The sequence below is a fragment of the Camelus bactrianus genome, chromosome 3 (genome assembly GCF_048773025.1).
Source record: "Camelus bactrianus isolate YW-2024 breed Bactrian camel chromosome 3, ASM4877302v1, whole genome shotgun sequence".
In the NCBI taxonomy this organism is placed as follows: Eukaryota; Metazoa; Chordata; class Mammalia; order Artiodactyla; family Camelidae; genus Camelus; species Camelus bactrianus.
In genome coordinates, this window is record NC_133541.1 from 38,539,122 (window position 1) to 39,115,837 (window position 576,716).

The following is a 576,716-nucleotide window of genomic DNA, read 5'->3' on the forward strand; positions in this document are numbered from 1 at the left end:
GGTCCTCCAGTCTGTGCCTAACTGTACTCTCCGCATTCCTCCCAGGGCTGCTCCGGCCCAGTATCTCACAGTGAGAGCCTCCTGTCTTTGAATTCCTAGGGCACTAGCCATGCATCACTCATTTGGACTCAGTTCCACAGAATGCTGAGTAGGGGCTTAACCACTCCCCAAACACGTGTAGTTTGTTTCCCTACCCAGATTCAAAGGTCATGGAAGACAGGCCTCTTGTGCATTCCTATCCACCCCCTACCACAGTGCTGAGCTCATAGTAGGTGCTCAAACCTTCCCCAGTGGCACCTTCACTCCATGCAGCCTTCCCCTCCATACCTCAAGATCCTCACCAGAAACAAATCCTCTGATAGCACTACTCATCGTAGCAGCCGTGGCTCCCCCTACCTGTGTTACTTTAGTGCCTTCTCATTCGGTTTTGCTTTAAAAGCAGACAGTGGACAGAAACTAAAATCACATCCAAATCAGTGAGTGCACATTTTATGGAAAACAATGGTTCTCAATGCTAGAATACAGATCAAGTCACCACTAAACCTTAACATACCATGATGGTAACAGAGTTCATCCCTGGGTGATAAACACAGGCAGGATCACCATGAACAACAAATGAAACAGAGAGGGATTGAAGCTTTCATATTAATTTGGAGTTAGACTCTCCAAGCTTTCAAGAGTACTGTTTGTTCTACTATAATGCGATATGTAGATTCCTAAAAAATAACCTGGTTTGTCAAAAATTGTGCTATTAAAATACTTGTTTTTGTGGAAGGGGAAGGTTTTGAGGTAGGGTTAACGATTCAGTCACGATAACCAACAGTGGAGGAATTTCACAGTTATAAATAAATGTTATTATCATATCAAAAAGTATATATCCACTGATCAAAATTGCACAACACACCCAAATGTTTCATTCCACATGCTCAGAATTTCACGGTCTTCTCCACGTATTTTGGCTTTTATTTTGTGATTCTGTTTGTCGAGCCCCTCATCTTAAACCAAAGCACAAAGTAGAATAAATACCGAACTGCAGAACAGCTCAGCAAGGAGACACATAGCAGCATCGCCCCAGGCTTTGCAGGGCCATAGCTCTTCTCCCCTCCTTGGGGTCCTAGTCCCTCAGTCACCCCTCGTAACCAAAGGTAGTTTCATAATGCAAAAATGGTCATTAATTAATAAAACACCTCATAACTAATTCCCATTATGAAAACTCCTAATGTAGGAAAAATGGTTAAACTCCAGGCTCAAAATTTAATTTGGGCTTTTCACATCAATCACTGGCTTCCTGGGGCCACGTCTGTGTTGTGTCTACAAGGGGTTTATGGCCATAGAGACACAGCCTCGTCCAGATTCACTTTCCCCCACCAGGGCAGGAAAATGGTTATTGCACAATGAACAAAACCAAAAAAATCTAATAGAAAAGGCTAGGGGCATCCCTACATCTCCCTAAGGTGTAGACACCTCTTCACAGAACGATTTTGGAGGTGAGACTGAAGGGGCCGGAGGCTGTAGCTCCAAGACAGCTCTTTATGTCCTGTGGCTCATTGGGATATAGTTTCTCAAAGAAATGTCATCAACAGTGAAAACAGGCAGACTCCTGAGGAAGGTTAGAATGAAATCTATTTTTTTTAAAAAAGTCATCTGTTTCATTCTTTTATAGAATCCACCAAATCCATCCTAGATGAGTGGGTGAAAAGCATTACTTCCATGTCATCTGATAAAATCATTAATTCCTTCCAGGAGTAACATATCACTCTGAGCTTATTTGGGATTTTGACAAAAAAGCTTACCCAAGTTTGTTTTTTTTTTTAATTAACTCATTCTAAGTTACTGTGGGGCTCTGGGAAAGTCAGACCTGGCTGCTAAGTACTCTACTTGGATAATATCACCCATCCCCACAATGTTTCGAGAAAGAGTTCAGTAGCCTCGTTTCACAGATGAGGAAGCAAAGGCTTAGGGAGATTAAGTACCTTGCTCAAGAACACATACCTGGTAAACTCAGTGGGATCAGGATTCAACGCAGACCCTCTGATACAGACACACGGGCTTAACCACTGTACCACACTGTCTTTCCTGCCTGAGCCACAAGAACAAAGAGTAGAAAAGATGACTGGTGACTTGTTGGTGCCCATATCACATCCCCTCAGCCCACTTCTGATGTCAACCGTGTTTTGGCAGAAAGTTCCATGAATCTCAGGCCAACTTTCTGCTTTCCTGCTTCAGGGTCTCTGAAAGTGCAGGAGCCCACCCAGCCATGTTCCAGCTTAGAAGTCCTCAACCAGTGGGGCACGGGAACCTGGAGAAATGCTTTCCAAAGGACAATCCTGGAGACACCCCATATGCTTCTCAGAATCCCAGTGTCATCAGGTTCCCGTTGCCACCAGTAGCAGCCACAATAATATACCCTTGTGTTAGCTTTTTCTCCTTCCTGCCACTCTCTCCCCACTCTCTCGTTCATTTCCCAAATCAACAACTTGCACCTGAGATCTTCTCTCGAGTTTGCTTTTGAGGAAACTAAGTTTGAACATCCCGCCTTTGTGGGTTGATTAACTAGGCAGGTTCTTATAGCTCCCTCCCAATCTATTATTCAGTGACTTTTAAATCACACAGAAAATTTCAACAGTCTTACACTCAATTAAGCCTGAATTCATTAGCCCTGAATGAAGCCCATTAATGCATACATTCCAGAAGGAGCTACTGCCCTTGCAGGAATGAGGAGACACAACCATGGGACAGTTCCCCCATGCCATGATTTACCAGGGTGGGAAGTGGCTATTTATCTGGGAAGGCTCATTCTACTCACTAGTCTATACAGAAGGTGTTGCATAATTCTGTATTAAATTATTCCAGAAAGATTGTTTTGGTCCTCATATTATCATTTGCTTTTTTTAATCCAGTTCAGACAAGACTTTATGCATAATTGATAAGCTCTCTTCACCCAAGTAAAAATTTCTAAAAACAACCGCTTTCTAGTTATGTGAGCTTATGGGCGTACTTAAGACACTACGATGACAGTCCCCCAAAACCCTTGAGAGTATGTATATAGAAGGAGCAGGGACAGGTGAGAAGAGACACAGTGTTCACCTAGTCCAACCCTGTCTGTTCACAGATGAGAAAAGTGAATTGCTCAGACTTGTTGGGCTGTGCACTGTGCCCCAGCCAGTAAGAACCAGAACAGCCCAGGTGCTGAATGCACTGCCTTCTCCACAGAAAGCTAATCGCTGACAAAACCCAGCCTGAAAAACCTTCATGTCTCCAGTTGCTCTAGAATCAATATGGGATACTGCCTTGTGCAGACATTGTAAAGACTCCCCTTCTGCCTGTGTGAGAGGTAATGAAAAAGCCAGAGTCCCTCAGAAACATGCCATGCAGTCAGTGGTATAGTAATTGCATAATAATCTCAGGTTTGCAGGGGTTTAGAGCTGAAAGAGGTCTGGTGGGTGGTTGTTCACCATTAGATGTCATTATTTTGGAAAAACTATGTATTTCTCATAATAACTAGAAAATTGTTCCTTTTTTGCATTTCTCTAAGTATTTTATTTTTCAAGAGAGCAATAGCAATAATAATAATTAAGATTTATTGTGCGATTACTATGTTAACTGTCTGAAGTGCATTCTATATTCCCTATGTTGTAGGTACAATTATCACCCCCTTTAGGCCCTATAGATGCACCATAAACTCAGTCATAAGTTAACATTCAAGAAAAAACAAAATCTATGCCTGCAATTCTTCACATAACGAGACATAGTAATCATTTTTTTTTAAGAGTTCTGCGACAGTAATGTTATTTTGGTTTAAGACCTATTTTCAGTACACTGATTGTTATTGGGGAATGTTACATATTTGTTTATTTGTTGTGGTAAAATATACATAAAATTTACCATCTTAACAACTTTTAAGTCCACAGTTCAGCATTGTTAAATATATTCACATCGTTGTGTAACCAATTCCAGAAATTTTTCATCTTGTAAAACTGAAACTTTGTACCCATTAAACCACAACTTCCCATTTCCCCCTCCCCCGGTCCTGGGCAACCACCATTCTACTTTCTGTTTCTATAACTGACCACTTTAGATGCCTCAGACAAGTGGAATTATGCAATATTTGTCTTTTTGTGACTGGCGTGTTTCACGTACCATAACACCTTCAAAGTTTATCCATGTTGTAGCATGTTAGAATTTCCTTCCTTTTTATGACTGAATAACATTCCATTGACTGAATATATACCATACTTTGTTTTTCCATTCATCTGTCGATGGACACTTGGGTTGCTTCTACCTCTTGGCTACTGTGAATAATGCTGCTATGAACATGGGTGTACTAGCAAATTGCTCTTAATTAAAATAAATTGGTTACATTTTGTAGTGTTCATTCCAGCTCACAGTCTTACACTCCTGTTCTCAAGAAAAGCTCACCTTAGTCTCTCTTATGCAGTTATTTACACTTGGAATAAGCTTCACCTGTTGACCCATCACGACCAGTTGTAGACATTCATCTCACAGCTCCAATGAAGAGGCATTCTGCCTAGGAGGAAACAGGCTCACAGAGGGCTGGCTTTGCAAAACTCATTTTACAAAGTGGTGATAAGTTGTTTAGGGAGATAATAATAAGCATAGTGATTATAAATGTGGGTCTGGCCTCAGAATCTCAGCTCTAGTACTTACCAGCTGTGTGACCTTCAGAAAGTTACTTAACCTCTCTAAGCCTCAGTTCCTAATCTCTAAAACAGAGGCAGTGATAATAATAGTACTTACATCCTAGAGTCATTGTGAGAAATAAATGAAATAATCCATGTAAAGAATTTAGCATGGTGTCTGGCATACAGTAAGTGCTCAAGAGTTGTCAGCCTTTATTTTGTGATTATAGGCCACCCATTCCAACCCCCTCAATTAAAGATGAAGTCCAAAAGATAAAGCAGCACACACTCCTGCCTTGATAGCCACAGAGCTCTGGATAGCCAGAGGCCCCTTGTCTGACACGAAAACCCTAGTGATCAGAAATTTACTATCTTTTTAATCATAGAAGTTAGCTTTATTTCAAAACTTTGATAAAAAATATACCACTTAACCTAAAGTTGACCCTTCTAAGCTCACAGACTTAAAAATAAAAGCTAAGAAACAGGAAGTGAAAATGTTAAAGATCTGAGCAAAACCAAGTAAACATCACAGACATCTTTTCTGCTAAGAAAACCCTTGACCTCATCAGTGTGTCTTAAATCTTGTTTAAAATATATTTGTTTTGGGGTGTTTTGTTTGTTTGTTTTTTGTTTGTTTTGCTTTTGCATCAAATGTGGATCATCACAGCCATCATGCGAAGACAACATTTTAAATAATGATCCATGCCTTTACTTGGCCTTTTCTCAGGCTGTCCTTTGGCATTTCTGCCTTTGCAATTTTGATTTACTTTGAGTTTAACACTTTGGGGCAGTTCTTTGAATAGTAGTCCAAGATTTCAGGGCAACTAGGGACCACATTAGTATAGAATTGACAACTTTTCCCTCCATCACCCTGCTCCTGAGCTGGACAATTTAAGAAGCCTGTTTGGCCCTCCTTCTTTGATCAGATTTACATTACATAATATCTAGGTTTCACAATGAAAAGCAAGATTAAAGACGTCTTTCTTTCCCAAGCCATGCTGCTTTGCTCTATTCACTGGTGATACCCTCAGCCCAAGAACCACCCAGCACATGAGTAATTAGCAACCCTGGCTGTGCATTAGAATCCCCTGCATCACTTTATTGGAAAACTGTGGATGCCTGGAGGTCACCCTAGACCATCTGAAGCTGAATTTCTGGGGATAGAATACAGATTTCAGCGGTTTTCAGGAGTTCTGCAAGTGACTGTGATGGATAGAGAGGTTGGCTAGGTCTGCCCTAACCAAAGCTGGACATCAGAGTATAGCACCATGCTCCAAGGTAGGCCACACTCAAATAAAGGGCAGAATCCTTCAAGCCTCGCCACTGAATCTGTAACTAACTCCAATTCACCAGAAAAGAGAAGAGGTCCTTCCCCAGCTCATCTAGAAGTCAAACTTGCACCACCCATTTCTAGCTGGGGCTGCTGAAGGCTTGATCCCGCCCTCCAGCCAACTTCACACCCCGAGTACTCACCTCCTCTGGCCGAACTCTGCTTCCAGTCTGTCTGCTCTGACTACACTAGCACAGTTAGAATTTACTGAAGAGTAAGCCCAGTCAGAAAGAATCCTATTCAGTCGTGGCTCTTAGGGGATCTCAGGGGCCACAAGCAGGGTTTTCTATGAGCAGCAGGACCAATAAACATGAAACAGTCAAGACCGAGAGGGCAGGCAGACCACTGCGCCGGGTATCGAGGCAAACGAGGCCGAGGTGTTCAACAGGGAGAACACACAGGAGGCCATCCCGGTACGAGCAGAGTGGCAGACAAAGCCAAGCAGAGACTGCACATAGAAGGAGGGCAGAGCGGTGGGTATACAGCTGGGCTCTGGTGGTAAACTGCCTGGATTGAACCCTAGCTCTGATCCATGATTTGGGACAAGCAAAACAAAACAAAACAAAACAAAAAACAAACAAAGCTCCCTAAGCCTCAGTTCTTTCATCTGCATAGCGGGAGCAGTATTACCTCTCTCACTGGGTTACATGAGAGAGTAAGTGTGAGGACTAGCACAGCAGCTGGTACTCAGTCAAATGTTAGCAATATTATTACAAGAAAAAGAGGCAGCTCCTAGAACCCAAGACAGAGGCTTAGTCAGAAGGAAATAAGGCAAAAGGCCAGTTACAAGTCAGATCAGGCCCAGTAGAAAGAGAAACCAGGTCACCATGATGGCAATAGACTGGAACTCTCAGCTCTAGTTTCTTTGTAGAAGCAAGGTTGGCTGCACAGCCTTGGGCAGACCAGGCAGCTATGGCCTCAGCTGCAGAGGTTAGAGGCCTGGAGGTAAGAGAGCCAAGCTGACCAGTACAGTGATGGGCTTGGCACAGGTTCAAAGCTGAGAGCACTCTCTGGGACTCCTAGAGGCCACTTTCCTTTCAATCCCAGGCCCTTCCCAGTGTGGCCCTTACCTTTAGGAATTACTTTAAAAAAATAGTAACTCCTAGTATTTTCTACCTCTAGTTGCAGGTTCCCACTCTTGCCCTGGCCAGTGACCTCCCTGCTGTTCTCCAGCTCTCCAGTCATTTTAGTTTCTCTAGCACCTCCCTGTTTTGCTCAGTCTCCCCTCCAGCCTTCATTCCAGGCCCTTTAAACAGGCCCACGGAGTCCCCAGACTCCAAAAGAAGGCTTTCTTCCCTACCCTTTGTCCCTATGCCCACCCGGTCCCACACCCTGCCCACCCCCACCCAGCCAGGGTCTTATTAGCCTCCAACTCCACCCTATAAAGCCTTCACTTAGGAATCCTCATACATATTTCCATGTTAATAACACCCACCATCTTCCCTGGAAAGTTCCCATTTGCTCTTCCTTAAGCACTCAAAATACAGTGAGACTTCACATTCATGTCTTAACACAGAAACCTCTGTCCTGCTGGCTCTTCACTGTCATTGGGGGCGAGGGAAGCATTTGACAATACTCTGAAAACAAACCGAATCAGGAAGTGGATAAAAGGGGACATTTTTATAAACATGTTTGTTTCTGACCTTCTCTCCTCCTCCTCTCCAAAGCTGATAAACTCATTGGATTGGACCAGCACTCTGCTTCTCTTTGCTGCAGAGATATTTGGAGTCTGTCTCTGACACAGACCAACAGACCTGTCCTCTTCTAGGGGAAACTTGAAACTTCAACCCTGTTTGGCCATTTCTCAAATTCATTATAGAGCAGTTATAGATCTGTAATAAGGGGAACCAAGCAAGAGAGCCCAGGTGGAGCCATCCAAGGGCATCGGTGTGGCTAAACATGAACAGGCCCCGTGGTAGAAGGCCAAGAGGTAATTATCCCCCTGGAAGAAAGTACTCCTAATCTGTGCCTGCAGGGATCGATCTGCTGCTTATTTTCTGCACTTATGCATAGGAACCAAGGAGGAAAATTGAATAATGATATTGTGGTCAGCTGCCCTCAGGTTAGGCTGTATTGGAAGAACATTCCCATTTTATTAAGATACCAACTCTTGGACTATTTTCAGAGCTGAAGAGACCTCAGGAATACTCTCTCCCATGGCTTCATTTTACAGTTGAAGAAACTGAGACCTTGAGAAGTAAATGGACCCACCAAGGGTCACCAGAGCAGAACAGGAACCAACTTCTCTCTTCCTACAGTCTGTTCATTGCACCACTATGCCACAAACAGCTTCATCTTGGCTATTTACAAAATACATTTTTTTAAAATGTAAATATACAGCAGGGACTGAATGAGAACATGAATGGATTTTTTTTCCTTGAAAAGAATTTGTAATGTACAATGTTTTTACAAGTAGATATATGCACCTGATTGTCCTTAGAAAATGAAAGTACTAAGGATCAAAAAAGTTATTCAGTTTTAGAGAAGAAAAGAGAAAGAGAGTCATGGGGAGGGGTGGTATGGAGAAAAGCAAAGTGAGAGGTTTAAATAGTACTGAGATTGAATGTAGGATAAAGGAGGGAAGAATGGGGCTGAAAAAGACCCTCCAAGGAAGAAAGGTATGAGAGATCAGTAGAGAAGGAAGACTCCAGAGAATCCTGAGGAAGTACTTTAAATGGTAAAGTGTGAGAATTCTTAATGTTAGAGATTTAAAATATTGTGAGGAATGGAAAAGAACAACCAGGTGGGGGTGGGGAGATGACCTCTGTTAAGCAGATGTCATTTACATATTTTCTCATTTAATTCTCACAAAAATACCATGAGAGATTACTATTATATTCATTTTGCTGATGAGAAACTCAGAGAAGTTAATTTATCTTTATCTATGGCCACAAGACTAAAATGTAGTAAAGCCAAGATTCTATTCAGGATTGACACCAAAATCCATCTAACAATCTAGGTCATGGCTTCCTTTTTATTGTAAACTGTAACACAAGTTACAGTGCAGAGGTAAAATCTTATAGCTACATTTGAAAAATAGCATCCACATGTCATATTAATGCATCTAACATCACAACCTGGAAATGTTCTTTTCTATTAACTTTAACTTTGGGCCAGAAGAGTCATCTCCAAGCACTACAGGAACTTGAACTTGGGTTTGGGGCAAAAGAATGACCAATTTGGGAGGTCCCTTAAGTTGCCCAAGTGATTTAAAAAAAAAAAAAAAAGGCTTTATCAAGGGTTCATATTCCCATTTCAAAGTAAGACAATGTGAGTCCTCACCTAGCAACCAGAATTTTTTTCCTAACTCATTTCAATTCAGATTAGGTATCAGAAATCCTAGTACATATTCAGTTTCAATTCCTTCATTCTTATGTACTTGTTAAAGTTTGATCATATTTTCAGCATATTTTAGCTCCAAAAATTTTAATAGTCCCTCTAGTAAGAATATACTACTGAATAGCCACATACTGGAAAAATGCCAAAGAATTGATTAAAAGTTCAGATTCCCTTGCAAGTTTATTCTATTCCAAGGAAAATGGGCATATGATAGTAACTTCTTTAGGAGGTATGTTTTGCTTTCTCTTATGATTACTACCAGCTGGAAATTAATTTTCATGATCTCATGTGCAGTTTCTTTTGTTCTGTAGATCACTTACTAATCTCCTCCCCCAACAAAAGTATTTTAATATCAAAATAACTGAACTAATGTTATTTTTTTAAGGTCTTAACATAAAAGAGTTTTAACTGTTACAGGGGGTTGATTTTTAACAGATTTTGTTGACTTCAATAGATGAATTATAACTAAATGACAGTGAAGAAGTGGGGAAGGGATTGAAGAGAAAAAGAGAGTATAAGAAAGGAGTTTCCTCAGTAAGACAATTTTTGTTAATTTTTTAACCCAAGATTGAATTCACTTTTTATTCATTTCTACATTAGATTATAAACAACACGTTCTGAGGTGTTATTTTTAGATGTTTTTAATTTGTATAGTCTAATACACAACCTAACATTTTTCCATTTAAAGCATGACAATGCTTAAAAACAAAATCAAAACAAAACCTTTTTCCTGTTCTGTTTAAGGTGGGTGGATCAAAGAATGTCTGGGCAGATAAGAGAGCTTCAGATACCAGGCAGCCCCAGTTACTGAGAAGAATAAAAAGGAGGGCTCTTACAGTCATGGCTGTAAACAGTTTCTTGCCCAAGAAGGTAAGAGAATTCTCCAAACAACTGTTGGTAAATATTCGATTCAGTTTGCTACATTTCACATCTTCACAGTCTTCAAAGGCAACAAATTTGAAACTTTATCTGGTAGGAAGGTTTTGAAACTCAAGTTCCATTTATCCTCAGCCAAGTCCAGCAGTCTGGTTCCTGGGGTGGGGACGAGGAGGGTCAAACTGTTGAAATAGTTTCTGATGATTTCCTCATCACTTGAAGCACCCCAGAGAAGGAATTTAAAATGTTTGTTGTTGTTTTGTTTTAAGTATGGGTCTGAAATACAACTTTAAAAAGCGTTTTGTTTTATATTGTGTTTCAGGATCCAAAGGCCAAGGTGATTCTGTAGATTGAGTCTCACCTTTCTTTTTGGGTAACTTCTGTTTAGTTGGTTTGGTTGGTTAGTTCGTTGGTTTTGTCTTTATTCCGGGCACATTGATGCTTTAAAAAAAAAAAATGAGACCTGTTAGGAGAAAAGGAAGGAGAAAAGGAAGAAGAGCTTTTGAGTAGGTGTATTAGTTATTAGTTAACAAATTACTCCCCAGACTTCCAGCTTAAAGTAATCAGCACATATTATTTCACATAGTTTCTGAGGAAGAAGAATGCAGAAGCGCCTACCTGGTGTTCTGGCCCAGAGTTGCTCTTGAAATTCCAATCAAGCTGTCAGCCAGGGCTGCAGTCACCTGAAAGGTCAAGATCCATTTCAAGCACATGCACATGGTGTTTGATAGGTCGTGGTTCCTTGCTGATGTTAGCTGGACGCTTTATTTCCTTACCATGTGGGCCTCTGCATGAGATTGCTCACAAGAGGGCTTGCTTCCCCCAGTGTAAGTGATCTAAGAGAGAGAAAGAGAGACAGAGGCAGAGAGACAGAGAAAGAGCAAGAGAGAGACAGATCAAAAGACAGACACAACATGCCCAAGATGGAAGTCACAGTCTTTCACAGCCTAGTCTTAGAAATGACATTCCTTCACTTCTGCTTTTCCTTATTGGTCACACAGACCACCCTGGCACATGGTAACAGGGGCTTACATGAAGGTATGGATACCAGGAGAGGAAGACTGTTGGGGGCCATCTTGGAGGCTGGCTACCACAGAAGACAACTAGCAATATCTGCCAGACATTGACCCCTTAATTCATATTTCATACACCATTGTTGAGATTGCACATAGCCACACTACTTGGGACACTTAACAAAAACTTATTGAATGAGTAAGTTGAGAGACACACATCTCAAGCTACAACACCATGCTGCTCTTTCAGCCAGCAATTGGCAACATAACCATTTTATCAGGACTTCAGCATTTCTTTCTGCAAATATTTCATTGGAGTGATTTTCAAATGATGGTCCCAGGTGGAGTCCCTGGAAAGTATCTTCTCAACCCCTTCTTGGATACATTAGAACAACGATTCTTCAGCTAAAAAAAAGAAAAAAAGAAAAAAAAGCAGGGAGGAAGGTGAAACTAAACCTTTCTTATGCTTTTTGCCTATGTTATTTTAAACAAAAATATTAGAAAATGAAAAAAATGAAAATGTGGGTAATGCTAAAAAATTTCATACAATCAAAGGAGGAATATAAATCCTCAGAAAGCCAAGAGGAGTAAATCATTAATGTCAATTCAAACATTAGTTTTAAGCTGGTTCACTTTGGATTCAATTATATAAAACATATGCTTGCAGGTGCACACAAAAGACAAGGAAAAATATCTGCAAAAATCTAAAAGTATGCAATTGGAGATTGTGCCTTAAAAGTAAGGTAAAATTAGAATTAAAAAAAAAATTTCTAGCTTTTGAGGAGTGAGGAACTTCTCAGAACATATGAGCTTGTCTTTTGATCTTTGTGTCAGACTTGCCTATTAGATTTGGGGTACAAATCACATAGAGAAGTAGAACCTTTCTTGCCTGTATGCCCCTAAATTTTTCTGGATTTATCATCCCATGTCTAAAACTCACCACATTTCAGTGTCTAGCCAGACCCTAATCAAATACTGAAAGTGTTGATTGGGGCCCTTTAAAATCATTGGGCTATGGCCTCACCTTAAGCCAAAAAGAATATTTGGGTTTCTATCAAAGCAGCCTTTCTTCATCAAAGTTCTCAAAAATCACAAGTATCTCAAGTATCTTCTAAATGAGCTCTGTTTTGTGTGTTCTGCTTCGCATAAGGCAAAGGTCATTTGCTTTACCACTGGCTCCATGTCTTAGTTTGTTGATATTTCAATTGATTTTAAAGAATTTGAATATCTACACATTGACTACAACATTTCATTAAGATGTGTCATATCCTCTTAACTATTCCCATAGAAAGGGATAATGAAAAAATTAAGGAATTAGCCTCCACTTATGAAGAAAACAAAGACCTTGACTATTGAACTATGCTACCTAAAAGTGAATGTTACGGACTTAATTGTGTCACCCACCCCCACCCCAAAGATATATGTTGAAATCCTAACCCCACTATCTCAATATGTGACCTTATTTAGAAATAGGGTCATTGATGTGATTAGTTAAGATGAGGCTGTACTGGGAGTAGGCTGGGCTCCTAATCCAATATGACTGGTGTCCTTAGAAGAAGGCAGCCATTTGAAGATGGAGAGTTAGTTTGCAACTACAAACCAAGGAATGCCTGGGGCTACTAGAATCTAAGACAGCAAAGAACAGATTCTCCCTCAGAGCCCTCAGGAGAAACCAAGCCTGCCCACACCTTGATTTTATGTTTCTCTCCTCCAAAACTGTGAAAAGATCAATTTCTGTTAAGTCCCTCTGGTTGTGGTACTTTGTTTGCAGTTCTCGCAGACTAATACAGTGAGCTAGTCTCTTACTGCTCTAGTCCAGTTCCCCCAGTGCCTTTCAATTAACTCCCGGGCTGCTCTGGGGGGACTACTGAAAGCCTCCAAGCAGCTCCACTGCCCTCAGTAGGGCTCATAGGCTGCTGCCTGCTTTGCAGACAGGCTTTATTTTGCCTGTTTATTTTTTTAAAACATTATTTTGGTTCCAATTTGTAAAGTTGAGAGAGCTTGCCATTAAAATCTGGATTCCAGCTTCTCTTGAAAAATTAGAAAATCTGGTAGCAAACTCAAATTCAGTAGGACTCTAGTCCTCCTTTCTGCATGTTATCTTATCTGCCTTGAGTTATAGTTATTTTTATACCTGCTTGACCCTCTTCCAAACTTAAATAAGTCTCACTTATCTATTCATCCCCTACCATGGTGGTTCTCAGACTTCAGCAGGCATCAGAATCACCTGGAAGTCTTCTAAAAACCCAGATTGCTGGGCCCCTTCCCAGAGTTTCTGATGCAGCAGGTCTGTGGGAAAGCCATTGATTTGAATTTCTAGGATTTCCCAGGTGACACTGTAGCTGCTGGACCCAGGACCACAATTGAGACTGGCTGCCCTACAACATGATGTAGAGCCTTGCACATAAAATGGGCTCATTGCATAGAGATTGCATAGAGATTAAGAGCACACAAATACTGTTTGCAACTTCCAGTTTCATCACTCATGATGACTTTGTACAAGTTACCAAATGTCCTTGTACCTTTAGATCCTTGCCTATATAATGAGAAAAATAATAGAACCTGCATAGATCAAAAGATTGCTGTCAATATTAAATGACATAATATATGTGAAATACCACAGCTGATAGTCAGTGCTCAGTAAACATTGGCTGTTATTACTATTTATTAATTCTCTCATTTCCTAGTAAGTTTGAAATCAGAGTCTTCCTCTCATTTTTCTTTATGTAACCACCCCTGGACCGTCACCAATATCTAAAGCTGTGCCTTGCACATAACATGTACTGAATAAATATTTCCCAAATGAATAAAGAAACTTAACACATATTCACGTTGCATAGACTGAATGTCAAGCAGGACAACCAAGCTCAGTCAGTACTTTTCTAGAGACCTTATCATTCCAACACAAAGAGGAATTAAAATGGGTATTCTTACATTAAAGTATAAACTCGGAGATGATTGGTAACTGAAATGATTCCCCAAGGGACATTAACGGATAGCCTTTTGCACACAGACTCTGCTTACTCACCCATTGAATCAGGCCTCGTAAATGTTAAACCTCAGGTTGATACGATATCCGTTAGAAATTGCATGTGGCTACTCGTGACAGAGACACCAAAAATAATGACCCAAACACAAAGGTGGTTTCTCTCAATAAGGGAAAACCAGAGGAGGCAGGTCAGGGCTGGTGTGACAACACAGCAAAATCTTCAGGGACTGAGGCACCTTCTCTCTTCCTGCTCCACATCTCAGTTCTCAGCTCTGTCTTCAAGGTCACCTCGGTGCCCAGGATGGCTAATTGGGGCACTAGACTCTTATCAGCTTCCCAGATGATGGCAAGAGCAAGTGTCCTCCCTCCCTTTTCAGAAGGCTTCCTGGAAGTCCCACAGAACACTCTGCCCCAGTCCAGTCAGTCAGAACCTGCTCACACGGCCACACCTACCTTAAGGGAAACTTGATCTTTGAGCTGAACACATTGCTGCCCCAGAAAGGCCAGCTTCTGCCATTAGTAAGGAGGGAGAGCCTGTTTAGAGTCGTCAGTGTGTCTGCAACAGCTATGACACATCCACACACGTCCACACACACGCATTCTCAGTCCTGGGCTCCCACCGAACAACAAATCACACATTTGGAACACATTTCAAATTTGTTTAGTAAGCTACCGGGAGTGTAGGTTTCACTCATATGTTTTTGCTATCACCTTTTTGATGAGGCAAAACATGAAACTTAACCATACTTCAGCCTTGGGGAAAGCAGCTGGTTCGGCAGCAGGGCCACATGCTGTGTATATGAGGAGTGTAAATTTGGATCACACACGCTGTGATGACGCTGGCAGTGGGGATAAAAATAAACACCTCCCAACACCCTGGGCATTGTGATTATAGTACTCAAACCTTGAGCCTGAGGGTGGTGAAGGCAAACAGGGGAAGAGTGAACACACTGTAACACCTCCTTCCAAGAAAGCTGATAGGATCTGGAAAAACAGGAGACATCATTTAGTAGGAAACTCTGTCTCCCTTTCTCTCCCTCTCTCTTTTCTTCCTCCCTCTTCCCACTATCTAAAATGTATCAGGGCTGCAGTTTTAATTAACTTTTGTGACTTAAACTGTAGAGCACCTGTCTGCAAACCACCAAAGAGTGCCTCTTCCATGGAAACACTCCAAGCCATCAGCTAACCTGGACTTGCAGTTCCTCCGTGGTTGGAGCCTCACAAAGCAGACAAAAACTCCTTTATAAAAAAGCTCGGAAAGAACTGAACTCTGAAACGATAGGGTCTCTGTGTTCTTTGTGTAGGTAGGCAAGGTTTCGGGTTTTGCAGTTAGCTTTTGTAATCACAATAAAAGAGAGATAGTAGCCTTTCCAGTGAGTGGCAGCAGCACCTTAACACCAGGCTGTGTGAAAAGAGATCACGTTACCTGGCGCCTTGCCTTGTAGTGGGGGGGTTACTCAATAAAACTGTGTTCTGTGTAGGCATCCAGGTAGCCTTCCTTCACCAAGGCACGTCACCCCACCTGTGCGAAGCTGATTTATTTTTTTCATTAAGGAAAAAAATTCCCCTCCCTGAAATTCAATTGATGTTGACAGTCCCTTGCTAAGTGAATTTGTGTGGGAGCTGTGGGCGATGGGCAGAGAAGGAGGAAATGTTGCCAGGGAAGCATCTACAGGCTAAGTAAACTACTAGGTGAACCACCTTAGGGGCAAGACTGTTCTGATTCCTTTGGTTGCTGTATGTGACTTGCCAGGGGAGGTGGTAACTTAGGAGTCTGGCTACTTGATGAAGTCACTGGACTAACAAGAGTTTGGAAACTGCTGATCATTGTCACTTCTGCTTTCCTTTGATGAGAATAGATGCTATTAAATTAAGAACTGTTTTCAGCTCTGAAGACTTTATCACTTAGTTCATGACACATAAGCATTGCATACAATGATACCCTACCTAATAAGTACCAGTATTAAAAATCACATTCCAATGGGGAACTGTCCTTCATGCTGAGCTTCTGCTAGTAGAAGAATTTCAAGGGAATGGTTCTTATCTGCTGGTGTGAATTGGCCTTCTCCACATCACCGTGGAGGGATTGGAACTGTATGGATGAAGCTGTGGATGAGGGACATTCAGGGCCAGGAAAGGCTGCTGGATTGACAGAAGACAGAATATGTGTAATGAGGAGAGCAGTCATTCAGTCAATAAATGTGTCTTGACTGCCAGCTGTCTACCACTGTAAGACACTGTTCTAGGAACTAACCAGACAGCTCATATTCAGCCAACATTTCTTACTCAGGACGTATGGGCAAGGTTCCCCACTAGGCATAGCTGGGACACAAAGACCAATAATTTGCAGCCATTAACAATCCTGTCTCTTAAACTCTAGTGAGGGAAGATACCAATACCAAGTTTGGAACATTAATGGGATATCGTCAGAGCTCAAAATAGGGTGTGTATGCATTTGAAGTGGTCTGAGACTAATAAATTTGCAAGAGCAAAACCAAATTGGCACAAACTGGCAAGTGCTGAGGAGTTGCAGAAGGGAGAATGTTAAGGTGAGGCCAACCCAGGAAGGTGATTTAGGACTAGGCTAATTTTGAATTGGAAGTTTAGGGCTCTTAGGCTTAGGTCCCTGCCTTAACCTATACATTCCTGCTGGACCCAACCAGACTGTTCACTGGGGGCCAGAACCCATCAAGGACATCTTAGGCATGTATCCCATTCTAACTTTCAGGCTTCCTAGAGAATGAAAAGTATGTACCCCAGAGGTCAAAAGCAACCCAAAGAAGTATTGTGTTTGGCCTGCAAATTTGTTTTTATTCTGGGTTGTTTTTTTTTTTTTTTTTTTGAGCCAAAATTAAAAAAAATCAATGGAGATTTCTATCATCTTTAAAAGAAATGAGAAGATACGGAAACACTGGGCCTACAGCATGGAAATATGAATCCAGAGCTGGGAAATTTCTGACCCCCACCTCACCCTCCAGGGTAGATGGGCCTTGCCTCCCCATGCACGGTCCCCACCACTTCCTTGGCCTCCTCTACTCGAAATCCCCCACTAACTGCCATTTCTCATGAGAGTTGCAACACTGGTATTTTATAGTAAAGAAATATCTTCTTCCAATGTCACTATCAAATATGGGGACATGAAAGACTTTATATATATATAAAGGAAAAAAACATTATTCCTTGCTTCATTCTACAGATATTTATTGAGGATCTACTATGAGCCAGATACTGTTTTAAACACTAAGGATACAGCACTGGGGCAAGGGGTGGGGGTGGGGAGGATGGACATGTTCATCCCTTTGTCAAGCTGTTTCTTACTTGTGTAAGAGAGAGACAATAAATAAATATACAATAGACCTTCAGAGAGTTGTATGCAACAGAAGAAGAAAAAACAGCAGGTGTAGGGTAAGGGTGAAGGGTAGGGATGGGGTGAAGAGGCAGATACATTGGTCAGGGAAGGCCATTCCGAAGAAGTGGCATTTGAACAGAAATCAGAATGCACTGGAGAAGTGAGCATTGAGAAGGTGTATTTCTTTGCGGAAGAAAAAAAAATCCCGATGTATTTAATATGCAAAGGGCATTAGTGTCAAAAGAACTCAAGACATTATTATGAAATCAACAAAGGTGAAAATTATGGAACGGCACCCAGAAAAAAATTGAGGCCCAGTCTTTAAGAAGTTTGCTTTTTGAATGATTTTTTTAAAACAAAGAGCTATATTTTGAATTTCATATTCATTCCACTGAAGATCAAAATCCAGTTTGTATTAGCAATCTAATTACATTTCAATCTTAGTGACCTTGTGGGCTACAAAGAGCATCTCGCTAAAGAGAGAAGCTAGGCTCAGAACAGTTAGTGTCCTTGCTTACGGCAACATGGTTACTAAGTAGTAAAGACAAGAGAAGGCTACCCTGACTCCAGCGTCTTTCCAAGGCTAGAGCTTTAATAAGTTCCTCCAAAGCACCTATAACCAGAGTAGGGTGAAAGCAAACCTGGGTGAGGAAGTGAGGGGGTTCAGAGGTGTAGAGGGCCAGGAAGTGTTTTTGAGCAACCAGTTCCAGATACAAAATTTCTTCTTGATTTCATGTTATTTTTGAAATACAAACACATTTTATGTCTGTTTCATAATGTATCTCTATTCTTTCCATTTTGATCAGATTAAGAAGATGTGCTTTTTTTTACCACTTAACTTTGCTTACCATCCTCCGCCCCAAACATATTGAGTACCCTAGTTTTGAAAACAGGACCAGAAAGCCTGCAGAATTAACTAGAAGACTAGCAGAACCAGAGCCAGCAGGGACTTGAAGATGTACCAGGGCTACACACCATTATATTCTACATCAAAAGCAGGATTATTAAGATACATAAAGATGATTAAAATACTCTGCATTGCAAACATAAGGAAGCATGTATTACGAAATGGTATTCAAGTAATAAACATTCATTTTACTTACTTTACTGTAATTTTCAAGATGTCATGCACATCTGGAGATAAAAATAACACAATCCAATAAAACTGGGAATGGCAAGATCCAAGAATAAAGTTATTGAACACAAATCAGTGGATTGCTGAGACAAGTTTTCCTTTACTGCATAATGTCATTATTTCATTAAGGGTAAAATACAACGTTACCATTCCGGAATGTATCACATAGATGTTTCCAAGGGTTGGTGTCTCTGCACTCTTCTCATCATAAACTGTTACAGATGGGTTTGGGGGTTTTGTGGATCACGTGATGAAAATAACTCTCCTTTGCCTTGTCTTTCAATCTTTGTATAATTGCAGGGGGGTGGTTACTTATCAGTTTTTGGCTCATCTATGATGGAGAGATTCTCTTCCCTGATTTTTCCCTGCACCTGATATTTTACCCAATTTTCAAGTTAGAAGGATGAACTTGGCAGATGGCCTTCCTCAAACCATTCATCACTCTTGTAAATGGCTGGCATGGGTCCTCATTATTTCCCTCACATTCCAACACACGTTGTTCCAAGACATCTTTCCACGGACCATGAAGGAAAGAGCTCCACACACTGAGAAACAAAACACAGCCATGGAATCATATTTTGTCCAAAGATCTCTGATGATGTTGATATTGGTTTACTTGAACGAAGTACTTCTAGAAATAAATCTGGGTGTGAGTTAGGAATGGATTTAAAGAGGATGCAGAACTGTCCTTCTAGGGCCTCTTTGAAGGAGGAGAGAAAAGAAGATTTGTTTCTTCTGCAAGCCATTTGAGGAAGCAACTGACAGGGCAGTTCTCTGCAAATGCTTCTTTGTGGCCTCTAACCCTCTGCGGCTTCCTTTCTTTCTTATTTCCACCTCCTATTCCCAGCCTTTAAAAGTACTGATTATACAAATCACTGTAGTCCACACTTGCTCTTTTTTTTTTTTTTTTTTTTTTGATGGCTTGGGTGCATTTTGTTGGTTTTCTTTCAGAATTTGTCTACAAAAGAGCAAAGTTAAAAAACATGTCCCTGGCAAGAAGGTGAGAACCCTTCCTCTTTCCCAAGATCCTTACCCCCTCCCCATGTTCCCCAACTGTGTACTGCTGCAGTTCATGGGGTTGGGGGGCTTGATGCTTTTATACCCCATCAAGCCCCAAAAGGGAAAAGACCTACCACCTAGCAACCCCTGCCCTCAGCCCCATCCCCCATACATTGGTCCTGGTTACAGGAGATGGTGGTGAGAATTGTTGGGGTCCAGTCAGGCAGTCCTTGTCTTCCCCATTGCTGGAAGTGCCTGTCTCCAGCATCTACCGCTCCTACTGTCACCAGAGCAAACTTAGCAAAGCACAGCTGTAGTCAAGTTCCTCTCCTGATTAAAAGTCTCAGAGGCTCCCCATGCCTACAGGGTAAGATCCTACTCATAGGACCTGGATTAACTTTCTCTCCATCTCTGACAGTTCCCTGCCCCATGTATTCCAGGGCCTGCTCCCCCTCTGCCAGGCCTGTCCACCTGCTGGCCTCTCTAAATGGAACACCTTTCCTTATCTCTGCTTCTTTGGTTTCTGTTTGAATTCACAACTCTGCTCTCCTTTCTCAAACACCCCCCACCCCCACTACTCAGAGCACCTCAAACATAGCTCTAACTTAGCAAGCATATTTTAAATTTTTCTCGGTTTTACCACCTCTCACCCAGGCCCCACCAACCCTCAGAGGATAAAGACTGGGTCTTCACTTAATATCCTCTCCCCTCCAGGGGCATTAGCTCCCCTGCACATCCAATCTACCCTGCCTTGGAAAAAAAAACAAAAAAACAAAAAACCCACAGTTGGAAGCTGAGAGATGCTGGAGCAGGTGCTTGAGATGGCCCCCAGGAGCAATCCTGGGACCCATCCACAAAGCTGCAGCAGAAATCAGGTGGACTTAGGGCATACAATGTGCCTGCTGCAGGCACACAGATTTCAGTAACCATGGAAACTCAGAGTAGGAGAGTGTCTCAGAGCCCCCTGGCCCAGGCTCCCATACAGCCCAGGGATGCTTTTGCAGATCGCTGACAGATGGGCAGCTTCTTCTCCTCCCCTCCCTAGACATGGCCAAGTGATATCACCAGACAGCTCATTGCTTGGCATTTTTGCCAAACATAAATTGATCTGATTTTAATAATTACAATATTTACAAATTAAATAATAATAACTTTGAATGCTTATTGTATACAAAGTACTGTACTAAGAGAATGGCATGTACCATTTAATCTTCAAAAGTACGTTCTGTGGTAAACCAATCATCATCATCTCCATTTTCCAGGTAAAGACAGTAGCAGATGCTGCCTGTGCCCTGACCATTCCCCCTCAGGCCCCCTATTGGAGTACATGCTGGCAGGACTCCCCAGTGCCTGCACCTGCATCTCTGGGCCAGAGCCCACTTTTCTGCAGTATGTTTGGCCAAAAGTGCCAGAGAATTAACCACTTCTTAGAAGCATCCCCCAACCAATGACTGAGAGAACTGCCCCTCAAGTGGGTTGGCTCTGTGGTATGTGGTCTACACTAGCTCTCAGAGGTCCCCAGTGAGGTGAAGCTCTGGTTGCCCACAATTGTAACACACTAGACAACTCATCTTTTATTGGCTGCAGTCCTTTTATCAGCTCACTTCCCCACTCCCTTACCAGTGGTTTCTGAGATCACCTCCCAACATGTGTGCTTGAAACCTGGTCACTGGGTCTACTTCCAGAGAAGACTAACAAAGACAGGGAGGCAAATGCACAGAGATCCAGGGACACACCCGGGATGATGTCTCACTCCAGGGCACACACTTGTCTCTACTACCATGGACTGCTTCTCCATCCAGGCTTTCCACTGGAGAGATGAATGCCGTCTTCTCTCCTCTACACCCAAATATGTGAAGACAGCCCAAGGCTCCTATTCCTTCTGCCGTGACTGTTACAAATGTGGTTTCCATATTCATCACCCTATCGTGAGGCACACAATCTGGCTTCAAATTTTCCACTCAAAATTAAACATACGAATTTTTTTCTGATTTAAACCTTCCATAATTCCATCCATATGTTTCTTAATCTTGTGTCATTATAGAAGCAGAGAATTCAGAATATGGTCTAGCAAACTATTCAATTTTAATCCTATTCTAATAACAAAAATATTCCTGGGACTATTTCCATGTTCAAAATAGCATCCATAAACACAAAATGTTGAATTGGTTACAGTGAATCTTATTACAAATGAAAATATAAGTAATAATTATGTTAATAAGTTCTTATCAATTTGGCAAAATTTATATATTGATTATATACTATTTACTCATTAGCAAAAAAAAAAAAAACAATAAACACTTTAATAGACTTCTACTGTATATCTTGGTCAATTGCACCCTCATCTAGAAGTCCTGGGTTTATCCCTGATATACCTTCTTCTCTAGCATCTTCTTTGTCAGTTATAAATAAAAATTTAGGCTCATAGATTAACCCAAAGAAAATATTCCCCGGAGAGAGTAATAGCTCAGTGGTAGAGTGTGTGCTTAGCATGAACAAGGTCCTGGGTTCTGTCCCCAGTACCTCCATTAAAAAAAGAAAGGAAGAAAAGAAAATATTCCCAGAAGTTAAGCCACTCCACAGTGGGATGTGCAAAATATCATCAATGAGTCTAAGGTTCTTGAATTTCTACATGGACTCAATCTAGGTACACATTGTAAAATAATTGATAACTACAGGAATTGTAACATGTCACAGGTTATGAAATGAAGATTTATAGAATATTAAGGTGAGAGGAACCTTAGAGAACATCTATTTTTTCAATTTCACCTTTTGCAGAAGTAAGACCTTCCAACTAAGTAGTAACATAATTAGAACTTAGGTTTCTAAGCTCCCAATTCAGTGCTTAGTCCATTTACCAATATCTGTCACAAATTCTGAAAAAATTCACTTTCCATCCCTGTTACAAGAGTATCCTTATATTTGGAGTCACTAATCCATCTCCATGATAACCAACACCTGGTTTAAAATAGATACATGAAGCTAATCAAATTTATGTCTCAGGAATTTAGGATTAGGACAATGAGGGACCATGTCAGTGGAGAGCACTTGAACTGACAGATCATGCTAAATAGCAGAGAATTAACACTGGGTGCCATACAGGGTCTACACAATAAGATCAGTGCAAGTCACCACAGAGCCCCAAAAAGAGAGTAGCTTGAGTTTCACTTTCTCAGAGTACTTCTGAGGTCTGGTGACTTTTGGACTTCATGAAGCCTATTTGTATTTTAAAGTAATATCTCTCAACCGAATTACTTGAACCAGCTTGAGTAGGGTTCTCTTCCCTGTGACCAAAAGTCCCTGGGTAGAAGACTCTTCCTTCTTCTTGCTACTGAAGTAGGCAACTGTCAAAATGGGTGGCGAATAATGGGAGAATGGCCTTTGGAATCAGCATGAAGAACTGGAATATAGCAGGAGAGTCAGTTTAGCCAAATGCCAGCTGTGGCTAGAGAATGTCATTGTATGAGAAAAAGAGGCTGAGATCACTAACTTCTTAAGCCAGGATAGGAGCAGGCCCTCGATTTTACAAATGTACGGGTCTTGACTGGTAAGTTTTTGGTCCCCTTCCTCCTTAGACTTACCCTGGTGGTTCCAAACCAAAGAAACAAAGGAGTGAAATCTGTGAATCTGAAAGGATGTATTCCCTTTTCCACAGGCTATTCTTTGGACAATGAACTTACAGTCCTTTTGAGACCTCTACTACTCCCACATTTTGGGGGTGGGTCAGCACCTTAGGTCAATAGGGCTTCTTCCAATTTCATACTGGTCTTATTGGTTTCCTATACAATATGACAGTCAATATACCTAAATCAATAAAGCATTTTAAAGGATCTTCTCCCCAACATCACTAAACACAGTGGTATTGGCCTTATTTGTTTTCAACCAGCAGCCATTCTCCTACTTCTTTGTTGACAGAACCCTGATTATTCATTCCTCAGGAGAGGTGACCCCATTCCTAACTCACTAGCTCAGAAAAAATTCCAGATAAATTTAAGACAATCATGAAAACATCATTCCCTTTGTCAGCGACTGGTACAGGCATAGGCTTGTGAAGTAAATCTAGCCAATGAGATAATGGTAGATAATATTTATTGATCGCTATGCGCCCTGTTCCAAGAGTTTTATAGGAACTCATTCTTTTATCTTTCATTACAACTTTATAATTTAGGGTCATTATTTGTTCCTACATCATGTCTTCTTGAAAAGTAGGATAATTCATCTTCTTCATGGTTTAAGTTATTTTGATTTGGATTTCCTATTACTTGTCACTACAAACATTTGAACTAATTCTCAGATTAATTTGTTCTCTTCTCTTTAGAATCCCATTTAAGCAATGTACAAAGATAGTAAAAGAGTATATAAATGCCATACATACTATTGCAATTCTTTCCTTTCTGGTTCCTGTAAGAGTTTTTTTCCTTATCCTTTACTATGAGTTAAAAAGAGAAGGTAGAGGAGAAAAGCTCATTTTCATCTATTAGGTTTATTACTAGGATACCTTATTGTTGGCTTTATTTATGAAAAATCACCTTGTAAATAAAGTAATGAATGAAAATAAGTCTTCAGTACAAACCCTCTCAAAAAGATAGACAAGTAGTTCTTTCCAACATTATATTATTTCACTTAGGACTATCACTTGCTGAAACAGTAAAAGGTCCTTTAGTTTTTCATCCCAGGACTCTGACTGCATGGGTATTGAGTAAAATCCAGTCTTCTATTCTAATTTACATTTTTATGATAATAATTTTTGGACCATTTCAAATCATTGTCAACTAGCAAACCATTCCTCTATAAAATAACATTTTTGCTACATGTTTCCTGGTACTTTGGTTACATTTCTACATGTTTTTGAAAATGTAGGGAAAAAATTACACTTCATTTCTTTAGTATTTACAGGAAATAGCCATTATATAGGCTCTTGGCCATTGTATTTCTAATACTATATTAATAAATTAAGATTCAGGTGTTTTCTTGTTGCTGCCTAACCAACATAAGGCAACTCAATGTAGTGACTTTTATATGTTATTATAAATAATTCAGCTATATTGAAGTAGCTTAATATAGTAGTAGAACCAGATAATTAGATGTAAACGCTAACCCTGTAATTTATTATCTTTGCAACACTGGGCAATTTAATATTCTTGTGCCTCAGTTTCCTCAGATGTAAAATAGGGATAATAACAACATCTACCTTTTAGGATTGTTGTGAGGATTAAAGGAATGAATTCCTACAAATCACTTGAAAGTTCTTGGCACAGAGGAAAAACTCTAAGTGTTATCATCATCATTATTACCAGGGTTAACCGTAATTAACAGAAGACTTGATAAACAGTGGCACAAACCATAAGAACACATGTTATTTACTTAATAAGAAGTCTGTTGGCCCTGGGGTTGGTTTATAGCTCAAAGATACCGTGAAGGACTCAGGCTCCTGCTACCCTCCTGTTTTGCCACGCTCATTGTTTTAGCAAAGTTTCTCCTCATAGTCACAAGATGGTTGCCTCAATTATGAGTTCTTCAGGCAATAGGGCCCCAAACAGGAGGTAATGGGATGAGGGCAAAACTAAAACAAATGAATTAAAAGGCAGGGTGCAGGAGAGGGGAGGTGTTGGTTTCTCCTGATGAATATTTATCTTTTCAGAAGAATGGAATTTCCTAGAAATAGTCAACAAATGTCTTCTTTGTGTCTTATTGGCCAGAACTGGGTCACATGACCACTTCTAGACCAATCACTGGGAAAGAAGAGAACTGCCATGATTGATTTAGACCAACCATGAGTCATTTTCTGGGGCTGGGCCTTCTGTTGACTGACCAAAACCAGGTTTCCATCACAAAGAAGAAAATAGCCACTGGATATACAACCAATAGTGTGTGTCATCAACAAGCATTCATTTGTTGCCTACTATGTGCTCAGCTTGTGCTCCTAATAAAACTGTAGAAATTCCCAAAAGAACAAATGATATTTTCTTTGTCCTCCAGGTTCTATTTACTTGGCACCTTTAGTCTGAGGGCTACTTCTTCTAGGCCCTGCTAAGTAACTAAATCAGAGCCTTTAAGCCCTCATCCCTAATCTACTCACTATGAGTAGCTTCACTTACTCTCCCCAAATAAGTTTGATCTTCCTTTTCATGGCCACAACCATGCATTGCATCTCGAAGTGCTTCTCCACTTTCAAGTAGTGATAACTGAAGGATGGCACAAAGTTAGTGATTCAAAATCCCTTGTTTAGAAGCTTGAGCACCCCAGCGAATTCCATTTGCCATTTTTTTTTTCTCTACTGAGGGCCTACTGTGAGCCAGGAGCTTTCATAAAACTCTTTCCATTAATTCTCATTTTTAAAAATCCATGAAATATGATTCAGATAAAGAAAAGAGAAATTAAGACAGATTAAGTGACTTGTGCAAAACCATCAGCTAGAAACAGGAAAAATAATTCCCTTTTATTGAGCATATGCTACGTAGAAGCCAAGCACTGTCTTAAATGCCACAGGTGGATTCATTCCTGTAATTCTCTTAACCAACCAATGAAGTAAGCATTCACTCACAACAGATAATTTCCAAGCACCCTCTCCCTGCCATTATATAGATAAGAAATCTGCAGCTTCAAAAGCTAAGTAACTTCCAATTCACCCAGCTACAAAATAACAGGTATTATTTAAAGCTGGGTCTGTCTAATTCTAAAAGCTTTGTGTTAAAGCCCACCCACCTCTACACTGCAGGAATTTGAACTCAGGCCTCAACTCCTGGGCTCATTCCATAATCCCTAAATCTGGGATGAACACTGATGTTTTATTTTATCAGCTTGTCCTGTGAAGTGTTCTCCAAGTAGTTCATGATTGGTCTAGTTATCTAAAACAAAGTTGGGAATTTATCAGAAAAAAAGCAAATTAGTGATTCCCTTCTTCCTTTGTGAGAGTAGAGAAGCAAAGTGAGCTGATTCCTACTGAGTTTAAAGAAAGACTTCTGGGAAGGTAGATTATCAACACTGATCACATTTTTTGCTCTGCCCTCAAGCCACAGATGAGATGTTAACACTTGGATTAAGCAAAACTCTCCAGTTGTACATTTTACCTAGTCTAAATTTTGTTAGTTGCTCTGTGTTTCAGAGACAATATGAACAAGTGCTCTGCTATAAACCGCTGAGACCTTTTATTTCTTGTCAGCCCCAGATTAGAGTTTGCCAGGAAAGAGATTTAACAATTGGTAACTGCTTCAACTTCACCCCTGAAGGAAGCCTTCTCTCCCTGCTTATCTCTGTTGTGTGGCCTTGCTCCTGCAGCCTCCTACACAAAAATCAACTGGGGCAGTATTCACAGGAATACAGAGTTCAAAGGATCATTCCTTGTCTGTTTCCAGCACTACTAGAGACTTACAAGAAGTGGGAGGTGTAGAGACATTTCTTTGGTTCATTCATTCTTTTTGTTTTTGTTTGTGGTTGTTTCGCTTTGGGTATCTAAGTTTTAAACATGCCACAGGTCAAAATATTACCAAACCCTGTCCCAATATGCATTTATTTTCATGAAAGAGTGAGGTTTCAGAAAGTAAAACCTGAAATCTGAACTCTGACACTAACTCCATAGCTCTACACAGCAGGTCCTGAGTAGCTGAGAAATCATGGTTTAGGGAAGCACATGGGTGCTAATTACCACAACTATATAAACAGTCCAAACAACAAATTATCCTTAAAAAGATGAATATGATGATCCCAGTGACCACGATATTTCAGAAGATCCAAAGAACTATATAAAATAAATGACTGAAGAAAACAATGCAATGAAGTTATGTTTACAGTTTTCTTTCATTTGTATACCAAAAGAAACACATACATACACCCCCAGAGCATCATTTACAAAGTTCATGTGGGTGGGACAGAAAGTATGATGTAGATTTTTAAGGTCTTTCACACAAATGAAGATATTGATGTCTTCCTAATCCTGAGCCTCACTTTTTCTTCTTTGTGAAACAAGTCTTTGATAGACCAGAGAATTATCTCTAAAGTTTCTTTTAGGTCAAAAAACTTGCTTCTTCATCTCACTTCCCTGTTCTTTACAGGTCCATCTATTATGGCATTAATTACATTCCACTGTTCTATAATTAGCAGGGACATTTTCTTTCTGTCTCCTACCATGGGACATGAAGGCAAAGCCAGGTATTAACCCAGGACATAGTTTCTGGTGGAAATGGAGTAAATGTTCATGAGATGCAGTCTATGAATCTCTTTATTTCAAATCCTTAGTCTGAATTTTGAATGCTATAGCCATAAGGAAGTTTTCTAAATCATCTTTATTCTAGAAATTCCCAAGAAGGAATCAGCAAACTATTACTAAAAACTGTGTTTCAATAATAAGACTCTTGGACATTTCTCTGACAGTTGTTGACTATAAATAAATATAAGATGTGTACAATCTTGCTTTAGTCAGATGAGTGGATTAATTTAAGTGATTTTTCTGTGGGACTATGGCTGCCCATCCCAACCATTTCCCTATTATTCTTCATATTTCTTCCCCATCAAAACTACCTAAATTCCAAGCACCACTAAATCATCCTTTCTCATAGTTCATTCCATGGACCCCTGTATCTGAACTAGATAGAGTACTTATCATAAAAACAGCTCCCAGGACCCTCCAGCAGCCCCACTGAATTAGACTCCCTAGAGGTGCAGCCCCAGAAGCTGCATGTTTAATGAACTCCGCAGGTGGTTTTGATGCACACTCAAGTGTGAAAACTACTGCTCAGGACCCAGGAATTGAAACTGAAGGGCGACTGTGGGGATCTGTTGAAGCAATTAATTAAGTGGGCTGAAGCTCCAGTAGGTTACAAGATTACTTTGAATCCAGCCACTAAGAGAAGCACCTTGATTTCTGAAACCACTAACCTGAGCTCTGACTCAGAGGTCAGTCACCATTTATCATCACATAATCCTCTGGTTTCACTTTGCCTGCTTTCCCTGTAAACTGAATCACCTCCTTCTATGTCCATGATGGTTAATATACATTTTATATTTAGAAAACGACATCCCCTACCCCTCAGCTCCCTGCCACATTCCCCTTTACTTAAAAAAATTTTTTATTAATTTATTATGTTTGGGGAGGGAGGTAATTGGTTTTTTTTTTTTTTAATTTATTTACTTTTTTTTAAATGGAGGTACTAGGGACTGAATCTAGGGCCTCGTGCTTGCTAGGCTCGTGCTTTACCACTGAGCTATCCCCTCCCACCATTCCCCTCTGCTTTTATGAAACCTCCCAACACTGCCTTTCCTGTAAAGAAGACAGACACCGAAAAGAGTACCTCTCTTACAGCCAGGGTTATGCTCAATGGTGGGGTACTCTCCTCCGAACCAGAAATAACAAAACCACCACATTTAACAGAAAACAGAAACTTCATGCCAAAGAGAACATGTTGTTATTGAAAAGATGGGTGTTTTTAAGATTTTTAAGGGACCACACAAATACTCAGAATTATTGGCTTTTTAGTGAAATCAAAAATATTTTGACAATCATAATAATGATACCATTTAGGTAAATTCTCCCCCCTAGAGAGTACCCTGTTCTAAGGGGAGAGAACATAGGCATTCACAGAGAATCAGATGAGAAGACCTTCCAAAAGAAACCATCCCCTGTGGAATGTTCAGTGGTCTCCTGCATGTGCCTTTTTCAGCAATGAGTGAACATATTCTGAGATCCAGAATTAAAGAGGTTTAAAGGAGATGAAATGTTTTTGCTCCATATGATTAGAAATAAAGTGCTTTCACATAGTGGATACCGAAAAAAAAAAGCAGGGGGTGGGGGGAGGGCAATGAATAAAAAGTATGTCCCTTCAAAGGAAAAGATAAAACAAAAAAGTATAGAAGGAAGAGAGGAAGGAAGGAGGAAGGAAATCCCTAATTCCATTAGTTCGAGGACACCATTGTAAGAGGAAGTGAGAAAAAGGGACAGATTTCAAGAGCAAACACAATGTAACAGGAGAGCCCTACGAGAAGGAGAGTCTATTCACTTCACTTCTGGTGGGATGAAAGAGCCTCCTCGAGCAGATTCCTCACGCCCTGGAGGAGAGGCCAGAAGAAGCAACTTTGCCAAGGATGGATGTTTCTTTGAATTTTGCTCTTTGACTGCTAAATAACAGTTATATTAATGAAGGAATTTACCAAACTTAATCATGTTAATCCCCATCCCCAACCCCCCAATATAGGATGGAATGAGTGTCTTCTTTCCAAGACAGACAGGCATCCTCCAATCTTCCCAGTGCTCAGATCCTGTCTGCAGTGGATCACCTCCAAGTCTCCAGGGCAAAACAAGCTGAGCAAATAACCTACTGAGTAGGAAAAAGGATTGTTGTTGACAAAAAACCCATTTCACCAGGTCATTGGCCACATCCCTCTGGCCATCCAAAAGAAAAATCTGAATTAAGCCCATTTCTTATTTAGGAGAAATTTTCTGCAGGTATTTGAATGGCTGAGACATTCTATGGAGTCAAAAATAAAAGGAGGGGCAGAAAAAGTAGAATGTGACATATTATGTGTCCTCCTTTCCCCATGCCTCATTCTTCCAAGAGAAAATGTTCTTTACAGAAACAACCCCCAAACAATTAACAAAATGACAATAAGAACATACATATCAATAATTACTTTAAATGTAAATGAAGTAAATGCTTCAATCAAAAGACACAGAATGGCTGAATGAATACAGAAACAAGACTCCAGATTTAGAGACACACAAAGACTGAAAGTGATGGTATGGGAAAAGGTATTCAGTGCAAATGGAAATCAAAAGAAAACCAGGGTAGCAATATTTATATCAAACAAAGTAGATTTTAAAATGAAAACTGTTATAAGAGACAAAGAAGGACATTACATAATGATCAAGAAATCAATACAAGAAGAATATGTAGCATTTGTAAATATATATGCACCCAACATAGGAGCACCTAAATACATAAAGCAAATGTTAATGGACATAAAGGGGGAAACTGACAGTGAGCCAAGAGACCATGTTCTTTGTAAGGAGCTCAAAATGTGAATAACATAAAAACCTCAGAGTTGAGACAGATTTCTAGTCTAAGAAGCACTACTGCCATTATTAAAACTGTTCTCTAACATACAGAAAACACGGCCCAGAGCTGCCAACTTACAGTCCTAGTGCTGCAGCTAATGACAAGGAGTTAACATTTATTGAGTGCTTACTACATGGGCTAAGCACCTACATGCATTATCTCTTTTGAAAATCATATTTGGAACAAAGATTTTCTTTCATGCGCAGAGCACAGAATCTATGCTAGAGAGTATTATGTTCAGAGAAATTATTTCACCAAAATAATTATAGCCACTTTATCAGCTGCTTTGTAAACCCTGATTTTTTTTTAAAATCTTGTCTCAGATGTAAGCCAAAAGAGCATAACACAGTCCTCTAAACCAAACCTCGAAATTGTCCTTGTCTTAATCTCATGCTCTTGTTTGAAAACTCAGCCTTTACATGAAAGTCCGACTGCACTAGATGTGGCTGGCATGCCCAAACAGGAGCCATGCACATTTCTTTTTGAGGATCAGCATTTGGGGGCAACCTCAGAGCAATGTCACTAAGTGGCGAGCATCCAGATCTCAGGATGAAAGCTGAGGATCTGAATAAGGTGAATAAGAGAATATCTAGGGGCGGGGGGGGGGGGGGGGACTCTTTTTTTTAACCTGTGGTCAACAAGTTAACATGGAACAATTGTCAAGTCTGGAGACCAGTTCAGGCTGGAGAGAGGTAGGAGTCTCACAGAGTGACAGCTGTGGATCCTGATAGAATGAGACCCAGGTTTCCCAGTGTGCCCGTTGGTGCACTGGGGAAACCGGGAAAGCCTTATGGCAGTGCCACACAAAACCAGCTCAGGACAGCTGCCCAAAAAGTGGCCCATAAAGCAGCTTGTACTGTCAGCAACCCTGAAACAAACACTGCTCACAAATGCACTGCCAATTGGGCGGCTTCACCAGGAGCAACGTGATCTTTCTTTCGATTAGTTCAGAAACTTGCCTTCCAGAGATCAAAGAAAATCAGCTCTGGAGAGACTGGATGCAGTTGTAGAAAGAAAAATGTCCAAGCTTTGGAGAGAAAGTTTTGTATGTTTCTGACCCAGCGACTGTCTTCTTTACTCTTTTTTTCCCTGCCTGCTCAGGAAACTCTTTCTGTAATTACTTGAGAGTTTTTTTGTGCGTTTTTCTTTTTCCTTTGCAAGAGGATTTGCAACTTAGGGTTAGATTACATTCATTTTAATTTTCTTTTCTCCTGTAATTTTTTCTTTAAAAAATTTCTGTGGAAATAAATTAAAAGTTGCCCATCATATACAGAAAAAAAATACACAAGAAAATTAAAATAATACCTAATCCCACCACCTAGATTACCACTGTTAGTCTTTTTCTTTAATAAGTTCAAGTCTTAATTTTTCTGTGTTTGTATGCATGTATATACACATATTATACAAATGTTTGTACATCTATTCGGTTATTTTACAAAATTGGGATCATTCCATAATATGGTTTTGTGATCTGCTTTTTTCCACTCATAAGAATGGCAGCATACTCTCAAGCCATTAAATACTCTCTGAAAACACATTTTTTTTAAATGACTACATAATTACTATTCTTTTTCAGGCTTTGACATTCTGAATGCAGTACATTAAAAGGAATAATATATGGATTTTCCCCCTTTTAATGTAACTTTGAGCTTGTTTCTAAATGATTGTAGGTGTAACAATAGGCTGGCTTAGCTGTGTCCTCAACTATTGGCTGTTCACTCCCAAACGTCTGAAACCTTTTATCTCATTAGATGGTATTTGTTAGCATCACACCATCTGGTCATTAGAAAAAGCTGGATAATTGACGGCATTATTGGTAGGACTTAACTTTTGAACAGCTATTATTCCTAATATTTGGTTCCCAGTGTTTGATGTCAACCTGGTTGTTTGGAGCTCTCAGAAAACGTTCTCTCAAAGAGATAAGCTCTAAGTGGTAGCCAGCTAACAAGGAACCAGAGGCATAACATGCCACACTAGGAGTACCATATAACATGGTAGCAATCATACTGGGAAAACATGAATTGAAAGTACTCTTGTGGGATCGGTGACTTTTTTTCCCTCACCTTTCACCTCAACTACCCAGCAGCGGGGGTAAGGATTCCAGAGAGCCATCTCAGGACACTCAAAGAAGCAAAGTCATGAACAGAAGGCTCAAGGACTCCAGGGAAATGTGTCTCCTTCTCAGAGCCTTCTCAGTGTGGGTCACCTTCCAGACTTTGCTCTGAGCACCTCAGGATGGGCTTACCTGCTTTAACTTTCGGCCATCACCATCTTTTGACGCCCCTCAAGCTTTGCTCCCTACCCTGGCCCACTCCCCACATTCTTTAAAGCCTTCCTCTTCCTATAGCAAGTTCAAAATCATTTTTAAGGTTGTCTAGGAGTGTGTGGCTAAGAATACTAAGAGACAGTTAAAAGCTCCCTCCTAAGTCCAACCATAATTATAACATTGAGTGAAAGACAAGGATGGTGGTAAGGGCATAAGGTGGTCTTAGAAAACACAGAGGTCTGAAGAAAAACAGGCATCTATATTTCAGAGGAAAATTCCATTCCAGTGACTCCCCTGAACATCAGGACCCCTGGAGAGCAAGAAGGGAGAGTGAAAGGATAAGGTAGAGACTAGGATTCTTCCGTGAGGAACCTCCAGAATACTAAAGGATAAAACCTAGTGGAGAATCAGCTTCCTGTCTCCACTAGGTTTGCTATTATCATATCACCACTTATGTGGATAGGAAATAGGGTACTTTAAGAAAGGGATGAATGTTTCCTAAGTTCTCACCATGGTCCAGATACTGGGCTTTTACAGATGAGGAAACTGAGACTCAAGGAGGTTAAGCGAGAAGCAAGGACAAAGGGAAGCCAGAAGAGGGTGCAGTTCTTAGCAGGAGCAAAGCTGAAAAAAGCAATTTGGAGGACAGAAGGAAGCACCAGAGAGTGTCAACTAGGAAGAGGAAATAATGCACCGTCCCCTGACTGCCACTCCCTGATCCCTGCTTAACACGGGGCTGCCATTCCAAAGACTGTTCCTACCTATAGAATGAAAGTGAGACATGCACCTGTAGATTGGGGAGGTCTTCTCATTTTCACTCAGATGTTTGGGCATCATGTTTTGGCACCATGGCATGTTTTGACTGAAAACAAGAGACTCAGAAGAAACTATTTACAGTTAAGTGTTTTCAACCAAACAGCCATTCCTCTCTCTCCATCCTGCACTGTGAAACTCTGAATTTGGTCCCAAAATCCCACTTGAGTCTACAGTTTTTAATGCTGGAAACAACTTGCAATTTAGACATGAATTCAATTATTTTCAAAATGGATGGTGCATGTCTTACTTTCAGTTGTTCTTATATGAACTTAGAAGGATTTTCTTTTGGGCATCATTCAATTCTAAATTTCATTTCTTTCCCCTTTAGCTGGTTATAGCAGTTTTTTTTAAAAGATGTTTTAAGCTTATTTGTTCTAAATCTAAGCTGTAGAGTCTCTCCCAATGAGGTCTAGAAAAGCTACCTCTCCTAGAATAATTTAGAACTTTCTCATCCTATTTTTAATAAATCACTTAGCATTATTCTCAGTGATGGCTAATATTAACAACAACAACAAAAACACTCCTAAGCAAAGAAGATGGACTAGAAAGTTCCAGCAAGAATTGATATCCTAATAAATATTCTCCCATACTTAGTAAATTTCATGTTTCTGCTCAGTTCAGAAGTTGGCATTACAACTGTACACACCAAAATATGAGCATTCCTGGGACAGTCTTATTAGAAAAGAGTAGGGAAACACTTGATAATCATGCAGAAAAGGTATAGACCTTTCAGCAGTGAATCAAGAGGAGGGTGTAGTTCTCACCACCAGCAACATCAACACAAAAGGGACATTTCAGAAGAGTCTTCGGACTGTCTCTCATAAAATAAAAATTATTTGGGCTTCTTCCTGTGCCCAACTGTCCCCTCAGTTTGGAAAGTAAACAGCAGCCTCATTAGCACCACCATCAATGAAAATGTCTTCACCATCTAAGCATATTAGACAACTTTATGGCTGAAGAAAAGCAGGATCTAGCTGCTCAAGCTACAGCTGTGCCAAATCCGAGACGCAAAACAAGATTTTCTTCATTGTTATGATGGGACACAGGATACTTCTAAGGTTTATAGTTCAACTTTTACAGGCACTTCCCTTTGCCTTCAGAATTATATTATACTTACAAGGTATGGTACCTGAATTTCCACAGGCAAATTTATTCCCCAAAAAAGAAGTCAAGAAGTCAAAGAAGACTAAGAGGCTCAAAGACTTCAAGTCCAGAGACTTTGGATTTGATTTATATTTTGTGGCTTGGGTTTACTATTTATGTGGGTTAGGCTATTATGAATGAAGAGAACTTGCTTTCTTTAAAAAAAAGACCTGTTCTTTAAATGAATGTAAAATCATGACAAGTCAATGCATTTATAGCATATTGGTCTGGCCTAAAATGCCTCATTGCTCTACTTTCACTATTTAATCACTAATAGTTATATTTTTAAAACTGAAATCTACAGTGTTGTGTTAGTTTCTGGTGTATACCATAATGATTCAGTTATACACATTTATATATTCTTTTTCATATCTTTTTTGTTATAGGTCATTATATGCTATTGAATATCATTCCTTATGCTATACATTGTTTATCTATTTTGTATATATAGTAGTTTGTATCTGCAAATCCCAAACTCCTGATTTATCCCTTCTCCTTCCCCTTAAAAATTATATCTGAAAATAATAAACTCCATCTTTCACCATGAGTATTTATTTACAAAGCACAGTTAATTTCAATCACTGTAGTTTTCCTTTCTGAAGTTTTATGATATACTTCAAATAAGCCTGCTCTCTTTTCAGCGTGCTATTTTCATTATTATGATTTCCCCTTATTTTATTTTAAACATACTTATTTTATAGTATCCTAATTTTTGTACTGCCTTATTAAGTTCCTGGGGTATAAATTTTCCTAATTTTTCTCTTATTTAACTTTGTGGCATGTGGAGTGTGTGTATGTGTGTATTCTGTAGGCTGTGAACTGTAGAAATGTACTTAAAGAATGATTTTCACTTTTTTCTATAAAGGAAACCCCAGGAGTTTTTCATTCATCTACAGTAAGTTCCTGTAATTAATTTTTCAGCTTGGGATTCCCCAAGATTCAGATAGGGGAAATTTAGATTTCACACTTATGCTCAGCACACACATAGAGTTTCAGTTTGTCAGGGGAAGTATCTTTTCCACCAGGACCCAGAGCACTCATGAGCTTCCTTGCAACTTCCCTGGGCCTGTGGAGAGTTTTTAAGTTTACCTTTCATTGAAAAAGCAGGCATCCATGGCCCTGGCTTCATGCTAGGATCTCAGCAGCCTGCAGTAGTCCAACGATAGATCTTTGGGCATTGAAAATTTACCATCTTCCCGGGCACTCAGGGCATATATCAAAGCCCGATTCTCTCCTGGGCCATGATGACAGCTTCTCATGAGCTTGTCATTCTGATTTTGATTCCCTCTTTGTTTCTGGGACCTGGATATTTCCCGTTCTTCCTTTTGGGTGCAACTTTCTATTTTTAACATTTTATGTGTTTTTAACAAATTCATTATTGCTCTGTGGTTTTTTTGTACAGGGCTTCCACCATAATCTGTCATGATGGTGGGACCAATAATCCAAAGAACTTTTATGTAATTTTCTCATTTACTCATCAGGACAGGGGAGTAAACACATTTTCCCACTTTTAGAGATGAGGGAACAGAAATTCAGACAGATTAAGTTACAGAGCTAATGCATGATAAAGCAAGGCCAATGACATCTAGACCTGTATTTTGCCCATTTTGGAATTGGGGCTCAGTCCACTCTGCTACAGATTCCTAAGCAGGGGATGCTTCAAACCTTTTGACACTTGGCATTGTCTTCAGGCTGAATAAACAATTCATTAACACACTCTATTATGTTTCAAATACATCTAGATTTTGTGAGTAATAAAATGTAATTTCATTTAAAAGTAAAACTCTAGAGATTGTCATTCTAAGTAAAGTAAGCCAGAAAGAGAAAGGAAAATACCATATGATATCACTTATATGTGGAATCTAAAAAAAGACAAACAAATGTATTTACAAAACAAAAACAGACTCACAGATGTAGAAAACACACTTCTGGTTACCAGAGGGGAAAGGGGGTTGGGAAGGGATAAATTGGGAGTTTGAGATTTGCAGATACCAATTAATACATATAAAATAGATAAACAACAAGTTCATACTGTATAGCACAGGGAACTATGTTCAATGTCTTGTAGTAAGTTATGGTGAAAAAGAATACGAAAACAAATATATGTATGTTCATGTATTCCTGAAGCATTATGCTGTACACCAGAAACTGACACAACATTGTAAACTGACTTAATTAAAATTTAGAAATTAAAAAAATATATGGTACTGAATTCACAATAGCTTTTTCTTTTTATGTTGTGTAATTTCTCAGTCAACAGATACTAAAAAGGCATATGTTAATCCATGAAAATTGTTGAGGCACAATGGGCCTCCTAATCACATTACTAGTGACCTCTGTCCTTAGCCGCATGCCTCTTTGTGTAATTAATGGCTATGCTGGTGAGGCTAGAAAAGCAATCTGGCATTATTGTGAATCTGTAAATCCTGGGTATGCAAAGTCCCTAACTAAGGCTGGCAGATGACACCGAGGTGTACATTAAAGAAAAAAGTGTCACAGGGACCTGCTGCCACAGAAGTTAATGTAAGAAAGATGATATATCATCAGCTTTCACTGTGAAAGCTGCCTTTACTTGCACATCAAACTGTAAAATGGACCAAACACAAAGACCAAACAACGAAAAAACTTCCTATCTTTTTTGTGTTTGTCACATATTATTTCCTATCTCTGGAGAGTCTTGCTACGTGGCGTGGGACAGGTGTGGGACACTAGGTGTTTCAATTACTATGGGAGAAACAGCATTTTTTTTCCCCTTATGTTCGTTCTCTTAGTTTTTGTTTAAAAAAAAAAAAAAAAGGTAGCCCATACCTATTGAGACCCTCTTTTGCTAGGAATTTCCACAAATACAGACTGAAGAACCTTTAGATTCAAATCACTTTTAGCTGCTAAAGACCCTGCGATATCCCAGGAAGACTCATGGCAAAGAGGCCAAGGGAAGATGACAGAGGAAATGAGCAGCCATCATGACACTGACTGTGAGGCAGCCATACATGAGCCTAGACACACACACGGCTGATAACTGGGTTCCACCTCCGACAGTCCAGCCAGTTCTTTCCGGCCAGCATGAATGCACCTTTGCCAGAAGTGAAAGAGGAACACCAGCCAACATGTACCTTAAAATAGGAAATATCTTTAAAATGGGGAGGTCAAATTCTTCCGTAAATACAAATCAATGTACAGATCTGGAATTTTCCAGTAGGAAGGAGTTCTGCAATGCCGAGCCACAGCAGTCAGGAACAACTTGACTCTTAGATATGCAAGCTCTTCTGCAGAGTCCTGAGCCTCAGGGCATGCAAGAGCCTGGCCCATCTGACAAGCCTCAGGGAGAACCACTTCTCATTCTAGATCAAACCATCAGAAAAACAAAACAAAATAGATGAACAACAAAGATTTACCATATAGCACAGGGAACTACATTCAATATCTTGTAATAACCTATAATGGAAAAGAATCTGAAAAAAAATGTAAACATATAGCTGAATCACTTTGCTGTACACCTGAAGCTAACACAATTTTAAAATCAACTATAATTCAATTTAAAAAAGATCTAGCATAACATCAATGAAGAAGTCAAAACACTCATGAATATCTGTATCTGTGCATGTCAGTGAGGTTTAGATCCATGTCGCTGACCAAAATCCTAACACAGGGTTTAGAGAAGGCAGTTCTTATTCAAAAGAAAGAAACACATTCAGAAGTCATGGGAGGAATTCTCCAAATGCTTACTTCAGAAGACAATTTCCCATCACTTTTTTTAAAAACACATTTCCTGATAAAAGAATGTTTTCAACAGATTTAAGCACTTTATACAACTTTCAAATGCAGCAAAATTCATGTCTCAGATACTGGTTGCAAAACATGAAGACTCCAGAATCTTGTGGACCCACGGCAATGTGGACGCTCTGGTTTTTAAGATGTGTTAACTTTAGAAATACCAAGCAGGCAAAGCACTTAGCTTTTTTTTTTTTTCCCCAATTTCTTCATAATAAGCACCATTGTATACATTGTCTACTCAAAATTTAATGCGTTTTAGTATTATGCCTTCAAGCAAGGGTGTGTCTTGTATCCACAGAAAGTCCTTATGAAGCTGAACAGAAGTACCTCATTTACTTTCCCCACTAGATAGAATCTTGGTTGCAGTGAAAGTTTGTATTGCATAGGAAATTAAACCTTGAGTTCTCACCCTTCCTATATGGCTTAGTTGTTCTCGGGGGTGCATTCAGATCTCCGCCTGGTGTCAAATAGGTTGGTAGTTTGGGCAGATATGCTAAGCATAAACAGGGAGTGAGAATTAGGTCCAAAATTCCATCAAGAGCATGTCTCATCACACAAATCAAAAACCAAGCATCACAGCAGAGTTATTGCTGCAAAGTCCTTACAAACCTACTCAGTTTTTCCATTTGACAGAGGAGGAAATGAATGATAATAACTATGGCTGCCATCAGTAGAGCACTTTGCTTTAATGAGTTCTCTAATTCTCAGGGCTACCTTGTGAGGGAGGTAGTATCATTATCCCATTTAGAGGTGAGAAAACTGAGACTTTTTTAGATCTCCTCTCAAATGTCACTTTTTCTGTGATGTATTCCCTTCATAAAATAGCACCCCCTCCTTGGCACTCCCTTCTCTCCTCACCTTGCTTTATTTTTCTCCCTGCCACTCATTTCCAATCTGATACATCATATACTTACATTTTTTGTTGTCTATCTCACCCTTCTGACTTATAAGCTTCATGGGAAAGGGACTTTGCTTCGTTCACTGCTATATCCCCAGCACAGAGAATACTGGGCACATAGTTGGTGCTTAATAAATATTTGTTGAATAATGAATTTTTTTTTAAACTGCCTAAGGCCACTGAGCTAGTATTTGGTGGACCCAGGTTTTGGATCCAGGACTATTGTTCTCTGGAATACACTTTTAGCCATTTTGCTTTTACTTGAAGTCTCTCTCTTCCATTTTCCTTAAAGAACTGAGTTCTTTCGCATCAGCTTCTTCTGCAGGAATTCCTGGCCATTCTTAATGCTCTCTGGCTACCTCCCTTGCTGTGACCATACTATAAGGATCCTTATTTGAAGGACTCCCAGGTGGGCTCTACATGTAGCTAATTGGTTATCAAATCTCTGCATCTCCCTTCATCAACAACGAATATTCTTTCTGTTCCAGCTCTAACTCTATTATTCTAAATTTTTTAAGAGTAGTTTTTTTTCTTTTGAAGGGTGAGGTAATTACATTTATTTATTTATTCTTAGAGGAGGTACTGGAGATTGAACCCAGGACCTCATGCATGCTAAGCATGTGCTCTAGCACTTGAGCTATATTCTCCCCCCTATTATTCTAAATTCTTAGAACCAATATTTACAATGTGTCAGACTCCCCAGTGAATCCAAATGATGGTGCAAGCCTCCAAACCAAATTAATTTTAACTGAGTTAAATTTAAAAATAACTGTCTATCCCACATTCCCCCTGCCCAACTCCCATCACCAAAAACACAAACCAAAAAAAAAAAAAAAAACAACTTCTTGATAGAAAAGTCTGCAAGAAAATACACAAAAATATTGGCAAAGGTGGTCTGTGAGACTAGGGATAACTTTTTTCATTCTATATTTACTATATTACTTTTATAATGAAAAAATACACTTACTTTAAAAATAAATCTAAAAATAAAGATACCTCCAATATAACTCTTAGGGCAAATAGAGTTTTATCAAGAAAACAACAATTATTTTGTTCACTTCTTTTTAAGCACTATTACATGAATAGGCACTATATTAGTCCTCAAAAAAAAAGATGATCAGTCTTTATTTTATAAAGTTTAAAAACAGCAAGGATAAAAAGTTTTGCTAGATTTTATTTCACTTTAAGAATGGGTTAAATGTAATGATAAGATCAGAAGGAGAGAGACCTACTCTGACCCTTTAACATTTCTCTTTTCATAGACACCATATAACTGCTGGGTTTCATTCTCATTCAGGTGTGTGTATTTATATGAGTCAACTTAACATTGGCTCAGTCCTAGGTAAGCCATGGGTCTTGATCAGAGGGTGGACACTTTTCTAATGAACATAGGGTAGAATTCTCAGTTTGGAATTCCCCCCTTTCCCTTCTCCCATTATGGTGGTCTTCTTGACTCTTGCACTGTCCTGGTCTCTGGAGTTTCTGCCCACTCTGATATTTTCTCTATCAACCACTGCTCCCAGCCATATCAACAGCCAACTTCATGGTGCCCATCTGCACAGATTTGCCACAGCAGAACAACGTGCCTAACAAGAGACAGGGCAAGAGGAAAGCAGCCAGGCTCTTCCGGAGCATGTTTTTTGACTCGTTAATAGCCTTGGTGTCACCTAGTCTTCCAAAAACAATAGGGCAGTAATTAGCTTGGCTTGGCCAGCTGGCCAGCCCACAAGAGAAGGCAATAAAGTGGAAATAAATGGAAAGACAAAAAATAAAATAGATTTATAAGCTACATACCTTTAAACATTTTATTATCTTTCTAAATGAGAAGGTTTAGGCTTTTTAATTCCGTAATTAATAGTCCATGAAGCTACTTGTCTGGGCAGAAGGCATCCCAACTTCAAGCACCAGAACGAGAGTGCCTAGGAGCACAGCAAGGTACAAATTATAAAGTCTTTTATAGACAGCAGCGATGTCTCAAATCCTCTGATCTTTCTCATGAACTTCCTTCCAGAGAGCAGTAAGTGTTCTGCTGTCCCTGAAGGAGCCACCAGGACTGGCAGCCTAGGAACCTCACTGGGTGATTAGCAGGCAGTCCTTTACCTTTCAGTGGAAGCAATAATGTTTATTTCTGGACTTGGAGCTTATTTCACAAACACCTGTGACACATTTTCAGTGTGTGTGTGTGTGTGTGTGTATTTATTATTTCAGTATATATGTTTTTATAAATATATTTATATTTATATGTACATATGTATAATGAACCACTCACAAACCCAAACATAAATGACAGGAAGAAGGAACAGAGTTATTAATACCTTCCAAGCCTTGACCAAGATTGGCTCCAGATTGGAAGCTGATGGAAGATCCTTGATATCATGGCAGAGCTGGAGAGGGAGGTGGGGAGCAGCGAATTAAGGGAAATTGGGCTGACTTGAAATTCACTGAAATTCACCAGTGAAGCGCTCTGGCGTCAAGAAACTAAAAGGCCCCAATGGGAAATAAAAGGTATTGAGATAACCATGATAGTTATTAAAATTTGACATCTACCCTAGCCTGAGGATTGGTGGAAAACTGCTGCTTTTGAATGTCTGTGTGTTTCCTGAAAGTGAGCATTTGTGTGGAAAAACTCAATACTCTGAATTCCTCAGTGTCAATAGGTAGGAACACGGCTCCTCAGGGCACAGGCCTGGGTGCCATCTCCTTAGATTTCAAGATTAGGGGCAAGGGCAACCGCCATCCAGGTTCTCCATGGAGTCACCCTCCAAAGCCAGAAGAGAACACCCAAGACTAGGAATTTCAACAAGCTCCTGTTATGACACTTTCAAGTGAGCCCAGTGGTTGCATCTATTCTTGGCCAGGACTTTCCTAACAGGCTTCTGGATAGAGCCTAATTAGCATTATTTTCACTCTGTCTGGATCTATGACTAAAAGGTTAGTGGTGCTTTGTTTTACAACACGAGGGGAATTTGGTGCCTTGGAAACAGAGTGATTAACTCAGGCCAGTGGTTTTCAACTCAGGCTGCTCATGGAATCATCTGGAAACTTAAAAAAAACAAAAAAAAACAGGGCCAAGACTCTATCTCTAGAGATTCGGACTTAATCTGTCTGGGCTAGGCAACATGCCAGTGGATGTTTTAAAAGCTCCACAGGTGACCCTTAGCTCCTCTCAAACCCTGTTAGGTGCATCTGAATCCTTCTTGCAAAATTCTCAGATCCTGATCTAATAGGTCTAGGGTGGAGCTTTAGATTCTGTATTTTTAACTAACTCCTAGGTGATGCTCAAGCTGTTTGTCTGCAGGCCACACATTGGAGTGTCAGAAAATGGGGGAAAATGTATCAGGAAAGAGGGTTCCACACTCATTTCTTCCCAGGGGTGTTAGTAGTGAGCCCTCCCTGACCAGGGCAAACTCCATCCCCACCCCAGATATGTGGCTTTCTTAACCATGTGTCAAGCTGAGCAGATGCTCCCAGAGCCCAAAGATGACTATCTGAGTTAGCTACGAAAATAAGCAATTGTCCAAATGTCCAGGAAGCCCTCAAATCAATCAGAGCCACATTAATGGGAATCTAAGAATGAATGAGAAAGAGTCAAGTAGTGAACTTTAAAAAAAAAAATGAATCTGCCTTTGTTTCGCTTTGGCTCTGGGCTTGTGGGGAAACTCTGTAAGCAGAAGCTTATATGGCCCTTGCCCAGTCAGATGGTGAGCAGGGACCACAAGGGAGGAAGAGGGACGCCCAGGAAGGAGGCCTCCATTTATGCAAGCAGCTTAGGAGGAGTCACCACACAGTCCACAAATGTCTGCAGACTGAGCCTTGGCCATGCTGAGACTGGGCCCGCCGAGGTCCTCCCGCAGTGACTGCCACTCTCTCCTCTGCCTTCACCTTCCTGACATACTGCTGTCCTCAGCTACCTACCTGGTCAAAAAAGGCCAGCAAGATGAGCTGCAAACTCCCTGAGACCCTTCAGCCTTACCTCCCTGGACCTTCTTTTCTCTCCTCCCAAGCTTAGGGGCCATCTCCTCCAGCAGGGCTCTCAGCACAGAATCCCCCCACCTGGAAAGTCTCCCTTCCACATTTCTAATTACTGAAATGCTCCTACTCTCCACTTCAGTCCCACCTTTCTCATCAATCCTTCCCTCACCCACCAGCCCCCACGCCTTCCTGGGCACTTCTAGAACCTTCCCTCTTTATCCATGGCTTTTACATGCCTTGCTGTTCCCAATTTATTATCCTTTCACAAAAATCTGGTGCACATGATAAACTTCTGCCTGGAAGTACTGGCCCAGTACAGTTCTTTGTAAATAGATGCTCAGAAAGGTTTGCCAAAGAGCTCATAATTAATGAAGCAGAGATTCCTGGAGGCAAGAGCTCAGGAATGTCCACTCACAGACAAGACTTCCCACCTCTAACAAAAGTATCAGCTGCCTCAATGCCTCAGATCTCTCTCTAATCCCTGTGGGTTTGTCACTATGTGGCACCACAGTCCCCATTCTGGATTCCCTCAAAGTCCTGTGCTATATATTCCAACAGCCCTCAGGTCCAGGCCAAGCCTTGTGCTGGGTGTGCAGCCAGTTCAATAACCTAATCTCAGGCCTGTGTAACTTTCACTCCTTATAAGGGAAGTCAAAGGTCTTTGCAGGATCAGGCCCTAAGTCTGTTCCTCTGAAGAGAAAAACAATAGGGTGTGGTTGGGAGAAAAGTAGAGAGCCGGCCAAATAAATGTCTCCTGGAAAAACCACTTCTATAGCTGGAACAAACAGGTATGGCCACTCCACGAGCTCTGAGCAGAACTTGGCACCAAGACAAGGGTGCAGATATATACAGAGCAATGCCATTCAATGCCATCTCTTCACCACCAAACTTTTCAATGGGGGGAAATTTTCTGAAAAAAACAAGAACAATGGCAATTATGGATATGATCATTGGAATTTAACATGAGAATACTTGGAAAGCAGAATCTTGCCGAGGGTCTCAGGAATGACCTAGTGAACTGGCAGCCCTTGACAGATCACAAAAGAGAAATGAGAGGGCTCAGTGCACAGAGGCCCTGCTCCTTTCTCCCCCAGGGCACGTGGCCCAAAATGCTGCCCTTGGTTGCACATACGACTTGCCTTAGCCAGGTTCTTTGTTGGCCATGGGCACTGAAGTCTGTTCTGAATCCTCCTCCACTACCCTCGGGCTATCTGACTTCACCCAGGTCCCAGTCCTCACAATTGCAGAAGTGGAAGAGGGTTAGATGCAGTCAAAGTGGAGGGGGAGAAGACTTTGCGATTAAATTGCTAATTAAGAAAGTACCAACCTGAAGAAGCTAATTTGCACTGACCTATTTAAAATATCTAGCTACAGATCAGGCATGAATTGAGGTACAGCTTTTTTATGTGTCAGCCAACTGGCTTTCTTTCAGGGCAGCGGCTATCAATAATTCCATGCTAAGGACCATCTGATAGGAAATCAACCGCTGGCCCCTGGAATGCCAGCATTCCCCACTGCTCTGTTTTCCCAGTTGTCAGCTCTGTTTATAAATTGTCCATTTATAGCAAATCCAGCACCTGCTATGAACACCTCATCCTGCCAAGTGTCGGAATGTATCTCAGAAAGAGCCACTATAGACATTTTCAGTTCCTTTTAACCTTTTCCCAGCCCAGGAGTTTGAATATTTGCATAGGAATTCTGAGGGAGGACATATTATGTACAGAAAAGGCTAGATCATCTATTAAAAGTTAGCATTTTGCTCCACTAAGAAAAAAAAAAGAAAGAGCAAATCATCATTCTCTTGGGAGACACAATGCTCTCTTTCTGAACAAGGCTGACATGGGGACACATTTAAAATAACCCCTAAAATATTCCCCAGGGTAAAAATGCTCTGGAGGAAAGTTAAGGGAGGCACCCAATATGTGACCTAGATTTGGAGGGTTTTCCCTTGTCAATTATCCATTTGCAAAGTGCCTGGGATAAATTCTTAAAATTCACCCCCCCATCCTAATACACCTCTGTTCATTTCGCTTTTCGCAAAACAAAATAAAATCAATGGCACAAGTAGAATATTCATGGAGGGTGGGCTTGTGGTTCCCAAATGGTTGTGAGGGTCAACCAGATGTGTGTGGATATCTTTGGGAAGGTGGGGCCACTGGCTGGATGCTTCAGTTTACAACTTGCCACAATAATCCTCCCCAAGTGTAAGATTGTCACCCTTTTAAAGCCCTGAGGGAGACCCTGATTGAGACCATGTGGACAGAGGCAGCTGGGCTTAAAGGGCAGCATTCCTGAGCCCCAGCTCTGCCTTCAGCCAAGTGGGCGGCCCCATATTTTTATAGGAGGACTCAAGGGCTTAGCACTTAAAAAAAAAAAAGTTATCTGGATATAAAAGACAACCTAATCCACCCAAGGTTATTATTATTCGTGGGCCAGCAAAGGTAGGTGATTGGAAAACCAGAAAAAACTGAAGTCACTCAAGAAATAAGATTGGAGGGAATGAAATTAAACATCCATGAAATTAGAGATGTTGCTCTGGCTCAATGTGTTTTCTTTTGCACAAGTCAGGGTCCTCAGCATTCCAGAGCATTCCAAAAACTTGTAGCTCTTTTCTGCAGTCCATGCAGATTAAACTAATCTTAGATTATAGACATCAGATATTTATTTTCAAAATGGGATTGTGCTTAGTCAGTTACATGTTCCTCCAATGCAAATCATCTTTGCTTACATTTTGGTCATTCAATGGCCATCTGTTTCACCAACCTGGATTCACTCACTCATCACAGAAGTCAAGCCCCGGTTACTGGAGATGATCTCTGAGATGCCCCTGCTGGCGAAAGGAATGTGCAAATTAGGAGACTACAAATCAGTTTGAAAACTCAATGACTCCTTCCCATAAATCTGTGTCCTTAATATTAAAAATCATTTGGAGGTGCTGAAAAGGAAGAGAACTGATCCCTAACAGAAAACAGCAGCCTGACTCTCTTCGGGGCACGGATTAGGCGTGGAGAGGGGTAATGCAGATCTAAATCCATATTCTGCTCCCAAAAATAGAAAAGAGGAAACCTTTGAAGCCAAGAAGGCCTAAGAATAACCGTCAGCAAAGAGCTAGAGAGACATGGGCAGGAAGCAGCGCTCAAGTGGCAGTTCTGTGCTGCCTTTTGTTTTTTTTTCCTCCCAGTGGCTTTCACATTCATCCTGTTAAAAAGATAGCTTTCAAAGACTTCTCTTCAACACAGACACGCAGGGCATCACGGCCTGCCTTTCCGCAGCAGCTCAGGGACCTGGTGCCCAAGCGCACGTCCATGCAGCCCTCGGCTCTGATGCTGTTTCTCCCCACGGATCACTTCAATCTGTTGAAGGCTGAACAGTGAACCCTTCATAGACCACGTTCCATAGACAGCCCTCAGTAGGAAATGGTTGGCTGAGCAAACACTTGTTTCCTGTTTTGCTTTTGGTAATTTTACATTTCAACTCAACCCAGCTTTCATCGTCTAAATATTTTTTATAGTCATGAAAATCAACACACCGAACCAGTGGTTTGTTTTATCTCATGCACTCTGAATGATGCTATAAAAATGCATTTGAATATGTCTTATAAAAGGTATTCAAGTTAGAAGAGGTTCTTTGGAAACAAGAGGGCGAGGGAGCTTTGGGATGGCCTGTGGGACAGCAGGAGAGGCAGAGAGGGGAAGAGGCTCTCTAGAGGGAGATCGGGTTGATGGGTGGCAGTGAGGCAGCTTAAAGGCTGAGAAGGGAAAATAGAGTATGAGGGAGAATGTGGATAAGAAAGACATTGAGGAAGACGGCAGAGCTTCTGCTAGCCATAGTACTTGATGCAAATTAGGAAAAGGCCCCTTTTTTCAGAGTGCATGCAACCCTGTGTGGGTGCATGGCTAGATTTCAGCCTTCACTCTTCCCTTTGGTCAGATGCCCCTCGGCAAGGCACAGCTTGCACATATCACATGTAGGGCTTGGGGAAAATGCATGCAAGAGATTGAAAGGCCCAAATGGGGACATTTAAGAGAACTGGTTGAAAAAAAAAAAAAAAGAAGAAGAAGCCACAAATGCTTCTGGTAGCATACAGGAAATCCTGTTTTGAATCATAGATCTTTGCTGGCTGGTGTGGGTAGGGGAGGATGGTTGGCAAAATTGATTTCTCCAAACTGACTATATCAAAACACCCCATGTTTTGTCATGATTTCTCCTTTGTTGTGTTTCATGTGATATCTGTACTGTTCATTTTCAGAGAGCTCTGTGTTTGTCACATCTAATGAATAACTTCCAGGGTTAGTAAAATTTGTATCTATTTGTCAGGACCACAATCGCCGCCTAGGCACAGATTGCTGTGACTGTAACCAAGCAGGACCCTCTGGGGCCTTTCACAGTCAGACCCCTCTCCTATATCCTCTGCTGTAGCTCCTCTCTGAAGTAGCCAGATAATAGTATCTCATGTATATCTCCTGAGTTTTTCGAATGCTTAAAACCACCACCAAAGGGAAGAAGTGAACTTGATGATCAAGATCATGTGGTCCCCTGATCTCCTGGTGCCCAGAGGTTGACAGTGCTGACCGCCCTGTTACCTCAACATCAACCAATCAGAGAACTGTACATGAGAAGATCATGTACCTGGGACCTTCCTCCCTTACCTGGCCTTATAATATGCTTTGCTGAAACCCTTTGGGGAGTTCGGGGTTTTCTTGGGCATGAGCCCCCCCATTCTCCTTGCTCAGCCCTGTAATGAACATTTCTCTGCTCCAAACTCATGTTGCAGTTTATGTGGCCTCATGGTGTAGCAGGCACATGAACTTGCCTTTGGTAACATGATGAGTTATAATCTGAGCTCAGCCCTCGGCCAAAATCTGAGAACATTTAAATTTCATAGGATGAACAGTTGGTGATCCTTAACTGCCTTTATCTCAAAAGTCTTGAATGTTTTACTGAAACTACTGGTTAAACTTCAGCCAAGCAAAAAAGTATAATAACCTCCACTCCTCAGACAGATTGTTTTTCCAAGGTTTTGGCCCCAATTTGAATATAATCCCTTATCGATCTGTTTGGGTTAGGTCCATGAATTGCATCATGGTTAGCAAAATTGAAGCAGGCAAAAATCCAAAACTTATAGAAAAGAGAAAAACAAGAGAACAGTAGAACATGATATTTCATACCTCTAACAGAATCAATATGTAACACATGTACTACTCTTGCTCAGGACCTGGGCATGCAGTGACTACAAGCGGACCATTAATGTTTAAGTGACGATTTGCAGATTTTACAGTCCTTCAACAATTGTTCTATGCACCATCTCATCGAATCCTCAGAACAGTCCTTTGAAGTAAGTATGGTTTTATTATCACCTTTTGGTAGATAAGAACACTGAGAACTGGACAAGCTGAGACTCACCCAAGACCATCCAAATCGTAAACAACAGAACGAGGATTCGACCCTAGCTGTGGCCTTTTGACTCACCAGTGATCTCTAGTTCTAATGGAGACATCTCCTGATGGCCTTCTGCATCATGGATAGGTCTACTTCCTTCTCAGATAAAAAATATTCAACTTGATGGGGGATAGGATCAGCAATGATGTATTCTAGCAACTTCAATGACTTAGATTTTGAATATCTATTTCACTTTCTTTTTTTTTAAACATTTTTTATTGATTTATAATCATTTTACAATGTTGTGTCAAATTCTAGTGTTCAGCACAATTTTTCAGTCATACATGGACATATACACACCCATTGTCACATTTGTTTCTCTGTGAGCTACCATAACATTTTGTGTATATTTCCCTGTGCTATACAGTATAATCTTGTTTATCTATTCTACAATTTTGAAATCCCAGTCTATCGCTTCCCACCCTTCGCCCCCCTGGCAACCAAAACCAAAACCAAAACAAACAAACAAAAATAAAGCATAAATACAGGACAGAAATAGACTCATAGACAGAGAATCTATTTTACTTTCTAAAGATTTTGGTCTGATTTTTATATATAAAAACTGTATTCTCTGTTGCAATTGACCTAGGGGTGGAACAATAAAAAGATTCAGTCAAATCTGTAGAATTATAAAAGCCAATAGCAATATTATTAAAAATCATAATTTAAACAGGATAGATCTTTTTGTTTTTTTAATTTTTAAATTTAGCTATTTAAAACAAATAACAATTGTATATATTTAAGATATACAGAGTAATGTTTTATGTATGTTTATGTTATGAAATGATTACTACAGTCAAACTAATTAACATATCCATCACCTCCCATAGTTACCTCTTCTGGTGTGTATGTGTGTGCACACACACACAGTAACATTTGAGATTTACTTTTAGCAAATTTCAAGTATATGACAGTAATATTAACTACAGTCACCATGCTATACATTAGGTTTCCACAACTTATTCATCTTAAACTGAAAGTCTGTACTCTTTGATCCATATCTTCCATTCCCCCCACTTCCCAGCCTCTGGTGACTACCATCCTACTCTCTACACAGGACAGGTTTTATTTGGTTTTATTTTAGTTGTCTTTGGCTGTTTTGGAATGTTAGGGAATGTGATGTTTATTGTAACATAAAAGCACTTAATGAAGTCTAAAGAACGCCTTGCAAAGAACTCATGGTGGAGGCCAATCCTAAAAGTGGATTGATAGTTGATCAGTTCCCACCATTTGACAACCAACCATCCAGGTGAGAGGACAGTTTTGTGTGCTGGCTCAGCATCTGGATCAGTAACTTCTGGCTAAAGGTGAAGAATAAGGTCCTTCATGTAGTCCCTCTGCCAAAGACACTTTTGGAGAAGTAAAATGTTAACTGATTTTAGCCTCTGAGTTCTCTGCTTCTATAATCACCTCTCTCTCTCTCAATCCTAATTCATATGTCTGACTTAAAAACTACTTTTAAAAATTGAGGAGACCTTTGTATTTACCATTTCAGAGGTCTGAAACCAGTTTGACTGGATTTAGAATATCATTGTCTCAAATTGTCTAACAAGGGACAAGACCCTTTGGGAAGTTGTAAGGCCTGGTTTGGCAGTGGTCCACTGGAAGGCCTGCTTCCTAGAAGATTCATCCATGTGATCAAACGATGACAACAGACTGTCAGACCCATCCATCATCACATCTTTACAAAAAAACAGCAACAGCCCTTAGAATAAATCTAGCAGAAATTACTCACATAATCTCATCAAGTCACCAGTAATCATTCCAATAAATAGTCCCTTACTGCCTACATCCACCGCAGTCTTGCATGTCCAGGGTACGGTGTTAAAAGTTACCATTTCCCAACCTATTCTATGATACCAGTAGTTCCACTACTAGCTTTCAAACTTAGAAAAAATTCTGTTTGTATGAGACATGTGCAAAAACATTTGTGGCAGTGCTGTTTGCTATTTTTTTTAATGTTAGGAACAACTTGACTGGCCCTCATTGGAGAAATGGATTTAAATATTTTGACTCAATGTGACTACAACAGAATGACATACAGTGAATAAAATGAATGAATTAGATGTACACATTTCAGGATGGATAAGTCTCAATATACTGTTGAATGAGGAAAAGCAAACTGGAAAATGTTATGTTTAGTGTGCGAGTTGTTTTAATCCTTTCAGACTGCTACAACAGAATACCACAGACTGAGTGGCTTATAAACAGAAAAGTATTTCTCACAGTTCTGGAGGCTGGAAAGTCCAAGGTCGCAGTGCCCGCATGGTCGGGTTCTGGTAAAGGCCTTCTTCCAGACTGCGCGTTGCCAACTGCTCGCTGTGTTCCCACACAGAAGGGGTGAGGGACCTCTCTGGAGCCTCTGTGATCCCATTCACAAGGGCTCTGCCCACAGGACCTAATCACTTCCTAAAGGCTCAATTTCAGTATACCATCATCCGGGGGGTTAGGATTTTCACATGTGAATTTGAGGGAGGTGGGTCACCAATACTCAGACCAGAGCACTAGTATCTAAGTAAACACGTAAAACATACAAAATAAGTTATAAATGCATAAATATAAATGGAAACATTCATGGAAATTATGCACATCAGCTTCACAAATGGTTATTTCTCGGGGGAGAGAGAGAGAGAGAAAGAGATAAAGACAGCTCTGCTCTACCTGTAATTCTTTTCATCTTTAGATAGATAAAAAAATGTTTTGTACAGTAATCAAAACAGTATGTTGTTGGAATAAAGACAGGCATATAGAACAGTAGAATAGATTAGGGAGCCCAGAAATAAACACTCCTGCATATATGATCAAATAATTTTTGACAAGGGTGTCAAAACCACTCAAGGGAAGAAAGGATAATCTTTTCAACAAACAGTGCTGGGAAAATTGGATCTGCACTTGCAAGGAATGATGTCAGACTCATACTTAATACTATATATAAAAATTAACTCAAAATTGATCAAAGATCTAAACATGAAAATGAAAACTACAAAATTCTCTAAAGAAAATACAGGGAAAACACTTCATGACATTGAATTTGGCAACAATTTCTTGGCTATGATGCCAAAAGCATAGCAACAAAAGAAAAAATAAATTAGACTTCATCGAATTTTAAAATTTTGTCAAACTATACTACCAACAGAGTGAAAGGTTGTCCAAAGAATGGAAGAAAATATTTAAAATCAGTACCTGATAAAAGATTAATATCTAGCAAATATAAAGAACTCTTACAATAAACAACAAATCCAGTTTAAAAGTGGGCAAAGGACCTGAATATTTCTCCAAAAAAGGTATATTAATGGGCAACAAGCACATAAAAAGATGTTCAGCGTCACTAATCATTAGGGAAATGCAAATCAAAACCCCAATGAGGTGCCACTTCATGTCCATCAGGATGATGATTATTAAAAAACAACAAGAAGTGTTGGTGAGGATTGGAGAAACTGAAACACTTGTGCATTGCTGATAGGAATATAAAATGGTACAGCCACTGTGAAAGACCATGTGCTGGTTCCTCGAAAAATTAAACAAAATTATCATGTGATCCAGCAATTTCACTTCTAAGTATATGCTTAAACAGAAGTGAAAGCAAGGATTGAGAAAGTATTTGTACACAAACACTCATAGCAGCATTATTCACAATACCAAGAGGTGGAAACAACCTAAATGTCAATTGACAGATGAATGGATAAACAAAATGTGGTATATACATGGAATGGAATATTATTCAGCCTTAAAAATGAATGAAATTCTGATGCCTGCTACAACATGGGTGATTCTTGAAAATATTATGTTAAATGAAATAAACCAGTCACAAAAGGACAAACACTGTATGATCCCAATTATGAGTTACTTAGAATAGCCAAATTATAAAGTACAGTAGTGATTACCAAAGGCTGGGAGAGTTACTGTTTAATGGGTAAAGAATTTCAGTTTGGGATGATGAAAAAATTCTTCAGATGAAAAGTGTGATACACAACAATGTGAATATACTTCATGTCACTAATTATACACTCAAAAGGGTTAAAATGGTAATTTTTGTGTCATGTATATTTTATCACAATAATTTTGGGGGGGAAGGGAGATGAATCAAATATGGCAAAAATTCTCAAATTAAAATCTTTTAAAACTAGATAGTAGGTTTACAGATGGTCTACTACTTTAGTTTCTGTACTTTTCTGTGTATGTGAAATGTCTCAGCTTAACTTTGGTAAATTTGTTATAAATTTTGAAGGAATGGTTCTCTTAAACTTATTCTGACCCTCACTGTCGGTAGCATGGGGAGAGTATAGAATCAGGCATTAAGGGCTGAAGGCCGGCTCTCCAATTATTTGATTAGTTTCGTGTGATCTAAAACAGTGCTTCTCAAATATAGGCAAAACATTATCTTACATATATCTCAAAAATGTTCTCCTAGGGCAGTCTACCCAAGCAATAGAAATAAAAGCAAGAATAAACAAATGGGACCTAATTAAACTTACAAGCTTCTGCACAGCAAAGGAAACCATAAGTAAAACAAAATGACAACCTACAGAATGGGAGAAAATTTTCGCAAATGAAACCGACAAAGGCTTGATCTCAAGAATATATAAGCAGCCCATACGACTTAATAAGATAAAAACAAACAACCCAATTTAAAAATGAGCAAAAGGCCTAAACAAGCAATTCTCCAAGGAAGAAATACAAATGATCAATAGGCACATGAAAAAAGGCTCAATATCACTAATTATCAGAGAAATGCAAATCAAAACTACAATGAGGTATCACCTCACACTAGTCAGAATGGTCATCATTCAAAAGTCCACAAATGACAAATGCTGGAGAGGCTGTGGAGAAAAGGGAACCCTCCTACACTGCTGGTGGGAATGCAGTTTGGTGCAGCCACTGTAGAAAACAGTATGGAGATACCTCAAAAGACTAAGAATAGACTTACCATATGACTCAGGAATCCCGCTCCTGGGCATATATCCAGAAAGAACCCTACTTCAAAAAGACACCTGCACCCCAATGTTCATAGCAGCACTATTTACAATAGCCAAGACATGGAAACAGCCTAAATGTCCATCAACAGAAGACTGGATAAAGAAGATGTAGTATATTTATACAATGGAATATTATTCAGCCATAAAAAATGACAACATAATGCCATTTGCAGCAACATGGATGTTCCTGGAGAATGTCATTCTAAGTGAAGTAAGCCAGAAAGAGAGGGGAAAATACCATATGAGATTGCTCATATGTGGAATCTAAAAAAAAAAAAAAAAGAACATAAATACGAAACAGAAACAGACTCATAGTCATAGAATACAAACTTGTGGTTGCCAAGGGGGTGGGGGGTGGGAAGGGACAGACTGGGATTTCAAAATGTAGAATAGATAAACAAGATCAGACTGTATAGCACAGGGAAATATATACAAGATCTTGTGGTAGTTCACATTGAAAAAAAAATGTGACAATGAATATATGTATGTTCATGTATAACTGAAAAATTGTGCTGTACACTGGAATTTGACACAACGTTGTAAAATGACTATAACTCAATTGAAAAAAAGAAAGAAAGAAAAAGACAATGCTTCTCTCTGAGATTTGCAAATTATAACCACTATGTATAAAAATAGATTAAAAAAACAAATTTATTCTGTATAGCACAGGGAATTATGTTCAGTATCTTGTAATAACCTTTAATGAAAAAGAATATGAAAATGAATATATGTGTATATATGTACGACTGGGACATATGCTGTACACCAGAAATTGACACATTATAACTGACTATACTTCAATTTAAAAAAACAAATTAATTCATAAAACAGTGCTTCTCAAGTTTAGTGTGCATACAAATTACTGAGATTTTTATTAAAATGCAAATTTTGATTCAGTTGGTCTGGGGTGATTCTCCATTTCTAACAAGTTCCCAGGGGATGCCAGTGCTGATGGTCCAGACACACTTTGAGTAGCAAGATCGAAAGAATGATCACATTCTACATATATTTTCATTTGAAAGTTTTCTTCATTGTGTGCTTCTAGATAAAAAACAACTGAAGCCAGCCTTGATTATTCTTAAATGAAAAATTCATCATCTTATTATTTGTTTGATAGATTACTATAAAGCAGAGTTACCAACAATTAAACCCTAACCATTATTGAAGATATTTCACAAAGACTACATCTTCTTTAAAACTCCTGAGCTGGAAATTCTGACTCAGCTGTCAAAGTCCATAATAAATACATAGTTTAGGACATACGAATCCCTCTTCCCCAAATGAGCTGTGAAATAGGAATTGCTATAGCACAAATTTCCACTGACGGCAAGTTAATTCACCTAATTATACAGTCCTTAAACAGTCTCTTTTTATTTTGTAAATTCCAGGATAATCCTAGGTTGGGAGCTAATAATTTCACCTATCATAAAATGACTGATTAATTGCCTAAAATTGAAAAAGCCCCAGGAGAAGAGAAATCTTCTCTGCCAGAATTGTTTAGAAATTGTTCTGTCTGATGGGTCCCAAGATGCCAATCTAGTTAACTGAATTAAAGCTTCAAGATATATAATGCTCCCAGAGTTGGCACAAATGTGATCCACCCCATTGCCAAAAAGAGAGAAATCCTCTAAATCCCCCAGTTAACCACCAGCCCACTAGACTCCTCTTCAGAATCAAACAAATGGTAAGGCCTCTAAATGAGTGTAGTTGATTAAGAGTAAGCAGATTTCAGGCATAATTATCCCACTGCTAAGCTTGTTTTTTTAAATCCAGCGAAGTTTTAAATAACACAAGTCTACGTGTAGCACTCGTTAACCTTTCATCAGCCTGTGATTTCAGAGGCATGAATTGTCTTTAGTCCAAACTGAAAATTTTGATACACATCCTAGGTCAATGATTCTTTGGACTCTGTACCCTGCCCTTCCAAACAGAATATTATAATAACACATACATACAGCTAACCTTTATGGTGCCCTAACTCTGTGCCAAGCCCTGTTCTACATGCTTCACATGGGTTCTCTCATTAAATCCTTACAACAACCCTGTGGGAAGGTATTACCATTATCAACCCACAGTTAAGAAAACACAGACTCAAACCACTGTTATACACCTGAAACTTATATAATATTGTACACCAGCTGTACCTCAATTAAAAAAAACAGATTCTGAAAATTAAATAAACATGTCCAAAGCCACAAAGAAAGTAGCAATTTGATGCCAGAATCCTGTTCACCATGATGCTCAATTGTTGATTTTCATTGTAATTGCTAATCTCAACCACAAATGGCATCAAACAGGGCTGCTCCAATGCAGCGCTTGATGGAACTACAGTAGGTTGGAAGCACGCCCCTTTCTTACAGTAAGCATTCTCCTTCTGTCTGTATTCATGCTCATTTGCAGCAGGCATTAGAAACAAATGGGCCTGCTACCTATTTGCTGTCAAGAAAAAAAATTGTGATATTTGGCAGAGAATCTGCAATATTTAAGTGGAAGTTCACTAATGCCTCTATGGAATCACTCAGTTCTGTTTAGCCACTCAGGGTAGTTACATCAGGAGGGCTAAAATCTAGGGGTGTGCTGAGGTTTCTTTTGGAAGAATGGCTGGTTGTAACACAGGCCTGAAAATAAAAAGCTGGGGTTTGGACAGTATCAGCATATTTTTGTTTCTAAGGCAACTGAATTCCCTTCCAAATGACTTACCTCCCTCCACAAAGCTAGGTTCTTCCTTTCTGAGCTTGATACTTCACCAGCGAGTAGAAGGGCTCTATCTACATGCAAAATATCAATAGCTCAAAAGGAGGTCACATTGATTCAAGAATTATCTATCCATTTGCTGTGCCAATGTCAGAGAGCTCATATGCTGGATGATTCTAAGGAGGGAGGGCTGAGAAATATTGAGTGTCAAGTCAGAAAACAGAAAGTCCCATATATTTCAATCCCATTTGCAGTCTTAAATTACAACTTTGACTGATAAAGTCACTATTTCAAAAGGACATCCCTCAATAAAGTGCAATTCAGAGACAGTTTGCTTGCCAAAGGCCAAATGGCTTACTCTTCTAGACTCACATAGTGCATATTTCTCAGAATCTAAAGGCACTAAAGATTTAAGATAGGGGACTTTTTTGTTCAGCATCCTTCTAGATCCCTTTCAATAAACATCACCATGTTCCAGTCCCATATTTATAATGAAGTTTCAAGAGAGAAGCTAAGTAACTCCTCACTTCCACATGTCCCCAAATTGGGCCACAGAATGTGGACAAACATCTTATGGGTTGTATCCAAGAATCTATGTTTATAGTATAACTTTGCACTTTTTATTTTCAGTCTGAATCACTTCTTTTGCAATGCTGTACTTTAAAAACTCTTATTCATATTATTCAGAAATGGCATCTCTCTTTCCATTGATTCTTGAGATCTTTGTTGCTGTTTGGGTAGCAAGAAGGAGCAACTGAGGGAAAGGGTACACAAGGTCTTTTGTGTTGTGCACAGAAAACACTTAAGAGGCACTGTGAGGGGAGGGAAGGTATAGCTCAGTGGTAGAATGTATGCTTAGCATGCACGAGGTCCTAGGTTCAATCCCCAGGACTGCCATCAAAATAAATAACTAAATCTAATTATCTCCCCCCACCAAAAAAAAATGTTCTAAACATGCACTTTAAAAATATAATAAAAGGATTTCTTACTCTGTGGTTTTAGCCAATGTGGTTAAAAAATTTTCAACTTATTATTTTTAAGTTTACTTGATGTACAATGTTATATAAGTTACAGATGTACAATACAGTGATTCCTAATTTTTAAAGGTTATACTCTATGTATAGCTACTCTAAAGTCCTAAATATGTACTTAAAAAAATAAATATTGAGTATTGATTCACTAGCTTATTTTACCTTACCTACCAGTCTGCAGATACCACCTTTACTTAATGCCTGGGAAGCAGAACTCTTAACTTCTTTCAATCTGATTGTTGGATCTATATTTGTACTATAGAAAGTGCTCTATAATTTAGCACTTATTTTTAAAACGGTCTACTCTGAATTGATCTGTGAACCCAGTTGCCTTGTTTCTCCTATCTTTGTTCTGTAAGAAAAGCTTCTGTTAGATTTTGATTTGTGGTACTAAATATACTCTGACAGAACCAAGCCCAAGCCCCAGTGTTCTCAAGGCTTCATTCAATTAAAGGTAGAAATGAAATTAAGAAGCTTTCGGCAGTGCAGAGAACATTCACACTAGGTGAAATGTTTTGTTGGAACTGTGATGGTTTATCCAGTCACTTATTTCTACCTTCGTCCTTGGACCTCCATCTCTCACCCAGGAGCTTAGCTCATTATGGATACTTGAATTATCAATAATAACTAATTAGCCCTTAATTAGGGCATTGTGATAATGAGGCCACAATTGCAGCTGCATGTCTGGTAACAGTGTTTTCTCTCCATTTGCTCCATCCCCAGGCTGCCATCTTGCATCCTGCTTTTCACAGGTTCACAAGGGGTAGATGGCAAGCAGTCAGAGTTCACTCAATTTAAAAAAAAAAAAAACAATACTCCTGTCAAACAGCTTCCAAAATGCTTAGTCTACTGATAGGGAATCAAAAGCATGCCCCAAGAAGAGTATATAATTCTCATTATGTCTTGAATTTGTACAGGGCATTTCTAACAGAAAAATCAAAGCACTACTGAGGTTATCTTAAATTATCTTAACAAATATTTATTCAGTGCCTACAGTGTTCATGACATTATGCTAGCCACCGTGGGGGATATAAAAATCAGTAAGGCCTGGCCCCTGCATTATTGAAGCCTAAAATATAGTGTGTATGTCATTGTCAAGCCTTTTGTTGAAGATGCTGTTCTAAGTACTTTAGGTACATTACCATATTTTCTCCCCAAATATTTGGGTAGGTATTATCCCCATTTTACCAAAGAAACAGAGGCTCAGAAAGAGTGAATGATTTACCAGAAAATATTAAGTGTTTGAGCTATGACTCAAACTCATGTTTCTTTGATTCCAAAATTAACCACAATGCTACAAAGTATCAAGATTTATTACAAATAACCCCCCAAAAGATTTAAATTAACATAGCTCAAATGCTCCTACAATTTCCCAGTCCATGTGACAAAAAGAAGTCACAGTAATATCAGTAACACACAAATCCTGTTTTTGCTTCACTTGTACCCACAGACTATCAGGTATCCGGATAGACAGTCCTTTCTGAAACATACACTTCCCCCCAGTTATCTCTGGGAATCTGCAAAAGAAGACTCGGTCTCGTTGTGCTCACAAACCACCTTATCATCTACAGTCATCAAGAGGCATGTAACTGAAGATATATGGAACTTGAAGAGTTAGAAGTAGACTCTGAATGACAGAGAGTCATCAAAATAGATGACAGACAAGGGTACTACTCAATTTGTACTGGTAGAAAAAGTTAAGGGCAAGTAACTGGGAGACTGAGGGCACTCATCCCAGTAAAAGTTCACAATCCTTGCCTAGTTCCTGGACCTAAGCCAGTTTTCAGATCCTATAGATGGAAAATGTGGACAAGTCCCCTGGAGGAAGGACCCTGCTGTATCATTAGGAAGGGAGCACATCCCCTGGTGAGCCTTTTGAGGTCTGGAGATAGCATCTCCCCCATCTAGGGATTCTATGCCAGCCCATATACAGGGTGACACAAAAGGCTGCCAGATTTCTGCGTGACCTAGAACAGAAAAGGGCTCTACAGTAGATCCAAGCTATGGAAAAATCAGCCCTACCACTAGGGCCATATGATCTACAGAAACTATGGTGTTGGAAGTGTGCATAATAGGAAAAGATGCCACGTGGAATTGACAGCAAGTCTCAGAGGAAGAATTATACTACAGAGAGCTGCAGATGTTAATCCCTGGCTCAGTGTCTGCTTCCAGGTAACTCAACCTATGACTGCGATAGACACGCAAGACCCAACACTCAAGCAACAGCACCAAAGCCTGATCCTTGTATTCACTGAAGACAATTGTCAAAGAACCAAAGAATCAGAGTATTGGGAATGGAAAGTATTTTGCAGGGCTTTTCCGCATCTTCCTTTGAAACTATGGCATGGGACCTAAGCAGAAGCCTGCTGGCGTCTCCTAGAAAAGATTTCCTCCCTAATGAAAAGTCTCCCAAGGAAGTCATCTTGACTTCTCTTTTTTGATCTGATGGACTTTTGACACCTGGAACCATGGCAGTCACCTAGAGCAATCAGAAGAGACCTCATGCTGAAGATGAGAGTGCAAAAGACAAAGTGCCAATGTCTTTGGATAACTCACTGAGAGTTGAGCCAATCCATGAAATAACCCTAAGTCCAGAATTTTGAACTTGACATAATATGTCCCTTACTTTTAAAGTCATTTTTATACTTGGATATTCTGATCCATAGCCAGAACACCCTGATTATGGATTATCTAATCCAATGGTTTGGTTTCAGAGATAAAGAAACTGAGACCCTGAGTAAATAACTCACTTAACACCCACAGCAATTAAATGATGGAACTACAACTCAAACACTAGAATCCTGATTCTTGGACTAAAGCACTTTGCCCCAAATCTTAGAGAACATTCTAGCTGGAATCAAAAGGAAATAAGAAGACCAGAGAGCAGCGTGGAAGCTCTGAAGGGAAGCAGTCTCTTAGGAGAGGGCTTCTGCTCATGAGTGAGGATTCCATCAGGACAGGATCCCAGCCAATTGCGACTCTCTTGCCTTGTTCCCGACCTCTCAGCCCACCCTTGTGTCCCCAGAAAGCCAATTAAAAATAAGCAATGACCATGTCACTGTCCTAGATACATAAAAATAACATTACTGTACATGACCAAAAGTGAACCAGATTCTCTGAATTTTTTTCCAACTTCCAAAAATAGTTAGGACTTTCTGCCAAAGAGAATGGAGCTTGAATTCCCATGAAAAAACATCAGTCCATGGCATCTGCTCCAGTGTAGAAATAATTAAATACACTCTGAAGAACGGAATTCTCAGTGTTCTCTCACCCCACCAGCTTTTTTTTTTTTTTTATTTCTTAAAGTAAAGGGGGATAAAATGTGGTAACCATGATGTAGTGAAGAAAGTACTAGACTTAGGATCAGGAAAACTGGGTTCCAGCCTGAAGGAAACTTTTGTCACTCTCCTTATTAACCCAGGATCTGACCTTCCTTGACGCTTATTTTCCCAGCCTCCTTTGCAGCTAAGCTCCACTGTGATAGTTAATTTGACGTGTCAACTTCCAGGACCATGGGGTGCCCAGATATTTGGTTAAACAATGCTCTGGGTATGTCTGGGAGTGTGTTTCTGAATAAGATTAACATTTGAGTCAGAAGACTGAGCAAAGCAGATTGTTTTTCCCAATTTGGGTGTGTCTTGTCTAATCTATGAAAGGCCTGAATAGAGCAAGAAGGCAGGTAAGAGAGAATTCACTCTTTCTGCCTGACCTTCCTCAAGCTGAGCACTGCTCTTTTCCTGCCTTCAAACTCAGACTGGAACTTACACCACTCACTTCCCTGGTTCTTAGGATTTTGGACTCAGACTGAAACTATACCATCAGCCTTCTGGGTCTCCAGGCTTGCCAACTGCAGCTCCTGGGACTTCTCAGCCTTCATAACCATGTGAGCCAATTCCTTATATAAACAATATATGTATCAGAGAATATACATATATATATATAAAATTTTTTTTTTCTGTTTCTCTGGAACATCCATATTAATACATCCACCAATCAAAAACACCATCCCCACATTTTGAATGGGAAGCCAGCATGGCAAAGGAGGATCTGGAAAGAGGAGTAGTCAAGAGTAGGGGAGGGATAAGAAAGTTGATTAGACATTCCTAGTTGAGATTTGACCTGGAATCACAGGAAAAAATCCTGGATCTTTACAAAAAGACAAAAGGCAGGGGGTGGGGGGAGGATATAGTTCAGTGGTAGAGTGTGTGCTTAGCATGCACAAGGTCCTGGGTTCAATCCCCAGTACCTCCATTAAAATTAATTAATTAGCTAAAAGCCCTAATTACCTACCCTCTAAAAGTTAATAATAAAATTTAAAAAAATTATTTTAAGTGCGGGGCTTTTGTTTCCTCTCTTGTGTTGAGGCATAGGACATTGCTGATTTACAAGTCAGCTTTTGACTCTTGACCAGACTGGAACTTCCATGAGGAGAGAAATTTCACTGACCTGTTGACCACTATACCCTCAGCACTTACCTCAGTGCCTGGAGCCCAGTATCTGCTCAAAACTGTTTGAGAATGAAGTCTCCTTTGTATAAGACACATCATCCAGTTCTTGCAAATAGGATAATTCTGTTGAGACTTTTACACTGACCAAATCAAACCTTGCTCAGTGTAGGAACTTTCAGGGAACCTCAGGCTAACAGAAGTATAATAATAACCCAAGAGGTTTGGATTTGGACTTAACTTCAGGTTAAAGTAAAAGGGGATAAAATGTGGTAACCATGATGTAGTGAAGAAAGAACTGTAAGGTACTGGGTTCAATCCCCAGTACCTCCATGAACAAAAAGAAAAAAGAAAAAGATTGGAAGAAGTCACAACATTGAACATTTCTCTAATGATAAAGGGTCTAGAGATGAGTGCCTTGGCTGGGAGGGTGATATCCTCCCATACATTCTCATTCCTTGTGCCAAGATGCTAGGGGATGTGGGGTGACAAGACCTGCCTGGACCACCTCCAACAAGACACTCTCAGCAGTGGCTCAATTCTCATTCCAATCTTACTTGTTACATTTTGCTGTTGCAATTACAGGGTGAAAAAGCAGGATCCAGGGAGCAAGCAAGTTCCCCCCTAACAATTTAGCATGCAACCAATCTAAGTTTTTAATTATTTTCTTGACATGTTTATTATACTACAAGAGAGCTTTAGTTCAAAAGGTGGCAGAAGCCTACAGTTAGGCTTGTACTAAGATTGAAAATGTAGCTCCTTTTGTCAGAGTTGTACTTCAGGCCAGTGTGTGGGTGTGGCAGTACAAAAGGTAGGGCGTACGCAGACCCTCAACAGTGCTGAATTGGAACAGAAACTTCTAGGCTGGTCCTGGGGGTCCTACAAAGCTCTCATGCGTGACAGAAACATGAGCTAACACTTAAGAGTATGTAATACGTGCCAGTCACTGTCTAAGCACTTTATGTGCATTAACTCAGGGAATCCTCACAAATTTGAGTATGTTACTGTTATCATACCCACTTCACAAATGAAGCAAGGCAAACACAGAGGAGTAAGTAACTTGCTCAAGTTCACACAGCAAGGAAGGTCCAAACCAGGATTTGGACCCACGCATCTGGCTCCAGAGTCTGTGCCCTTTATGACCCAAGTGAACACTAACGGGAAAACTCAGTGCCTCCCACCACAGATAACATGGTGCTTACTTCCAAAAGATGAGCCAGGGCTAAAAATCAGTGAGTAGAGAAGGGGGAGGAACAGAGAACAAGTTGTATGTTTGTTTTTAAGCCACACACACATACAGATGCACAAAACCCACCTTTGGTGCTGTTTATTTCTGACTAAAATACAGGATGTTCATAGAAAACATGAAACATACTAAAGTATGTAAAAGAAAGCACGTATCTCACGTCAATTTGAGTCCTTTCAACCTACCCACAGGTGTCATTCGTCCATCTGCCCATTACCCAATTATTCTGTATACTTGGGCAAGTAAAATTGTACAAGTCAAGTAAACCAACTCAGTTTTGGTTAGTTTGGAAGAGGAAACAAAGCATATCTAAGCAATGTCCTAAAACCTACTATTTGAGGCAAGCTGCGATTAAAAGTGATACAAATGGAGCACAAAGGATTTTAAGGCAGTGAAACTAAGCTGTCAGATACTATATTATACATCTGGTAAAACCCACAGAATGTACAACTCCAAGCTTGAACCCTAACATAAACTATGGACTCTGGGCTATTATCACTTGTAGGTTCTTCGACAGTAACAAATGTACAACACTCTGATGGGAGGTGGTAACAATGAAGGAGGGAGGCTGTGTGTATTTGGGGGCAGGGGATGTAAAAGAAATTTTTGTACCTCCTGCCCAATCTTGCTGTGAACCTAAAACTGCTCTAAAGAATAAAAGTTAAAACTCAATTAAAAATTAGAAGAATTTGAAAAAAAAAAGTGATACAAAGTTACAATAACTAATGCTTTGTGTGTACTGTGTGCCATACAAAGTTCTAAGAACCTACAGGAGTTAACTCATTCCTCCCTCACTACAACCAAATGAGAAGAAATTAACTTTAAATCCCCTTTTCACAGATGAGGGAGCCCCAGTGCGGAGAAGCTGCACAAGTATCAAAGTCCCAGCTCGTAAGTCGTGGAGCCAGACTCTGAATCTGAGCAGTGAACCCCAGAAGCCACGCTCCTAACCTTTATGGTCCCCCACCTGCTTCCGTGGAGGTTTACGACAGCGGAGGATAAAGGGATTGCTTCTGGTGAAGGGCAGGGTTGGGTGGGGGAGGAGGGAAGCTCAAGAGTGACATGAGGCGGGCAGAGGAGCAACTGAGGCAGGTGAAGGATGAGTCCTTGTTCTTCCTGTTCCTGAAGTATTTGAGAACCTCACAATATCATGTGGCAGAGTTTCCACTAGGGCAGAACGTTAGATTTCTGTTGCTGGGTGGAGGGTTCACACCAAGCAAAATGACAACCCTTCCCAGAAAGACAACACAGGCAGACAAATGCCTGGCACAGACAAGCACTGTGGATATATTGTTATCTTCTGGCCAGAGCTGAAGCTCTGTCTCAGCTAGTCATCTTGTCCTGTGGCCCCCGCTTCCTTCTCCTCACAGCTCTATCTCCAATCCTTCCCCAGGAAGGGCTGCCCCAGGACCCCGGCCAGCCAGCATTCCCCACCCCTTCTCCCCCTGGCACCTCTGCCCAGGCTGCCGTTTGGCCCTGGAGGCCTGGACTGGCCAGGGACAGCCTGAGCTGAACCTCAGAGGACAGGAAGGTTCAGTGTTTGCCTGAGGCACGGCAAGCCACCCAACAGTGACTGTCACTCCGTCCACACAGTGCCCTCTGAGCCATCTTAGCCCCGCTTCCCTCACTCACCCTCTCCTTCAAGGGGCGTTAGCATGATTTCTTTCTGATACAGATTCCTTTCTGTAGAATTTTGTAAGCATTCAGCCACTTCACAAGTTTGTTTAAAACTGTACCAAACTAAAATACATTTTCAAAAGTGATTGGTGGTAACTTGGCTCCAAAGATGGCGGCCATGGACTCCTCCCCTCCCTGTAGGCGTGTTGGAGGTGAAGTCCAGTCCTTCATCCCTGGAAGCCAGGCTGGTCTGTGGCTGCTCTGAACAATTGAGTGTGGTAGAAGTGACATTGTGCCAGTGCCTGGCCCTGGCTTTGGAGGGATTGACAGCTTCCCTTCCTGCCTTTTGGACCCTGAGAGCCATGGAGCAAATCCAGGCCACTTCACTGGACAGCACTGAGGCATCACACGTGCCTGAGGAAGCCCAGCTGAATGTCCAGCCCGATGAAGCCATCTAATGACTCCAGCCCCAGCCTCCCCTTGACCATATGAGACCCCAGAAAAAACTGCCAAGTTCAGACCACTTAACTCCTAGAACCATAGAAAATAAATTGTCACTCAGTTTTAGATCAGCTTATTATATAATTAACAGATAACTGAATTAGGATCATTCACTTTAACCCAGTAATTCTAGGAATCTAGAAAACATTCTGAAATATGGACCAAGATTCATTTAATATATCACTGGTAATCGCTACAAAAGCATAGAAAAAGCATGACAGTAAAGTAAATTGTATATATGACCTATGATGTAGCCATTTAAATAATGCCTGAGAAGTGTATTTAATATCATAAAATGCATATATTAACCCAAAAAAAGGGAAAGAGAGGAAATGGAGTCCCCCAAGTTGTAAAAAATAATTTATGATCACATAATATGCATATGTATAGAGATAACTGGAAGTAAATTTGCCAAAATGTTAGCATTTTTACCTGAGTGTCAGGAATGGGATGATTGTTATTTTCTTACTTATACTTCTTCGGATTTTTCCAAGTTTTCTACAGTGGGCATGTATTTTCATTTTTTGGATTATAAGAGTCATACATGCCCTTCATAAGAAAAAATATTCAGATAAGACTAAAGGTCATAAAGGTAAAGCAATAGTCAACCCAAGTCCACATTATAGAGATAACCACCGTCAACATTTTGGTGTTAACAGTTAGGCTTTCTTTTCCTCTGTAAATTTCCATATGTAAAAGCACATTTTGAAATAGGCTGGGATACTGTACATGCTATTTTGTATTCTGATTTATTTTTATCTGTTTTATAATCAGAAGAAAAATAAATCTTAAAAAAAATTAAGTTGATATAATTTTTGAGAACATTTCATTGCCCTTTAAACCTTCTCTTACATGCAAGTTTGCAGAGATACGTGGATATACACAAATCATGTAAACAAAGGAGCATACAAACCATGCTCCAAAATAACAGTGTAAAAATTGTGTCACTGAACAGCAATCTATGTATGAGGAAAGTTGCTATTGCAACTTGGAGGAAAAGGCTTTTGAGTGCTCCCATTTCCCTTATAGTAGCAGATCTGCCTTGGAGGACCTTGAACCTGACACCAACAGCAAGTGAGGCCTGTTAAGCATAGAGGTTACCGACAGAACTATGCCCAGCCAGCCCGCCTGACTTAGAATTCTTTCTCTTCCGCTTCACACTGGCTCTCTGACCTTGGACAAATGACTTAATTTCTGTAGACTTCTATTTTCTTATCAAAAAAAAGAGGCAATTCTATTAATGACCTCAAAGCGATACTGTATTGAGTTGGGCAGTCCATGTGATGTGCTTAATACATTCAGTTCATATCTAGGTGGTGGTGATGTCATTATTTCTTTCTACAAAGGGCTGTCACATTTAATTTGACTTGAATCCTACCCAGACAGCCAGCATTTAGTCCTTGTACACATTCTACCCACAGTATGATGAAAGATTTGAATTTAGGAGAAAGGAAAAAAAAATCAACAAGCAGCAGGAATTATACATTACACAGTAAATATGTTATAATAAAATAACATTTTACATTCTATTAGTATCCCATGATGGGCATTAACAAAGAGTTTGGAAGTGGGAAGAAAGGTTAACTTTAGGTTTTTACACATTTTGTTAGGTGTTAAAAGTAACAAGAAGAGGAGGAGGGGAGAATAAAGGGGCAGCAAAATTTTTGCATCCTTTCCATATGCCAAGCAGCATGCTCGGGGCAGCTACAGAACGAAATCCTCCATACACATATTATTACAAACAGATGGGGAACCTGAAATTAAGCAACTTCCCTACAGTAAATGGGTGACCCAGAATTTGAACCCAGCATGTTTGATTCCAAACCTCTGAGCTCAACCACAAGGATAACCTTCCCAATAAATTCCATGAAGTAGGCATTACCAGCCGAGGTTACCAGCTAAGAGGGTTTCCATGCTGGAAGTCACATATCTTGTCTGAAACAGTCACTCGCTCACAGCCCACATATATTATTTCCCTGTTCAGAAGCTGATTTCATGGCTGCACATTAAACTTACCTAGAGAGGATTTTAAATAGTCTCCCATTTCCTGTGGTTTCCCCCATTCAACTGTGGTCCTAAAATATTACATGGAAAATTCTGGAAATAAACAATTGATAAGTTTTAAATTGTGTGCCATTCTGAGTAGCATGATGAAAGCTCATGCTATCCCCCTGGGGACATGAATCATGCCTGGTCCAGTTTATCCCGCCCATTAGTCACTTACTAGCCATCTTGGTTATCAGATCAGCTGTTGTAGGATTGCAGTGCTTGCGTTCAAGTAACCCTTTTACTAATAATGGTCCCAAAGCCTGAGAGTAGTGATGCTGATAACTCAGATATTCTCTTACTGTGCCTAACTTATAAATTAAACTATACCATAGGAAAGTACATACAGGGAAAATGTAGGACGTATGGACTTAAGTACTATCCACAGTTTCAGGCATCCACTGGGGGTCTTGGAAGTCATCCCTCATATAGATTGCTATAGAGCAATCCTTTCTATGGAGATTCTAATGTACCACGTCTGAGTGGCCCCATGTCCAACTTGGCCCAATCAAGCCAGCACAGAGCACTGCCCTCAGTTGTGCCAGGGGCACCCACTGCTTCCAAAGGGACTCTCAAATGGTTTTGCCATCCCTTTGGCTCCCCAGTGATTTTCACTCCATCCAGCAGACCTACAGCTCTTTCCTACAGCTCTTGTCCTACGTTTGCTCTGTTCTCTCTGTCATTGAATCTCTGCTCTGTCACCAGTGAACTTAAGTCATTTTCTTGAATGATCCACCTCCCCCCTCCACCTCCACCCTCTCAAAGTTTCCTAGAAAGCTTTGGTGAAAGCATGTTCTATTTCTTTGTTTCAGTGTGCCTGGGAAACTACTCTTTCTGTGGTTTCAGCAATAAAAAGGAAAAAAGAAAATAAACAAAGAAAAAGGATGCTTGAAATCACCATTCATCATTCCTAGGAACCCACCGTATCAGTGATTTTTAAGAAGAAAGAAAAGAAGACTTCTTAGACTCCTTCTGCCCCCAAACTGCCTGGCAGGAATTTTGCTGTCTTCTTCTAAGTGTGTCCTTCTGAGTAGAGGCTCATTCTGTACCTCGGGACTGGCTGGTTCAGAAGAGCTATAGTTTCTGTTTTCTAAAAGTTACATAGTCTGTGGGAAGATTCTAATTACATGGATCTTACTGCTTAAAGAGTGTTCAGTTCTTAAGAACTGCAGACCTTTTAACTGTTAGAAGGGAAAATCCACACTGATTTGTTCATCAGTAAAACCATATTAGAATATGTTCCCAAACTAATACATCTAGGTTTCTCTGCTTTAAATGATATACCACTATGGTTTCTACTGACTACTCCCTTCGGCATGTTCTATATTCACATATGGAATACAATTCCAAAAATACTTCTTTTGGCCTATTAATTCTTTATCTTCCTGCTTTAGTTGTCTGTCTTCACCTCCAATAGCTCACAGAGACATCAGTCAATGTAAAACTTTTACTACTTTTCACTGATAAACCCACAGAAAGGAGCTTTTATTTGAGATGAATTAACTTCTCTCGCCCATCTCTGACACTTTAACATCTATGTGGCCACAAGAAAAGCTTTAAATAGCTCAACCTTCAGCTCTGCCTCTGGTGGGAACCAGGAGAAAAGAATGATGAGCTTGTCTGAACAACCTGAAACTGATTCCAGCCTCTGCAGAAGGTTTTGCAGTTTTGCATCCCAGAAGAAGCCAAGACTTTAGGCAAAATGTAAGCACTGAAACCATGATACTGGTGTACAGGCTCCCCTTGAAAGAGCTTTGGCTTGATTCATCTGTACCTCATTATTAATTTACCTTTTGCTGCAGCAGGGACAGAAAGAAAAATGCCCCAGGACCAAATCTCAAAGAGGCCTTACTGAGCATAATGAACAGGTTTTATGTTGCTGTTTCTTGAAAGCAGTCCCAGATTAGTACTGAATTAAGAACAAGTTGTTCCAGCAACACAAGGCTGCTTCTTTTCCAAGTATACATAGAACAATAAGGGTTAAACAATCCTTCCCCAAAAGTTACTAAATCCAGCAAAAGCATTTAAATTTGGTAAGTAGTCACTTAGGGATAACTTACTGTTTGGAAAGTTACATAAGTTCTCATTTGCTATTAAGAGTCACTCATAAAATCCCATTTATTGTAACCATTATTATCTTCTGGAGAAAGCACAATAAAACAAGATGTGCTTAGTTTTACAGATGATGTGGAATAAATTAAAATCAGAATCAGTCAACCAAGAGATGAACCAAGTTGTTGCAGAATTTAAATATATTTGTTTAAAACTCTTCAATGGACATAGCTATAGATACGTGTAGGCACATTCTTTTTTTCTGGACTGATAATCGTGAACGATGGTTATGTTTAGTTTTTTGTTTTATCTTCAGGGTAAAGCTACTCAATTGAGCTTTCTAATATACTTGTAACAGTTTCTTTTCAATACAAGAAAATATTTATATTTATATTAAAAACCAAATACATGCTATTTTCAAGTTAAATATCATCACCCATCCCATTATTCAAAAAAATGGAGGAAGAGGAGAAGCCATCACATTAAAGTTATAGCTAGTAGGAAAATATTATGCAAGACATTCTCTAGGAACTCAAACAGATTTTTTTCCTGATAGCATAATTCACTGACTATTCATGACCAATAGATTTTAGTTTTGTGTTATGCTTTAGTTTTTTTAATTTCTGAAATAAAAAAGCACCCCAAGAGCCAGCAGAGTAGGAAGTTTTTTGAATGCTAACAAGTTATCATATGGTCATACTTTAAGTAGAACCATGGGAGGGGGAAAGAAGTCCATAGTTTGATGAACTCTTATGCAGATTTGGAGTGTCGTATGCTGTCCCTCAAAGCTACGGGGGCTTTTGTACTTCTTTACTTGTTTGTTCCTCACAAAGTATTATTGTTTCATGTTTTCCATTGTCCAGCCCCCAAGAACCTTGACTGAAGAACCAGCAGTCTGTGCGGGTTTGAATTCACCATTAGCACCCAGGGTAACCTCAGTCCACAGAATGTAAGAAGACAAGCGAGGCAATGTTTGTGGAGTCCAGCGGCTGAACCCGCTCCGCTACAGAAGAAATACCCCAATTGTCCTTCTTAAGCAAAAATTGCCACGATTCCCCATAAACAAGCAGTTGTTCGTTGACTGTTATAAATAGACTTTAATACACAACCAGCTGTCTGAGAGAGTTTATAACTGTTGACCAAAGACACAGTGGGGAAGGGAAATGGGAGATTTCCACATAGCAGGAGAATGGCTTGTCTGCAGTGAGTAAGCCTGTACACAGATCCTCCATTTAAAATATGTCAGCATGCCTGGATTCACGATAAAATTAGGGGATGGCACAATGGGCTTCATGTGAGATTCTTTTCAATAGATACTGTATTCTTCTCTCATGGGTGCCCTTGAATCCAGGATTGTGAAATAAGTGGCAGTTACCAGCAGATATCCTGTAACATGCTGGTCAAAGGAGATATTTTAGATGATACAGAGCAAGATGCATTAGTCTGGCTGTGATACGAACTTAAACCTCTGCCCCCATCTCTTCCCCCATTTCCTGTACTGTTTTCCTTTCTCTTTGCCGAGATGACTCTTTTTCTTCTTTCCAAACCTCCCCAGATAACCATTCTCTAGGAGTGTTCTGAACAGTTTATTTTAACCAGACCTAATCCCTAGGGCAAGATGGTGTCTCAAAAATCTGATAAAAAAAAAAAAGGATAAAATAATGCCATTTGCAGCAAAATGGATGGACCTGGAGATCGTCATTCTAAGTGAACTAAGCCAGAAAGAGAAAGGAAAATAACATGTGATATTGCTTATATGTGGAATCTTAAACACACACACATACAAATGAACTTATTTACAGAACAGAAACAGACTCACAGATACAGAAAACAACCTATGGTTACCAGGGGGAAAGGAGGTGGGAAGGGATATACTGGGAGTTCGAGATTTACAGATGCTAATTACTACATGTAAAATAAACAACAAGTTTCTACTGTATAGCACAGGGAACTATATTCAATATCTTATAGTAACCTATAATGAAAAAGAATATGAAAAGGAATATATGTATGTATATAGATGACTGAAACATGATGCTGTACACCAGAAATTGACGCAACATTGTAAACTGACTATACTTCAATAAAAGAGAATGCAAAAAACTAATCTTCTGGGGTGTGGCAGAACAGGGCACAGAGCAGCCAGCCAGGGGCACATGCCTCTCTGTCCTGCCATAGGATCCCACCCACGGCTGCTCCGAGTTCTGACCAGCCAGCCAGAGATAACTGGACTTGCTGTAACTGGACACGGTGTGGTGGAAGGTGGATGGGCTATTGTTGCAAAGCTCAATAAAACAAAGCAGGGAAGGACAAACGCCTTGGGGAACCAATATGAAAATAAAGGGGTGGACACAGAAGACACACACAGGAGAGTAGAACACAGAAGGAAAGACTATTCCTTCTCCCTGTAAAATAAGTAGGTATGACAAATGAAGACCATATTTTAATAGAAAATTGTACATCATATGCATTTTGATGTACTTTTTCCCAAAGGTCTGTGCAAAATCTTCTTTGAGACACTGAAATTTCTCTTCAGAGTCCTAGTCTGATCCCCATCTCCCTAAAATTTTTAAGAGGTATTATGAATTTTTTTAATTGAAGTATAATGGACTTACATTAGATTTGGTATTTTTGTATGATACAAAAATGATCACCATGATAAATTAATTCCCATCTGTCACCAAAGATAGTATATAGTTTTTGACTATTTTCCCCACACTTTACATTTCATACCCATGACTCGTTTATTTTGCAACTGGAAGTTTGTACCTCTTAATCTCCCTCACATATTTCACTCATTCCTGCCCATCCCTCTTTCTGGCAACCACCAGTTTGTTCCCTGTATCTGTGTCTCCATTTCTGTTGTTTGTTCATTTGTTTTGTTTTTTAGATTCTTCATATAAGTGAAATCCTATGTTATTTCTCTTTCTCTTATGATTTATTTCACTTAGCATGATGCCCTGTAGGTCTATCCATAACGTCACAAATGGCAAGATTTCATTTCTTATGGCTGAGTAATATTTCATTGTGTGTATATGTATATATGTCCCACATCTTTTGACCATCCATCTGTTGGATAATTAGGTTGCTTCTACATTAAAAGGTGTTACAAATTCTCTTTACAAAATTCATTTAAAGAGATAAAAATAACCCTGTCATGACTGAACTATACAGAGCTAGCACTCATCCTAAAATCCCAGCTTATGCTGAAATTAGCATGAATGAGAAAATTTGGGATGAGTTTAAACTAGAAAATTTTTTTTCCTTCTAGTTGAGAAACATGCAATATAACTCCAGGTCTTATTTATGAATTAGAAGTTCTAATTTAAAGACTAAAAAACTTTAAATTGAGTAGGCCAGGGATATACCTCCAGAGATGTGTGCCCGGAAGCTCTGAGATATTTGCTATCCCTACTACACACCTACATACATACTACCTACCCTCTCCTCAGTAGACCGCCATTCCGCAGTTTCCTCCCTTATAAAACAGCACCTACCTTAGAGTGTTGTAAGAGGCTTAAAGGAGTAAAAGAAGGGCCTTGCACTTGGTGCTCGATAATGTAACTATTACAAATACATTCATTTAAAAATTTCCCAGGGGGAGGGTGTAGCTCAGTGGTAGAGTGCACTAGTATTTAATACCTCCACCTAATTCAAACATAGAAGCTATTCAGTAGAACTTTCCAAAGGACCAGAAATTGTTGAAATCTGAGTTGGTCTTTAGTGTTAGATAAAAAACAATGCTCCAGGTCTACATGGTTTCAGTTACTGAACAGGAAGAGTAATAGGACTGATCCTATGCCAATCAGCATAGAAGTGAGCCCAATTAATAGTCCTGTTCATATTTACAACAGTAACAACCTGGACTCTGGTAGCAAACCTAAGTAGAAATAGGCATAGCCTAAATGAGGACGGGGGAGGAGGAAAAAGGAAACTTACTCAGGTCTTTTTGTTCTTCATTAAATGTAAAGTTACATCATGTTTGTGGGTGGGACTTACCACAATGTCTTTTCTCCACATGGTACTCTATAAACTCAGTGTAAGCCCAAATCAAAGTGTATGACACTCACCCTTATTCTAACATACGCTGGGGAAAATAAAGACATAAGAACTGATGAGAAAGACAATTTAGTATATAGAGCAAACCCTCCCAGAATCTTAAGTATAATTAAAACTATAGAATTAAGTTGATAATGGTGATGTGAAAATGGACAATAATCAGTGGATTGGAATGGAATGTAGGAAAAGGACTCATTCAAAAAGTGATTAAAACAGTATTTCAAATCCAGGGGGCAAAATTTGAATAGCCAATAAAAAGGTCAGAACAGTTGGCTATTTGGAAAATAGATCCTTATCAGGGTAAGCATCATTTGACTGCTAGTAACCAAAAAAAACTAACAGTGGCCTAAACAAATCAGGATACATTTTCTCACGTAAGTCAGGAGAGAGATTTGCTAGCAATGGTATGATATCGTAGGGCAGAGGCCTGCAAGCTACGGCCCATGGGCCAGTTACTACTGGCTTTTGTACAGCTCACAGTCTAAGAATTTTTTTTTTAATGATAAAAAAGAAAACAAAAGAATGTTTTGTGACAAGTGAAAATTTTAAGAAATTCAAACTTTAGTGTCTGTGAATAAGGTCGTGCGTGGAACACAGCTATGCTCATTTGCTGACATTTCCTCTACAGCTGCGTTCACATTGCAATGTCAGGCTTGAGTAGTTGCACACGGTACGGCCCACAGAGTGTAAGATAGTAACTATCTGGCCATTCACAGAAATGTCTTGCTGACCTCTGCCCTACGGGACCCAAGGTCATTCCAGCTTTCTTCTTTCCATTCTTTGCTACATCGCCCCAGCAGTTTGCTAGGCCCCCAGCTGTAAAGCCCAAGCTTTCCTGGAAACCCTGCGGGCTTCCACTCATTCCTCATTGCCCATAATATCCCACAGCCCTAGATGAACCCACCTCCCCTCACTCAGAAACAAATTTCAGAAGGAAGAAACATGTAAATAAAACTACTAACACAAAAACTAGCAAGTACAGAATGTGTACGACCTTTTTATAGGAAAAATTAAGTAAACGTGAAACCTAGAATCCGTAAAGGCAGGGATGAACTTGTCTACATAAAAATCCCATGCAGAAAAAAAATAAACTTTAAAAAGATAAACTGCAGAAGATTTGCCACATATTAAGAGCTTCTATGAGAAAACAGAAAAATGATTGATAAAGAAATGAGAAAAGAGAAAAAATGATAAAGAAATTCAAAGAATGAGTGCCCCACAAGAGATATTCAAATCCTTATTTTTAAAGATGCAACTTTAAAGAATGAAATAATCAGATTAACAAAAATCAGCTTGCCCAGTGTGTGGGAGCAGGGAGAGAATGGAAACTCACAGTTGATGAGTATCAATTGATAAAGTCCTTTTTAGAAGGAAGTTCAATTGTGCAGCAAGACCGAGTCACATCTCTGACTAGCAGTTTTATGTCTAGCACTTTCTCCTAGAGAAATTCTCCTAGGACATGAAGAAATGTACTCAAAGATCATCATAGCACTGGAACAGCATGTAACTTTAAAGATCCTTCGATACCAATAATGAATCAGTTAACTGGATTATTGAACTATTTAGCTATTACTTAAGAACCAGTGTTTATCAATCGAGTACTGTATTTTTGAAATGTCTCTTAACACTTTGTTAAGGAGTTACAGGATTTTTTTTTTTAAAACTATGTTCACATGCAAATAAGCAGTCTAGAAGGGCACACATCCAGCCTAATGGTAGTGACTTCAGGATAAGATCGGTGGTGGAAGGTGGGTCATTCAATTATATACTTTGCTAATCTTTACATTTAAAGCACAAACTACTTCCATAAACATGTTAGAACTTCAGTTGCAAAAGTACTAAAAATCCAGTAAACTACAAGTTTGTACATCCGCTTTACAAAACACCACAAAACTGAGAGCTTGGAAAACACCAGAACCAGGGACTGTTTTGTCTTCTAATTCAGCCCCTTATCCCAACCACCATCCTTCTGGACCGTCAACTACAAAAATTATGCTGCAAGACTCAGGCAAACCCGAAGAACTATGAACATCTGCTGAGAACAAAAAACACAGCGATCTTAAGATTATTTCCTAAAGTGACTGATATATTCCTCCCCTTTGCTAGGATTCTTGAGTGTCATCTTGAACTTTCAGTTTCTCTTCTGCACCAACATCTAACAAGTTATTTTTGCATTAATAGCTACAGTGGAGTACTTCCTTATATTTTTGTTAGCTAGGTCTTAGAACCTAAAACCAGAAGTCATTTGAGCCAACACTATATTGGACAAACATTTTGAAGAGCATTTGAATTGCTTCTCTTTTCTCTGATCCTTGAGACTAAAACTTAAGACCCAGTATATTCACTCATTCTGATTCAGATATTCCACAACATTAAGAGGTATCTAATGTAAGACTCACAACATCAGTAGTCAGAAGATTTTTATTAAAGATTGTGAAAAAGCTAATATAACTGAACAGTCTTTAGGGAGAAAGTTTCTTAAATGATAATGAGACTTAATCCTTCTGTGAGGCCAAAGCTCCCACCCTGGTCAGTCTCCAACAGTGCCCAGCAGTTCCTAGACTCTCAGCTGACTCTCACCAGTAGCCAGGACCTTGGTGTCCTGCACCCTTGGACAGGTCACCCACAATGCTCCCTTGGACAGAGTCCTCACTTACTCCAGAGAGTCCAGGAATGTTAGGTGGGGAGGAATTGACCATCTAAGGCCTAAGTCAGCTTTGGCCCAGTCACAGGCCTATGGTACAGAGACCAACAGGAAGAGAGGAATAGCCTTAAAGGGTCCCAAGCAGAGCCTTGTTTAACTCCAGTAACAGTTCTACCCCGAACCCAAGAGCAGACACATACCCCTTCAAGCTCCTCATTCCCCTCCTAACTGACCAAGGTGACACTGAGCCTGGCCAACTCACCCAATCCAGGACAGACTAATATTCAGACACCCTGACACAAGGATATGTGTGATAGGGATAAAGGTAAAGGATAAAGGATAAAGGATAGGGATAGGGATGATGAGAATGGCACTGGAGGGGCCTCTGCCCACATCAAAGACAAGTGTCCAAGGAGGGGCTACCCCATAACGCCATCCTTCTTACTGTGTTTTGAGAACAAGAAATCAAATTTTACCTCCCTTAAAGAACTCTTGTCACTACGAGAACTAACCCCAGCCCCTCACTAAAGTCCTAGGCCTTCCTTTCTTTCCTTCCCTTCTTCTCCTTCACATTCCCTACAGTCCTTCATGTGTTCATTGAAACATAGTTCCTGATAACTATCTGCTGAGTGATATGCCTGGCTGTGGGGCCAGAGGGAGGCTCCAGGGGACACTAAAGGCAGCCCCATTTTTCTATCAGGGATATGTTCACACTGATATTGTGTCCATCCTCCTGGACCGTCAAGGAGAAAAGCCTGACCTTGATGGGACCACAGATCTGGAAGAGCCAGGAGCAGGTAGGAGCCTCCCTCTGCAGGAAGGACAGGAGGGTGGATGCTGTGACAGTCACAGCCCCATACTTATGGGCACCAGTAGACTAGCAGAGAAGATGTGCTTGAGGAGAAGAAGGGCATAGGGGAAAAGCTCCTGGATCAGGGCTGCTTCAGGAACGAGACGTTTCTTTTGGACAAAAGTAATAAGGTCACAATGGGGGGAGATGTGACATACTACATTAGCACTAGATTATATTAGTGCCACCTTCAATGGCATCTTTGGCTAAAAAGGAGATGTGCTTGGAGAGTTGAGCACTTAGTGTCATCCCAATACTACCCCAGAAAACAACAAGCTTCCATGTCTCACCTTAACTCAAAGTTGGCCTGACAGAGATGACTATTCAGGGTCAGGCATGTCCCGACAGTAAGGGAAGTTGAAAGTCTTGGGGGCAACAATACCCTCTCCCCAGGTATCTCTGTGAAGGTTCGCCCTGTGATCCTGCAGATGACAGAACTTCTCTGCTGGACACTTCGCCTGGCTAGGCCCTGTCTACCAGTGACACTGGCCTGGGGACCCCAGGACCAGCTGCTCCACATCAGGGAGCAAGAGCTCGGGCAGGTGAGGCAGATAGAACAGAGAGGGCTGTGCAAGGGGCAAGGACACAGCCAGCAGCTCTATATCCCACTTGCCATTGGTGTGGACACACTCTTTTAGGCCGACATCAGCCACATCAGTGATGGGACCTTTTCCTCTGCCATCAGGGTGGGCACCAGCTCTACCTAATACCCTAGTGAACAACAGATCTCCAATAGTGATCTCTCTCTGACTGACAGGTAGAAAGAAAATGGGGAAAGAACCCAGGAGGGATGTTTCTGTGCCCCTTCAACGATCCTCAAACTCTAGAACTAGCTCAGCAGTGGGGCGGGCAGGAGGCACCCAGGCTCACAGCTGTACCAAGGAAACCCCCAAGAAGGGGGCTGCTTCAAAATGGAGAAGCCAGTTACCATATAGGATCTGGGGGCCTGGAAGGAAGAACCGAGGGCGCTCTAGGAGGCTGCTATCACAGAACGTCCCGTGGAGGAAGCTTACTAGACCACCTCCCTTTCAGCCTCTTTCTCCCACCCATAGCCTCACAAGGCAGGGCCAGGACTTTGCAGACCCAGCGCATACACACCCAGCCACAAAGCCCGCTCCTGACTCCACAGCAGCCAGGGACAGACAGAGCTTCCTCTACTCCCAACACCTACCACTCCTATTAAAGCCAAGAAGAACAGCCCTGGAGCTGACAATTATCCCGGTTACCATGACCTGGGACCAGCCACATGCCCTATCTTGTCTCTTAACACACTGTAGTTGTCCAGGCTACCAGACATACACTGAACACTTTAGAGCATCCTCACACTCAGGGTATTAAGTACATCAGCCACAAAGCCTAAGAACACCTCACCCATCGGGCCTGCAGAGCTGAGACCAGGAAACATACTCCTTTCCTGCTAGACCAGCTGAGGAGTATTTCCCTCCTCACTCAACCTCCAAGAGGCCCAAACATCCATGGTCACTTACCTCCCAGTCCCACACTGGCCCTGCGAAATGCTACCAGGCAGCTTCTGGAAGGAACCACAGCACAAGCTACTTACTTTTGAACGTGAGGGGAAAACCACGTTGCCTGGAGGAAAGGATCTCATTCCCCGGGAAAGGCAGAATCTGCTGGGACAGTCCAGTGGCTCTACCCAGCTAAACCACATGAACCATAATCCCAGAGCCCAAAGCACAGCGACAAACCAGAGCTGTGCCTCCTACCACTGCCACCCACCTTGTGCCTACTCTCAGATGCTGGGCTCGCCCCTCCACCGCCTTTAAATATCCTTCTGCACAGGTGTGGGCCCTTGCCTAACCCCTGTAACGTGGGGTTCATGAATCCAAGAAGAACTGAATTCAGGTGAGAGAACTTCCCTCTCCTAGAACAACTTCAACACCTACCCCTGCTTAGAGAGTGGATGTGCAAGAAGTGATAATACAGGGTATTTCTTAAACTAAGCCCAAGAGCGCAGGCACATAATTAGTAGATAGATGCGCTTATGTGGACAGTGTGCCCTGCAGCCTATGGCAGCCCAAATGCTGGCAACAAGGACAGATGAGGACAATCTACAAGTCACAAAACTCTGCCTCAACTTGTATCCGCCAGAGAGTGGACTTTAGCAAACAGCAGAATCACCTAGAGGGTTTGTTAAAACACAGATTGCTGGGCGCCACTCCCAGGGGCCCTGATTCAGAGGTCTCGAATGAGATCCGAGAATTTCTCTAACAAGTTTATGGGTGATGCTAGTCCTGAGGCAGCACTCGGAGAATAACTGACCCACATCTTCTATAGCAGGACTAGTAGACAGGCGATGCTCACTAAGTGTATGCTGATTCACTGATAATAAGCCACGCCTGGTGGGTTTTGCAGCTCTAGAGTTCTTTGGAGAGGGGGGAACCCTTCAGGTTAAAAAGAGAAAATTCACTAAATCTGGAAATTATTGAAGGAACTATCTATGTAAGGAAAGTAACTAGCATTTGGGATTCATGTTCTCAACATTCTTTTATTCTAGAGAGAAAATTAGTGGATCCTCAAAATTTTTTAAGTAACAAACACTTAAGAAGCCAATACAGCCCTCCTCACATTTCCCATCTCTTACAGATTATTATGAATATCCCAGTCTGTCAAACATGCAAAGTAAGGCATACTTCATTAATAAATTAACCAGCAGTTCACAATATTTGCTTTTCTTAAAAGACCAAATCCCACACACACACACACACACACACACACACACACACACACACACTATCAAAAGACGAGAAACTTAAGGTTTCATTCTCACTGGAAAATTTAGAGTGTATGTCCTAAATTACACAAGTATATCAGAAGGAGCAATAATCAGGACACTCCATCTTTAGAGATGCTTTACCAACATTAGCTAATGGATGGCAAGCTTGTGAGGTAGGCATTATTACCCTTGTTCTGTGGATGGAGAAACTGAGGAAAGAGGAGGTGAAGACTTGCCCAAGGCAGGCATGGGCCAGCACCAAATGCAGAGTAGACCCTGTGTTAAAACAATTGCTTTGGATTTTCATCTCTTAAAAATCAAGAAATACAAAATGGAACCAAAGGAGAAAATAATTCAATTTAGGAAAGCGAGCTTTGGTGAAAGCAATAGGTATTTTTTTTTAAAGCTAGGAACAAAATTTCACAAGCTAATAATTTGTATGCCCCCCAAGTTTCCTGCTAATTACCACCACATCCTCTGTTATCTTTCTAATCAGTGAGAAGTTGATGATAACTCTCTCTTTCCACCTGATATGCTTTGTTTTTTAATGAGTAGGTTTTTAATGCAACCCCAATTAAATATGTAGTGAGCTTATGGAATTTCTAGCCAACATGGGTGGAATTTCTAGCAAACATGGCTTTCCTTTTTTGTTTATGTAAATTAATCTTCAAGCTCTCAGCAAGGGAAAAAAGGGTTGCTCCTGTATAATCCCCAGACCTTTCCTAAATGGCTTCAAAAGCTATATCAAGTATGAATGTGTTAAATAAAATCCTTCATGAACTTGTAAATTGCACTAAATAAAGCCTTTCAATAATAATCTTGAATGAGAGACTTGTTTTAGTAATTTATAGCTAAGCAGCTGTTGTTTTGGTAGCCTTTTCAGTTTCTTTTACACAAGAAAATCTGAAAATGAGTCATGTAGACAGGAAGACCAGATTGCATTCCATAGTAAATGTTTTTGTGTGCCTGTCTCATAGAACTTCTAAAATTTCAGAAAACCAAATGCCAAAAAAGATCATTCATTAACCATCACACTAGAGAAAACGCTGGCCAAAGATATGTTTGATTTATATTCCAATGGATTTTATATTTCATGTGTCATTGCCATGTGATTGTTGAGTGTGTGTAATTAGCACATAGGCTAGCAAAATACAAGCCAACTTCTTTAAGGCCCTGCAACGCCTAGCAAATGCCTCTTCAAGGGCATAAGGTAGGACTGACTTCTCAATTCATTAACTATGGTATGCCTATCTGCACCATTCAGCTCTGTCCATGTGGATTTGGCAAGAATCAGGAGCTGCTGAAAAGTACATAATATGCTCAGGATCTTCTTGGCACTTGATGTAATGTATGTAAAGCATATATTATAAATTATAAATTGCAATCCTCTCCTGTAGACAGGAATGTCATATGCTTCAATGATGCAGTTATTTCTAAGCTTTGGACTGAATACCAGCAAAAAGAAATTAACATTTACCCCAATATCTGCATGTGTGTTTATTCATTCATTAATAAACTATATATGTATATTCTCTAATACTTTATGCATTATAAGACAAAAAGTAGAAATTGAAATGGGATAAGAAAACAAATAGGAATAGATGTTCTAGTATTTTCTTCCTACTTTCAACAGATAATCTTTGGAGACTACTGCTCTAATGGAGTGTTAAATCTATCTTGAAAATAAGGGGCAATAACTATAATCAGCATTTACATTGTATAAGTAAATACTGCTAAACATCATTAATTCTAGCACATTACTTATATTAACTTGTTTTATCTTGGTATCAGCCTTATGCAAGAGGTATAATTATTATCTCCACTTCACAAATGATGAAACTGAACACAGACTGGTCACCTAACTTGTCTGTGGCCAAATAATTACAAAGTAAGAGGAACACAATTTAAACCCAGGTAGTCTAGAGCTAGACTCTAGTTAATCTGAAACTCTGAAGGCCTGGCAAGTTATTATTGTTCTAACCAGAAAGTGATAGGGGCACCAATGCATTAGTTTCCCTAATACCTGCATAATGGCATGTATCCTACCATGTTAAAATTATTTCTTTGAGTGTTTCTCTCTCCCACTAGAACGGAAACTCCTTGAGTTTGGGGACTGAAGTATTTTTACGTTTGTATCACAGCACTGAGCACAGTGCCTGGCATCTAAAAGGCACTTGGTATATACACTTGTTGAATGGATGGCTGAATGAAAGAAAAAAAGATTTTTTAAATGGGTGGATGGATGGGTGGATTTACCCAACTTTACTAGATATCCACTGAAATTAGAATGTCCTTGAGATAGAGACAGAAAGCTATCCTGTCAACAAAGATACTCTCAGACTTTCTTCTTAATGGGTTATTGCTCCATTGTTAAACCAACACATGGAAAAAAAAATAACCTGCTGATGTTATCCAAGCCTTTTCAGGTAGGGACTGTCCTACCCATGAGCCTTCTAATTCTTCACCCTAGAGAAACTGAAAAGATGAAAGAACAAAAGATGGGAATGTTTGTTATGGAAATAATATGTTTCTCAGGAGCCATATTCACATTTTCTTTCATTAAAAAAAAAAACAGAAAAGAAAATCTGCCCTCATGCTCTGGCATCAACAGAAAAATATTTCATTACAAATTTAGCTTAGATATCAATTGGAGGGGGGGAGGGTCATGGTGAATAAATGAATGAAGGACTTGCCTTCTAAGAAGTGGAATCCAGATCCACAGGCCTCAGTCCAGTCTTAGTCCAACACATGTGGTTCCACTTCCATCAGCAATATGCTTTGTCACAACACACACAACTCAGGCTGCAGATTGACATTTATCCTCAAACCATAAGAGTTAGTATATTTCCTTTCCTTCATTTTGAGTAGCACAAATCAGCACCAGAATGTTAGCCAAGCCTTGAAATGATCCTTCTTATATTTGAAGCTGGAAACACTCCAAAGCACTTTGACCCAAATGCACGTTCTAATCAAATGTGTTTCTTTCACACCAGTTACTCTGTACATAGCTTAAAGTACAAAAGCCTCTGAATCAAAACAATGGCTGTGGAACTGTTTTAACAAATCAAATAATGTACTTAATGTAATGTGATGGGTTCCATCTAAGTTCTGTATAGTTTTCTCTGTTCACCATTGCTTTATATTCTTTCAAACTAAAGTTTTATGGAAGTTGGATTCTGGGCTTTCTTTGTTACAATTATATATATATTAATTATAGAACATAGTTTATACATGATATATATTTTAGTTAGGTTCATTGGCGTTGCTGTTTGGAGCAATCAGATATGACTATCACTGTTCTAAAACACTGCCCACCGAACTTACCTCACTTTGAGAGCTGCGCCTGCCTATCTTTATTTTTCCCTCCTCAAGACAGTGTCCATAGGGTTGATAAATTTTTACTGAATTGAGTAATTGTTGAACTGATTAGCAAAGGTAGACTTTTTCAAAGGTGTTCATTTTAATGACAGGGAGGGAGTAGAGTCCTGCTAAAGTGTGGTTAAGTGGACCAGCAAAGAGCATCTTAGGAATGTGGAATCTCAAAAGCTCTCACTTCCACACACATTGAACCAACCGGGGCTTGTGCTAAAAAGCAGATTCTGACCAGAAGGTTGGAGTGGGGCCCACGGTCCTGCAGTTCAGTGCGTTACCAGGTGATGCCTACTCAGCTGGACCTCAGACCACACTCTGAATAGGGGGCCTAGGTAAGAAGCTCAGGAAGATACTGCACCTGACAGGTCTTTGATCGAAACAAAAAAATTTAATGGGATTTAGTTGATAAGCAAGGATTTATTTAGTATCTAGTCTGTGACTAGAACTTTTATGATTGAGTTGCTCTTTGACTCCATGTAGACAAGACTTCTCCACCAATTATCCCTGTCTAGTTAATGAAAGTAGTACTTCAGTCTGTTTCCTGATATTTACACTTGACCCTAGGATTCTTTTTATGAATTTTGTTGATATTATCAAGACCAGCCAACTTTCACTTATAGAATAAATAATATAAAAATATAATTTGGGTAGAGGGTATAGCTCAGTGGAAGAGTATGTGCTTAGCATGAATGAGGTCTGGGGTTCAATCCCCAATACCTCCAATAAAATAAAATAAGTAAATAACTAAACTTAATTGCCTCCCCCCAGAAAATAATTAAAAAGAGATATAATTTTCAAGTAAAAAAGAGGACTAGTCCATTAAAATGATTTTATGATTTAATCTTAGTTTTAAATTGTTGCAACAAAAGCCAGGTAAAGAAGTTTTCTGAAAGCATTAATGCCGAAAGATGCTAAGAAAATATACTGGTTCCTCTACATAGGTGATTCTCAAAGAGTGGCCCCAGTGATGCCTATACAGCTAGTATGAATTCAGTGTCAGCAGCTTCAGCATCACCTGAGGACCTATTTGAGAAACAAATTCTGAGACCTCACCCAAGACCTACTGAATCAAAAACTCTGGGGATGCGGCCTCGGAAGCTATGATTTTAACAAGCCCTCGGGTGAATCTGATTTGTGCTTCAACTGTTAGGACCACTGCTTTCTCTATAAAATGCGATAATAATAATTCTTAATCAGATCTTCCCAATTTTTAAAGGGCTTTTATATTAAGTTATATAAGTTCCATAGGGTTGTGTGGTACAAAGTTATTTTTTTGTTTGTTTGTTTTTTTAACCAATATGAAAGCAATGTAAACTGGTTCCAAGAACATGGAGGACTGTGGTCCTGGGGAATCGCTCCTATTACAGCACATAGAAATGCATAATACAAAACTAAGCTCCAAAGAAATAACAGAAAATATCAAAATACCAGCACATATTCAGACTGGTTAGTGAGTATCTAACTCTTTGTTATTGCCACCAATTTTTGTAATTTTATATGGTTTAATAATTTAAGGAGCAAAATATTATAAGCTTCATTTACTTCTTTGCTCCTCAAGTGAAGTCATCAGCTACATTTACATCTCCTTAACCATATATGAAAAAGTATTCTTTGATAACTAATAATAAAATTCTTCTCATTGTCACTGTGATATCAAATATGTATAAAATTATGAAGAAAATATATATACAAATAAAACCATTTTAATTGGTTTTAGAAAAGGGTAAATGTCAAAGAAGAGAATTTTCTGGAGCAGGGAAAGAAGCCCATAATTGATCCCTATGAATCCGTCTAGAATGCACTGTTTGAATGAAGCCAGAGTGGCTGTCCAGTGCTTGGGGGCTTTTTCAGAGGACCCGAGTGACTGACTTTGGTACTTAGATATTCGAAACAGGATAACCAGCTTTCAGGCATGCCTGGGTCTTAATTCCAATTGATTTCTTTCCGGTAGTACAGAGTTTCCATATGCCCAGCTCCTAAAATGTTATCTCAATTTCACCTGCAAAAAATTAGATTATCCAACTGTGTATGCTGAGTTAGAGAATTCTCACTTGACTTTATACACATACTATGTAACTTCTTGCAATAGGGCCCTTTGGAGACCACAAACACTGAAAAGATTGTGGGGTCCTCTCACCCCACTGGTAATTCAAATTTTTATTTCGATACAAAACTTCCATGTATGCTGAAATTAAAAGAGTTCCTTTCTACATTTTTGAGTGTGAACATTATGAAAAAGTATGTCAAAGTTTACTTGTTTATGTTTAGTGGGAGGATGTCCTCGGCTTTGCTGGTGCCCTAAACACATCATAATCTATGGGGTAGTCCTGCACTGTCTCAGTAAAGCTAAAGGGCTCTTTAAAGCAACTCATTATTTAAACCCTCTAAGTGACTAGAAAAAGCTACTAGAGGTTCTAAGCTTTCTTACTGGTTTAAGGACTCATATTCTAGTCTGAAAAAGCAAACACTCAAGTAATTGAATGAGTAAGTACAACAGGGCTGAAGCCTAACATTGAGATGTTCATTTACACTTTCCCATCTTCTGCCACAAAACGAGAATGAAAGACAGTGGAATTTGGACCTACGACCTTCTGAATATGATACATGAACCGTTTTTGAAAAGGCTATACTCTTCAGCTTCAGGATTGCTTTTGTGTCTGATAGGGCACAATTACTGAAATGATTGCCGAGATGCCTTTCCCAGCCAATGCTACAGACTTCTGCAAATAAAGGTCATGTAGAAATATACACGTTTAGTTTTCAAAAATAAGGTTAATTGTAACAATAATTACAGCTTTAAACCAATTAATTTTAAGCCCATACGGTCTTACCAAAGGGCTTTATATTTTTATAAACTTGTTTTAGCAAACTTGTTGAGAGCAGGGACTATCTGGGACATTCTGTGTAGTACCCAATGAAGTGATGGGTGAAATGTCCAGTTGTCACATTACAAATTGTTAAGTCACTTGTTTTCAAGTTATGTGAAGACAATAGTATGTGCAAAGACAAAACGTATATGAGATAAAATTCACAGTAATCTAAAAATCTGATCTTTTAAAACACATATGTGGAGCTACAGTAGGAAATACCACCTGAGACTGTTTTGTGAGTCCCCAAATCAGTTTAGTAAAGCCAAGAATACTGTCAAACAGTCTGTCAATCAATGTTAATGATTCCCTGTTTTATGAAAAGAATCATAACAGTTACTGTGTGGAATGAAAAAAAAATAAAGGTTTTGCCCTTAAGAGATTTATAATTTGATCAGGAAGAAAAGGCCTAAATACATTAAAGCATAAATTGCAACAGAAGGAAACAACACAAAAGCAGACAGAAGCAATGTGTGATCAGTGGTCCAATCTAAATAAATGTAATGCTTTCATAAAAGGAAGAAATCATTCCAGAACAAAATTTGGCATGTGAAAATTTTATTATTTAACCAAGAAGGACTGAAGAACCTGCAAGTCACAGACCAGCTGAGCAAGAGGGTTCCCTTGTTTCAATGTTAAGACTAAACTAGGTCAAAACCATTTGGATATTTACGTGTGTTTAAAGTAGTGAACTGAGATTGTAAACAGGGAAAAGATGAGGGTAAAGCTGAGGCTGAAGAACCAAAATGCTGAGAGTGCCTTGCACACCTCCTAGGAACTCTCATACTCAGCCATTGTGACACATCTGATGTGTTTAATGTGCATGGTTACTTTACATACATTCTTACAAAATGGGTAGTATTGTTTTAACTGCAGGTATTTTTTGTGAAGTCTTAGTGAGATATAGCTCACATACCATACACTTCACCCATTTAAAGTGGACAGTCTGTTGGTTTTTAGTACATTCACAAGAGTTGTGCAACCATCACAATAGAGTCTTCTATATTTTTATCTTCCCCAGAAGAAAATCGGTACCGTCGAGGAGTCACTTGCTATCCTCCCTCTGTCCAACCCGTGGCAACCACGAATCTGCTTTCTGTCTCTATAGATTTGCCTGTTCTGGACATTTTACATAAGTGGAATCACAACATTTGTGGCCTTTTGTGTCTCACTTCTTTCACTCAACATAGCCAAGTTTATCCATGTTGCATCACAAATCAGTACATACTTCATTCCTTCTTACGTCTATATATTTCATTGTATGGATTTATATTTTTTATTCCACTCTCCAGTGGATGAATATTTGGGCTATTATGAATAATGTTGCTATGAACAATCTCATATAAGTTTTTGTGTGAACACAAGCTTTCAGTTCTCTTAGGTACAGACCCAGGAATGGAACTGCTGCATCATATGGTAACTCTATGGTTAGCATTTTCAGGAATGACCAGACGTTTTCAAAGTAGCTGCACAATTCTACATTCCCAACAGTGATTTCTCCACAGTCTCACCAATGCTTGTTATTATCTGTCTTTTTTGTTATAACCATAATACTGGGCGTAAAGTAGTATTTTAGTGTGCTTTTGATTTGCATTTTCCCCCGTAGCTAACAATGTTCAGCATCTTTTCATGTGCTCACTGACCACTTGTATATCTTCCTTGGAGAAATACCTATGTCAACCCTTTGCCCTCTTTTTATTTATTTTGTTTGTTTTTTCTACCAAGTAGTATTTTTTATTTCAAATTTTTTATTTTTGTTTTTAATTTTTAAAGGTTACTTTCCATTTACAGTTATTACGAAATATTGGCTATATTCCCCATGCTGAACAATACAATCTTGAACCTCTCTTACACCCAGGAGTTTGTGCCTCCCACTTCCTTACTCCCTTTATTACCCCTCCCCTCTCCCCACCAGTAACCACTAGTTTGTTTTCCGTATCTGTGAGTCTGCTTCTTTTTTGTTACAGTCACCAGTTTGTTGTCTTTTTTGGATTTCACATAAAAGTAATATCATACAATATATATCTTTCTCTGTCTGACTTACTTCATTTAGCATAATGCCCTCCAAGTCTATCCATGTTGCTGCAAATGCTTTGCCCCTTTTAAAATCAGATTATTTATCTTTTTATTATTGAGTTGGAAGAATTCTTCGTATATATTCTAGATACAAGTTCCTTATCAGGGCTATCTTTTCAGTTTCTTGATAGTATCCTATGAAACACAAAGTTTTCCATTTTGATGATGAAATCCAATTTGTCTTTTTTTTTTCTTTTATTGCTTGTGCTTTTGGTGTCATATCTAAGAAATGATTATGAAGCATAAGGTCACAAAGATTTATTCCTACATTTTCTTCCAAAAGTTTTATAATTTTAGCTCTCATATTTAGGTTTTTGATCCATATTTAGTTAATTTTTGTATACGCTTTGAGGTAGGGATTCCATTTCATTCTTTTGCATGTGGCTATCTGGTTGTCCCAGAATCATTTGTTGAAAAAACTACTATTTCTCCATTTAATTTACTTAGCACTCTTGTCAAAAATCATCTAACTCTAAATGTGAGGGTTTATTTCTAGATTCTCCCTTCAGTCTATTGATCTAAATGCTGGTACCATAGTATCTCGATTACTTTTGCTTTTTAATCTGTTTTGAAATGTGTGACTCTTCCAACTTTTCTCCTCCTCAAGATTGCATATATTTTTTGACTTACAACATATTTCTTTTTTTAATCCACATATCCTTTTTACAGTTGGTTTTGAAACAAAGTCCTAGTGATCATTTTACATAAAAGCTGTCTTTTCCTCTTTGTGGAAGTGTCTTGTCATTCTCTTCATTGGGTTGATGTAAACGTCAAGGCTCTGCTTGCTGGGACTGAGGCAATGCTCCCAAACAAAGCCCTTCTGTGAATGTGGCAGCTTTCCTTCTTCCTCAAAGTTCCTTCTTCAACCAGATCTCAGCTCTTGGCATTATTTTTTTAAACTCTTGAGACCTTTAGGACAATTGCTCTATCTCTGATAATTCCAGCTGAATTGCTCAAACTGAAGCTGAGCAAATGCCTTAATAATAGGCTTTTGGAGTGTATTTTAAAATTATGTGTATGTAAAATATGCACAGAGAGACAAGCTCAAATCATAGTGATACAGCTGTGTACATATATGTTTAATTTATACAAATGATATTGTGATATCTACCTACCTATCATCTATGTAGCCATATTGAACTTGGTTTCACTCCCCCACTAGGGTGTCAATTCTAATTTAAAAATGAATGAACAAACCAAAAAAAATCTCTCCTTCGCAAGGCATTAGTCTATGTTCATTGACTATTTTTATATCTTCAGGAGCAGTTTTCGTGGTGCTACCACAATGGTTGTGTCACCAATCCTGGGACAAGTGGCCACTTACTGCCTGACACCATCTATGACTGTCAGCTAATATTCTGAAAGCAAGTAACGCATGGTGAGTGGGTTTACCTGGAATGAGAAAATGGTTTATTTTCTTATATCAAGAAACTATCCTTTTTGAAAAATAGTACTGCCCCTCAAAAAAGGCTTTCCAAAAAGCTGATGAAAGTCTGAAAAAAGTAGGTTTAGCATTCTGCTAATATAAAAACCACAGTGTGTGGATGAGACGTCTATGACTTTGTAATGACATCCATGTATCCTTAGCAAATGTAAGGGACCAAGGCTACTCAACTATTCATTTTTAGACAGAAAACTGACAAGACAGGAATGTCCAAATAAGATAATATGTTATTTATGCATGTAATAAAGACTTTGTTTTGCACCGTTTTTGAATACCTTCTTGGTATTTTGAAAATAAATGGAGGTATTTGGTTTTTGTTAGTAGAACATTGATTTTTCCACATTCTCACCAGATGCATATTCAAATAATAGCGGTTAGAAAGGTGCTGAATTATTAGCTTTCTTAGGGTTCCCACAAATCTCAGTCCAGGACAACCTTCAACAAAACAAATTTTTTAACTCCCACCAGAGGAATTGACAAAGGATCTGGAGAAAAGTTTGACGGGGAGCCAGTGCGAACATGAGCAGACATTTTCAGAAGGTGGCCACCGTGCCATGTCTGGGGTAGCAGTTGTCACCAGCACAAGTATCAGGTTTATGGAAAAAATTGACAAGAGAACATTCGATGGGGTTCTCTGATGGCAAGGTCATTGTGAGGCCTGAATTAAAAAGCACCCCATGGATTTCACCTATGGACAAAAGAGGACATTTGCAGACACAAGGCCACCTGGGAATTCTGAGCATGCAAATACACGAGTGAACTTGCTTCCTTACTTGACCCTTCCAAAGAGTGCAAGGTGCCAGACATCAACATTTGAAAGGAAATGTTATACTACAGGGATCATCTTGATGAATGCACATTTCTGGGAAAAAAAACTCTGTGTATGTAGGGGTTGGGAGGCGATCCTGAGCTTCTGAAAGATGAATTAATAACCACCCTAGAGGAGCAGAACTGGATGAAGACATTTACAAATCTAAAACATAACAACAATAATAACAGCAGCTTACATTAACTTCAGGGAAAACAACAATTGTTTTTCATGGATTAACTGAATGATAAATAGTGGTCATAATAATGAAAACACTGAATTCAATAGATAACTCAAATTACAATTTAACACTGCTGGGAGGATGGGCCAATGCATGATGAGGAGGAGAAAAGAGACTAAATTCTCTTCTATTCTATGGGAAGACAACAGAGAATGCCTGACATGAAATAATCAAGAAGCAGCAATACCACATGCTCAAAAACACATGAAGAGAAGCGTGAAAATAAGCAGCTGAAATAAAGAAATAAAACAATGAGAAATAAAGCAGGTGCCAATGGCTGCCTTTGCGGAGGGGGAATAGTGGGAAGAGAGGCAGGGAAATACTGTTTCTCATAACAAACCTTGTGAACTATTTGAGTCCTTAAACTATTTATACTGGTAAAACAACAACAAAAAAAGAAGTAGATAGGGGGAGGCAGAAGAGAAGGGAGGAGGAGGAATGGGGAAAATAAATTAATAAACAATTGCAATAATCCAGGAACAACTGGACTCTGGCAGAGAGGATGGGAATGGGAGGAAAATGGGAGAGAACTGAAAGGAGTTTCCTAGGAAAGTTGGAAAAGGCTTAGTGCCTGAATGTGGAGGAGAGATACTAAGATGGCTGAAATCTTGAGCCAGTTTATTATGAGAATAGTCTGTGCTTAGAGAAAAATGAACTAACATTATATTGTCCACCTTATACGATTAGCACAATCTCATATGCTGTGCTGTTTCGTAAGAACAATTAAGGGTAGGATTCAGCACTTTATTTGTACAGGGCTGTCACTTTCACATGCTATTTCTTGTCCGTATCATCATTTTTACTACACTATCAACTCCTTTGCTTTATACCTCTTTCAAATGCCCACTTGGTTCCACATAGCTAAGGATATAATAGATTCTCCATAAACAAGCCATGGTTAATGGATGACGTTAGGTTACAAAAAGCCATCTTTCAATGTTGATAGCAGTTAGGTGAAAAGAAACTCAAATCTATCATTTCTAAAGTTACTTTACCTATGAGTACCTTATATATGTTATTTTATATAGAAGTGTAATAACTAATACTTATCTAGTACTTACTGTGTTTCAGACACTATTTTAAGTGCTTTTCCTGTTTTAACTCATTCACTCCTCTCACTGACACCTAAGGTAGGTACTACTATTATTCCCATTTTACAGATGAGGAAACCAATGCACATGGAGGTTAAGTAATTTGTTCAAGGATACACAACCACTAAGTTGCAGAATCAAGTTCAAACCCAAGAAGTCTTGCTCCTAAGTTAGTATGTGTGTGTGAGAGAGACCTGTTCATACCAACATGGTATGATACAATTAAGTGGTAAAGGTAATTAGAGAATAGCATAGCAGATCATAACGTACAGTGTGGTTCAAAGAGAGAGTGTGAAAGGGATCAGAGAAAAGAGAGGTCCTTATGAATAGAAATGATTGGAAAAGAATTTCCTGAGTAGAGAAGATATAAGTAGGTCATAGGTTAATTTACCAACTGATTTATTTGCCAAATGACAAATTTGCTAAAGTTTGTCAGAAAATTCATTGCAGCTGTGTTACCACAAGAGCTAGCTGCATGGCCAAGGGCAGAAAGGGACAGAGGTATCTAAATTGTGAGACTGATAGCCAAACTGACATTTAACAAGTCTAACAGATCTCTAGTTAAAGGATTATAGCAAAGCTTTAAGGAAACTATAATGCAGGAAAGTCCCCAGTAAGGCAATGAATTAATAATTCTGCGAAACAATCATTTGTGGAATTGATTTTTGGTGAACTGCTTGTGGCAAAATTCACTGTCAATGAATTGATTTTTGCTGCATGTGCCTGATTCAGCAACTAGAACTGGAATGTATAAAGGCTGGTTTGGTCCTACAATCCCCAATCCAATGACCTTGAATCCTTTTTTACTTAACCTACAATAAGGGATACACTTTTACCCTTTACAGTGTGATTACACACACACAAGATTCACATTGCCCTAACTTCAGGCAGTGCACTCTGGTATTTTCTATTCTACTTTATTTCTTTTTTTTTTCTTTTTTCTTTTCTTTTCTTTCTTTTTCTCTTTTTTTTTTCAATACTGATTGCAAACCAATAACACAATTTCCTAATCATCCAATTGGTTATGACCTGCAGTTTAGAAAATCTTGTAACAGAAAACCTGTTATAACTTTGAATATTCAGTAAAAGGCTATAGCACCGAGGTCCTATAGCACCAAACTAATGTGTAATATCATTTTGGAGAAAATAATGCATACAATTCCAAATCAGTGTTCCAGAATACCTTTCCCCACTGCAGTGGAACGGGGAACATTCTCTCTACTCTAAATCCTGCTGCGGGGCTGTAGGGAGATTTTGCAACTCCAAATTGCTGATTTGGCTGCCATGGCTTGATGGGTCGCTGAGGAGCTAGTTAAGGGGCTGGGGGGAGATGCCTTGATCACCAGATGCTGCACTCATGGGGCCCTTTGTTTTCCTCTACTAGACCTACCTACTTCACTTTCCATTGCTAGAACTTGCCATCTGATGCCCACAGGAATTGCTCTTTCCCTTGTTCCACTAATAAACCGAACATCATCTTTCACTTCCTCTCCTGACCTGGAATCAAGTCATCAACCCTTTGAGATTTTCTAAAGGGGTATATTTCTGGTGATAAGAAGGTGCAGATGGAATGGAAGCTTTCTGCTGTATTTGCCTTGTCCTTGTCTTTCCCCCTTGGGCCACGGAGGAGAGACAGACTTGCACATAGGTTCTTGCAGTGGGTTGTCAAGTACAGTAACGTTCATTCATCATCATTTCGAGAAAAACTAGACTTGGGCTGTTCTGATTGGGCTTTCAGGTCATCTGGCTAAAACCACTATTTTATAATATTATTTCTAATCAGCGACATATAAATATTAAAGGGGAAAATGATTAAAACAAGTATACACCATGTGTTGTTGGATAATGTCCCTTCATTTAGCCATGCATTTAGACAAATTAGATACTGATTATACTTTAAGTGTAACATGCTGAGGGCCTATTCTGCCCTTTTGAATTCAATTAAATTTTTAATTACTTGGTAAAGGGAAGCACTTCAGGAAGGCGAGGTGACATTTCACCCAAAGACTCTTCTGAAGTTATGAGTTGAAAAACAATGATATTTTTTATGGGCTATTGTTCACTGATGACCAACCAACGCTTTTTTTATGAGCTCATTCTGTTCGGTTTTAACCATCTCCATTTGTTCATCTCCAACGGATTTCTATCAGCCCTACTGAATGCCAATAGAAAAGATTAGCGTCAAAGACAAAGAATAAGTAAAATTTCTGGGATTTGCAAATTTCTGGGATTATATCCTTTGCAGCTGGCCTTTTCCATATTGGAGTCAACCCAAAACTTAATTTAGAGAGAAAGTTTGATTAGCATTCCTTCAGTTATGAGGACTTTATAAAGCAAAGTGTTTTCTTGGCACCTTTATTAGATTTTTTTTTCTTCCTTATCCATGTGAGTTATCTTTAGAAGAAGAAGAAAGAGCTGAACTTTGAAACAGACTTACCGAGAAGGTGAATGTGAAGAACTCAAATACAAAACTGAGAAAATACAAAACTGTGATTGTTATGAAGCATTTGACTAGCCTGAATGTCTGCTGTACATGCTGGGTATTTCTAGTGAAATGCATAAGAATCTGTTGTGAAACTCCAGTCCCACGTTCTCTGGTGTGAGCCGGCTACCTCAGTGAGTTACAGCTAATGAGGGCGTGGTCCCAGTCGGAGTTACTCAGCATCATTCAAAGAAATTATATTGCTTTTATCACCAATTAAACGTCTAACTCCAGTGAATTACTGGGAAATTTGTACTGCTGCCCACAGTAGCACTGGTTGAGTGATTACACTATTACCTGTGAGTGATTACACTATCGCTACTCAAAAAACCTTTAAGTGCCTGGTAACTAATAGGCACTTGATAAATATTTGTTGACTGATTAAGCAATGCCTATCTGTTATACAAAGAATACTCTTATTCTTCCTGGAAGGCGTGATATGTAGTGTGAAGAATACCAAATGTAGGGTTAGCAGCCTCTCCTGCCAATTTGACAGCTAAGTAATTTGGGGCAGGATTTTGAAATCTCCCCGAGGTTCCATTTCCAAGTCTGTAAAATGGGAAGAAGAACTAGGTCCATTGGGAGAAAGCGCTGTGGAAGAATTAAATCGGGTGACAGAATGCAAAAACCCCTGACACACAGGGGGCTCTTAGCAAACACCGAATGAATCAAATTCAAAATCACTGTTTTTTTTTTTAAGTTAAGAGACAAGATGAAATCTTCCCTGGAATGGGTGGATTTAAAAGAAAAGAGACCTAAGGACTGAGGAGAAAATCAGCAAGAGACTGAGAAAGGGCAGTCAGAGAGACACATGGCAAACCATGTGAACGCATTTTCATCAAAGTCAAGTGAAGAAAGTAAAAATTACTGATTCTTGTAAATGAGTTTTTCCCAATTTTAGTCTTCCTACCAATAATTTTAATTTATTTTGTTCTCTGGATTATGTGGTATTCCTCCTCCCTTAAAAATAATCAACTCATTTTTGGCAAAGTACAGATGCAAGCAAAAACAATAGGAATATTAAATAATCCAATGTCAATAAACAAGGATTAAGACCTTCTCTGAGCTATTGGTAAGCTCACAGGACAGCCCCAGTCTCCTGTCTATACATTTTTGAGGGAGGCAACGAATCCAACAGCAAATTCCTCGGGTAAAAACAACAGCAGCTTTTCACAGGAGAACCCAACTTGTAATTTTATGACATCCTCTCATCAGTTACCTAAGCTGACATTATTATTATTGATTAGATTATTATGAAAAGTTATGACAGATGCTGAGATACTTCCCTTTGAAGAAAAAGAAAATAGCCTCTAAGGAAAAAGAAAGATACAAGTGAAGAGGCCAAAACTCAGCTGACTTAGGAGGGGCCACTCTGAACATATGCTCAGCCTCTCTGGAGACTGACAGCTCCAGTATGTGATAGGCCAGACTGTTTGGGAGCTGCCTCTTCTCTTCTGCCAGACCAGATGATAATCAGTAACTGTCACATGAATAGGCAGAGCTGGGCCTGGGCCTGAAACTGCAGTGAGGAACACCGGGCCTAGCCAACAGGCCTGCAGAGCAGTTGGAAAATAGAAAAATGCAAATGTCCTGGGTCTCCTCAGCCCTCAGTGCAGAATTGAAGTATCAACATATGGTCAGCTGTTTCAGGAAGATAAAGAATTGCTTTTCAGAAAAGACGGCAATTTAAAAATCAGCTTAGAAACGTTCTTGTATTTCAGAAGCTTTTGATTTCCAATGGTATGCCCATATAATTGTCATCCCTGAACATTGTAGTATTTGAAAAATAAAAAACCTAAGTCTTCTTGGAATGAGTTCCCCTACTTTGTCAGTATCTATTTCTAAAGGAGATGAATCTTTAAAACAAAATTTTGAGACCCTCTGAGATATTAAAAGTGATTAAAATAAGATGAGGTATTTATTTCCATGGTCTTCTGCCTCGTCCACTGTTACCTCAAAAAGAATTGGCATTCCAGTGTTTTCATATGTACTAATGAGCTATAACAACAATGCCCACCCATTTACACAAATCTATTTAGTAGTAAAGAAGATAGTCTCGTGACTTCCCCACCATTTGGGGCACTTCTTAAAGAAAAGCCATACTGAGTTTTCCTCTGCCTGTCTCAGACTGTAACCTACAAAACTGAGGAGGGTAAATGCCTCTGTTCAAGCTTCTGCATCTTACCGCACTCTCTTCCAGCTTGGCCCTGCAGATTCTCTGCCCATTAAATCATCTGAAGCAACAGATGCATCCTGCAACTGCCAGTAAATACGTGTGAAGGGGAGGGCCCTCTGCAGAGATTTCCTGCATTTTAGAGCCACTACTACATTGACACTTTTACTTTTTCATTTTAGAAATCATTTTTCTCTGTAATTTAATTAGAGATGGAAGTCAATGATAGATGTCCTCTTAGGAAGTACAGGGTGGTACTAAACTAAGCCCCCAAATCAAGACTGTTTCCCCCTCCTCATGAGCTGTATTTCTTTTTTAGTTTTTGTTTTTGTTTTTTGACTTGGCAAAAACACTTTATTTAATTACTTAATGTACTAAAAAGCACACTGGGTCCACAGTGTACATTGAATATATTGCAAGGATCAGTCTCTTCTGTGTTGTAATTTTAAAGTGAAGTGCAGAAGTCTTCATAACCAACTCAAATGTTCACCACCAAAGTTGGGGAAAAATAAGCAAATAAAATCGGTTATAAAGTGTTATATTTCCAAAAGAGAACCTGGCATTGTAGCATTTAATGTCATCCTGACTTCCCAAAATGTAAACTTAGTAATATATGGAAATTAGTGGATTTGTTATAGAAATACTTATTTTCAAAAATTAGATAAGTTATCTCAGTCTAACTAAAACTTTGCCAAAACAAAATCACTAATAATAAGGCACACTTTTTGCAAATATTTATCATTTTACATTTGTATGTATTATTTAAATTGATTATTATTATTTATTTGTTATTGAAAAACAGATACAAGTCTGTTTTAGAATGTACAAAGATTATAGAAATAAAAAGTGAAGTTTCCTCCATCCAACTCCCAAGAGTGCTATTAACCATTGTATATGTATTTGAAATATTTTTTTAAAAATTGTATCATATCATATTAGCATTATATAATACAAATATATATAAAATAATATATGCATAGATTTTTCAAAATTGGAATCATATAATTTTCTGCTACTTCTTTTCCACTTAACTACATTTCAGACAAATTTCTCTGTGTCAATACAATATATAGGCAGAACGAGCTATTTTACTCTTTTTTTCACTCTTCTTCATTACTGAATATTAATTTGGTTAGCATAATTTTTTTAATCTAACTGCTACAAATTGACATTTGGTTTATTGTTACTCTTGAATAGAATGAATAGAAACACTGCTCTAAAGGACATTCTTGGTTCTCTGTAGAATAAAAATAGTTCTCTGCAGAGTAGAGACGCTGTTTCAGAGCACAGGTTTATTTAAACTTTTGAACAACATTTTACATTGTCCTCTAACTATGGTATTGTATTGAATGCCCTGTGCCCACCTCACATCTTGGCCCACTGTTTACCCCCATTATTGCTGCAGCTTCACGCAGCTGTCCGCGGCCTGACGGCACCTCACTCCAGCCTCACCTCGCTATCTCTCACTTCTGCCCCAGGGTTTCTCAGACTGTGTGCCTGTGGGGCCCTGATCAGCTTTGGCACATGCGCAAACCTCGGAATGTGAAAGACTAACACCTCCTTTTGCAGCCTTCTCCATTCTTTGGGTGGGCAATTGGGAGGCAGATCTACATAGCTCCTCAGAAAGTCCTGGAGGGATCCAGTCCTGATTGCCCACAGGGGTGGTCACTAATGGAAAGGGGTCCCCTGGACTGGCTTTTCTCTCTCTTTTCACTCCCCAACTCCTGTCCCCCTGTCTCTGGCTCTGCTTTCTGGGGGGGACCTCAGCTAACAGGTACAGATTAAATCCTGCCAATGGTGAATGTTTCTTCTTGTCCTTAACCACACCAGGCACTAGCCACCTTTTTAAATATTGTCAGTCTGATAGAAAATAAATAACTCTCACTGTTTTAATTTGCATGTATGATTAACAATAAGTTAAACCTAAAACACACTTAAAAATCAGCGGGTGAACCACAATCAAGAATCATTCATTTTTTCTAACATTAAAACTTTAAGGAAAAACACTTTATTGCCTCCTTCTCCACACCCCCTTCCTCCATAAAGGTACTATTTTCTGATTTTCACATAGTAATTGACATAACAAATTCAATAGCAAAAACCCAACATGACCAGAAGCCTTTTCCTATTGCCTTACAGCCTATGAAATGTTAAGACAGGACCAGTAAATGATAACCACAGAATTTGAACTGGGGCCTTTGTTCGTATGTGTTAGACTTTTATAAAATATTAAAGCTGAAATAGATGTTAAATGTCCTTCAGGATCCTTACTTTGAAAATGGAAGCACTAAGACCGAGGGAAGGGAAGTGACTGAATGACTCACCCAGTGTAACACAGACAGAAGTGGTAACAATCTGAGACTCCTGGCTCTTGGTCTGGTGCTTTTTCTACTAAATCATCATGCCCTTTCTTCAGAAACTGATCAGTTTGGCTTTTCTAAAACATTCTCAGTTCTTAGTCTTTTAAGACCCCATTTACCTTGAAATAAAATAAGGTAAGAAATGTTCATCATAATTTCACCATAAAGACATCAAAAAGGACCTTTTTAAAAGAAAAATATCCAGAAAGGTTATATCTTTGTAAGCAACTTTAAAAGAGCTTTCCAGTGTGATTTATTTCTAGAATACTGGGATCCTGGCATCTATCACTATTCCAAGGTGACATAAAATAAGAGGTCAGCATGAGTATCTAAAATAAAAAACAAAATTTTAAAAACCTGACAACTGCTAAAGAAACATCAAGACAAATAAGAGGTCAGAGACCTTAAATTTATTAGAAGTCTATAGCTACCAGCAATGTAAAGGAAACCTGGAGATCTGTATCTAACTTAAATCTACAAGAGTAGATTTAAGTTAATTTTGTCTCTATGTATATGTTAGGGATTTATCTTGAGTTTTAATATATGCAGTTTTTACTTATCATGATAAAACTCTATTTAAAATAATGAAAGTTTTAAAGTCATTGGAAGTGATTCATGTATTTAGACAATCGAGCTTTATTTTATTTTTTATGGCTGAGTAGTATTCCATTGTGTAAATATACCACAGCTTCTTTACCCAGTCCTCTGTCGATGGATACTTAGGTTGTTTCCATGTTTTGGCTATTGTATACAGTGCTGCTGTGAACACTGGGGTGCATGTAGAGTTCCCTCTGGATGTATGCCCAGGAGTGGGATTGTTGGATCATATGGTAAGTCAATTTTTAGTTTTTTGAGGAATCTCTAAACTATTTTCCCAAACTACATTCCCACCAGCAGTGTAGGAAGGTTCCTTTTTCTAACACCCTCTCCAGCATTTATTGTTTGTGGACTTTTAATGACTTTTTAATGGCCATTCTGACTGGTGTGAGGTGATAACTCATTGTAGTTTTTGATTTGCATTTCTCTGATAATTAGCAATATTGAGAATTTTTTCATGTGCCTATTGGCCATTTAGACAATTGAGTTTTAAATGCATACATTCAATTCCTATCATGATTAATTAGCCTGTAATAACTGCTGAGTTTGCTTTAGACATGTACTATTTCAGCGCAGGGAAGAGCGAATATTTGTGATGCACCTATTAAGTGCTATGTACTTGACATAATTTCAACTTTATTTATTGCTAGCCCCTATCCTAGTTTGAGTTCCCATAAAAGCAGAACTTGGACAGGATTCTAATGCAAATAGTTGTTTGGGAGGTGATGGCAGAGTAGTGAAGAAGTTACACTGGGAAGGCAGCTAAAAAAGATTGTATTTCCAAGCTGGCTACCACTATGAGTAGCTGGAGCTTAATCCTGCTGGAAAAAAAATCCAGAGATCACTGTAGAACACATTCCTGAGTTATCCTACATCAAGGGTAAAAAAGTTGGTCAATGTTTAACCAACAGCTCTGGGAGAGGGTAGGAGAGTTCGGATTTGCAGTATTTGCTAATTCCAGTGGTATAAACACTCCCATTGGTCAATTTTAAGCTGCCAGTGTGACATCACTGAACTTGGAGTTGGGAAGAGATGCTTTCTGGGTTCTTATAAGTTGGTGCAAACCACCTGCAATACACCACTGCAACTTCCATCACTGGTTAAGGACTGCTCAGGACTGGGAAGGGGAGCCCACTTCCAGCTGGCCACGTGGAAGGCCAGAGAGATGCAGTTGCTAGCATGGAAATCTGGCTGGTGCATCACAAAGTAGTGGTAAGGGTGAGAGGAAAAGGGTGAGCTTCTAACAGTATATCCCCTCATTAATAATGACTAAAGTGTGTACAGCTTGCCAAGGTCATGTAGCTAATAATGGAAGAACTGAGATTCAAACATAGACTCGACAGACACCATACTGTCTTGTCTCTAAGTCATGCTGCTTCTCCTATAGAAAGCTATAAGGATTACAATGCATTAGAGAACAAAGAAAATTATACTGTATTATTTAGGGTATATTAAACAGCAATAACAAAAAGATTAAACAAGTAATGGTACAAGACACTAGAATTTTATTCCTTAGTCAAAAAAATAGAATTTTTTTCCTGGGAAGGAATTCAGGAAGTTGTCTAGAGGGGTTGTCCTCCACCTAGTCATTCAAGGACCCTTTTGTTCTGTTGCTCTGCCATCCCACAGGGCATTGTAGTCATCTGTCTCCAATCAGTGCCATTTATTTGAAACCACGGTGCATGTTCTGTTGATGAGAACCAGTCACATGGCCATACCTAGCTGCAAGGCAGGCTGGGAAATGGAGTCCCCACAATGGCTAAGCAGCTGCTTCCCAACTACAGCTGTATGGCAATGGATGGAGAGAGGGAATTTGGCAGGCAGCCACCTCTACCACACCTTTTCAGAGACTATTTAGATTAGCTATCAATTTCCATTTCTTTGTGTAATGAATTTAAAGATCCACAGTAATTCAAAGGTCATTTTTTATGTTTGGTATATGAAGATCTTTTTTAAATATAAGATTTAAAACAGCTTGGAACCTTGGGTTAAAAAAATAACACAGAGTGTAATATCCTTTTCCCCATTCAAAGAGTATGTTAGTGAAGATACCCATGGTAAAGTTTTCACTTGAGATGCTTAAAGCATTAGGGAATAAAAACTTCACTGAAGCAAAAACTCTGAAAGATCTTATGAATATTTTTATGTTCACTAAGAAAATAATATCTAACGATTGAAAATCAACAAAGAAATTTTATATGTTATATTAGTAATAATGGATATCTACTGCAGCTTTAAGGTTAGAAGAATGGGCTGTGCAGCCAGAGTATCTAACTTCAAATATCACCTTCACTACTTCCTGGCTGAGCAACCTTGGTTAAGTTACTTAACCTTTCTGTGCTTCAGTTTCTTCATCTGTAAAGTAGAGATGATGTTGGTGCCTACTTCATAGGGTTGTGTAGATTAAATAAGTTAATATACATGAAGCACTTATCACCATACTGGCATATAGTAAGTGCTAAATAAATTGTTTATAATTATCAATAATTTCTAACATCCTACGCTCCCTAGAAACTTTCCAGGATCCTCTTCCTACAAATTCTCGGATTTGTTTCCTGTGTTACAAATACAGCTCCTTTTCTGCCATTCTCTTCTTCTTTAAAATTATTTTTAATTAAATTTTTTTTTAATTTTGTATTGAAGTGCAGTTGATTTACAACATTAGTTTCAGGTGTACAACAAAGAGATTCAGTTATACATATACATACATATGTATGTACATATATTTTCAAATTCTGCCATTCTCTTCTGCATTTTAGATTCCCTCTCCCCAGTTCTCTCCCGTTCTCTCTTTCCTTCTTCTCTCCCTTCCCTTCTCCTCTCCCTTCCCTCCCTTTTTCTCGCTTTCCCTCCCTCTTTCCCAATTATCCCCAATAAAAGACAATTAGAATACATGTAGAAATAAATTCTCACTTTCTTCTAAAGAAAGTGCACAATTATATTTGCAAATAAAATAGTACTATTTGAAAGAAGGAGAACCCTTCCCCTGTTAGGAAGGGAATGGTTGGAATTAAGGATCAAATCCTGAGGAGTCTTAGACAGTTGGTGCTTTTCTTCTTGGAAGGGCTGGGAATTGAACCCAGGACCTTGTGCATGCTAAGCATGCACTCTACTGCTGAGCTATACCTTCCTTCCCCCAACAGTGAGTGTTTTGTAGCAACTTTCATCAACTTCTCTTAATTGAGCATCTACTACTTGCAAGGCACTGAGCTAGGGACTCTAGGGAGGCAGGAATGATGAATAGGTGATGGTCTCTTTCTCCAGGGTCTCATAAGGTGGTGGATAACATGGACATGGACAAAAGTAGCTCTTGCACAAGGCAAACTCTGGAAGTCCTCTGAGGGAAAGGGCATTGTCTCACTCCCTCTACTTCTAGCACGTGGAACGGGGCATACCCATAGCAGGCGCCTAGCAGTACCTCCCTCAGACCTGGGTAGGAGGATACAACGCACCATCCATGACACACTTGGAAAAACAAATTTACTAAAGAACGCACAGCTACCGTGGTCGCTCGGGTCTGGTGTGCTGTGCTGACTCATCATGACCCATAACCCTAAACATTTGCTCTCAAGACCAACACCTTCACATGACTTGTCCCATGGCCCTGACATGTCAAGAAGGTCTGTGGCTATGCTGCAGCCGACATTGGAGATCAATGTTAACTTGCAGTCAGGGAGAATCTCACTAGTAGAAGTGTTTAGTAAGAGAAGAGACAAGCTAACTTGCCAAATCTGCCCCTCTGCTAACAGGAATGTGATGGATTCCTGAATACCAACATGTCATATCCTATTTATCTGAGTGTCCACATTCTTGCTTCTCTTTTCGTCCTGTTTCATGGGTATCAAGCTACCTACCCATTAGGGCAGTACTCACAACAGCTGCACATAAACACTGAGAAAAATATTGCAATATTCAGCAGTAGTATGACTTAGATATGTATTTATGGAGGTATAGACAAAGCGTGTGAAGGGTGTCGCTATTCCTTACGTTGGCAACCATATGGCTATTGAATGCTGGAATTTCAAATAGTTTTATTCTAATAAAATATTTAAAGACATTTAATAAAATGTTTAAAAAGTTTAAAGTTCAGCTTTATTTATATAATTTTATTTAAAATTTTGATATTCATCAAATTCATGTCTTAAAATAGAATTTTGTCTTTTAATAATAATGGGTAATTAGATTGTTTCAAGTGAGCAAATGCAAATTGTGTGAAAATCCCAATTATAACAATATAATTAGAAATTTTGTGTAAATAAAAATAGGAATTTAATATATGTCTTTATTTTATTCCTTATATACTGTCAGCCCATCAATGGAGCACACAGATATAAATACAATTGTCTTTAATATTTTGTTGTCAGTCATATAAAAATCATAATTTTACATATAGCATTCAATTTTGTCTTTACAAAGGTATATTTATCAGGGTAGAAGCCTAAAACATATTTTACTTGCTGTTGGTTTACATGTGGACATTTAAATAATTTTAAGTGTTGTATGGGGCCTTCATCTGTACTCGCCCTGAGACTCCAAATGTTAGGAATGGGACTGGCCCAGGGGTGGTGGTGGCCAGAGTCCGGGGGTGGGGTGGATTTAAGGAAGTGTATTCCGGAGAAGAGGGCTCATGGGTGAAAGCATGGAAGAAAGAGAGTGTGACCTGTTCCTGAACTGGGGAATGGATATTTGTGGCTGGAGCCCAGGCGCAGGACAGGGTGAACTCTGCTGAGCACTGAACACCCAGTGGTGGAAAGTAGAGGGCTGTGATAGACTGGGAGCTCCATCAGGGTAGATGGCATGTCTACTTTGATCCCTGTGGTATTCCTGGGTTTTGCATGGTATGCAGTACATGGGAATGAATATACTTAATATTTGCTGAATGAATGAAAGAAGGAATTTGGATTCTACTGTCTATGTAAGGTGGAACAACTAAAGAGTTTGAGGAGAGGGGACAAAATCAGAATTGTAGTTTAAAAGATAACTGACAAGGGTACCTAAAATTTATTTGAAGTAGAAAGACTAATTTGCTTAGTTATATGTTACTAATTTATATCTATTGTGATTCTTTATCTCCTGAACATATAAATGTGGATTTTTTTTTTTTAAATGTGGGTATTTAGTTATACACTAATCTGGCCTAACTAACCATTTAACAGACCATGAAACTCCTAAATCTTAGCTACAATGGCTCTGGGGCTGTGATGTCTGATACACTCACCACTATCTATACGTGCCTTTTGAGCACTTGAATTTCAAAGATCTAGTACAAAAATAAATAGTAAAAGATCTCATTAGTAATATTTTAATATTGATTACATATTGAAATAGTAACATTTTGCATATAGTATGGAACATAAAATTTATTATTGAAATTAACTTCATTTGTTGCTTTTTAGTTTTTTTTTTTTTTAATGTGGCTACTAGAAAATCTTAAATTGCGTATGTGACTTGCATTTCTGGTTTGCATTATATTTTATCAGATGGCATGGCACTGCTCTAGTGGATACCAATTTTGTATACCTCTTTAGCAGCTTTGACCCCAAAACAACACGAATCCATTGCAAAGTGAAGGTGCAAATATTGTAAAAGATGCAGAAATTGACTAAGCAACTGGAAGTGGTACAAAACTTCTTACATCACATATAAAGTCTTGTCAGTGTAGGATTTAGCAGAGCTGGACCAGTGGACCACAAAGGAAGAGAAAACCAACAAGGATACAGATTCAAAGAAAGCAACTGAATATTGTAGGAGTACCTTGGGGAAATGTATGAAATCTTTGAATATTTTTTGCAAAAATGATAGTTATTATCAAGCCACAAAAATCAATTGAAAAAAGAATATCACAACATACATCAAAAAACAGCAACCAACATGGCTCATTCAAATAATTCAAAGAATCAGTGCAGAGTTGCAAAGGCAAGCAGAATTTTGCTGAGATTGATCAAATGTCATAAGTTGCAGTTTTATTTTTTAAATATAAAACCCCAATTCAACTGGTTTTCATTACTTACTACAAAATTGAGTTTCTGATTTGAAGTACATACAACTACATGTAAAATGTTTAGGTGGCTGGTTAATAAAAAGGAATCATAAATAAAAATAAAAATAAAAATAAATAAATAAATAAAATATATATGGCATAAAATATTTTCTTTTAGCTTAAAACATAAATAGCAGGGTTTTGTTTTGTATAGTTTGGGGTTTTTTGACCAGTATTTGGCTGTTAGGGTCTTGGTCCTTTGAGTATGGGTCCACTATTCAAAGCCCCATGTATCGTTCTCATATATGTAATTGTTTACAACTTTCACTTTGAGTTTCTTTCAATTTAAGTGAGAAGTGATAGTACATGCAAAGTTCTTACAGAATTTTTTTTGAATGCTTTTTGCCCCATCTTTCACAATCATCATACAACTAATCTGGTAGAGACTTTTTTTCAGTGTCTCACCTTCATTCATTCTTTCAAAGCATTTAACTTAGTTATCATTGGAACAGCTTTCATTTTGTACATACATACTTATATTTTATTAATTTAATAATCAGTTTAATAGTACTTAATTAAATTCCATAAGGAAAGTTACAATAGGTGTAATTAGGTTTGGACCAAATATAATGGATTCTCTTGGGGTCCATAACTCACCCAATGGCAGCAGAAGTGTGCAGGTGTCATGGGCAATCATCATGCTGTGGCATCCCTCTGTATGCTGCACACCACGCTGGGAATGACAGGTATCTGTTATTGGAGGAGTCAGCTAAACGGAGGTAGGTTAAGAAACTTTGTACTATAATGTCACCTACAGTGTTCTTGTAGAGGGCCAATTATCCCATGAATGACAAAATTTCCTGACTTAGAACATCTGGAAACACCTGGGAAGTATGATGTCTGAAAAGAAGATGGGAAACCTACTTCTAGCCCCAACTCTCCTGCAAGTATTCCATAATAAATATTTACAAGCCTGATAGAACACCAGCTTTTACTCTATTCTCAAGGTTACCTTCTGACTCTCTATGTCTACCTAAGACATAGATCTCACAAACAGAGGCATGAAAACACACACACATTGATGGATCTGAAATTCTACCAGAGTTAGCCTGATAAATACCCACTAATAAAAATATTTGCAAATGGGAACATTTTATTTAATTTTGTAAATATGGAAGAAAAAACCCAGTATGTCGAGAGAAGAAAACTCCTTGTATGTGCTTAGTAGGCATTTAATAAATATATGATGAAAGATGCACAGGCTGAAATATTGCTGCCAGTGCATTTTAAATCCGTTCATTCTAATAGCAGTGATATTCATGCACGATGAGGAATATTAAATTGGATCCTCCAAATGAGTGTGATGTAGGAACTGAAGTGTGGCTTAGGCAGTTCCCAGAAGCACTACGTAGAAGCAGTGATCTGTAAAGCACTGGTGTAAAGGTTACCAAAGTTGTCCTGGTATAAATGAAATCACGGGAACATTTGTATCTGAGAGGATAGAAATAAAGAGCTTAGAAATAGTAACTAGAATTTTCAGTGTACAAGCAACCTTTGAAGATAAGCAAGTCTCCTTTCTGTCATTAAAGAAATCAAATTTAGGCAATTTGACATATGTCTTTATGCAATATTATAAAGCAGAATGCAACAGCACCGAAACCAGAGCTAGAGTCTTAAAATGCAAAAACTATGGTAGCAATCCCATGGGTTAAATTATCTTCAATGAAGACTTTGTACTGACATATGGCAGAGGAAGAACACTCTTCAGTCAAGCATGTCCTTTGATTATTTTTCTCTTTTCAAAAAAAAAATCGGTTTGTCAGTGTATAGATGCACAGTGACAACCCGGATATTTACAAAAAAGGTTAAGGAACAGATGACTCAAAGCACCAAAAACTAGGTGAAAGACCAGCACTTAGATTTCTCCATGGTGGTGTGATGGATGGAGGAGGTCAGAGAACTAGTTAATAGTGTTTGAATTTGGTACACCCCTCACTTGGTCCCATTTTCATCGCTGTGTACAAATGAAGAGGCAAAAGTAAATGTTTTGCTGGAATCCCATTCTACTTTGCTACTCTGGCCAAACATCAAAATTGGAATAATTTTGAAAGGCTGAAGGTGGCATCTACTTACTCTTCTCATTTACAGGTACCTAAGTATGTGTGTGCCAATTCAAAGGTTTTCTGATCTGACTAGGAAAGAGGAAGATTTATCCTTTCCAATGTAGGGTTTGGTGGGTGTGGCCATACGGGAAGACCTGGGAAATAACTAGTTTGCTTTGGATGATACACTTGGCTACCCTTAAAAGACTGTATAATTGTAGCCTAAATGTAGACTTAACATTTTAACAGATTTATCTAAAGTTTCAAAATTTGTACCATTGATTGTAACTAAAAGTATCTTATGGTAGATGTTGCAGCAGTATTCAAAACACTAAGCTAATACGAAACCTGAACCCGTTTTAAAAGTCCCTCGGATATCACCACCCTCCTCAGTTAACATCTGTACCGGGAAGGCGGCTTTCATTTTACTTCCAAGAAGTCAAAGGAATTATTTCGTAGACAGTTTAGACTTGTCTAAATATATGAATACTGACAAGACAGAGCTCTCCTTCCTCTTCCTGAGGAACCTTCCCTCTCTGCCCCCTACTCTCTGGCCTTAATTCATGTTTCACAAAATAAATCTAGGGACTCGGTTCCCGGGTTATGGGAGATTTCCCATCACAGACAAACCGGGTGGAGGAAAAGAAGGCAACGGGAGAAATAAACGCCACACTGAATCCTAAAGAAAGGTCTAAATAAATTATTAACATGTAAATAGTGCTTTTTCCATTCCAAAGCACCTTATCGCCACACGCCCCCAGGGACTGGAAGGGTTCGCATCGACACAGAGGCCACTCGGGCACAGCAGGGGTGGGGGCGGAGGGAACCCAGACGGTGGCCCAGCCCTGCCGGGAAGACGGACGTGCAGCTAGAGGCATAGGATTCGGGCAGGGCCAGAACCTGGCAGAGGATGACAATATCGAGCACTTCCTGGTTCCTTCCCCAAACGTGCGCTATGTAGTCCTGAATATCGCTGCTTTCCCCAAAGACAGCGAAATCAAAAATAAAGATCTACAGAGATTCCCCGAGCCCTCGCTTCTCTCTAAAGCCGGGGGCGGGGTAGGGTGTGAGAGAGAGAGGTCCCAAATCTGTGACTTCAGGTTATGAACAAGATACTGCAGGAAACTTTTGTTTTATTTGTAGTACGAGTTGAGGGTACGGGGGCAAAAGAGGAGGAAGGCTTTTCTAAAAAAAACTATTTTTTGGTCCGCGGCAGCACGCCTGCTGAACCTTGGGTTCCTTTCGCTTTGCAGCAGGCGACAGCCCAGGGCGCCACCTGCGCGTCCCGCGAGGAGGGGGAACTGGAGGGGTTGGTCCGCGCCCGGGTTCCCCGACGCCCACTGCAAAGGGCTGTGCAAATGACAGACAGACTGCAAACCCTCTCGCCTGCTGTCCCTTCAACCCACCACACACCTAAGTTCGAACTGCAACTCCCGTTGGGTGAGCGCCGGCAGAGCCGGGCCACAATTGCAGCGGAGAGGAAGCGGCGCGGCCGCCGCCAAGGCTCCTCCTCCCGCCGGTGCAGCCCGGGACTACCTGGCGGCGCGGCGGGTGCGGTGCGCTAAGCCCGAGGCGCCCCGCGTCGGCCACATCCGAGCCCACCTCGCCGGCGGACGCGCGGCTCCGCCCCCTCCACCTGCCGCTCGCGATACCCCGCGGCGGAACCCCTAGCGCCCGCCCGTCAGTCCAGGCCAGGCGCCCGAAGGGCCGCGCTCACGCAGTTGGCGCAGGCGGCCCTACGCTGGAGGCGCAGCGCCCGCCCGTCCGCCCGCCCCCTGCACTCTCCCCGCCCCCTCCCTCCCTCGCAGGGGCCGAATGCAGCCCGCGAGAGAAAATGGCGGCGGCGGCGGGGAATCGCGCCTCGTCGTCGGGATTCCCGGGCGCCGGGGCGGCGAGCCCCGAAAAGGGCGGTGGCGGAGGGGCCCTCAAGGCGAGCAGCGGGCCCGCGGCAGCAGCCGGACTGCTGCGGGAGGCGGGCAGCGGGGGCCGCGAGCGGGCGGACTGGCGGCGGCGGCAGCTGCGCAAAGTGCGGAGTGTGGAGCTGGACCAGCTGCCGGAGCCGCCGCTTTTCCTCGCTGCCTCGCCGCCGTCCTCTTCCACTTCCCCGTCGCCGGAGCCCGCGGACGCGGTGGCGGGCGGGAGCGGTTTCCAGCCAGCGGCGGTGCCGCCGTCCCACGGAGCCGCGAACCGCGGCGGCGCCCACCCTGCCGAACCGGCGGCCGCAGCGGACAGCGGCGCCCCGAGCCCCGCGGGGGCCGAGCCCGGGGAGAAGCGGACGCCCGCCGCCGAGCCGCCTCCTGCGGCGGCCCTCGCCGGGTGAGCAGCGCGGCTGGGGGCGCGGTGGAGACTTCAGAGGCGGGCGGGTGAGGGCAATGAATGAACCCTGGGCACCGCGCACGTAGTCCCGGGGATCTGCGCAGCGAGGCTGCGCGCTGCTCGCCTGAACCCGAGCCCTTGGGCACCCCCTTCAACCCTATGGGCGTCGGGCGGCGCCCCGGACCTGGCCTGGGGGACGGGACGGGGGCCTGGGGCGGGGACGTGCCGGAGAGTTTGTTATTGTTTGCAGACATGTGACAGGCGTGCAAGCCGCGCTGCGGGGACCAGTTGAGATAAGGTGTGGGGGCCCGGGCTGGCTTTGTGGGGCTCCCAGAATCGGGGCTCTCTGAGGAGCCCCGGCGCAGAACCCTGGTGCTGCCTCCGGGCCGGGATAGGGGGCGGGGAGCAGTGCGGCAGCGGCGACCGCAGACGAGAGTCCCGGGGGGCACCGGAGGTGAGGCCAGAGCCTGCAGGCGGGCGGTGGTCAAAAAAGGGGCGGGGTAGGTGGAGAGCCGAGCCCGAGGCCGAGCGGGGGCCCGGAGGGCAGCGGAGAAAGCGGCGCGGTCCCCGCGGCCGTGACAGGCAGAGCCGCTCGGCAGGTACTGGGAGTCCGGCCGGGACGAAGGCGGCTCTCCCGGAGCTTGGCCGCAGGGAGCTCCTGGTGGATGTCTCCGTAACGTCTGTCAAAAGCTTTGCGGGCTGACGGGCTGCAAACCCGCTGGGCTTGAGGTCTTTTAGGACATGGGGTTTTCTGATTGCGTCCCCCAATGGGGCTTCAAGTGTTCTTGGGAGTGCGGACTGCACCACTGAGACTTGAGTGACTTCTGTTTGGAGTTTGAATTTGGCCTTTGAAGTTTGCATTTGGCGGAGTGGTGTAAGAGCCAGGACCGGATGTGTCAGCCATTCAGTTTCAAAGCGGTGGGGACTGCTCCCCGCAGCCTCTCCGGCGTGGTTGGGGACGGCGGCGCGGGTGCGGTGCTTCCTGCTCCGTGCAGCTGCGCGGGCGGGCGGCCGACTGCCGGATTCCAGGGGACTCAGTGCCGTGGGCTCCGGCTCAGACAGTCCTGTGCTGCATCATGCATTACGGTATTTGTAAGGTAGCTCAGACCAACAGTTCCTGGCCTGACCCTTTTGTGGCAATTGGAAATTTTTATGTTTAAGGAAATTCTTTAAAGTGTGACATCCGTAATCCTTGTTTTGAAAAAAATCTGACTAGTGTATGCAAAGCACAGGCTTAAGGGGTATTTTGAGTTGGAAATGTTTTTGTGATAGTCACCCGTTGCTCTCTAGAGTTTCCTGACTTATTCTGAGAACTTTAAGGACTGCTTTATGTATGTTTCCCTTGTGAGACGAATTTGACAGTAGGAATCATTGGTTTTGGCTAATTATCTAAAGAGATTTGGCACCTTTGGGGGAACTTGATTACTTATTTGTTTAAAACTATAGTTCGTTGATTACTTGGAAGTTGCCCCTTTCCCTCCTCCCACAAAAATCCTAAAAATATGGTCAGCACTGTGCCATGGCGATATTGAGAGGCAAGGAGATTTGTGACTGTGATAGTTTTCTGTGTGCACTTGTATATGTAACTTAGTCTTACAAGAGTTAGTTCCGCTACACTTTACTGCTTCTGTGCACATTGTATTCAAATTTGACTAGAGTAAATTTTGCATGCAGTTGTTGCTACAAGTGAGCTCTAGATAAAAATATTAAACCCTAAATTTGAAAAATCAATTTCATCTATTCTCATGAAACCAGTTTTTTTGGATACGTCTCAAATAATTTAGCAAGTGTCAGCATTCTAGTCATCTTAATGAGCAGACTACAGTAAAAGAAGGATCCCTGTAAATTTAATGTATAGACATTTAGTGTTGTCTCCACTCAAAATAAGAGGACGAAGATGGGAGCAGATAGAATTCAGGGACTGAGTAATACATGCTTAAGTTTTGCATTTGATAATTTAGATTCCCCTCCTCTTTGTTTAAGAGGTGGATTATGATTGCACAGTGTATGAAATAATGGGTTAATCAGCATAATTTTTTAATGAATTTCACTAGCCAGAATGCTGTTTTTTCACCCCAAATGTCATAACCTTTTATAGAATGTAAAATACTGTAAATAATATTTTGTTTTACTATAATAAAATATAGTAAAATGTATAGTAAAATGTTGACTCCCTATCCTTTTGAAATAGTGATTTTTTTTTCAATTTTCTTGTCAGTGGGGTTGAAATTCATTTGAATTTATTGGTATAAACACTTTGATTATATGCAGTTTAATAAAATCTCAATTGAACTTTACGTTTTACTTTTTTGACAGTAGTTACATTCCTACTTTTCAGGAGGAAAATCTAACATTGAGGTTTTGAAATATTTTTTTATTTTCACTGGTAGGAGTCTGGAGTTCCATATTTAAAGACCTGTTGTATTTTTGAAAGAGAAATGGATGATTTTTTAAATTTCATAATTTCCTTAAGTTTTTGATCTTAGGATGTAGAAATTGGAATTGTTGAAAATACATTTTTTGTAGCATAAGTTATATATATAATACTCATATTAAAAACAGAAGATTTTAAGTCCTTCCATCTTTTTCAGGGTAATAACTGAAATCAGTGAAAGTCTTTTGCCTGTAAGTGGCGCCCAAGGGCTTGGAATTTTTCCTTATATTACAGAATTAGGGGCTTTTTCTTCCTATTTACTGTCTTTGAAGAGAAATTACAGTGTTACTCTCCATTGAACAGGCTATTGTGAGTTTGGTAGATATAATTACTCCATCCTATTTTTGTAACTTAAAAAAACCTAACTATCAATTTGCTGGCCCCATGAAAGAACAAGATATGCTGTACTTGTTAATGTTAGTTTTTGTTTAAAACTAAAGCTATTTCATAGGCTGCTTTTATAACCTCATATAGCCCTCAGCTTTCACTTCCTTTTAGAAGCTACTAGATTGAAAATATAATTTAATGACTTTTTACTAGAGGAGGTATAGGAACATTATTATCCCAAAATAAGATTAAAAAAAATTAAGTTGGGGATTTTATAAAACAATAGAGGTAGTTACATAAGTTAGTTTTACATGAATGTGTAAGTTTTGTTGTTATGAATTGTCTCCAAGTTCTATTTTAAAACAGGTAAGAAAATTAATGCATTCTTCAAAGATTAACCTTATTAAATATAATTCTGAAAGAGAAATATCAGAGCTAGAATTGTTGCCAACATTTGTTTTCTTTTCATATCTGATTTTGGCAAGAGTGACTGGTTAACCAACATTCCTTAATATATTATTTCCAATACACTATAATAACTCCATTTTGTTAGATACAAAAAACAGGAAGTAGCCCTGTTCATTGGTATTCTTTTACATATTCTGTAGCACCTCAAGCATATGTTGCATGTTTTAGAAATGGTCACCGGACTTACCAACTTAAAGATTTCAAAATGTGGAATGAAAGGAGTGTTCTTTGCTTTCAACAAGAGCAGAAGAACCAGCTACAGCTTGCCTAGGTTGTCTGCTGATCAGCCTTGACAGTTGCTGTGAGCATTCCAGAAGAAATGATGGGGCGGCAAGGCTGTTAGTGGGGAGTGGATTCCCCTAAGGAAAAATATAGGGCGTTTAGGTGTGCTCTGAGTTAGAAGGCACAACTTTTGCATTTCGTATTCCATTTTCTTGGCTTGAGGATTATTTCTCTATGAAGGCAACAGGAGAACTTGGCATCGAAAAGTAATAGTCTCCAGAGGCTGCCTAAGAGCTGTGCTGTATTGCCCTCATAACCTTAGATGCTTTGCTGTATCAAACATACCAAGTATATTCCTTAGACTTGGTTGTTTTCCTCAGTCCTGGCCTCTTTTCATATCCTAAGTCCAAAATTACACCTACTTAAAACTGTAAATGGGTAGAAGACTAGTGTGAGGAAATGTGCAGTATTAGGAATCAACCCAAGATGTCTTTAAGAAATAATCTAAGAACATTTTTAAATGTGAAAGAAATCATCAGGAACAGAATTAAAGTAAATGGTTCATTGCAAAGCAGTGAGACGAGTTGAGTGTTCTTATTGCAAGAATCTAAGAGGGCTAAAACATGTTCATTGAGCATATAGATATGTTTAGATACCTTTTATATCGTCACTTTTCTTGCTTTCTGTGTGTCAGACAAGTTGTATATGTATTATTTCATTTCATCATCACTGCAGCCTTCCAGTGCATTGTAATTTGTTTTCAAGAGGTGGAAACTCTTGTGTGATGCTAAAGCCCCATGATCACACAACCAGAAGACTTGCTAGGATTCAAACCCAAGTCGGTCTCCCTTTCTTTCCACCATTCTCTGCTGCCTCCATTTTCTTTTTCAAATTAATAATCAGATTAATTGATGATTTTGAAGGAGGAAGTTGTTCTACAGGAGTCAATAAGAGATTGAGAGATCTCAAAACCCAATGCTGTTGCCAGTGTTTGTCCCCTGATGGGTATATAGCTTTCTGTGTGTGTGTGTGTGTGTATCTCTCTGTATGTGTATCTGATGTGTACGTAGCTTTCTGTAACCTGGCCTTGTACATGTAATACAGGTAAACTGCTTGGATCACCTCATCATGTTAAGCAAAGAGAATAAATGACTTGTACTTAGATCACCTCATTATGTTAGGCAAGAAGAACAATTGATTAGTGCTGGGTGTTTCTTAGATTTCCTGATTTGTGCTGTTTACATCATAAGTGGAAGGAGATAGAGAAGCTGAAATCAGCATCACTTATTCATCTTAATTATCACACATGGAGAGAAACTATCCCAGTATAGCTGGACCCTGCCCCTTTGTTACTGTCTCAGATTTCAGTCATTCAACATTTATGAACCTCTGCAAGGTGATGGTCTGGGTGATAGAGAAAAATATTACCAGGGCACAGCCTCTGTTTCTGTTGGCAGATTGTAGTACGAACATGTTTCACAATACCATGTTAAGTGCTGTAAGAGAGATGGGAATATGGAAGGGCACCCAGATTAAAAATCAGTGCTCTGAATCTCACCCACAACATTCCACACTGTATTCCTGCAGTGAGTACAGTCATGCCTCCTTAACTTCCTGAGGGATTAATGGACTTTCCAGGTTAGCAGTTAAGGGTGGTGGCTTTGTTGTGCTTTCTGCTTATACATTTGGTCTCCTAGTTTTTGCTCCTTTCCTTTGGTCTCTTTCCCTTTTCTTAGGACAGATATATGCTGTAGCTTTTCCATTTCCACAGCAATGGAAAAAGGAATTTAGATACAGATTAGTTTCAAACTATTTCTGCCTGTACTCTTTAAGAGAAATAATGTAGAATTGCAGGTTCAGGTGTGATTTTTTTCTTTTTTGAAAGAAAACATTAAAATGGGGGTATGGGAGCAAGAAACTCAGTGTCTGCCAAGGCTGATTTTAAAATTTAGTCTTTATTATTAGTAACAGCAACTCAGCTAGTTAAGAAAACAACATTGGGAGATGTAAAATATGCTCTAGGGTGTAAGATAATCAAGAAGATATCCTGGTCTTCATTTACTCTATGGCATATCCTGGTTGGTTTAGGTATGTTTGGTATGGAAAGAAGTTCTGTACTGTTAGTGATTGAGGCCTTTGAAATACTGGTCTGGTTAGTTTGGTTTAATACATTGAGTGGTTGTAGACTGCCAAGAACTGTTAAGTTCTTAAGACCCACCAAGCGTGTATTTCTGAAAGTACAGTCTGTCACTTGGGAATTATTAATGAAACCCTCGGACCTCTTGAAGACTGGAGGAAGTGCCTGGAGCTTACACGGGGCTGTAGTTAGTGTGTTAACTAAGTTTATCACATGTAAGCATGATGATAAGTGTATGTGGAGTGAGGAGAGGGCAGATACTGGGTGGTGGGTGGAGGTTATACTCTTGACAGACAGACATCATTATGTTTCTTTATTGCCTGAACAATCATTTAACTGATATAGTATCAACCAATCCTCAAACTGGTCTTACAGCATTCTGAGTACTAAATATCAATTGCTAACAAAGAACTGTTTATTCTTTATGTCATTGTCTAGCACCTAGACTAGTGTCAGGCACCCATGAATATTGGGTGCCCATGAGTGTTAGGATGAATTAATTTTCCCAAAATGGTTATTGTTAAATAAATGTATTGGAAGATACACTAACTCATAATTTACCACTTACTGTGATGGGATTTTAATCATAGTCTAACTTAAGGCAAGTTTTGAAGGCAGGAACTGCTAAGAGTTTTTGTGCATTGCTTGATGTTTAGTAGCAGTAGTGGTATTTAGCAAGTAGTGGTTAATTTTGATCAATTTTATATAATGTAAACTTTACAATAATTAGTTTAATAACTGTATAGTTACAAAGTAATTGGAGCCATGTGTACACTGTCAAATACTGAGAAAATTGAGTTTCTGGCATTTGAGTGTCTAGTTATCTGGGCTGATAGGTGAGCCGTCCTGATTTTCTTCTTCACCCTGGTGACCCTTCCTTGATGGCTCCTCATCATCCTCTTGAATGTTAATTATTAGAATATCCTCAGGCCTAGGCCTTCTGTCATTCTGTCTCCTCCACCACCACCCCCTCCCCCGTCATTAATGCCTTTAGATCAATCGTTGGCCATTCACAAATTATTGCAGAGTTTATTTTCCTAGCCATGACCTTTCCTAAACACCACACCTAACTGTCTACATGACACATCCATACTTTGATATCTAAAACCAAACAGGATTTTCCCTAGACCTTGTCTTACTAACAAGTTCCCTGCTCATGAAATGGCAGAAGCAGAACCTAGGACTTACTCAGTTCATCATCAGAGGCTGGTGATTTGACCTGTTATCACATCCCTAGTCCAGGGTTCCATGATCTCTCATTTGGACTAATGTAGTAGCCTTCTAACTTGCTCCCTGTCTCCTAGTTTCTTTGTTCCATCTGTTCTCCATATTATGTGGCCAGAGTGATCATTTTTAAATGTAAATCTGATTATAACAATTTTCCCTCAAAAAAGTAAATTGATTTTTTAAATTTTCAAATGCTTTCCATTTGGATCAAGACCACAGAATCCTTAACATGTCCTGTGGAGCCCCTCCCTGGCCTGGCCCCTGCCTGCCTCTCCAGGCCCATCTCAGATCACACTCGCCCATGTTCTGCAGGATTGCCTTCTTTCATTTCCTCAGACTCAGCACACCACCTCCTGCCCTAGGGCCTTGGCGGCACGGCATGCTCCCTCTGCCGGGAGCACTTTCCCCAGTCCTGAGTCACTCAGTGTTGAGATCTTTGCTCACTGATGCTTCTTCCTCAGGGAAGCCTTCTTTCCCTGATTTCCCAGACTGGCTTTGTAGCACCGTGCTCCTACTGTCAGTGTTGAGATTTTACATTTATCTTATTTGGTGACTAGCTGCCTTCCCCAGGAAACTATAAGACCTGAGTGCGCAGAGCCTGTGATTGGGTAGGGACCCAGCACCTAGCAAGTACCTGGCACAGAGAGTAGACACTCTGGAAATGTTTGTTGTATAAATAGGTGAGGGTAATAATGACATGGCAAGTTCAACCTAGTGGGTCATCTGTTTTTTGCCTGGTCAGATGTAGTTAGTCTAGGACCTAGCTGCGATGGGGTTAGATGGCAAAAGCCTAGATGGTTGACGTTTCCACATCGTCGGTTTGCGATAGATTCATTGGGAGGTATCTGGACTATTAGACACACCAGGTACCTCAGGTGAAGGAGGACAGCTTAATGTGGTACAGAAGAAATAGCTCTATTGCGTGATGATCTGCCACAGGGAGAAGTGTCTGCTGTGTGTGTGTATTTCTTCAGCTGTTACTAGGAAGTTGAGTGTGCGTGTGCGCTTCTGTATGAGTAAATATACACATGAAGGTATTATGCATTAATTTAATGATTCCTTTTTTCAAGTTCTCAGAATGTGATCCAAACTTAGGATACCATTTTTAGGGTATCCAAAATATATTAATTTGTGTTATTGATAATAATTCAACTTGGGATAAATAGTTCACATTTAAAGAAAAGATTTGCTAGGCAAGTACTATATGAGATTTCAGGAGCCAGGAACCCTGGTAACAGAAAACATTTTAAAGTTTACTGGTGGTAACTATACCTGGCAGCCTCCCTTATCTAGAACATGGTTTAGCACTAAGAAGTAAGAGAAAAAGGCTCTTAGCTGTCAAAGGGCCTGTAACAAAATCTGCGCTTTGAAGTTCTTTGGTTTTACACTTAGAGGAGTTCCAAGGGTACTCATTCAGGATTCGCTGACATTTATTTAAATTATTATTTTTGCAGTCTTTTCCATTCGGTGCCCCTAATACTCAGCAGTTGAAAGCAGCCAATTAGAAGGGCTAGCAGTGTGAGCAAGAGAATAGTTCCCTGAAGGCAGAATATAGGTAGAGACCTGACAGAGAAGGGAGGAGAGAGGAAGATAGAAGAGGACATGAAACATTGCAATTGGGGGCCACCTGGTGTTGGAACGTTCAGTTCCACATGCCTGGATAGCCTCTAAGATAATAAATTTATAAAATCACAGCACTTTCCAACATTGCTTTTTGAGCATCAGTTTCCTTACCTGTAAAATGAGAGTGATCAAGTTTATATGATTGGTTTTGTTCTTTATGTGGTGACGACTGTGGCTTGTTATTGTAAGGTTATCATGTTTCCATCTACTCAGTGAACTAAGTTAGAAAGCTTCTAATGTGTTAAGGAAGATTCTATCCATAATAGTTGTAGAAAGTATTTCAATCCTCAGAGGGGTAAACATCTAAATTATCTGGAAGAGGTGGTCCTGTAGCTTTGATGATGCTGAATAAATGAAGCATTCTTTAGAATTATATAAAATCACATGCTGCTCATTAGAAACGTCTTGTGGATTGGCTGTGTGGGAAAATCTTTCTTCTTTATTTGTTGGCCTGTGTTGTTTTATACCTTGCACTTAAAAAAAAATGCTTAATAGTTAATCACCACCACTACCACCACCACCATGTACCACCCTTTTCCTGGCTAGACTGAGGAGTCAGACAGTAATCTCCAGCTTTGTACCATTGACCAAATTATTTAATTACTGCAAGGTTTTCAGTTTAATAAAATGGCTACTTGTGAAAGTATTTTTAATGTTTACATGCTCTAAGATGTTGAGTGTTTTGACACAGATGTTTCACATTTCTTCTTTTTTCTCTTTCAAAATAATTAATTGGATTTTCTGGATTTCAGTTGGTATTCTTAAATTCTTCATGGGTAATTGTTTTTCGCTGAACCTTGGATTGTAAAAAAGATGTGACATATTAACGTAGATATTAGTATTCTTGAAAAAAGTTTTAGTGTTTTAATCTAAATTTATTTTGAATTTTGAAAATGTTTCAGTTATTGTGGTACACTGGCACCTATACAAGTCCTTATGATTTTTCTGGGATTCAGAATTTGTAGAATTAAACTTCATTAATAAAATAATTAGACAATCCTTTTGAAAGAAACAACAATTTTTTAAATATTTATGTATTTATCATTTAACAAAGGACCGTATTACATAGACTGCTGTACAGTTTGCTTTTTTCTTAATAGTATTTTCTTAGTTACCTTAATGATGAACGTAGAGCTGCCATTTTTAATAACTGCATCCTATCGCATTATTCGGCCGTCTCATTAACCAGTTTCCTGTTTCTAGACATTTATATTGTTTGCTTTTTGGTTGTTACATTAAGCTGCAGTTACTACCATTGTATATACATTTTCATACGTCTGTGCATTTGGCTTTGTTAAGTAAATATTCAGAAGTGAAACTGCTGAGTCAAAGGATATGCATATTTTTAAATTTTATCATATAGCCAAATTGCTTTGTAAAACATTGTGCCAGTGTACATTTACCTCACAGTACATGCTAGTGTGCATTGCCCCACATTCTTGCCAACGCTGGATGTTATTAGACTTACATTTTTGCTAATGTGGTGGATGAAAGATGATTTATTATTTTAATTTGCATTTCTTAGCTTTTTAGCATCATATTACAAGTTGTGTTTATTAAAAATTCCAAGCTTCTTTTGTGCATTTCCTTTCACACATGAGAGAGAATTGTTTTTCTTACTGATTTTTAAGCATGCTTTATATATTAGAATATTAGCTCTCACATTATTGGAATTGTTTTCCTCCACTTTTGTGTTATGACTTATGAATTTCAGTTATAGTATTTTTCATAAAGAAGCTTTAAATATGTCTTCAAATTTCAGTTCTTTGTTTTATTATTCCTGTGTTCAGGTCTTACAGACTGGCCCTCTAGGGAGGGAGTGCTGTGTAGTGCAGATGCCCGAGTACTAGTCAGAGTTTCACTACTATCAAGCAGTGTACCTGGGATGTTACTTAACTTCTTTGCACTTGAGTTTCTTCAACTGTAAAATAAAGGTACTACTTCAGAGTTGTTGTGAGGACAGTGTTTGAACACTTCTTAAAACAGTGCATGGTGAACACTGTATAGGTAATAGCTATTATTCTTCCCTACTGCAAGATTATAAAAATTAACCAGCCTTTTCTAATGATATTTTTATAGGTTTTAAAAAAATACTTTAGTCTCTCATCCATCAGAAGTTTAAGGGTGACATAGGGCCCTAACTTTATTTTCTCCAAATGATTGACTAGGTGTCCCAGCACTGTTTATTGATGAAAAGTATCTGCTTTATCACATACTAAATTTTCAAATATTTGAAAGTTCCCGAATTCATTTATTTCAGATCTTATTCTTGCAACAAGTGTCTAAATTCCTAAATAACTACATTTCAAGTTTTGTACAAAGATTCTAAAAGAAAGTCATTTACTAAAGAAAATAAGATATATTGGAAGATTATTAGCTGTATCTTTGCTGAATTATTCTTATTAATATTTTGGTGCCTAAATGTCTCGGCTTCAATGACAGAACCCTGCATCCAACTGTCTCTGGGATAGTCTGGGATAGTTTCTCCAGGAGGTACAGCTCTGCCAGGTACTGCAGACATCACGTGTCCAAACTGAATCCCTGACCTTCTCAGCTTCTCCATCCTCCCCTTCACATCTCCTGGTCCTTTGAGGTGCCATTGGTAATCCCTGCCACCATCTCCCTAATTGGTATGCTCTTCCTCCTCTGGCTTTCTCATCCTCAGCATCCACTCAGTCTCCAGTTCTCTTGTTGCCAGTTGTCCGCTAGCCTTGGAATCCACCCCCACAACTGCTAACCCAGGGTCACACCTGTCACCTCATCCCAGTTCTTGCAGGTCTTCTTCCTAACCAGCCTCCCGCCTTCGGACGTGTCCTCCTTGGTCTTTTCTCTACACCGCAGTTAGAGCGAGTCTTCTACAATGCAGAGCCGATCTTGACACTTCTGTCCATGAAACCTTTTCTTCATCCTCACAATAAAGTCCAGACTCCTTACTGTAGCTCAGAAGCTCCTGATAATGGGCTCTGCTCCCCTCTCAGCTCGCCTTCCAGAACACCCTGCTCCAGCCATTCAGTACCAAGGTCTCGTTTTTGTTTCCCCAGTTTGCCCTTCTTTTTTCTCAATGTGCTAAATGTTGTTTCTTATGTCTGGAATAATCATTTTGTCGCTTCTGTGAGATTTTTTAAAAATATGTTTTAGTCCCTTTGCAATGAAGAATTATTGATATTCTACTAAACATAAATGTGGCTATTTCCAGAAGTCAGTACTATATTGTAAATTCTGCTGAACTCTTTGATTTAAAGTTCCTAAGTTAGATTTGCCACTTTTAAACCTCTTTAGTTTTTCCTTTGTAACCGCATATGCAGTCATGCCTTACTGAACAAGTGTATATGAAAAGTTATACATTATTGCAAAGTGAGTCAGATTTCTCTGTTGGTATGTGTTAAAATTTCAGAGGTGCAGTTGCAGGACGACATTTTGGTGCCAGGCAGCTTGCAGTCTGCCCTCAGTGTCTGTGGTTGCAGAGCTCTTGGGAACCCAGAGGAACCGTACCGCACAGTTTTACAGTATAAGGGCTTGAGCAGCTGCAGATTTTGTTATCTTCAAGGGGTCCTGGAATCAGTGTCCTGTGGCTATGGCAGGGTTGGCGGGTGGTGACTGTATTGCTGTCATCCAGAATAATCCAAGACCATCTCAAGTCGGAGAACAAACATGCTCAAGTGCTTTAAGCACAGAGCTGGTCACGGCCTGGACACGTCCATCACAAGGTTTGTATCAGCTGCCTGGTCTCCACAGGAGCTGATGGGTTGTAGGAAAACAAGCACATCTGATGTGGGGTCATTCCGAATCTTTTTGTCTGGTCTGTGGGTGTTCTTTCTAGAAAAATGAAAGGGCAGGGTAGTAAACATGCCAGGGTGAGTGCCCATTGTCAGTGCTGTCGTTACTCCTGACAAGGGCAGAGTCATGCCTTCAAGAACACTCTTGGAGTGACTGCTGTGAGCCAGGCACCAAGGTGCTGGGGGACCAGCAGGGATGAAGCCCATGAAAGAGCCGAAGGAGGTAACAGTCTACCTGATGACAAGGGTGGTACTGGCCTCAGTCAGCTGGGAATAGAGGTGAGTAGGGAGGGTTTTCTGGGAAATGGGAGGTCCACCAGGTCCTGAAGACCACAGAAGGGTTAAACAGGTGAAAGAGACTTGCAGGGAGGTTTTGTGGCCTGGGGATGGGGACAGGGGTGTGTGGAGAACACACACAGGCCCAAAAGTCTGCGGGAGGCTTGTGTGCTGATGTGGAGGACTGTGAGTAGTTCAGGTAGATCTGTCTGGACCAAGAGCAGGGTGTAGACAGGGCTCAGCAGCCAAGCCAGGGGACAGAATTCCTGGCTCTGGCCAGAGAACCATGCAGAGCCCTCTCCTCCTTGTTGCTCCCCTTGGCAATCCTTAGATCACCCTGCTCAGGGCAAAATAAAAAGCCTTTGTAGTTTGACAGGTAACTGCACTGCGCTAGGAAGTGGGTCAGGAGGCCCAAGGAGGAGTCACATGGGAGCTGGTGCAGGACAGTCAGGCCACAGTCTGGGAGCTGTGGCTCTTGCACTCTCAACAGTTCCCCAGGGTTTCAGAGGCTCACAGATTGGGAAATGTTCTCAGGCAAATGAATCCCAGCCATTCTGTTCCTGAATGTGGTTTTGGAACTACGCGATTACATTTCAGAGGCAGTGCAAGGTAGTGATAAGGAGCTGGGTTCAAGAAATCAGACCTTTTAGTCACTTACCACCATTGGACTCTGAGGGAGTCACTTAACTTCTCTGAACTTCAACTTTCTCATCTTGAAAATGGGGTGAGTGGTGGGGATTAGACAAGTTAATGAAGCACTCAGTAAACATTAACTGTCAATAACATCACTGCAAGTAACTGTGAAGATTTGCTCCTTAACCCTTGGACTGTACAGATGAGGATGAAGTAAAGAGACTCACAGTTACCTTACTAGTTACCATTGGTTCAGCAGACGCAGTTTGTATAGATTATACATCATCTTGAGAGCCATATATTTTTCCTTATTATTTTGAAATTATTTTTGAGAATAATGGAAAATGCAGCATTCAGAATTACCTGATGTGGGAGAAAGCATGTCATCAATAGAAGATCAGGGTTCTCATGACTTTGTGAGGACCTAAGACTGGTCTCCTAGGTCTCATCTATGAAAAGAAGAGGTTGGCTTACATAATCTTTTGGTTCCTTGCAAGCTCTGGCAGATTAAATTCCAAAAATTTCATATGAAAACTATTTCTTATGGCTAAATTTAGTTCTAATTATTGAAACAATTATTTTTTTGAACTTATAAACTCCTGGAATTTTAAACATGGGTACCAGGTATAGAGAAAAATACAAATGAAAAGGAATGAAGGCTCAGAAAAGAGAAATCATATTTGTTAACTGACATTAAATGATGAGAAAATATTTAATCTTTTAAAAGCATGTCACTATGCTGGGAGAACAGTATTTTGCAAAGTGGAGAAAATAAATTAGGGCAAGGTCATTTGCATGTTTGTGTTTAGCAAATATGCTTAGAGCACAGTTTTGAAAATAACTTTAAGTCTAATTTTTGGTAACTTTACTGCTGTTAAGAACTGTCTTTTTCTCCCCCAACTTTAATTGTATAAGGAAGAGACATTCCCTAGGGATAACCTCTAATGAGCAAAACAATCCTTTGACTTTTTCCTATGTTTATAAAGACCTTTTTATAAATATACATATGTATACATACTTTTTTTTTTAACTGAAACTTTTTAAAATGCATTTTTCAGTGACACTTAGTTGTATTGCTTCCTAGTTGTGAAAATTTAGACTTGATTCTATTTAGGGGGTTCTTTTTACATAATTTGTACAGAGTTGGCAATTACTGAAAAGTATGAATCTCACTATGAATCTTTTGTTTCTTTTTAATCCAATCACTTGGGGCTCAAATTCTAGAAAATCTGACTTTCAAGTCATTTTGGAATAGAACTTTTAAACTGATTTAATCATTGTGGTTACACCAGTTGGAAGCATACTCACAGAGAACTCTCTTGCCCTCACTATTTGCATACATAGAACTGAGCTGCTCATAATTCATTGCTGAGCACATGGACATCTAGCAGTAATTACTGTTTGTCTTAGATTCCTAGTAGTGAAGGATATTTGACCCTTCCTGCTTCCGTCAAAACCCATGCAGTTCTCCATTCCTGATTGTTGGGATCAGTTATTCAGGTATTGGGAGCACTTACTGCATGCTAACAACACATGATTTCCAGACAAGGCTGTGATAAGAAAGCAAAGTCCTTCTGAGTCTTGGTTGTCTTAGCACCATTCTTCTAGCCTATTGTGACTGATTATGATAACTGGCTACAGGTTTGGTCATGAATAAATAAGGTAGCTAGACCATCATTTGCACAATGAAAACTGAAATCATCCTGCAGTTTCATAGGTGGATAGTCATTCCCTCCACTGCAAGAGGATTTGCTACGAGAGTTTTAAATAGTGCCCAAAACATATGAGAACAAAGCCTTCCCTTATTGGGCTTACATTCAAAAGGCAGTTTTTGCATCAAAGAGAAAGGTTTATACTCAAGAACTTCTTGATTTCTCTTCTCCCTCATTTCCTGGGCCAAGTTTTGGTGATAACATAGAAAACCAGTAGAGTCTGAAGTCAGCTTATCTCTAAATACAACACCTTGCAAAAGAAATGTGTTCAGAATTACATTATGTAATATAATGCTTTATTCTTGTTAAAGGTTCCCCAAAATACTGAATGTATTTTAATTACTAAAGACAAATTAGTAGAAATTTCTTATCTAAGTAGAGAATATGGTTGGCCATACACTGAGCCAAGATGAAATTGTTTTTTCTGAGTTCTGTCTCTGTTTCTTATGCCCCCAGCCCCCTACACATACACATGCTACCTCCCCAAATGCCTACACACACACATACACACACAGAAGTCTTGCTTAGTACTGACTTTTCATTCCATACTGGCAGGTTGTGCTGGAACCTGTCTTTACAGGATCTTTGGTGAGCAACTTACACAGAATTCTGTGCTATAGTAAGGTTCCTATAGAGCCAGTGCATTCACACTTTTTCCTGTATTTCTGTGTTCTTTATTAAAAATAAATTTCATTTTATAAATTATTTCTTGAACACTGATAGCGTTTGTATTTGTGATCAAATCTTCTTTACACGTCAGATTACCTGCATACTTTTTACTCCAGGCTAACTTCCTGTCTTCATACTATTGGGTGACTCCTGACCCCATACTATTGGGTGACCCTTGTACTATCCTTGTGACATAAGTGCAGTTTTTATTCCCATTTTACAGATGAGAAAACAGAGATCCTGAGAGGTCAGGTAACTTGGCAACTACTGGGAGGTGAAGCCTGGGTGTGAACCTTGGCAGTTTGATGCCAAGACTGTACTCTTTAACATTATGATACTCTTTTATGCATATTTTTGTATTTTTTTAAATCAGGAGATAGGTTGGAGTTACATCAGAGCACAGATTTCATCATCTTATTCGTTTCCTTCTTTTGGCTTTTATTGAAGTAAAAATCATACCTGGTGATGATTTTTAAGACTATGTTTAGATCTTCCAAAATATGCAGGAAACATAAGTGAAACATTTTCACATTTTTCATTGTTATGTGAAGTTCCTATAAAATAAGACCAGTTGTAAACACAAAATTAGGCTTCAGTGTGTTTACTCTGTCAGAAAAGAACAGAGGTTCAGGGTGCAGATACGGTTGAATTTCTTTAATGCGCAGACCTTTGCCCACAATGGGAGATGTGCTTTGAGTGCATGTGCAATAGAGGTGGTCATTGCTAACACTTGGGGAGCTATCGCCCTGTGGCATAGGCATCATTCTCATTTTACAGTTGGTGGGAATACCTCAGAAAAGTTAGGGGGCCTCTCCAGCCAAGTGAAGTAGTAAGAGGCGGTCGGGGGGAGAGGAGGGATAAATTGGGAGTTTGGAATTTGCAGATACTAACTACTGTGTATAAAGTAGATAACAAGATCCTACTGTACAGCACAGGGAACTATAGTCAACATCTTGTAGTAACTTACAGTGAAAAAGAATACAAAAAAGAACATACACGTATGTGTATAACTGAATCACTATGCTGTATACCAGAGACTAACACAACACTTGTAAATCGACTGTGCTTCAATTAAAACAAAACAGAACTCCTGATGCTGTCTGCTCTATGTCTACACATACTCCCTCCTCTTCCCCTTTTCCTGGGCTCACACCTGAGCGTCCTAGTGCATGCTCTGAGGTAGCTGCCTCAGGTACCTCAGGCATTTTGAAACTTCTTACATCTAAACATAGCTATTAGAGCTGTTTATAAATGGGTCATGAAAAAAATAGCTAGTGGTTTTCATTACCAGTGGTTTTAAATTAAAGCTAAATTCAGACTTCAGCATTCTTTCAGTTGGTGTGTTTTGATTGTTGGTTGTGCCTATTTACTAACTTGAGTAAAGATACTAATTTCTAGGGCCAGCATCCAATATGAAGTTATGCCTAAATGAACTTCAGTTCGTTTGTTCTCTTACTGATGTTTGTTCTCTGCTAGTAATATAAGTTAATGAATGCCTGCTTATCAAGTATGGGATCTCTATTTGTGTTCAGCAGGCATCTTCTTTAATAATTACAAGAGCTTACTGGCTCTGAGGGAATTCAGTAATCTCCCTGACCCTATGCCTTTCCAACAAAGGAGATTATCTTTGAGTTTAACTATAGAAAGGTCACTCAGGTAAAACTGAAATCTCCTTTAAGACAAGATAAATATCTGTGCCCTTAACTATGTCTCTAATATTCCATTATTTTGTTTTCTTAAATAATAATAGTAATGTGTTTGCTGTCCCAGAAATCTTATATATGTGCTGCTTATGGAAACTTATACTGTCTCTTCAAACTCAGTAATGTTTACTGACATACTGTGTGTACACTACTGTGCTAGGAGCTGATCCCCAGATAAGAGCTGGGGGAGTAACAAGATAATTCAGTTGTGTTCTCTAGTGAGTTATTGATTACTGGTAACTAGTTTCAAGAGACGCTCTTGGAGAAAACTGAGGGATAACCTGTAGGTTCTACCTGGATTTGACAGCATTCTTGTATATACTGGATATGAGGACATCTTCATAAATGCTGCCTGCTGATTGTCCTTTTAGGGTAGGCAATGAAGGAAAAAGATGAAGAAAGAAACACTGTTGTACTTGTAAGAAAGACCTCTTAATAAAAATGTTGAGTTGACTCCCCTCAAAAAAAATCCAGAATGATTCAGTGTCAGACTCCTGAAAATGATTTTATTATGTGTATTATAATTATATACAGCTTTTAAGAAAACAACTTGCAGAAAGTAAACTATGTTTAGTTTTATATCAATAGATAGTGATTCCACCTCTGGGATTCAGGTTTCATGGTTCCTTAGTGTTTCTCTCTAATGACAGCTTTGCTCAGTTGAATCTTGGGTTGCTCAGTCAATTGCCAAGGATGAGGAATGAATAGGCAATTTTAATTCCTTGATAGGTAGGCCCAGGCTCATATTCATACCTCTGAAAACAGGGTGGGGAATTCTAGCTCAGATTCCTCCCTCTGAGGAGTGCCAGGATTTCCTGGAAGAGAGCAGAGAGGAACCTGCAGGGCAGATGACACCCAAGAGGTAGAGGAGAGAATTTTACCCAAGAAGAAAATGGTCAGCAGTAGCTATCCCACTGGGCAGGACCAAGAGCAGCAGGGACTGTCTCAAGACCAGCAGTTTCAGTGGAATGATGGACGTTGGAGCCACTGTGCTTCCTTAAGGGATGACAGGGTGGTGAGGAAGCATGACTCCTCTTGAGAAGTTGGAGGAGGATGGAGGTGAAGAGAGGCAGGAAGCCCAAGGATTTGCAAAGGTAAAGAAGTGTTTGGGGGTTAGGTTGGTTGGGTTTTGTTTTAAGGCAAGAAGATAGAAGAATACTCATTAGGCTGAAGAGATGGAGCAAAGAGAGGAGGCAAGGTCAGTTGTTAAAACCTGAGTTTTACTGGGTGTGGTTTTCAGAAATACTGACATTTCTCAAGGAGGGAGCTTGGAAGGTACTTGACCACATAGTGACTAGGAAGCCAGCCTGTGATTGAAAGTTTGCCATGGTTATAGAAGATGTTGGTAGGAGTTTTCTGTGTTTAAATTATTATTGCTCATGGTATAACAAAATAGTCACACACTCAAGAAATTTATAAAGAACTGGCTACATGCCAGGCACTAGGAATACAGCAGTGATGAAACAGACAGAAATCCCTGTTCTCATAGGCATTACGGTTTCACAAAAATGTGGTTGTAAGTGTTCTTGGAACCCATTTCATGGTTTCTACTTGCACATTTTTTCATGTTTTGTGGCCTTCCCTTAGGATGGCCTGAACACTAAAGTGACTTTCCTGGTCCATGTGTTCAGAAGATTGCTTTCTGTCCAAGCCTTCTGGTGGCTCTTGCATCTCTCTACCCTCTTCCTAATTGTCAGTTGTCGTTACTGCATAGAAATACTGTCCAGGTTCCGTGTTAACTTGGGTGTGAGCATACCTGACTGGTAGCCAGTCAGATTTTGATGTTGAAGGCGTGGTGCGGTGATAAACCAGGGGAGGTGATCCAAGAATACTTTCTTGGTAATAATAAAACATCAATATTTTTAAATGATTTCTTTTTAGAAAAATAATTTAGGGCATATTTAGAAATAGCCCTATAAATATTGTTCATTATCTTGCATAACTGATAGACTTCCTTGGTGGAGATATTGCTGATACTTGGCAGTTAATGCAGTTTATCTCTGCTTCAAGTAGAGGGTGACTTATTACTTATGTGTGGCTAGTGGTTGTGCCATAGATAAATTATGTTCTGGTCATCCATTCAGCAAACTTCTGTTGAAGAGAAAGGACGAGGAGCCTGCTCTGCAGCCTGCCCTCCTGGGAACACTGAACAAAATTGATTCAAGTCCCTAGTCTCAGAGTTTACCTTAATTATTTGAATTTTACCTTTTAGTCATATTTGTATTTTTAACACAGAACTATCACTGCACCCCTCTCCCAAATCTTGAAATAAAATTTACATTCTAAAAGTAGATGCTCTATTTTTCATACTTATGGTGTGGTTTCAGATGCATCCTGCCAGCTGTTTCCCCCAAACTAGGAGAATCCAGGTGTGAGGAGTTTGGATTTGGGGTTTTAGTGCTGTCCCTTCCCTGGAGGCACCCTAATCACTGACCCCCCTCAGCTAGTTCCCTTTCTCCCACTCAGGTTGCTTCCTAGTGGGATGTAGTCTTGTGGCTTCTGCCTTTCCCCTCCCAGACACAAAATCTTTTGGGGTTTTCTCCAGGATGTTTTCTTTCTATTAGCTACAGAAAAATCAATAGGCATTAACAAAATTAAAGACACGGACAAATTCCAAAGTTATGGGATAGTGTTTTTTTTCACTGAAATACATGTGTCTAGGCTCATAGTTTGGGGCTTCTCTTACTGACCATCTCTTAATGTTTTACTGGGGATGAAATCTGTCACTTTTACTGGTAATCTTACTGGTATTCCCAGCTCCTCTCTCTTTCTGCAGTGCCCTTAGAACTAATGGTGGGGACTTGGTTTATATAAGGGCCTTAGCGAAGCTTATTTACATCTTAGAGATCTTTCTGGTCTGGAGACTCATATTGGAAAGGTGTTGCTTCCTCACAACCTGCCATGTACAGGTACCAAGCATTAAGAGTCACCGCTGTAAAGTGGTGGATGAGTAAGACACAGGCCTTGTTCTCAAGTAAAACACAGCCCGAGGGGAAAGATCAGTCTGTTCCTTTTTTTCATTGCATGTTTATTTAGTATCTGCCATATGCCAGATTTTCTGCTAGGGCAGGGAACATAAAGTTAAGACCCACTTTTGCCCTCAAGGATCTCAGTCAAATGTGGGAGACAGATAAGTAAGAAGCCATTATAACAGAGTGCTATTTGCTGAGTTAAGGCAGAGGAAGACCTTTCCTCACGCCTGACTGAGTTAGAGGGGCCATGAGCAATGCGGAAGGCCACGGCTGCATCTGGGATAGTTTCTCCAAGGAAAGGGTGACCCTGGAACTTGAGTGAAAAGGTAGGAACTACAGGGTATTGAGACCAAGAGATATAGCTAAGGAAAACCAGGCAAGTTTTATTTTTATGTTTTGCTCCCTTTGTATACTAATAAACTCACATTTTATTAATTGTCTGCTTTGTTTCTGTTTTTCAACTTAAAAGTTTGAGGTTAAGTGTCAGCCAGAATGACAATGAAGTCAAAGTTGAGTCAAAGTTTTTCTTGTTACAAAGAATATTCACATGCATGCTTTTGAAAAAAAGAGTTGCTGTTATGTCTTAAAATAAGAATAAAACAATAATAATATAATTTATATATTATAGGTACAGTCCTTTGTCCCATTTCCATTCAGATTATTTTATAACTCATTAAAATTGGAAAATAGTTAGGATGAATATCTTTTGAAGCATATATACCAGGCTAAATTATAAGTCAAAACCTGCCAGTTTAAAATAAATGCAATTGGTTCTACTAAATTGTACCTTTTGCTACAGTGAAAAGAAATTGGCATATTTATGAACACCTCCAGAATTCCATTGAAATGAGAAGACATTTAGGTAGACAGAAAATAATGATTCAGATGATATTTGGGACAGGATATCGGAATTCCTGTGGCTTCTCTTTCAAGTGATTAGAGGGCAGATGACATCTTTGATATTAGTAGTTGCCTAAGTTGCATTTTTAAGGAAAGAGTGCCACCTACTGAATGAAGATATTTTTTCTTCCCTCCCATTCCATTCCTAGAATGTTGTCTCACTTTGAATTCTTAGTTTCTCCAACTGTGTGCTATAGTTAACTCCAATAGGTAGTTTATGCCAGACAGTAAACAAAGAAGTTAGATTCACTCCTGGTCCCATCTTTCAGTGGATTAACTAGGGTGGCTAATATTCTTATAGGGAGCTTGTGCCTCCAAAACCAGTTAAAATAAAACCGAAATAAAACTGAAACGTAAACATGATTCAGCACTTTGGAAGCTTCAAAACCTTTCCATTATTTTAATGTATTCACTGGCCCAAAGGTTTATTGTTTGTTTTAAGATGGATATATGGAATATATAGGAATAGGAATGGGTGAGCAAATGGTTAGGAAGAAATTATTCCAAGGAATAACTGAAGGGGATTGAGGATCTACTGGGGATATTAGTACAGAGATTGTTTGGTCACAGCTTGGCCATAGGTCACTTGGGGAGATTCCTGAGGTCATCCTGCAGATCCAGATACCTACTTCACAGTAAACCATGTGATACTTTTTGGTAGTTCCTCTCTGTGAAAGGTTGAAAACGAGAACACTAGCAAATACACCAGTATCAGAAGTAAAATATTTCATTTGAGAATTTCACATAGCCATTATTTGCAGTTAATTGGCACATTTGTGGTGTTTTGGCTTAATATGTTGCTAGGCGTCAATTGTCTCCAGCTTTTCCACTTGTTTAGCAGACTGTAAGTAGAGTAATTTCTGTAAGAGGAGGTGAACTATATGCTAGGTTGGTTTATACTTGCTGATTAGACAGATTAATTGTACAGCCCACTGAAGGATAATGCTGTGTATTAAAATCCTGAAGTAAGAAACAAACAAACAAAATACATAGTGTACGGTGTTACAGTTCATTCCATATAAAATGTTTATGTTGTCTAACCCAAATATGTCAGGCTTATATCCTGAACACCAGATGTAATTCACCAAAGTTGAGTCACTGGGTTTTTTGTTTTTGTCTTTGTTTTTCAGTTTAAAGAGTAAATTGTGTCTAAGAGAGTAGATCTTAAAAGTAAAATGAAAAAAGTAAGTAAATAAGTTGCAGTGACATCGACTCATGTTACTTAAATAAGGAGTATTAATTGGCTGAATTGCAAGCATTCTCTGAGAACATTATTTTTAACAATACAAAAGCAAAAATATTTTAACAGTAATTGTGTTTTCAAATTAGCACTCAGAATGACTCATTAAATGTTTACACTATCCCAGTTTTTCTCCTTTTAAAAAAAAAGTAAACCATCACCTTTGTGATTTGACACAGATTAAGCGTCTCTGAAATTATGAAAGCAGATTATGGGAAAAGCATGCTGTGTGGCTGCAGAGAGCCCTGGGCTGGGGAAGTTAGAATTCAGATTGGAACCTTGTCACGACTGGAGCTGAGACTTGGCCAGAGCACCACCAGCCTTCATTTCTCATTTCTGGCATACTTCACATCTTTTTGACTCATCACACTTAAATATGCAGAATGGTTATGTGTCTTTTAAGGAAGAGAAATTTGTAGTTCTTTCATGAAAAACAAAAAGAAGGCTAGAAAAGTTAATGTTTACAGTGTAAAAAAAAATAAAAAAACAAAAACCTTAAACTCTGTTTTGTGGTCTCTCCTTCCTTGAATGTTCCTCCTGGGGGTTGTTTTATCTTTCTGAGAGAGCTTTGATAGAGTTCCTTGTACATAATACTCACCCCTTTTTAGTAATTACATTTAAATTACTTTTATGATAGTGACTGTTGAGGGTACTGAGTCTACAAGTTTAGTCATTTCCAGCCTGAGTTTTCACAGGGCCTGTGGATCCACATGTGTACTATGGTGACGGTAATGGTGTTTTAAAATGGTGAGAGAGAGAAAGGACTCTCACCACTTTAAAACACCAGGAGCCACTGGATTATAGGAGTACAAAGAATATTTTATGCAAGTAAACTATTGGGAGGTACTCTCCAGATTGAACAATTAAAGGGAGATTGTGTGTCCTGTTGAGCTTTATATTTTTTGGTATTATATCTCCCTCAGAGGGCTGTAGCATTTATACAGTGGCATTAGTAAATGAATCATAATGTTCACTCTAGATGGCCCTGAAATACCATCTTGTAGTCTGATCTGATTTGGTAAGTTCTTGTACTCCAGAAACGTGAATTATTTAAAACTATGTAGCTGGTTAATGGCCTAGTTAGGATTTGACTCTGAATCTCCGGACTCCCCAGTCCTCTATTATTTTACTTTGGTTCCATGAAGCCTCCCACAAAGTAGAGAGTAATAATTCAGTACCACATGTTTATTTTTAAGGAAATATTTCAACCATACAGAAAAATACAGAGGGAAAGTATTATAGAATAATATAACAGCCATAAAACCTTCACCTGTGTTTAATAAATGGTAATATTTTATTATATTTGCTGCAGTTAGGTCTGTGAAGAATCGATTATTGAAGCAGCAGTTGGAACCTCCTTGGTCTCCCTCCCTCCCTCCCTGCACCCGTAGCAGCCTTGTACAGCCAGGTGTCTCACTCCAGATGAGTCAACACTGTTACCTCCCGAAACTAGAAACGTAGTTGTATTTTGCTGTTTTCATCTGTTTTTTGACTTTCATGTTAAAGGAAATTACCAGGCAACAGAGACTAGTAGGAAGAGCATAAGGCTTTGAAGCCAGAGAGACCTGGTTTTGAAACTCAGAATCCCCACTCACCGTGGGTTCTTAGTCAAGTCCCTTAATCTCGCTGTGAGAGTTCCTTTATCTGCACAGTGGAGACTATGTGTCTTGCCGTGTGGGAGACTTGGGGCCGTGTGTGGGCGGCACCTGGCGCGGTACCTAGCACAGGGGAGGTGCTCTGTGAAGAGGAGCGGCAGCAGCAGAAACAGTGATGACTCTGGTGGTCATGGAGGTTCCATTATTGTGTGCTTGTCGCACACTTGGCACTGTTTGAAGTGCTTCATCTATGTTTATTCATTTTAAAACTCTATGAGGTGAGAACTGTATGTAAAGGGCGTAAAATGAAAGGCACGTAGGAAGTGGATCATAAATATTAGCTATTGCCTCCATTTTACAGAAGAAATTAATGGGAGGAAATTAGGGAGGTGAACTTCCTTTTAAGCACTTTACATACTAACTTATTTAATCCTAATAGCCACTCCATGTGGTGGGTGTTATTATCCTTTTCTTAGTGAGGGAATTGGGGTAGAGAGGGGTTAAATAACTTGGGCCAGAGCCATACGGCTAGTAGGTGTCAAACCTTGGATTTGAACCCAGGCATTCTAGCTCCAGAACTCATGCCACTGACCTCCATGCCATACATCTTGATTATGTTTGTGGTATGACTTCTTTATCTACCCTATCCTAGGAACGTGTCCTTCAAGTTATGTCATCTTTGTTGAACAAGAAGCCCTTTTGATTTTGTTGTGGATACAACCAGGTTTTACTGGTTTGGCCGTTACCCTCAATACCCCTAAGAGACAACCCTCTTCCTAAACTCTCCAGTGTGGGCTGCCCATGCGCTGGTATATGAATTTGGTCAGTTCCCTGTTGCCGCCCCTGAACAGCACTGCCTCCTCGGCCCTTGCCCTCGCCTCCTTCAGCCACACTGGTCTCACTGCCTCTGCTGGGCATTGATGCTGCTTCCGGCCTGACCTGCTTCCCAGCAGACACTGCCAGGAGTGCTGCTGTCAGTGCGGGAGACCACGGGTGCTCCTGCTGCACCAGAGCTCCAGGGCTTTGCAGTGGAGTGAGGACCGTGCCCCAGGTCCATTTTTTATTTCATATTCTGGGGCTTTCCTCTAGACATTTAAAGATTTTTAAAGAAAATAGCTTGTCAGGCGGTTTTTGGTTTTTTTGGCTGTCTTCTTTGTCTTCACCCCAGACCTAAGTCTTTGGCAGAGAGTAAGTGGACTGGGCCAGGAGCAAATCTTAGTGACAGACTCTGGCCTCTGCTAGTGGTTAGACTGGGCCAAGTTTGAATGTCTGACACCCACTTCTCTTAGGATGGGGTTTGTACCAGGTGAATATACCCATCTCTAGCTGGCTGTCAAATAATCTTTTTCCCCATATTTCAAATTCTTGGAGTGTCAGTTGCTCTAAAGACAATCGCTGAATTTTATGATAGCTTGGGAAGTCATATATTAAGACATTAAAACAGCTGGTGTTAGTTTCTTCTCTGGACTTTTCTTCTTAAACCTACTGACTAATTTGAATCAGAAAGGACTCTAGAGATGATCCAGTAGAGCTTTCTCACAGTTTACTTCAAGGACTACTACTCTGTCAGAGGTGTTCTGCTAAAAAGGACTTCCGTGCCATATAAGTAAATAAGTGTGAAGAATGCTGTGTACCTTCTTTTTTTTTTCCTTTTCTTTTTCTCACTTGGAGAAGTATGATGCACAGAGGTCTTTAAATAAATGCATTTAACTATTTTACCTAGTGTTTCCTAAACAGCAGAATTATAAGCTGTTTAGTATTTTATAGAACATTATTTTCACTAAAGCTGTTTCTTTTGTTAAGAAAATATTTCAGCCTTCATCAGATCCATGCCTGCCAGTCCTGTTCTTTTCTTTAAAATTATTCAGGCATTACAGTAGGTTGTTACGGAAGTGATTACTTTGATGAGTAGAGAAAAGTATTTTTGAAAAATACTGAAAGTAGTAAACATTCCAGTAACAGCTGGTAACTTGTTCAGTCCGTTTGTTTTGTCTGTCACTGGTAACAGAACTGCACCTGTACCTATAGATCTTTCCAGGATTCCCCTAGATAAAATTAAGGATGGAGATCTACTCCATCCTTGCAACTATTTATGATGTATTAAAATACTTCTATTATATCAGAGCTGGCATGTGTTTTCTCTGTTCTGCTAGACTAAGCACCTAGAGGGATAGAGAGCTGTCCTATTTATCTTTTGTTTCTTTATCCCACTTTGTATTTGTATCTCTGTTGCCTAGCCCAGGACTTATGTGTAGTAGGCATGCCAGCATTCGTTGAGCAGAGAGGTTTTCTAGCAAAAAGCATAGAGAAGGAAAGTTACATTTGTCAGGAAGTCGTTTTTCCTTATTCTGAGCATCCCAGTTAACGTCCCTTTCCACCAGCTAGAGGGAAGTACTGTTGAAATGGTGCTAGCTGTTCCACAGGATTTGGAAGAAATCATTCTCCTAGCAAAGGCTGTAGAGGACTTTGTGCTCTAATTTAGCACTATATGCCTCTTCCTCCATTAATCTGGGAACATTAAAAATAATCCAAAGAGGGCGGAGGGTGGGAAGAGATAGATGGGATTTCAAAATTGTAGAACAGATAAACAAGATTATACTGTATAGCACAGGGAAATATACACAAGATCTTATGGTAGCTCACAGAGAAAAAAATGTGACAATGAATATATATATGTTCATGTATAACTAAAAAATTGTGCTCTATACTGGAATTTGACACAACATTGTAAAATGATTATAAATCAATAAAAATGTTTAAAAAATTAAATAAACATAATTAAATGATATATAACTAAAAAAATAATAATAATCCAAAGGTGTTTATTAACATAAAAGGTACTCAAAATGTGACATTTTAAATTCTAAACCTCTTTTCCTAAACTATGGAGGGAGGGAACATGTACAGTAACAGATCAATTTCCCAATTATTAGCTTTGTTCATTTGATCACTTAGAATACTCAACCTGAGCTGCTACATTTCTTTCAAAATAATTGACTTGTAAAAATGTAGCTGCACTCCCATTGGAGGAGGTTCCAAAGAAAAACATATATCAGACACCCCTACCCCTACCCTGCCCAACACTGACTTGGGATCTTTCTGATGAAACCCCAAATGGTGAAGGAGCAGCCAGCTTCTTCCCCTTGGAATACCTGCTTTGTGCCATGAATTATGTACCAGTGCCCTTAGATGGAGGACAGGACAGGACACTGCTTTGCTGAAAACTGCCCCAGTATTGGTGTAGGGAGTTGTGATCTACTTCTCTATGTAGTGAAAAAGCTCACTTACATTTATGTATCAGTTGTCTTTTACACATTCCCAACCCTAGGTTTGTCGAGTAGCATGAAAGGGGAATTCTTGAAAGGAAATACACATTTAGCCAAATACTATGAAAAAAAGTAGCATCCTTTTCCTTGCTTACTGATCTATATTCAACAGTTAAGGAAGAGGATGCTCATACGTCCCTTTTTTTTTTTCCAATGGTTGCTAAAGGTTCTTCGTCAGTTATCAAGGACACAACAAAGGAAGGAATAAACAGTGGAATTTTTAGCATTGAATATCAAAAGAATACAGGCCTACAGGATTAAAAGTATTTGAAGCTTTCATGGGTTTATATTGGAAAGAAATAATGAGAAATGGGACCATTTTGGTCTTAAACTGCCCCCTGTAAACACTGGCTCTCAGAAAGTAGTTTACATTAGACCTATAGGTCTTCTGAATTTGTGAGTGAGAATAGTGTGAATTTTTCCCATGGAAAGATGGGTGGAAGAATAGTAATATTTAGAAATTTTGTTACAGAAGTGATTACTTTGAGGAGTAAGAGAAGTATTTTTGAAAAATACTTAAAGTAGTAAATGTTCCAGTAACAGCTGGTAACTTGTTAGTCCATTTGTTTTGTCTGTCACCGATAACAGAAGTGCACTCACTGTTTTTCTGTCACTAAGATTTTCATGTATTTTGTGAGGTGATGAATCTTACAAAATCACAAAACTCATTTCTGTCCAATTCTGGCCATTTTTACAATTTTTACTTGTCTACATAAATACTGCCATCAAATTTTTAGTTCATAATTTGTGACAAGTCAGTGAATTTCATTGACCTTGAGTCTTAAGACATTACAGAACTGACAACATGTTGGTTTCACTTAAGTCTGATTTGTTTTCTTTTATGCCCACACATAAGGGGTGTTAACTTGAAGAGATGCCTGCCTTCACCTCTGGTTCTCCTTGACTGCTTTTTTTAAAAACAGTATTTTCTGATTTCAAATTACCAATCTTCTAGAATTTTCATGTCCTTCCTAACCTAACTTGATTACTAATTTGATTCATCTTATTTCCTTTAGTTTTCTTTAAAATTCTTACCAATTTTAATAGTCGAGCTAATCTCTGCATAGCTATTTCCCCTTGAATTTTGCTGGTATTTGAGCTGTCTGAATTATCTTTTCCTCCTGGTGAGTTTTAACTTCTATTGCAGTTTGACATTTTCTTGACTGGTCAGTTACACACTTGTCAATACATATATTTGATTGTTATGTATCCCCCAGCTTGATAAAGTACGCATAATTAGTTTCATACTTATATTAATTTGATGATTTTTATGTTCATGTCTTAGCATATTTAGAAGGAAGAATTATTCTTTTTTCCAGATTTGGATAGACTATTTGGTTCCATTAGTGAGTGATGTCATCAGTAATTAAATTACATGATATTCAGTGTTACTCCACAGAGCCAAAGTAACACTGAATATCATGTAATTACAGAATTAAACAAAAATGTGATTCTTGAAACCTAGAGTCTTTTTTTCTTCATTTACTATATCCTGTTAATCAAAATATGTCCTAATTGGTAGTTATCAGTATCTTATGTACATTTAAATAATGTATTTTAATGGTATCCGAATTTGTAGCACACTATTATAATTACAAGAAATAATTTACTAATCAATTCCTTAGAGTTTATTCAATATTCTGTAGCATATCAATTGCTTTAAGTATATTCATACATTTCTAGCATATACATATAAAAATATAGAAACATTATACAGCTAAAATACAGTTTTCTTTTTGATTCACTTGTGTTCTTTAAAGGGAGGCTTTGGATAGGTAGTTAATTGCATAGACTTGGTCAGAGGTAACTGACTCCCAAAAAAACCCTTCTATATTGTTGTTACCTTTAAGAATGGTTTGATACTGTCTAGTAGCTCTCTGTGTTTTGTAAATTCTTTGTTACTATATTTGTACGGTGATATTAAAACAATATTTTTTGATTACTAATTTAGAAGTAGAAAGCCTTTTGAATATTCTTCCTATTCTTTTTGAAATTGTTTATGTGTCCAAAAGGCACTCATTTGTGGTAGAAGTTATGGGTTAAACAGGCTGTGTGTGTCCGTTACATGTGCTGGGCACAACATCTGCAGTGTTACTTCCCAGATCTCTGTTGACTGGAAGTGATAACCAGCTACTCCAAGTCCAAATCATCAATTGCTTATCAAGCTCATGGCATCTGTTGCTCTGGGTGCTTTGTTCGTGGCTGCCAGACATGCCAGGGGAAAGGTCCTGCCCTCAAAGAACTTCCACTTTCCTTGTCTAGGTTGGCCTAGGTCAGCTAGTATTTACAGTATGATTAGCCACTAATCCTTATGGTTTAATTTTGGTTAATTTCATACATACTTAAGCTTTTATACCATGTTCTACTTTTCAGAATCCTGTAATCTTTGCTGGAGAATAATTATTATCTTAAAATTCAAATGCACTGATATTTTAATAGAAACTAATCCATGATATCAGACAAATTGATTTTTAGTATGTACAAATCAATTTAGAACAATTTATAAATGTGAATCAATCAAAATCAGTAAGGCAGAATTAAACTGCTTATAATCATTGTTGATAATAAGCTATATTGTTGTCTTTGTTATTTGATCTCCATATTAGCTAACTTTTGATGTAGCTAACCAGAACATAACAATGAGCTTTTTGGGGGATGAAATTCTTTGCCTGTATCCTTCAAATGACTGAATAGGAAGGTTTGCACACAATACTAGAAATAGTTTTCTCCCTCTGATAAAGATTCTGGTAGAGATTCAATATAAAACTGACTATACCATGGCTATATTCATATTAAGAAAACAAGAGTCCTTTGTTGTGCTAAAGAGAGGATGTCTACTCTGTACTGGGGTGGGGGAGCCTGTTTCTCAGTATAAATAAATAGGTATTGTGCCATCCTTAGTTCTCAGGGCTAAACATTACTGAGCATAACCTGGAATGAAATCCTTTAGAGATAATTTTCATAATATGAGCCACTTTTACATATTATTCTTATGTAAAATTGGATATGTTATAAATGTTACATTACATAAAGATGGAAGGGTTGCCCTTACCAATGATTTTATTTAATCAGTGCTTAGAAGAGGGAAAAGGCCAACAGTTGCCAATGACAATATATCTCTGGAGAAATTATCTTAAGGGAAAATAGTGTTCCAGGACTGAGATACAGATTTTTTGGCCTCAGATCTAGGTCAGCAAATTTTAAGCGCTTGTAAATATTAATTTTCCTTCTGCCCTGGAAATCATTCATCTGAGTTTAAATCCTGTATTTTTCACATATACTTTATCACCTTGGACATAAACCTCCCGGCTTTTCTTCTTATCTGTGGATGGGATAGCAAGAGTCCCACTCTCATGAGAAGAGTCCTATTTTCATGGGAACTGACTGAGATGACCCCTGTGGCACTGTTAGCACAGTGCCCTGGCCATGGTAAGGGACTGTTAGCCTCTGTTGTCAGCCTTTATGATTCATCACACTCTCCTCATCCTTACCAAAGTCATTCCTTCTCTTGCCTTTCACCTGGAAACTTAAATTTTAAGGGTCCCACCGTAGTCTAGTTTTGTTTTGGGAGAGAGTTCCTCCCTTGCTGTCTCTCCTCTGAGTAACAAAGCTTATGGGTTTTAGTATATGAATTCCTGCTGCTAAGAGCTTCACAAGTAGACCTCAGTTGAGTGGCTCTGAATTTTGCCTGTCCCAAATAATTCAGTGTGTTTTCCAAGGTTGTTTGACATTACCCAGACACCGAGAGAATTGAGATTCTCTTATATAAAGTTATCCATAATCTAAACTGTTCCAGATATCTTTATGTACTCTAGGGTTAAACCCCCTTAATTTCCAGAAAGTTTTCATATGATCATTATAGTCTTTGTTACTCCTATTATAGCAAAGTGCTCTACTAATGAATAGAATTAATGGGCTTCTTTAATTCTTATAGTAAAACTCACCATTTAAAAGACATGTTTAATGATGAATCAACAGAAAAAGAAAGTAAAGAGACAATCCCCTTTAAAATAGCACCCAAAGTAATAAAATACCTAGGAATAAAGGAGGTGAAAGAATTATACAAGGAGTACTATAAACCATTGATGAAGGAAATTAAAAAAGACTTTAAAAAAGGGAAAGATATCCCATGCTCCTGGATTGGAAGAATCAATATTGTTAAAATGGTCATACTGCCCAAGGCAATCTACGGATTTAATGCAATCCCTATCAAATTACCCAGGACATATTTCACAGAACTAGAACAGATCATAATAAAATTTATATGGAATCACAAAAGACCTAGAATTGCCAAAGCATTACTGCAGAAAAAGAAGGGCTGGAGGAATAACTCTCCCAGACTTCAGACAATACTATAGAGCTACAGTCATCAAGACAGCATGGTACTGGCACAAAAACAGACATATGGACCAATGGAACATCATAAGAGAGCCCAGAAATGAACCCACAAACTTTTGGTCAACTAATCTTCGACAAAGGAGGCAAGAATACACAATGAAATATAAAGACAGTCTCTTCAGCAAATGGTTTTGGGAAAACTGGACAGCAGCATGTAAATCAATGAACCTAGAACACTCCTTTAAACCATATACAAAAATAAACTCAAAATGGATCAAAGACTTAAGCATAAGACAAGATACAATAAACCTCCTAGAAGAAAACAGGCAAAACATTATCTGACATACATCTCAAAAGTGTTCTAGGACAGTCTACCCAAGCAATAGAAATAAAAGCAAGAATAAACAAATGGGACCTAATTAAACTTATAAGCTTCTGTACAGCAAAGGAAACAATAAGTAAAACAAAATGACAACCTAAGGAATGGGAGAAAATTTTTGCAAATGATGAAACTGACAAAGGTTTGATCTCCAGAATATATAAGCAGCTCATATGACTTAATAAGAAAAAAACAAACAGCCCAATCCAAAAATGGGCAGAAGACCTAAACAAGCAATTCTCCAAGGAATAAATACAAATGATCAATAGGCGCATGAAAAAAGGCTCAATATCACTAATTATCAGAGAAAGGCAAATCAAAACTATGATGAGATATCACCTCACACCAGTCAGAATGGCCATCATTCAAAAGTCCACAAATGACAAATGCTGGAGAGGCTGTGGAGAAAAGGGAACCCTCCTACACTGCTGGTGGGAATGCAGTTTAGTGCAGCCACTGGAAAACAGTATGGAGATTTCTCAAAAGACTAGAAATAGACTTACCATATGACCCAGGAATCCTGCTCCTAGGCATATATCCAGACGGAACCCAACTTCAGAATGACACCTGCACCCCAATGTTCATAGCAGCATTATTTACAATAGCCAAGACATGGAAGCAGCCTAAATGTCCATCAACAGCTGACTGGATAAAGAAGCTGTGGTATATTTGTGCAGTGGAATACTATTCAGCCATAAAAAAGACAACATAATGCCATTTGCAGCAACATGGATGTTCCTAGAGAATGTCTTCTAAGTGAAGTAAGCCAGAAAGAGAAAGAAAAATACCATATGAGATCGCTTATATGTGGAATCAAAAATAAATAAATAAATAAATAAATAAATAAATAAATAAATAAATAAATAAATACAAAACAGAAGCAGACTCATGGACACAGAATACAAACTTGTGGTTGCCAAGGGGGCGGGGGATGGGAAGGGACAGAGTAGGATTTCAAAATTTGTAAATACTGATAGGCATATGTAGAATAGATAAACAAGATTATACTGTATAGCACAGGGAAATATATACAAGATCTTGTGGTAGCTCACAGTGACAAAAAAATGTGACAATGAATGTGTGCTCATGTATAAGTGAAAAATTGTGCTCTATCCTGGAATTTGACACAACATTGTAAAATGACTATAACTCAATAAAATGTTAAAAAAAAATTAAAGCAACTAAAACAAACAAATAAATAAATAACATGTTTAAACTTCTTTGTATTCTCATCAATAGATATCAACATAGATATCTGATGCCAAGTTGTTGTACAAAATCAGATTTGACAGTGGCCAGTGAAGGGCACAGGCTTCAGAGGCTGATCCACTGGAGTTTGAATCCTGTCCCTGCTGCTTACCAACTGTGTGACCCTGGGCATGTAACCCAGCCTCTCCAAGCCTTAGGTGGTAATGACCTGATAGGGTTGTTGGGAGGGTACAGTTTATACTCATAAAACACCTAACACCTTGCCTGACACGTAACATTTACTTTTTCGGTTATGGTATGTCTGGCAGTTACTTCTCCAATCACTAGTTGTTGGCTAACGTATTTTCATGCTAACGATGAACCATTTAAGAAATACTTTAAAGAAATTATGGTAAACTTGGTAGGAGTATGTTTTTCAGCGTTTATTGAATGTCCTCTGGGTCAGGGAGTGTGCTGAGTTAATGTTTTAGTCAGGCTCTTTGGGGTTGCAGGGACAAAAGACGCATGAGGGTTTATTTCCCTCCACTGCCCTGCCGCGCATACATGCGGCCTCCAGGGAACGGGAAATGTGGGGCTTCACCACCCAGGGAGGTAGGAAAGTAGCACCAGTTGTCTAACAGCATAGCAGGGGCCCAGGTACAACTCTTAGGTTTACTTTTATTGCTTCTTCCCTTCTTCCCGTCTCTAACCACATCTTCCTTCTGACTAACTTCCCTCTCTTCTCCCTTATTTCTCTCTTATTGCTGCTAGTTACTACTTCTCTCTTTTCCTCTATTTTGGTGGCCATTTTTCCTGCAGTGACCCACTATCCATGGATCTTGTATTTAAACCCCCATAGAGAAAGAGTCTGGTTAAGAGGTACAGCACCATCCAGTGTAGAAGGTCTTTGGATCAGGGCACATTCTTGCACCAACCAACTGTGGACTGCAGGCTGGGTTCAAATGTGTAAAGCATGGTGCCCCAAGCATCAGACACTGCCCTCATCCAGGAGGCGGCTGTGGCTGGATAGGCCCTCTGACCTCGTGTAGGGTGCCTTTTGTGGCTTGCCCAGGACATTTGGCACTGATGATAGAAGAATGAATAAGATGGGGTAACCTGTCCCAGAAGAGCTCCTGATGTGGTGAGGGAAGCAGATACTTCAGCAAATACTTGAGTTTCTGCTGTGTGATAATTAATATAAGCATACTGGGAGGGAGTGGCTAACTGCTGTAGAATGGTGGTAGGAAATTCTTTACTGAAGGCATATGAGATGACAAAAAGTGTATTCCTGTTCAGGAAACAAACCATCTTCAAAGGCAGAGAGGTATGAAATATCTTAGTACGCATATAAATGGAATATTTTAGTGCTGTAAGAAGAGGACAGTGGCTGACATTTAAGGGGCTCCAGGAAGAGGGTCTAGTATATGATACTAATGAGGTTAGTCAGAGTGTTAGAAGCAAAAGTAGGGAAAAACCATCTCCTAGAAAACAAGGGAAGGGAGATCTGCAAGAGTGACAGTCCAATCAACAATGGCTGGTGCCACAGTGGGTCATATAAAGGGAGGGTCAAGTGGCATCATTGAGGAGGGGCCATTGAACCATCTCATTTTTTAGCAGGCAAACTGTATAGGTCTAGAAAGAGACAGCCTAATCTCAGGGGGAAAAGCTTTGAAGTTTAGGTCAATCACAGATTCATTCTGAGGAATGTTTAGAAACCAAAAAAAGCAAGAAACCTCATGTTTTCTAAATAAACAGGAAAGGAGGATAAAGCTTAATATGTAGCAATGTTTAAGTTTCTTATAATTATCTGGCTAAAATTTTATTTGTTTATTTTTAAGTCTTCAAAGTATTTCCCAAAATACATATGTTTGCTTTGCTAAAAAGACAGAAATATACAGGCTATTATTTTAGTTGAAATAACAAATGTGGTTCTAGGTAATAGATGGGGCAAAAATAACTCTCCTAAACACTCATGCAGCTATCTGTTTAGATTAGTTTGTGTTTTAAAAAAAAGTTTCCTACTATAGCTATGATATTAATTAGATAAGATGACAAATCACTGCTGTATACATGCACACACACATACATATATCTGGTAAAAAGAAAAAAACCTGTATATGTCTGATCCATAAAGACTGTATGTTAGGACTGTAACAAAACAATAAAAATATCTAAGAAAAACTTGTTTTTCTTCCCCATTTGGTTTCAGTTTCAGAGATAAATGAAACTCAGTACTCAGGTATGGTTTTTTTCCTGACAAGCAGAAAGGATTCACTGTATATTTCATTTAATCAAAGACCCCATTGGCTGTAAATTGTATTACTATTTTGTATACCATGAAGAAAGGAAATAAAATCCTGCCAATTAAATTACAACAACATTTGATTATAAGAGGCATTCAGATTTCAAAGATACTAAGTGTGAAAAATGCACATTTTAGAATTAATAATATACAATTATTATGAAGACATTAGAAAAAACACTTAGGTTTATATTTGCAGATCAATTTAGGAACAACAAAAATTGTTCTACAGAATAACATCTAAACTGCAAACCTAGTCTTAATTAAATACAGAACTAGAAAAAGATTAAATAACATGAATACTCATTAAGTTTTAAAGCTGGGAAGGTCCTTAAGGCTGGCAAAGATGTTAATAAATGATCATTCATTTGATAATTGTTTTAATACCTGTTGTAAGCCAGACATTGTTAGATACTGGTTATACAGCCTCAGATGAAGCAGTTGTCCCTGCCCTCGTGGAGAGTGTGTGTGTATGGGGGGCGGTTGTTACAGGTTTGCAAATTGCAATGAGCACTTTAAAGAACAGAGCTAAGAAAAAAAAAAATGGAACTAGTGGTTCCTAATTGAGACTGGGAATGTCTCTAAGGAGTTGAAGAAAAGCTAAATTAATGAGGTGAAAAGTAGAGAAGAAACAGCCTGTGCAAAAGACCTGAGCCAGGAAAGATGTTGGAGTTTTCTAGGCAATGAAAAAAACAGAAGGGTGAGCAGAGGTGGGTTCTGGGTGACTTCAGCTGAGGTAAGACCAGTTGGTGCAGGGTTTCATAGGCCATACATTTTGGATTTTAGTCTAACCCCAGGGGGAAAACCCCAGGGGGAGAATTTTAATGGGGAAGTGACCTTGGCTGCTCTGAAGTCTGGATTGGAGTAAAATTCAAAGTGAAGGAGCCCCTTAGGAGTCTATTGCTAATTCAGACCAGCTAAATTGGCAACTTGACCTGGGTGTTGTGAATGGAAGATGTATTTTCTTGAAGATAATTTGTCAGTATTACCAGAAGTCTTAATTTGTGTACATTTGACCCAGTAATTCCATTTCAGGGCATTTATTCTAAAGAAATAATCTTAGATGTGTGCAATAGTTAAAAGTTAAGCTACTACTATGTTCATCCTCTGTTCTTTATAATAAGAAATTGGCTTGAAAGATTATAGTATTTTTCAAACAAGTGGAAAGAAGAGGCAAATCATGCTAACTTTAAGGAGGCCATATCATTCAGGAAGATTTGTTTGGATAGGCGAGTCCTCTGTGTGTTAGAGTGGGTACCAGGGAAGGAGACTGAAAATACAGAACTTAGACGAGATACTCATAAAGCAAATTTAGGGGAGGAGAGACTTTTAGGATCAAGGGGAAGCACAAGCACCTTTGTCAGGGAGTACAGGAGTTTCTCCTGTACAAATGCACTGCAGTTCTACAGGGTGACTTATTTTGAGAACTAGCCTGGGAACCTAGCCCCGCCTTATAACATTGTTACTGGGGGGAGGGGGGCAGGGGGAGTGCTTTTCAAACCAGAGTTGGGAGTAAATTTTTAGTATGCAGTCAGCCCATAAATTTGGTTGCCTATATAAATCTGAGCGTCCCTGGATAAGTATTGACTAAGCAGGATAAACTGAGAAAACATTTCTCTCTCTCTCTCTCTGCCCTCTCTACTCCCTCCACCTCTCCCTCCTCCCTCCACCCTTCCCAACCTCTTCTCCCTTCTTTTCTGCTTCCTCTCTTTCCCTCACCCTCTTGGCCACCTCTCCCTTCTCTCTCTCCTGTCTCTTCTTTCCCTCTTCCTTTCTTCTCCCCTTCCCTCCCTCCTGATCCACCCCTAACATTTACACTTTATGATATATTCAGAACAGGAAAAATAGCCAAACACTTCTAAGTAAATAAGAAAATCAAATTCCCTTCCTTCCTTCTCATATTGCCTCTTTCTTTGTGACAATTTTTATATGTGTGGTAGAAATCATTTTAATGCCCATTTGCAAGTTTCAAATGTTATGTGTTCTTTGCATTCTTTAAAAATATCTAGGCTAGTCTCTGGCACAGAGGTATTTAACATACTGGTTTCCTCTCCCCTTACAGTACTGATGCTTCAGTAAAACTAGTTAACTGTTTCCTTTCTAGTGCATATTTCGTTTTAAGTAGATTTTTTTTTTTTTTTTTTTTTTTTGCTGGTTCTCTGAAAATACTCATGCTTTATAGTTAGGATTAGTGGAAAATTCCTACAGGATTTTGAATTTGACTTTTTGGTGAGCTTGTGGTTATCATCTCTGGTATTTCCTTGACTGTTTCCTTTTCCTATCAGTGTTATTAAAAAAAAAAAAAACTTCTGTAGCTTTATAGAAGTTAGCTTAGTATTTTAAAAATTGTTACTTCCCCAGAATGCAGTGCTTTAACTGTTTTCTTATAAACCAAGTTTTAAAATCCATACCTATATATATTGTGTTGCATATAGATCTGCATATGGATATGAGTGTATTCTGAAATTTGTGGATGTTTTACCCATTAGGCTTTGTAGAATTAGTTCTCGGAAGTTACCAGCTTGTAGGTTATTTCATTCTGAATGAAATAACCTACAAGCCACATTATATATGGAATAAAGATCAAAATTTTTGTATCAGATAATTTTTACTCTTTACATATAGAGTACCCCAAGTGCTTTATCATGTTCTGAGAAAACAAATTAAATCATTTAGGCTTTGAAAAAACATCGTGAGGTCATAGAAGGTGTAGTTAGATTTCACCTAGCTTATTAAATAGTTATTTAGCTTATTTCAGAAAATGAGCATATTCACCAGATTTTATCTGTATTAACTTAAATTATTGGAAATCTAGGGTAAAGAGTAGTAAAATACTCTTCTAAACATTTGTCTCTAATATACTTGAGCATGCTAGAGCGGTATAATTAGAAACAATGCAGTTTTCATAAATGTATTAATGCACTGCTTTAATGTCTTAGGATGCATTTTATTAACTACCTAGAAACAAAGGTCTGCATTAATACTATTAGTAAGCATGCACTTTCTAAATAGAACCTTTCTTTTTAAAGGCATTAAACTCATGTTACCAGGCAATACTCAACACTATCCACATTATAAATTGCAACAGTAGATTAGTATATGATTCACAATGATATTTTCATATCTTGCTTAAATCATTGGAGTTTTTAGCAGTTATCTTTTTAGCTTTACATGTCCATTGAAAGTATGAATAGAACCGTGCTGTTCTATTTTTTCATATATACATCTCATGCTCCTTGTTTCTCCCTCCATTTTAGTCGCGAGATGGAGAATAAAGAAACTCTCAAGGGGTTGCACAAGATGGATGATCGCCCAGAAGAACGAATGATCAGGGAGAAACTGAAGGCAACCTGTATGCCAGCCTGGAAGCATGAATGGCTGGAAAGGAGAAACAGGAGAGGCCCTGTGGTGAGTGGCTATGGGTTACCTGCTATAAGAAAGAAAGCGTAGGAGGAAATGGAAAATTAAGCATAAATAGATCCTTTTATAAGCCTCTTTTCCCTTCTTTATTTTAAATGCAGTAGTTTTATTTGCTTTGAGATTCTGGCCACTTGAACAGAACATTGCTAAACTATGCTCATTAAGCAAACTATTCTAGGAACTAAACCCTTTGGTTGGATGGGAGAGGTAATGCTTAAAGCAACACTGCCCTCTAATGTCAGCATCTAAAATCCTTTTATTAGAGATTTATCTTGTACTTAGAACGCAAAAGAGAAAAGCAATTTTTCTAGTTTTATTTTGATGTTTTATCTTTAAGGTAAGGTCTAAGGATCTTAATTCCAAATCTTCTAAAGTAATGTATGACAACATTTTAACTAGTTCATAAAGCGTAAATGACTGAATTAAATCTGTGTGGGTAAAAACAGTCTTACATTTATGGTTTATAAAGTAATAGTAAATAAAAGTTGATATATTATCTGTTGTATTTGTATAATATTGCATAATAAAAAACTCACTGAGTTCATTTCTTGTCTTATGTTCAAATTTACTTATTTTTTAAATATTTTAAGTGATAAAAATATTGGAATTTTAATTTAGGTGGTAAAACCAATCCCTGTTAAAGGAGATGGATCTGAAATTAATAACTTGGCAGCTGAGTCTCAAGGAGAGTGCCAGGCGAGCACTGCTTCCCCAGCTCCCAAAGGCCGACGCAGTCCTTCCCCCGGCAGCTCCCCATCAGGGCGCACAGTGAAATCAGAATCTCCAGGAGTAAGGAGAAAAAGAGTTTCCCCGGTGCCTGTAAGTTAATGTTTCAGCAAATATGTTAAGTTCCTACAATTTTTAAACTTGTTTATAACACAGAAAAGATTGGCTAGACATCTGTTAGAGCATCAGTTCTCAAAGTGTGATGTACAGGCTCTTGGTTGGGGGGACCTGCCCTGAGATGCTTTCTATAGATCCATTAGGTCAAAATTAATTTTGTAATAAAATTGACATGTTATTTGCCCCTTTCACTGCATTGACAATTAAATGGTGGGTAAAGATGCTGGTGCATTTGCCTGAATTAAAGCTATAACAATAGACATTGTACTCTTCACTTGAGTATTTGGCAGACACTTTACTTAAGAATTAATATTCACTTCAAGGAAAACAACCATTAGGTTTTTTCACTAGTGGTAAAATTTGAGATTTTAAGCAAAAATTAGAATTTTGGAAAACTCACATCTACCACTGTGAGCTTGATAGCCTCCCAATACTTAGACTTTTCTAATAGGTCAATGATATTAACAAATTTGTATATTGCTGAATGAAATGTGTGAATGTTTGGAAGATCTGCATAACTCAGTAAACCAGAGTTTTCTGTATAACCAGTGCATGAAATAGGATCATTCTTGAGTAAAGTATGTAAGATCATTCAAAGTATGTAAGATATACCATCTAGATTTTAATGTAATAGTAGAAGAAATTTGTTTCTGTGGTTTCAGATTCCACATTACAGCCCCCTTTAAGAAAACACTCCTTTAATGTTAGTATCAAAGAAGAATTTTCATTGTTATTTGGAAAGGCTTATTTTTTCCAACTATTTATCTGTGTTAGGCCAGATGTTCTTCATGTTCTTTAACCAAAACATCAAATCATAGCAGATTGAATGCAGAAGCATCAATGAGAATCCAGCTGTCTTCTGTATTAAGCCAGGCATCAAAGAGATTTGCAAAAAGATAGGTGCTAACTTCCTGAGATAGACAGACAGACAGACTTCTATTGGGAGAAATGCAAGTTAAAACTTACTTTCTAACCTTGAAGAGCAAATGAGCAAATGGAGAAAATGACTGAGATATAGTGACCACAGGGGGGAGATTTGGGTTTCCTTGGATTTGAGGTTGTTAAAGCATATTAATGCTTCAATAAGTAAATTTTAAGTAAAAATTTTACAGTAAAGCCCAAGATACTCAACAGTATTTATTGGCTTTATGTGGACACATAAATTACCTACTTTTTAAAACTCAAAACAGGAACAATCATATATTAGCTTATGAATCTACAAATTGGTCAGGAGTGTCTTATGTCTGCTCCTATGGCATCTGCAGAAGCTAGAGTGTCCACGACTGCTTTTTCACTTGCATGTCTGGTCCTTCAGCTGGAACAGTTGGGGCTGTTGGCATCTCTTATAGCATGGAAATTGGGTAGCAATAAGTATTTCAAGGTAGGAAAGCACATGGAACAGATTATCTCTTACAGCCCTTAGAAGGAACCAACCCTGCCAGCACCTTGATATTGGACTTAAGTCTCTGGAACTGTGAGACAATAAATTTCTGTTGCAGAAAAAAAAAGTCACTCAAGAGGGCAAATTCCAGTGTGGAAGCTCTTTTGCCACCCCCTTGCATCTTGTTTGCTAGTCACTTATTGCCCAAAGCTAGTTAACGTGCCCAAATCCAGAATTAAAATGATAGGAGACTACAGAAGGGTATAAATACTGGGAGCTGTAGTTCACAGGGGCCATCAAAGTAAAAGACTACCACAAGTATATACAGAATTGTGTCTCCCCCTTTGGGATATATGCTAGATAAAGTTACTCCCTTACTCTTTTTAACAGCCACCTAGCACTTCATTATTTGGATAAATCATGGTTTATTGGATGAACTACATACTAATGAGCATTTATGCTCCTCCTTAACTTTCATTACTAAAAAAAAATGCTGCAAAAATATTTTTATGCATGTGTCATTTTGTACATCTGTAAGCATATCCGTAATCTGAATACTTAGCAAGTCCAATAGCACACACATGTATGCCTGGTTTTGTTTTACTTTTTAGTAACTGCCTATTAAAGAATAATGGTTTTATTAAGATACAATTCATACACTATACAATTCATTTGTTTCAGTTGTACCATTCATTGGGTTTTGGTATATTCACAGAGTTGTAGCCACCCCTACAGTCAATTTTAAAACATTTTCATCACCCCAACAAGAAACCCCAGACCAGTCTCTCCCCAGGCCTAGACAACCACTAATCCACTTTCTGAGTCTATATTAAATTTGCCTATCTTGGACATTTTATATAAATGGAATCATATAATATGTATAATCTTCTGTGATTAGCTTCTTGCACTTAGCATCATGTTTTCAAAGTTCATCCATGGTATAATTTGTAATCAGTACTCTACCAATTTTAAATTGTAGAATAATATCCTATTGTATGGGTATACATACTTTGTTTTTCCACTCATCAGTTGATGGACATTTGGTTTACACTTTTAGCTATTGTGAATAATGCTACTGTGAACATTCCTGTACACATTTTTATGTGGACATATCTTTTCATTTCTCTTGGGTTTGTACCTAGGAGTGGAATTGCTGGATCGTGTTTTCCAAAGCAGCTGCACCATTTTACATTCTCACCAGCACTGTATGCGGCTTCTAGTTGCTTCCTGCTCTCACCGATATTTTTTATCTTTTAACTAGTTAGGCACCAAACTAGAATTTCCACTGGGCATTGATGAAAAGACCAAGTTCTAGAGGAATCAGTGGAGTAGAGTGAGAGTGATATATCACCCTCACTATAGGAGAGTTTTCATCAGCCTCCAGTAAGATGTCTTAATTTGGGAAGAGTCACTTGCCATTAGTTCTCCACAGGGTGTACCATGGGAGGAATTTCTTGGTGCTGTTTGTAAATTACCAGTCACAAAACAACATTTGGTAAATGCATTAAGTGGAAGGCAGGGAATTGGATGCTTAATTTTTATCACTAAAAACAAGGCATTTTGCCTGCTTATGAGACAAATTTCTTACGTTTTTATTTTGGTTTACAAAATACGTTAAAAAGAAGTCAGATATTTATAATTTGTAAAATTACCACATAGTTGTCTCTCTTGGCCAAAGATTTATTATTAGGTGTCTTGAGATTTTAGAAGAAGTTTACTCATGATAACTATGTCAGACAAAAGCATTTGCAAATGAATTTTGTTGCATCTTGGGCCATTTTTTCAGAATATAAAATGCTACATGGCTTTTTTGGGGTCATTGTTTCTTATCGAGAAATGAGCAAGTAACCTAACTTTAAAAATGTTGTGAAGTTTCAGAGCGGGAGAATCACACCACCTCGAAGAGCGCCTTCACCAGATGGCTTCTCACCATATAGCCCTGAGGAAACAAACCGCCGCGTAAACAAAGTGATGCGGGCCAGGCTGTACTTACTGCAGCAAATAGGACCCAACTCTTTCTTAATTGGAGGAGACAGCCCAGACAATAAATACCGCGTGTTTATCGGGCCTCAGGTAGGATTCGTCACCATTTTATATTTTATTGGTATCTGGTCCTAATTCAGAGTTATACACTATAACATTCTTAAATTTAGATCAATTATGTAATTCTTGTAAAGGGAGTTTAAAATATATTTTGGAAACTAATAAACATATTTATTTAATGTATTTATGAAGGGTTTTACTAGGATTTAATATATGTCAGAATAAAATTAGGTCTATTTAATAAACCAAAAATAAGAGATTAATTTATGGAGATAGCTGTGGGCTTTTCTTGCATATCCTTATATATTTTATTCTATTAAGGATAAGAAGCAAATTAATAGAAAGTTTAGTATAATAAACTTGGAAATATTTTAAAAAGGATCAAGTTAGGAGTTTTCATAGAACCAAATTAGGAATTCTAATAGAATCGCAGAGTTATTAAACCCTAAGTTGGTTTGTTTGTTTTAAACTCTTTAGAACTGCAGCTGTGGGCGTGGAACATTTTGCATTCATCTGCTGTTTGTTATGCTCCGGGTATTTCAGCTAGAACCTTCAGATCCAATGTTATGGAGAAAAACGTTAAAGAATTTTGAGGTAATTTTTAATAAATGCTTTAGAATAAAACTGTCAACAAATTTTTATGGTATATTCCTGAAGTTTTTCCATGAGCTCTGAATTTAAACAGTGGTCATTTCAAAGGTGTGAAAGTATGTAAGATTTACTTGATATTTGTAAATACTTCTCTTATCATCTATTGACTAATTAGGTTTTTCTTATAGACTGAAAAAAAGTAAACACTGACCTGCTGTAAAAATACTGTCCTTAGTAAGCTGTATGTATTCTTACTTTTGAAGCTCTTGAATTGGCTTTATGAAAAACTTATTAAATAAAAGGCAAATAATTCAACTCTTCATATGTGTATTATGGCACAAATATCATTGTTACTGTCTTTTTTCAATGTTAGGTTGAGAGTTTGTTCCAGAAATATCACAGTAGGCGTAGCTCAAGGATCAAAGCTCCATCTCGTAACACCATCCAGAAGTTTGTTTCACGCATGTCAAATTCTCATACATTGTCATCATCTAGTACTTCTACATCTAGTTCAGAAAACAGGTTAGTACTTTTTAAGGAATTAAAAACATTAATCCAGTGTTACTTTTTAATTTTAGGGATAATTTCTATAAGTATATACTTGTTAAGTTGCTCTAAAATGGTTTAACTATTGAATCTTGTCTTTCAAGTTAAACTCAAGGGTAAAAAATATTAAAGGTCATCTGATATATATATAGAGAGAGACTTTTTGTCTTGAAAACTACAGTGTTGAAAATAGTACCTTAAATATCAGAATCTAATAAATGTCCATGTCATAAGAAAAATAACGTGGTAGGTAAAAAAATAAGTGGCTACTGTTTATCAGTCATTACTTTGTGCCAAGCACTTAGTATGTTGTCTCATTAGGTAGTTTTTATCACTTTTGCAGATAATGAAGCTGAGGCATTATGTAAATGTTTTTCAAGGCAAAGTGATTATCCAAAATCATTTCCAAATACAAGATTTTTAAGTTTCATGACATCCTAATTTCTTTCATAGATACTCTCAGGGAATCCTCATTACAGTCTATTTCATCTGTGAGAACATAAGCAGACTCTTCTAAACAAAGAGAATAATCAGTTGTCATTAAGAGATATGGTAGCTGTTAATCATAGTTATTACTTAAAATCTGCAGTGCTTCTCAAACTTTTCCATTGCCTAGTTACTGATAAGAATAAACTCATAACCCTGAAGGATCTGAAATGCAACCCAGTATGACAGGTATGAAAAAATTAGAGTACTATCATAAAAATTCACATGAATTTTCTTTCTTTTCCAAGATTTCTTTATTGGTTTTAATGTAAAAATGAGTTTCTTAAAAATTACTCCAGAAAGGACTGCTACTTCTCTTAGGAGGGCACCTCCCATGTGTTCCCAGGCACCCCAGTCTGAGAAGCACTGGTCTAAGTGATTAAGTCCCATTTTCATCCCATCAATCTTTTAAGTATTGTAAGTACTTCAAAATTCATGAAGAATAGAAAGTGGTGATATCAGGACAAGGGTGTGATAAAGAATTGAGAGATTTTTTTCATCTGTGGAAAAAGTAAATATTTGAATTTTCTTAGTTTTTATAAAGTGAATTGATTTTAGAATGGGGGTTTTGTGAGTTTTGGGAGACATTAGAGATTTTCTACTTTACATGGTTCAATGATAAATGAAGCCAAAAGAGTCATTTGAACGAACCTGAGTATCTTGACTTCTAGTTCAGGACTCTTCTCTTACTCCTCATCTCTTTCAAATAGAATGAAAAGGTTAGCTTTATTTCTCAAGCTTCCTGACCCAAAACTACTCTAGAGCATTTCTCCTTTTGATATTTCTGTAGCTTTTTATTTTGGAAAAAAATAATAAATGCTTAAAACCAGGTAGCAAAAGTTAAAATAGAAAGTTTCTCTCCAGGATGAAAAAAAGTACCCTCTAAATAGGGCTGGCCATAATTTGGGAGTTTGATTCATGTGCATTTGCAGTATCCCAGGGGGAAACCACAGAAATTGTAATCTTATTACTGTTTCATGTAATCACAAATTTTTATATCTGAAATAAATATTTTAAGACTAAAATCAGTAAAAAAGAGAACAAATTAATCCGGAGGTCTTACTGCTGCATTAATTTTAAATGGTATATAAGAAACAATAAAAAAGAGAATTGGGACAAATTGAATATGCTTATAAAAAATAACTAATAAAACCTTACCAACAAAATAAAAGCTGGAAACAGAAACCTGGCATCCAGTACATAAGTGGGCAAAGGGCATGAAGAGAATTTTCACAAAAGAAGAATTTCAAGGGGCTAAGAAACATGTGAAAATTGTCCAGACAACTTAATAACTAAGGAAATACTCATTTAAAAAATATATATGGATGTCAGATTTATTTACAGAATTAAATCCTTTGTAATGAGACAGTTAGTTCAGTTCTTTTAAGGATATGCTTTACTGTATAAAAAAGTGGTATAGCCTCTCTGGAAAAAAGTAATGTGACTTTTTAAAACATTTATATTCATTGATCCAGTAAATGTACTCTTACTGGTGGTGGGAATCGGATTAAAAATTGCTGTATATTAATAGGAGAAATACTTCTTAAATGGTTTAATTAGATGCTCCTAAGTAAGAATTTCTAATTAATTTTTTCATATTCTAAAGAAGCCAAAATTGTTTTTAGCATACGGCATTATAAATTCGGTGTTATGTTCTTACATGTTTAATGCTTTCATTTCCCCTTCCTTACAGTATAAAAGATGAAGAGGAACAGATGTGTCCTATTTGCTTATTGGGCATGCTTGATGAAGAAAGTCTGACAGTATGTGAAGACGGCTGCAGGAACAAGCTGCACCACCACTGCATGTCAATTTGTATGTGGCTCTTTTTCTCCCTGTGTTTACCCAACACAGTTACCGTATAAGCTATATTATTTAGGATTTTAACATGGCCTTTGGGGAGACTGGTGAGAGAAGAAGAGAAGCATATCTAGGTCCTATGTGAAGTTTTCAACAAACTGGTGTTTAAGATCTCTTAGGAGGTGAGCAGTGTGAGTGAAGAAATGTTATAAACTATGATTCGTGTGGTAATGGAAGGCGTGCACAGAGTTAGAAACAACTCTGATCTGGAAGGTGCACGTGGAGGAAAGGGAGTAAAAGAAGACCTAGGCAGGCATTACAGAGAGGGCGACATCAAAGCAACTTTTGGAATAGCACTACCAGGTTATCAAGTGGGCAGAATGTTTTGAAAAACAGTAAACAGAGTACATGTTATATAACTAACAAAACAGCATTTGCAAAAATTACAAGCATCAGAATAATTTAACATGCTGTGCCTGCCTGCTTTTAGGTAAACATATATCAGATGATTTTTCTGAGGTTCCTTCCATTTAAATCCTGTACTAGCTATTATGAACAATTATTACAAAAATATTTAATGTTAAACATTTATATTTTTGTAAGTTTTTTTCCTTTAATTTTTCAGGGGCAGAAGAATGTAGAAGAAATAGAGAGCCTTTAATATGTCCCCTTTGTAGGTCTAAGTGGCGATCCCATGATTTCTACAGGTAACCGTTTTGAATTAATGATTTGAGTTATGTTTGATAAGAAATAAAATTGTTCTCAAAGTGTTATTTAAACCTGGTAATTATTTTTAGCAAGCTTTGTTAATTTTTTATTTAGCCACGAGTTGTCAAGCCCTGTGGATTCCCCTTCTTCTCTGCGAGCTGCACAGCAGCAGACCACACAGCAGCACCCCTTGGCTGGATCACAACGAAGGAATCAGGAGAGCAATTTTAACCTTACTCATTATGGAACTCAGCAGATCCCTCCTGCTTATAAAGATTTAGCTGAGCCATGGATTCAGGTAACTCGTTCTTGTTCTTCATTTCTCAAAGAAGCATTTATAGACTAATTAATGTAGTTGTCTCCTAGTTGTTTATAATATGAGAATGTACTTTTGCTTGCCTCCATCATGACTCTTATTCCATTGAAAAACTTTAATTTTACCTTTGGTGTTACTACTATGCCACTTATTATAGAGCTTAAACTGCAAAAATTCTTTGTAGTCTCACCTCCCACCTTTAGAAACATCTCTTTCTGAACAGACATAAAAAGTTATCCAAGGATAGACACTAGAACCACTTGTTCCAGTGTTTAATCCCATTCCTGCGAATAATTGCTGTCATTTTTCTTGTTTGTTGCCATTTAAACTCAGTTTCTCCTTTCTGTATTCTCATGGCATATGTTAGGTACTTAATAATTGCTAAGTGGATGAATAAGAAAAAATATGTGGTATTTACCTTCTATTAGTCATTTTTATTTGTAAGGACAGTTTCCATTCCTTGACTGCCTCTTCTGCTTAAATGCTTTTTCATTCCCAGGAAATCAGATTATCAGTTGATTGGATTCTGATGATTTTGTTGTTGTCTGCTTAGTCCATTTTTTTTTTTTAATGCAGAGTTCAAAACCAGATAATCTCTCCAGTAGACAGTAGTAAAGTAAAATATTTTTGATAATCTGGTAAATTCTGTTTAAAAATATTAAATTTGTAAACAGACACAATAACTCATTAAGTTTGTGTATCAGTAAAATTTATTTCCGTTTCTTTTTTATGATCATTATAGTCCTGCAGCTTTTGAATTCTCTTTTCTCAGCATGTTAAAAACCTAATATGAATCTAATAAAATTTGTCAACTTAATAAATATATCCTATTTATCTCATTCATTAATGGTATTTAACATAGGCTCTCACCTGCCCCTTGAGTCCTCAGGAAAACTCTCAAGTTGGTAACTGAGCTGTTGGATGCCATTTTTTTGAGGCAGTGGTCTAGTTTGTTCTGCTTAAGCTTAGGTTGGACTAGGCTATATATTCCTAGTTTTTAAAATTAGAACATCATATAAGACATAATTAAGACTTAGATAGGGTATGCTATTTAACACTGCCAGGCATATAATAAATTCAAACATTCTAATTGATTTATTCTCCTTTACTATCACTTTAACACAGAACACATGAAAAATATGTTGTGATTTGTTTTCCCCAAAATTGTGTTTATTCAACTCTCATGTTCAGAAATTTTTCCTATAATATCTTATCTTAGGTATTAAGTTTACTTTTAGCTAACTGGTCCATAATGTCAAGACATGAACCCTTTCTTTCCTTTAGGGACTCTCTGGCTTTGCAGACATGGTGATAATAACTGTAATAATATGCACTTTAATTATATCCTTATCTTTTGCTGATTTCATCATAGAATGCTTTTCTTTAGTCATTTGATTTTTTTCCACTCCATTCATTGTAGTTTTTTATAGTTTTTTATTAACCTTTTTGTACAAGACAAAAAATTAGGTAAGCACCATTATCATTGGTAGGAGAAATCCTGTTATCTCTTGAATACCCACCCAGGTGCCTTTCTTGATTTGGCTTTTTTTTTTTAAATCTTGCTTCAGTTTTTTCTCTGTAAACTACCTTAATATGAATACAAATTTGGGGTTCTTCACAGATTTGTTTGTTTTGTTTTGTGGTAAGCAAAGGAGTACAGAAATGCATTCATATATATCCATCTACTTAATGTTCATTCTCTTAATTTTACTTGCGCTAATAAATGTTAAGGACTTTTGATAATTACCAGTTAAACTTGAATATAAAATTCCTCCTTATTTATGTATTTGAAAATTGTATAGTATGGTGAAAATTTAAGAAATGTCCAGTTTCCCTCTAGTAATTAAAAATCATGCTTAATTCAAAATACTTTAGGTTCATTAGTTTTTCTTCACATTGAATTCATTTTGTTTGTTTTTGATAGGTATTTGGAATGGAACTCGTTGGCTGCTTATTTTCTAGAAACTGGAATGTAAGAGAGATGGCTCTCAGGCGTCTTTCCCACGATGTTAGTGGGGCTCTGCTATTGGCAAATGGGGAGAGCACTGGAAATTCTGGGAGCAACGGCGGAAGCAGCCCGAGTGCTGGAGCTGCTAGTGGGTCTTCCCAGACCAGTATCTCAGGAGACGTGGTAGAGGCATGCTGCAACGTTTTGTCAATGGTCTGTGCTGACCCTGTCTACAAAGTTTACGTTGCTGCTTTAGTAAGTAGCTTTATTCTATAACCATAGTATTGTGGGTTTGTTTGGGTTTTGTTTTTTTTTTTTTTTTTGACAGTTTGTAGATACCATTTTTACAATTCAGTAAAATGACTATCTGATTTCAGAAAATCCAAATTTTGTTTTTATTTCATAATGCCAGGAAATTGCAATTTTCCATTTAATCTCTTCCTTTGGATTTTACTGTTTTAATCTGTTGAGGTTTTCTTATATGCTGTTTACTTTTCTCCCCTTAAGTAGCAATATTTTGCTGTTCATATCTTTACATTTGCCTTACCTTACACATGAGCAAGTTAAAAATTCTTTATGGGTAGGATAGCAAAGCAATCAAAGTTACTTTGATTTTTTTAAATTTGATATTAGCAGACATTAAGAAGAACTGATTTTTAATAAACATTGTTGTATGGAAATTCAGAAGCCTTTTCGCAAGAGAGGATTCCATGACATAGATTACTGAGTTGTTTTTCTAGTTCAACCTGTTAGAAGTTGTCTTTTATGAGTGGGACGGAATGACGAGGAGGCTGTTTTGTTTGTAATTTCAGAAGCTAATTTGACTTTCCCCATTTTGTGTATATATATATCTTTAGAACAGGGTTTCTCAACTTCAGCACTTATTAGCACTGACACAGATAATTATTTGCTGGGGGTTAGGGGTGCTGTATTACACATTGTAGGATGTTCAGCAGCGTCTCTGGCCTCTACCCACTAGATACCAGTGGCAACCCTCTCCTCTCCCCAGTCATGACAACCAATGTCTCCAGGCATTGCTGAATGTCCTCTGAGGGTCAAAATTGCTCCCAGTTCAGAAACACCACTTTAGAATAATTCTTATCTCATGTTTTTTTTTTTTTAACTCAGTCATCTCTCTGCTTCTCAATCTTTTTCTAATCCATGCTATAATAGCTGTACCTGATGAATCTTTTTGAGAGGTAGAGGTAGTATAGCATGGTGGTTATGAACAATACTTCGGAATCAGAATTAAGTCACCTTATAATTAATCATCCCAACTGGGATACTTGAATAATCTACTTGTTAATCTGGATGTGTGGTCAAGATCATAGAGACCTTGAGTCAAATTCTGGTCCTCTGGTTTGCTAGCAGTGTGATTTTAGCACTCTTAAACTTTAGCTCTCTCACCTATAAAATAATGAAAATATTTATCACTTAGGTTTGAAATGAGATTGTGTAGAAATCTCTAGCCATAATATCTAGTACACTGTAAGAATGTTGAATATACAGTAGCCATCATTATTCCTTAACTGCTACTTTGATTATTCCCCAGCTCAGAAACCTAAGGTTTCTGCTTCTTCAGCAGCATTTCCTAAAGCATATTCTCTGGAAGTTTGGCAGGATTATGAAAAGTTCCCTGAAGAAGGAGTTCTGTGTTCAGTTAAAATGGATGAACACTGAATTACATGAGGTGAAATGGGTCTGTTCACTGAAAGGCTTCTAGGAACCTTCAATAAGTTAGCATACATTGAGAATCTATAAAATCATGGGGTAAGATTCATTAATTCCCAATTTTATCTTACCATGGTCTGTTTTTTTATGTAGCATCTGGAGGGACCAGCATACTACAGAATACTATAGAAGAAGACCAGTTGTTTTGGTTCAACTTTTTACCCCTTCTTACTATTTTCCAGCACAAACCTTCAGACATACTTAACTGCTCAATATCCTGCCTTTCTGTCTGGTTATTTCTTATTAAGTTCAGATAGTTTCCCACTGAGTTTGTGAGCTCCTGGAGTTCAGGGACTCTGTGAATAATACTGTATTCTGATTCCCCTACAATTATTTAGTGTGCCAGGCACAATGGAGGCAGAAATATTCTTGCCCTTAGAGCTCTCTCTTCCCTTTCTCCCCTCCTTGCCCTTCTTTTTTTCCCCCTTCCCCTCCCTTCCCACATGTAATTTTTTGCTGAACCATTCGAAAGCTATGTGCAGGCATCATGACATTTCAAATACTTTAGCATGTATGTCTTAAGAACAAATACATTCTTCTGTATAGCCACAATGCAGTCAAGAGACTCGGGAAATTTAACATTAATAACAATACTATTATGTACTATAAAGTCTATATTCAAATATACCCAGTTGTCCCAACAATATCCTTTACAGCTTAACTGTAGACTATTCAGATTTCACATTTTTCCATTCATGTCTTTTTTCTCTTTTTAGGATCCAATCCTGGATCTCACTTTGCATTTAGTTGTCATGCCCCCTTAATCTTTTCCCATCTGTGACAATCTCTCAGTCTTTCCTTGTCTTTCATAGACCTTGTCACTTTTGAAGTGAATTGGCCAGTTAGTTTGAGAATGTTCCTCAATTTGGGTATATCTTATTTTCTCATGATTAGATTGTTTATGCATTTTTTGCAAGAATTCCAGAGGTGATGTGCCCTTCTCAGTACATTGTATCAGGGGGTACATGGTGTCATTGTGTCTTATTATTGGTGATGCTAGCCTTCATCACTTGGTTAAGGTGCTGTCTACTGGGCACTGTAAAATTACTACTAAAAAATGTCTTGGGGGAGATACTTGGAGAGTATACATATATCTTGTTTGTCTTCAACATTTGACCACAGATTTTAGCATGTCAGTGGATCTATTGGTGATTTTCTATTTTTCTTATTCCTTCTGTATCTTCTGTAAAAAGCTGTCTCTTCTCCCCCGTTTATGTATTTATTCACTTTTTTATTTATATCACCAAAACTCATGGGTTTTTATTTTATACTGTGAGTTATAATTTAGTACTATCATCTTTTATTTTGTTGCTCAAATTACTCCTGCTTTGGCCATTGGGAGCTCTTTCAAGTTGGCTTCTGTTCTCATTTTCTTTTTAAAATAACTGTCATCTTGAAGTTAATTCAGACTTTTAAAAATTACAGAAATAGTTCCTTTCTACCTTATCTATTTCTTTATTCAGTTTTTTTATTTGTATCAGTATCAACTTGTGGATTCTTATTTTATTTATGGGTTATAATCTGTTTCTATCATTATTTATTTTGTTTCTCAGATTGTCTCAGATTATGCCATTGTCTCTGATGCTTTTTAAATGTAGTTAAACTGACCTTCAGTTTTTTCCTCCCAGAAAACATTGAGAGCCATGCTAGTATATACTCCTTGCCATAGTTTGGCAGAAAGAATCAAACTGCAAAGACTTCTCCGGCCAGTTGTGGACACCATCCTAGTCAAGTGTGCAGACGTCAATAGGTAAGGCCCTGTTAATGAACTGCTTCAAATACTCTTTTATTAAAAGCTAGCAGGGACTATCATCAAGAAGTCTACAAATAATAAATGCTGGAGAGGGTGTGGAGAAAAGGGAACCCTCCTACACTCTTGGTGGGAATGTAAATTGGTGCGGCCACTATGGAAAAGTGTGGAGATTCTTTAAAAAAATAAAAATAGACTTACCATATGATCCAGCAGTCCCACTCCTGGGCAAATATCTGGAGAAAACTCTACTTTCAAAAGATATGTTCATCCCAATGTTCATAGCAGCACGACATACAATAGGCAAGACATGGAAGCAACATGAATATCCATTGACAGATAAATGGATAGAGAAGTTGGGGGTGTGTACACAATGGAATATTACTCAGCCATAAAAAGAATGAAATCATGCCATTTGCAGTAACATGGAAGGACCTAGAAATTATCATACTAAGTGAAGTAAGTCAGACAGATAAAGATAAATATCATATGCTATAACTTACATGTGGAATCTAAAAAAAAAAAAAGATGTAAATGAACTTATTTACATACCAGAAATAGACTTACAAACATAAAAAACAAACTATGGTTACCAAAGGAGAAAGGCGGGGGTAGGAATAAATTACAAGTTTGGGGTTAACATATACACATTACTATATATAAAGTAGATAAACAACAAGGACCTACTATATAGCACAAGGAACTATATTCAATATCTTGTAATAACTTATAATGGAAAAGAATCTGAAATAGAAAATATATATACATATGTATAACTAAATCACTTTGCTGAACACTTGAAACTAACACAACATTGTAAATCAACTATACTTCAATAAAAAAAATAGCATGGAGCCTCACATCTAGTATTTAATATCTACTTATTAGATGAGGCTTCAAATATTGTTTTCTAATGTGAGATTTGAAATTAATATGTAATACTTAAAGCTCTTTAAGGAGAAGAATTAGTGGCAAGTAAAACCAGGCTAACAAACTGCATGGACCTTCTCATTATTGTATTATGACTGATTCTCTTTTATTTTAAAGTAGTATCTTAAACTAAAATCCAATTGATAAGAAAAACAGCTGACATATGTATAACGTATAATCTCATTGTAGAGAATGAGTTACACAAGATGGGAACCAATAAAATCATTATACCTACTTTGCATTATCAGAAACAAAAAAACAAACCCTTCCATTACTTTCTTTGCGATGGACTTTTACTCTGTGACAATTTATGTCAAATAACAATACAACAAAAATTTCATAGATCCCTGCAATATCCTTAAAAATCAGCAAGGAACAGGAGTAACCCTAATTGGAGGTATGAAGAGATGAGGTATGGTGATAGTAAAAATGAGCACAAGCTATGCTTTTATTAGACCATTGATTATCTTCCCTCCACCCCCTTTCCAAAAAGTGGGAGGGAAAGACCACTTTTCCTATAATAAACATAGCTACAGTACACACTTTTTTGGCAATTCTCATCTCTTCATATCCCTGCAGATCAAATCTCTATTGTTTTACCTCTGCCATTACACCCTTTTGGAGCTCTCTCAGTCCAACCTTGTCTTCCTCCCTAAGTCACATGTTGTAGTCTGTACAGGGTCTCAAAAATTAAGCACTTAACTTTGACTTGTTTCTCATCTCATGAAGTCCATCTTTTGCCTCCATTATTTATTCTCTACACAAGCCTATAGATTGTATTAGAAGTTTTCTTGTTGCTTAGAATACCGTAATATCTGAAAAACATTAAGCAAATTAGTAAGTAATTTGCAGAATGCATAGACAAATCATTTCATTTTTTAATATTACAATAGATTTTTCTTTCTGAGAACTTCAGTGGTTTTGTAGCATTTGTTGTGCTGCCCACTTTCTGAAATTTTAAAGTTAGGCTGCATGGTCACTTGAATGACTGAACATCATAAGAAATATGGTAAAGAGATTTTATGGTATTTGGAACTCACTCTGGCTATATAAGAGAATATAAAGGTTTTGGATGGGAAGATTTTGTTTTTAATTCAAGTGATCTTAGTGAAAATTCAGAAATCATAATGTCTTGAGTCTTCTTTATTTTAACAAGATATGATAATGAAAATAAACCCTTTATCTGGTTTGACATTTAAATAACACTTGCTGTCAAGAGCCAGTAGTGAATATTCTGTGTTTAACATAGAAGATAAGATAAAATTTATGAAATTAGATCTAATAATAAATATTATTCATGCTGACATCATTAATGTGATTTTAGTGGTGGAAAAGCAAACACTTCTGAAAACATTTTGTTCCCACCTTTTCACAAGGCATTACATCACTACATTACTACTCTCCTTTTAACGCATATTTATCCAAGATCCAAATCTGATATTGCTTCCTTTCATTTTTAGTCGCACAAGTCAGCTGTCTATATCGACACTATTGGAATTGTGCAAAGGCCAAGCAGGAGAGTTGGCAGTTGGCAGAGAAATACTTAAAGCTGGTAATAACTTTTTACTTAAAATTACTATAGCATGTTTTATCATTTTCCTGAGCAGACTGTCTAATCCCATGATTTCTGATAGGGCAGCTTCAGAATTTTGAAGTAATTTTGTAAATTGACTCAGCTAACATTAGAAATAGGAATCTAAGAGAAGTTCTTTAAGTTAATATAATTCAGAGTAGTTTTGTTGACCCTATACCATTTGATCATGTTTTGTTTTAGATTTTAATGTCACTATTTTTCAGTTATTTATTTTTACTTTACTTTTTGTAGGATCCATTGGTATTGGCGGTGTTGATTACGTCTTAAATTGTATTCTTGGAAACCAAACTGAATCAAACAACTGGCAAGAACTCCTGGGCCGCCTTTGTCTCATAGATAGGCTGCTGTTGGAATTTCCTGCTGAATTTTATCCTCATATTGTCAGTACTGATGTTTCACAAGCTGAACCTGTTGAAGTCAGGTAATTTTTCTTCCGAAAATGTATTACTTTTCCTCTTCTTACCTACTTCATCCCACCCCCAAAGGAGGACACATTTGATTCATGAAAGACTCAGAAATTACAGCGCATATATAGGTTACTAATACCTTAATATCTGATTGACATAAACACCTGAAGTCTAGACTATCTAATTTAAAAGGTATGGATTCTTTGTACTGAAATGATTTTTTAATGTACAAGATATAAATTAGTACCATCTTTTTATTTGTATATATTTTACATTAATTTTAACTTGTTTCATAATTGAATGTGTTTTTTCTTTCAGGTATAAGAAGCTGCTGTCCCTCTTAACCTTTGCTCTACAGTCTATTGATAATTCCCACTCAATGGTTGGTAAACTCTCCCGAAGGATATATTTGAGTTCTGCAAGAATGGTTACTGCAGTACCCCATGTTTTTTCAAAACTGTTAGAAATGCTGAATGTTTCCAGTTCCACTCATTTTACCAGAATGCGTCGTCGTTTGATGAATATTGCAGATGAGGTGGAAATTGCTGAGGCCATCCACCTGGGCATAGAAGACACTTTGGATGGTCGATGTGACAGCCTTTTGCAGGCATCTGTCCCTAACAGCTATCCAGAAGCCACAGAGAACAGTTCCCTTGAGCGCACAGACTATTTAGAGAAAACTGGAAAAGGATTATGTGCTACAAAGTTGAGTGCCAGTTCAGAGGACATTTCTGACCGACTGGCCAGTGTTTCAGTAGGACTTCCTAGTTCAACAACAATGGAGCAACCAAAGCCAATGGTTCAAACAAAAGGCAGACCCCACAGTCAGTGTTTGAACTCCTCTCCTTTATCACATCATTCCCAATTAATGTTCCCAGCCCTGTCAACCCCTTCTTCATCTTCCCCATCTGTACCAGCTGGCACCATAACAGATGTCTCTAAGCATAGACCTCAGGGATTTGCTCCCTGCAAAATACCTTCTGCATCTCCTCAAACACAGCGCAAGTTTTCTCTACAGTTCCAGAGAAACTCTTCCGAAAACAAAGACTCAGATAAACTTTCCCCAATCTTTACTCAGTCAAGACCCCTGCCCTCCAGTAATATACACAGGCCAAAGCCATCTCGACCTACCCCAAGTAACACAAGTAAACAGGGAGATGCCTCCAAAAATAGCATGACACTTGATTTAAACAGTAGTTCCAAATGTGATGACAGCATTGGCAGCAGCAGCAGTAGTAGTAATGCCGTTATACCCAGTGACGAGACAGTGTTCACCCCAGTAGAGGAGAAATGCAGATTAGATGTCAATACAGAGCTCAACTCCAGTATTGAGGACCTTCTTGAAGCATCTATGCCTTCAAGTGACACAACAGTAACTTTTAAATCAGAAGTTGCTGTGCTGTCTCCTGAAAAGGATGAAAATGATGATACCTACAAAGATGATGTGAATCATAATCAAAAGTGCAAAGAAAAGATGGAGGCTGAAGAAGAAGAAGCTTTAGCAATTGCCATGGCAATGTCAGCGTCTCAGGATGCCCTCCCCATAGTTCCTCAACTACAGGTTGAAAATGGAGAAGATATCATCATTATTCAACAGGATGTAAGTATAGCTCTTTAAGAGGTTGGAGCATTTCCTTGGATTGTGCAAAAATAAGTCTAATTCAGAAATACGGCTTTTAACGAGTTAACCATCAGAAGCAGGTTTTTCACATAAAATTAATTATACAACAGTGTTTGTATCATTATTTGAATAGGAATACTTGTTGCCCATTTCAAAGGCATTTCTGGTTGATTCTACAATGGTGATCACTTATGCATTTGACATTGGTCACCAACACTGTCCATTCAGAGGTCAAGTTTATAGGTGGTTTGGGAAGCAAGACTGAATAACAGTAATATCTTGCCAGGCTAATCTCATGAACTCTTACTCTTTTAACTTAACAGTAAAAAGATTGCTTTCATTTAATATGTAGACACCAGAGACTCTACCAGGACATACCAAAGCAAAACAGCCTTACAGAGAAGACACTGAATGGCTGAAAGGTCAGCAGATAGGCCTTGGAGCATTTTCTTCTTGTTATCAGGCTCAAGATGTGGGAACTGGAACTTTAATGGCTGTTAAACAGGTAAATATCTAGTGAGCATATAAATGATTAAAATTATAAAAATGAAACATGAGCAAATAAAAAAATTAAGGACATATCCCAACATGCAAATATTTCAGTTCTTTTAAGTTTTCAGAAGACTAAATTTCAAAGTAGATGTTGCCAAAACACCAGAAGCATCATGAGTTCTATTTGAAAGTAGAAGCATTACTGTTGTAGTAAGATGCACCATCAAGGTGGTCCTTATAGAGGTTGTGTTTTTTTGTTTGTGCTTTTTTATGGTTAATAGAGGTGTGGTTTCATACTCCTTTCAGCAATGTTACTGGTACAGCATCATCTTGGGATTTCTGTGATTTACTTTTTATAGTAAGCATGCTTAACAAGATATGAAAATGATAAAGCTTTCATTTTTAAGTCATGTTAGTTCTTCTCCTGTGATTGGGCATTTCTCATTTTTTACTGTCTTCGGATAGTTTTGAAGGATTGGCCATGTCCCACTATTTTTTTTTTAAATATTTCCTCATATTTCACTGCTTTTTAAGTTAGATTCTTATTATCTGAAAGAACTTGATTTGGTTTTTTATAAATTATCTATATTGTATCCATAAGCATAAATGCCAACTGCTATTAATATATAAACTAGTTTGGATTTGTCCACTTTAGATCAGATTGCTAGTGAAAATTATAAATTAAAAACTCATCAGAATTCAAAACTTTGCAAACATATTTATTGAAACAGGTAACATATGTCAGAAATACATCTTCTGAGCAAGAAGAGGTAGTAGAAGCATTAAGAGAAGAGATAAGAATGATGAGCCATCTGAATCATCCAAACATCATTAGGATGTTGGGAGCCACATGTGAGAAGAGCAATTATAATCTCTTCATTGAATGGATGGCAGGTATGTTTGTATTTTAAATTACAAATAGTAGTACATAGATTGAGCTTTTCCATTGATAGTAAACTTAGGAAAACCATTTAATGAACACTTATTTTTATTAAACAGTTTAGATTTCTAAAAGCAAATTGCCCCAACATAGTAGTATAAACTGTAAATATTTAGTCCTTCTTTAAATATAAATAAAATATTCATTACCTTTACCTTTGAAGCTTATTCAAGTGTTTCTTTTAAATGATTGTGTACCATTGTTTTATAGGAATAATTGTTTTAAGCCTGATATGATAAGATCCATATCTTTCCATCATTAATTGGACAGATTTAGGAGACATTTTAATATGACTGTAAAAATAAAATTGATTAAGATATAATTTGGAAAGGTAAACTAGCACTGAAGCATAATGTTGAACCTTGTCATCTACTTAAATAAAGACTGAGTTTTATTTTGTATTATACAGTATATACAGTAAAATAAATGACTCGGGATGTAATGAATACTTAAGTGCGCGATTTAACTTCTTAGATTTTTCAGATTGGAAGAATGTATTTCTATTTACAAATCAGTTCTTTAGTATATTCTCTGATGTTGGTTGTAGGTGGGTTGATGGTTATATATAGGTTGACTCTTATAAACACTTTTAAATGAGGCTTATTGAGTTTGTGACTTATCCCAGGTCAGAACTGGTAAACAGTAGGATATGAAGCCTGACTCTGAGTTTTCTAGTTCCTCCCATTCTTTTTAGCTTCTGTTAAATGACATGTTACCACTGTTTACTTAAGTCATTAAGAAAGGCATTTTGGATACCTTGGTCAAAAAGACAGAGCGGTGAATTGTACATATGAGAAACAGTTCCATCCAAAATTGTTAACTTTTAAAGCTTTTTGAAATCTTGACCTTCCAGAAAACTAGTTTATGAAGGTTCTGTGAAAATGTCTCCTAACTGATTGGGTTCTGAGATTACTGGACTGTGTTAGGTTTTAAATCATTTTCCCTTCTGATGCAGATTATAAACTTAACATTTCAAATGTGAATGTGAGCTCATGCTGTGCAAGCTTATGTAACCAAAGTGTTATAAACAATTTTAATTTTGGCTTACATTTATGATAAATTATTGTTATTACATGTTTGTCTTTAGGGGGGTCTGTGGCTCATTTGCTCAGTAAATATGGAGCTTTCAAGGAATCAGTAGTTATTAACTATACTGAACAATTACTTCGTGGCCTTTCATATCTCCATGAAAACCAGATCATTCACAGAGATGTCAAAGGTAGGAATTCTTTTAATTATTATCTGCTTGTTATCAATAAGCAGAAAACAAATGTCATTTTAAAACTTGGACTTTTGTTGATAGTTTCTGACTTGAGATCAACTATGGGATTGTTTCTCCTGAGTAATTCAAATCACTAGAATTATTAGAAGTGAAAAGAACCTTTAGAGTCATATAATCTGCCTTCCTAGAGAAGCTGTGAATTTTCCACAGCCGAGGTGCTAATTGATGGCAAACCTGATATAGAATCCAGGTCTCTGATTCCTTGTCTTACTGCCTCCCCAGAAGTTCCTGTTCCTGGGTTTATTTAGAATAACTGGGATATTATAATCTTTTAAGAAAAATCCTTTCACATCTTTTGCAGTTTGGTTTATTAAGAGCAACTTTGGTTTCCTGACATGAATGGCTTTAGCTAGTATTAAACAAAACGCATTCAACTAATCTTATAACACTAATTTTTTATTAAGCTGTAATTATGAAATTACAGTATAAAGTTTGAATTGGTCTAGGTCAGTATGTTTCAACAGAACTGTGTCTTAAATTGTAAACTACACTAAAATTTTAACTTTGAGGAAAGATTTTTGTTAGGAATCTTTATATTAAAGGTTTAACACTTACTATAAAGTTTTACTAAATCTCTGCCTTTGTTCCTTATGCCTTGATGCATTGTCAGATTTTCCCTCTGAGGCTTTGGATTTTATTTAGTTTATACTGTGGAGACCCGTGTGCCATTTAGTAATAAAGTGAGGAGAGTAGATTTCTCTGAACCTCTGACATGCAGTTCACTTCTTTCGTTGTTGTCCTATTTCATTAGTAGTAGTTTACTGAGTTTTTAATCTGTTCTTTTGTTTTTAACACATAAGGGCATTTGCTGTTTCTGTTGACAGGTGCCAATTTGCTAATTGATAGCACAGGTCAGAGACTAAGAATTGCTGATTTCGGAGCTGCAGCCAGACTGGCATCAAAAGGAACTGGTGCAGGAGAGTTTCAGGGACAATTATTGGGGACAATTGCATTTATGGCACCTGAGGTGAGAAGCAGCTTTGAGTGTGATGAAAGAAAATATTTTAGAGTTCTGTGTCCACATTATGCCAAATAATTTTGCTGTGTTATCCACTGTATGCTTACCAATTAGAAGTTCATGGCCCTAAAGATAAGGTTTCAATGATATCCTTGATTTCAGACCCTTAATCCCTGCCTTTCCATAGCCTTTAAGCAAATATTTTAAAACCTATTTCTAACAAAGAATATTGGGTAATTTATAGTGGTTGTTTTGTAGTAAACCCAAAGTACACATAATAGAAATTTTAAAAATTGTTCACTCTATGCCAAAGGGAGATGAGCACACAAAAGCAAATCTTAGTAGTAGCTGAAGTTGTTTAAGCATTGCTCTTCTGAATTCAGCCTCCTCTGTTGTGTTCATAAATAGTGATTATTGATTGTCATCTTGTCCTGTAGTTTGTTTACTAGGCACACTGAGGCTGCTTTGAAATTCTGATACGACTTCAGAATCTCACAATCCTTCAAAATATTTTTGTGCCACATAGGAGATTAAGCCTATTAATGAAATAAATGAGGTATCAGGTAGTCTGTGAAATTGCTGTTTGTACCATTGTTTGGCTCTGAAGTAAAAGAACTACACTCCATGACGGCAGAATGGCTTTCTCTTTTTTTAATGAGTCATTTCCAGATTAACTCTCTGCTTTATTTTAGGTACTAAGAGGTCAGCAGTATGGTAGGAGCTGTGATGTATGGAGTGTTGGCTGTGCTATAATAGAAATGGCTTGTGCTAAACCACCTTGGAATGCAGAGAAACACTCCAATCATCTTGCTTTGATATTTAAGGTAACTGTGAGATTAAAATTACTTCTTTCTACTAAAATTGGCAGGAGGCAAATTTTCATGGGTTCTCCTTAACTATCAATCTAAATAACATGAAGGCATATCCTCCTTGAAATAGATATATATGTATTTATGTCCAGGAATTTCTGTGGTGTGGTGGATGTTGGCAGCATGTACAGTTAGTTCTCATTATCCACAGTAGCCACATGCTATCAAGTCACTGAATTGGCAGACACTAAATCATTGCTCCCGGGTGAAATATGTACCTATATATATACACAAATCAAACTTTCAAATTAAAACTTGAAGCTCTTCAAGTATGGTACAATCACAGATTTTTTTCATCTGATTTATTATTTCCAATATTTAAAAACTTCACACGTAAGTCAGACACCAGCTCTTGTGTGTTCTACCTTTCTGACAGCTCTCAAATCCATTCTCCCCATTTCCACCAGTGAATAGGGTAGTGATTGAGATTTTTAACTTTTGAGTTAGACATGTGCTGATTAAAACCTTGGGCTTCAGAGTCATACAGACCTGGTTCCAAACCCTGGCTGCATCCTTTAATAGCCATGTGACTAGGAAAATTACTTATTCTGTCTACCCTGTTTTCCTGTTTATAAAGTGGGTGTGATAAAGCACCTACTTCATGAGTTATTCATATTATTATTCATATTATTATTCATATTATTATTCATATTATTATTATTATTATGAGGCTGGGCCTGAGTAAAGCACTTAGCATACAGTCTCCTCTGTGCAAAGTGGCTAGTACTAGTCCTCCAAGCCAGCCCCCAGCACCTTTCACCTGCCCTGTCCTCCTCCAGTCCTCCCCATGCTTATATAACTTCCTCAATCCTCTGAAAAAATTCAGTGCAATTGTGTTTCTGATGTACTTAATTGACTGGCAGGTTTAGTCTTTCTTACTCTGAATAGCTGTCTGTGCTGAAAAAAAAACAAAATGCAATGAACCAAAAAGGACAAACCTTGGGAGAGTGAATATGAGGAAAGCAGAATTGATTTGAGTGAATATTTAACCTGTCTAATGATTTCAGCATACTTAGCCTTGTTCATTTGAGACAATAAAGAGAACTGTAGCTCCCTCTGATCAGGATGTATTTGACCAAAATTTAAAATCCTAAAATTTGAAAGATTCTTAGAGAAAACCTCCCATCCAGTGGGTGTGTTTTTCCATAGACTTCTTGTTAGCAGAAAGTCCACCCACTTGTGTTTTAGTCCTCTGTATATAGGATGCACATATAGAAGCTAGGAGATGTATGCACATGTACTTCTATATCAAAAGTTCCAGTTGTGGAGAGCTTTAACACCAGTGTTTTCCCTTATAGATTGCTAGTGCAACTACTGCTCCATCAATCCCTCCACATTTGTCTCCTGGTTTACGAGATGTGGCTCTTCGTTGTTTAGAACTTCAACCTCAGGACAGACCTCCGTCAAGAGAGCTACTGAAGCATCCAGTCTTCCGTACTACATGGTAGCCAATTATACAAATAAACTATAATGGAGACAGGATGCTCAACAAGAGAAAAAAACTTGTGGGGAACCACGTTGATAATCTGCTGTCCTTCATGCTATGAACAAGACCAGTGGGGAACCTTTACCTAAGTATGTGATTGACAAATCATGATCTGTACCTAAGCTTAGTATGCAAAAGTCCACAATTTGTGCAGAAACTGTAAACCGTGCCTTTCAGAGAACTGGCCCTAGGTGAACAGGAAAGCAATGAAGTTTGCATGATGAATTAACAGAGAAGCATAAATTCTTTTTTGGAGCACTTTTTCAGCAATATTAGCAGCTGAGGGGCTCAGGATCTATTTTAATGTTTCTATTATTCTTCCATTTCACATTGTGATCACAAGCAGGGGGTTCTGCAATTCCGTTCAGTTTTTTTTTGTTGTTGTTGTTGTTGTTTTTTGTCACTGGCTATAAAAATCAGTATCTGCCTCTTTTAGGTCAGAATATGCTATGAGTAGCAGTAAATAAATATATTTTTTAAAGTTGGTAACTTCTTTCTGACCCACAATTGACCTTTATATTTTTTAATGCCTGGGCAATTGTGGTTCATTGTGCATTTTACTGTTGGCCCATTCATTTCGTTTTTGGAAATTATGGTTCTGTATTTTCATTTCACCTTCATTTTTGTTTAATATTCAGGGAAAGGTGATCTTTTCAAACCAGAAAAAAAAATGGAACTAGGTGTGAACTAGAGTTTATTAAATATCTTGCTATTGCAAGAGTTTTTTAAAACAGATTTTATTTGTTTTTAAAATTGGAATATAATAAAATACTACCTTCATTGAGTCAGTCACTGCTCTTCTTGTGCAGATTAAATTAAGTGAAAACCAACTATTCTCTGTGATGCAGCTCACAACCAAGATCAAGATTACCTTGAAACTTATTTGACTTTTTTTTAATGTATCGATTCCTTTTGTAGGAAACGTCACATCATTTAAGTCTTACTCTGTATGTAACAATCCATCATTCATCATCACCACTGATAACATGTTAACTGCTATTTTCCTTCTACCATGCATCAGCTCTTTACAGTAGGCCTGGTTGATAAAAGAAAAACTGACTTAATTACTCAACTAATGAGTAACAGTGTTTTTAAACAGTAAATTTCCTTTGAACTTGGAGAATGTGTTCAGAAAGAAAAGTGAAATTGAATTTCATTTACACACAAATTGGATTTTGCACAATCAGATAATGGTTTTTGTCTGAGCTGAATTCAGATGCATGGAATCCTGATGGAAAATGGCAGCTTTTTTATCCTTTTTTCTTTTTCTTTGTAAGTCTTTTAAATCAAGTACTGATTAAGTATTTAATACAACTTTTTTGAGATAAGTTTTAACTCTTCAGAAGCCAGTTGAATTGTTGCAGAGTTAAGTAGAATTGGTTATTCTCAAAGACTCAGGATAAACTAAATAAGCTATATAGAGTACATTTTAAATGTACAACACAAATTGGAAGTAAAATAAGTTACAAGATAAGTTTACAGGGATATATTGCATATAATTTTTAAAAGGCAGTTTTTTTTTTATATGAATGTGTTTCTTAGTGAAATTTTACATTCCTTTGGTTGGAAGATTGGCAATATTTGAAGAGTTAAAAATAGAACTGAAATGTGAAGTTTGGTAGCTCTTAATGTGTTTTTTTTTGGTTTTTTGTTTTTTGTTTTTCTTTTTTTTTCTTTTTTTTTTTTTTTTTTTTGACTACTTAGAATTTTTCACAATTCTAATAAGATTGTTTCCAAGTCTCTTATGTGCAAGCTTTAAAGGATGCACTCTTGCCATTTTATGTACTGGAAGATCATTAGTCAGATTAATACTGTGTCTGACAGAAATGTAAACTGTATAAACTGAGGAACCTCAGCTAATCAGTATTACTTTGTAGATCACCATGCCCACCACATTTCAAACTCAAACTGCCTCTAGATGTCAAAATCCATTGTTTGAGTTTGTTTGCAGTTCCCTCAGCTTGCTGGTAATTGTGGTGTTTGTTTTTTTGTTTTGTTTTGTTTTGTTTTGTTTTGTTTTGTTTTGTTTTCAATGCAAATGTGATGTAATATTCTTATTTTCTTTGGATCAAAGCTGGACTGAAAATTGTGTAATTATTTTGTGTTCTTAATGTTATTTGGTACTCAAGTTGTAAATAACATCTACTGCTGTTTATTCCAGTTTCTACTACCTCAGGTGTCCTATAGATTTTTCTTCTACCAAAGTTCACTTTCACAATGAAATTATATTTGCTGTGTGACTATGATTCCTAAGACTTCCAGGGCTTAAGGGCTAACTTCTATTAGCACCTTACTGTGTAAGCAAATGTTACAAAAAAATCTCTGGGTTAAGAAAATTTGGCTTAAATGTATCCTTTGTTATTTTAAATATATCGAGATATTTTAATTAAAATTTTTACCCCATTGAACCAATTTTATAGTATTTGTACCTATTTTGGTGTTTTGTCTTTATAGTAAATAAAAGTTTTTGAACAAAAGTTGTTACTTTTATTTATTTTTAAATAATTTCATACTTAACAAAAAAGTATGAACACCACAAAGAACTCCCATATACCATTCACCCAAAAGCCCCACTCAGGTTTTGCCAGCAGCCCAGTGATGTCCTTTATAGCAAAAGAATCCAAACCAAGATGAGGTGTTGCTCTTAGTTAATGTGTTTCTTCTTCCCATTCAATCCAGAACCATTTCTTAGTTCTTCCTTGACCTTCACAATCTTAATATTTTTTAAGATTACAGTTTATTGTTTTATAGAAGTCCTACATTTTGAGTTTGGTGCTTCCTCAGGATTCAATTCAGATGCATTTGTGGCAGGAGTATCTCAGAAATGATGCAGTGTTTTTCGGTGACTCAAATCAGGAGGCATACAAGGTCAGTTTGTTCCATTGCTGGTGATACTCAACTGTGATCATCTGAGTAGGCTTTGCTGCTATAAAGTTACTCTTTCCCTTTATAATTAACATCTACCTTTATATTAAGTACTTTACAGAGGTGATACTTTGAGATTACATAAGTACCTTGTTATTCAACCAACTTTAGCTCTCTGCTCTTAGTTTTCTTGCTGATGGTTGCCAAATAGTGGTTTTCTAGTTCCTACATTCCTTCTATATTTTATTAATGGTCATTTTGCTGTAAGGAAGAGCTTTCTCTTCTTTCATTTATTATTATTATTCAAAGTGGATTCCTATTCAGTGAGATAAAATCCATTACTGTCATCACATATTTGCTCAAATTGTCAGATTTAGCCATTGGGAGCTAGCTTCTCTATTGACTGACAAGCCACCATTATTCTTTGAATACTTCCATACTTTCAGACCCATCTTGTGTGTTTGCTTCATCCCTGGGATCAGCCATTTTTCCAAAGAGCCCTGACTTCTTTGACGCATTTAAAAACTGGGTGCTAGATGTGCTCAGTGCTCCTGGGTGTCACTGCTCCCAGGCCCTTTTGGTAAACAAAGCTAGAATGTGTGTGTGTGTGTGTGTGTTTACAGGGTTTTTCCACACATACGCAAAATACACATACATACTTATACATAACACACACAGACCATGAGTTCATAACAATCTTCCAATTTCAGTCTACCACCACCCAGGTTCATTCAAGCTTTCCCTCTGTTCATATTTGTAACTTCTTTTCTGGACAGTAGGAAACCTGGCTCCCATTTGCCTCAATATATTGACTTATTTACTCAAGATCTCCACCCACCCATATAACCGTCTCCTGACACTCATCAGGCTGCCATCTCACTCAACCGTCTTCTCTGCATGGGCCCCAACCCCTGCTAGACTGCCCTTGCCTAAAGGCATATATGTATAAATATATATTTTTTAAAATTTTGGAGCAGTTTTAGGTTCACAGCAAAAATGAGCAGAAGATTCAGGGATTTCTCAGGGAAAGGTATAGTTCAAGTGGAAGAGCACATGCTTAGCATACACAAGGTCCTGGGTTCAATCCCCAGTACCTCCTCTAGAAATAAATAAGTAAACCTAATTACCTAACCCTAAAAAAAATAAATAAATAAAATAGAAATAGAAATTTAAAAAACAAGAGTATTTAATTTAAAACAGACAAAAAAAAGAAAAGCTTTTTTTAAAAAGTATTCTTTTTAAAAAACATAGACAATTATACCTCTTTTAAAAATTACTTTATGTAGTTTGACATGTTATATACATGCACATAAATACTATTAATGTTCCCAGATAGCACAGATTAAACCTAATTGATACTGTTCATAAAACTTTCTATATCATACGACATTTCTAAAAAAGCATTAAAAAAAACTTCTTATATTAAATTGTTGAGAATGAGAATAAAGATTTATTCACCAGATACTATTTGTCAGGCATACTTTGCAACACAGTGATTATACCCTCATAAATGAGGAATTGAGGCAATTTCAATCTTTTTGCAATCCAGGCTGCACCAGGAAACTCACTTGCCCTGCCCCACAGTTTTAGTCTTAGATTGTATGTACCTTGTGGTTGTGTGCTGCTGGATTCCACTTCTATCCTTCATATTTCTGCTCAGTAGTCGTTTCACAAATGATCAAGTTGAATCAGAAACTAGATGATCCAACCCTGCAAGACAGGTAACTGTCATTGAATAACTGTGAGTTCAGAAGCCATTCTGTGTCTCTACATTTGTTTTAAACTTTCTGTATGTGATTTTAAATGCACATTTTTAAAATAGGCACTGGATATTTTTCTAAAGGACACACTTCAGTCATTTCAGGAAAGTATTAACTTTGAGAAAAGTTTTCTGCTTCACAGGAATTTATAAATTAATTCTATTATTCCTTGATTCTATTTAAATGTTATTAATAGTTTTATAAAATGACCAAATCTGCAGGTTAGGTGGAATCTAGAAAAATATTGGGTATCATGCTCATATAAAAATGCCAATGAATGCATTTGTGAACTGATACAGTAATTCACTTGTTATAAAACAAAATGCATGAAATACTGCTGTCATTGGGGAACATGGTGACAAACAGAAATGTATGCAAACTGCCATGTCATTACAATTTTTAGGTTTGTCATTTTTTTAATTTGTGCTGTATGCAAAAATCTCATGTTGAATTGGCATAAAGGAGGAAAGGAAGGGCCTTTTAAATTAGGTGATGAAGGTGGACTTGGTGACCACAGAGCCTGAGCCATCACATGGGTCTAATCTAGGTCTGCCTCTGCCAGTTGTGTAACCCCTGTTTTGGCTTTCTGAACCTCCATTTCTACATCTATAAAATGAAAGCAACAGTGTTGCGAGAAGCAAGAGAACCTATGTAAACGGTTCAGAAACAGTGCCAGGCACACTGGATGCAAAATATATATTTGTATGAGTGAATGAGTGACCTAAAAATCACAGATGCCTGTGGGGCTAGAAGTGTCCTTAGCAGAGCTTTTGGCTGACCTGAGAGTTCATGCCAAGTTCATGTTAAAAGGAGGGCCATATTTGAAATGGGATCATTTGGAACACCCAGTGTTGCCAAAGCCTCTAAATTTTCAAAAGAAGCTGGAGATCTGGATTTTACATGCAATTTCTTGATGGTTACACATTGGAAACACACAGGTGGTCCAGGATGACAATGTAGAAAGATCCTGAACTCACCTCTTTCTACAGCCACATCAAATCTACAGCTATATATGGAACAATTTCCCCCTGTAAAAGGCCTGAAAACTAACTGAACAGCTCCTTCACAATAAATGATAAAAGGGCCACACTGATACAGGCAGGAGAGGCTGAGACAAAAACCCTACCCTCAGTGCTGTGAACCACAAATCAGGAGGGATCTCAAAAATCCAGAACTTCTCCCTGAGGAGTGGGGGTTTGTGCCCCGTACCAGTCCCCGCCAACCCTTGGGACATACAGTGAAGAGATGAGCCCCCAATATGTCTGGCTTGGAAAATCCCACGGGGCTCATGCCCAGGGGACCGAAAGGGCTGTGTGGAACTGGGATACTTCTCTTAAAGGACTCGTGTGCACCTAGGGACTAGTGCAAAAGCAGCAGTTTGAAAAATGCCTATGTGAAAGAGATTCATTTGCCAATCATAAGGCATCGACTTAGAAGGGGAGAGGCCTCTGGGGACTCCTGCTGCCCCACTAAAGATGAGGGGTGCGCCCCAGGCCTGCATGCTCCCACTGATAGGAGGCTTGTGTCCCTGGGAACCACCGGACTGTTACAATTGGAGAGACAGCTCTTAGCAGTCTGCCACCCACACAGACAACAGACTGAAGCACACTTCCATTCTTTCTATGGAAAACGCCTATTTACTTGTCCTTAAATTTCAGCCAGAGGGACAGACTTTAGGTTTGCCACACATCTAGAAGCTACAGAGGTGCTCTCAGGGAACCTAGGGTAGGGGACCCCATATTTGAGCTTTCCCTCAGCCTCTCTACAGCTCATGGGAATCTCCCAGAAGGGAGCTTATACACTCATTTGAAGCTCCAATTTTTGTAGCTGTTGTCCAGAGGGACACTTCTCATCTGCAGGCAAGCAAGGTTTACAATGATGCTCCTATAGGACAGCATATATTTGCAAACTTTAAAAGTGAATGCCTGAGTGTCTGGTTTCCAATCTGCCTGAAACTAGGGGCTAACTGAGATCCGTCCCTATGAAACAATGAGTTTCTTGGCACACCTCAACAACTCGAACTTCTGAAAAATAAACCAGGCTGTTTAGAAAATAATAAAGGTTTGAGAGACAACCAAGAGCCAGAAAAAGGTTGAAACATAAGATTCATAACCAACACAAGACCATGCCTTCAAGTCTGAGAAAGGTATATGTTTCACCTATTTAAAAAAAAAAACAAAAACCCACAGAGTTATGCAAAATGAGGAAATGGAAGTATGTTCCAAACAAAAGAACAAGATAAAACCCCAGAAAAACATCTTAATAAAATGGAGATAAGTAATTTACCTGATAAAGAGTTAAAAGTGATGATCATAAAGATGCTCACTGAACTTGGGAGATTGTATGGCTGTTAGCATAAATGATGCCATCTTGGACCCTTACAGTTTCTCCTGTCCGTTCACTGACCCTACCCAAGACTGTACTGTGCAAATGAATCACTTCTCTGTGTTCAAGGGCCTCGTAGTTAGTACATATTGTTTAATAATCACTAGGACCAGGTAGTCTCTATGCTGTTAATCCCCAGACAATGATGAAAACCATCCCTGATGTATTCCTGGTGCCCACGAGACTAGTGACCCAATCATAAATCTTAACTTAGAAATGCACATCCTGTTACCAAGCACCTACAGCCATACCCTAGGTTAACTACAAATTGTCCCAGTGGCCCCTTGGTAGTGCAGAGTGCAGCTGCGAATGCTTCCAGATCCTTGTCCATCTGATCCAGACCCTACCCTGTGAGTAAGTCACCCTATAATAAACTGACCCACTGATGATACAGAGCTGCCTGGCTTGTTTTTTCAGCCTCAAGATGTCTTCTCAGTTCAGTGGGCACTCTTCATTCCCTCCATCCTCCAACAGAGACGAAGGGATGAATACAATGAAAATTTCAACAAAGACAGAAAATATAAGAAAGTATGAAATAGATGTCACAGAGCTGAACAATACAATAAAACTGAAAACTACACTAGATGGGTTCACAGCAGACTAGATGAAGCAGAAGAAAGGATCAATGACTAGAATACAGGGCAGTGGAACTCACTCAGAAAAAAAATTTTTAAAAAGTGAAATAGCTTAAGGGACCTACAGGATAACATCAAGTAGAATAACATTCACATTATAGGGGTGCCAGAAGGAGAAGAGACAAAGAAAGGCATAGAAAATTTATTTAAAGAAACAATGGCTGGAAACTTCCCTAACCAGAAGGAGAAAAGGCATCTAGATCCAGGAAGTCCAGAGAGTTCCAAAGAAGATGAATCCACAACAAAATTCACAAAAAGGACAAAAAAATTCACAACAAAAAAACATTAAAATTAAAGTGTCAAAAGTTAAAGAAAGAATTTTAAAAGTCACAAGAGAAAAACAACTTGTCATATATGAAGAAATCCCCATAAGACTATGAGCAGATTTTTCAGCAGAAAATTGGCAGGGCAGAAGTCAATGGCTTAATATATTCAAAGCAATGAAAGGAAAAAAACCTCTAATCAAGAATACTCTACCCAGCAAGGTTATCATTTAGAATTGAAGGAGACAGATAGAGTTTTTCATACAAGAAAAAGCTAAAGGCGTCCATCACCACTAACCTAGCCTTATAAGAAATGTTAAAAGGGCTTCTTTAAGCTGAAAAGAAAGGGTGTTGATTAGTAACAAGAAAACATTTGAAAGCATAAATCTCACTGGTAAAAGTAAATACAGTAAAGGTAGTGGGTTAATTACTTATAAAGCCAGTATGAAAATTAAAAGACAGAAGTAGTGAAAATAACTACAACTACCATAATCAGTTAAGGGAGACACAAAATAAAAAGATATAAAATCTGACATTAAAAATATAAAATGTGCAGAGTAAAAATGCAGTTTTCAAATGCATTCAAACTTAAGTTGCTATTAACTCAAAATAGACTGTTGTGGGGGAGGGTATAGCTCAAAGTGGTAGAGCACATGCTTAGCATGCACGAGGTCCTGGGTTCCATTCCCAATACCTCCATTTGAAAAACCAAATAAATAAATACATAAACCTAATTACCTACCCCCTGAAAAAAATAAATAAATAATTTTTTAAAAAATTAAAATAAAAGACTGTTATATATGTAAGCTGTTATGTAAGAGTCTCAAAGTAACCACAAAGCAAAAACATATAGTAGAAATACAAAGGATAATAAAAAAAAAAAGTCTAAGCATAATACTAAAGGATATTATACAACCAAAGGGGAGAGAGCAAGAGAAGAAAAAAAGAACAGAGAGGAACTGCAAAACAACCAGAAAACCAGGCAATAAGTATATACCTGTCAATAATTACTTTAAAAGTAAATGGACTAAATTCTCTAATCAAAAGACACAGAGTGGCTGAATGGATTTAAAAAAACAAAACAAAACAAAACACAAGGCCCAGCTATATGCTGCCTCTAAGAGACTAATTCCACATGTAATGGCACAATACAGATGGAAAATGAAGGGATGGAAAAAGATGTTTCACACAAACAGAAACCAAAAGAAATCTGGGATAGATACATTTATAACAGACAAAATAAACTTTAAAACAAAGACTGTAATAAAAGACAAAGAAGGTCTTTGCATAATGATAAAGGGGCCGATCCAACAAGAGGATATAACATTTATAAACATTTATGTACCCAACATGGGAGCACCTAAATATACAAAGCAAATGTTAACAGACCTAAAGGAAGAAACTGACAACAATATGATAACAGTAGGAGACTTTAATACCCCACTTAGGTCATGGATAGATTATTAAGACAAAAGAGTAAGGAATACACAATGGGGAAATGACAGTCTGCTCAATAAACAGTGCTGGGAAAAGTGGACAGCTGCATGCAGAAGAGTGAAACTGGACTATCTTACACCATACACAAAAATTATCTCAAAGTGGATTAAAGACTTGAATGTAAGACCTGAAACCATAAAACTCCTCAAAGAAAACACAGGCAGTAGGGTCCTTAACATCAGCCTTGTCAATGATTTTTTGGATCTGACACCAAAAGCAAAGGCAACAACAGCAAAAATAAACAAGTAGGACTACATCAAACTAAAAAGCTTCTGCACAGCAGAGGAAACCATCAACAAAATGAAAAAACTAGCTACTGAATGGGAGAAAATATCTGCAAATCATATGTCCAGTAAGGGGTTAATGCCCAAGATATACCAGGACCCCATAAAAATGCATAGCAAAAAACAATCTAATTTTTTAAATGAGCAGAAAATCTGAACAGACGTCTTTCCAAAGACATCCAAATAGTCAACAGGTAAATGCAAAGGTCCTCAACATCACTAATCACCAGGGAAATGCAAATCAAAACCAGAATGAGATATTACCACATACCCTACCGTGTCAGAATGGCTATTATCTAAGAGACAAGAAATAACAGGTGTTGGCAAGGATGTGGAGAAAAGGAAACCCTTGTGCACTGTTGGTGGAAATGTAAACTGGTGCAGCCACTATGGAAAACAGTATGGAGGTTCCTCAAAAAAATTAAATATAGTACTACCATATGATCCAGCAATTCCACTTCTGGATATGCAACCAAAGGAAACCAAATTACTCTCGAAAAGATATTTGAACTCCTGCATTTGTTACAGCATTATTTACAATAGCCAACACATAGAAACAATCCAGGTGTCCATGAATGGGTAAATGGATAAAGAAAATGTGGTATAAATGTACAATGAAATATTATTCAGCTATAAAAAAGACAAAAATCCTGCCATTTGCAACAACATGGATGAACCTTGAGGGCATTATGTTAAGTGAAATAAATCAGACAGAGAATGACAAATACTGTATGATCTCAGTTATATGTGAAATTGAGAAAAAAGAAAACCTCACATATACAGACAACAGATTGGTGATAGCCACCAGTGGAGGTTAGGTAGGTCGCAAAAGTAGATGAAGGTAGTTAAAAGTTACAAACTTCCAGTGACAATGTAAGTCCTGGGGATGTAATGTACATTATGGTGACTACAGTTAACAGTACTGTATTGTATATTTGAAAGCTGCTAAGAGAGTAAATCTTAAAAGCTGTCATCCCCCCCCCCAAAAAAAATTGTAACTATGTGGTGACAGATGTTTACTAAACTTATTCTGGTAATCATTTTGCCATATATACATATATCAAATCATTATGTTGCACACCCAAAACTAACATAATGTAATATTGTTATATGTAAAATAAACAAACCAACCAACCAACAAACAAAAAAACCTTGTCTAGGAGTAAGAATGAAAAGAAGTAGTCTAGAAAGAGGGGGCATAGGCTCAGAGAAGGAAACACAAATGCTTAGCATAGTTTAAAAGGTTCTTTTTATGGTTCTCAACTCTCTCACCTCCTGAACCTTCTCATGACCAAGACACCTTACCAGCTACCAGCTATTGCTGTTTCCCAGCACACGGCATGGTCTCTCTTGCTATTACACTCCTCTACCAGAACTATCTGCCCCTCTCTTCACTAGATTCACTCCTACTTGTTCTTCAAGACTTACTCTTAATCTCTCTAGGAAGTCACCCCTACCCATGCTGCGTTAGATGATTTTCTCCTGTAATGCTTTAGCACTCGTAAGTCAACTTCTTTTGGTCCTTCCCTTGCTGTACTATAATGTTTGGGTTACTGGTCATTTTTATTCTGTGAGACTGAGTTTTGCAGCTATAGGAACAGTATCTTATTTATTTCTGTTACCTCTGTGACTAATGTAAGAGCTAATATAGTCAACTTAGATCTGTTGAACAAAATGGCAAAGACTAAAAAAATATAGTTGATTTCTGACTAATACAGTTTTCTGACTATACATTTAGTGGGATATATTCAAAGGACAAAAAGAAAGCAACGAAATATTTAGTTTTGGTAATGGTGTTGTAATTCTAAAAGTATTTTGTGTATTATGGGATAGAGTAAGTAAGTAAATACATTGATGTCATTAGGAAATAGGGTTTTCACTGTGGGAGAAGGAAGCCAGATATGAATGGGAGAAGGAAGAGAAAATCAAACGATACCAAAGACATCAAATTGCAACTGGATATGAACTCATGGTTTTTCAAATACAGTTTTAGTAACAATGATCACACCTAGTTCCTAGATCTTGGCTTCTAAGGCTGACTCCCTAAATAAAAAGAAACAGGGCTCCTTATATAAATGGCTGGTTCCAGATCTTGAATAAAATAGAAAGTGAGCCTAGTACATAAGACTAATGGGGACATATCAAAAGGACACAGCTTGATAGGATTCCTACAGAACAAGTCTGGGACAATTTGATTATCAAATGGAATAATGATATTAATACACTAAATTAAAAAAAATCATGAGCCCATGGTGATTATTTGAGGGCAGAGAATGAGAAAGGGAAAGCTGTTCTTCACAGAAGAATGTCAGCTAATAAACTATCTAACAAATATAGAAAGGGGGACAGGACTAGAAACACATCACTTTGTGAACCCCAGTATAACTGACTCAGGCAAAAATCCTGGCTGATTATTGAGTGAAATGTTGTTGGGAAAAGGGACATTCACATGGCCACAGAGCATTTTGAGATTACTGGAAGTCTATTAGTTGTCACTTTTAAAAAGTGCTACATTTAGAATCAACAATGGTGGGACAGAAACAGACTCATAGACATAGAATACAAACTTGTGGTTGCCAAGGGGGAGGAGGGTGGGAAGGGATAGACTGAGAGTTCAAAATTTGTAGATACTGACAGGCATATATAGAATAGATAAACAAGATTATACTGTATAGCACAGGGAAATATATATAAGATCTTGTGGTAGCTCACAGCGAAAAAAAAATGTGACAATGAATATATGTATGTTCATGTATAACGGAAAAATTGTGCTCTACACTGGAATTTGACACAACATTGTAAAATGACTATAACTAAATAAAAAAAAGTTAAAAAAAAAATGGTGGGACAGCCTGAAATGATATGACTCATGATGTGATACAGTAAGAAGTACATTTCATATATGATATATATCATAAACATCTATTATCATAGATATCATAAATATACATATATATTGACAAAAACGAATTGAATTGAATTATGAGGAAATAATCAGAAAATGCTGAACACAGAAATTATACAAGACACCAGGCCTGATCCCCTTATAAGTTTTTTTTAATAAGTTTTTTTTAAAACATTTTTTATTGAGTTATAGTCATTTTACAATGTTGTGTCTCCTTATAAGTTTTATGTCATGAAAAACAAATAAAAGCAGGGGGTAGATTAAATTAGACTTTGATCCAATTTTAAAAGCAAATAACAGAAGAACAAACAGCTATAAAAGGTATTTTTGAAATTAGGGAAATTTAAATATAAACTACATATTCATAATAACAAATCAGTTCTTTTTTAAAGATATGATAATGGTACTGTGATTATGTAGAAAATGTCATATATGTGTACATAAACACACATATAAACATATGTACCTACACGTATACATACATATACATATATAGAGAAAGGGAAGGGAAGGGGAAATGTTGCAAAACATTAACAACTGATGAAACTATATAACAGATATATGGTTGTTCACTGCACTTTTCTGTAGGTTAGAAATTTTCAAAATAAAAAGTTGGGAAAATATTTCAGTATGAATAGTCTTTGGTTTGGTTTTATTTCTTTTTGCATTTTATCTTGATATCCATTTTCTCTATTTCTTTTTCTTGCAGCTGAGTTCCTGTATTTCAGTGGCAATTCAGCGGAATTATTTAGAGAATTACACAACATCCAGAAGAGGGCAGCAGAGTAAAACTTTTCTTTAATTAAAGAATGATCTGAACAGTATGTTAACTTTGCCAAATATCTGAAAATCAGACTTTATCTAACCTCTCTTTCAGAAACAAAGCAGTTATCTCAGTGTTCCTCTCAGAAAATTGAAAAACTCTAGGCAATTATTTCATTTTTCTAATCAAAAACCTAGACTCAGCGTTCATCTATAACAGGGCATCCCTGTTCTCCCATGTCCGTTTATGGCAAGAGTAACAGCTACAACTAAGGAGAGGCTGTATCAAGACACTTGAGACTTCTTTCCTGGTCTCCCGTTATCAAGACCACCCTGCTCTTGGATGGCTGTCCAGCTACCTACCTATCCATCCACCATCCGTACACCATCCATCTACCTACCCACCCATCCATCTATCCTGCCAGCCACTGTTCCTCTGAGCTTCCCAAACTATTCCTGCATTCTAGCACTCCACTTAAGAACCTTCAATGACTACCTACTGCATATCTCAAGATTTTCTGATGGTCTGACCTTACTCTGCCTAAAAAATTTATTTCCTAACTCTCTGGGGCATCATTCACACTACAGTCTTAAATATTTGTATATTTATTATAATTATTTTCCACTAGATGGCAGTAAAGCGGCCAGAGGAAGAGGTGGCTTTTGCTAATTCACAGACTAGCAGAGACTGTTTTTTTTTCTTCTTTTAATGCAGTATTTTGTATCCTGAAGCACAAAATAACCTCAAAATACTTTGTGTCTAATTTTATCAATATGCAATATACTACTGTAATTCATAGAATTGACATTAACTTCAATATCTGAAGTTAGTGAAATGCCTTGTCGCATACTTTCCTTCTCAAAATTTTGCATCACAGGGGAGAGAATAGTTCAGTGGTAGAGCACATGCTTAGCATGCATGAGGCCCTGGGTTCAGTCCCCAGTACCTCTGTTAAATAAATAAGCAAATAAATAAGTGAATAAACAAACCTAACTACCCCCCCCAAAAAAAACAAACCAAAAAAATTTTTTGCATCACAATATGTAGTTCTAACAGTTGATTCGATTCTCAAAATTTTTTGTCTTCAGATCCCATTAAACCTTTAAAAATTACTGAGAATCCACAAAGAGCTTTTGTTTATGTCGGTTATATTTATTGATATTTACTATATTATATTAAAACTGATCAATTTTTAAATATTTATTTATTAATTCATTAAGAATAACAATTTAAAAACGATTACATGTTAATATGGGTAATGTCTTTAAGAAAAACAGCTAAATCCCCCACCAAATAGTGAAAAGAATGGCATTTTTAATATTTTTGCAAATCTGTTTTATTTCTGGCTTAATAAAAGACAGCTGGATTCTCATTTCTGCTTCTTCATTCAATCTGTCCTATCACATATCATGTAACCCCGAGAAAACTCCACTGTACCCTTGTGAGAGAATGGGAATAAATTAAGACAAATAACATCTTAGTACTATTATGAAAATAATTTTGTCCTTGAAGATGTCTAAAAAGGTCGTAGGGACCCCCAGTGTCCCTAGGCCACACTTTGAGAACTGCTGGTTTATGCTATCCCTCCCCTTCCAACTTTTTTCTGCCTATTTCTCTTTGAAGCACTCCTTAACTCCAGGAACTCACACTGAAATTCTATGGTAATTAATATTTAATTTTTTTTAATTATATGTTTTTCCAACTAGACTGTAATCTTTTGAAGCTGTACCTAGGCTCCCAGTTATCACTGAATAAATATTTGCCGGTTATTCAAATACCCTCCAGAATACCCACCAACTTTAAATATCATCTCTCTTCCAGCAGAGAACTGTGAAATCATGATTCATACAAAGTAAGCCTGTCCTCCAGCTTATAGTTTGAAAAACACTTCTTTCTTAGACATAGTCAAGGCTCTAAGCTATTTACTGATTCTGCCCATAAAAAATATTAAAAGTGGAAAAATATTGCCAGGATTTAATAAAATGTTTGAATATCTGCTAGTTTGTCAACATAAACTCTGTCTTTTCATCACTTTCCACAGAGAGAAAACCTTAACTCCCTCCTCTGAAGAGGGAAAAGGACCCCTCCTTGCTTGCCCAGGAGCAGATAAACATTGGTAAGTTCACTCAAAATAGCAGAGCGATTCCCTCCTGCATTTTCCTACAAGGTTGACTTCCCAATTCCGGGCTGTTTTACATCTTATCTTCTCATCTCAAACCTCTAATATTCCCCCTTATCTATTCTCAGTTGAAGATCTTGCCTCATAGATTACTGAAAAACTATCAGATTTTGCCCTCAACTTTCTCCATCCAAATTCACTAATACACTTTCTGCTAAGCCCACATTCTCTTCCTTCCCTCTTGCTACAGTTGAGGATGCATCCCTGCTCCTGTCAGAGGACAACCTCTCCATTTATGCTCTGAATCAGCTCCCACCTTCTCAAGGACTTTATTCTGGAAATTACTCACACATCTACCTCAGTATCTTTCTTTCTGTTGGATCATTCTCATCAGCACACAAATCTGCTTAGAGGATCTTTCAATTTACAAAATTTCTCTTCACCTTTGGCCCTATTTCTCTGCCCCTCTTTCAGTAGAACTTACTGAAAGAGTTATGTACATTTGTTTCTCCTTCCTCCCCTCACTTTTTCTCAACACATTCACACTCAAACTTTTCACCAAAACTGCTTTTGAGCAAGTCATCATGGACCTGCATCTTGCAAAACTTATGTTCACTGCTCAATCTATGTTCTTTGCCATCTCCTCTTTCTTTCTAGGTGATCTCATCCAGTCCTCTAGCTGATGACTCAATTTTATCTCCAGCTATGGCTTCACTTCAAAGCACCAAGTGTGGATATTCAACTAGTTACTTGACATTCCTCTCATAGGCATTTCAAAACTTCACCCTCCCACATCCAATCCATCAGCATGTTCTGTCAACTCCTCCAAAATGTAATCTAATCACCCTCTCCATCTCCACAGCTACCACTCTAGTCCAAGCTATCATTATTTCTCACCTGAACTACTGTATTAGTCTCCTAATTAACCTTCCTTGTGTGGTGACTGCCCATCTATTACATATAAAATACTCAGTGATCTTTTAAAAGCAAGAAATAGATATCTCTCTTCTGCTTACAATCCTCCAAGGGCTTCCCACTACACTAAGAAAAATCCTCACCCAAGCCTGCAAGGCCCTACATGATTTCGCCTCTTCCCTGACTTCATCTTTCCCTTCTCTGCTGGCACCATGTTCCAGCCACATGGACTTCTTTTCCTTCCTTAACAAATCAAGCTTCTCCCCACCTCAGTGCCTTTGCATTTCCTATCCAGAGACTCTCCCCACAGACCTTCCCAAGTTTGATGCCTTCTCAATCATATATGGCACCACCCTATCCAATCTTGCTATCCATATTCTGACCCCAAGTGACCCTTATAAAGAGAATGAAATCCCAGGAGGAAACAGATCACACACACACACACACACACACACACACACACACACACAAGTTATCTGTGTCCCTCTCTTCTCAGTACCCTACTTCATTTTCCTGAGGGCACTAACCACTGTCTAATATTATTTATATGTTTAGTATCTGTCTCCTACATTACAGCCTGGGATACAGTAGGGGCTCAATATATTATTTGTGGAACTCTCATTGTGAACTCTGGAAGTTACAATCCATCTACGGACACATGCTCTATTTGTGGATTTTTAGGATATTAATAATAAAGTTTATGTTTCCTACATGGCATTTTTATAATTAATAGTATAAATGGACTTTAAAAATACAGTGCACATATCTTATCCTCAACTGGATAGAGTATTTGGAGAGACTGGAAACAATAGTAAGTAAGGATAAAGAATCAGACAGAAGAGGGTAACTTGGACAGCAGCACATATCCATTCCTACTAATGCCAAACTTTTGCTTGTTATATGTGAATATATTATAAAACTGACTCTCAGTATGTTGTTTCTCATTTATCTGTATTTAAAATTTTATGTAAATCATTAAAGACACAGATGATCTAAAGGACACTACCAATCACCACTATGACCTAAATGATACTTATAGGACTTTAACCCCAACAACTACAGAATATACACTCTTTTCAACTGCACATCATATGTTCACCAAGATAGAGCATATCCTGGGGCATAAGCAAGTCAATAAATTTAAAATAATTGAAATCATACATGTCCTCTAACCAAAACAAAATTAAGAATCAATTACTATAAGATATCTAAGAAAACACTAAGTATTTGGAAATTAAAAACATACTTTTAAATAATCCATAGATCAAAAAAGAAATCACAAGGGAAATTTTAAACATATTTTATACTAAATGCTAATGAAAATACAATATATCAAAATTCCCAGGATTCAGCTAAAATAATTATTGGAAGGAAATTTTTAACCTTAGATGCTTATATTAGAAAAAAAGAAAGTTCTAAAATCAGTGATTCAAGGTTCTACTTTAAGAAACTAGAAAAAGAAGGACAAAATAAACCCAAGGTAGGACATATAAAATAATAAAAAACAGAAATCAATGAAATGGAAAACAAACAACAGAGAAAATTAATAAAGCCTAAAGCTGTTTCCTGAAAACCTCCAGTTACAATAATGAAGAAAAAAAGAAACACAAATCATCAAAATCATAAATCAATTATCACTATAGATCATACAGACATTAAAAGAACAGTAAGATTGTATTTATGAACAACTTTATGCCACCAAATTTGACAACTTAGATGAAATGAACAAATTCCATGAAAATTATAACTTACAAACTTGAAACAAGATGAAACACAAATTTTGAATAGCCCTACATCTTTAAAAGAAATTTAATTCATTATCAAAACCAGAAGCCTGTGGTTTCACCAGTGAATTCTATCAACATTTAAAAAAGAAGTAATGTCAATCTTATATTTAAAAAAAATTTAGGACGTAGAAGAGAAGGGAACACTTCTTAACTCATTTTAGGAGGTCAGCATAAGCCTAATACTAAAACCTGAAATAAAACTACAAACAATTCATGAGACTGAAGATTTTAAAACATACATTGGGAGGAGGGTAGAGCTCAATGATAGAGTGTGTGCTTAGCATGCATGAGGTCCTGGCTTAATCCCCAGTACCTCCATTAATTAATTAATTAACAAACCTAATTACTTCCTCCCTAAAAAATTTAAAAAATAAAATAAAATAAAAATATATATCAAAATAAACATGGGATAACAACAAAAGCATATAAAAACTAATAGGATATGACCAAAGTGTTTCTCAAAACTGAGTAGGATACCTCAGGAAGCAAAAGATGGTGCAGTATTTAACTGTGTCATTATGATTTACTACATTAAAAGGAGAACATAGAGAAATTATGTGACCATCTCAAAAAGTAGCAAAGAAAAGCATTTAATATTCATCATTCATTTAAGACAAAAATTCTTCACAAACCAAAAGTAAAAGAGAACTTTTTGAACTCTATAGAGTATACCTACCAGAAAATTACCAAAAATATTGAACTTGAAGGTGAAACTTTAGAAATAGATGAAGCAGACTTATACAAACTAATATGGGGAGACTCCAAAATACATTTTTAATAAATAAAAGAAGTTGCAGATACTTACGGGGTTTTTTTTTTTAGAAAATTCACACACAATTCTGTGATTTCCTATTGGTACATACACAAGTGTGTCCATACATAAAATAAGGCTGGCAGAAAACACATTAGACTGATAACATCTGAGGAGAGGAGGTAAGGACCAGGATTGATGGAAATAGGTTACAGGGTGTGGTTAAGGAAGCCTTTAGCCTTATCTACCATGTTTCTATTTGTTTTAAGGAGGATGTTCATTTCATGAATCACTTAGGTAACTAAAAAGTAATTTTAAAATCACAAATTTAAAGTCAACATAATATTAGAAGTACTAGCCAGAGCAATTAGGAAAGAAAAAGAAATTTTTTAAAAAATACCCAAATTAGAAAGGAAGAAGTATAACTTCACTATTTTCAGACAACATGATTTTATAAAAAGAAAAACCTAAAGATGCCACAAAAATACTGTTAGAATAAACTGATAAAATCTGTGGAATACAATTTCACTATACAAATCTATTGCATTTATATACACTAATAAAGAACCATCAGAAAAAGAAATTAAGAAAATAATCCCATTTACAATTGCATCAAAAAAGAAATAAAAATACCTAGAAATAAATTTAATCAAGTAGATGAAAAATCTGTACGCTGAAAACTGTAAGACATTAATGAAAGAAGCTGAAGAAGATGCAATGGAAAGACACTCCATGCTCATGGATTAGAAGAATTAATATTGTTAAAATGTCTGCATCACCCAAAACAATCTACAGATTCACTGCAATCCCTATCAAAATCTCAATGGCATTTTTCACAGAAATAGAACAAATAATCCTAAAATTTGTATGGAACAATAAAAGATCCCAAATAGCCAAAGAAATATTGAGAAAGAAGAACAAAGCAGGAGGCAACATAATCCTTGATATCAAACTACATTACAAACCTATAGTAAGCAAAACAGAATGGTACTGGCATTAAAATAGACATATATAATAAGTGTCATACTAAGTGAAATAAGCCAGAAAGAGAACGAAAAATACCATATGCTATCACTTATATGTGAAATCTTAAAAAAAAAAAAAAAAGAAATGAATTTATTTACAAAACAGAAACAGACTCACAGATAAAAAACAAACTTATGGTTACCAAGGGGGTAGGGGGTGGGAAGAGATAAATTGAGAATTTGATATTTTCAGATACTAAGTACTATATATAAAATAGATAAACAGCAAGATCCTACTGTATAGGATAGGGAGCTATATTCAACAACTTTTAATAGCCTATAATGAAAAAGAACATAAAAACATATGTATAACTGAATCACTATGCTGTACACCAGAAATTAACACAACATAGTAAATCAAATATACTTCAATTTAAAAAAAAAGGACACACACATAGATAAATGGAACAGAATAGAGAGCCCAGAAATAAACTCATGCATATATGGTCAATAAATTTACAACAAAGGAGTGAAGAATATACAATGGGGAAAAGACAGTTGATAAACAGTGTTGGGGAAATTGGACAGCCACATACAAAAAAATGAAACTGGACTACTATCTTACACTACACACAAAAATTATCTCAAAGTGGATTAAAGACTTGAATGTAAGACCTGAAACCATAAAAGTCCTCAAAGAGAACATAGGCATTAGGCTCCTCAACATCATTCTTACCAATGATTTTTTGGATTTGACACCAAAAGCAAAGGCAACAAAAGCAAAAATAAACAAGTGGGTCTACATCAAACTGAAAAGCTTCTACAAAGCAGAGGAACCATCAACAAAATGAAAAGACTAGCTACTGAATGGAAGAAAAATATCTGCAAATCATATGTCAAATAAGGGGTTAATGTCCAAAATATATCAAGAGCCCATACAAATTGATAGCAAAAAACAAACAACCCAACTTTTTAAATGGGCAGAAGATCTGAATAGACATTTTTCCAAAGAAGATGTCCAAATAGCCAACAAGTACATGCAAAGGTGCTCAACTTCACTAATCGCCAGGGAAATGCAAATCAAAATCAGAATAAGATATCACCACATACCCTTTAAGAATAACTATTATCTAAGAGACAACAGGCTGCAATCCATGGCATTCTCTAAGTATTTGGCATGCTGTGCCTTGGGCAAACAAACTTGGCTCAGTAACAGTAGGAGAAGTCCTTTCTTTCCTCTCATGGGCTTTGCAGATTGGAAGAGTTGGCATGAGACCCCAAGAGAGGTTCTGCATGGCTCAGCAGAGGTGGGATGGGATGACTCAAGGCACTCTACTAGGCCTGCCTACACCCTTGGCCCACCTTGAAATCCCAAAGGGAGTAAGTTGCTCCAAGGAAACCAAGCAAAACTAGCTGCTGGCCTAGATGGCAGAGTAGAAAAAGCTAGAGCTCACCTCCTCTCATGAAGACACCAAAATCACAACTGCAGAACAACCATCTATAAAAAAGACTGGAACCTCACACTCCTGGGCATATATCCGGAGAAAAATAAAATTAAAAAAGACACATGCATCCCAATGTTCATACCAGCACTATTTATGATAGTCAAGACATAGAAGCAACCCCAATGTCCATCAACAGATGACTGGATAAAGAAGATGTGGTACATATATACAATGAAATACTACTCAGCCATAAAAAAGAATAAAATAATGCCATTTGCAGCAATATGGATGGATCTGAAGATTGTCATTCTAAGTGAAGTGGGCCAGAAAGAGAAAGAAAAGTGCCATATGACATGATTTATATGAGGAATCTAAAAAAATAACAACAATAATAATAAAGACACAAATGAACTAATTATTATTTTGATTTCTTGAATATGTGTAAGCACATTTGACTGTCCTTTATGATTGGATTACCACATTCTGTTGATTCTTATTTTGTAGTTGGCTTTATTCTTTTGATAACTATGTAAGCTTAATAAGCTAAAGATCTAATCCATTCTTAGAAGCAATAACTAGCACACATATGTAAACTAAAAAAAATGTGCAGTATACCATATATATGTATTGACATGCAATATAATGTGTTTGTGCAGTCAAACTGTAATAATTCTACCTAATAAAACTGGAAAAAAAAAAAAGCCTGGAACCTACCAGAGATCTTCCATAACTAAAGACATGTAGTACGAACCACAATGAGACAGGTAGGAGGGGCAGTCTTGCAATATAATCAAATCCCATACCCTCCAGGTGGGTGACCCACAAACTGGAGAATAATTACATTGAAGAGGTTCTCCCACAGGAGTAAGATCTGTGCAGCACGTCAGGCTCTCCGGCCCAGGGCTCTGGCACTGGGAAAAGGAGCCCCAAGAGTATTTGGCTTTGAAGGCCAGCAGAGCTTAACTGCTGGAAAGCCACAGGATTGGGGAAATAGAGATTTCACTCTTAAAGGATGCACACAAAACCTCATGCTCACTGGGACCAAGGGTAAAAGCAGTAATTTCATAGGAGCCTGGGCCAGACCTACTTACTGGTCTTGGAGGGTCTCCTGGGGAGGAGGGGAGGTAGTGGCTCACCCTGGGGACAGAGACACAGTGGCAGATACGTCAGGGAGTAATCATCTGCATGAACTCCCCTAGAGGCTTATATCTTGCTTGAGTCATTAGCACCAAGACCTGGCCCCAGCCAACAGCCTATAGGATCCAGCATTAGGACACCTCAGGCCAAACAACTAACTGGGTGGGGACATATCCCCAGCCATTAAGAGAAGGCTGCCTAAACATTTCCTGAGTGTACAGCCACCTCTAGACATGCTCCTAGACATGCCCCTGCCCCTGCCACCAGAGGGCCAAGACCCAGCTCCACCCACCAGTGGGTAGTTACTGGCCCCTCCCACCAGGAAGCCTGCAAAATCCTCTAAACCAGCCTTACTCACCAGAGGCAGACACCAGAAGCAAGAAAATTACAATGCTGAAGCCTGTGGAACAAGTATGCAACACAGACCAGATCCTACCTCAGGACCAGCTGTCCCCAGGCCCTTGGGTGACAAGAGGGGGAGTGCACTGCCAGGATGCATAGGACATCTCCTACAGAGGGTCACCTCTCCAAGGTCAAGAAACATAACTAACCAACCACATACATAAAAATACAAATAGAAATTTAGACAAAATGAGGTGGCAGAGGAATACATTGCAGACAAAAGAACAATACAAAATCTGATAAGAACTAAGTAATGAGGAGACAGGCAATCTACCTGAGAAAGAGTTCAGAGTAATGATCGCAAAGATGATCAAAGAATTTGGGAGGAGAATGGATGCACAGAGTAAGAAGTTAGAGGTTTTTAACAAAGAGTTAGAAAATATAAGGAACAACCAGAGTTGAAGAATACAATAGCTGAATGAAAAATATATTAGAAGGAATCAATAGTAAACAAATGAAGCAAAAGAACAGATCAGGAAGCTGTAAGACAGAGTAATGGAATCACTACTGCAGAACAGAAAAAAAAAAAAAGAATGAGAAGAAATGAGGACAATTTAAGAGACGTCTGGGACAACATCAAGAGCATTAATATGCACATTATAGGGGTCCAAGAAGAAGAGAAGAGAGAGAAAGGGCCTGAGAAAAAGTATTTGAAGAGACAGTAACTGAAAACTTCCCTAACCTGGGAAAGGAAACAGTCACCCAAGTCCAGGAAGTACAAAGGGTCCCAAACAGGATTAAGCCACAGAGGGACACACCATGACATATTATAATTAAAATCACAAAAAATAACGATAAAGAGAGAATATTAAAAGCAACAAGGGAAAAGTAACAAAAAGCATGCAAGAGAACTCCCATAAGACTATCCGCTGATTTTTCAGCAGAAACTCTGCTGGCCAGAAGGGAGTGGCATGATACATTTATAGTGATGAAAGGGGAAAACCTACAACAAAGAATAGTCTACCCAGCAAGGCTCTCATTCAAATCTGATGGAGAAACCAAAAGCTTTACAGACAAACAAAAGCTAAAACAACTCAGCACTACCAACCCAGCTTTACAACAAATGCTAAAGTAAAACAGTAAAAGTAGGAAATCATCCAAACAAACTAGCAGGAAGGTTAAAAGACAAAAGTAGGAAACTCATCTGTATCCACAATAAGCAGTTAAGGGGTACACAATACAATTAGATGTAAAATATGATATAAAAAACAGTACCTGTGAGAGGAGGAGAATACAAATACAAGGTATTTAAGATAAAATTTAATTTAATTAAAAAATCATCAACTTAAAGCATCAACAGACTGCTATATCAAAATAAATACGGACTGCTATATCAAAACCTCTTGGTAACTGCATGCCAAAAATCTATAATAAAGACACATACAAAAAAGAAAAAGGAAGACAAACATAACACTAAAGAGAGTCAGCAACTCACAAGAGAACAAGAGAAGAAAAGGGGGGAAAAGGCCTACAAAAACAAATCCAAAAGAATAAACAAAATGGCAATAAGAACATATATATTGATAATTACCTTAAATGTAAACAGACTAAATGCTCCAACCAAAAGACACAGACTGACTGAATGGATGCAGAAATAAGACCCATAAATCTGCTGCTTACAACAGACGCAATTCAGATTTAGAGACACATTCAGACTGAAATTGAAGGGATGGAAAAAGGTCTTCCATGCAAATGGAAATCAAAAGAAAGCTAAAGTACCAATACTTACACTAGACAAAACAGACTTTAAAACAAAGACTGTTACAGAGACAAAGGACATTGCACAATGATCAAGGGATCAAGCCAAGAAGATACAACACTTGTCAATATATATATACTGAACATAGAAGCACCTCAATATATAAGGCAAATGTTAACAGACAAAGGGAGAAACTGACAGTAACCATAATAGTGGGGGACTCTAACACCTCACTCACATCAATGGACAGATCATCCAGATAAAAAATTAAAAAGGAAAAACAGGCCTGAAAGGGAACATTAATTAACCAGATAAACTTAACTGATATTTTTAGAGCATCCGAAAGCAGCAGAATACATACACATACTTTTCAAGTGCACATGGAACATTCTCCAGGATAGATCACATATTGGGCAACAAAGCAAGTCTCAGTAAATTTCAGAAAATTAAAGTCATATCAAGCATTTTTTGTGATCACAATGCTATGAGATTAGAAATCAACTACAAGAAAAAAAATTGTAAAAAAACACAAACATACCAAGGTTAAACAATATGCTACGAAGCAGCCAATAGATCACTAAAGAAGTCAAAAAATTCCTAGAGACAAATGAAAACAAAAATATGATGATCGAAATCTGCTGGGACATATCAAAAGTAGTTCTAAGAAGTAATAACAAGCTTGTCTCAGAAAACAAGAAAAATCTCAAATAAATAATCTAAATTTACACCTAAAGCAACTAGAGAAAGGAAAACAAAACCCAAACGTAGTAGAAGAAATAAAGATTAGACCACAAATAAATGAAAGAGACTGAAAAAAAAAATAGAAAAGATCAATGAAACTAAAAGCTGGCTCTTTAAAAAGACAAACAAAATTGATAAACCTTTAGCCAGATTCATCAAGAAAAAGAGGGAGAGGGCCCAAATTAATAAAATCAGAAATGAAAAAGAGAAAGTTACAACCAACACCACAGAAACACAAGGCATCATAAGAGGCTACTATGAACAACTATATATCAATAAAGTGGACAACCTCAAGGAAATGGACAATCTCTTAGAAAGGTACAGTCTCCGAAGACTGAATCAGGAAAAAAACAAAAAATATGAACAGACTAATTACCAGTACTGAAATTGCATTAGTAATTTAGAAACCCCCGACAAACAAAAGTCCAGAACCAGATGGCTTCACAGGTGAATTCTACCAAACATTTAGAGAAGAGTTAACACCTATCCTTCTGTAAGTATTTTTTTTTTAATTGCAAAGAAAAGAACACTTCTGAACTCATTCTATGAGGTTACCATCACCCTGATACCAAAACGAAAGATATCACAAAAAAAGAAAATTACAGGCTAATATCACTGAGGAACATAGACACAAAAATCCTGAAAAAAAAAAATACTAGCAAACCAACTCCAGCAATATATTAAAAGGATCATACACCATGATCAAGTGGGATTTATTAAAGAAATATAAGGATTTTCCAATATCCACAAATCAATCAATGTGATACACATTAACAAACTGAAGAATAAAAACCAAATGGTCATCTCAATAGATGCAGAAAAACACTTTTGAAAAAATTCCGCGTCTATTTATGATAAAAACTCTTCAGAAAGTGGGCATAGAGAGAACATACCTCAACATAATAAAAGCCATTATATGACAAACCCACAGCTACCATCATACTCAACAGTGAACAGCTGAAAGCATTTCCTCTAAGAGCAAGAACACTTTTTTTGCTGTTGTTCTGTTTTTGGTGCCGAAACTCAGGACCCAACCACTTTCACTAAACATAGTTTTGGAAGTCCTAGTCACAGCAATCAGAGAAGAAAAACAACAACAACAAAAAGAGAATCCAAATTGGAAAAAAAGAGGTAAAACTCACTGCAGATGACATAATACTATAGAAAATCCTGGCCTCTCAACTTCTGAGATGGCCTGCACTCTGTCTATGGAGTCAGAATAAATCTACTTTCACTTTACTATGGCTTGTTCTTGAATTCTTTCCTGGACTAAGCCAAGGACTCTTATTTGGCAGGGTGTGTTCCAGGGACTCACCCAAGACCTGGGACAGGACCATCTTCTTGTGCCCCATTTTCCCACAACAGAAGTACTGTGGGAAGTGCTGAAGAAACCAGTCAGGACCCTCTGGGACCTTCCTGGGTATGAATCCTTTTCATGTCTCCCATTTCTTATTTGTAGGAAATAGGCTTCATTCAGCCTCCTTGGCCTTCCCTTAGTTCCAAGGAATCCAAAGATTCAAACAGTTGCTTATCAAGGAAGGGAAGGAACGCAGAAACAAAGGAGGAGCAGTCAAGAAAAAATGCTGCAATCAACTATACTTCAAAAAAATTAATTAAAAGTTAAATTAATTTTTTAAAAGAGAATCCTAAAGATGCTATTAGAAAATTACTAGAGCTCATTAATGAATTCAGTAAAGTTGCAGGATACAAAATTAATATATAGAAATCTGTTGCATTTCTATACAGTAACAACAAAGTATCAGAAAAACAAATTAAGAAAACAACCTCATTTACCATCCATTAAAAGGAATAAAATACCTAGGAATAAATTCTACTTAAGTAGGCAAAAGACCTGTACTCTGATAACTATAAGATGCTGACAAAAGAAACTGAAGATGACACAGATGGAAAAGATCTGCCATGTTCTTGGTTTGGAAGAATCTATACTGTTAAAATAACTGTTAAAATACTACCCAAGTCAATATACAGATTCAATGCAATCTCTAGCAAATTACCAAAAGTATTTTTCAAAGAACTAGACCAAAAATTTTTTAACTTATATGGAAACACAAAAGACCTCAAATAGCTAAAATAATCTTAAGAAAGAAGAACGGAGCTGGAGAAATGACACTCCCTGACTTCAGACTATACTACAAAGCTACAGTAATCAAAACAGTATGGTACTGGCACAAAAACAGATATATCAATGGAACAGGATAGAAAGCCCAGAAATACATCCACGCACTTATGGTCAATTAATCTATGACAATGGCAGCAAAAATATACAATGTAGAATAGATAGTCTCTTCAATAAATGGTGCTGGGAAAACTGGACAGTTACGTGTAAAAGAATGAAATTAGAACATTCTCTAACACCATATACAAAAATAAACTCAAAAAGGATTAAAGACCTAAATATAACATCAGATACTCGAAAACTCTTAAAGGAAAACGGCCAAAACACTGTTTGACATAAACCACAGCAATATTTTTCTGGATCTGTCTCCTACAGTAATGGAAACAAAAGCAAAAATAAACAAATGAGACCTAATTGAACTTAAAAGCTTTTGCACAGCAAAGGAAACCATAAACAAAACAAAAAGACAACCTAAAGAACGGGAGAAATATTTACAATGTGGCCTATAAGGATTAATTTCCAAAATATACAAACAGCTCATACAGCTTACTATCAAAACAAACAAATCAAAAAATGGGCAGAAGTTCTAGACATTTCTCCAAAGAAGACATACAGATGGCCAACAGGCACATGAAAAAATGCTCAACATTGCTTATTATTAGAGAAATGCAAATCAAAACTACAACAAGGTATCACCTCCCACCAGTGAGAATAGCTATCATTAAAAGCCTACAAATAAGAAACACTGGAGAGAATGCGGAGAAAAGGGAACTCACTCTACATGGTTGGTGGGAATGTAAATTAGTCCAGCCATTATGGAGAACAGTATGGCAGTTCCCTATAAAACTAAAATTAGAGTTACCATATGATCCAGCAATTCCACTCCTGGGCATATATCTGGAGAAAACTTCAATTTGAAAAGATACATGCACCCCAATGTTCACAGCAGCACTGTTTACAATAGCCAAGACACAGAAGCAACCTAAATGTCCATCAATAGATGACTGGATAAAAAAGATGTGATACATATATACAATGAAATACTACTCAGCCATTAAAAAAGAATGAAATAATGCCATTTGCAGCAACATGGATGGACCTAGAGATTATCATATTAAGTGAAGTAAGTCACACAGAGAAAGACAAATTTCATATGACATCACTTACATGTGGAATCTAAAAAAATGACACAAACTTATTTACAAAACAGAAAGAGACTCACAGACATAGAAAACAAACTTATGGTTACCAAAGAGGAAAGGGGGAGGTAGGGATAAATTGGGGGTTTGGGATTAGCAGATACAAACTATCATATACAGAATAGATAAACAGCAAGATCATACTGTATAGCACAGGGAACTATATTCAATAACTTGTAATAATCTATAATGAAAAAATATGAAAAAGAATATATACATATAACTGAGTCACTATGCTGTTCACCAGAAATTTACACAACACTGTAAATTAACTATACTTCAATTTTTTTTAATTTTTTTAAAACAACAAATTACAAGTGTTGGCACAGATGTGGAAAAAAGGGAACTCTTATGTGTTGTTGGTGGGAATGTACATTGGTGCAGCCACTATGGAAAACAGCATGGAAGTTCCTCAGAAAATTAAATACAGAACTACCATATCATCCAGCAATTCCACTCCTGGGTAAGTATCCAGAAGAAACCAAGTCACTATTTATAAACAATATCTGGGGGGGAGGGGGGAGTAGCTCAGTGGTAGAGCATATGCGTAGCAGGAGGAGGTCCTGGGTTCAATCCCCAGTACCTCCATTAAAAAAATCCTCAGTACCTCCATTAAAAAAAAAAGCAATAAAAAAAATAAATTAAAAGAGGCAAGATATCTCCACCCCTACATTCACTGCAGCATTATTTACAATAGCCAAGACATGGAAACAACCTAAGTGGCCATCAACAGATGACTGGATAAAGATGTGATAGAGATATATATAATACATATCTACACATACACACAAAATGCATACTACTCAGCCACAAAAAAAACCTTTCCACTTGAGACAACAGGGATATAACCTGAAAGCACTGCTAAGTAACATAAGTCAGATACAGACAAATAGTGTATGATCTCACTATATGTGGAATCAAAAAAAAGTGAAAAAAATTAAAAAATAAAAAACCCAAGCTCATAGATACATAGAATAAATTGGTGGTTGCCAGGGGTAACTGAAATGGGTGAAGGGGGTCAAAAGGTACAAACTTCCTTTTAAAAAACAGTAAGTCATGGGAATGTAATATACAGCATGGTGACTATAGTTAGTAATACCATAGTGTATATTTGGAAGTTGCTAAGAGTATACATCTTAAAAGTTCTCATGAAAAAAAAAAGTATGTATTGTGACAGACATTAACTAGACTTACTGTGATGATCATTTTACAATATATACAAATTTTATCATTATATTGTACACCTGAAATTAATATAATGTTATATGTCAATTATGCCTCAAAAAGTAAATAAGTAAGGTCTGGGAAAAACAGTCCTTTGTACTGGATGTACACTGTAGATGATTAAACCATATGATAACAAATTTAAAAATTTTTAAAAAGCACTTGAAGAAACATATACAAAAATTATTTTTTTTGTTTTTAAAGATAAGTATATTATTACAGGTAAGAAGTCAACTAGTTATTTTTGGTTCCTTGTAAGTTTGGAGACCTTAAAGTTATTCTTTGAATGCCATTTGTTATACATCCTGGAACTGAACTCTCTGTTAGGTAGTTTAGATAGAAATGAGCACGGGGCAGGGGGTGAGGAAGGGGAAATGAACAATCCAGAACACAAGGAACCTGAGCTGTCAATTAATCAGAGCACAAGGAACCTGAGCTGTCAATCAACCAGAGCATAGGGAACCTGAGTTGTCAATCAATCAATCATTCATTCAATCAATCAATCACGAAACCAGGATATAAAAAGAGGAAAACCAGGGAATGGTGCCATTTTTCCTCTCTTGGATTGGCCCGCTCCCAATTCTCGGGAGTGGACTTTCATTATTTTTTTACTTCACTAATAAAAATCTTGCTTATATCATGCTTTTTGTCTCTCATCAAAAATTCTTTTTTTTCGGGTGTCTAAGAACTGAGGTAATTCTTATTTCCCTTTTCCAGTGACATTAATCTTGGTGCCAGGACTTAGATTGCGTGCTTAAACCTAATCTTTCCTCCTTCATTTCTCTCTCCCTCCCCAAGGCCAGCCAGCACAGCATAAGCTCCTGGGGCCGGTTGTGGCAGATGGACTGAGAATACAAGACATGGTAGGGTGACCAGCCACTGGCTAAAGTAAAAGAGATCATTCCAATCAGACCACGGAGATACCCAGCACACGGTAAGACTGTGGCCGTTTCCCCCTTTCTGGAGAGGTGGCTGAGACGTCAGCTTCCATCCCCGAATCAGGACCCTAGGACGCTAGGCGTTGCTGATTCATGGCTACCCTCTAGGATGCATTTGGTTGTGGACAGAGGCTGAAACGTCAGCCTAGTCCATGGGCTTTTCACCTTAGGATGCTAAGCTCTGAAAACCACCTTGTATCCTACCCTTGTTTCAGATGGGAAACCAAGAGTCTATCCCTGCTGGGACTCCTTTGGGCTACATGTTGGCCAACTGGGACCGTTTTAATCTACAAACCCTCCAAAGAAAAACACATATATTCCTTAAAATTGAGTTGCTGGAGTTCTAGCACAAGTTCTCCTCTCCTGCTGCCTTCCCCATTCAGGAGTTTCCATATGGACCCTCCAACTGTAACACACTCCTCTATTTTTGTTCCCCCTTTCTCTGGCTATCCCAGTTGAGCAGCTCTCCTGCTCCTGGATCACCAACCACCTGCGGGGTTAAAACTGACTATTTTCTTGGACTGCGGAGACTCCTAGCTCATGGTAAGACTGTGGTCACTTTCCCCATCCAGAGAAGAGGCCGGGATGCCAGGTCCTCCTTCTGCAGGCCAATGACCCTGGGATGCCAGGCTCTCTTCGGTCCATGGCTTCAGGGTACTCTTGGCTACAGGCAGAAGACTGAGACATCAGACTATAGCTTGTGGGCTTCACCTCGAGACGCTGAGCTCTGAAGACCCTCCTTCCCCCAGTATCCTGCCCTTCAGATGGAAAGCCAACAGTTGATCCCTGCTGGGACTCCCCTGGGTTACATCTTAGCCAAAAGCATGGCCCATAAATAGGAGCAAAATTCAAACCCCTTGCTCCAGCTTAATCTCTTCTACACTACACAAGGTAAATGGCCTAAAATACCATATATCCAGATCTTTTATTTGCTGAGGGACAGCAATGATCTCCTAAAGAAATGCAAAATAACCACCTTGGCTGTGGCTACTATCAGCAATCTGCTGTCCCCAACACCTCCTTGAGAAGGGGACTCCCTTAAACGTACGTCCTCCCCTGCTCTCCCTACCATATACCCCTCATTTAAAGGATAAATTTCTCACCCAATCTGCCCCTGATATTAGACAAAAACTCCAAAAGGCAATCCAGGAACCCAGAGTAACTCTTGATAAATGCTAACCATTGCTGCCACAAGTTTCTGTTTAATTGAGATCAGGTACAAGAAGCCAAGGCTCAGGAGAAGGAACGAAGAGGCAAGGCATGCCAGAATGATTACAGCCCTTCAAGGGCAGCCACCATCCCTAAATCCTTAGCCCCCAGCATCCTGAGACAAGCCTGATGATAAATACAATATCTTCCGCTGACCTGGTCAATGAGCCAAGAAATGTCCCCATAAGGACAAACCTCCAAAATCTGCCTACTTTTGGTGTAACAAGCAAGGTAATTGGGTGGCCCTCTGTCCCTCGAGCCAAACAGCCCATTGGGGAGCACTGGCCTGTGATCTTCAGATGGTTGTCTGGGACTAAAGAAGCCCCCTCCAGCCAGCCCCAACACAAGAGATCTTCATCATTGGGCTGGAGCTACCAGGACAAATGATGTGGCAAGTAGGACAATAACTTTCCTTTTGGATACTGGAGCCACCTACTCTGTCCTAACTTCCTTCTCTGGACCCTTCTCTAGATCCTACAACACACCTATCCTTCTGGTCATTAAGAAGGATGGGGCCTATAGACAAGTCCAAAATTTAAAAATCATAATCGAGGCTGTAGTGCCTCTTCATCCAGTGGTTCCAAACCCCTATGTATTACTAATAACAAACCTCCAGGAACCCAGTGGTACCCACTACTTTAGACCTAAAAGATGCTTTCTCCTGTATACCCCTTAGTCCCCAGTCCCAATATTGATTTACCTTTCAGTGGGACTCACCCAGTGGGTACCAATGCCAGTTAACCTGGACAGTACTACCACAGGAATTTAAAGATAGTCCTCACCTCTTTGGGCAACACTTGGCCCAAGATTTACAGGACTTACAGCTTAAAAAAGGAACTCTTCTCCAATATGTAGATGACCTACTTATCGCCTCCCTTACTCGAAAACAGGCCATCCAACATGCAGTCCAAACTCTTAACTTCTTGGCCAAGAAGGGATATAAAATTTCCAGGTCCAAACCCAAAATGGTCAAACAAGAGGTAACTTAGCTAGGAGCTGTTCTGACTCCTGGAAACCATAGCCTTTCCCCTGAATGAATTCAGGGAATCTTACAGCTCCCTAATCCCACTACTCGAAAATAGCTCAGGGCATTTCTCAGATTAACAGGTTACTGTAGGCTTTGGATCCCTAACTAGCCCAACCTCTACATGACAGCTTAAAGGATAAGGATGACTCAGTACCTCTCCAGTGGGGTCCTTTTCAACAGGAATCAATAGAAGAACTAAAAAATCTCCTAGTAAGATCCCCGACCTTGGGGCTTCCAGATCCCACAACGCCATTCCAGTTATATGTTCATTAGAGAGGAGGAATAGCCTTGGGGTCCTCACCCAATGGCTGGGTCCTACCCAACAGCCCATGGGATACTTCTCCAAGCGGCTAGATCCCACTGCTCGAGGCTGGCCTTTCTGCCTAAGAGTGTTGGGATCCCTCTCCACTCCATTTAAGTAGGTATGACCCTTGTTTGCCCCCTTCATCCCTTTGCTAGGATTAGCTCTATGTATTAGACCTCTAACTTTTCAACCTTCTTATAAAATGTGTTTCTTTTTGTCTACAGGCAAACTTCAAATGGCTATACAAGAAGGTAATCAACCAATCATCCAAGACAGCTTTTATACAAGCCCCTTGATGGACACTGACCCTTCACTCACCACCTGCCCAGTGACAGCCAGCTAGTCTGGGACCCCAGCAAGCTCCATTGTTGCCCCAGATCAGCAGGAAGTAGCTTAAGTGGTCGTCGCCCTCTACTTCCTAAAGACTGGGGGTCCTATGACTAGAGAGGAGAATGTTAGGTAGTTTAGACAGAAATGAGCACTGGGCAGGGGGAGAGGAAGGGGAAAGGAACAATCCAGAACACAAGGTGCCTGGGCTGTCAATTAACCAGAGCACAAGGAACCTGAGCTGTCAGTCAACCAGACTGCAGGAAACCTGAGTTGTCAGTCAATCAATCAATCAATCATGAAACCAGGATATAAAAACAGGAAAAACCAGGGAATGGTGCCATTTTTCCTCTCTTGGATTGGCCCACTCCCAGTTCTCGGGAGTGGACTATCTTTCATTATTTTTTTACTTCACTAATAAAAAGCTTGCTTATATCACGCTTTTTGTCTCTCATCAAGAATTCTTTTTTTTCGAGTGACTAAGAACTGAGGTAATTCTTATTTTACTTTTCCGGTAACACCTCCATTTAGCAAATTAGGTAAATCTGGAGGACTCCAATTTACCAAACACAACACCTGATGGCAGAGTTTGCCAACAACTTATATGGTATTACAGTGAAATAGAAACTTTAACAGATACTTTTTTCTTTCCCTTTTTGGACTTGAACAAATTAGTCCTAAAGCTACTTGAATCCGCCCAAATTTTAACTACATCTGACCTGTTCAATTCAGGCTTTAGGTTAGAATTTACCCTCACTCTTAAGCAAAGAAGAGGAAAATGGACTTTCCAGCCTAAAGAAATGGCATCAGTAAGTTTAGTTCTCAATAAACACCTGCTGATTTGGAGACGGTTGAGTTATTCTGGTAGTTTGCCCCTACTGGAACTATGCGTTGTGTACACTAGTCTTAAACGTGTGTGTGTGTATATGTGCATGTGTGTGTATGAAAATACACGAGCCTGAACGGAGGAGAAAGAAAAAGGGAGGAAGGGAGCCTCCTACAGCTCTACGCACCTGTTTCAGTGAGCTGGGGTCGCAAGAGCGGAGGTACCGAAACACAGGCGACAGGAGCCGTGGGTACAGGGCCACGGAGCGCGGCGCTGAGGGCGGAGACCGCGGAGGGGCGGAACAGCACGGCCTCCGCTCCTCCTCGGGTCGGGGCGGGGCGGGGCGGGCCCGAGACCGCGACCCACCTCTCCCGCGGTGTCCTCGTCACTGCGCCACGGGACAGCCATGCCGGGCCGCCTGCTGCGGGGCCTCTGGCAGCGGTGGCGCCGTTACAGGTACCGCTTCGTACCCTGGATCGCGCTGAACCTAAGCCACAACCCGAGGTGAGAGGACGCGGCGACCAGACCAGGACGGCTTTCCTTCAGTCCGGTGACGCCACTGCGGCCTCTGGGACTCAGGCGAGCCGGCCCAAGGCGGGCGGAGCCTCAAGCAGGTGGAGCCTAGGACGGCCCAGCGGCCTGAGGCGGGCTGGACCTGAGGGGCGGGGCCGAGGTGGAGGCCGCTGGAGTCTGAGGCGGGCTGGGGGCCTGAAGAGGGCTCGGGGCTCTAGGTGGGCGGGGCCTAGGGCCTGTTTCCCGTCGTCCCTGGCGCTGCGATGTCCGCCAGGCCCGGGTTACCGGCCGGATTACCGGCCGGTGGCTCGTGTTTTCTCTTTTGCTGTCCGCTGGCACTGGGGTCCCTGTGTTTGGGCAAGAAATGGAAACTTTTTAAAAAGAAAAGAATTTGTGCGGCCTGAGAGTGCGTGATCTTCTCTCCGCTAAGGCATAGTTAGGAGCTTGAAACTTCTTAGAAAAGCCAGACCGTGGTTTGTTTTCACAGCTCCGTAGTTGATATGGTGAAAGCAAACCAGCTCTCCTGTGAGGATAACAGCATGGAGGAGCTGACGCATAAAAACAAGCAAAAAAGCCCGTCGGAGTATTGGGTTTAAATTACGGATTCAGTGCTTGAAGAAGGGGATCTAGCTGAGAGGGTGGCCGTAGGATCACTGTCATTGCTGGCTTTAATAAGTGGCGTGCTGGTGACCTGGAGGAGGTCAACATGATGCTCACTTGAGTAGACAAACTAGTTCCGTTGAAGGCTGGTTGATAACCACAGACGTCCCCAGAGTTTCATACTACCGGAACATGAATTCAGATGCATCATTACTACCGAATTGTGACGGGGAAATTGGTTCCTTTTTCGTTCAGAAGTAAAAATAGTACTTAAAAATTATGGAAGTAAAAGTAATGTCATTAAAGCAGTAAACACTCCTGGCAGAGAATGTGACACAAAGTATTTAATGTTAACTCAAATTTGTCTTTGAAACTACACATCTGTAAAAAGAGCCATTACAATATAAGGGTTCTCATTATGTGATAACATTCACATGATGGCTGTGGGTGTAGTGGGGAACTAGCTCTGTTTCTCCTTCTGACTCTCCCAATTACCACCTTTAGAATCTTGGGCAAGTTCCCTAACATCTCCAAGCTTTAGTTTCCTTGTGTGCAGAAATGAGATTTAAAAAAATGCAAGGACGCAACAGCATTTGGTAGGGAACGGGCCTTTCATAAATACTGGCTGTTGTTGACTGGCATAGGTATTGTCAGTAGTCAGGTGACTAGAACCATACACAAACTTTTTTTTTTTTTGACACCTTTATTGTGGTATGGCTCCTGTATAGTAAACTATGCATATTTCAAATGTACAATTTGATGAATTTTGATAGATGTGGACAATACCCAAACTCTTTTCTGAACTTAGTGTTATGCCCTGAAAACACATGAGAATCATCTTCACAAAGGCCAGTAACCCAGAGGACATCGACAGTCTGGCTTTTATCAGTTGAAGGATAGTGAATAGAAACTTTTCCCATTTTCAGGACCCTCCGATATGTTCCAGAGGAATCCAAAGACAAAGTTATCTCAGATGAAGATGTCCTAGGAACATTACTGAAAGTTTTCCAGGCTCTATTCATAAATGATTTCAATAAACAATCAGATATCTTGACTGTGCTTCCAGAACCTGTTAAATCAAAATATCAAGACCTACTGTCAGTTCAGCATCTGAGGGTGAAACATCTTGAATACAGTCATGAAGAGCAAAATACCTTTAAACCAGAAGAAATTCTTTACAAGACATTGGGTTTCAGTGTTGCCCGAGCAACTAGCTCATTGATTTCTGCTGGGAAAGGTGTCTTCATTACTAAAGGATTGGTACCAAAAGGCGCGGTTGTATCTATGTATCCTGGTAATGACACAATTAGTACTTTGCCAAGAATTTCTTATACACAGATAAATATAAGTTCAACAAAATGCCTAACCCTGTAATCCTTAGAGTAAGGGACTGAGTTGGAAACTCCGATTTCCACAGATTTTTAAATCCTGATTTGGAAATTAACTGCTTGTAAATTGTCTTATGTGTTAGAAAGTATCCTGGAGTATTTGTTGGGATAAATGTATTTTTCTTTTAAGGACATTTTTCTAATCAATGTTTTAAATTAGGAGACTATAGTATGGTCTACTTTGGTAAGACTGATTACTTAAAAAGCACTAGGGAATAAGTCAGTTTGGCTTAGATAATAATTAAAGGTAAAAAAATGATATGGGTTAAAACATGAAAGATAAAATTTAAACCTATAAATTACTGAATAAAGACCTTCCTGCCACTTCTAAACTTAAAAAGTAAAGCAGCTTCTTTGCAAAACATTGTTGACTAGAATGCTCAGTAGAATATGTAATTTGTTAAACGTATTATGTAGTATAGTGGAAAGTATGTGTGAATGTTTAAGTCAGACATATGTTTTTAAAAAGTCATTCTACTATTTTCTAATTTCATGTCCCTAAGCAAAAGAGTCTCAGTTTCTTCCTACACAACTAATGTAACTCTGTAAAGACTAAACAGGACAAACCAGCAACAAATAAATTAATACTAAAATAAATTTAATAAATAGATTAACCTGCCGGGAATATAGGAAGCACCCTGTAAATATTAATTTTCTCCTTTCCTCCATTGCCAATGGAAGGAGAAACAACTTGAATGTCAGACTCATGTATTCCCATATATGTCTACATTATTTAATTGATTACTACTAAAATACATTTCTTAAAAAGCTAGTTGTTGTTGTTGTTGTTTGGAGGAGGGTAAGTAATTAGATTTATCTCTTTATTTTTAGAGGAGGTACTGGGGATTGAACCCAGGAGGACTTCATGCATGCTAAGCATGCTCTCTACCACTTGAGCTATATACCCTCCCCACAAGGCTCTTTAATAAATGTCAACTCTCATTCTACTTTAAAAAATAAAAACACAGCTTTGTAAAACTTAGCCTAAAATGTGGTGTTCACGTTTTTGTTAACCAAATTGGTCATATTTTACTTGGCTCTGTGGGCAAGTTGGTTCTGTGCTCTACCTGCTATTCGGCATTCTTTAATGAGGGAAAGTAGCCACAGAGAATGGGATGGTCAAGATTGAAGGTGAAATATTAGAAAAAGGTAGAGCAATTAAAACAAGTTCTCCCATGTTATGTTTATGTTCCAGAGAAGGTTTCTTATCATGATGTTTCTGATCTTTATATGTTACTGTGTCTTTGTCCTATTGTACACCAGGTACAGTATATCAGAAGTTTGAGCCAATCTTTTTCCAGTCCATTGGAAATCCATTTATTTTTAGATGCCTGGATGGAGTACTCATCGATGGAAATGACAAAGGAATATCCAAAGTCGTGTACAGGTAAGTTGGTGCCATGTTCAAATATAATTATAGGAGACAGAACCACACCACAATGATAACTAGCATTTGTACTCTAAATAAAATTTTATTTAGGTAGCTACTATGTAGCAACTCAGTTGCCCTATTGATTAGACAAAAGTTTTCTAAGAAAAATTGCCCTGTTCAATTCTAGGGTTAACTTTGAATGTTAAGATACAGAGGAACAATCTCTTAGGTAATGCTTTCACCTGTTTCAGATCTTGCAATGGGAGGGATCGACTTGGCCCTTTAAAAATGAGTGATAGTACGTGGCTAACGTCAGAAATTCATAATCCATTGGCTGTAGGACAGTATGTCAACAATTGTTCAAATGGTAAGTTGGCACCGTGGGGCTGTGAGATATAAATACGGCAGTGGTAATGCTCCTCCTTTGCCACATGACTGAGTGCCAGTGGCAGTAGAGTTTAACATCTCAACTGTTCAGAACCCTTGAGTAAACTCGAACTTTGTACGGGCAGATTTCGAAGAGAGAATTTGAGGAGATAATGATATACATTAATTGGAATCCTTTAGTTTACTATGTTTATTCTGATTTTGCAGTAAATATAGGCAACTGCTAACTAACTGCTCTTTTTTGATCATTATTATTTTAATATTTTTTAATAGTTAACTTGGAGATTATTTTGTCAGTGCTTCAACATAGCCTTATAGGTTAATCACTAGACTGGTATTTCCATTCTGTTGCTAAGTTTATGAATCACCTACCTTCTCCAGGGTTTGGCTTTCCCATAAGTATAAGTTTGATCATCTGGCTACATTTAGCGTAGACTTTAGCGTTAGGGAGACATGAACTTGAAGCCTGACTTCTCCCTAGCCTTTAACTTCTCTGAGCCCCTGTTTCTTGATCTTCAAAAAGTAAATAATAAAACATACAAACATATGTGTGTGTGTATAAATAAAATCTAGCAGTACATGGAATATAACAGTAATTATTAATTTGAGCATTTTCTAATAATTTAGACAAACCACATATCAAGTGCCATAATTCAGGACTGTTTTCCATGGCCTTGTAATATCGCTGTTTCTAAAAATTTTATACGTGTTCCTAGACAGAGCAGCCAATGTCTGTTATCAGGAATTTGATGTGCCTGCAGTTTTCCCTATAGAACTGAAGCAGTATCTTCCAAACATTGCCTACAGCAATGACAAACAAAGGTGAGTCTCCTGGAAGAGATTTTCCTATCTTCTGTCTTATGCTATACCTAAAAATATATGTTTTCTAAGAAAAATCTATATAGAGTTTGGGGTGAGTTGTTTTATTTTATACTGAAAAATTGTAAGTTGGATTTTTATGTTCATCACACCTTAAAGTGTTAATGTAGGCTTATTCAAAATCTAAAATTTTCCATTAGCTTAGCTTATTCTAAGCTTATTATTACCCACTTTTATTCTATGTAGTCCTTTTTAAGTATCAACTTTGAAGTTTTTTTTCAGGTGTTTCTGTTGTTTTTCCTACCTACAAATCTTCAAATAAAATTAAATCATTTTAAGAATCCTGTTCTCCACCTTACATGAGAGCACCCAGTTGAAGAAATGGGCCAAATTACACTATTATTTCTTTTGTCCATTTCACTATTAAGGCACAAAAACTTAATAGTGAAAAAAAGGGAAATACTCAGAAGATATGAATTTTTAATGTAACATTTATTCTCTGTTCATTAAGTGGAAAGTTTACTGAAAATACTTAAGCAGCAATTTTTAAATATAAGTAATTCTGTAGAACTAAGAAGTCTTTATTAAGAATGCTATAGGAAGATTTTATCTTTATGTCATTTCACTGAGCTGCCAGTTGCTGGCAAACTTTGTTTTGTATGGCTCCTATTAAGTTGTCCTTTGAAGATGAATGATATTTAAAACTTAAGCTATTCCCTGTACTAAAAACTGGATAACTTTTATGTCTCTCTCTGTGTTTGTATATTTGACAATGAACAATTTTTCAGCCTTATACTCTGGGGCATATTATTATTACTATTTAAAAGTACAGAAAAAATTAAATGAGTAGGAACATTGAAGGTGCATATCTCTTGCTGTGTCCATAAAATGTATTTTTAAAAATTCCAGTTAATTTTAAGTAATGCTTCCAGCTTTGCAGAATGCAGAGATACAAATTAATTTTTTTAAGTGTTAAACTATATAATGAGTGTCATTTTGAAATGTTTTTTGTGATACCAGTTTTGAGGGCCTGAACATAGAAACATTTTCAGAGGTAGTCATTTGTTTAAATGTATTGATTTGTGGTCTTTTTAAGATGTAGAATAAACATACTCTAAAATACCTCCATCAGGGATAAGACCTATTTCCTCATAGAAATCAAATAATAAGATAGCAGTAAGGAATTTGAATAAAATTATATCTGTAAAACCCATATTGGTTATATTAAAACTATGAGCTTGTATCTGTTAATACTCTAACTTTTGTCTCTTTTTGTTTTCAGTCCACTTCGATGTGTCGTTCTTGTCGCACTCAGGGACATCAAACAAGGAGAAGAACTTTTTTCAAACTACTATACAATTGTCAGCTAACTCTTTGAATTAGAAATTAGGTCTTCTACTCAGCTATTGAATTAATTCCAAATGTTTTTTGGTTTCTCTGCATTCCACCTGCAGAACAAATATTTTGAAACCTAATTGGAGTGGGATTTTTTTGTTTGTTTTTATTGATATTATATTTATGTTTCAATTCCAAGATAAAAGCTATCTGCTTCATTACAATTTTAAATTTGTAATGCAGTTCCAATGTTAATTGGTTTGCTTAAGTACACAGTAGCTTACTAAATTAAAACCTACTGTCTAAACTTAAAATTTCAATTTTTCTTTTATTTTAAATACCCCTGGGGTGTTTTATCAGAGTTTAGCCAAGTCATCAGAAATTCTTGTACCGTTGATGTGTACAAACTTCTGTAAAAACTTTATTTTTACAAAATAATCTAAAGCCAAAATTGTTCATTGTGTTGCCATGAATTAATAGGGGGGCGGGGGTGGAATGTGATTTAAAGATCGTTTTAGCTGTGTAAGGGGAAAATGGAAGGTCATTATACTATTTTCTCTACTTTATTTGAACATTTACACACACACACAAATTTTTTAAGAGCATGAGAGACATTGTTTCAGCATGGAAATTGAGTTAAAAGCTGGTGGTGGGAAGAACACCTGTTCTCCATTTCTCATGTTCCGTGGGCTTTCATTAGTAATACTCCTGCCTCTCTCTCCCCATTGGACGAAGAGTGGTTTTCTGAGGTTATTTTGGGAAAAGAACTAGGCACTCATGGCCTGAACCCCTCTAGTTCCTTCTCTGTGGACTCTCCCAGCAGAGTGTGTTCTGGGATGCTCTCTGCCCTGTTAATGAGTTACTTTGATTTCCATCGACCTGACTTCTGCATCCAGATGTCAGTTTCAAACTTAGATAGGGAGGAGGGTGTTATCCATTGGGTCCCTCAAATCCTAAAATGGAACCTGTATAACCAGATTCAGACCACCTTCACTGCTGCACCAACAGTTTTTCTTGCATAGTTTATTTCAATTTCAAAAGGCTCCTAATTGCCTTCCCTGTTGCCATGCTGCCCCCTTTACAGAACAGATCATTAAGAATGATTCTTTTAAACATAAATCAGATTCTGACCCAACTCTGCTCAGAACCCTTCTATAACTCCTACCTTGGAGTAAAGTCCTTCACTACTTCTGATTGCATGTCCAGCTCACCCCAATCAGCCACACCTGCCTCCTTGCCACTTCTTGAACACGCCAGGCACACTCTCAGCTCAGGCCTTTTGCACTAGTTCTGCTTCCAAAAACTTTCCCCCAGATAGCCATTATAGCTCACTCTTTGTCACCTCGCCTAACCACCTTATTGAAATTTGGTCCCCAACTGCCACCCCTGAGAATCCACCTTCTACTTCTCTATAGAATTCACCTGGTATGTGCACATAAATCCATGACAGCATCTTTTTCTCAGCCTCATTTGTCTTTTATTCGTGCCACCAAGATTTTGAGAGATCAGGGGGACTCATCTTGTAAAAAAGCCAAGCTATTTGAGCAAGATCCTGTTACCCAGAACTTTATGTAAAATACAGAAACTTTTAACTCCTATGGACATACTAGGTGGAGTATTTAGAAGTGAAATGTTGCAATGTCAAAGACTTTTTTTAAATAATTCAGAAAAAAAATCCATGTTATATAGAAAAAGGTCAAATCGGGGAAAATGTTAATTGTTTAATCTAGGTTGTTCTTTATACTGTTATCTTAACTTTTGTCTTTAAAGGTTTTTAAAATTTTTTTTAAGTTGGGGGAAAAGTCATCATCAGCTTAAGAGTAATATAGGTCAACAAACATTTAGTGAATACCTGCTATGTGAAGAGTCCTAGGAGATTAAAAAAATAACATAGTTCCTGCTAACAAAATGCTCACAGTGGGAGTTTAAAACTTGCCCAGTACCATGACTTGGTCTGGACTGCAGGGGTGAAGATATTTTTAAAAAACAAAACATTAACATTTAAAAAAATAGAATTTTTCTTATTAGAATAACTTTTAAATATTTGTAAATGACTTATTTTTGACATACTTATTAAATGCTTTTATTAATTCTACACAGAAAACAAATTTGTGGCAGTATTGGCTTTACCTCTGTAAAAACAATCTCATCAAAATCAAGGTACACAATAGAGCATGTGTGTCTCTAAAATGAATTCCAGCTAGAGTATATTAAATCTCTAAAAATGTGAGCATTTCTGGTCTAGGACCATGAATTGAGTGCCCCTGTCCACTATTTTGTCAGAGAACCCACAAAGACACGTTGAAGAGGCTAAGGATTAGAGATCACTTACCTAGGTGGGAAATGATAAACAGTGCTATGTCCCAGAGACTAATTTAAATTAAAAACTGGGGGGAGGATATAGCTCAGTGGTAGAGGTCCTGGGTTCAATCCCCAGTACTTCCACTAAATAAAAAAATAAACAAATAAACCTAATTACTTCTCCCCACCAAAAAAAAAAAAAAAAGACAAAAACTGAAAGTGCATATAACAAAAAAATCCAGTTGACAGATGGCATGAAGAGTTTGAGAAGTCCGAGAGGCAGCAGGCCAAAACAGATAAGGACTACGAGTGACTGGAGATCATTCTGCTCCCACAAGGCTCTCCTCCCTCCCCTGAAAGCCTCAAACACCATGCTCTTATGTGCACTTGGCTGCACTCTTGGCTGTATTCAAAACACCAGGCTAGTGCTTGTCCCCCTTTGAAGGCGCTTCTGTGTATGCGTCCACCAGAGAGCCCTGCACATTAAGGCTCTTTGGTGTCTGTGAATGAAGAAATGTGATTTTCAACAAGCAACTGAAGCAGAGGAGTCAAGGTTTTTATCCTTGTATCAAATCTGCCATTATGTGCAATCTTATCACTTATATGAAGAATGGAACTAGATAAAGCTCTGGTCAGAGCAAGTAAAATATGAGGACAAACTTGTGCAATTAGGTTGAGATATTTAGCTTGAAAAGATGAAGGCTTATGGAAGATATTTCTAGATAAGGAAATTAGTTTACTATAAATATATTGTCAAATAATAACATCTGATCAAGTTTTAGATTTCATGTCTTTTTAAATGACGTAATTGCCAAGAACAATGTTTCAAACATGAGAGACATTCAATAAATACTTCCTGAATTAAACTGAATGTATGCAGAATCCTCACTTTGGGATGACTAAAATGTTATAGGTGGAAATTTATTTTAGAGGATTTAAAGAAAGCTTATTTTTCTACCAACTTTATTACTTACCTAGCAAATATCTTATTTACTATATCTAAAACCAACTTAACAGAGGTTAATATCTACCCATGTGTTATAGCTTAAGAGTCATTAAATAAAAATCTATTTGTGGCAAATACTCACACAAACCAAGGAAAAAAAAAGATTTCCAGATTTTTATTTCTGGAACTGTACACCAGGTATTAAAGTACAACAAATACAAAATAATGCTCAAAAAAATCAGTGTTTATGTACAAATATTAAAATCAATGCAACAATAGCAACTTCCTCTTGAACATCTGATACTAAAACTTGTTCTGATTGTCACTAATTAATCTCATACTCACAGGGTACTTATTTCAAACTGGGACAATTGGAATCACTGGTCATCTAAGAGGAATTTTAATATCTACCATATTTAACAATAAAACTAATAGTTTCCTCCTTTTAGTGAAAAAATTAAGAACTTTTTAAAAAACATAGTAATGTCAATATTTTTATAAATTATTTCAATTTCCATTTGTAGACAATGTGCTTTGAAACTCTGGGAAAACAATCTCCTTGGTGGTCAGGTTTATTTGTTAGTTTACATTCAAAGTTGAAATATTCACTAGAGACTTTGGTTAAATTAAACAGTATCACTATGCTCTATTAGATCTGATGTTCTCAAATATTATGACTGTCAATTGTAAAAATTAAAAAGGAAACAAATGCACAATTCTTTGACCTAATTGTATACAATTTAGTATTTTTTAAGCAGTATTCTACATCCTTCAAGTAAATTCAGCAGTTGACCATGACAAGAGGAAAATTAAACACTGAAAAAACTAGCATGAAAAAGTGGAGTACGACTAACAAAAGTAAAGTATTGCTATAATCACAGCACCAGTTTCACTTCTAAATGAATCCGCTGTCCTCTTCAAACCCCCTGTACATGAAAGACACATCAGCCAACACTGCAACTGCTCACCGTGGATTTTTGGTTTGTTCATATGAAAATAATGTGACAAAGGAAAAAAGAAAAAAGAATTTATCACAGTTTGTTATAAGAATTGTGCTTAACACTTGATAATAAAGGCATTATTGTTTCTCCATATGATTGCAAATCAGTTATTTTCATGCTTTCAAACGCAATTCTTCTAATAAACAGTAACAAATTCTCTGTTAAGATGCTCAAACGGAAAGAAAAAAAAGACCAGTAAATCCAGATTTAAAAGGAAATTCAATAAATAGCTATTTTACATGAATAAAGTCTTAGTGGTACAATTTATGAATGTCACATCAAGCATGCACAAAAATGGTATTATACATGGAGGAAGCAGTCAGAAAATATTGAATTAGATCTAAAAAGATATGAAGAATTTACATATATATACAAAAATCTTGCAAATTATTGCCTCATTTTAACAAGGAATTAAAAGTAAACGTTACCAGCTAGTTAGAGCTCTCTAAGAGGCTAAAATCAGACTGGCGTTTAAAAATCTATTAAACTAGCTGGAATTTCTTTTTCTCTCATATCATTTCTGGATTTTGGTCAAAAATCTTTATTTAAATAACTAAAGTGTCCATTCAACTTGCTGATAATCAAAACTTTAGATAAGAAACGCTGTTTCCATCTTATATCAAGATCCCAGCAATGCATAGATAAACTGAATATATTACTGCATCAGCTACTGAGAATGGGCATGTTCATTTAAGTGCAACTGGTATTAGCATTCAGTCATCTTTGTGTAAATTATTTTATACAGACCAGCCACTGTAAACCCAGAGTAAAAATTAAAGTTATAACAATGGAAGATTATGGCCAGTATCTTACTAAATTATAGGTGTACTCACTTTTAACAAAAGAAATCAGGTTCAAAGTTTAGCACGACACCACAGCAATAAGAAGCTGACAACTTGGATAAAAATATCTGAAAGCAACACAGAGCCCAGGCTACCCATTATTTACTGTGTGCATACAGGAATGCTAGACTTCAGATGTATAAATTAGAGATGGACTATAAGTTATTAATTTAACTACTTTTGTCCACTGTGCTAAACTAACTTTTATAGTAAATGTGCTAATGCGTAAACACTTCAAAGCAATCTTCATTAAAATGCTGCAAAGAAAAACAAGAATACACATCATCCAAAACTAAGGATGTCATTGCAGTTCACAGTTTGTATAATAAATACCCTCCCTTTCCATCACTACTAAGGTCACTACATTCTATCTACTCATCAGCACAACCTTGAAGCGATTTATACTTAAAAATATCAGCAATGCAGCCAAACACTTAAGTTTTTTGCAAAGCAAGACAACTAATAGAAATTGAAAATTTTAATTAAGACGGTGCAAAAAAAAAGGAAAATTCTGTATTTTAACTGAACTATAAAAGCAAAGCTCATCATATCCTAATACTGCATTACATATTGTTTGAATTCACCTTATAACTTAAAGATGCATTTCTACAGAGCAAAAATGGCCAAAGTTTATGACAATGGCTTCTCATTCACAATGTTTGGAACAAAAATAAAACTGAGTTTGAGATGCATCTGAACGTCAAACACTTTTTAAAACTTAAAGTGGTAGCGTACCATTCTATTTCAGCTAGGAACTCACATTTTTCTTGCCAACTGTTCAAGCTAAACAGTAAAGTTTAAATATACTTCAAGGTTCTACTGCCTTATGTGTAAAATCAAGAAATCCCTCCTAACTATTAACACTCTGAACTGCAGTGCTACAAAACAACTTAAGAGGTGTCCCAAAATGTAAACCAATGAGTGGCAACATCCTAGGCTTTGTAGACTGTGCCCTGCAAGTCAACTGCCTCAGGATAAACTAAAATATCAATGACCAGTATGATTTTTATGATTACAATCTTGATAACGGTGGACAAAACCCCATGTGAATACCACATCTTCAAATGCCAAATTTTTAGCCAATAAATGAAGTTACACAGAAATCTTCTGGCAGTAAAATGACCAATTCTGTGTAAGGTAGACCTGGTCTAAAATTCTGAAACAGGATCCAAGCAAGCGTCTTCATAATTTGCACACAGTTCCTCGTGCTGGCTTCCATAAAGATGGACTTGCTGTTTTGTAAACTGAAGTGCTCTAGTTGAATAACATGAGAGAAGTTTCCATTTTTAAAAAATCCTTGCATGTTTGTGCAGTTTAAAGAAACCTACCCCTGCTTTTATTTAATTAAGAAAATAAAACCAAAAATGCTACATTAAGCAGGGATCGGGATCGGTACCTGTAAACATTGTTATTCCACTGCATCCATTACGGCAAAAGGAATTTACACAAAAAGAAGCCACTCCATTCAGTTCAGAACATCTGTGCTGGTTTTGAGCTGGTGGCCTCTGTCTACAGGTTTTAAAATTGGGAGTGAGGGCAGTGGGAAACAGAAAAGAATAGAAAAAGAAGGGAGTAGGGAAGAGGTACTGGGGATGAGGAAGAGATAAGCAGAGCTTAAAGCTGCACCACAGAGTTCAATCTTAGTTCCCAACTCTGCTGATCATAGTTCATTTCCACATTTATGGATTGAAAATGAAAATACTCTTGATAAATCAAGATATAGTTCTATACATACTGACATCACTGATGTCATAATGAAAAAGGTTCAAACTTCCAGTGAAAGACTAAGCAAACCTGATACTTTCCTCAAGTTTACTGGTACTGCACACCCACTGTTTCCGGGCCCCTCACTCGAGTCACTCAGAATGAAGGGCGGCATGCTGATGCAGGGCGTGGGCACTGATGAAACCATTGGTCTCGTTGGCAGACAGACTGCCAAAGTCAGCCACAGACACGGCCATCTTGGCACTGGTGATATGATGTGTGTGATTTTCAAAGTCCACACCCAAATTATTTACAGAAACCTCATTCATAAAGGATTCAGGAACAGCAATGCCCATTTTCAATCTCTTTGCCGGTCTTTCTGATTCTTCACTGCACATGTTCATGGGGTTTAGCTCTGAGTGGTAAAATCCAGTCTCAAATAAATTAAAACAATCACTTTCCCCATTGCTGGGCAGGGTGAGTAACTCCTCCGTTACAACAGGCACATGATTTACTTGTCCACGGGGTGTGTTTCCCAGTGGAGGAAAGCTATCATCCAAACAATTCACATCCGTTGGACTGCAGACGGTCGCTACACTGTTGGTCAAAGCTAAAAAGAAATGGAAAATGATTTCAGTAAGTGGTCCTTTGTCATGCAACAAAAGGGATATAATTTTGCCCCAAGCTATACTAAAAAATGCAAAAAGATGTTCATTTTACCTGTCAAGTCACTGGCAGTGAAAGAGTTGAGAATGTTCAGCTGTTGATCAGGAATAGGCTCAGGTCGGTTAGCAGTTAAGGCTGAAGAATTTACTGTCCCACCCAGAGCTTCTGTTTCATCTACCAAACGATCCATATAGTCCCTAAAAAACACACCCCAGTAATTTTATGACTGCATATCACAGTTAAAAACAAAAGTCCCTGATGTCAAGCCCATAGTACTTACGTAACTCCAGGGTGATGGTTATATCGCTTCTTTCCAAATCTTGTCTGTTGGGCAAAGTAATCATAACGTTCAGATTTCTTCCACATATAGTAGAATGCTACACATTCAGCAACTGTTCTAGTTCTCACCTAAAAAAAAAAGTTGGATTTTTAAAAATCAACAAATTCTATGCATTTCTTAATGCAAAAGTTTTTTTTAACACTGTAATTTCAACCCATTGGTCTTGCTTTCTACCCCCTCAATTATGAAATTCTGAACATTGAATTAGTGAACTGTCTCTACATTTACACTATTTAATAATAAAAGCCCAAGGCTTTTTATTTAAATTATAATGTAATAATAATAATGAATGTGTACAGAGAAATTATCTTAAATCTTTACTGAAAATCCTAAAACACTGGCATCCTTTAGTTTTCTTCACAGAACTTTCACTGTGATTCTGACTTTAGCAGGAGTCCTTCCTAATCCTAAGGGATCTATGAATGGGCTTCACTGGGATCTACTCATTCCCAAATTTCATGCAGGTACACTTCACTGGGGAGAAGGATGCAGCTTTATTACATTTTTCAAAGGGTTCTATGACCCAAAAGAAACTAAGAACGCTTGACAAACAGATCAGCACTTTACCTCATCTGGAATTTAAGATGATTGCCAACTAAAGGCAGGATTTTTTCCTCCATCATGCATTTGGCTCTTAGCTCCAACAGAGTTTGGTAAAAACAACAACAGTAACAAAATTTGAGCCTCATTCAACTTGGCTCCATATCCAGACTAGGACTCCTCTAACAATATACAGCTCTAGGTATGAGTTCAGACATACAGACAAAATTCTGTATCTTTACCCAATAAGCTTTTCCCCCTGTTTAATCAGTACCCAACAAGAAAGTTTCAGTATCTCTATCGTAGTTAGTGAGCACACTGTGAGATAAAGATCGTAACATGGGAATAAGCTTTTTAAACCAAGAAATAAAGTATACCTTTCAATAAACGTATTAACTCTTTAAGTCTTCCAAAAGAATGTAGGCTTCTTGGGAAGAGAGACCTTTCCTGTCTTATTCATTGATGTATCTCTAGTGCTTAAAACAATGTCTGGTAAATGATAGAGCTTAATTTGTGAAATAAATGAGTACATTTCCTAAGTCATTGCAAAACTGAAGTTTTATTTCCATTTAAAAAGTTAACACAGACTTCTTTAAAAATGTTTTATCTATTCGCTAAATTAAACACTTCATCTCATCTTTGGGAAAACAATAGGTTTTCATAAATACTAAAAAGCATGAAAGTATTCAACATTATACTGGAAGATCTAGCTAATGCAATAAGAAAAAGAAATAAAAGGTACACAGTTTGAGAAGAAAGAAAACTCTGCAGATGACATGACTGTCTATATAGAAAATCCTAAAAACTAATGAATGGAATTAATAAATGATTATACCAAGGTTGTAGGATATAGGGTTAATATGCAAAAGTCAACCGCTTTCCTAGATAACAGCAATGAACAATTGATTCTTGAAACTAAAAACATAATATCATCTGCATTAGCACCCCAAGAAATGTAATACTTAGGTATAAATCTTAACAAAATACATGCCAGATCTACATAAGAAAAACTACAAAATTCCAATTAAAAAATGAAATATTTAAATAAATGGAGAGATAGTCTATGTTCATAGATAGGAAGACTGATTACTGTTAAGGTATCAGTTCTTCCCAACTTGATTTATAGGTTCAGTGCAATCCCAATTAAAATTCCAGCAAGTTATTTTGTAAATATTGGCAGACTCATTCTGAAGTTTATATGGAAAAGCAAAAGATCCGGAATAGCCAACACAATATTGAAGGAGAAGAACAAAAGTTGGAGGACAGACACTACCCAACTTTAAGACTTACTATAAAGCTGCAGTTATCAAGATAGTATAGTATTGATAAACAAATATATTAATGGAACACAACAGAGAACCCAGAAACAGACTCACACAAATACAGTCAACTAATCTTTGACAAAGGATTAAAGGCAACTCAATGAAAGAAAGATCATCTTTTGAATAAACGGTACTAGAACAACTGGACATCTACATCCACCTTACACAAAAAAAACTCAAAACAGATTACAGACCTACATGTAAACTGCAAAACTATAAAAGCTCCTAGAGGATAACATGGAAGAAAACCTGGATGACACTGGGGATAGTAATGACTTTTCAGAAACAACAATAAAAGCACAATCTATGAAAGAAAAACTGGTAAGTTGGACTTCATTAAAGTTAAAAACTTCTAATCTGCAAAAGACACTGTTAAGAGAATGAAAAGATAAGCCAAAGACTGGGAGAAAATATCTGTAAAACACCTATCTGATAAAGAACTGTTATCCAAAATGTATAAAGAACTCTTGCAAAAACAAACTACCCAATTAAAAAAATGTGCTAAAGACCCTAACAGACACCTCACCAAAGATGTATAGATGGCGAATAAACAGATGAAAAGATGACCCACATATGTCATCAGGGAAATGCAAATTAAAACAAGATACACTACAGACTTTCTAGAATAGCCAAAATCCAAAACAATGACACCAGACGCTTGCAAGGATGTGGAGCAACAGGAACTCTCATTCATTGCTGGTGGGAATGCAAAATGGCACACTCTGGAAGACAGTCTGGTAATTTATTATAAAACTATTCCATACCATCCAACAATCACACTCATTGGTATTTATCCAATGGAGCTGAACACATCTAAAAAATACCTGCACACTGATGCTTATAGTTGCTTTATTCGTAATTGCCAAAACTTGAAAGCAACCAAGATGTCCTCCAAATGGTGAATGGGTAAACATATTGGTACACTCATACAATGGTATATTATTCAATAATAAAAAGAAATGAGCCACAAAAGGGACAAACCTTAAATGCATATGGGAACTCTCTATACTTTCTTCTCAATTCTGCCATGAACCTGCAACTGCTGTAAAACTAAAGTCTTTTTTGTGTGTGTGTGTGTGTGTGTGTGTGTGTGTGTGTGTGTGTGTGTGTGTGTGTGTGTGTATTCTAATACGTTGGGATAATTCAATAAAATATACTTTGCTTATTCTCTTTGTCCTAATGAACACAGGATTCTAAAGTATTTAGCTGAGTAGGTCAGTATTTTATGCCTATTGCTTTCTTTTTTGGGGGGGGATTAGGTTTTTATTTATGTTTTTAGAGGGAGTACTGGGGATTGAGCCCATGACCTTGTGCATGCTAAGCATGCACTCTACCACTTGAGCTATACCCTCCCCCCATGCCTATTGCTTTTTAAACTAGATTTTATATTTTAGAGTAGTTTTGGGCTTACAGAAATTGATCAGAAAATAACAGAAATGTTAATGGCAGGGGAGCATTAACAAGTTATAACTTTTCTCCCCTACTCAAATGACTTATAAATTGGTTGCTTATATTCATTGTAATTACTAAGCAATTTCTCTGTACTAATTTGCCTAACTTACCTTATTCTTCTGTATAAGATGAAAATCTTTTCCAAAAAGCATCAGCGCATGTTCAAAGCTCCGGCATTCTTCTTCTGTCCATGCAGTCATTCCTTCTAAAGAAATTTTAAAACAAAATACAATGGCCTCAAAACTCTTTTATATGAATAATCAATTTACTTTCAGTATGGTTTCCCTATAAAAGGCTAAAAACTTATACACACACACACACACACACACACACACAAGTTCTGTATGTATAGATTTTAGTTAGGATTACCAAAAGTATGCCTATTATAAATCTTATCAAAAAAATCTAGAATACTAATATAAATACCAGTTTTGTTCCTCTGCATGTTGGGATAAGAATTTAACGATTTTTTTCTATAACTTACGCTCACAGTTTTTCAGATTTTTTTAAACAATGAGCTTTTTTTTTTTTAATTAGGGGGAAAAAACTTACACCAAAACAGTAAGTTTTTACATTGTAACTGATTGTACTTCAATTTAAAAAATAAATTTTTAAAAACCCCGTAAGTTCTTTAGAGACCATAAACAATCAACACATTTATTTAAAGTCGATTTTCAGAGTGCTATCCTATAGAAATATAAAGGGAATAAGAAACAGCCATGCTCCCAAAAGACTAAATCCCATTCAACTTCCCACAGATGTTAATGCTGATGAATCAAATCTACTTGGGGCAGAGGAGACTTGAAGTACCTCATTCACAGTGGAGACCAGATCCCCAAAATCAATACAAAACGTATTTAGTTTTCAGAGTTTGAGAGCTTCAAATATTTTTTTTCAAAGAAGCAGATTTTACAAGGAAGTATTTCAATGTACTATCTCAATCTACAAGTTTTAAATGTACTATTTTCAGCTTTTATATTTTTCCAAGCCATTTATATAATATTACTAAGTATTATTTCATTCTGTATATACTTAATGAAAGCTATGATGCATGCAATCAATTTATATGACAAAAATACTGAAATTAAAGTTAACCATTTTCCCTGACACAAAACAAAACCTAAGCACTGCAAAAATGTTATTACATGATTACTAAAAATACACTTCTTGCAATAAGTTCAGTGGGATATATTATACATTTTTTTTTCATCTTTAATCTCTTTGATTTCCTGACAACATTTTTTTCCAGTGAAATCGTAAAATCATTCTTATTCATTACTTTGGATATACTGTCATCTCTGGGGTCTGCTTTGTTCATTACCAACTATTTCTTAAAGAAAATGGAGGTGACCCAGGGGTAACTAATTTGTATTTGAACAATTTCCGCTATGTCTAAAATTAGAGGGCAAGAAAAGAAAAAATTATTTACTATGAAGATGAACACAGATCTTACACAAGTGTTACAGGATTGCTCCATCCTCTATGATACTTTTCTTATTCTGATCCCCAAATGACCATCCCCTGTCACCTCCCTCTCTTGATCCCAAGTGTTTCTTACCTTGAGATGCCTTTCCATTGCAGCAGTACCTTTCAATTGCTTCCTTTATATTATGGTTACACTTGAGAAGTTCATATAATGCCTAGGGGAGCGGGAAAAAAACTATTCAATAAAAATTACCGAAAGTTCGTCCTTAACAGCATTTAAGAAAAACAACAAAAAAATGGTAAATTGTGAGAGTCCTACCAAATACCAGCTGAAATGCTCTCTAATTTCAGGACATTTGAGAATATGTTTGCCCATACATTTACTCTACATAACTATCCTGTAGATTGACTCTGGTATCCGAAGTGTTTGTTCACTCTCATACCACCTCTCAGAAGTCATCCACCAGTATCATTCTTGACTTTTTTTTCAGGCCTTCTCAGCTAGAGGAATTCCCCTATTTTAGATGATTATTTCTAGTTGGGAAAAATTAGAATTATGATCCTGTCTCTTGATATCACCTACTCCCTGCCCTATAAAGTTTTAATAAAAGAGAACAATAGCATACCTAGAATATAGAAGGACCAATACCTTAGTGACTAGAGTATAATGGTCTTAGTTATTTCCATCTACTATGGAAGATACTGTATTTTTAGAATTAGAATTTCTTCCTATTAAATCTGTTTGGAATTATAAATATACTAAATAATCGCTAACAGAACTCAACTGAAAGTTAAATAATAATCCATGTCCCCAAGTAAGTTTCAAGAAAGGGAAGGACGGCTCAATATTAGTAAACCTATTAATACATCCACAGGTTAATAATCAATACATTAATAATCGATCATTAAAGACAATCTGAACAGCTGCTAAAAAAACTTCAGATAAATCAGTATTCATTTCTATTTTCAAAAAGACAAAAACCACAACAGTTATAAGTAGACAGATACTACCTTACTATGATAAAGATGGCCTATGTCAAACCAAGGCTGGTTTTATTCTTAATGTAAAAACCTTAAATGTATTATCTTCCATCAAAAGCAGGCCTCAAATCACTGTTACTACCAAGTATCTCAGGATTATGGCTAATGCAGTAAGATATACAATGGGAATAAGAGATGTAACAATGGCAAAGAAGCAGCAAAAGTATAATAATGACTTTAAGACTAGAAAACCTAAGAGAAACAACTGAAAAATCTTTATAGTAAATAGTTTCAAAAGCTTGAGAAAACATTTTAAAATTGGTATTTCTCTAAATCAACAATACACAAATATAGATATAATAGAGATCCCACTTACAACAGTGCTAAATACACACACATTTAAAGGATAATGCATGTGATATTTAAACAAAAACATTTGAGTGATTAAAAAAAGTCAAATGAAGAGACTCAGACCATGTTTTTGAAGTAGATTTAATGTTCTAAAGGTACTACTTCTTCCAAAATTAATTTATAGTTTTAATGGAATATCAGTATAAAAATCCAATGGAATTTTTTTTAAATTGATACAGATGCTTCTTTTTTTTTTAAAGTATATTTGATTTATGTTATGTCAGTTTCATAGTGATTCAGTCATATACATATATATATTATTTTTCATTACAGGTTAGTGCAAGATACTAAATATAGTTCCCTGTGCTATACCTTAGGTCCTTGCTGTTGGACCTCGTTGTTGGGATTTCTTTTCGACAACTGACAAAACTTCTCTGAAGTTCAGTTAATATGACTTCTCTATGTTACTTGAGAATTCAAGTTTCAGTCCACCTATCTCTGGGTATTCATTAGTCAAGATTAGCCAGACTGGTGATACAGAGTGAAAGGTATATGAGAGGGGTAAAATAATGTCAGACAGCAAAACTAGGGCATTAAAAAACCCAAAAAGCAATACTCTCATCCTTATCCCACACACTGTCAGAAGAGTGTTCTGTACCTACAAGTATATAGTACTTAAAAAATGCTCCTAAAGCTAACTTACACAATCTTAATAGACGTTAACTTTAATCACTTCCTGAATAAAGTTCTACAACAATCCAAAAAATAACTTCATCATAAAATCTGAAAGTCCAACCACAGAAATGTTTAAATATACCATGGAATATACAGTCATCAAGAATGAAGTAATATTACCCAATCAAAAAATGGGTAGAAGACCTAAATAGACACTTCCCCAAAGAAGACATACAGATGGCCAACAGGCACATGAAAAGATGCTCAACATTGCTAATTATTAGAGAAATGCAAATCAAAACTACAATGAGATATCACCTCACACCAGTGAGAACAGCCATCATTAAAAAACCTACAAATAATAAATGCTCAAGAGGATGTGGAGAAAAAAGAACCCTTCTACACTGTTGGTGGGAATGTCAATTGGTGCAGCCAACAATGAAGTACAGTATGAAGGTTCCTTAAAAAACTAAAAACAGAGTTACCATATGATCCAACAATCCCACTTCTGGGCATATATCCAGGTAAAATTATAACTCAAAAAGATACATGCACCTCAATGTTCATAGTAGCATTATTCACAATAGCCAAGACATGGAAGCAACCTAAGTGTCTGTCAAAAGATGAATGGATAAAGAAGATGTAGTATGGATATACAATGGAATACTACTCAAGACATAAAAAAGAACGAAATGCTATTTGCGACAACATGGATGGACCTAGAGATCATATTAAGTAAGACAGAAAAAGACAAATATCATATGCTATCACTTGTATGTGGAATCGTTAAAAAAAATGACACAAATGAACTTATTTACAAACCAAAAATAGACTCACAGACATAGAAAACAAACTATGGTTACCAAATGGGAAAGGGGGAGGAAGGGATAAATTAGGAGTTTGGAGTTAACATATACACACTACTATATATAAAATAGATAAACAACAAGAACCTACTGTATAGCACAGAGAACTATATTCAATATCTTGTAATAACCTGTAATGGAAAAGAATATATATATATGTATAATTGAATCACTTTGCTGTACACCTAAAACTAAGACAACAATGTAAATCAACTATATTTCAATTAAAAAAAGAAGTACGACAGAAATCTCAATGACAAAGAAAATAACATTAAGTGATTAAAAGGATATAAAATGGTATCTAAAATAAGATAAATGTATACGTATATACATGGTATACAAATATACCAGTATTTTCCAAGTTTTAAAAATCAGAGATAGACAATTCATATATAAGAAATATTTGAATCAAATAAAAGAAAATAAAGAAGATACTATATTAGTTAGCTACTGATCAGAAATTGATGTATACCTGTTCATTGTCCCTTGTGTGTGTTCCTGCAGAAATCCTATCCATTATTTTTTCACTTCCAGTTCTTAATGAGGTCTCAACAAGGTACTCCTTAACTTTGCTCTCCAAAACCACACCAGGACGCCAAAGTAACTGGTCTTCATTTTCATACACTGATAGAGAAAATCCCATTAACACATTAAAAATAGTGAACACACTCAAAGATGCATACAGACTGCTCTTCCTCTTCCTATACACTGGGACAAGTAATTAACTTCAGGACACCAATAAATTGATTGGCAAGTTGAGTCTTTCACTAGCAAATGTTTAAAAGAATTTTTTTTTAAACTTTATTAAGGGCTAAGTATTCCAGCGACTAGAGCAAGTAGTTTTTTTGGTGGTTGGATTTACTAACAAGTGAGAAGGTTTTCTATGCCTAGTAGTCTAATGTAAAACTGGTAGTGGCCTCTTATACTCTTCTAATGAGGGGTTAAAAGTAACCTGTGTAAATTCTTTAATAACTTCACTGGAATTTTCTCTTAACTCCCTAAATTTCTCTATGAAATGTCTAGAGGTTAAAAATTGAAAACAAATAAAATAAACAAAAATAAATAAAAATCAAACTAACTGCCAGTAATGAAATACCTAAGAAAGATATACTTTTCCTTTACTGATTTCTTCCCCAAAAGGTAAATTTTTATTTAAAAAAGGAAGCAGACTAATCAAAAAAGAAAAAGAATGACAAACAGTAAGAAAAGTAAACTTTCCACTTAAGAGGCTAATACGTTAATAAGCGAAATGTCACTAAAACAAACTGTATATTTTATTAATGCAAATACTGCTGCCATCCTCAAAGCTTCTACCTCACACAATAAACTGTGAAATAAAATCCTATTGCTTCAACTGCAATCCATTCTTCAAGTGTACAGTAACCACTAAATACAGCTAATAAAAGAAGTTTACTGAGAATTAACTATGCAGCAGAGACCGTGGTAAGTGCTTTATAGTCACAACTGTATAAGGCAGGCATTACCATCCCGATGAGCAGGAAAGTTAAAAATAAAGTGTGCCTGTTAAGCAACAAAACTGACTTTTGAGGTAAGTTTCTGGAACCAGTTTCTTTACTCTTCGGTCAAAACTGAAGTAGTTTTGTTTGAGTTTATTCCCTCAAAAGATAAAGTTTACTTTCCCTCCTGAAAGCACAGAACTGAGAGATATTACCTCCATTCTGTTTAGCCTAAGGACCGAGAGCTGCTGAGTATGTACTTGGCTCCAAGGGTGTGTGTGTGGCACGTGGGTGGGAAGGTGGAGAGACGGGGGCATCTGAGGATGATCAGCTCCTATATACTTCCCTGGGACAACTGCCTTCTATCACTTGGAAAGCAGTTTAGGAAATCAGTGTTGCTAGGGGCTGCCAAGGTTACCTAGGTAATCAGTCCTCCCTCCCTTTCAATGGGGGATGAACTGATACAGAGAAAAGGAAGAAAGAAGAATTCAGGAAGAGTTGTGTCACTGTGCTGCTTTCGACCTCATAACTTCAAAGGATGAATCAACTCATTAGAGAAAAGGTCAAATGCCCCTGGCCAAATCTGCTTGGTTCCCAAGTTCAGCAAGGAAGCTGTACCTGGATTTTTACTTCCCATCACCTCACCTCTCCATTTTTTCAGAATCAGCTATAGTTGGAATCTATCAAAAATTTGAGAAAAACTGATTACACTTAAGTGGGGGTGTGTAACAAAAGAAACAGAATCCTTACATTCCACCACCTTCTCTTCCAGGGCTGGGGCAGAAGAATTTCTTCTAACTTTTTTTTTTCCTCAAGAGTTTCTTTCCAAGAGGATCATATCCCTAACATTCTCATTATCTCAGATGATAAGATGCTACCCACTTCTACTGGAGAAGGATATGGGCCAAACAGTTGCACTTGGAAGAGCAGCTCCACTAATTTCACAGTTGCTGAGCATACTGGCTAAGAAGCATTGTATGAGGCAGAAGGTGGTTCCCTGAGTCTCCTGGTTAATTTTAATACATTATTCCTAAGTCAGGCCTAACTGTTCCCTGACTCCAAATCTCCCTTTACACCGACAAGATGAGTATATAATCAGGTATTTAAATAAACATGCTGAGATGTAACTTGGCCTACCAAGTATTATCAAAATCAAAAGTCTTCTTTACCTTTCTCATTACCAGCATACTCTCCGAGATAAGGCGGAATCTCTGCCTGGTACTGTAAACCAATCATTATTTCCTACAGGAAAATTTAGAAGTAAAAACAACTTACTATAAATGCTGAAAACAAAGTTTCAACTCATTAATCAGTTACTACAAGTCAAAAGTTACCTTGCAAAACAAAGTTATTTTAAATTATTTCAGAAATGTTTTTAAAAACGACTTTAATCCAAATGGTCTGCTAAGTTATGATGGTAACTTAACATACCTTCCTCAGATCTTCAGGTGAGTTACCACTGTCTGTTTCAATATCTTCAACCTCTGATTCTTTATCCCCATCACATGTAGTATTTGCTTAAAAGAAGAAAATTAAATTTTAAAAAAAGGTTTTTGTTGCCTATTTTTGCAGTACTTAAAAGAGTGCCTAGTATTTTATTTATGATAATTTATAAAAATTGATTGAATAAATGAGATCAGCACAAATACACTAAAACTCTTGCACTGGTCTCACATTTTGAAACTAGTCAAAACGAGACACTGAAAATACTAAGAAAATGTATAGTATCTTTATAATTATTTGGTATATGGTCAAATAGTTTGGAGAGGCAAGAGGAAAACCACTATGGTCACCTTAAAAAAGAAGGTAAAGCACTGGATTACACTAATCCAGAGTGAGACACACAAAGAGCTACACACTGAGTCCATCAAAATTATCTTTTTGCACACATATGTGTATGTGTCTTAGATCTTGTTAACTGTCCTTCCACCATAAAAATACTTGAGAAATATGCAAGACTTACAAAAATTTATTTTTATATAAATTATTATTTGAGTTCATATAAAAAATTATCTCAATTCAAAAACCTTTCAAATACTACCAATATACATTAAGGGATTACACCAAACACTAAAAGGAAAGGATTAAATAAATCACTAAAAATAAAAAACATTTTTTGAGCAACTCATAGTAGTTTTCAAAACCAGAAAAGTAAGAACTTTTTAACAGAAGTCCAAAAAGTGTCTATAGAATCTCACAGCTGAACTAAGATTGGTTGCCATAGCAAGAGATGAGTCTTAGGAAAGAATAGGCCTGAAAAACTAAGCAAATGTTTTTATTTTTAAACAGTATATTAGTTTACATCTATCCCAATTTAAAAAAAGGTTATAATCTTATTCAGATTATAATAGTATTTTATTTCAGTTAAGTAAAACACTTAGAATATTCTCATATAACTACTGAATGCAATAAAATGTACTCAAGCCAGAATGTCAATGCTACTATTAAACAGTAATGATTGGGTTTCTTACATCGTAAAGGTCTAGGGAAGAAATCGGAAGTTTCATGGGAAGTCACAGATGGTGTCAGATCATCTGCAGAAGACTGAGTTTCCTCATCATCACCTGACAATAGGTCTTTTGCTATTTCCTCCTATAAGAATAGGAATGCAATGCTAGAGTTAGAAATGATTATATTCATCAATTTCAGGAAAAAAGTTGTCATAACATTATTCATAAACATTATGGTATTATGATACAATTAAGAACTAGCTGAAACCTCAGTTTTGGGAAAAGTAAACTTGAAATTCTCCTATAATTTACTTCATGTACATAATTACTTAATAACATTTACTATTTAATTATATACAATATTTAACAACTATACTATTATATACTTATGATATAACAAAAAAAATTGCCAAATTTGTGGGTATGCTGAGCACTTATCTGAAGATGCAGACTGATTTTTAGTGAATTTACAATAATAATCTTACTTCTAAGTGGATAAAAGTTAAACTCATTTTCTGCCAACTAAAATAACTAAAATAAGAAAGTCTCCAAACTCCACTCTTCCAATAATTTTTAAAGCCCAACTAATGAACCACGGACTAGTGATATAATTTTAAAAGAAACAGTTCTGAATTGATTTTTATGTAAATGTACAGTCAACCTTGTGCCTGGCACATAGTAGGAGCTCACTCTTTGCTGAATGACTATGGTCATCAATATCTGTCGTACAGTGGGACCAATGTAACTCACAGGAGGAGGTTCCAAAATGTGGATTCCTCTCCCTGCCTGAGATACGAAAGGCGAGGAAAGCTCCCCAGGGATCCGTCAGCAGAGACCACGACTGTGAACTTTCGTTGGCAGAGACTAGGCCTCCTCTACAACCAGCCTGTGTTAAATACGTATCACTGAGGGCTTGGCTGCTATGGCCGCTGTCATTCCCAGAGCCCAAGAAAATAGAATTTCTCTCCAACCACTCCACACCTAAGCTAGTTTGGTTTGAAAAGTTCTGGGAGATTTATTAATCAATGCATTCAAGTGTCCACAGGATCAAAAGGAGTTAGGATAAAATCTAAGTTTAAATATAGTATATCTATACAAGAAAAATAAAAAGTTATGGAAGAATACTCAAATATGCAAAGTATTATTAAGCTATTACTACTTTAAAAATAGTGTGATCAAGGCTAAACAATATTCAAGCCAGTCACCAAAATGATAAGAGCAGTGGGTCCGTAAGAAGTTTACAATTCAGAATTATGAAATGCGTAAGTAAAAGAAACTCATAAAAAACAGTTAATGTAACAGAGCTGGGTTTTTTCTTCTAAATGCTTGTACTTACTTTGTCTAGTGTCATATCTGGTAGTTCATCTGCAAGTTCACTTGGGGAGCTATTTGCACTGGAATTTGCAACTGCTGAAATTGTAGGTTCATAGCCATAGAATGCCAATAAATCTTCTAAAGGCATGTTTCCTTCCTATTCAAGCCAGAGCACAAACATGAACTCAGAAGATGCCACAATTGTGAACCACAGATAAACTGTGACACCATTAATGTTCATAAAGCACATTACCAGAACAGCACTACCAAATCAAAACCAAATTTTAGTTCTGCTTTTTGTACTATGGCCAGAAAACAGGATCAAACACCTAGAGCTATAATTAATATATGAACAAAAGCCTAACAATTAACATCTTAAAGTTTTTATTTGCTAGCATCATTTCACCTTTTAAAAACTTCTCAAATACCTGCTTTAGTGCAGTTTTTTTTAGCTTTTACATTACTATAAAGATTTGCCTTGAAAACATTTCCAATTAATCAGTCAATAACGTCATGTAATTTTTAGCTTGTTTCTTTGCAATTAACAGTTGGCCACTTGGTTTATTCTTCATGTTAATTAGAAGATACCTAATGGGAAACATCTGCTAAACATTTACTAACACTAGTAATGTTTATATATTAATGTTCAAAACACTTATCCTTTGATATTCCTACTACTGTATCTATTTTTTTTTTCCCACAGCTGTTTTTTTTTTCCCACAACTGTATGATGAAGTTTGCATTACCACCATCTTACAGATGAGGAAACTGAGTTCTGAGTTTGAATCCCAGGTCACCCAGTTCACTTACCGGCTGTGCTGCTTTCATAAAATTACATACTCTGGCTGGAGTGCTGTCTGTGTTATCAACACTTAAGCCATGCCATATAGTGGCACCCATTGTTTCTTCCCTCCATTAATCTGAAAATAAGTGCTATATTTCCTTTTTTTAAATATTTTAATTCAACCACTAAAATACATAGAAATATTTATAACTATCATTTAAAATAACTTCAAGACCAGATAACCACAAACTAGTTAATTTCTTAACTATTTTAAAGATGTTTATGTCCACCTACTATTAAGAGATTCACTTTTAAAGCTTGCTTATGGCTTAGTTTTCCCTCTAAGAATCTAAGTCATGAAGCAAACAGCATGAAAACGTGAAGACAGTGTGTGCAAAGCATGCCCACAACAGATCACAAAGTGAGCTGAGGATAGCCAGTGATGATTCCCAGACAGCCAACTGGCTATCCACCAGGGCCCACAAGGGACACAAGTTCTGGGGGTCCCAAGAATTGGCCTTTGCCTTTGCAGTACAGAATTTACATTTTTCACTATACCTGAATGAAATAGTTCATGTTATGAGCTTAGGTATATGACAAAAATCCTCATTTGTAAATTTGCAGTAGGAGACAAGCACCTTTCCAATGACGGTACCAGTCATGCTATGAAATCTTTTCAACTTGGGACTGAAATCAGTAAAAAGCTGCTTTGGGAGAACAATAAATTTAGCACAAATTTAGTTGGATAGTCAGGATGAACAGAAGCTCACCCATGTCATGGGAAAACCTCAGGAGTTAGTCTTCTCCCAAATCAAAGATCCCTTCAAAGGTGCTAGAACCACACTGAGAGTTTCTGCAGTCCTGCTCCTTGCAGAGTCCATGCAGTCCATCCCCTCCGGCTCACACTAGGTCTAAGAGGAAACAGGGTTGCAGCCTTTGCTAACCAAAATCTTAGAGTTCAGATTCCCTCCATGAACTGGGGGAGACAGGAATTTTCACTCATCGTGCACTGATAGTCCACTCTCCCATCAACACAGCATTTACTGGGCTCTAGGAACTATATGGAGGACAACCGGCTATGGATATAGAAATAAAATTAACGAAAAAAAGAAATCCTTGCTCTCAAAGAATTCAATCTTGATGGAAAGAAGTGGTAAGTCAAAAATTATAATACACTGTGATAGCTGCAATAATCAATTCTGGAATTGGTGCTATGAATAGGTGGGTAGAAAAGGGAAGACCTACACCCCAGGAATAACAGTAGGTGGAGGGAAGTATCACAAAGAGGGCAAAGATTGAGCTAAGTCCTGAAAGATGAAGAGGCTTCTAACAGATGAGGGTTGTAGACTAGGGACATGTGGTTCGTCATCAGAAACACTGAGCAGTGACTGTGCCAAGAGGCCACTGTGCCTGGTGCTGGTACGAAACACAGGTCTTGCCTTTCTACAACTTACAGACGAGGGGAGAAAACGGACAATTCACGAACACATAACTGCCAATTATGAAGAGTGCAAAAGAAATAAAGAGAGTCCTGAGACACAACAATATGGAGGGCCTACTTTCATAGTGTCAGAGGGGAAGACAATGAGTGACTCTCAGCTGAGGCCGGAAGTCTGCGAAGTGACGAATCAATCCTGTGAAGAGCATTCCAGGTAAAGGAAGCAACTCACTTGAGGCCCGAGGGTGGTTTTCCACTAAGCCAATGGCCAGAGCACAGAGAGCAGAATTAAAAAAACAAACAAACAAGCAAACAAACAAACAAAAAAAGAGGAGAAGAGAAAGACAAGCAGAGGAAGATCACAAAAGGCCTCATGGGAAACAAACTTGGGCTTTATTCCCAGGGCAACGGGAAGCCACTGGAGAACTACAAAGATGGAGTGACAGGACTCTTTCTTCTTAAATGCTGGGCAACTGCATGAAGAAAAGTCTGAGAAGGTGGAGAGATAAGAGAAAAGCAGGGAGACCACTTAGGAGCCTCATGCTGGTTTAGAGTAGCAATACAGACATGAAGAGACGTGAATAAATTAGACATATTCTGAGATGGAATCAAATGGGCTATTGGATGTGTACGTAAAAGAGAGAGAGGAGGACAACTCCCCAGATTTCTATTTGATCAACTGCCTAGGTGGTGGTAACTTTCACTGAGATAGAAAAAAACTAAAGGAAGGAAAGGTTCATGAAGGGAAAAATTAAAGAGTTCTGCAGAGGACACAAGTTAAGTTTGAGAGGACTATGAAACATCCAAGTGGGAAAGTCATGTTGGCCAAGAGCCTGGAGCTCAGAGGATCAGGCTGGGCTGAAGATACAAATCTGGCATTCATTAGCATCTAGATGGTATTCAAAGCCACAGGAGTCGATGAGCTCACTAAGGGTGAGAGTAAAGAGAAGGGGATCCATGCTTTATTAGAAGAACTTACAGATATCTGTAAGTTATCTGACAGAGGGATTACCCTATAGGCAACAGGATATGTCTGTAAGCTTTGAGGCATGATTTTGGAAGTAACGTTCTAGGGGTAGTAGAAGAATGAGAGCCTGAACTAAAGAAGGGATTTATCCAAGGGAAGTTAAGAAAAAATAGTATGTTTCTTGACTCACTTGATAGAGGGAATGCAAGTGACACAGGAATCTAAGTAAATTGCCTATTTCTGGCCTGAGAAGGTTAAATAGCTATAACATCATTATGAGACCGAAACATAAGATAAGCTTAAGGGTGGGGGGTGGGATGGTAGATGATGATTTAAGGTAAAGTTGAAGTAATGGGCTTCAATGAGTCATCCAGAAAAGGCATATAGAGTGAGAAGACAAAAACTAGAACCCTGGGGAATTACCATCAATTAAAATGGGGGTAAATAAAGAAAAGGCCATAAATCTGACAGAGGGATATACCAGAGAGTAGAAGTAGAATTAGGAGAAAACACCGGATTACACAAATTAAGGAAGAAGCAAGGGTGGAGAAACTACAATGATCACTGGTCAGATATCAAAGAGAGATCAAGCAAGATAAAGACAAACATGAAGTCTTTGTATCTGTCAATCAGGAATTATTGGTGACCTTACAACCTGTTGGGAGAAAAGCTAAGGACTCAACAAAAGAGCAGAAAGTACAAACATTATAAAAGGAGAATGACTAAGGGCAAAACAGGGTCAAAGAGAATTTCCAAATGTGGGAAATGTATGAGTAAGATTCTATACTGAAATAAAAAGATACATGGAAGACTAAGCTGAGGGCTGAAGGAATGGAATCTAGAGATTAGCCTGGGACGTGGCAGATACTTTTGGGATGGGAGAAAAGGAAGAAAGAATGAGTATAAAAGTTATGTTTACATGTGTGGTGCAAACAGGAGGTTCTGGGTAGTCATTCATGAAAATCCTATTTTTTCTATAAAGATACAAGTATGATCATCTGTTGAGGGAAAAGGTGACCATCTTAGTGGAAATCTCATTAACATATTCAAGGCATGACACTGTAGGGTCCACTAGAAGAGGCTGGTGCTAAACACAGAAATTATCTGTACTAAAACTTTAAAGCAAAACTGGAAAAGGTTAATCTAGTCTTTGAAGCACTTTACAGTAAGCTTTCTATTGGAGCCTATTAATAAAGCACTTAGCTCTGTGAAGCACAGAAGAAATATTTTCAAAACTGAACCAGCAGATCTCAAAGCCTCTGAGATCTGTGGTGCCTAGATCAGCTTAGAAGTTTACTCTAGCTCCTTGTCCCAGGGATGAGGATTTTTCTCTTCTGTCTGTTCCTCGGGTATTTTGTTGAACCTATCTAAATTTCAAGGAACACACTCAAGTCTAGTCACACTTATGAATGAACTATTTTATAAGTCAAAGGATTTATAACAAGAAGAGTACAAGATTTAGAGGCAGAGGACTCACTAACTGCTAACGTGGGCAAATCATCTAACCCTTCTCACCTCTATTTCCTCATCTGTAAATAGAAAAATATATTTCCTTAACCCTATGATGCATAGCCTCACATATCATAAATTAGGATGCATCCCATTACCAATGTACAGATTTCTTACAGCAGTGTTCCTCTCTGTTCCCATTTATGCTAATTCTAAATCTATGGTAAATCTTACAACCAACAGGGCCTCTGAGCCAAGGAAATAATGCTAATACTTTTCTGACACACCTGGTGGTGTTGCTGGATGGGTCAAATGACACTGTCTAAGTGAGGTACAGATCAATTTTAATATAACACCAGTGTGATATCTTAAAATACAGGCTGCAAAACAATCTGCACGTAACTTTTAATGCTTTAAAAAAAAAAAAGACCTATACCAAAGCCTAAGTGCTAAAAAAAGGTGATTTCTACTTTTCTCATTTCACAATGAATGTAAGAGGAGAAACTTATTTATTAATAAAGGCAAAGATGTAAATTATTTTTTTAAAACCTATAGGTTTAACTCTAGGACTATTAAATAAAACCCCTCAGGAAACAATAACATGAATAAATTAAATTACAGAATGATGTAACATAAACCTTATTTTAGTATGTTTAATAACTAAAATCTTGCCACAGTCTGTTGTCTGTATTTACCAAAGGGCTACTGTAAGAAAACTGATTTTGTACCTCTCTTATTTTCCATAATATATAGTGTACTAAAAATGTGTAAGCACCAAAATAAAGGCCAATATGTATAGACTACAAACTATCATGTTTATTTACTATGAGTATAAAAACTAAAAAATTTTAAAAACAAACATTAACATCAACCTCCTAAGACTATTACCATGTAACAACTAAATCACTGTTCCAATAATACAAGATTAACAGAATACATTATTTTAAATTGTATAGAAACAATTTTAAATTTCTTTAAAAATTAAATGATCCTTACTTTTTATTTGTGTCTCTATCTACTGTTTCTTTTATTCATTTTTATGTTTCATTAAACATCAATAAAGAACAGAGACCAAATCTACACAGTTATGCTTTACTACGGACAAGAATCACGGTTCAGAGGAAGTAAGCAGTCATTCACTCTTAGAAACAGCTCCTCTTACCCTCTGCTCAGTGAGAAAATGACTAGCCTTCCAAGCGGGCACACAGCTCTTAGGTCATTAGAATTTGTGTAAAAAAATTTTATTTTTCTGTCTCAATTTCCAAGAATGTGACAAAATGCCAAGAAGCAAAACTGCCCAAGTACAAAGAAGATGAAATATTTAAAGGGCTATAATTTTTCTGAGTCTACAAATTCAGTAATCAGTATCATTACAAAGCAAAGACTTACTAAACAAAATGAAAATCACAGGAATAGAAATTAGGTATTTCTGTGAAAAGCTAAGTGAGTAACTCTTTGCTGTTGTATATTTCTCTTTATCTTTCCTAATTTTCTTCAAAAATTCACTAACCACAGATCAAAGCAGCTATTACTATAATCTCTGCAAGAATAAAACCCACAAATCTGAAAAATAAAATTTTACCAGGCCATAACAATCCCTACCAGATTACCCAAGTAGTAACAAAATGTGTTAACACATTAAATGAAATTTTTAATTCTTACTAGTTTACTGACAGCACATCTATTTGCATAGCTAAAGTGCAGTGTAGCCCATTTATATTATTTTCTTATGGCATGCTATAACTAGACTGCTGTTTCCCTATCTTTAACAGGAAACACATAATCAAGGAAGGTGCATTATGAGACCAACTGGGACTTCTGCCCATGCCCACAGCCGTGTCTTGACTGAAACAATTACAGGAGAGAAGTATCTAAGACGCCTTCCATGAACTTCCACGTGAGGCTAAACATCTTCTACTATACATAAACCCTTTTTCTCCCATAGCTCTCACTGCTTATAGCTTTCATAGCTCTTAGCAGAGCACATCAAAAAATCACTGTTCCCATTTGTCACCCTACCCCACACTAGACTGTAAGCTCGTAGAGTCCAGGGACATTGTCAAATTGTTCATTTCTGCAATCCCAGGACCTACCACAGTCTTTGGTTTAGTGATAATGTGAGCTGGATTCTAATTCTTAGTTATTCTAGGCTACTCACTCATAGGAGGTAGAAAAGAACAGCCTGAATAAAGTTAAGGCAGAGCTTGAGACTCTTGAGCATCTTTTGTCAACAACAGGCAACATCTTATCATCACCCCTGAAAGAAGTGATAGGCAAGGCTTTTCTTCTTGAGAATTTCCTAATCATTTTATCTCTATATTCCCAAATCTGTTAGGCTTTTATAGGAGATAAGTGTATTTTTTTAATGATTGAATATAACTGCAACTGTGTTGGATTAATTTGCCAAAGGAATGAATGTCTTTAGAAAATTTCAGGTCTACAAAGCCTGGGGTCTAGGCCCTGAAGACTCTCCTTCTGTTTCCCTGTGTATTAATATGAATAAAGAAATGCAATAATAACCCAGTCCTGCCTCACAAAGATAGCAGAAGAGATTACAAAAGAATATGCTTTGTCTTCTTCAAGGAAAAGAGGTATGAAACTTCAGTGTTATTCCTGAAAACTTTTATTACTCTGAGCTGATTAGAAATCTGCAAATAAGCTTAATTTAGAGATAAGTATAATCTTTTCAAGGGACCCCTATGGAGCTCTCTCTCTGTAGTCCAGGTATAAACATGTGTTTAAAATCCAGTTCATTTGAATTTATACTGATTTGGGGTTTAGAAAGCTATAAACTACATTTACTCTGCCAACTTTTTAAAAGATGGCTGGTGGGTAGGAAATAGGTTATTACTAATTCACGTTTAAAAACAGAGTAAAACTTTTTCAATTTTCTTACAGTAGCCTACCAGATTACAAGTCTCTCGAAGGAGAAGATTTCTCATTATATCTACTCAGTGCTTAGTTAAACTCAAGTTTGCCCTTCAGTAGAACAGTGTGGTATAATACAAAGAAGCAGGGCTAGGATTCTGAATTAAGTTTAGGGCTAGGATTCTAGAACTAAGTTCTCTATATCTCAGTATTCCCATCTGTAAATGCACCTATTTCAAAGTGCTGGTATAAACTTAAAAATTAGGTTAACAGATGTAAGTTAATTTCTTAAAAGTAAATGAAAATGTACTCATTAGGCTATCCTTCAAAATAATGAAAAAATCAGCAACATTCTGTATAAGTTAGGTCAAAAACAAATATACTGATACTATTCTTTTTTAATTGAAGTACAGTTGATTTACAATATTGGTTAGTTTCAAGTGTACACAAAGTGATTCAGTTTTTATGTGTATGTGTGTGTGTGTGTGTGTGTGTGTGTGTGTGTATATTCTTTTTCAGATTCTTTTCCATTATAGGTTATTACAAGATATTTAATATAGTTCCCTGTACTATACAGTAGGTTCCTCTGATACTATTTTCATTTCAGGTAGGTTGTAAAATAATTTACAAAAGAATTTTAAAATTTTATATACTGTAAGTTTGTATTCAATCTTTAAGTTTGTATTAAAATACTAAAGTAAAATTCTTTACCTTTTCTAAGTCTTCAATTTCAGAACTGAAGTTTTTACCCTCATCCATCATTTCTTCTTCTTCAAGAGTTCGTTCATCATCATAATCATGGACCAACATCTCAGCAGTGGGGTCAAAATCATGATCCTCAGATGACAAAGACCCAACTGGAAGGAAACAATCAATCACTTAATAGGTTCATAAGGCTATTTACAAAAGAAAATAATTTGTGTTCTACTGCCATTTCCTTTTAATATTTATATCTAAGCTTTATTAAATGTATAACCTGTAAGGTATACTTTCTACGTAGTTTATAAAGTTAAGACCACAGATTCCTGAAAAGATATCTAAATCAGCAAAAGAACAAGGCTGCTTTATAACCACTTTTATAAGGTGTCCAGTCCATGAGAACATGACTTATAATAGCAGCAAAGTGGAGTGGTCCCTAAAAAAATGTTCTCCTAGAAAAGTCAAAAGTCGAATCAGTTAGTTTAATACATTTGTCTAAAAGCAGTAGAAAAATGTCAGAAGGATTATGAATAGAATATTTCACAAGAATCTGTTATACATTAAGGCAAAACACTTCCGGAAAAGGGAATATAAATTTTACTCAAATCTAACCCTCAAATAAAGGTTCGAAACAAAACAGAGATCTGGTTTCTAGAACAAATGCAAGTTTTGTGAAGCAGCTACACAGCCATTAGTCTTCAAAAGCACTACCTCACTTACCATTTCTGTAACAGTATTTCAAGCATCTCAGCCTTAAACCATAAGAGCATGTTTTCTTTGGACTACTAATAAAATTCTTAAAATTACATGAAGGGAATACAGAAACTCATATCTGAAATTTTGGGAGATATATCCCACTGCAAGTTGTTCTGGTCAATTCAAACTTGTTTATAAAGTGGTAATGCTTTTTAATGGCAAATCTGAAGTCAACAGGATACCCTGAAATCCAAATGGAAAGATGAATGCTATCCATAATCCCAAGAGAATGAAATTAAATTTATGAAAAACAGTATTTTCTCCATTTGTTTTACTCTAGTATGTAATTCAATTAGACCAGTGACTCTCAGAGCAGGGAAGGAAAGAAGTATCAGAATTGTGGAGTGGAGGAAGGGAGAAGTGGAAGCAAGCATACTGGACACAAAAAGTTTGATCTGTTTTTAGTCAAGCAATTTATTATTTTAAAATTTCAAACATTTAAGGACAGTGTGAGATCATTACCAAAACACTGAACTAGACCAAAGATTTTTCACTATGGAAAAAACCAGACACAATTCAGTGTTTTTGATTCTGAGTCTGGAGAACTCTAATCATTAGTCCTAAAGTTAATAAAATTCCTATGAGACTTTATTCTTTAGAAGGTTTACATTATGCTATTTTTTTAAATGTTCGAATATTAACCTGCTCATTTTAAAATCTGTTGTGGTATAGGTGGTTTAAGTTAATTTCAGAGAAAGATGAATATTTTTTAAATAGCTCAAAAGCAGAGCATCCACCAGTGCAAATTTTCATTTTCTGAGAAATTCCTGGAAACCCTTGAGGTATGCCAAAGCATAAGGTATGAAATACACAGTAACTCTTCCACTTTTTTGAGGACAGAGCTCTAGCCTTTTTGTAAGAACATATCACTTGGTACACTTTAAGGCTTCCCTTAAAGTGGAAGGTATTCATTCAGTAAGGGCCAGAAATGGAAGGGCCTGAGGGTCTACTCTTGGCTTTGTCCCTGGCTTTCTGGGACCTGAGACAACTCATTCAAACTTTGTGGGCCTGGGTCCAGTTTTGGATTTGTACATACAGTGCTGGCTTGGATGACCTCTAGTCTCTTCCAGCTCTAAAATCCTCTTTAAAAATGGCTAATTGATTAAAAACAAGTTACAAGTTTGTTTAAATGCCAAAACTACACTGTCTTTTTGCTTTTTATTCAGATTGCAACTTCTGAAAAGCAGACAGTGATGCAAAATGGAAAAATTCCACTATCATCCAGATGTCTGGCATCATGTACATAAATTTTCTTTCCCTAAATTCAGTTATAACAAAGAAATGTTTGTCTCAAAGTTAGAGAAACTTTTAAAAATAATTTTTAAATGTAAAGACATAGCTATTTTTAAAATAACCACAAATTTCTTCTACTTGGTATTATTTTATAATATCTTAAATGATAATCAAGAGAGACCTTAAAGGTTGACTAATACATAAAGTAATATGCAAGGAAATGGACTGTTCACTCTAAGGCAACATGTGGTAGCAGACTTGGGAGCCCATCCAGGCTCTGCTATTAACTAGGTGACTCTCAGTAGAGTTATTTAAATGTCTCCTCAAGTGTAAAAAATAAAGGAGTTGAACTAGTTCAGAGACACTTTTCCTGAAGACTATGAGAGGGAAAAGGGGCAGCCAAGAGGGGGCTGGAAAGGGGATGATAAAGTGAAACAAAGCTGTCCTTCCATTTTAGCACACGAGGAAAGGTCTTTGCCATAGACAGGTTTCAGAGGCTCCAAAAACCCCAAATTATATGAATTATGCATTATATGCAGAGTTCTGGAGACAGAGTCCTTTGCTTTCATCAGATCCTGATAGTTGGTTCTGACACCAAAACAGTTAAGAAACACACTCCTAGATGATCTAGTGTTGTCTCACCTCAAAAATTCTATATTACCACTTTTCTGTGCCAAACTCAGAAAATCTGTGCTTCTTTTGATTAGGGCAGCTTTACCTAACTCTCAATTTTGAAGTTAACACAATCTACAGACATTTCTCATATATGAAGAAAAAACAAAGAGAGACAACATAAGTGGAAATGAGGAATCATGATTAATAATCAACATAAGCAACCCCAAAATTCTGACAAATCAAAGAGTCAATTTCTCAAAGAAATTAAAATCTAAACTAAATTGCTAAAGTTAGTGGAAAGTTTGGGAAAGATCTGGGATTAACTGTTTCAGGCTTAGAGAAAAAAATGAGATATGGGAGAATTAAAGATATACTACTTAAAAAGAACATTTGTCAGCAGCTTTGTAACAAAGTATTTTTTTCAACATGCAAGAAAAAAGAGAGAACAGTATAACCCGTTCCTTCCTCAAACAACTTAATTACCAAAATGTACACTGAAACTCTTAAAAACAAATGATGAAAAACTCCCAAGACAAATTTTTGTGGGAAAAATTTATCAACAGGTCTTTTAGCCCCCATTACCCTCTGGGACCCACTGAAGAGGTAAGAAAATAGTACAAACCTGGGCTCGAACTTCCAAAAGAAGCCTAGGAGAGAGAAGAAAACGTGCGGTTAGATCGCGCAGCTAGGGGAAGAGGCAGCACCGGCAACAGGGCGCAGAGGAGGCGGAGCCCAGCGCTCCTCCGCAGCTGCCAAAAGTACAAGACGTAGCTTCGCTCCAATCGCTCCCGGCCCCTTTCGGGCCCCTCTTGGCTGCCTCGCCTTCCTCTTCGAGTCCCTAGTGTACAAACTCGCAGACCCGGGACGGAGCCCGGAGTCTAACAGGCAACTCTAAGCTGCCCCTTGGAGCTCAGCAAGTTACAAAGCCGAGAAGCGGAACCCAGAGTAGTCGGCTCGCAGCATCGGTCCCCAATACCCCGGCATCTCAGGAATCCCCCAAATCCCACCTGGCTCTCCACGGCCCCGAACAACACCTCGCAATGCAACACCCTTTCCTGAAAAGGACTCGCCCTCTGGGCACCTAGTCCACCCACCTGGGGCAGGGAGCCCCAACTCCAGGGCTGTCCTCTGCCCCCGAGCATAGGCCAGCTCGCAACCGGACACTCGCCCCCAAACCAAAGCGCAATCCCCCCGTGCTCTTCCCCGCGTCCGGAGACGCGGACCCGCATTCCTGTAGATGCTAGTTCCTTCCAGGATGTTTAGTCCTCGGGCCCGCCAGCGAGCCCCCCTCTCCCCAGCAGACTCCTGCCCAGGGGCTTCTGCTGCGCCACCCCCTCCCCCCAGCTCACTAGTCCCCGGGGACACGGCCAGGGCAGCTTCGCTCGCCATGCCTCCCTCATTCAGCCCAGAGAAAAGTGGGGCTACCCAGAGCCTCTGGAGAAAGCGTCTAGAGTCTTGGTCCTATCTCTTTACTCCGAAAGGACTCCGGCACCTCCCGGGCTGCGGGGCGGGGAGTCCCGCTCGCCTCTCCCGAAGCCCAGCGGCCGCGCATCCCGCTCGCCTCGGCGCCTGGAGCAAAGTGGAGCTTGTGGCGCCTTCGCGCCGCAGTCCAGACACGGTGGGCCGGGGGCACACAACACTCCTGCAGGGCAGTGGCGCAGCCCGCTCCCCGCTCTGCAATCCGGGCGCGGAGTAGGGGGGAGGCTCGGCCGGTTTCCACCCACCCCGGCCCCGGGAGGCGGCGCAGAGGCTCCGGCGGCCCGCGTCAGCTGCCGGGGGGCAAGCCACGGCGCCGTCCCCGGGTCGGGACTCGCTGCCGCCGGCCGCCGCCTCCCGTCCGGCCCCGTCGTCCGGCCAGCTCGGGGCCGGAGCCGCCGCGGCCTAGTCCCGGAGGGAGACCGCTCCCGCGCCCGCTCCCGCCCCCCGACCAGCCCCCCTGCCGCCCGTCGCCGCCCCGCGGCCCCGAGCCGCCGCGCCGCCCCCCGTGAGACCGCGGAAAGGGCCCCGGACCCCACAGGCCGGCTTGGGGAGCGCGGGAGGCCGCCAGCCGCTCGCTCCAGCCCGGCCGCTCCTGCCCGGTTTCCCTGCTCACCTCCGCCATATTGGTACCTTTAGGGCGAACGAGCAGCGCCGAGCCCAGTCCCCGGATGGGGCGCCTGAGCCAATCGCAGCCGCCGCCGCCGCCGCCGCCGCGGTCCGCCCGGCACCCGCCCGGCGGCGGAGGCGGCTCGGCCCCTTATAGGGCAGGGCGGCCCGCGACACCCCCGGGCTGCTCGCAAGCCCACCCCGCCCGGCGCCCCTCGCCGCGCCCCGCGCCCGCTGCGGGTGGCTCGACCAGCACTCGCACTCACTCGCCCTTACCCTCTCGGCTGGAGTAAAGTTCCTGCCGAATTGGAAGCAAACGGGGACGGATGGAAACATCGGCTCGGGACAGACACACGTCCAGCCAGTCGAGGCCCAAGAGCTGGCCGGGGCGGCTCGGACCGACAGACACTCCGGTCCGGGAGGGCGTGGGGGAGATGGGCAAGAGACTTGGAGGGACAATTCGACAGACTTCCCTAAGTAAGAAGAGAGGAGGTGGTCGATGGAGTAGACTGACGGACCAGAGGAAGCTCGGAGAAAAGAGAAGTGGCTGATCGATGGCAGAGTCAGTCCAGAATGAGAGGACAGCGACCAGGCATTTTGAGGTACCCGCTAAGAGACCTGCAGGAATGAGGGATGCTCATCAGCTTACACTGGCTTATGGAGTGAACAATGGAAGTGGTCATTTGCCAAACAGGCTCTTGAAGATACAGTGCAGAAGAACAGGCAAAAGATCAACAGGGCAAAATGATGGTGAATAGACTTGCACAATTCAAAGATGATGCTTATAAAATATAAACTGTGCACGTGCGAAAAAAAATTAGAACGGTTAATCAGCAAATAGTCCAAGGGATGACCCAGAGGTACATACTTGATAGCCTGTGGAAAGACAGGAGCAGTATTATCAGAGGCCCTGAACTGAATCTCAAAAACTCGACCACCCACCTCTGTCCCAAAAGGTCAAACTTCTGCTTAGGGTCAAATGGAAACTAGACCTGTGGCAAGTGGATGCGTTGAAGAGGGAGGACAAGGCTTAAAAGGTGTACCTGTTCCTAGGAATGCCTTGCAGTCATTTGGTCTTCATTGGCAGATGTAAGTCTAACTCCTGGTAGGTCCATTTTCACACTAAATAACTTTTGAGCAAAGTACACAAAAATATTCACCAACAACTCGTTGGTAGCCCACAGAGGTAAATCCTGCAAGAAGTTCAAGTCTGCAGGCCGAGTTGCTTTGGCACAAGGTTGTCTTAGGCAAGAGGCCAGGAATAATAATATGAATGGAAAAGAAAATTTTATAGATACGGAAAAGAGAAGTCTGCTGTAAGGTCTTGGATAAGTGAGATGCAAACACAATCAGAAAAGTATAGCAGGGCTCTATAGAGACTTGGAGAAGAGAGTGATTTCGGGCACCAGAGGTCTTCTCCCAACTATTGCTGAAACAAGTAATATTAAATAATAGAGTTGAGACTTTTTTCTGTAATCTCACAAACTGAGAGACTTTTGAGAAGCTAAAAGTTTCCATACTTTTGGTCCAAACATGAAAGGTTTGAATTTTAATCTGAGGTTGCCTTCAATTCTCCCCTCCAAGGGCACATACAGAGGATGAGGCTGGAGATTGGATAATGGACAGGAGGGGAGAGGGTTACTTTCAACTTTTTTTAAGTAAAGCATCTCAAAATTAAAGCTGCTCCACTGGTAAAAGTTATTTATTGGTGGAAATTTTAGGGGAAAAAGTCACTTCAACCACTTCAAAACATCATAAAGACATGGAAAATTACACTTTCCCTGCTGTGAAAGATATCTTTCGACCTTTTGTCCAGTCAAATAACTCAAAAACAGCTGAACTTTGAAACCAGAGGCTTGGCACACACTGTATGTACTGTCCTCAATGAGGCGTTTAGAGTTTTCAAAGTAAAAAATGGCTTGAAATTAAATGCAAGTGATTAACTTTAGAAATGTGGCAGTGAGCACGCCCGGTGGACAGAACCATTACACAATGCCCTGAGCTTGACCACAGGCTGAGCCACCACAGACCAGGGCTGAGTCCGAGTCATGAAAAAAGTTTCTCTAGCAGCCTACCTTGTCATACTTAACACTAAGGAGAAATGTTTTCTTCATAGCAAAATGTGGCTAATCCAAACTATAAATTGTGGCCTTAGGTTCCACTTTGCCATGTCTGAGAAATATGCACACCCATGCACTTGCATAAACCTTGCTTTTTATTAAACTGTAAAGATTTTGTATAGGCACTTGTAATTTTGACTGCTTTTATTCTCTCCGTCCTACTACGTAGTTTATGTAGTCTGTATCCACGGTATTAAATAAGGATTCATAGAAAGAGAAGGGAAGCTAAACTAATTAGCAGTTTAAGGAAACAGAGCTACTTTCCCACTCCTAATCCCTAGAGAAAAAGTTTACCACCCAGTCTACCATAACACACTCCTTTATGATCAAGTGTATAAAGTCTACCATCTGTATATGGATCTTTCATTATTTTTGATGGCAAGACTTCCAGAAGTTCATACAAATAAAAAAAAAACCCTTGTTCTAGGGAGTTTATATAAAAAATTACTTTTTACTGTTGTTATTATTCTACTGTCACTACACAACAGGTGGCATTATGTAGAAAATAAGTCCTGCGCTGGACGCTGGGCACTATGGGATCACCATAAAAGTCCTTGTCCAAAGCTTACAATGTAACTGAGTAATTTTTATATGTGGTGGATGGGAACCAGAGCAAGGAAAACCCAAAACTGAAACCATGGTAACCCTTAAGTAGAACCAAAATGTTGTAGATCCTCTAGCCATCTTCAGAAATGAAATAAATCAAGAAAATGTTATAAATCTCTGGTATGAGATGTCTGACAATAAATATATACAAGAAAATATGAATATGAAAAATAAGGACCAGTGAAGCTAATTAGCCTAGGAGATTAACACCAGAAAGTTAGAACAAAAATATGCAGGTAATGAGGTGTAACACACAAGAGTTAAACCATAAATTTGGCCTAGAGCTTTCTGGTGCCAAAGCAAAAAATAAAAAATAAACACAATTAGTTACTTGATTCTCTTTGTCCTTGAAGAGAAATGTATGAACTCTTCCATGAAAACAAAGCTTTTCAGGACTCTTTAAAGAAATGTCTTGCCTGAGCTACGTAGTAACGTAGTAATGTAGAGGGAAATAGTCTCTAATAGATCCTCAGAGGGCACTAGCAGGGTTTACAACACTGTTTCTTTTAGAGACCATCCACGAAAGTTGAGAGGACCCTACAAACGTATGACCCACTGAAAGCAGTTTTAATAGGGCCACGGTAATGCAATGCATATATTTAGCTTTCTACAGATTCCATCTAAACCAAGAGAAAATAATAGACTATCCAAAGTTATGTCTCCAAGTTAAATGCTCGTGGTGGTCAGGCAGGTGCAATGAACGAATGAAACAGACCAGTGTGAAGGCTAAAGTGGGAGGAAAAGCAAATCAGTAGACAGTAACCCTGCCTGAATGGAGCTGCCACTAACTCAGTCTCAGCAAACTGGCTCTTGCCTTATGAGAATGTGGGCCCAGTGCTTCTAGACGTTCTCAATTTCTAAAAACAGCTGGAAAGATGGATTTTTATGTGAAATCTCCAGGTTTCTTAATTTCTCAACCCTACTTCAAAATGACACCTGCACCCCAATGTTCATAGCAGCACTATTTACAATAGCCAAGACATGGAGACAGCCTAAATGTCCATCAACAGATGACTGGATAAAGAAGATGTGGTATATTTATACAATGGAATACTATTCAGCCACAAAAACTGACAACATAACGCCATTTGCAGCAACATGGATGTTCCTAGAGAATGTCATTTTAAGTGAAGTAAGCCAGAAAGAGAAAGAAAAATACCATATGAGATCGCTCATATGTGGAATCTAAAAAAACAAAACAAAACATAAATACAAATCAGAAAGAGACTCATAGACACAGAATACAAACTTGTGGTTGCCAGTGGGGCAGGGTGTGGGAAGGGACAGATTGGGATTTCAAAATGTAGAATAGATAAACAAGATTATAATGTATAGCACAGGGAAATATATACAAGATCTTATGGTAGCTCACAGAGAAAAAAATGTGTGACAATGAATATATATATGTTCATGTATAACTGAAAAATTGTGCTCTTCACTGGAATTTGACACAACATTGTAAAATGATTATAACTCAATAAAAAATGTTTAAAAAAAAAGTTCAATGCTGAATACACCAAATAAATCACATTAAATAAATCATGTTAACTGTGAGCTTCCAATCTGCAGACTTTGAAAGGACCATCCTCTTAACATTACCTCTCACTATGAATTTGGGTAAGATTGTCATACCAACAATTCAGCTCTCCATTGCATTTTTCTAAATACATCCACTTCTCTTGTGTGAAACTCAAATATTTTTTGATAGAATGAATGGATGACTGCTCTCTGAAAAGGTTAATTCATTGTGGTAAGCTTTGCCTAAACAAAACCAAGATTGTTAACAGAAGGGAGATGGCCTATGCAGTAACTAAAAGAAGAAAGAGAAGAAGAAAAGAAAATAGTTTTCACAGAGATAAAAAGAAAGAGTGAACCCTCAGTTCATTACAAAGGAAAAATGAACCTGGACCACAGACATAAGAATCTACCAGACCTATGAGTTAAGGCTGTCCTTATAAGACAAACGTATCAGGCTAACATACCTTTGTAAGGCACCCCAACTGTAAGATCTTACAACTTAGTAATGCCCCTTAAATTTCAGGGATGTTCTCAAAAGAATTTTGAGTAACTGTATCCCTTTCCACATACCCAAGCTGCCATCTGATTTTTTCATTATAAATTTAAATAGTTGCAAAGGATATACTTTCCAACACATTGTAATGGTGGTCATTTAATAATAAATCTATTATATAACACTATAAAATGTATGCAATGGAATCTAAATACCATAGCAATTTGGTATGTCCATCATTCTATTAAAAAGGTTTCTTCTTTAATAGGAAATTTTACATGATTTCTTTTTCTCCTTGAACTCATATTCCCATTCTATTTCCTTCAAAGAATTTTATCCCTGTGTAATATGCTTTATGCCTATAAGTCTTTTGTTGATACCCTACTATCTTTCTCTGCCACAAAAATATCTCTATAAATTGACTCTCAAAATTTAATAATTTTCCTCTAGATTATCAATATAATTATTATTAATTCACAATTGATAAAAACAATATACATAGATTACAACATAGATTAAATCTTGTTGAATAGAAATACAAATTACATTGGAAATCAATCTCCTTAATAAGGTGAATCAGACCTTAAAAAAAATTAGTTCATGTACCTGTGAATCAGACCTTAAAAAAAATTAGTTCATGTACCTGTGGATGAATTTACCTTAATAGTAGAATAAGAATAAGTTTAACATCAATTATATTTTTATTGTTTATTTGTATAGCTCTGAGAAACCATATTCATACAATAAGAAGATGGGAATAGAAGGATTTTATTATTCAGTCATCACTCAGTTCTTTGAACTCTTTAGGAATTTATCATGTTTTGATCTTCTATCAAACATTTTTAATGATCTTATACTGATATTTTGATTATCTTCAATTTTACTGAAAGCAAAAAATCAAGTTACCTGACCTGCAAAAGGATTTGCTACCCAGCCCTTACAGTCCTGCATTATAATCACTTTAATTTTGATGAATAATACCAGAAAAGACTTTGCCAAAACTTAACAAATGACTACTAATTGTAACCGTTATTTTTTTCATTTAGAAGCACCTGTTTAACCCAACACACTTAGAAAGAGGGGAGCAAATGGAAATATTCTTAATTTCAATACTTTCTTCCCAATACAGTATTTTAAATAAGATGTACTTATTTTTATTGTGTCACAAATTTTAAATATATTTTTGTTATAATCTTGGAGCTGTGAATTTACCCCTTTTAGCTTGTGGAAAATGACTGCCATATAACCCAACTAGCAAAGTCTGTCTTCTTTGTCAGATCAAAGTGCCAGGTCAGACTTGCTTTCTTTCAGAAAAAGTCTGACTTCATTTTTTCAATCCTAATGATCATGTTAAATCTTATTTTGAAACATGTTAAAGAAAACATTGAGAAATAAGTTACAAACCATGTGCTATTGTAAGATACATTACTGAAAGCAGGCAATTCAACAGTAAAATGGTAAAAGATCTAATACAGCTAATTTATTCATTTCATAATAAATTATAAAAACAAGACAAATCAATATGCAGTTCCTCATTACTTAGTTTGATATCATTAGTTAAAATTGTTAAGTTATTTATATTACAAGGAATATGATAAAAAGTCACTGTATTTCTTTGTAAACATAGGTACATGTATGGATTAAATTTTGATATTTGCTTTGGGAATAAAAAGGAATTATCAGTTAAAAATAAGAAATATTCCATTAATTTCATTTGTATTCAACCTTTCTTATGTATTTGATAACAGGGAAAGGTATATGCTGCTAGAAACAATCAATCTAGCAGTTAGCCTTTCATTTAAAATAGGAAGTGAAAAAACTTTATAAGATAAAAATCATACAAGGATTTTTACCTGTGGCTTTATCTAGTGTTCATAAAAATGTGGAAGTCTCTGAAAACATTTCAATTTCCTCTCAAAGACATGGCCTACAAATGCGTATTGAGATTAGCTGAAAATGCTTGCTTAAATTTAAATAGCTTTTAGTATTTCTTACCAATTCTTTATTTTGCTCTTTCCAGAATCCTCCTTCAAGAGCAATGCATTCTATGACATTGGTCAAGAGAGAGAAGAAAGAAGTTATTAAATAAAAACTGTTCTCCCTCTCACTACCTACACTCCGGAATATGTCTGATATAGGAAAATCCCAACAAGGACAAAAATACTCCATTCCTCACACCATGCTTAACCTTAAACTAAAATGTATATATATGACAGGTCATTCTAGCATTAAGTAATATTTTTTTTTCAGGGGGAACCACAAGCTTTATTGGCTGAACAAGACATGTACTAAAAATAGCATAAAAGCTTATTGTACTTCCTTTATTTCAATGTGTATGTCTAAAAATATATTGTGAAGATTCCTTCTTATATCTTCTTAACTCTAGTTATTTTTTAAAAATTCATTCTCTAAGATTGACCAAAACAGGTTGAACAAAACAACCGTAAGTACTGACAATTCCTTTGTAGTTGTATGTTGCACTGTATTGGAATGGGAGCTAGAGAAAATTCTGAAAAATCTTAACTCAGCAATTTCAGAATTTTAGCAAAAAGTAACTGGGGGCAACCAGTTTGGAGAACTGGGTTTGAGATGGAACACACAGGGCAAGGATAAACAGGTATTTCTCTTGATGGAGGAACATTAGCACTTCCCAAGGCAAGAATTAGCAAAACTAAACTTATTTAATGGATTTATGAATTATCTTGAAGAAAGAATACACAGCTCAAGGAATGCCGGTGGCATTGCTCTCCATTCCCTTCAGTGAATAAACTCTGGGTTTACCCTGAAATGGGAGACTGGAAACTTCTGTACTCTTGGTTGGCTTTTTTAAAGTGTGAACATCTTGCTACCCTGATTATAATTTTGATGTTTATACATATTCTTTCTCTTTCTTTCTTTCTTCTTCTTTTTTTTTTTTTTTGGTACAGCATGGCCTATAAATACAAGCCATAGTATTTACTCCTTCATCTGATGTTCAACTGAAGAATCACCCAATACTGAAGAAAAATTGGTTCCATTAGACTTTTGAGAGCTATATGTCCGCTCTCAATATGGTACTTTCCTAAGTCTTTTTTTTCCAGTTCTACTTCTTTTTAAATTATTATTATGAAATGTTTCAGGAATATCAAAAAGTATGCTATTTAAATAGTTTTCCCTCCTTTTTCTTCATTCAGTTTGCACAACTAAATGTAAATACAATGTGATTCCACATTATAACCATTTACTGAGTACCTACTAAGTACATATTTTTTCATATAACCCCCTCCATCACCTTGGAGGTGGCTATTGTCTCTTTATAGATAAAGAAACTAAGGCTCACAGAAATTCAAACTTACTCAGCTTTTAAGTAATAGGGCTGAATTTGGACCCAAGTCTGCTTGAATTTAAAGCCTGAGCTCTTTTCTTCCTATTAAGATGTTAATGAGTAAACCAAGAGCCACCAAAAAAACCCAAAAAGACAGCATTTAAGTGAAATCTTGATAATTATAAATGAGACTAAGCAATCTCTTTTGGGGGGAAAAATTAAGGGACCAAGTTTTAGAATAATCTGTGAAATTGGATAAAAGAAAAATATGTATCAGATCAACTTATTGTAACAATAATACATTAAGGAAAATACTCTGAGTTATGCAATACTTAAAAGATGGTAAGCCAAGAGGGCAGAGACCATGTCCAACTCAGTCCCGTTTTGCATACATTTAGCCTAAGACACTGCTTGGCACATAATGCGTGTTCACTCAGGAATTATTTTTGAATGAATGCGTTAGGATCTAGTTCAACAGTAGCTACTTCCTAGGAGAGAAATGACCTAAGATATACAATAATGATGATAACAGGCAATTTATCCTAATGCATTGTTAGGAAGGGTACTACAGAGGCAACAGTCACTCACTTATTAATCCATTTACAAGCCATTTCCATCCCTGGCCTTTGGTTGGTTTGGGCCTGCCCATGCGATACAGGTACCAGGAAGCCCAGCCACAGCCACCAGCCCTCTGACTTCACTGTGCAGTCAGGCAGCCCTCCTGCTCACCTGTTCTGACCTGTGGTGGCCCCTTCTCCCTCCTCTGCCCCAGATACCTGACTCTCCTTAATGTCACACCAGAGTAACATCCCTCAGGGCCCTTGTTATGACTCACTAGGACATGCTTCTTAGGCTTTTACTCAGCATTTTCACTGAGACCTCCACTTACCCATAACTGCAAGTTTTTCCTGGTCCACACAAGCCCCATACTGGCCACATCAGCTCTGCCTGGCCTTCTATCTGGGACAGGCAGGGACATATGATCTCACTGTGCTGGGATCCGTAAGGAGATTCATTATAAATCTACATTGCAAAATAGCTCTCCTCACTCAATAACTTGTATTTCAACTTTTGAAATACTTATACCACAACGTTTATATTTACACACAAATGAAATCACCCCACCACTGGGTGGATTTCTCTCCAAAGCTACCATGTCAAAGTTGTACAAGAACAAGCTTATACTTTGGGAGAACTTCTCTCAATAGAAAGAAGGAATTTTAGGAATTGATTGTATCAGAAACATCTTTTGTGCCATGTCAATTTGCTATGGCCGCAATAACATAGTATCACAGGCTGGGTGTCTTGAACAGAAATTTATTTTCTCAGTTTGTCACAACTTACATCACAACAGCGATATAAGAAAACACTTCTTTTGCCATGCCCTCTTCAATATTTTGTATAATATTTTACAAATGGCTGCTTTATTTTAGAAAAACTGTTATTTCAATTTTTCATGTGTTTAATTTCTAGTACAAACATAGAATTTGCTGTATTTTCTAACTTTTTGTATTTTATATTTTTTAAATTGTTTGATTTCCCTTCTCCTTTATATGTTATTGATAAATTAGCATAATTTTCTTATGGTAAAATATTGAATACATATCTTTAATACTTTCTTTTAGCTATTATTAATAATGTTTGCTAATTTATATTTGCTTTTTTTTAGTTTGCTGTTATAAAATTTCTCCAACGATCATGTAAAAAAAAAATTTTATTTTCTCACAGTTCTAGAGCTAGAAATCCAAGACCAAGGTGGCAGCAGGTTTGGTTTCTCTCTCCTTGGTTTGCAGGTGGTTTGCCATCTCATTGTACATGGCCTTTCCTCTGTGCACATGTATCCCAGGTGTCTCTTTCTCTGGCCAAATTTCCTCTTATTGTAAGGACATCAGTCAGATTGGATTAGGCCCACTCAATAGCCTCATTTTAACTTAATCATGTCTTTAGAGGCCCTATCTCCAAATAGAGTCATAACCTGAGGTACTGGGGAATTGGGACTTCAACACACAAATTTGGGGGAGCAATGATTCAGTCCATAATATGTGCCTCCTCAGGTTCTTTCCACCCAATCTGCCTCTCAAGCTCACAGCCTCCACCATAGATGGCCAATTCTGTGCAGGCAGCTCCTGCTGGTGTCTGGCTTCTTCAGCCCCTTCTGCACTCAGGCGATAAACCAGCTGCAGAGCACGGATTCCGGCTTCCTGAGTGACTGCTGGGGGGGTCAGATGTTGTAAGCTAGATATGTGGAGGTTTTAATTCCATAAGAGGCAAACTTGGACAAACGGGGACATGGGAAACTGAAGGTGCCAGGCAATTAAATTTCCCTTCCTCCTTCCGTTGGATGAATGACTCTGGGGCATTCTTTCTCCATACCAGCTTGTCCTGAGACATCCAGTGGCTGAGCCAATGTACCTGTTAAGTGACCTGCTAGGTCTTCTGTGGCTTTGTCAAGAAACAGTGACTTTTGGGGGAGAGTACAGCTCAGTGGTAGAGTGCATGCTTAGGATGTACGAGGTCCTGGGTTCAATCCCCAGGACCTCCATTAAAAATAGATAAATAAAAATTAATAAATAAACCTAATTACCTCCCCCTCTCGAAAGAAAGAAAAAAAGAAACAAACAAAGACAGACTTTGCATTGCTTCCCATCCTTCCCTGTTTAACTTCCCTTTTTCCTCACTCTTGCTGCCTTGGCTTTGCACTTTCCAAAAGCATCATCTCTTAATCCTTGCCTCAGAGTCTATTTTCTAAGGAATCCAGGCTAGAATACTGGCATACTTGCTATCTGGAAACTGAGACTGGAGAGGGAAAAAAAAGGACCCTGTTAATAACAGACAAACTCAGACAAGAAATCTCAGGGCTGATTCTGAGCTGAATATCATTTAATCAATTAACATGCTCCTGTATGATGTATGTTGCTCATCAGAGGACACATCATCAGTCTGTGAAATGTAAGATTAGGAAGTATATCAGTTGGTTCCAACTGGGAAAGCAGAAACCATGTCTAAGATTTAAAACAAAGGAAATCAATCCAGGAATTGGTTTCACAGGTCACAAAAATGCTGAGATGCCAAACAGAAGACTGTGAAAAAATCCAGAGGTTGAAAAAAGCAGAAAGAGCTGCCACTTCTAGCACAGAGAAGGAAGAATCAGCATTATCACAGCCCAGAGGTCAGTCAGTGGGGGAAGATGGAGATATTGGATGCTTGAGTAGCTACAGGTGAAGGTATAGCTTTGCTGGAGCTGCAACCCAGGATGGAGAGAGAGGGACAAATACCCTGGCTTTTCTCTCCCCCTCTCCACTTGCCTGCCAGTGCCTCCCATTACCTGAACTCAGGACGAGGCCAGCTGACACGGGAGCCAGGGAAATGCAGCCTGCAGGAGTTGGTGCCTCTCATACAGAGCAGTTCAAGGGAAGGATATAAAGTGAAATGAATGGCATGGGGTAAGGACTGGCCCAGAAAACAAGACAGGGTAACTTGGATTGTTAGAAGGTCAATAATTGTCAGGGGGCTGTACCCTGGGGAAAATATATCTATAACACAGTTAGAGCATTGTGGACATTGAAATAAAATGTCCCTGACTTCAAGTGTTATTAGCACATGTGAACTTGGAGACGTCATTTAATTCATCTGAACCTCAGTTTCCTCTTTCCAGTCTGTGTTCTAACCCTCTTAGAAACAATGAACAATACTTTAGCGTTGTCCCACTGAAAAATGAGGAAGCTGGAATTTCATCCACCAGTTCCCATCCCCACTGAAGTTCACTCCTGACATTCACTCCTGAGCACTTTTGGCCTGCCCTTCCTTCAGGAGGGCCAAGCCCACTGTCTCAGCCAGAGAACACCCTGAGGCAGAGAGATGCAAGAACCAAGTGTGTACAGGTACTGTCCGAAGGTGACTCCAGGGTAGACTGAGGAATATGGGTCGAACACTGGCAGTATCTGCTGCTGATGTGTAACTAAAAAAGATCCAGGAATCATAATGGGCCACGATCCCGCCTGGAATCAGTATAGCTGTGCTTTCAGGTTTCCCAAGATCAGTGCTTTTCAAACTTTTCTGACCAATATCCACAGTTAGAAATACATTTTTACATTGTGACCTAGTATACATGTGTGTTTGTATACTTACACATATATAACTGAAAGCTTTCATTGAACAATACTTATTCTAAGTACCGTGTACTCTGATACCCTTCTATTTTATTAGATTTTTTTTAACAAAGGTTCCAAGTCCCCAGAATTGATTTCCTGACCCTCTAAATACCCTTAGTTCATTTTCCTAGCTACTCTAGTGAGGGCTGCTGCCGTGACAAGTTAAGGAACTGGAGCCAGAATGTAAATAAACTTTGTCACTATGCACTAAAGTCATTAAGCACTAAATTCAGCTGACATTTTTTCATAGCAAGATACTCTCAATGAAGGAAGCAGTGTGTTGATTCATATCTTGGCACAGACCCCTTCTCTAGTTAGGGACCAGTAACAAACTGTTCATGGATCTGCACCTCGTGCAGTACTGCCCTAAACCACACTTGAATGGGGTTTAAAACATAGTATAAGAGTAAAAAATTTAAAAAAGAATTTTTCTAGCATTTGCCCTTCTCTGTTGTTAAAAGATCCCTAGCTTTCCAAAATTTTACTCAGCTATTTCTTGGGGTCTCTAATGAGTGTCTCCAGTGATGTCATCAGACCACATTTATAGATGGTTCACACTCTCTCCCTAGTGCTGAAGGCTAGAAGCAAGGGTGAAGACCACTGCCCACCCCCTCTGCTCACCCTTGCAAGAAGGACCACTTGGTCCATGTTCCTCAGCTCCCTGCTCCTGCTGTCATCCAGATTATTGAGAAATGAGATTCCATTTTCACTTCTGCAGACCAAAAGAGGAAGAAAACTGGTTCTCGCACTGCAACCATGGGACCCTTTTATAGATTGTAGGTAAGTTCTGTGAAGTTACTGTCTTCCAGGACAGCAGTCCTCAAACTGAAGTAACGCCAGGGCAGTGGGTTTCAACCAGCAGCAATTTTGCCCCCCAGGGAACACTCAGCAATGTCTGGAGATATTTTTGGATGTCACAACTGAGGTAAGGGGGTTGCTACTGGCATTTAGTAAGCAGAGGTCAAGGATGTTGATAAATATCCTACAATGCACAAGACAGCCCCCCCCCAAACAAAGAATAAAAGGACCCAAAATGTCAACAGTGCCACGATTGAGAAACCCCACCCTAAAGGGACTTCCCAGTGGTGAGCAGGCACCGACTGTTCTAAGCTGAGTGGTTAATTACTTTCAATTCCATTTGTACTCTTTCCTAAATTTGGTCTTCCATGGTCTGCCAGTTCTCCTTTCCCATCTCCCTTTCACATGACCCTTTTCCCAAATCCCAAATATACATTCCCAGGTATAAAAACTTCCAAGGCACCCAACAATGGACAATTGGAGTGTACGTCTCTCTTCTGAGAGAAGCATCTATGAGACCTTTCCCTGGCTGCAAAGCAAAAGAGCATCGTAAAAACACTAAAGCAGCAGTGCCTTGTTTCACACAGGTGACAAACAGCTGGTGAGTCTCTGAACCTTATGTACCTATCTATATGTCTTAGGATTAGAAATCAAAAGCAAGATAAATTGATCACAGGGATACATATGAACACATTTATATGAAGTGACAAATGAAGTCAGACTTTTTCTGACTGAAAATTCAATCTGGCTAATGGGTTTGACAATGAGGACTGACTTTTCCACTTCAGTTATACAGCAGACATTTCCATAAGCTAAATTGGCTAAATCTGCAGGCCAAGGTACAATATATGACATACCAGAAATGACATCCTTGGCAATTATTTAGACTTATAATAGAAAAATTTACATGTTAACTTAAAAATGTGAGAGGAGGGTGATAGAAGCCAGAATAGAGGTTACCTATGGGCAAGAGAGGGCAGGTATCATCAAAAAGGGAGCATAAGCGAGCCTGCCAAAGTGTGGAAATCTTCTACATCTTGACCTTGGTGGTGTTAACATAAGTGTATAATTATGGAAAAATTCACTGAGCCATACACTTAAAATGTGTGTATGTTTTAAATAAAAGCAAAAAAAAAAAAGTAAAGGGCTTTTTCAAAATTATTTTGTGTATTCAACCAAAAAAGTTTGAAGGCAACTGCTCTAGGAGTATGAGAGGACTAAATTTTCCCGGCCTTTAGTCCTTGTTTTCTTACAGCTGTGGTCTAAAACACGTCTCTTCTGCCCTCTGTCCTAAATACTTCTTCCTACCCGGTCTCACTTTCTTCCCAAACCCTTCTACTAAGTCCCCAGAAGTTATATTTTGTGATCAACACATCCCTACAGCCTGAATCACTTCCTGGGCATTTCCCTCCACCACCTGCCTTAACTGGGATCTACCTCCTCTCCTTGATTCCCTGTCCCACCCCAGGACATCATCTTTTCAGGCTGTACAAACATCAGAGTCAGCAGGTGAGGTCTATGTTCTTGCTCTTCTGATAGGAAGAAGGTGCTCCACCGTCTGAGAATCCTAGCACTCAGTCATACAACCTTCACCCCGTCACTGTCATTTCCTGACTGCCTGGCCACTGCCCTTCACCCACCAAGGATTTGGTGTACACACAGCCTTCTCCACCCTGATCCCTGCTATTCTCTTGGTTACATTTATACTTAAAGAACAGAGGATTTTAATTTTAATGAAGTCCAACATATCCATTTTTTTATGGTTGGTACTTTTTGTAGCCTATGTAATTTTCACCTACTCCAAGTTTTCAAAGATCTTCTCCAATATCTTTATTCAAAATATGTTAGCTTTAACTTTAACATTTAGATCTATGTTTTATTTTGAATTAGTTTTTATGTACAGTGTGAAGTCAAGATTAATTTTTTCCTTATACATATATGTTGTCCCAGCACCATTTGCTGAAAAGCTTTCCTCATTAAAATCATTTGGCGCTTTTGTCAAGAATCAACTGACTATACAGTGGTCCCTTGGTCCATTGGGAGTTGGTTCCAGAACCCCATCTCAGAAACCAAAATCCACAGATGTTCAAGGCCTTTATATAAAATAGTATAGTATTTGCATATAAACTAAATCTTCCCATATACTTTAAATCATCTCTAGATTATTTATAATACCTAATACAATGTAAATGCTATGTAAATTGTTGTAAATGCTATGTAAATTGTTACCAAAGTGCAGCATATTTAAGTTTTGTTTTTTGGAACCTTCTGGAATTTTTAAAAAATATTTTCAATCCGTGGATTTTGGTATCCGTGGGTGGTCTTGGAACCAATCCCTCAAATACCCAGGGACGACTGACTATATATATACTCAATTGAATCTGCAGAGATAGACATATTACGTACACACATATATATATATACACATTTTATATATATAGATAAAATGCCTATTTCTGGGCTTTACATTTTGTTTCGTTGTTCTGTAGGTCCATCCCTAAGACAATTCTACATCATCTTGATGACTTATAATAACAAAATGTATAATAAGTCTTGAAATCAGGTAGTGCAAATCCTTCAAATTTGTTCTTTTTCAAAATTATTTTAGTTATCCAACATACTTTGTTATTTCCATATGAATTTTGTAGTCTGTTAATTGATTTCTACAAAATGCCTATCAGTATTTTCACTGAAATTGCATTGAATCTATCGACCAATTTAGAAAGAAATGACACCTGAGTAACAGTGAGTCTTCCAATCCAGGAACATGACATATGTCTCCATTTATTTAGGTCTTACTTTCTCTCAGCAATGTTTCATAGTTTTAGTGTACATGTCTTGCAGATCTTTTATTAAGCTTATCTCTAAGTATTTTACATGTTTTTCAATACTATTTAAAGGACATTTTAAAATTTTCATTTCATCATTGATTGTTGCCAGTATATAAAAATTTAATTACATTTTACATATTGACTTTGTATCCTACAACTTTGCTGAACTTATTTATTATTTTAGTGGCTTTTTTGTAGAATCTGTAGGATCTTCTTTGTTCACAAACATGCCATCTATAATTAAGACAGTTTTACTTCTGTCCTTCTGATTCAAATACAGTTTTCTTTTTTTGCTGTAGTGCAACAGCTAGGACTTCCAGGACAATACTGAATAAACGCATTGAACTTATCCTTCCTTGTTCCTGATATTCCTAGGGGAAGGTATCTTGTTTTTTACTATATTTACAATTTCTCTGATACTTCTCCCTTAAAAAGTGGAGTCTAATACCCTTCCCCTTGAACATGGGCCATAGTTAGCTACCGTTTCTAATGGATAGACTCTGGTGGAAATGATGGTATGTGACTTCCAAAAAACCAGGTCATAAAAGGCACTGTGACTTCCTCCTTGCCATCTCTTCCTCTTGAATCACTCACTCTGGGGTAAGCTATCTGCCAAGCCATGAGAACACTCAAAAAGCCGTATGAAGAGATCCATACAGTAAGGACCTGAGGCTTTCAACAAACAGTGAGTAAGAACCTGAGGCCTTATCCCAACAGCTTCATGAATGAACCATCTTGGAAGCAAATCCTCCAGCTGTAGTCAAGTCTTCAGATGACTGTGGCCCCAACTGATATCTTGAATGCAACCTCATGAGAAAATCTCAAGCAGAACCACCCTGGTAAACTGCTCTCAAATTCCAAACCCTCAAAATTATGAGATGATAAATATTTATTGTTTAAGCTGCTCAGTGTTGGGGTAATTTTTTTACACAATAGATAACTAATATAACCATTAAGGCTCATGCTTCCTGTATATCCCTTTATCATGGTTAGACATTCCCTTCTGTTACTAGTTTGCTGAGAGTATTTACCATGAGTGTTGAATTTTGTCAAGTATCTTTTCTTCCTTCATACATTGAGATGGTCAATTGGTTTTTACCTTTATTCCGGTAATATGGTGATTTTCAATGTTTAGCCAAACTTTTATTCCTGGTATAAATTTTATCATTCCCATTGTAAGGGATATCCATATTACTGAGCAATTATTGAGCAAAAAGGTATGAACAAACTGATACATATAACAACATGGATGAATTTCAAAAGCACTCGGGTTCTATATATATTAAATTCACACAATGGCAAAACGAATCTACTGATGGAAAGTAAATTAGTGCTTGCCTGGTGGCAGAAAGTGGGTGGGGATTGACAGCAAAGGGTAGGAGGAAAGGTTTATGGAAATATTCTATATCTTTGATTATGGTAGTGGTTACACAAATGTATAACTCATTAATCAATGCCCTTAAAACGGGTGCACTTAAATGCAAGTGAATTTCACTTCAAGAGAGTTGATGTTTAAAAGTTTATACTTAAATTCTATGAAACTAAATAGGTTGAGAACGTACTTCCTTGTCATGCCTGGTAAAATAAAAAATGCTAAAACAGTAGGTCTCAGTTATCTTTAAACATGGTTATCTGTGTTACAACTAAAGGTAGCAATTTGGCTAATGACCACACTAAGGGAGAAAACACTGGCCTAGTTAATGGATTTAATCTATTTCCAAGTCTAAATGGTTGTTAAGTAAAGACTTTTGCTGTGTATAGAATCATTACTGCAGGTAAGTGTACTCACTGGGCCTATTTTCCTAGGGTGAAATTCAAATATGTTTGAGAAATCCAAATCCAAGTCAGTTCTCCAAGGGAGAAGCATCTACTTAAGTGATCCTAGCTTCAGAAAGGGTTAAACAGAAACACAACCCATGACTTTTCTGATGGTTTTTCTCTTTGTGCTGACAGCATTTCTTCTTTAGCTGTGATAATCCTGAAATCTCTCTCACCCTGAACTAGGACTCTTCAGCCTGGAACACATAGAAATGGGACAAATGCCAACATTTGTTTCTAAATAAACCAGTCATAAAAGAGAAGTTGTTGATAAAAGGAATGATTAACATTATCAATTATAAGTTACTGTCAGTAAAAACTGTGATTTATTATAACCATGCCTAATGCTGTCCCTCCTCTCCCTTATCTTTGCATTTGCAGAAAATAAATCTCTGAAGGAAATGAGAGTCTGCCTCAAAACTGGTCATTGCACTGGTCATGCTGTCATCCTCGTCACTCTCAGGTTGGAATTCCAGAATAGCTGCTGTCCCCAGGTCAGCCCCTCCTGGACCCCTCAGCTTGTCATTCCAGCAACTGGAGCACAACAGAAAGAAAAGGGCTAAGACAACTGTCAGTCACATTCAACTTTCCTCTTTCTCTACACTTTTATTGTGGGGGTAGAATCTGAAAATCTCACTAACTGCAACCCCTTTTCCTTAGTTGGGGAAGCCAAGAGCTAGTTATGCCTCTGTGATGGAAGATGTCTTTTGTAGGAAAACTTGAAGAGCCCTGAAACCAAGGATGTGCAGGACAACTAAGGTCAGAGAGCCTAAGGGGAGCGAGGAGCCAGCAGCAAGAACTAGGGGACCATAATGAAAAAGGCAGATAACTGTGGAAGAGGATATGGAAAAACTAGAAGCTTCATACACTGCTGGTGGGAATGTAAAATGGTGCAGTTGCTTTGAATGGCATTATGACAGCTCTCAATAGATTAAATATAGTTACTAGATGATCCAGCAATTCCATTCCTAGGTGTACATCCAAGAGAAAGGAAAATACGTGTCCACATTATAACTTACACACAAATATCAGAGAAGAATTATTCATAACCATTGAAAAGTGGAGATAACCCAAACGTTCACTGACTGAAGAAATGATAAACAAAATCTAGTATATCCATACAATGGAATAATATTTGGCAATAAAAAGGAATGAAGCACTGATAGAACATGGATGGATCTTGAAAACATTATGCCACATGAAAGAAGCCAGTCAACAGAGGACTACATATTGTGTAATTCCATTTATATGAAATTCCCAGAATAGGCAAATCTATTGAGATAGAAAGTAGACTAGGGATCGCCTAGAGTGGTGGAGGGAGAGGTGGCACAAGGAAGGACTAGGGGTTGTTGGCTAGGGAGTGCAGTGTTTCTTTTTGGGGTGATGAAAATATTCTAAAATTGATTGTGGTGGTGGCTGCACAACTCTAAATTTACTAAGAGGTATTGAATTGTACACTTTAAATAGGCGAATTGTATGGCATGTGAATTATATTTCAATAAAGCTATTACAAGAAAAACAAAACAAAACAAGGGACCAGAACAAGAATGGAAAACCCAGAAATTAGCCAGCAAGAAAGAGGAATCAGGCAGGTGGCCTGAGGCAGCTCCTAGCCCAGGTGCTGTGTGCTGCTGCTGCTGCTGGTCTGTATTTGCCACATGAGGCACAGATAGGATGAGCTGAATTTAAAAGGCCAGGGATGAGCTAGACACTACTGTACAGCAAGCTGCTGTTTTTATAACAGAAGACTGCTTCTATAGTTGCTCTTAAAAAGTTCTAAGAGCCTGCTTCTATGTTCAGGTCTTTTTAGGGAGCAGATGGTAAACCCCATATTGGTTTGCTTATTTAGGTCCTCAGGGTCAGGAAGTTGAATTACTCATACTCAGTTCAAAACACTTCAACCTCATTGATCCCATGTAAGGCCATTAGGGGAGTGGATATTCCTTTATATTTACTCTTCACTCCTATAGTCCACCCAAGCACCCATCTTTCGGTTTGTATGTGTATATTTGCATATTGTTTTATATGTATATATTTTTTAACTTAGTAAATATTATTGCATTGAACATCTCAATTCTGGATCTTTTTTTTTTCACTCTACACATTGTTTTTAAGACATATTCATGCTGTTAGGTGCACATCTTTGCTTCTAATGGCTCACTTGTGCGTATCCACTACGTATTACCTATCCACTCTCCCCATGATTGACATACAGGCTGCCTTCCTCTCTCTGCTACTCCCGGTAATGTGCGGCATCCGTGAGAACGATCCTCCCAGACCTGTAGCCACAGGAAGGGTAACTGACCAAAGGCCCCAGCTGGTGTACTCTGAAATCCAGCTCTGTGTTTCACCCGAGGTCACCCATCCCACGGGCTGCTTCCAGACAGTGACTAAGTGCAGCAAGGATGTTAAGACAGGCCCATTCCTGGGAGACATGAGATTCCTTTCAAAGCTGATTTTTGGCTTGAAGACTTCCTGGTGAACTCAGAGAACCTTCCTTAGATTGTACGGCAGTCTAGGACACTTCCAACAATGGTCCTTCCTCCCTCCTTCACTTGGGATCAGACTTGCATTGTGGTATGATGGTCCTCCCAACCCGCCCCATTTTCTCTCAAAGGCATATCCCCTCATAAAATCTTTGTACATTTAATTGATTTAATCCACACCTTGGCATCTGTTTTTTGAAAGACCCAGGCTACTCCATAATGCTTTACCACACATCTTCATACGTGTCCCCTAATAAAGCTGTGTAAAGATTTCTTGGGGATGCACATCAGGAGGGAAATTGGTGGGTCCTAAGGTGGGGCCAGATTGCTCCCTGGAGGGGCTGCTGCCAACTGCATTCTCAACAGCAACACATGGGGTTCCTGTATCTTCCCATCTCTGCCTCTCTGTGGCATTATCCATTCATTTCTGTCCATCTAACAGGCATAGAATGGTATCTCTTTGTTGTTTCAAATTTCTCTGATTACTAAAATTATCAATCATTTCTCATATGCTTTTTAGTCTTAGGGACTCCTCTTCTGTAAATTGCCTGCTACATTTTTTGTCCATTTTTACATTGTGATTGCTTTAATGTTTCTTTTTAGTTTCAAGAAATTCTTTGTATATTCTAGAAGAAGTCCAATGCGCTATCCATTGCACAACGGAGCCACCTCCTTGAATATTCTAGATACTGAACCCTTGTTGATTTTAGACTTTGCAAATACCTCCCAGTTTACCATCTAGTAACTTTCTCCATGATATCCTCGATTGAACAGAAATCATTCATTATAATATCAAGAGCATATTCGGGGAAGGGGAGAGTTGTTAATATATTGCATCATGGTCAAAAGCTTGAACCACGGCCAGAAACACTCTGACTTCATTTTAGGCTCACCATCCCCTAGATGTGTACATCTAGGCAAGTTACCTCTCTTTTAACTTTTTGTCTCTAAAATGGGGGTAATATAAGAGAATCCCACTCATCTGAAGCAACTGGGAAAAGTAGCTGATCATCTTAAGATGGAGAATCATAAAATGCTATACATATGTTAAATATTGTCTTTTAACTTAAAACTTACAATTATGTATTTATTTATACATCTTTACATAGAGCATAGGCTTTTTGTTTGGCTAACCATACTTCACATCTTTTTTCTTACCTAATCTGATCCATAATGCATTGGCAATAATTTCCAGTTTGGAGTTCTTCAAGGTATATCAAGAATTTATATATTCCAGTTTTTTACAATTTTTCCTATCTGTTACAATTGTTCTTAGCCATATTTAATTGACAGAAAGTTTTTTTTTAATCATATCTTTCCAGAGCATTTCACTTAATTTTCTTAAGAAGAACTCTTCATATGACTCAACGTGTGGGAGCAGAAGTGCACGCATAGGCAAACTAGAGTCCTTGGCTGTAACGATTCCATGTGGCCTTGGAGTTCATCCTTGTTGGTCATGGAGGAAATGGAGAGCCTTGGAGAATCTGATGAGTTGTTTTAGTGAAGTCTGCTTAGGAGTTTCCATGGTTATCTGCCTTTTTGCTGGTTGTGCTGAACATTGCGCTTGGCGCCTAGTAAGTGTTCAGTAATTGTTAATCATTATTGATTTTAGACTAGTGGTTCTTTATCCTGGGTGACTATGATTTTCACGTCCCACATAATGCAGTGAGCTATAATGCCCAGGACATTCCTCACAACAAAATGTCACTAGTGTCCAGGTGGAGAACCCTGCAATAAACTATGTGCTTCAGGAAAACAGTAACCACACGTTTATTCACAGTTGTCTCTAGCACTTAACATCTCATGGTCCACAGTAAATAGTAAATATGTGTTGATGCATGCACTGACTAAATGAGTGAAAAGCCTCTGAGATAAATGAGGGCACAACCTCAGAGTCAGGCCCCAAGATTTCAAAGGGGCACAAACAGACCCCTTCCCAGAAAATTAATCTAGACCACTCTGCTCCTGATCTGACTCCTGTATACGACAGCTGGTCAACTGCAATCGGTTTGATCCTCATCTGCTTATACTGTTTCGCCTGTCGTATTCACCCACTACGAAGTTTATTACTATTCTTTTGGTAGTTGATCTCTGGCTAGATACCTGAACTTTACTTCCACCCTGCAATTCAACTTTGGTCCACTTCTCTGGAGAGCCCAGCCCTGCCTTTCCACTAGTGTTCAGCATCTCCGCCTCCTGCCTGGCCCCTGAGTACCTGCTTCAGCTCTGGCCCTGGCCCAGAGATTAGATGAAGGGAGAACACAGGTGTTATAGCTGGTTAAAGAAAGTCCTGAATGAAGAGAATAAAAGAGGTCTGGCCCAGGGAAGTAGGAGAACTAGGTTCTCACCCTGGTCCTACTGCTCATCAACAATATCTTGGGTAAAAGCTCATATTTACTCTTTCTTAATCTGTTTTTTAATCCATAAAATGGAGACAATAATGCTTTTCAACCTGTTACACAAAGAGGTCTGTAATAAAATGATAACATAAAGGTGATTTTCAGAAAGATTTGCAAATAACCTAAAAGTCTTTAGTAACTGTCAAAGAAACTAACTTTTTTCAAAATGTATATAAATGTAAATGTAAATATAAGTATATATATTCATAAGCCACCCACCCCTGGCATTTTCCCAGGCAGGCAGAGAAATGCTACTCCCATTTCACAGATGGGAAAATTGAGCCCCTCACAGGTTAATGCTTTGCATGGTTCAAATAGCTGGTATGTTCCAAAGAGAATGGACCAGGACATAGGCCAATGTTCTTTCAACTAGGATACTGGGCTACTAATCAGTTACTTTGAAGAAACATGAAAATGACTTTGATAAAGTAATGCAAAATCACATTATAAGAGAATTTGGCATGACAGGAAGCTGCACAGCATACACTCTAAGGATAATTTTATAGTCACGTTCCAGGATACAAAATCACAAAATTGGGAAACAGGGAAATTATGAAGTTAGTTGTCTTTTTTTTTTTTTTGCTTTGAAACATTTTGCTCAGAGAGAATTTACAAGTGGCCCTGAAATTTCTCTGTTCATTCACGTTTTGGCCATTCTTTTTGTGGCATGGATCTACAGAACAGCAAGTGCCATAACCTTTAATTCACGCATGACTGTCTCCTGTGTCACTCTGTGGGATTCAGCCAGGCCTGGCAATACTCACGGATGGATGGAAGGGAAGGAGGCAGCAGGACTTGGACACATCTCTGTCCTGAGGGGTCAAACACAAGGCAGGGAGAGGGAACCAGCAGCTGCAGCTGCAGTGAATTCTGGGTTTGTGCTCGATGTGGGGCGGGTGCAACCGGAGAAGGCTGAGCAGGCTGTTGAGAAGGAGGAGGAGCCCAGGAAGCACCCGAGGCATGGGAGTTGGGCATTCAAGGTGGGTCACCCTTAGAGTCCAGGACACCCAGCCAGGAGTCTGACAGCACTGGAGATATTTGTGATTCTGATCCCTGGGATCTGAACTGGCAAGGTCAAGGGAGGCTCCTGTTCTAAGAGGAGATGCAGACACGGCCAGGTTATTGAGAACAGGCTTAAATACAGAAGCCCAGACTCAAGACAACGGGGCCTGTGAAAGAAGATGGAGAATTTAGGAACAAATTAGGCACTGTTTAAAGACCTCTGTTAGGGCTGGTTGTAGCTACTTGGAGTAGAAAGACTGCTCTCTGTGGAGAGAAAAAGGAAGAAGCCAGGCTCCAGACTGGACAAAAGAGGCAGTGGGCTATCAACTGTCAGTGGTCTGTGGGACCCTTGATTGCTTCTGTTGCCCCTTTGTGAGCACAGCACCCCGCATACGAGAGTCTCTGGCCTGCAGAACATTCCCATCCCATGTGCTGCCCCTGGAGTAGCCTCACAGTTCGTACCACAGAGCTAGTACTAAAGAGATAAACAGAAACTTGGGAAACTCTCTAGGTTGAGATTTTTCGTATTAACAGGTTTCTCTGTAATGGACTGTAGTCAACTCCTTTGCTCCCTGGTGCCACTCTGCACCTGCCACTAGAGCTCTTTGTAGTCAGCCAACCCTGGCCTTCTAACCCTATGCACATTCTCTTTGAAAAAAGCCCATCAGAGATGCCTAAATGAGAGAGAGGACTGGGTAAAAGGAACAGGGGAGGGAGAAGGACCAGCTCTAATTGAAGTCAAACTTGGAAGGACACTGAAAAGGAAATGGTATAAAGAGAGACTATAGGTGGCTCACAGCAAAAGAGAATGTGACAATGAATGTATGTATGTTCATGTATAACTGAGAAATCGTGCTCTACACTGGAATTTGACACAACATTGTAAAATGACTATAACTCAATAAAAAAAAATGTTTAAAAACAAAAAGAGAGAGAGACTGCAGGTTGCTCTCCAAAGCATTCTGTGCTAGGACTGAGTCATCCTTGGGTATAAATCTTTTTGATGCTGATCTACCAAGGAATGAATGGACAGGTGAACAAATCAGTGAATGACTCAAAGAATCAATGGACTGATAAACAAATGAATGATGGGGATAGGAAAATGGCAATGTGCAACCATCATTATATAGATGTGTGTGTGTGAGCGTGTGTGAAGAAGGAAAAGTTCAAAGGGTTGATGAGTGTAACAGGTACTCAGGGAGCTACTCTGGCCCTTAGAGAGGGACTGGTGACAAAGCAAAGGGGAGTAATGAGCCCCAAATTGCCTCAGAAACCTCCACCCCTAGAAAGGCAACAGATATGTTGCATCCTCATAGCCAACAGCTGTCACGTTCAACTCTCTTTCCCCCATTGGATGTGGAGCAAAGAAGGGCCTAAGTCAAAGAACGCTCCACTCAACCAGTCCTTCTTCTGACAAGTCCCTTATGTTTAATTCCTGACACTACAAAAGAAACAGAATCACTCACAGAGTTTATAACTTATGCTTTAATGCAAATACAATCCTGTGTCTCTGAAAGACTAGCTACTCAGCATTGGCTAAAACAGTACTTCACACATGTACAGTACAGTGGAGTGGTGAAACTGGCTATGCAGAGTGGGGTGACCTCCAGCTTGACTTTATCTAGCCAAAATATAAGAGGATAGTGTATTCTAATGGCCTGTTGTGGCTGACCTTTTCAGAATAAACATCAAGTTCTCAACCGATAGAGGGATTGTACCAGGATCACCTGGGGAGCTCTGTCAAACATCACATGCCCCAGGCATCCTAGCCCTGATTCTGGTATTTCCTGCCTGAGACATAAGCTACTAGAGGGCAAGGAATTAGATCTGAATTTGTTTGTACCCAACAGAACATCTGCTACACAGGGTGGGCTCAATGTGTATTTTTATAATCATAGAATTTGATTATCATCATAGAATTTGGAACTTGAAGAAAACTTAGAGCTCAAGCAGTCATCTTATTTAATGGCAGAAATTAGGTCCAGAGTGGTGAAGTGACTTGTCCAACATCACACATCTAACTAATGGCTCAGCATGGCAACTTAAATTGCAGGAGACTTCAGAGTGGTTAGTATAAAAATGTAAATTAATCAGTAAACATAATTGTTTTCTGCAAAGGGCAAAGCACCAGTTTTAGGAAATTGGTCAGGCGATCTGATTGAGGGGATGAAAAGACATGCTAGGATCACACATCAAATGTGGGGTGTATGGGCCAGGGGTCTGTCTTATCTTTAGGTTCCTGCCCTCTCCATCCTACTGCCAACCAAGCCTTGTAATCCTAAGCCTACAAAATAGGGTAAATGGGCATGGTTTATTGGGAAGTTATCTTCTGCAGCAGGAGAAAAGGAGCCAGTATCAAATGCCAATTCAGTGCTTCAAGAAAGATTCTGAGAAAAATGTTTATTAATCAGGAACAATTTAGGTGAGCTTCCATTTCAAGACATATAATCTCTATTATGAAAACACTCACCACCATTAAGTATCTTTTCTTGAAGCAACAGCAAAGTGTCATGAAAATGGCTATAAATTTCAGGCAGAAGGCTACTTATTACTACTGTCAAGAGACAAGAACTCATGCAGCATTGAAACAGCTACTTCTTTTTCATTGGGCAAAGCCCAGCATAAAAACCACAGACTCTGCTTCTAGATTAAGTTCTTTTCAATACTTCACACTCCAAGGATCTAAACAGCAATTTCTTTGGCTTTGAGTTGTTGTTATTTTAAACAAATACACCATCAAGTGACACTTTTTATGTAGCCACTAGGACACCACCTGGAGAAGATACTGAGGCTCAATCATCTTCTTAGACTGTGCTTTGGTGATAGAGCAGATGGCAGGGAACACTGATGTGGAGGGGGTGCAACTTTATCAAGCAAATGGTCCAGTCCTTTTGTTACCCTTTTGATAGTAAGGTCCAGTTCTTTTGTTACCCTTTTTATGAAACTGGGCTCCCTGAAGCATTTACATCTCATGTTTCCGGATTCTATCCATCTATCCAAACAACTTAAACCAAAATCGTTGTGCCATATGAAATATTTTAAAAAATATATCTGTAATCCTGATAAAAAATGTTTAGGGAGGCATGTTCTTGGCCACAGTGTTTCCAAAAATATCTCTTGCACATGCCAACAATTGAGCACACAATCTGTGTTATCTGTGCCTTCAACCACTCACACTACTCCTCATCTTTGAAGCCAGCTGTTGAAGGGCATTCATCACAAGGTCACTCAGCCTCCAAAGAGGATCATTTGACAGTGGCACACAAAGTCATCTGATGGAAGATAAGAGTCTTTGCAACTGTGTGTGGCCTGTGTGGTTGCCCAATGTCAGTGGGAGGAGAGGTGTTACCAGGAGAGAGGAGGGACTCCTTTCTGAAATTTAAAAAATACACACTACTGCCTTTTTTGCCCTGAGATAATTGATTTGTGAAATCCATCAGAGATTTAAAACTCTCAGATGGCAAGACTTGCAGTATATACAATATTCTATGAGTTTATCCTAAGAAAAATAAAATTATACCTGACCCCTTGTATTTTCATCCAATTCTGGCATTAATAGTTAAAATAATCAAATTTTAAGGAATTTTTTTCTAACCAAGCAATTTCTCAAACAAATTTGAGAATAAAAAGCTTCTTTAATTTGAGGATGATTTTTATAGAATGTTAAGTGCAGTACTTAGGTTAATATGTATCTCAGTATTTAACTGCATTCTTCCATGCAGACCTCAGACAGAGGAAAGTGTGGAAGAACGGCAAAGAGCCTATTTACCCGAGGAGAGGCTTACAGCTCACCATCCAAGGAATTTCAGTTGTAACAAACTTTCTCAAAAATTATTTCATGGTGAAAGATTATACTTCCAAGTAATGTGGCTCAGTATTTTCTTCTTCTATTGCCCATGATATAACAATTAAAGTTGATAAGGCCACCCCTGGTCACACTTAAAATCTATGAAATTAAAATATGGCTGTGGTTTTGGGTAAGGCCGATGAAATCAGGCAACCCTGCCCTGGTTATAAGAATGAAATGTTAAATGAGCAATTCCACTTCAATTCATTTATCTTAAGAAAATAAAGCTATGACAAAAGATGAATGTATAAGGATATTCATAGCAGAATTTATATAGGGAAAAACTGAGAATAATTTTAATGCTCAATAATAGAACACTAAGTATATGATACAGCCATTAAAATGATGATCAAAATGTCATAGTATTTGCTTTAAATGTTAAATAATAGGAAAAGTTATAAAATACTAAAGGCAGATGAGCTAATTTTTATGGGAAAATGTAATAATACACACATAAAAAATAGTCCAGAAGAACATGTTGTAAAATTATGGGTTATTTTAACTTTCTTCCTTCTTCCTAGAATAAGTATACAAGACTTGTATACCTTTATTTTTAAAAACACATTTTATAAAAAAGAATAAAAATATCAGAGATCAAAAATGCAAATTGCCAAATGTTTGTCATAGACACCTGCAGCCCCTCCTTTCTACTTGAAAAGGCAGGATAGGTTAACCCATGAAACAAATAAACCCTACATCTTGGTAACTAAACCCAATGAGAAGTTAGTTTCCACAAATGCAATGGTCCAGTGCAGCTGTTCCTAGGCCTAAGGTCAGCAGATGAGGAAAAGAGAATTTTTGAAGTTACACAGGTTTTCTTAGACAAGCCCAGATGTAACTTACAATATCACCCAATCCCACTGGCTAGAACTCAGACATACTGCAGGGAAGTCTGAGAAACATCTAGTTATATGATTAGAAGGAAGAAGGAAATAATTGGGTTATCAACCAGCCAATTGCAACCACACTAGCGTAACCAATATGGGTACGATTTCCACATGGTAACTCCACATGGTAACATGGATATAGGAGTGAGGCATCCTTCTAAGATCTAGAAAATGAGGAAATGAAAGTTAACGTAGCTAAAGCCAACCCAATACATAAAATATATCCAATTCCTACCTATCTGAGCAATGAACAGGAGAGAATCAAATGGACACTGCAAAAGAGGCCATTCTCACCTATACTCCAGAATTTTTTGTTTCAACCACCAACTCATGATCATATTGCCACAATGGAACGGCTTCATGCTATCCATAACTGCAACCCAACAGATTGCAGATAGACTAACAATAGCACCCAGAATGAGTTGGGCTGACTAGGGTCCAGTCTTCAGAAACATGATTGTACCAATAGATGTGAAATTATAGCAAAATCAAACATTAATGTAGTCAAATATTTTAACCTGAAATCTAACAGTATGAAGCATTCTATCTGAAGAAAGAAGTATATTAATAGAAAGAGATGATCTTCAGAGAGTTTAGTAAAAGAAAGAGCTAAGAGTAAGAATTTGGCAGTTTATTCATCACTGTTCAGGGAGACATTAGATCATAATTTTAGCTAATATTCATTGAACTCTATGGTTCTCATGAGTCTAAATACTTCACACACATCATATCACCTAATTCTGTAACGATTCTATGAAATAGCTTCTATTGTTATATCTTTTCAACAGATGAAGAAACAGATGGTCAGAGAGTATAAGTGACCTGCTCAAGTTTTCAGTTTGTGTCAGAGTCAGGAGTGAACCAAAGCTTTCTGACACCAAGAGCTAAAAGTCAGTATGCTCACTGCATCACACGGGACATGAAAATCATGGTCACCCAAGAGGAGTACCACATGGCAGAGCAGGAATAATTCATCATGTTCCACCTTGGCCTGGAAGAAATATTTGCCCAAGTTCCTAGACTTGGCTGGTGTCACCTGGGAGCTTATAATCATATGGTTCCCAACCCCTATTCCAGCCATTACTAAATGAAAATCTCTACAAGTGGGACTCAAGGACCCATATTCTTATAAAGGTCCTATGGTGATGTTGATATGCAATGAGATTTGAGAATTAATTCTCCAGAATTTCCCTCCCTTGACTCTGATTCGCACAGTTGAAAGATTCTATTTAAAAATTCAGCCATGTTGACAATGGGAAAGATATCCTAGATGGTGTGCATAAAATTCCACTCATAGGAAAATTTGTACTCTTTTGTAAAGTAAGAGGTTAGCTTTCAGTTTTGTGGATTAGTCTTTTAGAAGCTTCATCAACAGAAGTAGATTGCCCCTACCCGATCTGTTCATTTCACTTTGTGGTCTGGTTGGGTGAACAAGAGTCCTTGTTTGCCAGAGTTTTTCTAGTTTTCACATTGAAAGTCCCACTTCCCAGGAGATTCCTTTGATTAAGCTGGTATGATTGGGAGGATGACCAACATATCTCAGTTTGCCCGAGATTGTCCCATGTTTTGAAATTGAAGGTCCCATGTCCTGGGAACCCCTTGAGTCCAATGCAAACTGCATTGGCCGGTCACCCCAACTTGATCACAAATCACTGCCTCCTGATGAAACTCTCTCTGCTTAGTCTGATAACCTCAAATTCTCTGTTTTATCTTTTACAAAATATCTTTACTAAATATATTTTACAAGACTTAATGATATCCAGAGTATTCAGGAAATAAGGATTTTGTTCCTGTGGAGGCCTCGTATATATTAAAACATACATACCACTTATAGGCCACAATGAGGACTCATTTAGAGAAAAGAAAATCAACAGTTAGGATTTCTCAAAAATTGAATGCTCTGTAATTTCCTTTCATGCTTTCATAAGTAGGACTGAAAAAGCACAGCAAAGGTATGTTACTATCTAGTTTCAAATATTGATGGGAAGGGACCCAAGTGCCACACCAACCATGTGATCAGAGAAACTCCAAGGTGTTTGGAGTCTGCAGAAAAAACCTCTGATGTCACCAAATCTTCACAAAGAGGCCCCCAATGCCTCCCTCCTTGACGGAATGCCTCTCTGACTTGGGGTTCAATTTCATTCCCCAACTGTCACACTAGTTACGTTTCAAGCAAGTGAGTGACCCAGTGAATGAGTTTGCTTAATAGATTTCTGCTTTGTTTCTGAGAGCCTCTCTTCATGCAAGAATTGGTGAGTGCTGGGTCAGTCATTCATACATTAATGTATCTGAATATTCATAAACAGGGTCTGCTTTAGTGTTCCCAAACTCTGCTTCATGAATAATTCACATGTTTGACAGCAACCTATGTTATTCAATTTATTTAAAGACTACAATCAATACAGCACGCTGCTCTAAAACACAGCAACCAGTCTTTTAACTGGAGTGTGCTTTACAATTTTTTTCCAGTTATTTCTCCATTGCACTGAACCACAAATATAGGGTAATTACTAATAATTCTATCTCTATTTGCATGTCACCACAATCAACATATTGATTGCTTTTTGATTATAATAAATGGTTGGTTAAATTGAAGGTTTGCGATTAAGAATGTTAAGCTCTGATATTTATTTAATTCAGCTGCACCAATTTAGGTTCTACATGGTAATTTCATAAAAAGCTATTGAGAATCAAAGTAGTTATTTGAATCAAGTTATAAAGAGAGCCCAGTTTCCCCAGGAGAATCTGGCGTTTGAGTAAATTACACAGAGTAGGGGTTTGGTTTTGCCTCTTGGAGCCTACAAAGCCTTCCAGCATTATGTTCATTTTGATATGTAAATAGAATGGAGGAAAACTTAGGAAATTTCTTAGGTTAATTTTCTATTTTAAGATTTGAAGAGGTAAGACTCAGAAAAAGAGTAAATGAAACCTTATTTACGCACAACTTTGCCCTAGGCATAAACAAGGTTGTAAACCGGCTGGGTAAAGACAAAAACAAGAATTACAGGAGAAATATGATAGAGTAGTCACTTTGGTAGAAAATTTGAGGGAGTATCAAGACTTTGGCTTACAGCCAGGAAACCCATTTCAAAGGAATGAAAATCCACTATGTTTTAGAGTCCCTTAGGAAGAGACACCAAGTTTTTGTATAAGTCCAGTTTTGTGATTAACAAAGATTAGCCCAAACTAGAATGATCAGTGTTAGGAAATTCTTACTGATATCATCAAGATTGCACTTTCACTTCATTTCCTCTTGTTTTCTTTGAATGGCCATCTTTCAACACCTTCCTCATTTATTCATTTAAGAAACATGTAAGTTCTGATGAGGACTGTGTCTCTCCCTCCACCAACCAGGGACATGATGTAGTTATACAGACCAGCTTTCATATTTTCCTATTCTAAGGGCATACATATAATGTTTCTGAAATCAAGATGTATGGTTAATATATGCTTTCTTACCGTCTCCCTAAAAAATCTGGTATTAATTGCATAATCTCACAATTCAGATTGCCTTAGAATGAAACCATGATATTATCATGGCTCATGGACTCTTCTAGACTAAAGTTCCCCTGGAAGTGTAATCAACCTGGGCCATGCCTGACTTCTTAGAGAAACCCAAGTCTTCTGAATTCATAAAACCACTCTGGGGAATAAGGCTTCCTGATACCCTACTTATTGTGCATCATAGTTTACTCCCATGTAACCACTGGACACCACACAAGATGAAACTTGTCATCTTTTCTCTCTTAGACTCTCTTCCCCAGCCTATTTTGTTTTTCCTTTCTCCTGCCTCACACACTGCTTTTCCTCTCCCTCCTAAATCTGCCCATCGTGCTCTCAGGAAACCCTATTTCCTACATAACGAACTCCACTGGATTTTCAATATCACGAAGTGTTCCCTATGTCTCCTTGCCTAAACTGAAACCCAGACCTTCCCAAAGGAAACTGCCTGCCCTGCTACCCTCTGAATAGTTGCTTCTCACTACTCCATGCCTGATGTAGCCTGAGGTCAAGAGACTGTCTTGACAGCATCTTCCCTAAATAATGATGCTTTCAGAACATTATTTTTCCATCCTTGAGTAAAATCCTCTTTTCCTTTAAGGTTCATAACCTGGTTTTACTGTCCTGCCTTCCTTACTCTCTTACTTGTTGACCTTCTCATTATGTTCCATCATTCACTATGAACCCTGACTTCTCATTCTCTTTTTCTCTAATTTATCATCATTCTTGATTGCTTTTGTCCATATGAAAGACCCACCCAGCACTTCAGTATCTTATTTCTTTACCTATTCAACTCCAAATACCATCACCTTCACCTGCTTCATTTGATACATCTTGGACATCACCACCTTTTAAAACGATTCCACCTCTAAAATTTTCAAACGTTCCACTAAGTGGATCATAATTCCTATCCTACATTTCTCTGAAATTCCCATTGTCCTTGTCTTTCTTGTTTTTTCATCCTCTCTGCATTTCCTTTTCAATCTAATCTAGACTTCATAGTCTACCACTTCCACCACTCTCTATACAGTTCCCTCCACTGCCTCCCTCTTTGGTCCTTCCATCACACACGCCCAGAAAAATTCCAAGCCTGGAGAACACAACTACCTGTCTTCTATGACCTACACCTAGTCTGTGGGCACTGGTGGAAAAAAACCCAGCTATACAAACACATATAGTCAGATCACTCCGATGCCAACCAGATTCTCAGTAACTACCTTACAATCCTTCTATTGTCAAGGTAGCTTTATCTCCACGCTCTACAGAAATCATTTCAAACTTATCTGTCACTTTCTTAACCTATATCTTATCACTCTTCACTCTTTCTCCCCCAAGGAAAATAAAAGCCTAATTTGGGGTTGTCCTTCCTAATACACACATTTACTAGTGCCTACTTTTCTTCCTTCTTTTCCTCATTGCCAAAATGGGAAAGATGTCCTGCCTCTTATCTAAGTCTATTCTCTCTACCTGTAATCTGATCTCACTTGGTTCTACCATCTCTCAATAGTGTATCTTAACTCTTGTCCTCACACTATCTCCTTCCTAGAAGAATTTAAACAGGACCTAGTATTTCCCATCTTAAAAAAAATAAACCCACTCTGAACTCTGTATTTTCTTCCTTTCATAGACAAGCCTCTTCAAAGAGCTATCTGCACTCAATACTTCCCCTCTCTTACCTCTCATTTATTCCTTGGCTCCTGCAATCCTGGCTTCTCACTCCACTGAAGTGACTCTCACTACGATTTCCGACCCTTGTTGTTAAATATTTGACCTCTGTAGTATTTGATCATATTAACCATATCATCTTTTTTTTAAGTTTTCTTTTCTTGGCTTCTGCGAAGCCATGCCTTCTTGGTTTCCAACCTGTTTCTTCATACCACAGCCAGGTTGTCCTCCATGTCACTCTGTTGTCTCTCGAGACAAAGTCAAGGCTCTACACATTTGGACCCCTGTTTACCTGTCCTGTCCTATCTATTGCTGTCATCCTAACTCCTGCAGAGCTACCTGCAGTTCTGGGGGATCTCTAGACCTTTGTGTCAGCTGCAACCTTTTCCTGGAATATACTGCCCACTTCTCTCCTTGCTAACCCCTCGTCTCTCAAGGCTCCATTTGAACTCACTTCCTTTGTAAGCCTTCCTCGAGATCAATGTCTCTTTCCACCTCCACCACGACTGGGTTAGAAGCCCTTGATCTCCCCCCATAGCATCCTATCATTGTGTGTTTAACAATGTCAAATGTAAACCTTGAAGCTATGGATGTGCCTTCTTCACGATAATATTCCCAGCAATTAGCACAGTGCTTAGTGAAATGTATGTATTCAATAAATATTTATGTATAAATAAATAAATGAATGAATGAGTGGTGTTTGGCCTCTGTACTAGACATCAAAGCTCTAAGCTATGTCCCGTGAAGGCTATGAGCAGTAGAAAGAGCACAGGCTTTGAATCCCAGCATGGCCCCTTTCTGGATAATGGGAAAATACTTAACCTCTTTGACCTTCAGTTTTCTCATCTGTAAACTAAAATTTTTCCTTCTGGATTGCTGTAATGATTAAATAAACAGTTATTTAAAACATGGTGCACCCTAAAATTCTAGATTCTTGATTCTCCTCACTTTTATAATAGCTCAGTTTAACTCTTCATCCAGTCGAATCCAATATGCTTTTTTCATTCTTTTCCCCTTAGAGCTATTTCCTTCCTGTATATTAGGCCATCTTCCCACAACTCATCTACATAGCCACCTTCCTCTTTTCTTTGATTTCTTCCAAGAGCTGATTCCTGTACCTCATTGCTGAGGCAGACACCACTAATGGTTTTTGCAGAAACTGTGGCGTCAGACACAGCAGCAGATCCATAAGTTACTGTACATCCATGTGAGCAAAAGATAGGGCTTGAATTCCCAGGTGGGAAATGATAAATCTAATTGCTGAAGTGGATACCATTAATGGTTTTTGCAGAAATTATACTGTCAGATCCTTCATCATGTGGACACTTGAACTCCCAAGAGCAATCAGGAAAATAAATTCTGGTGTATCAGAAGTTCTTAGCCAGATCTTGCATTAAAATTTAAGTTCATGTAAGTATTTGATGGGGACAAAGCAAAGGCTATATAATTAATCCTTGTCATCCAGTTGTTCTTAAAAAAACTGACTTAGGACTCCCATCCTATATAGATTAATTAACTAATTAAATTTCCTAGTATATATTAAGTGTCTTGTGTGTACTAGGCATTGTGACTCGTCTAGGAGTAAGTACAGTTTGGAACTGGAATCAGTTTAGCACAGTAGTTAACAACTTGGCTCCAGCTCAGTTCCTGTCTGCTCAAACTCATATGTAAACTTCATCACTCACTACTTGCGTGACCTTGAGCAGTTTACTGCTTTGTGCCTCAGTTTTCTTGTCTGTAAAATGGAAATAATGGTACATTCCTGATTAGGTTATAAGGAATAAATGAGTTAACACATGTTAGGGGTTACTTAGGACAGTGCCTGCCACTGTATACACTTAAATTTGTTAACCACAATTGTTGTGGGAACCCTGAGGAGGGGCATCCATCCCAGGCTTGGGGACCAAGAAGGGACTGCTGGAGGAAATGATGTCTAAACTGAGACAAGAAGGATGAGTGCAGGTGAAAGAAAGAGTGTTTTAGACAGCAGGAACAGCATGTCCAAAGCCCAGTGACTATGATCCAAAGTGGAAAACCGTTAGCTAAGAGTTGCTGGATTATAGTGTGTGTGTGTGTGTGTGCGTGTGTGTGCGTGTGTGTGTGTGTGTGTGTGTGTTGGAAATAGGAGGGTTAGAGAGAAAGATGATAAAAGTAAGCAAGGGTTCTACATGTCTTCCATTTGTCCCTTCCCATTATAATCTTCTCCACCCAGCTCTTTGTCCCAAGGCTGACTTCTATGGACCATTTCTGTGGTTCCTTTGCTTACAGGCTTCCAGTGTATTTGGCCAAAGAGAAGCCCTGAAAGGCCATCAGAGGGAGGGAGAGGGTTGAGGGTGGGATATTACTTCCCTGTAAACCTTCCTGGAGGGTCCCAGTGAGCCACAGCTCCTTTCAATCACTCCTCACCTAACAATCATTCCCAACCATGAAGAAAGAAACTCAGCCCAGGAAAACACCTGGGGAAGGAGGTTACCAAGCCTGATAGTCTTTGGATCCCCAAATATTTCTAACACCCACTGGATGTCTCCTACCCAACCCCAAGTGTCAGCCCTGAGAAGCAAAGAGAAGAAATATATCCTTGTATACTCTTTCCCTTAAAATCTCCTAGGATCAAAAGGTGTGGATTTCAAAATTTTTTTTTTAATTGAGGTAAAATTGGTACATAACATTATATTAGTGTGAGGTGTTCAACATAATAATCTGGTATTTGCATATACTACAAAGTGACTGTAAGTCTAGTTACCATCCATCACCATACAGTTGACTCCCTTCACCCTCTTCATTGCCCACCAACCCCCTTCCCCTCTGATAACCTCCAATCTGTTCTCTGTATCTGAGTTTTATTTTGTTTTGTTTGTTCATTTGTTTTGTTTTTTAGATTCCATATATAAGTGAAATCTCAAGGTATTGGCCTTTCTCTGACTAACTTATTTCACTCAGCATAATACCCTTAAGGTCTATCCATGTTGTCCCAAATGACAAGATTTCTTTCTTTTTTATGGTTGAGTAGGATTCTATTATGTATGTAAACACATCTTGTTTATCCATTCATCCATCAGTGGACACTTAGGTTGTTTACATGTCTTGGCTATTGTAAATAATTTTCCAATGAACACAGAGGTGCATATATCTTTGCAAATTAGTGTTTTTATTTTCTTCAGGTAAATGCCCAGAAATGGAATAGCTGGATCATATGGTAGTTCTATTTTTAATTTTCTGAGGAATCTCCATACTGTTTTTCACAATGGCTACACTAATTTACATTCTTACCAACAGTGTAGAAGGATTCCCCTCCCTTCACATCCTCAACACTTGTTATTTCTTGTCCTTTTGATTATAGCCATTCTGACAGGAGTGAGATAATATCTCATTGTGGTTCAATTTTTCACTTTCTTTATGTTATGTCCTCCTTAGTTATTGGGCAGATGGCTTCATGGCTTGACCATTTAATGGAAGTGGTATCTATTTTATGCCATGATATAAACTTCTATATTCTGAATGCCTCAGAAATGGCTCTGGAAATGAGCTCTACAAGATGTCTTGGCCCCACGGATTACCCAGGGCAAAATTATATTAGTTTAATATGCTCACGATATTTCACCTGTTACACGAAGATTTGCAGTTTTATATATATCACACACAATTCCTGGGCATAATAAGCACTTATCAAATAGTACCAATTCTTATTATTAGAGATGATGCAATGATATGATTATTATTAACTCTTAGGCAGTGACTCTGAAGGGTTCTCTACTGCACCCAGATGACCACAGGCCCACACGCATAACCTTCCTTCCTTTGGACAATTTTTTTTCATTTTATGGTTTTTAACCCTGCATCTGGGTTCTTCTCTGTGGAGCTGTGGTAGAGTTGTCTCAAACCCGTTATCACTTGCCAGTGTAATCTGTTGGCTGTTCTACTTCCCTACACCCCTCTGCTCTGCCTTGGGAAGCACATCTTCAAGTAGGAAGGGGCAGCCACCATGGCAGTCCCTGATTCCAGCCCTACAAAGCTCTCATCTGATTGATGCACTTTCTCAGGACCACAGCAATATTTGCCAGGAGTGAGAACTGCTGGCACTACCAGTCCTGGCCTCTGGGGGCACTCTGGTCTCTCTAGTCACCAGAGCTGAAGTGGTCAGCTAGAGATCATAGGAATGGGCTCTTCTGCACAAAACAAGTTCTTGATCCTAATATAACTAGTTCCAGCCTGGTTTTATTTGCACAGTTCCCAGGGTTTATAGGAACCTGATCTTCCTCTTTGGTGCTATCTCACTTGGATGGTAGACCAAGATGCATGGACTTTGAGCTTTGGACAGTTTGGGAAATTTGTTGTTATGTGTGGTAGCTATGAAAATGCATTGCTCAGACCTCCTTCAAGACAGTTTGGGGGTGCTACTGTGGTAAGACAGGGTGGTTTTGTAAATCTTTTCTAGAATCCTCCAATATGCTCTCTCTGTGTGGACCTCCATCCCATCCTATCTAGCCCTGAGGTGCACTGCACACTTCCTGTGTAGCATCCTTGTTCTCTGGAGGAGGAATATATTCTACTTGGTCTCTTAGCTTTTCAGTTTCATCCTCCAGACATTATGTGGACTTCTAAACACTAGAAATCCTGCTATTTCATGATGTAGTTCTCTTAATTCTGTTTGTTTTGTCAGACCTATAACATTAGCTAGTTTGTTAGAGCTGGTTCCGTCTCTAATTTAATTCAGTTATTTCTCTTAAGTGTGAGAAAGATGTTTGGAGACCACAAACATCAGGGCCATTTGGGATGTTTGTTAAGAAAGGTCATGTCCCTCACCTAAAACACACACACACACACACACACACACACACACACACACACACACACACCCTTAGATCTTTGGTACAAAAACTCAGCAAATTAAATTCAACAATGTATTAAAAGAATAATACACCAAGACCAAGTGGGATTCATTCCAGGAATGCAAATTAGGTTCAAAATTCAAAAGTCAATCAACGTAATCCACAATACCAACATGCTAAAGAGAAAAAAAATACGATCATATCAGTTGACAGGAAAAAAGTTTGATGAAATTCAATATTCTATCATGATAAAAACTCTCAGAACATTAGGAATAAAGGGCACTTCCTCAACCTCATGAAAAGCAATTGCAAAGACATTTATAGCTAACATCACACTTAATAGTGAAAGACTCAGTGCATTCACACTAAGATTCAAAACAAGGCAAAGATGTTGGCTCTCACCCCTCTTATTCAACATAATACTGGAAGTTTTAGCCAGTGCAGCAAGGCAAGGCAAGAGAATAAAAAGCACCCAAATTGGGAAGGAATAAATAAAACTGTCTCAATTTACATGATTATCTACACAGAAAATCCCAAGGAATTTTTTTTAAAATCTCCTAGAATTAATAAGTGAGGTCATCAAGATCTCAGGATAGAAGAAAATCATTTTAAAAAATCAATATTATTTCTATACACTAGCAATAAACACATGGAAACTGAAATTAAAAATATAGTATCATTTACAATTTTTCAAAAACCATTGAAATACTTAGACATAAATCTAATGAAACATGTACGAGCCTCCTATGCTGAAAACTACAAAATGCTGATGAAATCATTTTAAAAAGATCTAAATTAATGGAGAGACATACTATGTTCATGGGTTGAAAGACTCAACATATGTAAATATGTCAACTGTCCCTAAATTGATATACACATTTAATGCAATTCCATTCAAAATCCCAGCAACATCTTTGTAAATATAGAAAATATTATTCTAAAATTCAGATGGAAAGGCAAAGGAACTAGTATAGCTAAAACGTTTTTTAAAAATAATAGTGGAAGAATCAGTCCACCCAATTATTATATGGCAACAATAATCAAAACCACGTGGTATTAGTGGAAGAATAGACACTTATATCAATGTGTGATCAGAACAGAGAATGCAGAAAGAAACCCACACAAGCATGCTCAACAAATTTTTGACAATGGTGCAAGAGCAATTCAATGGAGGAAAGACAGCCTTTTCAACAAATAGTGCTGCAGCAACTGACATCCATAGGCAAAGAAAATCAACCTTCAATGTCACATTTTATATAAAAAAATTACCCCAAATTGGATCACAGACTTAAATGTGAAATATAAAACCTTTAGAAAAAAAAGGAGACAATCTTCACAATCTAGGGCTAGGCAAAGAATTCTTAGACTTGACACCATTCTTAGACATGATCCATCAAAGGAAAAATTGATAAATTAAACCTCATCAAAATTAAAAACTTTTGCTTTGTGAAAGATCCTGTTAAGGCGATGGAAAGATAAACAACAGCTCAGGAGCAGAATACAGGTCCACGGAATTATGACTCTTGCTGTTTCATAGGATACGCTTCCTATTGGAATAGACCATAGCCTCTTAATTCCTGTGTAGCACCATCTTTGCTCACCTCTCCAGCCTATACCTGACAACCCATTTATTTTCAACTGGAGGAAAAAACGTAACATTCAGAGTCTTAGGGTCAAAATGAAGATCTTTTCAGAAGTATAAATGACCTGATTTTAAAATAAAATGTATATTCTTACAGTTCCTGATCCTGCAAATGGTAAAGAAGGAGAAGAAAGTCCCCTTTCCAAAACAAAAGCTCTGGACTCCATGTACTCACATCACACATTCTTGTCTTGGGCTGAAGGTTCACGGCTAAGCTAAGGGTTTCCATTTCCTCCTAAAATCTATTTAAGGAAAATAAGGATTTAAAAAAAGACACGTTACCTTTGATACCAAATAGAAAGAATTAAAACCTGTAGTAGACAGCTGCTTGCTTCCCAAAATGTCTTGGCAGCCTCACAGCTGCAACTTTCCTGAAACCTGAGGAATCAAATTTAAGAGAAGTTGGAAGCTAGAGAATCAAGACTTTAGCAGGGAGGGTACTGCTCAGTGGTAGAGTGTGTCCTTAGCATGCACGAGGTTCTGGGTTCAATCCCCAGCACCTCCATTAAAAATGAATAAATAAATAAACCTAATTACCTTCTCCCTTCCCCCACAAAAAGAGGGGGGAAAAAACTTAAGAATCCAGACGTTAGAATACCAAAGCATTAGATGGTTGAAAGGAATTTTGATTGACTAGGCAAGTAATTCACACCAAATAAATCTATGTCAAGGTAGAGGAATGCAGTGAGGCTGGGGAAGGGGAATGGGTATGCTTGCTGTAAATCTCACTTTCACATCTTAGCACTTGAAGACATTTTCCAGTGTATTTCATGGCCGGGGTAAACTCTACTACCAGGCAGTTAGGCTTTCTTCCAGAGGACAAAGGGATCATCTGTATGTTTTCTTCTTTCTGTTAGAGGGAGATGGGGGAGGAGGGGTGGTGATGAGCAGAGACCGGACATTCCCAAAAACACTTGGGTTTTGTACTGACCAGAGAACTTGGCTGCAAATAACAAAGACTTTGGGTAACTAAGCAGAATAGGAATTTATCATCAGGAAATCTGAAGAACCTAGCTCAAAAATGAAGTATGAACCAATAGAGTCCAAACACGTAGGCCCGCTGCCAGGATCACGCCAGCCTGGCTGGGGGCCATTGCTGCAGCTGTCACCACTGCTATAAACTGAACATGGCCAATGGCTCTGCTACCACTGGACCCTGGGGGTCACCACTGTTATCACCATCACTAGGGCACTTGAATCCCCTGGGAATAGGATGAATCAGAATGAAAAGTCAGGATCTCCAGGAGATTTTAATGAATCAGGACTCCAAAAGTATGGCCTACAAACTTGTATTTTAAAATAAATTCACCAAGATGACTTTAAAGATCCACCTTGAGGGGAGGGTATAGCTCAGTGGTAGAGCACATGCTTAGCATGCACAAGGTCCTGGGTTCAAACCCCAGTACCTCCACTAAAAAATAACAAATAAATAAATAAACCTAATTACCCCCCCCAAAAAAAGAATTGGGTGGCCACTTAAATGATAGGCCAGTGGCCTCCCATTAAAAAAAAGAAAGCAAAAATAAAAAACAAAACAAAACAGCTTATCCCCAAGTAAAGATCCACCTGATTTGGAAAGTAGTAACTTAAATGTAGAATATTAATCATGTTATTGCCCTAATCAAAGCCTTCCTGTTTGTTTTCTGTTCAGAATTATTCAATGACTTATTATTACCTATGGGAAATTAAGTTCAGATTCCTTAGACTGGCATTCAATACTCGATATTTTCTGGCCCCATCCCATTTTTCCAGGCGTATATCCTCTTCTCCTCTCTGTGGACCTACACAGCAGTCCCAGTGAACCACCGTGACCTTTCTGAGGCTGTGCTGATGCTCCCTTGGCTTCAGTCCCATCTTTATCTGCTGAAATACTCTTCATTTTTCAGATCACCTTCACCACAAGCTCTCTTTAATTATTTCTCAGTTGTCTCTAAACTCTCTTTAGTACTTTACTTCTCTTTTGACACATCATATTATGACTTATGCTATAGATTTTGTGCATATATATTATTTATAATAATAGAGAAGAATCTCTGCATCACATATTGTATACAGAATAGTGCCTGACACATAGTAGATACTCAATAAATGCATAAACAAAAGCCATCTTGGGAATTTCTCCAGTCAGAGTTACAAAGTACACTAACCCTGATAAATGTTCCCAATTAGGGGCACAGCTGGCCACAAATTCTAGTATTCTAAACAACAGTCTGTTTATCAAATTTACCAATTGGAATTCTTTAAAAGGAATGGATGGTCGTACTAAGTCTCCTTAAATACAAATATTACTTACCCTATCACTTAATTGAATACCAATAAAACTGTGTTTTACAGAGTTAGATCACACCCTGGCCCTCAAAAGTTAAAATTAAGAATGTCTATCAACTTAGAGAAAACATTACTTACACAAAAATGATTTTTGTCAATGGTGACCAGGAGAGAAATACTTCATTGTAAATATGTTGCAGTGAATTTTTAGATAGAACATTCCAAAACCCAGCTATCTCAGTACTTATTTTTTAAGAGGTTAACCACAAAGAAAAGGTTTCCCATTGACCACTTGGGTCAAAGTTTAAAGGCCTGAAGTGATTGACTGGCACAACGGTGTGTGGTTAAAAAGGAAGAAAGACCAAGTTTTGGATTTCTTTTCTCTGGTTACCTTGTGTCAGAGATAATACTATAAAGCTATCAATACAATGGTGTTTGCTTTCATTTTTCTCTATATCTGGGATGTTTTTCACTACCTTTGCTTGAAAATTACAAAACTAAGCCAAACCAAAATGAAAACAGAAAAACAAAATAAAATGGAATGAAACAAAGATCTTCACTCCTTTGCTTTGACAGTGCAGCTGATTAGAGCTGGATAAATAGGCAGGTGAAATGGGGGACAGGAGGTGGGTAGTGGGCTTATTAATGCAACTGTGGAGTGGTCAGTGAGTTTGGAGGTTCCACACAAAGTTCAGTCCAGATTCAGGAAAGGATTGGGGGAAAAAAGGCCCATCTGAGGATGATGTCATGACTCTATTCATTTATTCAGCAAATATTTACCCAGTGTCTGGCATCATAGGTCTTGGGATGAGTAAGACAGATATACTTGAAGGAGATAATGAATAAATGATTGTACAAATGATTATTCTGCTGTGTTGACAACAATTACTATGATAGAGATGTACACAAGGTAGTCTAAGATTATATAACATAAGTCCCAACCCCAACTCACTTCCTGTGTAAATGAGCAGGATCCCATAGTCATCATTGGTGACCATCTGATATCTGTAATGGTGTTTGTAACTGCCTAACTGTATAATGGTTTAAAGGGTTTTTTTCTCATGCTTTTGCTGACCAGGGTTGGGCTGCAGAGGAGGAAGGCTTGGGGGGTCTGCCCAACTCCCTCATGGTGCTGTGGGCAGGAATCATACTCGTGCCCTGCTCTTGCCCCAGTGCCCTGTTCTTGATCCTAGTGCCCTCCTCTTGACCCCTTGTGGCTTCCTTGTATCCTGTTGTTTGAGCTGTAGACATCAGTCTGCAGCAGGAGATCCTAGACCTCAGTCTTAGAAGGCTAAAAGCATCTATCAACCTGACTTTTTTTTGTTCATCCCTTCTACATACCTGGTCCAGGTTCCATGCTAAAGAGGACTCAAGATGAGAAAGATATAGTTTCAATTTCTAGCCAATAGATTTTACAGAACTCATGTAACAGGCTAACCTTTAAGCATCAATATTGCTGGTGAAAAAAAAAAAAAACTCTAACAAAAAACTTAATACATGCTAATCTTGAAAGCAAATAAAGGAAATCCCCAGGTGCCAGACATGCAAAACAGGAGTTGGAGCCAAATCTCTCAAGAGAAGTTTAATAAATCAATAAAAGTTTCAGAGGCCAACAACTGGGGTACTGGTGGTTTCATAGGGATGAGGGGTGAGGATTTGGGCTTCCCACAAAAGCCATGGCTCACAAGGCTGCTCTGTCCATGATAATGAAATGGAAAGACCCTGACTACTGTCCAGGGAAGTGTCAATAAAGCTCTTTTTCTACCAAGGGAAAGTGGCATCCATCGTAAATCAGAACACCAAATCTGTGTCACGAGAGTGAGCGGGTACAAATTCATCCTAGGTTCAGTGATTTGCTAGAAGGACTCACAGGTTGTCCTCATGGCTAGGATTTATTACACTGAAAGGATACAAAGCATAAACAGCAAAGAGAAAAAGCACATGGGCAAAGTTCGGAGAAAATCAGTTAAAACTTTCCAAGACTTCCTTCCCGGTAGAGTCACACAGGACACACTTAATCCCCCCAGCTAGGATTTGTTACAACACAGGTGATATGTTGTCTATTAGAGAAGCTCATTAGAGACTCAGTGCCTAGGATGTTAATTGGGGGCTTGGTCATGTAGTCATCCTCTGCCTAGCTTATACCCAAATCCCAGGCTCCCAGTAGGAAAGTATGTGTTCATCCTAAACCATGTTGTTTGTAAAATTTAAGCAGTGTGAGTCACTTTGATTAGTTCTGAGAATAGTGGGACCATGCTTGAAATCTAAGTATGTGGAATGGAAACACAAAAAAACCTTAAGCCTTGTCACCACACACACAAAAAAAGGTAGCTATGTGATGTGATGGATGTGTTAAATAACTTGTTTGTGGGACTCATTTCACAATGTATACATATATCAAAACATCATGTTGTACCTTAAATATGGTACAATTTTGCTTGTCAATTATACCTCAACAAAGCTAGAGGGGGAAGCAAAATCAAACAAAACCAAAATCTATTTTTTTTACAACCAAGATTCTTGACTTGTATAAGAACAATCTGAAAGAGACTTTAAAATAATACATGGTCTCTGTCACCTCAAAATATTAGCACCTGGTGGGGGAAACAGACATGTAGGCACCTTACCATATCTAAGGTGAAAAGCGCTGTAACAGACCCACCTACAAAGCACTCTGAGAACCGCATGGAGGGAAACTTTTTCTTTGTGGGTGGAGCAGGGGAAGGGGCCAGGTCACGCTTTACAAGGAAGTAACATGAACTGAGTCGTTAAGGGTCCATGAGATTTCATCATTCAGAGAGGTGAGAAAAAAAGACTTGTATTTAAAGGGTAAAACATGATCAAATGTAAGCCAGGAGGGAGGTGAACCTGAGGGTAAAGTAATTTAGGGTATGAGCACAATTAGATAGAAGGCTGAAGGGAAAATAAGGAGTGTCTGAAGAAGAATACGGGAAATTAAGGTGAATACCTGGGTAGAACCAAGTTCTATAAAACCTACAAATGACATGTTTGAATATTATCCTTGTCTGATTTCTGTCAGTTTTAGAGATAAAGCATATTAGACCGTCAGCTGCATGAGCTGGTGAGAGAAGAGAAGCCACTAAGGTGAAGAATGGACTGGGGCAAAAATCCAGTCTCACGCCTAGTCACCAAAAGCAGACAAAAACCAGTGAATTCTTTTAGGCTTAAAGAAGGCTTATTCAAAAAAAAAGGTCTTATTGAGATAAAAGAAGTCTTATTCATATAAAACAAAGGACCCATGGGAAAAATAGAAAACAAATAGCAAGATGATAAATTTAAATCTAACTATACCAATAATCACAACTTAAACACCCTGATTAAAAGACAGAGATGGTAGATTATCCATATTGGCTCATAGTTTTGTTATGGACTGGATTTTGACACCCCAAAATTCATAAGTTGCAGCCCTAACCCCCAGTCTGACTATATCTGGCAAGAAGGTCTTTAAGAGGTAATTAAGATTAAATGAGGTCCTAAGGGAGAGGCTCTAATCCAATAGAATGGTGGCCTTGTAAGAAGAGGAAGAGGAGATTCATTCTCTTTCTCTCATTCTCTTTCTTTCCCTCTCTCCTGCTTTTGCTCTCTCTTGCTCCCTTTCCGACTGCACCAGGAAAAGCCATGTCAGCACACAGCAAACAGGCAACATTTGCAAGCCAGGAAGAGTGCCCTCACCAGAGACTGAATAGACTCGCACCTTGATCTTGGACTTCTCAGCTTCCAGAACTGTGAGAAATAAATTTCTGTTGTTTAAGCAAGCCACCCAGCCCATGGCATTTTGTTATGGCACCTGGAGCAGAGTAAGACAAATTGTAACAAATGTACTACACTAATGGTAGATGTTAATAATAGGGAAAGTCGGGTGACAGGAGTGAAGGGATATATAGGAACCCTCTGTACTTCCTGCTCAATTTTTCTGTAAACACAAAACTGCTCAAAAAAGAAATTCTATTAGTTTTTTTGAAGGCAGAAATTATCCAAGTTGTTATAAGAGCAAGATTCACTACACAGTGCCTACGAGAAATGCATGTTAACTATAAAGACACGAGGTTAGCAGTAAAAGGAAAGAAAAAGATAAACATTAGGCTGATGTTAATCAAAATAAAAGCTAGAGCACCTATATTAATATCAAACAAAGAAGGTTTCAGAGCAAAGAATCTTGCCAGGGATATATAAGTTCAATTCATTAATGGTAAATGGTCAATCTACCCATAAGGACATAACAGTCTTAAACAGATATGTACCTAATAGCAGAGTTTCAAATAAACATGAAGCAAAAACTAATAGAATTGCAAAGAACAGTAGATACCCCATAATTACAGTCAGAGATTACAACAGCTCTTTCTCAATAATTACTAGAAAAAAATAGAGAAAAAGACTTGAACAGGGCTGTCAATCAACATGACCTAATAGATGTTTATAAAATCCTCCACCCCAAAACAGTCAAAAACATAGTCTTTTCAAATGCATACATAATATTAAGTTAAGAATCTTGAGATGGGCAGATTATCCTGAATTATAGACCAGTGCGATCACAGTAATTCTTATAAGAGGAACCAACAAGGAGTCAGAGAAGAGGGCTATGTAACGACCTAAGCAGAGGTTGGGGTTATGTACTTTGAAGCAGAAGGAAGGGTTCAAGCCAAGGAATACAAGCAGCACTAGAAGATGACAAATGCAAGGAAACAGATTCTCTCCTCAGAGATTCCAGAAGGAACCAGCCCTGCCAACACCTTGACATTAGTTCAAAAAACCTGAATTTGTACTCTTAACCTCCAAAATTTTAAAAGAACAATTTCTTGTTATTTAAAGCTATTAATTTTCTTGCAATGTGTTACCAAAGCAATGGAAATCTAACACAGCCCTTAGAATAGTACTTAGAATGAAATTCATGTTAATAAATGCCTCAGTTCTTGCCTTATGAAACTAGGAAAAAAGAAATGAATGAAATCTAAAGTAGCAGAAGAGACGAAATGATAAAAATCAAGAAGAAATCAATGAAATAGAAAACAGAAAAACAATAGAAAGAAATCATTAAAACTAAAATCTGGTTCTTTAAAATCAATAAAATTAATAAACCTCTAGCTAGACAGATCAGGAAAAGAAAAACAAAGAAGACAAAAATTACCAATATGAAGAATGAGAGAAGTGATATCACTAGAGATTCTACAGATACTAAAAGAATAATAAGAAAATATTATGAATAGTTTTGTGCCAATAAATTCAAAAACTTAGATAATAAAATGAAGAAATTCTACAAACCACCAAAGGTAACTCAAGAAGTAAGTAACTTGAATTGCCCTATATCTATTAAACAAATTGAGTTTATAGTTAAACACACTCCCCACAGAAAAGTCCAGGGCCAGATGTCTTTACCAATTTCTACCATATATTTAAGGAATAATACTAATTCTATACAAACTTCCCCAGAAAATTGAAGAGGACAGACTACTTCTTAACTCATTCTATGTGGCCAACATAATCCTAATACCAAAACCAGAGAGACATTACAAGAAAAGAAAACTACAGACCAATACCCCTCATGAACACAAATACAAAAATTCCAAATAAATTTTAAGTATGAATTGTATCCAACTATATTTTAAAATGATAATACACTGTAATTACATGGAATTTATCCCAATGTATCCCCCATTACATGGGGCTTATGCCAAGAATGCAAAACTGGTCTAACATTCAATTATCAATCAAGTTAATTCACCATACAGGATTTTTTTTTTTTAGCTAAAAATAAAATAAAAAGAAAAACAACAACCCTATATGATCATCTCAATAGATGCAGGAAAAGCATTTAACAGAATTCATCAATTCTTGAATAAACAAAAGAAAAACTCTCAGCAAACTGGGAATAGAAGAAAACTTCAATCTGATAAAGTGCAATTACAAAAAACCTATGGCTAACATCATGTATAATAGTGAATGTTGAATGTTTACCCTCATAAATTCAAGAATAAGACAAAGATACGCACTTTGACATTTCTATTCAACATTATATTGGAGGGTCTAATCAGTGCAATAAGACTAAAATAAATAAATAAATAGCTGCCATAATAGAAAGAAAGTAGTAAAACTATTTACAGAAGACATGATTGCCTATGTAGAAAATCAGATGGAATTTATTTAAAAGGTACTCAAATTAATAAATGAGTTCAGCATCCAGCAATTCCACTCCTGGGTATACATTCAAAAAACAAAAGCACTAATTCAAAAAGATACATGCAACTCAATGTTATAGCAGCATTATTTACAATTGGCAAGATATGGAAGCAACCTAGGTGTCCAACAACAGATGAATGGATAAAGAATATGTGGTATATATATTCAATGGAATACTACTCAGCCATAAAAAGATGAAAATTTTGCAATTTGCAGCAACATGGATGGACTTGGAGGGCATTATGCTAAGTGAAATTAAGTCAGAGAAAAAAACAAATACTGTATGCTATCATATGTGGGATCTAAAAAATACAACAAACTGGTGACCATAACAAAAAAGAAGCAGACGCACAAATATAGAGAACAAACTAGTGGTTACCAGTGGGGGTGGGAGGAGCAGCAATACAGGGATGAGGGAGTGGGAGGTACAAACTACAGGGTGTAAGATAGGCTCAAAGGTATATTTAACAACACAGGGAATATAGTCAATATTTTATAATAACTGTAAATGTAAAGTAACCTTTAAAATTGTATAAATAAATTAAATAAATACATAAGTTTAGCAAGTTGCAGGATTTAAGATCAATATGTAAAAATCATTTGTATTTCTATACACTAACAATGAACAACTGGAAACTGAATTAAAATGTACACTTAAAATAGCATCAAAAATATGAAATGCTTAGAGATAACTCTGACCAAAAAAATGTGCAAGATATGTACACTGAAAACTATAAAACATTGCTGAGAAAAATTAAGGAAGACTTTAATAAATGGAAGAGATATGGTGTTCATGGAAAACTCAGCATTGTTGAGATGTCAGTTCTCCCCAAATTGATCTATAGTTTTAACACATCCCAATCAAAATGCAGCAGGCTTTTTTGTAGAAATAGACATGCTGATTCTAAAATTCATATGGTAATGCAAAGGATCTACCATAGCCAAAATGTCTTTGAAAAAGCAAAACAAAATTGGAGGACAAATGCTACCTCATTTCAAGACATTATAAAGCTACAGTCCTCAAGAAAGACAAATAGATCACTGAAACAGACTAATGGGTCCACAAAGAGACCTACACATATATGAACTGATTTTTTACAAAGAAACAAAAGCAATGCAGCAAAGATAAGTCTCTTCCACAAATGCTGCCTGCTGGAGCTATTGGATATTCCTATACACAAAAATGAATTCTTTTTTTTTTCATCCACACTTTGTATCATTTAAAAAATTAATTCAAAATGGATTAAATTCCCAATTTGTAAACCCTAAAACTAGAAAACGTCTGTTAAAGGACAGGAGACATTCAGCAATGCAATCCACGGTCCCGCATATCTGTTTCTTTTTTCAACGGTGTTGGGACAGAACAGACGCAAGGACACTGCTTCCTCCAGCCGCCCACCACCTGGTTGCAACATTTGGAACCAACCACTCAGCTATTTTCAGCCTCAAGAACCAGCCAACACCATTTTTTGAGCTTACCTCCTCATTGCCAATCAACCATTAGCTCCAACTTTCGTCAGTTATTCCGCCGAGGTGGAGGCCAATGTCAGCCACCTGGTCAACATGTAACTGCGCGCCTCCTACACCTGCCTCTCTCTTGTGCTTCTATTTCCACATGGACGTGTCTCTGGAGGGCACGGGCCACACTTTCCTCAAACTGGCCAAGGAGAAGTGCGAAGGCGCTGTACTCTTGAAAAGGCAAAATCAGCGGGGCGCCCGCGCCCTCTTCCAGGATGTACAGTTGCTGCTGCAAGATGTGCGGGGTAAAACCCCGGATGGTACGGAAGCCGCCGTGGTCCTGAAGAAGAACCCGAAGCAGGCGCTTTGGGATCTGAACGCTCTGGGTTCTGCCCCGCTGACTGCCACCCCTGTGAGTACCTGGAAAGCCACTGCCTAGATGAGGAGGTGAAAGTCATCAAGACGATGGGTGACCTTCTGACTAACTTAGCAGCTTGGCGGCCACCCGGCTAGACTGAATGAATACCTCTTGAAAGGCTAACCCTCAAGCACAACCAGGAGCCTCTGAAGCCCAGCCACCTTTGAGGAACCCCTCTGGTATCAGGGCTTTTGCCTGGAGTCTGTCTCTGCAGCTGCTGGGCAGCATTTTAACCACCCGGGAGCCCTCTCCCAAGCTTTGCACCAAATGGAAACAATAAAGCTTTTTGGAGCAAAAAAAAAAAAGGAAAGAAAGAAAGAAATGAAACACACACAAACGCGCACACACACGCACACAAAACTAGAGAAGTTACCAAATCATTGTGAACCTCAAGTTAGGCAAAAATTTCTTAAATATAAAGCCAAAAAATATAAATTGGACTAAATCAAAATTAAAAACTTCTGCTCCTTGAAAGACATTGTTAAGAAATAAAAAGAAAAGCCACAGACTAGGAGAAAATGTTTGTGAATCATATTTCTGATATAGGTCTTGTATTCAGAATGCATAAATAATTCTCAAAACTCAATAATTAAAAGCAGGGACTCAAAAAAGATTTATACACTCATGTTCACATAGCAGTGTTATTCACAGTAAACTAAAAGGTGAAAGCAACACAAATGTCCATCAACAAAGGAATGGATAAACAAAATACGGTATATACATACAATGAAATATTACTCACCTTAAAAAGAAAGGAAATCTTGGGGCAGGGTATAGCTCAGTGGTAGAGCACATGCTTAGCATGCTGGAGGTCCTGGGTTCAATCCCCAGTACCTCCAATTAAAAAAAAAAAAAGGGAAATCTTGACACATGTTACAATGTGAATAAATTTTGAGAAAATTATGCTAAGTGAAATAAGCCAGTCACAAAAGGATGAATACATGATTTCATTCATATGAGATACTTAAGAGTAGGCAAATGTATAGAGAGAAAGTAGAATGGGGATTTCTAGAGCTGGAGTTGGGGAAAAGGGCAATTATTGTTTAATAGCTACAGAGTCACAGTTTTTCAAGATGAAAGAGTTCTGGAGATGGATAGTGGTGATAGTAGCACAACAGTGTGAAACTACCTGACGCCATTGAATTGTACACATAAAAATAGTATAGATGGCAAATTTTGTGGTATGTGTATTTTACCACAATTTAAGAAAACTCAGTAAATAGAAAACAATCCAATTTTTAAAGTTGGGCAAAGTATTTGAACAGACATACCCTAAAGAAGATACACAGATGGAAAATAATCACGTGAAAAGATGCTCAACATTGTTGGTCATTGGAGAAATACAAATTGAAACCACAATAAGAGATCACTACATACCTATTAGAATAGCAAAAATTAAAAATAGTGACCGTACTAAGTTTTGGCAAGGATACAGAAGAACTGGAATTTTCATAGTGTGGATAGGAATGTAAAATGGTATAACCATTTTGGAAAACAGTTGGGTGGTTTCTAAAAAAAGTGAAATATACACTTGCTATATGTGACCCAGCCATTTGACTCTTAAGTGTTTACCCAAGAGAAATGAAAACATATGTCCATACAAAGATTGTTGAAAAATATTTATAGCAGTTTTATTTGTAATGGTTAAAACCTGATAACAACCCAAATGTCCATCAACAGGTGGGTGGATAAACAAATTGTGATCTATCCATATGATAGACTATTACCTAGCTGCTTTTTATTACTCCTTTTTATTACCAAAAGGGACATGGATGGATCTCAAAATAGTTACACTGAATGAAAGAAGTCAGACAAAACAACAGTACATACTGATTATTCCATTTATATAATATTCTATAGAAAATATGCATTAGTCTATAACGACAGAAAGAAGACCGATGGTTGCCTGGGCATAGGGAGGAAGGAGGATAAAGAGAAAGGAGGGAGAGTTTACAAGGGACTTGAGGAAATCTTTGAGGGTGTTGGATATATTCATTATCTTGATGGTAGTGATAGTTTCATGGCTGCATGCATATGTCAAAACATATCAAACTGAATTCTTTAAATATGTACAGCTTATTGTATGTCAATTTTACTTCAATAAAGCTGTTAACAAAATAAATAAAGGAGCTTTATGAGCTCAAATTTGATCTGCCTCAGTAAATTTCCATCTGTTGGTGGAGACAGAGATTGAGGGTAATAACAATTTGGATTTTTCCCTTTGGGAAATGACCAAGTAAGGCAACCTGGGATGAGAAAAAATATTGCTGAACCACGTGGAGAGTTTTGAAGAAGTTGAAAAGTGTCCATTTTCTCTACATTTAATCAACATAGAAGGCCTCAACAAGATATTAGAGCCAGGAGGGATCTTTGAGAGATGAAATACAGTCCCGTTGCTTTATTTTACAGATGAGGAAATGTATCAAAGAGAAATAAAGGGACTTGCCTTAGGCCACACAGCTTGCAGAGCTAAGGATAAAATGTGAGTCCTCTGAAGCTTACGCTAATGCTGTCTATTTTTCTATATAGCTGACCTAAACCCTTTGGTAATTGTTAATCTAGGTTAGTCTATGAAAATATGGAGTAAGATAACACCTATGAGACGCTGAGTTCCTTCATGGCCATGGAGATGGCCCAGAAGCTAGAAGGGAACACCACTACCTTTACCTTCATATTTCTAGTCCCCAGACCCCTACAGACAGACAATACTCCTGGTAGGGCCATAAAGCTCCCCTGGCTACCCTCAGAGTCTAGGCAACTTGAAACCATTATTTCTGATGTAAATTCCTAACAGGTACAGTTAGTTCTGCTATAATGCTTGTTTTGAAAACACACAAATTTGTTCCAATGTGATTGATATATTAGGAAACAACATGAACATAATGGAAATTTGCCTTAGCCTTTGAGTGATCTTATGAGCAAGAAACACTAGGTGAAAGTAGAAAGCCATTTACCTGAACCGAGCTGCCTGGGAATACACAAAATACAGACACACACTACCCTCAGATATCTACCAGCTACCTCAGTTTACTGTGTGCGTTTTGAGTCGTGCCCATCCACATCTAATGTTACAAATTTTCCACTGATTTTAGATTACTTACCTTCCTACCACTGTACAGTGAATTACAAGCTGCAGCCCTTCCAATGCCTACTTCCTCAAACAAATGTCAAATCTTTTTTAGGTATATATTTCCCTTTGCTATACAGTATAATCTTGTTTATCTATTCTACATATGCCTGTCAGTTTCTACAAATTGCAAACTCCCAGTCTGTCCCTTCTTGTGGTAGCTCACAGTGAAAAAAAATGCAACAATGAATATATGTATGTTCATGTAAGACTGAAAAATTGTGCTCTACACTGGAAATTGACACAACATTGTAAAGTGGCTATAACTCAATAAAAAACTGTTAAAAAGTTTTTAAAAATTTAAGGTAAAGTGCCGTATTTATCATATTATTTGTGAATTTCCTTTTTTTTCAGCTTGAAAGTGGTCATTGTTTATTAACTGACCAGATTATAAAAACAATCTTGGGAGGCACCATAGTTTATCTTTCTAAGAAGCCTGTTGATCTGGTCTTCCTTGTTGCCAGCATCTCCTTCTACACAATGCATGGGCTTCCTCTTCATTCCACTTTGTGAAGATCATTTGAAAGCCACAGGAAGTTTTTTGCTCCTCGACGCATTTTTCCAACAGTATAGTTCTCATGACTCAGATCCCCCATGCAGATGATGCCTTATTTACAAGTGATCAAGCAGTCAAAGTGTTACCTGTCAGGACAATTAGCTTCTTGTTGATCTTGCTAATACCACGCCTGTGGATCAATTCTTCTACTGATGTCAATTTGGAGTACCCCATGCAGTATATGGCTCCACAACCCTCAGCATGTTAACTGAGCCTTTTTGAGCTTAACAAAGCTTCCATTGAAGGGCTTCTATTGAAAAAGATGCAACACTTTTCAGATCTCTGGGCTCACACCCTTGATACCTCTGATCCTAAAGGCAATGCTTATTTGGGTTCTATAGTTACGTGGAAGTTGCCCGACTTTCTTGCCATCTTTGCCAGTCAAATCTCACTTCTGTACATCTGCCTATTTTCCTTATTGTGTTACTTAGCTTTTTTTAATAGATAAGCTTCCTCCTTGCCATTTGAAGCATCTTTTGGGCAACCTTCTTTCTCAGGTGCTTTGTCTTCAGCTCTAGAAAATTCCATTGCTTTTTTTTTAATGGCTTCTGGCATAGAGGGAATCTTCTTTTTCTTCTATTCTATATCCTCCATGGTTCCAGCCAGAAAAGAAGTTACTTATGAATTTCTTAACCATTTAACATGTGTAAAACTATGCTACCATTTTTATTAGGTTCTTATATCCTTTTTTTTAATGTGTCGCTGGTGAAGTTTTGGAGTGTTGTCTCCCTAAGCTCATCTTTTCCCAAAAGCCCTGTGGTTTTTATTGCAGTATTGTGCATAGCATGGTGATTTTTATGAAGGTATTTGTCACATTATAGCAGAACTGTATCAAGAGTGTGGTGTAAACCCATGAAAGACTAATCTTGGGTCCAATAGCTGTGGGTGCACACGTGTATGCACGCGCGCACACACACACACACACACAGAGCAGTTGACCCCTGAACAACGAGGGGGTTAGTGGCACCGACCTTCTGCAGAGTCAAAAATCCAAGTATAATTTATAGTTGGCCCTCTTTATTGGTGGTTCCTCTGCATCCACCGTTCCATACCCATGGATTCAACCAATCACAGATCACGTAGTACTGTAGTAGTCACTATTAAAAAAAATCTGCATGTAAGTGGACCCATGCGGTTCAAATCCATGTTGTTCAAGAATCAACTGTTCTGTTAGGCAGGTGTCCTGTCATATAAGTTTGTTTCAAGGCTGACAGGAGAAAGTATCCATTTCAGAGTCAGCCCACACAGTGATTCTTAGTTGCAGGATATGGGTCCCTTGTTCCTTCTTACCAGTGACTGATTTTGGATGGAATGGAGACCATTATCACTGATCCACCAGCAAAGATAAGCATTAAATCAGTTCACATATAATGGATCAGACTTAGCAATGACCCACCCTCTTGGCATCTTAGGTGTTGGAAACTGTATAGGTCAAAAGCACGTTCCATGGTAGCCTGCATCAGAATCACCCAGGGAACCAAATAGAAAGAAGATTCCTGGGCCTCACTCCGGATCTGCCAAGTCAAATTCTCTAGGATTAGGACTAAGGAATCAGGAATCAGCATGTTGACAGGCACTCAGTAATCCTCAGACACCCTAAACTTTGAGAACCCCTGGACTAGAATGTCTGGCTCAACAAGACATACAAGGCAGAGCCAAGTTCCCAGGTGCCAAACTAGTTTTTACCTGAAACAGCTAGTTCTACTCTGTTTCATACATCATTATTGTCCAACTACAATGGCTTGTGTCCAGTTTTAGACCATTATTGTTGAGGATTTGTCATGGGTGCCACATGTTGACCTGTTGGGAAGAATTAGAGGTTGATAGAAAGAAAAAAAAGTGCCAGAGAGGGGTTGGACACATTAGAGAGTATTGTTTTGCAGCTGGTTCATTAAGTTCATGTCCCATCTGTCTGTCAAGTTTTTTTTTTTAGAACATGGAATTAAATTCTCTGGTGTGTTCTAAAACAAAGACAGGACATCTGTAGCTTCCTAATGAATAATTTCTCTCTTCTGTATTCTAGCCACTGGTGAACTGGCACTGAGTTCTGTATTTGTGTACAAGATGGTTTGGGAACAAAATAGCAGTTAAAAATTGTGGAGATATTATGAGTGCATTAAAGGAATATAGTTATTTTTCTGGAGATAGCCATTATTATAATGTGCTATAGTAATGCCTTGTAAACATCAGTAAGTGTTAATGTGGTGTTTAACATCTTTCACCTTGGAAAGTGAGTATTTTATTATGATTCAAGTCACAGATAAAATAATGAAAGATCTTAACTCTCTCCTTAATAGCCCCAAATACATGTTGCAAAATAACTCTAACACTTATTATGTTGGGAGGAAGAAAGCAAGTTCTATCTTCTTCTATTGTGTGCAAGAGGACATTGTAATAAAGATATGTTTTTGAAGTAAACAATGAATAAAATGGACATGAAAGTGCAGAATTAAAATGGATTTGCTTTGTCTCTTTTGAAATCGGTGAAATAGGAACTACCAAGATGAAATTTATATGCCTGCTCTGTAAAATGACACCAAGTATTAGAGAATTAGCATGAGAATTAGTAAGTGCTGGAAACCTCCATTCCCAGAAGTTAAGCTGACCATTCATCTTGCCCACCCTTTTCTAAGTAAGACTTGACTTGACCAAGAATTCTTACTTTCTGATGGCATGACAGGTGTCAAGCTTGTATTTAGGAGTAAAATGTCATGATAGCTACATCTTACTTTCAATTATTTACATATAATGACCAGAGAAAGAAAAGGCAAATATGGCAAAATATTAACCATTGTTGAATCTAAGAGGATGGTATATGGGTGTTCACTGAACTGTTCTATCAACTTTTCTGAATGGGGGCAATTTCCATGGTATAAGTTTGGAGAGCAAAAAAAGGAATGTACAATTTGGCCACTTAAGGTCAATAAAAATATTTACAGTCATTCCAAAAACCCCTGAAATCATACCCAAGCCTATGAGTACAATTTAGTGTGTAATTCTGGTTTTATGGCTTAGCGTGGCACTCCTCTAAAATTATGACTGAAGAAGAAGGAAGTGAAACTCGATACTGCCCTGCCCACTGTAATTCTTTTGATACCGAGTGTATTCTCCTCCAGAAGTATGACTTGTATATTAAATAGTATAGTGGCTTTCTACCTTCAAGCCTATTCTCATAAGATTATTTCTCTTTCTATAGTTGACTAGAAACTGAGTTGTCATAGTGTGATGATCAAAATGAGTTTCTGCAGAGAACAGGTTTTACGTAAGTCTTTAAACCAGTTAGACTGTAAACTAGGAAAGGGTGTAGAAATAGACTTGGAGCCATGAGTAAAATTTCATTTATCAAAATAAATGACAAGCTGGATTTATTCATGGAGTGACATCATGGAATCAAGGTTTTCTGCTAGAGTCATAGATGTTTTTATGCCATATATGTTTATATTTGTTTTTACATGTTATATATGTTTCCATTTCAGGAACTTGAAGCAACTTCTCTTTTCCTCTCTCCCTGTCATTAATTTTCTCTCCAGTCCCCATGACTTCAGTCTCAGACTCTCAAACTTGAAATGTGGCTCTGGGCAAAGGACCATATCTTATCTGCAGAATGAGGAGGAGGGCTAATGAACCTCACAATCCTCCTGGATCCCATATCAGTTCAGCCTCATTTTCATTTGCCAGTGAACTGTGTTGTTTAATCTCCTCACTTTCTGGGAACCCACCAGCCTCATGATCTCTACATCAAGAGTTTAAATCCCCCCTTCTCTGAAACAGTAGCAATGAAATTATTCTCATCTCCTTCTCTCTCTCTCAATCTCATTCTCTCTCTCTCTCTTCTGTCTCCCCTACCAACTTCCTTTTTTATAGGTCCAACAAATCACCACTTTCTGAGTTTCTAAACTTAGCCTTCAGGCTACCTGACCTATGAACCCTTTCACAGCTGGCTCCCCTCTGCACCTGCTGGAACCATTATAGTTCTACATTCCATGGAAACCAAAAGATTCTTAAAATATGCTTAATAAATGATGGTTTCCATTCTCTTAGGCATGGCAGGTGATGTGCCTAATGGGGTCAGCTGGACCGAGTTATATTCTCTACTGAACCTCTTAGGTATAGCCCCAAGACTTTCAGATTACCAAATATTTCCATCTACCTGAACATCAGCATCTGGTTCCAGATGCATAGTTAAAGTTATGACCAGATAGACACAGAAACACCTGTGCATAGTTTCCTAAAGCACCTTCATGATGACAGGTATTGTGTTGCTCATCTGCTGCTGCTATTATTAGAAGCTCTTCATACTGACTAAGCTGTTATTGAGGATGAAGTGGATTAAGATTTACGGAGTCTGAGTGGTAAACATATGACACAGGGCTTTGAGGGCAGGCTGGGTGGCGTGCAGTTTTATTTAGCACCACACCTCAAATGCTCAGCATGGCAGCCTGTGTTAAGGGCACTTTCTAAGCAGTAGTGAAGCAATTCAAATGTTTGAATGGCTCATCCAAGCTTACCTTCCACCACAGCCCAACTAACTGGAGGGGGAGCAAGGGGACCACAGATGCCTACCAACTGGGCAGATGAATCACTGAGTCCCTCTGTGCCTCTGTTTCCCTGTGAAGTTCACAGACAAAAACATCTGCCTTCTACTTGCCTTGAGAGGTTGTATTGAGGACTGCAGGCAATGCTGGCGAAGTGCTTACAACTCTGAAAGATATGAGAATGCAAATGAACAGAATGCCATATCACAGTGGGTACTTTGAACCCTAGGTCCTTCTCTACATAAACATAGGTGTGTCATTTATGTCTTTTTTATGCAAATGCCTTTACATTTTGATCAAATTAGTAACTAGAGAGCCATTAAACGCAAAGCAATCTACTAAGTTGTGACGTGACTGCCCCTCAAGGAGATATCTAAGGTGGGGACAGAGAGCAAGGGCCCTTGAGATGTGTATGCTGGAGAGGGTAATCTTTTACGAACTATGTCCGTTCAGTGTGAGGGTGCCAAAAGGTACAGCAGATCCTGTCCCATTCCAGCAGAGACATCTGATGGAAGCCTGTTGAATTGGGCCAGGAGCAGTGGGCGTCCACCAGTCATACTCTGACTTGTGGATCCTACCAGCACTCAAATGGAGAGACAGCAGCACTGAGGGCAAAAAGCACACCTAAGTGAGATCTCTGATAGATCTCCATTCTCCAGGGGATACGCAGAATAAACTACAAATAATAAAATAGGACCTTGGGAAAATACCAAGAACAAGAGAAGGGGCATCATCCTCAGACTCAGATTACTCACAGGCCCCTGAAAAGATTTCCTACAAGAATCAGAAAAAAAAAATTGGAAAGTTTTACCTCCTCAGAAGAACGCAGAGTAACTGACCTCTTTAAAACAGATTCGAAAGAGTGCAGGATGGATTGAGACAGAAAAAGAATAGGATGACAGGAAAATGGAGGTGGGTGCGATGAACTCTTGAGTTGGAAAATTTAAAATCCATCGTGGAGACAATAAAGAACAGAATTGGCAATGGGGCATCACCTTTCTTGAGGGCAGTTTAGCAACGTGTGTTAATATTCTTAACATGGCCTTTTACCCAACAATTCCATTTCTAAAAAATTTAATCCAAGTAAATAATAGTATGAATTTACAAAGACGTAAATACAAGACATTAATAAGGGCTTTTATAGTAGAAAAATGTGTCCACCAATGGGAGAATTACTTAAATAAATTACAGTATTGATATATCACTGTATTAAGGCGAACATAGCATTAACAATGTTAAGCAACTATTAAACATTATGATATCAATATTTATTAAGACCAGAAGGAAAGATATGTGTTTAACACATCCTATATTGTTAGGTAAAGAAAAATGAAACAGTTTACAAAATAATACATAGAGTGAAATCTTAGTTTGTTTCAGAAAAGAAGCCTGGAAAGATTATGATGTTAACTATTGCTGCTTAACAAACTGCCTTAAAACTCACTGGCTTAAAACAATTACCATTTCTTTAGTTTATGATTTTGCAAAGTGACAATTTGGACTGGGTTCAATCGGGCATTTCTTCTGGTCTTATGCTCCCTCATGCATCTGTGATCAGCAGCTGGTTGGCTGGAAGCTGGCTGGTCTCAGATGGCTTCAGCTGAGACAGCTCACCTCTACTCTTCCTGATCCCTCATTCCCAAAGAAACTGATCTGGGTTTGATCACATGTACACCTAGTGTTCTGAGAGTAAGACTGAATCTCGAGCTGAGACCTGGCATGTTACTTCTGCCACGTTCTGCTGACCAACGTAAATCACAAAGCAAGCTCAGATTCAAGAGGAGGGAAAATAGACTCTACCTCTTCATATAAGGGACTTCCAAGTCACACTGAAAAGGGGTGTAGATACAGAGAAGGGACTAATTGTAGCAACTTTTGCGTACAGCACTGCCACACTTAGAACATTGATTTTAGCTCAGTACTTATTTAGGACATGGAATTACAATGAGTTTCACCATATTCTTTATATGTTTCTATACTAGCAACATATTTTACAATAACCACGTATTACTTTTGTTACCAAAATCAAGTTATTTCCATCTTAAAATGTTACTAAAAGTTTTTAATGGCATTGCAAAATAATCATGATATAATCTTGAGTAGAAAAAGCATGATGGAAAATTATAAAGTGTATGCATAACATATCTTAAAACATAAAATGCACAAAGAAGGGGCTAGAAGGAATTATCAAAATGTTAACAATGGTACCATTTGGGTGTGGGGTTATGAGTATTCTTATATTTTACTAAACTTCCTAAATCTTCTCTAATTAAAAGATATTACTTTAATAATTAAAAAAACAGGGGGAGGGTATAGCTCAGTGGGTGCTTAACATGCATGAGGTCCTGGGTTCAATCCCCAGTACCTCCATTAAAAAATAATAAATAAATAAACCTAATTATCTCTCCCCCCAAAATTTTTAAAAATTAGAAAAAAAACTGAAAAATGAAAAAAGTTTTTTTAAATGACATTTAAAAGAAGGATACAACATTAATGTCTGAAAGACATCCTGGAACCAACAGTAATAGTGTCTACCACACACACTGAGAATGATTAACTCTGTTCTCTGCACCTGAAATTCAATGGTAAGAAAATCATTTTTGTTGAAAAAAATGACAGACTTGTCTACTTAGGAAAAAGCATTCAGAAAAATGTCAATAATGTGGATTTGAAGAAAATTATAGTGCAAGCTCTACATCCTCTGATACAATTTAGCAGAAACGGTATAATCTGGAATTGTTGGGTGCTGCCCAGCTAATATTAAAGCTTCTGCTATACTGGTTTCTTACATCTACACCCAATTGATTAGTAATCCAAGTGCAGAAGTGACTGATTGAGTCTCTCTAACCTCCAGCAGCGAGGCCAGACCAGTGTGAGGAAGAGAGGCTCCCAGGGCACAACACTGAAGGCGGGGCCCCTGGCCCAGGCCAGGCCAGCCCACGCTTGCACCGGGTGGTGAAGGCCTCCTTAAATGTTATACCTAGGCACCTCTCCTGCCTCACCCTAGTCCTGGCCATGCCTCAGAGAACTAGTCTCACTCTTCTTAACCACAATGGAAATACCCTCCAATTATGGCTTTTATGCTAGGGGTACCGACAAGTATGTTAGCCTAAGTTCCCAGAGAAAAGAGCCTGAAGCTGAGGGCCTGTGTGTGGGTGACTTATCAGGGAACGAGGTGCCAGGAAGCAGAAGTGAGGTTCCAGGGCAGTTAAGTAGAGAAGGAAAGAGAACCAATATGAAGAGGATTTATCAAGCTGGCTAGCAGTGGGTACAACTGATAACTCAAACCATGAGATTACACGCTAAGAAACCACAGAAATGGCGTCTCATTATCATCTCGGGAAAGGAAAGGAGGAAAAGGGGAAGAACGGATCCATAGGCTCCCATATTTCATTGTTCAAAACTTTTTCCCCAGAGGCATGAGCTCCCCACACTGCCAGGGCACACTGGAGCAAGACCTTTGCCCTGAGCTTCATGCTTTAGCTTTGCCCGGCACACCACAAACCCTGCATATCATACACACAGATGCACACAAATATCGCAGAGCATGCCTGCCACTTGGGATCCGACCATTCGCACTGGCCCCGCACAACCTCTAACCCTAAACATCTGCTCCTGCTCAGACCCCAGGGGAATACTTCTTCACCTGGATTGTCCTGTATCCTCAGAACAAAAGTCAGCTGTGTCAAAATGCCATGAAGATTTGTGGTCTGCTCCACTGCCGACATTGGAGGCCAATATCTTTTGGGAGTTTGGGGCAGATTTGAGCAGCAGAAGTTCTTAGGTTAGAAAAAAAGACAAATTTGTTAATTTGTCAAATCCGTCTCTGAGAACTTGAAGGCAGTAAATTCTTTCATAGTGAAGTATTTCCCTAATACTGCCAAGTCTTCTTGTTTTCCTTTGTGTTCCAACTCATGGTTCTGGAGGAACTGACAAATTAATGTATTCACAACGGTCATGTATTGTGGCTGAGGAACATTTCATAGCATTTAACAAGTTGTTTTACCCTTTAATTTGTTTTGTCTCTCAGACCCAAAGTCGCCTTCTATATTTTGCTGTGTGAGGAGGTTACGGGGACTCTGCAAACTACATGTCTACTTTCTGCCAATAGGGGAGACTGCAGGGAGGCCAGAGGAGGAAGGGACTTGGTCCTCTTTCTGTCTGTTGGGTGTTCCTGGCAGCATCACCCGCACAACAGCCCTTCCATGTGGCAGCGATACCTGGTTCATGCTCTGCTTTTTGTGGCGGTTCCACAACCAGCATCCTGGCATCTACTAGTCAGGTCACCTTCCCTGTTCTGTCTCCACCCCGGTTCTGCAGTGCCCTCCTCCAAACTTCTAGCATCTTCTTTGTTCTCCCAGCCACAGGCATGGTAGCTTCTGCAGACACTATCTTCATGTTCTTTCATGACTCCTTTTCAGTTTTTTAGTCCTCTGATACCTGTTTACCAATTCCTTATGTTTTTGCTGTTGGAATGACTGGTGTGAATTTTGGCCTTTACTGATACAATGGCTCTGAATGTTACAAGTGAGAAGTGTAACAATAATTCTTCACAGTGCAATTAGATGGACGTTGAGTGCTGGAATTGTGATTGGCTTTATTTTGATAAACGTCTAATAAGATTTAATTAAATTTTCAACAAGTTAAAGTACAATTTTATTTAAATACTTTGAGTTTAAATTTTTTATATTTATGAATTATGATTTGTATTGTGGCTTTTACTTTTAATAAATTTTTTACTCCTTTATAATTTTTTCTTTTGTTTTTTGTTTGTTTTGGTGGAGGGAGGTAATTAAGTTTATTTATTTGTTTTAATGGAGGTATTGGGGATTGAACCCAGGACCTTGTGCATGTTAAATACCTGCTCTACCACTGAGCTACACCCTCCCTTCCAAAAAATACCTTATTTTTAAAACATGCTATATTAGTCAGGGTGAGAAAGAGAGAGAGAGAAAAGAGAGAGACATTTCAAGGAATGTGCTCATAGGATTGTGTGATTGTGGGGGCTGGCATGTCTATAGGATAGGCCAGCAAGTCTGGAACTGTTAGGCGGGAACTGATGCTGCTGTCCTGAGGTAGAATTTCTTCTTACCTGTGAAACTTCAGTTTTTGCTCTTCAGGCCTTCCAACTAATTGAATGACACCCACTCATATTCCTGAGGGTCATCTTTACTTAAAACCAATTGATTATAGATGTTAACCCCACCTACAAAATACCTCAACAGCTACACCTAGATTACTGTGACTTAATAACTGGCTAGTATAGATTATCTGAGTTGACACATTAAAAACTAGCCATCATTTTTATATATGAAATATATAAAATAGTAAATAAATACAATATAATAATATAAAATATAATATAAAATAACACAAAATATAATAAGTAAAATAATATAATACATAAATATATTTTATTTACACTTTCATAAATATACTTAACATTTGTGTTAACTATCAAACATACCCTGAATACAGTTATGTTTGATATAAAAATGAAAAAGACAAAGGTAGAGCTCAGGAAAAAAAAAAAAATGCTCCTCCACTAAAATGTTGACCTGCTGGTTAACAGTTGCCCCTTCAAACCCCTCCTTTTCTGCTCCCACAGGCCTGCTCCTAACATCTGCAGGACCTGGAGCAAGAGTGAAAATAAAGCTTACCCATATTTCCATTTTTTACCAATAATTAAAATATCCATTTGCTACAAAATTTGAAGTTGCAGAAATTTCATCTATTTGTTTAAATTGTGTACTTGATGAGAATAATTTTCTTGCTCCTTGTTTTTGATGAGTAACTAAATCTTCGTTAAACCTGGAATTTGTGATACAATGTCCTGTTTGCTAACTTATAATAATCATACCTAGCTGGAGGCTGCTTGTTTGCATTGTTTTCAAGTTTGGGACATTTAAGAAGATCACCTCTTTCCATAATGGAAAATCTTAAATACCTTTGCTAAACAAGCTTGGATTTGGCAATGTCCTTGAAATACGTTGCAACCAGAATAGAAAAATGTTTATGGTCATTGATATTTTCTACCAAATTGCTTCATAAGAAACTTCATAACAACTTACTATTGTAAATATTTTCTCTTTTTTTATTTTTTTTTTTTGGCTAATTTGGTAAGCAAAATTGATGGTAGGCCAAAAGATACTTTGTTTTTAATTACTGGTAAGTGAAATCATCTCTCAAGGTTGTACTTGAGTTAATATTAAATAGTATAAGGCATGAAACTATTTATAGTTCCTGACCAGCAATTCTACTTGTTAATTTATACTGAAGAAACAGTCCATAGTGTTAAAATATTTTTTCTGGCATTATTATAACATTGGAAAATTGGAGTCAATGTTCAATGAGTGGGGACTTATTGTCTAATTATAATAAATTTATTTAATAAAATTTTATGCAGTTCCCCAAAATGGCTACAATATTAAGTCTATATACCATCAAGGGTGGCAGGGCAGGGGAAAGGGATGAGACTCATAAGCATAAAAAATGTTTAAAAATATTCAAGATACTAGTTATTCATACACTTTGAGTATATTAAGATTTTTTTAATGCATTAAAAAGACCAGAAAGAAATTCATCAAAATGTTGATGGTGGTTATATTAGGGTCACAAGACCACAAATACTATTTTTCTTCATTAATTGCCTTAAAATTTTTCTATAAAGAAGTTATAGTACATTTTCATTGGAAAGAAAAGTGAAAAAAAAAAAAGAATTCCATGTATTTCATTGAAACTTTTGAACTCATTAAAAATCTTTATTATTCAGAGCAAAATGAAATATTCAGCTTTTCACTTTCTTTGAATCACTTTACTTCCCAATTTACTGTGAAGGTTGAAACCATCTGATGATTCCATCAATTTTTCTTTTATCATCACTCAATGTCCTTGTATATTGGACTGTCCTTTCCTATTGTCTTAAAGAAATATCTTGCCTATTTTCCAAAAGTAAGTCTTCCAATTGTGTTCTTGGTTTGAATTCTTTCTTCCTCTCAAAACTTTGTCCCATCCATTTTGGCCTCTTTCTCGTGGATTTGCCCCTTCTTTCATTGGATCCTTCCCTGAAGGCTAAGGATGTTGGATACCATTTCATATGCTCCCTGGCCATTTGTATGTCTTTAGAGAAATACCTGTTTAAGTCTTTTGCCCATTTTTTAAATTGAGTTATTTGTCTTCCAATATTTGAATTCTAAGAATTCTTTATATATTCTGGTTCCAAGCCTCTTATCAAATATATGATTTGCAAATATTTTTTTCCCATTCTGTTGGTTGTCTTTTCACTTTCTTGATGGTATTGTTTGCAGCACAAAAGTTTTTAATTTGAATGAAATCCAGTTTAGTCCAATGAAATCTATTTTCTCTTCTGTTGCATATGTTTGGTATTACATCACAAAAGGCTTTGCCTAATCCAAATTCATGAAGATTTAATCCTATGTTTTATTCTAAGAGTTGTATAGTTTTACTTCTTACATTTGGGACTGTGATCCACTTTGAATTAATTTTGTGTGTGGTACGATAGCAACTTCATTCTTTTGGAAATAGCTATCCAGTTGTTTCACCATTTGTTGAAAAGACTATCCTTTCCCCATTGAATTGTTTCGGCACCCTGTCAAAAATCAGTTGATCATAAATGTAAAGGGTGTATTTTTGGACTCTCAATTCTGTTCCATTGATCTATATGTTTATCCCTTAGGCCAGTACCACACTGTCTTGATTACTTGTGCCTTGCAGCAAGCTTTAAAAACTGTAAATGTGATCCTCTCCCTGACACTTTTGATCTTGAGCAAATTACTTAATCTTTTCTTTTCAGTTTTCTTATTCTGTTCAATCATGGTAAAAAGAACATCTCCTTGAGAGTATAAAAATAAGTTCCCACACCCCACCCCTCCCCCCAAAAAAACCCTGATTTTTCTGTAGCCATGGAAATAAGTAGCCACCATCATCAGATTTCAACCATTTAATCAATCAAGGACAACTTGCTTTAGGGAACATACTTCTTCAAGCCAATCAGTCAGTACCAGACCCTCACTTCTGAAAGCTAGCCCATCAGAAACATTCTCACCCCACATGATGCTACAGAAAAAGGAGTCCATCGTCAAATAAGTTTGGGGAAGGCTACATACTTTATATCCTTTTTAGAGGTTTATGGTGCCTCTATATAGGTCCAATTCCCTAGGAAATAAACTGAAATAGAGATTTGTGTGCAGGTGGTTTGTGGGGTGTCTCTTTGGAAACAGCACCTGTAAGGGAGTGAGAGAAGCAAGACTGGGCAGAAGGAGGTTTCACTGCAATACACTGACTGTGGGGCCCTCCACTGATTTCACAAGGAGCTCTGGAGCTGGACTAGCCATTCAGAGTCATTATGCATTGAGGCAAGATGGGTCAGGCTTCTCTGGTCATTGGATACAGGCTGTGCGAGGGATGAGGGGGAGTAACCATGGGCAGTTCAGCTCCCTTCTGCCAAGGCATCTTTCAGAGAGGGACAAAACTGAGAGCTGTCAGCAACCGGCTCATCTGATCCTTCGGCTTGGGGAAAGGGCAGCTAGCTCAGTGAAGGGGGATCCTGGGCCACCCAAGTATCTTCTACAGCCCAACTGTTCTGACACTGATACTCTGACACCCAGTAGGTGTCCTCCAATTACACTCAGTTCCAATATAAATGAACCAGAGTTTGTGAAGATCCCATAAGTCAAAGGGAAAGCCCTTCTCAAATTGCCCTCACTTCAGACACCAGCTGCAAATCTCAGGGACTATCAGCATTTCCAACTGTCCAGCTATAAATGTGAGGGTTCCCACAGTCCTCTCAGTTTCAATAATTCACTAGAATGACTCACAGAACTCACTGAAAACCCTATGCTTATGATGACAGTTGTATTATGAAGGGTACAACTCAGGAGCAGCCAAGTGGAAGGCACACATAAGGCAAGGTGAAGGGAACCACAGAACTTCCATGTCCTCTCCTCATGGAATCTGGGTGCGTCACCCTTCCAGCACATCAGTGTGTTCACTGACCAGGAAGTTCCACAGAGCCTCCCAGTCCAGAGGTTTCTGTTTGTTGGGATTTCATTCCATAAGCCTAATGGCCAAGTGACTGAACTCAATCTCCAGTCCTTCTCCCCTACTTAGAGGTCGAGTGGCTAAAATTTACAGCCCTCAAACTACAGGTTTAGTCTTTCTGATGATCAGCCCCCATCCAGATCTAGGCACACACCCGCCCCGACCGCCATATTATGTCAATAGGATAATAAAGACACTCCTATCACTCATTTAGGATATTCCAAGGTTGTTTTTTCTTAAAGCTTTTTCCGTTTTTGAAGTTTTTTGTTTGTTTGTTTGTTTGTTGGGTGTAGGGGAGGTAGATTTATTTTTTATTCTCTTTTTTTAAAATTTTTTTAATGGAGGTACTGGGGGCTGAACCCAGGACCTCGTGCATGCTAAGCACACACTCTATCACTGAGCTATACCCTCCCCGCCCAGGAAATTCTAAAGGTTTATGAAGCTCTGTACCAGGAAACAGGGACAAAGACCAGATATTCTTTATTATGTCACAGCTTATTAGTATATTAATTCTGGGATATTCTGCAGTTTAAGAAATAATTTAACTTTCTTAACCTGGTATTTCCTCACTTTACTTGACCATGAAGCCCCATTTTATGGACCCTCCATTTTCCCCCACACAAGACCTATTAGCATCCATGGGAAACACAGTTTGGAGAACAACACTCAGACCCTTATTCCTCCAAGCTCTGAAGCTGCTTTCCCAAATGCCTGGTGGTGGGACTAACTACATAACTTGTGGGGCTTAGTGCAAACCAAAGCATAGAGTTCCCTGTTCAATATTACTAAGAGCAGCAATAGCAGCAGAGCATAAGTCAATCATGGGGCACTTCTGAGCACAGGGCCTCCTTTGACTGCACAGTTCACACGCCCATGAGGCCAGCCCTACCTGACATTTTTTTATCTACTCCATTTTTTTAATCTCAGTGAATGGCATTGTTATCTACCCAGTTTCCCTGGTTATCATTCCTGGCTTTTCCTCTCCCTTGTCCCTCACATCTAATAAATCACCAAGTCTTGAAATCTCCCTCTTAAATATCTTTCAAACTGGCCCACCCCTCTTTATCCCCACTGCCAATCTCTCTAATTCAGGCTCTCATCACCCCTCACCTAGAAGATGGCTTCAGCCTGCAACACTCCTGCTGCCTCCTACCTGACTACTCACAAAAGAGCCAGGAGAATCCTGCTAAAAATGCAAATCTCATCATGATTCTTCCCCCACCTCCTCTGCTGACAATACCCTAGTGACACCCCTTACTTGGGGGATAAAGTTCAAACACATTAATGTGGCTTATAAAGCCCTTTCTGCTATGGCCCCTGCTTACTTTTCAAGTCTCAACTCTCAACACAATTCTTTTCCTCCTGGAGGCCATTCTTTCTCCTCCATCCTTGCAAGTTAAAAGACCCAACCCTCAGGCATCCAGCTAGACTTCATAAAACCTCAAGACAGGTCACATAGGCTGGCATCACTGGGGGCAATAAAACAGAAAGAGCTGTAGAGCTGGCCTGAATCCCCTGTGGCACAGTGCACGGGTTGTCTCTGCAGCAAAACCCCTGTCCCAGAGGTCCACGTGGCGGGGCAGTGCAGGGTGGTGACTCAAAGCAGGGCCCCCTGGGACCAGACTGCCAAGATACTTAATGCTTTTCTGCCTCAGTTTCCTCATCTGTGAAAATGAGGATATTAAAAGCATCTACCTTAAATTAAGGATTAAATGAGCTGAGGTATGTTATACACTTCAGATGTTCCCTGGCAAGCAGTGAGCATTATATGAGCATTACTGACGTGGCTCAAATCTGTTTCTGTTTCTTCTCTCTCTGGTCAACCAAGACCCACTATCCTTTCTCATACTCATGGCTTCTCCTAATTGATGGCTTTGGTCTAACCCTGGATTGTTATTCTCCAGCTCATGCCATTGGAGATTTGATGCCTCCTCTCTATACTTTCTCCAAAACCCAACCCCAGTCCATTTATGTCTTATTAATACTTGTAACAACTACACCTCATGCAGAAGGTGTTTGCATTTCACAGAATACACACAGAAGAGGCATATCAAGGAATTGATCTGAACAACTAATCAACCACAAAGGGTAGTTAAGAGTGGAAAAAGGAAGATTGAGGCAGAGAAAGAGTCAGACTTAAGGTTGTACTTACAGGAATATAGAGGAGGGAGCAGTTTTTAAGAGATATAGAGTAAAGAATTATTTCAATATCTATGGAACATAGGACTCTGACTACATTACTTAGTGAGATATATAAGAGTGAAAAAAAAAAAAGGCAAAGAAATCTTGCACTTAGACTGTGATGATCAGAGAAGAGAGGCAAAAGCTGGGAACTTTGACCCTTGTTTGAGGAGAAAGGACCTCTTTGAAGCCCTGTGGCCCCTTCCCACTGATGTTAATAAAGCACAATTATCTGGCTCCAATTTACCTTTCCAATCTTCCTTTACACTATTGCCCTTGACATATTCAGCCCAACATACCTACTTTCTGTACCATTTCTGCACTTGGGATTTCCAATTAGTTTCCTTTGCTCTGACACTTCAAATTGGTCCTCCATGCACCAAATATCTGCTGACCACAAACACCTACCCCCTATAAGATTCATACACAACACAAAAGATCTGACCGTGTTCTCTCCTCCAGCTGTGTATGCCTTCTACTCAATGAACATTTCTTGATCTCTACTCCTAAAAATAATCTGTCTTCTCTGAATTTACACACAACTTTACCTATACCGCTCTTAGGATACCTTGAGTCCTACCTTCTGCTGTGGCTATTAAAAAGTACAGACTTACCTCTGAATTGACTGAAAGCTTCCTGAAGTAACTCAGACTGATCCATCCTTGGATTACTATAACTTCTAGAATGATAGCCTGAACCATAGTAATAAGTAATCATGAATGACTATGATCTGATCATTACAGAAAACAGTAGCTCCATTCTTCTTTTGTTATAATTTTATTAATACAACCTAAGAGTGCCCCTACTTTTTTTCAGTGGCAAACTATTACATAACATAAGCTTAAAATCAACAAAGCCCTTTTCTTTTTTAAAGAAGCTTTCTCTCGTTCTAGGATATTTGTGAAGCTGATCTTTAAAATTGTCTTTTGAGTCTATCGTGTAGTCTATGGAGATCTTGATTCTATCACCCAACCTGTAATCTATTCCTCCAGCTTTTAGTCATCTGCCTGTTAGGCAGTTTAGATAGAAATGAGCACTGCGCAGGGGGAGAGGAAGGAGAAAGGAACAACCTAGAACACAAGGAACCTGAGCTGTCAATTAACCAGACACAAGGAACCTGAGCTGTCAATCAACCAGAGAGCAGGGAACCTGAGTTGTCAATCAATCAATTAATCAATCACAAAACCAGGGTATAAAAACAGGAATCCTCTCTTGGATTGGCCTGCTCCCAATTCTCGGGAGTGTACTATTTTTCACTATTTTTTCACTTCACTAATAAAAATCTTGCTTATTATGCTTTCTGTCTCTTGTCAAAAATTCTTTTTTTCAGGTGACTAAGAATCGAGGTAATTCTTATTTTCCTTTTCCCGGTAGCATGCCCATTTGGGAAGTGTCTTTTCTAGATCTTCAGCGAGGTAGCTTATAAAAATACAAATAACTCATAAATCCTGCATAAAACTACATACACTGAGGGTAAAAAAAACCCTCCAAGCCAATATAGATTGATTAATCAGAGAAGTTTGGCCACTGTTATTAAAAAATTAACTAAAAATCTAATCCACATAATCCATTGTATTATTTGCCACACTACATTTCCTGAATTCATCCGTAAGGATGTCAGGTGTCTCACTAAACCAAGAAATTTCTATCAATAGCTTTTCTTTCTTCTACCAATCTCTTGTAAAGAAGAAAATGAAGTTACTTTGGCATGCGTCGCTCCTGGTGAACCCAAGCTAGTGCCTACCACCTTATAAAAGGATTCTAATTTGTTTAACAAAGCCTAGCACTCAGGCTCACCTGGCTCTCCCCACATGGAAGGGAACGTGTTACTCCTCCCAAAATCAAACAACTTGGTGACTCACTCACAAGAGAGTGGTTACTCCTCTTGACAGCTGATCATAACCTGGCAGCATGCAGGCAAAGTAAATCAAGCTGCATTACTCATCCTCCTAGACTGCCCGTTGATGAGAAATGTGGGAAGAGGGGTAGGGCCTCACCCCTGTGATTTCCCAGCACCTACACACGGTCCACAGAGCATCCCAGCACAAGAATAGCCTTTAAATAACCCACTGATCCCCTCTCCTCACTACCTTTTCTGCCCACTTTCTTATTCAGAAAATATCCACTATCAATTGTATAACATTCATTCCTAAGGATGGTCCTAAAATACAGGCCTTTCTGGCAAGAAAGGTCTTTTGATAATTTTTTCCTCTGCCAGAAATTACTTTGGTAGATGGTGTCCAATACATATTTGAATTGAAGCTTGTTTCTTGCTAAATCCATTGAGGGGGGTGTTAAAATTTCAACTTAGATATAGGTTTTATCTATTCAGGTTAAAAAGTAGTTCTTGAAAATACTCTTTAATATATCTGAGTATTTCCTGGCTCTCAGCTTTCTTTAGCAGAGTTCATAATTCTGTTAATTCATGCATATTGGAGGAATCTTTTTATTCAGGGTACCATGGTATATTCCAAGAAATTCCTAGAAACTCCTGTCAATGCAAAATAATTCTATTTAATAACAACTTTAGTGGGGGCATGAAAAGAGGTAGAACAAAAATGAAGTTTGTAAGCATAATTGACTTTCTCTTAGGACGATTTCCAATATAAAATGTATTCAGCTAGCAGATCCTGACATAGACTTTTTCAACTACCAATCAAAATACTTAAGAAGAAGAAAGAAGTGGGGAGGGTATAGCTCAGTGGCAGAGCGCATGTTTAGTGGTAGAGTGCATTCTCAGTATGCACAAGGTCCTGGGTTCAATCCCCAGTACCTCCATTAAAATAGATAAATAAATAGATACATAAACTGAATTACTCCCCCCCAACAAAAAGAAGAAGAAGAAGAAAGATGAATACCAAGATCGAAATAAAAGCTATTAAAAGAAAACTGACAATTAACCAATGGGGAGAATTCCACTAAGTATAAGTTAGATGGAATCATCTTGAAAAGTTTAATCAATTGCTCTTCCTTTCTATGCCACTGGGGAAAACTGCAAACTAGCAAGCAAGAAGTCAGGTGGGAAAGCCCATCTTTTTGCCCCTGAATGAAGAACTAAAGGGCTGCAGAAAAGAGAAAACTTAGACAGCCAGCCTTCCTTCATATGGGAGATGTGTTTTGAGGGAGTTGGCGTGTTCTCTTCTAGTCCTCCTTCCTTCTCTTTCTAAAAACATTTAAATTCCATAATAAAAACTAGGCAGGAGCTGGGATAATACTAGAGGCGTTGTAGCTCCTTAAGTGAACACTGTAGAAACATCAAGACAGAAAGAGCTGTGAAAATAGAAGGATCTGGCAATTGTAATTGTAGGGAAAATGGAGTCAGTCAGGCTCCCTCACCTAACAGCTGGTGCCCAGTGACTCAGCAGTATTATCCTGCATGCACAGTACCTATATGTATTGTTATGTAATGATGACTTGCACTGCTCAAGCGCTATGGTTGCCCACATAGTTCATGTCGTTGGCTAGATGCCGGCTTTGTTTGCCTTCCTATACAAGGCGGTCGGTATTTTCTGCCTCTGCTGCCATTGAAGCCTGTGTAATCTGCTCCGCAATAAAGGCATGTCAGAGATACCCACGGCTCCGCGAGTGGTCTTCGGTCTGCCCAAATCTGTGAACCTATCAGGCCTCAAGCACCTTGAGCACCTGCAATACAGTAATGTTTCACGGAGCCCACAAATCAGAGGGTGATGGAGGCACTGGGGCAAGAGAAGAGTCTCACTAAATGGAAACCTGCAAGAGGCTGGGAACCAGGTGATGAGCTGCACATCAGCTACAGAGCTGACAGGGAAACTCTCAAGCAGAAGTCAAGGGCAGGCGTGTGCTGGTAAAACAACTCTGACCCACCAAAAGCCCTATTTTGTTGTATCTGCCAATTTCCATGGTGTAAATAACCCCACCGTGGTAGACCTCAGCTATGAACGTAACCAAACCACAAGCTGGGAAGAAAAGCAAACAACTCAGAATTGGTATAAGCTGCATCCATCACATTCCCTGACAAACAGGATGAATTTCTCTTCATTCTGGAATGAGGAAAGAGGATTACATGAGAAAACTGCCTCAGGAACAAGGAAGAAGGGTAATAATACCTAGCAGGGATTGAGCCCTTCCTCTTCCAAATAGTTTACTAGGAATATCTCATTTGATCCTTGTAGCAACTCTGTGGAGTAGGCAGTATTACCATAATTTTAAGACAACAACCTGAGGTTTTGAGAGGTAAGGTAATTTGCTCTGCTCATGCAGCTATTAAGCTGCCAAAGCCCTTACACTTGAACTCTAAGCTAAGCACAAAGTAAACCTGCAATAAATGTTCTGATTTCTTGACTCGTAACAATATGATAAACCATTCATCTTCCTCATAAATTGTTGTCATCTTCACTTTTTTCTCTTCTGAATTAATGAGACATTTATGTTTAGGACCTGTCCATTGCTCTTTGCTAATTTAGGATGAGAGAGGCCTCTGGGGTGTGTGTGTTTGTGTGTATGTAGTAAGGGGAAGGTGGGTGTGGTGTGGTAGGGAATATTCAGAGAGTAGGGGACCAGGGTCCTTGCATTCCTCTCCAGGATTCCAGAACACAATGGCTAGAGATCAGAGGCTGGGAGTGGTAGTCCCAAAAAAAAGCAGCCTGTCATCTCTCAGTCTCTTGGTACTCTCCTAAATTCCTGCCAGAGAGCCTTTGTCTTTGCCAGTTGTCATCGGTGTTAACACCCATATGGCTAAGTCATCCAACACTCTAGCTTCATGGTGGGTTAATGTATACAGTGACATTTATTCCATAACAACTACCTCCTCCCATGGGCACACCTGGGGACCTTTGTACATCTATGTGCTCCACCTCTGATATATTGAATTACAGTAGATTGCTCACTGACCACAACATTCCAGCTCTTCCACTTGGCCTTTGATCTAGTCAAGCCACTTCCTCCTCCACCATGGATTGCCTCCTATGTTTCCTCCCAACTTTAACATCCTTCTGTCTCCTTTCTTTTCTTCACTCAGCCTAGACCCCAGGTTGTATCAGTTCAATCACTGTCTTATCAATGAGTTCACCATCTTTGTCCCTTTGCCTCCCATCATATCCCAGTTTTTATTCATCCATCCTCTCAGCCCTTGAACTCAGGTTGCTTAGAGCTGCTGAGAAAAATCAATCAATAAGGTTCTCCAACCTCAACTTATTCTTCCTCACAGCTCCAAAGCCCTTCAGTGAATGCTTTATCAGAATTTTCTCCCATTCCTCATGGCAACTATTTCAAATTTCTCCCACTTTCCTTGACTCCCCTACTCTACAGACTTAGGTGAGGACACTGACTACACTTCACAAGTGTATTCAGTTGGAGGTGCTAAACATACTTGGGGTGTCAGGGCACTGCAGTCCATAAGCCTTTTTAGCAGGAACTTCAGTATCTCCTTGAAGTCTCCACATTTCCTCTGAATTGTCTAAAGTCCCTAGGGGTTTTCACAGCCAAAAGAGGGTCAATCTGCCTTCAGCACCCAAGTAGAGATGGCTCTGTAGTCTGATTAGGATCCACTTACATGACTTCTTGCTGGCACACATATTGTTGATACTTAACCATGCATGATCCACCTTGTTGGTTTATGACCCACTGATGCCAGCTCCCTTGATGATTCTGCAGGAGCAGTCTGGAATCTTCAAGAAAGAATAGTCTCTCTCACCTAATATTAATCTCTTCTGAGCCTCCTTCATTCTTAAAGTTCTCATGGTTACAGACCTAGAGCAGAGGAAAAAAATACACACACACACACACACACACACACACACACACACATATATATATATCCAAATATGTTTCATTCCACCTTGATTAAATTGAATTCCACATTGTAGTAGAGGTGCCATATGTTTCAATAACAGGAACCTTGGGCAGATGAGATGTTGACACAGATATTTTAGGGTTACAAAATACTGAGCTGGTCACTGCAGCTTATATTAGAGAGCCAAAATAAACTCTATTAACCAATTAGATGGTTTGAGGAAAACTATAAACATTAGCCAGGTTGGGGTGAAGTTCCCTTCTTGACAGATTTATGTTTCTTATCATGATGAAATTGATTCCTGGCTAGTGTGCCTTTAAGAAGCTCACCAATTACATCTTGATTTTTAACTACAATAGTACATTATTATATTATCCTTAATTTTGAGGCCATAATGCTTGTATTACTTGTTCGTTTTGAGAACTTTCATTTCCTCATTGTTAACAAGTTCAGTTTGAATTAACTCATCAAATTGTAATTGATCTTATTGTAATTAATATAATGAGTATGAAGGAATTGTCAGATTCTCTTGGTGTTAGGAAGAATACATCTATTTTCTTCCTTTCAAGGGCTGTGATCATAAAATATATTGTATTTTTATCAGAATCTTTGTTTCTTGCTATTTATCTTGAAAAAATATCAACCGACACAAAAGTAGAGTGAAAAATACAATGAACCCCTATGCACCTATCAACCAGATTCAATAATCATCAAGAAGCTGCCACAGTTGTAGACACACTTTAAAATAGAATGCATAAATCTAGCCATATATTTAACAGTGCAAACTAGTCCCCTGAAGCAGCTACCTCTCAGGTCCAAGGGCACTGACAGCTTCAGGCATCTACCACTGTGCAGACAGAGCTAATCTCTCCCCAGGGCACACCTCAGAGTGAGTATTTCTACTTCTAATTTTAATTTTTCTTTATTTTTATGCTTCACTGGTTATATGGGTCTTTAAAAATTATTATTATATAAATAGTACTTATACGTTGTAATCCATCAAACACTATGTGGGAGTTTTTCTTTTTTTAAAGTTCCCAGTCTCTTCTTACCTCTGAGGTAGCTGCCATTTGTACAAACAGGTTGTATCATTCAGCAATTTTCTGCATATCCACATAATTACGTGCAAACACCTGGTATCAGTTATTACGCCCATGACTCTCAGCTCCAACCTTCCCTTGTGTTTTGTAACGCTGGGATTGTGACTCTGCAAACCATATTTCTCCTTTGCTCCCTGGCTTCCTGTTAGGATTCTTGTTTTCTTCTGGTTTGCTAACAGACCCATGACAATCATGACCAACGCTCCTTCAGTCCTGCAGCCACAGCCATTGCCTCAGAGGGTAGCTAAATCCAGCTTACAGTTTTTCCAACAACTGCAGAACCAGAGTCATCACACCTCCTAACCTAGGGTTCTTCAAGTTCTCTTTTAGCTATCTAGTTAGCAAATTGATACCTAGTTCACCATTATCTTATCTTTAATTTCTCCATTTCATAAAACTGATATGATTTCTCTTTTCTGATAACCAGACACTGACTAACACAGAAATAAATACACATATGTTGGAATTTTCTCTCCTTATTTACATATGATTTACAATAAATGAGAAAATATCATGTCCATTACATTTTTCACTTAATGTTTTATGGACATCTTTCCAGATCAATATATATAACTCTAAGTAAGTCTTTTCAATAGCTGCATAATATTCCATCATATGGACAGAATGTGATCTATTCAACCATTTACCTGTTGATGAGTGTACAAGTGATAATTTTTGCTATTACCAAAAGATGCTACAATAAACATCCTTGTTCATATATTCTTCTATGCTAATACATTTGTTTCTATTTTAAAAATTACTGAAAATGGGATTGCTGTCAAAGGATAAGATATTTGTATTTTGTGATATCACATGTACCGAATTGAATTGGTTATACTCCTCAGTTTGTCACACACTATCATTCTCAGTTCATTCAAGGCTGTTCTTTTGTTTCATATTTTCCTTGGTTACTGCTATTCCCATTCCCTTTTCTCTTTTCTATAAGCCTCCATTCTAGTGTCCTTTCTATCCTTTTTCCATACGAGCATTATTTTATCTGTTTACTTGAGGATCTGTGTAAAAATTTTTTAGTTATGTTCCCAGAAGTGGAACTGCTGTCTATAGAATATGTCTATACATACTTAATTAGCTGAGAAGGGCTGTGCCAGTTTACACAGCAATAACTGAGATTCCTCATGGCCCTCAATCCTCTCCTACACATGCTTTTATGTTGCAATCCTTCTTGCCCATGAGACAGGATTACTAGTGAAATTAAGCATCTCTTTACCTAACTTTTAACAACTCAGATTTTCCCTCATTTGCCCATATTCTACTGGATTTCCTGATTATTACTTTGTAATTTTTCTTACCAATTTGCAAAGTTCCTTGTATATGCTAAACGGTAATTTCCTTGGAAGAGAACATAGGCAAACATTTTGACATAAATTGTAGCAGTATTTTTTTGGATCTGTCACCTAAAGTAAAAGAAATAAAAGCTGAAATAAACAAAGGGGACCCTATTAAATTTAAATGCTTTTGCACAGCAAAGGAAATACTAACAAAATGAAAAGACAGCCTACTGAATGGGAGAAAATATTGCAAGTGATATGACTGATAAGGGGTTAATATTCAAAATATATAAATAATTCATACAACTCAACATCGAAAAACTGAATAACCTGATTTTTGCAATGTGCAGAAAACCTGAATAAACATTTTCCCAAAGAAGACACACAGATGGCCAACAAGTACCTGAAAAGATGTTCAGCATCGCTAATTATTAGAAAAATGCAAATCGAAACCACAATGAGATACCACTTCACACCTGTCAGAACTGCTGTCATCAAAAAGTCTACAAATAACAAATGCTGGCGAGGATGTGGAGAAAAGGGAACATTTGTACACTCTTGGTAGGAATGTAAATTTGGTGCAGCCACGATGGAAAGCAGTATGGAGGTTCCTAAAAAAAACTAAAAATGGAACTATCATATGATCTAGCAACTCCACCTCTGGTATTTATTTGAAGAAAACTAAACACTAATTTGAAAAGATACGTGCACTGGATCTTTCACCTAAGGCATTATTTTGCATTATTTACAAACAGCCAAGATATGGACGCAACCTAAGTGCCCACCAACAGATGAATGGAAAGAAGATGTGGTATGTATATATATACAATGCCCCGCCACGCCAATTATTTGTTGAAATAAATGATTGTTTGTCCTATAGATTTGGGACTTGGTTGACTGTTTCCCTTTAGTGTTGCTTAACTTGTTCCTCTTTTATTTTATTTTTTTTTTTGTAGACTGAAAGTTAGGTAATGGCTTGATTATATTTAAGTTCAATTATTTTTTGTGTGGAGGAGTCTTCCCACACTGGACTTGCCTAGATGTCCAATGGGCACCACAGAGGCAAATTTTCCAAATCTAAACTCACAATTTTTCCTCAAAACTTGTTTTTTCTCTCATCCTTCCCTCCTGATGAATGGTAGTGCTATCTATACACTGACCCATGCCAAACATCTGGTATGACACTATGAGACACTGTGGTTACAAAATAGAAAAGCCACTTGATATTGCAAATAAAAAGATTTATCATATGCTTAAGGATAATCATATGGAAGTCTTTTATAAGAATTATAATCTGTTTGCAAGGGAATCTGTTTCCTCAAACTATCTCTCAAGTTAACTTGAATTGTTTTTCTTGGCTTTTATCTCTTTCCTCCCTCTGTAAACTAGGTTTTCCTGCTAATATATGGCTCACTAAAGCCTCCTATAATTCTGACCCAGTGTGACCTTTCAGGCCAAGTTCACAACAGCATTTCTCTGATGTCACTGAATATCCCAATTTATACCAGGAGAGAATCAGATTGCCCCAACTTATCAGAGTCAAATGGTGAAAATACGTCTGCTATGTCCTCTGTCTTAGCTGGATCTGTAGATGGGAACAGATGCTTTTTGAAGGGGTTGTGGGAAAGCTAGACTATATGTCGAGAGTTAGTCCTTCATCAAGTTCTGTCAATATTTCACCAATGTAACCACCTCTCTTCAGTGTTCTCTCTCACTTCTCTAGTTCAGGCTGTCTTTTCCTAGATCCTTCCAAAGCATCCCTATATTCAGTCTTCTTTGCATCCATCCTCTACACTGCAGCCAGATGGCCTTTTTTAGAGTTTGATGTCATTTCCTAATATTTTTATAGGACATCAAGGCTGACACCTGACATGTAGGTACCTGTACGTCAATTCAAACTCCTTATTACAACTGGATTAGTTTCCCAAGGCTGCTGTAACAGATGACCACAAATTTCACAACTTAAAACCACAGAAATTTATTCTTTCACAGTTCTGGAGGCTAGAAGTCCAAAATCAAGATGTTGGCAAGGCCATGCTCCCTCTGAAGTCTCTAGGGAAGAATCCTTCCTTATCTTTTTCTAGATTCCAGTGACTCCTGTCAATCTTTGGTATTCCTTGGCTCGAGCTGCATCATTCCAAACTCTGCCTTCATCTTCACATGGACTTCTTTTCTGTGTGTCCGAGTACTCTCTTCTTATAAGGACATCAGTCATTCTTCTTGAGAATTCATCTTGAGATCTCATCTTGAGATCCTTAACTGTTTTTGCATTAGCAAAAACTCTATTTCCAAATAACCTCACATTCTCAGGTTCCAAGTAGATATTCATTGGGGCAGAGGACACTACTTAACCCACTACCATGGCCTAGTGGGTCACTGTGGTGACATAGGTGGTGTCTACTCACCTCTCCAGCCTCATTTCTTATTCCTCTCCACCTCATCTAATTTCTAGTCATACTAAGCCCCTTGCAATTCTGGGACCACAGGATACTCCTTCTTACTTATGAATTTTTACATTTCCTGCCCACCTCTCTCTGGAATGTCCTTGCTGTCTCCCTTTGCCTGGCTCTTACTATTTTTCAGATTCAGCTACTCTAGGAAGTTTCCCCAAATTACACCCATCATTGCCATATGCTCCCCTTACTCCAAATTCCTATTGCAGCTTCCACTGACCTCAGTTATAGCATGTATTCCACTTTTTAGTAATTTTAATCACTGTCTCATTTCTTCTCTAGGTCTCTTTTCCCTACTCTTTGTCACCCAAATAATCAGTAAGGGAAGGGACCAATCATTTCTTGTTTAGTTTTAATTTACTTTTGTATTCTCAGTGCCTAACACAGTGCCTAGTAAGCACTCTACAAACGATTATAGAATGGATGAATGTCTTTGAAAAGTAGTTCACATATGTTAAGAATTTCCAGGTGTTAAAACTGATATGCAATAGCATCTGTGGTGGTTTCTTTATTCAGATTTGTCCTTTAAAGAGAATAATAAATTCGACCGAGGAAATTGAGGGAAGCACTCTATGAATATTGAATATTATATTAGGCAGTATTAAATTATCCCATTTAGTTTTGGGTTGCATGTGTTGAAAACCCACTTTGATCTGACCATAGCTGTATTCATTTTTATTATCCTTAGATCAAATAATGTAAGATCCTCAATTACAGCCATAACTGTGAATGATGGAATTACCATATGAATGGGCTTGAATTTCATATTAATATTAACTTTAAAGAAAACTATGTGGGTTTTCCAAAATTGGAAAATGTGTACACCTACAGGTGAAAGAACTAGAAACAGAGCCTTAAAGAAAAGAGAAAAGTTAAAGTAGATAGTATTGATTATTTTCAAGTAACTCACCACCTCATCACCGGTAGAATTTAAATTATACAGGCACTTTGAATAAAATGAGGACAGAGAAACATTATTAAGAAGATCACGTTCTTTTTAGTTAACCATTTTTGGAATAAAAGGCTTCCAAGATTCTTGAATGTTTTCCTTTTTGGTTGCTATAACATCAAGGATTATATAGATGTTCAACAGGCATCATAGTTCTGCAAGGGTTGTCTGAACTAAAAGAGCCTACAAACCAATTGTGGTTAAAGAACATCAACAAGTAGGACATCGACAGCAGGGACAGTTTCTGGAGGTCCTCAGCCTCCTGAGGAACCCTAGACCCAGTCACGGGGAAGTCCTTGTAGCTGGGTTTAAGGGAGTCGTGAGGACCTGCCAAAGAGCAGCTGGGGAGACCAATGGGGTGTGGCGAGGTTCTCAAGGTTAACACAGACCCAAGCTCCCAAGGAGCATCAAGAACAAAATAACACAAAAGTGAAGAAACTGTGCTGTGATAAGACCAAGAAAGTTTCTTGTGGCTATCTGGTTTTCAGATTATGCTCTGAGAACTTACTCAGTAAAATGGGATGATTTGCAGAGAAAAAAAATCTACCCTTTTCCTCCACTTCCTCCCCCCTTCCTCTCTTCTCTTTCTGTATCTCTTTCTCTCCCCTCTTCCTCTCTCTTCTCTCTCACTTGCACTGATTCTCTCTGTCCCTCTCTGGGTTACTGGAAAATAAGAATAAAAGCAAGACAAATCCCTGCTCTTCACATAACCTTTTCCTGCAACCTATCTCCCTGTGGAAAAAGGCCATAGATGGAAAGAACAAGATATTCTTTTATAACCCTTATTTCTGAAAATCTATTCATTCATTTTTTTATTCATTCGTTTGTCATTCAACATTTGACATTTATTGAGCCTATAATGTTTTAGGTATATAATTTGTCTTCCAGATCAATTATTTTCAATCCCTTTCTTTTTAAGCCATCCAAACTTTCTTTTCTAGTAAAAGATTGCTGATGCTCAATATGAAAAACATGAAAGCTGCACTGAGTGAATTGGTGTGGGGACATAGAAGTTGGCCAACTCCTACCCTGCCCACTTCTGCAGCCCCTGAATGATGCTGTGTGGAGCATAGCATGCACACCACCGTTCTAAAATGAGCACTCTCATATGTTGCAATGGAAATGTGAATTGTTACAACTTTGAAAAACAGTCTGACATAAAGTGAAAAATACACCCACCCAGTTCTACACTTAGGTATACACCCAAGACTGAAACTCATACATATGAGAACCACGGGACATGTCAAGAGGAAGCATAGTTCCTAAAAGCCTCAAAATGGAAACAATTTTACTTTCCATCAGCAGTAGAATGGATAAATAAATTGTGGTATACAGCAATCAAAATGGATAATCCAACTACATGGAACAACCTGGATGAATCTTACAATGTTGAGTGGCAAAAACAAGAAAAAAATAATATGGGCAGTATGATTACATTTATATGAAGTTCAAAAGCAAGCAAAATTAAACTATATTATTTAGGGGAGGCATACCAAGAATGTTAAAAAAAAAAAACTAGAAAGAAGAACAAAGAAGTGATTAATATAAAGTCAGGAGAAAAGTTACCTCTGGGGAAGATGAAAAGAAATATTACTGGGAAGGGTCACGGGGAATGGGAGGTGCTTCAGGGATGCTAGCATTGTCTTATCCTCTGCTTTGAGAGGTGATTACACTACTGTTGGCATTATTTCTTGACCTCGTGGGGTGATTATAACTGTACTTGCTTTCTAATTATTCACTAAACATACTTTTATGTTTTACATCTTTTTCCATAATATTTCACACTTGTCTAAATGGCTAAGCAAACAAAATACCATTGCTCTATCCAGGAGGATGGGAGCAAGAGGGAAAGGGATGGATTTTCTGATCTTGGAGTCTCTAGCTCTTGGCATAATACCTAGCCCTAGGCAAAAGATCTATAAATGATGGCTAAACTAAACTGGTCTAGGCAATGTGACATGATCTGAAAGAATAAACATCATGCAGAGCCCACAGGCTGCATCTAAAATTCTCATCTTCACTCCATGTCAAAGATGAAATGCTGCCATGGTTCTGTGATTCTATTTATCTCACTATGCATCATTTCATTAATTTATACTGAGTAAAAAATAATTATTTTCTTTGGGGACATCAAGTGTTTTTACTCGATTTTTGTTTGTTTAACTCAGTGTTGACCTTTAATTTTGAACTTCATAAAAAATTTTCTAAATCTAGACAAAACAACTGATCTCAATCTCTACCAGAGCCAGACACATACTGAAAGTTTGGGGATATAGACACAAAGTATACACATGTTCTTGATTTTTTTCCTGTTTCTCCTTAAAAGATTGACCAAAAGAAACTCTGATGATTTGTGGGTTTATTTTGTTCTGATTGAGAGAATTCACTGTATTCCATGTTATGCAGCTAAATTAAAATACTTTATCATTTACTTTAGATAATAGCTATAGCTTTCTATTAGTCAATTATTAACAACCAATCAGACTCTTTACCTGGTTTAATCCTGTCTATGATAACAACCAACCTTCTGAAAATTATTAGCCTTAGATGTAATTACAAAAATGTTGAGACATTTTAATAGTTTTCAGTTCTTTTAAGTATAGAATTAATTTTTTAAATTTAGTTTATATATGCCTTATGTATGTGTTTTTTCAATACTTTAATTTTATTTATTTATCATACATGATAGCTGTAATAGCCTAAACATGAGTTGAAATAAAAGGAAGAAAATTTCACTCATAATCCCAATACCACTACAAATCAAACTGTTTTCAGTTTTAATTATACCATTCAATTCCCTATTTTTTAAATTAATGTTATCACTTTAAAAGATACATTAGTCTTTGCTTTCCTATAAACTAGAAAGAAAAATACTTCATATGTTTTGTCTCCTACTTAGTTCAAAATTATATGAAGGATTCATAACAAATGTTTAAAATTCTATGTGTGCTCTTACATTCCGTATATAAATTGTTCTATGAACATTCACCTATATGACAAAGAAAAAAAATAAAATACATCAAACGTAAACTAAAATAAATAAGTGGTCATGTTTATTTCATATAAATTATAGAAGCAATATATGTGTCCTAAGTGATATTATGTTCTCATAACTTATCTTTGCATTTTCTATCCAATTGTTAAATATAAATGACATGTATTTAAAGTTACAGAATGTAATAGATGCTCCTCTGCAAATACTTATTGGCATTTTTTTTAAGATGGATAAATTTATTCAGCCCTACATCTCTGTGGTTGTTGTTTGTTCTTACATAAAATAAAGCCAGTAAGAATTTGCAGGCTACCTCACAGCATTAAGGAACAGCTTATTGAAATAGTTTTGTAAACTTTGAAGTATTAAACCATTGGGGAGATTTGTTGTGCAGATGGATTGTTTCAATTCACTGACTAAAGATAAATGTGATAAACCAGAAAAATAAGATGAGATGAAGACAAAGCCCAAGAAAAGTGGTCTTTGATGTAGAACACAAAGATTGAAAATGTGATGCTGTTGCCTAGTGGGAAACTTTAATCTAGATTAGGATTCAAGAGTTCCTAGAAAGAGTCAACAAAGGAAAAAACAAAAATAAAAACAAAAAAACAGTCCATTATCTTAAAACAAAACAGGAACCTGACAAGCTAAGAAAAGGCGGGCAAGTAAGACTTATCTTGGATTTAGCAGCAGAGCCATCTGAAGCACTGAGTGCCGTTTTATTGGGGGGGGGTGTTGGGGTAGGGGGATGGGGGGTACATGTGAAATCTGCTGCTACTCAGCTACTGAAAGAAAATTGCCCTAGTGTTGGGGAAAAATCTTTCATTTAAAACAAGTTAAAATTAACCATCACATTAATTTTTAAAATCCTTCTTTGTACCACAGTAAGGGATAAAAAAAATTATACATTGTTCACTAATTTTTCCTTGTACTGTATTAATGTTATCTAAACATTGCTGACTTATGCATTTGAACCTTAATACATAAAATGATCTCAAATATTTTTATCATTTAGACATCACGTGATGTCTAAAAACACACACAAATGTTTCATAAATGAAGCCCTAATTCACCATACCTTTCCTTTTCTTCTTGCACCAGATCCTGGGACACAGGCTGCTTTCTTGTTCATCCTTCATCCCTGCCCCCCTGGTCATAATCATGTTTGTTTTGAGGAATTTTACCCATGATCACTCTAGAAAACCTATTTCATCTCTGTTCTCTCCTCAGGCTCCCAAGTAAGCTCCTTCAGTGTTCCCCACGTTCACTGTCCCCATTTCTTTTTTTCTCTTCAATTTCCAATCTGACCTAGAACCTCACCATCCACTGAAATGACCTTCTTATGGCCAAAGCCAGTGGATTTGAAAGAGGCAAGACTGCAGGCAGGTAGCTGAATAACTTAGGAAGCTATTACCCGAAACCCAGGTAGAGAAAATGGCATCTGGAAACAAAGTGATGTCTGAGAGGGCCAACAAGAAAGGCTGGATTCCAGGTGAATGAGAAAGAAGTCACGGATGACTGAGTGGGGTGATGCTGCCACTTCCTGATGTTAGGAACGGCAAGTTTGTGTTGGCGAGGGGAGGAGAAGGAAAGGGTCTTATTAAACTGGTTCTGTACAGGGAAGGTCATACTAAAGAAGAGTGAGGACTCTCCCAAGCCTGGTGTCAGACTGATGGATTCCTCCTTCACAATAGGCAGGATAGTTTGGCCCCTTAAAGATTTCTGAAAAGTAAAACAAGCAACCAAACTTTCTTTTCTCTAATCAAAGATGTTATTTCAAACCAAAGAATAAAATGCAATATCAAAGCAATACCCGTGAGTGGCAATGACTGAGGATGGAATTTTCTCAGTCCAGATGTGCTGAACTGCTTCTGCTTCAGAAGACTATTTTGCCCTATGAATAACAATAATAACAGATATCATTTTTGAACTTTTTATATACTAGAACTTAAAAGAGCATACTAAGAATTTTTCATACATTGGCTCATTTTTCATAGCAGTTATACAAGATAGAAAATTAATGTAATCTCCATTTTAGAGATGAGGATACTAAAACATACACACACACAAAAATAAGTTAAATACTTGGCTGAGGTCACTCAGCTGGCAAGTGATGGAGCTAAAAGTTGAATCCAGGCAATCTAAAGCCAGAACCCACCCTCCAAATTGCCCAGGTGTCTGAGTGTCAGTCACCAATTTCTGGGACTTGGTTTCTTGGAGGCGGTCTAAAATGATCACAAGCTCCTCTAATGAGATAGCTCTGCAGATAAGGAGGAAGGATCTGAAATCTGGGGAGCCTGACTATGGGTCAAACCTAAGAAAGTGAAGTGAACAAGATTACTAAAAAGCTTCCTATTGCATCCAGGACAATGGGATCCTTTCCGGTTTTAAGGGGGGCTCCACTGGTTTCCCTGCTTAGTGAGAAGAACATAAGAGCTATCCAATCAGAGAATATTGGGAGGGGGCAGTGTCTCAGTGTATCAGAGCAGGGGTGAAGGGGCAGTTCCCAAATGCAAGGTCTGACTGATCAAGGAAGATAAAATCAGACCTTTCACAGCAAGAGAGAGTAAATGGTTATAGTGAGAGAGAGCTGAGGTCTCCAAAATGATGACTCCTTAAGGTTTACAGGACTGTGACTCCATTCAAATGCATGTTTCAGCTTCTTTTTAAAGCAGCATTTTTTTTACATTTATTAACATGATTATAAATAAGGCCCACTTTCTCCTTCCCTGATGAATATCACAAAATTTTCTCTCTCCTTCCTAAGTGTTAGGAGACTCTCTTCTCCTTACTTAAGAGTCCCAAGGCTACAACTTCCCTACTGACCAGAGGATCTCAGGTTGTCCTTTTGAGGATAAAAGAAACCTTATAATCTTGGTGTGTTAAGGAGTGGTGGTCCTCTGACTACTGGTTAGTGAGCATTTCTCCTCCCTTACTGCCATGCAGTTGTCAGAAATAACAAAGACTTATTTTTAAGTTTTGTGTCTGTGGTCTTTTTATCATACCAATTGGACATCAGCTTGGCAGAATCTGGAGCAATGCAGACCCTGCTAGTGGCGGAGGTAGGCTATGGAATGTCCTCTTTACATTGTTTCTACCACCCAGGATGCCATAGTTAAGTTCTGCCCCTAAGCTGTTTTCAGATCAGAAAGACTTGATTTTTCTGGCAGGGAACATAAACTGGAGGTGTCTGTCCAGAATCTACGTCAGCTCTCTCCACTTCTTGTCTCTTTCCTAACTCTTAAAAATGTGGCAACTGATTTTGTCTGTAGGGTAAAGTGACTTTCTGTAGAAACTCTTCAGTCCAAGAGTCAAGAAGGAAGGTCTACTCTGAGCTCATTTTGTTTTAAAGCAACATGGAGCAAGGAGAACCCTAGTGGCCAGAATGTATTTTCTACACATCTTTCTTCATTAAAAGGAACTCTGGCTCCTTGGAAGAGTGGCTGATTCCAGAGACTACCAGGTTCATATCAAAAGAATTCAGAAGCCTTCTAGAACAAGCTCTCATGGCCAAGAATGGTCAATTTGAGCATCACTAAGAATAATAATTTCAACAGATTAAAACATACCAAATGTATTTAAGCCTTGTATTTAAAATGATACTTTTAAAACATCCAACTAATTGGTCACTTTTGGTAGGTGCTAGTGAACTGATTCATTAAGTTTCAAAACTGGTAAATAGGGCAAAGAGTTAATCATTACTCCTGTATTTCCTATCTACACTGTACTGCAGGGTAACCAATACTTGATATGCCAAGTTTCTTTTTACAGAATTACACATAGAAAGAAGGAACAATATGACTAGAATATCACCATCTTGCAATCTCTAATGAATTAACAGGTTTAGTCAATGATCATCAGTGGCTGCTAACATCACAAAGAACACAACTGGACTTTATGTACCACCTGATAGAAGTACACATAGCACCACTCATAAAATTGTCTTAGAAATTAAAAAGCCCGTGTAAATCCAGTTAATCACTAGATCCAATTTTTTGTCCAATTTAAAGGACAGAAGAACATGTTAAATGACAAGACTGGGATGCAAAATCCAGTGGACAGTGGAAACTATAGGAAATACAACCCAGTTTCTTCAACAACAACAACAACACACACACACACACACACAAAACTACAAGGGAAAAAAAGAGAGAGAGACCCATGGGTGTGTTAATCAATGTTCTCCAGAGAAACAGAACCAATAGGATTGATAGAGAGACAGAGAGATAGATAGATAGGTTGATTGATCTAGAGAAGAGTGAATTATTATAAAGAATTGGCTTACATGAATATGGTGACTGACAAGTCCTCAGATCTGCAGTCAGCAAACTGGAGACCCAGGAGAGCTGATGGTACAGTTCTAGTCCAGAGGCCAGCAGGCTCTAGACCCAGGAGAAGCTGAAGCTTCAATTCGAATCCAAAGGCAGGGAGGAAAAATGATGTTCCAGCTTGAAGACAGTCAGGCAGAAGGAATTCCTCCTTATTTAGGAGAGGGTCAGCCTTTTGTATTCAGACCTTCAACTGATTGGATGAGGCCCACTCCCATTAAGGAAAACAATCTGCTCTATCCAGTCTATTGATTTAAATATTAAACTCATCCAAAAAAATTAAAAACCTAACTGTCACAGAAACAACCAAAATAATATTTGACCAAATATCTGGGAACCCATTAAAAAAATAAATTAAAAGAAAAATCAGTGGATGTTAAAAAAAATGGGTAATGGTTGATAGGGAGCTTTATAATGAAGGGATCAAGCTTTCAGTGTGCTGGAACCCACTTACCAATGTTGTCCATCAAAATGGAATAATGGGACATTATGCACATCCTGATATGATGGATTATGAAGTACATACTACCACCTATGATGTATTCTTGCCAAAAGGACCCTATCAAGTAGTTAGTTCTAATTTCCATCATACAGAACACTTAGAAGCTAGAGAAACAAGTTAAACCACTCATTAAGGAAGCAACTATCCAAATCTTTTTGTTGAACATCCCACAGCACACCTAACCAATTTCTTCATCAAATCAATGGTGTAAACGAGTTGGGGAGAGAGGGGAGGAGCATTGTTCTGGATTAAAAATGCTGGAGAGACATAATACCCAAATGTAATATAGTGACCATTGTTTGGAAACAAACTATAAAAAAATATTTGGTAGACAATCAGAGAAATATGAATAAGGAATGGGTATTAGATAACGTTAAGGAATTATTTTTTATTTTGTTAGCTATTAAAGAAAAATCATTATTTTATAAGATGGATTTTGAATTATTTAGGGGTGAAATGATACGATGCCTGAGTTTTGTTTTAAAATATTCTAGACAGAAAAAAAAATGCTTGTTGAAAAAAGGTTGTTGAAACTGAGTGAAAGTACATTGTAATATCCCTCATTTTTTCTATTTCTGCATAATCTTGGAAATTTCCATAATGAAAACAAACTGAAACATTATGTGCCCATTCTCCATAATTTGGAATTGATTTGCAAAGTTTGAGCCCAAATTGTATTTTCTCTTAATAGATCCAGGGGTCATACTGGACTTCTGTTCTCCACTTTTCTTGAAGCTGACCCTCTATTAGACTTTAGGTTTTATGATTACTCCTCCTGGCACTAGCCCAGAGATCTAGACACAACAACTGAGGTTTATTAAGTGGACATTTTCTTTTTCTTTGAACTTCCAGAGAGAATTCTCTCTCCTCATCTTCAATTTCTCCCTCTCTAATGGATTCTTCTCATCAGCATTTAAGTCTATTAACAGCTTAAAAACTATCCTCTAAAATAAATTAATTAATTAATTAAATTAAATAAAAACAATCCTCCTGGGACCAGAGCTTCTTCAGCTTTCATGTACATAAGAGTCACCTGGGCATCTTGTGAAGCAGCAGATTCAAGTTCAGTATATTTGAAATAGGCCCAAGATTCTGTGTTTCTAAGAAGGAGATGAGATGCTGATGTTGCAAATCCTTGAACCAATCTTTGAGGAGAAGAAGCCTAGATCTCATTTCTAACTCTACCTACTGCTTTATTTTCTTCCTTCCCTTTGGAGCCAAACTTCTCCAGGGTGTTTATACTCATCTCTATTTCCTTATTTTCCGTTCCTGCTTCAGTCCACTCCCCATCACCTGAACAAAACAGTTCCTGCTGAGTGCCACACTACAAATCAGATGTGTATTGTCTGTCGGTCTTCATCGTACTGGACCTCTCAGGAGCATCTGTTGTGGACACTCTTTGAAGCCATTCTCTTCCCCTGATGCTGCCACTCTCCTGACTGTCTTCCACTCTCTCAATCAGGGCTTATTCTTCTTTGCCAAATCATCTTTATATATTGGAAATAAGTTATTAACACTCAGTCCTGGTTTCCTTTTCTTCTCACTTTGCTGTTTTTGTCTCTGTCTCTCTCTCTTTCCTTCCCATCTCATCATACCTTATCTTCAATTATTCACATTTCTTTAATGATTTATATGCTGACATCCCAAATTTATATTTCTAGCCCAGACCTCTCTGGTAGTTTTAAAACATGTCTGTCAATTCTTTGACACTCCTTCTATCAAAGTTGGAGTCTAATTCCCCTTGGCTTAAGCATCGCCTGGCCTTACGACTTTTACCAAAGAGAAAGTGTGTAATAGAATATGTTGGCCGTGACACTGCATAACTTCTGAGTTTAAGTTAGAGTAGGTGATATAGCTTCCTAAAGGCTGCATGCTTTAGAGTCCTGAAACACTGCACGAGAATTCTGGTACCCTGAAGCTTCCTGGGAAGATGATGAAAAGAAACTCTGGTCACTTCTTTGGACCTTCATTTTCTTGGGAAGATTCTCATGTAAGTGTAAAATTCTAATAAAACGTATATGCTTTTCTCTTAGTAAACTGTCTTATATCAGTTTAATTCTTAGGCCAAGCTGGAGATTCTAAGAGAGTAGAGGAGAAATTTTTTCTCCCCTCTCAGGGGTAATTAGGTTTATGTATTTTATTTTTAATGAAGGTGCTGGGGATTGAACCCAGGACCTCGTGCATGCTGAGCACACACTCTACCACTGAGCTATACCCACCCTCCCAGGACCAAGTGTTAAAATAATTATCTCTGATGAAAGTGGAAGAAACATTAAACTCTGACATGAGTTGTTAGTGAAAGTAATTTTTATTTTCCTTTAAAGGACATTTAAAGAATTAGGTTCAGAAACATTTATGAATCTAAGTAGTAAAGACAGTCACTTCTAAAGCTAGGATGATGTTATGGTAGCTCACAGAGGAAAAAAATGTGACAGTGAGTGTGTATATGTCCATGTATGACTGAAAAATTGTGCTGAACACTGGAATTTGACACAACATTGTAAAATGATTATAAATCAATAAAAAATGTTAAAAAAAAATAAATAAAGCTAGGATGAAGGTCTGAATGGCCCACTGTCTGTGAAGAATCTAATTTTAAGGACTGATAAAGGCCTGAATTAGAAATATTTGCACCCAGAGCAATGTTTCTGTATATACTCCTCACCTGCTCATTCCTACCAAGAAATAAATGGATACATTTTCTTTGGACTTTATGTCTCTTGGCCTTGACTGGCACTAAGGATGGAAAGAATGAAAGGAATTAAGAGAATCTTTGTCAGAGTAAAGGAAAGAGGGAAGAGCAGAGAGGGGAAAGAAGGACTAGAAATGCCCCAAATCTGCTCCCCAAGACAGGAGGAAACAGAGAGGAAATGACAGACATGTTAAGAGAGGTAATATCTGGGATGAGGTCATACAGAATCTTCTTTGGGAGTCTTCCATCAGCATACTTCTATCTCAGAAAAAAGAGCTGTTTGCCTTGTCTTGAGAAGAACATTGGTCACAAATGTAAATAAATTTTAAAATGCCATCACAGTGTAACATCTAAATATATAGTTTTATACAGCTCCATGTTAGGATGTGCTAAACCAAAGAATAAATTTCTGAGAAGGAAATACAATAATTGGTGTTTGTGAGAGAGGTGGGGGTGGGCAGAGAGAGAGAAAGTAATCCTTCAGAAATTCTTCTAAAATAAAAACAAAGGAAGAAAGAAAAGAAAAACCATGTTCAATGTCATCTATACTGCAACATATTGGAACATAAAATAAATCAGTATCTCTGTCTCCAGATATTTTAACACAATAAATAACTTACCTAAGGCAATGCATTTTTAATAAAAAAAAAAAAAGGCCCAAACTGAAGCACCAAAGTAATTCGGAATGAACATAAACAGCTTCTGATATTAGGATCATTGAGTGTGATGTGTTTTGAGAAAACAGCTCTCTCTGCTTTTGACAAATACCACATCTGAGATGACATCTGAATAATTAATACATTTAGCCCGGATAATACATTTTCAGAAGGAATGTGTTACCCTGGATACAAATTTTCAAATAACAAACAGCACTTCTTGTTGTCAGTTCCCATTATGTGTCTTTTATCACCGATTTAGCCAACTGTGCCACTATGCAGGCAAAAGCAAACATGTAACAGATGTTCCTAGAACTTAAAGCATGAGGCATTTTCAAACATGGGTAGCTGCACTGGTTAAGGAGGAGAGGTGTCTGTGCTGGAAGATGAGTTTACCTATTAAGAGTAGTTGATAAAGGAATAAAATCTACCACCTGCTAGTTATGTGATGTTAGGCTAAGTTACCTAACTTTCCAAGCCTCAGTATTGTCATCTATAAAATGAGAAATCATGTGTATTAGATAGTTGTTACAATTAAACAAGCTAATCCATCCAAGCTTAACAACAAACATACTTGGCACCAGGTAAATGTTCAATAGATGTTAGCTGTTTATTATTTCATTTTTATTGAAGAGATTTAGAAAGCAAGGAAATGATTTGAAGTAAGCAAGTTGGTTTGGTGCAGTGATTTTCAAACTGTGTTCTACAGAGCTTCTGCTTGGTGGCAAAAACAAACAAACAAAAAACCACTGTGTGAGTGTAGCTATAAAACTCTCATCTCAGCTTGAAGCAGAGAAGTTCAACTTTTATCCTCTGTATATTGAAGTTCTGTGTAAAATTTCAGTAAAAAATAAATACTACTATTTTACAGTAATTTAAAATAACTGATAATGGGTAGAGCCTCTGACTGCAAATCACTTGGACATGTGAAAATGTGGCTGGAGGCCACCCTCTCTGTGTGGTGAGAAGCAGCTCAGTCTCACAAACGCTACTGAAAAGGAAACTGCAGGTACAGGTTGAAGATAGCACAGGAGAGCAAGAATAACCAGCGGACTAAGAAAATCACTTCTCTTCAGGGAAACCATGTTCCCACAGTCTCCCTCTCAGGTCTTATGTAAGAAACCACCTCCAGTAGATAAATAATCAACTCCTTTACATTAACGTGATTAAGTCCTGTCACTCTAGGGTTGGATGTACGCTTAGAGGTCGTATGTTCTAACTGCTCATCCAGGTACATGGAAAGATTGATAGCAGTTTAACTATTAGCATTTCAGATCTTTCAACTGGACTGTAGAGTACATCTACTATGTAAGTTAAGCACCTGTTTGTTAGTCTGGGGCAGAGATCTCAGTCCCCTGAAACCTCACCTCTGGGTTTGGGTTATGGGTTCTGCCTGAATTGTTTCACATTGATGGAGATATTTTGCCAGGAGCTTTGGGCCATGTCAAAATGGAGGATCTCAAATCCTCCAAAGTTGTTCCGAGGAAGGAGGGTCAACTAGAGTAGGGTGACCAACTGCCTTGGTTTGCCTGGGACTGAGAGAGTATCAGGACTGTCTCTCTAGGTGGGACTGAAATCATCTAAAGGCATACTCATGATATGTCTGGTGGTTGGTGCTGACTATTGGCTGGGAATTTAGCTGGAGTCATCAACTGGAATACCTTCACATGAACTCTCCATGTGGCTGCCGGAGCATCCTCGCAGCATGACAGCTAGGTTCCAAGAACAAGCGTCCCGAGAGAACCAGGTAGAGTTGTGTCACCTTTTATGGCCTAGCCTCAGAAGTCACATCACATCATCCAGTCACTCAGATTCAGTGGGAAGAAAGGAAAATTATTCTCTCAGATCCTTCTCACAATCTTTTGCATCTAATAAGTACATTTCTATCCTGTGGGTTTTAGGGTTTTCCCCCTCTTTGGTTTTTAATTATGGGCTGAAATTCCTAAATGGTGGGAAAGACCGAAAGCAATGTGGCTGGAAGTTCATCTATTCATACAATTCAGGTGAACTTTATAACTTTGGATGACTTTGTATGAATGCATAGTGGGAGCTGGCTACTGATGTGGTAAAGAGACAATCATCTTAGAAGTCAGAAATTCTGTCTCCTTCTGCTGGCATCACCACTGACTCACCTTGTGACGTCTTGTGACATTGTGTCTCAAGTGCCTCATTTTTTTAAATTATTTTTATTGAGTTACAGTCATTTTATAATGTTGTGTCAAATTCCAGTATAGAGCACAATTTTTCAGTTGTACATGAACATACATATATTCATTGTCACATTTTTTTTGTCACTGTGAGCTACCACAAGATCTTGTATATATTTCCCTGTGCTATACAGTATAATCTTGTATATCTATTCTGCATATGCCTGTCAGTGTCTACAAATTTTGAACTCCCAGTTTATCCCTTCCCATCCCCCACCTTGGCAACTACAAGTTTGTATTCTATGTCTATGAGTCTGCTTCTGTTTTGTATTTATGTTCTTCTTTTTTTTTTTTAGATTCCACATATGAGCAATCTCATATGGTATTTTTCTTTCTCTTTCTGGCTCAGTTCACTTAGAATGACATTCTCCAGGAACATCCATGTTGCTGCAAATGGCATTATGTTATCTTTTTTATGGCTGAATAGTATTCTATTCTATAAATATACCACATCTTCTTTATCCAGTCATCTGTTGATGGACATTTAGGCTATTTCCATGTCTTGGCTATTGCAAATAGTGCTGCTATGAACATTGGGGTACAGGTGTCTTTTTGAAGTAGGGTTCCTTCTGGATATATGTCCAGGAGCAGATGACTGGGTCATATGGTAAGTCTATTCCTAGTCTTTTGAGGAATCTCCATACTGTTTTCCACAGTGGCTGCACCAAACTGCATTCCCACCAGCAGTGTAGGAGGGTTCCCTTTTCTCCACAGCCTCTCCAGCATTTGTCATTTGTGGACTTTTGAATGATGGCCATTCTGACTGGTGTGAGGTGATACCTCATTGTAGTTTTCATTTGCATTTCTCTGATAATTAGTGATATGGAGCATTTTTTCATGTGCCTATTGATCATTTGTATTTCTTCCTTGGAGAATTGCTTGTTTAGGTCTTTTGCCCATTTTTGGATTGGGTTGTTTGTTTTTTTCTCATTAAGTCGTATGGGCTGCTTATATATTCTGGAGATCAAGCCTTTGTCGGTTTCATTAGCAAAAATTTTCTCCCATTCTGTAGGTTGTCGTTTTGTTTTACTTATGGTTTCCTTTGCTGTGCAGAAGCTTGTATGTTTAACTAGGTCCAATTTGTTTATTCTTGCTTTTATTTCTATTGCTTGGGTAGACTGTCCTAGGAGAACATTTTTGAGATGTATGTGAGATAATGTTTTGCCTATATTTCCTTATAGGAGCTTTATTGTATCTTGTCTTATGTTTAAGTCTTTGATCCATTTTGAGTTTATTTTTGTGTATGGTGTAAGGGAGTGTTCTAGCTTCATTGATTTACATACTGCTGTCCAGTTTTCCCAACACCATTTGCTGAAGAGACTGTATTTATTCTATTGTATATTCTTGCCTCCCTTGTCAAAGATTAGTTGACCAAAATTTTGTGGGTTCATTTCTGGGCTCTCTATTATGTTCCATTGGTCCATATGTCTGTTTTTGTACCAATACCATGCTGTCTTGATTACTGTAGCTCTATAATATTGTCTGAAGTCTGGGAGAGTTATTCCTCCAGCCTCTTTTTCTTCAGTAATGCTTTGGCAATTCTAGGTCTTTTGTGGTTCCATACAAATTTTATTATGATCTGTTCTAGTTCTGTGAAATATGTCCTGGGTAATTTGATAGGGATTGCATTTAATCTGTAGATTGCCTTGGGCAGTGTGACCATTTGAGTATTATGCTGGCTGTAGGTTTGTAATATATAGCTTTTATTACGTTGAGATATGCTCTCTCTATACCCACTTTGGTGAGAGTTTTTATCATAAATGGGTGTTGAATTTTAATCAGATGCTTTTTCTGCATGTATTGAGATGATCATGGGGTTTTTGTCCTTTCTCTTGTTGATGTGATGTATTACATTGATTGATTTGCGTTTGTTGAACCACCCTTATGTCCCTGGGATGAACCCCACTTGATCATGATGTATAATCTTTCTTATGCGCTGTTGGATTCTATTTGCTAATATTTTGGTAAGGATTTTTACATTTATGTTCATCAGTGATATTGGTCTGTAATTCTCTTTTTTGGTGGTGTCTTTGCCTGGTTTTGGTATCAGGGTGATCAAGTGCCTCATTTCTGAAATAAAAGTGATAGCAACACTTGACCCAGTCACTTGAAAACTGTAGGAATCAAATACGGGAAGCATGAGAAACTGCCATGGAAATGTAAGGTTGTGCCATACTCTATGAATGTGTCAAGTTTAGCATCTGCTGTCTTCAGGAGGACTAAGTATAGAAGGAAAGGCAGGAACAGTCTTGTATGGGAATGCAATACAGAAGATTTCTGAAGCCCTGTCAGATCTGTAATTAAGACCTTGAACCAACCAATTGCTTATGCCTGACTTATTGAATTAAAAGATTTTTATCAAAATGAGGGCCAACTAACAATTAGATGACAAAGCTATGTTTAATATATTAATACAGTGAAACTATAGGTAGACAGAGGCCCAACTATACTTATTCTTTTTTGAACATAACACAGAAAAAGCATACTTCCTATGTTTTTATACAGTGCAAAGCTTAGCAAACTTTTAAATTTATTCTCATCTTATTTAACCAAAGTTCCACTCTGCTGAAATTCATGATGCAGAATATGGGCCGTATTGTAGAAAAGGCTATACTGAGAAACTCAGACTTGAAAGGTAATGATCACAAGATGCTGTGGAAAATGACTGTAAAGAACTGAATGAAAAATGAGTAACACTAAAAAAGAAATTAAATCTCCCAAATTAATAATGAGTCTGGTGCCAGAAAGCAAAAGAAAAATACCATACGATATCACTTATATGTGGAATCTTAAAAAAAAAAAGGAAAAAAAAGGACACTATGAACTCATCTACAAAACAGAAACAGACTCACAGACATAGTAATCTTATGGTTACCAGGGAAAGGGGGTGAGAAGGGATAAATTTGGAAGTTTGAGATTTGCAAATGTTAGCCACTATATATATATATATATATATAAACAAGTTTCTTCTGTGTAGCACAGGGAACTATATTCAGTATCTTATAATAACCTGTAATGAAAAAGAATATGAAAACGAATATATGTATATATATGCATGACTGGGACACTGTACTGTACACCAGAAATTAACACATTGTAACTGACTGTACTTCAATTAAGAAAAAAATGAGTCTAGTAAAGAAGTCACAGATTGAAGTGGTAATGATAACCACATTGATGGATAATGAATTTGACTTCATTTCTGTTCCTACGACAGCAAGTTTATGAACAGCTCCCAGAGGTATGAAAAGCAATTTGAAATACAGCTATCCCTTGGGTTTGGAAAGTTTGCTTTATGCCACTTTGTACTGGTTTTTGCTGAGAGAAATCCGGATAATTTCTGCTTTTACCAAAAAAAAAAAAAAAAGAGGCAAAAAGTGAAAATAGCATTCAGCGTTTGCCTTGCGGCAAGCAGTTATGGAGGCAGCATGCACCTCAAGCAGCAACAGTAGCACCACCAAGCTCCTTCCCGGGAGTTTACACTCAGCATCTCAGCATCAATCTGCCATAGCTTTGACCTGTGTCTGTGAGCATTCTTGCTTTCCCTCAATTTATTTTGTGCACCCGTTAGCAAGAGATATGAACTAAGGTAACTGTTTCTTCACCATTTCGATTTAGGAAAGGCTTCATAGCAATGCTCTACTTTTGGATAGTGGGGAAGACCTGTTCGGGGTAAATCAATGCTTGTTTTCTGATTGCTGTGCTAAGGAAATTGCCTACCCAGGAAGAGAGATGCTCTGGGTCTCAGCTTCCAGGCTGGACTTTGAGACCTTCTCATCTGGCTTTTCTCCCAGAATTGCCTCAATCCCCTCAAGGTTTCATTTTCACTTTTTTTTTAAATTACATTTTTGTTTGTCTTTCTTTGGAGAGGGGGGAGATAATTGGGTTACTTACTTATTTATTTGTTTGTTTAATGGAGGTACTGGGGATTGAACCCAGGACCTCGTGAGTGCTAAGCATGCACTCTATCACTGAGCTATACCCTCCCCCTGCCAAGGTTTCAGATTATCACCTTTTCATGGATGTGCCCTTCTTTATCACTAATTTCATCCACTCTGCGAGCTCCAGATTCATGTCACAGATAGATGGCTTACCGATTACAGGGTGACCATCTGTCCCATTTTGCCCAGGAATGAGGGTATCTCCAGGATGTGGACTTTCAGTGCTAAAATTAGGCAAGACCCAAGCAAACTGGGACAAGTTGGTGACCTTAATACTAGATAACTCTACCTGGTCACCTATGAGGCACCTTATACTCAACATATCCAAAATTCGTTGAGCATCTTCCTTTTCAATGTGATTCCTCCCAGTATTCCTTCTGGCAGTGGGCAGCACCATTGTCCACACTGACTACCATGTTAGAAACCTTGGAGTTATCACAAATCTCTCTCATTTATCTCCCACACCAAATCAGTTGAGTCCTCTCTATGGCTCTTTTATTGGTTTAACTTCATCATCTTTTGCATGGATTATTGCACAGAATGGAATAGAATTAAAAAAAAAAGATATCTTAAGTATGTTTAAGTACTTGGCAACATTGGTGAAACATTAACTAATCACAAACGACTCAGTGCCCAAATGTTTTGTGTTGGGCAGTGTGTTCAAAGATCCCATTCATGGCAAATGCAATGAGATCTGAGGTCTAGTGCCAGGTCAACATAAGCTATAAAGTCAAAGACATTCCAGAAGGCCCTTTCTGGCCTAAATGAGGATGTTGGGGGTCCCATGAGCCAAAGTTCTATGGAAGAACAAAAGGATTTGTCAAGCAGGTGCTTTTCAAAGTAAAGCTCAGAGCAAATCTAATAAAGACAGAAGTACCAGATGTTGTCTATTGCAACCCAGCCCTCTATTTTCTGAATTTTTTGCATCTCTGACATTAAGAAGTGAAGTCTTGGGTAAATCTATAATAACAGGGTCAACTGAATTTATTTCTTAAAGAAATCAGAACAGACCTGACCTTGCTAACAAGGTCACCCCCAAGTCATTGAAGCAGTGACTAGAGACCAGATAACAGTTAGGCAACAGGGTTGACTCATGAGAAAAGCATCTGTTTTGTGATTTTGAGGCCTCTAACAACTTCCTGCATGGAGATTCACTTCCCAAGGTGTGGGACTGGAATGACAATATGTTATCCTGATACTACATTTAAGTTTCTATAAAGTCCAAGATCTCAGCCTAAATATACTGCTGCCGCATCCAGACTCTGAACAACCTGGCCCTGAATTCTGTCCCATGACCAACCTCAATGCCTACTATTCCTGCAAGCACAGAGGAATGTTCAGCTATGTCTAAATCACCTGCCCAGCACTTAACCCATACTGCCTTTTTATGCCTCCATATCTTTGCTCATATATTGCTTCTGCTTGGATCCCCCTTACCGACCGGGCATGCAGGAAACCTCACCTTGCTTGAAATTTATCACAAATGTCTTCTGCTCTTTGAAATCTTTAGTAAATTCTTTTCTAATTCCTCCAGGCAGATTGGCTTTCTCACACAGAACTTGATACAGATTCTTATGACAATTGTTGTTTTTAGTTTTGTCTTATTGTTAGTTTTCATGTCTGTCTCCTTTGGTAACTCCTTCAAGGCCAAAGCTTGGTCATATCCATTGTTTGGGTCATTTCATTCCTTTCCTGTAGGCGCCTTTAACCCCTCACAGCTTTGTCCTTATGCAATACCAGCCTTCCTGTGTCTTGTCCTGCCTGCTCCCAACACCCACACCAGACCTTTTCAGGGAATTTGTTCCCTTCTTATCCAGGTCTTATGCTTTACTAGCTACTACCCTCCATACACTTAGAGTGAGGGAAGAGTAAGGGTAACTCCATCACTCCAGGGCAGAATGCTGGCATGAAGGCAGGAGCCTCCTCGGCACAGCGCACTTTCCTTTAGCACTGCTCAGCTGCATGGCTCTTCCAGTTCACTGACGACTGGACCAGGTGTCTGTGGTGCTTAACACTCAGGCTTGTCTGAAACATACACTCATTTCCCTGCTTATTATAACAGACTGGATAGTTTGGGTGTGTGATGGACTCCCTCTGTTAGATGAGGCTATAAACAAGGGCAGGGATGCAAATAGAAGTGGTGGTTGGGGGTAAAAGGCCATTGTGTTACTCAGTGTGATTGCTGGGAATGGACAAAACAGTGAATGACTGGAAGAGACAAGAGCCACACCAGGCCCCACCTGCTGCATGATGCTCATTGGACTAGCCTTGTCCCTCTCTCTCTGGCAGTCTTGCAGGGTGGTCCATGAACCTTATCAAGCAGCTTGAGTTTTCTCCAGGAATAGGATAAAGGGTGGAGCCCTATGGAATGAAAATACTGCGATCTATGCCATGGCTACAGTTAAAGGAGTGTCTGGGTTGTGGAGTAAACTATAGGGCAATTCTGCCAGGGGAATCCGGATAGCCAGTTCTCCCGGCAATGGATGGAGGGAAAGCATAATCAGTTCCTACAATATACCAACCTTTTGCTTTCATTATCTTATTGAATCCTCAAAAGAGTCCAATGAACCAGTTATTACTGGTATTTCATAGATATGGAAAGTAAAATCGATTTATTAATTATTGTAACAGCAAATTAGTGACGGAGCCAACACTGAAATTCAGATTCGTCTAACTCCAAAATCACCATGACATAATGACACTCAATGACACCATGACACCCAAACACATATCCAAAACACAGTTCATTCATTTATTCAAAAGATATTTATTGTGCTCCCACAGGAGGCAGGCACTTGCTGGGGATATATTAATAAGGTAAAACAAAACAAAAACATGTTTGCCTTGTGAAGTGTACGGCCTAATGGAAGAATACACAGTCATCATACAAATAAATGTAAAATTGCAGTTGTGAGTAGTACCATGAGGAAAAAGTCCATGGTGCTACAAGAGTGTGTACTAAGGATCTAACCTAACAGAGTAGACATCTATCTTCCCCTGTCCAACATTTTCCTCTTCTCCTAGAAACTGCCCTTCAATTTCTCTCTGGCAAACCACGCCTTCCCCATCCTCTGACAATGCAGTTCAGGCTGGACTCACCCCACCACTGACTTCGTTGACGGTCACATGGCCTAGTCCTGATTAGTGAAAGTACAGGCCTTTCTCACTATTGTGCTTCACTTTATAGAACTTCCAGATATTGCATTTTTTTTTTTTTTGTAAATTGAAGGTTTGTAGCAACCCTGCACTGTCAGATGATGATCAGCCTTTTCCAGGATTATTTTTTCATTAAGGTACATTGTTTTTTAAGACGAATGCTATTGCACACTTAATAGACTTCAGTATGGTGTAAACATAACTTTTCCATGCACTAAGAAACAACAAATTTATGACTTGTTTTATTGCAATATTCGCTTTATTGTGGTGGTCTGGAACCAAACCCACAATATCTCTGAGGTATGCCTGGACTGCACCCCCATACCCACAGCAACTGGTTCAAGAATGCTTCATGTGACTCAGGCCAGGCCAACCAGAGTGCCACAAGGGCTTTTCCTGGAACCATTAAGAATAAGATGTACTTCTTCAACTGACCAGCGAGGCTCAAACTATGTACTTGAGACTGCCGGTGGCCACAACATGAGGAGAACAACCTGAGACAGCAGATACAACCTGAGAATGAAGCTAACGGAGGAGGGTGGAACCAAGAAAGAGAGTCCAAGGATATTAGTTAAACACATGGACCCAGCCTTGTATCAACAACCAATAAATCAACAAACATTTTAGGGGTGTGAGCCAGCTCAGTCCCCTCTTCCTACTTAAGCTAGTTTGATGAAGTGATTGATTTTTTTCTTGTTTTTCTTCCTTCCTTCCTTTTTCTCTCTCTTTCTTTCTCTCTTTCTCTTTCTCTCTTTTTCTCTTTCTTTCTTTCTTTCTTCCTTCCTTCCTTCCTTCCTTTCTTTCTTCCTTCCTTCCTTTCTTTCTTCCTTCCTTCCTTCCTTTCTTTCTTCCTTCCTTCCTTCCTTTCTTTCTTCCTTCCTTCCTTCCTTTCTTTCTTCCTTCCTTTCTTTCTTTCTTTCTTTCTTTCTTTCTTTCTTTCTTTCTTTCTGTCTGTCTGTCTGTCTGTCTGTCTTTCTGTCTTTCTGTCTTTCTTTCCCTTCTTGTCACTTGGAACTGAAAAAGTAAAGAATCCTATCTGGGCAGTCAGGGATGGCTTCCTTGAGGAACGAAGGTGATCTGAGATCTGAAGGAGAAGCAGAAGTTACTTAGGCAAGGAGAGGAGGGAAGAATGTCCCAGTCAGAGGAAATACTGAACTCTAGAGCACTTAGTAAGGAAGGAGCATGTGATTGAAAGAGATGGAGAGAAGGCCAGGGTGGGTGGAATATGGTAAAAGTAATGCAATGAAAATGGGTGAAAATGGATAAGCAGTTTCCTGTATACTATGATAAGGATTTTGATCTTTGGATTTAGAACCACAGGACACAACTGAGGGTTTTTAAGCATGGGAGGGGAGGGAAGGGTAGTGGTGATATTATCAGATTTAAGTTTTTTTTTTTAATCAATTGGTTGTCATCCAGAGAATAGATTGAAGGGTGTCAAGAGTAGACTGAAGAGTGAAGGATATCATTTCATTTTTATTCCTTCCCTCAATCCTCCTGCCACCCCCTCCCAAAAAAGAACAGATACAGTAAAACAAATTAGAATGCTACTAGTCACCTAGTGAAGGGGCAGCCTGGACTGGGGAAATAGCAGCAGAGATGGAAAATGTATGGATTTCTTTTAAAAGGTATGAGATAGAATTTACATTTTATGGCAAGATGAGAAAAATGTAAACATAAAATTTTTCTGTTCCGTTTGTGTGTGTTGTGCTTCTGTATTAACCAGAACTCCTTAGGAGATAACATTCCTTCTTAATCTCGTCACAACTCCTTAGGAGATAACCATCCTTCTTAATCTTGTAAGAGGCCCCCGATGACCCATGACCCACTACCTGCTTTGTATCTGTAGATCTGGATTGTGTAAACTGTCACTAATACGTCATTTAATGTACAGCCCTCTGACTCAAAAACTTATATAACTATGCTTTGACCTCTAACATAGCTTCCTGAGAGGCTGTTCCTGGAGTTATAATCTTCAGTTTGGCTCAGATAAAATTTTCCATTTCTTTCATAGACTGATTAATTTTGTCATTGACAGAACTGTTTACAAAAGTGTGGGTATGGGGAAACCCATGAGGGATAGTGCAGTGATCTACTGCTGGTGGCAGCCTGGTTGTAGGTTCCTCAAGTGTAGAGATTTGAGGGGAAGGAGTATTAACTAGAACCAAGAGGAGAGAATCATGTGAAGTTGGCCTCCTTTAGAAAAGACGTGGCCTTTCAGTGAGGAACACAACCAGCTCAAGGTCAGCTCACCAGGAGGGAGTCAGGGGAGTCAGTGCCCTGACCTTGGTTCATCCCTGTGTCCTCTTCTGGGATAACCAACGGCTGAAGCCCAGTGGAAGACAGGAACACAGTCCTTGTTCTAGGCCTCCCAGGTCTACCTGCTGGGCCATGAGAGGGGCAGAGCAGGGTGAAGAGTGGACTGAGAAGGACAATCACAGTGCCCAGCACAGGCTTCAAACCTTTTGCATGACCTCTGCTTTGAGGTTCAGTGCAATCTGAATACCATCTACCTGTCTTGCCTCTTCTCTAGCCTCTCGCCTGTAAAATGGGGGTACTAGGGGATAACAGTGATCAATTCATAACCATGTAAAAATCCAACAAGTTAAGCTGTGTAGAGCGTTCAACTTGCCATAGCTCTTAGCAACAGTAAGCACTCTAAAATATTATCAGCAAGCCTTTCTGGACATATTCTCTTTTTCTTTTTTTCCTTCCCAAGTATATTAAAAACAAGATCTTTTTCCTTTTTGTTTTGTTATGCTTTGTTTTGGTTGATATCTCCACCATCCTGCACCTGAAAGAAGAGGTTCTCAATAAATGCTTGTTCAGTGAATTAACACTCACTGAGTATCTGTGCAGGCATTTAATCTGCATCATCTCAATTATTACAACAATCTATAAGGTAAGTATCATCCCCATTTTACAGATGAAGCTAGTTGAGGCTCAGCAATGCTCAAACTTGCCCAAAGCAGATCAGAGATTCATAGTCAGGCCTGTCTTACTCTAATACCTGTGCTGTCTACCCTATACCACTAGCCTCATGCAAGGAGAGGTTTCTGCATAGAATGACCACTGGCCTGTGGCATGCCACCCCGCCACTCACTCCACTGTGAATCACAAAGGATAAGTCTCCACTTACCATAAGCCAGGTGACCATGTGTTCCTCACCTGCCAATAGGCTTTTGAGGCATAAGGTCTCTCTGAATTATCTTTGTGTCCCCACAGGTCACCCCATTGATTGGGTGCTGATTAATGTCTGTTGAATTAAATACATAATAAAAGATACACTGTCTTCTCCTGCTCTTGCTAATGTCATTTCCAATGCACTTTGGTCATTCCTGGGGGTCTGAGGAGGTCAGCCCCCAACACCCAGTCTAGAAGAGCCAGGCTTAACATTCATTAAGCAATTTCATGGCCAGGCATTGCTCTAGGTGCTTTACAGGTAATAACTCAGTTACTCATCATGACAAATCTGTGGGTAAGAATTATCCTTCCCCCTATTTTTAGTTTCAGGAAACAGAAGTTCAGAAGAGTTTAGTGACCTTGTTCAAGGTCACACAGCTTGAGAGAGAGCCAGGATTTTGAATCCAAGCAGTCTGATCCAGAACCGGTACCCTTAAATGTTAATAATGAAGAGCTTACAATTTTCCAGTTGACACCCTAGCCTTTTCTGTCCCCTCCACCTCTTGTCGCTGCAAGCCCTTCCTTCCCTGGTCTTCAGCACTTCCCTGCTCACCATTAGCCTATGGGGCTGCCTTCATATTATCTCTGCTTTCTTATGGCTCACAGTTGAGAGCAAAACAAGGTGAAAGGATCTTGCCAGCATCTTTGTTGCCCACTTGCTTGACAGAGATGAGTCCTTCCCTATCTTTGTCAAGCACATTAGAGATGAAGCAACTGAAATGGAATTCACTTAAGCTTACCTCTTCCCTGCCCCCAAAGATGTTTGTTCTAGATGCACCTGGTAACAAACCTAAACCCATACCTTTAAAGCAAAGAGCTGTTTACTGAAGAAAATGGAAGAAGAGACGTAAAGCAAGCAGCACAAAAGCTAGAATGCTCTGTAAATCTTTGCCGGGCACAATGTTAATTTTATTAAAATGATCACTAACCCAAGTTATTTCATGGAACCAAAACAGTCATAAACTCAATTTTAAATTCATGATACTAATTTATGTTCTTTCACAGTTCAATAATTACTACCTATTTTCCTATCCTACTCCTACATCTTTCCTCCCTTTTATTCTTTCACTGAATTTATATTACAAAATAAACATAATTAATGTGAATTTGACATTTACACTGTCTGTACAAACAGCAGTAAATTTACAGGAAAATAGTAGCTAATATGAAACCTTTTTTAGGTTGGGTTTCCCAGATAGAGACTCTGTGACAGAAGTGAGCTAATTTCCTTGTTAGGGCGTGCTCTCAGGATCAACCCCTAAGGAAGGAAAGGCAGAAAGCAGAATTAGGAAATCTAGCTGAGATGTCGGCCCAACAAAGGCCTCAGCTGGCCCACGAGGTTGTTCTGCAGACTGATGGCCCTTCAGAGTTGTCCAGACTTGAGGAGAGGGAGTCAGCCTCTATGCTTCACATTTATTAGTTACTGGCTGCAGGCCAGCCCTGAAAGGACTGGTGATCTTAGGCGAGGCAGTTTTCTCAAGCCCAGGCAATCACCAAAGAGGGCTGGCAGCTGAGCGCTGACTGCTCGCAACACTCGTGGCAGCTGGGGGAATAAGTCCTTCGTTTCTGAAAGGAGCTCTAGGTGGTGCGAGACAGTATCCACCACAGAAACAATAACTCATTGTCTGGTTTCCAAACTCTAAGAAAAGTCACATCGCTTCATCTCCTAAGTCATTCAAGTCCAATAAGCCTTCCTTTTGCAGCCCTATTCTGAGACCATGGCGGAAGGAACGATCATAAGACAAGGCTCCTTTTAAGGCTGAATAATATATTGTGTATATATAGTACATTTTGCTTATCCATTCACCTGTCACACTTGGGTTGCTTCCATCTTTTGGCTCTTGTGAATAATGCTGCTATGTACATAGATGTACAAATATCTTTTGAGTCCTTGCTTTCAATTATTTGGGGCATTAGAAGTGGAATTGCTGAATCATATGGTAATTCTATTTAGAATTTTTTGATGAACCACCATATTGTTTTCAATAATGACTACACTTTACATTTCCACCAACAGCGATTCCAATTTCTCCACGTCCTTGTCAGCAGTGGATATTTTCTGATTTTTAGATAAAGCCATTCTCATAGATGTGAAAACCTATCTCAATGTGGTTTTGATTTACATTTTTGTAATGACTCATGATGTTGAGCATCTTTTCATGTGCTTGTTGACCATGTAAAGATCTTTTTTGAAGAAATATCTAATCAAGTTCTTTACCCATTTTTAAATCAGATTATTTGTTTTTTCAATTATTGTTGAGTTGTAGAAGTTTTTTAAAAAATATATTCTGGAGATTATTCCCTTATAGGATCTATGATTGGCAAATATTTTATTCCAGTCCATAGGTTGCTATTTTTTTTTTTTTTTAAAAGCTAAGTTTGATATATCTATTTCTATTACCTGCCTGGTCCCTTTGGGCATTTGAATTTGAATTTCTGACCCCTAGCTGATATTTTCTTGGTTGCAACATCGAACATGCCTCCCTAAAATTAACACAAGCCTCCTTTTGGATATTTTCCAAATTCTTCAGTTAATAGTTGAACAATTTCTTTGTTATATCATCTGTACAAGTGGATGAACTCATCCATTACATTTTGAATCTACCTCATTTCATTTCTCATTAAGTTTAATTTGGAAAGTGTACCTTGCTATAATTCCCATGCAAATGTGATTTTAGCCTTATTGATCGTATTGTATCAGTTCTTTTTATCTTGTTCTAGTTTTCACCCACAATACTTCCATTTTAATCTTTCTCCCCAAAAAAGAAAGAGAGAATTTTCAAACCTGCAATTTCAGTGACACCTGATAAATGCTTGGTTAAATGTATTATAAGATGCATTATAAATATATTTCCATATTTTTAAATTATAAGCCACTAACTCTTTTGGAAGCAAAGTTAAGTGCATGATGGGAAACTGAGGCCATGAGCTAACAGACATGTGATATGCTTTTGATGCTATCATTTCTTCTTTAAAAAAATGTTCCTGTGGTATCTGTTCTGTCTGTTCCATGGAAGGCAAAGGCACATACAACTCACAAAGCACCTAGCCAAAATAGGTCATAAGGCCAGTGCAAATTCAAGGGGAGAGGAAATAGACTCCACCTCTTGATAGGAGGAGTGGTAAGCACCTCCAGGGATGGGAGGAATTTTGGCTGTCTGTGCAGGCAATCCACCAAAAGATTATATGAGATAATGCTTACATAGTGCTGAGCACAGGGCCTGGCAGACAGTAGGCTCTTCATAATGCATTGGATAAAAGCAGATTTCTGAAAAACAAAACAAATTTCTGGTATTATATAGTTTGGGTTCAAATCCTGACTCTGCCACATACTAGTGGTTTGATGAGGAATAGTTTTTAAATTTTTGTCTCAGTTTTTCATCTATAAAATGATTATGATGATTATACCCACCTTACAGTTATTGTAAAGAGTAAATGAAATACTACGTGTAAAATGTTTAGCAGAGTTGATTTAAAAAGGAAAATATCCTTCAGACTTATTGTGGTACATATATAAGGTATGGTTCTAGGTTAATTTTCTCTAGGTTATCATCTAGTGGTCTTATGAAATCATCCTTTCCTCTGCCTTTGTTTCATAGTGTATTTTTATTCTATATTAAATTATGGTTTGTAATAATGTTTTATTTCTGAAGTTTCTATTCAGTTACATGGATCTGTTTTGTGCCATTAAATAAATTACTGTTGTATCATTATGTGATTCAGCATCTTGAAAATTACTTGTCTCCTCTTTGCTCTTATTTTTGAAGCTAGACGTGCACCTGGGGCTGGCTGATCCAAAATCACTCACAGCTGGGATAGCCAAAATGCCTAGGGGCTGGTTGGGCCTTGAAGCTATTCTTTGATACTTTGCCCTGTTTAGTACACTCTAGTGAACTTTCCATCAGCTTCATCTAGTGCTAAGAAAAATCCTATTGATGTTTTGACTGGAATGATGTTAAGTTATAAATTCACTTGGACAGAATAACATTCTTGTGCTATTCGTTTTGTTTTCTTTTTTCCCCTTCCAAAACCCTCTAATTCATATCATCGTTAAATATGCAGTAATGCAGTTGTTCCTAAATGTATTTGTATTTTAATTATCTATTACTTTAATCATAGTATTTACAAGGTGATTAATGCTGGAAAAGCATAAACTGTTTTCATTTATTTGTTTTTTTCCTTTCAAATTAGACCTCAGCTACAGAAAATTTAATCATACCTCTCAATTCATTGTTTAACATCAAGTCCAGCTATGCAATGCCTATTACTGGTTTATTTTAGTTTCTTTTAACCTCAATTCAAATGTGTTATTCTAATGTGTTTGATACAGGTTATAAAATATATATGTTCTTGTAAAATACATACTTTTGTATTGCATGTCTCTGTATTTTAATTTACATCAATGATATGTATTATGTATTCTGTTCTATTTCTTCTTTCCTCTTCAGTATTAAGTTTTTATGTTATTATGATCTATCCATATTGCTGTGTGTGTGTGTGTATATATATATAGCTTCTACATGCATAGCATTTCACATCCACCATGTTTATGTACCCATCCGCCAGCATTCCTCTGGCTCACCACTAACATAAACACTGCAATGAATATCCTTGTGTAACTCTCCTTCAGATCCCTGCAAGAATTTCTCTGGTATTTGTATACCCTGAGATAACTGAGGCTGAAGCATGCACTAATTTATGTTCACTGAGTTCTGCCAGAATGCTTTCCAGGATACCTGTACCAGTTTGCACTTCTTCCTCATAACCTTGCCAAACTGATATGTATCATCCTTTCCAGTTTTTGCCAATTTCATGAGTGTAAAATGGTGTATCATTTTTGCTTTAAATTTTAATCCTGCTTACTAGTGAGGTTGAGTATCTTTTCATTATTTGTTAGCCCTTTGGGCTTCCCTTGCTTCAAATTGCCTATACATGTCTTTTATCTCTTTTTCTATTCAGTTTCCAATTTTATTCCTGCTGATTTGCAGGAACTCTTTGTATAGTCTAGTTTTAATGCCCTGTAGATTTTAGTCATTGCTAATATCTTCTCCTAGTCAGTCATCTATCTCCTAAGTTTGTACTTCATTAAACAGGAATCCTTAAATTTTATGAGGTTACAATAGTTGTGTTTTTTTTTTTTTTTTGTCTCATTTTTGTATTTTTCGGTCTTGCTTAAATATTTTCCCCTGGTTCATAGAAATAGTCCCTGAACCTTCTATTCCCTTAGTAGGTTGTAAAACCCATTTTGAGTCCCCTTAGCATGTAGTAAAAAATTCAGGATCAAGCTCGATTTTTCTCTGTATAGTGATCCAGTTTTCTCATGCTACCTAAGAAACAATCTACCCTTTCCATGTTGTTTTGTGATGCCACCTTTGTCAAATATCAAATTTCCCTATATTTCTAAGACCCCTATTCTGTTACATTGGTCTGTTTGTCTTCCTACATGAGCTCTATACTATTGTTATCAGACATTTTCAGTGAAATTATACTACCATTACATTTTCTTTATCCTTGTTGTAATAGGTATAATTTATTTTGTGGGAAGGGGAAGTACATAGTGATTAGCACAACTACTTTAAGAGTGATAGTAAGTTTTATTTAATCACAGTTGTTTCCCTAAAAGGAAAAAATACTACTTATACCATAGGTGTCAGAGCATCTCAGATCCATATCAAGCAGCTAGGATGTTTATTTAAGTCCTTTTCATGTGGATTTTTCAAGTTTGGGATTTCTTCCATACGTTTTCTTCAGGCCCCACAACACAGGTGCCAGGAATATGGGCAAGTTTTATCAGGTCCTCTCGTATAATCTGCAGATACTGAGGGCCAACTGTAGTACACCATTTTATATAATGGACTTGAGCATGACCGGATTTTAATATCCACAGGGGGTCCTGGAACCAATACCCCTTGAATACCAAGAGAAGACTATAACTTTGTGGAGTTGGTTGACTACCTTAGCCATTAGCCCCGTTTGGAGGGGGTCTTGTCTCTACTCTTCCTCTCCTTTGATTTGTTTTGGATAGAATTCTTAGTATGCCTCAATTCCTTACAAATGGAATTCCTCTAAGTTTGGAGTTTCCAGACTGAAATTGCCATGTTACTGTGGATACTTATTCTCCAAATGTTAATCTCTTCCCTAGGATGCTCCACTTCTATCCCAGTTTGTCTTTCTCCCAGTACCTTCCTACTAAATCTCCCTCACTCTACCTGCCTTGTGCAAAGAAGAGGTAGAAAATGAAATTTACAATCACCAATGTCCTGAGAAGGAGAATAGAGCATGGTAAATAAAAGCCTTTTCATTCTGCTGAATATTTGGATGGGTTTGAATATGCAAAAGTGGGTCTGGACCTTAGCTTGGAAGTAGACACCAGCCAGAACTATGTACTCTGCATAAGAATTTGCATATGGGGCTGCAATCAGGAAGGAGAGTGTGCTAAAGAGAAAGGACCCAGGAGAAAGGAAGAGAAACAAGTTAGCCAGAGTGTTGCTGAGCTTCTATATGGATGGGAAGCCAACAGAACAGCTCCTGAGGAAAGGGCTTTTAAGAAGTGCCTAGTTTTCAAGTGGAAGGAGTTCATTGTTGAGCTGGAAGTATTCATATCACATTTGTCACCCCAAATTTTCACTAAATTCTGATAAAAGCAAAAAGACTTCAAGTTAACAGATATACATACCCACGTGTGTTGGGGGGAGACGGGCGTTGTGGGGTTTTGAGTGTGTATCAACTGAGAAAGGGAATGGAATTCACCAATGGATCCAAGTGGTGCAGAATGTGAAACCCTGAGTAAGAAATGATGAGACAGTCCATTGACTGGCCAGTGTCCAGTGGAAGTAGGAACTCAGAGTCAGAGGTCATCACAGTAATAAAGAGGAGGAGGATGCAAAAGAGAAGGAGAAAGAAGATGAAGAGGGGGAAATAATGATCACCTGTAAAGCGTGCCAAGATTTGTTCCAAATGCTTTGCTTTACATACATAAGGGTGACCACGAGAATGTAATACCCAACACCTGCCTCCTCACTCCTAGAGATTCACAGAAATCTCAGAGGGGCCTTTGGACTTCCCACAGTAAGCAGTGAGCACTCAGGCCAATCCTGTCTAGGTTTTGTAACACAGGAGACTCCAGCTACCATCTAGATGGCTTTTAATTGAGCATTAGCCCTTACTCTCAAAAGTACTTCAAGAGAGGCTAAAGGCCTGGTACAATGGTATATCACAACTTTCTTCTGGCTTCCATCCCTAAAAGTGCCCCCAAACTCATCATCAGAATGAACCTTTCTTATAATTTCCAGGGTATCATAATGATTGCGAATATTTTAAAGGGAAAATATTTTTTAAAAAATAGAAAGAGCATCAGGGATAGGAGTGTGTATAGCTCAGCATATTTAGTGTGCTTAGCACGCGCGAGGACCTGGCTTCAATCCCCAGTACCTCCATTAAAATAATAAAAATAATAGAAAAACTTGTGAGTCAATCTGTTCTTTTCGTGGATCTTGATCTATCATCTCTCTCTTGCCCCTGACTTTGACACATGCCAGCAACTTTCTGCTTTTTCTTACTTTCATTCTGGGATGCTCGGGCTGGTTCTTAGCTTCCTCTGCTAACTTTAATTCCTAGTCTAGTCAAGTTGGAGTTCATTATGCCCCAAATTGGTCTTATATCTCCCTGGGAATTTCCACAATGGACAAGAATGGCTTTCATAGTCACCCTGGGTCTCAGCCCAGTCTCTCCTAAGCTCTTGGCTGCCCTCTTCTGGGATCAGGTCCCTCAGCCACTTATTGTTGACCAGCAACCCCTAATGTCCCAGCTTCCCTTTAAACTGGACAGGTCAGGTAATCACAGCTGTATATTAGGGCTATCTTCTACCTTTGACATAGGATCTTAGCAAAGTTATTTTAAATATATATATAGTATACACATCTGTATCTGTTTTTTCATATCTTAAATGTTGTAGCTATTTTACAAACAAGGAAGATTTTGTTGAAGAAAATATAAAGGAAATGCTAAGGCCTCTTAAATAATAAACTATTCAGTGAATTCAATAAAAACAGATAATATTATCCGGTACTATCTGTTAAGTTATCTCTTCTACAAATGTCACATGTAGGCTGCACATCATAACCATCTGTAAATATCTCAGATTTTTTAAATAAAATAATGACTCCCATTATTCTGGGATGGCTAATTTTTTAAGATTACATTGAAATATGAAGAGCAGGGGAATAAGTTCAATGTTCCTAAAGTTCCCAGTTCCTGGTTGGTCCCATAAATTATCTAAGAACACATTAAGAATATACATTTCCTCTACACACACACACTCTTTTTCTTTGTGATAGTACTAAAATACTACTAAATTGCTGAGGACCTTCTCAGACTTTCAGTTCCTTCTCTTCTTTAGCTAATACCATAGTTTGTTCCTAAATTAACAGCTCTCTTCTCAATTATATGGGAACAATTATGAGGCTGGGAAAGCAAGGAGGCAAAACAGAAAAAGGAAGAAGCAAAAGAAAAGAGAGTTCTCATACATTGCTGGTGAGAGTGTAAAATTGTATAACTACTTCGGCAAACTCTGTGGCAACTTCTACTCAAGTAAAATATCTGCCACTGTATGACTCAGCATTTTCACTCTTAAGTATTTACCCAAGAGAAAAGAAAACAAATGTTCACATAAAGACTTACACATGAATGTTTAGAGCAGCTTAATTGATAATAGCACCAACCTAGAAATAACTCAAATGTCCATTAACACTGGAATAGATAAACTCTACCTGCAACAGCCTGGATGAATCTCAAAAAACATTATGCAGAGCAGACACAAAAGAATATACACTGTTTGATTCCTTTTTTTTTTTTTTTAAATAAAGTTATAGAAAAGACAAGGAGGCAGAACTATTTTAGAGTACTAGAAATCAGAAGAGTGGCAAACTTTGGTGAGTGATTGGTGGTTACTGACTGAGAATGGGCACAAGAGAACTATCTGGGGTGATGGAAATATTCCATATCATGCCCAGGCAGTGGTTACATAGGTGTATACATAGGTAAAAAGTCAGCGAGCTGGACACTTAAGACCTGTGCATTTTACTAAATGGTAATTATAATTGTAAACTAAAGAGACAGAACAGATAAAGAAGAGAAAATTAGAAAATCAAACTGATAGATAGGGCCATAGAAGAGACCTGCCAGTTAGAAAACGTCTAAGTTCCCCACCCATAATGCTATTGCATAATCCATGCCATTTAGAAATTAAATAATTTAAGAAAATTGATTTTAATTCCAAATGATGTCCCCAAATATTGCAGTAGTTTCCCAGGCTCTGCCTTTTGCTCAGGACATGATAAACATCCTGAGAAGCTGCATTTGGGCCCTGGAACCAGAATGGGCTTCATAGACTTACAACATACCCAATAGCACAAGACTCCGAGCTCAGAAATGCTCCACACTAGGTTTAATGCTCTGCTGTGCAGTCTTCAAATTCTTAATAATTCTATCTTTGAACTTGTGTTTTGCAAGTGAAGTTTGTTGGCACAATGAAGCCACACAGCAACAGAGGAGACATGCACAATATATGTGTCTGCTCCTTACTGCTGTTCCAGTTGCACATACTATTCATGACACCCACAGGCACAGAATTTCTGTGGATTCACAAGGGGTGGGGGGACAGCTCTATAGACTCCAAGCAAGTGCAAGGCAGCATATTGATTGCATCTATGGCCGAGTAACCAGCAAGGCCATCGCAGCCCCCAGAGGCCATGTTATCTGCTTGAACCAGAATTTGTCTCCAAAACAGAAAGAAAAAAAAAAAAAAGGCAGTGGTGTTCTAACAAATAAGAATCACCAAGGAACCTTATCACACCCTTTCTTACCTATGTTAATCCCTTGTATTAGCCAAGTGAGAATGATGACATGAAAGGGAAATATAGTAACTCATTTTTTGCTTTTTGCTTTCCTTTTTAGTCATTCCTTAGCCATTGGAAAGCTGAAGGTAGACCATGTTGGTAGAATGTATGTATATGAAAAAGTGAAATAGTTGTGCAGCCATCACCCCTATCTAGTTCTAAGACATTTCTTTCACTCCAAAAGAACCCCTGTACCCAGAGGAGCAGTCATTTGAAACTCTTATCTGCATTTGCTCTCTAATTTCTTGAATTTTGGTGGTGGACTGGGCGGTAATTAGGTTTACTTATTTATTTTTAGAGGAGGTACTGGGGATTGAACCCAGGATGTTGTGTATGCTAAGCATACACTCTACCACTTGAGCTATACCCTACCCACCTCTAATTTCTGTTTGGAAATGAATAAAAGAATCTGGTGGGGTTTTTTTTTAATTAATTAATTAATTTTTTATTTTTCATTTAAAAATATGGAATACTTCACGAATTTGTGCGTCACCCTTGTGCAAGGGCCACGCTAATCTCTATATTATTCCAGTTTCAGTATATGTGCTGCCGAGGCGAGCACAAGAATCTGGGTTTTAATTACATATTTTTAAAAAAAGAAGTAAAATAAAAAAGTTGAGTTAGTTTTGTTCAGTGTTTCACTGTCTGGTAAGAAAAAAAAACATGCAAATACAGACCATGAAATATGAATTGTGTAATTTTGGTGATTCTGCATGCAAGTAAATGCTATTATATTTGCATTTAAAACTAACATTGCATCTACATAAATGAATGGTAAAATTCATGCCAATAATTTATTTTAATTTTTCTTTACTTAGAACAATAAAACACCGTGATGAGTCAGGAGAGACTGAAGAAAAGAAAATCTTTATATTTTGGCACATTGAAGGGCACTTATTTTTGCTTTTTGATCAAGGGGTCCCACCATTTCTTTTTGCACTGGGCCTCTCAAATTATGTAGTCTGTGTGGCCTGGAGCTGAGGCTCAAACAAGATGTGTATTGGGTAAAGATGGCAACAATGAGAAAAATGGGGAGATGGGGTGGGGTGGGTTGGCACCTAGGGGCCCCTCTTAACCTCACAGACTCTGCCTCAACTGCAGGAGGAATTCATCCTGACGCAAGAGGGTTAGAGAACACAATCAGGGGTGGGGAAGACTGGTAATAGTCAGAGAACAGTTTGATTTTGAGAGTAGTATTGTGTGTTCTTTCTTCCTGTGTCATCTTCTAAGATGATGACGTTGACGGGATATTGTGAGAAACTAACAGAACACTTCAGAGAAAAGTCTACAAGAGGACTGTTATGAGTGGCAGGAGGCATGGTCTAAGGCTTGAGCTCTAACACCACTGTCAACACAGGTGGAGCATGGGGCTGGTGGATCTTTTTCCTTCCCAGAGTGGGATGCTGCTTATGAGGTCTCCAGGGTGTGGATGAGAGGAATAACTTTAGTATGGAGGCAACAACAGAGTCCGAGATCAGCTCATTTAACTGGGAGCCCAAAGGTCAACAAAAGCTGAGGGATCCCAGCTATACAAACCTGGAGATGAACTCTAATAGGTACTGAGGAGGTTTTAAAACATGGTCCCAAATGCTTTGGCACTTTTCCTATTGAGAGGTATGGTTCATGTCCCCACCCCTGAATCTGGGCTCTGGATTGCTCAACCAATGGGATATGGCAGAGATGATGCTATAACAGTTTCCAGCCCCTGGCAGACTCCACTTCCTGTCTCTTTGAGATGCTGGCCCTTGGAACCTGTCAACTGAAATAAATGCGCGGCCTAAAAGTTGAGAGTTATGTTTTATTTGGCGAGAGAACTCGAGCCGGGATGACAGCCTCTCAGATCGCTCTGAGGGACTGCCCTGAAGAGGCAGGGGAGGAGCTAGGATATATAGGAGCTTTACAACACCAGGTAGCTGGAACAATAAAAGATTGTTATCTAAAGAAAACCAGGCATCTCAATTAAAGAATTTAGTGCTTTTCTATGTATGGGAGGAAGCAAACATTTGGGCTCATTGAATTCATTCCTTTGACAAGCATCTAGCCATCTAGGGCCAGTATCTTGCCCTTTATTATTCTGAGTTCCCCTCAGAGTGCACCATTGTGAGTGGCTGCAGAGGCTGGGCTGCAGGCTTGGCTTCTGGCGGGGCAGCGGCAGCCTGCAGCCGCTGATGACTTGATGGTTTCAGCATTCTTTGTTTACTGATATGGTTTGCAGTATTTTTCATTCACAAACCCATCCATTATGCTATAAGAAAGTTGAAGCAGCTTTTGGAGAGGCATACGTGGGAAGGAACCATGTCCCCCAGTTGTCATCCCTAGCTGAATCTCAGCATCAGTCAGCACCAACCAACCAGCCATGAGGATGAGCCATCTTGGAAGTGAATCTTTCAGCTTCTAGATGACCTGTTCTAGTTGGCACTGCATGGAGCAGAGATGAGCCTTTGTTGAACCCTACTCAAACTGCAGACTTGTGAGCCAAATAGAGGACTGTCGTTGCTTATAACCACTGAGTTTTGGCATGGTTTTTAATGACTCAGTAGATAACTGGTACATTCCTTGGGTTATACTGGGAGAAAGGTGGACATGATTTAGGACTGGGATTCTAACATTTTCACCTATGAGAGGTCTGTAGAGAATAGAGGTTAAGCATATAGACCCTGGAATTAGATTGTCTTGGTTAATATTCCCAGTTCCACTATCTACCAGTCGTGTGACTATAGGCAAGCCATTTATACCTTCTATACCTCAGTTTCTTCATCCATAAAATAGGACAATAATGACAATGATAACCCTACCACATTGTTGTCGAGGTTAAATGAGCACTTGAACAATATCTAGCACAAAGTAAGCTGTATACCATTATTTTCAGGAAAAAGGCATCTTCATCACCTTTTAAAATTATTCCTTACTGGTGATTTTACTCTCTGGAGTATCTGGGCTTGAGAAAATACTGTTTTACTTTTTACACATTTAGCACACTTCTCTCTTCAGATTTCACTATCAGTCTGCCTCTTTACATAATGTAATACAAGATAATGTTTTATTTTGTTTATGATTAGAAAAAAAATGAGGAAAAAAGTCAGCAGCGCAAAGGTTATAGGGCTGGAGCTCACGCTGAAAGCCCACCCAGTGGATCTGAAGCTGTCAGGTAAGCACATCATCTCATGCCTCCATTCTGTAACAGCTACTAATTTAGTATTACTTTGTTAATGATAAATGTTATAAATGAGCTCTGGATTATGGGAACACAGGTATTAGTTATGTTTTTCTTTGCACTTTTCTGTACTTAACATCTCTCAAAAAATAAAAAAAATACATATTTATTACTCAAAACCTGGAAAATACAGAATAGTAAAATAACTTACTCATAATTTGACCACCTGGAGGTTGCTTATCCATTTCTTAGTGAAGGGAAAATGGGTTAACCATCTAAGGGTTTTATGAAGATTAAAGAGGTGCCACCTGCAAGCAGAGGAAAGTACTGCACTTGAAAATAAATATCAGATCCTTCAGAATAAATCAGGAGCTATACAGGGGTACTTGACACAGATGCAGAAGGGTAAAATTTTAAGACAATCACAGTATTACAACACAATGGTAACAATTTATACAACACTTTTAATTCTATATGAACATGTTTCAGAACTTTGAAGTTCTAATTAGCAGAGCCATTTATTTCAGAAAATATCCACTCTCATAAAACAATTTTACTTTTCCTTTGGGTCTGTAAGTAGCAAAATGCTTTTTGCAAATTTGCTTCACCCAATTTATGAGTAATAAAGTTATGTCTACGGAAATTTCTGCAGGTTTGTCTACCTCCTCTGACCCAAGTGGACCTCTCGGGTGACCAAAATTATACTCCTGGTTCTTTCTAGATGGAAGCAAAGGCATGGAGTTTCCACCAGAAGGAAGGGGGTTTCGAATTGTGGTTTGGCCACGTAGCTTGAAGCAAAGGCAGCTGGAAGTTTTGCTTCTGCCACAGAAACCCCCAAAATGCAGAGGATGAGGAAAGAGGGTAATAGCTCAGTGGCAGAGTGCACGCTTAGCATGCAAGAGGGTCTTGGGTTCAATCCCCAGTATCTGCATTAAACAGACAAACAAACAAAAAACACAGAGGATGCCTGCCCTCCAGCCCCACTCAGTGCTAGCTCACAGCAACACTGTCCTGATAAGGGATCCTCTTGCCTGGCATTAAAAACTTCCATTCAGCACTCCATCTTGGGTCTCTGTTATTTTCCTCCATGACGAGGTGCCAGGATGCACGCTGCTGTACAGACTTTCGGCAAGTGAGAGAAGCAAGAAAATGGAAGGATCATGTAACTTTACCTCAGTGAGGTAGGAACTGAGTTTTTCAGCTAGAGTGATAGACGGGTTAGAAGGCTTCAAGAAAGAAGTAAGGGTTGGGGATCATTCTGAGAGAAACAGGAGAAGCTGACCTGAGAAAAGACATAGATCGAGAACTGAAATTGGAAACTTGTAAATTTGTAATAGGGTCACTCAGCATGTTTCTGGGATTTTTCTACTGGAGAGTCCCTATAGAAAATATAGAGAATCCTCTGAAAATAAAATCATTACAAAGGAATGGTTAAGAACCTGAGAGACTTGGGGAGTTTTAGAGCATTTAAAATACAGTCAAGATTTGGCTTTATTAGATAATCAGATCTAGCAATGTCAATTCATTAGCATTTCTAAGGGAAAAAAATACTACAAAGAAGTCTCTCTTTACTCCAGGAATTCCCCTTAAGCTAGAAAGGTAGGAGGGAGGGGTAGGAGGGAGGCGTAGGCAGGAACTGAGAAGGCCTGAGGGAGGAGAGGATAACCTTCACAGACCTCCCAGGGCAACAGCACCCCAGGGCAGGATCATTCCCTGAGGGTGAGCTGGAAATTTCTGAGGGTATTTTTTTGATTGTTACAAAGATAGTATTTAACAAAAAGTTTCTTCTGTATAGCACAGGGAACTGTATTTAATATCTTGTAACTTCTCATAAAAAATATGAAAAGGAATATATGTATGTATATGTATGACTGAGACATTATGCTTTACACCAGAAATCGACACATTGTAAACTGACTATATTTCACTTTAAAAAACCAAAAAACAAAAAAAAAAAAAAAGAAAAAAACAACGAATACAGCATTTAGTAAAGATAGATTTAATCAATGTAACTTCCTTTAAAAGATAAACACTAAATATTTCTTCCTTGGCTTTAATGTACATTGAATTTTCTAAGAATGAAACTAATAAATAAACTGAAGGGAAAATGTACCTCTTTTTATGGAGAACTTTACCAAGAAACATTCAGAACTTTCTAAATAATACCAGTAGTAGTATGTCAGCTAATGTCATTTAAATCAATATAATACACTTGTTTTCCTCTGCACTTGTACCTTTTGCAGTCAATAATAATACATATGGGAACAGTTAAGAGATGAACTGAAGCATATTAAAAGTTTTAAGAGTTTGAGCAAAAATTGATAAGAACTAGGCAGCGTCCAATCTAGCAGATAGAAAGGAGCTCTGAGAAGCTGGACAATGTGAAAGACTTTTAGCAGCAGAAGGGTGTGGGAACCAGGAAATTATAAAAGGCAAAAAAGTTGTTTGTTGTTGCAAGGTTACTTTCCTTCTGTGGATGGCAGTGGTCTACGAGGCAGATTACCTAACTAGTGCTGATCAGGTGATTCCTGACTGACTGGTTTAAGATTCCACTTCTGGGAAAGCAGAAACCATAAGTAAGTCTTGGTTTGGCAAGGTAGGCCTTGGCATCAGTGATTCCATTTTGGGCCTGTTGTCTTATTTTTTATCAGTACAGATATATGACTATTTCTTTATGCATTCCATTGAAACTCTAACTAAGCATTTACACATTGAACCATGCTTCATTATAAATTACTTCCAGCTTATCAAAGGTGCAACACAAAATATTTATTATTTTTAAAAGTGAGGAAAAAGATTAAGAAGAATACAGCACCCCAGAAAATACCCTGATTATGGTCGCCTTTCTGTTTCATACAGTTTTTCTATAAAACCTCAGGACCCCAACCCCAAGATGGATTCAGGATCTAAGGCATTAGCCTGCTGTGACTCCCCTTCGCCAGGCAAAGCAATAAAGCTGTTCTTTCCTAATTCTTCAAAAAAAAAAAAAAAAAAGGAGGGTGTAGGTATGTAGAGCTGAGACCCACTGCCCAAGTGTAAGATCTTTTCACTTTGGGATCAATAGACCCTTTCAGAACATCATGAAAGCCAGGAGACTTCATTTAAGTCTACATATAAACATAAACATTTACACAGGCACCCTATGCTTTAATATATGCAAATAGAGTCTTTCTTAAGGGGAATTTGGAGGGCGTGTACATAGTTTAATAAATAAGCTAGACTTGTTAGGGTATAAACAGAAAACAATTTTATTCCTTTGCAGTCTTGTGTATTTAAACCCTCTCTCCAGAATGATTCTTGCTTGTCTTAGGACAAAATCTTGGGCATGTTCCAGAGTATTTTTACTGTCAATTTCAGATAATAAAAAGGCTAGTGCAGTCTAATGATCTATATTTCAAGCTCTCACCTATTCAAGTTCTATCCTTCCTCAAGCTCTAATCTTTTCAGGTTTTAAACCTTTGATGGGGGGAGGAGTATAGTTAGTTTCTTCACTACCTTCTACTTCTCTATCCCCGATGTCAAGGTTGCACTGCCTCTTGTTTTTTTGAGAGGGGTGTTGGGGAGAAGAAACAGGGACAAGGTGCAGGAAGCTCTCATAGTTCTAATCTGGTGTTGTTGCCCTCTGGATTGGACAGATTCCAAATGCTGATTCTCTCCCACAGAATGCTTTTCTAGATACTTGGTAAATCCTTCCCACTTTGAGACACGTTAAAAACCTTATTTGTAGGCTCCAGCTGGCTCCTCTAGCTGGCCATGTGCCATCCTCCCTTGACCCCTGGTTTTGACAAGGATTCTCTCCTTGACCACACTCTAGCCAGGCACCTCTGAACTCTCTCTAAAGTAGGCCTCAACCTTGTCCTATAAAGACTTGAACAAATACATAGTTTCTAAGAGCTCAAGGCCATATCTCTAGGATGAGCCTCGCCCCCTTAAAGTGCCTCCCTAGAAAACTCAGTGCTGCCAAAGAACTAACTGTTCCAGCCAACACCTGAAGATAGAGCCCTGTCTCCCAGTTTCTGCGGAAGGGTAGACATCTAACTGATAAGGGCCAGTTAACAAATACAGATGGGTTTCACAGGAACCAACCCACCCTTCCAGTTCTTTATAATTTTTCACTTCCCTAACTCCACTGAGCCCCTTGCTCTCCCCTCTCCCTATTCCCTCATTCTCCCTTTAAAATGCCCAGTCAATGCACCTTTGTACAAACTCAAAGCTGAGTTCAGTTCACACTGGACTCTTTTCCCTATTGCATTAGGATAGTACTGATTAAAATCTGTCCTTACAACTTTAGTGTCCAATTTTGCTTTTCTTCGGTAGTTTCAGGGATTTCCAGTGACCCATCTCTCTGCTGAAGTCACCACACTCTTCCAGGCGGTCATCTTGGGTCATTCTTTGCACATGGCACAAAGTGTGCCAAGCAGATTACAAATTCTCGCCCCTCTTGGGTGGGAATGTTAGCATAGTAATGAAGCAAAGGTAACTCTCAGACACCTACAGGTCTCCTCTGCTCAGGCACATTCCCGTGGTCAAGTCAGAGCTGGCTGGTTCAGAGCAGTTGACCATGGCATAGCTCTTAAAGCACAGCTGCAAAATATCTATGTCAAATACCAGGTGCTTTGGAAACAAGCACAGGGGTAAGGTAAGGATCCTTTAGCTCTCATGGGCTAGTATCGATGACAATACAGCAGTGTTAATTATATTTATCATGTTGTACATTACATTCCTAGGACTTACTTATCTTATAACTAGAAGTTTTTACCTTTTGACTACCTTCATCCAATTCCCCCTCCCCCTACCTCTCCCACCTCCCACCCCTGGTAACCACAAATCTGATCTCTTTTTCTATGAGTCTGTTTGTTTTTGAAATACAACCCCTGGTACACAACATAGTGATTCTATATTTCTATACATTTCAAAATGATCACCATGGCCCTTCCAACATGTAAGGACACAGTGAACCAGGAAGCAGGCTCTCACCAGACCCTGAATCTGCTGGTGACTTGATCTTGGACTTCTCAGTCTCTAGGACTTAAGAAATATATTTCTGTTGTTTATAAGCCACCCAGTCCATGGTATTTTGTTATAATGACCCAAACAAACTAAGACCGGGATTTCAGTTTTTTAATAATTTGTTGAAAATTTCCTTATGGCCTAATATTTGATGATTTTCAGTGATGTTCAAAATATGCTTGAAAGTATGTGTAATACTGCCTTTTTGGGTACAAAGTTATATATAAAGACGCATATACATATAATCTATTATATATAATCATATACATATAATCTATATATATATAATCTATATATATAGACCACATAATCAGGTATCATGATACTAGATTATATTAGTATACAATGTATATTTTATGTAATATATGTTACATATACATTATGTATAATATGTAAAAAAAATCACTACGGTAAACCTAGTTACCATCTATTAACATACATAGACATTACATAGTTACTGACTATACTTTCCACACTGTACTTTTCCTACCCACGACTTATTTTGTAACTGGAAGTTTGTATCTCTTAATTTCCCTCACCTATTTCTGTCCTCTCCTCAACCTTGCCTACAATCAAATTTTGACTTTTATAAATATAGATGGGGCCATGGGTATCTTATTCCTTCTTGCATCCTCAGCATTTAGCCCTGTGCCTAGGTCAGAGTAGGCTTTATATGACTTTTTTTTTAAATGAATGAATGAATATGCCATTGGCAAATTTTCTGCATGCAAGTTAAAGCAAAGAACAATAAAGAAAATTTTAAATAAGGTTATCTTTCTGTTTGTTTTCTTTCTCTCTTACCAATTTTATTTTCTTATTCCAATTCTTCTTTTCTCTCACTCTTTGAGTCACTAACTTTTTTGCCTCAAAGCGATTGCCCTCCTTCACCTATTTATTTTACTTCTAGAAGTTTGGCTGAATTCATTCTTTGCAGTAGAAAAGAATGCTAACTGTAGGGAGACTTCCAGAGTCTTTCTCAGATTCCCTTTTCATTCTGATGAAGTGAAAAGAGCTTCTGCCCTGGATGATAGAGGAAAATTGGATAGAATAAATTGCTTCCTTTTCAATTTATTTTCCACAAAAGAAATCCTGCTTTAAAGGGAAACTTATTTATAGATAGAATAAGTGACTGTGATTCTTCTTTGGGCCAGCCACAGTGTTGACACAAAAAGAGAGGAAAACACCAGAACTGTTACATTTACCCTATTGGTTGTTTCAGATGGTCAGTTCCTTTACCAGAAACTGAAGCTCTTCCACAATTGACTTTGGCTATCATGGATGAAAGAAAACATTGCATAGTATCAGTCAGCCTAAGGACAAACACCCTGAATTCATAGCTACTCCTTAGACTGAAAGTGACATAAAAGTAGCACAAACTAGTAAAGTAATATAGGAAATTTATTTGCTTGCCTTACTGTGAAGTCCAGAGATGGTCACTGCTTTAGGAAGGACTCAATCCAAGGACTAAAGGATGTTATGGCTCTCATTATGACTGCCTTGAGAGCTCCGTGGTTGTCAGGATGGAAATTCCAGAGTTTTTCCACTGGAAATTCCAAATTTACACTCTCTCTGGGTTCTAGTAACCCCGATAGAAAGAGAGTGCTTTTCTGACAGCATCTGTAGAAATGTCTCAGAGAAGATTTTGATGGATCTAGCTTGAGTCAGGTGCTCCAAATCAACACTGGGACCATTGAGATAGTATTCCAATTAGTCAGCTCAAGGCCCCAGATCCACACTTGGAACTGAGGGGTGGGGAGGGGCATGGCTAATGAGGTGGGGCTCACAGAGTGGGTTCCTTCAAGAAACTGACATTCTGTTTTCAAGTGAAACAAGTACTGGTCAGGCCCCTCTCCGAATATTTTTTTTAAAGGTCTCCATTTGAAACATCTTTCAAGTTTGATAACTTTAAAATTGTCAATTCCTCAAACTACTCTCATATACATTCCAATATTTACTAAATTCCTATCAGAAATCATCTCTTTATTTCCAATCAAAATCACTCATGCTCTAATTTATAAGCACATTTACTTTTGTTGGAATCTTGATAGAGATGTCAAACAGCTGTGACAAACTTTGCTTTAAAGACTTTATGGCTTGGAAAGAGAATTAGAAAGAAAAAGCAAGAAGAAAAATGGATAAAAAGACACAAATAAAATAGATGTAGAGTCAACTCCAACAGTGAAGAAGCATAGCTATGACTGAGACAATCAGTAGCCTTAGTTATCACTGGAGTCAGTGCTGGAAATGACTGAAATTAACACTGGGATTTTAGGGCTTATTATGGAAACTTAGCTGAGTTTTATTTCTTGCCCACTTGAATTTATGTTATGAAATTCATACTCACTACATGTCCCAAATTGATTCTGCAATTTCCATCTTCCATCTAATTTGTTTCTCTGCCTTGATCTCCTAACTCAGGGAATGCCACCAGCATCAACACAGGTGACCAAATTAGAAACCAGTTTTTTCTTGCCTTATTTTCACAAACATTTAAACATAACATTCTCTGTATCCACTCTTGAATCTGTTCATATCTTTCCCTGTCCATTCACCTATTCACTCACTCAGTTCCTCATGAAATCTAGAGTCCAGTGAGTGAGGCATATATCAAACAAATAGCCATAAAAATAACTGTTTAATTTATAATTACGATCACTGCTATAAGGGAGAATATGGAGGAACTAGGGGATCAGGGAAGACTGCCTAAGGAAGTGACATTTAGGCCGAAATTTTAAAGCTTGTAAGAACTGGTGGCAGAAAGTAGGAGATAAACGTGTTCCTGCCAAAAGGAACTGTTTGTGTGATGATCCTTCACACAACCACGAGGAGTTAAAAGAATCATGGAGAATTACGGTGTACAGGTGAAACTGAAAGATGGCCAGGGCAGTTTCAGGGCATCATCTTTCACCTGGATTACTGCAATAGCATTTTAGCTTTTGTCTTCCTGGAGTTTCATTTTCCTAATCTCTTCTCCAGAGGATCACAAGGAGGCTCTTTGTAAAGTATAAATCCAAACATGTCTCTTTCTTGCTTAAGATAAAGACTCTCCAAAGCCTTCAGTATAAAAGCCTAATCTCCCTAGGTCAAGGCCCATGGGATGTGGTCTCTGTGTTGTTCTCCGGCCCTCCCTCTTGGTTCTCAGCAGTCTGTGTGGTGGCAGTTGCTTCTTTTGCATATTTGGAAATGCCTTGCTCTAGCTTATTTTCATCCTCGCACCTCTGGCCGTGATGCAGCCTCTAACTGGAAGGCCCTCCCCTCCTGGAATTCTGTTCAACTCATCAGACTCAGGTTTTTAAAAGCCTTTTTCTTGGAAAGCTACCTCACAGCCCTCTGTGCATGCCTCCAACAAAGCACTTGGCACAAAGTCTTGAAATCCACTCACCTGACAAATATTGAGTGGTAACTATTGTTAGGCACTGTTCTAGGCACTGGAGGATACAGCAGTGAACAAAATAGTTATTATGTCAATTTTATCCCGCAGGATGTAAGAATCTAGAGGACAGATTGTGTCTCAGTCATTTCTGTATCCCCAACAGATAGCATAGCAACAGTACCTAGTACAGTTAAATCAGAATTGAATTGAGCTAGTATTTAAGACCAGGTCTGCCTAATTCCAAAGCCCATGATCTTTCCACTACTATGTGTAATCTAGATAAATCTGAGTCTATTAAAGTAAAAATAGTAATACTATTAAAGAAAAATGGCAGCATATATCACATCTAACTAGGACCTGGTTCATCATAAGTACCCAATATATAATGTTATTTTGCCAAATCTTCCTTTTAAACTACCATTCTCGGCTCAATAGGTCACCCACTGTCATATTACCATAATTTTTCTATCACTTTCCTTTCTTTCCTCTCCAAACACACTTGCTAAATTCAGAAACATTCATTGCTATACAGTTTATAGTAGGAGAAATTAGATATACTCTAAATGTTCTTCCATAAGGCACTGGTTAAATAAGAAATTCTTTCAATGGATTATTATACAAGTCTTAAAAATAAGTTAGCACCAAATGTACTGACTAAGAAGGATGTCCACATATTACTAAGTTGAAAAAAGAAATTGCAGAACAGTATGTATAGACCAATTTTTAAAAAATATATGTGTATGACACATGTATACAGAGGAGAACATCTGCAAGGATCACAGCAAACTTCACGAAAGTTTTAACTCTGGAGGTGTAGTAAGGTTTTACTTCTAATTTACAGGCTTTTGTATTGTTTGATTTTGTAACAAACTTGTATTATTTTCATAATTAAAATAGGAAGAAAAAAGTGAAAATACAAAGATACCCTAATAACATAAACTATTACTATTTTAATTCCTATGAATTTTAAGAAAAGCCAGTGGTTAGTGTGAACACAGCTTCTAGTCTTAGTGAAGTTGAAGTGATCTATGATTACTCTAATTCTGAAAATTAAAGGCTTAATAATAGGTATCAAAAGGAGAAATCTTTAGTTTTATTTCCATATCTGATATACTTTGATTGGCTTTTGATCATGACATTTAACCTCCAGTCTGTAACCCTATATGCTCATTAGGCAATTAGACTCAGTATTACAAGAGGCATTGATGCACTGAAGTAGAATGATTTGGGGGGACTGCCACTCAGTTGCACTAGGAAGCTGTTGATTCACTGAAGTTTCTAAAGTACATGATGGATTTCCTATCATAAAATGGGTATTCAGAACCCAAAGTGGAGAGTGCTCCCCAAAAATGAACTTAGAAATCTAAGAGGATAATACTAAGGAAGTTCCATCACAGAGACTATTCCTAAGCAGTGTCCCACATATTTATTGTACCTAGAGTCAGGAGGTAGCAAAAGTAGCCCAGCTCTTGACTCAAGTTTCTCTCATCTCACCCAGTCATTAACAAGGTGCAGGGGGTGGTGGCAATTACATCTCTAGGGTTCCTTGTATTCCATTTCCAACGATGACAGGGGAAACAATATGTTGAAATAGATCACAATTTTTTAAAAAACACTGCAAAACGTTTTCTTCACTTTATCTACTACAATTTACATACATATATTCCTACTGTAGCTTTAAAATTATAGATGTCACAAGAAGAGGCTGTGTTTTAAATGTCACATATTGGAGAGAACATTTAAAAATTTTGTTGATAGTTGTGCTCATGCTAATGGTGTTCCTCCATACCTCCTAGTAAAGAGGGAGAAACACAGATGAGGAAGTGCCAGTTAGGGAAACTGGGCCCCCTATAACTGGAGCCAGGAGGAATATTTGTCAACCCACACATCGACTTTGATTACGAAGTAAGTGGTCAATTCTCCAGAAATGAGTTCTACACATAATTGAAAAAATCATCAAAAGGAGAAAATGCTTGGTAAATTTAAATTTATAATCATGGGTTAAATTGAGTGGAGCTTAAGAGGATCAGAAACCTTTTCTAGTGGAAGGCAGGTTAGAAAAGTAGCTCAAAATAGTAACCATTTTTATTATGTTAAAGAGATCATTTGAAAATGAATATACATATATATATGTAAGGCTGAAACATTATGCTGTACACCAGAAATTGACAACATTGTAAACTGACTATACTTCAATATAGAGAGAGATCATACAGACTAGTATAAAATGTTTTAAATTATTAAGTCAAATGTTATGTTAATCCTTACATAAACAGAAGGAAGAATTTTTAAACTACAGGAAATTTTGAACATACGGAATAAAAAGTGGATATAAAGCTGTATATACACTATGATACAAAGATACAACATGCAAATAACAAATACTTAAAAGGAATATTTGAAAATTTAAGAGCCATTATTTCTGGGTGGTAGGTTATAGTTAATTTTCATTGTTTATATACTCCTGAGTCTGTCAAGCTTTCTTGTACAACTTACATACTTAAAAAATTGGAATTAATGAACACCAAATTCATCAATCAAATGTACCCTTAAATGTCATCATGATTAAAGATGATACAGATCTTTTGAAAGTTAAAATTATACTCTATCATTTTCATTTGTTACATAACTTGAAAAAAACCTTTTATTTCTTGTAGAGCAGAGTTGTTTCTGAAACATTTCTCTTCAAAATGTTTTTATTTTCATTAACCAGCCCTTCATTCATCCAGGAAATATTTATGGGGTGCCTAATCTGTGCCCAGCATCGTGCCAGGTGCTGGGGACACAGCAGTGAACAAAAGGGGAAGGGATTTCCACTTCTGAAACCCACTGAGGAGAGGGACCCTTGAAATGAATCAACACAAAGTTGTGAAACTTGTCAGGAAGAAAGAGAAGCATGCAAATATTTTTGATTACACCAAGGACAGTCTGTGTGAGTTTGATTTTCTTGGAGTGATATATTTGAGCCTCAACTTGGTCTGTCTGTGCACTTGGTCCACCGGAGTGCAACAGCAGCACCACAACTGTTAGTAAATAGAGAATATAAGAGGACCTCTGTACCTTGGCAGTGACCTCAGAGGCTGGTCAGGCTGAGCTGGTGCACAGGAACAGCAGCTGAGTGGGTTTTGGATGCTTCATTCACCCATCCATGCAGTCATATTCATTGAGGACCTTCTATGGGCCGAGCACTGATTTAGGGGCAGGAGATGAATATAACACTGTCCCCAGCCAGGGTCTTACCATCTAGAAAGGAGGACACAAAGGAGAACAAACAATGATAAAAGTGAGTGTAAATCCAAGTGAGAGTCCAGAGAACAACGTTCCAAGCTTTATCTGATTGTTGTTTACCTGAGTGCCATTTGAACAGGATCTCTAGGGATAAGAAATAAGAATTTTCAAAGTAGAGAGTGGAGAGGAGAAGGGCAATTAATAAAAGGGAATCATATCTGCAAAGAGTATTCAGGAACAAAGGAAATTCTGAAAACTTTGAGTAGTATGTGGCTAACACAAAGACTAAAGGTGGAGAAGTCATGCATTTAACAAGTATTTATACTGTGGCTGAAAACGTATTGGTTGCTATGAATAAATATGAGTAAGACATAGTTGCTGCTTTCAGGGATCTTTGAGCTCCACAGTAGAGACAGGTAAGAAAATAGGCAACTACAATCTAGTATAATAACTATAGGGGAATGATAAGGAAAGTCCTGGACACCTTTCCAGGATCAAGGTTGAGGTAGAAATGGGTAGATAATCACAGAGGTAAGCACAGAGTTGCACAATGGGAACACAGAAAAGGAACACTGGATACACACAGTTTGGAAAGATTCAAGATTTCCTATATATATGTTTTATTTTGCTCCCGAACTGTTACAGATTTGGGGGCAATTAAGTTTTAAACATTAAATTATTATAAAATAGTATATTCAAATAGTACAGTAGTGGATAAGATAAAAAAAATCCTGATTTGATGAATATAAGTTATTCTTTAATTACTTCTATATAAATATACACACTGAAAAAAATAGATGCTGATAGCATTGTTTTGCCACATACTTTTATCTCTTAACATATTGAACATCTTTGCATGTCAGTATATATTGGCCAACCTTATTCTTAATAGCTGTATAGTATTCTACTATATGGATGTCCTTAATTTTTAAATCAGTACTCAGTTGGTAGACATTTAGGTTTTCTGGTTTTCACCATTACAAATAAGCTGGAAAAGAAGACCTTCATTTATACATCATTGTATACTTGGGTTAACATTATTTTGGAGCAAGTTACTTAATCTCTTTGTGACTAACGTTTATAAAATCATTGAAAGAATTCTCAAACTTACTTAAAATTCCTTACATAGGGCTTGGCTAAAAAAGTTCTCTCAAACTACTATAATGCTATGATCATTAGTAAATTAAAATAATCTACTGTGTGAGAAATTCTTTGGATTTCACAAAATGAATAAAATAATGGAACACGTCACTGGTTGGAGACAGGTTCTTATATTTTTTAATTAGCTTTTTCTTAATGATTAGAAAAGTATCATAGGCCTTTAACAGGTATAAAGAATAAAATTAAGATCTGCTATTATTCTGCCACCTAGAAGTAAGCATTGTTAACATTTTGGCATCTAGTCAGACTTTATCCTTTGCAATATACTTTTTTTTGATGACAAAAAATGGACAGTTTTGTAACCTACCTCTTAAATTTCTTAATGGTAAGCTGTGAACATCTTTTCATGTGACTGTTTTTTTCACACAGAAATATAACATTTTTAATGGCTTCATACTCTATGCATGTACCATAATCGACTTACTCATTGTCTTTATAGTCATTTAGGTTGTTTCCAATTTTTTGTAATTATATGCAATTTATCAATGAATATTTTTATAAATTGTTGGACACCTTTCCTATTATTTTACTCTACAAATTCTATTATTTTACTATACAATTTCTAAATTGTAGAATAGCAGTTGATATGGTTAATGCAAATGTCTATTCTTTCTACCTTCATCTAGGTTTTATTTCTTAAATCTTTGCCAATCTGCTAGGTGAAAGGTAGTATGTCACTGTTAGTTTTATCTTCATTTTTTCTGATTTCTAGTGAGGTAGAGCATCTTTTCATTTAATTACTGACATATACATGACTAGTTTGTTCATGTCCTTTGAGTTTCTAAAAGAGCTGGTATGGTTATATTTTTCTTAATGATTTGTAAGAGCTCTTGATGTATTTATTATGTAAATTAAACATTATTAGATATTAAGGATAGCAGCCAAGGGTATATAATTAACTATTAACCTTTTTGTCTTGCATGTTACAATTGTTTCTCTATCTCACTATTTGGTTTTCAACTTTATTGTATCTTTTACTATATGAATGGCACAATATATGTGTTCAAGTTATCAGTATTTTCCTTTGTTCCTTGAATTGACTTTATGTTTAGAAATAGAAGCAGAAGCAGGTCCTGTCCCAATACAAAAGCTACTTCTGTGGAAGCAATGTGTGGTGTGGGAGAAAGAATGTGAATTAAGACCCAGGCCGACTTGAGTTAAAGTCTGGTACAGCCAACTTATGGTACCCAAATTCCAGGTTGTCTAACCTGAACCAGTTTCCTCATTTGCAAAATGAGAAAAATAACGCCCACTTCAGAGATTTATTTAAAGTGCTTGGCACAGACAAGGCATCCGGCAAGTGTTAATTCTATTCTCCTTGCACTCAGCAAGGCATTGTTAACTGCCAAGTGTCCATCTCCCCTACCAAGACTAAAAGATTGGGAGGTGTAATTTTTGGCGACTTTACATTCAAATATTTTTTCAGGGAGCTTTTAGAAGCAGTTCATTAAACTACAAACCCTATAATGCACATAAAAGAACCATAAAGTTCCAGGGTATGAAGCCTTTGTGGCTTGGAGGAAGGCGAAGAGCCAACTACTTTCTATTTTCTGGATTTTCCCTCATTAACACACCCTCCCTCAACGTACTCCCCAAACAAATATGGTTACTCTTCTTCCCGTTGGAAGGCTAATTTCACATGTTTCCAAGTGAGCCTTCAGTTAGAAGGCGAAAAGGTATCGCAATTAGAAAACGGTGACGCGCACAACATTCATCACACAAAACCGTATGAACTGTGTGGGATAGAGACACTGCTGAAATATTCTTCCCTACTGTAGGTTTAACAGAGAAAAACGCTAATTAGCACGATTATGTCCAGTAGCCATTTTTAATCCCTTGAGAATCTGGGATAAAATCCCAGAATCCCAACGAGTCTCGTCTCCTCAGTCACCGGCCTCCCCTATAGATACTACCTAGGTCCAAGACACTCGCGTATTCGCACACGGCGGTGAACCCCCAGCTTCGCGGCGCCCAATAAGCCCCGCGCCAACACTGCCGGCGCTCCGCCCGCCCAGAGCTGCGTACAGGAGAGCATGTGATCTCCCAGCCGCTCAGGCCCGAGTGCGGTACCCCGCAGCTCCTCCGAGCATCGAGCCAGGAAGATGCCACGGCGCGCGCCACTCGAGCCCGTGCGGCCGCCTCCCACTCTCGCCCTTCCTGCGGCCCCACCGTCCTAGGTTCCCCGGCGGCCCCGGCCTAGGGAGGAAGGGCAGAAGGAGGGGCTCCTCGGGGAGCAGCGGGGAATTCCCCCTTCCACCGAACGTTCCCGATTGTTCACCGTCCTCACGTCAGCAGCAGGGGGTAATCCCCGACTCCAGCTGCTCCTGACGTCACCGCGCGGAGTCACCGCCCCCCGCGCACCCCTGCCTCCGGGGCCTACTCGAAGCCCCGCCCCCAGTCATAACCACGCCCTCTTCCCCTCCCGCAACCGCTCGACGTAGAGGGCGGAGCTTCTTTGGCCGGGGCGTGAACGGCGGCTTAGGCCAGAAGGTTCTCGGGTGAAGGCGCTCCTCCTGCTGCCCCGCCCAGTAGGTTCGTTCGCATCACTTCTTTCACACCCTATCTCCCTCCTCCTCCTCCTCGCCCCGCCTTTCCCCTCCCTTCTCCTCAGCCCATCTAGTTCCTTCCCCGCCTCGCCACCTTCCACGATCTCGCGAGACTTGGCCCAGAACATTGCGGATCGGGTCGGCGCCATTTTGGGACTGAGACTGGTTGTGGGGGAGGGAAAAGCGGCAAAAGGGGATTATTCAAAGTACCGAAAACCTCCTCCCGGGATCGAGCGCAGCGGCACCCCCAGGCCAGGGGCACCTCTGGTGTGGTAGAAGGTAATACCGTCCTCTGTGCTCCACGCCAGGGTCTGGGGGAGGCGGGGAGGGGGTGCCCATGTCGGCGTTGAGGTTTGAGGGGTCGGGAGCGGCGTTGGCGGCGTGAGGTGTTAGGCTACCCCACGGCTGGGGGGTGGCGCGAGAGCAAGGAGAGAGAGGGAAGGACCGCTCCGGGAGGCCCCTCTAGATATTGACTCGGTCCGGTTAGAGCGGAGGTGGCAGTTGAGAGGAGGGGGTGGGTGGCTTAGCCTTGGCGTCTGGCGTTGTTGGGGGGGATTGTTTGGCTGAGGCTGAGAACAGGTCGGACGCCTTCCGCGCTCCGTCTTCTCACCGGCCTCTCGCACGCGCCCGCTTGCTTTTTGCACCGCTGCCGCTTTCGGAGGGCTGAGGCCGAGTTGTGGCCTTCGGCTGTTTCTCAGCAGCGCGCCCGCTCTGCCCGCCTCTCCGGGTCCGTGGCACTAGCTGTGGACTGAGTCGAGCGCTACCCTGCCCCTTTGCGTCCTGTGGGGTCCGAGGGGACCTGGTTTGTTTGAGGGGAGAACCACTCTTAACGTGGTTTACGAGAAGAGCTCGGTACTTCCCGCCCCCTCAGTGTTGGGAGAAACCTGTTTTCTTAATTCAGGAAAATGGGAACCCTCACATCTCGCCGATGCCCTTTGAAGCCGGGTAAGTCTACCCCTTGGGCGAATTTGAGGAATTAATGTTTTTAACCCACTTCTCAGTCTTTCTACTCCGAGTGGGGAAAACGTACTGCTGCTTTTTAGGCATTCTCATTTGAGGGGAGCGTCTTTTTATATCCCTCATTCTCGAAGTTGCTTTTAGTAATGCTCGGCGGCAGCACACCTGTCTATTCGTTGTCCTTTGATATTAAAATGAAGATTCAGAGGGTCTTTTATAAGGCTGTGTGCTCTTTTCATAGTTTGAGTTATATTTACTCAAAATATAAAAAGGTTTGCTTATATAATCCCTTTCCCAGTTGAAACCAGCATTTGCCCTCCATAATACCATCTCCCACCGACCCCCTTCTATATATCTTGAAGTATTTTTTTTACAGTATACTTTTTTGGGGTGCTTGTTGGGTATAGAAGTGCATTTCTCCCCAGAGGTTGACTGTTTTAGATGGGGATTAATTTTTGGCTCAAAATGAAAACTCAGTGTGTAATTAAATTTTTTTTATAACTTTTACAGGTGATTGAATTACTCAGATATGAAGATCATCTTCTAGGTTTTGTGTAAAAGGCCCCGGATATTTCAAGTGGCCATTTTGGAATTACAGTGTTTTTGGATAATTTTGCCCCAGAAGTTTATTAAAATTGGCAAGAATCATCTCTGAAGTGAATTGATAGTAGTGAACAATTCTACAAGCTACTTAAAAAGAGACCCAGACATTTCTTCAGTATTTTGGTTCAAACGGATTATATAACTGGTTAAAGTATTTCAGCTGGTGGTATTTTTGCCTCCCCCCCCAACCCCTCCCCTATTGTTGGTGTTCTTCAGCCAGAACTGTAAGATATGTTTGATTTGTGTACTGAGTAGTTTCGGCAGTTTCAAATTACTATTTAAATATTGCTGAAGTTTCGTGGCAGTTTATTTTTACCTTTATTAAAAGTTTTAGGAATTTTCGACCTCAACCCTTTTCATGTCACAATGGGCCAGCTTTTCTAAATGAAGACGTTGAACGAATACAGAATTTTTTTCCTTTTGTCTTTTATTTACGTGGAAGTTTAAGATGTTGTGGTTTCCCAGCCCCATGGTAGTATTGAGATAGCTTTGTATCTCGGTTTATGCTGATGTTTAGGAATGCTCTTCAGATGTGAAATTTTCTTTTTGTTTTTGCTTTTTGGCTCATAAATTGGATATTTCAACTGGAGTGGATAAGTACAACAGTGACAAGTACATGGAATAATAAAGAAGACTTTAACATTTTAAATCCAAGGAACTTGGCTGATTCTGGAAATAGCCATATGAAAACTTTAAAACAGAAGTATGGGTAGCTGACTGAAGTAACTCTATGTCAAATAGTCATAGGTTGAGTATCTTCAAAGAACTTGGATATTATTTCAGAGGATACAAAATAAAAAAACAAACTGGAAAACATAAAGATTACAGAGAAAAATCCAACACCTTCTTGTGCAGTCCTGTTGGAATTTGTAAGTACTATCTGGTGAGCAAATCAAATGTCCATTTGTAAATTGTAATGAGAGTCAAGTTTATCCTATGTTATTCTCGGAAGCCTTTCAGTTTCTTGGAGTAAGGTTGCTTGGCTTCAGTTTACTGGGCAGTCTGAAAAAAGCTAAGTAAATTGAAGTGGAGAAAGTTAAGATTTAAGAATTTCAGGTCAAACAGTCCAAATTTGAAGTTTTTATGCTTCTAAAGTAAAAAAACAAAATCCATATGGTCAATATGGCTTTATGGATCGATAGAAAGGTAGGAAAAAAAAAATAGCCGGTTTACTTTCTAAATGTGAGTCTAGACTGCATTCTAAATGCAGTTTTAGTGTTCCAGTTTGGAGTTAGGTAGTTGTTTAAAATTGTAGGGCTTGGTTTTTAATCTGATTTTTCATGAAGTAGATTGTTTTAAGGTATAACAGTTCCTTTTAATACATTATAGACATTTTTTGAGATATTTTGTATTTCATACTGTTTTTTGAGACCTGAGATCGAATAAGTCATATCATTACTAGGAACAGAAACTGAGAGGAACTGAGCAATTTACACTAAGAACCTTTAAAATAACTTAAAAAATGAGAATTTTTTTTCCCTTAGGTAGGCTATACTGCCTTAAGTTTATAAACAAAGCTTGTTTAGAAAAAAGTCGTGAATATTGCTGTAATAGAAATCTTTTGGCAAATGAGAGTATCATATTTTAATATTTGTATTTTTGAGAAGTTTTTTATAGTTAATAATTTGTTACTACATTTAGTTTTTCAGTTAATTATAGACATTCAGTAGAAGTGTTTAAACATTAAAATTTGTTTTTAAAGCAGTGAATATTAATAGATCAATGTAGCCAGAATTAAAATTTATTTCATTTAATTATCTTTTTGAGATAAAAATTGTAGTTTTTGAACACTTTGCCAAAATTGCCTAATAATTGGTCAATTGCTCATTTATTTTGAAACAACTTTTTTTGTTACACTGTTGAATCGTGTTAGCTCACTTAGAGCAGAAGTAGAAGAGTCCGAAGGAATGCAGGTATTTAGATATGCATAGATAGCATTTATTTTCTGGTGTAAAATTGAGATTAGAGTTGAATAAATCACTTATGATAGGTTGTATTTTCTGTCAGCTGTGTGTAGTACTTCTAATTGAGTTTCCACTTTGATTTATATAAAATTGTGGTGAGAACCTTCCTTCCCTCCCTCCCTTGCTTTGGAGAGCCTGTAGTTTCTGTATTCTTCAGCTTAATGGATTTTCAAGTTTCTTGTCTAAGAACATGTATTTTTAAATGAAATTAAGAAGTTGAACTGGAAATGAATGACCTTTATTCATAGAAAAGACCTACATAACATTTACTATTTGTGATTATTTTTCTTTGCATTTCTCCTTTTGATGTTACCCCAAGCAGTATTATCAAGATAAAGATTACTCCGGAGACCAGGGTTTTTAACAATTAGTTTTAATCCTCAAATAGACAAACATTTATGTACTTTGCTTACAGCAGTTGTTCAAGGAAACAGATTTCCGTAACTTGAATGTCTTAATAAATATTTTATTATTTTCTTGACATTGAAATACGTAGTACCAATAGGAATTACTGGGTTCCTTCTTTTCCCCCATAAGTACCTCTGTCTCCCCTACTCCCATTTGTTTTCCCTCCTATGCTTGAACGATAGATCTAAAATAATAATTTTAATTACTAGCATTAATAGATGATAATTGTGTGTATGTTTTGCTGTGTACTTTGGGTTGTACATCTTAATTCTTAAAATAATCTTATGAGGAAAGTACTGTTATGGTTACAGTACTATGGGTGATAAATTGAAGTTTTTAGGGAGACTGAGACGGAGAAAGTTACTTGGTTAGGATCAAGGTTAGATTGTTTTGACCAAAACTCCAAATCTGACTCAAGAGCCCCATACTGTTGATGACTAGCCGTACTTAATACTGCCTTCATGTGGATTTTAAGTTCTCTATGAGCGTTATCACTGATATTTTTGTTCTTCTCATATACAGCTTCTCTTTGGTTAATATTGATTGCTAATGGAGCTTTGAGACAAGCTGAAAGAAGAAAAACTTATTTTTGCTATTTGTTAGAAGCTATTTGAATAATGGCTTTGGTTAGCTAAACATTAAAATGGGATTTCAGGTTATGGAGTGAGCAGACGAGAGAAGAAAAATTTAGAGTTACAGGAGAAGGGAATAAGGATGGGAACCTCTAATCTGAAAGTAAAATTACCGGTGAGGATAGAACCTAAACCCAGGTCAGATTTACTCAATCACCTTTTCCTGTATAAGTTTTGATTAAAATGTTTAGATAACATTTTAGATCCAGGTAAGGGTAGTGATGTAGAAAAAGTAATTTCTGGGAGTTAGAAAGGAGATTTTTGGTCTAGGATTTGGAATACCTAGAAGAGTCTGTGACCTTGTATATTCACTTAACCTCTTTTGGCCTTAGTTCCTTCATAAAACTGATGGAAATAATGTATATGAAAACCGTTTTGTTAATTTTGAAGTATAATATAGATGTGAAATTTTATTCTAATTGTAATATTTTAAGATTCTGTTTAATATATTTTACATGTCAAACCAGTGTTTATCATCATTTTGAAAATTATTTGTTTCTTTTGTTTCTGTTAATGGCATTAGCTGCATCCAGGTCATATCCTGCCTCCCCTTTCCAGTTTCATTTATTGTCCTAGCTTGATCCTTGACTAAGGAAGTAACCTACCAACTGATCTCTTTGCCGTTAGTTACATTCTCTTCTCTTAGTTTCTCCTGTAGCCAGAGAAATCTACTTAAATTATAGCTATTGGTTTTGTTATTTTAGCAGCCTTTGGGTTCATGTATTTGGAATATTTAGGGTAGAGCAGGTTGGAACGAGATGTATTTCCTAACCTCCCCATCCTTTAACATGTTATATGTCAGGGGCTTCTACCATGAGTTTTTTTGGCTACGTGAATGGGAGACGGTGGTTTGAGAATTCTCTGAAATTGATAATTTTGGGGGGTGCTGTGTATTTTTATAGACAGGCAAGTTCATTACTTTTTAACAGGAGCCTCACAAGAAACAAAATGTTAGAATTACTGATAGACCTTTTGTGGTTGTCTCAATTTTACCTGCTTGTTTTTTCCCTTTTTGTCAGCTGTCCCACCCAGTAGAATAGTTAGAGGCTTCTGCTCTGTATTTCTTCAAGTAATTGCTAGTTTCTGCATCTTTTTATTCAAGGTAACCCACCAAGTATCTTGTTCTTGAGTCATCTTTCTCTTCACAGCTTGGGGAGTGCAGTGTTTTTGGTCTTCATTTTCTATACCCTTTAATTCAGTTTTTAGGTTACATTTTTTAAAAACCATATTTAAGTTTTTCCACACTTAAAAATTTTTTAGCAAGAATAAGAGTTTAGAAAATCCTTCTTAAATAGGTTGTTTCCTTTGAAACTCAGAACTTGTAGATACATTTTAAAAAATTCTTAAACTGAAAAATTGTCATCTTTGTCTTTACATATGTATACTAGTAAAAACAAGTTAGTTTGCCTTTCAGAGAACGTAAATACGCAGTTGAGTCTTGAATAACAGAGAGGTTATGGGCACTGACCCTTATTGAAGTGAAAAAATCTGCACATAATTATATTCAGCCCTCTGTATGTGAGGTTTCTCAATATCAGCAGTTCTGCATCCACAAATTCAATCAGCCGTGGATAGTGTAGCAGTGTAGTATTTACTGTTGAAAAACAATCTATGATAAGTGAACCTGTGCAGTTCCAACCTGTGTTGTTCAAGGGTTAACTGTATAGTTTAATATAAGTTAAAATTTTAAAAAACAGTATTATCCCACATGGATTCTCTCTGGGTCAGGAATTTGGGAGCAGTTTAGCTGAGTGGTCCTGGGTCCCTCCATGTCTTTCATAAAATCTCAAGGGTTGTAGTCATTTGAAGACTTGACTGGGGCCAGATAAACTCCTTCCAAGGTGTACTCATTGGGCTGCCAGGTTGATGGTAGCTGTTGTCTGGAGGACTCAGTTTCCTTACCGTATGTGGACTTCTCCATCTAGTTGCTTGAGTTTCTTTACAACATGGCAGCTGCATGTGCCAGAGGAAGTGATCTGAGAAGAGAGGTAGGTACAAATGCAGTGCCTTTTATGACCTATTCCCAGAAGTTACTTCTGCCACATTGTTTTCATTGGAAGCAAGTCATTAAGTCTAGCCCACAATCAAGGGGAGGGGATTTAGGCTCCACCTTTTGTCAAAAGAATTTGTGGTCAAAGTTAAAAACCATATTAAGAAGTAATCCTTTACAACCAATAGTTGTCAATATAATTACTTAAGTCTTCGGCCCACAAATAGGAGATTGAGTTGTTTAAAGTTGAGAGAAGAAAGTATATTCTTGAGGGAGGGTGTTATCTCAGTGGTAGAGTGCCCAGGAATGGGATTGCTGGATATGGTAACTCTAGTTTTAGTTTTTTGAGGAATCTCCAAACTTTTCCATAATGGCTGCACCAAATTACATTCCCATTAAGTGTGGGAGGGTTCACTTTTCTCCACCCCTTCTCCAGCATTTATTATTTGTGGACTTTTTAATGATGGCTGATGATAACTTCATTGTAGTTTTGATTTTTTTTCTTTCCACTTTTAAAGCAAATTATTTTTGTTGTTGAGTTGTAGTTCTTTATATATTTTGGAGATCATCTATCATAATGAGTAGATTTTAATAACTAATATATGTCAATGCTTACCATGTTCTGGACAGCGTTCTAAACTTTTTAACTGTCTTAACTAATTTAATCCTTATACACAAGGATTAAATGTATGTGGCAAGGTTCTATTATTGACCTCATTTTGTAGATGAGAAAATTAAGTCATAGAGATTTTAAATTGCTTGCTAAAGTTACACAGCCATTGAGTGGTATTTCTAACTTTATACATTCAGTAACCAGATCCTAGACTCCCAACTATTATGTCTTAAGAGTTTTAGGGTAACAGTATGAGGAAAGCCAAATTCTGTTTCAGGAACTTAGAAGATACTTATTTTATTCTTAGGCAGCAACTGAATTTTATTTTCCTTAAACAGATCACTACTGTATCACATTAATAAACTGTTCATGTGAGTTTGTTCTCATTCAGGAATATTTTCCTTTTGGATCACTTCATAGCTAATGTTTATATAGCATTTTAATTTAGAAAGTGTTTTCCCAATTATGTAAAATAAATGCTATTTCCATATAATGGTTTAAGAAACTCAGTCTGAAATTAAATAGTTTATCTAAACTTCTCAGTAAGGGATGGAACCATAATTTGAATTGTTAATCTGCATTCTTCTGTTACAGTTAACTTCCTTAGTGTTCTAAGTAGTAGGTCTTATTTTAAGAGCAATGCTGTCCGATAGATCTTTGTGAAATTATGGAAGCATTCTGTCTATACTGTTCAATATGGTAATCTCTAGCCACATGTCATTATGGAGCATTTGAAATGTGTCTAGTGCAGATGTGGATCTGAATTTTAAGTTTTATTTAATTTTAGTTCAAATTTGAATTACAGCAGATGGCTACTAGCTGCCATATTGGACTGCACAGCTCTAGAGCAGTGGTACAGAATCCAGTCAGATCGACATACTTTTTATAACAAGTACTTTTTAAAGTGCCTTATACTATTCTTGAAATAAAATATCATCTGATGCACCCTCTTTGGGTGATTTGTCCTTAAAAGAAACAGATGATCTAGTGTTCTTAAGTACTTCTGTCATTTAAGGAAGAAAAATGCCTCAGGCTGATTAATAATGTAGTGATTAATTGGAGTACATTTTCTTTATTTTTATAGTATTTACTGCCAGTGTAGTTGAATGGGCAGTTATCCAACATTAAAGCTATTCTGTGGTGTAGTGACATGGTATTTTTAGAAATGACCAAAAGAAAAGCAATTACCATTTTACCTTTACCATAAACTGAAGATAAAAATAAACATTCAGTTTGGGTTAGTGGACTTGGTCCTTGATGTAGAGGAAAAAAATTATTGGATTAATTTATAAATCCTCAGACTGTAGAAAATAAATTCAGGGTCAAGATAATTTAGAAGCACTACTAATCCTATGTTTTTACAATAAAAATATTTTAATAATTGGTCTTTGTAAATGAAAGAATGCCTGCTAAGTTTTTTTCTGGGGTATGAACATTTTTTTTTTTCTGGAATACGTCTTTTAATTTGAACCATTCTGGAGGTGTATAGTTTGAATTTGCATTGTGGTTTTAATTTATATTTCCCTAATGATGTTGAGCATCTTTTTATGTGCTTTGGTGAAATGTCTATTCAAGTCTTTTGTCCATTAAAAATAAATGAGACTTATTTTAAGATTTTTTTTGATACAAGTCTATCAGATACATGTTTTGCAAATAATTTCTCCCAGTCTGTGGTTTGTCTTCGTTTTCTTAACGTGTTTTGAAGAACAGACGTTTAAGAATTTGTAGTAAAATTGGTTACTTTTTCATTCATGATTTATGGTTTTTTTTGTGTCATAGGAAATCTTTGCCTAACCCCAAGTCACAGGATTTCCCCCTGCTTTCTTGCTTTCTTCTAAAAGTTTTGTAGTTCAGCTCATATTTTTAGGTCTGCAATCCATTTTGAATGATTTTTTTGCATGTGGTGTGAGGAAATGGTTGAGGTTCATTTCTTTCTTTCTTGTTTAATATAGGTGTTCTGTTCTCCAGTTCCATTTGTTGAAAAGACTTTGACTCTTTTCATCCAGCTGAATCATATTGAAATACCTCTGTTGAATATCAATTGAACTTATATGTGTGGGACTATTTGTGACCTTTTCCTTGATAAATTATGTATCATGTCAAATCTGTAGAACAGTAGCTGATAAACAGAAGTGGTAGCATTTGGCTTTTTCTTTTTACTTTATTTTAAAACCTGGTGGACATCTTTTCTTTCCTAAATTCTTTTATAGGAAATTTGGATTGAAAGGGGAGAATTGTTTTTATGGGTATGTGAAATAAGACCTGTTGCAAAATAATGCCATCTATAATTTGTAGAACAATCTTCTTTTGAGTGGCTTGAAATGTTAGATATTACCTAATTTTTTACTTAAACATACTTGGAAAATAAATGGCATTTCTATACTGGAAAGGAGAAAGTAGTATTAATATGTTAAATGTAAAACATTGACTCTAGTGAATCTGAGATTTTTATTTCTTGAGTACTAATTTGTGCTAGAGAAGATGTTCATTGCCTCAGTAGATGTTTGAGTGCCTATAATGTGCCTGCACTTTCATTGGTGCTGAGCATTTAATAGCAAACAAGGCAAAAATGTAAAATTCCTGAGCTCTTGTAGTTTGCCAGCTCTGAAGTTCTGTGAATACAGAGTAAACAGTTTTTGAATTTGAATCCTGGTTTCATCCCATCTAGGAAATAATAGCTATTTGATGTTGGCTAGGCCAACCTTTATAAGATTATTATTTCCTTCTCTAATAAAACTGCTACTACTTCACAAAGTTTTCATTAGAATCAAGTGAAATAATGAATGCCGAATGCTTTGAAATTGTAAATTGATAAACATTGCTAGTAATATTGTTATGGCTGGGTCACATAGATACTAGTGGTTGGGGACCATATGATCTACCAGAAGGGAGACTAGGATGGGAGAAATAGGTAAGTGTAAGTTGAAGGGACAAAACTGAGCAGAAACCAGCTGTATTTAGATTGCATTTTATGACATGTTTAAAATTGTTGAACCATGATGCATTAGTCTTCTAACGTAATTTTTGTTTAACCTGTGATATGGTACCATAGTTTTAAATGGCATCTTTATGCAAATTATCTTAAATTTAAATCTCCAGACCTCTACCCCATTTTCTATTCTTGTAATTTGACTAACCTTGACTTCTCCATTTAGTTTACAAATTTAATATACCCCAAAGTGCACTTTTTTTTTTTGAGTTTCTTAGCCCCATACTACCTCCTTTCTTCCCTAGTTCAATAAATGGATACACTATCCACCTATTCGAGCTAAATTACTAAGGAATCACCTGTGATTTGTTCTTTTCCTCCCATCTAAGCAATTAGCAAATCTATTTGCTCTATTCTATTTCAAATCTCCCAAATACATCCATTTCTATTCCATTGCTGCTGGGCTTATCCAAGCCACTAATCTTCTCTTACCTGAAATTACTAGTAACTTTGTTAATGTGCCATTCTTGGACTCCTATAGTTCATTATTCACAGAGCAGAGTGTCTTTCCATTAGACTTAATAACATGCAGCTTACAAGCATCCACATTGTCCTCTTCCTTTCTCTGCAACCTTGCTTACTGTCTTCCTAGACCTTTGGCCTTTCTCTTCCTTGAACACACCAGGCATTTTCCTTCCTGTTTTTGGACCTTTGTGTTTTTTTTTTTTAAAACAAATATTTATTTATTTATTTATTTATTTATTTATTTATTTGGGCCTTTATGTTTGTTCCATCTTCCTCTGTTTTTTTCCATGTTAGCTCAGTTTTTGCTCATGTGTTACATTCTGAGCGACTCTCTATGTAACCATTCTATGTAAAGGGAGCAACCCCCTTACTGAATCCTTTGATTTCTCGTTACTCGATATTATCCTATGTATTTTATTCAAAGCAGTCTTTTAATTATCTTATTTACTCTCACTCATCTTTGTTGCATAAACTTCTAAGGCATTTACCTTGTCTCACTTGTTAATGCGCTCAGTGCAGTTACTTGCAGAGCAAAAGAATTGTTAACATCTTAGGTAATGTAGCCTTCCCCCAGAATTGAGTATATGCAGTTGATATTTTTATTATATAACTGCTGTTTAACTGCTTGGGGCCTAGGTGAAATTTGTTAGAGGATTCTTTACAGCCAGGTTTCTTTGTTTTCTGATCATAAAGAACCTGTTTTATTTTCCTAGACTTAAATAATTGTTACATGAGCTTCTAGTCTGTTTACTAGATTCAAGGCTGACTTTGGATTTGCTATAACCTTTCTGAAGGGACTGCCTGATAAAGACTTTTTTATTATGACCCTTGCCTTTTAAAAAACTTCCCCAGTTTTGAAGTGTTCAGTCAGAGGGATTAAAATCTAGTGAAATTGCCCTCTCATGTTTAAAAAGGTAAAACAGGCTTTGAATTTCAAGGAGTGTCTTTGAAATATGTGGGTGGCCAGTTTAGGCTCCTCATTTTCAGAAATCAGAAACGCCATGACAATTCATTTATATTAACTGATGTCTTTATTTGAGAAGGAAACATCCTTTTACATTTCCTCTGCAAAGATGCAAATGCAGGTTTATGCTCACAGAGCTTTATTTTTAGTATTACAGATTCTCTGTTTGGTCTTGCTTTGGACCTTACAGATCCCTTGCAAGGAGGCTTTTTACTAAAGCTCTAGCAGGATGTTGAACTTTAAATCATTAGGTGAGTGATGAAATCATTGCTTTATGCACACTAGCCAGGTTGAAAACTACTTGAGAAATGGATTCCCCTGATAGTCAAGGTGTCTTAAGGACTTTCCTATGCAAACCTAGTTGCCTCATTTTTTTTTTTCCTTTAACTCAACTAGTAGTTTTCAGATTTTTCACAAGAAATACTCTTTGGTCTCTCTTCATTTAAAATGAATTTCTTTTATAGGCATATTGTGGAAATGAGGACAAGTGAGTAAAAATGTTTTCACCTTAGTCCTTTAAATTAGGACCTCCCAAGAACTGAATTTGATGAGAGGACAGGAGTCTGGAGACAAAGTTGACTGAGTTGGTGAAAAGCAAGTTGCAACTGCTGTAGTAGCTCGAACTACTTGTCCTCTCCATCCCAGAAGACTTGTCTAGGAGATTGAGATCTGTATTTTGTATGGTTTGATATAAAGCTGTAGCTCAGGACAGTGCCTGATAGGTAAGAGTAAAGCTTAAATTCAAAATTTAGAGACATACTTGTTAAAGCTGGTGTTTTATATAATGCAAGATCTCTACCTAATGTATCCTAGGTTATTTACAGTATGTGTAGGGTGCGTATAGTGGTTAAGAATTTGAGCTACCACTGACGAGTAGTACTGTGGCTCTGGCAACTTTAGAGGAAAATGTGCTTTACATCTATGTGAAACCTGTTTTTCTTGTTTTGAAGAAAAGGTAATATCAACCTCCTGGGGATGTAGTGCGGACTAAATGAGATAATGCTTATAAAGCCCTAAGCAAATTGCCTAGCAAGTAGTGTGTGCGTGCACACGCATGCGTGCATGTGTGTATGTATTTATTCATATATATGTTCAGTATATATTCTTATCTTCATAGCCATTTATGTCCTTAAAGTAAGGTACCTGAATTTCCAAATCTTTCATACCATATCAATCATGATTTCATATCAAGGATCCTGTATCTGTTACCACTTTGTAAACTGACTTTTTCATAGGATTAGGCTTACTTTAAAAATTCATTTGTTGAAACTTGTCTTCTCCCTTGGGATCCTGCTCTTCAGCCTAACTTGGCTTCAGAAAAAGATGGATTATGTTAGAATTTGAGGATTCAAGAAGTGGTAAAGTTGAGTTAGACTAAGAATTTAAAATTACTTTGAATACATGCACACAGTGCAAATGACAAATAGTACAAGAGTTTTTAGAGAAAAGTCACCCTCTTTCCTATTGCTCAGCAGTACTTGTTTGAAGAAACTACTCTTAGTTTTCTATGGGTTTTTCTGGAGAGACCTCATGTATATATAAGCACGTAATATTTTTTCTTTCTGAGTAGTAGCATGATCCACCTTGCTCTATGATCTTTTTACTTAAGGAGATATCTTGAAAGTTATTCCATATTAATATATGTAAAGCTAACCTGTTCTTTTATTGGCCGCATAATACTTAACTGATTGCTACTGGTAGTATACATTAAGTTGTTTCATCTTTCTTTTTTATACTATTATAAACAACGCTAGTGAATATCTTGTAAATGTGGAGTACATTTTGATAAGTGGAATTTTTGAGTGTAATTTGAGTGCTGTGCCAAATTGTTCTCCATAGCAGTCTTAAATTTTCAGTGCTAATGGGGAATCAAACTTTTTCCTCAGGTGTTGGCTCTTTCAAATAAGAATGAAAAGTTTTTATATATAAGATCTTTTCTTGTGGACTCTATATTTCTCCATTTTTTTAATTGAGTTCTTTTTCTGTTGATTTGTAGGAGCGTCTTATGTATGAAGGAAAATATATGCTTTATGGTATTCTTTGTGTCTCATCCTCCCTCCTTTGTTGCTGTGTCTTTCCTTTGACCTTGGTTGTGAATTTTGTCATATAGAATGTTCTTTTAGTTTATATGTAAATATATTTTATCACTTCTGTGTCTTACTTTGAAAGGCTTCCCTTCCCCTTTCTGATATCGTAAAAATTTCCCCTACTTTTTCTATAATGACTTTGCTTTTTTTCCTTTTCAATCTTTTATCTGTTTGATGATTATTTTGGGTAAGCTTTGAACTAGGTAAGTTTTCCCAATTTTTCTCACATACTGAATTTCCATGTGTGTTGGGTGTATGGACTTTTGTTCTCTCCAGCTGATATTTCTTTCTATTCACATATTAATGCTATGGTGTCTTAATCACTGGCTTTTAAAGTGGAAACATGTGGGAGAAACCTAAATGTCCATCGATGAATGGATAAAGGTGTACACACACACACACACACACACACACACACACACAGGAATATTACTCAGCCATAAAAAGAATGAAATAATGCCATTTGCAGCAACATGGATGGACCTAGAAATGATCATATTAAGTGAAGGAAATCAGACAGAAAGATAAATGTACATCACTTATATGTGGAATTTAAAAAATGATACAAAAGAACTTACTTACAAAAATGGAAATAGACTCACAGACATACAAGAAATTTACAGCTTGCCAAAGGGGAAACGGTGAGGGGAAAGGGATAAATTTAGAGTTTAAGATTAACAGATACACACTACTATATATAAAATAGGTAATAAGACCTACTGTATAGCATAAGGAATTATATTCAGTACTTTGTAATAACCTGGGGGGAGGGTACAGCTCAGTGGTAGAGTGCATGCTTAGCATGCATGAGGTCCTGGGTTCAATCTCTAGTACCTACATTCAAAAAATAAAGAAATAAACCTAATCACCTTCCCACCCCCAAATGAAAACAAACAAAGTATCTTCTAATAACCTATAATGGAAGAGAATCTGGAAAGGAATATATATACATAAATACACACATATATAGAAAACAATCACTTCACTGTATACCTGAAATGAACACATTGTAAATCAACTATTCTTCAACTAAAAAAAAGGAAAAAAGCTCTATTATTAGATTCATATACTGAAAAAAAGGAGTTATGCTAAATAAAAAGGTGTTTAGGCCTTTAATCTGGCATTAAGGAGACTATTCTTAGTGTTTACGATTTCCTAATTCTGGAAAGTTTGACATGCAAGTTAACTGAGCCCATTCTGTAAATAGGAAAGTTATATATATATAGACATAGATATATATCCCCCCCCTCCACCACACAGTATTCAATGTCTTAAAGCTACAAAAAAAACAGCTAAAAGAATAGCCCACAATGCTGGCAGGTGTGCAACAGGCACTCTTGAAAATACTGAGGAAATGTGCATCAGTGGGACGTTGTGGGATGCTCATGCTAACATGATGCAGAGGGTCCGGCTCTGAGCCCCAGGAGGGCTGCTAGGCACCTGAGTCCAAGGACATTGAAGACAGAGGGGGTACACTGAGGTCTCAGCAAATCAGACAGGAAAGTTAAATTTTAAAAGATGAATTCTCTGCCATAATTTAGATGAAAAGACTGGAGCAAGGCATTTTTATTTGAAACTCATTAGGAACTAGCTGTGTCACCTTGGGTACAACCTCTTTAAGCTAAAGTTTTTTTTTTTTTTTAATTTGTGAAATGGGAATTTAAATACCTTTTGTTACTAAGAGGAGTAATTGTGATGTAAAGTTTTTTCTGTCTCTACGTCTTTCAGTCCTGAAAGTCAAAAAGATCTACTATTCATTGCTGATGAATCTACTGATAGGAAGTTTCAGCACAAAGTAACCAGTTAGGAATTAAATTGATATCATATTCATTGCAGTTTAACCTGATGGATTTCACATTTTTGTAGTTTGAGGATAATTATTACTGTCATTGCACCCTTGTTTTTTAACGTGTAATGGCCACTCCTGGTACCAGGGAAGAATGAGCTCATTTCACACCCTCACTCCCTCCTGTTCTTCCTCCAGTCCTTCATTCCCTACAGGTATGTGTTCTTGTGGAGAGTATTGTTTAAAGCACTTATTTGGAGTATCTGCCCTGTAAATAACATTTTTGTTGATGAATTATGTCATTCAGAAAACAGATATATCAGATATTTTTTTATGGGAAGCTTAATTGCATTTAGTGGAATAGCATACACAGATAGTGAATCTTTTGGTAAGAAACTTGTGGTGAAATTGATTAAGCTTTAGACATTGGATGACAGGAGGTTGTGAATCTTACAAATGCCCCAGCTCATTGCTTAAAGAAAATTAATAGGTCAAAGCCTAGAGATGGTGAATTCAAACATAGCCTGGTGGTCTTACTAAAAGTTGTGGAAACAGCTGAAAATTTGAAAACGTTGAAGTAGGTTGAATATGAGGAGCAAAATAGGAAATTTGCATAGAGAGTTTAGAAGAGTCAACTCAAGGGTTTGACTTAGGACTGACCTACACAAGTGTATCTGGAAGCTACTGAAGCCAGGGAATAGAACCATCAGAAAGGAGTAGGCGAAACAATTCCAAAGATTTACATAGGACCAGGAAAAGTTTATGTTCCCATCAGCCCAGGTGGAAAGACCACCTAATAGATGGAGTATGGGCACATTCTTCAGAAGGATTACTTCCAGTCAGTGGGGCAAAATTAACTCTAGACTACAAGCTTTTTTGGATTCACCCTAACAAAGATTTTTGCCAGTCTGGTAGGTGAGTAGTTCCAGTATTTTAATTTGTATTTCTGTGTTATGAGCATAGATGGGCATCTTCTGTTTAATAGTCATTTAATTTTTTAAAGGAACTGTCTGTGTATTTAGCTGGCAAAAAAATGTTGATCACTGGTCTTTTTCTTTCTGGCTGTTAGGAACTGCTTGATTGAGAATGTATTCATCTGCCTCATGTTTTTGTTTATTTTTTATGTGTCTCATTTTTGGTATTTTGGGTATAACTTTCATGATCCAAAATACTTTTTCCTTCAGCACTTTGATTGCTATTTTGTGTTGTCTTGTAGTATGAGATGTTTAAGAAGTTTGATGCAATCTGCTTTTTTTTTCATTTGTGGGAGAAAGTTCTTTTTTTCTCTCTGGAAGTTGCTCTTTATCTTTGGGGTTCTGAAAATTCCATTTGGCTGTTTATTTCTTGAATTGTTTCCTTTGTGGTCATGGTTTTTAGTGATCTCTTTCCTATTGCCATCTTCCTTAAAATGTTTGGACTTCATATTTAAGAATGAGGTGAAAAAAAGCTGCCTAGGAGTTTTGTGTATATAAGCAGTGCTTATTGAATGTCTGTTATGTTGAAGGACCCTGAAAAACCAAGTATATTTGTGGTGTTAGTGCCCATGTTATTAGCTCTTTATTTAGAGAATATACCCCCACTCCCTTTTTTTTTGAGTGGTTGTTAGATACTCTGTGTTCATATACCAAATAGTTCTCCAGTTTTTTGTGGACATACGACTGGATGTTCTACAATTTAATTCAACTAGGATTTTCTGACACTAATTACCTGGATTAGTTTAGACTCTGCAGGTTAAGAGCTCTGTCCCATACGACTGCCTCTCTACCCCCACTTTCAGATGCCAGTCTTAAGTAGTAGATTCTCATGTCACCCACACTTCTGTCCCATTTGGGTGCAGATTAGAGTCCCACAGACACATTCCTCCTCTCCCCTCCCCACCCCTCCTTTGATATTTTGCTGTAATGGCTCACGGAATTCAGGGAAATGCTGTTACCAGTTTATTGTAAAGGTTATTATAAAGGATGTCAGACAGATGAAGAGGTACGTAGGGTGAGATCTGGAAGGGTCCCTGTGGAGTTTTGTGTGTGCTGCTGCCTCAGCGTGTAGGCATGTTCACCAGCCTAGAAGCTCTCCGTATCCTGTATCCCTTCTTTTAAGGTTTTTATGGAGGCCCATCAACTAGGCACAGATGATTAAATCATTGGACCCAAGTGATTAGCTCATTGTTACCAAATAGTTCTTGGGAACTTTCTTCCCGGTTTTCTGTTCAAAAAAAGTTTTCATTTGAATGTTTTATTAATGGCAACACACATGCACTAACATGCACAAGTTCTAAGTGTACAGCTTCGATACATCCTCAGAAAGAACACACTGTGTTAACACCATTTGTTAGCATCCCCAAGTCTCTTCCTTGTGCCTGCCTCATTTGTTTATCTGTTGGTGGACATTGAGATGTTTCCACCTCTTGGCTAGTGTGAGTAGATTTGCTGTGAACATTGGTGTACAAGTATCTGAGTACTCATTTTCAATTCTTTATGTTGTACATACATGGTAGTGGTACTGCTATGTCATATGTTACATGTTTACCTTTCTGAGGAATCATCAAACTGTTTTCTACAGTGCTTGTACCAGTTTACCTTCCTGTTAATAATGTACAAGGGTATCAGTTTCTCCACATATTTGCCAGCACTTGTTATTTACCTTTTTTTAGGGGGGGCACAAATGTCTAAGTCCTTTGCCTGTTTTTAAATTGGGTTGTTTGTCTTTTTGTTGAGTTGTAAAAATTCTTCATATATTCTGGATATTAGACCCTTGTCAGATATGATTTGCAAATTTTTTCTCCCATTCTGTCAGTTATCTTTTTACTTTCTAGATAATATCCTTTGTGTAGAAATTTTGAAGTTTCATAAAGTCCAGTTTCTGTTTTCTATTGCTAGTTATGCTTTTGTTGCCATATCAGAAAATCTGTCGCCAAAACCAAGGTCAAGAAGCTTTACCTCCATGTTTTCTTCTGCTAGTTTTATAGTTTTAACTTTTATAGGTCTTTGATCCATTTTGAGTTTATTTTTGTAATAGGTATGAATAGATTTATTTATGTAGTAAGTATGAATTTTGTAATAGGTATGAATAGGGGTCCATAGGATTGTTGTCACAGCCCATTTGTTGAAAAGACTATTCTTCCCCCCGTTGAATGGTCTTAACACTTTTGTTGGAAAAAAAAAAAATCAGCGATACATGTATGACTTTTTCAGGACTCTGAGTTCTATTCCATTGGTTTATATATCTATCCCTATGCCAGTTAAGACATTGTTTTGATCACTGTAGCTTTGTAGTAAGTTTTGAAATAGGGATATATGAATCCTGTAAGTGTATTCTCCTTTTTCAATATTGTTATGGATGTTTGGGACTTCTTGCAGTTCGAGATGAATTTGAAAATTCATTTCTGTTTCTGCAAAAAAGTGGAATTCAAATAGTGATTATGTTGAATCTGTCGATCACTTTGGGTAGTTTTTCTATCTTAATATTTAAGTTTCCCAGTCCTTGAACTTAGCTTGTCTTTATATTAATTTAGGTCTTTCAAATTTTCCTGTAGCAACATTTTGTATTTTTTAGTGAACAAATCTTATACCTCCTTGGTTAGATTTATTTCTGGATGTTTTGGATGCTGTTGTGAATAGACTTTTTTTTTTTCATTTCCTTTTTAAATTGTTATTGCTAATGTATAGAAATACAACTGAGTGTTCTGTGTTGATCTTGTGTCCTGTGATGTTGAGTTTATTAGCTAGTTTTTTCCATAGGTTCTTTTAGAATTTCCCGTATATAAGATCATGTTATCTGTGAATAAGTATAGTTTTATTTCTTTATGTTTTCAGTCTGGATGCCTTTTATTTCTTTTCTAATTGTGCTGGCTAGAACTTCCAATACAGTGTTGAATAGAGTAGAATAGAATAGAGTATAGTGGTGAAAGCAAGTATCTTTGTCTTGTTCCTGATTTTGGGATTAATGCTTTTAGTCTTTCACCATTGAATATGATATTAGCCGTGGTTTTCTTATACATGTTCTTTATCAGTTTCAGTGTTTTTGTCATGAAAGGGTGTTAGATTCTGTCTAGTGCCTTTCTGCACCAGCTGAGATGATCATATGGTATTTTCCCTTCATTTTGTTAATGTGGCACATTAATTTGAGGATCCTTTTTATACCACAAGTTGCCTTTGGCACTTCTTTGGAGATTCTCTTGTATTTGTCTTTTGATGGTTTGATTATAATGTGTCTTAGTGTGAATCTTTTTGTATTATCTTTCTTGGAGTTTGGTTAGCTTATTGGATATATATATTCTGTGTCTTTAGCTAATTTCATAAGTGTTTCACCATTATTTCTTCAAATACTCTTTCTCCCCTCCTTTCCTCCTGATACTTTCATTATGTGTATGTTGGTATGCTGAATGGTGTCCCACGGGTCTTTTCAGCTTTGTTCAGTTTTCTTTTTTTCTTCCTGTTCCTCAGACTGATAATTTTAATTGACCTTTTCAAGTTCTCTGATTGTCTTATCTACTGGCTCAGATCTGCTGTTGAAACTGTCTAGTGAAATTTTTATTTCAGTTATTGTACTTTTTGGCTCCAGAATTTGTTTGGTTCCTTTCTGTAATTCTAGTCTGTTTATTGGTATTCAATTTGTTGGGACATTGTTCTGGTTTCCTTTAGCTCTTTGTATTTAAGACAATTGATGTCTGTGCTTCATCAGGCACAATTTCTGCTAATACCACAAGCCCCACCCTCCCACCCCCAACCCCCAGTGGATTATATTTTATTGTCTCTTTGCATGCTTTATAATTTTTGTTAGAAAATTGAACATTTTGAATATTGTAATTTGGAGACTCTAGGAATCAAATATTTTTACTCCCATCCTTGGAATTGCTTGCTGTGGGTTGTGGTTGTGTATTTGATTTAGTGACTTTTCTAAACTATTTCTGTAAAGTGTATTCTTTGTCTTGGGTAGTTTCTGAAGATTGTGATCCCCTAGTGTTTTTAGTTATTGTTGAGATAAGTAATATTTTAATGAAATGTAAATTAATGTGAAAAACCCACAATGAAAAAGTGTAAAATTACCAGGATTATTATATTATCTTGTCTAAAGTTTGTAAATCCTTCACACATGGGCCAAGCAAGAAACTAGCTTATTGCTCCCAACACAGTTGAGACAGATTGCAGTCTTTAATAAGATTTTACTAAAGTTCAGTGGTTACAGAAAGTAGTTTTCAGTGCAGTACTATAGCAGTTTTATTCTGTTTGTCCATGGATACTGCTGTTCTTAGAGCTCTTCAAACAAGAGCCATCTTTACCTTATCCTCCTAGTGTTTTGTTGCAGATGCATGTCTGGAGCCAAAAGGGAATAAAAAAAAGAGAAAGGAAAAAAATAAGAAGTTTCCCAGTCTTTGCTTCTTGGGATCTGTGTTAGGGCATTTTTTTTAATGTTTAGCCACACCGTTTGTAATTCTGTCTTAGCCTTCACTTACTACTGCTTTTGCTGAATCTGAGTATCAGGCAGGGGTGAAAGCGTAGGGTTTTCTCAGGTTTTTTTTTTGTTTGTTTGTTTGTTTTTTCCCTGAGCATGCATCTTGCTCTGGGCAACTGTGTGGTTTTCTGATTTTCCTGATCAAAGGGATTTTTTTGCAATGCTATAATTCCCCCTCAAAATTCCCTCCCAGGCTTTGGGTATGCTATTGTTTACTGAATTGTAAACCTTTGTCCCTGGCAGCGTTGGGGGTGAAGGTTGTTCATTTGCCTTACAATGTTTTGGAGGATTGCTCTCTGCTTGGCTACTTCTCCTTCCCTGTTAGACAAAACAAAGGCAAGTTCCTCTCTTCAGTCCTTAAGTAGCCCCTACACAGGTTTATACAAACATTCTGTGAGAATAAGGTTTACTCTGCTCACTGTGGAACCAGAGACCAGAGTCCTCCACTGACTGGGTCTTCAAAATCTCCTGGAGAGATGTGCCTGGGAGAGATGTAGATGAAGAGCAAGTAAAAAATGCCACAGAGCTTTACTATCATTTAAAAGTTTCCGTTTTCTTGATTCAGTATTTGCTTAATTGCTGAATACCTTTGATTTTTTTCAAAGTTGTGATAAAGTTGATTCTGACAGACTTTGCTTGATTTTTTTTTTTTTTGGTGTGTATATGGAGGGGCAAGCTCTTGGATTTCTGTATTTCACCATCTGTATCCTTCCTGTATTTTTTCTCATTTTAATGCTCAAATTGTCCCTGATTTGGCCAATGTGAACCCATTCAAGCTGGTTTCTATGTCCTTTTGATATTTCCCAATCATTATTTAGACATTTCCTTGGTTTTTGCCACAACAAAATGTTCCAGACTTATACTAGCCCTAGAATCAGCTGTTTATTTCTCAGCTGGCTTCTTTTAGTGGAAACTGATTTTTAGAAGACAAGACTTGGATGTTAAGTGTGCTCGTTGATATTGGAATGTCACTATTCTCAGACCTGGCCCTCTCGGTGCACAGAGTTGGGGGAGAAAAGAGGGAAATATACACGCACATACACATACACATATAGATACATACACACATAAACAGAAGTATTTATAGTATATAGGAACATCAGTATCCTGATATTAATGTGACTTGAATTAATCATTAATCATACTGACACAGTGCAGCACAGCATTCATTCTAATTTTCACCCTTTCCATTATTAGTTACTGCCTTCTTTAGCAGTATGAAACTTACTAGTTTTCATTATTCTAAATGTGTTTACTTATTTGATCATTTCCCCTGTATATAACCAATTGTAGCCGCTGTCACCACCTTCATGTGGATACCCTTCTCTCTGTGTTTAATCTTTTGACTCACTGTTTAGCAGCTTCCTTCCTACCACATGATGCCTGCCTCTTTTTGGGCTCAGTAGCCCATCCCTGGATATCCCTCTGTATGGACATACTTTCTCACCCTGCTTTGATGCTGACACCCTGTGCTGGGCCATGTGTTGATACCTTCTCATCTCTCCTCTGGCTCTGAACTTAATTTTGACCCTTCCTTGGCTCCTGTGCTTTGCCCCATGTAATGGCTTTAGGCCTAAGTTGGGAAGAAGACTCACTTTTTAAATGAAATCTGTTAATACTTTAAGCTTACACTAAAGGAATATTTCCCAGGTTTACTGTTAAGAGAATTAAGGATGAATATGAATAGTGGTTTTCTGGTTCTTGTCTTTCTAATGAAGGAATATTAGCAGTTTGGCTAATGTTTAAAAAAATTGACCTTATTCAGGGTTGTTATGTAGATAGTCTGGTGGTAAAGTTTACTAGTGTTTTAATAACTTTAATGGTTTTCAGGATGAATTTTTTAAGGTAAGTAGTAGTTATCTTAATTTTAGAAGTAACTGAGACTCTGATGTTATTGAATAGCTGAGGTCATCCAGCCTAGTAATTGGTTGAGCTGATTTGAATAACAGGCGTCTTGGATTCTGAAGCCCTTGTTCTTTTTTTAAATAATCTGTACTATCCCTCTAGTTAGAATGCCTTAGCTATTGGTTGATTGGGGGTGTTTTTACAGACTTAATGACTTTTAAAGCTTATTTATTTGAAATATAAACCATTGTAAAGATAGTAAGTTTGATCATTCTGATGAGGTCAATCTAAGTTGTTTTTTTTTTTAATTTTTTGGTGGGGGGACTGAGTAAGTTTTTTATTGAGAAAATATTTGGCACAACTTTGGTGGATTTAGAAGTAAAACAACCAGAAATAGGAAAATCCCATCTATTTGTGTATTTTTTGCCAGAGTATATTGTTTTTTCAATTCAAAGAGCTATATTTGGGACTTCTAAGTAATTTTTTTTTTTTTTAATTAGACATGGACACTTAAAAATATACAGAGTTTAGATTTGGATTATTTCAGAACCAGTTTTCCCCTGGTGAATTTCTACTGTCGGTGTTGAACAAGTTGTAAATTGGATGCAAGATGGGAAATTAGGATTTTCATTAAAGTTTTAAATAGCATTTAAAAAATAGTAACTCTTTATATATCCACACATATGGCTTTCAGGCCTTATAATGGAATCTGGTAGAAGATTCCTAATAAGCTGGAATCCGTGGGGTGTTACTGGGGTTGCTGACTTTCCTACCTCCTCATCCTCTCCATCCCTATCCCCTTTGGTAGTCATCTCTGTATGTGCTGGTTTATATGTGTAAAGGAAATCCATAAACATATTTAGTATATTTCTGTTATTGCTGTTTGTATTAGCTTACTAGGACTGCCATAACAAAATAGCTTAAACTGGGTAGCTTATACAGAAATTAATTTCTCATAGTTCTGGAGGCTAGAAGTGCAAGATCAGGATGCCAGCAGGATTGGTTTCCTTTGAGGCTTCTCTCCTTGGCTTGCCAACTTCTTTCTACTTCTTCATGTGATATTTTCTCTGTGTATGTGCCACCCTGGTGTCTCTCCTGTATCCAGGTTCCTTCCTCTTAAAAGGACACAAGATTGGAATAGGAGCCCACTGTAACAGCCCCATTTAAGTTAATCATCTATTTTAAAGATCTTATTTCCAAACTAAGGTATACTAGATTTCAGCATGATGAGATTTTGGGGCAAGGGAATGGACACAGTTCAGCTTGTAACATACAGAGAAAGGAAGGTTGAATGAAGTCATATGTCACAAAGCACTGTTAAAAGAAAGTAGGGTGGAGCTTTTAAACTTTAACTTGCCTTTGCACATGTAGGGGAGTAGTTTCTTTTTCCTTCTACCCTCCTAAGTTCTCTGGCTGGAGCCCTGTATTTGACTGACAAAGGCACTAACAACAACAACAACAAAAAGATTATTAGCATGTATTCATATCTGGCAGTATCTAGAGATGACTAACTCAAAGAGATGATTAGACTTTGGAATCTCTGTACCTCTGTTTTCGTAGGGGGAAAAGGGCATTTATTTAAATGGAAAAGCAAAGGACTTTTAGGAAAGGTAGATAAATGGGCCTTTAGGAGTTTGTGACAATGTCTGGGTGTGGTGCTGAAGTTTTTGGGTGGGGGAGGGGAGTCGCCCAGAAGAGAAGGTTAGAGTTGCTTCAGAGAAGGGGATTGATAAATTTTGGGGAGAGGTTCTGCTTTTAGGTAGACAAGGGATTTCAGGTACTCACATGCTTTCAGCTTAATTTTTCTTACATCAAAGTGGCATATTTTGGGGATGGCATATCCTGATACCTTTACACACTTGTTGTGTAAATGTCCTAATATTAACTAGTATTTTTTACGTTTTTCCCTAACAGGAAAACTTCTGCCATGAGCTATCCGTGCTTTTTTCTTTAAGATAGATTTAAATTAGAATTCATAAAGACATTGCAGAAATGAAGAGGTAATAGTAGTGGTTTGCCTCCCAGAGATAGATTTTAGTATTTAACTTCTCATTTAACCATCATCTTGAATGAGACCCTGTTTAAAATGATAAACTTTAAATTATTGGTTATTTTATTTAGGTCCTTTGGAGTTTTTTGTGAATTGTTACTTGGAACAAGATGTAAAAACAATTTTTCATTCTCATTGAGTTATTGGACTTATGATTTTAAAGAGTTTCCAGAGAAAAGTTGGAAAAGTAACATCCTATTACAAACACCACAAAGCAGTTAGTATTTAGCATCATGTCAAAATAGATAATAAAAGTCTTTTATAAATCCTACAACACTTTTATTCTCATTTTTATTTCACAAGACTTCCAAATATAATGTAAAGTGATGGTAGAATTAGAGCTCAAAATGTCTGAATTTTTGCATAGTTCATTTTGATTTAGAGACACTCTTAAAATGTTGCGTTTGTTTCGTAAGTGGTTTTTTGCTTTTCTTTTTTTTTTTTAATAATTATTTATTTATTTATTTATTTTGGTGGGGGAGGGTAGTTAGATTTACTTACTTATTTTTAGAGGAAGTACTGGAGATTGAACCCAGGACCTTGTGTATGCTAAGTGGGTGCTCTACTACTTGAGCTATACCCTCCCCCGTTTCATAAGTGTTTTATTGGAATTCATAAATTGTATCAAGGTTTCTTTCTGTTTTTTTTAAAACCCTGACTCATGAACATTTAATTGAACATTTAAACATTTTCATTACCATAGTGAGTTAACCATCTGTATCTCTTCTTTGTCTCTGGCCTTTTTTTTTTTTTTTTTTTATTAATAGACTTTAATTTTAGAGCAGTTTCAGATTCACAGCAGAACTGAGCAGAAAATACAGAGTTTGCACGTAACCCTCCCCACCCACACAGACACACTCCCCTACCCTCAACATTCCTCATCAGTGTGGCATACGTGGTACAATCGATGAACCAACATGGGCACATTATTATCATCCAAAGTCCATAGTTTACATTAGGGTTCACTCTTGATTTTGTTCATTCTGTGGGTTTTGACAAATGCATAATGACATGTAGCCACTACTATAGTATCATACAGAATAATTTCATTGCCCTAAAAATCCCTTGTGCTCCATCTATTTGTTCCTCCCTCCCTTCCTCTCCGTAAACCCCTGGAAATCACGATCTTTTTATTGTTTCTGTAGCTTTGCCTTTTGGCCATTCTTAACCTTTATAAACCAGTACAGTTTGGGATAGAAGAAGTAGAATGTTTCTGTAATATATTGAGAGTTTTAAGAAATTGATATGACTTTAAAAAAATTCTGCCATAGCACTTATATTTGAAAGAATTTTGAGAAAGGAAGATTTACAATGGTATTGATCATTTTGCTTTTTAAAATTTCACTTTTGAGATTATTATGCAATTGTAAATATAAAACATTTATTAGTAAACTGAGACATTTTAATGTTGAGAAAATAAGAGTTTTTTCATTGACTAATAGTCTAAGCGCTATATTGAAATAAGTACAGTTGCCCAGTTGGCTTCTGCCTCATTTAAAAAAATTAGAAATTTACTATGTTTAGATTGGATTGGCAACTTGAAACTTTTATTGATGTTATTGAGAGAAGCTCCCCAAAAGTTAAATTTAGAATGCAGAAGAGCAGTGAATGCTCATTGTGATGATTGTAATATTTTGTGGGGGTAATTAGGTTTATTATTTACTTACTTACTTAACTTACTTATTGATGGAGGTACTGGGGATTGAACCCAGGACTTCATGCATGCTAGGCATGCACTCTACCACTGAGCTGTACCCTCCCCACTGTGATGATTATAATTAAAAAATACTTTTTAATTATGGAAATTTTCAAACATGTAAGTAGAATATTGATACACCTCCTTGTACTAATGCTTATTAACATATGGACAGTCTTGTTTCAACTATATCTTTATTCAGCATTCCCTGGTTAATTTTAAAAGCAAATTACAGATGTATCCATTTAATTGTAAAGATTGTAAATTAGTGTACGTCCTTTTATATACAGTTGGTTCTTGAACAGTGTGGGGGTTGGAGTGCTGTCCATCCATGCAGCTGAAAGTCTGACTATAACCTTACAGTTGGCCCTCTACACCTGCTGCTCCACATTCTTGGATCCGACCTACATCGGGTTGCTTATTGCTGTAGTATGTATTGAGTGGAAAAAATCTGTGTGAAGTGAAGCCTCACAGCTCAAGCTCAAACCCATATTGTTCAAGGGTCCACTGTACCACTATCCTGCTGTTACCACATCTAAAATGATCAGTAGTTTCTTAATGTCATTTAATAGTTCATGTTCAAATTTTTGACTGTTTCTTAATTTTCACTTCTTAAAGGTTGGTTGGTTTGAGTAAGGATCTGCGTAAGGTCCACATGTTGTATTTGATTGATCTGCTTATGAAAGTCATTTATTTGTTGAAGAAACCAGATCATTTGACCTGTAGAATATCTTGTGATCTGCATTTGGTGGATTACTTCCCTCAGGTGTTCTTTAACTTGTTCTTCTATGTTGAATTTCCAACTATTTGGTAGTTACATCAGATTTCAGATTCCATATGAGATGGGAGAAAGAATGCATCATAGATAATGCGGCCTGCATGTTCTTGTGTCACATCAGGAGACATTTGCTAGTTAGTCTATTTGTGATAAAGTCATTGTAATTTTAAAAAATAAGGTTCTTTGAACTATGTTTATAATAAAATTATTCAGTTTTAAGTGCACAATTTGATGAGTTTTGACAAGTGTGTACATTTGTAAAACCATCACCACAATTAGGGTAAATACCCCATAGTTTGAAAATTGCGTCCTTCTCTTTGCAGTCATTTCCCTTCTCCCCAGACCCTTCACCCCGAATCCAGTGATCTAGTTTTTATCACTATATTTTTGCCTTCTCTAGAATTTCATTATAGTTGGAATTTTGTAGTAGTTGACTCATTGTAATTTAAAGGGGGTGATAAGGTAATTTTGGCCAGGAGCTATATAGATCTAATGTCTTCCATTTTTATATGACAGGGACTTGCCATGAGGTGTTGAAGCCTTGTTTCGCTGAGTTGGAGAGACTGGACCTAAATGGCGCAGCATGACTTTGCTCCAGCCTGGCTTAATTTTCCTACCCCACCATCATCAACAAAGGTATTCTTTCTTGCATCTCTTTTCTTTCTTTCTGTCTGCATCTAGTTCATCTTCTGTACAGACGTAGTTAAACTGAAAGCTTAATGTTTTTGCAGAGAAATACTTTTTATATTCTAAGTTATTTCGTATTTAATCTATTGCTTTTTATTTAAAAAATCAGTTTTCAATATACCATCAACAACTAAGCTATTTACTTCAAAAGTTGTCTTTTGTGTTAATCAGATTGCTGCATTTTAAAATTCAAGCCAGTTAAATAATTGAACATTACTTTTGCATTTTGTTTTCCTATACTATTCTTCTGATAACTTCCTTTACTTACTTTCCTGTAGATAATATGTTTTTTAAAAAAAGCCAGGTTTTTGAAGTCTTTCCTTATAACTGGAAAGACTTCTTTTTCAAATAAATAAGACTTTGAAAGGCATATTAGTGAAATTTCAGGAGTGATGAGAACTTTGCAGTGTTGTTACATATCAGGACTCACTAATTTTAAAATGTTCGTTTTATTTTTTTATTTTTTATTGAGTTATAGTCAGTTTACAATGTGTCAATTTCTGGTGTACAGTACAATTTTTCAGTCATATGTGAATATACATATATCCATTTTCACATTGTTTTTCACGGTGAGCAACCACAAGATCTTGTATATATTTCTCTGTGCTATACAGTATGTTCTATTCTATATATGCCTGTCAGTATCTATAAATTTCGAACTCCCAGTCTGTCCCTTCCCACCCCCCTCCCCCGGCAACCACAAGTTTGTATTCTATATCTATGAGTCTGTGTTTTGTATAAAAATGTTCATTTTAAGTAACTAAAACAGAATATGATTTGTATAAGACCTGGTGGGCATTGAAATTGTCATTTACTTATTACATGTGTTAAGAGGGACCTTGGAATTGATGAGACTCGATCTCTCTAGCTTAATAGCTGTCTTCCACTTTGTTTTTTCCATAGTGCAGAGAAATCAAAAGAGGGTCTTGATCAGCTTGCCTGTTAATTAAGCTTTACCATGCATGCTAAGGCATTCTTTTAGGACCTTTTAGGGGTATACACAGTTCTTACGAAAAGCTCATTAAAACAGTTCATGGGAACAATTTTATAAGTTGGAAAGTTACTCCCCAGTAAAGACTTGTCAGATTATAATAAATTTGGCCCATAATATGTTGAAAAAGCTGCACTGGAGTAATAAAATTCTCCTAGACAAGGGAATTTTAATGTTTGAAAATGGCTGTTAATGATCATGTGACCTGACTTTATTTTATTATTGTGATGAATTCTCTGGAAGGTTAATTGACTTGCCTTTTTTCATGTAATTAGTGTGAACCTAGACTAGAATTTAGGATGCATTTTCTGTTCTGTATTCTTTTCATAGGATTAATTTTGGAATTTTGTAAAATGTTTAAACATTTTATTTCATAGACTAAAATGGAATCAAAATCGTTAGAAAATGTAGACTACCACTGTTAAGCAACTGAGATCACTTCTTAGACTCTTTACCTCCTTTCCTCTTATGTTTAGGTCTCTGGAATATGCTTCTTTGTTGTTTGTTCCCCCGTGCTTTTCCTGGGTTCATTTCACTGCACCCCCAGCCTACTTCAGAGCCTGCATACGTAGGAATTTTCTGCTCCTCCCTTTGTTTCCTTTTTCTCTTTAGTTCATTTTCTCTGACTTATTTTCATTTTTAAGCATATCAATAAAAAATTACCAGCACCTAGAGAGTTAGGTACGAACATAAAAAAGCTTGAAAATAATTTTTGTCTTCATTCAGATGTTATTCTGAGGTTGTTGAAGATTGACTGCTATTGTTAAGTGTGATGAAAATCCTTAGTGCTCTCTAGAACCAGACTCTTGATCTGGATATAGGCCCTCAGGAATGAAGATGATGATTTTGAGATTTGGGATTGCCTATTCTAAATTCTCAATTATTCTACTTTATTCTAAATTACCTCCAGAAAATGGTGTCAGTTGAATTGTTAAATAACAATATTTGAAACTATATCTTTAAACCTTGCTCCGAGAGGTTTTGACAAACAAATACAAATACACACCTTTAGTTTAGTTGTGTCTTATCCTTTCATCACTCAAAATCACTATTCATGGATTCTTATTTATAATTAACCTCTTGTTTTCTGCCAGCGCTCTTAATCTTATCCTTACTAAATGGGACAGAGATTAATTATTATTGTGTTCTCTATTTCAACTTAGTGGAAGTCTTTTTTATTTGTTTGAAGGAATTATATGAGGATTTGAGTTAAGGGTAACTTTTTAGTACTGCACCTGAGTAGATTTCCAAGGTGTGCAGAATTTTAGCCCCATCATGTGGTAATATTTTAAACTGCATGTGGTTGATTATGTCTGTGAAATAGAGCATTAGCTTTTGATTGGGACCCAGTAAAGAAGCAAATTTTACATAATGCTTTTATATACACATACGTATAACTAAAACAAAAGTCATATACCTGTGGTTTTCTTTCTCTTGTGGTCTTCTGTTCTTTTTTAATTCCAATAAAAAATGCAAATTGCTACTGATTTCTTTACCCTCTGTAAGGGGTCCTGACCTGCAGTTTGAAAAGTAACATTGTATTTACTTCCCTTCGGTAATATAAGCAATGTCAGCATTGAAAATGCTTGCTATTTAAACTTTAGTCTAAGAGGATCAGAAAATTCAGTCAGATTGGTAGCTGAGTTCATTAAAACTCCTTGTTTACTGTGTAGTTTTTGTTAACTAGTAATTCAGATATTCTGGGAATCAGAAAAAAATTGCTAAACTGTTTTTAAAAGCAATTCAGAAAAAGATTTAAAATGTAATAACTAATGCACCTTGAATTATTACTACATGCCAGTCACTATGTAAAACAGTTTATAAAGGCTAACAAAAATTGTAAGATATAAAATACTGTTTATTCCCCCACTTACATATGAGGGAACTGAAGTTGAGAGAGATAAGTAACCTGTCCCCAAAGTGCTAGAGTTAGGATAGGAACCCATGTGTGCCTGACTATAAAAATTTTACCAGTTTAATAACTTTTCTTGATTATTAGGTAGTAGACTAATTTTTAGAAGTGAAATACCAGGGTGTTTTTATGCTTACACCAGAGTATTTTTTTATCCTGGTTTGTATAAAGAAATGAAATTGCTTTTTTTTCTTCTTCAAATACAGCATTTCCAATATCTAACTTCAGTGGTTACATACAGTTGACCCTTGAACAATATGGGTTCCAACTGTTCGTGTCTACTTAAGTGGATTTTTTTCAATAAATATGTCCTATAGTACTACACGATCTGTAGATATGGAGGGTTCAACTGTACAGTCAGTCATACATGGATGTTTGTGCAGAGGGTTGGCACCTGTAACCCCGTGTGTTGTTCAGCTGTAAACTGTAGTATTTTATTGAGGAAATCTACATAGATTACTTAATTAGTTGCCTATTAATGGACTAAGCTGCAAGGATGCCTAGGCATCTCTTGAATATATTTGTAGGGTAAATTCCTAGCAGCAGAATCAATGGATTAGAAGGCTTATACATTTTGGTAGATAATGCTAATTGCTCTCCAAAAAGGTTGTACCAATTTATAATCTTTGCAGAATTTTATGAGGGGGGGGCGTGTTTTTCAGTTTTGGCAGCACTGGGTGGTTTTACATTTTTTAATCTTTGGGAAATTGGATGAAAAATGGTGCTTAATTGTTTTGATTTGCATTGTTTAATTGTAGCTGAACATATTTGTGTTACGAACTTTCTAAGAACTAAGAATAATGTAATTTATTTCTTAGTGATTTATTTGCAGTAACTCTTTGTATTGAGGGATTTGTTTGTCATATGTATTGCAGATATTTTCCTAGAGCTTGTCTGTCTGGATAAGTTTGAGTAAAAGCATGTAGATGGTTCTAATGAAATAGTTAAACATACAAAGAAGCATAGAGAATAATTAAATGAACTTAACCACCCAAGAGTACTTATCCTTAACATTTTGCCCTGTTAGCTTTGTGTCTCTTCTAGAAATAAAACAATTGAAGTTTACTGTTTACTTCTTCACATTCTTTTTTCTGTCCTCATTTTTTTCCCCAGCAGAAATGTATGTTCAATGTATGTTCTTATATTATTACTAGATATGTGGTATCAGTAAATAGCATTGTTCTGTATGTTTATAAAATTTATATAAATAATTATCATTTGTATGTCTGCATCTTGCTTTTACATTCATATATCTTTGGGATTTTTCCCCCCATGTTGATATCTGCAGATTTGGTATAATTATCTTAAAACTCCTGTAGTATTCTATTTTGTGCCTCTGTATCACATTTCACTTGACTCATTGAGATTGTTTATATCTTTAGGCTACTAAAGAAAGTACTGCATTGAATATTCTTGTAATATCTTCTTGTACACATGAATAAGAATTCTTCAGACCCTTGCCTCTCAAACTTTTATGAATATGAAAATAACGTGGGGATTTTGTTAAAATGCAGATTCTAATTCCAGTAGATTTCAGAAAAGGTGCTAGTTTTAACAGTCTTCGAAGCGCTGCTGATTCTGCCTGAATATGGACCACGCTTTGAGTAGCAAGGCTCTTTTAACCCATAGTTAGGAGAAAAATTGCTGGAATTTAGTTCGCTATTGCCAAACGGCTTTTCCATGTGGTGTACAGATTTTTTACTCCTGCATGCTATGCATAACTAGTGTCTTCACTTTATATTCTTGCCAAAACTTTGTCAGATTATCAGAGTTAAATTTTTTGCCAGTCTTTGTTATGAAATTTATTTTCACTGTTTCTTGGACATTGTGTTATATTTCTATGAATTGCCTGTTCTCATTCTTTGTTTATTATTTCTTTTGGGTTGCCTTTTTTTTTTTTGGTGTTGGTTCAGGAAGTGTGTGTGTGTGTGTGTGAAATCTTTAATGTTTTAAAGTTACATTATTATTTTTCAGTCTCCCCTGTATTTCACTAGATATATTCAAGTGCCTTATAGTACTTGTTGCTATTTTAAATGCTGATTTTGAAAAGTTTTCTTATAAAATCTTTGTTGCAGATATATTGTATCATGTGTTATATTGTATCTAGCAGCCCTGATCAATTTTTACTCTGGAATGTCTTGGATTTTTTTTTTTAAGTGTGGACAGTTACTCATTCACAAGTAATACCAGTTTTCTATCTGCATTTTCAGTCCTGTTCCTTGTATTTCTTATTCATATTTTACTGTGCTGGCTGTATGTCAGAATCTGTCTACTGGGATTTTATCCTACTTTCAAGGTAATAGTAACAAGCTAGCCTGTTACTGTTCATGGATGCTGGCAGAAGACAGTAGGGTCAGAGACTGAGAGCTTTATTATTCATAACACAGCAGGTAGCATATGCATGATTCTGGCACTTGTTCTTCCTGTCCCTTAAACCCTTTGAGAGTTGACATGGAGGGCCCGGGTTGTTGATAACCTTACATGGGGAGGGAAATCTACCACATTTATAATACTGCTCTTTGTCTCAAAGAAGGATATCACTTATTCCTCAATGTTGTTCTCTGTGAACATAACCCTGAGAAATGGGCAATAGAAAGAGTTGTCAAGACTTTTGGCATACAGGTAAGAACATGCAGGGATGCTCAGGGCCCATGGTGGATTGCTTAATCCCAACAGTCTGCCCATCAAACATGCATGTTTTTGGCTGAACTTGAATTTTCACATGATTGTACCACTCTGTAAGCTATTTTGATTAATGTGATGAACAAATTAAATGGATTTAATTTGTCTTATAACAGTTTAATGAAGGCTACTATCAATGTCCCAAAGTAGCATGGTAAGACCAGAATTTAAGCAATTGTGAATAATGTGGGGGGAACAGTAGATTTTTTTTTTTAATAAGCCAACCAGTATATGGCTAATGCCACTCTATTGTCCATTGAAATCCACCCAAGGGAGTATAAATTGACTTGAGTTTTGATATATTACTTACAGTTTTAAGGGCAATAAGATGAACCAAAAAGCAACCCTCATCCTCAGTAGAAGAAAGACATTCCATGACGTATTTTCCCCCACATACGAGCATACTACCTGAAGGGACACAGATCACTCCAGTTTGAGATTTGTTGTTAAACTTGATTTGGATTGCTGTTACATTTGCTTGGTTAAGACACATGCACAGTGTCATCATTAGTTGCAACATCAGTTGCCGTACAAGGCATAACCTAAGACCACTCAGGTGCTAGGAGAATCATGTGAGTTTTTATTAGAACGAAACAAAGTTGTGCAGGTAGGGAATATGAAATGTCTGTTGACTACTTTGAATATTGGCCCATTGCAGGGTGATCCATTTGATGAAAGATGTACTATTAATTGGACTGTTAGTGGTCTGGAATGCCAGAAACATGACATAGATTAAATTGAAGGGTGTTCTTTACACATTCGTGTTCAGGAGCTGCTGTTGACATCTGGCACAGCAGAATTGTAAGGGCTGTACATGGCCACATCAATTTTTTTTTTTTAATTTCAAAACATATGGGTGGGGATACAAATCTAGCTGTTTATCCTCAGCTGCTGTTGGATTCACAATGGTGCTGATTTAGGGGACAAGAGAGAACGTTAATTGTTCTCCTTTCTCCCTGCACCTTCTGGGGTCAAAGATACTCCTTCTGCAAGTGCTAGGGTTTTTGTTCCCCCTTAACAGCCTTGAAATCGGTATGTCCCCATTCCCATAGCTCTAATAACTTCACTTAAAAAAAAAATCCCCTTCCTGCACCCAGATTTTTTTTATCCAGAGGAGCCAGACATGAGTGGGGAAGGAGCATTTTTAAATAATTTGCAGAGACTTATTATAAAAGTCTCTCACCCTCACCTTAGTCCACATTGGGTATTTTAGGGGGGACTCGGTGAGAAGTGTGCACAAGCAAATTTAGTCAAGAGAATCCAGGTGACCAGACCAGATTGTTTGAATTCCTTTTTGGTTGGCCATTACCCTGAGAGGTGGCCTGGCCTGCATTTGCTTTTAGGAGAAAGAAAGAAACATCATGTGCAGGGATAATCAGGGCAGAATCTTGAATTTTTAATGTAGGTCTGTATACTCTCATAACTCTTCACAAAGAAAGAACATCCCGATTACTACCCAGGAAGTGGCTAAGAGAATATAATCTCTTTTTGGCTACGCTGCGTTCATGGACCAAACTGTCTTACTAAGATTTGTGAAGAGATGAGGGACACAGAGTTGTAGGTTGTTGAATTTTGAGGAGATTGTTAAAATGCTTTTGAATACCAGATGCCTGTGGTTAATAGTATGGAATGTCCACTGAGCACTTTGAAAAATGGACCAAAGCAGGGTGACCCCTTTGACAAAAGATGTACTATTAGTGGTCTGTTAGTGGTCTGGAATGCCAAAAACATGACAGAATGTGGATTAATTTCAAGAATCACAATAGTGTGACCAGAGTTAGCCTGTCAGACTGCAGCAGTAACACTATAATCTGAAAAAGTTTCAACAGTGATGAGACTTCATGGATAGCTCCATGAATTAGTCAGAGGTTTGAATGTAGTTCTCCTTGTGTAATGTGTTCTTGTTCACAGTTGAGACAAATGGATCACCTTTGGCAGGGGTCACAAGTTGGCATGTAGTGATGGCTTCTGCATCGGAAAGATAGGGGGATAGGCCTTTATTTTGTAATCGGTCTGTGATAGTGGATGTGTTCCATGTCTCGTGTGATGATGGATCTAGGTAGCGTGCCAAAGACTTGATCTGTATTCTTATTTCAGTCGTTCTCAGTTACATTCACTCTTCATCAGACAGCAAGCCTTACTGTATCAACATGAGTGACTCAGATTGTCTGAGCAGCAGCTGCAATTTTGCGCAGTGTGTGACCCCAGAGAAGTGTTTTTAATCTGCTAGTCTAGTTTTTCGGATGACGGACAAGATGACTAGGTCATTGACAACAGACCAAGACTCAGAAAAATATAAAATGTCCTTAAGGATATTATCTAAGGCAAGAGTCACAGCTTTTATTTTATTCCATTGAGCTGATTGGTACTTACCCATTTTGTTTTCCAGAGTTGTTGGGCTGGATGGCAGCAGTGGACACCATCATCTTTTAACTTAGTTGAACCATTAGTTCAGCTAACCAGGCTTAATCTCTGTAATTTGAGAGTCTTATTGAACCAGTGGCTTGTTATAGGTGGCAGAGGGGAATAAAGTTTATTCCAAAGGGTAGTTGCCACTTCTGCATGCAAAACTAAAATGTCTATAGGGCCAGGCTAGCTGCACCCTTGAACACATAATTTCCATTTGATCAAGAGAGCCCTATTGGGCTCTTTTATTGGGTAGCCCTTAGTTTGAATTGTTCGTTTTTTAATGATGGGTCAGCAGTAGAGCAAGAGCCACATTCCATTTAAAAAAGGAGCATACTTGGTGTGTGTGTTAGGCAGGTAGCTCTGTTGTACTGGGAAATAGCCTCTGAATACTCCAGTATCTATCAAGTCTTCAACCTCATGTCTGATTTTCTTCTCTTTTCTGGTAGCTTATACAGTTTTTGCTAGACCACTTGGAAGGGAATGGGAATCACCTGTCAACCTGTGACATTCCCTGAATGGAAGAATCTTGAGCATTTTCAGTACAAGCATATAACATTTGCATCAACTGTAAAACACAGCGACAGTACATTAAATTAGCCTAGGGACCCCACCTGCGAGATCACTTTAATTTCCCTATCCTACTGCTGAATTTTTCTGAACTCTTATCAGTCATTTTGGTGCACTGGGATACCTCTTCCCACTGTGGGGACACAGACTAAGAAGTTTAGTACATGCATATTAGGGCCACAGTTTAAGCTTTCAAGAGGTTACATGATTTCTTTAGCTGGGAATATGGGAAAGTACAGAGTGAAGGTGAATAGTTGTGAATTTTTGTTTTCATACATTCCTAATTCTTAAAATGAAGTCTAATTCTTTAAATGAGGTATTCTGTGTCCTTTGTAGTAATTTGTTTTTACATATTCTTTTTTTTTTTTTTTTGGATAAATTTGTTAAAACATTTGCTTTGGAGAAAGGAGTTTGGAAATGTAGAGAACTTAAAACTGTAGCTTCCTTTGTCATAATTTTCTGAGTTGAAAACCATGAGCTGTTTAAAATAGTGTGTGATACACAATATAACATTTTCTTATTAAAGAAATGTATACTTTGCCTTGTTTTCCTTACAGGCATTTTACCTTTAAAGTTTTTGTGTAAATAGATGCAGTTGTTGAACTCTTTCAGAATGGTGCTCTTGGGGGAGGGTATGGCTCAAGTGGTAGAGTGCACATGCACGAGGTCGTGGATTCAATCCCCAGTAACTCCTCTAAAAAGATAAATAAATAAACTTAATTACCTCTCCCCCAAAGTAAAAAATAAAAATAAACACACACACAGAGTGGTGCTCTTTGTTTACATTCGAGAAGAAATGTAAGAAGAAAATAGAGAAACAGTGGCATCCATCTTACGTTACCAATTACCAAACACATTGAAAATAACTACAAAGTCTTAGCCATTTAAAATTCTTAGAAATAAAGTCAGTATTAGCTAGTTTTTAAAGTTATTGTCAGGTGTGTGTATGTGTGTGTGGGTGTGTATATATATATGTATACACACCCACACACACATATTTACTGTATGCTTATGATTTGTTTCAGTCGTCACTGAATTTTGAGAAGCATTCTGAAACCTTTTCATGGACAGAAAATCGTTACGATGTGAATCGTCGACGACACAACTCTTCCGATGGCTTTGATTCTGGTATTGGACGTCCTAATGGAGGTGAAATTTTCTAAGGAACAGTAGAGTTTAAGAATAATTTTCTTCATGTTCTTTTAAGAATTGTTTTGATTATGATTGAATCTTTAGGTGTAAGCATCTTCTCTGAATTTACAATACTTTACCATTATCAAATAAGGTAACTTTGGAAGGAAAGAAAAAAATGGATGGCGTACACATGGAAGAAATGGTACTGAAAATATAAATCATCGAGGGGGATACCATGGTGGAAGTTCCCGTTCTCGTAGCAGTATTTTCCATTCTGGGAAAAGCCAAGGACTACATGAAAACAACATACCTGACAATGAAACGGGGAGGAAAGAAGACAAGAGAGAACGCAAACAATTTGAGGCTGAGGATTTTGTAAGTTTCTTGTAATTTTAATACAAGCGAGGTTTCTGTAAGTGCCATTTAAGCATCAAGTTCTTTCTCGGGAGATTTTTATCAGTACAGCTCATCTTCTACAGACATCACACTTGATAGGTTCAGTGATTTTTAACCCTTAGATTTTGTGAGGCTTTTTGTTCATAAACTACCACCCCCACCCCCATTTATTCCTGTGTCCCACCATGTGGTCTTTTAAAACTTTAGATAAATTTGTCATTTTATTCCTCATTAAATTTAAATAATTTCCCTTTTCTAGACAGTATCTATACTAAGATTAGCTTTAGAGTACACATTCAGTGCTCAGCTCAGTTTTCTTTTTAATACCCTGAGCGTCACTTTTTGAAATACAAATTTGTGCTTTGCATTGAGAATTGAGTGATAACTAAAGCATCCAGCAGTGAACACCTAACAGAAGAGCTGATGAACAGTCTGATTTTCCTCTTCCCTGCTGTTGACCTTATGCTAAGAAAGGATGAATGATTTTTCATATTGATGCAAAAACTACTTTCTTTTGCATCTGCTCTGTTTTTAAAAACATTATTATTTTGGGGGATGAGTTAGGTTTATTTATTTATTTTTTAACAGAGGTACTGGAGATTGAACCCAAGACCCAGTGCATACCTCATGCATGCTAAGGATGCACTCTACCACTGAGCTACATCTTTTCCCCTGCTCTGTTTTTTTTTAATTCACAATTTTTTCTTCAGGTAAATGGGGGTGAGGAGAATATTTAAAGACAGTTCCCTTGTTTTTTTCTAACTGAGGGTAGATAGAACCATTTTAATTGTTGGCTAAGCAGAAAGTAAGATTTATGAATAATTAGTCTTTAAAATAGTTAGGGGTTCATTGTATTATGTCATTTTGTTCAGTATTGAGATTACTTTTAAAAGGTTTTTTTTTGTTAAATGTGAGCAGTTTAAACATTTGTTGTTTTCTTTTTATTCTAATTTTTTTTAGCCGTCTTTAAATCCTGAATATGAGAGAGAACCAAATCAGAATAAATCTTTAGCTGCAGGTGTTTGGGGTAAGTAATTTTTGATCTATCTTTGAGGGATATAAAATGTTACTTTTAGGTTTCACTTTTTTTTTTTTTAATAAATAGTAGATGAGAATTAAACTTTATTTTAAATGCCAGATTTTGATGTGCTAAGCTACAAAAAAGGTAGCACTTATCTTTTAAAAAAGATACTGGGAATAGAAAAGAGCTTGATTTGAGTAGTTGATCTGCACATGTTAGTACCATTATGTACACTCAAATATGAGGTTTTTTTATTTTAAAAAGGTCGTATAAGTAAATTTAATGAATTCATGTCATTTTGAGAGTAGCCTGATAAACAACAAACTTAGTTTAATTTGTAGTTTTTCAAAGTTGAAAACTTAACTGGAAAGATAAGTGCTTTTACTTATGATTGATATAAACTTAATTTTTTTTACCTATGAAAATGGTTATACGTGGAGAGTATTCAAAATAATTGCCTATCGAACTAATTATGTTTGAGATTATTTGCCTTTTTAATTGTCAAATCTAATGGTATTTTTTTCTGGTAATAACTCCCTTTTCTTTAAAACTGCTGAGAGTTTAATTTGATGGCATCTTACAGAAGATTAAACTGCACTCATATATTGCAACTTAGTTAGCTTTTTAGAGATTCAAGTGAAGTTTAAAATAATGGAAAAATTTAAATTATGAAGATTTGATATCTATCTGAAAAATAAATTTAATTATTACCAAATTCAGAGGTGATGTATCCACTTTGGAACTTGTACACATGTTTATTTGTATTTTTCTATTGAAAATTAATAACTTACCAAAACAAAAGGATTGTGGCTTATGATAGCATACTAGTCCTAACAATAAAGGCATTATTTTAAACTTTGCCACTTCCTGCGCTGTTCTTTACTGTATTTATGGGGTGATACGCTGGGGAATTATTTTGTTTTGATCTCCCAATTTATTTAAGGGCTTCTTGGGGGTGGGGGTGGGGGTGGTCAGACACTTGTTAGAACCATGTAAATGGCATTGTTTTTTCTGTATTGCAAATTAGTATTTCTACCACTCTCCCCAGGCCTACACGCCCAGACACACACATACCCAACCAAAAAAATCTCCCAAGCTCCTCTCTTAGGTATGTTTCCTTATTATTCAGTTTTTCTGGGAACAGCTGATTGCAATAAGAATATAGAACCACCTGGAAGGTGTTAAATAAAATCTCTAAGAAATTAGGAGTAATTTGGATTTGATTAAAATGAAAGTAAATTAAAAAATCAAGCATGTTAGTGAGCGTTTGTCATATAAAACTACCTATAGATACTATTGGTAATGATCCTTGGTTAATTTAATAGTTTTAGAAGTGATTTACAGGCAAATACATCTTTGAAAATATTGAGAATAAAATGTATTAATATAAAGATTTTGATTCTACTGTTTCAGGGTTGGTCTAAGGATTTTGAGCACTAGTTGAAAAGATGTTTAAAAGGAAGATGTACTCTTTACTGTGTCTTAGGTAAACTTAAAAATGTGTTTGCATTAGAAAGAAATGGTTAATTGTGGCTTCGTTAACTGTTAAATTCCCAGTACTTCCCATAGGAATACAATGAAACTTTCATTGTATTACACTTCACGGTTCCTTTCTCATTTTACGCCCTGGGTTCCCAAATATTGTTTTCCCCATTGCAATATTTAAAATAGCTATGTTCCTGAGGAAGACATGAGAATTTTAGGAAGGACTTCAGTAGAAAACTTTTCTAGTGCTACTTCTTTCCAGGTAAGTCAAAATTTAATAATGGAAATATAATATGTATTAAAAAGGAAACACCACTAGTTTGTCCCTGAAACTGTCCTTTTGTAGATCAAAAACTGCAAGTCTAAACATAATATCCCAATTAAAAAATACTTTGCATGAAAGTAGTTCAGCTATTAAAAATTTAGTTAAATATAAATTAATGCTACGTAGAATCTTAATTAGCTTTATTGAAACACCCTGCAGCTTATATCTGTGACTTCTGTAGTGTTTTGATCTTAATCAGATTAAGTTGTTACACATAAAGTTAGTACTTACTGAATTAATTTTTCTCATATCTCTAATAATTTAAACTAAGACAAATTCAGGTCACTTCATTGTGCCTGTGAGAATTTTAAAATAACTTAGTTGTGTGATTTATTTGGCGGTGATAAAGAGAAAATGATTTGTATTGTTGTATGCAATTTGAGACATTAGTAACTATTGATTAGTGTGTTTCAGATATCCTACTGGTTATTTTGTGTTGACATTATATGCCAGCAACATATTATTAGCGGAGCCTGACGTTTGGTGCTTAAGATACTAAATGATGGAAAACTTCAGTCACTAGTAATTAACTTGAAGCATAGTCTTTCAGCTCATTTCAACATTTATATTTGTGTTTATTCCTTAATAATTTGGTGAACTTTTCTGCTTTTTTGCTCATATTTGATAAACTACTTAAGAGCATCAAGGCTTATTTTAAATAATTTTTTTCATTTGTTTAGCCTTCTAAATCATAGCAAATTGGTGACCAGTTCTTAGGTTGTTTTCTAGAAAATTATAATGATACTAGCCACAGGTCAAGTGACATGATTACATTAAATGAGGTTAGGTAATGAAAACAAGTGGTTTTGAAAGTGACTTTGTAAATGGAATTAAGAGAAGGGAATAATCTTTATCAAATTTCTTTGTAAAGAAACATTCTGTTGGTGGATTGTTTATGTACTGAAATGACTCCTTTAATGTCTTACCCTAAACAATTGTTAAATTTATAACAATAAGAAGAAAAAGGTTCTGCAACACGTGTTCAAGATAGAGAGGGAAAAATTAATAGTTTGATTAGACAACTTGACACAAATTTTATTTGGCCAGAGTTAGAAGTATTACTTGTTCATCATTTAAGTCGTTTTTAGTTTAGAAGTGTATTTATTTAAGCTTGCTCTTCTTAATATGAGTAATGTGGGGACCTTGTTAAAGGAAAGAATAATATACCATTGCTTTGACATAAATAGTGAAACACATGTGATTAAAACTGTCATGCTGCTGTAAAACAAAAAGATTTGTACATTAAATAAAAAATTCAAAGCCAGCAAAATTCAAGCAGCATCTGTCTATATAAAAATAATCTTAAAAAGTTTCTTTATTAAAATTAGTGTTCATTTGGAATTTGTTTTGATTGCTGTGGTATAGATTCTTTGAGTTTGATATTTGTATATGATTATGTTTAATGTGACTAAGTTTCTTCAAATTAGTGTGAAAACTTAATTCAAATACTATTTACCCTTCATCTGGCAGTATGCTTTGGTTCACATATTAAAGTTGCCTCTTACGTCAAGATGATGAGGAATTAGTAACTGGTATTAATGTGATAGTGAAGGAAAGGGTGGACCTTGACTTGGTAGTGCACGCTTATAAGCCTCTTGTTTTGACCCTTCAGTATAGGCTGATTATTAATATTTTTAGTTGGGGATGGTACACATTTTGAAGTATCTGACTAGCAATACTTTAATTTCCATTTTCTCCAGTAGTATAACATAGTGGTCAAGTGCATTGGTTTTAGAATCAGATAGGTTTGGGCCCTAACATTTGGTCTATTGAGGAATTAAGATGTCAGCTCTGACTGATGCATGTGACTGATTTACTTTGTATTATGTGTGGCAGTATTTTAATCTTCCAAAGAACTGAACCACTCCCCTCCACCACTGGCTTTGTATTTAAGGAACAAAACTATCATATTCAAAGATACTGGAAGAGCATGAAATAACAAGATAATAAAGGAATATTTAAAGTTAGTTATTATCAGATTACAATTGTTTGTGAGGATAGAGGGAAATAATGATTTGAAAATCCAAAGCTCATATTTGCCTTCAGGTATTTTTAAAGCAATTTGAATGAGAATAACTGCTTATGAGCTTGAGATAATAAACACATAACTTACAGAAGGAAGTCACTGAAGTCACTTTTTAATTCTTTTATGTAAGTGTTAAAGTCTTTCATCAGTACATAAATTTTCTCTTTAAAAGAATGAACAATTTGGGTCTTTTTCGTGTAGCTGACCAGTTGATAAAGTAAATGGAGAAAGTGTAGAAGGAGACAATGGATACTGTTTAAATCCATAAGCTTCAAACACTTAATTCAGAAGGTTTGTTTCAGGAGAAATTTATGGAGATAATCTATGAACAGATGAAGCAGTTTATAAGTAGTATAAAATAGATATAAATGATGTAAATTTAAGTTACCAGTGCTGCCCTCCCCTTTTCTATTACTTATATTACATTAAGAATACTTTCTTTCAGCTCATATGTTCTAGTATTGACATCTGACACATTCTTATAAATTTAAGCTCTTAGCTGGGAGGGGATCAATCAAAAGCAGGAGATTTTGGAGTCCAAGTACTCAATTTTGGTCAGTCAGTGTCATGGTAGCAGCAGTTCAGCAGCCAGCAGCTGGTGGTCTTGGAGAGTCTCCCTGGGGTCTGGCAGCTCACCCTGGGAACATAGACACTGGTAGCAGACACACTTGGGAACACTCCACCATGTGAACACCAGTGCTGGGGGCCACCATCCTGGCTCATTAGGCTAAGAACACGTTCTTAAATGGGCAGCTTTATGTAGTATGTTCAGCATAGTTATATAGGACGTTGGTTAGTCTTTATTGTGTTTATTTCTGTTATATCTTCCATACTTTTATGGATTTTAGGTTTAAATTTTAGGTTTAAAATTCTTGAAAGGGGACACTTTCAATTTGAAATATGATTGGAACCCTGTTATTTGAAGATAATACGTGACATTTCTGGACTTTTTTTTTCCTAGTACTTGTTTTAAAGAAAACATTTCACAGTAACTCTAAGACAGGAAATGCTGTTTTTCATTTTACAGATGAGAGATTAACTAGTGAGGTAGGAGCATGTATTAAAATTCTGTAGATCTGATACAAAAGGACATGGTCTTAGTCTTTGTACTAGAATGTTTGAAAATGAATGCTTAGTAAGTATATCAGCACTATGCCTGCTTCTCTTTCCTCCCACTCCCTATATCCTCCGTTTAGGTACCTTTACCATTTTTTACTTTACCACCTCTCTTCTATGACTGATTTTTCTGAGGCTTCATCTTTCTTCTTTGTAGGATATTCTATCATTTTTTCACTGAAGACCTCTTTGAGGAAACTGTCAGACTCTTTCTCTTAAGTGTGTAGAAGTCACTTTTAGGAAAGGTGAAGTTTATAGTCAGGAACTACATTGGTTGAGGCTTAAACCTGATGTGCCTACTTTGCTATCTGTTCTCTTCTGTCTTCTAGTTTTGATCAGTGATGACTTTATCAGTCATGTTTGAACTTAGTTGTGGTGTACTGATAGAGCTGCCCCTGCTTCAGCACTTGGACTCCTCTGAGACCTGACCTTGCAAAACTCTTAACTGCCTTTAGCATTTCCCAGCATCAGCCAGTTACTCCTCAGATTCCTGAGTTTCATTTAATTTAGATTTTGAATACCAGACTGTTAAGATTTTCTCTTATATTTTAAGTATTGTTAATAATCAGGAATCTTTTTTGTTTCATTTATGCCTGTCACCATCTGTTTACTAGAAGTAATTGTGAAATTTAAATTGTTTAACACTATTTCTAGTATTCTTCATTGACCTCTGTTTGAGATCATTATTCTTTATTTTCATTTTGACTTTATTATGTTCTTGAGAAAAACTATGTATTGGTGATAAATTTCTGTGTCCTTGTGTGCCTGAAAATATTTTTCTTAGCCTTCATATCTTGGGCCTTTGTAAGCAGCCAAGAAGTTGGAATGTTTACTCTAGTAGATTAACATGTGTTTAACGTTTGGAAAGATGAACCCTTTCTCACTTTGTTTATTTAGGTCATTATTCTTTGTTCTTTTATCCTTTTTAGCATTACAGTAAATGAAGCACCATAACAACACTGTATTCTGAAGAGTTTGAAGTCTCAGATGAACTTTGAGAGTCCCTCCAATGTCCCTACGAGTCCTTATTTTGTTTAGTTTTTGAGATAATCCAGTAGGAAGTTTGGTTTGAGGCAGGGCATCATTACACACATCTGTGCCTACTCACCATCTCACAGGATCATATCTTAAGCTAATTTTAATCTAGGTTTTCTGTGATTTCTCGCTTTGAATTAATTCTTTTCTTCTAAACTCTTCAACTGTGAAACTGATGTTTTCAGTTTTTCTCTGGGAAGAAAGATGTACATCATTGCGATAATTGTGAAGGTGTTCACTGTAACACCTGTTTGATTACACATTAACTGATCAAACTCTAGGAGTAGTTTTTCATATTTTAGCAACTCTAGTTGTCTTGAGAATAACTTTCAGTTAGCAACTGTTATTTCTAGTACTATCTTCAGAGGCTGGTATTGAGTTGAGTGCCCTGTAACTTGCATAGTGCCTTCAATGTAATTGGATGGCCATTAAACATTTAAATGAATTGGTATTGTGAAAACGATCCCTCTTTTCATTAGTCATAACTTAAGTGGAAATTTAGAAATAGAGGGACTGTAGTTCCTTTCTTACTGGTAATAACTTTGAGTGACATAAAAAGAATGAAAAGGAATTAGAAAAATTCTCTTTTCAAGCTGGAGATGAGGAAAATACACTGTATTTATATATTATGTCTTAAGAGCCATTAGGATAAATTTGTAGTAAAAAAATACCTAATGAAAAGTATACTAGAATGTTATTTTTGGCTTGGTCATAGTTACCCTTCTAGGCCACAGTCTAGCTGAATTCATCTTTGTTACTTGACATTGATCAATTCTTGCTATGATCAGTCTGTTTGAGCTTTATTTCTCGAACAGGAATATAGTTCATACTTACTTAGCTTAATTATTTTACCTGGGAAGCCACTGTGTTATTTTTAAATATCAAGTTTGGAATATACTATGCTTTTGGTGGTTTAATTTTGGAATCAAAATTCTGATGGTTGAATTTTATGCTAAAATTTAAACTCTATAACTATTGTTCGTGCTTTATTTATGCAGAATATCCCCCGAATCCTAAATCTAGAACTCAAAGGATGCTGGTCATTAAGAAAGGTAATACAAAAGATTTACAGCTATCTGGATTCCCAGTAGTAGGAAATCTTCCATCACAGCCAGTTAAGAATGGGACTGGTCCAAGTGTTTATAAAGGCTTAGTCCCTAAACCTGCTGCTCCACCTACAAAAGTAAGTTCTAAATTGTTAAACATGCAAATTTTAAGTTGATATCAATTGGACTACTTTGGGGGGAAAATGTTAAAAATTTCACATCAAAGTGTGGGCATATTGGTGGGCTGCCGATTTCTAAGTGGAAAGTGCTGGCCCACTGTGTGTCATTAATTATATCTCTACTTGTTATGTGTGTGTTTATCCATGAATGTTTTCTTGTTTTAGTAGTAGTAAATGAAATTTATAAAATACTTCTTTTGTTAGATTCATGTGTGATACATTTGCTCAGTAGTAATACATAAAATGTTCCTTCCTCGTTGTTCAGTTTTAGGTTTTTGAAACTCTCACCTGTGTTTTCTTGGTATTAGGCAAAAGAAATCTAACTTTATTTAGGCTTATAAAACTGGAAAAAAAAAAGTGTGGGTAGATGTTTTATCTGCATACGAAGTTTTGATTTTATTTGTAAAAAAGAAAGGAGAACCGTGTAGGAATGATTAAGATATAATACAAAAATAATTGTTTTTATGAGCCACATGTAGTCATCTTTATTTTATAGTGTTCACTTTGTTTTCTCTCTCTTCTGTATAATCTCTGTTAGATACACATTAATGTTTGTGTGTTTTTCTTTAGCCTACACAGTGGAAAAGCCAAACTAAAGAAAATAAAGTTGGGACTTCTTTCCCTCATGAGTCTACATATGGTGTTGGCAACTTCAATACTTTTAAGTCAACTGCCAAGAATTTTAGTCCATCAACAACTTCAGTGAAAGAGGTGTGTGTATGGCATTTAAAATTACTCCCAAGAAGTGAAACATTGAACAAAAGGCACAGTTTCATTAAACAAACTCATTAAAATAAGATATCTTAGTCTTTTCAGAAAACTTGACATAAATTCTACCCTTGATTTGCACTTTAAGTTGGGGTATTTTTAAAAATTTCCAAATATCCCCAAATGTAGAAAAATCAGTACAGTGAAATACTTATATACCTAACCATCAGAAAGTAATTCTTGAGAAAAGAATTATGAAAATGGCTATTTTGACTTTTGTCATAGAGTTATGCTATGCTATAGGATTGAACCTTGACTAAAAATGAGAATTTGTAGTATTTAATCTTTTGGAAATGATGGACATTTTATTAGTGTTAACACTTAGAGGGGGCAGAGAGGAGGAAGAAGAGGGAAAGATGCATATTATTATTTTACTGACTCTGAATACCTGGTGGCTTACATATTTCTTTCTCATTTGACCAGGTTTTTGAAACCTCTAGACCAGGGAGTTCCCTGACTAGTTTAGGGTCAGAAGGCATTTGTGACTATGTTTTTATACCTGAGATTGCTCTGGGTACTATGTTAACTCCTCATATGCTAGTTCTTAATCAGAATGTTAAAGCTGTGATGTAAGGGCCAGCATTCTCAGTTGGGTAATTGTGGCTTAAGTTCATTATAGTCTGCAGACATTATTGGCAATAATTAGGGATTTTGATTTATTTTCATGGCTTAAAATCCCTGTGACACAAAATTCTAACATTCTGTTTTCTTTTGTACTCCCCAAGAAACAAAAGGACTCCAGTACATGTTCATTTGCTGCCCCCTCCTGGCCTCCCAAAAAATTTTCCCTCGTGAAATCCTGCCTGATAAACCTTATGTGTACCTGCTACGTGTAAATAATTATAAAATACTAGATCATATTGGAAGCTGTTAGTAGAACTCTGTGGAACACAATCCCCAAAACTGCTCTTTTTTGTATTATAGAAATGTTTAAGCAGCTTTGGGATCCATTTTATATAATAGTATTTAAACTCCTAATTTAGAATCATAGTTCTTAGTGTTATCAGACCTTAATTGTTTCTGGGATAAGAAAGTTCTTATGTTTACTTACTCAGTGGGATAGATTAAATATGGCAGGGTTAAAGGAAAATAGAATTTGAAATCAATTTTGTATTGTGAAAAAGGTGAAGTAGAAAGTTGTGGTAGTTGTGAACTTTATACTGATTAGTTCTCTGTCTACATATTTATCGACATTTCTGATTTTTTCTTAGTGTAATCGCTCAAATTCCTCTTCACCTGTTGACAAACTTAATCAGCAGCCTCGCCTAACCAAACTGACACGCATGCGCACTGATAAGAAGAGTGAATTTTTGAAAGCATTGAAAAGGGACAGAGTAGAAGAGGAACATGAAGATGAAAGCCATGCTGGCTCAGAAAAGGTAATTGAACTTGCCGTGTAATTCTTAGTTTGATGTTACCATGTCATTAGAATGTTTTGGCAGATATAACTTAGGATTTTTAAATAAACTGTAAGCAAATTTTCGTATCTCTGAAAGCAAGGCTAGCTAACTATTTGCATAAATAATGATTCCTTTCTGAAGTAGATTTTTCTTACTCTGTAGTTCCTGTTCAGAAATGAAATTTAAAAATTCATATTTGTTTTCTTCAGTTTCCCCTATCTTGCCTTCACTGCTTATTAGTTGTTCTTTTAATCTTTTTAAAAACATTTTTTTTCCTTTTGGTGGGGGGAGATAATTAGATTTATTTATTTGTGTGTGTGTGGGTTTTTTTTTTTGAGGTACTGGTGATTAACTCAGGATCTTGTGCATGCTAAGCATATGCTCTACAACTTTAGTTACACTTTTCCCCCTTATTATTTATTTATTTTTTAAATAAAAAAAAATTTGTTGTTTTTTGTTTGTTTTGTTTTCATTTTGGGGGGGTTTTAGATTTATTTATTTATTTAAATGGAGGTATTGGGGATTGAACCCAGGCCCTTGTGCGTGTTAAGCACATACTACCATTGAGCTATACCCTTCCCCCACAGCTTAGTTTTACATTTTATAAGAATGTCTCCTAAATGATTATATAAATATTACAGTTATATATTACCAATGAAAATCTAACCAGGATCAATTAAAGTTTTTTTTTTAAACAACTCTTTTCTCTTTTTTTTAAAACTCCCTAAATATCAGGATGAGGACTCATTTAATTTGCATAACAGCAATAGTACTCACCAAGAAAGGGATATAAACCGAAACTTTGATGAAAATGAAATTCCGCAAGAGAATGGCAATGCCTCGGTAATTTCTCAGCAGATTATTCGGTCTTCAACCTTCCCACAAACTGATGTTCTTTCTAGTTCACTTGAAGCAGAACACAGGTTAGTGTGTTTACTTTTTTCTCTGTATTTTTTATATCCAGAATTTTGATATTATTATAGAAAGTATTTTTTAACAGATTCATTGAGATGTAATTTATATACCATAGTTTTTTTACTCAATTTGCTGATTTTTTGGGGAGTGGGTTATATTTGAGGTTGTATAACTGTCACCACAATCTAATTTTAGAACATCTCCATCACTCTAGAAAGACTGTGTGCTCATTAAGAATTTCTCCTCATTGTGACTCTGTCCTAGGCAACCACCAGTCTACTTTTCAGTACTTTCAAGCTTCATCCATGTTGTAGTATGTGTTTCTTTCTAATTTTTAAGTTATATACATATCTAAGAACTCATATTGCTTGATTAAACAAATTAGATATCAGTGATACAGTTCTCAAGGATGACAATTTTTATTCTAATGTATAAACTAAAATTCAAAGTATGAAATAATCAAGCATATATATTACTAGTTTTATTATCAAGTTTCAGTGTATCATCAAGATATTGAGAGACAGCTGCAACATCAGAGGGGTAGTTTTCTTGTCTAAGCACCAAATCAATTAGCAAAAATGAGTGCCACAGAAATTCAAGGGAGTCTGGGGTTAGATAACATAATGGCTTGAGCACTAGTCAGAAAGTTTTAATTGGGACCAAAATTAAGTCTTAAAGGGTAAGACATTAATTTGGACCTGGGTAGTAGGTTGTGCTTTTGGAATAAAAAGGGGTACGGCAGGGAGGGTATAGCTCAGTAGTAGAGCTCATGCTTAGCATGCTCAAGGTCCTGGGTTCAATTCCCAGTACCTCCATTAAAAATAAAGAAAGAAATCCCCCCCCCCCAAAGCAGGTATGAAGGGATGTTGAATACGTACCTAGTTTGTTTTAGAGGCAATGAATGGAATATCTTGACATGGGTACGGAGTCCTTAATGGAATTAGAAATATATTGAAAAGGCAGGGCCTTAGCTATTCAAGCTCTTTAAATGCTTCAGATGAAGAAATAGCTCAGGGAAGTGAAGGAGTTAGCCTGTGTTTTATACCTGGTTTGTGATAGAGTAGGAATTGTGACCCAGGTCTTCTACTTCTAATTCTATGCTTTTTCTAATGTAAGGAATTTGCATTTGTGGTCATGGTGTTAAGGTTAAGGAGTTTGTTCTTTAGAAAGTGGGAAGCCACTGAAAATATTTAGCAGAGGGTGGGGAAAGTGGTATCAGGGTGATTTGGTAGGTAGTTTGAAAGAAAATGGGAAGAAATGCTAATGAGAAGGCAAAGTGCAAATTAGTGTCTTGGTGTATTCCTAATTGTGGGGAAAAGGGAATATATGGAGTATTTTGAAAGCTATTCTAGAAACAGTTAACAGTTTATAGCCCCTGGAGGGAAGGGGAAAGAGGAGAGAAAGAAATATTTGCTTTCATAACATTTGAAATAATTTGTTATATCTGCATTATTATAAATAGTCATAATTCAGTTTGGTTTTTTTTTTTTGAGGGGGTAAGTAACTAGGTTTATTTATTTTTAAAAAAATTTTTAATGGAAGTACTGGGGAATGAACCCAGGCCCTCATGAATGCTCAGCACACACTGTACCACTGAGCTATACTCTTCGCTAATTCAGTTTTTAAAAGTGAAACAAGTAAAAGTAAGGATTTAGCGAAAGCAGTTACGTTGTTTTTACCAACCCAGATCTGTAGGTTCTGGACTGGATGGTATTGAGAATGGAAATGCCATTCCACAGGGAGGTCATCTAGGTTGCAGTGAAGACAGTGCACTGGAGAAGAAACATTAAAAGATGAAAAGGAATGTGAGCAATAGTAATTAACGATAATGGTGACATTTTAGTCCAGAGGCAGCAGAGTTTGAAGCAGTGTGTAATAACTTAGGAGGCAGAAACCCAGAATTTCATTTCTTTCTTTAATTTCTTTGCCATCAAGTAGGCAAGTTTATTTTTACTTATGTGATCCTGGTTCTTCAAGTGTAAAGTGTGGGTATAGTGTTAAATTTTATTTTGAGTCTCTGAGCACTGGTAATTTTATGAGCTTATTTGAGAAAGGTATAAAAATTAAACAGGGTAGCCAATTTGTGACAGGCATGAAGATAAGTTAGGTGTAAATAGGAGTAACAAATGCTTAAAGAATGTAATTATTAAAAACAACAATAACAAAACCCCCAGTGCAATCAGACCAGTACAAGATACATAGCCATATAAGAAGCAGAAGCTTTGAAGTCACTAAGTCAAATGCAGCAGTTTTGGCTACAGTGTTTTTGTTTGCCCAACTGGAGATAGTGGTTGGTTCCCCATTAATCTTTTTTTGAACTTTGTTTGCCTGAGATAGAGATACTCTCTTTAAAAATAAAAAGGAAAAGGGAATAACCGTAATAGTTATTTTACTTAAGTCCTGGTTGTGAGCTTTTAAAAAAAAAATTGTCATTATGTTACTGTAGAACATACTGCCTCTTTCCAGTTGAACTGTGTTGAGGGTGATGACTGGTATGACATAAGAGGTTATGGTGATATTGATAAATAAATAAATTATAAAATACAAGGTAGGTAATGTAGCCCAACTTTTTTTTTTTTTTTTTTTTATAAAGTAGAAAAACAAATGAGTAGCTGAGAACATGATGGATTGTGGTAGTCCTAAAGAAAATGGGGAGGAGTATTGCTTTTACTTTTAGTACAAGAATTTAACAAATTTGCTTCAGTTTCTAGCCTAAAGAACCTTTTTCAGGTTTCCAGCCTTTAAAATCTCTGACACCAAAGGTAAAGCAATTAGGCAGTTCGTTTTGATCTTACTATTTAAGATAGTTTATTGGGCTTAATGTTAACTATTTATTCATTTTCAGAAAGATGTTTGAAGCTTAAACTCTAAAATTTTATTTTGTATATCATACAGACTTTGTATAGTGGATAATGGATCATACTTTCTTGCATATCATATAAATGGAATTATCTTACTTGGGTGAAGTTCTAAATTAAATGTATTCATTTCCTCCCTTTCCAGATTGTTAAAGGAGATGGGCTGGCAAGAAGACAGTGAAAATGATGAAACATGTGCTCCCTTAACTGAGGATGAAATGAGAGAATTCCAAGTTATTAGTGAACAGGTAAGACTTGAATCTTAAAAGTTCACTTTAAATTGCCCTTCCTTAATCAGAACAACATGTAACTAAGCATTTGAGGCGGGGCAGGGAAGTTTTATATTCTTATGTAGGAATTTATTAGACATCACACTTAAGGCGTGATTTCCCTTTGTTTTAAACAGGTCTGCTGTGATGACGATTTTAAATCTATGGGTATACAGTGCTTAGGAATTAGTGTAAAGACTATGTCTGATGTGCAAAGAATATGTCTAATTTGTCATTTTCCAGACATTTAAAAAAACTTTTAAACGTCTTGGGGATATGCAAGAATGCAACAGTAGCTTTCCCAAATACAGCTTCACCTTTTATCCTTTTCCTTGCACAAGAATATTTTGTATTCTAAAACATCTCATTATATGTCTCCATAATTGCGTTTTTGAAAGAGTATTCCTTTGAAAATGTTAGGAAGTGTGTCAAAGTTTTTATTTATTTTTAAAAATTCATTATAGTTAAAAAAATTAGTTCTGATCATGCAGAAATGTTTTTCTGTATGGAGATGTTATAATTGCTAATCTTCAAAACACTAAAATGTTTTGAATGAAGTCTTTGAGGAAATTAGTTATATAGACTTCATTGTCCTAATTAAAAATTTGTGGCAAAATACACATAATAAAGTTTGCCATTTCAGCCATTTTTCAGTACACAGTTCTGTGGCATTAAGTAAATTCACATTGTTATACATTACCACCATTCACCTCCAGAGCTCTTTTCTTTTTGTGAAACTGAAATTCCGTACCTGTTAAACCATGGCTCTTCATTCCCTCCTCCCTCTACAACCCTTGGAAACCACCAGGTCTACTTTCTGTCTCTCAGTTTGACTACTTTAGGTACCTCATGTAAGTGGAATCATACAGTATTTGTCCTTTTATGACTGGCTTATTTCACTTAGCATAGTGTCCCTAAGGTTCATCTGTGTAGCATATATCAGTATTTCCTTTCTTTTAAAGGCTAAATAGTATTCTCTTGTATGCATACCACACTTGATTCATCCATTCATCCATTGATAGTCACTTGGGTTGCTTCCACCTTTTGACTGTTGTGAATAATGCTGCTATGAATGTGGGTGTATAGATATATCTATGAAGTCCTTGTTTTCAGTTCTTTTAGACATACGCCCAGAAATAGAAATGCTGGATCATATGGTCATCTATTTTTAACTTTCTGAGGTCCTGCCATACTGATTTTCCATAGCAGCCACACCATTTTACATTCTCACCAAAGGGGCTCTCCTTCCTTCCCTTCCCCACTCTCATTTCTCATATTTCTTTCTCCTAACACCATTTGTTGAAAAGACTGTCCTTTCTCCATTGAATGGTTGACTGGCATCTTTGTCAAAAATCATTGTGTATGCAAGGGTTTTATTTTTGGGCTTTCTACTTCATTGGTCTTTAGGTGTGTTTTTTATTCCAGTGTCACATTGTTTGGCTTACTACAGTTATATAATATGTTTTGAAATCAGCAGGTGTGAAACTTCCATCTTTGTTCTTCAGAGATTGTTTTGGCTGTTTGGAATCCCTTTAGATTCCATATGAATTTTAGGACGGATTTTTCTGTTTCCACAAAAATTACCTATAGGATTTTGATAGGGATTGCATTGAATCTATAGATTGTTAAGATGCAAATACTACCCAAAACAATGTTAAGTCTTCTAAGCCGTGTCTTTCTACGTATTGGTGTTTTCTTTAATTTCTTCCAGCAATATTTTATAGTTGTCAATGTAGAAGTCTTTTGCCTCCTTGGTTAAGTTTATTCCTTATACTCATTCCTAAGTATTTTATTCTTTTTAATGCTATTATACATAGAATAATTTTTTTTAAGAATTGTTTTCTTAATTTTCTTTTTGGATTGTTCATTGTTATTTTTGTGTATTGGTTTTGTATCTTGCAACTTTGCTATGTATGTTCTCAGTTTTTTTTGTGTGTGTGGAATCTAGGCTTCCTACATATAAGATCATGTTGTCTGTGAGCAGAGATAATTTTACTTGTTTTCCAATTTTGTAATTCTTCCTTCCCAGTTAATGTCAATTTTTTATTCAGAATTTAGTGTGAATCATGTTATTTTTTTACCAGCTGATGATGATAATACTGATAATAAATCGAAGGATTTTTTTGGTCATGTTTATTATATTGTATGATTTATAAACAAAAATTCACTTTAAGTGTATGTACAGTTGGGTGAGTTTTGACAAATGTGTATAGTTGTATGACTGTCATTCTGAAAAGTTCCTCATTGTTTCTCTTTGCATTCAGTTCTCTCACTCCCAGCTCTAGCCCCTGGCAGACACTGATTTGTTTTCTGTTCCTATAGTTCTGCCTTTCCAGAATGTTTTACTAATTGAACCATACACTGTGTAGTCTTAGATCTGGCTGCTTTCATCCTTTTGAAACTCACCCAGGTTTGATGAGTAGCAGTCCATTGTATGGATTTACTAATTTGTGTATCTCTTTGAAGGATTTGTTTTGAATCTGAGGAAAGGCATCAAGAAAAACCCATTTGTTACCATTAGAATAAGGTAGTAGTCCAAGGAAAGCATGATATTGTCTGACCAAGATAATTGGCTTTAAAACCTTGTTATGATGAGGGCAGGTAGATACTGGTAATTTTTAAATAATTAACTGATGTAAAAAATTTTTGCATACTGTGGGTTGGAGAGCAATGGCATGTAGGTATGATGTTCATTTTTTTAAACAAATGACAAAGGCATGGATATATTTATATTAATATTGGCATGTTATTTGACATTTAGATGCCTGAAAAATCACTAGGCCTGATGCTGTTTATAAGAATATTTATATTTGGTAACAGATAAGAATCTGAATTCAAACTTGCTCTATTCAAATTCAGCAAACATTTATTGAGTGTTCACTGTGCCCAAGATACACTGGAGTTTACAGAGATGAGTTCCTTCATAGTGCTTTGGTTTAATGAAGAATTCATGGAGATAGACTCCCATGTAAAGCAGAATGTGATGGCAGTTTTCAAAATGTTCAAGATGAGGACGAGAGAGAGTGTGTCATGCAGATTCATCAGATGTTTCCTGAGTGTCTACCACATGCCAGGTCTTATTGTAGAATTTTGGGAAAACACAAAAATTTTTGCCCACATAGAATTTATATTCTAGTGATTTAATCTAGAGGTTAATTCCAGTGCAGTGATCTGGCAAAGCAAAATTGAGTTGGAATTGAATTGGCCTTTACCAGGTAAAATGGGGGGAAATGACACCCCTGATATAGGGAGTAAACAAAGGCAAAAAGAGTTCAGGACATGCTGGGGTTCAAAGTGGCTGGATCATGGGGTAGAAAGTTTTTATCCCATGCAAAATCATGATTACAATAATAGGGTGAATCTAAGTCCTAGTTTACCCTCGAGAGTCCCAGTTTATGCATGTTAATCCCACTGTAGTTATTAATGACAAATGTTTACTTTGATTCCCAAAAGTGTCCTAGTTTGAATGATAAATTACATGGCCACCCTAATTGTAAGTAACGTTGTATGTCTTAATACCCTTAGGTGTTGTGCTAAGGGCATTTTGTAGTATTTGTATGAAGTAGGTAATACTAGTCCTGCTGTATAGATGACAGAACTAAGGCTTGTAGTGGTTGTGTTAACTTGCTCTAGGTCATACAGTTTATCAATAATGGAGCTAGATGTTGAGCCCAAGTCTGGCTGAGTTTAATAGCCTGTGCCCTTAACCATGATATAAGGTTGAAAAAAACCATATGGTTATATTATGAAGGTCTTAGTATGCCATGTCAGGAGTATGATAGGAAACTTTTCAAGGTGTTTTTAGGCACATGAAACAGTTTGTACATGGGAAGTACAGGTATAGTGTAAGGTGTATATTGGGATTGTAATTTGGAAGACTAGAATCAGGGAGATTAGTTGGGAATATATTGTAATAATTAGGGGAGGGATAAATGAGGGCCTGAAGTAGAGAAATGACAGTTAAAAAACATGGTCTCGATGAGACTTACCTGGAAAAGAATCAGTAACCTATGAGCTGATAATTATCCTATCATCATTTTAGACAGGAATGCAAGAGAGGGAGCTGATTTTAGGAGACCTAATATATGTATTTTCCCCCTTGGGAACAATACAGTTATTTAGAAAATATCAGAGATAAAGATCAGATTTGATTTCTATAGAAATTCTTCACAGCTAATTTCAAGCCTCCCATATGTGATCTTTGGCCTTAATTCTTATTACCATACTAGTCCTTTAGTTCTGATTTCTCATTTTCAGAAATACATTTAATATATTTTTTAATATCTTAATCTCTGTGGTTAGTTAAAGACTTCCCTTTGTAAAATACCTTACTTGAATACTACTTACTGGAATACTTTGTATTATAGGTGTTCTACAAAGTATGAATAAAGCATATTGTGGGGTGTATTAATTGCCCAGTTGGGATAAAAAGAGCTGTTCAGCTTAATGGTTGTTGACTATTATAGGCAGCATCTGAAGGTACTTATTACAGTTTTCATTAAGGAAATGAAAGTTTGGAAAGGTTAATCCCTTAAAAAGTGACAGAATTAGTTCACACCTATCCTGTCTGGATCCAAAATCTGTGCAGTTTTCACTAGACTGGTACTGCACACTAATTTTTTTTTAATTGTGGTTTGGTAGATGGTAAATGCAGTTCTCTCCTAAAGGTAATGATTTATTCCTAGGAAATACTTTGGTTGGATCAATTACTTTTATCTAACTAGTTTTTCAGAGATAATACCATAATCTGTGGAGTTTTTGGAGTAAGATACAGTTTTATTTCCTTTATTGTATTCATGATTACATTTAATTATTAGAGCATTCTTAATTTGAAAGTAACTCTTGGAGGATAGTTTGTTTATTCAATTTATTTTTGTTGACATTTTAGTTACAGAAGAATGGTCTGAGGAAAAATGGTATTTTGAAAAATGGCCTGATCTGTGACTTCAAGTTTGGACCCTGGAAAAACAGCACTTTCAAACCCACTATTGAGAATGATGACACAGAGACAAGTAGCAGTGACACATCAGATGACGACGATGTGTGAAGGATTTCCTAACAGCTTTAGAAATTTTAGTGTGATACATCTCTCATACAGTTTGGGGTGAATTGTAAAAATGAAGAACTATAATTTATGTAGTAAAATACCCCATTAGAAGATTTTTTGGGGGGACTTCAATATGAAGACCAAGAATGTTGTGTTGGGCTGTGTTGAACATTATTTCTTTGTAAATGAATGTTGTAGAAATGAGGACTTTGGTTGATCCAACATTGACTTTCTTCATCACTGCAGCATTTCTCTGACTAGCAATGTGACGATGTAACAAATGAGATTTTCTCATTTAATAATAAAAAATTGTGTAATGTTTTGCAAAGCTTCTGTCTTAAAATGTCCAGGTCTTAAGAAAAAAAAGGCAGCTTACACTGTTTTGCTTGCAGTCCTATCTTTTTCGTACAATGGAAATCCTCAAGTCCACTTTGTGCCGCCGCCCCCGCCCTCACCCCCCACCCCCAAAAAGGACAATGTAGCATGTTGGCTAAAACCTGGAGCAAAGTGCACTAAAACATTAATCTCCTGAACTCAACTGTTGTGCTAGTCACCTTTTAAAACATAAATTGCTCTTTAGCCATTTGTAGTTAAGTAAATGTTACAGGAAAGACTTGCCACATTTTATTCCAAATTTTAAGAGGTGATTTTCAAGAGCTTTATTTGGGTATGTTGTTAGACCAGGATTTTCAGAGTTGCTGGAAAAGAGTCTTGTGGGAAAACTTATTTTGATAAATTATTACACATGCAGAAAAACTGATCACACTGACTGGATCTGTCCACAACATGGAAAATAAACTGGATTTTCAGAATATTGTCGTTCTCTGTAGTGTTCAAGGTACTGGTCTCTAAACACAATGTGCTTTATTCACTTATTAAAATTATACTTTATCACAAATGTTGATTACCTTTTGAGTTTAGAAAAAGAAAGCTATGGAAAATCCTTTTCATTATCAACTACTTAATAAGTTTATTAAATGAGTGAATGTTAACCACTTTATTTTTCATTTGCACATTAACTTTAGAATCATTTCTGTTTACCCTTGATTGAAAGAGTAATTTGGCTCTGTGTATTTTGTTTTTTGATTTTTCTGGTTTTGTTTACTCATACTTGCTTTTAGCTTCCCCCATCCCACTCCCATGTTTAAATATATGCTTATTGTAAAGAGCATAATCTTAGAGCAAAATGTTTTAGGTTTTATGTCAGATTGAGGTAATCCTCAATCTGTTTCCTCAGAAGGCTGCAGTGTTTTTGCTTTTTCTTATTTCAGTAATCCTTCTCAGGCTCCCCAGCGTTCTCCAGAAGCCAGATTTTTTTGTTCACACTGAGACTGGTGGTGATGGGAAAATTAAAACACAATTTCACCCTCCACAAAACTTATGAGGATGAGTTAGAGTGGTAACAAAGTATTTACCTTAAAGTTATCTTTTAAAATAGGCTTTTATTGTACAATGTGCTACAGTCAGTCCAGTCACTTAAAACAAGAGACCCTAAAAGTACACTTTGACAAAGCTCTGTCAGTGTCATATTGATTGTCTTTGTGACTCTCAGATTGTACTCTTTGGTTAATAGATTAATGAAATCTGTCAGATGCAAGTTGTATTTGCTAACTCAAGCCAGAAGGGACCTGAGAAATGTGGTTTACATTTGAAATCTACCTTACTGAGTTTTCTAAACAGCTTTCTGAAAAGATTCTGTAATTTTCTGGCATTCTCCGCTTCCATTCAATTTTTTTTTTGCCATAAATCCCATTTATCAGTATTTGTTGTTTATTGTACATCTACGCATTGTGATATGGAATGTGTTAAGCATAGTAAGGAACAGTGGTATGTTTATTCTGTGTTAAAAGGTAGCATTAACCAATTTGGTTACTGAGTGGGTGGAGCCATACAAATTATTTTGATAGAATGGTGTGGATAAAACTTAGCGTAATTTTAAGTTGCTATCTAAATAATGGGCAGCTGGTTAAGAGTTTGGACTATAATTGTTTGAAAGGGAGCCCACATACATTGTAGAAACTAGTTAAATTTTATGTCCAGTGTGAAATTGCCAAACCCAGGCCATGGGGGCTTGAAAAAAAGTACTACTTTTGACTGCTTCAAACTTGGTTTCTCTGCAGCAAGTTTTTTTTTTTTTTTTCACACCCACTCTATTGCGATATAAAAGGGCACAAACTACATATTTATAGCATGTAATTTGATAATCTTTGACCTGTAAAGTCATCACTGCAATCAAGGTAGTGAACATACCTGTCAATCCACGAAGTTTTTTGGTGTCTTTTTTGTAATTCCTCCCTTTTACTACTACTCTCCACTCCCCCCACCTTTTTTGTCGAGGAGGGTGCCGAAATGTAATGAACAAAGTTCTTAATGAATTTAAAGTAGCATTTCAAAAATTGTATCTTGTTTTATATTAAGGATTAGAATAAGTTATTTCCTTAAGTATATTTTTATTAAAGTTGAAATGAATATAAAAGTGTTAACTTAGAAATAATCAGGTTGATTTGATAATGTCAGGTTTACATTAACACGTTGATTGCTGAGTCACCCAAATGTGAGTGACAGTTGTGTTTCCTCAGGGGCCCCATCACCCAGATATGAGTGACGCTTTCCTTCATCCACTTATGCAAGCAATTTGCAGCAGTATTCATTTGTAATACAAGTGTTTAAAACAATTCAAATTATACTGAAAAAACAGACGTTAATTACAAGCGCGTGTATTGTTAGTGCGTCACATTGCATTGAAGCGTGAATTTGGGCCCCACAGGAAACACCCAATTCACAGTGGATGATCATGTGTTAATTAAAATTCAGTATGTTGAAGGGCTTGGTATCCAAACATATGCTAAGTTCCTTTTGCTAGTGTTTATAAGAGCTGTAGTTAGATTATGGGTATGTAAACATTTTAAACTTACTTAGGAATGTGTCATAAATGATTTGTCAGCCCCCCAAAAAATAACCTTAATCTGATGTTAGATTCTACTTGGATGATCCATAATCCTACAAACTTTATAAAATTAATGTTTTATTAAAATGCACTTCATTAGAATATAGATATCTGGACTAGAAAAGGCTGTTGAGAAATTTTTCTTTAAAGTGAGATTTTTTATTTTTTACTTTGGCTTATAAACTTAGGGATATATTTCTAAGGCTTTTAAATGATAGATATCACTAATTGAGAAGTGGAAATTGTTACTCTTTCTTTTGAACAATATGTTTCTCAAGGTTATAATGGTTACTTGGCTGTTGGGGATGAGATGAGCCGGGCATTTCAAGCAATAGCAAAAATCCCTAAAAACCTCCCAAGTGCTGCAGAGAAGTTTTGATTATTCTATTTTGCTACTTGATTTCCTTGCCTTAGGCAGTGCTGAATGGTAGAACTTAGAAAATTGATGGGGCTCCCAAGAGAACTGGTTATTTTAATATATAATTTGAGGCACTATGGGGCACATGGACCTGGAAAGTTTGTAGTTAAGGGTTTGAGAATGTGCTATTCAGTAATTACCTACTTTAAAAGGTTTTTTAATTGAAATACTCTTGATTTACTTATGAGACATAACTTGTGCAGTTGATTGCATGCATTTAATTTATTCTTCAGATTATATTTGTTTTGTAGAAACCTAGTCTGAAACAGTGAAGTTTATAACGTGTTAAGTCATTAGGTGTATTGAAAGAACACTACTGTGGCATGTTTAATGCAGCAGCTTTCTAACTCTTGATATATGTAAGAGCCCATGTTGTAGTGGTTTCCAAACTTGTCTGCCCATTGGTGTCACTGGAGAGCTTTAAAAAAAAAATGGTGATTCTAATGTATTGACATGCAGAATGGTGGAAATAACCATACCTGGATTTGAAACCTGGCCGTGCCCTTTATGTGAGCTGCGATCTTAATCCAGGTAAGTTAGCTTGAGATGGTAATATCTAGTCCGTAGAGTTATTGTAAGGATGAAGAGACTCATGTAGAACATCTGGTATAAATCCTGGCCACACAGTAGGTGTTCCATAAATTTTAGCTATTCACTACTGTTAATACCGTGTTACTCAACAGGAACTCCAGTAGCATGTAGTACCTTTTTTTTTAAATTACGTTTTAACAGCGGATACTACTATAAATGATTATATATGGTGTGAAACATCTGGTTGAGTTCTCACGGTGAACTAAAACTGACTTGTTTTCATCTCTGCTTCATTTATTTGCCATGCTGTTACGAACTAAGCTTGATAGTCTGATTTTCCTTAATCTTTAAAGTGAGGTTTACCAGTTTCCTGAAATGGAGCCATCAACTAATGGTAAACCATATTCTTGTGAACCAATTACAAAGATGGGCTTCAGTGCTTTCAAATCTTTAAAAATAGAACTGCCTTGGGCAGTCACATCATTTTATGTGATTTGTGGAAATAATTCTAAGCTGGAGTTTGACTTGCTACCTCTACTCCATTTCTCTCAAGGTTTCCTGTTCTCTGGGATGCTAAGAATAAACAGAACTAATGGGCTGGAGAATTGTGGTGAGAGGAAAATAACTTTAAAGCTGCTTACCCTTAAGTGGACACTAGATCATGGAACAAGCTCACTAGGTCTAGGTGACTGACAACGTGAGAAAATTAGATTATAGGTATCAGCTTTTGTGACTCTGTAATGATATACTAGAGGGTCTTTTTAGTAGTGAATTTGTGTTGTCATAGCCTTAATGCAGCTTTAATTGTGTGTGTGTGTTTAATGACAAGAGAAATGAGCAAACAAGCAATTGATTAACCCGTATTTCTCTTCAATTAGTCTGGATACTTTATAGTAGTTGCTTTCTAGAAAGTTGATTTGGTGAGGTGAAAGTATTAATTTTATTTGGAGTTAGTATTTTCCCCTCCAATTTGGACTTTTGTCCTGACACAGCATTTTTTATTATTTTGGTGAAGTGAGTTGTATAATGAGCCATTTGGCAGAATGAATAAAATCTGGATACTGAGAAGCAAGGCATACAGCGATCATCTTTATGCCCAAATAGAGGCATAGAAGCTTTGTGCCACTTATCAAGTTGCCTGTAATTTCCTTATGGGAAATTTTTTCTAAATTGGGTGTTAGCCAACTTTCTGTAAAGGGCAGATGGAAGATATTTTAGGCAATGTAATTTGTTGGAACTACTCAACTCTGCCATTACAGCATGAAAGCAGTGATAGACAATATGTAAGTGAATGGATGTGTTCTGTGTTCCAGTAAAATTGGCCATCTCAGAGCAGTAATTTGCTGATCTGTCTTCTAAATCTTGAGGACCAGACCTTTGAAAATTTATCTAAAGTGAAAGTGGGCTGTATTATTCAATCTTCGCACCATTACCTGGATGATTTTTCAGTCTTGCAAACTACTTACAAGAAAATATTTTCCCCCTTTTGTAAAGGTGATTGTAATTCTGTATCCATACAGGATAAAATATATTGCGTCCTGAATCACATTGAAAGAAATGCAGATTTATCATTGCAGTACAAATAGAGACTTTTTCTGAGAAAATGGGAAAACCTTAGTAAAAACATGCAGAGTTTTAGAAGGACAAACTTTTTCTCTATTCTCCCCTAAAAGTGGAGTAATTTCTTTCCTGACTTGCTCCATCAGCATTCTCTACTTTCATGTTCATAAACATAAAAATGTCTTTTTTATGCTCAATTGGATTGTGCCAACAATAATATAGGCCATTTATTTTTAAAGAGCGAGCCTTTAGGCAAAGCCTTTGGTGGAAATTAGAGCTTTTCCCTGAAGTGACGGAGTTTTTGATGGAGTATGTTATGTTTGTTCTGAACATGAATTAAGAACCAGAAGAAACTTTACCAGCAATAGGAAATAAAATAGGTCAAGAGCTTTGAAACAAATGAGGGTCCAATGTTTGGTATTAGAAGTTTCTATTACAAGACATCAGGTTCCCATCAAAATTTGGGGGCCTGCATTTGAAGTCTGGTGGATGCTTGTAGGACAAGGCCCAGATAATAACTCAGATAATTGCTCAGTATTGGGTGTTCAGGCCAACAATTTGACACAGAGAAGAGGACAATACAGAAATTCTTCCTGAGGTTGGAGTGAGGGAAAGATCTCGTGTCTCTGATGGGGGAAAAAAGGAAAATCAGTTTTTTGCTGCTGTTTTTTTATTGAATACCCTCAGTTACAATGTGACAGTTTCTAGCGTACAGCACAATGTCCTAGTCATGCATATACATACATATATTCATTGTCATTAAAATCAGTATATTGAGTCTGAACTAAAACCAACTATAAGGGAACACCTTCCTCAGCTAGTGAAGCTGCAAAATGATACAGTTAAGCCACTCTATAGGTGCCACATGGGCTCTAAATCCATAGGAAAGGATAAGGGACAAGTTGCAGCAAGGACTGAGAACCCCTACTATATCTTGCTAGAGACAGGGCTAAACAGTCTAACCGGCTCCAGAGTTCAAATAACCTGCTCTGTCATCTAACCTTAGGTTAGAAGGGGTCTGATCCAGAATGCAGAGTGAAAAAGTATGGAGAGATACATCCTCTGCTGGTTTACATTTATATTTGGTCAGTGTCTTTAGTAGTAAATATTGCTTGTATCTGCAACCTTAGTTAAATAATAAAGTCAGTAAATGAGGGCCTGCTTGGCCAGACCCTGTGCTGGAAGTACAAAGAATAAAGATAACCCTTGTGCTGAAAGTGATGGAAACTTTGTAGGAGAAACATGTTGCAAATGAGTTTTGAAGTATTGTGGTGTGTAGGGTTAGTTAAGGGCAGGTTTAGAGGGATCAGGGAAGATTTTCCGGGGAGCATCATAGCTTGTTTTTACTGAATAACAATTTACTAAAGAGTCACAGATGGCAGAAGGGAATTTGAGGCAAATTTTAGGGACTGGCCTGTGCAGACTATGAGTTCGGGAAAACTTAAGGCGTTCAGTACAAGTATAGGAAGAGGAGATAAAGCTGATGAGGCAGCAGGAGGTCGATGACAAAGGATCCTGATTCTGTGTTGACCCAATGGGGAGCCATCAAAGACAAATGAAACTGGACCATCAAGACTAAATGCTCTGTTGAGCTTTAAAAACACTTAAACATCAAAGTTCATATGTATGAATTTTTAAAACAGCAGGGACAGGTAGGAGGGAAATCTTGCAAATGCCTCATTCAGAAGTGAGTGGGTGAAGAGTTGTCTAGGTTGAGGGGTACACATTAGCAATGAAAGAGGCAAACTATAAGAGACATGTTGAGGGTAAGGTTGAACAAGGATCTGGCTTTCACAGAAGTTCCCTAAGACACTCCATGAATAATACCTTATTATGTAATGATGTTAAAAAATGAGGTTCTAATAAGTAATTTTTCTCTTCTAATAAATATATATTTTCTTTCTTCCATGTCCAAAGTAACTCATACTAAAAAGCAAATAATTGAATAATTACTGGGCAATTACTATAAGCAAAATGTAGTGTTAGTGAATGAGGAGACTCAGAGATAAGAAGACATGGCCTTCCCCAAGAGACATGATCATTTTATCTAAATATCTATATTTACATCTATATTTAACTAAGTCCAGGAGAGGTAAGTACTGGATTCTTTATATAAATAGATACTTAGGTACATTCTCAGTACCTGAAAATTTGTTTAAAAAAATTCTCTTTGAATAGGTGCTTTAGGTATTTCTAAAAATACATTGAGTTTACTTTTAAAGCATGTTCAAACTCTTCATTATGTATATGCACTTTTCTGTGGTTTATGTCACCATTGAGAAGAAGGAAGTATTTCTTAACTTGTAGTGTTCTCTAAGACCAAGAAATGCTACTATCAAAGATACTTTGAAATAAATACATCTTGACTTTGGAGGACATAAACAAAAGAATTCAGAAAATGCTCTAAGCACTGGCAGCATCACCAGAATCATTCACACATTTTGTACCAGCCCAGCAGTTTCCTCAGTCTTACAAAGAGCAGAGCCTACCAGTGTGGCTATTCTGAAACCATAGTCGTTTGTGTGGTTGTTTCAATGTGTCAAAACTAAAAATCACATGTCTTTGTTTTATAAGATACGACTTTAACATGAGAGTTCTAGACTAGACTAATACTGGTTGTTTGCCTTGAGTTTTAGCTATTGATTTTGTAGGCAAAGTTTCTGCAGAAATTGCTGTTGCTAACCTTGGCAAATTTTTAAGCTGTTCTTTTTCAGTTGGAGATAATTATGAAGAGAAGTTAGATTTTCCAAGCATGTGTCTCACTGTAGGCTGGGTGGCTCTTCATGGGTATTTGTCTTTTTGAGCCTGATTAGCACAGGCATTCTTGGGTCTCAGAAGTCCATTGATCAGTTGCTTTGGTGCCAGGCTATTCTGAGCAAAACACAGACACGTGTGCAAGGGGCCCCAAAAGATAAGGCAATTAGAGAGCAGGTAGGAAAGCTGGCTTTAAGTATTTGCAGGACTATTAGGAAAACAGGGATTAATTAGGTGGTTTTTTTGTGATGTTAGTTAAGTTACCTACATATGTGTGCTTTAGTTTCTTTAGGTGTAAAATGGGATACTATTTGGAGCTGTCTCATAAAATTTTGGGGAAGACCAATAAAAATCCCAAAACATGTAAAGCCCTTCTGAGACGTGGCATGTAGTCAACAGTCAGCAAATGTGTTGCGTGAATAAACATTATTTTCTGTTTACCAAGTCGTTTTAAACATGTTTTCACTGATCCCTGCACCAATTGCTGGTGTGTAGTGGGAATGATTAGTGCTCTTCATTTTCACAAGCTGAAATCCAAGGAAGTTAGTAATTTGCCCAAAGTCATCTGGCTAGCATGTCGGTACACTGGAATTTATGAATGGGGTCTTCTAATTTCCTAATTTAGTGTAATTTCCACTATGTCAGCATAGCTCCCCGAAGGGCCAATCCAAGGACGTTGGAGGAGGGATGCAGATTTCAGCTCACTGAATGAAAAATTTTTCTACTAGCGTTCTTACACGGTGGTTTGCTTGAGAAGGAGTGAGCAGTGGCAGTAGTCAAGCAGGACCTCAGTGACCAATTTTGATAGGTATTATGGAGGACTCCTTGTATTTGGGAAAATCTTAACCTAGATAACTAATGGCCCTTTTGACTTAGATTGTATGGTCTTACATAGTGAAATTTGTTATTTCATTCTTTTAAAATTGTCATTATTTTTCATTGTGACTCATTACAAGGTCATAAATAACTTAAACTGCTCCTCTTTTAGATGTTCTGTGTAATTTCTTTGTCTCATGCTTTCTGATAGCACAATATGAGTAACATGACCTGGGATATTTAGCCTTCGGTATATGTCCCATTGCATCACACAGAATATTAAAAAGACATCTACTCAAGAGTTGAAATCTAGTAAAAGTAATTTTTACTGTTTTATACAGAACATTCTTAAATGAAGCTGGTGTTTTTTCCTTTTATTATTAGTCCCTGGTAGTGGAAAGATACAATGATTACTAATATTGTTTGGTGCCTTCACCTAAATTCATGCTAAAGTACTAACAGTTTTACCCATTTCTTTTGTGCTGTTGGTGCAAATGTTCAAAACAGTTTTTCCAGTTTAAACTATGTGATTTAAAGAAGATCGGTGCTTTGACTGTTTCAGCGCCACTTGTGTTTGTTGGCCAGCATTCACATAAAGAAGATATACTTCAATAATTAGTCGATACTGATACCAGACGACTATCAGCAAAACAGCAAGTTCAGCAGCATTGATAGATTTAGCCATTTGTAAGGTAAGTACAGTTTTGAAGATAAGCTATTAACTCAGTCTTCATGTTTGCAGCTAAAATTATAATTCAACAAATTACCATATCGTTGGAAAATGGCAGTCGTGTGATTTCTTTACTGAATTTTCAGGCATTCAATAGCGTCAGTTGTATCAGAGCTTTAAATTAAATGCCTCTCAGCTAAGGTGTGGGTTTCTCCAGTCAGTACAATACTAAAACCTGTGAGATGCTTCTCATTTCCAGTTTAGAAAAGCTGAAACAATTTTGGCTTTTAAAGAGCTCAGCACATCTATGTTAAAAATATTTGTATTAGTTTCATAGGGCTGCTGTAACAAAGTACCACAGACTGGGTGGCCTTCAACAACAGAAATTTGTTATCTCTCAGTTCTGGAGGCTGGAAGTCTGAAATCAAGGTGTTGGCAGGGCCATTCCCTCCCTGAAGTCTCTAGGAGAGGATCCTTCCTTGCGTCTTCCTAGCTTCAGGAGGTTTCTGAAAATCCTTGTCATTCCTTGATTTGTGGCAGAATAACTCTAATCTCTGCTTCCATTTTTACATGGCTGTTTTCCCTCTGTGTGTCTGTATGTCTCTGTTTTCTTATAAGGACATCAGTCATTGGATTAGGGCCTAATCTATTATGACTTGTCTTATTCAATTACGTCTGCAAAGACCTTGTCTCCAGAACGTGACATTCTCAGGTTCATGGTAGACATTAATTTGGGGGCATACTATTAACTCAGTACGGTACTCAATTCTTTTTTCTTTAAACTCTTTTTTAAAATTCTCATCTCAGAATGATGCTGCAATTTAAGTCTCCCTATAAAACTTTTTGAAAATGTTTTGCTGCATAAGGCACAGTAAGGCAGATTATAAACAAGTATAAAGCCAAAGGGAAGATAGTTCTTTTGTTTTGTTTGTTTATATTTTCCTATATCTTTGGAATAGATTCCTCTCTTCCGTGAGTTAGAAAACACTTGGGTGTCAGTTTCATCTCTCAACATCTTCAGATGTACATGGCACAGCTGTGCATGGAAAAAAAAAACCCAGTCTTTTAAACTCCTTATTTTTAAGTCACCTATTCTTAAGCATAAGAAAAATATATAGTTAGTTAATTTTCATATAAAAATATTAAGTTATGAAATATTATTTTAGGTAAAAAAATTTAGAATAGTTTTCAGGAATTTAAAAATACTGTGAAACAAGATATCAAAGTACCCTTGGTAGTATTGTTCCCATAGAGGTACAAGAAAAACTTGTGGGCTTCAAAATCATATATAATGAGTTTGCAGAGATCATAGCAAGTATAACTGAAAATAGCTAACAGGAGCCCAGTAGGAGCATGGAGAACAAACTGAGTTAATCTCTCAAAATGCATACATTTATACCCTAAACCAAATGCAGTAGAAATTTCTAAAACCCCCCCCAGAACAAAAAAACACACTATACAAACACATTCCATTTGTCAGCAAAGCAATAACATTATCACGTCACGTAAGTCTCTGGAAAACTCTAGTGTGCATACATGAGAAAATGAGCGTGACAAAAGCAAAAACATGTTAGTATTATAATGAAAATAGTTTTCACCTCAACCAACCCTGAAAGAGTCTCAGAGACTGTCAGCCTTCTGACCCTACTTAGAGAAAGACTGTCAAGAATAGATTAGATATGCTTGTATCTAATGCCAGTAATTAATTTAAAAAATGACATTCTCCTTTGCAGCGTTGAGGGCCCCCCTGAACCAGAACTTGAGCTCACTCACCAAGGTGAGTGGTCGTGTTTTGTTTATCTTTGTATCCTTATTCATAAGGATACATAAGCTCCTTGTCCATAAAACATATTAATAGTGTTCAACAAATGTTTATTGAAAAAGTTTGAGGAACTTCAGAAACCATGGTGAAAATATTTTTAAATCTTTGGTGCCCTCAGGTGGCATAATACTGCAAAGCAATTTAGGAAAAATATTGCATGCATTATTTTTCAATCTTGTGACCAATTTGGGTTTAGGTTGCTACTTCTGTGTATTAATAAGACTTCCACTCTGAATTATCTTGCAAATATCAGTCTTCCCATACATTCCATTTCTACCTCCCATATTATGTTGATACATGTTGAAATAATATTCATTACTGAGTAGTTTCTCACTAGAGTTATGGAGCTGACCAATTTACATACCCCAGTTTCTCACTCTCCTGTTGCCAAGGAAAGTTGAGTGGTTCCCATTGTTGTAGTTAGTTTCCTCTGATGAGAGAGGTGAGTTGTATACTTGGTAGAGTTCTTAAGCTACCTCTTGCCTATGGTTCAAATCTTTATTATTTCACCCCCTTATGGGTCTGCATTTCTTTTGAGAGCAGGCATTTATTTCATATTAGGGATATCCAACATATTTTAAATTTTCCTTTAATTTAGTTTAATTTTTTCTTGTTATGCCTCTTCCAAAATATGAGTTTTTTTTTTTTTTTTACTTTATGAACTTGTAGGCTTACATACTCCTAATCAAAAGAGTGAGGGTGACCATATTCACAGCAAGTGGAAAATGTAGACATTCATCCCAGGTATTATTAAGAAATTTGGCAATTTTGATGACATGCCTTAGATGTATTGAGTTCCTTTTACTACCTAAATTATTAAAAAGACAGAAGATCATTCAATCACTTTGATGGTCAATGTAGTGGAAAGAACTAAGAGTGATATTCTTGGTTTAGGGATGGCCAGTTCAGGTTCAATGCAGTGTGAGGAAACAGGAGAGAGGTTTTTTTGGTTTTGGTTTTGATTGTTGGTTTTTGTTTTGTGGTAGCTCCTCAAAGTGACTAAAAGGAAAGACTGGAAGAACTAAAATTCTTTATCTAGGGAAAAGTTGAGAGTAGAAGCATCCACAAAGGAAATTTACATTATGGCCACTCTTCAATTATTTAAACATTTTATTATATTTATGTGTTCAACAAATATTTATGGAGAATCTAATACCTATCAGCCACTGTCCTAGGCTCTGGGAACACAGATATTGGAAAAGGAGTCTCATCCTTCATGAGGCTCTTCACTTAGTGAGAAGACAGCAAAATTAAAAACAGAGCAGTATCATAAGTGCTGTGACATGAGTTTGGAGCAGAAAAAGGTTTATTACAGGGCCGGGCAAGGAGGACGCGGTGTTTCGTGCCCAAGAAAATCGCAAAGTCCCCAAAGCATTTCAGCAAAGCAAATTTAAAGTTCAGGTAAGGGAGGGGGGCGGGTCACAGGTACATGATCAACTCGTGCACAGTTCTCTGATTGGTTGATGGGGAGGTAACAGGGTGGTCAACACTATCAACCCCTGGGTGGGGTGCCAGGAGGTCTGGGGGCCCTATGTGCTCGATCATCAAGTAATTAACTTCTTCCCTTTGGTGGTGGTTTTAAGTATCTGAAAATCTCAGGAAATATGCTAATATCCTATTATCTGGGTGCTTCAGAGAGGAGCTGCAGCAGAGGTAACAGGGGGAGGGGTCTGATCCTGGAAGGCCCTACAGGTTCCTGCTCTGTTACAGTTCACACCATGGAGCCTTAACTTATTCACTTTCAGAATGTAAAAGCTAATATTTTGCAGGGTGCTTATGAGGATCAAAAAAACCCAAGTGCATGTAAAATGTTTCCCAGTGCTTGCCATATAGTAGACTCTCAATAAATGACTGTACTATTAATCATGATTCTGCTGGTGGCAAGTGACAGAAACTAAACTCAAGTTTGTGCAAGCAGAATAGGAACGAACTTGATTGATGAATAGCAAGGAAGAACAGGGGGCAGAGTCAGGGACTCAGTGTTACCAAGACTATGAGTACTCTCTCTCTACCTCTCTCCCTGTCTCATCTCTGTTTCTCCATCTCCGGTACACAGCTTGCCCTATCTCCTGAGGTTCACCCTCCTGTTGGTAGCTTTGTTCTTTGGGACTGGGTGTGGGTGTGGAGAAGCCTGCACAGCGGAGGTGCACAGGGTCCAGGCTTACATCTTCTGTGATAGGCAGAATAATTCCCAAAGATATCCTTGTCACAATCCCAGGAACCTGTGAATATGTTACTTTACACAGCAAAAGGGAATTAAGACTGTGGATGGAGTTAACTTGTTAACCAACTGACCTTGAAATAGGGAGATTATCCTGGATTACACAGGTTTGCCTGGTGTGGTCACAAAGGTCCTTAAAAGTAGAAGAGGGAGGCAGGAGAGTAAGTCAGGGAGATGTGACTACTGAAGGTCAGAGTGACGGGATATGAGAAGGAGCTGACCGTTGTTACTGGCTTTGAAGACAGAGGAGGGGATCACAGGCCAAGAACTGCGGACAGCCTTCAGAAGCTGGAAAAGGCAAGGATCCTCCCCTAGAGCTTCCAGAAAGAATACAGCCCTGCTACTGATTTTAGCCCAGTGAGACCCATGTAGTACTTCTGACCTACACAACTGTAAGGTAATAAATTTGTTTTGTTTAAGCCTCTAAGTGTGTGGTAATTTGTTAAAGCGGCTATATAAAACACACCATCCCACCTTAGTTGGGGTGATTAAGATTTTGTGGAGCCTAAAATTTATGCAATTTGGGGGCTCTCTTTAAGAAAAATTCAAAATTACAAAAGAAAGAGGCTTCTTTTTAGAATGAGAACAAATTGCAACAGATTATAAATTTAAAAAAATGATAAATGCTACAAACTCACAAAATTCAGAAAAATAACATTTTAAAATTAGTTCACAGGCATACCTTTATGATACTCTTTCCAGTACAGTTTTTGGCTGCATTTTCTCATTCTCTTATTTTTCAAAGTGGCATAGAAAGATGATCCACTCTTCATTCTAGTGTTTTTGACTGAGATTTATCTTTTATTATTGATGGTTTAGAAATGCTTCTTTTAGTTTCACAACTTGTAAGTTTTTAGAATTGTTAAACTGAGAAAACCTCTATGAAATGTGTTTCACATATGAATTAAATGTTAGATTTCAGGCATTTCAATTTTTCGTGTTCAGTGGCTAATCTTAAATACTTTTTGAAATGATGACACTTATTAACCAGGTTGTTGTCACTTTTCTTGTCATAAAGACACGTCGCAAATTATATACTTTAAGTTAGTATTTCATTTAAAATCAGGCAGAAGTTAATTAACAAGGACCTGCGTGGACAGGATTGGGTTGGGAGAGGAGCGTTTGGAGAGGTGTGGCCCAGCAAACAAAGGCAAGGTGCAGGGGACACAAAGGGCAGGGAACAGGTGGGGCAGCGGTCAGCAAGAAGACTAGAGAAGTATATTGGAGCCAGGGAGGTAGGTGGAGGATGGTGTCAAATGCTGGCAAGTGGCTGAAGAGAGAAGACCCCATTTTAAGTTAAAGTGTCAAAGGCCTGAGACAGTCACTAACCACCTGAGGAACATTATGGGAAAAGGTAAGGTCATTAACACTAGTGTTAGAAAGCTTCGGTTTGAATCCTAACTCTGCCTGCCCCAGTCCATCTCCTCACACTGTACAGTGCTGCCTCCACCGGCCAACACAAATGATCCGCACAACCAAATCGAATTCCTGAAGCTGCCAACCTCCCTCTCCTATAGGCCAGATGGGCATGTTCTACTTTGCACGGATTCCATCATTTGGCCACTCTGTTGGTCTAGAGGGCATGATACATACATAGAAGCCCTTACTAAATTCACCCAGCGAGCAGTACACGATGGCTGGTAAAGCCGGTCCCTACTGACCTCTGAAGTGTCTAATGTGGGAAGCTGCCCTTCCAAATAGGATGGCCTTGGACACTATGACTCCCTCCAAGGAGGCACCTGTGCCATTACCCAAAGGAAGCGTTATGTGTTCATACCTGATGGGTCTGCAAACGTATCATGTTTATTAAATCGCATGAGGACACACGTGAACGCCCTGGCTGATCTGCCCCCCAGCCCAGTGGACTTAGTGGTCAGTGGTTCAGATCATGGAGGTCAGGGTGGGAAAAATTACTTATTTTGAGAATCATCATCTCGGTCTGTGTTTTCTCTTGCGTGTGCTGCTGTGGGATCCAGTGTAGCCAGAAAGCCTCCAACAGAGCCGGCTCCATGCGAATGGACCCCTCTACTGAGGGATCGTGGGGAAGAGCCAGGCATGTAAGGCTGTGAGAGCTGGCCCGAGGGGCGGGGTGAAGGAGGAGGTCGTGGAGGAGACGTGACCCTGCGCTGGCCCCGCAGCCGGAGGCCCCGCCCCTCGGAACGTGCATCTCGTTGCCTTCCCTGCGTCAGGAGCCGCCCGGAGGCCTCGACCTTGAGCGGGCGGTGTGTTGCTGAGACCATCTGGACAGCCTGTGTATGTGACTGAACCCCATTAAAGACTTTATACAAATTTTAAGATTATGACGGCCAGTGCGGAGATCTGCTCGTCTTGCAGCGCCCAAGACAAGCCTCCTATGTAAGTCCTGTTTCTTAAACCCGCCACCTGCCCGTCTGCAGTGAGTGGCCTGCCTCTTCCTTCGGGTTCTCTATCCTCCATGTTTAGGGCCAGTTTTCGAAGCAACACTCTTTCTTTCTTCCTTTTGGTCTCCTTTTCTCTCTGCTGTGCCTACAAGCCTTTTAGTACTTCTTTATCCTAGAACAAACTTCCTTGAACCTGTCTCTGTCTTCTTCCCTTTGCTCTTTGTATGTTAGCAACACGAAGAATCCTTCACAACTGAGTCTCAGATGTTTTAAGAGATTCTTCCCTTTTGCAGTTGCTGAGCTTCAGACCTCCACATTACTCTGAGAAAATCGTTATTTTTCGAGCTCACAGCCTAATTCCCTGGAGCCACTCTGTTCATTCTTGCTGCGTTGCTTCAGCGCCTAACCCAATGATTCACCTCTGACCTCTCCAGCTAGGGCTAAGTGGCTCTCAAGAAATTATAATAAAAATTGCTAAAACTTAAGAGCTGCCATCTATTAATTGCTTACTGTGTATTAGACATGGTGCCAAGCATTCTTTATATATTGTTTTGTTTTAATGCATCCCTCAAATCCATGCTGTGCTCTGGTTGCTTCTATATCTGTGTGTCCCGGTAGATAGGAAGCTCGGAGAGGTCAGGGTCGGGATGCTCTTCATCTTTATGTCCCCAGCACCTAGCACGGTACCTGCACCTAGCACGATGGCTGCACGTAACAGGCACTCTGGCATTCGGGAGAGTTTGGTTTGATGGGAAGTCTAACTCTCCTTTTAGACTAGTCTAACCATACTTCTGCTTTTTCTGTTTTGTTATATTCATTAATTTGTTTTCATTTTTAGGTTCCATGTATAAGTGATAACATAGAGTATTTGTCTTTCTGACTGACTTATTTCACTTAGCATAATACCCTTCAGCTCCATCCATGTTGTTGCAAATAGCAAAATTTCATTAATTTTTATGCCCAAGTAATATTCCATTGTACACATACAGCACAGCTTCTTTCTTCATTCATCTGTTGATGGACATCTAAGCTGCTTCCATACTTTTAACTATAACTCTGATGGAGCCATTATTTCCCAGCCTGACCTGGAGTAAGGCATCCCTCTAGTTCAAAGGTTGGCAAACATTTTCTCTAAAGGTCCAGATAGTAAACATTTTTGGCTTGTGGGCTATTTGTTTTCTCCTGCAGCTACTCACCTCTACTTTTGTAGTGGGAAAGCAGCCATAGACAATATGTAAACAAGTGAGTGCAGATATTTTCCAATAAAACTTTATTTACAAAACCAAGTGGCTACCTTTGGTCTAGGCTTGTATCTGCAATCAATAGGCTGGTTTACAACATGAACTTTCTTTCTAAGGGTCAGAGCGAAAAGCCAGAGGTACTCACTATTCTTCCTGGTATTTTTCCCCAAGTGGATTGCATATTCTTAAAGATTTCTGGAAAAGACTGTAATTTGAGAATATGTTTATATCTTACAACCTATGAAGTCTGTAAGGTCTTTTTTTTCCCTGTGAAACTTACATTCATTCTGCTTTTAACTGAAATGTGATCCTCCTTATTGTACTTAGTCATATAAGTATTAATGCTTTATCAAATAATTATTAATCTTGTGCTTTTAGATAGTACTATGGTTTTGTATAGTTTTATAGTGTATCAGTTGTCTTAAGAAATAACTTAAAATTATCTTCAGAAAGAACTGTCACTTTACAAGCATATGACTCGGAACTTGGTGAATTAGACAGAATTTTTTTAGGCTACAAATGATGAAACTGAAGTTTTCTTCAGACTTAGGTTGATCAAGTGTGTAAACAGCACTGGGGAGGAAGCTGTTTCTGTCCATCTCCAAACTCTGTCCATTTCTGTGTGGTTCTGTTCTCAAGCAGGCTTTCCCCTCACAGCTGCCCTGGGAAGTTCCAAGCTTATATGCTTTCAGGCAAAATCTAGTGAAAAATAGAAATTCTGTTTAACAAACAGTTCCAATACAAGTTTTGGGTCTGACACGTGTAGGCCAGTGTTGGTGGCCTGCCAATCCATGAGTCACATAGGTCTGGGACATGGCACATGCTGATTACCCAAGCCTGGGTCATATGCCCTTGGCTGTGTCTTCTGTATTCCCCATCCTAACTGCAGGGTAGGAAGCTGGTGCTTTCCTCATTTTAGTTTCTTTTGTTGCTGTAACAGATTAGCATGAACTAAATGGCTTAAAACAACACCAAAATATTATCTTGCAGTTCTGGAGGTCAGAATTCTGAGATAGGTTTCACTGAGCTAAGGTCAAGGTGTCAGCAGGGCTGCATTCCTTCGGGAGGTTCTAGGGGAGAATCCATTTTCTTGCCTGTTCCAGCTTCCAGAGGCTGCCCGCATTCCGAGGGCCCAGGGCCCTCTTCTCCCTTCAAAGCCAGCAGTCACATCACTCTGAAGTTTGCTGCTGTTTTCATATCTCCTCTTCCTCCTCTCCTGCGTCTATCCCTCTTTCACTTACTAGGACCCTTGGGACTACACTGGGACCACCCAGATAAACCCAGGATCATCTCCCATCTCAAAATCCTTAACTTAATCAACCAGAAAAGTCCCTTTACCATGTAAGGTGACACACACACAGTTCTGGGGGCAAGGACATGGACATCATTGCTGGGGGCATTTTTCTGCCCACCATCGTCCCCTAAATCAGGGAGCTGTTATCTAGGTGAAGAGGGGAGTGGATGCCGGGCAAGTGACTTGGGTTCTATTTTCCAGTTCATTTATTTAGGTGCTGTGTGATTTGGGTAAATAATTTAATGTCTTTAGGTATTAGCTTCTGCACTGGTAAAGCAAGGAGGTTGTGGTGGATGATCTTGCTTAGATCCCCGTCCACATCTTGTATCTGGTGATAGATTGAGAGTATCTGAGCACACATGTGAGTGTGTGTGTGGGGGAATGGGAAGCATCAGGTATTGCTGGTGGGAGTGTGACTCTTTGGGGAAAATAGCTTTCATTATCTAATAAACCATAAATTTTATGCCCTTTGATCCAGCACTCCTAGGAAAAAGTGCCAGGATGCAGAGATAAATAGTTTGGTTCTTTCTTTTTGCTATTTCGTATGATTTTATATTTCTATGTGTATGTATCAGTATTTTTGCCACCATATTATATGTAAGTGATATATGTGTATATATCACATATTTATGGAATATGGTAGCAAAAAATCACTAGAAACAGCTGAAATGTTCATAAATAAGGGAATTTTGAATAAATTATGATTTGAATTTTGAATAAATTATGATCCATTCATACTATGGATTATAGTGAAACTATAAACAAAGAATGAAATAAATCTATATATTACCTGAAAAGTTGTCTTTAAAATATTATGGAGTGAAAAAAGAAAATTGTAGAATATTATCTATAGGCTGATCCTATTTTAGGGAATTAAAAAAAGAAAACAGTGTATTGCATGTATATTCGTATATCTTTGTATGAAAGTAGAGAAAGTTATGGAAGGACTCAAGGTTGATTACTTCCAGGGAGGTGGGATTGGATGGGGATAGAAACATGATTATCTTTACATTAATTTTTAGTTACTTAAATTTTTTTAAAGTTTATCTTTTAATTTTTAATTTTTTTGATGGAGGTACTGGGGATTGATCTCGTGCATGCTAAGCATGTGCTCTACCACTGAACTATACCCTCCCCTTTAATTACTTAAGTAATTAGTGGACTCATATTTTGTAGGTTGGCTCCTTTGAGTATCACTCCTGGCCCTCCTCCCTTTCCTCTCCCTTGTTACGTGTTTAGTATGTGAGCTTCCTGATATTTTCCATGTATTTACATGGTTATATATGTACATGGGCAGAATGTGTAGTATTAAAAAGTACATGACACCATGCTGTGTGGATCTTTCTACAATACACTTCTTCATTCCACAGTATTTTTAAAAAATATATGCCTGATGGTACATGTAAACTACTTATTCTTCTAAATTCCTGAGTAGGATGCCTTAGCATAATTCCTCAGCCATCTATCTAGCTATTCTCCTGCTGATGGGGAGTTAGATTGTTCCCATTTTTCAGCTATTACAAACAGTGCCACAATGGCCACTCCTGTGGCCTTGAACATATATTCCTGTTTCTATAGGAGAGTCATCAAGTAGTAAAATCGCTGGACCGTAGAGTATAAAAAATTTTTTTAAAGTTTAAAAATATCTGTGCCAATTTTAAAGTGTCTGTGCCAATTTAAAAAATAAAGCTATTTTCTAACTTCTAAAGCAAGCATGTATTACTTAGGTATTCAAAAATAAAGAAAATCTGTAAAGGTGTTCTTTAACTCTCTCTGTCTGCAGATATGCGGGTGAGACTAGGTGAATTTTCAGCTGTCTGGGCTCTCTCCTGGGAGCCCTCCCACCTGCTCAGGAGATGGAGAAAGTTGCCTCAAACAGCAAAGTCTAACAAGTCTTCAGAGAGCTTATTTCTGTCCGCTGATTTTTTCCATGCACATCACCCTTACTTGACAAGGGTGAAAATTTCATAAATTTACTATTTGGTGTTCTCTTCACTGTTCTAGCACGAGAGAAAAGCATCTCTGAGTACCAGAAAATAAGACTTCAAGTAAGTGAAAATATTGACTGAGGGGAAAAAGGTCTCTGGAATTCACAGAAAAGTATAAAATGGAAATGTTTCCTTATGTGACATCACCAGTGAACGCAGAACATACTCAGAGAGGTTAATGGGATTTTACATAGACATGAAACTACTCAAATAATGAATTTGTTAGCTTACCTGAGGGTCTTCACTAAGACTGTAATTCTTTTACAGTGTATTGTAAGTGTATCTCTTACCAGCAGAGGGGGCCAAAGAGCTCTCCATGATTTAGAAACCCCTGGGCTACAGAAAGAGCAGGTCAGAACCATCTTTGCTGGACTAATGGTGCAGAATATACAGTGTTTACCCTTGGTGTCCAAAAAGCAATACCATAGCTTTCATTTTTTTTAATTAATTTTAATTTACATGTAGGATAACATGTACATTGTTTAAAATATACCAAAAAATTAATACAAAGAAGCTTTTTGTATATAAAAATAGAAAATGATAGTAAAAAAGACTCCTACCCTCTCCAACCCTTCATACTCTCCAGTCTTACTCCCCAGAAGCCTGGGGGAAAATATGTATCTATTTAATAATACAATAAAAAGTACAGATTTAAAAAGTACAGATCCTTCACTAATGGCAACTGTAAGTAGTTCATGGAATATCCTGCCAGAGAGATTCCATGTGTTGAGTCTTTTAACCAATGTAGTAATTCCAGAAAAGCAATTATTCACATGGTTCAAAATTCAAAAGCTCCCAATAGGAATTCAGAGAAAAGTCTCCTTCCCGTCTGTGTCTCTCAGAGTTCACATATTAAGCCCTATTTCTCCACTTAATAACCTGAGACATTAGCTGCTGGCTTTACAACATGGTAGATGAACGTTTGCTCTCATTCTCCCAACCCAAACCCTTCCCCCATCTCCTGATATAAACATAATAATCACATTTTTTGATAGACAATATTCTTGACTGCTGAGCTAAATACTGAAGTAATTTTTTCACTTTTTTTAAAATAAAAAAATTTGTTTTCCGGGAGTTAATTGCTTCACTTTTTCATTGACTTAGCTTTTCTACGCACTTGTCACTGATTTTTCCATGCACATCATCAGATTTGTCAAATGCCAGTGATGTTTTCCAAATTACCAGATGTACTGCATATCTTTTTCCAAGTCTTCTCGCTGGAAACGGAACTGCTTGTGCTGTGAGCCTGCAGGGCTCTCATCCTCCAACCTGCCTTCGCTGCGCACCCCATTGAATCTCCTCGTGTCTGAGTTCCATGTGTTAAATGAAGAACCAAGGAGGCCACTAGTAGGACGGGGCTCTAGTGCCTTGGGGCCTACAAAAGCAATCTGAAACCTATGCCTGTAAATGCTTCAAGGTTAAGAAATTAAAACCTAGGGACTCCAATCACAGGGCTTTCTTCTGTAGCCAGTCAGTAATCTCCTTGCTTTTCTTCTGGTTTGGTGCTGCCTGATCCGAATAGGTTTTTTCTGAAATCATCTCTTTAAAATTTTTCACAGGCCTCAGTTTATCTTCTAACGCACGTTTTGCTTTTCTTGGTTTAGTCCCTTTTGAGTTCCTTGCAAGTCTGAACATGTCTTAATTCTTGATATATACTTTGGTGGGATATGTATTTCTGGGTTGGTAACCTTTTTTCCTGCAGAATTCCTCCCTTGCCTTTCAGTCCTTCTGGTTGCAGTTGAGAAGCTTGATGGTATTCTGATTTTGATCCTCTGTACGTGACCTGCTTTCTTCTTTCCAGGAGCTTTATTTATCCCTAGGCCTGTGGAATTTTGTGAAGATCTTTGTGTAGATTACTTGCATTTATCTTGCTGGGCAGTGAAGCGTTCTTGGAAATTGTTTGTGTTTCTTTACTTTCCTCCCCTCTAGCAGGACTTCTGCTGTCACGTCCTCCCCTGTAACTTTGTCCCTGAGGGTTTATACCTCTCATATGCCTTTCCTGTTCCCATAGCAAAGTTGCAAAAGGATCTAGGAGATAATATGGGTGCTTGGTTGGCTGTTGGTAAACCAGGTGTCTACGTGTCATCACTTTTTGAAGGTTTATGTGAATCTGTGGAAAGTATCTTTTGAAACACCCAAACAGAACCAGCAGAATGTCTTTAAATAAATGGTTCTGTAAGGGCAATGTTTTAGAATAGGCCCTTCTCTTTGACCTTGCCCCTGCCTTGATACCAGAATTAAAGTGGCAACTGTAGACATGGAAGGGTCACATTTCAGAGAGGCTGACGAGGAAGAACTAACAGGACTTGGTGACTGCCAGGCTGTGGAAGAGAAGACCAAAGATCAAAAAGGACTGATTGTGACCGCTATGAGCCTGGACCAGGTCGGGGTAGACAAGTGGCCATCTTTCTCCAGTGCCCACGCCACCCCCACAATGGCATTCCTTTCACCTGGGTGCCGTCTCCCAAATCTGAATGTTACCCTAGGTGGCCCCTTCTTGGGCCCAAAGTCCCAAACTCCAGTAGGCTTCCTTACCCTTCTGTGCCACCAAAACTTGACTTACATTTTTATATCCTCTCGCTTAGACCTGTTCAGCACACATCAGTTCTCTCTTCTGTTCAGTGGTTCTCAAACCAGAAAGTGTAGTGGAATTAGTTAGGGAGCTTTAAAAAATACAACTGTCCCAGCCGTACTGTTACTGAGTCCGAACTTGTTCTGCTTGCCACACTGCAGGCTAGTAAATCGGGGGATGAGGTGCTGGGGCCAAGAATAACGACTTTATTTGGAAAGCCAGCAGACTAACATTCTGGAGAACCATCTTCCCCAAGTCACAATTCAGGCTCCTTTTATACTAAAAAGGGGAGGGGGTGTGGTTGGTTGTTGCAAACTTCTTGGTGTTGAAATCCTTTTGATACAGGAAAAAGAATGTGGGACGAGAGGATGGCCATGTCCCAGGTCTTGGTTGAGTCCCTAGGATGCGCCCCACCAAGTGTGGGTCCTTGGCTTTGCGCAGGAAAGAATTCAAGAGTGAGCCACAGTTGAGTAAAGGTAGATTTATTCAGAGAGAGACATACTCTATAGTCAGAGTGTAGGCTGTTTCAGAAGGCAAGAGAAAGGCCATGAAATGTGGGGGTTGGGTGCTCAGTTTAAAGTAAGAGTAGATACACACTCCATAGACAGAGTGCAGGCCGGGCCGTCTCAGAAGGGAGAGTGGCCGTGAGGCTCGGTGTTGTTAGTTTTGATGGGCTTGGTGACTTCATATGCTAACAAGTAGGAGGATTATTCCAGCTACTTCAGGGAAGGGGCTGGGATTCCCAGGAATTGGGCAGTCACTCACCCTTGACCTTTTATGGTCAGCCTTGAAACTGTCCTGGCACCTGTGGGAGTACCATTTAGCAGCTATTGTATTTCAATGAGCGTATATTGAAGCTCAGGGTCTACTGGGAGTTGAATCTTCCACATCTTGGTGCTGACTGCTGTGTCATTCTTTCAGTGGTTGTGTCCTGCCCCTTCCCTCCTGTTTCACTTTGTTCTTACAGCTGTCCACGTAGTTCAGGTCATGATGTTCCTGTAAACCTCCAACAAGACAAACGTTTTTCTCTGTTCTGCAACTTTTCATCTCTATGTGAATGGAAAGGTGTTATACCCTGAAAGTCTAGAGCTGTGCAAATGGGCTGTCCTGCCTATTTCAGGCTCTAGGCAACATTCTTTCACAAAAGGTGCAGAACCAGCGTGACTAAGCACAGGAAACAGAGCACAGGCTTAGCTAAAGAAACAGATCTAATCTGCAGTCAGATTTGTCCTTCCCTATTACACTACTTACTCCGAAGTCCTGAGGCAAAGGCCCAGGACTCAGTATTTAAACTCTGCTCCCCAGATGCCCAGCTCGGTTTGGAAACCACTGGGGTCACTGATGGCTTCCCTCAGAAAGAGAATTACCCTCTCCTTGACAGAGACCCAGTGACACGAATGGGGACTCTAGTTCTGGCTTTGTCGTGTGGGTCTTTGGATTCCTTCCCGCCTGTGACGGCTCAGGTTGGTGAGCAACAGCAAAAGGAGAGGCAAAAAGAGCAGGTTTTTGTGCTGAGCAGCTGTCGTGCATGTGATAAGAAGGCCCTCGTCTTTAATTTAACTTTTTCACAATTTAATTTGGCTATTGCAGTGACAGCCAAGGGATGATTTTCTTTGAAGAGACTGGGAGGGAAAGGAAAGACTGATTTGTGAAACTTTCAGTAAAAGGAAACAAACACAAGAGGGCACCAAATCACCGTTCAGAGGACGGTCTACACAAAATTCAGTAGGGCAAAAGAAGATGGTATTCTTTCTTTCTTTCTTTCTTTCTTCCTTTCTTCCTTTCTTCCTTTCTTCCTTTCTTTCTTCCTTCCTTCCTTCCTTCCTTCCTTCCTTCCTTCCTTCCTTCCTTCCTTCCTTCCTTCCTTCCTTCCTTCCTTCCTTCCTTCTCTCTTCCTCTCTTCCTCTCTCTCTCTCTCTCTCTCTTTCTCTCCTCTTTCTCTCTTTCTCTCATTGAAGTACAGTCAGTTACAATGTGTCAGTTTCTGGTGTATAGCGTAAGTCCCAGTCATCCATATACATACATATATTCGAGATTGTTTTCTTGAAAAATGTGATGCGTTTATTACATGTCTTCTAAAAAGGGCAGCCCTAATGTCAGAGCTGCTGTCACCTGAAATGACAGTTTCAGTCTTTTCAACGTTTCCCCTCACATTGTCCCGATATCCCCATATCTTCTCATGAAGACATACACATGCTACACTCAGGGTTTCCTTACTGGGAACCATCCAAGTTCCTCTCCCAAGGATTCCTAGCGCTGATCCTCCAAGGACAGACTGCCTCTTCTGGAAAGAGTCAGCTTGACTAGGACAATTCCTGCATCTTGACTGATGAGGAGCCAGTCTCTACCTATAGGTCTCCTGGTCCAGAGTCTGCTGAGACCTCCTCACAGCCCTAGGACTGCAGGAGACCACATCAGCCGTGTGTTCACAGGGGTGGCCCTGAGGTGCTGCACTGTCCTAGTCAAAGGCTAAAGTGTGTTTGGTGAGATATTTTGTTCTGAATCACATAAGTCTGTTTCCTCTGCTAACTCTGGAAAATAATTCCCCAAGATATCTTATGAACTAGAACTTTTCCATAGTCCATCCACGCTGGAGGAGAAAAAGGCAATGTGTTGCATTTTAATTGTTCAAGTGGCAAAATATAGTTGTTTTTGGCAAGAGAGTGGAGGTATTCATCTGGGGCTCATAGGAGCCTTGGTACCATTTGATGTTCCCTGGTAAATGCGTCTGGTGGAGGTTCTACCATAACCTGGAGCACTGGGCAATGGTGTTGGATTCCCATGAGCTGTGTGATGTTCAGCAGGTCACGTAACCTTGATCTCCTCATTTGTAAAGTGAAGGAGTTGGCCTCGATCGTGGCCCTTTATCAGAAGCGTACCTCTGAGTCTGATTTAAGGCATGTAGATCCCAGGCCCTGTCCTCTCCCACAGAATCACAGTCCCTGAGGCTAGATCCCTGGAAGGTGTATTGGGTGGTGGGGGTGAGGGAGAAGGGGAACTCAGCCCACTCCAGGTGATTCTGCTCAGCTCCCCAGGATAAGAACATCCAGGCTGGAACATCGCAAGTATTTCTGCTAACTGACATTCATTCATTCATTCACTCAAGCATTTATTCACCGAAAATTTAGTAAAAATATGCTGATGTAAAGGCCTTTATGAGTCCATTTGGAATTCAGATCCAGGAAAAATTTTCCAGGAAGATTATGTTGACTGTGCCAAACACACACACTCACGCGTATACACACACACACACACAGTTCCAATTGCATAGTAATATGCACGTGGTTAGGTCACATTAATATCACTATTCGTTTATTTTCTATTTTCATTTATTTGTCAGTGACTTGACAGAATGAAACCTCCTAGGACACATGAAGCAGGGAACGAGTGACACTGAATCACGTAGCTGATGCATGAAGAGCTCTGGGGAGAGAATCTCAAGTTCTGGTGCCAGAAGCTACTAATGCCACTGGCTCTCCGTGTGGTCTTGGCAAAATGTCTTCAGTTTCTTCATCTTTACTAAATTATTACTTTCCAGAGGGGATTGTAAAATCTCTACTGATTATTGCTCACGATGAAGATTAGCATCAAATGAGATAATGTGACTTTGTAAATTATAAAAATCCATAAAACCTGAATAGTAACACTGGTATTATTGCCATCATGAGCCCTATGAAGCAGAAGTGTTGGGAGTTTTCCTCTCATGCTGCAGCTCTTAAAGGTAGCAACAGACGAGGCTGGATTTGAGTGTGTACCTGGTGAGTGCTCTCTCTGGGTTTTCTTTCACTTTCCATGAACCACAATAACCTACGTCTTTATATGCTCAGCCTTGGCTGATTCCTCTTCAAATTTCCCTTCATACACACTCATCTCATCTACCAAAAAATGTACCCTGTGGGCCAGAGTACCTCAGCTGAAGCCTTTCCCATTATAGTTGTTTACTGTCTCTGTGAATGTTTAAGGTTTTATGATGAACTGTGGCTTTGGACATACAAAAGCTCCATCTTGGTTTATTTGGGATAGGTTTTCCAAGAAAACAAAGGCTGTGAGCCTGAGAAACACTGACCCCAGTGTGTCCTGGGTGGGGATATCTTCATATCTTCATCCTGGGCTTCCAGTTAAGCCTTTCTTGCTCCATGTATGGAGGGTCTTTTTCCACCCTCCTTTCTTCCTTTCTAGACTGAGGAGAGGGGTTGGTGCATTTGTGTCCTGTTTTCCAAGGAAGAAGGAACACAAACACTGTATTTATTGGGAAAGGCATTTCCAGATCAGATGGACCAACGAAATGGGCTTGGAGGTGCCTCAGGGACTGCTGCTGTTCCTGGGGAACATGGTACCCTGTCCCCTCATGGTTTTATTCCACCAGAGGGAGGAGAGGCATTTGATGACCTTATTCAGGGTCACTCACAGTGCTAACATTCTTAGGGCTCTCTGTAAGATGCTGGAACACAATTTCTTCCTAAAATTTTTTTTGGGGGTAGGTAATTAGGTTTATCTATTTATTTATTTTAGCAGAGGTACTGGGGATTGAACCCAGGACCTTGTGCATGCTAAGCACACTCTACCACTGAGCTATACCCTCCCCGACAATTTCTTCCTAAAATTCTATACCTCTTGCGGTGGGAGACTTCTGGGATCACCAAAGAGAACTTCAGAGATGGCCAGCCTTGGACCCGGTACACGCCAGTTCCCCTGGCTCCCATGTCTTCTCAGTGGTCACCCTGAGAGGGCAGGTGGCCCCTTCATGGGACACGAGCTCTGCCGTTAACAGCGATTCCTGCCGGAGACCCTCAGAAGCCAGCGTCCTGCTTATCGGCGCTGAACTTGAGGGATCTCTGAGTTTTGGGGCCAGTCTTCCTCACTCTCTGTGTGGTGGAGAACCTGCTTTTTAAAAACTCCCAATCCCTCACAGACTGATACGTGTGTAAAAAGGTTTTTTTTTTGTCTTTGTGAAAAGTGAAATAAAAAAACCAGTAGAAGCCTCATTTAAAACAATGATTCGATGTTAAACAGTGATCCCATTACTCTGTGGCACATTGCTGTAAAGTTTCAGAAGAGCTACTTTCAACTGCTACCTGAAACGAAACCATAACAAGCAGTTCCCCACCTGGGCCAGGTGTGTGGACAGTGCCCTGGGAAGCACTGTTGGAGGGCTCAGCCGGCAGCCCGCAGTCCCGGCATGACCACGGAGTGACTGGGCAGGAGCCCACTCTGCCTCGCTGTCCTCACCTGCAGCAGGGGGAATGGGGCGGGGGTGACGTGGTGTGTTGTGGAGTTGCTGTGAAGATGAAGTGGGCTTAGTATACACGGAGACCTCTTAGAAAAGGAAGTCACTATTACTATTAAAGTGTGAGCCCCTTGGGTCAGTCCCACTGACAACCAGCTCCTTACGTTGGGGGCTGTTTGTGGCCCTGGGAGAGTAGCCAAGCTGGGAATAAGGGCGGAGCTCTGAGCCACCTGCCTGTGTTCTCCTCACTAGCCAGCAAGACGTTCCTTTCCTCACAAATACTCAGGTGAGTTGGAACTGTTGGGACAGCAATATTTCAGGACTTTGCTTTTTCTGCCTTTTTGCTTTTTTTTTTTTTTTTTAACAGTTTGCCTGTAGTTTTGCTTGGAAAATGAGAATCTATTGAGCCAATGTGTTTATCTTCTTTATTTCCCAGTTAGTTTCTCTTTCCAGTTAAAATATACAACAATTTTTAGGCTCTCAGTACAGCAGGGGGATGTTTAGATCTAAAATAAACTGTTTTGTCAAACTGTTAAAAAACAGCAAGAACTCATTTTGTCCTTGTACCTTTCCCTTTATGATGCCAAATTTTCTCTTAGACTGAGAACACTCTTCCTTTTAATTAGTATAGATCATCTCATTTCTGGTGACATTTGAGGTTTGGACATGTCCTAAAGGTGGAATATATTAGTGAGAAGATTTAAATAACTGAGTCATTCTTTTTTATTTTAATTTTTTCTTATTTTTATTTTTTATTGAAGTATAGTCAATTTATAATATTGTGACTCTTTCTGGTGTACAGCATAATTATATATATATATATATAATATATATTCCTTTTCATATTCTTTTTCACTATAGGCTATTACAAGGTATTGAATATAGTTCCCTGTGCTGTACAGTAGGACCTTGTTTATCTGTTTTATATATAGTAGTATCTGCAAATCCCAAACTCCCAATTTATCTCTCCCTTCCCCCCGTAACCATAAGTTTGTTTTCTATGTCTGTGAATCTGTTTCTGTTTTGTAAATAAGTTCATTTGTGTCATTTTTTTAGATTTCACATATGAGTGATATTATATGGTATTTTTCTTTCTCTTTCTGGCTTACTTCACTTAGAATGACCATCTCCAGGTCCATCCATGTTGCTGCCAGTGGCATTATTTTATTCTTTCTTTATGGCTGAGTAGTATTCCATTGCATAAATATACCACAACTTCTTTATCCCGTCATCAGTTGCTGGACATTTAGATTGCTTCCATGTCCTGGCTACTGTATATAGTGCTGCTATGAACATCGAGGTGAATGTATCTTTCCAAATTAGAGTTTTCTCCAGATATACGCCCAGGAGTGGGATTGCTGGATCGTAGGGTAAATCTGTTTTAACTGAGTCGTGCTTATCAAGTCATTAGCCTAAAGCTGAAACTTAGAGCGTAAACACTCTAAACGTGACCATTTTACTGTATTACATTAAAACTTGGCCTCTTGTTTGCATTGGATTTTCCCTAAAATACAACAAAAAGACTAGGTGAGAAATTTCTGCTTACAATGTGAATTCTGTTTCTCCACTGGCTTCTGTTTTGTTTACAAGTTGCCTTTTCACAGGAAGTGTTTTGACTTGAGCACAAAATAAAGGCTGTGCAGTATTTCTGTGTTTAAATGTCCCATTCAGTCCTTGGGGAGAAAGTTGGTCAGATGAACAATTATTGGGCTGTCTGTACACCCGGACCTAAACCAGTAAATAAACCAGAGTAAATGAACCCCAGCAAGCTAATTCACCGGGATTTCCTTCTCCTGTGGTGATTCCTGAGCACTCACCTGTGTGTGGCTAGCCTCACCAGCTCCCAAGTTAGAAAGGAGCCATGTGAGTGGTACTGATTCACAGTTCTCAGGGCTGCATGTCCACTGCAAGTGCAGGGGGCACTTGCTTCACAATGTCCACTGCCCCGGCTGGAAGCCGCCCCTAGAAGGGTGTGTCCACAGCTCTCTGTTTGCTCTTTCTGAGTTGCCAACTGACCTCTCCATTCCTTGAAGTCCTGCCTGAGGAAATGCCAAGCCGTGTTCCTTGACAAACTGTGGACTGCCACCCTACCAACTCTGAGCTGTCTGCCATCCATGCGTACAGAGCAGTCTGCTGGGCCCTTCCTGAAAGTAGTCCCTATAGCTTCTGCCAAAAGGCCTTCTGTGACTGGAGTCCAGCCCTGAGTGCTGGGTGTGTGACTCAGGGGACAGTGGATACACTGTGCTGTTGGCCCCTCTTCTGTCTTTCTTTTCAGACAGAGCCTCCTGAAATGCCTTCGATGGAGTCATTCATCTGCTAACCCACATTCAAGTCAACTCCTTCAGAACCTTTCTTCCAAGTTAGAGTTGTGTCCTTTTTGGATAATGTGATAACCAGCCACTGGTGTTGAATTTCTTGTTTAAGCATGAGGGAATGATTTAAATAGTTGAAAAAGTATTTATTTGAAATGGATAAATGAGGTTGGTTCCACTATTCCCTGCCCCCAGCCCCTTCCCAGGCACGATGCCTGTCAGAGTGTAGGGTCAGCTCCAAGAGCATGAGTGGGACCACTCCACCTGACAGAGTGTCTGCTTCCAGCCCTTCTCTCTCTTTTTCTGGGTCTCTGATTAAACATATGTTTGATCTTCTCACTGTGTTTTTCTGGCTCTTCTCCCTTCTTTTTATATTTCCATTCCTTTCACTATTTGTATTTCATTCTGTTTCTTCTGATGTATCTTCCAGTCCCCTCATGCTTTATTCAATTTTCTCTAATCTGCTGGTAAACCAGTACATTGTTTTTTAACTTTGGTTATTGTATTTTTAAGTTCCTTGATTTCAGTTTGTTTCTGTTTTATATCTGCAGTATCATTTTTTTCTTTTTACCAGTTCCGTGCTGAAACTGTTTTAGTTTTGTTTTTCTCTCTTTGCACATGTTCATCATAGTAGTTTTAGAGTCTGTGTCTGGTGATTTCGTTATCTGGGCTGCCTGTGTGGTCATTTCTGTTCACTTGTGCTGGTGGTGGTTCATATCGTCCTGCATCTTTGAGACCTCCTTATATTTGATTATGTGTTGGACATTGTATTTGAAAACATTTGTAGAAATAATCTGAGGCCTAGAATGATATCTTTCTCCAGAGAGGATTGTCTTTTGCTTCTGCTAGGTGCCTGGAGGTCCTTGGAGGTGCAACCCAGGATCCTGTTAATTTAATTGTAGGACTCTGTGGGCACCCAAACGCCTTGCAGTCTGGCTGCAGATGAGAACAGGTTTATTTGCAGTTCGCACTTACTTCTAGAGGGCAGTTCCTGAGAACCAACCCCAAACACTGGGTGGATCACTGGAGCCACCTTTTGGCACTCTACCTTTTGCCCAGCTGTCCTCCTGAACTGTCAGAAGTGCTGACAAGGAGAGCTGGTTATGATACAGATTGCTGCCATCATCCCTGACCCCTCTCCCCCAAAGATTTTGGTTCAATGGGTCTGGGCTGGAGCCTGAGAATTTGCATTTCTCAGAGGTTCCATCTGATGCTGCTGGGTTGGGGACCACACTTTGAGAATCCCTAGTTTATGGGATTCTTTAACTAGATTATAAATCTCGACGGTGGAGACTATAACTTATCCTCCTTGGTCTCTCTCCACAACTAGCTCAATGCCATGACCTACATAGAGCCTGCGGATGTAACACTCACACAGTGAATCAGTTCAGGTGTTGCTTTTGTGTGTTGGGCATTTCCTAAAGTGCCAAGTATCTCTAGCCACTGGTAGTAAAGAAGGAAATGGAACAGTCTCTGTCTTTTCATTCTGATGGGAGCTGCAGGCTGTGTGGCTGGGCAGGCAGGGGACAAGAACGAAGAGGTTGACGTGCACTTCTTCATCTGAATTGCGACTGTGAGAGGGGACACTAGGAAAATCACAGTGGAAACGTGTGAAGGAGGATGTGTGGTCAGCCAGGGGCCATGCAAGCTAGGGGAAGGGGCTGTTCAGCTGAATTTAGCCAGTGGGTTGTGGGATGAGGGGTTGGAATAGAATTCTGAAAGATCACTTCAGGGAGATTGTGCTTGAGTTGTGTCTTGAAGCCTGAACTTTTGTGTTTTAAAGCAGGACTCCAGGAAAAGGTGCAGCTCCTTCCCCCAAATGCTCTACTGAGAGAATGTAGGCCCCCTGAGAGTGCACAGGGAGACAGCTTCCCAATTATACGATGTTGGGGGACTGACTTTGGGAGACTAGCCCTTCTTTACCTAGGTGTTTATCATTGGTCAGGGCAGCAGAAGTCACTTGGTAGTTCACTGTTCCTCATTTCAGAAAGATAAAAGGTCATCTGATTGACTCAGAGCTCTTAAAAACAAGCAGAAGCAACGGGCCCTCCCTTCCTTTCCTCACCCTTCCCATGCTTCTTTCTCTCTCTTAGTAAAGGGTCAGTAAAGCTGACCTTTGAGCCAAGGTTGTAACAAGGGCAGTCTCAGGCTCGGAGACAATGAATCTCATCATACAGCTCCGTATTTAGACAAAGGTACGTTCTTTGCATTAGAGCAAAGTGATGTCTGCTCAGAGTCTGCAGTCCCTCACCTCGTGTCTCCCGAGTGCCCCCTTCGTTGCTAGATTTCCTTCCTAATGACCTGGCCTGGGCTCACTTTCTCACCTGCTGAGAGCTCATTCTCACAGTAGCATAATTGTATAACTGTGGCTTATATTTTGCTACTACTTTGGGTACAGTTTGCTGCAAGTAAGGACATTTACAATCCCTGGGAGATGTTGAAACAGTCCCAAAATTGCAGACATGCAAACACTATGCCTGATTAGCTCCTACTTATTAAAACATATGGTTTAAGGACTGAGTTACCAATTTTATGTTTCCATAAAGTGCTGTGTAGTCTTGTATAATGAGGAAAATTGCAGAATACTGATGTTTATGGAGCAGTCAAATCTGTGAACTTTGCAGGCACAGACCGTGAATTCTAACTTGGAGTTTCATGTTAATGCAAGCTTTCTGCATTATTTTCAACATTTTTCGCTCTTGTAAGGACTGAACTGTTTCCCTTGTAGGATTATACCTCAGTTTGCTGTCCTTGACCTTGTGCCAAGAGATGTTTTTGGGTGCACCCAAAGTAGAAAAGGCTTAAGGTTTTCCTTTTGGAGTTTTTGCCCTGAAAGTCCAGTGTCTGGTTAGTAGATGGTGGTTATGGGTTGAATTGTGTTTTCCTCCCAAAAGATATGTTGAAGTCTTGACCTCTAGTAACTCAGAATGTGACCGTATTTGACAGTAGGTTCATTGCAGATATAATTAGTTAAGATGAGGTCATACTGGAGTAGGCGGGGCTCCTAATCCAACATGAGTGGTGTCCTTATAAGAAGACCATGTGAAGACACATGGCATGTGAAGATGGAGAGTTGGAGTGATGGGCCTGCAAGCAAACCACCAGAATCTAGAAGAGGCAAGGCCCTACAGATTTCAGAAGCAGCCCAGCCCCGCTAACACCTTGATCTTGGACTTCTAGCCCCCAGAACTGTTGAGACCACAAATTTCCATTGTTTAAAGCCATCCAGTTTGTGGTACTTTGTTATTGTAGCCTTAACAAAACCAAGGCTGATGATGTCTGGGCCTGTGGTCTCCTCCTTTGTATTTGTCACTCCCGGAAATGGCTCAAGGTGACCCAGATGGTATAAAATGGTGTGGCAGAAAGAGGGCTGGGCAGGAGGGTTGGACATAGATGTGGGATACTCTGCCTGGATTGTTTTGTCTCCTGTAGTGCTGACTGCTCTGCTCATAGGCTTTCCCACCCCTCTTTGTCTTGGTTTAACCCCTTTGCCAATGGGTGGGGGGATGGGCAAGGTATTTGTGATCCTGACACAGCCAATCATTGCACTGCAACCCCCAGCACAGTGGCACATCACTTAGAGGACAAAGGGTCCTTCCTTGGAGTGGGTAGAGAAGCGCTGGGTGGAAGTGTAGGGGTGGGGGTGCTTTCTCCCCTCTGGTAGCGCTGAGCTGGGACTGCAGGCAGCTATACAGACGGGTTCCCCATCTGCGGAGGGATACAGAGGGAGCACTGACTGTAAGGGAATTGAGCATCTGTGGTTTTTGGTGTCCCCAGGAGTCCTGGAACCAATCCCCCGGGGGGAACAGAGGAGTGACTGTATTTTTTTTTCCTGAAGGACAGAGGGCCTGCTTTCAGTGGGTGAACCCTGGAAGCCCCGTGTTTCTGAGTCTCCAGAGCTCATGCTCAGGCCTCGCTTCCTGCAGTTCTGATCTCCATCTTGTGAGCTCTCGAACTCTTCCCAGCTGCACGATTCGCTACATCCCATTTCTGCTCGAGCTGGGTAGAATTCCTTCTAGTTTTTAACAATCTAGCCCCACCTGCAAATCTTTCCTGACTCCTCTTCTCCCTCCTCCCAGGGAAAGACTTCTTTCCTTTTGCTTCCATTTCGACTTATAAATCCCTTTATTAGAGTACTGGACAGTGATTTTTTGTTGTTGTTGTTATGTATGTTGTTGGATCCCATTAGATGGTGAACTTCTTGAGAACAGAGGCTATGTCTTACTCGTTTTTATTTCTTGGTGCTGTGCTTGGATTATATCTGGGACCCCGATTTTTTTTTTTTTTTTTGATTAACCAGTTAAATGATCGATTGCATAATGAATGGCCTCTAATGGGATTGCAGAATATTTAAGCAGGAAAGGAACCTAGAGTTAGTCTAGTGCTTTTCACATTTTAGAAGCTGACTCCTTTCTTCAAGTGAACTTTTAGGTGAAGGGCCATATGTAAAGCACATGGGCTTCGAGTTGCTCTAGAAGTGGAGGTGGCCTTCCAGGAATGCTGTCCCCTTCTCCTTTCCTCTGATCCTCCTCACTCCACCTGAGGTGGCCCCTGTGCAACTTGTAGGGTTTGGGGATCACTGTTTAGTCACCATCTTTCTTAGACTCGTGGAGCTTCAGTTTCCCCATTTGGCTTCCCTTCCTTATAAAGTGGATGTAAGAAATCATAAGTTGATGCTACTGTCCTCCAGCTGCTTCCCTCCCGTGTGTGCATGTGCACACATGTGCCCCTCTCTGAAGTCCTAGTGAAAATACTGAAGAGGATGATTTATGCAGCTCGGAATCTCACAGGATGATCTATGGGGTTCACAATAGCTGTTGGCCTTCTGAGAGTAGGACCAGCTCAAAGAATTCAAGTTTGACCAAAGTTTATACAGGAGAATCTCCTTTCCAAATTGTAACACTTTTCCAAACCCTCCTCAGTGTACTCTCCGACCTACCACCCAAAATCATCAGAGGACTTCATGTCCTGTCCTAAATCACTGACCTGCCATGAAATATTGAAAGGCAATATGGTAATACGATCTTCCTCCTGTATTAAAAAAATTGTTTTTGTTAGGGTTTCAATTTACCTTCTGTTCTTAGGATTCTTGGTATATAGTGTCATAAAGCTAGTAGTTGTTTGCAACAGGAAAGTCCTCAAGTAGATGTGGATACTCCTAACATCTTGCCAACAAGATGACTCTTACTATGCCCGATGTTAGCAAGTAACTATAAATACTGAGGCTGCCTTTTCTATTAACAGGAGGCTGTAGAGTTCATATTAAGGTGGGGTTACTGAACTCATTTGACTCAAGGATAGTTTTCAAATTATAATGAATTGAAAAAGTACCAAAATGAACTTATTAAATAAAATTTGCATGTGAATTATAGAAGACAACAAATACGGAATCCATATGAATAAATTGCTGCAAGAAATAATCAAATTTTATTTAAAAATTTTTAAACAATACGATATGACAAAATCAGATAAGTGAAAATTTTGTTAAGAATGAAAAAATAGTCTGTGTTAAGATTAAGCAAAATTTAAGAAGGGATAAATTATGGGTTGGGGATTAAGATACACACATAAAATACATACAAGGACCTACTGTATAGCACAGGGAACTATATTCAATTTCTTGTAAGAACATATAATGGAAAAGAATCTGAAAAGAAAAGATATATATGTATGTGTATGTATAATTAAATCACTTTGCTGTACACCTGAAACTAACATTGTAAATCAACTATACTTCAATAAAATAGTTTAAAAAAGATTAAGCAAAATTTTATTATGCATTCTTTACTGAGAGCAGCATTTTTTTGAGGTGTAATTGACAACATTATATTAGTTTCACATGTACAATGAAATGATTCAGTATTTGTACATATTGCAAAATATATATAGAAGTCCAGTTAACATCCATCACGATACACAGTTATAAATCTTTTTTCTTGTGATATGAACTTTCAAGGGCCACTCTCCTAGCTACTTTCAAATATGCAATACAGTGTAATTAACTATAGTCACCATGCTGTACATTACACCTCCATGATTTATTCCTTTTATAAGTGGCAATTTGTACTTTTTGGCTTCCTTTATCCATTTTGTTCATCTCCCACCCCCCACCTCAGGCAACCACCAATTTCCTCCCTATCTCCATGAGCTCTGGGTTTTTTTTTTTTTGAAAATTCTACATGTAAGAGATCATATTGTACTTGTCTTTTTCTATCTGACTTATTTCACTTAGCATAATGCCTTCAAGGTCCATCCATGTTGTCACAAATGCCAAGATTTCATTCTCTTTATGATTGAATAATGTTCCATTGTGTGTGTGTGTGTGTGTGTGTGTGTGTGTGTGTATCTTCTTTATCCAGTGATCCATTGATGGACATTTAGGTCATTTCTATGTCTTGGCTATTGTAAGTAATGCTGCTACAAACACAGGGATGCATAGATCTTTTTGAATTTGTGTGTTTGAATAAATACCCAGAAGTGGAATTGCTGGATGATATGGTAGTTATATTTTTATTTTTCAAGAACCCTCCATACTATTTTCTGTAGTGGCTGCACTAATTTACATTCCCACCAACAGTGCACAAGGGTTCCCTTTTCTTGCCAGAACTTGTTATTTCTTGCTAACACTTATTTCTTGTCTTTTTGACAGTAGCCATTCTAATAAGTGTGAGATATTTCATTGTGTTTTTGGTTTGCGTTTCCCTGATGATTAGTGGTATTAAGCATGCTTGTTGGCCATCTATATGTCTTCTTTGGAAAATATCTATTCATACCTTCTGTCCATTTAATTGGATTGCTTGTTGTTTTGCTTTTGAGTTGTATGAGTTCTTTGTATATTTATCAGATATATGATCTGCACATATTTTCCCCCATTTAGTAGGTTGCCTTTTCATTTTGTTGCTGGTTTCCTCTGCTGTGCAGAAGCTTTTTACTTTGATGTAGTCCCACTTGTTTATTTTTGCTTTTGTTGCCTTTGCTTTTGTTGTTAAATCCAAAGACCATCACCATCAATCATGTCAAGTTGCTTATACCTATGTTCTCTTCTAGGATTTTTATGGTTTCAGGTCTTACATTCGAGTCTTTATTCCATTTTAACTTAATTTTTTTATTCTTGGCTTCTTTATAATAAATTTATTGACCATATATACATGGGTTTATTTTTTGGCTCCCTGTTCTGTTCTGTTAGTCTGTGTGTCTGTTTTTATTGCCAATATCATACTGTTTTTATTACTATAGCTTTGTAATATAGTTTGAAATTGGGATGCATGATGCCTCTTGTTTTTTCTTTCTCAAGATTGCTTTGGCTGTTTGAGATCTTTTGTGGTTCCACACAAATTTTAGAATTGTTTGTTCTAACTGTGTAAAAAATGCATCAGAATTTTGAGTCTGTATGAGAGCAGTGTTATGACCATTTTTCCATATCTGCTAAATTTTATAATGATATTGCTGAGTTAGACTCTCATATTAAAAGCAGTACAAGGTCCATTCTTATATACTTTTAAATTACAGTCTAATTTGGAAACTCCATTTGCATTAGGAATGTTGTAGAAAAAGGAACATGAACATAATCCAAATATATTACAATATTCAGGTCAATATGAATTAGACTGCTTTAAAATCCATGAATTATTTTGTCTTAGACAACCTATTTCTCAGTTTCTTATAAATCAAAGTCAGAAAATTTTCACTTGTACCTTGGAGAATTTTGAACTTTTACATGTTTGATTTAGACACAATCTGAGAGCCACAAACCTCTACATTTTATGTGAAATATCTTTGTTTCAGAAATAGCACCATGGGCAGTGAGTGTGTAAGATATACACGTTCAGTATTCAATAAAGTAAAAAATACCTGTTGATATTTTATGACCAAATCCATACTCCAAACCAGTCACCATTTGAGAGACAACTGTTGGTAGGACAGCTTGCCCTGGAGATAATGGTTTTTCCTGCCCAGGATCACCAAGAAATGCCCTGTGAACTCACAATTTTCATCAGCGCCTGGTGCCTGGTGTCCAAGCTGCCTGTAGGTGAGGTCCTGTGATGTCTCATATGGTTACATGATACAGTATTTCATTGCTTTGAGACACTTGTGGTCTCATGCTGTGACTGAGCTGCAGAATAACCCTGATAAAAGTGGTCCTGGCCAACCCAAGGTGGATAAGGAAAGCGGGTTTGAAATATTCAGGGATGCAAACGCAGCACGCTCAGCTCCCATGGAATGTTCCCACAAAAGGAAATTAGTGTAAAACTTGGGCAGTTGTTTGGACACCACAAAAGAGCATCTGAATCTTGTGTTGTTTTCCATGTTTGTTTCTGCTTATGTGAGAACAGGGAGCTGCAGGTGGCCATCAGTCACATGAATTTTAAGGTATGGGAGCCCTTTCTTGGCCAGTAGGGCAACTTTTGGGAAGGGCAAGGGTCTCATGGCCCTCAGTTCCGTCACTGGACTCTCTCCTTCTCCCTGGCCTCATCCCTCTCAAGCCGAGGTGCCCTTACTGCTCTGTTCCTCTGCTGAAGTGTGCCTTTTGGGGGAATTTCTCAATATACCACCATACTCTTCAATCACAGGTTCTTTGGGGCCTGATTAGCAACTTGGAAAAGTATTGATTCCTAGCTCCTCAACCACTGAGACTTTCAGGTGATCCAAGTTTCTTTAGAACTTCCTACAGAAATTTGGCCCACAGACGGATAGGACATGGTTTTAAATGTCCATATTTTAAAGTATCCTTAATTTATTGGAAAAGCAAGTTAAAATTGATGAAGAGAAGTTTTCATCAATTGTATGTTAGGATGTTGGCTGACTTCAGGTGATGATCAGGATTCAGATTGGGGTTCAGGATTTAGACATGTGTAAGGATGTTGTGCTGGGTATCTACAGGGTACTGGTGCCTCTGTTCTGGCCCTGTTAGAAGACGAGGATACTTAGTGACATTCTTTCCCCCTGTTTATATTTTGCTTTATTATTATTACTATTATTATTATTATTATTAATTGTGATAAAAACTACATAATGTAAAATTTACCATCTTAACCATTTCTCAACATGTGTTTCAGCAGGGTTTAGTGCCTTCACATGGTTGTGCAACCAATCTTCAGAACTCTTTCCATCTTGCACAACTGAAACTCTGTATCTGTTAAATCACTCCCCATCTCTCCCTCCCCTCCGCCCCTGGTAACCACCATTCTATTATCTCTCTTGTGTAACTGACTACTTTAGATACGTCATGTGAGTGGAATCATGCGGCATTTTTCCTTTTGTGTCTGGCTGACTTCACTTAGCATAGTGTCCTCAAGGGTCACCCATGTTGTAACATGTGTCAGAATTCCCTTCCTTTTTAATGCTGATGGGACAGATGTTTTTAAAGATCTAAAGAGCAGATTGCATTGGCTGGGCCCATAGAGGGCTCTGAATGCTCATCAGATGATTCTTATTTTTCTGGTAATATTTCTTGAAGTCTTTCAAGAATTTGTGTTTCCGAGTTCCAGTAAGCAGGGCCTGTCAGAATCCTCTGTGGGCGTGGCTGAAGGAGGAGACTGGCAGAGGCTGCTCTGAGGTTCCTAAGTGGTCCACAGATGGTCTCTCCCCTTGCTGGCCTTTATAAGAAGAAATTTTCTTTTTAACTTTGAGTGGTGGTCTCAACTCAGGTGGGGCATGATTCTGCCCTCCTCCAGGGCACATTTGGTGTTATCTGTAGGCATTTTCGGATGCCAGAACTCAGGGGAGGGGTGCTACTGGCATCTAGCAGGTAGAGGCCAGGGCACTGCCACACTTCCTATGACCTGTCCCATGCAGAGAATGATCTGGTCCAAATGTTAATAGTGCTGAGGTTGAGAAACCCTGACACAGAGGCAGAAGCTCAAGAAGGTCAAAGAGTGTACGAAAGTTTAATCAACAGAGAACTTCCAATCATTACACACCCTGATGGCTCCCCTCTCCAAGAAGGTCTGGCGTACACTGAAACAGAACCGTGTCCATCTACGTCAGACGCTCAAAGTGGATACAAAAGATCACATCAACAACGGCTTTCTTACCTAAACACCATTTGTCTAAACACAAAGCCTACAAACAGCTAACATTCAGGGAGCATAGTCTCTGCCCTGCTCTGGGAGCCCCCGCCCAGACACTGTCACGCTAATGTAAACAGGATAAGCCTTTTCAGCTGCAGCGCTGTTTACCAGGAACCTGCTGGAATAAACTAGGTTGTTGAGTTTAATTTAGTCAGCAGCAATAATCATGGGGTTCTTCCACTGTGGAGAAGCAACAGACGTGTGGGCACATGTGACAGATGCTATAGTCTGGATTTGCCAAGTGCTGGGGAGCACTTTGGGGGCCTTTCCCCAAGCGAATGATGACCTTATCCATGACAGACTCCCTCCCTGACAGGAAGCAGCTAACTTAAAAGTGAAGGAAGGCAGTGTAAAGGCTTTCCTTCTCTGAGGGCCGGGATGGAGACCGCCACTGGAGGGCCCTATACCAGCTGGGAGTCAGCGAGTCGGTGACTGAGTTGAAAAGGAAACATGGATGGTTTGGATATTATTTTTCTCCTTGTAGGTGGATAAAATACCATTTCATAGAAATTTTACACGACTTATTCGTGCTTACCACGTAGAACTCCCACCTAGAGAAGGGCAGGGAGAGAGCTCTCAGGGGTAAGAGGACACTGTGTGGCCCAGCACCCCTGGGGGCCCAGTACTGTCCTACTTAAGAGCAGAGGCGTTTCCTTTTGATAGTTGTCGCTATACTTCATGGACTACATCTTGTTCAATCTCCGGCCAGCCTGGTTGAGCTAGGGAAAGGTTGTGTTCCGGTGCAGTAAATGCCTCACAGGGAAGTCCAAGAGAGTTCATGTCCACAGGGCTCCATTTCAACTACACCTTTTCAATGATTTCCTCCTGTCTTTTGCTCCATTTGACATGTTAAAGTTATAGTTGATCCTCAATGTGGTAGTGAAGAGTTTGGACCCAGATTACATTGTGCAGGTTTGAATCCTGGCTCTGCTAACTTACTAGCTGAATGCCCTTTTCCTCATCTGTAAAATAAAGATTGAAATACATTGACCTCATGTGGTTATGCTGATATAAATGGCTTAAAGTACACAAATGGTATAAAGTACACAAAATGGCTCCAGATGAGTGGTGAATACTGTATTTGCTAAATACATAAACTGACATTTTGTTACTGAACCAAACTTGGGTCCAGTGGCCCATGTGCAGTTAAGCCAGTCTGCTGACACCGGGCTGGGTTGCGGTGAAGGAAGGTGCACCGTTTATTGCAGGGTGCCGAGCGAGAGGTACAGGAGGTAATGCTCAGAAGACCTGAACTCCTCAATGGCTTTCAGGGAAAGAATTTTAAAGACAAGGTGAGAGAAAAAGTGTCTCAGGTTGCCTGATCCGCTCGACATTCTTCTAATTGATTGGTGGCGAGGTAATTGGGAGTCAGCATCATCAACCTGCTGATTTCAGCTGGTCTGGAGTCTATAAGCTTGTGGTCAGCATGCAGATAACTTCTTCCACCTGTCGAGGGTTTTAGTCTCTGCAAAACCGCCCAAGGATATGGCTCAGGATATTATCTACAGCTCTTGATGAGGAACTAATGGTCTTTGACTTCATTTTATGGGTAAACTGTTATTATTTTGTCTTTTGTGGTGATTTTCATTTGTTTCTGCATTTTCTCACGTCTCTGATTAAATTTGCTCTTTGGAACTTCAGGAAGGCCTAGGAGGCTAAAACTTTTCTACAAACAAGAGGCAAGAGACGTGGGGATCTGTCCCAGAAAGCCGTCGTAGGGTCCTGTTAGGTTTCCATTTGACATACTGGAGGCTCTGAATTCATGGATTAGACTGTAACTTAATAGACTTTGGAGTCTAGAGCTAAATTATTACAGGGAGCAAGTATACTAAAAGTTAACATGCATTGACCAAATAGCCCCCAACTTCCCCACGGCTGATTTTAATTGGTGGCAAAGGCCTGCTGAGGCTACAAGTTCTCCTGAAAAGTGTCAGATGGTTTCCATCTGCTGATTGTCTGCCTTTCCACCCACTGGGTGGGTGTGATGTTGGACTCATTGCAAATTGGGTGAAGTAGAAGTTTTGCTGGAGCAGGGAGCTGGGAGGTCAGAGGACAAAACCTGCAGTGCCTCTGACATGGAGACATTTGCTGCAATTCAGGCAGGAGGTGACAGGGCCTGGGTCAAGGTGTGGTTAAGATCCGCAGGAGGGGCAGAATCAGGAGCTGGCCCAAGCCGCAGGACAGGCCTGTCCTTGTGGTCAGCTGCGATGGGAGAGACCAGACAACTGACCTATTCAGTGGAGAAAGGGGGGTCATGAGAAGGGGTATTTGCTGCCTCTGTGGAGTGTTTTAATGCCCACTTCTCCTGTCACGACCTCCTGGACAGTGAGGGCTTTACCCTCTTCCTCCTCTGGAAATCTTCTATCCTAGGCTTACCTCCCCTCGGAGGAGGGGAGGCATCCTCTCTGGGAAAGCCTGGCAATAAAACAGTAAGGTTCTGCCTGATGACCCTACAGCGAAGACTGCCGGTTGACAAGCTGTGCTGGTGCCCCAGAACTTCCATCCATATTTTAGTGCTTTCTCTTTAGATGTGAAGGCAGGTCAGGGACCAGTTGGGTCATGGCTCAGCCAGCACAGGTATGGCCACAGGAAGGAGGAGGCTGGCATCTCCATCCTGCCCCTGGCTCTCTTGCACCTTCTTCTGCTGGAGTACTTCTCTTGCACTGCATAACAGAGGGAGGAACAGATGCTTTGACGGAAACAAACAAACGACTCGAAAAATGATTCTCCACAAATAGCTTGCCTACTCCTTTGAGTCCTGAGGAAGTTCAGTCAAAACAGAGAAGGAAAGGGAGAGTATAGCTCAGTGGTAGAGTGCGTGCTTAGTATGCACGAGGTCCTGGGTTCAATCCCCAGTACCTCCATTAAACACACACACACCCACACCCACACCCACACACAGAGAAGGAAAAAAATCCATGGGTCCCTAGTGCCTGTGTGCTGGCCAGCACGGACAGGGCTCCACGGCTGTGGAGTCCTAATGAGAGGGGCCTCGGAAACATCAAACAGGTTGCTGTCTGCAAAATGTTGACTTTCTCACTTTACTGTTTTCCTTTGAATTTCTTACGGTCGATAATCTTAGTATTCAGGGTTGAAGAGAGCAGAGGAGAAGGAATCAGTAAGGAATTATTTGGAGGGAAAGCAGGGTGGAATCAATACTGGCAACAAAAGCTGGTGATTAGTCTCTATCTCCACCTTCTGTCCTGCCTTGCATCCCCAGGGAGAAGCAGCGGAAAATGTTGGTTCTTAGTAGGGGAAGTCAAACACCCAGCAGACCTGCTGCTCTCAGATTTAGCCTCATTTTTGGTCATCTGCTTGCAGAGAGAAGGGACTGGTACTCTGAGAGCCAGAGAGTGCAGACATCACTGCTCATCTTGAATTGTCCACCTCCTCATTCTTAAAGAGAACCTTCCAGAGGTTAGCTCTTTCTGGAGGATGGCTCAGAATCTGCTCTCCACAGTCCAGGAAGGCCAGAGTGTTTTTTTGAAAGGCTAACACCCAGTCATTCCACTGGCTGTTCCCTGGGCGGAGTTTTCAGCTTTGTGGTCAGATGCTTTACATCTGAATTTTGCCCTCGAACCTGTGAAATTCATGTGTTGGAGTCCTAACGCCCGATACCTGTGAATGTGATCTTGCTTGGAACTAAATAAGGTCTTTGCAGATCAAAGTAGTTAAGATTAGGTAATTAGGGTGGGTGCTAATTCAATATGACTTGATGTCCTTATCAAAAGGGGAAATTTGGAGACAGACATGCGCACAGGGAGTGTTCACCACGTGAATACTGAGGCAGAGATCAGGGCGATGCTTCCACAAGGCAAGGAAAACCAAAGATGGCCAGCAAACCACCTGAAGCGAGGGGAGAGGCCTGGAACAGATCCTCCCTCACGGCTCACAGAAGGAACCAGCCCAGCCCACACCTCGATCTCGGACCTCCAGGCTCCAGAACTGTGAGACAAGAAATTTCGGTTGTTTAAGCCATTCCATCTGTGGTACTTTGTTGCAGCAGCCCTGGGAAGCAAATCTAGGCACCTACTTGAAGGTTTGGACTTCCTGGAAGAAAACAAAGTCATCACTGCAGGGTTAATCAGCCCCACGTCTGTACAATCTTAGATTTGGCTTTTGCCCATAAGGTTTTGTGCAGTGACCCTTGGTTTCGTTTTGCTCCGGATCCCCCTATATCCCTCCGGTGGAAAATTTCCTCGCTGCTCGAGGGTGTGTGGGGGGACCAAGAATGGAAGTCTTTGTTTAGAATTTGCGTGGTATACATAAATAACAAGCATATGGGAGACTTTCAAGCCAGAGGCATTTCAGAATTAGGCAAGGGAAGAGAGACTTCATTTGTTAAAGACATTTCCTTTTCAAATTCATCAAGAGCTTCCCTGCATCCTCCCTTCCCCGTGTCCTGCTCCCCCTACAAACCCCAAATATGTAAGAGGCTTTCTTAGAGACGTAAGCCAACAGGATGTTGAGAGAAAGGGGTAAGAAAAAAATTGTACATAAAACCAGATGAATGGAAAAAGCCCTGTTTCTTTTTATGCTGATGACTTCAGAATTGTAAAAAAGAAATGAGTAAGAAAATTTTCTTCTAATTGAACATGCCATTAAGTGTGTCTAAATTGTTTATACAAAGGCTGGCCTTTAGAAATTAGCCCTGGTTGCTTCCTTTTAGATACAGGGAGGTGCACTGAAATTCTACCTTCAGGGTTTAAATGGAGACTTCTTATACTCTTGGCTATGTGCCCGTCTGATCCAGGCTATAACGTAGGGTGAGTGGGTCAAGTTTAAGGTGCAAAAGTTGGACTACCCCAGCTCAGCCACTCTAGAAAAGGAGGAGTTGGGCTTGGCCCTTGGCGGGGTGTGGGCTGGGGGATGTGGGTGAGTTTGAGCTCCTCATTCCCTGAATGCAGGATGCCCCACTTAGTTAATGCTATTTCCTATTGTCATGTGAATGCTTTGTGGCAACTTAATCTGTTTGCTCTTTGAAAAGCCCTTTCGAATTCAAGTATTTCATTAGCTGCCAGGGAATTAGTGAGGCAAGCTGTGAAGAAGGCAGTTCCATTTACTGGTGTCTGGGAAGGACTTGCCTCCTGCTTAGCGCAAGCATCCCAGTTTCACACCCCATTAACAGGGTGTTTGTCTGATTTCTTCCTTTAAACCCAAACCACAGCCCTGGGGAAGCCAGCCAGCCTTCCAGTTGTTTCTGGTGCAGATCTTCATGGCTTCATGGTGGTTCGACTTAGTAGAAGAGATTTCTTTCAGCAGTTTCAGAAGAAGCACAGATGTAACACCAGAAATACATTTCAGGGACATGTAGACATTATATGATTTCTTTGTATTTTGAATTTTGGTGCCTTCTGGACTAATCTGAGTATCAGTGTGTATGATTAGTAAATTGGTGGTTATATTAGAAACACAGAAGTAAAAAAAAAAGTCATGATTTATATTAATATAAATATTCATTACATGGTATGGTACAAGAGATAGAATACATAACATAAAGCATAAAACTGAGGAAGTCAGATTTGGGGAAAATTTATTGAAGACTTACAGTATGCCAGGAAATGCACTCAGTTCTTTACCATGTGTGCTTAGGGTGTGTGTGTGTGTGTGTGTGTGTGTGTGTGTGTGTGTGTGTGTGTGTGTGTGTGTGTGAAAGAGAGAGAGAGAGGGAGAGAGAGATATTAGATCCCTTTGGAGAAGTTATCCCCTATCATTGAAAGCAGGGTAATTTATATGAGTGTCATGAAGGTCCTTTAAGAGTTTGAGAGGAAGCATAAGAGAGGTAATTATGTATCAAAGTCATTTTTGCCCCTGATTTTCAGAAGGGTCTAATCCTTGAGTAATATTTTCAAGGTCAAGACCCAAACTTGGCTTTGAAATAATTGGCCTATTGCCTAGAGTGAGAGTTTGGCTTTTAGAGACAAATACACTTATCAAAAACAGCTTTCAGGAAGACTGTATTCTGTCCAAGCCTACCACAGTGACTTGCACATAGTATGCCCTCATATAAGAGGATCAGTAGAGGATTTTACATAATGAAGTTGTTTGTAGCAGGCAGTCCCTGCACTTCTTTTTCTATTAAAGATGAAGAAGGACTTGTCTGAGTTGGAGTAAGAGAAATATAGGTTAGTATTGCTATCTGCAAGTGGCAAGAAATATTGAAAAGAGCTTCAGGAAGGTTAGTGAAGTTCTTTCTGGAGGTATCCATGGCAACAGAAAGGTTAAGCACAGCCCTTGTAGAAGAAAGGGGTAGAACCTTGATGCTCCAATCCATACTCTTCCCTCCCCTGCTCCATTTAGTACCTGCTGGTAGACACAGCCAAGTCCAAAATGGTACTAAATCCCCCTGAGTAATGATGATGGGATTTTTTTTTTCTTATAGTCAAGATATCTGCCTTTTTGAGGACACAGGGGTCACTCAGCTTATGTTGCCTGAACCATGTTATAGTATAAAGGGGGTACAAATCAGGTAGGAATGGCTTAGCTGACGTGAAAGAAAACCCCAAATAAAATGACACAAATAACACAGAAATTTAAATCCAGAGGTAGACACCCAGTTCATGACGTTGTCAGGAACCACCATTCTCATCATGTAGCTTCTACCTCATGGTTCAATCTGGCTACTTGAGCTCCAGCCATCATGTCTACATTCCACCCAGGAGCAAAGAAAGGAAGAAGGGCATGCCCCCCATTCTTATAAGGACACTTCCCAGAAGTTGCAAAAGACACTTTTGCTTACATCTCACTGGCTAGAATTTCCATGCACACACCCTCAGCTTCAGGGTGGCTGAGTAATGCAGTTTCTATCTTGGGCAGCCAAGTACCAGCTAAATACCAGGGTTCTATTAAAAGAAAGAAGAGGAGAGTGATTAGTCCAGGACAACTTGTAGTGTCTGCCATCGCGGTAAGATGAGTATGTGGGATCTTTAATGGCCAGGCTTGTCACCCAGGTCATAAAAGCATTATCTTTCTCTCTGTCTACACTCCCTGTGGTTCTTTTCTGCGTTGTTATGAGTAGCTTAATTTGATTTTGAAATCTTGACAGCGGGATCTCCTAGGTGGATCCTGAAGGTGTTCACAAGGCTTGGGGTCAGCCTGGGCTCCCTGGAGCAGAGTGCTGTTTCCAAATGCTAATGGACAGATGCACTCTGAGGCTGTGGTTCTGCCTGGGGCCTGAAATTCTGCATTTCCTACAAAATCCCAAGTGGTGTGATGCTGCTGGAGCACAGACCACGTTTCCAGTGTGAGAGTTTGTTGAAGGTTCTCTGTGGCCTTCCATGTCCTGTTTGTAGCAGAGCATTCAGGTAAAGATGGGCTGGTGGTGGTCAGATCGTGTCTGTCAGTGGTTCTCTTGTGTCACTGACCTGGGAGCTTATTCAAATACAGACTTCTAGGCTCCCAACTATCGGTTTTGATAAAACAGGGGCAGAGCTCTATCTGATTTTTATAACAGACACTCTGGGTAGTTTCTGATAAAGGTGATGTAGGAGCCGTGCTTTGAGAAATATTGGCACCAGGTTCCCCAGCAGTCTATGCTGGTGAGGGTCGTAAGCTCTCAGATCATAAGCCTATGAGATCCCGCCATTCTGGGATTTCTGGTTTTAAACTGTCTAGTTTAATCCTCTAAAGGAGAGATGCTTTAGTGATCTTTATGGCCCAGGAGTTCATCAAAGGCACATTCATCTCTCTTTTCTGTCTTGAAACTAAGGGTTTTATTCTTCTAGGAGGTTTGAGGGCATCTTTATCAGCCAGGAGTGCTGTAACAGAACACCACAGATGGGTGGCTTAAACAGCAGACATTTTTTCTCACAGTTGTGGCGGCCCGGTGTCTGAGATGGGGGCTAGCACGGTCGGATTCTGCTGAGAGCTCTTTTCCAGGCTTGCAGACGGCCACCTTCTCCCGCTCCTTTACGGCTGCTGTGTCCCCACATGGTTGAGAGAGAGGGAGCTCTGGTCTTGGCCTCTTCTTCTAAGAGGACCCACCACTCTCATGACCTCATCTAAACCTAAATACTTCCCAGAAGCCCCACTCCAGACACCATCACACTGAGGATTAGGCTTGAACATGTGAATTTTGGGGGAAACACAAACATGTATTTCGTAACAAACGAGGATTCTGCACCACTGAGAATGGTGCTGGCAGGGTACCCAGAGGTTTGGTGAGGCAGTCAGAGAAGGGAGGGCAGAGGAGGGGAGGGATGAAGCTGACTTCTCCTGATACCTTCTGTGTGTGGGCACTGTGCTGGCCATGGTATGGGTATTGTTTCATGTAATCCTCACTACTGCCCTGTGAGGTGGTGGGGCTATCCCCGCTGACCAGACACAGGTTTCAGTATTCTTTTGCACATATTCAGTGCTTAATTTAAACAAGAGTCAGAGAAAAGGAATGGCTTTTGTGATCACAGGATACTAGGGGTCTCTCTGCATCTTCATCTTCATGCCATTTGCAATGCCTGGAAGGTGTTCTTCCCTCCCTCCCTCTGTTACCTCCTTCCTACCCCAGCATCTCTATACCACTTTCATCTGCTAATCATCTCTACTTGTAAAGGCCTGGTTCAAGTTCTAGGTAGATTTCTCTGTCACCCTTTCCAAAAGTCCTAGCTTGCAGCCCCGTCCTAAGACTCAGTCCTCCATTTGCATTCTACAGTCATTATATTAAGTGCATCTTTTAATTTTCTGTATTTTTGATGCTTTGACATCTGGGGCCTCTCTCAGGGTTGGCCAGTTCCTAGAGATAGCAGAAGACAGGCCTGCTAGGGTGCCTTTTGTATGCAAACCAGCTAGTCCAGAGCCCACACCCCTACCACCTCCTTTATGGAGCGTTTGTGTCCCAGGCCACTATCTGCCTGCCCTTGTCACCTTAGGGCCAGGTACTAGACAGGTAAGGACAGTCCCTATGCCATACAACTCACTGAAATGATTCAAAGTAGCCAGTCCAAAGCCTGCTTACCCTGCTTCTCCCATTCCTTTCCGTAGAAACCACAATAAAGGCTCTTTTATTTCCCCACCTATATCTACCTCCTGATTGACCCTGGTTCTCCCCACTGTGGTCCCCCCTCCCATGGCCAGGCATGCCTGTCCTATTGGATTCTGAGTATACCAAACTATTTTTTCAATGGCAGTTGTCTCCTGATCAGTTGGTCTAATCTTACCTGGAAAAAAATAATAAAATCTACATTTTATTTATTTTTTATTAAGATACAATTAATAGAGCATTAAATTAGTTTCAGATGTACAACATAGTGATTTGATATTTGTATATATTGTGAAATGATCACCATAGTAAGTTGACTTAGTACCTGTCACCATATATAGTTACAGAATTTTTTCCCCTTGTGATGAGAACTTTTAAGATCCACGCTCTTAGCAACTTTCAGGTATGCGATACAGTATTATTAACTATGGTCACCGTGCTGTACATTACCTCCCTGTGATTTATTTATTTCATAACTGGAAGTTTGTACCTTTTGACCCCTTTCACCTATTTGGCCCACCCCAAACCCCCTGCCTCTGGCAACCACCAGTCTGCTCCCTGTATCTGTGAACTTGATGAAGCTTATGTTTTAAAACACTCGTGTCAGTGAGTCTGCTTCTGTTTTGTAAATAAGTTCATTTGTGTCATAAGTTCATTTTCTAGATTCCACATATGCATGATATCGTATGATATTCATCTTTCTCTGTCTGACTTTTGTCACTTTAGTATGATAATCTCTAGGTACTCCCATGTTGCTGCAGATGGCATTATTCAATAGCTTGTAATAATCTATAATGAAAAATATGAAAAAGAACATATATATATATATATAACTGAATCACTGTGCTGTACACGAGAAACTAACACAACACTGAAACCAACTATACTTCAATTAAAAAAAAGAAATTTAAAACACTCATGTCAAAGTCCATATACCATGAACCCCAAACTGTGTGGCTGCTGTGCTGTCCTGAGACTGAAGAACTGAAGAATGAAGCAGCCCTCATCCTCTCCAGTGGGCTCAGTATCTCCAGACTCTGTTTACTGCAAAATTAACCATTTCCAGAAATCAACCCATTGCTCTCTAGGGAGAGAAAGACCTAGAAGCCTTTTTTTTTTCTTTCCACCTTTTAGGAACGTAGCAGAGAGCTGGCTCAGCTGGTCTATGTTAGGTGGATTGAGGAACAGGCTGATTCTGGCCCCCTGAGCTCCACGGCTTCCATTTCTAAAAGGGCCATTTCCTTGGCAAGAGCGCATCCTACGTTATGCCTGCATTGAGATTCCCTGCCCTCTGTCCCTGCTAATGATGGTGCTGGATTCTGCTCTACTGAAAGGATGATGTAGTGAATATGTTTAAAATTTTTCTGTATATAACGATGTTTTGACATCTTCAAAAACCTTTCTGGCTGGGGAGAGATTGCCAATTCTTAGGCAAGGGCTCAGCTGGGAGCCTGCCTTTGATATCCAGAGCCACACGTCCTCTGTCTGGCCCTAACACCCTAGGAGGTGGTATTCCTCTGTCTTAATCATTCCAGGGCCAGGTTCCAGGCAACTAGGGACCCCACTGATAGCCCAAAGCCCACAGCAGATTTTCAAACCAGTTGATCCTAAGCTGTCTCCCCCTGCCTTGCCTCACTTTTCCCAAGGTCACCTCAGTACCAGCCATAGCCTAAATGCCCCCTCCCTCCCGTCTTCTGCCTCCTAATTAGGCTAGTGTTTTTCTGTGTGGTCCTACGTGGTGTGGCATGCCTCCTGTCTCTTGGGCCTGTGAGTATAACATTTTATTTTCCTGAGCCTCTCCTGTGTCTCCTCTAGTGGCTGCATCTGACTGATAGCTCATAAAAGAATATAGAACAGCTGACCATGTGGCTCTGGGTTCTTATATGCCTGCTGCAATGTCTCAGTTTGATGAGCGCTCAGGGCGCTGTGTGCCCTCTGCTGCTTCTCCGCTTCACATCTCCTGCCCCACCCCCAGCCCTATTTTCTGTTTGTACCACACAGCATAAGGGATGTGTGTCATGACCTCTTTGTAAAAAAGTTTCCAATCTTTGTTCATTAGCCACTCCTGCATTTGAGGATACAGTGACTCCCATGGTGACAAGAAGTTAATTTACTCCTCTCATAGATTGTGGACTAATAATGGTGGAACCACTGCTCTCTTCCCACCTAATAAATAGTCCATGAATAATTGAAGCTTATTGAATTAGTTGGGCCACAAAAGCTACTTCCTCCTTGGCTGGGAATGCAGCCAGCGTTGTGCTTTAAAAGACATGTGCACACGTGCTCACATTGAATAAATCCTCTGGCAGAAAGAAAGTAGAGGAGGAGCTGGAAGGGCAGAGAGAAGCAAAAAACTGCAGCAGAGGAAGGAAATAGATAAAGCTTCGGTAATTATACAAAAGGAGTGGTGATAGATTCCCCAGGAGAGATGATGCTGTTGGTGGCTTTGTACATCCTGTTTCTTCTGTGATTCACCTGAAAGAATGAACAGTGTGGGAAGGGAGGGAGGGAAAGCTGATGCAAATCCAGAGCCTGATACCTTGGTCCCCTGATGCTGCCTTTGTCCCTGTCTTTTGGATGCCAATGGGAGCAGCTTCTCCTGCCTAGTGAGAAAACAGAACTACTTTCTATGCAGCGTGCAGTGGCTGGGATCAGAGATCAGGTGCAGAGTTTTCCTTTTTTGGCCCAGTGGCATGCACCTTTTCAAACAGTTCAGCCAACCAGGGTGGGGACACCCGAGATACAAGTGTGAATGTCTGCTCTCTCCCCATCCCCAGAGGCAGACTGCGCACAACATTTGTGTTCAGCTCCTCACGGGGAGGGGAGGACCGTCTTAGTGGCAATCCTGTGGGGGGAAGGGGGGAGAAGAGGAAGGCTCTGGGTGCAGGTCCTGCCCATTCAGTGACCTCAAGTCCTTGGACAAATTCCACCATCAACTTGTGAAATAGAGTTTTGGGTGCCAAGGACAGAGTGCTGAAAAGAGGAGCTTTGGTTCTAGTGGGGAAGACAGTCTAAGAACAGGTAAAGAGAAAACAAAAGAATGGAAAATTATAGTACAGATTACAGAGGAAACACAGGGGCTGAGAGAGTGATGGTAGGGGAGGCGGAGAAGAGGACCAAGTCACATATGGTTCCTGTAGTCCGGGGACTTATGTCCTGGTGGGAGGGAGACACACACACACACACACACACACACACACACACACACACCATGAAAAGCTATGAAGGAATAAAATAAGGGCTTGAGAGAGGGAAAGAAAGGCAGGGGTGCATTGGTGGATGAATCTACCTTACATGGGTGTAGGTGAGGTCAAGGTGGTCTCTAAGGAGTGACAGGTGAACTGATAAAAGGTGGGAAGGCACTTGCCCTACAGCAGCAGGAGAACATTCTACTTCCAAGCAGCAAGAACAGCACATACAAAGGCCTTAAGGAGAGAGAGCTCGGAACACTAGAGGAAGTGAAGGAAGCCCAGTGTGGCTGGAATGTGTGAGACAGGATGTCTGAGCCTGGCCCAGAGCTGGGTGCCAGGTGGAGGTCTCATCATACACGGGGATTTGGGATTCTCTTCTAAGTGCAGAAGAAGGCATTTTAGGCAGAGAAGTGATAAATTCAGTTTATTTTTTAAGAAGTTTTTGTCAGTTTTTAAGTTTTTAACCTCTGTGAAATGGGAATATTAACAATACTGACTTCAGACGGTTGTGAGAGGAGTAAATGAGATCTAAATATAAAGCATTAGCTCAGTGTCTAGCACACAGCGGTTCAAGCATATTATTTATTATCATTATTACTCTATGTGAAAAGCTGGCTTTTTAAAACATGCACCCCAATGTTCATGGCAGCACTATTTACAATAGCCAAGATATGGAAGCTACCTAAATGTCCATCTACAGATGACTGGATAAAGAAGATGTGGTATATATACACAATGGAATACTGCTCAGCCATAAAAAAGAATGAAATCATGCCATTTGCAGCAACATGAATGGACCAAGAGATTACTATGTTAAGTGAAGTAAGTCAGACAGAGAAAGACAAGTATCATATGATATCACTTACACGTGGAATATAAAAAATGGTGCAAATGAACTTGTTTACAAACCAGAAATAGACTCACAGACATAGAAAACAAATTTATGGCTACCAAAGGGGAAAGGGTGGGGGAGGGAGGAATAAATTAGGGGTGTAGGATTAACAGATACACACTACAATATATAAAATAGATAAGCAACAAGGACCTACTATAGAGCACAGGGAATTATATTCAATATCTCATAATAACCTATAATGGAAAAGAATCTGAAAAAGAATATATCTGTAGATGTATAACTGAATCACTTTGCTGTATACCTGAAACTAACACGACATTGTAAATACTATACTTCAGTATAAAACAGACTGGCTTTTGGAGCCACCAAACTCATTCTAACTGTGATTGTTTTCATCCAAGCCACTTGGAGCTGCCTGATGGGTTCAAGGCGAGGTTAGCCTGTGTTTGTCTAGATCTGTCTACCTACCTACCCATCTGCTTATCTCAATCATATATAGATGGAGCAGCTAGAGGTAAAGATTTTTTTCAAAACATAAATTTAGATCTGATCTGACACTCAGACAAAGGGACAGTCAAGTGCAAATTCTTAGGTCCTTCCTGCTGGTAATAATTTTCATCTAGGAGCTGTGAAATGTCTACCTTGGTCATCAAAGTTTCATAAGGCAACCACAAAATCCCTAACTTTAGGCTAAAACTTTTTGGCTTTCTGGTGAAACTTCAGTGTTGGATATTCTCTTTCACCCTATTCCATTGTCCACCCTGCCATCTGTCCTGGGGTGTTGGCTCTATGGGCCACCCCCCCTCCCCTGACATGGCATGGGAAAAGGCAGGAGGTTGAAGGGCAGGGGGGCCAGCACATTTATTCCTTCTGCTCCCTTCCTGTCCAGCTCCCTAGAAGAACTGCCTTCCTCTACCAAAAGCCCCAGCTCCTGTTGGGATGGCCCCTTTGTACACTGTGGGTTTCTCTGGGTTCAGGTAACACCTTTTTCCTCTTGAATGTTCATGCCCAAAAGTTGTAACAGTCTCCTGGTTTTGCTAGCTATAGGTGCCTGCTGGTTTTCCTTAACTGTACTCACACCTTGCTAAATTGTATTTCATTAAATTCTCTTTAATCACTCCTTTTGCATATGCTGTCTGTTTCCTGCTGGGACCCCACACATGTACCCTCTAAGATCAAATGTTCTCAAAATGTACCCTACTAGCTGCTACAACGTAGTTATATTTAAATATATATTATAATTCAATGCTTCTAAAATGTGCCCCCCTCCCCCACGTATGTTTCAGCATCTCCAAAATTAGGGTGATTTGCAGGATTAGGGTGGTGGTTTTTACTCCTGCTACCAGCAAGGCAGTTATTGGTATTTCTTGTGGATGTGTGGTCATTGCTGGCCACAGGGTCCTCATTTTAATTGAGTTATGTTCATTGTTGGTACTACTTAGTACTGTTTAAAATATTTTCAGAAAGTTTACATTATGATTCAGCTCTGGAATGAAGTTATTGTGTACACAAATGCACGAAACAGAGCAGTAAGGCATAATTTTGATTTTGGTGAAGCAAATATCCATCTTGGCAGAAGGGATACAGTTCCATACTTTTAAACAGTTTTCTGGGATTTGAGAAAGAAAGATTCCCACAAGTAACTGGAGCTGTGTTACATGTTTTACAGGTGTGCAAAAGGATTGTCTAAACAGGACAAGTGACACTGTTAAGGGCAGGAATAATCCCCAAATCCATCAGAATAAATAAAAAAAAAAGTAAAGAAGCAGGAAGTTGGTGTCACTGATTGGCAGTGCTTTTTCTTTCTTAGTGGTACATAAAATAATTGTGAGTCCTACAAATTGTTGACATCTTAGAGTCAGTGAAGTATGGTGTTTCCTAGAATGCCATATCCTGACCTCTAGTCCGTTCATTGACTCCAGTCCTACCTCTCTGGCAAATTTACAGAGAAACAAATAAAGGCATCGTTCATTCCCAGGCTGGTGGAGGATGTGTTCCTCAACCTTCCCCCTCCCAGTCCCTGGTCCCACATACTATAAAGGTTTTGATGTTGAGGCTTGTTGAGTTATGGCAACTCTAGAGGGATCCAGAGGCTCCCCAAGTGGCCTGGAGTAGAGTGGAGAGGAGACTGCAGCCTTGCGGACAGTTGTCCTTAGCTCAGGGAATTGGACATTTTATCTCCAAGTCTTGATGGAATGACTGAGACCAAGCCTTAAAATATGATTCCAGGAAGAAATCAGGGTGCAATCAAATAAGAGTTTAATGAAGCAGGAACACATAACCCATGGCATTGTGACTGTTTTCCATCAAGCTCCCAAAGGCTAAGACCACAGTGTCTTGTGGCCCTGCTGGGCAAGCCGGGGAGGGAATTCGCAACTAGGCGGCTCCTCAGACATGAGCTACGAATTCATCGCACTTTATTTAAGAGGAGCCGAAGGTACTTAAACATGCCTTTACTCCAAATAAAAATAAATATGATCTTTGTATATATGTGTTTAAAAAGTAATAAATACCCTTTTCAGATATGATCTTCCCAGGGTCTATGTGCTAATGGATAAATGGCTTGAGTGTGGATTGCATTTGTGAAGACGACTTTAGATCTCTGTCCTCAAAACTGAAAAAAAAATCAACAAGTAAAATCTCAAGGTCTGTTAATGGGCCATATGCTTAAGGGTGAAAAAGAGAGTGAGAGATAGAGGGAGACACTACTAAGGTACATTTATGCTAAAGATAGTTCAGGTGCTGTGCCAGGCATCCTCCTTTTGTCACCTGGTTCCTACCACCTCCTTTCCCCTCCTCCTTCTCATTCTCTCCTCCCCATACTCCCCAACCTGGCTCTGCTCTGAAAAGTTGATCTGTGCGGATCACACAAAGGATTTCCCTGTCTTCTGGCTTCCAGTTGTGCCTGTTCAATGAGGAGTCCCAGCAGCTCAGAGGAGAGGGATGAATGAGGCCCAGAGTTCATTCCCCTGGCTCCCTGCTGCTAGGATGCCTGGATTGCTGTATCCATCCATGAGTCACAGCTTTTCTCAGGATGTGGCCTCTATACATTCTCTCCCTCTGGATTCAGATAACTTCTCTTTCTCTCTTTGGCTTAGTTGGTAACAATTTAACTACTAATAAGCCTCAGGTTATTGCTTTGTCCCTGTGGTTCTCCATGCACCCATAGCTTTGTAGGTAACTAAATCCTCCTTACAGTATCTTATTTCAACTGTGGCATCTGCTTCCCCACAGAACCCTGACAGATACAGGTCCAGATACTTCCTGTAATCTCCGTGGGAGATGTCATCCTCTACAACACTTGAAAGTGAGACATTAAAATTTTGGAATTATTCTTGTTTAGTTCCTCAACCCAGAATTTCAGGAGATAAATGCAAAGACCTGACAATAATGATCTAATTCCCTCACCTGGGTGTCCCATGGTTTGGATTAGTTCAGAGCATTGATTTCAGGGAGTTTGGAGCTCTAAGACTGGGACAAGGAGATGATTTATTTGGAAAGTGATATGTTGACTTTAGTGTTCATATGAATAAAATAGTTTAGTGATGATCATTTCCACATCTCTTACTCTTAGCTCCTCCAACCTTTCTCAGAGCATAATCACAGGTAATTTCCAGGCTGAAAATTAGCATTAAAAGCTATTTTTTTTCCACCGTGTACCTTTGAATAATAACACAAACTTGCTGGATATGGAGTTTGGGGAGTTTATCTTTACAAACGGGATTACACTTTAATATTTTGTAGTCACAATTGCAAGTGATATCCAAGAGGGAGTAGGACTGCTGTGGACAGTTGTTGAGGATGTGTACTGACACCTGTACGAGGCAACATCCATACATACTAGTACACGGTGCACAACCTGCACAATTGTGTGCAGTGGCCCAGGGAGGGGCCACAATCACCTTCAGCACTGATGTGGCAGAATTCAGATAGGGTTTTACCATTGCCCACATTGCCTCTGGCCTCTCTGTATTTTAAGCTTATGCCTTAACTTCAGTGATCTGAATTAGGGCTTGAATTTTGCTTTAACTTTTAGCTCTCTTTAAAAATTTTTTTCTGGTGTTTTTTTGAGGGGGGGGGAAGGTTTTTAAAAATTATTTATTTATTTAATGGAGGTACAGGGGGTTGAAACCAGGTTGCGGCACATGCTAAGCACGCACTTTACCACTGAGCTATACCCGACTCCCAACTTTAAGCTCTTTATATAGTATAGCCAAACATTTCAGTTACAGTGTTTCAGTGTTTGAGAGTACTGCATGGTAAATTTAATTTGGGGAGCACCAGATGAGGAGCAGGAGCACTGGAGCTAGTATTTGGGGACCTGGATTCAGACCTTGGCTGGACATTTATGTACAGGTTCCTTTTCTCAGAACCTCAGGTTCATTACCTGTAAAACAGGGTTAACAGAAGGTTTTTGTAGGATTTAGTAGATAAATACTATTATGTGTTTGAAAGAGCCTGACACACAATGAATGCTTAGTAAATATTGGTTTACTTTTACAAGGCAAAGCTCATAAATGTGAAATAGCTTTTTATGATGCTGTTTTATGTGAATTTTTAGAAAGGTGAGCCTCTCAGATACCAGTTTAGAAGTGTCTTCATGCAACAAGAATTGTTTGAGAGGCTTAAGAGGGCTGTTTGGTTGGAATTGAGGCTGGCTGCACATGGCATTCAGCTCCATGGGTAGAGGTCTGAAGTCCTTAGCTTGTTTGAAAGCTGGTTTGTGCTCTTCTCGCAGACATCTTGAGTTGTCCTATCTATTGTCAGGGCCATCTGGCGAAGAGGCATTCCTCCTTTGCTGATGAGAGAGGTCAGATAGAGCTGGGTCTTTCACCCTTCTGATTGGCACATGGCACATGTCTACATTTAGAATTCATCTCATCTATTGATGCTGGGTATTGGGGAGGTGATATTTAGACCAAAGTGTTGTCTTTAATGCCAAGATGCTGGCACATCCCCAGTAGATAGATGCTCTCAAACCCTAGAGGTGTGAGGTCCAAAAAAAGGTAAAACTGTTGGGTGAGACCCTTATGGATGGTCACCTCAGCAGTGGACTCTCGTTTGCTGGCTTGCTGCTTTCAGCTCCTCTGGTCACATCTCTTGGTTATTGTTGTCTACGGTTGATGGAATTGAGTGGGAAGTGAAGGATGTTATAGAGATGGGTTTGACTTGAAGAGGACCACTAGCTATTAGATGACTCCTGATTCTTGCAGGTAAACTTCCGTTTTCTGTGGTTCGAGGAGCCAAAACAACCAAAGAGGACAGGTTCCAATAACAATAAGGATATCTTTTATTTGAATAATGCTTTGTACTCTGGAAAGCAGCTTTGCCTCTATAATCTTATTTGACCCTCATGTAAACCCAGTGAGGTGGTTTGGGAGGCATTATTTTTTTATTTTACAACTGTGAAATCTAAGAAGATATTAAGTGTCTCGCCATGATCTCATAGCATGTAAGTGATAGAGTCTAGGTCTCCCAGGTCCTAGCCTAGTGTTTTTTACACCAAATCATCTTGAGCATTCGCATGTTTATTTTTTAATTAAATTAATTTTTGATTATTATGTAATATGTCTTTGGTTTAAAATTCAAAAGGATTCAAAGGGATATAAAGTGAAAAATAAGTCTTCTTCCGTCTTTCCAACTCCTTCAGCAATGTCTTGATCTTTACTCCATGCAATCACCATTCCCTGTTTCTGATGTGTTCTTTTGATAATATTCTATGCATTTATAAGTATAAACATATAACTTCCCCCTTCCTCCATGAACTTAAAAAATAGGCAGTAAGAAACACCCTGCAGAAGTGGGCTTGAAGAAGTTAGTAAATGATCTCACTTGGGGTTTTATGAGAAACATAGGTGATCTGTGTAGGTTAGCTTTTGGGGGCTTAAATGATACATTTTAGCTTTTCAAATACAAAAGACAGTTGCTTTGCACTATAGGTCTTGAAAGTCATTGAGACAGGCATTTTAAAGAAGTTCTTACTGTGAAACATTTTTTCTTACATGATGGTAGTAATAATGGTAAGTAATAATAAAAGATCTACTAAATGCGAGTTACTCTTCTAATAACTTTTTGTGTAGTATTTACCTTAATCTTCACAATAATACTAAGGTAAAGGCATTATTACTATCCATTTTTAAAGCTGAGAAAACTGTCTCAGCAGGGTTAAGTAATTTGCTCAAGGGCACACATGTAGTAAATGTTGGAGCTGGGATTCAAAGCCTGACCCCATGCTTCACATTCTTAACCCTTTTATCAACGTGAAGAAAAGAATTTTCACTAGCTGAATAGCTCCTGGAAATGACTCCATCAGGGAAGCAGGCATGTTTGGATAGCTTGCCCTTTTCACTTCTGGCTTGCTTCTAGTGTTAAAGTTGTCACTTAATCTTAGTCTGCTTTTGCTTTCTCTCTGGAGTCATTTCCCCCTCCTGCCCAAGATTATGCTTGAGGATCAGGAATTTGCTTTCTGGTTCATAAGATCATTTCCTGTCTTCCCCGTGGTCCCCCAGCCAGGGTTGTAAGAGCTTTCTTGCAAGTATTTGACACTGCTTTCTAGAACATAAAACCATCTAGGTGTGACTTGAGAAATGTCAGCTGGAGAAGGCTGCCTAATGTAACCAGAATTTGGGCCCTTACATTCTGAGTCTTAGAGTTAGGTCCCCTAACAAAGCCTCACTGTTCTGCAGTGTCACACGCATCAGCTCTCCTGATAGGGTGTATTGTTTACAGTCGTGCTCTTAGACCCTCTGAGGCTTAGGACCAGGTTGGTTTTTCCCAATCCATCGCACACTGATGCTAATACTCAGTTCATTCCGCTTGAAATTCACTAGGTGAGCTCCATGCCCAAATTGGTTCATGGCTTGTTCAAAGAGATGAGTCCATTGATTGTACCCCTGGATGGCACGTCATTGTCAAATTGCTATAGAGGTTTCTAGGTGCCGACTCTCTTTTCAGATCCACAGTTTGGGGATCACACTTTGAGTAGCCCTGTGTATAAGACCTTCTTGTTCTGATTAGCCAAGTCAGTGAGTGCTAGCACTGGTTGCTTCATTGTGAGAATTAAAGCCAGTGCTTTCATCTTCTTATTTCTTTACAGCTTTTGATGCCCTCATATGTGTGGTCTCTTTTTGTACCTTTCCTCTTTTTTGGGGGTGGACTGGTGGACATAACTTGTATCTGAACCTCCCAGAACAGGTATTCATGTTACGAAGATGAAATAAAGTTGCCTATGTGTTCGAGCACACAGTTTTCATCCTTATGTGATAATATGCCAGAAAAAAAAAATCAGTATATGGCAGCTGGGGAAAAACAAACAGACAAATAGCAAAAGAGAGGCTTGGGCGTCAACATACTACAGAGAGATGCCCAGCCATCTGTTCACCTGAGAGCTGGGGAAGGCTCAGCCTGCCATGCACTTGTCATCCACATTGCCTCATTACCGCCCACCAGGAAGAGAGCTTGTCATTGAGTTGACATTCTGAATTCCAGTTTCTGAGCACTTAGTCCTGGATTCAGAGAATTGGTTATTCCAGTGAAAAACTGAAATCCTCAATTGAAATTTCTTTCTCTTGAGTCAATGAAAAAATTTCCCCAAATGCTGTTGATCATTTCTGAGTATTTTTAACCCATCAGTGGATTCCAGAGACTTTTTTTGCTCCATAGAGAAGAAAGCCCTTGTGATATTTTATCGTAAGCCGGGACCACAGAGGTAGTGTGCAAGAGCCGGAGACCCAGCTGTCTGCTCCTGTAAGTGTTGCTGCGCGTCAGTGCGAACTTCCCTCCTCCCCATAGATGGGTAGGACTAAGCTGAAACTTCATGAGAACTAGCAGGGAAGCTGGAACTGCTTTTGATGAAAGGCCAAGAAGAGAAAGCTCTTTTGGGAGAGTTTTCAAGGTTTGATCTGAGTCCCATCCAGACCAGATCACCTGGAGCTTATTAACATGCAGACTTCAGAGGTACTAAAGCTGAATCTCTTTAAAGGTGAGATTGTAGCATCTAAATTTTAACAACTATAGAGTCTTAAGCATTTAAAAGTTTAATAACCACTGGTTTAGGGACGACAGTCATTTTAGCTTAATCATCAGGCTCTGCCCACATATCTCCAGGTTTTTCTCCAGACTACATTACCCCAAGTGTGTTAAAATGAAGGAATTTGTGTCAAAATAATAGTAGCAGAGATGAAAAGGTCTTAATCATCCCAAATGTCCCAGTCATCTCCTCTGAGGCTGTCACTGTTGCTAGGTTCCTGGTTCTGGCTTCCCCTCACCGTCAGCCCCCTCACTCATATGGTGCAGCTCCCCCTGTGCGGGGCTGCATTCTGCCCTTGCCTAGACCACCAGCATGTCCTGTGAGTTTATCACTAGCAGGTTGCTGTCAGTACATAAAGGCTCAGCTCTGGAGGTTTAGTTGGGTCCTGGCTCTGTTGCTTACCATCTGTGACCTTGCGCTGGTTAAATTCTCAGACTCAGGCTCCTCATTTGTAAAATGGAGAGAATAATAGTTCATACCTTATAAGATTTTGGCAGGACTAAAAGATAATCCATGTGCCTGACACATAATGGGTACTTGGTATTTTAGCTGTCACAATACTAACACTAAATATGGAACCACAGCATTTATCTCCATTGTTACCAACATCCCTGGATACAGGGCCATATTCTTGGATTTGAGCCTCATTGCAGGTGGGGATCACTCAGTCCAGTCCCAGGGCAGGGCAATTCTTGCCTTTTAGACATTGCCTCCCTTGGCCAGAGTACTGTTCATGGACACATGACTCCACCTGTTATCCAACTGCCTACTCAGCATCTTTGTCTAGATCTCCCAAAGGGCCCCTGTCCTCACTTGTCCAAAGGTAAGCTTGCCACCTTCCCCTCCCAGGCTGTCCTCTTCCAGAATCCTTTTCTCAGTAAAGGACACTGTCATCTCTCCAGCTGCACAAAACAAGAAAGCTGACAGTCATCCTTCATCCTGATACTCCCTTATTCTTTAACCCTCGTACTGAATCTATCACCAAGGCCAGTAAATTGTGCTTAGTACATTTCTCTTTAACTCATCTATTTCTCTCTTGTACACTGTCACCACCCTAATTCAAGCTATTTAAAAATTTTTTTTAATAACATGGGCCACCTCAATAGTCTCCTAACTGGTTTCCTGATCCCATAATTGCCCTCTCCAGTATATTATCTCCAAGTCGAACAAAATAATTAGAACACTGATTATAGCACCATCCATCACTTTCTAGTCATTTATTCTAATATATTCTTCTTGACATTTATTTAACTTGACATTCTTGACAAGTGTATTACTTGGCATTACATTGCATATTTTTTGTTTGCTGTTTGGCTTCCCCATGGCATGTAGGCCCCCTGAAGGCGAGAACTTTGTTCTCTTCGCTGTGGATGAGTGCTTGACTCATGGTAGACATTTGGTGAGTATTTGTTCATTAGTGACTTCACTCCCTTTCAGTGCCTTCCTGTAGCTCTCTGGATAAGGAGCAAATCCATAGCATGGCCCACCAGGCCCTGGACACTCTGGCCCTTATGGTATCTCTGGCTTTAGCTCACCCCTCATCTCATCCTTGAGCCTTTTTTGTGTGTGTTAAATTTTCTACAATGAATATATATATACATACATATATATAACTTTTATAAGATAAAACAAAATTTTTTAAATTGAAGTTTAATTGATTTACAATGTGTTAGTTTCTGATGTATAGCATAATGATTCAGTTATATATATATATATTCTTTTTCATGAAAAGTTATTACAAGATATTGAATGTAGTTCCCTGTGCTATACAGTAGGTCCTTGTTGTTTATCTATTTTGTGTATAGTAGTTTGTATCTGCTAATCCCATTCTCATAATTTATCCCTCCCCCACCTTTCCCCTTTGGTAACTGTTAGTTTGTTTTCTATGTCTGTGAGTCTCTTTCTGTTTTGTAAATAAGTTCATGTGTATCTTTTTTTAGATTCCACATATAAGTGATATCATGTGATATTTGTCTTTCTCTGTCTGACTTACTTCCCTTAGTATAATAATCTCTAGGTCCATCCATGTTGTTGCAAATGGCATTACTTCATTCTTTTTTATGGATTAATAGTATTCTACTCTCTCTACATACCACATCTTCTTTATTTGTTTATCTGTTGATGGACATTTAGGTGGCTTCCATGTTTTGGCCATTGTAAATAGTGCTGCTATGAATATTGGGGTGCATGTATCTTTTCGAATTAGAGTTTCCTCCAGATATATGCCCAGAAGTGGGATTGCTGGGTCATATAGTAGTTTTATTTTTAATTTTTGAGGACCCTTCATACTGTTTTCCACAGTGGCTGTGCCAATTTACATTCCTACCAACAGTGTAGGAGGGTTCCCTTTTCTCCACACCCTCTCCAGCATTTATGGTTTGTGGACATTTTAATGATGGCCATTTTGACCAGTGTGAGGAGATACCTCATTGTAGTTTTGATTTTCATTTCTCTGATAATTAGAAAGCTATTTTAAATTTGAAAATGTGTAGTGATTTGTCAACAATTGAAAGTAATGGCATGAATCCTGGTTCTTCATATTAAAATTTCCATGACACAGAAATAATTCAGAAATAACATCACTTAGCTGTGATTAGGAGAGAGAATACTTTTTAGGCTCTCTGAAGGAGGTAAATCTTATTTTTATCATTTGGCCTTGTTTTGTTTTCATTGCCATATGTGCAACTCCAAGGAAAAGTTATCTTGGATGTTTGAACTTCCTGAACACATCCTAGTTAGAATAAATAGGCTTGGTTGTTAGAGGGACCTACCTTAGGGGCTTGGTGTTACTGAGAATTTGGATACATCCCCAATTTTGGAAGACAGGTCTATAATAAGGACATGCCTATTGTTGTCTTGGGACCTCGTTTGCAATACTTTCCTATTATGCCTGCAGTTTGGATGGGGTTCATGTGCCAAGGTGTGCAATGAAAGATAATCAGACCCAAAATAAACCAGGCAGTAGGACAAGTTTTGAATTTTAATGCATATTAAAAATGTTACCCCATCCTGGGGCTACATTTCAAAGAGAGGTTGAAAGATAAAGGTAGGTATTTGAAGATCTGTTTTACTAGGTGACATTGTTACAATGCAATAAAGGTTGATAACAGCTGCATTGGACAGCTGCCACTTAGGGACTCAATCACCATTAGTTTATTTTTGATTTTATCAAGTATTGGGGTTAAGAGCATGAAGCCAAATTGTGTGAGTTTGACTCTGTCACTTACTAGTTGAGTGACTTTGGGTAAGCTGTTTACCCTATCTGTGCTTCAGTTTCTTCATCTATAAAATAGGGATAATAGAATTACATAGAGTTGTGAAGATTAAATAAATTCATAGGTGTGAAGCATTTAGAATAGTCCTTGGCACATAGTAAGTGCTATATAAGGGTGTGCGGCTATTTTTATTATTGTTGTTGTTATTCTTTAGAAAATAGGTAGATGAGGAATTGCTGGGGATCACAACATGGTAGACGTTGTTGTTTGGCTGAACCACAGTCAAATTCTCAATCCTTTATCTCTTACACGTTTCACTAGAGAGGCAAGAAAAGCTGATGTTTGCTCTACCAGTTGCCCTAGCTGGTAGAGCTGGCTCTATATACAGTTCTAGCCAATGGGACATATGTGAGAGTCTATGGGACAACTTCTTGGAATGCTTTTGCTTTCCCTATAAAAGGAACAGCATCGAGTGGTACTGCTCACCCTGTTTTATTCTTGCCTTGAACACAGATGTGATGTCTGCAACTCCAGCAGGCATTTATCAACCATGAGGTGGCAAACAAGTGGGATACTCTAATATCCTTAAGCTTGATGTACATTCAGTTTGAAAAATCCTGTCCTCATGTGTTGACTTACTGAATTCATTTTTGTTAGACAATCATTAAGCATTTACCAAGTGCTAGTCTCTATATTAGTCACAATTTAAATAGTGTTATCCCCACTTTGGTAAAATTTTATGACAGTATATTTTATGGAACTAATTTCACAAAACCAATTCAATGCCTTAATCAACTTTATCTTCAGAAGCATTAAAATAATCCAGTATTTTCCATTTTCATTATTGTTTTACCAAAATTATTTTCCTTTGGAGCAATTCTTTTTCATGGGAAATTCACAAAGACAGTTTACCAGTGTATAATTGTTGCATTGTTTTATTTTGTGGTCATTATGTCAACCAAGCCCAATATGCCCAATTAAAATATTATAGATCCAAATTTAGTCAAGAATTGTTGATTTGTCTGTCAAATTTAATCCCTAAAATTTTACCATGTGAAATTTTAGTTGTGGCTAGTTTCATATGCTTTTGATTCTTTTTCACAGGACAATTTTTAGTTTTCAACAAAATAGTAATTCTTCAATCAAGTTTATTAAAAAAATTCTTCAAAAAGTTTTCCATGTTGATTTTTCACTTTGTCAGTTATTTTTAGTTGATTATATCTGCCAGTAATATTTATTATAAGGTTAATCAAAATTGAGTTTATATATATATATTTTTTTGTAAGCTAGTTTATAAGAAAATTAGAACAGTATTTCTCAGCTATTCTACTCCAGGCTGAACCTTCAAGCAGGATTAGTGAATTATTTTGAGACTCCAGTTATTGTTTTTGATTCGGATCACTTGTTATGCTGTGTACCAAGAGTTAAGCCTTGGCAGAGAGGTGACGTGTGGCATTGGGAACCCCAGGACAGGCTTGTGGAGATCAGCATGGGGCCTGCAGCTGGAGCTCCCACAGGACGGGCCAGGAAGCCAGGGGCCACGGCTAACTCTGCCATCTGAGAGTGACTTGGAGTGAATTAACCAAAGTTTGGTTCACCTCTCCATCCCCTAGTGCCATGTTAATACCCAAGGAATTAAAATAATTTTATATGTTAAGAAAAATTGGAAGATCTCAGTTGGGAGGAAAAGACCAAAATGCAGGGAAAGTTGCTTATCAATACAACAACACCAAGGAGGAAAGGTGAAGGAACAGGACCAAGGGAACAAGTGCAGAGCTGTCTTTGAACTGGAGGAAAGGAGATGAAGATTAGTGCAGGTGGAGGGAAAATTAATACCTTAATTTTCTCAGTGAGAGTGAAAGTCCTCTGCTGCGTGGCAAGGGTGGTTGAGGGCTGGGTTACACAGTAAGCTGTGGGAACAATTGCTTTGCCTTGTCCAGCAGGCTTTCCCACCTCTCTTCTGCAGTAATACTCTCTTCACTGGAGAACTCTTCCCCTGTGGGTCATGGGATTTGGCATGTGACCCACACTGGGTCATTAACTGAAATGAGGGAAGCTTGGTTTAAGAGTAAGTAGACAGTCAGAAGGTCGGTTAGGGTCACATCACATTCAAGACTTTTATCACACATCCAAAAGGAGATGTTAAGTAGAGAGCTGGATATATAAGTAGGCAGTTGGTTGTACAAATTCAGAGCTGAGAGGAGAGGTTTGAAGCCATCTGAGTAGATGACATGTAATGACCTCGGACTGGGTGAGCTCTCCTAGGCAGTGAGTCTCCATTAGTTGGAGAGAGAACCAAGCAAGGAGTCCTGGGGCATCATCTAGCACTACAATGTGAAGGGAGAGGAGAAAGAAGGTCTGAGCCAGGAAGAAACCTTGAAAGCATGATTTTTATGGACCGAAGGTGGAGAAAGTGAAGAAAGAGGGAAGGATTAGCTGCATAAATATTGCTGGAGGTTGTGTAAACTGAAGACTGCACTGATGTTGGATTTGGCAAGGTGAAGGTCACGGCTTTGACCAGAGTAGTTTTAGCGGGGAGGTGGGGATTAAAAGCCGCATTAGAGTGGGCTGGAAGAGAGAGTGGGCTGAAGAAGAGGAGAGAGGAAAAGCATCAGTAATCTTTTGGGGGAACAGATAAATGGAGGAATAGTTGGAGGAGGCATGTGGGGTTCAGGGAAGGTTTTTGATTTGTTTTGCTTTTTATAAAGGAAATATTACAGCATACATATATGTTGGTGGGAATGATCCTATAGAAAAGGAAAACTGAAGAGGTAGGAAAGAGAGGCAATAACTATAACAGTAAAGACCTTGAGAAAATGAGAGGGGCTGGGATGAGTGTGAAGTGGAGGGTTTGGATTTGGGCAGGATCAGGGATAGATGGTCTTCTGTCCTTGAGATAAGGCAGAGTATACCTCACAAATGAAGCCAGGTTGGGAAAGTTACTGATAGAAAAATGAGGCAGGTTTCTACTGATGGCTTTTAGTTTCTTAGTGAAGTAAGAAGCAAGCTCATTAGCTGTGGGGTTGGTTGTGGTACTTGCCTAGGGTAAGTCGGACAGTCAATTTGGATAATGTAAGGCACGTAAATAAGAAGACCCCTGGATTTGAACAAGTTGAGATCATTGGTGACCTTGACCAGAGCCTTTCTCTGAGATGGTTTGTAGGGGAAAGGCGGGTGGTGTTGATGCTGGGGAGGGAGCAGGCTCACCAGTAGCTGGAGCTCTGTTTCCGACTGGAGGAGGGGCGGCTGGCTGCAGTGACAGTGGTGGTTGACGATACTACCAACAAAAGAAGCTGGGATTGAAAGTTCTTTTACTGCTCTGGTTCCTAAACTGTACCACGTAAGCCGGGTACTTTGCCTGCTTGTGTGGAAGAAGGCCAACTCCAGAAGGGGAGAAGTGTGCTGGCACCCAGAGGAAGGCTAAGGCAGGCAACAGAGGGAGAAAGAGTTAGGGGCACATCACCTGAACTGCCCCATGCAGCCACACCCTCCATGCGCCCTCCCATGGATTTAAGCTGGGAGACAAAGACCACCCAAGTGAGAACAAGAGAAGGCGATTTGTTTGATTTATTCGGAGCTTGCTGTGGCGAAGGAGTCAGCTACCACCACTTTGTGTCTGGCAGAGAGTCAAAGGTAGGCAGAGGAGTGGGAAGACTTAATAGTGGAAAATGAAAAGGGTTAGGTGTGCCCTAATTGGAGGTTGTTGGCCTGGAGAAACTGGAGGCAGGCGAACTAGAAGCAGGGTGTCCTACGTGATTGGCTAGGGAAACATACTTGATTTTCTCTGGTTGGTCCTAAGTTGAAAGCACAAACAAAAAATTGAAAAAATGCTCAATGCCACTAATTATCAGAGAAATGCAAATCAAAACTACAGTAAGGTATTACCTCACACCAGTCAGAATGGTCATCATTAAAAAGTCCACAAACAATAAATGCTGGAGACGGTATGGAGAAAAGGGAACCCTCCTACATTGTTGGTAGGAATGTAGTTTGGTGCAGCCACTATGGAAAACAGTATGAAATTTCCTTAAAAAACTAAAAATAGACTTACTATATGATCCAGCAATCATAGACTCCTTCCTATCTATCTACCTATCTATCTATCTATCTATCTATCTATCTATCTATCTATCTATCTATCTCCCAGAGAAAAATGTAATTCAAAAAGATACATGCACCCCAATGTTCAGACCAGCACTATTTACAATAGCCAAGACATGGAAACAACCCAAGTGTCCATCAACAGATGACTGGATAAAGAAGTTGTGGTATATTTATACAATGGAATACTACTCCACCATAAAAGGAATAAAATAATGCCATTTGCAGCAACATGGATGGACCTGGAATTGTCATTCTAAGTGAAGTAAGCCAGAAAGAGAAAGAAAAATACCATATAATATCACTTATATGTGGAATCTAAAAAAAAAAAAACAAAACAATTGAACTTATTTACAAAACAGAAATAGACTCACAGACATAGAAAACAAATATATGGTTACTAGTGGGGAAAGGAAGTGGGAAAGGATAAATTGGGAGTTTGAGATTTGCAGGTACTAACTACTATATATAAAATAGATAAACAACAAGGTCCTACTGTACAGCACAGGGAGATAGCTATATTCAGTATCTTGTAGTAACCCATAATGAAAAAGAATATGAAAATGAATATATGTATATATATATATGACTGAAACATTATGCTGTACACCAGAAATTGACATAATGATGTAAACTGACTGTACTTCAATTTTGAAAAATTAGGGAAGTTGGAAGTTAGTGACCTTATCTTGGATGTTTTGGGCTGATTGCTGCAGCGGTTTTGGTTTGATTTCCTGGGTTGGTTGTTATAGAGGTGTGGATCAGAGTTCCCTTTTTACATATGGTCTGGCCATTAGTCCATTTATATATTCAGTTTCTCAATGCCTATACATAAATTCTCTTTTTGCTTAAGCTAGGTTGCATTGGGTATCTGTTGTTTGTGATTGCAAGAGTCCTGACTACTACAGGTGAGTTTGGGAGCAGTTTGAAAATGCGCTTGGAGTTTGAAGGGCTGGGAGGGTAAGCCAAACAAATCCCAGAGACGATAGTCAACACTGTCATCTACTGAACATCCACTTCCAACCAGGGCCCTGCATGTATCATCTCATTTAATCTCCAACAACCCTGTCATATAGGTTATTTTCTCCATGTTTCACATGGGGAAATGGACTCACAGCAGGCAAGTAAGTTGCCTCAAGTCATACAGCAGCAGAGCCAAGGATTCAATCTTGAGTCTTCTGTTCTGAGGTCCAATGTTTCTGCTCTCAGATTCTGCTATTTTAGATCAAATAGGAAATGGATTTTCCTCCTTCTAGGTACCGTGAGGCTCAGAAAAACACCTACAGATTTTCTGCATGTTTGCTGCATCATATTTACAGGATTCCTATGAACACGTGTTAATACATCCCTCTTGGCTGATTCATTGGGTAGACACCTATTTTGTGATCATGCCTTTATAAAGGGCCATTGTGATGCAGATGAAAAGTTAATTTTGAATTTTTGACAGAGTTTTTTCTTATCCCTGTATCATTTTGAAACTCAGTGTTCAAAAATGAGTTATTGATGTTATCAATGATTATGACAGATAATTCTTCCATGAAAATTGATCTCTAAAGCTCACATCTTAGAATCCAAAAGACATCATGTCTTGATGTTAGTAGGTATGTGTTGATATAAATACAAACAATAAGAGAAGTTATTAGGGCAATAATTTTATTATTTTACTGTACTATTGAGGGAACAGTTGGTGGGAAAGTTATTTCCAAATGTGAAGAAGGAAGTCTGTCCCTTGGGAGGGCTGTGGGGCAAGGAGGGAAACAATCTTTCTCAGGGTGGAAGAGTTTGTCAATCAGAAATTGACTGGACTGCTTTGAGGGCCCCTCTGTCCAGTAGGATCAGATTGCATTGCTTTAGCCAAGACAGAATCTGTTTTGTTTTGTTTTTCTTTTTTCTGCATGGATGATTAAGAAGGTCCACTGCTTTCTAGATCGGGATGGAATAATGAAAACAAATTCATCTTTCCTCTTATGTAAGATTCTTGGTCAGAACTCTCGATTTCCTCTTATTCCTCCCCCCACCCCCAATTTCAAAAATATCATTCTCCCTTAGAAATTTGTGGTAAAGCTAGTAACAATCATTATGTGCAGGTTACAAAATTATTGATGTCTGTAATGAAGCACTCTTACTCTCCAACAGGTAGAGAATATTTCCTTTAGTATTTGCATGTGTGATAGATTTAATGTAACTTGGCGTGTCAGTATACTCTAGGAGGGGGAGGAAACATGCATCTGGAGGGGTTACAATGATTGGCAGAAAACAATCCCTAGACTCAGGGGCCATGAAGAGCTGGGGGGATGTAGGGGGAAGACTGGCAGGGCTGGTCCAGATCCTCAGACCTTGTGAATTCGTTGTAGTCTATCATGTGTAAATTTGATTAACACCTCATTAATTTATTAAAACCAGAGAACAAAAAAATGGAATAAAATAATGGCTGTGTTCCCAGAACAATCTGCTACAGATGGCTGAGTGAGTCTAGTAAACAAACTAAAACAAATCAAAAATCAAGGGTATCATTTGGCCTGTCTGTTGATGGTAGCCTCTAAAATTTCATATTCTCCTTTTAATGCCGTGGAATTGGGGCAAATAACCAGCCAGTCTTCCTGCGGTACTGATCTCAGCAGTTGTCAAAGCAGCTGTATTGTGATAAGAGCCTTCACTCTAGTCTGCTCAAAGTCTCAGTGGCTTCTTTTGGGGAGATTTTATCTGGTGTCTATATGGGTAGAAATGACTTTAAGATAATAGCATGTAGGCTTTAATGTATAAACATCCTTTGATGTAAAGGGTGAATATTGATACTCTTTTTCTTAAAGTGGGCATCTTATTGGCTTGCTCTACAAATTATGAATTTTTTCATAGACATAAGTTAATGTTGATAATGTAAAGAATAACAAAATATCACTCATGTACTCACCATTCAGCTTAAAAACTGGAACATTACTGATGAGTGTTAACGCTTCCCAGGTAAATCTCTCTCCCCAAACTTTCTTTCCATCCCACATACTCTTCCTTCTCCCATAAAACCATTATCTTGAATTGTGTGTATATCAGTCCATTGATTTTTTTAAAAAATATGTTTCTACATCTATATTATCTATAAACAATATATAATTTAGTGTTGCACTGAAAAAGTTTTACATAACAATATTGATTCTTACATAATTTGCTTTTCCATCCTTTAATATGTTGGGGAGTCTGTATTTGTTTGTTTGTTAATGATTCTGGGATGTGCACATCAAGGCCTGTGAATCCAGTGAAGGTGCAGAAGCAGATATACAAGGTGATTGATGTCTTGGGAAATAGAATCTGTGAGAAAAGAATTAAGTTACCGGGCTAATTTATATGCAAATGAAAAGGTGGCTGGGATGTTATAAAAACAATGCTTTTATAATGGATTTTTTATGGAAGACTCAAGATTCAAACAGAGCTGGATTCAAATCCTACTTTCACCAGTGTGTGTAGGGGAAATTCCTAAAGAATGCTGTTATTATTTTGCCTTTGGAAAAAGTAGGGTGAGAATCATTCTGAAAAAATTTAGGTTGAGATTGACTACGTTTTGGATTTGAAAGTTTTGTTCTGAATAAATAAAACATGACCGACCTCCTAGATATCTGTTCTGGAAAAGGCGTTCAGACTGAAAATATTCTTGGCCTCTGGTGAGGTGCAGGGAATGAGGTGTTATGGGAAGGGACGGCGGTGATGAGGCATTTTATATATTTCCTTTCCTTTTCTCCTTGACCTTCTTCCTTTTTAAAAGTGTGTAGTAATGAGAGGTCAATTCACTTGGTCTTGGTGGATGAGTTAGGGAAAATCTGAATGTGCCCCAACTCTTGTTTCTCTGGCTCATTCATTGAAATTGTTTGTAACAACCACTTGCTTGCTACATAATCTTGCCCGCTACATAATCTTGCCCTTTATAAGACGTAGTTTCTTCGTCTGTAATGTAGAGAGCCTGTCTGGAAGAACTAGGTGATGCATGCAGAGGTTCTAGGTGCAAGGCTGGGCGCACAGTTGTGCTGTTGTTGTTACTATTACATTGCGATGACCTGTTTCTAAAGCTCAACTCAGGAGTCACTGACCTATGGAAGTCTTCCTTGACCTTTCTCTGTCCTCCGTTCCTCTTCTCAAATCTTCTGTGGGATTTAAATTTTTTTTTTAGAGGACTTAGTGGGTTTTTTTTAGGATTTACAGCTTATGCCAATGATAGCTTTTATCATTATAGTACAAAGCTTGCTTGCTTGTCTGTCTTTCTCACTAGCCTGTGAGGTACTGTATCCAACCCTAGGCCCAGAACATAGAGCTAGTCAATACATTTTGTGCCTGATTGGATTAAAATAAATATCCTTAAGATATTATATTTACTAAATATGAATTCAGCCAAGTGAATCTCATTTTCATTTAATTTATTAGCAGCATATATTAATGTTAATTTAGTGTTTATGACTGTTAATTCTTTTAAACACTTGAACCAGAGAGCATCATGGGAAACAGTGGCCTTGCATCAATGTGAATGGAGAGTAAGACTTGGGACACAGCACTTGCAAAATATACACTGCCCTTAAGCAATGACTCAAAACAGAACAATGAAAACAAATTAGAGCTCAAAACCCACCTCGTAAGTGAAAATACCTCTTTCAAATTTTCAAAAGTCTCCAAGTTTTAAAATTTACATTATTAGTTTAGTTGAAAACCCATTAAATAAATCTGAGGAAAATCATTTTCATCTCTGATAGAACTGCTTTCATTATATTACCAATCCAAAATCTATATAGCTATATGTAAATGGGAAGAAAATTTCTTAAAGTTCTTAAGAAAAGAAGGCCTCTAAAAGACCATTTCTGGTCATCACTTTCATAAGAGTTTGGACTCATCATTTTTTTAAAGAACAAAGAAGTGAAGTTCTGGGTAGTTGACAATTACATCCAAGAAAATTTTCAGGGGGGTGATTACAGTTTCAGGTTTTACATTACCTTTCCTAATTCACTTGAAAAGTTCCGGTCTGTTGTATTGTGCACAGGCCTTCAGACACTGCAACACTTGGATGGCACCTTCAGTAGGCGTGATGCTTCAGATCATGAATTAAAGTTAAAATGGCCTCTACAACAAGCAACTGCCTTTGTATGAGCTTTTTAGGGTGTAACATCACGGTCCTTTCATAGAGGCCTACCCTCCCTTTTGTAGCTAGCTTTCTCTGCTCATTTCTGAGAACTGCCTTTAGCAGGAAGAAGAGGGTGAACCAGTAGCATCTAGAAGTGAGTTTAGGTCCTATTTGCATCTCTGGTTGAGGCCATGGAGTTCACTGTGAACTCCAGAAGGGTCCGTGAGTTACATGGAGACCCAAAGCTGTCTCTTTTCCCACAAAACATGCCAGGAGTGAGACAAGAATCCGCTGAAGAATGAGACTAATAAGTGACACCTGTCATCTGAGGAGCTGAAAGCTTTCACGACCACTTACTAAGGTGTGGGCCACCCCTTTACTGTATCTAGGGCTTGTTAAGTTTAAGGACCTCATTAGAGATTAAGAAACCAAATTTTAGCAGGTTTGACCTTGTAACTCAAAGGGGAGCGGGTGAATGGAGAGAACACATCCTAGGAGCCAAGTCTTCTCATGCAGGATAATCATGGCATGGAACAGGCTGTCAGGACGTGACAATGGGCACCACTGTTACCTGTATGATTTTGGTTGGCCATTGTTTCCAACAATGGGGATTATGGAGAGTGACGCGGTAGTTTCTGTCCTAGAGGAGCTTCTAAATCCGTTTCAGAGCTTTGCCTCACGTGCAAAAACAAGAAGTAGACAAAATTAGCTTATTCTAAGTGCCAAATAAAGAATTCAGATAGGAAGTTCAGAGGAGGGAACTGTTGCTCAGGCTGAGGCAGTCAGGGGAGAGTTTATGCGGAAGGACCTTGAGTTGGGGCTTTGAGCAAAGAAGGACTTGGCTGTGGGGAGAGGCGTGAGCAGGCTATTTCCAGGCAGAAGGATGTGAGGGGCATTGTGGGGTGGGGGTGTGCCCCCGTGGGGTATAGCCACAGAGAGGAGGTCCCGCTTTTACTGAACCAGATTAGTCTAAGTCACAACAAATCTCACATCCATGTCCTGGAAGGCAAGGAACCCAGGATATTTATGAGATAAAGCCAAGGTGTTGGGGAAGGTAATTGGAGATGAGAAAAAAGGTAAGAGAATTTTTCTGCGCAGGCGCAACTAAGCTCCAGGCGTCTTCTTGGGAAGCCTGTGCAGAAAATGGAGGCATTAGCGCCCTCTGAGGTGTTTTTGGCCCTTGGACATCAAAAGGTCACTGAGGGGACACTCCCACAGGCCCAGTTGGAGGGTCGGTTAACCAGTCTTAACCAGCTGGAACTCGAGCTGGACACAGCTGACTCCAAGTTCCTGAAAAAACTCAGGCAAACATCTTATTATTTATGCTACATGAGGCTTGGAGGATATGCAAGTTTTTATAAACAACTTAATCAGTGAAGGCAGGTTTCAGGTGTAATGGATCCAACTGGAAAATATCCTCGGTTTCACCACCTTAGGTGAATTTTAAAAGTCCCTAGAATCTCTGATCAGGGAAGAAGCTCTTCTCTCTGAATTCCTTGAAGTGTAATTGTTTTTGGTCCAAGGTAAGTGCCTGACCCTTCCCGAGGGTCCCTTCAGTGTTGGTTGTGGTGACCCCCAGTCCAAGGCTCTGCTTCACTGGCAGGATTCTTACTGGGCGGAATTCTGATTCAAGAAGCAGTTTCCCTCACCGCTTCCTGGTCCTGAGTAGTGGCCTCGTCCACGCCGTCAAGAAGTGGCCTGAAGCAAACTAGGATAGTACTGTTTTGTGAAAACCAAAAGAAGGATTTTTAAGTAGGGAGAATGGTCAGTAGTTTGGCAGATGTCAAGAAGTCAAGGAGAATGTTGATGAATCTGATTTTCTATGGTCAATAAAGTAGGACAATGTATTAGTTTCTTTCTGGATTAAGGGGATGCAGATAAGCTGAGTCAGACATTGCCAGGTCTCCTGCGCAAGCTTGAATAAACTTTCCTCTGATTCCTGTATGTGTTATTAAAAAAATTCCACCATTCTCCACATCTTAAAAAAATTAAACTCAGCTTTAATTTACTCTCCTGAAAGATGCAAATGTCTGGTGTATGTGTTCTGTAGGCTTTTATTACGTTCAAGAGTTGCTGTAGCCTGTTATTAAAATTAAGTGGTTTATTTCGACATTAGGCAGAGGGGTTTGACTGATGTTAACGTTCTGGGAGCAATTTATGGAAAACAGTTTTTAAGTTGAAACACTGATGCAACTGATGCTAATTGCTGCTCTCCTAGTAAAGCTCATACATCTTTTTGTTAGGGAAGTTAGGATCTGTTTGATTTGGAGTTTAGGAAAGTCCAGTAATAAACCAATGGGGAAGAGGTATGCTTTGAATAGGGAAGTAGAAAAGAGTGAAATGAATGGGTTTTTTTGAGGGGGGGAGGGTGGATATTTATCTGTAACAGAAAAACTATTAAAGAAAAAAATGGATAAATAAATCCTACTATACTATCATAGCAATTATTTTTGCTTTTTGAAAATATCTTGCTCCTGCCTTGATAAGTTTCTGTCCATAATCATGCATTTTTAAAAATGTGGTTGTAATATAGGGTAAAATGAAATATTCTGCTTTTCAGCTTATGATGCACCTGACATGTGTTGATATTTCTGTTTAGTCTCCATAATTAAGTTTTAAAATTGCTCAGTAATATTCCAGGAGGGATTTCCTCTCAGTTCATGCATCTGGCCAGTGACTTCCGTTTTTCTCTCTAGTTATCATCTCATAGCCCAGGGGCAGAGTCAGTTTGAAGCTTGGGCTTGGGATCTTGAAAATATTTGCTAGTAGTTGATTTTGCCAGTAATATGCTGGCATTGGGCATCTCATGCCCCCCTCAGGCTGGGGAAGACCATGAAGGAGGAGAAACCAGGCTGGAGAGTGGGAGAGAGGAGCTCACAGGAAGAGGGAGAGCTGTCAGGGTCGGGGACCATCCTTCATTTCTCATCCTCACCCTGTATCTGTCTTCTCTTGGCTTTCTCTTTCCATCCACGTTTCAGCTGTCTGCACCCATCATTGCTTATCCTCTTTTTGTTCTGGTTCCTTCTTCAGCAGTCTCTCCACAGCCCTCCCCTCGAGCTTGATGTAGTTCAGAGTCTCAGCCCCATCAATGCCTGTCTTTTGAATATGTGTTTTGTAATGTCCCCTTTACCATCTTGAAATGAAATTTTATAGGTCAGAGAAGCTCACCACACATAATTAAAAAATCAATATGATGCTCTAACTGTAATGTAAAGAAAATATAAAGGTATCAGTTTAAAATAAAATGATGCACACACACAAATGCTCAGGCACAGCTGAACTCAAAGTCTTTATGAAGGAGGCAGATGCTCGTACCCACTGATAATGAATATGGTTGATATTACGAGAAATAGCATTCAGCTGCATATTGTTGGCCCTCAACATATTTGACAGTGTGCCTGAGGACTGGAGAAACACATCTTCCTCTCTGGTATCTCTGGCTCCCACCCTTTAAATTCCAATACACTCCCTAATCATTGTGATGATGAAAACTGCCCCAATGAAGTTTAAAACCCCCTTAAATGTGTGGTACCGTTTCCACTGAAAATCACTCCTGTAGTGAAAGGGAGGCTGAAATTTGAACTTCAAAACCTGGGTCCAAGTCCTGTCTTTTCTCTAGCTGTCCCTGGGTGGACAGGACCAGTGGGGGTTTCGGAGCTGCTGGAACTTCCTGACTGGTCTCTGGAAAGGGCTGCTTGAGTGAGAGCCAGTCCTGTAGGAAGAACCTCCTCCCTGATTTCTGTGACAGAGCCACAGTGTGCTTGGCCTGGTATGCATGCATCACCACTTCTTTTGGAAAGCGAGCCTCCACTCCCTTCCAGCCAGAGGGTTCTGGAATCTGCAGCAGAATCTCAGGTGCATAGTACAGTGGAGGATTCCAAACATAGTACCCTGCCCTTGGAGCCACACGAGTGGACATGATACTCAGCCGGGGTCGATTAGAGAGCTTCTCTGGGATTTTCACTTTAAAATTGATTGGAAGAACTCTCTCTGCTCTGGGCATGATGCTGAATGATGTAAGTCCAGAAGCTTCTAGAAGCTGTAGGTCAAGCTTGTGGAGAAAGCTGGCATGTGGAAGCAGAGTCATTGATATCTGATAGCGATCTCTGAGGCCGACCAGTATCCCTGCCCTACCCACTCCTTGCCCACAGTAGTTTGAACTGTATTTCTGAGATGGGCAACCCAAAGAATCCTGGCTAGCCCAGCTGCATTTCTGAGCAATCCTACCTTTATCCAGGGTGACAGTATGAAGCAGTTCTTCTAGAACTGTTCCATAGGATAGCCATTAGCTTATGTAATGGTTTTAAAAAATACACTTTGATGCTTTATTTTTTAGAGCAGTTTTGGGTTCACAGCAAAAGTGAGCAGAAGGTACAGAGATTTCCCATCTGTCCCCTGCTCCCACACATGCATAGCCTCCCCCATTATCAACGTCCCCCACCACAGTGGTACCTCTGTTACAGTTGATGAACCTACACCGACACATCACCATCCAGAGTCCGTGGCTTCCTTTAGGGCTTTCTCTTGGTGTTGCAGATTCTGTGAGTTTAGACAAATGTATGAGGGCATATATCCACCATTTAGTATCATACGGAGTATGTTCCACCTATTCCTCCTTCCTTCCTCACTAACTCCAGGCAACCACTGATCTTTATACTGTCTCCATACACTCCATGCAACTTTTGAACACTTGAAATATGACTGGTCCCAACTGAGATGAAAGTGTAAAATACACATTGGATCTCAAAGACTTACTGTGAAAAAAAATGTAAAAAATCTCAGTGATTTTTATATTGATTATATGTTGCAGTGACACTTTTGGATCTATTGGGTTAAATAAAATATATTGTTAAAGTTAATTTTGCTTGTTTCTCTCATCCTTTTAAATGTGAGCAGCAGAAAATTAAAAATTACATCTGTGGCTCATGTCTGTGGCTTGCATGTAGTTCTTTTGGACAGCTGTGGTCTAGAATACCTACCCCCCAAATCCTTTCCATCCCTAGAGATTCAATTGACAAGTCAATTTTGTTGACTCATATGCAGAAGGGTTGTAGATGCTGGTTCCAGTGTGTGAGTTTTGTTCTGCTACATGTGTGTGTGAACTTTGGTCTTGAGACTGGATGGATTTCGAAGAACACACAGAGGCTCAGCTTCTCTCCTCACCAACACCTCTGCTCCTAGTGATCAGGGGGCCACAGCTTAACAAGCCCAGCTAATGACATACTGCTGGTTTCCAGCCAGTAGATAGTGGTGTTTTTCTATGAGAATGAAGAAGCCTATAATCTCTGCCCTTCATGCCATTGACATTTATTAGTGCTTTTCGAAAAGGCAGTGACACAGATTAAGGAATTCAAGTTGCAGGTGCAGTTTCCAGCGTATTTTAGAGAGATGTTGATGGAACAGGAGATTTTATGTGGCTGTCAGCACCTCCAGTTTAGCCATTGAAAGTAATTGCAGGGTTCGTGAGCATCAGAGATCCCTAAGTTATAGTTTGACACCTCACGTGAATTAGGTCTTGATTGGCTCCTGAGAGGTTTGGTGGTAATTGATTGAGAAAGGTGAACAGACACACACACACACACACACTCACTCACTCACTCACTCTTACACACACAGATACGCAAATGTACATATACTCCAAAATGTTCCTCATTCCTAGAAAGTTATCAAGTCTCTATGAGTGAGTGTGTGGTCTAGGAATTCACTTGTTTAGAGAATAGTTACTGAGATTACAAGCCTTTAGTGAGGGTCTTACAGGTAGGCAGAGTGAACTGACTAGCACATTCTAGGCTGTTCCGGAGCCACTGAGGAAATTAGTCACTACAGAGACCTTAGCGGCGGGACTCCACAGGACCACAAACCTAGCAGAACAAGGGAAGTTGCTGGGAGATTCTGCTGAAGAATTATAGTGCAGTGAGAAGAACATGGAGTACTGAGTTATCAGACCTGAATCTGAGTCCTGGAAACCATCATTAACTGGCTGCTATGACTTCAGGGAAGTTGACAAGCTTAGTTTCCAAACCTATAAAATAATGATGATGGTAATAATAATAAAAATAATAATCCCCAACTTGCATGGCTGTTTTGAGGATTTGAGATGCTTACCTAAAAGCAATTTCATTAATAGAAAAATAACTTTATAAATATTACTTAACTTTCTGGTTAATAAATACTTTGGCTATAATGAATTGTTAGTTGTAACATATTATATAGATGTAGGGTGGCAGTTTTCCAAAAAATGAACACAATAAAATATATTAATAGTAAAATAAGCATTTAATATTTAATATTTTTGGATTATTCTGAAGGCATGTGAGGGTTTTGGCATGGCTTGTAATTCTGAATTGCCAGACCAGTTACCCCAGAAGAAAAGGGAGCATAGGATAATCAGTTAACCTTGAGATAAACCAAAAAAACTTTTCCATACAGTGTTTTAAAATGGACTTCTGTTCTTCCTATGATCTTTGTAGATGCTCTAATGATAATCTGTACCTATAACCTAATATCTATTAAAATTTGCTTAGTGGACTCTAGTAACTGCTGTGCTAGCCTAGGTCATAAAGACTGATCTGTGTTGAGGATGAGTGAGATTTGGTTCAAGTTCTGCTGGGATTTGGTTCAAGATTGCTTTTACTAGATTTTTCTCCTCTGGTGGCTTCTCAGCAGTATAAAGGATGCACATAATCTGGGACCTGAGTGGATATGGGTTCCATTACTTCCTTTGTATCTCAAGGAGGTGCCCCCACAGTTTGTTGGCCTTGGCCAGTCTTGAAAAGTAGGAAGTCTGCCAGCTTGAAAGAGAACAGAATCAATTGCCTTTTGTACTCTGGTATCCAGAAATATCTTAATTGGGCATATAATGCAAAAATTTGCCTCCTCAGCAAGCAGAGTCTCTGAGGTTCAGCTTCTGAACCTTGAAATTCTTGCTAGGCCAGCACTGTGATAAATATTCCAGGCCAGGCCACGGCCTGCCTCTTCTTTATAAGAGTAGTCCTTTCAATGGCTGCCTCTGTGGACTTACTGTTAAAATACATTTGTGGGTTCATGGTCGGCTTTCAACTCTGTTGTCCAGATGAGACAGATAGAGAGAAGCAGCACTAAACATGCCAGAATCAGGGAGTCTGTTCTTTGGATCTTTACTGTCCTTTTCCAATGATTCTGTTTTAGAATATAATTCTCCTTGTGGAAATTTGCAGCTCTTGGGAGTGATGGAAATGGTAGCTATCTTGATTGTGGTGGTGGTTTCACTGGTTTATACGTCTATCAAAATTCATCAAATTGTACATCTGAAATATGTGTAGTGTATTGTACAGGAATCAGACCACAATAGAGGTGTTAAAAAAAAGAATAAAAAATTCCCCTTGAGAGGGCACCAGCATGTTACTGTGAATTAGTTTTTAGCTGCTCTATTAGATTTCTTCTGTAATGGGAACAAGACAAATAAACACTGTGGATCCCTGTGGGATGAAATGAGGTTTAGAAAGGAGGACATTCCCTCCCAGAAAACTTGTCTGCTTTCCAGGATGGAGGATTGGGGTTATATGTGTGCCCAGTTTGTCAAAACTAGATCAGGAACTCCTTCTATGGCCCATTTTTCATCAGTGGCTACCACTGAGTATTAATTCTTTCAAACTGAGTTGGCATCTGGGCCAATGACTAGAAGAGCTATTAGCCAAAGAACTTTGGAGGAATGTATAAATCCTCCCTACGATGTATCCATCTATCCATCCATCCATCCATTTATCTTCATGTTTTCACCCATCTGTCTATTCCTTCACCCATATGTTCTATCTACCACCTTACTCATTTTGCAAATGTTTGTTGAGTACTTTCTACTGTGCAGGACACTGGTTAACTGCTATGGAGGATACAGTCATAAGTTAGATATGGTCCCTGCCATCAACGGACTTAATAGGGGAGATAAAACATATGCATATTAAACTTAAATAATCAGTGAACATTTCTTTATGATCCGCTGCACATGCAACACATTATGTGTATGTTAAAAAGGTGAGGAAGACACTCTGCCTTCAACAAGCTTACACTGTGTGACTGCATTAGTCAAATGCCAAAATAATTATAGTAAAAGGCATATTATGATATATGACATAGAAGAGAGAGACACACACACAAAAGAGACACAAAAAAAGATGCCTTGGGAATGAGAGAGGGAAGGTCTTACGTTTAGTGGAGTGGGCTAAGGGGAAGAGGAAAGTAAAACTCATGAAGGAGGTATCTTTGAGCTGGGGGCATGAAAGATGAAGTGGATTAGAAGAGGTGGAGATCATGGGGGAACAAAGACATGGAAACGTGAGGCATGTGTAAGGAAGGGTGAGATGTCCAGTTTCAATGAAGTGTAACATGTGGAGGGGAGTAGTGGGAGAGGGGCAACTCTGGAGTCAGTGGGGAGCCATTGAAGGTTGTTGAGTAGGGGAGTGACATGAGAGGAGCTGTGGACTGAGAAGATTAACCTGCAGCAGTTCACAAAAATGGGCTAGAAGAGGGAGACACAGTAGGTGGGGAGATCCACTTAGGAAGCAATTAAAATGGTCTCCAGGGGGAGTTGATGAATGTTTAAACTAAAGTGCAGTAGAAGGCAGTTTTAGATTTAGAGATCTTGCACGGGTAGAATCTATTATTTAGCAACTAATTAGACAATGCATTTCAATAACAATATTTAAAAAGAAGAATAACAAGTATTTATTGAGCCCTTTTTATATGCCAGACACTGTGCTAAGAGTGTCTTGTTTAATTTTCATAGCAACTCTTTATGATAGGGACTTTTATTGTCTGTATATTACTGAAGACGAAACAATATTTTCTAGAGGTTAAGCTTAGGTCACTGGCTTTAAATAAGAAGAGTCTCGGTTGAAATCACTATCAGCCAGCCTGCAGAGCTCCAAGCAAGCAGGCCCCCAAAAGTCTTTTTTTTTTTTAATTCAAGTATAGTCAGTTTACAATGTGTCAGTTATTTCTGGTGTACAGCATAATGTTTCAGTCTTACATATACATACATATATTCTTTTTCGTTATAGATTACTACAAGATATTGAATATAGTTCCCTGTGCTATACAGGAAAAACTTGTTGTTTATCTGTTTTGTGTATAGTAGTCAATATTCACAAATCTCAAACTCCCAATTTTTCCCTTCCCACTGACTCTCCACCAGTTACCATAAGATGTTTATTTTACTGTCATTCTGTTTCTACTTTGTAAATAAGTTCATTTGTATCATTTTTGAGTTATATCATATGGTATTTTTTTCTTTCTGACTTACTTCACATAGTATGACAATCTCCAGGTTCATTCATGTTACACCAAATAGCATTATTTCACTCTTTTTTATGGCTGAGTAGTATTCCATTGCATATATATATTCCACAATTTCTTTTTGCAGTCATCTGTTGATGGACATTTAGTTTGCTTCCGTATCTTGACTATTGTAAATAGTGCTTCTAAGAACACTGGGGTGCATGTATCTTTTTGAATTAGAGTTTCCTCTGGATATATGCCCAGGAGTGGGATGGCCAGATCATATGGTAAATCCATTTTTAGATTTTGAGGAATCTCCATACTGTTTTCGATAATGGCTGCACCAGATTACATTCCCACCAGCAGTGTAGGAGGGTTTCCCTTTCTCCATACCTTCTCCAGAATTTATTGTTTGTGGACTCTTTAATGATGGCCATTCTGGCTGGTGTGAGCTGATATCTCATTGTAGTTTTGACTTGCATTTCTCTGATAACCTATAAAGTCTTTGCAGGGCCTTTATGTATATGGTTCTACTCCTTAAACTGGAATAATAGTGACCTGATACTAAATAAAGGTCAATGGCATATTTCATATGTAAATGAATAGTAAAATAATGGATGTTGTATAACTAATTTCCTTTTCTGTCCCTTGCTTGTAAAGCTTGTCAGGTTCATCTTTCTTTGCAGTTTCAAGACACTTGTAACTTTAAACTGTTGTGGATAATAAGAATGCTAAGAGACTCTTCCATGTGCTTGGTCTTTGTGCAAGGGTTCAATGCTTTTATCCTTCTAGAGAATCCCTGTAGCACAGCGACTCTGGTGCCCAGCTTCCCTGGGCTTGATTTCTGGCTCTGTCAGTGACTCACTGTGTGCATGTGGGCAAGTCTCTCAACTCCTGTGTGCCTCAGGTTCCTCATTACGGCGGGGATAGTAGCAGTACCCTTGACAGGGTAGCTGAAAGGATTTTATGTGGTATAAGTGAGGGCTATGCATGTTATTATTATCACATTACTCGGCAGTTACTAATTTCTGCCTCCTCAGATTTTTCTTTTAGGCCCTGCCTCTGATTTCCTGTCCCTGCCTCTCCAATCTACCTCCTCCATCAACTCTTACATGAATCCCTGTACCTTTTCTCTTGTTAAATGTCATGAGAGCCCAGTTCTAAGGCATCGTCCTTCACCTTTCCAGAAGTTTTACAATTAATGTAGGAGGCGATCTGTTTTAACTGGCAATTGTCTGGCCACTGGAGTCAGACAAATCCTGGTTTTATCATTGACTCACTATATAACCTTGGACAATTTATGCATCTTCCCTTTATTAAGGGCATACTAGTTGCTGTAACTGATAAACCCTCAAAGCACAGGCTTGATCCAGTAGAAGCTTACTTTTAATAAAGTAAAGAATCAGGCACTCCTGAGCAGTGAGGTGATGCGTGCACCCAGGTTTTCCCTCTTTAGGTTGTGGTTTCCAAAGCTGCCATGGAGAAGGGATGAGCATGGAGAGGTCTACATGGATGTCTTCATGGCCAGAACTTGGAGTTGTCTGTATTACTTGGGCTCACATTTCATTGTCCAGGATTTAGTCAGATGGCCTCGCTCAGCTTCACAGGAGCCTTGGAAACCTTATCTGTTAGCTATAGACAGAGCAGTGCTATTCAGTGGCTTGTAAAACTGTCAGCATGAATTGTTGCACTCATGGGTCTGCAGGTTGGCTGCAGCCTGGCTGACCTGGGAAGGCTTGTCTGGGTGGCTTGGGCTCAGGTCCACGCCCCATGTGTTGATGCTGGGGCTCGGGCTCTGAGGGCAGCCACTACCTGGAGGATGCCCTTCTCAAGGTGGTATCGGAAACATGGGTGGTGTATTCATTTTTTAGGGCTGCCATAGCAAAATACTGCAGACTGGGTGGTTTAAAATAAGAGAAATATATTCACTCACAGTTCTGGAGACTAGAAGTCCAAAAACAAGGTGTCTACAGGGCCATGCTCCCTCTGAAGGCTTCAGTGAAGAATCCTTCCTTGCTTCTTCCAGCTTCTGATGGCTGCAGGTGTTCCTTGATTTGTAGCAGTGCGACTCCAATCTGTGCCTTTATTTTCTATGGCCTTCTTTGTATGGCTGTGTCCTTTTCTGGCTCTTATAAGGGCCCTCTCATTGGATTTGGGGTCCACCATACTTTAGTATGATCTCATCTCAATCCTTATCTTAATTACATTTGCAAAGATCCTATTTCCAAATAAGGTCACATTCTGAGGTTCTGGGTGGACATGAATTTGAGGGGGTGGGGACACTTCCACTCACTGTAGGGGGGCAAGACCAGCCAGGCAAGGACATCACATCTGCTCACTATGGCTAAAGCAAGCCATGTGGCTGAGCCCAACCCCACCTCTAGTGGGAACAATCGCGGAGTCACTTGACAAAGGGTATGGACATAGCGGGAGGTAAAGAAATGGGCCAATAATTCAACACACCATAAAACCATAGTTTGCTGTGGGTCCAGAGGTAGAGGAGATTGGTTAGTGATTCTGTAATACTTCTTGTCCTCAGCTATGTAAATGGGTTTCTTGAGAAGTACATAACTTGTGTGTGTTGTGATAATTAAAGACATGTCAGCTGCTTAGCACAGTATGTGGCATGTAACAAGCACTAAATTGATGTTAACCATCATTGTCCTTATAGAACTTCCATTCCTTTTCTCCCACCTGCTTCAATTCCTTTTATTATTCCTTGTATTTCCCTCTTTTGCTAATTCCCATCAGCCCAAGTAATATCCATTTTGCATAATTCACATAAACCAGAAAAGAAATGCTCCTGGTGATGAATCCTGTTATATTAGAATTTGGAATGAAAGAGTCTCAATTATAGGGAGAGAGAACACCTTAGCACATTCAGTGTTAAGACAGTGTATACCAGTGGGCAGTACACAAGGCAGACAAGTGCCTTGACCTCCGGAAGGGAGGTTGCTATGGCGGGGAGAATTCAGTTAGGCTCTCACGAAAGCAGCGGGAGTGGAGCGGGACCATTACCTTTGCAGAGCAGAGACAATCTGGCTCAATTCTGAAACAGAAGCTGCTCAGATCAAGACAACACAGCAAAGGAGGCTGCGTCATCCCCCAGCCTGGCCTCTTGGCCGAGAGATAAGACCAGGTTCCCTGGGAGCAATTGCACTCTGTTTGGAATATGAGTTGTCCTATGCTAATGAGTCATATTTCATCATTTCCGGGAGCTGATGCCAGAGAAGGACTGTTGTCACGTGAAGGCTTTTTATAAAAACTGTTTATTTGGTGGAGTCTTTATGTTTAACTTCTGTACCAAAATAATTTCTGAATGATGACTCACTTCCAACCTACATGCACAGACGTAGCTAATGTAACATGATGTTGTTGCTGTTTTCATTTTAAAGAGCCAGTGTGTAGCTTTTGCTAAGGTCTCAGGGTTTCCTGAGATTTCTGTGAATGCAGTGTTGCAAGCTGCACCCTAGGCAGGGTGTGATGGGAAAGGGTGTGACCTTTTAAGGACTGTGTGGACAACCGGAGTGCACAGGAAGCCTGAACACTGCAGATGGACTTACGGACTCTCTGTGTCTGTGGATAATCTCTGTAATCTTGAAGACTTTAGGGAAGAAAGCAGTAGTTTCCATTGGTTGTGTGGTTACAAATTTTGATGGTTTAAGTGTAAACTTTTGTGTGAAAATAGGTGTGATTAGTCAAATGGGTTCCCCTGCAAAGCCTGGGGCAGGCTTTACTTTGTGTGCAAAACAACACATTCTCCTATAGAGAAGCGGGTGTGGGTCAGGAAACATGAGTCCCGGGCTGGAGATGCAGAGGGGGCTCTTGGAGTTGGAGGGGAAAGTGGTCCCACCTAGCCCAGGGCAGTCCTCTAAGGGTCCTTCCAGGAAGTTTTGCACATGGGTCCCCTGGAGAGCGAGGGATTGCCCCTCTCGCATTGATGTCTGGGTCCCGAGGATGACCACATGCTTCTTGGGCCCTTCTTTACCATCCGTGTGTGTGTGTGGGGGGGCAGGGAGTAGGGAGGAGCATGGAATACCAAGAAGAAAGGTGTCCGTGATCCACTCACCCCTGTGCCCTGCCACTGTGCCAATAGCATCCAAATACACACATTTGGGTTCTCCACTCAGACATAGCTATGCAGGCTCCTGTGGTCCATGGGCTTCATGAGAGTAGGCCATTTCCTTTTTCCACCCTCTTCTTTCCTAATAACAGAACCCTCATTTATTCAGGGAACAGGTGGAACAGCAGATTGATCTTGAGGAACATAGGGTCTTTGTCAGGCATATAGGATAAAGCTTTGAAATCAGTTAAGGGAATTTTATTCCTTTTGGTTAGTGATTGGTCTAAGTATTTCCATATAACCCAGTTTTGATGAACTAGATATAAGGAGCAGGCTGCAGGGGATGGCCTTCTTTGGTGGGGTCAGGGCAGGGAAGCTTCATGAAATGGGGTCTTTCAACCTTTTTTTTCCTACCTGGAATACGGATGTGACATCTGGAGGTTTAATAGCCATTTTGCAACCATGAGGTAAAAAAAAATACAGTACACTAAAGAAATTACTATAAAAAGACAAAAAGAACCTGCCTTGGTTTGCTTATCTCCAGACTGCTTCATTTTTCACTATGTAAGAGAAGTGTCTCCCAACCCCAGTAAATGAAATCTGCTCTTACAGTGTTTTTTTTTTGATACTCATAACCAAACACCTGAGCTTAGTTTCACTATTACTTATTTTCCTAAGCTCCGCAAAATGACTGCCCCGGTGCAGGGAACAGGAACACTGTTGGGGAAGAGAGGGAGGTGGTCCAATCAAGTGGTGCTCTTTTCTAACCTACCAAAGCTTGAGGTGCTGCTCTCCAATTACAGCACATCTGTGACACTGTGACACTAAATATGTGTAAGTGCACTGTACTGAATGGGGCTTTAGATTGGTGACAAGTAAAGGCGTCTAAGGGAGCCTGGAAGGGACTCCCTTATTGGAAAAATGGGGTGGGGAAAAGAATTAGAGGAAGCAGAAGAGAAGATGGGGTTGTAAAGGAGAAAAAATATGTCTTCATATTCTCAGCCATGTTTCACCATTCTGTGGGTTTTGGATTAAATGCGGTCAGCAGCTGAGCGGGTAGTGAGCTTGAGAAGCCAGGGGCAAACCAGAGTAGAGAGCCTTTGGTCCCTACGGCTGGATGTGAATGTCAGGAGAGGTGGTTTGGCAGAGTTTGGCAGGACTCCCCACCCTTTGTGACAGAATGTGGAAGATCTGGAACGTGGTGGCATGGGAGAAGGCCAGTCTTCTATACCACCCACAGAGTTAGTGTTGTTACGTATTATTTTATATATGTGTGAATCTACATAATACTAGCAATGATGTTCTTATTCAGGGATTGGACCCAGACGCCTCGAGTGACCAGAGAGTTTATGTAAATGAGAGAAACACATGCCTCATTTAAGGGGAGCATTATTACACACCTCTAACCCAGTGTTGCCAGAATTTCTAAGTTTTCTAGAGGACCTGAAGAAAATATTGATTTTTACATGAATTCCTCTAATTTTAAAAGTTGACAGTGAAGTCCAACTTTTAAAAATGCTGTGTGGCCATAGCAGCTAGTAGCATCCTTGACTGGTGGGTCACCAGGTTAAAACATTGGCACCATACAGCAACTCTCCAAGGTCCTATTGATGGGGAGAGGGCCACAGGTACTGGGAAGAATGGGATACAGACCCAGAGAGGACAGGTGAGGGAGGGGGTTCCGATAACAAAGCTATTTTCATTACAAAATCAAAACCGGAATCCAGCAATTTACATATTGAGAACAAACAAAGCATTCTTTAAATATTCATTAATGGAGGACTTGGTGCTGAAAGACAGTACATGGGCAAGTACATAAAAGAATCATAAAATACCTGTGATTACAAAAATAAACAAATGGGATCTAATTAAACTTATAAGCTTTTGCACAGCAAAGGATACCATCAACAAAACAAAAAGACAACGTACAGAATGGGAGAAAATATTTGCAAATGATGTGACCGACAAGGGATTAATTTCTAAAATATATAAACAGTTTACAGGCTCAATATCAAAGAAATAAGCAACCCAATAAAAAAAATAGGCAGAAGACCTAAAAAGACATTTCTCCAAAGAAGACATACAGATAGCCAACAAGCACATGAAAAGATGTTCAGCATTACCAATTAGTAGAGAAATGCAAATCAAAATTACCATGAGGTATCACCTCACACCAGTCAGAATTAACATCATTAAAAAGTCCACAAACAATAAATTCTGGAGAGGGTGTGCAAAAAAGTCAGCCCTCCTACACTGTTGGTGGGAATGTAGTTTGGTGCAGCCACTATGGAAAACAGTCTGGAAATTCCTTAAAAAACTAAAAATAGGTTTACCCTACGATCCAGCAATCTCACTCCTGGTCATATATCTGGAGGAAACAATAATTCAAAAAGATACATGCACCTCAATGTTCACAGCAGCACTATTTGCAATAGCCAAGACATGGAAGTAACCTAAATGTCCACTGACAGATGACTGGATAAAGAAGCTGTGGTATGTTTATATGATGGAATACTACTCAACCATAAAAAAGAATGAAATAAGATCATTTGCAGCAACATCAGTGGATCTGGAAATTGACATAATAAGTGAAATAAGCCAGAAAGAGAAAAGAGAAAGAAAAATACCATATGATATCACTTATATGTGGAATCTAAAAAAAACCGACACAAATGAACTTATCTACAAAACAGAAACAGACTCACCAACTAGAAAACAAACTTGTGCTTCCTAGGGGGAAAAGGTGGGGGGGTGGTAAAGGGATAAATTGGGAGTTTGGGATTTGCTAACTACTATACATAAAGCAGATTAATAACAAGGTTCTACTTTATAGCACAGGGAACTATATTTAATACCTTGTAATAGTCTATAATCAAAAATATGAAAAGGAATATATATATAACTGAATCACTATGCTGTACACCAGAAATTAACACAACATTGTAAACGTGACTATACTTCAATTAAAAAAAAAATCTGTGATTATGTGGTGACAAGAAGCCTTATATAAAAAATGGAAATCTCAGTGTAGATGAAGTGAGATAAGAAAAATATAAACAGATGGAAGAAGACTAGACGGGATGGGGAGTGTCCTGTTATCCACAATATTTAAGAGTTATCACCAAGTTTTTAGGCAGAGGACTAAATGTTGGCGTCAAAATTCCTTTAGATGTACTCATAAAGTCCTTCATGTGTCCACTTAAGAGAGCGTCCTCTGTCTTAGGCTTTTCTGGGAACAAATGAAGAAAGTAGGTGGAAGGGAACTTACTAGAGGTTTGCAGAAGTTTCTTAGGGTATTTTAAGGAGAGCAGATTTGGTGTGTGAGAGAAATGGGTAAGGAAATGAATGGGAGGATTTTAAATATTGCTGTAGTCTCTGGATACATCCCACCCCATCACCCTGCCCATAGTGTTAGAGAATTTCAGCAACCTTTTTCAGTTGTAATAAAATCTTTTAAATATTGTCTTGACCCAGTTTTTTTAAATATGTCTTTTATTTTATATGCATTTCTTCCATCTCTGTTTTGGTGTTTTTTTATTTTTGTTTGAGGGGAGGTAATTAGGTTTATTTATTTAATGGAGGTACTAGGGGTTGAACACAGGACCTTGTGCATGCTAGGCATGTGCTCTACCACAGAGCTATACCCTCCCCCCTACCCAGTTTTGAGGCCCTGGCTGGAGGCTACTCAGTTCCCTTAGACAGGAGATTATGTCCACACTCTAACCACTGCCCTCATCAGGCTCACACTCTGGGCCCTAATCACCTCATGGCCAGGTACCAGACAACCAGGGACAGTCCCTATGCCCCAGAGCCCACTGAAATTACTAAAACTAGCTAATCCTGTTTATCCTGCCTTGCCTGTTCCTTCCTGCAGAAACTATCATGAAGGTGCTTGCCTGCCCTTCCCCCTCTTCCTCTGCCTAGTGACTGACGGTGGTGCTTTCCCACGTGGCCCCCTGGGGTGATGTGTCCTTCCTCTCTTGGGATCTATGAGTGTAATAAGCTATCCTTTTAATGGCGGTCATCTCTTAATCTGTTGGCCTTACTATACCTAAATAATAAAACCTATCAAAACAGGTATGTGGACCCTCTGACTGCATCCTGCCTCTGGGATAATACCTTTATGAGTTTTAGGCTGAAGGGTAGCAAAAAAAGACAAGATCACCTTGACTTTGGGTATCATGTGCTTTGCTCTCCTTTGCCTCTCTGGCTGGCCCCTAGGGTACCCGAGAGGATGTGTGGATTGGGTGCTTTGGGTTGGAGTGGAAGAGCTTTGTCATTTAGAACCTATTTTCAGTTCTTATGTCGGAGATCAAATAGTTGGTTTCAAGATCTTTTTTATTAAAGTGTGCTTTTTTTCTCCCTCAGCTTTGTTAAAGATACGTCAGTATAAGAAGTAGTATCAACCGTTGCTATTATTTTAATGTATTTACTCCTTGTCCTTCCTATTAAGTCTTTAAATTACATTTGTTTCTTTACATAAATAAGATTTATTATATATGTGTGTGTATATATACACATGTGTATGTTTACACTATCATTTCATATAACATGAGAACCTAAATATGTCATAACAAATCTACATTGCAATTTATCCGTACTAATAATCTAAACTACTTTATAATATTTTATTTTATGGATATACCATAATTTACTCAATTATTGTTCTGTTATGGTCATTTTGAGTCCCCCTCCCCAACAAAATAATGTATTAATGAGCATCTTTTGTGCAAAAGTCCATCTACCCTTGGGATTTTGTTTTGTTTTGTATTTTCATTTATTTATTTTTTACACCTTTATTGTGGTATAGTTCCTGTATAGTAAACTACATATATTTCAGATGTACAATTTGATGAATTTTGATAGCTGTATACACCCGTGAAGCCACTACCACAATCAGATAGCTAACATTTCCATCACTCCCCAAGAGGTGCAATTTTCCAATTCCCAATTTATCCCTTCCCATCCCTTTTATGCCCTGATAACCATAAGTTTGCTTTCTATGTCTGTGAGTCTGTTTTGTAGATTAAGTTCATTTGTGTACTTTTTCTTAGATTCCACATATGAGTAATATCATATGGCATTTTTCTTTCTCTTTCTGACCTACTTCACTTAGAATGACGATCTCTGGGTCCATCCATGTTGCTGTAAATGGCATTTTCTTTTTAATGGTTGAGTAGTATTCCATTGTATAAATATACTACAACTTCTTTATCCAGCCATCTGTTGATGGACATTTAGGTTGTTCCCATGTCTTGGCTATTGTAAATAGTGCTGCTCTGAACATTGGGGTACATGTAACTTTTTGAATTACATTTTTCTCTGGATATATATATAGGAGTGGGATTGCTGGATCATATGGTAAGTCTATTTTTAGTCTTTTAAGGAGCCTCCATACTGTCCTCCATAGTGGCTGCACCAATTTACATTCTCACCAACGGTGTAGGAAGGGCCCCTTTTCTCCACACCCTCTCCAGCATTTATCATTTGTAGACTTTTTGAATGTTGGCCGTCCTGACTGGTGCGAGGTGATATCTCATTGTAGTTTTAATTTGCATGTCTCTAACAAGTAGTGATGTTGAGCATCTTTTCAAGTGCTTGTTGGCCATCTATATGTCTTCTTTGGAGAGATGTCTATTTAGGTCTTCTGCCTATTTTTTGATTGGGTTGCTTGTTTCTTTGATATTAAGGTGTATGAGTTGTTTGTATATTTTGGAAAGTAGTCCCTTGCCGGTCACACCATTTGCAAGTATTTTCTCCCATTCTATAGGTTGGCTTTTCATTTTGTTGATGGTATCCTTTGCTGTGCAAAAGCTTTTAAGTTTAATTAGATCCCATTTGTTTATTTTTGCTTCTATTTCCATTACTCTAGGAGCTGGTTCAAAAAATATATTGCTGTGATTTATGTCCAGGAAAGTTCTGCCTATGTTTTACTCTAGGAGTTTTATAGTATCTAGTCTAACATTTAAGTATTTAATCCATTTCGAGTTTATTTTTATATGGTGATAGAGAATGTTCTAATTTCAGTCTTTTAACGACAGCTGGATTTGGGCCTGATGCTCCAGCACCATCCATTTTCAGGGTGAGTTGATTCGGCAGGTAAATTGATACACACTCCTTAGCAGATTCCGACTTCCACAGCCACAGTCCTGCTGAGATTATTTTCTTAGAATAGATTCATAGAATTAAAATTATTGAATTAAGAGATACTGTTTTTCTCTTTTTAGGTACATTGCCCAAATCTGTATCTCTTTTATACTTTGTCAACAGAAGATATATATTCCACATTCCATAATATTTAAAAATTAAAGAAGAATTAGAGAGGTAGAATTTTAAAAAAGAAAAACAAAACCACATGCACATGTTATGTTGTGGAATGAAATTTGAGGACTATATGTCTAGAAAATAAGATTCCTGAAACAGACCCACTAAAATAAAAATCTCTCGGTACAAGACATGCTAACTTGCAGTTGAAACAAACTACCCAAGTTATTCGTATGTGCACTGAAGTTCATTTTATTTTACAGGTGTTGATTAGAGACTCAGAGAAATTGTATGTCTTGCCTAGGGACACAAGCCCCTGGGTTATAATGTGGATGGTTTTGAGTTCACCGTGAAAAGGTTAAGCCAGAAGCCAACTGAGAGAGTCATTAATTCCTGCAGTCTTCTGCTCATTAGAGCTGTCTCCTGATCTAACCTGCTATAATTAGGGTCAGGAGATAGTTCCATTACAGTCTCTTTTTAACTTAGGATAGTCAGTCAACTTATTTTTGTCTCACTCAATAGAGGAAGCCTATTTATTAAGCCATTAGTCAATTTGCTCTTTTAAAAGACCACTCACGTCCTTTGTCTTTTTCTAGTGCTTAAGTCTCCATTTTCCCATTTGGAAACTTATTGTCATGACCTGGCATTTGGTCCAGTAATTCAGAGGAAATTGAAAAGGAGTTGGTGAGAGGGAAGAGAGACATCAGGTCTCAGAGTGAAGGTTATGTTGAGTCCTGTTTGGGGGAGGGGTGTCATCATCTTAGCTGTCTTGTGAGGGAGGCAGAAGACCTCAATTAGCAAGCGTATTTGAGAACATGACTTTCCAACTCTATTTCTGAGGTCCCATCTCTGGGCCCTAATCAGAAAAATTTCAGGGAAATTCATGACATAATTCTTAGATGTTAATTTGCAGAAATGTCAAATTTTAAAAGAAATTTTAGCAGTGGAAAATCTAGGAAACAACCTCCATCCATTATGATGACATTTTCTTCTAAAATACAGACACATCTATATCCTCCATTGCCTCTCATTTTATTTTGGTGATGGTGGGACAGGGGGGAGGGCGCAGGGAGAAGCTACCAAACACTCACAGGACAGCAATGAGAAGTCCTTGCTAAGAATGCAGAGGGCTGGATGGCCAGATGTCAGGCAATCTGCTTCTCCGCCTCATCTCTGCCCTTTGTTAGATCTGTGTTCCAAATCTGCTGAAGCATAAGAAACTTGATTGCATCATATTGCCATGAAATTGGCCCCTGGATTTTTTTTTTCTTTGTTCTACTTTCAATCCTTTGCGCCCTTCACCCACTTGCTGTACGTCTGATTTTTGCCTTTTACTCCTGAACTTCCACCACATTATGGAAGAAAAAGAAATAATAAAGATGAATATCAGTTCCATGAATCTCCTCCAATAACTAAAGTTTTTTAAAAAAAATTCCTATTTGTTATTGAAGTATAGTCAATTTACAAGGTTTAACTAAAGTTCTTAATGTGAATGCAGATATTTAGATCTTACAATGATTATTTTCAGAAGGGCAATTCCTACTTTTAATACAGTTGCAATATTAATGGATAAAATTTTAATCTCTCTGCCTGCAAACATACAAGCAAACAAGAAATGAGCATTTGTGTAAGCATCTCTGGAAAAATTTTTTAAAAAGATACATGGAATATACATATCATGCATAATGAGTTCTTCTAAATTCTGAAAAAGGTAAGCAAAATGATTGTCAATAACTGTTTCATTACTGTTTGTAACTTCTGAGTGAAGTGATTAGTTTGGACCAAATTAATGATCCTACAAGTTTTCATTTTTTCCTATAATCTGTATACCCATTAGTACATGGGGATCACTTTTTGTGTTATTTAAACCATATGTATACCAAGTCTTGTAGTGGAGGGCACAATCTCAAATTATAATGTTGCTCCAGTGGGAACATGCAAGCTGCTTTACGAAGATGTGCTTTGAAATGATGTACCTTATACTAATTCCCCTTATCATGATCTACTTTGCTACACTCTTTTAAGGCATTCACTAGTGAGCAGGACAATAAAAAAAACTCATAGGCTTTGAAAAATTTCATCTGTCACTCATTGCAAGCCCTACCTTTGGTATCTTCATCTTTCCACGTCAGTTGCTATAACTTCTTTCAGGGTATAATCATATATCCATGTTATTTCACTTCCATTTTCTTTACTCATTTCAGGACAAGATTTTTTTTAAAACAAAATGATATTTAAAACAACTGAAGGATATCAATTTGGAGGAAAGACATTATGAAACTGCATAGTAAGAGAATATAATCTTTTCAGCTTAAGTAAGTCCATGTGTGTTTTCAAAAGATAAAAGAATTTCATATCATAAAGGAAAACAAATGTAACTCTAAGAATAGTGTATTTTCCCCCACCAGACAATTCATTCACTCACTATTCTTAGTATGTATTTGATCTTGGGTGTTTTTCTAAAGTCTGAGTCAAAGTGAATATTGTCAAAGACCATCCTCTTAAATGAGTAGATGGCTTCCTGCAGGTCTTCAATTTAGGTCAACAGCGTTTGTTAATCACTTCTGCAGGCAGGGTGGGGATGCAGAGGAGAGAGATGTAATCAGTGCTTTCTTTCTGAGAGAAAAGGACACAATAAGAACATAAGTAATAGGACAATACAAATTTGTTGCTGGGTCCAATAACAAGTGCTATTTTTTATAATGTGGAAAGAAAGCACTGAGCCAGTTGCTGTGGCACAAGCACTGAGAATAAGAAGACATGGTCTCTTTTCTCTCAAGGGTCTTACAGTCTAGTGGGGGAGTTGGGAGGAGGAGGAGGAAAACAAGAGAGCGTGAAAGAAATTAAATACAGAAATCAATACAACTATAAACCATGGCAGGTGCTATAAGTTAATAGGGTGCCATGTTATACAGGGCACATGCAAATGATAATGTTTGAGGAGAGCTTAACACTCTTCACAAAGGCGAGGGTGAGTGTGGAAAACCGTAAGGGGTACAGCAGCATCTCAAGGATAGTAGTGGACCACCCTACCCCTAGGGCTGAAAGGGTGTGGGAGCAGACTCAGAACCCACAAGGAGAGAGCCTCATGGACAGAAGCTGAGACCTTTGGCTGAAGAACCACTGACTCTCAAGTGACCCTGCAGGGAAGGTGCAGAGGAGATAAATGCTGCAGCCTCACTCACCTCCCTCCCTCTACCTCCTTTTGGGCCTCCTGTTGGCTGGGCTGAGGGGGAAGCCAGTGGGCAAGGGGGATGGCCCAGACAGGCCCACTTCTGGCCCAGAGAGCAGAGTAGAGAATGGTGGAGAGCAGATCTGGAGGGGAAAGAGAAACTGTCTAACAGATGCGTAGGAATCTATTAATTTCTAGGGAAAGAGGTAGAGTGGGGTTTTGGGAGTGTGAGGTGCAGGCAGGCAGAGGGAAAGCATGCCCAAAGGCCAGGTGGTGAAGGAAGAGGGTAGTGAAGTCTAGGAGCAGGAAGGTGGTCAGCGGTGAGCCGACCATTGATGGATTCTGATCTTTACCTGTAGATCAGTGGGAAGAGACTCAGAGAGTTTTTCATGGGGTTGGGCAGGGGAGGCGTGGGGAGAGAAGATGGGCCTGATGAAATACAGGCTTTGACAAGGTCTTGATGGTTGTGCTGTTCAGGAGGGACAGGAGGAGGCCAGAGTTCAAAGGCTGTTACAGTTGCTTTGCAATGTTCGTATATTTTATATTTCAATATGCTATATATATGGCTCTGTAAATTGCTCTTGTTAAATTAATATATAGTAAATCTCTTTCCAGGCTATACCTTTGGTTTAACAGCGACATAATATTTTGTTACATATGCAACTGTCTTCTTTAATCTTACTGAAGGACATGTAGGTGTCGCAATTTCCCTCTTCCATGCAGTGGTGCAGTGAATATTCTCACATCTGAAGAACAGATTCCTAGAGAAGGGATTGCTGTGTGTGTACATGTGACCTTTTTGTAGCTACTGCCAAAGTGACCTTGAAAAAGGCTGTACTGATTTTCACTTGGGAGGTATGTTTCTAATGGAAGGAAATTGTATTTCTTTCATAAACCAGAAAACTCTACCTCACTTATAAAAATGTATTTTAATTTTTTTTCAGAAACAAATCCTCACTATTCACTCAGCATTACTTTAGGTGTGAGTCCCTCTACCCGGATATGTGAAGTTAATATCTGTGTCCATTTATAGACATCACTTTGGGGGTATATTCCTTCCTTTCTTTTCCTTCCCTTTCTTTCCCTTTCCTTTCTTTTCTTTTCTTTCTTCTCTTTTTAAATAAAATAACTTGAAAAGTAAAAAAAAATTAAAATATTTAATTTTTGTTACAATCCCTATAGATCCAATTTTGGAATTTAAATGTTATTGGAAAATATTAACATAAAAACACTTAGACCATACCATAGACTGGAGTGAATTCTAATGGAGAGTTTTTAGTTTTTTCTTTCTAATGGACTGTATAATTTTTCAATTGGATAAGTTAATGTATTTTAGTAGCCAATAAAAATTTGGGCAGAGTAACACAAAACAACCAGAAAACAACAAGCAACCAAATAAAGAAACCTGTGAAACTTACAGAAACACCCCAGAACTGATTTATTTATGTGGATAATTTTGAATTATTAACTAAAAACACAATGTGCTTATATTATTTCATTAATCATAGTTGCATGAACACCAAAATGAAGAGGAAAAGAAATAAAAAAACAGCAGTGATTTCTTGAATGGGGGGATATGTTAGTCATTTGGTTGCAAGTGACAGAACGGAATTCACCTGGGACTAAGAACAAAAAGTAATTTTCTCATCACATCAGCAGAAAATACAGAAGAGACGTGGTTACAGGCCCCTGGTCTAAACCCAGTGATGTTGACAGATTGTGCTCCCCCTTCCCCACTCTGTCCCCTACCCCTTCCCCCTGCCTCATGTTTCAGCTCCCAACGTTTCTTTCTCTCTCATTGCATGTGTCAGGCAAGCTGGCCGCCAGCCACCCAGGATGGGAGCATCTGAGTGCCCCCGAGGGAAAGGAACAGCTTCTTTATAGAGGAGACAGGATGATTCTGAGCAAGGCAGTCAGCCGATATGGTACTAATATTAAGCAGCAGCTTAGCCTCTCCGAAATGCACTTTCTACCTTCCTGAAAGATTTGTGAATTTAGGTGAATGTTGTATGTTAAGTGTGGAGCACAGTGCCAGGCAGAAGGCAGGTGACCACCAAATGGCTGTTCAAAACAAAGGGGAAAGGTGGGAGATGGTGCGCTTTGGAGAGGAAGGTGATGGATTCAGTCCTGTTCTAGTAATGTCTGAGGTGCCAGTGGGGGACTTAGAAAGAGATGTCTAACAGGCAACCAGTGATGAAGGTCTGGAACTCGGAGATAACCTTTAGGAAAGGTGCTGGTTACAGTCATAGTTTGTTACAGATTTTAAGGCCTTTGTTCTAGCCGAAGAAACCCCAGCTCCTCGTGGTTACAGAAGTGGATTCTGCTCTGGGCAGAGCTTACTGGGGTGGTGGTGCCCTGGAGGTGGGTTGGAATAATTTCTTGCTGGGGACTCTTGTGCCAAAACTGAATTGTATTCTTCAATTGTTCTCTCAGGAGATTCTTGCCTAGAGCTTGGGTCGTTCCTTTTTCCTAGTGCTATTTTTATCCATTGGATGATGTGGGATTTTCTAAGCTCTTACTTTTTTGTTTTAAAAAAATCTGTTCCATTCTTATTTCTGACTACTATGTGAGGTCACAAGGGTGAACATTACAAAAATAGCAACGTGGCAGATCGGGACAGTTCCTTCTGAGATCAGATTCAGGATCCTTCTGCAGGGCAGAGGTTCCTGGAAGAAGAATCTGTGACCTTCAGAAGGTACAGTCAGCCCCTAATAGTCATGGGTAGAATCCAAGGCAGAGATACAACCATGGATATATAAGAGCATGGTGTTATGTTTAGGAGATAAGTTGTCAATTCTAAGGAGTCATTTACAGACTTGGCATAAATTTTAGTTTAATATCAATGCTACATTGGTGGGAAAAGTAATACCTACCACTCAGAATGATGTGAACTTCGGTGATGTGAGAAAAAAGTCATTCCTAAAAGGGACCAATGGGGAAATTGCATTTAATGAGAGGATAGGTTTAGTAGTTTTTATTGCCACCATAATGAATGACCATATACTTCGTGGTTTCAGACAACACAAATTTATTATCTCATAATTCTGAAGGTCAGAATTCAGTTTCATGCATTTAAAGGATGGAGGTCCCCATTTTCTTGCTGGACTTTTGCCAGGGGTCCGTGTCAGCTCCTAGTGGCCACATACGTTCCTTGGCTCATGGCCCCCTGTCCTCCATCTTCAAAGCCAGCAAAAGCAGATTCACACTTTGAATCCCTCTATCTCCTCTTCTACCTCACCTGTCCTTCTGCATCTCCCTGAGAGACTCCTCTGCCTTTCTCTTCTACTTTGAAAGATTTATATGATGATATTGGGCCCACCTGGATAGTCCAGGATAATCTCCCTATTTTAAAGTCAGCTCATTGGCAACCTTAATTCCATAGTGGTACCCAGATTAGTGTTGGATTGAGTACCCAGGGCATGAAAGTCTTGAGGGGCCATCTCAGGACTCTGCCTACCACAGTGGGTGACAATGGGAGCTGCTGCCCCAGGGGGCCTCTCTCTATAGGGCTCTTTGGAAGTTCTCGTGGTTCTTTCAGAGCTTCAGAAATACTCTTATGTTTATAGAATTGGAGCCTCTGGTCTATAGCAGATCTGCAAGAGTGGAGAAAATACTCGTGTGTGGGTGATAGAAAGGAAGCAAAAGTGTGCTTTTCCTGGGGTTGGATGGAAGGAGTGACTTGGCCGATGGGTCAGTTTCCTGAATTTAGAGTAAGATCAGGCAGGCAGGGTCAGCATCAGCACAAATTTTCATCTGATGAGTTTAGTAGAGGCAAGAGACGCAGCAAAGAATGCAGGCCACTGGATTTTGGGGGTTGGTTCCTGGATATGTTCAGGAGGTGTTAACAGGCTGACTCAAATCTCCCCAGATTCCTGTGGTGCAGTCCTAAACCCAGTATCTCAGAAGGTGGTTATATTTGGAGATGGGGGTCTTTAAAGAGGAAATTAAGTTAAAATGAAGTTATTAGGGTGGGCCCTAATCAAATCTAACTAGTGTTCTTATAAGAAGAGATTAGGGCACAGAGATGGCCAGAGGGAAGATTGTGTGAAGGCTCAGGGTGAAGGTGGTCATCTACAAGCCGAGAAGAGAGAAACCAGCCGTGCTGACACCTGGATACAGGACTTCCAGCTTCAGAATTGTGGGAAATCCCATGTGTTTTAAGCCACACAGTCTGTGATATTTTGTTATACAGCCCGAGCAGACTAATACAGGGGACTTTGTCCCCACAAAGGAGGCGGGAAGAAAGCCTGTCACTCCAGCATGCAGCCGATGCTCTTCCCCCACTGCTGGCAGCTGACGTTTCCCCTGCTGGCCTGGCCCTAGCAAGAGCCCCTGTTCACATCTATTCTGGTTTCCTAGTGGTGGGCTCTGGCCATTCCCAACCCAGACATCCCTCACGAGTGTTTGGGTGATGGCACACGCTGACAGCAGGGGTGGGAGGGATGTAGGCTCTCTCCTGCTGATTTCAGGGCCTGCCCAGGGGAGGAGCCCGAGCAACTAGCCTTGTGTGCGGGCTCCCTTCTTGTCTCCCCTGCCAGGATATGGCAACCTGTAGTATGGTGATTCTGGCAGGAGGGCTGTGGCACCTCTAGTTTTGGAATAGCAAGAACACTGGGGTAGAGGTCAGGTGATTCGGGTTCTTGTCCCAGTGTTGCAAATAATTAGAAATTTTACCTTAGACAAGGTACCACTTTTTTCATCTTTAAAATGAAATGGATTCCACAATTCTGCAGTTCTGTGAATCCTTAGTAGGTGTGGATGACCTAGAATCACATGGAATTCGAGAAGCATCACCAGAAGATGAAGTTCAGACTCTATCTTCCCTTCCCGGGAAGTGCAAAGAAATTCACAGCTCCCACGGCGCTGGCATTTCTGTTACTGCATTCCATGTAGCTATTCATTTGTTCAGCTAAAAGAAAGATTTCACAATAACACTCTTTTTGGAAAGGATCAAAGTTCAACTCAGGAAATCCCAGAGATTGACTATTAATTTGCTTTCTATTTTTAACTACACTTCATTCCAGAGAATAATGTTTTCCTCTGTGTTTGAGAGGGTCTGTTGAAACAGAATTTAGCTGCGAAAACATGCCTCTTAAAAGCCCTGCACTGCCCTAATGAGCACCTGCCCTGCAGGGCATGCCCAAGTGCAAAATGTGGAACTCTGAGAATGTACAATTTTCATCTGTTGTTAATTATTGCTGTATGCATTCAAATTCCTGAACTCAGATGGTTTGTGTTAGGACGCTGAATTTTCATGTCCAGTAAATATTTGTATGTACCTCCCCCAAATGTGTGGGGTAAACAGAATGATTTTTAACTTCCTATAAAGTCAGCTTATTTTGAGTTTGAAAATGCTTGTGGAGGAAAAAAAGCATCTAGGTACAATGACAAGGTTCGGTTTGTGTTCACCTTGCTTAGGATTTACTGGAGCAAAACTGAGAGCCTGAAATGCAGGGTCTGGGGATGGAACTAGAGGGTCTTTGCTTGGGCAGAATTTTCATTAGCTTCAGTCTGTTCTCTAATTGGAATATGAAAATATCTTTTGAGCAAAGTCCAGGCCAACTTTATTAGTTTGGCAGACCATTTTACCCTAATGAAAGAGGAACAAAAGGTGCACTTTTTGACATCCAAAATATTTTACCTCTAGATCATGAATTTCTTTGGAAAATGTGTTTTTCTTGGAAGAGATACACCTTACAAATTTGGGGGTCTCACAGACCCAAATGCATAATTTGCAGTTGCTCATCTTATATTTATTGATATTATTCCAGCTCTTCTCATATCCTTTTTTTTGGGGGGGGGGAGGTCACCATTAAATGATTCTCAGAGATTTTAAGGAAAAGTTTAAGAGAAAGCTATGATTTTTAAGGAATTAAAAAAGTAAACATTTAAAAACATTTAAAAAAGTGAAGGAGGAGTTTAGTGTAATTAGGAGCAAATTTGAAGAGCAGGGAAATGAAGGAGAACTAGCCATTTTACTATAGCAACAGGAGGCAGAAAAATAGAAAATGAAAAGCTTTTCTGTGGCCTCAAATACTACTGAGAGCCACACTGCAGGGGGGTGGCTTAGGTCTGAAAAACAAAGTTTTACTCATTCATAAGGTACTAAACAGGAACTTTTAGATGGAGTCCCAAATGGCCCTAAATTAACAGAAGTTTGCCACCCTTTCTACGTGTGTGTGTGTGTGTGTGTCTGTGTGTTTGTGTGTGTGTGTGTGGCAGCGGTGGGGTGGAGAGGTTTGAGAAGATGTGCATACAAGGAACTAATTAGAATGCAAAACAGAGCAAAAATATGCTAACTTGAATAACAAACTTATTGGCGAGAGGCAGAGGGAGGGGTTAATGATGGTTTTGGCTAAGGCAATTGAGGAAGTTTCCATGGGGAAATGCCATTTCATCAGGGGTTTGAAGAATGAGTAATTTTTGATTAATAAAGGTAAATGAACAACAATGACAAAAACTAAAATTTAAACATGTTAGGCATTATGCTAAGCTCTTTCAACATATCATCTCTTAAAGCCTTCAAAAGCTCTAAGAGGTACACATAATTATTGTCCCTATTTATAGGTGAAGAAATTGAGGTAGACATAACTTGACCAATATCACACTTGAGTTCAAGTGCACTTGAATTCAGATGTATTGCTTCAAGCAACTGTGCTTTTCTAGGAGGGAAGGGCAGTCTAAAAGGAGGAGAAGCTTGTGCAAAGAACTACATGAGCCATTTTGGAGAAGTTGCAAGGTTTTGTGTGGCCAAAGTATAGGATGTTTGGGGCAATGAAGTGGGAGAAGGAGATAGAAATGAGGTTGGGCTAGATGGCAGGGCACTGAATAGTATTTCGAGGTTTTCATCCTTCTAGGCAGTGGGGACACATTATGGGTTTTTGTGTAGAGGGGGGATGTGATTTGACTAATGATTGTAGGTAAGTCTGGAGTGGCCTGAGGCATGGGTTTGAGGGAGAGACTGGAGGTCAGGGAACAGTTACAAAGCAACTGTGGCATACAGGTGCGATGACAAGTAAAGACCCACGGTGAGGTTATTGGGAACGGGCAAAGGCAGGTGTGGAGACATGGTAGGGCATGGGACTGGCTGGATAGTGTGACTGCTTGTGTCTAGGAGAGAGAGCGTTAGTTTCCACTGTTTGGAATACAGTGATGCCATTGATCTAAGGAGTACAGGAGCAAGAAGCTGGGAGGAAGACTGTGTGTGAGGCTGGAAGCACCGTTGAATTTGAGGGGCTACGTAACAACCAGATAGAGGTGTCCAGTGAGAATTTGCAAAGTCTTTGTCTCCAGCAGGGTAAGAAAATTTAGCAGACACAACATAGAGGTAAGAGGTGAAACTTTGGAACAGAAATAGGACAAAAGCAAGGAAGACCAAGGCTAAATTTCTGAAGAATACCCGGTTTTAAAGAAGTAGGTGGATGAATACAAATCAGTAGGAAAGGGGAGTGCATATAGCTCAAGTGGTAGAGGGCATGCATCTACCAGGTCCTGGGGTCAATCCCCAGTGCCTCCTCTAAAAATAAATACATAAATAAACCTGATTACCTCCCCCCTCAAAAAAAAACTTAATAAATAAGTAAATCACTCTTCAAAAAGAAAAAGAAAAAAATCAGTAGGAGAAGGCTTAAAAGGCATGATCAGGAAAGTCCTTCAGACTCTCCTGGATTCCAAAGGGGAGAGTGTCAGAAGGGAAAAATCGTCAAAAGTGAAGGCCAGGTATATAACATAAATTCTGAAAAAAGATTATTGGATCAGACTAGTGTTTCTGAAATCTTTTGGTGTCAGGATTCTTTTCCTCTTAAAAATTGTTAAGGACCTCGTCTTAGTCAGCTTGGGCTATTATAACAAAATTCCATAGACTTGGTGGCTTACCCTACAAACATTTATTTCTCACAGTTCTGGAGGCTGAAATCCTAGACCAAGGTGCCAGCACATTTGACTCCTGGTGAGGGCCCATGCGCTGTCTTGTGGATGGCCACCTTCTCTCTGGGTCCTTGTGTGGCAGAGAAAGAGAGGGAGAGGAAAGAACTCGGCACACTCTTCTTTTTCTTATAAGATACTAATCCCATCATAGGGACCCCACTCTCATGACCTCATTTAAACCTAATTATCTCTCACAGGCCCCACCTCCAATACCATCACACCAGGGGTTAGAGCTTCAACATACGAATTTTGGGGGAAACAAACATTCAGTCCATAACAGTCCCCAAAGAGTTTTCTTTTATGTGAGTTTTATCTATTGATCTTTACTATATGAGAAATTAGAACTGAGAAAAAAAGTAAAGTAATTGCTTAAAAATAACAAAAACCCATTACATTTTGACATAAAATAAATTTTGTGAAAGCAGCTATATTTTACAAAGCAAAATTAGTGAGAAAAAATGGTATCCTTTTACATATTTTGCAAAGCTCTTTCATGTCTGGCTTAATAAAAGACAGATGGCTTTTCATAACTGCTTCTGCATTCAGTCTGTTGCCATGTTACACATCATGGAACCTGTGGAAAATGCAAACTCTGTTCAAGAGAGAATGAGAGTGGAAAAGCGTCCCTCTTCTTGTCTGGTGAGCTTTCTGCATCTTCAACTGATGGTTGTACTTCAGGTACTTGTTGGCTTCCCTCACTGGATTGCATACGATTTGTAATTGTTTCATTTAGGTTTTTGGGGGTTGGTTTGTTTTTGGTCAGACCTCTTCGACTGTAAATCCCACAAGGGGAGGGACTGCATCTTACATCTGCCTTGTCCATCACCGTTTCCCAGGAGCTCGCACTCAGTAGATGCTCAATATAAAGTTAGTGAGTGAAGGAAGCAAATGGACTAAGGCGAATATACCTAAGGGAGAGCTGAGTGTACCAGTTGGTTAGTGTCACTGAGATTAGGAGTAGCAGTGGGGATGTTGAGAGAGAATTTTCCTGATGCTCTGGAATTGGCAACAAGAATCCATCGCTGAAAACAAAGCCCTAGTGCCATGCCCTTCATGCCACTCCCAGGTCGGCATAAGGAGAACACCGGAAGGTGGGGCGGAGTCTTGGAGAGAGTCAGCAGCGTGACGGAGTGTTTATGGTGAGAGGTCCTTTCTCTCCCCTCCTTGTGGTGGTGGGTGAACTGGGAATGTTCCAGCCACCCACCCTCCTAGATCCAAGGGAATCACTAAGACTGAGTGTGCCTTAAGAAAGGTAGATTGGCATCCTCTTTCCTGAACGGATGCTTGCTAAGGAACAACTTGCAGCTGCCATTGGCACAGAGGAGAGTGTGCTGAGGGGAGTTGGGGGGAGTATGACATATGTCCCCAAAGGAAGGGAAGGGATGTTTTTGAACATGAGACTAATGCTGCTTCTCATCTGGAGACTTCTGAATCAGAATCCTGTGGAAGGAGTCTGTATAGCCAGGGTGAGAAGAAACTGGGGCATAATTTCTTGGGGGAATGGGGGAAAAGGGTGAAGAATGCGTCTCACTGCTCCAAGACCTTCAGAGGGTCCCAGAGGGATATCAGTGATTCCTGTAACTGCACCAGAAGGAGCACTGAGGTTCCACAGTCAGGATGTAGGGTTACCCCACTGTCCACCGGACCAGGTGAGGTGATGCTCCCTCTGCACAGATGTGAGGAAGGGCTGGGGTGAAGCTGGACAGCACCTGAGAGAAATGCACATACTGCTTTCGTGAAAATGACCATATCAGTAGATGGAAACACACTAAACCAGAGCCAAATGGGGCACTTGTTGCCACTATAGGCCGTTAACGAAGTTGAACTTTCCTCCCTGTATCTCCCAGCCCCTAATTCCGAAGGGACTAGCCCCAGAAGAAAAAGGTGGGGATGGGGAAAGGTATGCCCCAGAGTTAGATGACTCCCCACCTCCCCTTCTAGGGAGCAAGAGTGAGAGAAGGAGCAAAGGGGCAGATCACACCCTCTTCCTGACCAAGTCTCTGAGTCCCAACATGGAGAACGTTTTGAATCAGATGTGGAATTGGAGTTTTACACAGAGTTGGACTTTTAATAATTTCCAGTGACTAAAACATATGAAATGTGGGAAGTGTGAAGCATGACTGAAAGCAGGAATTAGAGAAAAATAAAGCCATTTCGTGTTGGTGCCTCCTGAATTAAGATGTCTTAAGGAGCCAGTTATAATTTGTTCACTGTGGGCAGTGACAGTCAGTGTTTTAGTACTTTTGCTCCTCAGTATTGGTTCGTGGTGCTTTACCTATAATGGGAACCCTGTAGGTTCTTGTTCAATTGAGTTGCATGTTTCTGTTCTGGGAAACTGAGAACATGGTAGACACGGTGGAAGGGGTGGTATGTATTCCTTTAGCCTTGACCTCCCTTAGTAGCAGACCCAGCAGTGACACAGAGAAGGGCAAACAGCCTTGATGACCAGTTCCCAATTAATTTCATTCTTTATGCTTTTGAATATTTCCTTCTTCTGGAAACAATGTGCAAAAATGCAACAATAAGAATAACCAGGACAAAGAGTGTAAGCAAATGATGTCAAGATGGGAAGTGTACAGATACGTGGTCACACAGTCTGATTTTAAGAAAAGAAGCTCATAGGGGGATGGAAAGGGCAGTGGGGAGAAGACGGTGATAGGTGTGGAGTGGACTGTTGACTGAGAATGAGATATGTCAGTGCTTGTTCAGTTCCTTTAGGTATGAAGTGGAGACTATCTTGTCCTTTTTATGAAGTTTTCTTGAGAATTGTATGACATGTTTAATAACCCAGGGGATGTATTTACAGAAAAACTTGGCAATGAGAGTTTTAAAATGACCTTCCTGTTGCTGGAAATCATCACAGACGTGTTTAGATAATGAGAGCTAGAAATGATGCAGTAAACAGCTTTTCAATGTGGTATTTCCAAATCTAATGACCAATTAGGGAGGACTGATGCAATCCACCAGCCTCCTCTAAGCTCCAGATCCCGTGGAGAGCTAAGCTTATGGTCAGATGGAATAGCACTTAACCCTGGGGCTGAGGACAAGGGCTGAAGTGTCGGATTTCGGAGATACATTGACTGTTGCATAATGTGGGGACAATGACTGTGACCAGATCTGTGCTTCACTTTCTGCTCTCTGCACTGGAAGGATTGATAACAGCTTGGTTCACACTGGAGTGCAGCAGACCCAGACAGTGGTGGCCTTTAAACTGAGCCAGTGTTTAAAAGCAAGAGGCGATATCATTGACTGGAAGCTATTTCATTTAGGACTAGAATTGTCAGACAGAATAAAGATGCTCAGTAAAATTTGAACTTCAGGGAGACAACAAAAAGTGTTTAGTATAAACGTGTCCCATGCAACATTTAGGGCATACTTATACTAAAAAAATGGATGTTTATCTGAAATTTAAATTTAACTGGATATTCTGTGTTTTTATTTGATAAATCTGGCAACTCTATTTGGGAGTGAGTCTTATCACTGAGAAGTTGCTTTTCTCTTTTCCTATTTCAAACCGGGATCTGGTCAAGAGTGACAGAACAACTAACTTAACTTCAAATGTTTGGGTTAGTCCTGGAGAACTTTTGTGTGTACCAAGCTGAGAACAGGCAAGTTGGCAGACACATAGGGTGCCTCTGATTTTGCTTCTATACGTGTAATTTTCTTATTGTTGTAAAATATACATAACATAAAATTTACCATTTTGCCCATTTATAAGTGTACAACTCAGTGATATTAAGTGCATTTACATTGTTGTGCAACCATCACCACTATCCATCTCCAGAACTTTTCTTTCTTCCCAATCTGAACCTCTGTATTCACCAAACAATAACTCTCCCTCCCTGCCCCCTGTCCTCTCCCCTGTCTCTGGCAGCCACCATTCTACTTTCATCTCTATCCGTTTGACTATTCCAGGTGCCTCATGGAAGTGGGATCTTACAATATTTGTCCTTTTGTGTCTGCCCTATTTTACTTAGCATATAGTTTTCCAGGTTCATCCATGTTGTAGCATGCGTCCTTAAAAAATTTTTTTTTTAAATGAAGGTACTGGGGATTGAACCCAGTACCTTGTGCATGCTAAGCATGTGCTCTACCACTGAGCTATCTTCCTCCCCTTGTAGCATGCATCCTTTTTAAGGCTGAATAATATTCCATTGTGTGTCTATATCACATTTTGTTGATCCAGTCATTTGTCAATGGACACTTGTGTTATTTCAATGTTTTAGGTATTATGAGTAACACAGCTCTGAATTTTGGTGTAGAACTATCTGTTCAAGCCCCTGCTTTTAATTTTTTGAGTATCTACCTAGAAGTGAAATTGCTGGATCAACGGTAATTCTGTGTTTAATTTTTGGAGGCATCATCATGCTGTCTTCTATAGCAGATACACCATCTTACGTGAGCATCTGCAGTGCATTAGGGTTTGAATTTCCCCACATTCTTGCCAATACACTTTTTCTTCTTTTTCTCTTCTTCCTCCTCTGTCTCCTCCTTCTTCTGCACCCCCACCTACCCCTCTTCCTTCTTTTCTCTCCCTCCCCCCTCCTTCCTCCCTCCTCCTCCCCTGTTCCTCTTTCCCATCTTTCTCCTCCTCCTTTTGCTAATACCCATCTTAATGGGTGCGTGTAGATACAATTTTTTTTCCTTTTTTTTCTCCACTGTGCAACCCACTTCAGTGCCCACAGCCTACAAACACAAAGGTCAATAATTTGGGGTCACAGTGTGCTCTGGCTTAGGGCATTATGAGATAGGCATAATTTTTAAGGATGATTTGTTACTTCTGCTATTTAGTTTAAACAAGAATAGTTCATTCTTTCTCACTCTGGAATCACAGTGACTTTTCAGCACTGACATAAAATTATGTATTTGTTGCACAAGATATATCTAAAACATTTGGATATAGATTTCCCAGTAGGGCTTTTAAACTGGCTCTGAATGTACTAGCAAAGGAGGAGTTCTGAAAAGGTTTAGAACAATGGTAGCAGGACATGGCATGAATTTCTTTATGCAAGTTCTGCTTTGTTTGCTGAAACCCACACTTTTACTCAAACATGTACCATGATTTTGTATTCATACCTCATAGACTCATACTAAGGGGTCTGGATAGATTCTGGGCATCTAGACCTTGAATCTTTTCCTGGATATTAATTCCCAAGACATTCTGAATTTTCAATAATAACACCCAAGATGGCAGTATCAGAGAAAGGAGTGAGCTGAATTCAAGGTTGAAATAGAATTTGCTTTCTCCTAAATCTAATTATTTACCACCTTTCAGAAAATGGAGGATGACTGTTCCTATGGCAACAGAAGCCTTAAAGCAAGAAAGCATTCAGCAGCCTGACATTTTTAGCCGGCTCTGCCCTGATCCAGCTTGCTGCTGGAGGGTGCTAAGGGCCAGGGCTGAATATATCCTCCATGACAGGGACTTTCACTTCACAGCTCTCCTTTCCCCATAGTTCTTCAGAAAACATAGATCTGGGACTGGCTGTCTTGTTTGTCTTTCAGCCTCCCCAGACTACTTTCCCAACATCCCGGTGTACGTATGTTTTTCTGTATCTATTCATATTCTATCTGTCTTACTCATCTCTCTGCAAATCTAGATTCCTTTTTTTCATAGTTGTCAATGAATCATTCAAGGTGTACTTTTGGCTCAGGATTGAGTAATGCCTTAGAAATAAAAAAGATTCTATTATTAAATGTCTCTTGAGCAGGGCTTTTTTGGATTGTTTTGTTAAGTGCAGGTCACATTCTTTTAGCCATCCTTTCTTTTCTTTGAAAAATGTTTCTCATGGGTACACTCTTCTGAATCTGTTAGTTTTATCTTCTTTGGTACTAATAGCACTTCTAATTGTTGTTTTTTTACTTCTAAGTGAACAATCTGAGCAGCCTGCTTGCAAATTCCCCAGTTACAAATGCCATGTTAAAGTACCTCTAGCCCTGCTAAATAAATTCAATCTTAAATTATACATGGGGTTGGACTCCATTTGCTTTATATGTTGAATGTCATAAGCAGACAATGATATGAATAATTGAATACTCAGCATACATGGACACAGTTTCCTTGTTGAATCAAACAGACTTTATATCAGAATTGATCTGATATGTTAGGGCTATGCCTAGCAGGCACTCGGGAAATACCCATAAGTGGTACAGGGCCGTCATAAATGGTCGTCAGTGGCATTATATTAATCCAGAAATGTTAATTCTCCAACATCTACAGTTAATCATGAGTTATTCCTAAAATCATATTCACATTAAAGTTGATACATGCAAAATGAAATGTATGCAACATCTTTCTCTCCTTCCCTTTCTCCCTGCCCTCAACGACATGTACATGCTCCAGAAGCACATCTGTCTGGTCAAGACAAAGATCTTGAATTCAGCTTTTCTGGTATCAGGTTTTTCTTGACCACAGAGGTAGGAAAGAGAGCCTGATGCCATGATTTTGAGTCCAGTTGAGGAACACACCATGCCCTTTCACTCTAAACTCTCGTGGTTTGTGTCAAAGACAAGACTGAAATTTTGAAGTGAATTGGATGGAGTCTTAAAGAATGGAAATAAATCCATTTTCATGCCTGTATGCAACTGAGAAGTTGTGAATCAGTCTGAAGTATCATTTCAGGAGCCAGCAGGAGATCCATCAGGACTTGACAGAGTGTTGTTGGTAGCAGTTACTGGAAACAGTATTGTATCATGTTTACATCTGGAATGTTGAGACACTTTACTAACCTCTTTGCATTCCTTTTTCTGGGGTCACCATCCCTCACCTGAAATATTTCTTAGGGGCACATCTAGTTATTATCTGGTCTTGGCCAGCCGGCCCTGGAGGACTAGCCCCAGTGCTCAAGGAACTCTGGGCCATGGAAACACTGGGATAAAGCATTGTTGATGGGATAACAGCCCCCAATTCTGAGAAACAAACCTCAATTTGTTAAGCTTGTCAGGCAAGCGAGCCCTGCCTTTAGGAACACAGTATACCCAAGCAGTGCTTGAGCAGAGCTTATGTATGTTACTAGGAAAGCACAGACGATTCTGATTAACAGAAGTGGTGACAAGAATACTGACCGACTCCTAGACCAAAGCAGGATTGCTTTAACACACTCAGCTCTTCATCTGTCTTAGGTTAAAGCTGGTTTATTTTGGCCTTGCAGTTCCTGATATGATTTCAAACAGCAAGGCTTCTCAGGGCTATATCCTTGATGCATGTGATTTAAAGAACAAGATTCTGAAGGTTTTGTCCTCAATGCTTGCTAGCAGAGCTGTTTTATAGTTTTATTTAGTGGGGATTGTGCAGGGGAGGCAGAGGGAGCCAGCCGTGGGTGGTGGTAGAGAGCAGAGGGAAGCGTGTTGAAAATAAGTCCTGGATCGTGGCCACATTAAAGTGCTTGTGCTGAGGAACAGAGGGGCAGATGCATGTGCTGCCTGAACACAGGGACTGTCGGTTGGACCTCTCCTACACCCCCCAGCTTAGCATGGCCCCCAGCACTTAGCAAGTGCTCTCTAAATAGTTGGTGAACGAATTCTGGTGGAGGAAGATGAAGAAAACAGTCTTATAGGAGAACAATTTCGGACAGTCAAGGGTTTAGGCGCTGTGGCCGTGGCTGGGAGAAGCAGATGAGAACTCAGGTCCTCTGGTCCTCAGTAATTTCTGGGGAAAGTCTGGCCCCTGGCCTCAAGCACAGTCACGCCAAGTGGTGACTGAGAGCAGGTCCAGCTTTTTTCTCACGGTGGAGTGGGGGTGAGGAATGGAGAGAGAGGCGAAGTCACAAGAGGGTTGTTAGAAAATGAGTGAAAACAACCCCTTCCTCTCTCCCTCTTTTTCTTTTTTTACCCTACTGTACTTCAGACACGGCGTTAGACACTTCACAAGTGGGAACTATAGCTCTTATTATAATACCCTTACAGCAAGGGTAATAATCTTACTGTCAGTGAGGAGCCTGTGGGTGGCTTGGAGCGGTCACCTGACTCCCTTGGGCTTGCAGGGACAGTGAGGGCAGGCCAGGTGGTGGCGGGCCGATCTGTCTGCCCAGAGCCTCTTCCCCTCCCCGTGCAGTGTGGCTGCCCCAGGCCTGCCCTCTGGTGCCCTGACTCTCTCTGAGATGAGCTGTCCTGGTAATCTCGCTGCTCCCCGAAACCCTCGAGGTACCCACTGCTTAAAGTAGGAAGCTGACCGGCAGATGGGACCCAGAGAGGCGCCTGCCGGGTTTCCCTCAGCCTGACAGTGGGCAAGGAGGACAAGGTTGGCCCTCTGATGTCCTGTGTTTCCAGAGCCCTGGCCACTTCTCCCACAGGGAGGGACATGGATCGGCGGAAACCTGAGGAACCAAACTCATCATATCCTCATTCTTCTCTTGTCTCCCAAAAAATTTAATAGAACTTGAAAACCTGATTTTAAAGTTGGCCTGAATGAGAACAACACTAAGGATCCATGAGGGATGTCTTGGCCTACCAGGTATAAAAGATTACCATAGAGCTAGAAAATTAAACAATAAGGAGCATCTTTCAGTGGCAGTTTGGTAATATTTATCCCAAAATTGACAATAAGCAGGACTTTTATTTTGAAGAACTATTCCATGGAAATACTTAATGGGCAGGAAAATAATGTGCTAGGATGTTCAGCATTGTTTGTAATAGTTTAAAAGTAGAAATGTCCTGAATTTCCAACCATACAGTAGTGTTATATTACTTTAACTTATTTTATTACTTCTTAGTGTAGTATTAATTTGATAGTAGTATCCTAAGTTGATTAGGATGCGTCACACTATGGAATACCATGGAGCCACTTAAAGTAACTAGGCAGACCCAAATATGTTGACATAAAAAGATGTGAAATTTACTGGGAATGAAGGAATGAAAAACACAAATCACAGAGCAATACTGTGTGCTTCGGTTATAAATGTATTGGAAAATATTCGGAAAGATACACACAAATGGATTCCAGGGGTTAACTTCACAATCAGAGAAAAAGTCAAGGAGGAGTCTTTCGTTTTTTACTTGATACACTTCTTTGTGATTCTGTACTTCCATAATGAGCATATTCATACGTTATTCATGTGTTTGAAAAACAGTTACATGGGGGAAAACAGAACCTGGTGATTTGGGAAATTAGGGGGACAGATGAGTTCAAGATTACTTCAGGATTTCACCTACAGGTAAATTGGCCCAAAACTTCATGGACTAGAGAGAACCCATTGTTCTCACTGGTGCAGGCCACCCATTTGAAGGCAGAAGGTCCCTCGGTCTGGTGTGAGTGAAGTTTTTGTGGTCAAAGTGACCATAGTGCCCTAAAGTGTTCTGGGAGCTATTAAGAAATACTGTTTTATTTGTGATCAGATTGAATATGATCTTAGTGGCTATTTCTATTTTCAAAGAAGTATTAGTACACTAAAGAAAGGAAAGAAAAAAGGGTTGAGACTGCATTAAGCTCCAGCAGAAATAAGCAAGGCAGTATCTACTGGGAAAGTATCAGGAGGCCATGCTGGCCTCTGAGATGGGTGAGAAGAAAGCTGCCTTTCAGAGCTGCAGTGAAACAGTTCTCTTTTCAAGCAGAAAATGGGCCTGATGACTTATGACCTAATGGCTTGTTGTAACATGCTAAAGCATTATAGAAGTATGCAGCCTAGAAAGGAATCTTTCCTTTTCATCCCTGCTTCTAATTCTTCTCCCCTTCCTATTAATCACTACTCTTACAATTTGATGTAAATGCCTCTAGACAGTCTCCTGAGTATGCAGGCTCACACATTTGGACTTATACGCATGGGGAAGCACATATATGCACAATGACACAGACGCAGAATTAAAATGTATGTATAAGTGGGGCTTCACTATCATATTGTCATTGATAGGAGGCTGCAACATGCTGCCTGGTTCCTCTCTCTCGTGGAGCCTTGTCTCTGTTTCTTAATAGGACTCCCTGTGGCTTCTCAGGAGAGAAGGACTTACATATGTCTTTTTGTTGTTTTTTTTGGGGGGGGAGTTAATTAGGTTTATTTATTTGTTTGTTTGTTTATTCTTTAATGGAGGTACTGGGGATTAAAGCCTGGACCTTGTGTATGCTAAGCAAGCATTCTATCACTGAGCTATACCACCCCCTCCTCCTAAGTCTTTAATATTTTCACCAAAACACTTGGGAGAGTGGTGTGGGGCATTGGAAATGTCACTGAAGGGAGAGGTGCTGATGTAGATTTAGCTGGAATGAAGTGCAGAATTTTTGGTTAAGGTAGTTTGTAGAATAGTGAGTTGAAGAGTTTGGGTTCCAAAAACTTAAGTTTGAGTATGGGTTTCACACTAATTAACCTTATGACCTTGGGAAAATTACTTAACCATTTAAAGCCTTGGCTACCTCATTTATAAAATGAAAATTTAACAGTGCCTACCTTGTAAGATGGTTTGGAGGACTTGACTTGCCTGCAGAAATGCTTATCACATTGCACGCATGTGACTGCTCAATCCAGTCAGACTTTATCATATTCCCGTTTCAGGGTCACTTTTGATTACTGGTACTTCTAGTCTATCTGAAAACTGCTTTTCCAAAGACTTGACTTGCTTGCTTTTATTTTTGATTCAGGACTTATGCACATTTTCTCTTTTGAATCTATCGTCTCTGCTTCAACATGCCAAGCCTCCTACTTGGCATTTTGGAAATGAACGAAGAACAAACCCAAGTGTTTGATGCACAGTTTCTTGGCCTTTCCTTAAATTGAGTTATAACTGATCATTGCCTTTAAAAAAAAAAAACAACCTTCTCTTTGTGGCTTTAATGGCATAACTTTCTGAATTGACATTTGATTTTGATGTCCAGGAATTGAGTTTCCTTGTGTTTGGACCTGTGAAGACTTGACTCCTTTTGTGCCTGTTGTCACTAGCTGACTCATGACTCGATCAGCCCATGGAGGGTTGTTGTGTATTAATTTGGTATTAACTTGTATTATGCTTTAGTTGTACATCTGTTTCACTAATTTATCTGTTTATTCAATAAGTGCTTATTGAGAATCACTGTGTACCAGGAATTGTACTATGTTCCAGATGGTGGCGGTTACAGTAGAGATGGTCCCTCCTTCCATGAAGCATGGGGCCCAGCAGGAACTATCCATGTTAAATGATGAATCACTAATACAGCAGTGCCCTGTAGGGGCTGCACAGGGCTCTGGGGGCTCCTAAACTAGCCTGTGAGAGGGGCCTGGCATGGCCTCCCCTGAAGGAAATGAGACCAATGTAAGATCTGATCAAGTGAGTCAAGTGAGGAATGAGTGATTCTTCCAGGAGAAACAACAGCATATTCAAAGACCTGGACATGGGAAACATCTTGGAGCATTTGAAGAACTGAAATAAAATGAATAATTGGTGTGGAGAGAGTGAGGGTGTTGAGTGCTGAGGTGGGATTGAAGCCATATGAAAGATTCATTGTTTTCAGGAGTTTCTTTGATGGGTTTCTGATGAGAAGTGGTTACATAGTCTAGACTGTTGCTAAGCTCAGTGATGATGACAGTATGTTTGGACCTCACTGAACACAGCAATTCTTTATTGCTCTTTGGTGATTAATGAAATCTTGTCTCTGGCCAAGTAAACAGATTCTTAACACGATATATTTGAATTCAAGTCAAGAAGACAAAAGCACAAGTGCTAGTGAATAGCTCAAGTTAATATGCAGATAGAAAGAACTTGAAACTAGAGAATCTCTCCTTTATTTGAAGTCTTTCTCTGCCTTCCTTTATTAGTTTTCCTTTCTTTTCTATTTTTTGACTTTTTAAACTTTGTCTAAATGTTGTCAAACAGAGCGAACAAAACAAAATGATAGATACTGTTCCAAAGCTGTGAAACCCATGGCGACCTCAATGCTTCAGAGGTTAAACTTTTCCTTTCAGTATCTGCACTTACTTATACCTACATTCTATATCTCCAGCAAGGGGTATTGAAGAGTCATGATTTCCAAGGCCCAATTTTCAAGGCATAAGGGAATGGAATACTATGTAAAAAGGAATTCTAGTCTTATATCTTATGCAGAATTTAAAAATATATTTTTATTATTTAACCCCTCTAAATTCCTAGAATAAAATGGTGTAGAAAAATCAATAAATATAAAATACATTTATAAAAACATAACACTAATATAGAATATCTGATATGAAGTTTTACTCTAAATTGATTCTGTATCATCCATAAAGAGTTTCACGTCTGGTTTTTGGGGGTTTTTTGGGTCTTATTTAAAAAGCAGAACAGTCTTTTTTCCTTAGCAAGAATACAACTGGTTGCCAGATGCCTAGTCCCATTCTTCTGAGGGGATCAAAATTCTCTTTCCAGTCCAGATTTTTCAGTGAATTCTCCAGTATGTGGGTAGCCCTCACTCTAGATATTTCAGAATGGTGAAATCACAGTCATGCATCTTTAGGGGCACTGAGAAAGCCCACATGAGCTCCAGGAACCACTCTCTTGGGCCCCTCACCTGGAAAGAATTAAGCTCCCATCCCATGGAAATAAAAACAGCCCTGATTTAGAAGCCGCATGTTCCACAGGAGCCATGCCTCTTATAACAATGTCCATCATGTGTTCGTTCATAGTTCCACCCAGTCCAGATGCAGTTTACCAACCAGGAGTCATTTTTATCTACTGTGTCCTGGCCACAAAGTTGACCCCATTTTTATCAGATTAACCAGGGAACAGAGAAAGACGATTAACTGAAGTTCATATTCTCAGGTAGAAAGAAAAATGGTTTTGTTAACAGTGATTAGTGAGTCATGTGGGGAGGTTTTGGAGTTCACTGGTGCAGCCCAGCTATGATAAATAAATGTTGATGTAGGGGTTTATCACTATAAGAGATATTACCCCTTCTTGCTTTCGCTTTCTCCCTGGAACTTTCATCTTCCCCTTGTCACCAGGCTGACCTGATTAACTTAACACATTAGCTTGGATGTTACTTCTTCCGTGCGGGGAGGGTAGAAGTGGGCATGCTGAGCCCTGGAGTCCTGCCCAGTACTGCCTCTAACAACCTGTGTGACTGCAGGCATGTCCTCCAAGCTCTCAGCTCCTCATCTGGGCCATGAGGGACCCATAAGGGCTCTGGCTCTGGCCAAGCACCCACCTTCAGAAGCTTTGGTTTGGGGGCAGAATCTGTGGCTGGTTGTACCACTGCTACATCCCACGATTTAAAGGGCTTATGCGAAGAGTGTCTGTTCCCTCCCATGCTTCCCACGTGGAGTTCTCAGCTCTTTGCCAAATTTCTCCCAGCTCCTTGGTATGGAGGCTGCCGCAGCCTGGTCCTAGATGGGCTGTGCTTTAGAGTGTGGCTTTTGAGGTGACTTCTCCAACTCAAGCCTGTGATGTGTTTTTGCTCAGGTGGTCAGCACCTGTGGGGATGTGGCTGGCAGATCCCCAGCCCAGACTCTGGGTAGAAGACAATGGGAGTCCCTCACAGGGCTGCCCCGGAGTGTGGAAGGACCATGCTGTCAGTGTCTGGGGTCTCAGATATGGTTCTTAATGCATGATTTGGTACCAAAAGTAGGCTTTTGGTGTTTGAGAGTCACACAACTTTCAAGTGTCATATCAGAGGATGTAACTTTCACCTACATGATTACCCTTTCCACTGACTTGTTACTTAGTGAAGGTTAATGCTTACGAGGTAGGATAATTTAGTTTAGAGGGAGGATGTTAATATACTTGCTTCTCTACCAGAGAGGACTAAGATAGCAAAATGAGTTTCTATGCAAATTAGTTGGTCAGATGACTGTGTTAAGCCCAACAGAAGTCATCTGGTTTTTCCATCACAGCTGGTCATTCGCAAGGAAGCCACTTGCTCTCCTCAGATCATTTCTCTCTCTAATCATTTATGTCCATCATATTGTAGAGAAAGAGTCAAAAACCCATCAGTTAGGGCTTAGTCACCACTTACAATTAGGTTCAGTTAAAGTAGTAGTAAAATAAAAATAACAATAGCTTAAATAAGGCAGGAGTTTGCTCTTTCATCTCACTCTCATATTTCTTTCTCATATGTGTGTCAGGATGTAGGCTGTCCAGGGTAGTATGGATGCTTTATGACACAAAGACTGTAGGCACCTGGGCTGCTTCTGTATTGTGGCTCTGCCATGCAGGACCTCCATGTCCAAGTTTACCTCATGGCCCAAGATGGCTGCCTCCTCTCCTGCCATCATGTCCATAATCTAGCTAGTAGTGCAAAGAAAGGTGTAAAAGACTGCATGGCACCTCTCACAGGTTCTTCCTGGAGCTGCATATGCCTTTTTTTCTTAAATGCCATTGGACAAAATTCAGTGGATTGGTCCCACCTAGCTACAAGGGAGTCTGGGAAATATCTTTTTTCCTAGGTGGCCATATGCCTAGCCAGAATTTGAGACTTCTGTTACTCAGTGATGAAAAAGAGTGACTATAGTTGGGGATAACTGGCAGTTTCTATCAGTAACTGGATTGGGACTCTTTACAATGGTGTGTGATCTTGGACACATAGAACTACAATCCTTTGAGCCTCAGTTTTCTTATGGAAAATCACCATAATGATATTTGCCTCACTGAGTTTTTGCAAGGATAATGCAAAATTAAATAAAGTAATGTTTCTGAAAATGCTCTGTCAGTTAGAACACAACATGAAAGACATTACTAGACACTAATTTGTTTCTAACATTTAAAAAATCAATTTCTCATATGAAAATGGACAAAGGGAGGAGCACGGCAAGTACATCTTCAATCAAACAGAAATGACTTTGGAGACAGAGGCTGATCTAGGGGCAGATGTGGAGTTTCATCTTATGAAATCAGGTAGAAAAATCTCAAAGGCAAATGTTCAAATGTGAATTTTCCAATTGCAATTGAAAGGATGATGTACTCCACTCAAAGGGATTTTCCTTTGGTATTTCAGCATCATTAGCCTTAGCTCAAATCTGTAACAGGAGAGTCACTCATAACCAACAAGTAGTAATGAAATCTTCAAAGAGTTTTTACAACAGAAAGGCTTTATTTGAATTAGGGGAAAGGGTCTTAAAAAAAAAAAAACAGCTCAAATCCATTTGCCTATTTTACCTAATAAGGAAATACTTTATAGCACATGATGCAGTGCTCTGGGAAAAGAATCAGCTTTTTTTTTTCCTTTTTATTTAAATGGGACCTGATGTAATAGGAATGGACTGCAGTTAATATTGCATATGATTATTTATTAGAGTTGTAAAAACCTCCTATTGCCTTGGCCCCTGGGCATATGGACAAAGCTGAAATACTAGGTAGTAAATACAAGCAGACTCAGCAAACACAGTTGCAAGGTCTTTCTATTAATGGACTCAGTGGAAACGTTGGCTCTCTCAGGGCCAGACTTAGACAAACTCTCTGGGGAGAAAAGTGACCAGGTTAGAAAGCGATGGCCTCTTCTTTGGGCTGTACTGTTGTTGGGAACCACACTTTGCTGGAGGGAAGAGGCCTCCACAGTTCTTTGTGCCAATTGTGTTTGGGCCTCTGCCATACTGGTCACTGAGACCACAGTGAAGCTCACAGAGGGGCTGACTCTATGACCCATGGACCCAGGAAATCACTTGAAGTACAGTTTTCTCCTTTACACAGAAGGAGCTGGAGGTGCTGAGAGTAAACTATCCTCTGATTTTCTTATATGGAAATATCCACAATGACAAAGAGGTGCTTAAAATAAACCTTGACTCAGGCATATATATATATATTTTTTTTTAATTGAAGTACAGTCCGTTACAAAGTGTCAAATTTCTGGTGTACAGGATGTCCCAGTCATGCATATACATACATATATTCCTTTTCATATTGTTTTTCATTAAAGGTATTACAAAATATTAAATATAGTTCTCTGTGCTATATAGAAGAAACTTGGCTTTTTAAAAATCTATTTTTATATATAGTGGCTAACATTTGCAAATCTCAAACTCCCAAATTTATCCCTTCCTACCCTCTTTCCCCGGTAATTGTAAGATTGTTTACTATGTCTGTGAGTTGAATCAGGCATATTTGGATATAAATCCAGATTCTGCCAATTAATACCTACATGTTATGAAATAAATTACCTATATTTCTGAATTCTGCCCTTGAGGATAATATGAAAACAAAAAATAGTAGACACTCAATAAATGCATCTGAGAGCTAGCTAAGGGATATCATAAAGAAGAAAATCAAATACAGATGACTTATAGTCCTTTCTCTGTCCAGTGAAGCAATTGAGGCCTTAAAGTAAGTATGGTGATGTTCTTAAAATTTGTGTCTTGAAGGCACCATATCTACTATTTTCCAAAACTTTCTAACTCAGTGGAAGAGGTAGGTTTATAAACCAAAGCATTATTTATGGGAAAAAAATCTTTCTGGCCCCTAATTACTTTCCTTAATCTACTTCACCTTTAATTTTGGATGTTTAATGGAATCCCAGTAAGGAATGGACTTGGTAGATTGTCTAGAAATGTTTTGGTTTTAGATAGAATTGCAAGCAAACCATGTGAAAGAGTGAGGAATCCAACCTTATATTTGACTTCCCAGTGAGGTGCTTGGACACCATCATGTATCTGGATAATTCATTCCACCATGCGGTGGCTATGTCATGCCACTGGGAATTATTCTTTGTCTATAACTTCAACTCCTTATGGTGTAATTTAGATCCATTTAAAAAATGTTCTCCTTGACATATATTCATTGAAAACCTACTATGTTCTTGACACTGGCAAAATGCTGGGATATATATTTGATCCTTAATGGAACCAAAATATCACTGGTATTCCATTTTAAATAAGGCCCTTCTTTAAAAAAATTTTTTTTAATTGAAGTACAGTCAATTACAATGTGTCAGTTTCTGGTGTACAGCACAATGTCCCAGTCGTGCATATACATACATATATTCATTTTCATATAAAATAAGGCCCTGCTTATAGTTGAAGAAAATTATTTCTTTTTAATTTTAACTACTCACCAATTTAAATTTTTGAATCAATTATTTCAGTCTTCACATCTAGGCATTTAGTCAAACCCTGAACCTTATCTAATTTCTCCATCTTTCCCCTTCTCTCTCTTTTTTTTTTTTTTTTTTTGAGGAACAAAAACTGCCAATTCTTTGAACTTAAAAAAAAAAAAGATTGATTTTTCTAGCTTTGGTCCCCAATGCCCCCATAAAGAGACCAGGTATTTTCTATGGAAATGTCTTTTATAACACTAAAATTTAAATAGAAAAAAAGCTGAATTAAGGAGCTATAATTCAGTCAGGAAATTCAAATAAACTCATAACATACAATAGCTTGACTGAATCAGTCTCTTGCTAGTCAAATCTCTACCCACATAAAATATGAAATGAAAAATCCTTTTGTGAAACAGTTTGAAACAAAAGTTCAAAAATTTTAAAGTCCCATGATCAATGGGAAGAATCCTGATTTGTTTTACTTTACTTTCTCCTCCACTGATATTATTGAAAGTAAGTCTTTGAGAGACATGCTTATAAAAATGTTTCATCTGAAAGTGTTCGCATCATTAGTCTCAAGAGTAGAGAGAAAAGCAGACCATCAACTTACCTCCATGTAAATAATTTTCCCTCTGGATATTTCAGGCAATAGACTTCAGTGCAGTTTTGACGCAATTTTATGATACACAAGGCTTAAAATTTATGCTTCAAATTTCTGAGACCATTAAGAACAATGATACAATAAAAGAATTTTATTGGTCCCAATGATACAATAAAAGAATTACAAAAGATACATTTGTAGAGACCTCTGTAGTCTATAAAGCATCTTCAATTCTCGACACCCTGTATAATAGGTCAGGGAGATCCAATAAAAAAATGGAAGCTGAGAGGCTGAGGAGCTTCTCTTGGGTCACCCAAAGGGAATGGCCCTGCTGTGGCCCTAGTTAGGCTTCCTGTGCCCCAAATTCATATTGTTAGCTTATTGTACTCAAGTCTCTGACAGCCCCATTTCAATAGATCCTTGGGGACATTTGAGTCATTTCCTATAAAGATCAACGTTTACCTTTGGAATTGCTCTGGCCAACTTTTGCTTCATATGCATGTGTCGTTTATCACAGTGTCTTGTGTTGCTGCTGCTCATTTCCCTGAGAAAATCCAGGCATCTTACAGCCCCTCAAGTCTGATCAGCTCCAATAGCAGGGAAGCAGGACTGGACAACCACAGGGTTTATTTGGCACATGCCCAGAGGCTGTAGGGTAACCTGTTCCTTTCCGGCATTCCTACAGCAAGAATGGGCCTCAGTTACCTGCCCCCTCAAGCGTGCTGGGTACTTGACTGGTTTTCCCTTCTCCTTAAAATCATGCTCACATTCCCCTGCCGCTGACTTCTTGGCTGTCATCCCTTTTGTGGCAGACTTGTCAAAAGAGGAGTGCACACCTGCAGATTCTAATTCCTCTTATCTTCAACCTGTCGACCCGACCTTAGCTCTGCCCTTCCCTCTAACTTATTCTCTCCGAAGGTCACCTCTGATGTGAGGATCTTTCTATATTTTCTCAGGTTTCTTTCTCCTTAACCTCAGCTTGGCTGCACTCCTCTTTCTGAGACTCTGTCTCTTAAATCTGCTCTGGTTCTCTTTCTAGCTCTCCAGACACCATTTTCTTTCCTCCCCTCCTCTCCTCTTGCTAGCCTTCCTCACTTCTTCCTTCTTTCTTTCCCCCCGTCCAGCATCATTTTCTTCTTCTATTCCAAACAATGGGTTTAACCCATAGTGCTTTAAGCTTTATTCACTTTTCCCTCTCAGCATACAGTTGCTTTTATGATTCCATCTCTGATCCCAATTTTGAATGACTCCCAAATCCAGGGCTCAAACTCTGTGTTCTTTCCTTGGCTTCCACCTCTGCTCTCCAGATGGTGATGGCACAGCTCTACCTGTGCATCCAGCCACCACCCCAAACTTATGTCTAAACATAGACTCTTCCTGATCCCTCCCAGACATCTTTATTTCTGTTGGCAGTGTTATTCCTCCAGTCACCCAAGGTCAATGTTTTGTATTATTTGGGGCTACTCAATTTTTTCCCCACAAATGCAACATCGAAACCCTTTCTTCCTAACATCTCTCAAACCCCCACCCTACTCTTCAGTTCCCAATGCCATTGTCCTTGTTCAGACTGCCTCTATGGCAGTGAGCAGTTAGCCTTTCGTTCCTACAAACTGCTCTGCCATCCTGCATGTTGCTGTCCCTGACTAGTTCTCTTTATTTCACTTGATGTGATTTATCTGTATACTTTGAGCCTCCACTTCCCTACGATACATTGTTCCGTGTACTTCTTCATCCAATTAAAAAAATGAGTTATAATATAGCTCATGTAGAAACCGTTTTTTTTCTCTCGAGAAAGTCATAGACTCCTGTAAATTTTCACAGGGTCTTAGCTTCTTGATGCCCTCCCCTCTTTGGGGTGAACACAGGTGGGAAGGAAAACGAAGTCATCTGGTAGTCTTCTCTTCCTGTGTTGTGGTTTCTCTGGGCCGATTCCCTGGTTGGAAGAACTGGCTCGCACAGCAAGGTTGCTGTGCTGTCTCCGGGCTGTGGTTGTTCTGGTTAGGCTTGAATGTATGTGCTGCTCAGCCTCCCAGACGTGGTTTGCAAAATTCTTTATTGTTTTTCCCTTCTGGGGAGCGATAAGGTATAACATTTCTTATTGATTTTGGAACTGTTTCTACCATGCAAACACACACTTATCTGAAAAACCGTGTACTAATCACAGAAAAATGTGGTCATGTGGGTCCCGGAGTGCAAGAATTTCCATGGCTATAGGTCTGCAGAGAGTTTTCTTCTTATTATTCAGGGTTCTGTTAAAAATAGTTAAAAATAGTTGTCTCAATAGAAAATGAACAATGCAGAAGCAGGATATTGGAACTCTTTCTTCATGAATTCTCGTGGTAGCTTGACATTAGAAAAACCTTGCCTGCTGTATCTCCCTGTTGGTGAATCAAGCCTTGATTTCTTTAGTTGCTGAGTGTTGAAACTTAATGGAACTTCTAGCCCAATATTCTTAAGAGGAATCTGAATACCAGAGAGTGGATATTTCTGGCTGTAGGGCACAAAGACTGTTGGTGACATCCCTGACAGACCCTCTCTGTCCACCCCCCTCCCCAGCCCCCCGCCACTGTCTTCCCCATGTCATCCTGCCCTTGGTTCTAGTGTTTTCCTCCTACTTGAATGAAGAAGTTTGTGTGAAATCCAGTGGGCCTACCCTCAAACTTGTGGGGCCCAGGAGGAGAGTACAGTGGAAGCCCATATGTCTAAATAGTGAATGTTATACGTCATGCTGCCAGATATTAAATAAAATATGTCCTATCTTTTCTACCTTGGCAGACATAGCTTAGTAATGAACTAGAAGGCCAGGTTTAAATTTTGACTTTTTAAAATCTTAAAAATGTGGTTCCTAGACATCACCCATCCTTTTCCCTCCCCAGCATCAATTCCAGCCAGCACTCAGAGGGGCCTGGTGTGCCCATATCCAAGTTCTCTGTCCACTCTGCCCTGCCGTTAGCGGCCCCTGGGACTTTGTGGTACTCACCAACTATAGCCCATTCTCAGTAGAACAGACCTAGGAGGAGGCCCTCACAGGCCCATTGGCAAGAAATTCCAGGAGCCTCAGCACCCAGAGAGGGTCTAGAAGGGGCATGTCATCCTCCAATCCCGGCAATACAGACTCCTTTCCCCATGGAAACTGGTCATAGCCGCAGCTGGGTGTCCAAGGCAGGACTCCCTTACTCCAGGAGCAGCACTGAAATGCATCAGAGATCTTGGAAATACCATTTGGAGGCTCTTTGCACTCTTGACTTCATGTCATCTGTCTGGGATGGCTCCCACCTGATATAGAGAACACACAAACCCCACGGATGAGCCTTCAATGTGGGTGGAAAAATTCCAGGCAGTCTTCTTTCCCTATATTTTTGGCCTTAAATGCCCCCAACCTGTATTTCCTTGTATTCAGTTTTGTTCTTCAGCATCACAGCTAGGAGTCCCTGTAACTCCTGGTACAAATTCAGCTTTTGAAAATCTCTGTTACGATTCGTTGCCGGTTCTAGGGGATGCTGTGCAGTAGAAAGATGGAGGGCCCAAGGCTTCCCTTCAGTTTTCTCCTGCTCCCCAGAAGTTCTCCCCCAGCCCCAATTCGACTGTCATATGCTGCTCCTCTCATTACTCTTGTCTCCTTCACCCTACCCCCTCCTCAGGCTCTGTACTTTGAAAATAGCACCCCCTTCTCAGCCTTTTTTTTTTTTTTTTTTTGCCTCTTTTTCAGTCATCAAAACTCTCTTTACTTCAGAAAAGCTGCGCTAAGTGTATGAGAAACTTTCAGCTAGATTAATGCAAGAGAAAACCTGGGCAGGTGAAGAAGTTCATTTTTAAGCCACCAGGCTGTCTTTGTCCACATTTGTATTGTCCGAATTCTCTCTTGTCAAAGTCAGCTCTCAGAAAGGAATCCTAAGAGGTCCTACAGGGTATCTCTAAAGGGGAATAAAAGACCTGAATTCTCCCAAAGGACAGGTAGCTGGGGGGGATGGGGTGGTGGGGGAGTGGTATCCTCAGGCATTTGAAAAGGCTTTTGTGTCTTTTGAGGTGTTGGATGCCTGCAAAGCATCCTCTCTATCTGCAGCATGGAGGGTCCCACCAAGCCAGGTCCCACCTTCAGGTGTGAGTCTACATGTCCTGAGGGACACTTTGTAGGAAGAGACTGTAATGGCAACAGTTTATGCCCAGTTTGTGCAAATCAGGATTGTCTTCTACTTGTGCAGGAAAGCAAAATGCATGGAAGTTTCTACTAAGACTGAGTGCACAGTGTTGAAGGGCCTCTTTCGAGCTGTTCAGACACTGCTTCTTCCTTCCTGCATTGCACCTCCTCACTCTTCCAACACCCCAACTTCCGGAAGGGACCCAGCATGCACATGTAGCCACAGGGCTCCAGTGCGGTCCTTCTGTGTTCTCTGTCATTCCTCCTTTCAGAACTGATCAAAAGGATGGAAAACATAAAGATCATTTTTTCTTTCTAATATAAACCATCTGTGGCTGCAGTAAAGGGGGCTGGAACTTGAGGCCTACGTATTAATCACATTGATAGTTTGCTTTTGGCATGAATGACCTTTTCTGTCTATTCTGACTGGTGAGAGAGGCCAGGAAGTGCTTCTAAAGTGTGAATACATCAGTAACTGGGACACACATGTGTGTGTGTTCATGTGTGTTTCTCCGCCACCAGTTGAAACGGTCTGTAGCTCTGGTTCTGCAGTTCTGACAAAGTAATTGAAGTTACTCCTTCACATTCTCCTGGGAAGAAACAGATAATTTGAAGTATTAATATAACAGAAGTCTTGAAGATGTGTATGGTGCTTGAACTTTGGCAAAACATTTTTCCTGGGAGGAATCTTTGAAGGCTGAAGCGTTGTGAATAGGGCTGAAGTTTTGAAGTTAGATCTAGTTTAAATATTTCCCCATGTGAGGAGCTGGGTTGCTTATTCTCTCTGATCCCATTACTTATCTGTAAATGTAATGATAGTTTTCAAATCTTTTTGGGTTATTATGAGGATTAAATGAGAAAATTTATGTGGTGTTTCTGACAGGAATGCTAAATAAAATTTAGAGCCCTTTTATGGCCAGAGACTGCTTGTTGCCTAACCAATTTTCATATCCCCTTTTCATTTAGTATCAGAACTCTGATTTCCTTCAAACAGCTGTGTGCTCAGTATTGATGCCATATTTCCCAGCTTCCTTTGCTGCTAGATGTGGTCATGTGACTAAGTTCTAACTAATGTAGTGTAAGAAGTTGCTGGGTAGAATTCTGGGAAAATGGCTTAAAAGGGAGACAATCAACTAAGCAGTCTTTTAAAAATCTTTAAATCCCTACTGCCCCTGGAAATTGGTCATGATGTCTGGAGTTGCAGCAACCATCTTGGATCATGAGGCAACCTTGAGGGTAGTGCAAAGGATTGTAGAGAAATATAGGTATCTGGATCCCTAATGATCATAGCTATTGTACCAGCCTAGGACTGCCTACCTCTACCTTTTTTTTAATGTGTGAGCTAAATAAATTTTTATCTTGTTGAAGCATCTGTTCTCCTTGGCCTCTCTTATTAAGTAATGGAGTGTAATTCCTTAAACACCTTTCTGTCATACCCATATTCTCTTACTTAATTCTCACATTTATCCTGGAGTTAATATAGTTTTTCCTATTTTACAGATAAGGAACTTAAGTGGAGGGAATTAAGTATTTTTCCCTGTGTCACATGGCTATTCTGTGCCATTCTTGACTTCTACTCTATTTATTGCACTTTCTACTATGAAGGGTGATCTTGGGTTTTCCCCAGATGCTTCTCTTCTAGGTTTTATGGGAAGTATGACATAATGACTAAGAGTGCAAACTCGGGGGGCAGATTGTCCAACAGCAGGCAGAGAAATTCATTTTCTGGATACAAAGCCTCTGCTAGGATCACAGTCAATATTTGAATGAGTTACTTTATTTCTATCAGTGTTACAGGCTGTGGGCGTCCTTCCTGAAAGCACAGGGGGTACACAAGTGGAGGCTCTGTTGATTGGCACCACTGAATGCCTCGGGGGCCAGGGATCCCTGGTAGTGGGAAGGGAGGTCTGTGATGCAGGAAATGGGAAGTGGGACTCTGGGTGGAGAATACCAGAGCATGGGATACTAGAAGCTAAGTATAGAGCAGAGGCTTGAAAAATTACATTGATACCTTGGGGAAGAAAAAGATAATGTTCTAGACTAGAGGTAGCAGACGGTGGAGAGGAAGAGATGAGAGGATTAGAGGGAAGGAAATAAAATCAAGAAACTGTAAGTCAACTATACTTCAATATAAATAAAGAAATAAAAATGACAACATAAAAAGAAAAGGAAAAAAAAAGGGCAGGAAAATTCTCCAGCCTGAATTATGGAGATGTTAAATCCTTGTGGTTTCAAATTATACCAACCTGACATGTAAAGGGGGAAGAATAAATGGAACAATAGTTTCTTGTGGGAACATTATGAAAACAGAGAAATATATACATATATGTATATATTTTGCATCTTGACAGTGGAGACCATGATGAAGCTTCAGAGCAAGTATGCTGGAAGCTCAGCCGTGACACAGCAGAGCAGAGAAGGTAGTCAGAGGATGATCCACCGCTCAGCTGGTTCCTCTGTGAGTCCAGGGGGAGGACTCCGCCAAGCCCTCCCACACAGCCCTGCCCAAGGTCCGCCCTCTCCCGAGACATCAAAACTTGGTAAGATTTCTAGACATCTGTTACTCCATTCTGTTGACTATTTTTGAGCCCTCTGTCAGTTTCCTCATGGCATTTGCTATAAAACCCTTACATTAAAACAGGTCTCTGCACTTGTCCTCATGGTCAGTCGGGGGAAAGGTGGTGAAGAGCCTGGGTCAGCAGGCTGAGGGGGTATGGAGAGTGCCAGTGAGGGAGCAGGCTTGGTCCTGGGGTTTCCCTAAAGGGCAGCAGGCCCAGTGGAGACACGATCCTGGGGCATGAGAGGGGAAAGGCTGGTGAGGGGCTCCCCACCCCGCCCCGCTTTGCGGAGCAACCTGGGGCATTCCTTATTTCTTTTCCATCTTGGTATTACGTTCCACTGAAGGTCAGTGTCTGCTGTAAAGGGGACATTTCTCTGTTTTCAGTGGACTGGGTGCAGCCATTCAGTGGGCTGGAATAAATTTAGTATACTTAGCCACTACACATTGAACCCCTTGTTTTTGTTTTTAAAAGGCTGGGTGCTTTTCTTTTCCCCGCCCCCAGCCCCCCAGTCACACGGCAGTATGGTGTGTCTTACACAGCTGCTCTTACTCTCCCAGGGGGAACACGGAGGGATGAGTCACCCCTTTGGGACGGGGGCGGGGGATGGAGCTGCCCAGAAGTGTTTTTTTTACCAGCTCCTAGGAGCTGCCCCAGGTCCTGTTGGTGGACATGGCCCAAGGCAGGTAGGGAATCACTGTCCACAGGAACCAGCGAAGGAGGACTTTGGAAACTACAAGGGAGGAGGCATCAGTTGCCAAGAAAATTCAGATCCCCAGGTGCTAGGCATTGCCCTTTTCTTCCCCCAAGATCTTGTGAGAGTTGTAGTTTGCCACAGTTCAAAGCTGGTTTAGAAATGCTGTAGGACAACCCTTTTTGTTTACCCCATCTAAGTGGCTCCTGGATTGGTTGGAAAAGAACTCTCCAAGTTGAGCTGTAAATATTGAAGGATGTCTTTGTTAGTCACATAAATAACTTTGCAGTGTAGGGTGTGTACGTGCGTAGAAAACTTGTCCGAAAGATATTTCAACCCCTACGATATTGCCAGGGAATCTCTTAGATAACCATGCAGGGAGAGATGCTCTGGAGATGTAGTGTCCTCAGGGCCCAGAACATCTCAGTGGGAGCCTCTTCCATGATAGGGCTGGGGAAGGACTTGAACTGAATCCCCAGATGAAGCCTCTGCTCCCCCACATCTCTCAGTTCTGAGGCAGCCACAGTGAGTCACTATATAGGAGCCATTGCTTAGTATTTGTTTTACTTCCTTTCAGTCGGGAAGCTTTTGGTTGATTTAAGTTATCAATTGTTGTGTGATAACCCCCCTAAAGAGAGCGGCTTAAAAGAGCAATCACTGTTGAGTTTGCTCATGAACTTGCAGCTTGGCGGGGGCTTGGCAGGGACTGCTTATCTTGCTGCACACGGTGTCCTTTGGGGCATTTGAAAGCTGGAGGTGACCTGCTGGCTGGGGGTTGGAACCACCTGCCAGCTCGCTCACATGTCTGGCATTTGCCACTGCCTGTGGTTAGGCTGTTAAATTGGAGCCATCAGCCAGAACACCGACACGTGGCCTCTCCACATGGCTGCCTGCCTTTCTCACCACGTGGTGGCTGGGTTCCAAGAGTGAGTGTCCCAGTGAATCAGGCAGAAGACACGTGGCATTTTTATGACCTGGCTTTGGATGTCAGTTACCCCCATCCTCTTTTGACGGAGGTAATCCTTATTTAATTCCTGGAAACCTTTTTCTTTAACATTCTTTTAATAATATTCCTTCTAACTACTTGTTGGTCTCTTCTGAAAGAGCACTAATCATTCATGTATTGGGGTGCTTTTGTCAGCCATACAAATTCTTTCCCCTTTCAGTATTTTTCCTCTCTTTTTCATTACTCTCTGCTTCTGGGTGAAGTTCTTGTGTTTATCTTATCTTTTACATATGATTTCATTTTCTGCATTCTCAATTCTGCTCTTTTAAAGATTGCTTTAAATTCTGCCATAGCATTTTTAGTAAATCCTTTTCCTAATTCTGCAGACTTCTTTTAAACTTATTTTTATGTCTAATCCTTTCATCTTTGGTTTCCTAAAATCAAAGTTTTGTATTAATTTTGTTAACAAAGAAAGTAACAGCTGTCTAATTTTTTAAAATAGTAAATCATTCTCCCAAATTGCTTTTGTCTGCCTCTTTTGTGCCATGTCTGCCTCTTTCTTTCATGCTGCAGAATGTTTTCACGGTCCCTGTATTTTTTGGTTTTGTTTTCTGTTTACTCATCCCTGAATGAAAAGAGAATCATTCCAGCATATTAGTGACTCTAAAAAGGATGGCCATGTTTGGGTCCTGTCACATCCTCCTGATGCAGTTAGAGTTATCTTTCCATATGTTCAGCTCCAGGGCTGGTGATTTTAGATGATGTTTATATGGATCTGGTGGACTGGGGAGATGCTGGGAGGGACCTGGCATCCTGAAGCACCACAGTGAGGAAAATTCATCTTTGTGATTTTTATTTTCTGTGCTGTGGAAATTGCTACACCCATTGCCAGCTTTCTGCATACAGAATTTGCCTATGGGCATGGCTTGGCACCCATGGGTGTCACTTCTGTCTCGGAGCAACTGGCCAGTAGGTTGAAGAAGGTCCTGACAAAAGGAGAATGTAGAGACCGAGTCCAGCTGGATCACAAAGAATCCTCATGCAGAGAACTCTCTCCTGTTCCTACTTGCAGGCTTTCAGTTTGGTGTGTCTGTGTTTGCTCTTGGGCCTCAGGCTTAGCTAACTGGAACACTGTCCAGAAGCTGGGGCAAAATGGACACTGAGTGGAGGCAGGCTGTCCTGATTGCCCCTTAGCCTGCCCTGCCTCCAGCTCTCAGCACTTCACATGAGGAACTATAGAGTGTTCCGACAGGTTTTCCTTTGCTAACACGAGGTGAGGTCTCATCACTTCCTAGGGAAGGAAAATTGGGATCCAGGAGTCAGTGCTTTCCCTCAGTCTGGAGCCATCCACCCTTGAGCAGAAACTCCTTGAATTTTATGTATGTAAATGATGCCCTTCTCCTCTTTGAAGCACAAGGTTTTGTCCCTCTGCCCACCTCCAGGTTGGTACCTTTATAGTAAGTTCAGCTTATTTCAGGGTAGAAGGATGTTGGCACTTTTGCACTCACTTCACCATCTTTGCCCCAAATCCTAGTTGATTAATTTAGGTCTCAGCCTCAGCACAATTGACATTTTGGGCCAGATGATTCTTTGTTGAGGGGCTGTCCTGGGCACTATCCATTATTTAGCAGCATCCTCTATCCACTGGATAGCAGTAGCACTCTGTCCATCCACGTGCCATTGTGGCCACCAAAATACCCGCCCCCTGCTGCCCCCAGTTGAGGACCATCGCTTTAGAGCTTCTGTAACATGCCCTTGTTCCTGCTCTTCCCAAGTCATAGTACAGACCCCAGAGTGGGAAGGCAGCTCAAGAGATCACCTGGTCCAGCCCCTCCTATCAGACAAGGAAGATGTTGCTCTTTGCACTCAGTAAGTTATGTAAGATGATAAAGATAAGGAGCAAGAAGCAACTGGGACTTGCCTGAGGTTGCCCTCCACGTTTATTTATATGGGCAGGACTTGGGTTGCTTGCCTTCTGGGATTTTCCCAACATGCTTCTTAGTCTCAGCTCTTTTGTAGATAAAATCTGTCCCCCAGGTTTGCAGGACTCCTCTAATCCTACTTATTTGAGAAAGGAGAAAATGCTGAGAATGACTTAATTGACCAATGTATACATGTGTGCGTTGTTGCCTGTGGAGCTTATGTTGTCTGAAAGCTCTCAGTTCCTTGTTCATTCTGCTCCATGGGAGGGAATGAAGATGAGTGATGGTGGGGAGGGATGTGGAATTAGAGTTTACCAACCTGACCCTACCCTGGTTCTCATCAATGTCGAGGAAGAGCCTGTTCTGAAGAAATGGGAGATGGGGGAGTGTTGCTTAATTTAAATCCAGGGTGTTTAGGAGAGAGGCCACACCTCCCAGACAAGAAAGTTCTGGCTGGCTAGTTGAGTAGGGAGTGAGCAAAAATTGTACTGAGTGAGTGTAAAAATAGTGCGAGGGAGATAGCTCAACTCTGTGTGACCGCTGACACGACAGCTCTTTGGGAACTGCGCAGTTACCGTCCTGAGAGTTTGAGTCCCTAGGGCATCGTTAAAGGCCTCATTTGGCTTTGGAGCCTGGGGCAGCCCTCAAGGAGATGTACTCACTTAAAACAAGACGCAGCTCTGCAGTATCAGGACCTGCATCTCCTCCAGCATCTTCCTTTTCCAGGGAAGAAGAAATGGTTTATCATGCACTTCGGAATGTACAGAAGGGAGAGCAGAGCAGTAAGCAGATTCTTCCCTTATTGCTTCTGCTGATCTCATTTCTCAGCAGTATCTGGCAAAGTGGTTCCTGCTTCACGGGTGAGAAGGAAAAGCAGTCTCCCACAGGTCATCGGGCCTCAGAGATAGAAGGACCAGGAGCCAGAGCTGGTGCCACTGGAGTCCTCCCCTACCCCCATCCCCATCCCCTGTCCCCATCCCTGTCCCCATCCCTGCCCCTGGCAGCAGCGGCTGCCCTGGGCAATAATGATTGAGTCCCTTCTGTGCGGTAGGCTCTAGGGAAATTGAGCGGCTAGAAGACATAATTCCTGGCTCAGGGGCTTGTGGTCAGATGAGAAAGGTGAGAGTGGATGAGAAAGCCAAAACAAACCCCAGCACAGCTACAGCCCCAAATCTCAAGACAGTCTGTGCTAAATTCCTGTGAGGTGGCCGAGGCAGCAGGCATGGCCGCAGACGGAGGCACTTGGGGAAGGTATCCGGGTGAGGGGTCCTGTGAGTCAGGCCAGGAAGATGGTCACAACATCCCACCTGATGACCATGAAATCCTTCAAGGAGGATGTTATTTGTATCCGCATCTTACTGGTAAAGAAGCAGAGGCTCAAAGAAAGAGAATGAGATGAACAACTTGTGTATCCTTGAGTGGCAGGCCCTGTAATCAGAATTTACAGCGAGGCTTTGTTTAATCCCCATGACAATCCTATGGTATATTATCATGATTTTTACTCTTCTAATTTTACAGCCAAGGAAACCGATGCACAGCTGAGTAACCTTCCGAAGACCACACAGCTAATGTATGACTTCAAATCCTAAACCTTCTCCAATTTCACTACATAAATGTGACATCAGCCAGTAAAGAGAAAGTGAAGGGACAGTCAGGGTGGTGGTAGGGAGCCATGCAGCCATGTAGCATAGGCCAAAATGTTCCTAGTATGTTTGGGGACACCCCAAAGTCTGTGATGACCACAGCAGGCTCTCTTCATGCGAAGCGTCAGGAGATTAAGTTTGAAAGGTAACAGGGCTCAGATTGTCTTTTTGAGCATAAATTCAGCAGGGACACGTTAGATGGGTGGAAGGGGTGAGTCTGGAGAGCAGCCAGATCAGGTAGATGAGTATCACAAATGTGGGGATGAATGAAAAGTGATACAAAGGAAAGGCCAGCCAGCCTGGGTCAATTGCATTTGGCCTCAGAAGAAACAGTGGCATTAATGTGGGCGCTAATATTTTAAGCACCAGTGACTGGGGGAATGATGAAGGGCAGAAACAGGTACATTCAAAGAGGCTACTTATTCTTTTTTTAATTGCTGGGCTGCTCTAGAAGTATCGGCAGTCAATACCACTTGGAATATTTTGATGGAAGAAGATTCTATCAGTTTGTTGTATCAAAAATCAAATAATACCCTTAGAACAATGGAGACACTTTACTGGCTAGGAAATTTGGTTCCCTGGTGGTTGAGGTTTTTGTGCTTCATGTTGAGTTGGTAGTCTCAAAGCTTTTCAGGGAAGTTGCATTTTATGAATTAAATATCCTTTTGAAGTTCCTCTCAACCATTATCTGTATGGGATCCTAAACTGGCTCTCGGATTATTGGGAAACGGGGGGAGAAGGGCATAGGGGCATGAGGTGAGTTTGCTGATCTCCTTGTTCACTTACTCATTCACTGTTTATTTATTGGGCATCAGCAATCTGCCATGAGCTCGCTGAGTCCTGGGCACACTGCAGTGAACAAAACACTCATGGAATGTCCAGTCTAGAACCCACTTCCTCAGCTAGCTGGGCCAGGAGGAAGCGTACAGTGGGGTGTTCTGGGTGTGCACACGTGTCCTGTGATAATCCCATAAACGTGGTAGAGACCACACTGAAGAAAATGCCTGCCCTTCTTTTGAGTTGTGCATTTTGGCCTGAAATTTAAATTCAGGCACACAGCCTCTGCTTAACACACCCCTTGGCTTTTTCAGAGGGGAGTTTACAAGAGACTGGGTTGCCCTCAACTCTTGGCTCCGACCTGAGGCTGAGAAGCCCTTTTTCTCCCCCTCTTCCATCTGGCACTTCTGGGACCACAGTCTTGTCTCTCTGTCTACAAGAGCAGAGTATCAATCAGACTTGGGAAATGATTTTCTTGGAGAAACTTAAACCACAAGAGTTTATATAAAGGGCTCTTTATACCCTACCACACTGAGTTTAATTTGGAGGAAGCTTGCAGTCTCCAGATAAAGCATTTTATTCTTTATATATTTATTATCTTTGCCATATTCTATTTTAGTGAACATGGAAAACAGGCCCTTAGCCTGAATGGAGAGCCAAAAAAATTTTTTTTAACTTATGAAAGACCCAGCCCACAGTCTTTATTGTTTTTTCTTTTTTTTTTTTTTTCCCTTAAGTTTCTTTGCTCAGCTGGGTTCCAGGCCTGTTCTGGCTTGTCTAGTTTACACTTTGTGGGAGATAGATGACCCCTGAGGCTGGTCCTATAAAGAGGGAAAAGCTTCTCTCCTCATATTCCTCCCACATGCACAGCAGGTTTTCCTTGGCTGAGCTTCTGTCTATCTCTCTCCTTGAATGCCTGCTTGTCCCGGGGAGATAGGCACACTTATTGTTCCGGGAGGAGGAGGGGTTGAGTTAGTGCTTTCCCCCCATAAGAGTTATGCCATCTCTGAAGCCTCCAGCGGTCTGCTCAAGCCCAAGGGCAGTGTCAGACTTCAAGGCGCTCCATATGCTTGTGTCCCGCCGGTCCCTGCCTTCTCCACGGGTGGTGGAGAGAAACTAGCCCTGCACTAAGGCATAAACACCCTGGATTCAGGCCTGTATGCTCCATTTATTAGCATCACTGGACAAGCCACTTCACTTTTCAAGTCTTAGGTTTTTCTTCTATGACAAAAGAGTGATATCACTTCCTCTGAGAATTACTGTGAAGACCAAGTGTGATAATGAATGTGAAAGGCATGTCAGTTGCACACACTGTATAAACATTTGGGTTCATTCCAGTTTGCTCTGGTCCAGAGTTCAGATGATCCACATGTCTCAGTGTTTTCTTCTGCTAGGGTGGCTCTGGCAACCTATCGGCAGGGATTTGGGTAAGTTGATGGATACAGGAAGGTAAGGATCTTGAAGACTAGGCAGGAGAGAGTGGTAAGGAGTATGATAAGCAAATGAAAGGGAATTTTATATAGAGAGGGCTGCAGTCAGATGATGAGCTTGTTTTGGGAGGGACTTTGTGAGACACAGAGGTTTGAGTGGTGTTTCTTTGGGGCCCAACACACATGACAGGGGAAAAGCTCTTCTCCGAGCTGCTGCTCAGAACTCAGCGTGGTTTCGGCTTGGTGAGGGCTGCTGGGAAGACAGAGGCAGCCATGCCTCAGGCATCATGCTGTCAGAGGGCCTTGGCATGGGCAAATGCATCAAACTCGCATCACTGTCTTCCCAAGGTCTTCCAGGAGTGGCTGTGTTGGGGTTTTGAGGAGAAGATGGTGCAGGTTATTTGTGAGTGCTCGAGACATCCCCTGAGTCCTATCAGAAATAACTGAGGAGACTGACAGGAGGCTGGAGGGCTTGGGCCATTCAGGTGGGAGCAGAAGTTAGTGAAATTGAGTTCCTACTCATCTGTTACACAAGATGGTGAAACCCGAGAAACTGGAATGGTGCAAGCATGGGGGATCGTCATCTTAGGCACCTCCGAAACACTAGGGTAGAGGCAGAAAAGAACAGAATTTAGAGTCAGATAAACTAGGGCTCAAATCTGTACAACTTTGGGCAACTCATATTGTCTCTTCAATGCCTATGTTCTTTATTTTTAAAATAGGTATATTACTACTCATGCTGTAGAGTAACGGGGAAAATTTGAGATCGTATATATGACAGGCATAGCAGAATATGCACCATGTGACAGATAGTCAATCACGTACAGCTTTCTGTGTTATTAATGTACTTTAGGCCAGGCCATATGTTTCCATGGTGGCACTGCAGAGACTGGAACAAATACTGACTGGTGTGAATGGGTAACAGGGGGACCTTGTCTCACGTCTTAGACATGCTCTCTATGATGGCTCTGAGGCAGAATCCTTCCTTGCCTCTTCTAGCTTCTGGTGTTTTCTGGCAATCCTTGGTGTGCCTTGGCTTATGGATGGATCTCTTCATTTGCAGGGCTATCTTTTACTGTGTTTCTTTACATCATCTTCCCTCTGTTCTGTCTTTAGGTCCAAATTTTGCCTTTTTCTAAGGACATCAGTCATATTGGAGTAAGACCCACCCTAATGACCTTATTTTAACTTGATTACCCTTGTAAAGATCCTATTTCCAAATAAGATTGCATTCTGAGGTACTGGAGATTAGGACTTCAATAAATCTTTTTGTAGGGGAGACACAGCCTAACTTGTGACAACCTATTAGATCCAAGATGGCAGCTCAAAGATTAGATTGGGGAGCAGAATTGTCAAAGGCAGATGAACAAACAAGCAACCACATAGGAAGAATGGGTTGTCAGGGTGATTTTAAAGAAAAGAATGGGCCAGAGTGAAGGTCCAATGGAGTACAGCATTTCTTAGGTCATATCTAGC

At 38.7% G+C, this 576,716-nt stretch overlaps 4 protein-coding genes, 1 long non-coding RNA gene, 2 other non-coding genes and 1 pseudogene across 21 annotated transcripts; 4 read left to right on the forward strand and 4 right to left on the reverse strand.

Annotated features, from left to right (window-relative positions):
- Positions 1-9,202: 9,202 nt before the first annotated feature.
- LOC105077798 (uncharacterized) lies at positions 9,203-208,254 on the reverse strand. 9 transcript variants are annotated; one of them, XR_012504319.1, is made up of 8 exons: positions 208,116-208,254; positions 177,892-177,994; positions 106,070-106,145; positions 46,316-46,417; positions 18,640-19,629; positions 15,092-15,171; positions 10,804-11,021; positions 9,203-10,648 (listed from the first exon to the last, which is right to left on the reverse strand). It is a non-coding gene; the product is annotated as an uncharacterized LOC105077798 (long non-coding RNA). The 9 variants fall into 9 exon arrangements; XR_012504316.1 differs by lacking the exons at positions 177,892-177,994; positions 208,116-208,254 and adding an exon at positions 108,928-109,225 and having other exon boundaries at positions 9,204-10,648; XR_012504338.1 differs by lacking the exons at positions 177,892-177,994; positions 208,116-208,254 and adding an exon at positions 108,928-109,225 and having other exon boundaries at positions 9,212-10,648; positions 18,640-19,216; positions 46,351-46,417.
- On the forward strand, positions 109,257-175,896 carry MAP3K1 (mitogen-activated protein kinase kinase kinase 1). 3 transcript variants are annotated; one of them, XM_074358521.1, is made up of 20 exons: positions 109,257-109,830; positions 148,535-148,685; positions 149,316-149,516; positions 152,794-152,994; positions 153,442-153,558; positions 153,929-154,077; positions 156,281-156,402; positions 157,013-157,094; positions 157,210-157,393; positions 159,336-159,614; positions 162,719-162,840; positions 165,231-165,322; positions 165,596-165,785; positions 166,090-167,371; positions 167,745-167,897; positions 168,616-168,778; positions 169,912-170,043; positions 170,931-171,073; positions 171,757-171,888; positions 173,232-175,896. In XM_074358521.1, exons 1-20 carry the CDS (start codon positions 109,349-109,351, stop codon positions 173,379-173,381), a joined length of 4,527 nt encoding a protein of 1,508 aa, XP_074214622.1. In that variant the 5' UTR covers positions 109,257-109,348; the 3' UTR covers positions 173,382-175,896. The 3 variants fall into 3 exon arrangements, with proteins under 3 accessions (XP_074214622.1, XP_074214624.1, XP_074214623.1); XM_074358523.1 differs by lacking the exon at positions 109,257-109,830 and adding an exon at positions 109,932-110,284; XM_074358522.1 differs by lacking the exon at positions 109,257-109,830 and adding an exon at positions 110,330-110,927.
- A 46-nt stretch (positions 208,255-208,300) lies between the features above and the next one.
- On the forward strand, positions 208,301-214,656 carry SETD9 (SET domain containing 9). Its single transcript, XM_010966277.3, has 6 exons — positions 208,301-208,432; positions 209,968-210,335; positions 211,693-211,816; positions 212,053-212,168; positions 212,905-213,010; positions 214,290-214,656. Exons 1-6 carry the CDS (start codon positions 208,335-208,337, stop codon positions 214,375-214,377), a joined length of 900 nt encoding a protein of 299 aa, XP_010964579.1. The 5' UTR covers positions 208,301-208,334; the 3' UTR covers positions 214,378-214,656.
- Positions 214,657-217,748: 3,092 nt separating this feature from the next.
- MIER3 (MIER family member 3) lies at positions 217,749-248,003 on the reverse strand. 2 transcript variants are annotated; one of them, XM_074358531.1, is made up of 13 exons: positions 247,877-248,003; positions 246,407-246,431; positions 243,193-243,338; positions 234,998-235,132; positions 233,683-233,803; positions 232,643-232,728; positions 232,381-232,453; positions 230,227-230,378; positions 227,015-227,096; positions 225,567-225,661; positions 222,083-222,210; positions 221,857-221,999; positions 217,749-221,746 (listed from the first exon to the last, which is right to left on the reverse strand). In XM_074358531.1, the coding sequence occupies exons 1-13, from the start codon at positions 247,883-247,885 to the stop codon at positions 221,289-221,291; spliced, it is 1,653 nt and encodes a 550-aa protein (XP_074214632.1). In that variant the 5' UTR covers positions 247,886-248,003; the 3' UTR covers positions 217,749-221,288. The 2 variants fall into 2 exon arrangements, with proteins under 2 accessions (XP_074214632.1, XP_045381027.1); XM_045525071.2 differs by lacking the exon at positions 247,877-248,003 and adding an exon at positions 247,210-247,676.
- A 53,604-nt stretch (positions 248,004-301,607) lies between these two features.
- On the reverse strand, positions 301,608-302,382 carry LOC105077856 (large ribosomal subunit protein uL30 pseudogene; annotated as a pseudogene).
- A 60,754-nt stretch (positions 302,383-363,136) lies between these two features.
- Positions 363,137-363,240, reverse strand: LOC123611679 (U6 spliceosomal RNA). Its single transcript, XR_006718782.1, has one exon. It is a non-coding gene; the product is annotated as a U6 spliceosomal RNA (small nuclear RNA).
- An 18,039-nt stretch (positions 363,241-381,279) lies between these two features.
- GPBP1 (GC-rich promoter binding protein 1) lies at positions 381,280-439,508 on the forward strand. Of its 4 annotated transcripts, none has more exons than XM_074358575.1 (13): positions 381,280-381,429; positions 382,618-383,593; positions 408,945-409,064; positions 418,702-418,825; positions 418,962-419,185; positions 420,167-420,233; positions 421,276-421,335; positions 427,213-427,397; positions 428,010-428,150; positions 429,419-429,586; positions 430,343-430,530; positions 433,526-433,628; positions 438,538-439,508. In XM_074358575.1, exons 3-13 carry the CDS (start codon positions 409,002-409,004, stop codon positions 438,694-438,696), a joined length of 1,482 nt encoding a protein of 493 aa, XP_074214676.1. In that variant the 5' UTR covers positions 381,280-381,429; positions 382,618-383,593; positions 408,945-409,001; the 3' UTR covers positions 438,697-439,508. The 4 variants fall into 4 exon arrangements, with proteins under 4 accessions (XP_074214676.1, XP_010964577.3, XP_074214686.1 ...); XM_010966275.3 differs by having other exon boundaries at positions 382,618-383,579; XM_074358580.1 differs by lacking the exon at positions 381,280-381,429 and adding an exon at positions 381,942-382,095 and having other exon boundaries at positions 382,618-383,579.
- Positions 439,509-482,290: 42,782 nt separating this feature from the next.
- TRNAT-AGU (transfer RNA threonine (anticodon AGU)) lies at positions 482,291-482,363 on the forward strand. Its single transcript has one exon. It is a non-coding gene; the product is annotated as a tRNA-Thr (tRNA).
- Positions 482,364-576,716: the final 94,353 nt, after the last annotated feature.

What these genes read in the sequence shown, in the direction of transcription:
- MAP3K1 (XM_074358521.1), top strand. Translation starts at nt 109,349, where the DNA reads ATGGCGGCGGCGGCGGGGAATCGCGCCTCGTCGTCGGGATTCCCGGGC. An exon ending in CAGAGAAATACTTAAAGCTG is followed by an intron (nt 165,323 to 165,595) that starts GTAATAACTTTT and finishes TACTTTTTGTAG; the next exon opens with GATCCATTGGTATTGGCGGT. An exon ending in GCTGAACCTGTTGAAGTCAG is followed by an intron (nt 165,786 to 166,089) that starts GTAATTTTTCTT and finishes TTTTTCTTTCAG; the next exon opens with GTATAAGAAGCTGCTGTCCC.
- SETD9 (XM_010966277.3), top strand. Translation starts at nt 208,335, where the DNA reads ATGCCGGGCCGCCTGCTGCGGGGCCTCTGGCAGCGGTGGCGCCGTTAC. An exon ending in TGTCAACAATTGTTCAAATG is followed by an intron (nt 212,169 to 212,904) that starts GTAAGTTGGCAC and finishes ACGTGTTCCTAG; the next exon opens with ACAGAGCAGCCAATGTCTGT. An exon ending in TACAGCAATGACAAACAAAG is followed by an intron (nt 213,011 to 214,289) that starts GTGAGTCTCCTG and finishes TTTTGTTTTCAG; the next exon opens with TCCACTTCGATGTGTCGTTC.
- MIER3 (XM_074358531.1), bottom strand. An exon ending in CACCTGAAGATCTGAGGAAG is followed by an intron (nt 232,454 to 232,642) that starts GTATGTTAAGTT and finishes ATTTTCCTGTAG; the next exon opens with GAAATAATGATTGGTTTACA. An exon ending in AACCATCACCCTGGAGTTAC is followed by an intron (nt 222,000 to 222,082) that starts GTAAGTACTATG and finishes TGTGTTTTTTAG; the next exon opens with GGACTATATGGATCGTTTGG.
- GPBP1 (XM_074358575.1), top strand. Translation starts at nt 409,002, where the DNA reads ATGGCGCAGCATGACTTTGCTCCAGCCTGGCTTAATTTTCCTACCCCA. An exon ending in TATTGGACGTCCTAATGGAG is followed by an intron (nt 418,826 to 418,961) that starts GTGAAATTTTCT and finishes TTATCAAATAAG; the next exon opens with GTAACTTTGGAAGGAAAGAA. An exon ending in CTCCCAAGCTCCTCTCTTAG is followed by an intron (nt 421,336 to 427,212) that starts GTATGTTTCCTT and finishes TTATTTATGCAG; the next exon opens with AATATCCCCCGAATCCTAAA.